The sequence below is a fragment of the Tympanuchus pallidicinctus genome, unplaced genomic scaffold (genome assembly GCF_026119805.1).
Source record: "Tympanuchus pallidicinctus isolate F22 unplaced genomic scaffold, pur_lepc_1.0 scaffold34, whole genome shotgun sequence".
In the NCBI taxonomy this organism is placed as follows: Eukaryota; Metazoa; Chordata; class Aves; order Galliformes; family Phasianidae; genus Tympanuchus; species Tympanuchus pallidicinctus.
This window is the reverse complement of record NW_026294752.1, coordinates 827,789-1,404,504: the sequence shown is the minus strand read 5'-3', so window position 1 is coordinate 1,404,504 and position 576,716 is coordinate 827,789. Positions and strand designations below refer to the sequence as shown.

The 576,716-nt window shown below is 39.0% G+C and overlaps 2 protein-coding genes and 5 long non-coding RNA genes across 9 annotated transcripts; 4 read left to right on the top strand and 3 right to left on the bottom strand.

The window, feature by feature from the left end:
- Positions 1-182,758: 182,758 nt before the first annotated feature.
- Positions 182,759-190,792, bottom strand: LOC128088468 (uncharacterized). The gene is made up of 3 exons (XR_008210266.1): positions 187,563-190,792; positions 185,688-185,862; positions 182,759-182,936 (listed from the first exon to the last, which is right to left on the bottom strand). It is a non-coding gene; the product is annotated as an uncharacterized LOC128088468 (long non-coding RNA).
- Positions 190,793-203,756: 12,964 nt separating this feature from the next.
- Positions 203,757-243,485, top strand: LOC128088463 (uncharacterized). 2 transcript variants are annotated; one of them, XR_008210261.1, is made up of 3 exons: positions 203,757-203,839; positions 207,897-208,071; positions 235,667-243,485. It is a non-coding gene; the product is annotated as an uncharacterized LOC128088463 (long non-coding RNA). The 2 variants fall into 2 exon arrangements; XR_008210260.1 differs by lacking the exon at positions 235,667-243,485 and adding an exon at positions 220,865-221,330.
- Positions 222,894-553,819, bottom strand: SUGCT (succinyl-CoA:glutarate-CoA transferase). Of its 2 annotated transcripts, none has more exons than XM_052699012.1 (14): positions 553,594-553,819; positions 551,561-551,612; positions 551,400-551,473; positions 546,321-546,406; positions 545,347-545,397; positions 540,196-540,316; positions 510,553-510,644; positions 504,389-504,532; positions 488,244-488,339; positions 431,018-431,089; positions 426,301-426,398; positions 415,216-415,318; positions 277,963-278,026; positions 222,894-223,234 (listed from the first exon to the last, which is right to left on the bottom strand). In XM_052699012.1, the coding sequence occupies exons 1-14, from the start codon at positions 553,712-553,714 to the stop codon at positions 223,071-223,073; spliced, it is 1,338 nt and encodes a 445-aa protein (XP_052554972.1). In that variant the 5' UTR covers positions 553,715-553,819; the 3' UTR covers positions 222,894-223,070. The 2 variants fall into 2 exon arrangements, with proteins under 2 accessions (XP_052554972.1, XP_052554973.1); XM_052699013.1 differs by lacking the exon at positions 553,594-553,819 and adding an exon at positions 552,184-552,223.
- LOC128088462 (uncharacterized) lies at positions 243,847-258,119 on the top strand. The gene is made up of 4 exons (XR_008210259.1): positions 243,847-244,211; positions 251,231-251,321; positions 251,843-251,999; positions 255,953-258,119. It is a non-coding gene; the product is annotated as an uncharacterized LOC128088462 (long non-coding RNA).
- Positions 407,362-573,399, top strand: LOC128088467 (uncharacterized). Its single transcript, XR_008210265.1, has 2 exons — positions 407,362-407,737; positions 565,005-573,399. It is a non-coding gene; the product is annotated as an uncharacterized LOC128088467 (long non-coding RNA).
- LOC128088469 (uncharacterized) lies at positions 481,482-482,925 on the bottom strand. The gene is made up of 2 exons (XR_008210267.1): positions 482,829-482,925; positions 481,482-482,710 (listed from the first exon to the last, which is right to left on the bottom strand). It is a non-coding gene; the product is annotated as an uncharacterized LOC128088469 (long non-coding RNA).
- On the top strand, positions 555,428-563,036 carry MPLKIP (M-phase specific PLK1 interacting protein). The gene is made up of 2 exons (XM_052699036.1): positions 555,428-555,885; positions 560,230-563,036. Exons 1-2 carry the CDS (start codon positions 555,523-555,525, stop codon positions 560,431-560,433), a joined length of 567 nt encoding a protein of 188 aa, XP_052554996.1. The 5' UTR covers positions 555,428-555,522; the 3' UTR covers positions 560,434-563,036.
- Positions 573,400-576,716: the final 3,317 nt, after the last annotated feature.

Here is a 576,716-nt window from a genome sequence, read left to right as displayed (position 1 = left end):
CTCTTTTTAAATCTTAGATCATTAATCTCGCTTAAGTCTCTACATCTCCAGATCACATTAAAATGTCATGATCACGTTTTTGCAACGCACGAGGTGCGCTCCGAAAGTAATGCCTCCCATTTTTATCATGTTCCCACAACATCAGAGGTGAATGTTGGTGGTATGGCAGCAGGGGGTGAACTTTTCCAGAAATATTTCTTTACATTTTGTTGCTGTGTGACAGACGGCAGCAGAGGGGCAGTCTGACAAAATGGTGTCTGACGTGGGAGTCAGGCCTATGAAGCTGTATCATTGAATTCCTCCATGCATAAATAATGGCATCCATTCATATTCACTGATGCTTGCTGAACGTTAATGGAGACCAAGCAGTGGATGTGAGCACAGTGAGGTGGTGCGTTTCAGCAGTGGCAACATTGACCTCTGTCAGATTTCAGGGAACAAAGCAGGTAGGCTCTTGTTCATCACTGGTGAAAATGCGTTGCTCATGGTGGTGACTGTATTGAAAAATTGCGTTTTGTAGCTGAGAATTTGCTCTGTCAAATGGTGCTAATGTGCTCTTTGTATCTGGTGTAGTTTCCACAGAATTAAATAGGAGGCATTACTTTTGGAGCAACCTATTTTTCTGCTGCTTTTCACACAGAGAAAAAATAAGCACTCCTTCAATACTCAACTTGTTTAGCACTGTATTTATGGAGAACATTGGTTCATGCGCTTCAAGTAATTTCCAATTAACAACACAGGTTTCAAAATGGTGGCAGGAGATTTTTTTCTCCATCTCACAAAGGGTTACAAACAAAGCACAGACATGTCGTAAACATATTTTTCATGACTGCTTCTTAATGTCTGCCTCTGAAATCGTGGAGAGCCAGGCCACCTCTTGCTGATTTTGCAAGTGATTTTGACAAGTTGGGGTCAAGGAAATGGTGGCAAGCAGCATCTTGGGTAAGATCAGGCAGTGATTCATGGGTGATATACAGGGTAGAAACTACTGGTCTTGACTACCATAATCCTGTTGTGTTAGATTGGTATCACTGCTTAGTCATCAAAAACATGAATTGCTGTCAAATACAATAAAGATGCCTTTCCTCCCCCCCCATCTTTCATATTTCTGGCAGAATGGAATGCTTTTCACGTATGGACGATGAAATCTGGAGGGCCATGACATAACTTGAACAGAACATTGCCCGTTTCTTCTGATTGTTATTTGTTGATAAGTCCACTTAATTTAATGTGCCAAAGTAATAACAAGATGGAATTTAAGATAAGCATTCCAGAACATATTATTTAGGAATTCTGTGGGCAGTATGGTGTTTCATGCACTGTGTTGCTTGTTGTATCAGTAATGAGTTCATGACTAAATACCTTTTGGGCATTTGCCAAACTGATGGAATTGTGAAAGGCTAAGGAACTGCAAGAGTGACGGCCTGAAACTACGGAGCCCAGCAGTGCAAAAAAGATCAGTAGAGGATTTTTTGGTACCCATTGGGAAATTAGGCAATTACACCTGATCAGCGTCAAACTCGTGTGGACACACAGGGATTGAAGAAACACCGCACAATCACAATGCAAAGAATAACACAGAGCCATACTTCAGTACCTTCCAAAAAAACTTGTTTGTTTGAGAATGCTTTGAACCAGGTACTCCAGGTATGATATCCATCTTCGCATCACTAGTCTGCTTTTAAAACTTCAGTTGCTTGCTTATAATCAGTTGGAAACACAAAGATTTTTGTATCTTCATCAGTGAATCTTAAAACTAGTACAGTGAGTCAGTAAAAACAAAGAACAAAAAGATCCTTTGCAGCTAAGGAATTTCTTTTTTTTGTTTTTTCTTTTTTTTTAATGAAGTAAATTTTATCATGACTACATAAGGAAAAAAAGCAAATATGAAACGTGAGGTATTTTCTGAAAAGTATTTTCACTGCATAATGTGCTTCCTTATGTACAAGGAGGTAAATTCATTTAGATTTTTGCCAGAAAAGAAAGAAGACAACATATGCCATTTTATCATCGCTAGAAATGTCAGGAAGCTCTGAAAGTTTCAGGTAGACGAATGAATTTCTGCATTAAAGCAAACACCAGATTCTTGACTTACCACACTCTGCTCCATCAGGTCCAGTCTTGTAAACTAGCACTGGGTGAATAACTGGTCACCAGGGAAGGAGGCAGGTTCACAATTGACAATACTTTTCTCATGTCCTGAGTGTAAAATCATTCAGCATAATGGAAACATGAAAAATTGTCCTAGATGAAAATCTCTTCCTTTTATTGTAGTTCTGAAGAATAAGGACCTAGAAAGAGATGTAAATAAAGACATTACTAACAGAATCAGTTGCAAAGATTTCTGTCTGTAGGAATAAGTTTGAATCAGTTTTGCTGACAAAACTAATGGCCAATGGTAGTTGATGATTGACTGCTATGAAAATAGCTGATCCCTTTGTTCCTGAGATGACGATATGTCAGTGCTCTTCACATCAGAAGGCTAACTGTGCTACATGATTTTGTTTTGTTTTGTTTTCTTGGCAATATTACCAGAAAAGGAAGGGTCTGAATGAATGACACAGGACAGGCTACTTCTTGGATTTCCATGAGTATGGATGCACATCATCTGGGTTAAAAGTGCCTGATTAAAGTGTAGAATTATTTTCTAAAATTGTCAACCTGACCTGTTTCCCAAACCCAAACGCTTGCTGCTTTTAAAATGGCATTTTGGCAAATGTGTTTGTAGGACTGAAGTCAGTTTGAGAGATACACTTAAGTCGTTCTCATGCACCTGAACTAATGAATCCTGCTTACTACAGATGTGCCCCTTTTGTACCCTGTAAGTTCCTTCACTGCGTTAACCCGCTTCCTTCCCATTTCTCTCTTCCAACCCATCCGACAGAGATGTCATGTCCTACTGCCTTTCCAGCATGGTGCCAAGGCCTGAAAGCCCTGCAGACCAGGCCTGTAGTGCCTGCTCCTCCTGCTTCATCTTCAGTGTGCCTGTCTTCAAGGCTGGCTGCCCAACTCAGCTCCCAAATGATCATGCTCCCAAATCTACACAGAGAGTTCCATCTCTGAGAACTTGATTTCCCTGCCCAGCCTGGCCAGATGTAAAGGAAAGATAAAGGATAGGGGAGCAAGAGGGGAGAAATTTAAGACTGGCAGATACAGACAGACCAGGTACTTAATTCTCGTCTTCTCCCAAGGATAAGCAAATTAAAATAAAAATCAGAAATCTAGCACAGTGAGGGAGTGAATCAGAAGATGCTGTAATGCATTTTACTCAGACCATAGTCCTATGGGTACACAGCTATAACACAGCAGAAATGAAACACATTTAATAAGCCCTCGCCCCTCACCTAACAAAATAAAAAATAAGCGTGAATACAAGGTAATTCCTTGCTATCTGGTTCAATAAGAAGGCATCCACTGTAGCTCTAAAAGTTAGCTTTCTATGATTTTGTTTCAAGATACTAATAAAGGATTTCAGTATTTCTTTGAAATACCTTAAGACTTGAACCTGTTTCAGATACAGCTTGTGGTAAGGAATATTAATCAGGATGTAGCTGACTGATGTAATGAGTATCATGGGAGATGGGATTTGGTAAAAAGAGTTAATTGGAGTTCAACATGGAATTGGGGCATGATCTGAAATCTCGCTGCAATAATTCCAAGGCTGTTTGTGCATGCGTATGTGAAACCCGTGATGGCAGCTTTTCTTTGGGAAGTGTCCTTTTCATAATCCTAACACACTGTGCAGGAACCAATTAAAGTTCAGCGCACTGTTCACCAGAGAAGAAATTCTGGCATATAAACTCCTCCAGACTCTCTTAAATAATCTGGGACCAGTTCTCTCTTTGTCTGTTAGGTTCACATCAGGCTTTCCTTCCTTGGTAAACATCCTCAGTGGTGTGCTTAGTAACCCAATAAAAAAAAGAATAATTCCAGCCCGTTTGCATGAGCATTGGAGAGCAGTGAGCATGGGGATGTTGGAATGAAAAAACTGAGAACATGAAGCAAGAGTATGAGAGGAGTGGCTATGCAAAAATACCAAAATCCAATTTACCAGATGGTGTCAGAAGTAGAAAAAGAGGGAAAGAGAAAAGGGAAAAATATTCCCCAACAGGGCTTTCCTGAAGACCTCATGCTGCTGCTAACAAGAAAATTGCAAAATTCCAGAGGATCAGTGCAGAATTCATACTGTTCTTGCCAATAGAAATGTGAATGCTTGTCCATGGGCAGGGGACACACACTTATCTCCAAGCAAGTGTTACACTGGTATTTTCAAACCATCTACCCCCTCATAAGATAAGTTAAACAATGTGAATGAAAAACAAACAAACATTTAAAAGCCTGATGATAAGAACACAAAATATTCTAACATTTTTTGGTCTTGTTTTGTTTGTTCACAGCTAATGGCTTATTTGTTTTCACGTGGGGGCTACTGCTACTGTAAAAGCCATTTATAATTTTATCAGAATTTTAATAAAAGTAACTGAACACTCAAATCTCCCAAGCACTTTCAGTTATAATCCAGGGAGGGAGACACTTTTCTTAATGGCACTCAAGTGACTTAGCCAACATCAACTGTTTTTGTAACACTGGCCCCATTGTTGGTGATAATAAGACTAGGAGAGAGACCTTGGGAGGTAAACCACACATTTATTTGGTCTTTAAGATTTACTGTGGTCTTGGTTACTGTGTGATCTTTGTGAAACTCAAGGATGCAAAATGCAGTGCTTACATAGACCATGGCCAGCAGCCTGGACATGGCTTTCCCATTCTTATTTCTGGGAAATGAGACGCTTCTTGCACTCAGGTGTTTGGCCCCTGGTCCCGCAGTCCTGAGAATGTGTTTGGTGCTCAACTTCCCAGCTTATTTTCTTGGGCTGTATTCAGCACGGTGTAGAAGTGGTACTGAGCAGATTGCCAACTATGTTCAGGGGAGCTTGTCAAGTCCTGATGATACAATAGCCCCGAGCCAATTTACCTGTCTGTTGGACACAGGAGAACTGGGCAGGTACCCACAAGAGAGACTGTGACTGCCCCAGGAATAATCTGTGGGGGAACAGAAGAGTTGTTGTTGGTCTCTGATGCCCATTTCATCCAAATTAACTGGAGTCAAAGCAAAAAGGCTGCTGAACAGTGGGCTGAGCACTTCATATCTGTTCTGCTCCTCCCTAGCTATAGGGAACATAGGGGTAGGGCTGCATGGGACTGTGGAGACAGAGGGGATCTCAAGCCTTCCAGAAACCACTTCTGTGTTCGCAGAATAAGAATTAAGGATAGAAGTAGAAAAGTTGCACGCCCTGCATACTCACTGGCTTTCCCTGTTCAACTTTCTGGTAGTCATTCTCTGTTTTCTCAGTGACCATAAGCGGGCTGTGTAGTTTTCTGTTCTTCAGTCTCCTCATTGTACTTCTTCCAAGTTACCTCTTTCAGGGAGATATTATCAAGCTTATCTAATAATACTTGTTGAAAACTTTATGATTCTCTCCTGCAGGAAAGGAAAATGTTTCAAGATTGGTAGCTGAACTCAATGGCACAGCTTCTTGTTTCAGTCAGTGATAGATTTCTCAGACAGCTATCACTTGGGTTACATCCTCTGAGGCTCTGAAAAAATGTTTAGCCTGAACGTTTAGCCATTGTAAACACAGGGGAGAGGAAGCACAGAGGGAAAGAAGAAAATTCCACCCAAAAAGAAAGATAAAAAATAAATTCACCTAAATCCTAAATTCATTTATGTCTTACAACATAAGCTTTCTGGAAGCAGCTAGAAAATAGAAGCCTAAGCTGAAAGGTGTTCCCATCGAAGTCCTTTGATCAATGCCTTTTTTGGTTTGATTTGGCCTAATTACAATGATTTGAAAATCCTATTTTGTGCATATGCAGTAAAATAAGTGTCACTTTGGCCTCTTAAGAAAACTCCAAGTCCAGATAAACCTTGACTGTACACACACACACTCACACACATGTATTTCTAATTTGGCAGCTTTGTGAAGAATTTAGTATGGCTATATGCTAAAGGAGGCAGGAAATAAGAATTACCTATGAGTAGATCTGAGCCTTGGAAACCCCTTCTTTGTAGTACAAGATGGCATGAGTCCAATTCCCCACCTTGATATTTCCCTGTTGTTGAGAAGGACAATTGTTCTGGGGTCATCTCCAACTGAAGCCGATTTCTTCAAGCCCTCACTAACACACACCAGCTTAGAAACAGTAGCATATCATCACAGGGGAGAGGCTTTCAAATTTTATCACCTAATAGGATACAGAAATTGTTTAAAAGGGTTCAGGTGAATGCAAGTTTCTCCACTTTACAGCTTCTTGCAGCCTTTCCGCATGTGGAAATACACTTGGAAAGTTCCAGAGACAGAACTTTCACCCTCCTGCATGTCACCTTTGCTACAGCTTACAGTTTAAAGGAATGTGGGGGACCAAATCCTTACCTGACATTGGTAACTGTAGACAGCCCCAAATGGAGCACATCTACTTGCCTCTGGGACTTGCAGAAACGTGTGCCCATGCACCCAGCCCAGTGAGACAGAGCAGGTCAGAAATACGTAGGCTGAAAAATGCCTTATGAAAAAGTAGTTTGCAGCATCAGCTTGGCTGGCCATTTGCAGCAGTGGAAAACACTAGTGTTGAATTCTGGCATGAAGAGTTCACAGCAGTACTGTGCTGTGAGCTCTTAAAGCAGCCCAAGGAGAAGAAAAGAGGAGAGGAGAGCCTCTCTGCTTCACTTTCCCAAGACAGTAGTAATTTGAACAATGAATGCTGAAAGAAAAAACTTTGCTTTGGGCTTTTTGCTCATGTAAGGGTTTTGTTCTTCTCATTTCACATCTCGTTTCATACTCATTCATAGCACCTTGCCATCTGTTCAGTACCACTTATACATCGAGATCCATCTAACCCTACAAAAATGCAAGTTTCAACTATCTTTACTTTTTTCCCCGGAAGATGGATTGACCAAATTTGCTTTTGATTACTGGTCTTTGAACTTATTTTATTTAAGTGCGGTCATCTTCTGAATATATCACTCCGTAAATATGTCACAGTAGGGTTTCGTGTTTACTGTTTTCAATGACTTCCAGATCAAATTTATTTGGTTTGAAACCAAAAAGTTGGTACGTGTGCTTGGTTTTGGGCTAGGGTTTGTTTTGTTTTGTTATGGGTGTGTGCAATGGAACATGGACGGAAGCAAGACTAACCAGTGTTACGCTGTCGGCCATGCCTCTGGAAGTCAGGCTGACTCCTGCCTTCACTCCATCACCCACAAGAAGGATTTTACAACGGGGATTTCACTAACAACTCCATTTCTGACATGAGAGATGGGACAGTGTGCATTTTGCCTTCCTGTAGCCCCGATGGCACTTTGCTAGCAAGAGGACTGAAAAGTAATGACAGACTTTACTTTTGCAAGGGAAACGTACATATGAAAGTAGTAATACACATAGGGAACAGATCTGTTGACTAAGAACATGCCATTTTCACACAGTCACATTTCTGTCTGAAACCACACTTTATACTCCAGGCATGGTTCTGTTTTCTTCTGCCGTGGCAAAGCAGATGTGAAACATTTAAAATCTCTTAACAGGACCCAACCTAAGGCTAAATGACAAAATCCTAACAACATAATCCCTAAATTTACATCCCTAGCATTTCAAAAGATCTCTAACAGGATAAAAAAAATCTTGATAAATCAAAATTTTCTTACTGAAGAAAAAGCACAGAGCCATGACTCATCCAATGGTCAGTGAGGCAAATGTCCCTATGAACTCGTTTTGAACAATAAAAGTTTTTAAGATGCAATTTAAAAAATGCCTCAACTTCCCAGCCGTATTTGCCCACAGTATACTGGAGGAGGAGATGATATATATGGATTGGTTTCTGGGAAATCTCAGCCACGTCCCTGCTAATATGCCTGTTCTTCAGTCTGGGGTGGAGACCAACTCCCCTTTAAAGTCCTGTATTACGTTTTTCTTGTAAAGTGAATCAGTGATACAGTGGACACCTCAAAAAAAAAAAAAAAAAAGGTTGCATCTTGCTGCAGCAAAGACTTCAAAATGTAGTTTCTGCAGGAGAATAAGGCTCTTTTAAGGTCCCAACAGCCATTTCTTGGCCAAATAAAATACCCCTGGCACTGCAAATGTCCATGGTTAGTCTATGACAGTTACTCTTTTTCAAAGGTAATAAGTCTAGAATCTAATTTTACAACAGACCCTGGAGACATGAAGCAGAAATCCAACTACCCATATTTTGCAATCGTTTCTTGGCATGATCCATATGGTAATTAAAAACCCTTTAATGGAAATTACTGCCACAATTTGAAGGCTTCCCTAATCCAGCTATGGTATCTGCAGCACCTCCAGGCACCTGTCTTGTTCTCATAATACAAAATCAACAATACCATGGTAGGGCTAGAGGGGATGTCTGAAGGTGATGAGAACTTCGAAAGGAATGCCAGAATGAAACTTAGCTGGTGCTTGGATATTTTTTTTTTCTTCTTCTTTTTTTTCTGTTATTGTTTTCTTATTTATCTAACCATTCTTTTACCAGGAAATATCAGGGACAAATGAGTTTTTTTTTTCACCAAGGCATCCAGACCAAATAATACTAAATGATCTTAGCAAAAAATTAACTAAAACAAAAACATTTAAACACTATAATTCTAAACATGGCCTTCAGCTACATACACGCCAAGCTACAATAGTTGCAATGCAGTAAATGAATGTGAGATATACACTGACAAAGTAAAAAGTTGATTTTTGCCAGGGTAAGGACAAAGCTCTATTAAATGTTTTGAAACTGCAGTCTTGAAATGATCAATTATCAACAGAGAGATGCATGGTTCTGTTTTGTTTGTGTTTCATTTTTTTGGTTTGTTGCGATGTTTTCTGCTTTTTGTTGTTGCTGTTTTTTGGTTGTTGTTTTTTCTAAATGAAATTTAACCATTCACTGTTGGACTTGATTGCCCAGTTTTCCCAGTAGTGGAAATGCCATACCTTTCAACAGGGAAAGTGGACAGTATCCTCCTGGATTAATTTTGTTTATCAGTTTCACAAAGATGGAAAAATCCAAACAGTGGTGCACACAGTCTTGTGAGCACAAATGTTAGTTTCTTTTACACTGGATAAAAAATTCTGGCCCTCCATTCCAAATAGAAGCTTCACTACAGTGCAATTCCTGGATTTGCAATATTCAACACAAATCTTTTTTTAGTATAATACCATTCTGGAGAGGTGCTTGAAAACTGGCTGGAGGGCTGGGCCCAGAGAATGGTGGTGAAAGGAGTCAAATCCAGCTGGGGATCGGTTATGAGTGGTGTTCCCCAGGGGTCAGAACTAGGGAACTGCATTCTTCAATATATTAACTGCCGACCTGGATGAGGGCATTGAAAGCACCCTCATGAAGTTTGCAGATGATACAAAGTTGGCTGGAAGTGTTGATCTGCCTGAGGGTAGCGAGGCCCTAAGAGGGATCTGGACAGGCTGTAATGCTGGGCTGAAGCCATTGGGATGAGGTTCGACAAAGCCAAATGCTGGGTCCTGCACTTTGGCCACAGCAACCCCAGGCAACCCTACAGGCATGGGCAGAGTGGCTGGAAGACTGCGTAGAAGAAGTGGACCTGGACATATTGGTTGATGCTTGGCTGAGCATGAGCCAGCAGTGTGCCCAGGTGGCCAAGAAAGCCAATGGCATCTTGGCTTGTATCAGAAACAGTACTGCCAGCAGGAGCAGGGAAGTTACTGTTTCTCTGTATTCAGCAGCACTGCACCTCAAGTACTGTGTTTGGTTTTGGAGCCCTCAATACAAGAAAGATGTTGATGCCCTGGAATATGTCCAGAGAAGGGCAGTGAAGCTGACGAGAGGTCTGTAGCACAAGTCTTATGGAGAGCGGCTGAAGGAGCTGGGATTGTTCTGTCTGGAGAAGAGGAGGCTCAGGGGAGACCTCATTGCTCTCCATAACTACCTGAAGGGAGGTTGTAGTGAGCTGGGGGTCGGCCTCTTCTCTCGTATCATTAGTGATAGGACCAGAGGAAATGGCTTCAAGCTGCACCGGGTGAGATTTAGGTTGGTCATTATGAAATACTACTTCTCTGAAAGTGTGGTCAGGTGCTGGAATGGTCTGACAAGAGAGGTGGTGAAGTCACCAATCATTGAGGTCTTCAAGGAACATTTGGACGTTGTGTTGAGGGATGTGGTTTAATGAGAACTATTGGTGATAGGTTGTCTGGATGATCTTGTAGGTCTTTTCCAACCTTGGTGATTCTGTGGTTCTGTGATTCTACAGCAGGGAACACATACATAGTAAACAATCACCTATACCTGATTTTCCAGCTTACTGCACTATTGTATAATGGTGGCAGAGCTCTCCACACTGTTTTTCTGCCCATCAGAGTGTACTGAAGTATGAAATCACAACTCCTCATAAGGAATCTCTTGCCTGTTGGGCACGCTTCTGGTGCACAGCAGAATGGGCTCAATGTAACAAGCCCAGGATCTGTTTTCATATACTTTTACAGAAAGCACAGTGGAAGCCAGAGAAATAGACAGAAAAAAAATCAACAGCCTTCACCCTAGACTATTTATTGTTTTAAAATTCCAACAATATGCCTTCCACAAAAATAAACTTGTGATATTACTAATCTGTTAATCTGCCTCTATCTCATATCAAGCTATGGATAAAACATAAAGCAAACGACAAGCAATTTCACCTCCTCAGTAGACAAACACTGTTTATCTTACCATGTACGTTTTGAAAACAGAGGTTTTGGCACAGAAAACTCAATGCACAGCAGGTTAAATAAAGCTTTATAAGAAAATACCAAGTAGTCCACCATTAAGACAAAAGAGAGAGGATCTGGATAAAGTGTACTTCAGCTGCTAGTGTTGATTCTGAGACCAACTCACAGAGGCTCTATAGTCAGTTATTACTGTCTCACTCTGATGATGACCAGTAAAATACAAAAATCTGAAATGCTAGTTTCCTGAAATCCAGAAATTATGTAATTTTGGCATTTGAAATCTCTTTCTTTGAGTAAGGGATGTGTGAATTCACCATAGATGTTTTTGCAAACCCCCTGACACCACCATTTTGACTAAAATTATTGATTTCTAATCATGATTGAGAGATGATATAAAAGTGAGAGAATCGAGACAACATGGAGGGAGAAAAAAAACACCTTTAGAATGCAATCAATGCACAGTGAAATGCATATAAAAGGAATATATAGTAAAATATGAGGACAGAGGGAATGAGAGCAATTTCTGTGAGCTTAAAACTGGAGACATCTATGTTATCCACATATGACTGAGTCAGCATATGGCCACTGATTAAATTCCTAAAATAACATCAACAACACTGTACTTGTTCCCTCCACCATCGTTATGACAAACAGTCTTGGCATGAGCCATGACTGTGAAGTCCACCCTCAACCTGACCTGGCTTAAGCAAAGCTACAGTACACCTTGCAGGCACTTGAAATACTTTTTCTTCACCTTATTTCCAAAATCTGCTGCCTGAACATGTGCATCTGCAACAAAAAGGCAGCTGCAAGCTTCTCAGTTTCGTAGGCAACACTGAACTTTGCCACCCCATGGGTTAAGTAAGAATCAGGGCAGAGATACCCTGAGGCACTGGCTGGGACACGCGAACACCAGCAGCTGGAATGCATGGCTACCCATAAGCAGGCCAGGCAACTCGCTCTCTTGTACAGACCTATGTTGTTTAGCAAGGGCAGGGAGCAACTCGTCACTACTGTGAAATTACTGCCTCCATGAGTCTGCTCACCTTGAACAATGTTACTTGAGCCTAAAGAAATCTCACTGTATAGCTGCCCTTTTTAAGAAGTAAAGCACAGAGTCCTGACAGTTAAATGTGCTTTGTATCAACTTTACTGTAACACCATCTCAGAGCAAAAAGCCTCCAAGGCCTATCTGAGACCTCTAAATACAAGAAAAACCCTTCCAGCCACAGCTAGCAGAATGGGAGGAGAAGGGGAACAGCATGTCTTGCAGGCAGGTGGCACAGTCTCCAAGCAAGACACAGCTGTAAGCTATAGTAAAATGCAGTTATGCTCCTCATCACCTCCACGAGGTTCTGCCAGGACAGGGAGTGAGTGGCACTGCTCTGCAGGGCTGCAGCTGCCTGGCTGCAACACACAGTCTTGAAGAAGCAGCCCTTAGCATAGAGTTGACCCAAAGGTAAAGCACTTTCCATGTAGGTTAGAGCATAGTGACCAGCTGCAATGGCCAAGAAGCTGTCCAAATGTTATCAGCTGGTGTACCGTACTGGGCATGTAGAGATTGGAAACCATAGGCGGCTCATTTCACTTCCTGCCAGACATTTATTTTGCAATACAGTAAGTGAAGACAAGACTTTGCGTTGCAAATACCCAGTTTCATGAATCTGAGAACTCAAAAACAATTTGTTGACTTTTTTTTTTTTTTAATAAGCTGGTTTGGGCTAATTACTTGCATGAAAGCAAAAAGCATGATGGTTAAATCATGTTACTTTAGAATAGCCATAAGACACTCTGTCTTATGATCAGAGCAGGGGAGCTGCTGCAAAGGGGTTTTCACCAGCTTGAGGTGATCCACACCAAGCAGTAGAGCTGGGCATGCAGCGACAACAAAACACAGGCAGGCTGATAATTGGAAAGCTTATCCTGGTATAAAAATTGCTCACAAAATTCAAAATGGGAAACTGAATTGCCCATAGTTTAAGAGAGTCTCACTACTACCATACATGCTTGGGTTTTGATGTGGTACTGACTTAGAGGAAACCACTGCCCTAAACTCGTTTCATAGATGACTACACAAAGGGGAGATTATCATCATTTCATTTGATGTTGGTAATTAAAGGTTTTGAAAAATAAATGAAAGACAACCCTTTCTTACAGTTTGGAGACTAAGGAAAAGCATATATAGTTTTAAAACATATATATTTAAAACGGGAAGATTTCATATCCTAAGCTTTTATTTAATGTATAATTTACGTAGATATACTGTACTGTGGGTTGTTTGGTGTAACTAATGTTGGGGCAGAAAACTTTTAAAATGTAATAAAAAAAAAACAACACAAAAAAACCCCAAAAATGAGGTGAATACCATGTGCAAAACCCACAGTCCACACTGTCTTAACCCTTTGCTCCTGTACCCATCTGCCTGTAATTTATTCTAACACTATCAATTTTTACCTGTAATGGGCCAGCAAGTTTTGCAAGTTTTTTTTAATACCAGTTAACACAAACACATCTGACGAATGGATGAGAGACAGAGACATGCTTACAAGAAAGGGGTTTCACGTGAAATGAAAAAGTAACATTCTCTGTTTTTCCATAAATTGTATATGTTTTAAGTAACTATTATGTGCATTTATTTATTATAAAATTGGCATTTTTGTTTTTAATTTCTTTGCTTTGATTATTATTGCTGTCTCTGAACGTCCACAGGCACTGCATTTCTTTAACTGACTGGCTATTTCTGAAATAGTACCACTATCAGGTAGATCAGATTATTGGCAAGAGCTTTGGCACCAAAGAGACTCAACAAATAAATTTCATCATGCTGACCCTGTCCTAAACAGCAACTTTATGTGGATAACCTCATGGGAATGGAAGTTGAGAAAGAGCTATTTCAAGGCCGCCAATAACTTAATCTCTGTTTAGTTCAGAATGCAAAGCCATTTTTGTTTCCTTTGCTCAGAGTGCTAAAGAGTTTTTGGGATACTGTAATCCTCTTAAGGTGGGGAGGGCAGCGTGGGGGGCAGGGGTTTGTGGGAGGGAGAGGAGATCCCACTCAAATTATGCCCCATTAAAAAAAATGAAAAATAAATAAAAAGCCAAGTTTTTCATCTTGGAAATTCTCAGCCTCAGTTATGTGAGTGCAAAAAGTAACTTTTATTTGAAGAACTAACACTCACTTCTTTGTTAAGAAAACTTAGGGCACCACCCAGCAGACATGAAGGCTCCTATGTTATCAGCAAACTATTTCCTGGGTATATGTTCACCCTTTCCATGCAGCTTGCTTATTTTTTCAACCCCCCCCCAATCGACTCTCCCCCCCCCCCCAAGCCCCCCCTCCAAAAAAAAGAAAGAAAAGAAGAAGAAGAAGGAAAAAAAAAAGCAGTGCAAGCAAACTCTGTAACACCGCTGAATGATCTATGCAACAACTACGATATTGATGTAATGGAAATTTCAGAGGTGTCCAACTTTGCAGAGGCAGAACTGGAGGGGTGCCAAGGGGAACCTTAATGCAGCACCGCCTGCTCTGCCCAAGGTGACCAGGCTCTGCCATTCGTCATCGCCAGGGAACAGCCTGTGAAAGACAGAGGCAATGTGCTCAGCCCTGCAAAATAGAGCAGGGTGGAAGAACGCAAGCTCCTGGCCCCAGGTTAATGGTTAACCTAACCCCTTAGCCACAAACGTGTGGGTAAGCAGTACAAATTTAGCAGCAATCTCTGCGGAGGAATGAGCTTAAACGATTATGTTCTCTGCCCGTCTGCCTTTCCTCTCAGTTTTGGAAGACACTGGTGAAAACTGCTGGATGGGACTGGGGGGAAGGCAGGGCTCCCAAAGGTATGAGGACCCTACAGAAGAGCAGAAAACTGAGAGTGTGGGAGGAGAGTCAGGCAGGGCTGCACTACAAGGATGCCCAAGTAGATCCCTGTGGCTCATCTCACAGCACCTCACACTTCTCACCCCACTGTAAGGCACAGGGAGATACTGGAGAGATGGGGAAGGCAAGAGGGAGGTACAGGGTGAGCTGTGGGCTGTGCAAAGGGAAGCAGAGGCACTGCAGGCCAGGGAGGGCCAAGGGGGACCCCCACAGCCCTGTCTGAGAGCTGAGAGTCTGAGATATTCCCCTGCTTGCCATAAACTCCTGCACGTGAACCTCCTTATTCCCTGGGAAAGACGGATAGAAATGCCACACATGCTGTCAGTAAAGCACCAAGGTCCCCTCTAGCAGCCTTAGGCTGAGCCCAGCAGCGTGATAGAGCTGGGTGCTGAGGGGTCAGGCTGAGCCTGGTGGTGTGACAGTGGCATGCCTCTCCTAGGGGCCGAGCTACTGGTGTGACAGAGCTGGGCCTCACCAAGGAGCCAGGCTGAACCTGGTGCTTTGATGGAGCTGGACTTTGCTGAGGGGTCAGGCTCAGCCTGGCAGTGTGATGGGCTGTGGGTAGCATAGCTCCATGCAGCACTACCAGAGATAGCCATACAAAAACTAGGCAGTGCACAACTTCTTCAGCCATGCTACTTTGACACTTAATTTTTATGTTATTTTTTTTTGAGAAAGATGAAGATGATCTTTGTTTCCCTACTACTCTAGCTAAACGTTCAGTAGAAATTTGGACTCCATTTAAAATACAATGCAGCTTTTCATGAAGCCGTCCTTGGAAATCAGCCATACCGATGTTGCAGTACACATATGTCAAGATGTAGTACAGTTTGTAAGGTATGTTAGTTTCTAAAGAATTGGAAGGAGAGATGAAGTTACCTTATGAGAGGAAGCTTTTTTTTTTAACTACAGAGTCTATGGATTTTACAGATTTTACTAGCAGCAGCCAGTTTCCATTTCCATTTCCATTTCATCAAGCCAGCGCTTTAAACACACCTTTTCATTTCACAGCCATGTTTTGTCCTTGAGAAACTCAGGTGTCCATGGCTAGTTGTAGCCAAACCTTTAGCCGCCAGCCTATTCAGATGCACCAAAAACAAAGGGCTGTTGTGATGGGATAAATGCTTCCCTCTTGGGCCTGCATTTGCAGTTTCACTCTGTCTCAGTTCATTGCCCTAGTAAGGTATCTAGCAGCCGATGAACAGAGTCTAAAATTTAAGAGAGCTTGCAAACGCCAAGTTAGCTTTACTTGCACACTTAGCGAAAGAAGAGCCTAGGCATTTCGCCACTGTAAAGTGAAGTAGCAGAACAAAACAAAACCAGAGTTTTAAAGTTTATCTGCTGGAAACCTCAACACTGCCTTTGCATTTCAGGGCTTTTTTAAGCTGTCCTTGTCAGGCTAGAGAGATCTCCATATAGTTCAAGAAAATACCCCCTGAAGTTTGATCTCATAAGACCCTGAGATATAAGAAGGCCGCAGATCTCAGGTTTTAAAGAAACAACAACATCAAAGACTAAACAAGTGAAAGAACAGAAGACTGGGATCAGAAGATGAGCTCTGGCATAAAACTGCAGTAGCTTACATTTTTTAAATATCAGGAAAAACCTTCAGTTGCAAGAGTTATTTTCAAGGCTTTTTTTATAGCCCTTCAGCCTGAGAGAGCTTTTTTTTCCACCTGCTTTCACTAGGCAGTGACTTTTCCCCTCAACTGTTTACTTTTTCAGTAGGTCTTCAGTAAAATGTCAGCAAAAAAAAATAAATTGCCATTTGGTATCTGTACAAGATAACACAGGCATAAAAGAGAATACTGAAATCCAGCACCTCCCAGTAAAAACCTACTGTACTATCAACACCTGATAAACTTCCTTTTCTCTGTTAGAAACCTGATCTTGTAAATACAGTTATTAGGATAGTGGTAAGGGAGTACCTATCCAGCATGGTTGGGTAAATTATCAGCAAGTCTTCCACTCAGAGGGCTGAAGTTTCTTGGAAAGCAGATACCTGCCCCAACTCTGTAGTCGTACCTTTAATAAGCTTTTCTCTGGACCTCTGCATGAAGTAGGGGAGGTTGCCAGAGTCTTCCAAGAGGTGCTGGGCAGGTAGCAGCGACGAGGTCCATTCAGGGCCTTCACCCTGAGCAAAGCAGTTTGAAAGAATTCACCTTCACTTAGCTTTCTCAGCACATCGCATACTTCATAAACACATTATATACACATACAGCATTCAGTTTGTCTTTTCAGTTTGGAAATAAGTTATCATCAAAACCACATTTCAGAGTCTAAGCTTTTGAGGTGAATGGGTTGTTACGTATAAATTGTGAATATGATTTAAAGAATAATTTAAGGAACCACTAGGTAAAATTCGAGCATTCATGTTGTGTGGGAAAACAACATGCTGTTTTGCTGTTTTTTTTGCAGTGGGTGGTTGTATTTTAGTTAACCATTCAAGTAAGTCTTGTTCACCACCCTGTTTTTTGGTTTGTTTGTTGGTTTGTTTTTCTGACTGAACCTGCAAATCCTGCAAAAAGAAAGGAACAGCTCTTGGGGCTAACCTTGGCAATCCAACTCAGCTCATGCAGCCCTTGTTTGTGTAAGTATGTTAATCTCAAAAATGTATATCAATAGCACCTCACAAGTATGAGAAAAGCACTGAACTAAAATCCAGCAATATAGTAAACAGCTACAACAACAAAGGCTGTTGGAAATTCATTGAGGAAAGAATTATCTTCAAAAGACTAGTTTTAAAAAAATCTACTGTAATCACATGAATAATCACACTGAGGTCACAGGAACCACCTGCATCAGTAAGAAAAGCAGGATTTGGTCCTGAAGGACTCAACTAAACTCTAAGCTGTCGACCTAAATTCCGCATGTAATTCAAGTTGGGCACTAACACTGTGTTGTTTCAATAGAGGCTGTTTCACATTGCAGAAATGTCTGGACCACAACAATGTCACTTGTAGACAACTTCTGCTTTTTATATTCTTTAGAACTTTTCAGGAGGAAAGTGCTTTTAAAAACTTTTAGAATTGTTTTTATAAGCTTTAAATTGCATTGAGGTCTCACTAACAGAATTTGGTGATACATATCTTGAATATGATAAATGACCACCAGAAAATTAAGTCTACTGCTACAAGCACAGCCAAGCATGATGGGATGTAAGATCATGAACCATAACATCCACATTCAATCCTCCAAACTATGTTCTGAAATACAAAATAACTCCAAAAATATCTTCATCATACAGAAATGTATACATAGATCAGAATTTAAAGTGTGGGAGTTAATCTATTCAAAGCCTGGAAGTAATATACCTGTTTCACAATTAACTTAAAAATGTCCCTTAGAGTTTCCCCTGGCCTCTTCTGCTTATATAGACATTCCAGTACCTTTTCTACCTTCTGAGCATGTTCCTTACATAGTATGATTACATCTAGTTTGCTTTTATCAGTGTTTCTCTAAAGAGCATCATGAGTAAATGAGAAAGATCATACATTCTAATCAGCTTTAATTCCAATTCAATGAGTGTAATAACACTCACTGACAGAGGACAAATGTTTATAAATACTTATCAAACCCCTGTATGAGTTGCACATCTTTACCAGCTATGTTGGGGAGATCCCCCAAAATCTAGCAAGGGTGGTGGAGACAGTTTTGAGTACTGGCCTTTTTCTTTCTTTCCCCAAGACTGGAGGGAAATCCTGGCTCAGGCTTGTTGCAAGATTAGGAAACTCTTAAACTGGACATATGTAAATCCATAGGGCTGTAAGATCTACAAATGCTAAAGTTCATGAAGACTGCAAGAGAGTAAATGTCACCAAGAAGAAAGATCCAAGGAACTATGTGCCAAGCAGCTTCAACTTCACACCCTGGAAAAGTGGTGGATAAAATCCCAGAAAGTACTTCCAAGCACATGGAAGACAAGGTGATTGGGAATAGTCAGCACGGATTTATGAAGGGGAAATCATGTCTGATCAAACACAATGCCTTTCATAATGAGGCAACAGCTCTGGTGGATGAGGGAACACTAGTGGATGTTGTCCATGTGGACTTCAGTAAAGTATTTGACAGCCTCCCATAACAAAGCTGACAAAGTTCAGGTTAGATAAGGAGACACTGAGGTGGACTAAAATCTGGCTGAATTGCCAGACCAAGGGTCGTGACCAGGGGCACAAAGTCCACTTGGAGTCAAGTCCCTAACAATGTGCTCCATGGATCAATACTGGGATCAACACTGTTCAAAATCTGCATTAATGACCTGGAATCTGGGACAGAGTGCATCCTCACCAAGTCCACAGATGGTATGAACCCAGGAAGAGCTTGTGCTACCTTTCAGACGAACCTAAATAAGATGGACAAATGAACTGATAGGAATCATGTTTACCACGGGAAAATGTGAAGTCCTGCATCTGGAGAATAAATCCATGTACCTGTATGGGCTGGGGGAGAGCCAGCTGGAAAGTAGTTGCTGAGATGGACCTGGTGGTCTGTCCGTGTAGGGTTGCAGCAAAGAAAGAGCATCCTGGGCTAGGCATGAAAAAGATTTGCCAGCAAATTGAGGAAGGTGATCCCTTCCCTCTGAGCAGCAGTGGGGAGGCCATACCTGGAGTGCTGGGCCCAGTCCTGGGCTCCCCAGCGCAGGTGTGATATGTAGGTGTGAGAGAGGGATAGATAAGGGGCTGGAGTGCATACGAGAAGGGGGATAAAGAGCTGGGACTGTGCAGCCTGGAGAAGAGGAGGTTCTGGGGATATTTTATCAATTTCTGTTGAAATTCCCTCCCTGAAAGGACAGTGCAGAGGATGGAGCACCTCTTTTCAGTGGTGCCCAGTGACTGGACAAGTGGCACTGGGAACAAACTGGAAAATCTGTCACTTTAATATACCAAGTACTAGAACTACTAACTTATTGGACCCGTGGTTGCCTTTTTCTCCATTTTTCCTTCAACAAATGTTACCTTTTTCAAAATCCTTCTTAGAAATCTGACAGTTTTGTGGTACAGAACTGTGGATTCTTACTTACACTAAGTTACTCAGTACTGTGAAGGCAATGCAGCTACATCCAGCATATTCATGCATTCAAGCATTGCTATTTAGAAGAAACTGGCTCTCATTTCTCCATGAAAAGATGAATTCAAAATGACCCCACAGGTGAGCAGTGCTGAAAACTAACCAGTAAAATGAACAAGGAGACTGCTTTTATAGCTGGATTTCTTCAGGCAGCTTTTTAAGAGATCCCAGAGGCAAAGAAACAGAATAATATATATGCAGCCAGAAGCAGATAATGTGCATCTACTGATAAACCAACATTGCAAGACAAGAATTTAAAACTTCCTTCGAAATATCAAGTAGTTAAAAGCCCCTAGAAAGAGCTAAAAATTCCTAATTGTAAAGGTCATAGGAATGACTTACTAACTCTCGCTTTTCAGCAATCTTCTTTATAAGGTATCAGTTCTGAGGCATGCTATGCCCAAGAACTAATATGCTAAACATTTGCAGTGTTTCCTGAATTTTTTACATACCAAACCATCCGCTATTACTAGATGAAGTATACAACATATTTTACACATTTTGTCTTTTGATACTCGTTCATCTGAAAACAGGACAAATTTTAGTTCTGATTTTTTTTATTATTATATCTGTTTTTATATACTTAGGAAAAATAATTGAAAAAATTACAAAAACAAAAGAAAGCAAACCTCTGGCAAACAAAAGCAGTCATGACACACATACTTTAATATCACAGTACAGATTGTGATGTAAAATCTTCTGCAAACCATAGACAAGAATACTATCAAGTGTAGCCAGTAACAAAAAAGTATTTTCTTAAAAGGAAAAGATGATAACGTGAATGATGTCATATGGCTCTGGTCTTCTGGAGCAAATAAAGCCAGGCAAGAAAATCAGTGCAGTGTTTCTACAGCAGGTGGTAAGCAGGATGCAGCCATCTGCATTTACGGTCAGGTGTGGGTTTACAATACTGTGGAGTCCTCAGTACAGGAGAGACGTAGATCTGTTGGAGCATGTCCAAAGGAGGGCCACAAAAATGACCCAAGGGATGGAACACCTCCCCTGTGAGGACAGGCTGGGACAGCTGGGGCTGTTCAGCCTGGAGAAGAGAAAGCTCTGGAGAGACTGATAGCAGCCTGTCAGCGTCTAAAGGGGGCTTGTAAGAAGAAAGGGGACAGACTTTCTAGCAGGGCCTGTGGTGATAGGTGAAGAGGAAATGGTTTCAAAGTAAAAGAGGGGAGATTTAGATGAGATATAAGGGAAGACTTTTTTTACAGAAAGGGTGGTGAGCTGCTAGAATGGGTTGCCCACAGAAGAGGTAGAAGCCCCATCATGGGAGACATTCAAAGTCAGGCAACCTAATTAACTGTGGATGCTTCTGTTCATTGCAGGGGAGTTGGACTAGATGGCCTTTAAGGATGCCTTCTAACAGTTTCATGATTCTGTGATTCTATGAAATGCAGTCATCAGTTTCAATTTGATACATGTGTTTTCCCTAATCTGTTTTAGAAATATGTAATAATAAACATGTGAGGCAAAAAAAAAAGTGTTTTGATGCATTTGGCTACAGTATCGATGCTGGAATCCCTTCATAGAGACAGCTGTATCTGCAGCAACCAGATCTACTGTTTTGTTACCTCTTGCAAGGACAGCATGGCTAGTCATGGCAAAGTTAATGTTCCTTTTCCTCCTAACAGTCCTTATAAACTGACATATCTCCATACCCAAAAATACTACCTGCGCTCCCATAGCTACAAAGAGGAGCCTGGGACAGATCCACCTTGGAATAGCCCTCCTGAGACTTTGGGGAGATAGCAGAGAGCTGAATGAGAGCCCAGAGCACAGGGGTGTTGGCTGGTCTGCATGTTTGTGGTGGTGCACAAGTACACCCACACTCTCTCTGCAAGATGGAAAACTTTAGAAGTTGTTTCCTCACCTCCCCCCCCCCCCCCCCACTGTGGAATAGAACAGAAAATGTATTTGCTAAGCTCTCAATGTTACTACTGCAATGGATAAAGCCAATAGAACTAAACCTTCCTTACAGCTAACACAGTTTTTACTGGAAAGTATGATTGGTACAAATGGCTCTTCTATGACTCCAGTGCAATCTGTGGTACTACATTCCTAAGTGAGGACACTTTTTGCAAGCAGTGGAAAGAAGAATGGGGCCCAATGTGTATATTGTGTATGTGCAGCCAGAACTATGTAACAATTGTGATCTGCAAACAAAAGTAATCAATTACCATTATCCCAAAATGAGTGACTGGTGATGAAGTTAATACAAAATCACTCCTACTTCACTGAATATTCTTTATTTTGTAAAGAACTGCACTGACTTTCTTCCCAGTTTGCCTGAAGAAAGAATTTAAATAGTAACTCCTCATTGCTCACTGCTGCTATTACATCAGAAAATGTATGCTTTCCCTGTTTATATGGTTCAGCAGACAGAAATACTGAAAAAACTCCATTCAAGGAGCAATCTTGTGTCGGCAGGAAAATTGACAAGATGACCTAACTGGTCTTTTCCATCTCTAATTTCCATGAGTCTACTACTCCCATGGGGAAAAATAACTTGTCATCAAACTTGTTATAGAAGAATATATCACAGTAAAAATAGTTAGAGAAAACAGCCCACCAACAACTTGATCTAAGATATGAATATATTCATTCTTGACAGCTGCTTAATGCTAACTGAGAAAAACATATTCAGTACAATGGTCAAAAAATCTCGGATAGGAGTGGAAACCACATGAGCAAGAAATTGCCAAATTCAGAGGAAGTTTAAGAGGTTCCATCAGGCCTCTATTTGCCTACACAATGCAATTTTTTTTTTTTTTTTGCCTTCTTGAAAAGTAGATACATTTTGTAGAAACGTGAAAGTTAAAGAATAAAGAAACAATTGTTTGCACTTCTCAGATTCAACATCTCTTTTAGTTCAGGGACAGCATCCCATCACAACTCTGTCTTTTCCTCTATTCGTACCAATTTTAAAAGGCAAAGCAACCAAACGGCAGAATATACCTGAAATATCATCTTTGTCTCAAACATTTAATCAGGAACCTGCATTCAGCAATTCAAAAGGCCCAAAAAAGGTCTTCCAGAGCTGGGAACTGCCACTAACATCACTGTCACCAGTAGTTACATTCAGTATTTTGTTTAATTTCTGACATGAGGAGAGCAAACAATGAATGCATACCTGAGAATGCACTGAGAACACTTACCTACTTCGACTCTATCAGTGAAAAATCTTCCTTCACTTAAGCCATATTAAACACTAGAAAACTGTAAGTTTTTACTATTTGGCTCAAAATAACATGTTTTTGTCTCATTCTCAAATTCCTACTACAAATGGCTGGAATAGGAGCAGAAGTCTTAAAATAGTTACAGTACTCAAAATATAAAAGACTTACAATTACCTGAGCTATTGCACATTTATGATATAAAAAGAAAGTTTCTAAATGATAATACTGAAAAAAAGTAGTGCTAAGTTCTCTTGCACATTTCTACATGGGTGTAATGGCCCCAAACTCTCCATCTGTGAGGAAGAAGAAAAAGCCTGGAGCCCTGAGATACTGTATTTTGAAACTTAATCTGTGCCTCTTCATGTTTTAGGAAAACCTGGAAACAGATCTACTCAAGTCTAGAACCACATCTGATTTATGGAGCACAGGACTGCATCTTATACCACCTACTGTGGCAACAAGCCTTGGACATCATTGCTAGTGAAATGCAATTCCTTTTGACTAAAAAATGTCTTCAGGGCAGCACATGTTGGCCATTCTTATTGTTTATTCAATTTGTACCTTTCTATATTCTTACCTTCACCACCTTTATTCTCCTTCTATTCCAGATCTGGATCACTTTTTCTGCATGTCAGCAAAAGTATTGGTGCCTGTCTCACTCCAGCCTAATTATGAACTTGATTGTCAGTTATAATCTCAACTCTAATCAAGTTTTTTTCTCCAAGAGAAAATAAGCTCTGATTTTCTATAATGCAACTATTGATACATGCAGGCTACCTCATCCTGTGGACTTGTGAAGTCCTGTTATGGCAGTAAGTTCCTGCATTTAAGGGGTGCTCTGAAAGTAATCAGTGGCAGATGTTGGTCGTAAGGCAGTAGAGGCTGAAACCTTCTTGCAAATATTCCATTACATTTTGTTTCCATGTGACAGATGGCAACAGAGGGGCAGTCTGACAAAATGACATCTGGCGTGGAAGTGTATGAAGCAAAGGTGTGGAACTGAATTCCTCCATGTGGAAAAAATGGCACCCACTGACATTCATCAACACTTGCTGAAGGTTTATGGAGACCAAACAGTAAATGTAGGCACAGTGAGGCAGTGGGTGGTGATTTTCAGCAGCATCAAGAGTGACACTGGATCACTTCTGTTGGTGCAGATTTCTCTGAGTGTGGCATGCAGGCTCTTGTTCAGAGATGGCAGCTTTGTAGCTGAGTATCTACTCTACCAAAGAGTTATGTTGTGCTTTGTATCTGTTGTAGTTTCCAGTTTCCATGGAAATAAATGGAAGGCATGACTTTCAGAGCCACCTACTTCTTTTTTCTGGTTCAGGTCTTGTGTGTGTGTGTGTGTGCACGTGTGTTTGTCTGAATTGGTTTGCTTGGTTTGCTTTTTAGCATCTTAAAGCATGCATCTGGATTCCACCCAACTGAATACATGCACAAGATAATGAAATATGATACTGTCTGCTAATGTGATTCATTTCGCATAAATGGTTATTGGAGAGCCATATTTCATGACTATGAGATCCTATCTGTGTTTATCCCATAACTGGAGGATTACCATAGCAGTATATCAAAGATAAAGTAGTCATGAGCTGCTTATAAAAAGATACGCTGGTTACAGAAATCTATTATGGAAGCTGTAAAATATTCCATTATGTACCTGACAGGTAAATTTCTTGGTTTTCATCTGTGTATGATTACAGTGACTAACACGTCAAGTCAAATTTAAGTTCACAGTGATATATGAGCATGGTCAGAAGCACCAACATAGCTCATAACTGTGAGATGATGTGAAATGGACCCTTCATAACTACTTCAATACAGTTCACATGCATGCACTCAGAATTAAAATTTGGCCTATAACGTATGCATTAAGATTTCAGAGGAGTTATTATGTGTGGGATTTGTTTAACTGTTTGTTCTGTAAAAAATCCCTTTTGTTTTTACACATACGGTAATTACTGCAGAAGTATATCCCCATGAAAAGGTAATCGTCTTGGGTATTACACTATTATTTTTGGCATTTATTTTTGTTTCAAAGTGAATTATAGAGCAAGCATTCCACATTTTTTCCTGCCCAAATCAGTCATGTCTGTTGCACTTATGTATGATCCAAAACTATGGATGGAGGGAGAGTGGAGGAGAAGGAGAGGAGGGCAGAGCTGAGGGTTTTTTGTTGTTGTTGTTATTTTGATTGTTGCTGGGTTTTGGGTTTTTTTTTTTGTTTGTTTGGTTGGTTTTTTACAGAATCCCAGAATAGTAGGGCTTGGAAAGCACATCTGGAGACCATCTAGTTCAACGTCTCTGATAAAACAGGTTCCCTAGAGCATGTTGCACAGGAAAGCGTCCAGACAAGTTTTGGATATCTTCAGAGAAAGGGACTCCCTGGGCAGCCTGTTCCAATCCTCTGTCACCCTCAAAGTAAAAAACTTTTTTCTCATGTTCAGATGGAACTTCCTATGTCCCAGTTTATGCCTACTGCCCCCTGTTCTGTCACTGAGCACCACCAAAAACATCCTGGCCCCATCCACTGAAATCATACAGTGGGTTGGAATGGATCTTTAAGATCATCTATTTCCAATCCCCCTGCTACAGGCGGGGACACCTCTCACTAGACCAGCTTGCTCAAAGTCCCATTCCAGTGCTTTGAGTGCTTCCAGGGAGGGAGCATCCACAGCCTCTCTGGGCAACCTGTTTCAGAGTCTCACCACCTTCACAGTAAAGAATTTCTTCCTAATATCTAGTCTAAATCTACCCTCTTCCAGTTTAAAGCCATTTCCCCTCACCCTGTCACTACATGCCCTTATAAAAATCCTGTCTATCAGATATTTATAAGCATAACATCAACTCTGCTCTCACCCCCCCGACCACAGTCTTATTTCCTCCAAGCTGAACAGTTCCAGTTCTCTCAGCCTTTCCTTTTAAAGGAGGTGCTCTATGCTCCTAATCATCTTTGTGGCCTTTCACTGAACTCTCTCTAGAAATTCTCTGCCTTTCTTGAACTGAGGAACCCAGAACTAGACACAGTGACACCAGATGTGGCCTCACCAGGACAAAGTAGAGATGGAGGATCACCTTCCTTGACCTGCTGGCCACGCTCTTGTTAGTGCACTCCAGGATACCATTGGTCTTCTTGGCCATAAGGGCACACTTATTGTTCATGGCCAACCTCTTGTTCACCAGGACTTCACTGTCTCGTAATCACTGCATCCAAGGCTGCTCTCAAGACCCGCACATTCTCAAATAGTGCTTACTTGTCTGTAAGAACAGGGTCCTGCAGCACACCTCTCCTTGTTGGCTCCTCCACCACCTGCATTAGGAAGTTATCCTCCACACATTGCAGTTTGTTTGTTTTTAGAACTAAAACCATCAAAAATTTACCTACATCTACAGATGCAAATAGGTGTTGAATGTTGTTTAAGAAAAGAAGTGTAAAGAAGATAGAGACCAGCTGAGGTCTCTATCCAGGCCTGTAAGTGCACTCACTGTTCCTGAAGGCAAAGGTAAGGACACAATGGTAGATCTTGTTTTCAGAACAGAACCCCTTAAAGAAATGAAGACCCGTTTGGAGGATAGGCAAAGGAGAATATTCACCAAACAGATGAGGAGTCTTCTGTAGTTTCTGGCATTTTTGTGTTAAGCAGAGGATGACCCACACAGTGGCAAAGGCATGTAAAACTATGCCATGTTAAGACAAAAAAAAAATATATATCCTCTTCTTCAGGTAACTCAAGGGTTTTTTTTAATTGGCTGACTCACATTTGCAGTCAGTAGAAAATCTCCAATTAAGTTTGTTAATATGGATTGGTTATCTGTGATCTCATGTCCCCACAGGCGAAATAAATAAGTATATTAATAACAACAGTAACAAATAAAAGCAATGGATGAGGGAATAGGAAAAACAAGTAGTCTTTCTTCTGTAAAACATACAGACAGCTAAGCCTTGCATTGCCTTCAAGAATTAATTTGTGTTTTTAAAGCAATAAGAGATGGAATTCAGTGAATTATGGGACCTGCTAATAAGGCAGATTCACACTCAGATGTGAGTAACACAAGATTTTTGTAATTACAGTATTTTTGAATTAACCACTTGTGAATTACGAGCCTTTATGCCTTCGTTGTTGGGAACTAAATATTAAACTATTCCCCACCAGTTAGTATTCCAGATCTCTATTTTTTCCCACCCTCCCAGAACCTCAATAGGAGTTGGAGAAATCAAGCTATGAAGACACCACTTTTGATATTAATGGAAAAAAAACATTGAGAACAGATTTGCACTGGAAGGGATTTTTTTGGGGTGCCATACTGATCAGATGTCACCGTTTAGTGACTGCCATCAAGTCATAAATCTATCCATGGGAGTCCCACACCACTGACCAAAGCCTGCAGAACATTGCACTGAGAGGTTGTACCTTGTTGCCATGCACTGCTCATGTATTTGTATTCCAATCACAAACTTCAGAGAAAAAGACAGAATACAAGTTCTACCCTCCCTACCAGCAGTAAATCAGCACGTGAATTAGTGATACTCAGAACTACATTCACCTGTCTGTTGATTCCACATGGTGTAACACAGAGTCATTTTTAACAAGGCAATCTCCGACATCATCTGGCTACTTCAAATGCAGAAAATAAAACAAGTGTGCATTTTGCATTCTGTTGATTTCAAGATGGGACAATATACAAAAATGTTGTGGCAGCCTGTCCATGCATGTGTTGGGAGTGGCAGGCCAGCTCTTTTATTTTCTTCTGTTTTCTTCTTGAAACATTACCTTTTGTCCATCGCCAGTATTGTTTCAGGAGTGATTTTAATATGTTAAAGATGGGCCTGCAACAAATGTTCTGCCACTTTTTAATTATTTGCACTGGATTTCAAAGCAGTCGTGATGCAATTTACAAGAAAAGAAAACTTCTGTAACCATTTGAGAAAGTTTTATCTGTTGCATCATAGACATTTGGAGTTTCAGCTGTATGAGATTGTATTCTTTTTCTTCACAAGGAATAGTGAGGAAGAAAAAAAGTAAAAGGTAGATCTGATGGAGTCTCATAATATCAACACTAGAACCAACCAAAACTCAAACAAGAAAATAAAAAGTGAGAAAATTCTAAGGGAAAAGAGGCATGTGAGAGTCTGTATAATTTGTGGAAAAGCGGCTTGTGCCGTGCTGACGGATTTAATCATTGCATAACATAGGTTGATAATATCAGCATAGCTGATTCAAGGCACTAGTTTATCAGCTTATCAGAGACCTAATATGCAATGCTGCCCTTTCCAATGAAGGAAAAAGAGCCAAAAAAACATGTGACTTAAGTCATGCAGAAGTTGAATGCAGAAGTTGCATATAGCATGGCACAATTGAAAAAAGAAGAAGAAATAAATTAGTAAGTAAGTAGAGGACTCTGACCCTCACATCCACTGCTGGCTCTCATTTCTGCTTACTTACTGAAACACCAGAGGGATTTTTTTGGATGCACATGCTAGCTGTGAATTCCCCACTGGCTCCCATGCTTCCTTCCCTGAGAAAATTAAATGACCTTCCCTCCCATTTTGCAAATATTTCCAGCTCCTTCTGTTCTGCTTCACCTTCCATGCTATTGGAGGGGCTGAAACTGCTTCAGAGCACATTTCTTATCTCTGACCCACTTATTTGCAGTATTTGCAATCTCTATCCTCTAGACCACAGTAGGTGGACTTTTTCCTGGTTCACAAGTCAGAGTTTCTTCTGTGACTGAGAAGGTGTGCTGCGTGGACTGCAGTGTTATTACAGAGAAATCCTTAGTACCAAAGATACCAATGGATAGTACAATAACACTGTGGTATATTGAAACTGAAGGCTAGTAATTAAAACCCACAATCTAGCTGGAAGGAAAGTAAGTTTGGAAAATAAAGCTAATGACTGGCTATTAAGAGGCAAAAGCAGAATCTTGGCCAACTGGCCTGAGAAAAAAGCATGGTTGGGAACATAACCCACAGTTTTCATTTATACTAAACACTAACATGACTGCTTCAAGATGTATGAAGGATGTTCTGACAGTGAGCAGTTAAGAAAGACATCAGAGCTCACTAGAGAATGGCCTAACTATTACCATTACATTTGGAATAAGCAGTGGGGGAAAATAAAATTACACTCTACAAGGTGTCAGCTATGGAAGACAGACCACAGTTGAAGCTGGGACATGTAGGGAGGAGAAAGGAACAAGAGGTGAACAGCTTATTTACTGAAATGAAGTCAAATAACCATCAGAGTTCCATCTGGAACTGCACATATATATATATATACATACATATATTTGGTGCAGTTCATAAAACCAAAGACTGAAAGCTTTCTTTCTACTTGCTGACCTGATAACCTGTGGAAACCTAAACACTTCAAAATTGTTGAAGTTTCCCTCTGTCTTCAGATGCAAGAATTCACAAACTGCAAGTGTAAAAGAGTTCTAAATGAATCAAAATAGTTCTTGAAATGACTGTAGTGACTCATGAACATTAGACTGCAGAAGTTTTTGGTTATGATTAACAAATGATGTATGTTTTGTTCATAAAATATGTGCACAAAGTTTTTCATCAACAAATTTTAAAACTGTTTAAAAAAACCACTGAAACCTCTTCTTGATTGACTTGAAGTTGTACCAAAATCCTTAACGCTTAAAAGTGAAAGCAATATATACTAAAAAAAAGGAGAGTGATTAAAATTGCGAGGGCATTGCAGCATTCAAAAAGAGCAGAGAGGGCAGCATCAAAATCTTCTGGAGTACAAAGTAGAACCTTTTAACCATTTTCTGTTTATTTTACTATTAAGAGTTTATTTTATAACTTACGATGTTGACTGAAAAAAAAAAGAAGGAGAAGAAATAAGATTAGTCAATGTTTCACAAAATTCCAGCATTAGTATTTGGCTTGCTGTCCTCTCTTCCACTTCATGGGGCAGCTATGTTCTATGATGTTACAAACAAATATATGCCATTTGACTGAAAATCCTAATAACAAATAAAAGAAATGTATATTGGAATAACAGAATAGCATTCTGCTCTGTTTTCAAGCCAAGCAGCTAAATTCTATATATTCAATATAGTGCTTGTGATAGCAGTATTAAACAATAGTATATTTTATTCTGAGTTATGCTGTATCAAAAGGCCTCTTAAAATACATTTTGCCTTCTTTTGATGATTCTTTTCTTCCAAAGATAATTCAAACCAGCAAGGGCCCACCCAGTCAGAGCAATAAAAGGTCTAGTTCTTGATGAGCAGTATTTGTAAGCACTCACTACTAATATTAATTAATTTGATAATTTATCCTCTTTTTCTATTCATCAGTTGTCTCCATGTGGTTTAAATATTCAGTCTCTATTCAAAACCATTCACATTGGATGCATTTCATTCCTCTGTGGAGGACCAGCAAAAGGCATATGCATCACTTCAATTCTCTGAATCAGATTCAAGTAAGTCTCAAAGCTCTATATTGTCTCTCTGCTCATGAATAAATTTCACCATTTGGCTAGAAGTAGATTCTTACTGAACTGCCTGTTGCAAGTCACTCTCTGTGCTTCTGTTGTTGCTCTGGTGTCCCAGACTGTAGCCCCAAGACTTCAGCCGTGTGGGCTGCTATGGTTATTTTCACACTTAGCCGTGCATGCACAGCACCTCCTGGACCCTAAAAGCCCTGCTTACTAGATTGTTTACAGACCAGTAGTCTGTGCCCCAGGGTGTTTTCCACATGTCCTGCAGACCAGTCAGACCACTGCTTCTGGGACGTTCAGACATCCAAGACAAAAGTCTGAAGTCTTTCAACTTGAACAAGATTTCTGGGTGAAAAAAGGCATTCATGGGTGTCCAGAGAACAGGCTTAAATTTAAACTTGGAGTGGGAGGGACCATCACTGTCTCACATACATATAGTACCAAGCACGAGAGCTCACTTCTGTATTGAATTTCTTTTGTCCTGCTCCACAAACAGGCAAGTAAAAAGTAAGCGGAAAACTCATACAAGTTCACATAATTACAATTTGAATTGAGGTAAGTAATTTCAGATCCAGACTTCACATTTTTTTTCCTTTTTGCAAATATTCTGTCAGTAAACTATTTGCCCTAGACAATATGTACAAAACAATCCCAAAGTGTGAAGTCAATTGCAAATTTTAAGTGAGTAATTCTAGAAATGAAGGAATATTTTTTCCATTATGGCACTGACTGAGATTTTTTTACAGTTCAGTGCTGTGATTAAACCAGATCTGAGGCAAACTCTTTACTCTCTGTAACAAACAAAATTATTAGAAAGCTACTTTGAGGACAGAAGACAAGACAGAAAAGGAGCTTTCATTAAGAGCTCAGACAGCTTCTTCACTCATTATCCAAAATTCATTATGCAGATTAGAAAGGAATGAAAGGTAGCAGTAGGAGGAATGAACGCACACTCTTAGAAGAAATATGCTGTAGTGAAAATTGACAGAAAATGATGCTGCACATCCTTAAAAGTTCATATAAGAGAATCTGTTGCCATGCAAAATTGATATAGGTTAGCCTCATCCCCAAAGAATATTATTGGAAAGTTTTAAAAGATACTGCTCTGAGATGACCATGTCAGAGTAGGAACTAGAATTAAACAAATGCAGGATAGGCAAGGGTATTTCACCCTACCTGCTGTAGGGAACCTGCTTTGGCAGGGGGGTTGGACTCGATGATCTCTGGAGGTCCCTTCCAATCCCTACAATTCTGTGATTCTGTGATACACCTTTGCTCTTTGTCACTGTGCTCCTGCAGACCCTGGGACTCAACAGGGGAGCTCAGGGGTTGTCTCTCAGCACTCCACAAGCATGCTCAGCAAATAGAGCACTGCACACCTCATTTCCCCAGATCTGGGGATGGTTCCCAACAACGTACACCAGCTACACTGCACTCTCAGAATAAAGTGCACTCTCTCAACCAAGAATTATGAGAAACTAACATGGGAATGATGTATCTCATCCGAAAAATGCAGCAAGCATGGTACTGTCTAAATTCTACCCAACACTGCATTCTTCAAGTTTTAAAAATTATTCCTGCAAGCAACAGGACTTTTGTGTGTACAAAAAGAGCACAGCTGAAAACACAGAAAACCCTCCTGTGTAGAGATGATGTTCAAAGAGCGGATTGAGAACAATTGAGAACTGTCAGTTCACCTTTTTTTGTTACAGTAACTATCTCAGCATCTATTACATGTAACTGATGGTCCTTATTGTCAGCTTTGAAGTTTGCTCATCTTTTGTTTCGGTGAAACTTCCCTCACTGAAGCACAGCTCCTAGCCCTGACCAGCGTTTCACTCTAGAAGAATATTTTTTTCCCTTGTAGCACAAAATTCTTAATGATTTATGCCATGAAGCCAGAGGAAAAACTCACACATCCTTTAAAATCCCCATCTTCTCTCAAAAATGCAACAAAAGCCTCTACATGGAATTTCACACAGCAAATTAAATAAATCAATGAACGAGAGTGGACACAGCTCCTCTGGAAGTAATGAAGGTAGCACTGTTTATCCTGAGATTTGGGTTGGCTCCCGCTGTCAGCTATCAGTTGTTAGTTACTGGAGTTGCAATGACAGCATGAATCATAATGCAAAAAACATGTTACATATCAAATGATAAATGAACAAATTTCGAGCCAATTCCTACTGGATCATCCTCTGTAATTCACTCAACAAATCAAAATATCTCTTGACTAGAACAAAATGGCTTGCTTTTGAAATTTCAACTGCTGAAGTGTACAAGGCATTGTCTTCATGGCCTGTGACAAGTAAGGGCTTCAGTCAGATGACCACTTGTCATTTCAGACATCAAATACAGAATATTTGCTGCTTGGTCTCCTATTAGACTCCTTTCCCAGATGCATCAATGTCAGGTCTGTTCAACAGTCAATTTCTCCAAGGGAAAGGAAAAGTTACAGCTTTGTCATGACATCTTTAAAGCTTGTTTTGGGATAAGACACTAGTTTCCCTGTGCTCCACGAGCTCTGCAGTTTTCGTACTTGCTGCCAAGAAAATGGAATTGCAACCCCAGACAAAGGAGACAGGTCCTAAGGCAGCAAGCCTCTGGGACAAAACTCAGTTTAGTACCCTCTCAGTACAAAAATGCTGGTTTGCTTATGAACTCTGGAAAACTGGAGTAAAAATGGAACTGGCAGCCTCTGGAGATCTCACAAAGCAAAGCAATGCTTCCCACATCCTAGGGCTCCTTACAGGAGTGTAAGTACTCCTACACAGAACAAGACAGGAAGCTTGTTTTCCTCTCATCTTTTTCTTGCTCAAAGATCAAATTTATGTATTTTTTCCCCCATAAACACATTAAAAAACAAACAAACAAACGAAACAAGTTTCTTTTGCTGTGCTATCAGTCCTACAGATTTGTTGGAACATGTTTCACCATTTCATCTCAGCCATGTTCCCTGAGAGAAGTCAGTGGTGATACAACAAGGTGATGGCACCACATTTCATTCAGTGTTTCCTCTCATTATGCACTTGAGGAGAACCTGGTCATCCTGCCTTCCAGTTCTACTTCTGTTAGGTGGTGCCGAATCACTGTGAACAGCAGTGAAATTATTGGCTTTTTCAGTTAAGGCATTTGTAGTCTTTTATTTCCTTTCCTCAAAATTACAATTGACAGCATCCAGTTAGAATTGTTTAAACCACTGTAGGTCCTAATAGTCACTTAAATCATATTATATAGTGCACGTAAATCTTACTCTTCCTTTTCCATTTCCCAGTTCAAGTGATTTTGATTTGCATTGCTCTCAAAACAATTTGAAAAAGACCGGAAAAATGAGAAACATAGCAAAACTTTAGAAAGTTCCATACATTACACAGAAGCACCGATAACATATTCTTTTAGGAAGGGTTACAGTACAGGATATATTTCATGCTTTAAAAAGTAACAGCCAGAAAAGGGGTGAGGGAACGGATCATGCACAGTAACTGTAAAATTATAGCCCTCTTGTTTTGGATCTGGTTGCTAATGTGCTCAAAAAGATCTGCACTTCATCATATTTTATAGGGAGGATATACAGTATGTGCTCTATGGGGAGCCTATATGAGTCCTAACATTGCTCAAAAGGACAGTTAAATAAATGACTCCACCAGTCAAGTCACTGAAAAATTTGTATTCCTGCCAGCTTGCTTCCAGCCCCTTTGCATCGATGGATTGTGGTGACAGCAATTATGTCATCCATAAAGTTAAGAAGCTGGGAATCCTTACATCAGCCCTCAGCTTTGCTTTTCTTTCTGTCCTGCAGTTATCACTTGTTATTCTCAGTATTACTGTATTTTCCAAGAGAGAAACTATGATAACCAGCACAAGCACTATGAAAATATGATTGAGTTTCAGTTGCTATAAAAGATCTCCCTTAATCTCATGGCTTGTTCAAACTACCGCAGGATGGAAGAGGAGGCAGGATTTTTCCTTCTTTTGTGTGATCACACAAAATATCCCCTCGAAACAATCTATCCCATTCAGGTCTGTACTACTAATATTTTGTTCCCACATTAGCTGGATATTCAGCTCTATGAATCTGTTGATTTTCAGGTGGGAGAGAGGACAGCTACGCATTTTTCTGGGCTTATCAGAATCATCCTCTATGAGAAACATCAAGGTGAACATGAACATGAACATGAACATGAACATGAACACGAACATGAACATGAAACGTGGCTTTCATTTTTATGCTGCTTTTTTTCTGGCCAGTGCTCCCACTTCAGCACAGTCCTCTGAGAAGCTTTGGAAACTCACTTGCCCGTGTTTCCTTTATTGCTCCTAACATCCACAAGGCTACAGCTCCATAGAAGAAGCTCTACAGCTGCTGAGACAGGAGGAAAAAATCATCTGAAACAATGCCATAAAGACCTTCTAGTAAAAAAGTTCATTTTTGTGATAAATACCAGCATATTCCACCTTAAAAAAATAATTGGCTAAAGCCTGTGTCCTGTTTGCAGAGCAACTGGCAGAAGCCTATGTCTAATAGATGGGTGATACACTCATGGACAACAGTTTATTATTCTGGCACTGCTGTATTTCATGGCTGTCTTAGGATGAGTCACGGTTTTCTCTATTTTTTTCCCCCAAAACATTTCAGATTCACTCAAATGCTGAATTCACCGCAGCTCTGCTTTTGCATTACAAGTCCTTCACAAGACGCAGGCCTCCAGGTTGCCTTCTGCAAGAATGCCAGCAGCTGGGCAAGCAGGGACAGGGGCTGCTTCTACTAGCTGCATTGAAATGCCCACAAATGCAGCAGGGTGGATGAATCCCGATGGCAAAGCTCCTCATCCCCTCTCCTACCCACAGAAAGGGTAAGTCAAGTAAGGAGGCTGACTTAGGCTGCAAGTGAGGCAAGAAACACACTTGTGTTCAACAGCCAACCTTGAAAGATCAGGCTCCAGCCGCTCCACTGTTTTCTGCCACTTAAAATTGTTACTACGACAGCAAGCCTCTGAGCAGGGGCAGGAGCACTCAAGCTGTAGCTCCTGATGTTGAACACACGCGAGTTGGTTTACTGCTTGGTACTAATAAAAGGTTTCCGAAGAAGACTGACTCCTGTGCAGCGTGCAGACTTGCCTTGTATCACTTCCAAGAGGGCTTTGCACTCCCTTCCTGACCAGCTTGGTGTGACACCCCCTCATTCACCTTGTCAAGGAGACATTTGCAGTGGAGCCAGTATTCTCCTCAAACTAAATTGTCTGTGGTGTACACGACTGCTGGATATAAACACAAAAATGAAGAAATATTTCACAACCGAGCTCTGAGTGCATTTTTTCCTTCATCGGGTTGTTGTTTCTTATGGTGCTCTATCCTCACGGTTAGATAGCATTACTCTTTGCTTAAGCTACAACACTTGCCAGACTTAACAGACATTTCACAATAAACTTAAATAATGACGTTGATTAATCAATTCCCATGAGGCAAGAAAACCTGACTGAGGGGGGGTGATAGTAAAGCCCAGCAGTTGCATAATTCAGAGGCTGGATAAAGTTATTAGCTCCATAAGCCTGTCCAGCAGAAAGGAAAAAAAAAAAACCCAGCATGCATGGCACAGGCACTTTTCATGGGGAAAAAATGTTCAGGCAAAAAGCAGTGCAGGAATTTCAGACAAAAATGATGCTGCTTATATGAAACATGCTTTGGCATTCAAATTTAAAGAAACCTAGGTGAAATTACACTGGAATTAAAAAATTAATTTGAAGGAAGAAAGTATTTTCATCAAAATATTTTGAAAATTTTTAAACCTGTATTGCCTGTGTTTTTGAGACAATTTTTCCAGATCAGGTCTTTAGATTCAAATATGCCTTATATTTGGGAAAAATCAAAGCGAACTCCATTCTGTGTGTGTGTGGTTTTAAGCTCGTTTCTACATTTATTTGAAGGAATTCTTCCCAGTTATTCTTCGGGAAACTTTTATGTCTTTTCCCTCTACTCAGCATACTGGAATACTTTCCCTCACATAGCTGTCAACAGAGTTTGACATTGCAGAAAAAAGTACAGTAGAGATAGATAGATTAAAAATATTATTCAATCCAATCAGAATACTGAAAGAGTCAAACATTTTTCTTCTATATTTACTATAATTTTATATTAATTAGCTATGGCTGTTGTGTTTTTTTTGTTTGTTTGTTTGTTTGTTTTTGTTTTTGTTTTTAATAACAAAAGGTTTAAGGATCCTTTCAGTTAGTTTAAAGGCTTTTTACTTTACCCTGTATTTTCCATGAGAACAAACAGCTGATCAGCTTCTCTCCCAAGAGTGAGGAAGTTATTCCTACGCATTCCACTGGACTTCTCTCTAATGCACTGGTGGGGAGCTGTGTGGGGAATAGAGTGAAGTAACTTGAAAGACCAGTGTCTCATACTCCAAGAGGCATGTAGTATGGGCAAGCATGGAACTGAGTAGAAAAGGAGGGGTGCCTTTGTTTTCCTCTAAGAAAACCATGAGCGGTTATTTTAGCAATTTGGGGATGAGATGTAGAGCTCACAGCCCATGCAGTCATTATTTCGTGAACACAAAACTATTGCGAGAGAATTCTTTGATGGCTCTACAGCTGTTCCATCCTTCTAAGTCTTCTCCAGTTAGTAGTTGCTTTTTAGAAGATCCTTTGGAGAGTTTGGCTGCATCCACATCAACACCTCAGGTGTTACAGACGGATTTCCTGAGAGCTACCGGAGTGCACAGGGCTGTCTGAGAGCCTGTATTGCAGCTTGTGGCACACTCAGGATTGCCACAGGACGGAACTGCAAGGTTTGGGGCAGACTAATGAGATCTGAACATGCTGTAGGGCTTAATATACCAGTGTGCACTCTTCGTCATCTTATCCAGCATTAAAAATTGATCGGCTCAGGAACTTCACTCCAACCTCTCTCATGTATCATTTGAGTATCCTTGTCATCTGCTGCTTGCACATTTAATTTCACACTGCTTTTTTTTTCTCTCCCTTTCTCAATAAAAGAAATGCAGAAGCATTTCAGAATGAGCCTGATTCTCCTGCACTGGCTACGTATCTTCCTGGGAATAGTGAAGCTCTTACCAAAATCTCTATCCCAGCCAGCCAAAAATCTGATTTCAGTCACTACAGATAAACATCCATCAGACTAACGAGTACAAATGCTACCCCAGCTAAATCAGAAGCATCCCATCCCAGACACTGGCACATTATGAGCAGGAACAAAAAGAAAAAATCCCTTCTATCTGCTACCTATTTTGACCTTCAGACTTTCAAGCACCTTTTCCACTTCCGCAGCCACTGAGAGCATCTCATTTAGCACTGCTTCCTTTTGGAACCAAAGCCTACAGCCTGCATAAAGCCGCTGTCAGCACATAGTCTTTGAAGTCACCTGGCTCTCTGATGCCAAGCAGAGAAACCCATACACGAGTACTCTCAAAAACCATGGCACTGGAGTCTACACCAGGTTATGGCCAGCTACTTCCCAGGGACTTATTGTCACCATGGCTAACTACAAAGTAATGAGCAAAATTCATCTCTGATTCAAGTTGCTTAAAGTGTGTGGACTTAAGCCAGAAATGAACTGGAATGTTTTTAGAACAGACACATAAATTCAGGAATAAAATGGGTTCAGGAGGGAGGACTGAAAGGCAGGATTTATAGAGAGGCTTGGATAAAATCAGTGGTTTAAGGATCCAACCAAATGCAATTATCTCCTAATGAATACATGCTCAAGGACTGTTTGTGCTATGATACTGTAGCTTGGGAGAGGGAATAGATTTTGTTTTCTTCTAAAGGAACTCTGTTCCAAAACAACAATCACAAAAAAAAACCAAACCAAAACCAAAAAAAACCCTACACCAATCTCCACAAACATCCCCCAGAAGAGGATGTGAAGGGTGAAACGTGGCCTGAACTCCTTGGATGCGAAAGGCAGCACACACCACTGTGTCACCTGCACTCCTGACACTCTCCGCATTTATACTTAATCAGCATCAGCCCTGATAAATTATTTACCCTGGAGGAATGTAATGGGACGCCAGTTTGTCTGTGCATATGCTCTTATATTCTGCTAGACTAAATAAGCAGGGCTGGGGGCTGGGGGCTGGGGAGAGAGCCCTGATCTCTGTCAGTGGGACAGCCTCTTTCTGCACAGCACTGTGACATGAGGCTTGTTGGGCACACGCTTGACATGGGTCTCCTTAAAAGGGAGGTTTAGGGCACTGGGGGCATGCATCAAAGTGTGTTAGACACAACAGGCCTCAGAAACAATAAACTATCACACGCTGAGGTTGAATGATGAATGAAATCTATGGGGTAAGAGATAATACTTAGCATCCAGAGGAAAACAGCGGCCTTGATATCATTGATAATGTAATCTTGCTTAGCCTTTCTTTTAAGGACCTGCCTTTAGATTGTAAGAGTCAGTTTTGATTGTAAAAGTACACATTCTTACGCAATTAATTGTCCTTACATTGCAGTTATATGGTTCTTGTTAGACAGCACAAAGCACTCTGCATGCAAAGGAAGATAGTGAACATTGGAATTCCAACAAGGAGCCCAAATTGGATTGCTTAAAATGTTTAGTCATAATTTCAATATTAAATTTAAGCTAGATCTTTAAAGATTTGATTTCTAGAGCCCTTCCAGGTAGAGAGTTGCCCTGTAGTGCACCTGATTTAAATAGATTTGATCGGAGATTAGACTGCATAGTAACAAGAGTCATTTACATTTAAAAAAAAATATGACCCAGTTATACAAAGACTAAAATGAGCACAGCGTAGGAATGCAGAAAGAAAACAACAGCAGCTCTCCCTGTCTCTCTTCAGCATCAAAAAGTAAAAAATATCGTTATAAAAGCTGGTAAATAATTTTTTAAAGGTGAAAATAGGCAGAAAGGTCATTTGGATATTTAAGTATTTTGGGGTTTCTCGTGATCTGTAAGAATAACCTGGAATCAAAGCAGTTAGGGCCAGAAACCTATCTACATACAAAGGAGTCTGGAAAAGGAATAATAGCAACAACTTGGAGAGGGAATTCTTAAAAAGAAAACAATGCAACCACACTGCAGGCAGAACACCCTGCTCAAATGAACATCTCTTCCCTGTCAAGATAATATTGTCATCCCTGAGGTACAAGATTGCCCTAGCTAGCCATCCCTCCACTTTTTATAATAGATTGCAAACAAGTGAATTGTGCTTTCAACACAAATCGACTCCCATTCTTCTTGAATGCAAGCGTGAAAAAGAAGAAAAATACTTCATACCTCCTCCTAATAATGGACCAACCCTCATTCTTTATCACAGTGCCTATCACAACTTTTGCTAACAGCCTTCTGTTGAAAAAAAGGCAACGTCTCCCCAAGGAGGCTGGGAAGGAGAGAAAGGAGCCTGGCTAGAATAAGAGGATGAGGGTGATGAGATGGAAAACAGAGATGTTGATCTGGACTCAGTACAGGATCAGAGATGGGAGGGAAGTATGACTCTAAGTCACCCATCTGCTCTCCTATTTCTGGAACAGCATGAAACTGTACCCAGTCTGCCCAGACACAACTCCTACACGCCTGGGTGAGGAAAGTGTGCAGCATATAGATGACTCCATTGGATTTATTCCATTTCCACCAGGACAATTTCTGACTGCCTTGTTAGGGCAGGCCTTCATTCCCTGAGCAGCACATGTTCCCCAAGCACGTTTTTTGCTGCTGCCCTTGCATTCTCACCGTGGCCCTGAGAAATATGGCAGCACTGGCAAAAGCAATAGTTACAAATATCTGTAAGCCTTTCATGCTTACTTCACACATGTAAACAGGTATGGGATGACCAGATCTCCTGAGTGATAGATAGACGCTGTACATTCCTGAGTACAGTTGCCAGTGTAGAATATTTTAATCATGAACAATTCAGATAAGCTAGAGGTAAACACTCTAAAGTCAGTTACACTACCCATTGCAGTTTGTTAATGTTTTCTTGCAAAACACATTGCAACTCTTCAGGCCCTATTAGGTCTGAATGTATTCATTAGGTCATGCAAGTCATTCATTTAATTGCATTTCTGTACGTGTTTGCATTTTTAATTGTAGTACCACAACAGACATTCAGATCATCCCAGATCTGAATTTATTCCAGTTACCAAGAGATAATTGGGATGATTTGCATATATATAACAAAACTAAAAGCTTTTGTTTCAAAAATATGTTAGAGTTGCTAAGGAATACCGGTATATCTATCTACTACATCATTATTTACAAATTCAAATACATAAGACCACAAAAATTAAAAATTAAGGCATTGTAAATCTTAGACTGTTTACAGTCAAATAAAATTATTCTTTTCAACAAATGTCTTGGAACTGCTGTCATGTATTCACATTAGCAGAATTGGTTCCAAGGAAAGCTTTGTAAGGTGAAGTAGTCAGACTGAAACACTGGAACTTCAGGTTGGAAAAAACTATGAAGCTGTTTGCCCATGTGATTAATAAAACACACGAAGGCTGCTCTGAAAGTAATGCCTCCTATTTTATTATGTTAGCCTATGGCATCAGAGGTAGATGTTGTTGGTACTACAGTAGAGGCTGAATCTTACTGCTAATATTGTTTTGTGGCCATGTGACAGATGGCAGCAGAGAGGCAGTCTGACAAAATGATATCCGACATGGGAGTGTATGAAGCAAAGGTGCGGAACTGAATTCCCCCATGCTGAAAAAATGGCATCCATTGACATTCATCAGTGCTTGCTGAATGTTTATGGAGATAAAGAGCAGATATGAGCACAGTGAGGCAGTGGGTGGTGATTTTAAGCAGCAGCAAGAGTGACACCAGGTCATCTCTGTTGGTGCAGATTTTTCTGAGTGTGGCACACAGGCTTTTGTTCATTGCTGGTGAAAATGCATAGCAAATGGTGGTGGCTATGTTGAAAAATAGTGTTTTATAGCTGAGAATTTGCTCTATCAAAATGTGTTATTGTGCTCTTTGTATCTACTGCAGTTTTCTTGGAAATAAATAAGAGACATCACATTCAGAGCAACCTGTATACTTCAGTATTTCAAAACAGAAAAATGTTCTGCCACAAAATTCTTGCATGATGCTAGCATAAAAGTTCATTTTTTTTAATATGTGTGTGAAAATGTCCTATAATTATTTTTCACATCTTGGGAAAAAAAATGAACTGTTTTTGTTTTCGGGTTTTTTTTTTGTTGTTTTTTTTTTTCATATTCTCACAGTTTTTGTTGCCTTTGGCTGCTTTTCAACTGTCTTCTCTTTAATATTTTTTTTCCTAATCCTTTTTCCCCCTTTACTTTGCCACTGACCAATAAGTGGAAGTAGTGACAGCGAGACTAGAAAAACTAGATTTGTGATTCTAGTGTTCTTTAAATAACAGCTAAACCTTGCATGTAAACTGTATTAAATCCTTGCCTGATAAGGAAACTCGAGCACAGAGGTCTCTGTGTACTTCCAGATCCTTCTCCTAGGTACAGTAGTGATGTGATTGCTCTCTTCCACAGGATCTTCAAAGCTTCAGCAGTGTGAAAGCAATTGCCATAAACCACTTAGCTGCAGAAATTGCATGTGAGAGTGAACGCTGCCACCAAGGAGAAGGCAAATACAGCCTCAAGGCAAAGAGGCAAGAAAATTCAGGTGGATTTTTTCCCAGTCCATTGGCCTGCTACAACTAAATGGCTAAGGATAGAACAAGATATTTCACCATATTAGCATTTCCTCTTCTCTTGCAAATGTGGGGGTGCTCGTGAAAATCACCGGCAAATCACTAAGCATGCTGCAGACTAAAAGAATATGTCTCCACTGGAACTGTGCAGAAAGGTGTGCATCTGCTTCAGTGCAACCTCTCCTTCATTGGTAGGGCCCCCACCACCTTTGAACTACCACTGAGCTCAAACCATAGAGTATTTATTAATCCTTTAGTGATCACATTCATGCGAAAGATAATTACGGTGTCCCACGGACAGTTCAATATCCCAATGTGTTTATTACCATACAGAGGCTCCCTGTTTTGCCATACAAGTACAGTATGTGCATGGAAGCGCACTAAAATACACTACCTGATGTCACTCTGTTAATTGTGCATCTTTCTTCTACCCCTCACTCATTCCCTACACCACCAAATTTAGTAATGCCCTCGTCATCCAATAAAAGGATGCATGCACATGAAGAAAGAATTCTGAATGCAGTTTCTTTTGCTCTTGTTAGAAACTGCATTTTATGAGTTATGTGGCCTTCATGTTTCCATTTGGTTAGAAGTTTGATTTGCTGAAGGCAAGTCTAGTGTCACCAGTAACTTTCTATTATCCATGAAGGCATTTGTCCTTCATGGATCTCCTTGTCTCATCACCTTTTTTCCTTCTGGAACTTACATCACCATCAGCAGAGAACCTTTCATACGGTGCATATTTCAAATAGGTCGTATTTCTGTGAATCAATTGCTGTACCTGGCTTTTGCAGAACTTCTAAGAAATTTTATATGCTAGTTGTGGAGAATTTTATGCTATCCTCAGAGCACTGACTGCTATGTTAAACAGTTCAGGCATGAAAATCAGGAAGAAAGGAGAACACAAAATGAGGAATTAATTATTTGTTACACTAAATACAGCTGTTGGAACCCATTAAAATAGCTTCCTTGTATGAATTCCTATGTAACAATTCTTACAGTTGCCACAGGGACAAAAGGGAACAAAAGGGGTGGATTTTATGATCACAAGTGGGAAGAAAGCAGATCCATGGCACAGTATCTGCTCTAGAAACCCTTGATCTGAAGTCTGGGATGTTATAAGTTGGCACCAAAATAGAAACACTCAAGTGATAGAGGAGTGGACAAACCACAGGCCACCAGATAGGAAAAAATACGATACTCTAATGTGAGGCCCCACAGGCAGGAGAGAAGATCTGGACAGTGTTACCAAAGAGAGGGAAAGAAAGAAAGAAAGAAGTAGAGGAAAGAACTACAAATATATGTGCACAATACAAACACGAGCAGAGATAAAAGAATTTATCACATAGCGTTACATTGTCGTTTTATTTCTGTGCTGAAGATATACCAGTTAATTGAATTTCTTCTCTGACACTGAAAACTTATTTATGTGCCCATCTATTTGCTTTATATATACTGCAGTACTTTATCACTCAAATCCAGATCCAGCAGCAAAGTCTGCTACTGACTGGAAGATACTTCTGTTCAAAGAGTGCATGGTTGTATCCAAATATATACTGATCTGTTAAGCTGCTGATTGACTTGCACTTGTTTTGACTCCTTTCTTAAGTTCATTCTATCAAATGCACTCTAAACAATTTTTGGAAAGCCTGGTCCGTTGTTATGGGGATGTGGTCTTCCATTAGGCTATAGTAAAACTTAAAGTTGCTGGTAGCATATTATTATTAATTTCTTCATGGTAAAATGTTCATGCTCACCATGCAACACAAGTTGTTAACTTCCTTTGGTGCTGTATTGGATGCCTCCCAAAAAACGGTTTATCTAGATACTTGTACGGCACTCATCACCACAGTATCTGGTGTCTTCCTGAATTTGAACCTTATTAATATATCTGCTTATCCACGCAGTCTCTATGTCTGCAATAGAGTAATACCACTCAAAATAGCTCCTTCCCTCATTAAAAACTGCCGCCCTCCAAACCTGGCTGCTAAGATGTCATTGCTGAAAGGCTTGATGATGCCAGCCTCAGTGGAAAAGGGCAAAATCTTTGTGCTCTACCGCACTTGTAAGCAAGCCAGTGACTCAACAAAGACAAGATAGTTATGGTAGCAATCAGGGGCTACTCAACTTTACCACAAACAGAAATTTGACCTTCATTACACTGTGATGATTAAACAGGCTTACAAAAATGCTTGCCAGGCAGTCCAGATAATGCTGAATGAAAGACAGGTGGTGAAGCATCAGGTACTTTTGATGATGAGCTCTATCTGCCTCTGTCTTCTCTTTTCAGCTAAAGGTGGTTCACATATTGATGTATGACAGGACAATGCATTCTAAGAGCATAGACTATAAAAATGTTGACCAAGGACTGTGATTGTTCAAGCCAGCACTGGAACTAGCCTTGTCAACATTTGTTCAGCATCAGCATGGCTGTCAACAGTATGGGGTTTGATCACATTCCTTGAAAATCCTATCTTCACTTAAGATGACTTTCCAATTACGGACATCAAAATCAGTGACAGCATTCGTTAAAGGCAGCAGAGAGGCAAATCTTACTTCATCTGATAGACAAAACTTGACAAGAACGTCTTCCTGTAATCATGGCTTCCACACAGCCAGTTTTATATTTTGTAACATGGAAACTTCAGCAAAGAGACCACAGATCTCTCCAAAAAACATAGAATGATTTAACCAAAATGTTCAGGAAATGAGAAAAATCTTTTGCTTTCAATAAAGTTTTTACTTATTCATCAGAATATTTTGATCATACCAGTTAACCTGGGATTTGGAATTTCATGAAAATACTTGGCTATCTAGCATGATGTTAACACAATCCATAGCGGAATCCATGGTTGTTCACATGAAAGAGTGAAACCATGAATCCCTGGTTGTTCACATGAAAGATGCCTGAAATAATTGTGTCTGACTTCTGCAACAGCAAGTACTGGTAAGCAAATTGCAATGTACGGTTTCTACTACTCCATATATTTTTTAATTATTATTATTTATTTTGAAGCAGAGGACAAAACATCCTACAAGATTGGGATACATGTCTGAGTTGCAAAGACACTGTGCATCCTTCCAGACAGGATGTCAGGCCAAAGGTTGTCAGATGGAATATACTTTTCTGTATTTGTGGCAGTTGCCATGGTAGTCTGTTCCTAACAAGATCACCTCTCCTCTGCAGATCGTTTCGATGCTTTATTCTTAAGGAACTTGGAGACAGGCTTGAGGACAGTGATAGGCCGATCAGCTCTTCAATAGGATTCCAACCAACCTGAAGGAAAGCAAAGTACGCAGCACATGCCTTTGGAAGAACATGTTTCAGAAAAGATTCTTTTTAGATAGGGAGTGTTATCACTGGCAGCACTGATGGAAATGCAGGGATGTGAATGTGGACAAGGAAGTTGTCCTTTAGCAAGCTTACACCTGTTTGGAGTCAGCCTAGAAGAAAATTTTCCAAAGGACAAAGCAGGTTAAGGCTGCTGTGTTAGCCATGCCTCTGTGCAGACACTGTTTTGAGAGAAGAAACACTGCAAAGTGACCGACAACAAAGTCTTGTTCTGTGTCAGCCACTCATCTGCCACAACACACATGATGAAATCCACCTATGGCAGCCTTGCTATGTAGTGGAAGGGGCAGGTTGCAGTGCCAACCACCTAATTCACAGGATGGTATGTAATAAAAAGTGCATGTGGACACCTGCTTACCCACCCACTTGACCCATTATTCCCCTATGGTACTCTCATTCTTAGCTTCTCTATTAATGAACTTCTGGTAGAACCTGAAGCTTCACTGAATGTGTTCACTTTACATATAACCACCAATATCTCCTAAGGGAGAAGAAGTGACTTTGATCTCTGAAAAGGTCAGTACACTTTACAGCTTTAAACATGACATGCAACCTCGGAATGAATCTTTGAACAGACTTTTTATCCACGGTACCCACAGCTGTCCTCTATTATTGTTAATAAAAGCTTATTAGTAATGTTACACAATCATATCCTTGTAAACAAGTCAAAGGGAACAAAACCAGAGTGTTTGGCTTGTTTTTGTTTTGTTTGTTTTTGACTCAAAAATAAAGATTTTCCAATTACATTAACTTTTGAGATTCTGTACTGTAGCATGTGTTTTAAAATCATGGAAGCTTTTCAGTAGCACTCAGCACATGTGTAATGAAGAGGACTAGAATAACTTGGAGTTTCACTATGTGCTACTGACGCAGACATGCAGGGAACAAACTCTGTAATGGATAAAGAACTTTAGTTTCACAAACCTGGACCCATCTTCCAAGAAGCATTCCTTAGCAACCACACAGTAAGCCACACAACAAACAGATTCCTACTGATCAACCATTTGATTCTTTTCTATTAAGTATGTCACATTTTTTCAAATAAAATTCTGATGGCACATTGAGAAAGACTGATGTCAATAATCTCCTGACAGAAAGAGCTTACTTTGCAAACAGAGATTGCTTCATAACATGTATGCAGGCAGAACACGGTGAATAATATGGTGTCAAAAATAGCAATTATACATCTTTAGCTGTGGAAAAAAAGACTCGTTTAATTTGACGGTATTAAATTTGTGGAAAAAACTTCTTCCATGATCAGCACAGTGCTGTATCAGTAGGTTACAGATGTTGGAGAGGTGAAACCGGAGTGGGAACAAAGTTTTGCAGTAGATGGCAGTTAGAGTAAAATGAAAACTAACAAATTGGGGGTTGGACTCGATGATCTCTGGAGGTCCCTTCCAACCCCTACAATTCTGTGATTCTGTGATTCTGTGAAATTAAATACTGGAGCAGCAAGCTTGTTTGATGGAGATACATCTGTCACAAAAGTACATTGGGCTTTGCTCAGGAAAATGGTGCTTGACTGCATGAGAAGGTATAGTAAACACAGAGGTAAAATTACCTGTTTTAGGCACTTTACAAGAGATGACTGGAAACAAGAAAACCCCATCTGTGACCTTTCCTAGTTCACATGCAATCTAGCCATGCAGTCAACTTCAGCATGTCAAAAACTGGGCTCTTCACAAGTGAGCTGCTTCCCATATAAGAAAAGCAGAAGAGAACAAGTAGGAATTTTGAGCAAGACACTTACAATATATTTATATGTCTCCTAAAAATCTCAGAGAAAAAAAAGAAGGGGGGGCAGAGATGGGAGGATACACTTTTTTCTCAAGTATATCTCTCATGATTAACCTCAGTAGTGAGATGTCTACAATAGAAGCAAGATTTATTTGCTTCAAACTGCTGATGCTATAGCAAACGTATGCACTATTTGGGGCAAATAGCTGTGGACTTCCTCTATCTGCATGAAGAAAAGTGCTACAGCACAACTCTTGCAACTGCTTGCCAGACCATCCAGATTACTCAAGACTAGATGGTAAGAATACAATCTACTGACCTGTAAGGACAAGAAAACTTTAGGAGAAGGACAAGACATGTTCAGAGCTTTTCCTCCTTCTGGGGGGAAGGCAGACAAGATTTCTATCCAATATGTACAGTAAAGAGTTCTTAAAAAACAAAAAGGCAAATGAAAAAAGTAGAAGGATGAGGATGTTTTCCAGAAGACTGAAAAACATGAATGCAAAGGATTGGATAACAGAATTTATCTCTTTTTCTCCAAATATCTCTTTGGTCTCTCAAATTCTCCTTTGCTCATCAGCTGTGTTCTCTCACACTCCTGCTTCTTCAAAAACTCATCATGGTCTGCACTACGCATATGGAAACTCTTGTGCACTAAGCTATTTTTTTCTATTCTTCTTTTCCAAACCCTTTTCAACATCTCCATCCTCCTGTGTAATGATTCCTCCTAAAATAACCACTAGCGCTCTTATGAATGTCCTTTGTTATAGAGGATGCAGCATATAGCTGCAATTTCAGCTTGAGATTGAAAAGAAGTGCATTGGGAATATCCCAATCCCCAAACTTCTTCCTTGTGCTTCAGTGTGATATCACAGAATCATCATAGAACCATAGAATGGCCTGGGTTGAAAAGAACCACGGTGATCATCCAGTTCCAACTCCCTGCTGTTTGCAGGGTCGCCAACCAGCAGCCCAGGCTGCCCAGAGCCACATCCAGCCTGGCCTTGAATGCCTGCAGGGATGGGGCATCCACAGCCTCCTTGGGCAACCTGTTCCAGTGCCTCACCACCCTCTGAGTGAAAAACTTCCTCCTCATATCTAACTAATCTAACAGCCTGAATATCTAAACTATCTAACAGCCTGATCATGGCTGTTTCTCAGACACAGCTCTTAGAAATCTATTCACTTCTTAACTCAGAGGGCAACTCCCCAATCTCTCTTACCCTGTCTATGCCTTCTGAAAAGCCTGTAGCCTTCAATCAGAGTATTCCAATTGTGGGATTCATCCCACCGTGTTTCCATGATAGCAATTAGGTCATACTTTCCCACTTGCATCATGGTTTCTAACTCCTATTTATTTCCCATGTTGCGTGCGTTGGTATAGAAGCACTTCAGCTTGGCTGTTGGCCTTGTTGCCTTCTTGGAGGAACCGTTCCTAATACCACCAGAACAAGTATGGGTTTTTCCCCTACCACCTCCCAAGGTGACAGCATCCCCATGTCCTTTTCTGTCACCCAGTACACACCCTTCCCCTGTCATATTTAGTTTAAAACCCTGCTAACTAGCCAAGCCATCTTGCTCCCTAGAATATTCATGGCCCTTCTGGTCAGTTGCCACCCGTCTGCTCTCAGCATTTCCCTTATCAGACTTATCAGACTTCTCTCTCACATCAGACTACTAAAATCAAGCTTCAACACTCCTTACAAATTTACTGTTCACAGCTAGATCACAGTTTTGCACCGATTCCCATATCCAGTGACTATTCTGGGAGGCCCTGATCAGCTTGGTATAGCTGCCTGTTATCATAGGAAGGGTCCCAATAAATGTTGAGGCATATTCTGAGCTGTGGCACAGACACTAATTGGTATCGAAGACAAATCATCAATTTCTCTTACTTGATGTGACTGGATATATCATAGAATCATATGGTTGGAAAAGACCAGGATCATCCAATCCAACCATCAACATATCCCCAATAGTTCTGACTAAACCATGTCCCTCAACAAACATCTTAAACATTCCTTGAACGCCTCCAGGGTTGATGATTCCACCACCTCCCTGGGCAGCCCATTCCAGCACCTGATCACTCTTTCAGAGAATAAATTTTTCTTATGTCCAACCTGAATCTCCCCTGGTGCAACTTAAGGCCATTCCCTGGTTACAAGAGAGAAGAGGCCGACCCCCACCTCACCAAAACTGCTTTTCAGGTAGTTGTAGAGAGCAATAACATCTCCCCTGAGCTTCCTCTTCTCCAGACCTAAATTTTAAATGAATGCCTTAAAGGAAAAGAAAGGATTCTTAGTTTCCATCAGCGAGGACCTTGTTTTCTCAATTTCAGAATTGAAATTCAGAGAATTAAAATCTAGGTTTAATTAATGATTTATCTATTGAGAATATTCCCTCTTTCTGCAGGTACAATGATCAAGAACAGGTTCATTTTATCCAGTCCACTTAACAGAGATATTTGAATCTTCAAGAGAACAGGTTAAGTGCAGAAAGCTCTTTTCCACTAGTTAAATGTACAACGTGTGTTGGATTAGTTACTCATCCTTAGCTCTGAGTGAAAAGAATGTAAAAGAAGCCACTTCCATTATAACTTCTCTCATATGTAAATTCAACTACTTGTTCAAATATTTGTGAGAACCATGACCTTGCCAAAAAGAGGGAAGAGACAAACTTAAAGGCTGGCCAAAGAAAATTAATAGAAATTTTCAAACAAGAATGCACCATCTCCTACATTGAATTTCACACCATTCCATCTGTTAACTAATAATACTAAAGGGAATAAATGTTGAAAATCCTCACATTAAGTAAGAGATGGGCTCAAATCAAAGCTCTGAAAGGGAGCAACCTAAAAATCTTTAATGGTTAGAATTCAAATCTATCTGGCAGCATGAATTCATCTTTGATTTAATGGCGAAGTAACAAATATTTGTCTGGGAGAACATGAACAAACTGCTTCCCGAACATAAAACAGAATCCCTTTGAGATTTTGGACCACACAGTCCTGCTTTTCCTTAATGGACTCCAGTAATTCAAGAAATTACATTTTATCTCACAAGTAATATAGAAAGCAGAGTGCTTCCAACACGCTGAGTTATGCTCAGATTTCTTTATTTATTTGTAGTATACAATTTTATTGACACTATATCCATAAATCTTAGGCAGATTAATCCAATCAGATAGAACGCTTCCAAGATGTTTTCAACTTCAAATTAATTTTAGGGGGCCTCATCTCATTTATCTTTTTTCCATGTCTGAGTCCTTTAAAAACTATTCTAGCTACAGGTTAATAGCCTTTCATCCTCATGAATTGTTCTTTCTATTCTCTTAACAAAACTGGACTTCCCTAAGAGTAACAGATACTAAATTCCTTTTAAGTTACTTATGCTTTGTCTAGTAAATGTCACCTCATAACATCACTTTGTAGTTTCACACAGTTCTATGAACAAGTAGGCAAGTGTCAAAGCAGTCTGAGTCAAAAAGGACTTGAAAGTCTCATAAAATATAGACTAATATAGCTGTAACCAAAATTCTGTCTTCTGTCTTTCTGTTTTCAGGTAGAAGTTTGGATGCTATTACCAGTTTATTAGACAGAAGTTCTTCTCATGAAATCAGCGTAGCTTCAGCTCAGTGGGTGAAACAGACTGCCTGTGTATGATGATAAAAAATCCACTGATAATACAGTAAATAAATAAAAATAAATCATAACAAATTGTTAACATCTCAATAGAAGTATTTATTCAGTTTTGCATTTTGCCTTGTGATGATGTTCAAGTTTGTTGTTTACAAAGCATCCATATTTTCAACTATAGTTAGCTTTGGATTTTATTTCCCCCCTCATTATTACTGCATTTAATATTTTTGATTTTTCTATTTCCTGCGTACAGTTTAGCTGATTTACAGTTTTGCTTTTATTGTTTGTTTGTATAATTTGGTTGAGGTGCAGATAGCTGTCTTTTTTTATTGGTTCATTAAATTGGTCGTTCCCATGGAAACTTTTTAGTGCATTTTTTCCTGAGGTTTGAATGATGCTTTGGGGCTTTTCTGTGGTGGTTTGGTAATCTTCATCAGGCTACAACAACATGTCTTTATGTCTTTCCCCACAGCCGAAGTGTCTTACTTTCTTAACTCTTTGCTACTTACATGGATCTGGTGACCTGTCGTACTGCAATTTTCAGACTGGCATTCAAATGAAAGTAAGGGAACACAGGATGTAAAATGCATACAGTAAAAAAAGGTGTATGATTTAAATATTGTCTGTGCATAGGTCTAAGGAAATTTTTTTCCTTTCCAATTCAGACAGTCTGTCAGAACGAGCTCCTATCTCATGCACGAAAGCATGTACAACAGTCCTAGTATGTGTTGGGCCTACTTCTGCTCTGAACATCCAGCCCAGAAGAACAACTTAAAATGCAACCTTCCTGCACCCAAATGATTTCATTTACTTCAAATCTTCTTAATAACCATAGCTCTAGATCATTTCTGCAAAGCTCCCTAGAGGAGAATAGATTGAATTTCCTCAACAGCACTGCACTCTGCTCACAGCATGGCCAGGGATGCTTTGAGGCTGCTCTGCCTTTGTGTGAGAGCTGGGTACCTTTGCAGGCAGTCCCAGAATGCACAGAGCTGCTCTGTGTCCCTGCTACTGTGGGTTCTGCTGAGTGAGAGCAGGGCACCAGCCCCACTGAGCAACAAAGACACCTATGGACCACGTTACAAACTCTCTGCCACAGAGCTTCCACCTGACACATGATGACTATAACACAGCCTGTATTCTGAGGCTGAGTGCTAGAAGCCAGTTTGCTGGTTTTGTTACAAACACAGACTGCCTAGCAGTGCAACAGCTGCACATACACCTCATATTGAGTGTGTTATGCAAGGAAAAAAACATAACTGATAGACCCTGAAAAGTGTAACGCATCCAACTCAGTGCCAAAAGACATAAGTCCAGTGCATTTGTCTGAACACAAAAAATGAAGCTGCACTGAACCAAAGATGGAAATTTACCTTTATTTGCAGACTACTGGAATCATGTGCACGTTCACATTTATTTCAGACTATTTTTTCTTCTTCATTTCCTATGCAATTCAACTTGCTACATGCCAAGTAATACTTCCTCAACTTCCACAGTTCCTTTCATAATGCTCACCAAAGCAGTGTGGTATAGAATAGCTATCAAAAAGGAAGGAAAAAAAGGAAACAAACAAAAAAAAAAAGCTGTGAAATACTTTCTGTTGGAGCTAGATTTCTTCTCTATAATTCTATAAGATTTGATTTAAATAATATTAAATATTTGTTTAAATATTAATGTCTAGAGATGGTGCTAAGTGAAACTTTAACATTTTATGTTATAAGAGAAAATATGTCACCATAACTCTTCAGAGCAATTGCTACAAAATAAAATGTACCAAAGAAATAGATACACAATAAAATTTTTGTTTTCAGAATGTCTAAAAGTAGAGGTGCTGGACAAGAGTTCTGTTTGATCAGGCAGGAGAAGGTGAGAGCTTTTTGCACTCAGAGTGATGAGATGCTTTGAATCCCTGGGGAAGTACGAAAACTTGTGGCTAAAATGACAGCTAAGTAAACAATAACAGGAGCAATGCCATGCATATTATCATTTTTCAAAACGTCAGAGAAGAGGCTTCAAGATCTGAGCCAAGCTAATTGCAGATTCAGTCAGACCTCAGTCAGTTAACACTTCATTCACATTTGAAGGTAGCATTTACAACCCAAAGAACTACAGGTGGTTTTAAGAGATTTCAAATTAGAGAAGCCTTACAGCATTCTGCAGCACAGTTTTGGAATAAAGAGGAGAGTAGCATGCAGCAACAACTCTGCCAACGAGTAAACCCATCTAATCCTGGGTTTGTGTGCATGTGGCTTGGTAGATTGAGCTGAGATTGCTTTAGATTAGTCCTGTTCTTTTTGCTTAATCTTTTATTTGGCAAAGATGGATTATGATAGCACAATTACCCTTGTAAAACCTCAAACTTGCAGCCTGTGCTAATTTCAGACACTGTATTTGGATGGTTTTGGAGAAATACTATAGAATTTAATGGAGAATGATACCCTCTCCTAAAAAATTCTCTAGTTTTTCTCAATCGTCCCATAAAAGCAATTCTGTGTTAGTCTACAAAGCTTTTTAAAACGTAAGCGTTGTAATTATGGCCAGTAAATTATATAGACGTTTTGGATGAGAGAATCCCATTACATTTCCATAGTAAAGAATTTGATTGCATTCTTACTACCATTCTGTGGGATGTTTCCACAGGGAAAACTTGAGCTAAAGCAGAATCTCTACTATCTTCCTCTTGGCCTCCAGCTACTACAGAGTGTAACAATTATAAACTGATAAATCACTTGAATGGTTATGACATCTCCCATTGACTAGGAGGGCGGTGGTACATACACACATGCTGCTGCCAACATTAAATAATGTCAGCTGAATTAAGTAAATGATGATTTAGCCTCAGCTAAACTTTTAGGGGCAAACTTTTTTTTTCCTCTCAAATAGAGATGATGGTTGTACTTCCTATGGTCAGATCTTGTTGCATTTTAAAAGTCAGGTTCTGTTGATTTCACTAGGCATTTTGCCCATGTTGAAAGAGCAGGATACTGGAGATGAGTCCTGCCATATACACTTAGGAGGAGGAAAGGCTGTAATGAGTTTGAAAATTCTTACATTCACACTAATCTGTGGACAAGAACAAATTTCATATGGAACGGTTGCACAGATGAGACTGATTCCAGAAATATTTGCATCCTATGAAGTTGTAAATAATTCACAGCTTTTAGATCTATTATTCTTTTTGTTCTCTTCTCTCCTCCTGCTGCTCCTCCCCCCCAAAAAAAAAGAAAAAAAATTGATAGTGCTCCAATAACCAATAGGCACATTGAGTAGCATAACAGTATTTGTTTAACTAGCAGCCTTTGACCAGAAGAGCAGTTCTCACTACTGCCAACACAGTTGCAATTACATTTGTAGAGGCCTGCTAAAATATATGGAGTGTGATCTTATTTTTTTCGTCTTTGAGAAGGGGAAATTAGGCAAAATGGTGTGGGGTGGGAATGCAGAGTATGTCAGGATGAACACAAATAGTTGCTCAGACTACCTGTGCAAACTCTTGCTCAATTCCTGATGAAGACTGTGTCACTTCCATTCACTAACACGATCTACAGCTATATGCAACCACTAAAACACAAACAAGCCAAGTCCTGCTGCCCTCTCCACCCCCCATTACTAAGGGTCTTTGACATAGTGGCCTTGTTTTAATTTTGTATTTGACCCTATCTGACTCTCACTGCTAAGAGTACAAATTAAATTATCCCGTTATATTAATTACAGTTGTAAAATGACACTGTAGGAATTAAAAAAAAAAAAAAAAAGGGAAAGGTGGAACTGAATAAAGCAGAGGGAAGGGAGAAGAAAGTGTAGCTCATGCTTCACCCATGAAGAGAGCTAAATTAAGCAAAGAATTTCATTTTTGGAATGCATTTCTTAATAATGCCATTATCATGCAGGTCTGCTCAAGAATTATAACTTCATAATGAAAAGAATGCAGAATGGATTTTGAAGCATCTGATTTTCCATGCTGGTGAGAAGAAGCAAGCCTGTTTTTCTCAGTGTGTTCACAGAGAGGCTAAATTCAGAGCAGTCTTCATCTCTCCATCTCTTCCTATCCTGTACTACTTGTAAACTATTGGTCATCAGTCATTACCTAATGATATTATCACTAGATAAACACATCAGAAAGAATCTGTCACTGTAAGTTTGAGAATATTAGCATATCATATTCTCCAGTTTCCAAAATATGAACCTTTGCTTGAGAATGCAGTCATGTAGCCAAATATTTTTCATCTGGACAAAAAAAAATGTGTGCTCATTTGAAGGCAAAAAGGCCACTTTATCTCAAAAATTTTATCTTTAATGATAAGCTAGTGCTTAGAGAATGCTCTTTTTAATTTGCCACGCACTCTGAAACTGCTCTTCTGTCCCAAAGTTACCTTCACTTATGTTCAAATGTTAGAACTGGGGGGAGACAGTGGGTGCTGAGATGCCTGAAGAAGCTGGGGAGAGAACTGTATTTCAATTTGAAGTGATCTCTAGACAGTCTAAAACTTACCACTAGTAACAATCATATCTTTATTCTTTATCATCTGGTGTGTTACTCTTTGCAGAATTCTGAAAACAAGTCTTTAGCTGAAAGAGTAAAATGCACTAATTTTCAAGGACGTTTATCAGGAGCAGTTACATTCATCTTCCTCTTAAAGAGGGAATAATTCACTGCACTTTCATTTAAACATGACAGATTAACCCCTCTGTTCTCCCCAAATCAGTGCTCAACTTCCTTTCCCATTCCTGTACATATTTCTCTCACACACAGTTTCTTGCTCTCATAGGAAAGGAACTAGAACACATACCACACAGAAACAGAATAAACAAAAGACAAGTCCACAAGACAAAGCCACTAGGACACTGGTTAAAATATTTTCCCATGAATCTAAAAAAGATAACAGGCACTTGCTTATATGTCTCCTTTCATCCCTGAAAGCTTTAAAGTTAATTCATGGTTTCATAACTACAATAAAATAACCATGCAGAGATTAAAATCAGGGCCTCTTTTTATTTGGATATCAACAATATGAATCCCACCCAGGTCTTTCTAAAAGCAGCCTTGGCTGACACTCCAAAATGCTTCCTCAAGTCCATCTTCAGCCAAATAAGAAGTGGTCTGGAAAGGATTCATCCTTTTAGTGTACACAGAAGATCCTCGTCTTGGATCTATAAACCGAGTCTTTAAATTCCATTGTAATTACTTCGCAGTCATAAATAGAACAAACACTATTTGTGGCATCCCAGCTGGCTTTTTACACAAGGTGCACAAATCTTCAAACTTAGCTTAGAAGACCTGAGTGGAGACAATGTGGCCAGAATATGGTAACGTGTTCTCCAAAATTCTCAAAGAAACAAAAAAAGAAAGGAAAGAAAAGAAACAAACAAAAACCTAACACCCACCCACCCCACCACCAAATAAACTAAAGTAAAAATCACAACATTTCTTAAGTAGCAGAAAAGAAAAAAAGCAATTCTTCTGTACTGAGGAATATTTTCTCAGAAGCTGGATTCTCTCCTGCGTTGGTTTTGTTTCCAGGAAGACAGGGTTGGTGCAAGAGAGAAGCTCTGCTACAGTAAAGTGCTTTAAATCATTTAACTCTTACAACTTGATGACTTAATAACAATCTTTCACAAATAACTGAACTCTTCACTCTGAATTTAGTAATCAAAGACAAAACACTATTTTCCCCATGAGACTCGTTGTAGGAGAGACAGTCATGGAAATTTAAGACTACTGCTAGAGTGAATGCTTGTTAAAGATTTTTACCAAGTCATTCACAGTCCCTCTGACATCTATAAATTCTTAGCTTCCACATATGCATATGAAATGGCCACAAGTCCCTCTGTTCTAAGTTGGGATACAATTCTTTCCACATAGACTGTCTGCCAGGGCGTTCTCTTGACCCACTGCATTAACTAGCTCTGCCACTGAACAGAAAGTTATACCTGACCATCAGCAAGGCAGCCAGCACTGCAGGTTTCTGTTTATAAGCTCAGTATAAAATGAACATTCAGTAGTTTTTTTAACGTGTCCAGTTCTTGTCATGATCTTTAAATCTTAGAAAAATATATCCTAGAAGTTCCATATACTCCACAGAAAAGCATTATTGGTTAGAGCATTCTTGGCCACGTCATCCAGATTAGCATCTGATCCCCAATAGCCTCAACAAAAAAAAAATATATATATATCAATTATATCAACCTTGTGGACTTTATCCATTTTGCAGTCAAAGGCCACATGCAAATGTGAGTTTTAGATGAACCAATTTTCTAGGAGAGAAGGCTTCATTTGAACTGTTTATTAGAATATATTCTGAACAAAAAATGCAGAAATTGCCTAAGAAGAATTCAGAGGTATACAAGATAGCAATATGAATACATCAATTGTAGGAAACATTAACAACTGCAAGGCCAGACTGAAAGAACTGGAGCTTTATCTAGACAAAATGCAACAGGAAAGACATAATAGTATTTTTAGGCTGGAAAAATAAAAATACTACTGCAAAGGGCAGGCTAGCAATCTGCTTCTCATATCCATAGTGACAATAAAGGATGGACTTAATGGCAGAAAAGAAGGGGTTTTTTTAGCATTAACAAGAAACACCCTAGAGTAAAGGCAGTGAACCTCTGTAATGGACTGCCTGGGGTCCTTAAAGAATTACTGAAAGTTTTGGAACAGGTTAGACAAACATCTGTGAAGATTAGCTCATGCTGCCTGGGGGCAGGGAGATGGACTAGGTGATCTCTTGTTCTCCCTATTAACCCCCAAATTCTATAATTATTAGCAAAATAGACACAATCCCACAGTAAGAAGCAGAGAACTTGTGCTGGTTCTCAAGCAAACTGAGGACAATGATAAAACAAAGCAGTGGTCTTCCACCGGATGAAGATAGAAATTTTCTAACAATCTAAGAAATAAAGGCAGAAGTGTCAATGTGCGTTTTCAATTTGAAGAATGAGAGCTGCTTTTATTGTGATTTCAGGTTACTTGGGTCTGAAGTAAGTTCATAAGCTCCTCGGGGAGGAAAAGCTAATAAGAATAATCTTCTGAACTTCCTTTTCTTGAGAACATAGGCTGTAAACTAAAAAAAGATAAAGAAGCAATCCCACAAGGTGTGGAAGTCCTGTAATGAATGGACACACTGCGTGTGGTGCAACATGGGTCATTTAGCATCGACCTTCACTGTATAATGTAGCACTCACAGAACTGAGAGATGTCATGAGTCATGCTAGACCTTCAATTACAGGGTAGCACAGTTGCATTGTCATGGGCTGAGAAGAAAGTATTTTCATTACAGAATTTTCACCATGTTAGCTAAAGAGGGAGGGAGAATCAGGATGGTGTTTGTGAGTGACATCATGCTGCACTGGGTGTACATACCAGCCTTAATCAGTTCAGGATTCCCTATTGTCTGTGGTCTTCAGAGGTATGAAAAAATAGTGACGGAAAAGGCCTTACATTAGATTTTCTATTTTAAGGTAAATATTTTTCAATCTTTTTATACATCTTCAGCTTCAGATCATCATTAAATGGTAACACAGTTAGGGGTGTCTTGAGAAAGTTCTGAGCAAGATCTATGTTCCTTCAAAATTATATTTTCCTATAAAGTGGAATAGCTCCACCCAAGGAAAAAGAAGGGTACAGTGGTGTAAAGAATTCACCTGACACCTCACGGGTAAAAGATTTGAACCTCTCATCTTTTCCACACATATCTCTCCTCTTGCATTAGCTATTTCTGTGGGTCAAAACCTGAGATACCCTTAGTTAGAACACGTTCCAGCTCTGCATCTGTTGAAATATATGCTCCTGTTAACAGCAGCTTTGACAAATCACCATTTGTCATTCATCTTTTCATGGAAATATTTTTAGCCACATTTCTCGGAGTCTCTTCCTTTACAAAATAAAAATAACACTTGTAAGGAGATGCACTGTATGGTCTTTCAGCAGTGCCAGACTAGCTCGGCAGCTCTGTTGCTTCTCTTCCTCAGTGCCCAGTCAAAGTACCCTGGCAACATTCAAAGGCATTCCAGGTAGGCACTAATGAAAACCAGCAAAGCCTATGCTGGCTCCTCATCCTCCAGAAGAAGAGTGGTTACAAAGACAGAGGGAGACAGAGGATTCATACCAACTCAAAGGAATGGCAGGGAGCTCAAGGGAAACACAGAAATGTGGCTTGTAATTTTTTATTTTGTCTTCTCTTCCTCTTTCGGTCTCCCTGCTCAGCCTCCAGGTTTATTGCTTGTAAAACATCATGAAGAGAGCTCAGCTAAAAACTTGAGGCCAATTAGAGTCCATTCAGATTAACACAGAATCTACCCTAAGGCTTTCTTTTCCTCCTTATTTCCCTCTCAGCTTGCACCACCCCTTCCTGGGAGAAATATTCACAGTGGTTCATTCAGGATGAGCGCTTGAAGAGACTCTTGCCATTCCGCAATAAGCAGAGGAAAACCATATTGCACACAAGACTTATTTCGTATTTGTGTAACGAAACTCTTACTGTTTACAAAACATTACCTTTGCATTAATAACACCACTTAGAACACTTCGATTTTTGAACAAGGATATTTTGTAAGAATAACTTAAAAGGCTGCTAACTATGTGAAATACGCAGTACCAGTTAAGCTTCAATGCTGTATCAGATGTGCAGGAGGAATTAAGGTCTTTCAGCACCGTAGAACAGCCTCGTGATATCACAGAATCACAGAATGGCCAGGGTTGGAAGGGACCTCAAGGATCATGAATCTCCAATCCCCTTCCACATGCAGGGCCATCAACCTCTCCATTTAATACTAGACCAGGCTGCCCAGAACTTCCCCCTGAAATCCAACCTAAATCTTCCCTCTCTCAACTTAAAACCATTTCCCCTTGTCCTGCTGTTATCTACCCTTTCCAACAATTGACTCCCCTCCTGTCTGTAGGCTCCCTTTAGGTACTGAAGGCTGCAATGAAGTCATCCTGCAGCCTTCTTTTCTCCAAGCTGAACAAGCCCAGCTCCCTCAGCCTGTCCTCGTAGAGGAGGTGCTCCAGTCCCCTGATCATCTCTGTGGCTCCTCTGGACCCTCTCCAACAGCTCCCTGTCTTTCTTGTACTACGGGCTCCAGACCTGGACACAGCGCTGCAGATGGGGCCTCACAAGAGCAGAGTAGGGAGGCACGATCACCTCTCTTTCCCTGCTGGCCACCCCTCTTCTGATGGAGCCCAGGATACCATTTGCTTTCCGAGCTGCAAGAGCACACTGCTGGCTCATGTTAAGTTTTTCATCCATCAGGACCTCCAGGTCCTTCTGTATGCAGGTAGCCCTCCTAAAATATCATCACGTTAACTGTCCACCAACCTCCTGGAGCTGTGATGTGAACAAAACAGGAGATGTGGCTCATCCTTAGGTCTCATGCCTGTGTTAAGTCTCATGAATTGAAAACACAGCTGGTTACAACATGCAACTTTCACCAACTGACAAGGCTGGCATCCCTGAATGTAACAGGGAAATTTAATGAGGTTTCAATATGTCACGCTAATAGACCTAAATCAGAGCTATTATGACAGTCAATGACGTTATCCAACTAACTTCTCAGCCTGGACATATAAGTGGCTTCTGAAGAACGTTACTTATCTAAGCCTTAAATTGAACAGGGTTTAAATAGCATAGTTAAAGATAATATGAATCCGCTCTTGTTAAATATGCTGAAAGACCTCAGACACTAGAATAAATAGTCTGATCCCTGGGGAAGGATTAGTGTGATAAAGATGACTACAGTTCCACTGTTTAATTTTGTTATGTAGATGCTCCCTGTAGACACCTCAGAGAGATTTTTCTAAAATAGAAAATGAGGTTCTCTTTCTGAAAGCATGCAAATCCAAAGCTTAAGAAAACAAAATGTTATTCAACCTTATGAAAACAGAAGGATAAAATTGCCAAATGTAAAATGGTATTGAATAGCATTCACACCCATTCAATTTAATAAGGTTTTGAACTCCTGATGCCAACTCGAATGCCTGAGTTGGAAATACTCAACTCATTCACTGATTTAATAAATCATGAGCTATAACTTCTGTAATATACTTAAGTATAGGTAAAAGACTGTAGCTTTTTGAGTTATGTGCATAAAGCCAGAAAAACACAAAGACGTCTTTACACCATTAGGTAACGTCATATGCTGTGAAGACTGATTCAAAAGCTGTCAGAATACAAGAATTAATGATAAATTTAGATTTCAGAATTTCCCTCAAATCATATCAGAGTATTTTCTTAGTAATTCTGAGAAAATTAGGCTTCTTATGACAAATACTTAGTAATACCAACTAATGACTGAATAAACTAAAACTTGCTGGGACATACTGTGAGAAAAATCACCAGATGGTGGTTAACTGACAAGTTTTCTAAAGAACATGAATGTAAACATATCCCAAGATTACTAGTCTTTATCAACTTTTCCATACATTGCAAATATGGCTCTACCTACACTGAAGTTAGTAGAAAGATAAACTTATAAATCACCAAAATGATGATGGGTAGGAATGCATATATGCAATACGTAACAGTCTGGGATAGGATTTATGCTGCTGAAGTCAAGTTAATCCTAAATAAAACCCTTCACTTATGCAATTGGGGAAGTAGAAGATTTAAATTCATACCAAAAATATTACCAAAATATTTACAAGTGTTAAAAAAACCCCTGTGCCTAGATTATTAATTCTCCACGTCTGATGTTGCATTTCCCATCAGGATTCACTGAGGGATGTGCATATTTTTCTTTAATTATAATGAACACTCTACTCTGATGATACTGAAACATTCCAGACCAAATTCATTCACCCTAAAAATTGAAAGTGGACAAACACCAGGCAGTAAAAATTTAGTTCAGCTGTATGTTTCTAGAAACTCACTCAATGAACTTGTGAGGTTTTGATAAAATTTTAACTTCAGACAGCCCCTGTCATAATATTGTAGCTATATTTTGCTAAGATTTATATATAATATTCTGTAAAAAAAAAACAAAAACAAAAAATAAACAAGGAATGGTTCACATCTCATTAAGCCAGGATATTTTTTTTTTTCTCTAAGTCCTAAAACTGATTGGAGACAAGCACAAACAAGCCCTAATACTGAGATATGTGTATAGTATACACTCATTGCTTAAACGGCACTGAGAATATCCTTCCTACTCTGTTCACCTAAAAAAGCACTAAAACGTAATCGACCAGATCTATTTCATCATACCTTGCTGTACTTCAAGAAATTTTTAAAAAAATGTGGGTAGGTATCAGTGACATTGAATATTACTACTGTATTTACATATAAAATATACATACCAGTCAAAGTCAGACATAACCTTGCTTACCGTCTTCATTATTAATTGTCAGACCTGACAGTTTCTTCTTATATTATATTGACCTTATGTGGCATTTAATCTATAGCATACATTCTACACAGCATATATAAGAAAACAAAAACCTTCCCCTGCATTTTTTTCTGGAGAACAATATGTTTTTCTAAGTGAAAACTGGTGGGGGGATTACCAGAAATTCTATCCTGTTTTTTTCTGTATGAGAGAATGGGAAAATTTTTGGTATTGTCATGAGGTCACCGGAAATAGAACAGTGGTGGATATGAATAAGTCTTCATTAGGTGACTGCTGCGTTGTGGTCATTGTTTGGGAACGGTTCTGGATTATCAACTTATTTTTTTTGGCTCTAACTTAAAGATACCTTCTTCAGTTGGTGGAAAAATAATGCTCCTTCTTTAGTTCTAAGAACAGCAGCCTAAGGCTGGAATGCTCTAAAGAAACCCAAGCTTTTGTAAAATGATGTCATATGCCAACTGTGCCAGGCAAATGTGTAGTAATAGCTAAAGCATTCTATAATTAAAACAAGTCCCTTCTTAAAAGAGACTGAAAGTGATCAAAGCCCTTTTGTCTGCTCAGACAGTTGATAGATGTGAAAAGAGTTTTGCTTACAGTGAAGATGGTGCTGTGGTTTCTGTCTCCATCCTAAATAGCAATGGCGTGCATCCTGAACAACGCCTTTCACTAATAGAAGTAAAACAGAAAAATGAATGCAACAAAAGGAGCCTTAAACACAGAATTAGTAGGTATTACTTTGTCCTTGTAAGATAGATTGTAGCCTTAAATGCCTGAAACTGTTATTTAACAGTGGAAAGGCAAAGAAGCACAAAGATATTTCAGTGATACTGACAAAAAAAAAATTGTCCACTTGGGCTAAACTTTTGGTACCAGTAGTCGATTGATTACAGCATGTGGTCCATGACTACTCAAATAAGTTGTCATGTTTTGAGAACATTTCATATTTACCATCATATATGAGGAAATACTTGGAAAATAAGTTATTTCCGCTGAAAGACATTCCTCAGCTTGCCTCTGACCTTGTATCTAAACTGCCACAGAAGGTGAGATGGCTATCCAAGTGAATCATTTCTAAGGAAGAATAATTTCTCATCTAAGTACATCTTTATATGTCACAGTTGTTCTTCGTTCTTGGACTCTCAGAAGCAGAAGTATAACAGAAGATAGACAGTTCCAGCAATAGTTCCAGTCATGTTGGCGAAAGAGACATATCTGGAAATTCAAAACTAAAGTCTCCTCTCCCAGCATTTCCTTCACGCTCCCAAGCTACAAAAATCAGACACAGCACACATCACACTTAAAAAAAATAAAAAATAAAAAAATTATTTCAGTTACATGACCCAAATTGTCAGGGACAAAATTGCATAATACTAGTGGCAGTATGACACTGAAAAAGTAGACTAGACAAAAGAGACAAAAGAATGTGATCCAGAGTAATGGAGCTGTTAAAGCTAAAATCCACACTGAGCATTTGCCACCTCGATTTGAAGTTTCATCATAGAAAAGACACGAACAGAAACTTACAATGTCTGTACATTTTTTGTGCAAGTGAGGAAATGGTGATCCCACACTCAGTGTACACGAGCACAGAATTCCTTGCAGAAACTGGGACTATCTTTCAAAGTTGGCTTTAGACACCGGTAAGTTGAAGATTTCCACCTAGTTCTTGGACAGACTACAAATTTTGTTCCAACAGCCAAAATTCTTGCCACCTTTCTCATCAAGTACCCAATGAAAATGCAATAGTAAGCCAATATAAACAGTTCTTCCAATACGCAGCGTTACCTATTGCAAATTAACTTCCTAAGTATAGTGATTTTCACTACACAAGAAAAGGTTATTTCAGGTACAAAGCTTCTGGCTCCAATACTCTCAACATGAGAACAACATAAAGAGTGAGAAATTATGTAATGCATTCATGTTCCTCTCTGACTGATCCAAATAACGTTTTATTTATTTCTATAGTCAAGCTATCTGGAGAATTCCACCATCATGTGAAAAGACTTCCATCACATTCTCCCTACGGGTAAAAAACAGTCGATTCACAAATTGTTAACAAAAATTTCTTTGACTAGAAATCTTTTCCCATTATAAATGAAACAGAATCACTTAAAACATAATTTCTCCATTCAAAACATCCTGATTGTTGTGTTAGCACAATATAAAAATTGACCGTACTGTCAAATATCTTCTTATACCTTCTCTCCTAGAGCACAGACCGCTTTGAAAAATGAAACCAAACCAAAATGTGCTGGTGTGCCTGTACATATGTATTTCCACATATGTAGGAAGATACCAAATCATGCTGTGCAGACAAGGTTTCTCAAAAAAAAAAAAAAAAAAAAGGGCATTCATAGTCATATGATGTTTTATAGATGTTTTGTGACAATTCTAGGAAGAATTTAACCAGTTCCTAAAACGTTTCTTCACTAAAGGCATGCATGATGATAGGTGGCTTCCTGGATCTTTTCCAAAAAGTCTTCATAAAAGATCCATGCCTCTTCTAAAGAAGAGTTAATGATCATTCCTTGGAACTATAAAAAAAGCCCCACTTCTAGTCAAGAAATATTAAATACCCCCACTAGTGGATTAGTGAATTGTTAGATCTTGCAATTTTTAGTGTAATGTCCTCTGACTCAGTTTGGATTTCCATCACCTCTCCTTTGATTCATCTTGTAGACACGATAAGACAGGCAGCTGCACAGTTGTTTTCCTGGTAATGTAATATATTTGGAGATTTTAAGTGGGAATGATGTTGAGGGCCAGGTAGCAGTAGCACACTAGCTGGGTATGAGAGGGAGCAAAAGCAGAGTTTTCACTTATGCTATCTATAATGATAGAATTAAAGAAATATAATATAATCAGAAAAAAAAAAATCTAATTTCAGCAAGATCACTGTTGAAATCAATACTTAGTGTGATGTGTAAGGCTATAGTTGTCTGTAGCTAGGAGCATGGTAAAATTACCTACACAAAGGAAATATAAAATTGAAATGCTTTCTAAAGAAAAGAAATAAATAGTTACATTTCAATATAGGTGTCAGAAAAATTACTAATTAAATTAGTAATTTAATTTAGCTAATTAAAAAAAAAAAAGAGCTGTGGGATTCTACTTTTGGGTGGCACAGGAAGAAACAAAGGGAATGAACAGTTCTTCCAAAAGTCAGTGGGGAAGTCATTGAAGGCTGAAAGACTCCCAAACAGCTGTGAGACAGGGCAGAGCTAAAGCTGTGTAAGCCTCTCAAGTACAGAAGTTGTAGATGTCACTACCATAGAGGTCATTTGAACACCCTAAGCATTGTCTTGCCCTCAAGACATAACAGTCTGAAGTCGTTATGAAATAATTGGGAATGAATTAAAAGACATTTATTCATTAGAATGAGCACCAAGAAATAGTAATATCTGAGGAAAAGCAGCAATCTGCAAAAATGGAAAATGAAAATCTATCTGTTGGACTCCACATTTCTCTTTTTTTTTTTTTTTTTTAATGCCACCTCATCTCCCTAAGCAAAAATACTGTGATGACACAATGGAAAATTGATACAATCATAAGCAAGCATTCAAACAATATCTATAGGAATGATGATGGAGATTCAGAAATCTGGAAATAAATACTAACCTCATTACACAACATAAAGAGTCCCCAACAATACTGCATTTGGTACCGAAACAGAAACAATCGTAGCATTATCAAGTAATAATAAAATTCAGCATAAGTAAAGATGCTCTGGGCTGATTTCTTGCACCTTACTAACTTCATTTAGCATGCAGTTTCAGTTTGCTACCAGTAAGAATATGGATAAATCAGTACTTCAACAAACCTGCATCAATTATTTCTGTATTATAGATACTGAAATATCATCTTTTCCTAAAAACACAAAACGTATTGTGTCTTTTACTTACAAGAATAAGTTACAGAAGTAAAAACATTTATTCTGGTACAAGTGTCTGTTTTAAAATAACACAACTTCTTGAGAAACTGAGGTTCATTTTTGAGTAATGTGCTGGAGTAACATTTTCTAGAAAAAATAATCAGAGAATAAGTTGAAGAGGTTTTAAAGCTACAGCTCGATCTCTAGTCAATAAAAACAATTTGAATTCTGTAGAAATTCCATGTCATTGTGAACTTAATGGTATTTATGGTTCCAAGTACTTCTTCCTTGCCATTTATGTGTCTACTAACTTGGTCGTCTGCTTAAGGGTGAGTATGGCAATTTATGTAGTAATGTATTCATATTACTGAGGTTATCACAAAAAAGACAATGTTCTTACAGCTCATTTTGTCATGTTCTACACTAAGGAGAAGGGCATCACATTAAGGACACAAATGACAAGTTATTGCTACATCTGCAGTTGGGAAACAAAAGCTACATACAACATTAGGACTTCCATGATGAACGTCCGCTCTTTATATCCTTAGGGTACTTAAAAAAAATAAAATGTATTTCTTAGGTACTTCTGTTGTAGAGTGCAGAATCAAACATGAAGAAATGACTTGTTCTTACAGTGGAAAAGGAAGGACAACCTCCCTATGGGAGCTGTTGTAAACACACAAGCTAGTATTAGTAAAGCTAGTATTTTAATTTCCCAGGAGCTGTATCAGTTGCCTATGTGTTTCTATTAACTGAAGAGACATTTTCATGTTGACTGCTCAACAGAATGTTAACTATCACATTTTAACCCAGTGTGCCAGGGATAGCCTTGTTCTCCAGAACTGGCTTGGTGCCTAGCTCAATGGGATGTTAGTCCATGACTGGTTCCTAGAAACTGTAATAAACAAGTTATAAATAGTAATAAATAACAATGGATGATCCGAAACACCAGCTCACATCAGTGCCCTGTGTACTAGCATTTCTACTTTTTCTTCCACAAGTAGAGGTGAAATTGAGCCAGTAACTGTGGGAAATTTTAGGAAAACATGTTAAAAGTAGACAAGATAATAGTTTTTTTTGTTTTTTTGTTTTTTTTTTAATAGCATTGTGGGGTTCCACTTTTATTTTCTACCAATGACTTCCAGATTTTTCACTCAGTTCACAAATGAAAACTAAAAGGATTTTGAAAGAGGGTGGTTAGGAAAAGTCACGGAAAACTTGAAAAATACCAGAGGATTTATTCAAAATGCAAGTAGTATCAAGTTTCAACATACAAACTTGGAGTAATCCTGACAATAAATAGTCAATAGATTTATTAAAATAATCCAAAACATTATGACAATTCCCATTGTCTTTTAAAACAATAAGCATCCCTCCAAGAAGTAAGCCAAAACTGTTTGTTATGTAACTTTGACACTTTTTGTACTGTCATTTAAACTGACAGAATGTCTACAACCAAATTATTTAAAAAGAGTATGCACAAAATTACTTCAGGAATTTCAAAGAATAATTTATGCTACTTACCCTTTTGTGTTTACTGGAGCCCGGATGGTGTATTGCCAAAGATACACTTAGGACAAGTTTTATGCTAAGCTTTGCACTAATGCTGATTCAAAGCTGTTAAATACTCAACTTTATTCTGAATCAAATACAGTGCTTGAATTGTGGCATAGGTAAAAAAAAGTTCTCAACTGTACTAAACTGGTTGTGTTTCATTTACACAGATTGCTCCAAAAGTAAGGCTTCCATGGAAACTATAACAGATACAAGGAGCACAACACTAATAGATAGAGCACATTCTCAGCTACAAACACAATTTTTCAACAGTCACCACCATTTGCTCTGCATTTTTGCCAGTGATGAATAAGATCCTGCATGCTGCACTGATAAAAATCTGCATGAGTGGAGATGATATACCATATCACTACTGCTGAAATGCCCACCACCACCTCACTGTTCTCACATCCACTGCTTGGTCTTCATTCAGCAAGAGTCGATGACCGTTAGTGGGTGCAATTTTTTTCTGCACAGAGGAATTCAACAGCACTCCTTTGCTTCATAAGCACTTCTGTGTCAGATGCCATTCTGTCAGGCTGCCCCTCTGCTGCCATCTGTCACATGGCAACAAAATGTAATTGAATATTTGCAGAAAGGTTCATCATCTACTATCCTACCATTAATATCCACCTCCGATGTTGTGAGCCAACAACAAATAGGAGGCATTACCTTTGGAGCAGCCCTCATAAAATAACTTACGCCATTAACTGAGAATCACTGAAGAGAAAAAAAAAAGTAATAAAACTATGCAAAAATTATTTTGCCTGCATCACGTACAGAATTGATGACTTGGAACAATGAACACAGAGTATGGAATTTGGAACACAAAATGCAGAATGTACAACGTGGTATTACTCATAGCCTGGCAAGGAGAGCTTGCAGAAACTAAATACAGTTGGCATTCTTTATCATTCAGAGTGACACAACATTCTCTCAGAGTTCTGAATTCTGGAGACGTGCCTGAATCAATAGAGGAGTTTCATTTGTGATCCATAACCAGAACCACCTACAGGTGTTCAAGTGTTGCAGTGGGAACCAATTACACCATAGCCTGGTGACAATTTGTCCAAGAGGTTCACAAATACAGCTGGTATCCTATTTACCCATTTAAAAGTGTTTTAATGGGCCAATACATACAATAAACAAATTGTTGTTTATTAGGATCTGGTTCTAATTACTATGTCATCGGGGCATACAATGCCGTGGCATCAAAACATTAATTATTGTAAGGAACTTTTAATTTCAGATTACTTGAGTATAACCAGAGCTATTATTCAGACAAGTGTAATGTGGAAAAAGAGCATTCTTTTCTCCCCCTTCTGGGGCCAGTTTCTTCCTTCCTTGCACTTTGTAGAGAGTTTTACAGCTTTGGAACAGATACCTGCAATACTACCAGAACTGAATAGCAAAATTACACTGGGAAGTACAAGGCAACTAGATATCTTAACATAGGCTATCTGGTGCATAACACATACTTGCATTGTAAATGTTAGTATATGCCCTTTCATGCCAATACTTAACTGGAAAATAGTGTAGCTAGTAATGTTTTTCTCACCAGTCTGTAAAGCTAAATTAAAGCCCAAAAGTTAATAGAATAATCTAAAAGGTTATGCCACAAATGCAAGTGTTATTTTTATATAGCCTTCATTCAGAATGGGTTTGCTTCATGCTCTACCATTTTAGGATAGACAAGAAAGAGGGAAACATTGCCTTAACATCTTTGAACCATGAAATGTTTCATGAAAAAGACAACCTTTAGATGATGCAGAGGTTGTTAGGCTTTGTAAATTAATTAATCTCACAATTATTTATTCAACCTTTTATGTTTGCAATGAGGAATCAGTATAGAGGTCATATGGACTGCTTTTCCACATCCTACAGTCTGCTAGCAGCAACTGATGCCCAAAAGGCATAAGATAGAGTGAAGAATAAATATAGGAATTTTTCTTTCATTTTTAAAAAGTTCTTACAAAGGACTGAGTATGGAATTTAAACAAGTTCAGGGGAAAGCTCTGACTTGGAAAACATTGGTCAAGTTTGCACTCCTGAAACCTCATAATAAACCTTGTTTTCAATGTAATGTCAAGGTAATAATTGGGATGAAATGTTTAAAAGAAAAGAAAAAAATTACACGACATTAGTAGAAGGACATCAAGCATAGAGTGAAAGAATACAGCAGATAATGAGATGGAGATTATTACTGCAAGCAGAGGAAAAGAAAGTTTTTATCAGATTCTGAATCCGGTTTCGTTAAGGTTTAACACACCTGTTTTCATTCTTGGGGAAGAAACTTGACCACGTAGAAATGAATTCATCTTACAAAGGTATTTAACTTCCTGCTTTCTGTAAAACGTGACAGAGACCCTTCAAGATTTAGAAACTTTCTTTTTGAAAGGGGAAGGCAGAATGTCACTGACTGACAAATAAACCATGTTTTATCCAGGAAGTAGATACTTTTTCACAGGAAGGCAACAAAACAATACCAGAGACAGTGGGAGTACTTGATCGACTAAAGACAAAGATGTGCTGAAGAGTTTGACTGTTCTGGGGCCAGAAATGGGACAAGATGACCTTGCAAGTGATAGTATGTAACAAACTTAAATGACACAGAACAAACACAAAAATTAAATCTCACCTTCTCAAAGATGCAGGACATTAAAACCCAACCAACTCTGGACCACTGTTGCTGCTGGAGACAAAAAGGCCTCTGGTAGAGATTGGGGTAATATGCTGACTGGAAAAAAAGAAAAGATCTAACATTTATTGTTTGACTAATTGCTCAAAAATTTGAGATTAAACAAAAGAAACAGATAAACATCTCCCAAGGAAGATACATGGAATAATTGCAGTCAGAGAGAATACCAATTTTGGACATCTCAGCTTGTGACCAAGACTCCAGAGCGTATGGGCAAACCCTGATCCCAAGTCTCCATAGGTAGATGTCAAGGGACACAAAGAATGTATGCATCAAAAACTTCCTTAAATTAGTGAAAGTACTTATAACATGAAGTAAATGCAACTCATTCACTATATATTTAGATGAAGGTAAGACAATTAAAAAATAACAGTTCTAAACGTGAAAGACATATTGCCAGTAGGCAAGCTAGTAGAAGCATTTTCTTAGTATATTTGAGCACAATATAGAAATACAGTATTTCTTGTAGACAAGGTAATTATTGGAAAACAAGAAGATGAAATGACTGGATTTAGGAAAAACTCTAAATCTGAAAAATCTAATTTTCATGGGACCTTGTCAAGACCTTATCTTGAATGTAAATTATAGTTCAGTAGTTCTGTACTGAGCATGGCAAATTAATAATGTAAAGATTCAGAAGGGGTGGAATGTGGGGAATATAGAAAGTAGTGAGACAAAATAAATAAATAAATAAATAAAACCAGGAAAAAAAAAAACCAACCAACCATAGCAGCTTAGCTTGGTCTGGAATGTAATGGTATGCATTACTGCAGTACAAGTCCTTACTTATATCTCACTCCAAACTTCTCAGTACCTAATTCTTTCAGTTTTCCTGCTTTGCACATTGCAGAAGAAAAGGCTCCCATGATAGAGGAGACCAGTGGTCCATGTTCACTGCATACCCTGTTTTCACCAGAAGGTAGACCTAACTGAGAAACAGATGCAACAAAGCTTTCTTGGTAGGTAGTCATAGAATGAGCAATGCCAGCCTGGAGAAGTTTCCTCCTGATCACAGTCAAGGCTGGTTTATCCTCTCAGTATAAGAACTAATCTAGTGTTACAGTGACCACTTTCCGTGCTCTCTTCCCACTTCTTATTGTAACTCTGAATACTCTTGTATAGCATATTAGGTCTGATTTTTTTTTTTTTTATCCTCATCTTTTAATTGTACAAAATGTGAAAAACATGTTTTGTTCTTTCTGATGCTCAGATACTTTTGCATTCCAAGCCAGAGTGTCCAGAATCCCTCCCCCCCCCCCCCCCCCCCCACACACACACACACATCATTTTAATATAATTTTCACTATAATACAGAGACATTCCAGCTGCATTCAAAGTATGGGCTAACATAGTCTGTGAGCAGTTCCTACTCAGATACTTTCCTTGTTTGCTTCAGAACATAAGAGTAAAAAGTCACTGCAGTTGATAAGTTGCTAATGTGTTGATTTCAAGATACAACAGCTATTACAACATATAGATTCATAGAATCTGCAGATTTTGTCCTAAAAACCACTGCTTAACCCCTTTCACATTTATACAAATAAAAGCTGGAAAAGCAGCTTTTGAAACTCCAAGTGGAGTCTGTTAACAAGGAGGTTTTGTTATTTCTAAGCCTTGCTGCTAATCTACCTATCTCCTGCTCTTAAATATGAAGTACTGTAAGTATCTTTAGGACCAAAATACTTCAAAATGTCATTCTGCTAATTCCTTGGATGAAAGCCACTAAGATCGGTGCTTGTCATTCACCAAGCCTTAGATGAGATCATTAGTAAAGTCTCCTAGGCTCCAGGAGCGTGAGCCAGGCAGAAGGAGGACTAACAGTATTCTTGGCTGCATTAGGCTGAACATTGCCAGCAGGTCAAGGGAAGTGATCCTTTCCCTCTGCTTAGTGCTGGGGAGGACACATCTGGAGTTCTGGATCCAATTCTTGGCTGCCCAGTACGTGAGAAATGTGGGCATAATGGAAAGTCTAGTGAAGGGCCACCAAGGTGGCAAAGGGATTGGAGCACCACTCCAGTGAGGAGAGATTGAGACAGCTGGGGCTGTTGAGCCTGGAGGAGACTCAGGGGGATCTCATCAATGTCTATAAATACCTGAAGATTGAGAGCAAAGAAGATGCAGTCAGGATGTTTCCAGTGGTGCCATGGGCACAAACTGGAATATAGGAAGTTCCCTCTGAAAAACAAGCAGCACTTCTGTGCTGTGTGGGTGGCAGATCCCTGGCATAGGCTGCCCACAGAGGCTATGGTGTCTCCTTGGAGATCTTCAAAAGCTGCCTAGACGTGGGCTGCAACCCAGCTGTGGTTGCCCCTGCTTGAGCAGAGTTTGCAGGAGGTGACCTCCAGAGGTCCCTGACAACCTCAGCCATTCTGTGGGTCTGTGAAAGCCTCAGTGTAGGAGTCCGTACTTCACACAGCTATGCATACAGATCTGCCACCACTGCTACAAAAAATTAGAACAGAATCCTTTGATAAATTTAATAAAGAAATATGCAAGATTTATTTTACCACAACAAGCACCATCTAAATGTAAATTAACAATTCTCCAAAACCCAACTGCACCAACAGGTTCATTTTCCCAACTGATAAAATGTGTTTAGCTTTTTCTCACAGCAATTGTCACAATCGTTAAAAATCCCCAGTCCATTTACAGTGCGCAAATACCTATAAAATCCCCATTTAGCCATGTCAGTTTTGACAAAAATCAATTATAATACTTTGCATTTTATGCTAGGAGCTTAGGGAACTGGAGACAGCTGTATTCCTCCATTTTGCAACAGTTTGTACAAATGTGCACATGAGTTATGTGGCTGTTAATGTAGGAAAGCACGCTGAATTGATGACCTGAGGAACTGCCAGAACGAGGAGCATCTATGAGAGAAACTGAGATGCTTCTGCTGTTGGAAACCATATTAAAAGCCAAGGAAGAGAAGGGCAGAGCTTGAGATAGGACTAGGCAAGCACTTTCAGATGCTGTGTGGAAAAGCAACGCTGTTAGCTTGACAGACCCTGAACGGCAAGGAGACAAAAAGAGCAGAACACAAGTAGAAAATTACAGTGCAATTATTTTCAGCTACCAGCTTGAGGTGTGCTCAGCTGGTGGCAGGGCCTGCTGTGCTGCTGGGTGAAGCCGCTTCCAGAAGCCCCACTGCAGAGCCCAGCCAGGCTCCACAGACATGGCAGGTGCCATGAGCAGGGTGGAGTTTGGAATTAGAGCCTAAGTGTTGAGAAAACATGCACCTCAGGTAGCATGTCTGGAGCAATGAGCCTGGGCAAGCAAGCACTGCAAGCAACCTCGTCACCCAATTACTTAATAGTCATTATTACTTTATAGCTGCTTACAGCACACAGGTAAAAAGATAGGAAGACAGAGAATTGATGTACATACGGGAAACCTGTGAGCATAGTGACATGGGCAAATGAAGATAAAACAACAAAAAAGCATATGCAAGACAGGGATGCTTCCCACTAAAACTTAAAATCTTACTTTTCACATGTTTTGCAACTACAATTCAGTAAGCAAATGAAAATAGTTTCCTTCAACAAGCCACAGGTCTAATTTCTGCTGATGCAGAATATAAGTGGCAGAAGAACTTAGAACAGTTTGAATGGACCAGGATCAGGCCCCTGAAAGGCTGACTCTTTATGAAACATTGCAAGCAGTGAAAGATATAACAATATTTAATAATTTGAGTTTATCACGATTATCACTACCACCACCAATGGATTCTGTTAATGATTTCTCAGTCTTCTTGTGAGTGAAAACAATAGAAATTAAAGAGGAATTTTTTTAAAAAAAAAGTTTCATTGTTAAACTGAGGACAGTAATTCAAATAGATCAAAATTTCGAAGACTGATATAAGCAGCCTTTCCCTACGGATGGTAAGTTAACTTCATATAAGATTACCACAAAGAACATGCACAGAATTCAACTTTATCTTCTTTTACAGAGATTTTTGAAAAAGCAAAAAAGCAAAAAAAAAAGTTAATTAAATTATGGCTATGAATTTATGACATCTATATATAGTTGCCAGTTAACAGGATTTGCATCTCCCTGAATAAATGCCAAGAAAGTAAGTGATTCAGTAAACCCACTTATACACAGATTTCCTAAAGTGCCATGCAGAAAGCCTTTATTGAAAAAGATTTAAATTGCTCATATCTTAAAATAACTTCAGCGCGTGATGTAAAATACACTGTAGTCAGTCTCATTTTTTGGAATTTCAGAAGGTAATTAGGCCCTCATTCTTGGAACAAGAGCTCTGCTATTATGATTTGCAGTGAACTATAAAATTTTCTCTTCACAAATTTATACTTTGTCAAAGATTATCCAGGAAATTACCTTTAGAGAATAACTGCAAATAGGAGAACATTTTTAGTAGACTGATTTGGACACCTATATATGAAGAGAATTCTCTATGTGTGTGCAGATGATAATTGAACAAGCAACGTTAGGGTGCTCTTTGATCTGCACAAAGGTGAAACTGCACAAAGATGTGAGCAAAATTTGCTCAAAAAATATAAAATTGCCAAGACAGACTTTCATCATGAAACTTATAGATTCAGACTAAACTACTCGAAGAGCTTTGTTCAGAAATAGCTTCATTGTGATTTATTCCGGGCATTTCATGTGAATTACCCCTCCTCATCCATCGATACGGCGCACAAAGGTGGTAGGATAACCTTTTTCAACCCAATAGCTTGTTGCTGGGGGAAAGTGGCTTTAGCCAGTCACCTACAATGAGACACAGGCACTTTTTCTTTGCTGAAGGACACAGGAACCCACAGGGCAGCAATCCAGAAAATCTAATGATTACATAATGGGGATTTCAAGTTCGGCTATTCATTCTTCTGCACATAATAGAAATATGTATGCATAAGTACCAAACCAGGCACATTAACTCAAGTGATGTCAGCTCCTGCACAAAGTGTTCCAATCACCAATATAAATGATTTTAAAAAACACCAACCTAAAATTATTTGAATAATTTACGGATTTTACAACAGTTAAAACAAGACCAAACAAATAATAAGTATATAGAATAGAATAGAAGCTCTTGGTTGGGGCCTAGCCTGCCTTCATTTCCAGGATTTAGAGTAAGTTTGAATCCCATCAGAAAAGGGTTTGCCTTTGTCCAGGACTCCTATAATCAAATAAATGGCCCCACAGGTGAGTTGTTGCACAAAATGTAGGCTATGGTTGAGCCCTGCTTTTCAACTGTCTTATCAAGGCTCAGCAGTAAGAAAATGTTTCATTCCACTAACAGCACAGGGTTTGTTACACTAATTAAATATCTTCTTAGTTTCCTGACTCATTTAGACAAATACATCCCACACACCCAAACTCAAACCCTTGCAACTTCTTTTTTCAACTGTTTTGATTAAGTACTTTAGCAAGTAAGGTTTAACAATGAATCTATTTGCAGAATCTTGTTACTCAATTTTCTCACGCTTTAATGATGGAATACAATGATGGAAAAAGTGGTTGTGAAGTAAATAGCAAAAGTGTAATACTGAAACCTAGTTCATTTCACCAGCTGAACAAAGCTAGACTGAAAAATGTAAAGACTGTTAATAGCCTCCATTCTCATTTCTCTCTGTGTATTGCCTTAGCCCTTGAGATTCATCTCAAATCACATTCAGCTCTGCTGATAGAATTAGACAAAGTTTGCCAGGGAAATTCTCAGCTTACATCTTTTTGTGCAAGAAAGTGGCATACAGCAGTTAAAACATTTCGGTCTGTCCCCTCTTCCTCTACTTAATTCTGTCCCATTCCAATGAACACACATATACAACATCCCTAGGAAGTGCCAGGTCAAAGCGGAGGCAGGAAAAGCTGAAAGCTTTAAATACTGTAACCAAGGGAAGTTAGACTTACTAAAACTACTCAAGAGAGCAGTGGACGTTGAGCGCTATGCTGGAAGGCTGGAAGGCATGAGTTGTTTTAGTTTTTATTTTTAACGTTTATATTGGAGCCTGCAGCATTCGGGTCAAGGCAGATGTGCAACACAACCCTTCGCTAAGATTATATTCACTGCACAAATCTTACACAGAAACAACTGTGCAGCTGCCAGCAAACCTCTAGTTCTCCATGTCTTTTTCTTAGTGAATTTGTTTTATTACAGTCTCAGCACATCCTGTACATTTATTTGGTATGGTTTGTTCATTGCTTACCTTCCTCATGACCATTTAGACAAATGTAGATATTGTTTCCATAGCTACCATCTGTACATTGCTTTAGCTGTCCTCTGACCCAGGCATAAGTTGCTAAAAAAGCTTCTTTTCCACAGCTTTGCTCTGTCCGGCATGGCAAATTTTCATTAGACATTCCAAGTTTAGATGACCTGGCTTTTAACATACATTTATGGAGCTTCACAGGCCTGATGTAAGAGCTTACATCAAGTAATCCAACACTAGAGGAGCTAATAGAGCAGGAAAAGAGACAACCATGTATTTATATAAATATGTATTGTACAAGCTAATCAAGTTTAGAGGACAGCAAAGACTTCAGAGCATGAATGGTTACACACAAGAAGCTGGTAAAAGGAGTACAGCCAAGTTATGAGAAATACATATTCCTGTCAGGAATAAAGGATTTCTGGGCAGTGCATGGAGTATTCACTTCACTTCTCCAAAGTAAAATGCAAATCCTGTGTTAAATGATGTGGTGGACCAGAAAAATCACTGCCCGAAACAAATAGGTACAGAAAGGTCACACCTTCAGACATTTCAAGCACAGGAAGCCAATCTTTGTTTGGAAACAGGGTAGCATTTGTGACACCTAAACTAACTGTTTCATTGCACCCTAGACAGCAATTCAAAGCTACTAAACTATGACCACAAACCACATAGGATTACAACACATCTAAGAGATTGTGTCATAACAAGAGTCTATTTTTGAATAAAGTACATGGGGTATTGAAAGAAACATAAGGGTCCTTTGTATTTTGCAAGTATACCTCCTTTGGCGGTTTACCAGTTATATCTGGAGGTAGATTCACAAGAGGTAGAGGTATTCACACAAGAATGTAGCAACACAGCACACATCATACAGCGAAGACTCAATTTTATCTATTGCCGCAAACAAGGTCTGAGCAAACAAGCTCCGAGTTTTCTCTTAGTAAAACTTTTCATTCCTGTAATTCTTACATCAAGCTCCAAATTATCATGGTGTGAAGAAAAATTGTTCAAGTCTCTCATTTTCAAACATTTGCTTTTTTTTTCTTAACAGTAGAAAAGAAAGTGCATCAAGGCAGACCTCGGCAAATGCAAGTTGATTCCACAATCTCGTTTAGAGAGTCATCAGAATTTACCTCTGAGCAAAGTTTGGCCTGAGCCTTTCTGTAGCCACTGAAAGGCAATTCCACCTCATGAGAAGAATATTCTGACCATCAGATAGGTTCTTTTGAGCCTAAATTTAGTTTAGTTAGCCTTTCTGAGCCAACAGTGCCCTTTAGCTTAAGATCTCCCTCTTTAGCTAACCTCTCTCCAACCCTCACATTCATCTCTGTTACACATTTGTATAGATTTATTATACATTTCCCTCCAGCCTTCAGGTACGAGACTGAGCATCCAGCTCTCTAGTTTCTCTCCTAAGGCTGCTTTTTGATCCCCACATCCATTCTAACAAAAATAATGGAGTTCTTGATTATGACTATCCAATAATATTGTAGATTAAGACCGAGCTATAATAAACAGGAGCTTAAATGTAGGCTCCTAAAGCTCCATGTGGAGATCCAGGAGGTTCAGTAACGAAAAATACATAAATAGGTCTCAAATTCAATTGAAATTCCTGTGTGGGTTATACTGAGCATTAAAAAGAAACAGGCTTAATATTGCACTCCCATTTTACACCATCTTTAGCATAAAAAAACAAAACCTGTAAGTAATCTTTTTCTTTTATTATTGTATTTCTTTTATTATTATATTGCTTTTATTATTGAAAGCAACTTTATTTTTTGTGTATGTGGTGCTATCATAATTGACACTGACAAATTTTCTACAAACTAGGAGAAGAGGCGGGAAATTTGGAGGTAGATGAGTGTAATTGCTGTAGTTTACAAACTCTCTGTGCCCATGTTACCAGGGTATAAATTAAGCCATTGTTTCAAGGAAAACAAAAGAAAACAAGCCCCCTCAACTTTAGATGAAAAACCTTCCATTGAAATCTCTGGTTTAGCTCTGCGTTGCAGCTCTTCTTCACACCATACCTGAACATCAGCTCTTTTCACGTGACTCTCTTGCACACATCAAGCTTTGCAGAGCAGAGAATATCACAGGAACCCTTCACTAGACTCATGCATAACTTGTGTTACGTGTGCAGTGAAATCCTGAGGCATTACTGTGCAGTCCAACAGAAAAGTTGAGGAAAAGATGTGAGTGTGGAGGCTCGTTTCCTGAGACCAGTTAGATTTAAGGTTTCTCAGAGTAACAGATAGCCAAGCACAGTAATGCTGACCAACAGAAACCAGATATGTATACCTTCACTCTCTCTGCTTCTGAAGGGAGAAAACTCATTGCTACGGTGGGAAAAGGCCAATGTCAAGATGTGTGGAAGACAACCGCACAAGTGGTCTGCTGAAGAAAATGGAAACAATGCAACTGAGGCAATCTCAAGGAAGATTTTTAAATGCGAGTGACCTTTGAGGAGCTCTTTCAGAATCATCATGCTCTTCTCACTACAGCTCAAGGAAGTTTAAAGGTGAAGAGGGAGCCTAACACAGAGCCCTACCTGCTGTGGGCCTGCGGAGTGCTGGCTGACTCTCTGTGTTTGCTGTAATACCTTCACTGATGTTGCTTTGAGAACTTGGGTTCACAAACAGCGGCGTGGAAAACAAAGAGGAAAGGAAGGTGAAAGAGAGAAAAAGAAAGGGCAAGGAAACTAATTCACAACAATGAAATTAGTTAAAAAAATAAAATAAAATGAGGTGGTGTCTGCCAGGAGTTGAAACTAAAACCAATTTATTTTGAGGGCTTTATTTTGAGGGCTTTATTACTCTTACATATTTTGCTAAAAAGGAAGTTCATTATTAGACTAGTTTTATTATGATTGCGGTAAATATATTATTGTGGAATTCTAATTTCAGAAAAGCTTAATTTTTTCTTAAAATGAACTCATCTGTTTTCATTTCAAAATGACATCTTTGTTTAGAAAATCGCCAGCGTTCAATTAAAAAGTTTTTAAAGGTTTGAGAAAACAAAACATTTTGCTTCTTTCTTCCACTCCACTCTTCTCCTCTCCTCTCATGTTTAGCAAAAAAAGAAACAAGTTAATTTGAATCAAAGCACTTCTTAAGTTTGACTAAAAAAAACTGAAAGCAAACCAGCATTGCATCAAATACAAGGTAGAAATCAAATCAAGGACCTACCAGACTTACTAGGCTAGAGAAGAGAAGGCTTTATTTCTTCTTACTGTGCTACTTCTGCTCTCCGGTGAAGGAATAACACAAAATGCACTTTCACAACAGCCTAAATGCAAAGCCACCAAGATTTTTTTTTGGTATAGAAGTCTCTAGAAGCAGTTGCTTTCATGGCCAAATATTTCCACATAATGCACACACCCTTTCCTCTTCTTTCTCTTTTAGGGCAAGGAAAATGAGGAACTGTCTGCATACACACTGATGATTTTCTCACACCTCTAACTTTTTACCCACAGTAGCTGCTCTGAATAAAAAGTAACATCTCACACTGCTTTCTAGCTGCCTGAAAGACCGTGTATTATTTACATTTGTCATCATGAATTATCCTATCAAGTAGTATGAGAGCATGAGAGATCACGACCTCAAAATTGTAAATGCCTTTGCCACTATCCCACTTGTTTTGTGTCATTCACTCATCATAAACTTCTCAAAGGCTTTTGCACTGAGAACAGAATAGAATGGGAAGCAAATTACAGTAGTCAACACATATTATAACATTATATTACCTTACCAATTTTGTCCATGTGCCTGAGATGTGAAATTCAGCAGAAGGCTTATACTGACTGTACTTCTCCATCATCTTTAAGGCACAACTGACAACTGCCAGTTAATAATTTCTTATCATCACGTCCACCTACTTAATTTATAAAATACAGATTTATTTAGTACTAACATAAAGCAAGTGTAGGAGACCTTAGCTTACAAGTCTGAGAAATGTGAAAACAGCCTCGCTTCTCTCCTTTATTTCTAAGTGTGAAGCTGAATTCAAAGCTGAATTTAGTTGCTGCTTACTGGTGGAAACAAAATTTTCTTCCCCTCTCTCACTCTGCCATAGAAAATTATCCTTTTGAGTACTAGATATCGATTGTTCACTTATTAAATCCAAAAGTGAACACACTAATCACTGACAACTTCACTATCTCATTATGTGAACTTTTGGGGATTCAGCTTTTGTATGTATGCATGAAGATAAATTTGTATGATACAACCTTACAATAAGGCCATATTAGATATTCTGACAACTACCTACCTTATCTCAGCCAAAAGGACATTCTGATTTCTTTCTACATCCTATAATGGTCCCTTTTCATGTTATACAGGAAAATATACTTCACAATAGTTAGTGGCAAGGCAAGTATGGAGAGAGGAGATCCCTTGGGTTACTCTCCAAATTGAAAAGAGAATGTGAGATCAGTTCAGTTTCCCTGGGGCTCTGTCTAAGAAGTGTTTTCTGAAGCAGTAGTGAGGGATACAGAAGGAACCTGATGGCTTTTTCTAACTGCTTTTGGATAGCAGCTTTTTCTGCTGCCTATTTAATCATGATAAGCAAATTACACTGGAAATGCTACAAGTGGAGGTTCTCTCTCCGACTCCTCAACACAAGGAAATACATATAAAAGCTTGATGCTTAATTTTGACTAGGTAATAAATATTAATTATTTGTTGAAGGAGCCATGATCTCACTAAAAAATACAGGAACAATTGATCTCAGTGAATTATCTCTCAGCCAAAACTGCACTTTATCACTGAATGTCCTTTGGGACAGGAAAAAAATATTTGAAATGTAAAATTATCGTGGCCTTCCAATGGCATAAATTAAGGAAAAATACATTTTTGATACATCTGAGGTCTTTATAAATGAAGATGGCTTCACCACTGAAATTAAAGGGACCTGGATATCATCCTGAAAGTCCTATATCTAAGTTCAACTATAACTTCTGCATCACACCTTCCCATGACTAGCTCCCTTAACATGAGAGTAAAGCAAACAAACAAACAAAACTCGCAGTAGATTAAGAAACGTAGTAAACAGCAGTAGGCAAAATTTTGCCCTTTAAATGGGCAAACGCCCATGAAAGAGAAGGTCTGCTGATGTAGGAAGATGTGACTCAAACTATATTTTAAATATGTTGAGAAAGATTCAAATAATTAGTGTTTATTTTTCATTTTGCATTAACATCTAGAAATGTCAGCCTTTGCCAGGATCACTTTGTGCAGGTTCTGCATATTCACATTGCAAGAAAAGATTATGGGCCAGAAGGGGTTTGTAAAAAACAGAACATAACCAAAAAAAGAATTCAAAGAAAACAGGAGAAAAGTGGAAGTAAGACAAGGCTGTGTCCATTGTTGAAATGGATATTTGAGACCCAGAATGATGCACTAAATTGTATGAAGTTACCAATTTATACTATGGCAAAGAGAAAACAAAATTTTAATAAGCGATGCATTCAAATGTAGGGAATTCTAAAAGCACTTTTTCAATACTTCCCTCTCTTTAAATCATCTCACACATATAAAGGTATGCTTTAAATATTTTAAATGACATTGATAACGATGAACACACGTAAGAGTAAAGCATTCATTCCAACTGCTTTTTTCAGTCCATGTATTTCTTTACTTACCTTCATGCTTTATTTAAAACAAAGCAGTAACAACAACAAAAAATCACAGTTTGTTTTCTCTATCATTCTTGTAGGTTGTAAATTATTGTTAAGTGTTAAAATTTTCTATTATTAGAGTTTACATCTGAGAATAAAAAAGGTGTTGAGGTATTATCTGTGAATAAGAGGTAAGAATTACAGTCAAATATACAGCATAGGAATGAACTGATAAGTCTACTTCATTTAAATTCAAATGCTTTGGTAGACTTTGCAGAAAAAAAGGGCATATTGCCACCACCCATAACAAGAGCTAGCCACATTAAACTGTGGTGCACAATGAGCTCTGCACAGCTGGGCAGTTACATGCAAGTGGTTATTTAGCCTGCAGTGTCTCACTGAAAATTATCTCTTCCTGTGCACTTGTCTGCTGTGCTGGATTGAAAAGTCAGCAAGCACCAATTATTTCAAAAAAGATGTTTAGAATGAGTCCATGCATAATGGTAAATATGCCAGTATTCAATCAGAACACACAGAGGCTTTTTAAGTTTACTGGATATATTTCTTTCTGAGATTTCAATTTTTTGTTTCAACTGTTGCTCCTAACTTGATTTGCTACCACTAACAGTATAATTCAACCGCTTATCAGTCAAGCTTCAGTATCAATATCTTCCAATTTAAAAAATGTTTTTGCTGCTTCATCATGGAATGGCAATAAACTAGCAACCTTTAAGGAATCTCCCAGCATTGGCTAAGCTTGTTAAATCAAAATATTTTTTTTCATCAAAAGAGTTGCTTGTGGAATTTAAGCCCTTACAACAAATGATCCTTGTCAAATTCAGCCAGTGTTTGCCCATTTTGCAATAGAAACACTTCTAAAATAAAGCATCTGCTCAGAAGCAGTAACAAAAAGTCTTAAGAAAACATAGGAATTAAGTACACATAAGTAGAAACTAGAAATCATTCAGATAGATGTACAAAGAAAAAGTGCAACAAATAAAAAGGATTTATTAGATGTTTATTACTTCTACATAAAAATAATTATTCTTTAAATTCATCAATAAAAAACCCTTTGAGAAAATTTTGTTTTATTTTCTCTTTGATCAGGCCATCGTGTCTGAGAAGTCAAGGTCTGTAGGAGCTGCATTCATGACCTGGTGCAAAGGTTATACATTTCAAAAACAATCAGCTTCATGCTTAGTATGTCCTCTGCCCTAGACAAGAAAGGATTCTGCAGAAAATAATAATTAGACCTCTCAGCATCTCTGTGAAATAAATATTACTGTTTCTGGTTTTTAGGCAGTAATCAGACAGTCTTCATGGTCACACCAAATGCTCATTGACATTCAGAGAATAGACCTTACATGCTTTATCTGCAAAACTGTCCTTCCACCGCCTAAAACATTTCTATAGCTTACGAAATTGTTTAGAATTTAGTTAAACATTCACATGCGACATCATACCGGGATTTTCTCCTTGTCACAGTACTCAGTTCAGGAGAAACTTGTTCTGAGTTTTATTGTGAAATACCACACCAATAATTCACTCTCTTTGTGTCTTATTTCCATCCAGAGACAGCTGACATCGAAAGACGACTGAAAAGGAGGGAAAATCGATTTTAACTGCAAAATGTTCAGTGATTCATTGGTAGGCCAGTCCCACAAACATGTATTTGTGCATCTGAGCAGACAGAGCACTTTGTGGAGGTGGTGGAAGGGAATCTCAAGAAGGGCAGGTTTTTCCCAAGCACAACTTATCCCATCATCTCTATGACCACATCTAGCTTAGCATTCCAGCTCTGGGGTCTACTTTATCCCAGAAGCTTGACATGTGACAGAAGAGTTTCAGCTCACTGTGTGCTAAGCTAAGTTTCCACTCACTAATAGAAAGTTAAGCTACTGGCAATGTCTTAATGTCTCTAATAATTTATATTGCATAAACATTAGAACTTGAAGCTAGTTCAAACTCTCACAATGATTAGAAACATATTTTCACTAGTCATGAGTTCTCTACATCAGCTACAAATTGGTTATCTACTATGGAGGCATCAGTGAAAGCTAATGTTTCAAAGGAACACGCACTTCCTTAGATTAAATGTTAAACTGATGTTGGTTTACCATATATTCAAATTCTGTTTGCAAAGCAAACCAACAAACAACAACAAACAAGCAGCAGATTCACTTTAAAAAAGGTCATAACTATGTAAGAGAACCATGAAGTAAATGACCATATCCCACTGATGGTTTTGAGGCATTAGAGTGAACTACAGCAATGCGGATGGAAAATTCTATCATACATTAACATTGTGTAGCGCTCCCTGACTGCAAGAAATCACAAAATATTCTATCACATAGAATTTGTTGCTGCCATTAAAAATGCTATAAACTGTGCTTTAAGAATAACATGCATGATTTCAGCTTCAGTGGCCTGCAACATTGATGCTCATTCTAAACCTTTTATCTAGGAAAGAAACATTCCCTGGAGAAAGGAAATGGCACTCAAGAAGGGACATGCGAAGGGTTTGGAGTAATCTCAGAGCACAGAGACCAGCCCAAATTTTCCAACCCAGAGTAAACTGAGTCCTAAAATACAATCACAAGGAAGCAAAAACCGTACAAACCCCTTTGAGCAGGCCATACTCAAGCCAGTGTAAATGATACACTCTGCCTTCACTAACATACTTTGACTCTCTACAGAGCTTACAAGCCTCCTAAACCAAGAGAACCAAGTGGCCTTTGGACTGATTTCTGTTTTTTCTCTGCCTGTTTGTGTAGACCTGATGCCACTCCTGTCTCAGTTGTGCACACGTGTTCTTTGATTTTCAAATCACAACAACTCGAAAGGGACCCAGTTAACTTGTGTCACACAGCATTTCATTGCAGACTAAACACTCACTGTTCCCTCTCCTATGAACGTAGGAGGAAGAACTGTATACATTCTTGCAGAGAGGTGCTAAGATGCATGACATGGAAAAGCCCCAACCCCTTCCCCATTCTCCCTCACCTATGCAGATGCTCATACACAGAAGACAAATAAATAAGCAAATAACTAAATATATCAAAGTAATATCTGCACAGAGAGACTGATTCGCACAAGATTTTCTGTGAAATTCATTTGATGAAGCTTGTAATACCCTTTACAGGACTAGGAGTAGATTTATTTCTTTGTTGTATTCTCACAGCTTACAGAGTATTAATAGAACTGCCATTGCTAGGAATAGGGAGAAATCAAGCAGGAGAACGTATGCCAGGTTAAACCAAAAGTCTCGCTAGCCCAGTGTCCTTTCTCCAAAGCATCTTTACATTGATGTGAATATAGGATTATTTTTTCTCCACTCTATGCATCACTATTTCCATCCACATCAAAGTTAATCTGCCATTTTAACTGACCAGTCACTTAGTCTTGCCTGATCTGTCTGCAATTCTGCCAACAGCCTTGCACTGAAAACTGGGTATTTTTAGCACTGTTAGCAGACTATCACCTCCCTGCTTGCCCCCTTTTTTCAGATTAGTTCATGTTACCCCGTCAATCTGTCCATGCAAGGAAACTTTCATCAAAAATCGCCAAAGCATGAGGAGCAAACCACTCAAATCATTGCACAGACCTAACCTAACCTGTGGCAGTAGCAACAGAGTATCAAAAAGTTCAAAATAAAACACTGAAGCCTTTATCCAGCAATCTGGCCATCCAATTGTATTGCTACGGCACTCAGTGAGCCATACTTCCCCCCTTACAAGCAGTAAGTCAAACAAATGGCTTTAAATAAAGGAAAGTGTACTGGAAGAGAAGAAAAACATTTTGGAAACGGATTAGGAAAACCTAAACAATCCCATAGGCAATACTATCTTTTCCCCAGAGCCTGCCAGCAACAGCCTCTGTCCTAAAATTGCTGAAATAGCTCCTTGTCCAGCTGCAGCTCTCACTGTTTCACATCCAAGACTTCAACGAATGGACAGATTCATCTGCTGCCCCTAACAGCACATCCTCTTTTCCCAGGTGCAATGCCCTGTCATGCATTTACAGAGAGTTCTTTGCTCCTAATGCTCTTCCAGGGTAATCTGTCAGAGAAGCCTTCCACAGCTGTGAATTTTTGCCATGCTCTCTGTCGAACAGTCCCAAGAGTCCCTCCCCATTAGCACCCACTAGCCAGGCTGACCATTAGCTTGCTGCCAGTAACAGTGCTGGCCCCTGGTCATCCCTACTATCTGGACACATTAATTGCTCCACCTAATTGCTGCCTGCCTCTGCCACTTACTGTGCTTCTCGGCCCTCTAGGTCCACAAGTTTGCAGGCTGCAAGTTTACGCTTCCCCACCTACAGTGTTGTCAGCCCTTTCTGAGAGGCTGTAAAGACATGCACCTTCTGTATACTGATCTGGCAACAGCAGAGATTTCCTAAACACAGCTTTTCTCTCTCTTCCAGAAATCTCTCCCAACTACCTTTCCTTGCCAAAGAATCCTCTGCCCCAGGCTGGGTGCCATCATGACTAGCTTGACTGATCCCAATCCATTAGGGACAGGTGGGCTGCCCACACGTTGTGCCAGAAGAGCAAAATTATGTATGTGACGAATAAAACTTGACTGACACTGTAGAAACACTTCAAAAATGAACGTGCATAGGAATGATGTTTCTTTAGAGCTGGTCAACTCTCGCTGACTCTCTAGAAAATTCTGACAGCGAACTCCTGCTACAAGGGTCTATAGGAGCCCACAAGCCAATACCATATAATGCTGTAAGGGAGACCTCAAGTAAGTCTCTCCCATTCTCAGGCTTCATGCTTGTAGCTACAAGAAGGTTTTCTGGCATAGAAAAGACACCTGTATCTAACAGTGAATTCCTAAGAAAGATCTCTTTTCATTTCTTCATTAGAGAAATAATCTCTCAGGATCCAAGACAATTTAGATAATAATCATTAAATGCATGTAGCATTCATCTTTATTAGAAATGACCCCAGATCCTTATTTGATACACAAAGGTGCTGTAATACAGCAGTTTCATTCAGGTTTGCTTGGTTATAGAAAGCACCAGCCTAGAAATAAAAGAAATCAGCGTCATTGGTGGGAATTACAAGAGTTCTAAAGACAGAGACGTTGCCTAGGCACATCAAAAAAATGCATACAATGGCATGGAGACAGGCCCAAGAGTACATATTAGTGGAGGAAAATGCATTGCAAAAAGCACTGACTGTATGTATAAACACAACCTGATACAACTCTTGTGCATGGAATCACAAGATGGAGATCTGCAATAAAGTGATTCCCTTTGGTCTGCAAGAACATCTTGTCATGGCACACAGAAGCACAGAATTACAGAATCATTTGAGATGGAAAGGACCCTTAAAGGTCACCTAATCCAACTCCCCTGCAATGACCAGCATTCATCTGCAGTGAATAGCTGTGTTGATGTCGATATGTGGAACAGCTGAAAACTTTCTAAATGACTATTCACTTCATCTGTATACCTTTCAACCTTAATTAATTACATAGTCATAATATATAAATAGCATAAGACAATATTAGAAATAAATTAAGATCACAGTATAGGTAGTATAGCAGGACTAGATATAGCAAGCTGCTTTCACCAACCTTAATTAGTCTAACGTCCACTAACCTGGGCACTGTTGGAAAGGACACTATAAAGACCAGCACTGAAATTGAGTTACCACTAAGGAGAGAAGGCATGTCAGTGACAGCTGACAAGACCAAATCACACAACATTTATAAGCTGATCTTGCAGTTTTAACACAAAGCTGTGAAAATTACCAGTGGCTTGTACTATCCCAAGTCATGCCTCCTATCTGCTCTGTTGTAGCAGATAATTTGGTGGGGAAGCTTTATGTGAATGCTCAGAGGTTGGATATTCTCAAAAGAAGGCCCTGACCAGAAGAGTCCACTCCATCTGGGAATCAGGCAGACACAGCTTCTAAACATGACAGAAGTTACTTGTCCTTAGGCAGGCCCTCCTGCTCCTAATAAATGAATGATTCTTTAGCTAGGTTGTCCCAAAAGCCCAGTGAGGATTTTATCCTTCTTAGGGAAACAGCTGCCACATGAGAAAGGAAGAAAATATTTATCCTTTTTAATTAAGAAAGATAACTATTTCCATTATGTTATGTGGACCTCCCACATAACACAGTGATGGGTGCACTTTTAATAATCTTGGTTAGATAATAGCCAAAAACCAGCAGCAATGTATACTAAAAGATCAAAACATAAAGAGTAAACTATCTTCTTTTGCAACATTAGCCTTTGAATATGAGAAAGAACAAATCTTAGCAATTAATGACTCAGTATTTAAAATTAAAAGGAAAGAAAAGGAGCCATTGCCCAATTTGTTGGCAAACAGCAAAGACTAAGTGAATACCATTTGCTACTGTTTACCGCAATAGGTGGAGTTACTGTGTTGTCTGATTATTTCCTCCTTTTTTTCAGTTTAATTCTGTAAAATCTTTATAATTTCTTTGTTTAATTCTTATTTGAGTTAGTCACTTGAGCAAAGGTTGGAGATTGTTGCAGTATGTCGAATGGTTCCAATTAAAGAACATACTATGGAGGTTTCAAAATCAGAGGCAAATGTCAACTGGAAAATTCTTTTTTCCTCCCTGAAATTTAGAATTTAATATTATTTCAAGATCTGGGAAATCTCTTTTCTGGTTTTCCATTAGAAAAATAGTCCAAAGGGCAATGAATGGAATCAGAAATAAGAAGGGTAAAGAAAAAGAGAATTATATTTGCCGGGATCACTAGAAGTCTGTTTTAAAGCTAAGTTGCAACAGGAAGGAAGCTTTGATTTCAAACAGTGCTTTAAAGTGAAGGATCCTTTCCAAATGCTATTACCAAGCAGATCCTATTGTGATGGTAATGACATGTTGCGTGGGAAGTAGTGGTTTTACTTGGACGCAAAGGGAAAGAACATTGCCATGATTGATGTACCATATGAGGGTCAAACCACATAATCACAAACTCTCACACTGCCCAATTCAGTGCAATTGGGTTACTTAAGAATCTAAGATTTCTAGAGTTTATTATTATTGTTATTATTTATGTTTCACAAATTAAGTGCATTGCCTATTAAGAGGATATCACTAACATTTGATTTGCATTTAACTGGTGTGCAACAGGCTCACCTAAATTCTCATTTCAGCTACCATTCTCAGAGGTACTCTGGGTAAATAAGACCACCCACAAGCTATTTAGTAGTTCAAAACGTTCTCAAAATGTTGGACAAAAATAACTGTAAAACACCTGATGGTGAAATTTAAATTTATCAGCCATTAATACTCATGTTTCAGAGTTTGTATGTTGACGGTTAACCAGTGCTTTAAGCTCATGTATAAAAACTACCAACAGCTGCTTGGAAAAACACTTTGCAGGAGTAGTGCGAAGAAAAAAAAAATACACAAACTAAACTGCTTTCCTATTGTTGGTTTTTTTTTTTTTTTTTTTTTTTTTTTCCTCCTTAAATAAAGACTATAAATGAAGTCATGTCCTCGTTAATACATGTTTCAGAAGTAGTTCCTGCATTAATGAATTCAGGATAACTGGTGATGATTTCAGTGAATCAGCTCCTTCAGTTCTTCTTCAAACAGTCTGCATCTACTTGGCAAAAAATAAGCCAATTGCTAACATAAAGTTAATGACAACTGAATACAAGATAAGAATGCTTTTCTGAATAGACAGGTCTAGAATTGTCATCAAACATTAAATTGTAAAACTGGGAGCACTGTGCATAAGAGTGTGACTCTGCTATTTAAGTCTGCATCACTTTTCAACTTCAAACAAACAGCATCAAGAAGTAGTTGAAACTCTATCATGAATACACACTGAAGCCAGGGACAGCACAGACGCTTAAAATGCCAGAAAACCTTCCACTCTTCTCATTTGTTAAAGAGATCATAAAAAACGTGCATGGCTATAGTTGCAGTTTTGAATTTAATAATGCAAAATCACCTGATTTTTCGGTCATCTACCATTTTACTTGGATTTGACAGCCTGAAAAATGACTAGACGTGTTTCTGTTGGTTTGTTTCACTTCTCCCATGCCACTTCCTATTTGAAATGAAACATGCGGTAATAATCAATGGCAGGCTTATTACTGTTAACATGTTCAATGTTATTTTTTCCTAATGTAATTCCATTCACATTCGGTAGAAAAATTCTCCCACAGCTAGATCATATGGTGCCTAAAATCCATTCAACTTTTACAGCTAGTGTTTTCCACAATCAATATATTGTATATGCATTGGTCCCTTGAAGAGATCTTCTTTACCTTGAAAGAACTTACGTGGGTCTGTAAAAGTGAGCAAACCAGATTTTAAATCCTGTATATGAAACTAATTACCCTTTACATTTCACTTTATGAGACTCAATTGACAACAACTTCTGTAGTTTGCCAACACCACTGATTGAATGAATCCAGACCAAACTCATGCCAGACTCTTTACTACACAGCACAAAATCAGGCCTTAGCCCTCCTCAAATAATACCACACAAGGGTATTTTTTCAGTAGGAATAATGGTTCGTTGGTCTCCACACTTGGTTCTCTGCCATTGTGGAATTGAATTAAATCAGTCCCAGGTCACAAATAATTGAGTTAGACAGTGTCTGCTCTCATAGGTTGTTAAAGGACAGCAGGCCAAAGAAGGAAACTTTGGCTCTACTCACTCCCAGCAGCCTTCACTCATGGGAAGCCTAGTTTTGGCCAAGCCAGGACAAGATGGATCAGAGCAACTGGGATGTGGTGCTGTCTTGGAAGATGTCTGAATTCAGCACTTTCAGCTTCTCTGTTGTTAATCATGATTAACAGAGCTTTCCAGTGAGCATCAGAACAGTTCCTACTCTACAGGGGCTGTTATTTCAATGCCTATCCTAAAAAATCAGTTACAGTTTATTTCATCTGTATTCTACAGCTTTGATTGTATTGCAGAAAGTGCTTGGAGTCCAGTTGTGTGTACAGTATCAAGTTGAAATAACATTTTTACCCACGTTTTCAAAGCACTGGAAGGTCTCACACTAATAATACCCTGTTCTTTTCTCTGAAAATTAATTCCCAGGGTTATTTAATTTAGATCAATGAAAACTTTCTTTCTGAATCAAACAGAACTTGAACCACTAAAGCCAAGAAATCCAGATTTAATGCTGAATTGATTTTCTTAATCGTAACCTTATGTTGTTGATAATATTGCTGAAATTTCCAGTAAAAAAGACATTACATCCCAGCTCTACTACAAATGATGAAATTTAAAGAAATAGATGTTAAATTCAGGTAAGCACCAAAATATTTGAATGAGAATAGGAATATGATTCAAAATTTTATAATCTTCTAAACCTCAAATGAGGAGAGAAGAAACAGTTTTCTCTGACACCTCTAAAGTAGTATCATTTGGAATAAAGCTAGCAATCTTTGAAATGTCTTCACTTTCAGATCTATAAATCTGAATCCTGGCATGGAAAGCAGTTATTAGAAAGTTGAGAACTGAATTTAGTCCTGGTACTTTTGATTAGTATTTTATAACAGAACAAGCTCATATATGGAGCTACTTACAGAGTAAGTACTTATGAAAAGATTCTTCTCAGATTTCTGCTATTTCTGGCCTGCCGTTAACGTGCCAGGAAAACAGACCACATAAGATGACTTTCATTACTTCTGGTTCAGAAGAGAGTTGGAAAAAGTTAAAAGAAAACAGATTTGATTCTAATTTGTAAGCAAGGTTCAGACAGCCTTATGACAATTAAAAAGTTGTATTGGAGTGTTTCAGAAAAGAAGGAAGTGGCATTTCTAAATGAAAGTGAGTTGTCAGGCTAAGCAAACATGAAAAATATAACAGCTAAATCCCCACCTTTAAGGTACTAGCTGTATTTCTTTTGACATCAGGCTTGACAATACCTGTATAAGTGGTTACTTATACCACAATTTTACTGCTCACTTCCTCATTTGCCTTTCTTCTCCTTACCTTTACCCTGCTTACACAGATCTTCTATACAGCTAGTTAATTCTCTGGGTCATGGATCTGTTCCAGCCAATGTCCCTATGTGAACCCATGCCCTTACGTGACCTGAGCAGAATTACAAGAGAGAGCAGAAGAAATTTCACACTTGATCAGACCTTTCATTTCAGAGTAGAAGGGTGGAACAGAGTGAAGGAAATTCCCTGTTTCAAGGCAGGTTGAGTGACCTGGGGTTGTTCAGGCTGGAGAAGACTGAGAGGGGATCTTATCAACACTTATAAATATCTAAAGAGTGGATGCAAAGAGGATGGGGCAAGGGTCTTTCCAGTGGTATCCAGCAACAGGACAAGGGGCAACAAGTACAACCTGGAATAAATTGAACATGAGAAAAAGCTTCTTTGCTTAAAGGGTGACAGAGCACTGGAACAAGCTGCCCTTAGAGCTTGTGGAGTCTCCTTCTCTGGAGATATTCAAAACCCATCTAGACACTTTCCTGTGCAAACTTCTGTGCAACCTTCTGTAAGGAATCTGGAGGACAGGAGTAACAAAAAGAGCACTAGGGCCTGCTGCTGAACAGGGAAGGGTCCCTCGTTGCACAGGTCTTGGAAAATGTTGAGTTACTGGATTATTTCTTTGCCTAAATCTTCAGTAAAGACTTTACAGTCAGGAATATCAGATCAGAGAAAAATTCTGGAGCAAGGAAGACATACCAATGATGTAAGAGGACCAGGTCAAAGAATACTTAAGCAAGTTGTATGTACTTAAGCTCATGAGCCATGATAGATTGCACACAAGAGTGCTGAAGGAGCTGGCAGATGTCATTCTAAGGAAAATCTCAATTATCATTGAACAGTGATGGACACTGAGACAAATACAGGGAGAAGGCAAGTATCACTCCTGTCTAAGAAGGGGCATGATGGACTCAAGGAACTACGGTCTCACCTTGGTCCATGAGATGGTAACGGAATAATAATTGCTGGAAACTAGTTTCAGGAACTTGAAGAACTTGACGTGAAGATAATCAGGAGTAGTTGGCATAGATACACAAGCTGAAGTTGTGTTAGACCAACATAATCTTCTACAGTGAAATGACTAGATTTGTAGTTGAAGGGATATTGTCTATCTCAGCTTCAGGAAGGTTCCTGACACTCTCTCCCATCTGATTCTTATAGAAAACCTAAAGAAGTATGGGCTGGATGAGCAGACTGACTGGGAGAGTGTTGAGTGGTACAAATTGTAGCTGGAGGTCAGTCATTGGCGGTGTGGTCTAGATGAAAGAACCAAGCTTCTTCAGTAGTGCCCAGTGCTAAAGGCAGTAGGGACAAACTGAAACACAGGAGGCTCCTTTCGATATGAGGAAATACTTTTCTACTGTGCAAGCAACTAACCTTTGATGTAGGTTGCCCAGAGAAGCTATGGAGTCTTCCCCCTTGATGATCTTCAAGAGCTGACTGAACACAGGTCTGTCCAGCCTGCTCTGGGTGTGCTTGCTTGGGCAGGTGCTGGACCAGATGGCCTCCAGAGGTCCCTTCCAATCTCACTCATGGTGTGAACAGATTATGTCAAGTGTAGGTCTGCTATGGGTAAAGTAGCCTCTGGGAAGCCTTTTGCCATAGAGAATCATGTCCAAAATGTGTCCATTAGGTACAGGTTTGACAATCATTTTGGGTATGATCTACTTCATTTCACATAATTTGTAGCTAGATAGCTACTGAGAATTGAAATTAGTTTGATATCAAAATAAAACAAAAGAAAAAAGGACTAGTCTAGGGCTACTAGAAACATGGCTCACCTAAATCCTCTATTTAGGTGAAGAAGAACAGTGTCTCTGAAATGGTAGGCTAATACGAATAAAACTTGATCTGAACCTAAATTTTTGCTGGCTATACTACTCCAAGCCCTAAAAAATGCAAGAACTGGAAGTTGGCCATGGTAACCTAGGACCAATGTATCTCAAGAAGGTTGAGGAAGTGGGAGCTATCATCAAATCTGCCCATAAATACTGCTTGGTAGAAAAGGATTACCATCATAAATGTAAAACAGATATCAGAAAACACACCAAGCAAGATATTCTAATAATCACTCCACTTTCCTATCACTATTACCTACAATATAATTCAGATTTTAAAATTAAGCACAAATGCTTGGGTCAGCAAAAATTTCCTTCAATAAAACCCAGAAAAATGTTAAGAATCTTCTTTCCTGTATGCAGTCTTTACTTCCTTGCTCAGCTGATCTTTACGCAGTACGAAATAGGAACTTTGTCTACCTTGCCAGTCATTTCTACACTCCCCAGAACAATTCAAGTGATATTCTGCAGGAGCTTTTCCCACTGTAACAACAATATCACAACATATTACTTGTTACTGCCAAGTTGCATACAGATAGACTGCCATAATGGCATTATCTGCCCATCAGTTTACTTTTCCTCGTACTCACACACAATAGACAAAAAGCAAAACAAAACAAAAAAGCAACCAAAAAACCACAACTATTTGCACTGCCTGTGTTACAATGAGAAATCTAAGTGGTCTATCTTTGTGCTTGTATCTAGAAACAGTGGCACAAGCTGAACATCAAAATTGAAACATCACAATGTCTGTAGCAAATACTATGCCCAGTAAAACTCACAATATCCAATACCTCCTTACTCCCTTTATTTTTTATTTTTTTTACTTTTACAGCAGTTGCAAATGCTAATGACAACCGTGGTAAGAAAGGGAGGATATTAATGGTTTGGACTGTGCAAGAAAGATATCTTCTTTCTACATTCTGTTGTACGATATGGGTTTCCAAAGAAGAAAAAGTGACATGCATGAGAAAAAGCAGCGAGATGGCAGAGCAATGAAGACTCTGTACTCATCATTGCCATAGCATCCATGAAAGAAGGGAGAGCTAAGGAGAACAGTCACTGAGCTAGGGATAAACTGAATATGAAATAAGAAGTAAGGAAAAGTTTTCATTATAATTTAAGAGAAGACAACAACTTTTTTCCATCATAGTTCAAAAGAAATCAACAATCATAAATTCTAAGTCAAGTCTTTTCTTTTTTTTTTATACAAGCAAAAGCAAACAGAGGTATACAATACATTGAGTCATTGATCACAATCCCAGTAAGAAAAGAGGTAATCTGAATTGTAAGTTAAACCCTCTGTACAATTTGGGGTACTTAAGGGAGTAGCAAACCTGCATAAAGTAAGCAAGGACTGTGAGCAAGAGCTCCTTATGCATTCCACTAAGAAAATACTTTCCATAATAAAGTATTTACTAAAGATGTAAATAAAGTTGTAGTACCTAAATTTGGGAGATAGAACAGAGACGGGTAGCAGGGATAGTATCTCAATTCTGTGCTGTGGCATCAGTCCATCAACACAATGCTCAGGAAATGAAGCTTTTCTTCACTCACCAGAGGACAACAGCAGTTCAGCAGAGAGGACAGTGGACTGTGTAGAGTCTCGATGTGACAGACAGGACATTGGAACAAATAAGGAGGAGAGAAAGACCACAAAGGAAAAAAATGTGACTTCAAAAACTGAACAACACAGAGGGAACAGAAGAGGGATCCAGAAGTCAGCTAGAAAAAGCCAGATGGGGTAAAGAGATAGGAATGCAAGACAAAGGGTCACTGCAAAGAGGGTGTTCATGCATCCCAGGAAGTTTGGATTACTGTAGTTGCCTCCAGCTGAGTTGGGGAACTGACTAAATTGTTTGTGCTCTGCCAACCCCTGCACCTCGCTGCCAGAATGGGCTATTTTTCTTTTCCTCTAGAAATGCAGGAATTCAGTTATGTCTCCTTTCAATCTGAAGAGTGCTATCTTCCAGCTCCACAAAATTGTCTGATGAGCAAAAGACAAGGGGTAGAACAATACAACTGAAGTTCCAGGAGAAAGAACACAGCTGGAAGGGGCTTACAACAAACCCAAAAATTGAACTTTCTTTTTTGGAAATGCTTACTGTTAAGTCACAGTAAATCCTTTGCTCTGTCGCTGTACAGAAGACCAATGAGTATCAACTGAGTTCAGCTGGTGACAGCTCCCTCAACTCCCTGCTGTAAGCATGAGAGTAAAAGGCAGGGCCTTATCAATATACAGAATATAGACAGCAGGGTTCTCCCTTTGGCTGTTGTCCAGTCTGTATCAGCATGTCTGTGAAAGCAGAGGGAAAAGACACAACCTCCTTACAGAGCAAAAACAAAAATATGTCTTTGATGGGAACAAAAGGCCATGAACTATATGTCACCAACTCTGGTGGTAGTTGATATGGACGTTTATGGCTGGATAACATCAGATGAACATAAGTATATTTCTTGCCTCAGACCGCAGTCGAATGGAAGTTAAATCTGCAAGAAATCAGGAACAGTTGTGCTCAAATTTCCATTTCTTCATGAAATAACTGCGCACAAATCCTTACGTGTTCATACCTTATCTGTCCAATTTCCTTTCAGCAACTTTCAGAAAAGAACCTTCCTGATCCTTAAGATCATCTAGGGTGATGATTCAGAAAAGTAGGAGAAAGTCCAAAAAGTCTATCTTCGGGCAGGCAAGATGAGCAAGAAAGGCCTATTTGTATATAGACAGTATATTTTGTTCCTGAAACAAGAACTACATATCTATTAACAAGCTCCAAGCCCTCAAAGGCCAGAAATAATTTTGAAGTCATCCCACAAGGCATGCTAGAAGGTGAAAGAATTTTTTCAAGAAAGACTGGGAAGAAACAGTTGCTTTCTTAGTGTTGAGATAGGGCACATAGGATATGGAATCACAATAATCAAGATACCTCTCTGATTTCTAAAAGAAGAATAAACTAGTATCCAGAATCAATAATATATTTTTGCTTCCAGAACTGCTTTATGATTTGCTGCACTTTAAAGAGCATGACCCATATTGAGAAAGGGACCAAGCTGGCAGCATAAACTTGCTGAGACATATGAAGAGAAGGCAGAATGAGCTGGCAACACTAATCATTTTTCAGGAGCAGGCATAAGCCACAATGTGAATGAGGGCATACCCCAAAGTAGGAGGAGTTGTTTCCCAGTGCTAGTGGAGCTGGAGTAAAATAAAGTATCAAACAGCAGGGAGGATGACGCTACTTGCCAATGACATAGCAGGCAGGGGGGATGCAGAGGAAACAGTTCTGAGTTTCTTCTGGTAAATCCATGCTTGTCTTTCACATAAAGGTCAAGAAAACCCAGTCTCTATACTGTCAGAGAGCTATGAAGCTAACCTACAGGAATGCTGGAAAGGAGGTGAGTGACTATTTTTAACTTTGGTTTCATAGAGAAACTCCCTGGGGCCTTACTCATCATGACAGTGCTAGCTGCAATGCTGTAATTAAAATGGAGTTCCTTCTTCTGTTTAAAAGAAGGATCCTTGTTGTTTGCTTGGAAGTTAGAGAAGACAGCACAATTCATTTTGTGATCAAAGAATATCAGTGAAAACGTAGCTTTAAGAAAACTGATGACTTAACCTTGTATCATTTAACACCAAAATAATGCAGACATTTGACACTTCAGTGTACATCAGTGTAAATATCACCAGATGAGAGGATTAATCATGGCATCAGCAGCATGATACGGGGCATGTGATAACTGATGCTGTGAGATACAGATTCTGCTTACTGGTTTCATTTTGGTATTAAAAAGAAACAACCTTCCTCATTTTTTCAAGAGAAGAAAAAGGGGCCCCACAAAATCTTACTTAATAATAAAAGATGTTTTCTCCAGCTACAAAAAATACATTTATTAATTTAATTGAGACCTCTATCCAAAAGCTTAGCTTCTCTTAGGTTTTTCTAGATTTCTCCTAAGTATTCTTTTATTCCTATTACCATCTTACATACAAAGAAAATTTAGAACAAATTAACAAAACAAAACAACAAACAAAAAGAAACAGATGCACTCACCTTGCTTATCTGTTCTTTTTTTAAAAAAAAATAATAAAAAAAATTCTTAATATCTTCCTAGAGCATGCTTCCAAACAGTGGCACAAATAAGGAAAACTTTTTATGAGCAGTAGAGCTTCTCTGACCAGTCCATTCATTTCTATACAGACTAATTTCTTATTATCATCAACACCTTATCATCACAAAGATATTCCCATACCACTGCAGGGACTTGGGGGCCCCACCTTATACAATCCACAGCTTGAAATAACACGACATAGCAGGAATATAGTTATAATAAGCTTATGATGAGAATCATCACCTGCATGACTACGGCCAGACATTTCTAAACTACACCCTGGTTTTGGATGGTTAAAGTGTAGTGTCTGCGACACAGCTCCAGTATACCTCCACAACACTGAGAGGTAGAAAGGGGAAGCAGTAGTCAATGTGTTTGTGTCAGAGGGGAGTTCTGCCATGATGGGTGCAGCCATTTGCAACTGCTTTCCTGCCCCTTTCTTCCTCCAGGTGCAACAGAAGGCCCAGATCTGTTGTGGGACTTCAGCATGGTGGGTGAGATTTCTAAATGACCACTGTACATTCTTCAGATCAGGAACAACCTGCTCCCATACTTCTGAGCTTTATCCAAGCTCCCTTTATTTAAATTCCCTCCAAGGGAACAACTTCTTTCATTGTCTTAGTCTGATTTCAACACTGGGGGAGTCATTTAATTTTTGTGTAGGTTGATTTTTGACTCTTACTGAACATTTTGTTCATTTTACTGATCATAAAATTATAGAATTGCTCAGAATTGGAAAAGACCTTAAAGACCATCAAGTCCAACCACAACCCAACCATGCTACCCTAACAACCCTCTACTAAATCACGTCCCTGAGCACCACATCCAAATGGTTTTTAAACACATCCAGGGATGGTGACTCAACCACCTTCCAGGGGAGCCTATTCCAGTGCTTAACAGCCCATTCTGTAAAGAAGTTCTTTCTGATATCCAACCCAAATCTCCCCTGGCACAACTTGAGGCCATTTCCCCTCATCCTGTCACCAGTGAGAAGAGACCAGCCCCACTCTGCTGCAATCACCTTTCAGATACTGGAAGAGAGCAGTAAGGTCTCCCCTCAGCCTCCTCTTCCCCAGACTGAACAGCCCCAGTTCCTTCAGTCTCTCCTCACAGGCCATATTCTCCAGGCTCTTCACAAGTCTTGCTGCCCTTCTTTGATCCTGCTCCAGCACCTCCATGTCCTTTCTGTACTGAGGTGCCCAAAACTGAGCACAGCACTCGAGGTGAGGCCTCACCAGTGCCAAGTGCAGGGGTAGGAAAATGTGCCTGTAGCTTAAAAACATTGATACTCAGAAAGTCTTAAGCCAATTAATAACCCAAGTTAAAAAACAAATAACAACAACAACAAAAAACAACAAACAAACAAAAGCACAGCAGCGCCTCACAACAGCCTGAACTGGTTGGACAAGACAGAACAGAAAGCAGAACAAAAGGCCTTTGACACCTTACGTGCAAAGGCATTTTCACTTGTTTCAGGGCAGGGGAAGAAAAACTCTGTGGACAGGATGGAAGAAGGGCTGGACTCAAGTAGCATCTCTGCTGTCCTACCTGGACATCTGCTGGGTGCTCCATAGAAACTCAGTGACCTCCCCTAGTCAGTCTCCCTGTGGCTCCCAGATAAGCTCTCACACTTCTGATGTTTTCCTGTGTGGTTCTGCAAACAGTGATTTTTTTGCTTTGGCGTATGACCAGCATGTTGCATAACTGAGAAGAAATCTAGCGTGCATCTCTGCACTGTGACGATCATTTTCAAGCCGTGTGGGCTGCCTTCCAGAACAGTAACGTCAATCAAGCAGCAAAAGGATGCTTCCTTTCCATAAGGAGGGAAGAAAGAGGGAAGAAAGAGGAAAACAGAAAAAGAAAAAAAGAAGGTGCTTTAATAAAGCTTATTATTATTATTATTATTATGCCTATAGATGCAGAGCCAGAAATTTCACTGATATTTTAAACAAAACAACAATAAAGACAGGAAAAAGAGTGTTACCATTGTGATCACCACAATAATACTTTTTTTTATTAAGGTATTAAGGTATTAAGGTATTAAGGACTTGGCACAAGAGTCATTCTTGCTAAAGCATAGAGAGAAAGAAATATTTCCAGAAGTTTGAATGGCCTCAGCTTGAGCTTAATGAAAGTGCTGTGATATCCTTCTGATGGACCTGCCCCCGATTTCTTGATTTAGTGTTATGGAGCAAAACATCCACAGCTCAGAAACCCCACAGATTTCAGTACTTTAAAAGGATACCATCAAGGGAAGCTCAGGTCCAAAATCCTGCAATGTACCAACAGTATGGGTGGAACAAGTATCTCGTGTTAACTGCTACGTAGAGCAGAGCAGTTACAGGTATATCTGCTCAACACAGAAACCCACCCACGATCACCTTTGACAATCCATCTTCAGTTTCTCTATTTCAGAGCATGGCAGAGTTCTTCAGATTTTCAGAGGTAGATGAGCCAAAGTCTGAACAGTACTCCGTTGATCACAGCTAGATTCTTCTGTTTTGGAACACTGATTTTTACATTTCCCAGACTCAGATGATCAGGTGTCCAAGACTGCGGTTAGCTTGCTTGAATTGTACTCAACTCCTCTTTGTGGAGCAAGTCACTGTGGTTTGCTGACAAAGCTGTTCACTGTTTTTAATCTGCTTTTGTAAAGGAAAGTTCAGCTCCATAGCTGATTGCCATGGATGTCAATGGCACAGAAGGAAAAGTCTTCTTCTAACTATCCTTCCTGGAAGCCAAGTAAACAGACAACCTGCAGCCTTGTCACTATAAGAAACCACGATTAAAAACAGAATTGGGTGTGAAAGGCCACATCTTCACACAGCACTCTCATATAGCCTCTCCTCTCCCCCTTGATGTATATATAAGTACTTTTTAATACCGGGTTCAGTACTTAGCTAACAAAGGCAGAAAGAGGCTGGAGGCAGCTGCCTTCTGCATAACCACGTGCTGGCTCACTGCTGCCCTGTTGCTCTGCCAGGAGACACAGCACCTCATGTCTGGAAAGGGACCGTGGTACTCAGCCACAACAGTTACAAGAAGGGCCAGGTTGATAATGCCAGTTTTATTCTAGAGTGCACTGTTCTTGGGGTAAAAAATGTGACAGTATGTCTCAAGAGAAGTAACTCTCTGCACAGAGGCAGAGCTTTCCGAATAGGCAGTGCTTTACAGTATTTTTCAGCTTAATTTCAAAACTCTGATTTTAAATTGTGGAGTACCTACAATTGTTACCACAGGAAAATACAGGCTCCTGCATCAAGGTCCCAACTTTCAATTTTCAGCAAAAACCTAGCTCCTTGACAGGGACTTATGAAGTAACATCAGGGACTTGAAACTGATCTTCTTGACCCAGACACTCAAACAAGATTGTAAGTCCTCAAAAATCATTTCCAGTTGTGAAATCATCCCGTAGTGATAACAGCCCCCAGACTAGAAGATCCCTTGCACCTTGTCCCATCATGGTAATGGTTAGCCTAGAGTGCTGATGTAGGGTAAACACGGCATAAGTCACTGTAAGGAGCAATTCCTCCTTTCATGACTTGGATTTACTACTCATTCTTCTAGTTGTGGAAGAATACATAGCTGAAGCCACACAAATGCCCACCTACTTATCTAATTTAGCTTTTAATTCACAGATCTACACAAAAAAAGCTACTGAAGCATGCCTTCTTTGTGACATCTTTCTTAATCATACGCTCTGTCTGTTCCTTTCTTGTCCTTCTCAGAGATGCGCTAAGGACTTGGTTTAGTCCTTCGCTCCAACTATGAGTCTTCTGTCGCATTAGAAATGAGAAACAATAAAGGAGTGGAACATTAGTATTATTATGGTTTTAAACTTGCATAAAGAGATATGTTCAATCTGCTGTGGAAAACTGGCAGCCATTTACAAATAAAGTGTATGTCAGTTTAATTTTGGTTATATACCTTTACTTAGGGCATGCACATTAGCTCAATTTTTGCTGGAGAAAGTTTTCGTTTCTTTGTTTGTTTTTGTTTTTTTTTAGTGTTTTTGTTGTTGTTTGTTTGTTTGTTTTTAAAGCTAGACAATCCATTTCCCTGAGAAACTCAAGTTTTAATTTCCTTGAACATCACTTCCTTGGAGCACAAAAGTAATTATCCTTAAATAAATATACCCAGACAAGCTTTTAGAAATATATTAACTGCCTTGAGTTAATTTGGTACTCAGGTAATTGTAGGCAATTAGTGAATAAAACAAAAATAGACCAGTGTAGACAAACCATTGTTGCCCAGACAAGTGAAAAATGTAATCACTTGGCATGGTTTGGGCTGCTAAGAATTTTACTGTTACAACTTACACAGCCTTTCACTCATCATTCATTTTGCTTACTTCAGTGTAGAGGGCAAGTCAACCTCTTAACTACTTCCTCTGTAGAGGCCCCCTGTAGAGGAGTAGGTAAGCCCCTCAGAAGAAGAAATTGATTTGGAATGTAGGACACTCCAACATTTGAATGTTGGAAACTTGGCTTGCAATTTGATTTGGAAAAATATGCACAAAACAGAAGTGAAAGGAATGAGGACTAATCGAAGCTCTTAAGGTAGAGCTCAAGTTGTAAACTGCTAGGTGAATCGTGGCAGGAAGAATAAAGCTTACCTGAAGCTAGGACTTATGTCAATGACAAACTGAAGAGGCCTTCACCTACCACTACAGTTCTCATAACACAAATGCTACAAAGCCTGGAAATACAGATCGTACCTGGTAGATCAGGGAATCAGTACTGCCTGCAGTGAAACTCACTCATTCTTAGCTACTCAGGACAGTAAAAAATACTGGCTAACAAGTGTCAAACCTCCGTCAGAGTTTCTGTTAAGTGTGGTGAAATGTTCCAGCTAAACCCTTGAGCAAAACTACTGAAATGGTGCCAATGATGTCTGTGTTAGCAAGAAGTAGGTAGATCACTCAGAGCAAGCTGTGGCTAGTTTCAATGATTCATAGAATGAAAATCTGAAGGAGAAACTTATATCCCAGCAGGAATATATGTTCAACCTAAGAAAAGTTTTACTGGTGAAATATCGAGATGGCGTGTTCACAATACAACCTCAATATTATAATCAAGTTATTCAAGAGTCACAGTGCAAAATGCAAATACTCCCTGAAATGTTAACAATGACCCATTCAGCAACACTGGAAAAATCTTGCTACTGCGTCAGTGGAGCATTACGTAAGATTTAGCAATCTGCACTTGACCAGAAGAATTATTTTTAAAAACATTGAACTATGAGTTATGATAGAATATGAACGGAAACTAAATAATATCTTACAGAGTCTAAAAGTGTGGATGGTGAAACACTAGGAAAGAGTTTAAAAGTCCACGCACTGTTTCATGTAAACAGTGGTCTCAGAGTGTCTGAATATAGGGACTTAGGAGAAGCAGGAAATTCTTTTTTCCTCATCCCTATTGTGAAGATTTTTTTTCCCTAGGCCCTGATACAGCCCTTCACTAAAACAGCAGTATTTCACTTATGACTTTAATTAGAAAGTTTGAGATATTTTTGCCATTATTAACCAGGTCCTTCCTGAAATAGAAGGGAACAAGCTGAAGCACCTTAGCAAATTTGGGGGGTTTGGAAATAGATGATCCCTACAGTCCCTTCCAACCTCAACCATTCTGTGTAACATGCCCTTACACCAGTGGCAGGCTCTGAAGTCTCCATTGAAGTCATCTTTTTCACACAGAGTCACACATTAGTCAGTCACTCATTACAAGGAACTACAGTTTGAAGAGTACTCTATAAGAGTAAGCGCATTTTTTATCTAATATACCCAGCAACATCCCATTCCAAAAGCAAAATCATTTCAAAGAGAAAACAACTTCTTCATTTTTCCTCCTCTATGTGATTACTTTATCTGAGGCAGTTCAGCTCAGGTTCAGCATTTGAATATTGTGCAGGAAATGACATGATTTCCAGAAGGTCACACAGCCCATTGACTACCATGGGAGATGGACCTACTGGCTCTTCTTTTCTTCTCTAACCCCAAATGACCCCCTGGTCTGGGGTGACCATTGTAGGACTGTGAGTCATGCTCCAATCTCCCACCACAGAGCGAATCACAACACGGTCCCGCTTTACAAGCAATCTTGTTCAGAGATGGGGTTAGGGCTGAAAGGGGCAATTCTGCCCTTAGCAAAGGCATGAGAGCATGGACTGACTGACGAGCAGCTGATGTGCTGCTGTCAGTGCCCCCCAAATACTGGGTTTGCAAGAAGAGCAAAGGTACCAAGCTGAATACTAATGCAAATCAGTGTCCTATCATCCTTAACAGCTTTGCTTAAATCAATAAATAAGAACATTGAATACAGTACATCAGCAGGAGAAGGTCTGTATGGATAAGATTCTGATGTTTGTTATAGTGTGTATTAAAAAATTCTACAGCTGAATATAGCTAATGAAGATTATCATATGCAAGCATGCATTTGGAAGCATCCAGAGTTAAGGTCGACTATGCATTTTAAATCTAAACCTTTGTGATGAAGTTTTCAGTTAAAGTGTATATTCTGTGGATTTTTCCTCTACATTTGACTTCTTATGTCGTGTGCCATATTTACAACAGCTTTATAAAGTCCACAGAAGATAGCCATCCATGAGGGTGTTAGCTGCAAGTGACATTGAACCCACTTGCCCTTCTTCATTTTTATTTTTAAAGTTTTTATCACCTTTATCATGACCATAGGAAACCCAATACCTGTCAGAAATCTACTGAAAACATGTACAGTCAGGCATTTTGAGTTCTAGATGTTATAGACTGAGTAGAATAAAGTGGGTTTTATTTGTTTATTGCTCATGCATTCCTTAATGATTATACTTAATGGTTAGAATTTTGGAATTATATTAATTCTTGTGAAAAGCTTCTCTTTAAATTGCTGTATTTGTGCCATATGAAGGAAATATACACTTAATTTAAAAAAAAAATAAAGTTGTCTTAGGTTCTGTTCCAAATTGAGACATTCCAAAGTGAGAGTCGTGTTCAGTGTATGTTGTGCATCTTTCCTAAGTGGGTGAACTTCAAATGTGCCCAAGGTGCAAGAGGCTGAACACACTTGAGCTCAGGAAAAACTTAAAAGTCTCTATTGAAACCAAGACCTAAACTGCTTTGAAGGAGATAATAATAATACTGGTCTGCTTTGAGATGGAGTATGATAGCTGCTGTTGAGAAGCTCCAGGTAGACAACACAGCTTCAGGGAGTCATAAGCCTAGAAATATCCAGAGATTTAAACAGCGTCTGCATTTGCTGAAGGGCACTAGCAAGATGACATCTAGCACCACAATGCCAAAATGCATATGGTAACACTAAGAAAAAACCACCTCAGTAGCTATTTGCTGTAGAAAATACATCTTCCAGCAGATCCTGTAGTGAAACAACTTTCAGCTGCACTGTTTGATTGCCACTGTATAACAATATGGTGCTACTTAATGAGCTACCTGTAGGAAAGAGGCCTACTGCATTGCCTTTCTTCAATCCTTTGAGTAGGACAATACTGTTACAATAAATGCTTTTTTTTTTCTTTTTTTTTTTTTTTTTCTTTTTTTAAATAGGGAGCTAAAGAGTTTAAGGAATTCCAAGAATGATGGCATTTCTTGAGCTTTCACAAAAGCTGAAGTCCTTTCATACTTCCTAAGCAACAGTAAAATCATGCTAGCCTCAGATTTCATGCTGATTTAAAGCCGAATAAACAGAAGAGTAAGCGATACACACACCCACACATTTTAAACAGGACTCACTTTCTTTTGTGTTCTTTTATCCTAATGAGCTTATCTTAATTTGTAAGATGTAATTAAAACCTTTACGCTAGTGTTGACATCCTTCATAATTTTAAATGTTTTCAGGCTTTGGACCTCAGATGACAAGAACAATCTAGCTTCAAGCTAATTGCTTTCAGTGAAAACTTTTATGATTTTAAGATCTCTCCCCAGCAAGCAAAGACTCAGTTTTTTTTTTTTTTAAATAACTGTTTTTTAATTATTTCATTAGAAGCTTATGCTTGATTAGAAGCATTTTTGATGCTGCTGTTCTCAAATCCCAGACTCCTAGAATTCTAAAAAACCATTTTCCACTAAAATAAAAAACAACACATCTTTTTTCTAAAATTGACTTTCCTTTAGAAATTCACTGTTCCGTGTTAAACCACTGTTGACAGTGAGCTTTCAGCTAAATTGTAACTGAACGTACCAAGAGACATGGAGAACATTGCTGAAGCAGGCAGGGTTCTGTTCTTGCTCGGTTGTGTGGCTGCCAGGGATTATGTTTGTGTGTGTGGGGAGAGAAACCAGCAAATTTAATCAGCTGATGTCCCTACTGGAACATCAGGAGACAGGAATGATGACATGAACCCCTCCATTTTGCTACCACATTCAATGAAATAATTTAAAACCAAGAATGAGATTGACACCTTACTCATCAGGTTCCCTTCACTGATGAGCTTCAGGTCTGCAGATGATAAATAAGCCTGAGTTCACACTGCTTTTGCCTCCAGGAAATTCCAAGCAGGAAAAAGAGGACGTATTGGAAGTGAGCCCTCCTGCTCACAGCTGGGTTTGCTTGCTACACCACTTCCATTTGTGCAACCCCTTGAGCATATGACCTGTGCATGTGCTGGTGCTGGGACCCCTTAGCCTACCAAGTGCAACAGGAAAAGTATCCAGTTCTATTGTGGGGCTGGTATTTTTTTTCCTTATTTGCCAACCCTAACAGCTCAATGCAAAAAAAATCCAGCGTAGTTGTATCTGGGAGTGTGGACTATGTGGAGTAAAATTAACAGAGAGCAATAAATGAGGTATTTTCCCACGTCATTTTTCTCCTAGGAAACTTCCCAGGCCCGAAGAAAACATTCTCCTTTGGTAGCACTCAAAAATCATCTTGCTGACCTCCCATATCAAAAGGCCCTGTGCATAATGCTATAATCCCTGTGAGCAGATCAATTATCAGCTGGCAGAGCATTGTTCTGCAGGCCCACATAAAATCACAGGAACTGGCTCAGTTGTTGGTTGACTCCATCTTGTCTGAACACAGGGAAGATCCTGTTTGCAGGCAGCAGCAACCTCTCTTCACACTCACAGTACAATCTGCTGATCTTAATATTTGCTCAGTGCAACCTTCTACGTATGTCTATTATCCTTTATTTCTGGCCTTGACAAGTTGCAGATGTTTGAACTGTTTAATACATTCTTTTGTGAGCTGAATCATATACTATTTTTTTATTTGAGTACAAAGAGTTTGGCTATCTCAAAGAGTGCAATTTTTTGGGAGGAGCAGAAAAAATTGTTTAGGTCACATTTGACAAGATAGGAGTTTAGTAAGCCTTCTTTATATGATCCCACTAAAAACTGTAGCCCTTTGGAATATCAGGTAAGCCAATTCTACGTAGCTTGTTAGGGATACTTACAACTTCTGTTTAACTCATTTTCTGGATGCCTGACTTGAATGCTGATTTTTGAATTATGTAACTTCTGGTCACATATGATTGCAACTACCCCACATCACATAGATCAAGGTAAATCACAGTGCTTGGAAAAGAAATCAGGACCTGTATGTCTCAGGTTTCCCTAAAATGAATGGATACATTCAGCTTCAACTCTCTGCACATCAGTTTCCAGGATGTAAACCTGAGATAACACTTCCTTCTTTTCACTTCTGGGACAGAAAAGAGGCCCTGAAACACTCAGAAAACACACTGATAAGATTAAACAACAACAACAACAAAGAAACACACTTTTGAGGAAATTAGCAATTCAATATTGGAAGTATGAATGCAGTAAAAGAGCTTTGATTCACGTTGAACAATAAAAATGGATTGGTGACTCCAAGAATGTTAGCCATTCTCTTACTTGCAAGTATTGTGAAGAAATAGAGAAGCATGTGATTGTGTGATGAAATAAGTCTTTAGCAAAATAGATTCATAAGGGACAGCCCTAAGATTCATGCAAACACTCTCACGTAACGCACTTCCTACCATCTGACTACTTGACCGTAAAAACTGATTGGTTACCTTTGGAAGCAAAGGAAAGCTTTCTGTACAAACTTGACATTGTTGAAATTGGAAGAGTCCAATCTTGGATATAATAACCAAAATCTCTGTGCTAATACTACAGCGTATGGCTAAGTGTTGTTACAAGCAAAATGATGTTAAGATCACAAACTAATACAGATTTCTGCACATTTCTTCATCCCTTTTGATTTTATTTATTTTTTTTAGCATTAAGTTTTAAGAAATGAGAAAAATAATTCTCACCACTATGGGGAAGAGCAGACCCTCAATCAACTCTTTCCAGCATCTGAAGTTAAAGATAGTTCAGAGTGTTTTCGTTAAGTATTCAAACATGCCATCTCAACATCTTCATAAAAAAATGATGCAGGAGAAAGCATCTACTACATAATACACACACGTTTATGTAAAGTGAAAATTTTCCTCAGTATTCAAGTTGTCACCATCGTGTTGCTGAATGAAAGCCACATCAGCCCATTTTTACTTCTATAACACTACTGCTGCGTTGTGCTAACAACCAGGCTTAAGCAGGCTGTCTTTCTGTTTCCTATGGACAAGCCTGAAAAAGTGTTTCTCTACTGCTTTTTGTATCCAGAGCAATCATGTAAAAGATAAACCAATATATCATCTGGAAATCCTATTGTCTTCATCACAGTGACCTTTGTCTTCACAATGCTTAATCTCCTACTAAAAACTGGGGGAGAAATAAGATTAGCATTTTTCTAACCTTCAAACTGATGTGATTTATGGCTTTCACATGTAATAAAGCTATGATTTAATGAACTATGCTTAGTTACAAACATATTTTACATAGGTACAGTGGCAAAACACTAAGAATGGTTGAAATCCCACTTGCCAAGAATTCTGCGTCAGACTGTTTTCATATCGTCCATATCATCATCAGAGCTACAAAATTCGAGGGAAATAGCCAAAGACAACTCCATTTGGATATTCTGAAAACTTAAAAAATGAAAAAAGAAAGAAAGAAGAGAAACAAGAAAAACAAGAAAAAACCTCACGCTTCTTGGTAACACGGAGTGTGGTGTTCTTACTGTTCATGGTAGTGAGCAGATAGCACAGAGGACTGTACAGGCGATGCTTATTCCTTGGAGTAGCAACTGTAGGAAAAAAAAATAATCAAATTATGAGAGAAAAGAGTAACAAAAGGAAAAGATGACAAAACAAAGAACATTTCAGAATAATAGGACTCCCTAGTAAAACCTTGACTGACAGATCTAAGCAGACAAGAAGGCAAACAGTCAGAATACAATCAGGAAATAAAAGTAGGAGGGAAAGGGGATTTGGAAGTCTTGGTGAATGTTAGAGAAGGACTGCAACCAAAACACTTGATCCAAATATCTGTAAATTTCGAGAGCATTTGATAGCTTGAACTGGATTTGAGTTTTATGATGTTATTATTATTATTATTTTAAAATTGACTTGTAGCCAAACTCCACTTCCAAAGTCTTGGACGGTTTGAGAAGATCTTTGGATTCACATCATGAATCTTCCATCTACATCAGCTAAAAAAATCTGACACTAGTGCAATTGTTTAGAATTAGACTGCTAGCCAGGTCCCTATTTGCTGCAGCTCAACCCCCAGAGCTGTCCTAGGCCACTTTCATCTACTGTAAGTAGCGTGTCAAGCAGGAGCTGGGCAGCTCAAATGCCTTTATGCACTGCACAGAGGGAGGTTTTATTGTAAGCCTCCATTTCCAGCACTTCAGTGCCTCCTCCACAGCTCAGTAAGTAGATAATTTATATACCCTGCCAGCAGAACTCTCTCCAGCTTCCTAGCACAGTACCTTGAAGAAAACACATCTAGAAGCTGATATATACAGCATCCCTGCTCCTGTAAGGTCCTGCTGGAAAATTCTTCCTTGGAAAACAGTTTGCTTGCAAAGAGGTTTAAAAAAGGAGGCTAAAGGAGAGGGGGGGAAAAAAAGGGAAAAACTGAAGCAGTTTGTGAGCACTAGCGCTAGTGAAACCTCATCTCCTACACATTTATTTCTTGCGGAGAAGTTTGAATAGCTGCTCCAGAAGATGTAAATGCCAATTAATTTCTCCCTCCTCCAGTTGTACTATGTTTGATGGTCTCTGTGCCCTGCGAATTTTATGATGTGTACTATGGAAAGCTCATACTGTTGTCCTTTTCCTTTTGAGGATACTGGCAGGGACCCAACAGCTCAGCTCCTCTGTCAAATTAGTCTGAAGAAAGCAGGGGGATCCAAAAGTTCTGCTTCGAGGAACACAGTAGGAGATACTTTCCCAGAGAGTGCAAGAAAAATCAAAAAGCTGAGAAGCAATATACTGATTGTTCACCTCTCTTCAAAAGCAAAACAAATCTAAAGGACCTCTGAGCACTGTCAGGAACTGTATAATGTCCTCCATATAGAGCACCCCTATAGAAAGGTGAACCATGGGGACTGCCATATAAGTTGGCTATCCAAAATGTTTACTAAAAGGACAGTAGCTTTTAATTAGGTCCTGGCTCTCATATCCTTGCTAAACAGTAACTACTCTGCCTAGTTTCAGATACTTATTTGTACCTAACGGGTAAAACAATACCATATTGGTTCGGTGCCCAGTTCCAATAAATAACGTCTTGTAAGGCCACAGGTTTGTGCTCTGCATGCAGGAGTGGAAAACAGATTTCCTGTGTTTCTACAATGTTTATGATCTCAGTAAGTTGTACTGAAAAACTGTACAATCAGAGCTTTTCTAAAAGAAAAACAAACAAACAAAAAACATCCAAGTGTATTGCAGTAGTCACTATTGACATGTGACAAATAAACAAATCAATGCTTTGCTGTTGGTTTTCTTTTAATACATGATGTGTCCAAAGCTGCCTAACGGAGAGTTGCTTTAAATTTACCAGAATGTTTTTACAGACAAGTTGAATATTTCAAACTTTTTTTTACCCCTTATATTCAGCTGGAAGGTCTGTCAAAACATAAGCTAAGATCTTAGTGTAATTCCAAATGCCACAAAGAACTGAGGTCGACATTTCTCTCACTTCAAAATAACCACCCAGCTCATAATAGCCACAAACTTTCTAATCTATATTTTTATGTTGCACCATCTCTATAGCAGCAATTATTTCATATTTTGCAGTCAGGTTACTTCGAAACTGATGTATCTTTCCTCATGTTGGAAGGATAAGAAGAGGAAAAATATATTTCTTTTTCTCAGAAAAATGTCCAAGTTCCTTTTTGGCACAGCTCAGGTTTAGCAAGAATCCCGTCTTGGACATGCACAGGCTCTTCTGAACTATTTTCCTGTCAGCACAGGGGAGACTCATTAATCCTGTGACTCTTTTGCCATCCTGGTGAGAGTGATCTAGGGTTTCCCACAGTAGAAAGTAGAAAGGCAAAACAGGTTTGTTTCCAGGGACCGTGGAAGACTAGTCCATGTCACGGGAAAAGTAAATACATTTTCTCCCCTCCTCCTCCCCTCGCCCCTTTTTTTAAAAGTATGTTTTCCTTGCAACAGAATTGAAATTAACATAATGCAAAAGCCAGTTGCAACTACGGGGTTTAGTTGCCTTTTGGTTTCTATTATTATTATCATTATTTTATCATTACCTTCTGATTAATTCATTTTCAGATAAAAAAATGTTTTATGAAAACACTGTGGCGGGAATGCCAGAATGTTTCTTAGATCACTAATGAGATTTTGTCTCATGATTCATCCTGCATAATCCAATTCCAAACTATTGCTTTTTATGTTCAAATATTTTCTTATGTAAGCAGGAATTCATGTACTCATGGCATGGGAAAAATGAGGTTCCAATTCCAATGCAATTCTTTTTATGTACAACCTGTTATGTTTAGCTCCAAAGGATTTTAAAACAGCCCAGAGGAAAAAAAAAAAACCATCAACAAATAAAATAAAATAGAAATAAAGCAAATTCTAAAAGAGAAGAGAAAAATAGAATCATCTGCCACATATCAAATTAAGGTTTATTCAGTACTTAATACTTAGTTACAGGCATTCATTTTAGTGATAATTATGGTTGATAATTAATTTTAAAACTCCAAAGTCAATTCATCAATCTTCAAAATCCTTCTCCTGCAAGCAAATAAATATTATTTTAGAAAGAAAATAAAAAGAAGCAGGCAAGAATTTCCCACAGCTGAACTTCGAATCAACAAGAATGAGGTCCAAAACTAAATATTAGAGTGTTATTTGGCTCAAAATAGTGAGCTATTTAAATTGGATACCATCCCACCGTAAGGCATGCTTGTACCACAAGGCCCTACCAAAGGCCACTCAGTAGTGTTCAGCCAAGAAGAGATGCACTGGGTGATGAGCTATTCTGTAAATGGGCTCATCTTCCCACTATCCATTTCTACCTGTTTATTTCACCCACGTGTCATTGCTTGTCATTCATTTAGATTTTAAAGTTCTGGAGGCACAATCAGCTCTTTACTGCATCTTGGTTTATTCTCTGGAGTTCAAACTCCAGAAACGCTCAAGTGTGATCCTGCAAAACTCTTTAATTTTTCTCTGCCCAAGCTATTTGGTGTAATGCAAGGTCTGATGCTATTACAACTAAATCTCAGTCTCTTATTTTTGGGTCCTTTAACTGTGTATCTTTCTGGACTGCCTATCTCATTGATTTTTTTGTTTTGTTTTGTTTCTGAGAAAGAAGTAGTTTTTCTCCCCAAAATCTTAATGTTGGGAGGGACACCAAGAGCTCATAGATCCAGTCCACACTAGACCCATGAATACAAAATAGCTAAAGTAGAATAGAATAGAATAGAATAGAATAGAATAGAATAGAATAGAATAGAATAGAATAGAATAGAATAGAATAGAATAACTGCAGTAGATTTCAAATATTTGAAGACTCATCACATCATTCCTCAGCCTTCTCCACTTTAGGTTAAGAAAACTCCAAATGAACATAAATGGAAGGCACTCATAATGTTGGGCTTTTATCTGTTACACGCTGACTCTTCTCCAGTTCAGTCATTCTGGGAAAGCAGACTCCAAATCTCAGTCCTGCAACTTGGTTCTTGCCATGGCACGTGTGTCACAATACAAGATTTCTTCAAACCTCTTCCAAGATACATTTCCTCCAAAGTACCCCCCTGCTCACAGAAATGCTGTCTTGGCTTATCTTCAGTTTGTAAGCTATAACAACTATAGCAATCTTTTATAAAATTGCTACCTAGACAGTTCTTCTCCATCATGTTTCTGTAGATGATCAGATGGTTCCTCCCTTTGGGGATGGGAGCTGGACTTGTCTTCACTGACCTAACTTCTGATTTTTTGAGAATGAACTACCAGCCCATCAATACAATGTTGAAATCTCATCAAGTACTCCAACATATGTTCCCTGCTCTTCCCAGATTAGTGCCACCTGCAAATAGATGAGGTACATGCTCTTTTCTCCTCCCGATCACTGACAAAAATGCCAAGTTTGACAGAGAACCTTGGTGATTTCTTTCAATATAGGGCTTTCCAGTCAGTCTTTCCTTTAGAGTGTGAACCCAATCACATTACTTTCATCTCTTACCCTGTCCCTTCACGCTTAAAGCCTCACTGAATGAGGTTGGCCTGATTTTCACAGCACAGGGAAATGCTGTTGTCATTGCCTCTTCTTTGTTGCTGCAGTTATTACGGTGCATGACTCACATTCTTCAAAAGCAACTATTGTTTTTCAGTGCTCATTTAAACAAACAGGGTTTAATGGAGAGGAATTCTCAGCCACTGAAAAACTTCTTTTCTTTGTGTTTTATTGTCAGTGTTTTCTCTTCCCTGTTGTTTAGATATTCTTTCAGGTAGGACTAATTTTGGGAAAATTTGCTCAAAAATAAAAAAAAAGAAGAAAACAGGCAAACCACCTTTTTTCTACTGTGCCCTTTAAACTGAAGGCAAAAATGAGAAAGACTGAGATTAATCAAAAAATATATTCAAGCTCTTGAAATGCAATTGTTGCAAGCATTGTGAGAGTGTTTGGATAATAGGAGATTACTTGCAGCAGGTTCCAATATCCACACACCTTCTAGAAATGCAGGGGGTAAACCACTGAGGATTTGAGGCAAAGAGATATGTACATACCTGTTGTTACTTTTCAAAGATTTTTTGTGAAGTAACAAGTTACCTCTACAATGTAATGAATGATATTCTTCCGAGTGTGTAAAACAAAAAATCAAACAACCACCTTTCAGCTTGGAAGCTGAAACTTCGGTTTGTTTTCTAGGCATTTACACATTTGACTTCACACTAGTGCAGTTTGATGGAGGAGTAATCACATTTTGCAAAAAATCAGGGTTAAACTGGAAAGGTCTTATAATCTGTACACAAATATATCTGAATAAGCTCAACACTCCCATAATGTTTTTAAGGGGTCTTAAAATGAGAACTGGAAGATCATCTAACTTTGCCCCTTCTCAGTGGCAATGAGGAGGTAAAATTCCCCAAACATTGAATATTTAGGTAGAGATTTTAAAGTGAAAACAAGTGGGAGAACAAGGTATGGCCATTTGGCTCATAATCTCCTTAACGAGAAACTGGCCTCCTCACTTCAGCATAAGAATAGCAAATAAATTAGCAGAATTACATTTTAGTTAATAGAAATTAAATACATATTTTAGAATCTCTAGAGAACTTAGTGAAAATGAGAGCCCACTTCTAACGCTCTAAAATCAGACTTTGTTTGTTCTTTTTTAATCTTTTTTCCCTATCTTTCCTGAAAATAAGAAACTGTGGAAATACAGGAATTGTATCTTTGTAGAACACAAGATGACAGAATTGTCTGTGAACTCCCTGGAAATTGTTATCTTTACTCAGTGGAATCCTTTTCCACTCCTAAATCTGAGCACTGTAACCTCTCTCCTACCGCCCTGGGGCCAACAATATTCATTCCAATTTCAGCCTGACTTAGCCTGCAGGTTAAATGGCAACAATTGTTATTGCTGGCTGTAATGTCACTGCACCTATAAGTCGTCATCCCATTTATTACATGAACAAGATAGGTGAAGACAGATGAGAAATACACACATGGCCACCCTTCATTTCAGTCTTCAGGAATGAAATCACTCTCTCTCATGACTATTTTTAGTAATGGTTCTTTCCACTCAAAGGCAAGAAGTATTATCAAGAAAACAGCTTATTCCAGTATCATGTTACTAGTCATTTCTAGACAAACTTCTGTGGGTTCACAAACTAACAGTATCAGATAGTCAGCAGTCCCAAGGTCTTGTCATTTGCTTGCTGGCCTTTTCCCTCTCTGGGAGAGAAGACAAGGATCTTTCAGAGAGGTATTTTCTTCTAAACTTGTCCTCTTGAATTTAGGCAGTTTAGGGAAACAATGACTGCTGACAAGTTCCTTATTACCAGCAATTAATGGCTAGTTTGTTAATTAGTGTCCTGAGGCAAAGTTAATGTAGCATTTCCAGCAAAACCAAAAACAAATATGTAGCCCATATCCAAAAATATTCTAATAGCTCTGTGTTATTCAGTGTTTTTCTTAACAAGGACAGACTTTCCTGTCCAAATCAGTGGACTGCAAAGTACATACTCTGGGAAAAGAGATCAGCTTCATTAAAATGAAAAAATAAAAATAAAAATAAAATTGTTTATGGTCTTTTTCCTGACCCAAAACACAGAAAGTTCCCAGCGCATTCAGGGGAGGGAGGGGAAGAAAAAAAGTTGAAGCTTTCTCTGCATTTTAAAAAAAACTCCAATCACTTCTAGAGGCTTTTCTCATTCCAATTAATCATCTATCAACTACAGTCTAAGCCTTAGATGAGCTCACACCTCAACAAAGAGAGTAATACTTACTTGGTTCTAAAAATTGCTGCATGCCTTAAGGCCATCTCTACTTACTCTTTATGAAATGATGAGCTCCCTTAATCTTTATGAAGGCAAACTGGAAAGCTGGGAAATACCCTTTGTGCCATCACCTCACTGCCTCTGCCACTCGGAGATGTAGTGAAATTTCCTATTCAGCTAACTAGAAAGAAAGAAGATACCTTCTCTCACAAATAACAGCATTCCTGGAGTGGCTGGGCACTACACTGGATATAGGTACCATTTTTTAGGATTCCCTATTGCTGTGCCAACAGAGCCGTGCTCTTGGAGACCTCCAGAGCAGGAAAAGAAACAAATCAAACTGATCTTAAAATCACTGCCAGTTGCACAGGCAACAAAACCCCTCCAGTGAACACATTTGGATCACAAAGCTTTTCAGAAGTGACATCCACTGCCACAATTTCTACATCCTCTAGACTGCTCCTAGCATGTCACCACAGTTAAATCAAGGGAAACTAATGCTAGACTCTGCTGTTCACAAGAGACACATTAAAGAGGACGGATTTTCTCTTAACTTTCCTTAGGGTTAATAGCCCAAACTGAAAGCCTGCCCATCTGGTTCCTCCACAATCCACACAGATGAGAGAATAGTGCCAAGGCAGACATGCCAGCGAGAGCGACTCTGAGCAGCTCATGGGAGGCTTCTTCAGCAGTAGGGCTGAACTCTCATGCTGCAATAACTCATTTCATGACTCTCCAGGAAGAGATGGGCTACAGCTGGCAGCGCTAGTTGAGGCACTGCCGGAACACATTCCCTATCATAGTGTGATAAAGCCTTATACAAAAACTCAGAGTGCTGTAAGCATGAAATTTTCTTCACTAATAAGGCACAACCAGGCTGGTTTATTTCCAGATCTCACATCAGCCATACACAAAAAGCTGCAAAACATTTATGAATGTCTGCATTTAATAAAACTGTAAAATTTCTTAAAATAATTTTCTCAAATATGTTAAACCACATAAAAATGCCGTCAAAGCTGCACCACGTTTTAGAAATTTTACAAGGTTTTTATTGTATAAACAATGTTAAATTTTAATACCGGCAATGATGTACTTAGAACAAAAACAAAACAAAGCACACACACACACAAAAAAAATTAAAAGCTGTTTTAGCAATATCTCCTTACATAAAAAAACCTTGCCATTGGCTAGGGGTTGAACAACCACTTCCCCCACAAAGGAATTCATGAAGTATGCTGTCAAAATACTTCAGAGAGTAATCAAGGATTCATTTGTTTGGTTAATATGTTAATTACTGCTTGCAACAGCACTGTATGTAAAAAGAGAATAATCAAAAATCCATCAGTTGCATGCTTTTCTCTCTGCTCCCATCTCTTAGCGAATTGCAAATAATTTTGAAGTTATAAATAATGACATCATTATTAATGCAAAATAGTTTATATAAGGGCTGTGAAGATGAGAAAGGGTCCAGAGGGCAAAGTGAATGAGGAGCAGCTGAAATCCCTTGGTTTGCTCAGCCCAGAGCTCAGCTGAGGGGAGGCCTCATGGCGGCTGCAGCTCCTCACAGGGCCTGAGGGAACAGCATGGAGTTGTGTCAGGGAAGGCAGGTTGGGGTCGGGGAAAGGTTCTTCACTGATAGGGTGATCGGGCACGGAACAGGCTCTTATGGCAGCAATCATGGCACCAATCTTCTCAAACATAGGATTTACGTTTTGGTTGGTCCCCTGTGAAACCAGGCGTTGGACTAGATGATCCCTGTGGGTTTCTTTTCTCCTCAGGATATTCTATGATTCTTTGAAGGGCTTTCAAGAATTAACAAAATCAGGATTACGGGATAGCTTTGCTATTTTGCCTTTTGGGATAGTCATCTATATTGATTTGGTAAGAAAGCAGTATCTTCCATTAATATGTCAGGCTCTGGTATGGGTGTCACTTCCAATGCAATAATTCAACACACTGCTGATATTGGAGTCCAGTTATATAGACTCATCAACATTTATAAAGGTAAACAGGAATAACATGACAACTTCCATGGGATATTTTCACTCAGAGGGTGGTGAGGCACTGGCCTCAGTGGTTGCCCAAGGAGGCTGTGGATGCCCCATCCCTGCAGGCATTCAAGGCCAGGCTGGATGTGGCTCTGGGCAGCCTGGGCTGCTGGTTGGTGACCTGCACACAGCAGGGGGTTGGAATTGGATGAGCATTGTGCTCCTTTTCAACCCAGGCCATTCTATGATTCTGTGAGATGGTTCTATGGTATACTTAAAATTTACTCACCATGACTATAACCTTAAGAAATCAGGGTCCTCACTGTCACCCCATTCATTAACTGAAGAATTTTATGAACTTCAGCCAGACTATGTCTATAAATCATAACTGCCTGGATTAAGTTGTTATATGTAAACTGATGCAAGTGCAGCAGGTCAGGCTTACTGCTAGTGTCATATATGCAAGGTTAGGTCTCAACTGAAGCCTGAAGCTCAAAAAGTAATGTTGGCTGTAGGTTGTAATATGGTTTGGCCAGATTGTCTGAATAGTTTGCAGCAAAAAAAATAATGAAGTGATCTACACATCCATTGTAACAAGCAGCCGCCAAGGAGCTCTTCAGTACTTCTTTGCCAGAAGTAATAAGTAGTACTTATATTAAATGCTGCACATCTTGCTTAAAAGCACATGAACACTCTTTAAAAAAATAAATTAATTGGAAGAGGAAAATATTTGCTACAGTAGAAATTAGGGACGAGCCGGTGCAGAGGTGACACTAACATAACCAAACTGTACAAGAAAACCTAGGCACATGCACACTATATAGTAAGCAACCTTCTTCCCCACTCTGCCACCACTTCAGGTGTGTATATGAGACTGATCAAGCCAACTTTATAGTCCTGACATCTCGAAGGATGCCTGAAGCCAGATCACGAACACAAGTTTTTGATGTTTTTAAAAGGCTGAACAAATTCCTTTTATTTCAGCCTAACCAAGCTGAACATGCTGAATTCTCCCTAAACATAGCTACTAAAGCAAGAGTTTAAAGGAATTCTCTCTTCACCAAACGTTCCAGCATTACAATAGAGCAATATAGCTCAAAGCCACACAAAACAGAAATGGCAGGGAAACGATGACAAGGATTTAAGCATAGAAGAGAATTTGACTAAAAAAGCCTACACCAAAGAATTGAGTCTGTTGAAAATAACTTTTGCTTAAAGTTAAAGGAAGAGACAGACAATATGAAAGGGGATTGGTGGCAGGCCAGGGCTTTAAGAGAGCTGTATTAAAAGCAAACAGTGACTTTGCTGTCTGGGTTCCTTGTGCAGATATTATATATTTCCTACTTTGACACTTCACAGCTCTGAGCTACAGCACATTTTTACTGTTGTTTGCTAAAACAAGCATGGCTGTGCTTTGGCTTTTGGACTGAAGAGAAACACCTTTTCACTTTCTGGTGCTCTTATCCTATTATGTGGGAGGTGAGCAATGCACAGTCACGCAGGCCTGTGCCCAGACGAGTCATCCATCCAAAAGGCATATTGCTCTATGAGAAACAAGCTTTCTGCTCTGATTGGAATTATATTTTGAGTCATGTGGTGGATGCCTGTGTAACGATTCCACCCCAGGCCACATGTGCTTCATCTGTTCAGGGGTTAGTAGGAAAACTCTAGTCAGCTAGGAGGAAAGACTGCAAAATACTGCCATGCCTACACTCTAACCAACCTCACCTGTCCACCCACGCAGCTAAGTGTGTCAGGAAAGGAGATGAGTAATATTTGCTCCCTCCTGCAGATTTGTTTAACTTATTGCGTGATTCATAGAAAGAGAAACATGGAATAAATTTTAAGGTCAAATGAAAAACAAAAAAAAATTCAATTGCTATACAGTCTTAGATATAAAATAGACCCGAGCTGTTGGCCACATTCTTCCCTTTTCTTTAAAGATTGTTTCACTCCCAGAACCCTTCATATAATTTCACAGGTCTTCTTGGCACTGCTGCAGCACCATTTTTAAAACTATAACCATTCAAGAGAAGCATAAATTCTTCATTTGCAATTAAGAGTTCTCCGTAAACACAACTTAAATGCTACAAGAAAACTCTTTTTCTCTTGTAATGCTGCAATGGGAAAGAATCATGTACACATCTTTGAAAAAATAGCGCCAGGCCAAAATCTTTTGGCTCTGCTGTTCCTCACATGTACCCCTCAAAGGGAAAAATAAAAACAAATATTGTTCCTCCAAAAATTCGAACGTGAAGAAATCAGTACTGAAGAACACCTTTCCCATTCTTTATGTGGAACACAGAGTGTGACAGAGTTATACTCCTGGACTCTACAAGTTACAAGAGGAGGGCTTGATATTCGACATCTAATTGAAATTTTAAGATAGTTTAAATAAGCATCACGTGAAGGAAGTGGTTAATACAGGGCTGATATTTATTTAAAAACAAACAAACAACACAATAAACCTCAACAGTAAAAAAAAAAAAAAGCAAACAACCATGGCAATTGTGAAACTACTTTGCCATAAGCACTTAGATATTGATGTATTCTCTATCAGGTCAGTGTCATATTAATTAATGTCATATTCCTTAGTTTCCATGAAAAAAAAAAAAGGATCGGTTTCTTGCAACATGCTGCTATATTGAAACAGAAGAATCTGGATATAAGATTAAAATAAGTAGAATTTTTCTCATGTTTTATTTACCTAAGCTATTTTTGTAGGCCTGAGTCCAGGACAGGATGCCTACCCAGGAGAGGTGCCCGTATAAATATTTGCTTATGATGGTCATGTACTACAGCACTTACCTGAATTAAGGTGTTGTTAAGATTGAGGTGCTATGTTATATTCTTCACTTCCGTGAAGATGATGAACTCGCCAGAACAAACACTGTATATATAAATGAAGTTTTTAAAAAGTTCCTACTATTTTGTGGCTAAGCATTCAGTTTTCGTGTCTGGCAGACCGGTACCTAATCTCAAGAACTTGAGAAAGGACCTTCTGTAGTAAAATAAGAGCATGTAACCTCCAGTAACACCAGCGATCAAGTCACTGGATGGTTCAGATTGTTTGTTTGTTTTTTTTTGTTTTTGTTTTTTTTTTTTTAATTAAAAAAAAAGATTTAACATCTCTAAACTTAGATGTAGAAGCCAAAATTTAGTCATTAGAATTAGAAAACTTACCTATGTGCTGTAAAAGAACAGGAATCTGACATCATGCTCTAAATCACTTCCTCTTAAATAATACTGTACATTAATGTTGACTTTCCTTAGACATTAAATTAGGTGACATTAAATCAACAAGCAGCCTTTTCACCAAAAATTACTTTGCACAACTGGAAAAGCCAGCTATTACTAAACAACCTAAAAAATGAGCGTACTTCTTCCTTTCCATTCCTCTTTATTTTTAAGCACTTTAATACTTTCAAAAAGGTAGTGAAAGGGCAAGGTACACAGTTACCCTTATCTTTTGTGTGAAAAATTCCCTATGTCATTCACTATGCCTAAATGAACACAGCTGTTGCATCAAGTAAGTTTGTGGGCATGCTCCAGCGTGCAACGTCTGACAAGTTGTAATGCCTATTTAAACATAGCAAACACTAAATAGAAACTGTGGAGTCCAAGTCCTTCAGGAATGTAAAATTACATAAGAGAGAAGTGCATTCTTGCATCTCTTTCTGAAATACAGCACATCCTTCTGTTTCACTCGACTTCAGAAAGACCTAAGTAGATGTGAGTCATAATTTCCTCAGTTGAACATTACTTTCTGTTTAATTGCCTAATTACCTCCGTAATTAAAAGACATTTTTAATTGTCCTCCCTATCAGCTTGAGCCTGTACAGAATTGAGACCATTATAGTACTCAAAGAAACCATTATTGGTTCAACAGTTTTGATTTGTAAGAATAATTGTGCTGCTCTGTGCAGTTCTCATGAGACTTCAAATGCAGCATTGAGTCAAGTTTTCAGCACCATACTGTAAGAGCAATCAAGACAAATTTGTGAGACCAGAAGAAGCACTAGCATGAGAATAGGATGAGGGAACTGATCTTGTTTATTCTGGAGGAGACTACAGAGAGAAAAGAGGAGCAGAGACATGATGACAGCATTCAAATATATAAGCAGCAGCTAGAGAGACGATGGTGATCAATGTTTTCCATATGCACATAGAGCAGCTCGGGGAGAATTTTGCTTAATTTGCAGGAAAATTTTCTCTAAATATCTATTCATAATAGTTGTGGAGCACTGGAAGAGTTACCTAGAGAGGCTGCAGAATATTCCTTATGGGGAATTTTTATGAACTGTCAGACAAAATTCCCTGGGTCATAATCTAGATATGGTGGTACTGATTTCAAGCAACAGACAGCTTTCTGTTGTTATTGTTTAATTGTAAAATGTGAGACACGTTCTGTGCCACTTCACAAGAACTGCAGAGATAACCCCAGGTCTAATTGCCATACTCCCAGTTCAAAGAGTAAAAGGGAAAAAAGTTCTAAGGTTTCAGAAAGGTACCGTCTTACTTAGATCCCACTGTTCCAGTGAGTTTCACTTCAGAGAGAGAAAAATCATCTGGGATGGGATTAGAAAAGGCCTCGCCATGCAAACTCAGTAACCAAAGTAATTACACTAGAAAAACAAAACAAAACTGTTAAGGTTACTTCCCCAAGAGCAGCATCTCCTAACATCTTACAAGGGAGATCACCAGGGGAAAAACAGAGCATTCGAACAGGGGGTCCCAAACTCCTGAAGTCACTGGCCTACATACAATCATTATTTGATCAGTCATCAGTTGCTACATGGTATTACAAATATTACCTGAAGGATTTTAATCCACCCCAAAAGAACAAAACGGGTTCATACTTGCATCTTTTTAGTAGTGTCATGCTCTTCCTACAGCCTTGCCTTTAAAACAATTTTAATTTCACCTACTAATATCAGTGGCATAACATTCACAAGGGTCCCAAGATAACATAGTCACTCTGAATTGGAAAAACAGACCACAACAACTCCTAGAACAAGTCAGAAATGTCAGTTGAATTCTCTGCTGGTACTTTGGTGGAAAAGTGAGACCTAGTTGCTGGGGGAAAACTGCAGTACCAAAGCATTTCCAAGTCCTTGATAGTGGGTGTTCTCTCTCAGCAAGTAGCTTTGCCTAAGTTCTTCAGAAGAAGAGATAGAACTCTAGTAGTATATCAAGCTGTGATACTTTGCCACTGTGACGAAGATTTTCCTGTAGCTTATGGTCATCTTATGTCTTTGGACCCAAATACTGATTATTATATTCTTGTACGGGCCATATCTTTCCCTTACTTTACCTTTGGTAGCTACTTAACATCTCTGTTATAAATATCAGAATTACTATAATTCAAAAGCAGAAGGAAGTAGATCTGTAAAGCCATCTTTCAATGAAATTCAAAACATGGGAATATTTCTTCATACAAACCTTTATATTTTTTAAGGAAATAAACTACTTCTATGTAGACATCCAGGAACTTCTCCACAGACCAACAGACACCACTTCACAAAAAAATCATGTTTCACCCCTAAATAAATTTATAACATAAGCACTATTCACTGATGGAGAAATGAAATTGCCATCAGAAAAGCCAGTAATACATTAGTTGGCAAAAAAATCTCATGGAACAGTGAAAGCTGACTGGATTTGGCCCCAAAGCTTTTGCATCGCTATCTGTGGAACTTGTTGCCTAATCACACTAATTACACGTGCAGTGAAAAAAATATTATTTTTATTTGAATGAGTTCTTCTTGTGATATTCTGAGAAATGAAATACAGGACCACCTATTTATGTTTCTTCTTTGGCTACTGTAATGTCAGGTTGCAACTTGGGGAATATGCATAAAAACTGAAGTGGATCCCACTCACCCTCTGATAAAAGTAGATGTTCCAGGTCCTGAACACAACTGTAGTATGGAAAAAGAGGAACAGCTATTAATTTCATAGCAACTTTTATGAAAGCGTCAAAGCAATTAGCAAGCATTGTTAGTTTCACAGCAGCTCTATGAGACAGTTCATTTACAACATCATTTGAATGGAAAGACTTCTATGTTACAGCAAGTAGGCCAACATGCAGATTTTGTATTGCGTAAAAGAAAATATTTTTTACAGGTAACCTGCTTTCAATTGTCTCTTTTCCACTGCTGTCCCTTCTTCCCCACTCCTGTCTTTTTTTTTTATTTAAATAAACAATCATCTATAGAAAGTTCATGTACTTCTGCATGGAGTTCTTAGAGTTAACACAAAGCTATACAAGTGGTTAGGCATTTGGATCAAAGTAGATGGACTACACTGAAACAAGTTCTGCATGGAGTAGCAGCCTTTCCAGCTTCCCTGGAGCACAGCAGGTGCTAAATGCCACATTGCAGTAGAATTAGCACTTCTCCCCTTCCCACCTGGCCTCACCACAGGGGCAACAGAGCGGAGGAGAAAGTCATCTGAGGTTACTGGAGAGGAATGCAGTCAGGAAACCCAGCACCAGCAGAGGATTCCTCTGGTTCTGGAATACAAAGAGGATGTATGTCAGACAGAGATGGCCTGTCTAGCTCAACTTGATAACATCAGCATGGGCCATCTCACAGCTGGCTAAATCCTACTCTACACAGCTAGTGAATGGATTAAACTTAGCCTTAGAATATCTGGAAAAAGCTGTAAAGAAGGCACCTTGTCATGCACTAGACAAACTTCATCAAACCTTGCATAAGAGGATGTACACATATAAGCAAGTCTGAAGTAAAGTTACAGAGGCACATTTTAGGAACTACATATTTGCAACTTGTCCTCAGCCAAACACATTAAGTGTGGGGAATATATTCAAGTTTTCACAACCACTGAGGTTACTACCACAAAACAAACAAACAAACAAGCAAACAAAAACTTCATATAAAAGGAGCAATAAATCTTATTTGCTCTTAGTTTGTTTTCAAATGATATCATTTTCTTTATTTTGATGGAGAGATAAAAAGCGTCATTGTTTATATAGATTATCTTACAGTAAAATGCTACAAGCTGTCCTCACATGTCAGATATTCATTCTATAAATACCATACAGGCAAGTTTGCAGTCAGAGTAGTTCAAGTATTTAATAGATTGACAGTTCCAAGCCACATTGCTTTTGTTAAAATGGGCTTTTCTGATCAGTTCTGCAAGAACTTTGACTTCATAATGAAAAAGAGGAGCTGGAAGACAAGCAGGCAAAAGCATCATCCTGAAGATTAGGGCAAAGGTCTGGTGGGCCATTTCTGGTTTCATTGGTTGTCAGCATCTCTTTAGCAGGGAATATGAACCTGCTGCTGACCACGTTGCTCTTGCTCAGCCACAAAGGCACAGTACCTCCTAGAACTGCACCACAGTGCGCAGCAAAGTCCTTGTAAATCTATTCTTTCCCATGGCAGCTCTCACTGAGTCTACAGATTCACAGCCCAGATCCTCTCAGCTCAATTTCATTACCAAGTTTCCACCTCACTTTAAGTATTAAGCAACAGGCACAGCCACAGCACTGCACTGCCTATACATACGCTACCAGGAGCTCTCAGTTTCAAATGCTGGTTTGGATGGGTGCCACACACCCCCTGGAAGCATCTGCATTTGAATTTAAAGGGGTGGGTGAGTGACAGCAAAACTAGCTTCTTCTTCTGACAAGGTTTTGGCAGATCATTGGCTGTCATCAAACCTATTGCATTCTTGCTCCCTGCCAAAAATTCCACCTACATTCCTGATGGCAATTATTCCTTTGTAGGTACTAATAAATAAAAGCAGCATGAACATTTTACAGATTTAAAAAGAATATCCCGATCAGTATATTAATTCCATATATAAACTCACATGCACACACAATCTCTCTTTCCCTTTTCCACATGCCATTGTGCACCCACACCCAAACTCGTGCTTAAAAAAATAGCAAACAGCAGTAAGATGATCATCCAACTGCATGCAAGTTAGATTTTTTCATGAATCATTATCAGTTTTTCCATAAGTCATCCAGTGCAAAAAATATTGCTTTATGAATGCAGAAGGCAGCCTACATTCTGGATAACGAGGCACATTCATTGCATGCCTGAACCTTTCAGAGGCACAGACATTTCACACACTCCCTCTAACCATGATTTTTCTGGGACATCCAAAATAATCCAGGACACGACAGTGTGACATAGCCACACTTTGGGCAAATACACGAACAGTTTCCATAGAAGGCAAAATGGATAAAATAGGGCCACCACAAGACTTTTACAGTATTTTGAATCAACAAATTGAACGTTGCTTTCATGTTTGCATAATTACAGGTTTTCTGTTTTACATCAATTACAGAAGACAAGGCAGTAAAACGGTACAAAGAAACATGCTAAATAAAGCTGTTCGAGTCCTTATTAACATCTACTATGAGGAAAATTTAGTTATGTCAAGATCAAGCCTGCTTATGGATTTACATTAATTTCAAAACCAAAAATTTAAGGTCCTTAACAAAGTCCCACTACACCAGCCATCTTATCTGTGGGGTCATCTTACTTTTCATACAGCTTCTGTATAGGTAGAAAAGTCAGGCAAAACTCTGAAGTATTCCCAACACAGATGAGTACAGCAATCACAATGTGGCATTTCAATTATTTCTTTATTGCTACATACACAAGCAAAACTGGATTTAGAGTCAAAACGCAGTGAGTTGAATGACACAAAAGCATTTAACTCAACCTTACAAGCTGTAGTGTATGTTTTCCTGCATCACAGGCTGATATTCTAAGAGGAAGTTTTAGTCCTCCATTCAATAAAACATTCTTTTTTTTAAATATGGGAGTTTTCCAACCATTGTCATGGTACTCATGAATTACTCTGATAGAGAGTACTCTGTATCTTCCCATAAAAATTCCAGAGCGAGTTTCACAGACTATAAAATGCTCCAAAAGCTTAGCTTTGAATTAGCACATTGTAGAAGGTACTTTTCTTCAGCCTAACTGGATCACAGTAGGTTTTACTCTTCTCCTCAGGCTGATATGCAGTCAAACAGAAATAGGAAAGAGCAGCCAGCAGCTCCAGAGTTTAAGTAAAGCAGGCCTGAACCAAACAGCACTCTTAATTACCAGCCAAACAGGCAGCATATGTTACTGCGTTGGCTTTGTCAGCATTTAAAACGCCTGAACACGGAAGGACCTTCCCTCTTTCTACTTGGTGCACCCTCTGTTGCATACAGTAGCATCAGCATTGTACTTACACTAGCCTTTTTAATAGAGTTCCATTACACCAGTCACTAAAACCAACTTTTCTATAGGAGTCATTTTATTTTTCATACCACTTCTGTAGTGGTAGGCAGAAGGGTAGGCAAAAAGCCTTGAGTATTCCCAACACAGGTGACTACAACAATCAGAAACAGCTGCAGCACAAAGGACTCCCCTGCATTGCCTCTGTGTCACTGCAGCACCTGAACACATGAGCACAACTCTTGCTTTATAATTTATTTTTTTTTATTTTTGGTCATTGCAAGCGCAGGGATGGAGAGCACAAATGTCATTTTTGTGTAAGGTCTTAGCTGTGGCATTATCTTATGTTAGTTTCCAGAATGGGTCTTCAAGTCTTAAGCCAAAAAAGTAGTTTTTAGAATTCATCTGAACTGGACAAGGTTCGTTTGCATTTTATTTTCTTTCAGCCTGGGAAAAGATTGCTGCCCCAGCCCATTCTGAACCTTAGCATGTCCACAAGTGGAGCAGGGATCAACAACAGACCCTTTCCTTATTCCATTTTTTCCCGTTTACAAGCTTCTCCACTGACTTTCACTTGCAGCTGAGTAGTTCAGGTCAAAAATCTGTCAGCTTCTGCCTCCTCTATCAGTCATATCAACATCCATCCCACCAACCCACCATCCCACCAAATTTACAAAACACGGGTGTACACATGTTTAATAGCATCAGCATAATGTCGATGCTAAATACCTGAATGCTCTGAGATATCCTAGCACTAGTACCTCATACAGCTCACATTTCACTGGCAAGACTTTGCTACCAGAGAAAGCAATTGGACAATTTCTGGGGACAAAACCATTCTTCAAAGGATTTTTTCTATCACGGATGTTGAAATAAAGTTTATCTGAAGAAAGTGCAACTAATTCCCATTGTTGAAAACTCTAAGCTCGTGGAGTGGTTGTGTGTGGATCCCACCTCCAGGATATCTCTAGGAGGGGCTTGACCTAAGTGCCTGCCTACTTGCAGCCTAAAGGGGCTGAAGCATCTGCTTGTCTTTGCTCCAGTCTTCAAACCATAGTGGGCAGACTCTGAGAAGATCTTTTCCCCCTGGCACGCTCACACTCATGGTCAGAAGGTGGACCATAGTGAGAACAAGGAGGCAATGCTACCCTAGCAGCAGTGGGATGAAAGTTTTGCAGCCTGATGGGCAGAACACACCTGTAGGAGGAAGAAAACTGCTTCCTGAAATTATCCTAGGATAATTTTCTTTTTGCTCTGTTCAATGTAAAATGCATTAAAAACCTGGGAGCAAAAGTGTGAAAACATATGGACTGAAGATGTTCAGGCAAATTGACAAATACAGCCCTACCTCCTTGGAAAGCTTAACAAATGTCTTAGAAACTACTTGGACTTAAATATCCCCACAGCTTCCATTGTCCCCTCTTTTCTGCTAGTCAGCTTTTGGGAATATCACTATTCGGAATACTCTGTTTTATAAGGTTTTGAATATTCCCTGAGTTCTACTTATTTTAAGAATTGTCAAATTATCATGGTCATAGATATAATCTTGGTGTTTACAGAAAACCTAAACTTTTTACTGGCATATCTTACCACTCTGAAGGGAGTTGAGTTATGGCTGCTGTTTCATCTGTACTCTCCATTCAGAATCCCCCAACAACATGACTATGTTTTTAAACTCTTGATAGTTCTGAGTTGTGAAAGTTTTCTATTTTCTCCCTTGCTGGTTAAGTGAAAAGATAAAAATACAACAAAGGCAAAGAAAAACACTGCTGTAATATTTCAGGAAAGTGATTTCTTTCAAAGCATTTTTAATTTTTACATGACTCAAAATAACTTCACATACAGTAACCACTCAAACCAACTGACTCATCTTCATGTCCACATCCTTTCTTTAAAAACAGAATACTCTTCTCTCTTTTTAAATGTTCAAAACACAGTATTTTGCTGGAACAGATGCCTTATTTGAGCAAAGTGCCACATTTCTGTAATATTTAAAATAATGTTTCGACTTAACCAAGATGTGACTAATAATCAGAGTGGAGGAAAAGGTACCATGGCTGTGTTTTTGTCCAGCACTAGTGACGTTACTGTGAAACATCCTGATAAGTGGTAACAGTGCGCATCTGAACAGTATTTCTGCTTTCTTAGTAATTATCTTTGGTCAAAGGAGCTGACCTTTTTTCCTGTTCTATTTTTTCCAGCAGTAGCACATCTGTCTCTGAAAGGTTTTAAGTGTCTATGTAACTAACACAAGAACTTTGAAGAGTGTTATTTGCTTTGGCTCAGCTAAAGATTTTGGTTTCTAGCTGCTTGTTTAATCCTCCTGAAATTGCAAAAATCGAATTGGAATCTCAGGATGTTCCCCTGTGTTTCTGTCACCTCCCCGTATCCAGTCTGAAATTCACAAGAGCCTTCTTTAGAGTAAACTAACATTTCTGTTAATGGAGCTACATCTTGGCTGTAGGCTTACACTGGCCAATTTCAGTGCAAGAACCTTAATATTGATACAGGCTACAAGTGAAATCAAATCTTTCTCCAAAATGCCTGTGGCCTCTGATAGCAGTATGTTATTTTATAACAGTAAACGGATGAAGTTCTTGAAAGAGGTCAACACACAAATCATATACATCCAACCACATAATTTTCTTATCAGATGTTTATTTTTGTCATTGACAGAAGTATCCACAAAAAGTCTTAAATCACCAGGTGAGTCACCAGCAGGGAGTCATGACAGCGTAGGAAAAGCGGGGTTTCTCCTTGTTTGGATAAATTACCTAATCATCTGTGCTAGGAGGGTCGGAAAAAGATCTTCCTAGAGGGCAGGAAAGCCCCAGGATGATGAAGAAAGGAAAGTACGTCTTGTGTCATCAGAGCAGGCAGCCACTAAAGTGTGTTCTGTGAAATGACACAAAGGGGTTTCTCTGTACTGAAGCACGCTGTCATTGCAAGCGGTGATTAACGCTGTCTCACAGACAGGAAGCAAGAATCACTCCGCCCTTTAAAGCACGCAGATTATTTTAAGTGTATTGGGTCCTCCTTCCTGTTTACCTCCAGAGCAGCAGGAGTAGTCACAGCAGACAGCTACTACCCTTATTATGCTGAATTTTTCCCTTAATTCAAGTAGTAAGAAATTTCCTAGATTTTGCTAACAGCTTTTTGTTAGTGTTACAAATGGCACTTTTGGATACACAAAAAAGGAATGATTTCCGTGCCGGGTTTACCATATTTGGGCACTGCTTTGAAATCTCTGGTATTTAATTTCAATTGAGAAATTGCAAAGACTGTTGCTTAGGGACACACACATGTGCCAGCCCTGGCTCTACTGAAGTCAGCATGACTCCTCTGAGCAGACCTTGTTTCAGGACTTAAAAGCATAATTCAAGACCTGGGCTCCGATTTCCATTTGGCACTGTCAGAATGAAATGCTTTCTGATCTTATTTCTCTTGTTACCCTAAAATCAGGTAAAGGATTTATCCTCAAAGAAATCTCTTCATAGTTTGCATAGCAGCAGACTTCGTTGTAGAAATTTCCATTTCTAAAGGAAGGAGGAGAAGGTGCCCCATCCAAAAGTGGAAGATGAAGTTAGACAAATTTAGACTGGAAATATGAACAAAAATGTACCAAGAAGGGCAAGCGAACACCTGAGCAACTGATCCTTCACCATTTTCTGTCTTTAAATGTGGATCAGACATCTTTCTATCATAGTTGTTTCCAAGCTCCTAAGCTGACAGGTGTCACTCGAAAGCAAGAAACTGCTATTACTGGTAGTGGTATTCATCAGCACAGTTATATGTACATCTGTGTACATTTCTGCATCTATGGGATGTAGAAATTAAGCAACAACGCCAACGACAAAAACATACAAGAACAACAGTGTAACACACAAGTAGTGGAAAATTGAGCTGAATGTCCCCAGGAGACACTGTTACTGTCTGGAATGGGGCACTCAAGGTAAGCCATACATCTCAAATTTTTTTTTCAAGGATCAAGTCTAACACGTGAGCTCCAAAATTCCTTGAGAAAGTCTATCAGCAGAGTATTGAGCAAGTCTTACTCAGTACAAAGTCAGAATTAACTCCCATTGAGGTGGATGCTAAATTTGCTCCATAAGAAATGACTCAGATGCAGAATAAGCTCTCAGGTCTCTCTCCAGCAGCACCCACTACAATTTATGGCAAATTAACTGTACACCGTGGAATTCAATTTCCTCTTCTTTCCGTGGGTGATGGTGACTCTCTGGAGTGGAAGCTGAGACATCATCCCTAGCTACAGAGTCTGGCAACGAGGCTTCTGAAATCTATTAATTGGCTTGTACTTTCTCTAGGCCTTAAAAATTTGTCAGGGAATGGGCAATGGGATTGTGCCAGAACTTCTACTATCTCCAGCTGACACCAGTAAAAAGCTAATTTTGGTATTTCTAACATTTGTCTTGTCCAGAAGTCACAGTAGAAAAAGGCTAAAAACTTCATTAACCATTCTAATTTTAAAAATCTGACCCTATGTCAAGATCTGTCTTTCAGTGTCAGGCCAAAACCTTTTCACTGACTGTCATGACCTTGATATTATCAGGATCAAAAGCCACTACATGGCTCAATCTCAGCATATTCCAGAAGTAAATTGAAGGTCTGCATTTCAGAAGGAAACAAGCCCTCAGAATAGCAGGTTTAAAATAAAAAAAAAAAAAAAGGAAAAAAAAAGTGGGAAATTAACTCCTTTTTGTTATCTCTTTGTGTATTTAACATAAATATTAATTTCATGTTACATCAGCAAAGTGTTTAGGCCTCCCACATAATTATTTGAGCAAGATTTCATTTTGGTTTTCACAGGAGGCAGTGTTCTGAAACCAAGAACTCAGAGATAGCCTAAAGTTGTATTTCCTCTATCTAAGTGAATTTATCTATGTATTAGCTTTCAAACGTGGCAAATAGAACTCTGAATTTCCCACTTTTCATGTGATTTTATATACGAATACTTATTAATGCTTTTAATTCCTTGCTTTCTAATATACTCAATAAAAGAATAAATAAATAAAATTGCCTTATATTTTCCTCAAACAAAAAAGAAAGGAAGCTTTGGTCTGGGAAGAAGAACATTTTTGTTCAAAGTTCAACATCTTAAATATAGTGTTATATGATGATTTAAGTTGCAGAACAAAAAGTACTTTAACTTTTCATTCCAGAGATGTATTGTTGAAAAAAATTGTAGTTCTCGCTCTAGCAAGGAAGTAATCAGAAAATATCTTCTTTTTTTTTTTTTCACCAGAATGCAGTGTTTTCTTTTCTTTTTTTTTATGATAGACAAAGTGCTGTCATACTGAGAACAGAAAAAAATTTAACATTCAGAAACTAAAAACACAAAAGAGTAAATATTACAACGCTGGAAGATTTATTTTCCTTATCTCCCTTCGTAGTTGTGTAGCTGGAAAAAATCACACCTTGTCTAGAACACAGACCTCAGCTCCTTTAAACTAATAGAAAACTTCTCCAAAGCAATTGTTCTAGGCTCCAAAAGAACACAGACTGAATGCTTCCCACTCAGCGAGCACCCCCAGAACTCTCACCTACTGATGCGGATCGAATGCAAAAATGATATTTGCTAACTAGGTTCCAGTTGCTAACACAAATACTTCCATGGAAGGGGGAATTTTATTCTGCAAACTGCTGGAAAGAAAAAAAAAAGAGGTGCCCTAATGAAACAGCGTAGTTCTACCAGGGCACTGAGTGCCCAAAGATCCACATGTGAACGACAGTGCGCGGCCACTGCGGGAAGCCATCGCAGAGGAGGGCTGGGGGGACACGCAGCCTTCAGCCCTGGCCTTTTGTAGAAGAAACGCTCTCACACGTGTTTGAATACTGCTTCGTTTCAGCAGAGGAGGAAAGGCTTCCAAGCTGCACAATTATGCCATTGTAGTCACACGACACAGGCCAAATTAGACAGAGTAGCACTGTTTTCCTGAATCCGGTTTTATAAGCTACATTCTAGCAGAGCTCCGTTATGCTGCTACGCAGAAGTGTCTGGCATTGTTTCCATCACAAACAAATCTTTATGTCCTAAATTCATATTGGACGGAAACTTGGCTTCCAAGGCCTGAACCTAAGAATTACATTTGTTTGTTTAAACAAATTTGAGGGAAAACATACTTGGCCATCTTTGAGTTATATGATGACAAGATGATTTAGATTTCCCATAAAAGATATAATTCTTTCTCCCTCCTCATGCCAAACAACGATGCTTTCTTATAGCTGGACAGTTGCTGGCTAAAAGAACAAACCTATCAAGAAAAGCCAACTCATGGCTACACTGATTAGGGCAGCAGATGCTGAGCACCTCACAGGATGTGGTTCTTTATTGAACACAAAAGATTATCTCCTACATTTACAAGGCTTACATTTCTCTCATGCTGCTCCGTGTAAAGCTAAATTGAAAGTGATGTATTTTGACTCTATTGTGTACTACTGGAATGATTTTATCTTCTCTAGACAGAGCATATTTACAAACGTCTACTATAATAAGCCATCCTTGAGAGGAAGCATCCTAAGAAAGATGCAATTGAAATACACAAGAAATACAACCAAAACTCCATTTTCTACTTCCTCACAACAAATTAACCTTTATCCTTATCCAAGTACTATCACAAGAAAATGATACATTTTGCAGCCAACAAACACACACATAAAAATCAGATATTTGAGTTAATTCCTTAAAATGATATGTCTGATTTCATTCTTATGTTTATGTAGAATAATAGAAAATGATATGTATATTACTCCAGGAGGAAACTTATCCTGGAGGGAAAATATTGTAGTCTTAATATATGCAAAATTTTCCCTTTATATTGTAGAAATAGTGTCATTTTGGGGCCATCTATATGATTGCATATATTAATCTCATCCACTAATCCCACTGTAATCTGGCACTGAAGCAGCACAAAGGAAAAGACTAGTAAAGCTTTCTCTAGAAGAAGATTTTAAAGAATCTCTAGCAAATAGTATATTATCAATCTGTCTGTTCTCCACGCTTTATTTTCCTATCACATTTCATTCAGTGGTGATCTAGGCTCTATGAAGCTGTATCAAAGAGGAGAATAAACAGTTACCTCATAGAAAAACTAAATGCACACTGAATAACGTTAAGTATGGCTCCCTTTGGAGATGTTTTCGACATTTCTGAATATCTAAAACCCATTCATACATTTGAAATCTGCTGTGTTAAAAGACAATAGAAGTATGTGTGAATGTTTAAAATTTACAAAATTTTAATTAATTCTGTAAAGAGCTTCACATCAAAAGCCAGAGCTCTTCTGATTTACTGGAATCCAGCATATAGTGTATAAACACAAGACTCCGGACTTCTTTGTAGGCCTTGGCCTTGACTGAGTATTTTCTTGCTTGGGAAGATACTCATAACTCACTCTTTACAACCTGGCCAGACATACCAGCTAATTGCCTTTTCCAAATTCTCTCCTAAGATTTTATTTCCAGGACAGAATATGCGTTCTTGGCGGTCTCAGAGCAACCCAGAAATACCGAATAAACAAACCATTACATGCTTAGACACCTGCTACTCTATGGTATACAATTAACAGAGAGTCAAGTCTCAACAAATGAATTTGTTTGTTCATTGTTATGTTTAAGCAAGTGCTTGCCATTTAAAATAAAGCAGTTCCGAGCAGTTTCCATTATGGAATTATCTGTTCTTAATGTCATCATTCATTACAGCAGTGGTCAGAAGTGGATTTTCCATCTTAACTAGATCATAGTTTACTTTGACATAGCAATTATCTATTATTCCCATGTATACTGTTTGTTTATAGGTTGAGTACTGCATTCTTCTTTCTAAACAGTGCTTCTGAAGTGGTGGCATTTGCTTCAGGCAAACACAGTAATGAGTTAGCATGAAGAAATTGACTGGTAGTCACTGAAATCATCACAATTTAAAGATCTTCAAGCCAGGCATGAAATTGCTTTTGGACACAGGAGGGAAATTAAGAAGCTGCATGGTGAGCTAAGAAGCTGATCCTAGCCAAGTAAGAATGTCACAAGATGGTTTACCCAACTTTTCCAAACCACCAAAGCACTAAGGGTCACCTGGACCTCCAACCACGATCACTTGTATCTCTTCCAGTCCGCTGAGCCCTCCATAGGTCTCTTAGACTTTAGGATACACATCCACTCTCTCCCCCTTACAAAGGAAGTTCCTATGCATTTCACCAGATAACTGCACAAAAGCAATCCTGGACTCAGTTTTGATTGCTTCCCAGCATTATAACCTTGTAAAGAGCCAGGGAATACTCATCAACTCAAAACACCGAGTCTCTTCCTTGGGACTTTTTCATATTCCACTAATTTATCTGGCTGGCTTCCACTAAGAAATGCCACGGTACTTCTGATCAGAACCAGTCTTCAGTTGTTTTCTCTGATCCTCCACCAATAACAACATCCACTTTCAGAAACTGTCCTCTTTCCCACTACTGCCCACACTTCGTTTTTTCTCAAAACATTTTGTAGAGTGAGTAATTGATCATTATCTTCTTCCAAAACTCTATTCATCACAATATCTGATGCCTTACTTTATTCACTAGTTATTGCTTCTTCCTAAGAAGAGAAGTTAAAATTGATACTGCTGGCATCCAGCTCCCTTAAAAAGCCTTTGCAGGTTCAAGTAAATATGTACATTAAGTCTTTCAGCACTAGCTAAAGTAATTAATTGCAATTTCCTTTAGAAAAGAAATAAGGATGGTGATATCTATATCTAAGCATGACAAAGTAAAAACTAGAGATGTGACACGACCAGCCCCCTGTATCTGCAAGGAAACCAGGGGCAGAAGACAGGGCTCATCCCATTCAGAACAGATGCACACTGAAACAAGTTCATAAGTAGCTCACATTGATCTCTCCATGTGATTGTGTCAATACAAGCTTGATCTAGCTCTAAAATCAGAAACAAGTTTTTAACCCAAAGCTGAACCAGTAACAGGTCATCTTAATAAGAAATACACGCATGAACACAGATGTGCATACACACATACACATTTTATTGACTGCAGCTGGCTCCCAGAGCTTGGTTCCAGTATTCAGCATCTCAATTCTCTGCAAACATTTAGAACGAAATAGAATGTGTGAAGTCCCAGGCTCCAGTAAAATCCATGACAAAATTCCAACTGACTTCAACTACCCTCATTCTTCCACTCAACTTCAAGTCAACGCACCTTTTTTGTTTATTTTCTTGTTCAAATACTTCCCTCAAACAATATTAACACTGGAAAAATAACTGCTTGTCAACAGAGCTCTACAGAGATTGGCAATTTCTGTTTGAAGGTGTTTATGCAAGCTTCCTCTTGGTTTGATTAAAGTAGATTCTAGCCACAGCATTTGGACACAGATCAAGATAGACATTTAAATTCTGCCCACAGAACACTCATGTACAGCATTTGAATTGGGCTGAGGTCATCCTGCCTTCATTTTCATGCCTTGAGGTTTTTTAATAGCTTTAGAACCAGAAACAGCAGAGTCCAGCTGAAGCCACCTCCTTTCACCCATTTTCAGGACCAAATTATCTAATGTCAGGAGCTACTTCTATCAGTGAATGCATACCAACACTTATCATGCCGTGGCATCTGGGATGAAGCATTTATTTTCTATCTTAACCCTAAGGAAAAATTATGGCAACAAAGTGTCATTACCTCTTGAAAGTGTTGTCATCTGCATGATGACCGCAGAATCCATTTTTGGACCAGCTCATCTGAAATTCATTATACAAACTCAAGGTTGGTGGGTAGGGTTTTTCATTCTTCGCCTCTTTTCCCTTTCTCTCTTTCCTTTTCCTTTCTCTCTTTCTTTTCCCTTTCTTTCTTTTTTCTTTTCTTTCTTTCTTTCCTTCTTTCTTTCTTTCTTTTTGGTCATGTTCTAAGTGATTACAGAGTCATAAAAGTTTTGTGCCATATGAAATTGCAGAGCAGAAGCTCTGCCTAGTTCCTCTTTACTGTACAGCTGCAGCCAGAATCAAAAGAGAATAGTATTTACAGCAATGTTGATTTGTGGATCTCTGAAAAATCAATGGTCATTTAATTTTGCTTCAGAAGTGTTCACTGGAGAAGAGACAACGAGTCGTTGAAGGAAACGTTTCCAGTTGCAGCCAGGGAAACTAAACCTTCCTGTGAGAGCACAGAACTCAAGCTGGCATGACCAGAATGAATCTGCTCTTCATATATTCATAGTACATATATGTATTCTGAAGGATGATCTCAATGGTCTCCCTGATGTACCAAAAACTGTCAATAGCATTTTTGCTGATTTCTTGTTATTCTTATATTCTTTCCACTCTCAATGCGTACTTATTTCTCTTGTCACTGTTTCTCTCTGATCACCTTTTCCTCTCTGTTCCACAGTTCTAATCAAATACATGCTGTCCTCCCAGTGATATTGTCAGTCAGTTAATACAGTCCAGAAATGATGGTAAAATGATGATACACTGCAATATTGTCTTTGGTATTTCAAATGAGAGCACCTACAGTGGAACTAGATAGTGAGCATAGAAAGGTCACCCCCTTCCATTTCAGTGGCAAATCCATAACATTAGTTTATTTGTGCATTCATGTATTTTTGAAGGCCAGAGTGGTCTGGCAACCTGGTGAAGACTGTTGCTTGCTTGCACACTCAGTATCTGGCTAGAGAGTGTTTCCATAGAACTGTGACTCCATACATAACGACATTCTGTTTGACGCTCCCCCCCACCTAGGTTCTATTTTCCAAATCAAATTTTAAAGGGCTGGATCTGACCTTCTCACCCTGAGAAACAGAGAAAGTGCTCAAACAGGAATACCTGGCCAGTCACACTATTAAAACAAAAACAATTACTGCCTTATTTAACAAAACAAGCCACAATTTCAAAATGGTAGAGGCCGCCTATTTTGTTAGGGCCTTAATAGCATATTTTGTGGTTCCCTGAGGAATAATTCTCCTTATTCAGAGAAACACTTATTAACCTTCATAATTTATTTGTGGCTTCACTAAACACGCACATACTGTACTGCATGGCCATTAATCCTGGGAATGAACTTATTAATGATGGGTTAACCTTAAAAGGTTCAGTTTAGCTTAGATAACCACCCAGATTTCTGGATGCCTTTTTGAAATGCACCAGCTAATTGAGACTCACTACTGCAGTTTTTCCAAAGTCCTTCTTACATGGCTCATTGTTTCTAGTCAACCCTTGCAGAAGGTCCGCAGTTCCCTCCCACCATGTTAGGTTACCTTAGATGTTTGTGAGATGACACCATGGCTAGCTTATTTGACATTCTGGGATAAAACCTTTGCTGATAGATACAAGATCGTAGGGTAAAACAGCGTGTATTGTATTCCTAGTCTCTGCCAATATCTGCATCAAACACACATGCTGCCTCTCCCCCGTAACACTTGTTTCAGTGATCTTCCTCTGACTGAGCAAACTAAGAGCAGAGGAATTACAGAAATTACCCCATCTGACTCCTGTAATTTGTGCACATGACTAATCTATGCTAAAACCTCATATAGCTTTTGTTTCTTCATCTTATTTTCAGTACCCTGCTTGATCATTTAATTTTCTTGCCTTTTTCAGTGCCTTGCATTTTGATGTAGGGTCTCATGTTGGTTTCTGCTGTCCTTATCACAATAGGATTCTAAACCTGCTCAAGTTTGTTGCTTTGTTGTTAATTTTTTTTAATATCCCAGAAATATATTCTTGCTACAGACGAGAACAAACAACCAAGCCAGTCTCTTTACTAATGTCCACTGTAGTCTGGCTTTTGAGTAATCCTCATGCTGTTGACTTTTGCTACTGCTTTCAGCTTGTTATTACAACTGGATATGAAGGAGAACTCCCTGACGTATTCCATCATTTTCAGAAAGTGAAGGAACCCTGTGCTAATCATGCTTATTTACAGGAAGTTAATATATACTGGCACGGGGATATGTGTGTAGAGCCAGTGCAAGGAACAGCCTTACTGCGGTTATGTGAGCAATTAATGCTTGAACCAGAACTAACTTAACAGAAAGCTATATTTATTTCTAGCCAAATTGCAACTGCAATGGAAGAGGCTAAAATAATTGCTCAGGAGGCTGTAGACCATGTCCAAGCAATTCATTCATTAACAGAGTGAACTGTAAACTGGCATAAAAGAGGATGACAGAATAGTGGTAAATGGAGCACGTTTGATACATCTAGCAAGCATTATACCATCTCAACACCCTTTAGTACTTCAAAGTCAGTCTTTGTGAATCTGTACTGTGTGTTGCAAACTCAGCTACAAAATGAAAACATGGGCTGTAGGCAATTACTGTGTGGCATCGTGCATAAAATAAGGGTGAGACTGAAAAATCCCATGTCTGTGCCTTTAGCTACCACACTCAAAGCCATATGAAGATATCAGTTATAAAAAAAAAGGAAAACAAAGAAGTGAGCAAACACACACCAAAATCAGGTGATTTTCAAGCCTTTGCTAATTAAAGACAAAACCTTGAAAACATGATCATATATAATCAATGTAACAAGCCTGAGCAAATCTGCCGACAGGCTAAAAAAGAGGTGCTGAAGGTTATGATTCCCTGGTCCGTATCAACAGGGAATTAGCTACCACGACTATTCTACGTGACCTTATTAGCACCACTGTGATGAAACATATCCTCTGCTAGCACAACTAATGGTAGGAACAGGGGAAGAAGAAAAAGATCTTGTTGGTGCCATCTTTGTTTGGTAGGCCAACAGTGAGAGCTGAGCATGGAGGTATTACTGACTGTGCTGGGGAAAACAAGGTGCTACTCAGGATGAAAAGGCTGTTTTTACTCCTGAAATGTTGGGCACAGCACTCACCTAGTCAGACAAGCCCAAAGACCCACAATGGACCTCACACAAAACATTCTGCTTTTGGAAGTGTAGAGCCAATTCTGTTCAAAGCCTGAAGGATGGTGTTTGCATTTCCTTGGAGGTGACACCAGTCAGTGGCAATTCAGTGTGAATGAGAAAGGCAGGATAAACACACACTGCGTAGCATCCATATCCCCAAGATAGCTTTCATGGGCATCACTATATACGAGTCCTGAAGGGAAAACACATAACTCACTCATTGAAGCAGTAAGACAGACAACTGCTGTCTATGGTAGGGAGGGTATTACACTCTTTGCTTGCTAATGAATTTACCTGTCTTGCAAAACAGCTCAAAGTACGTTATGGAATAGAGTCATAAAATATGAGGCTACCTGACTTGCAGAAAATGCAGGAAGATTCCCTCATGTGGGCACAGTGAGTCTCGTCTCACTGACAGAGTTGCAGGGGACCCTCCTCTGTGTCACACTAAACTCCAAAGCCAGGTGCCTTCAACTCGCGCTGAAGCCTCTGAGAAAGTTGGCTGGGAGTGCGATGGCTCTGAACCAGATTCGAGTCCTAGAAAATCCTGTTACTTGCCAGAGGCACGAGAAAGGAGTTGTAATACAGTTGGCCCAATTGTATCCATTGTTCCTACCACGGTGTATTAGGACCTTTTGGAACAGCATCAGAGAGCTTACAGTATGCTACTGCTTGTAACAGACTACACCAGCCAATGCCTAGAAATAAGCTTTCTTTCTCCATTATTTCTATAACAGTGCATCTATAAAATAGCCTGATGTTGCCTTAATTATGCATCTATTTGGAATATAAGCCTTGCTGCTAGGTAAAAGCTCTAAGATTAAAAAAAGATTTGGCTTGTTCTTTTTCCTCTATTTTCATTATCACAGCCAGTCACAAAAGCAAAAGTAGGAAAACACAAACATTTTCCTAGAAAAGTTTATATTTATACACAAAGATATATTTTAATTATACTTTTAGATACCTCTTCATCCTTTAAAAAAAAAAAAAATTGTCTTTGTTCTTTTATGCCTGGACGTGGAGGAGCACCATTCTCACTAACAATTACCATTAATTTCCATTGAAAGTGTAGATAAAGTTATTCCAACAAGCTGTACTAAATAATGTGTAAAGCCCGCGAATACTCATTTATTTAGATCATGTCACCACCACCTCATTTCTAGAACACTTAACTATAGATTATAATTTAGGAACCCTAAATTATAATTCCACAAGCTCCTGTCTGTAATTATGTATGCTAATCACTAAAAAGTGTTCTGGCTGTAAACACTATGCACCCCTGCAATGTGAACATTAAACCCAACAAAATAATAATGGGCAAATGTTATAGCTTACAGAGCTAAATATTCATGCAGTTTCTGCAAAGAACATGTAAGAGGAGAGGGTCAAACAGTTTTTAGTGGGCTTCCACGTGGAGTCGACTACAACTCAAAGTTTCTTTAATATTTACATTAAAATGTCTCATCAGTGTGCATCCAATGGCAGATGTGAGGACATAAATGGACTTCCACTGGCCTGCCCCACCAGCTGCTGGTAGAGCAGTGTCATGAGCAAGGCAGCATAAGCAAACTAGGAAGACTGGTGTTTCTATTTATTTACAAAGGATATCTTCCTTCCTCTGGTCTGCCTTCCTCCCTTCTTCACCCCCGCAGTCTAACCCTGCCCTGTCTGGTACGTGGGCATGGTATTTGTCTTCAGAACATAACAAATAGAAGTTAACATTCACCAACTGTGACTTATCTGACAGCTCAGCACTCTATTTCGAGTTGTTCACCATTGCAACTTGATTTCCACAAAGCCCTGCGTCATGCTGTGGCACGCTGCCAGGTCATAGGCTGCTCAGTCTCTTGAAAAAGGGAATTTGTTAAGTTCACCAAGCTTTTCCTCCTTCTCGTAGTACACTCCATATCTTAAGCAGGAGAACATGCCAAATGGCATTATTGCAGGCAACAATAGTTCAGCAAAACTGTCTCTCCATTTTCACCACAAAACTTTACTCGTCTGCTGCACAAAGGGTTTCACTGAGTTCCTCTCCTATGATGATTTTGTCTTCCTAATATTCTTCTCTGGAGCAGAACAAAAATCTTCCTATATGGTTCAGGTGTCAATTACTCCAGTCCAGAGGTAACATCCTCCCTCTTTTTCTCTAACCAGATTTATTTCAGGTTCCTTCTATGATCAGCTACTTCCTGATCTCGGTGGCACCATAGGAGCTTATTATAAGCATTTTAATTTAAAGAGCCAATGTGTTTTGTAGGATTTTTCTTTCACTCTTGTAAAACTTGAAATAGATCAAGGACTACTTGAAAGTAGCCATGTAGCAATCCATAAAAAAGACAACACCAAAAAATAATGAAGAAGCACACTATGTTCCAAAATATGGATTTTCCATTATGGCAAAACTTGTCTGCAAGCGTTCATTAAGAGAGCAAGTAACAGTTTATTTTGTCAAATGTCCATTCATATTTGTAACTATTTCAGGAAGAATAGAAACTTCTGAATCCCTTGGTATAAAGGCTGAGTCATCATGAGCCAAATTCCACACTCTGGGGGCCTTTATGTTGGGGTTGGAACTACATGATCCCCCTTTATGGGGGTTGGAACTACATGATCCTTGAGGTCCCTTCCAACCCGGGTGATTCTGTGTGATTCTGTGATGTTCTGCATGGTAATTTCCTTTCTCTGTTTCTTTCTCCACATCCAATCTTCCTGCCCCATTACTTCACACTGCAGCAAGGCTGCAACCTACAACATGCAGGAGCACCCCTGGATGCCTCTGTCTGAAATCAAGTGTATGACATTGAATCTGTGAGGCTGGTTTAGTGGGCTAGAGCTTTTCCTTATTGCAGTGACTTTACACTACTTCAAAAATTCAAATTAATCTCAAAAACCCTGAACTTTTCACACATCTCTTTTATGCCACTACCTGTACTATTGCAATGCTGGGGGCACACGGAGCATATGCAGAGCCCTATCTATATATCACATTTCTCTCATAGTCACCAGACAATATATGAAGGCAATGGATGGACCATCACCAGACTACTTACAGATTGATACCCTAAGAATCATGTCATGTTAGTCTGTTACCAGAAAACTGAGTTTTACAGAAAGGTTTTGCCCAAAGATTTTGAGGATCTACAAAAAAGTATAAGAAAGTTGTAGCTCTCCATCCTGGTCATCTGCAAATCAAGATCAATCATTTTCTAAATGTGTTTTGCTATTTTCCTCTGAATGATGCTATGCTCGTGAATAATTGCTAGCCTGTGTAGTGGACAGTTCTTGATGGTGACTTCTATCCTGTGCTCTCCATAAGAGAAGATTTCCTCTGATGAAGTGCAGCATGTCCCAGTCTTGGCTTCACACCTCCCACCTGTGGTGTGGAGCTCTGTCCCACAGTGATGTGGTGATGAGTTTGGATTCTCCTCCCATGTAACACAAAAATCCTCTTCTTTTGCTGCCATCTCCATCTTTGGTAGTGGAAGCAAAGCTAGGAATCTGCTCCTACCCTATAACTTCATTTCACTGATATCTTTCTCAGCACCTCCTCTCTCTTGCATACTGGTATTAGTCAGATACAAGCAACAGAGTATTCAATCCTGAGTCACTTTCTTAGCTTAGAATCTTCCTTAGACAGAGAAGGATCAAATAAAATCTCTGTAAAATGCCACTGATGTGGCCTACGGTGATAAATTCTCTCCCACAAGTACAAGTCACTGGGGAGGTACCTTCCCATAGGTACATACCCTTCCCGAATCTCTAGGGCAGGAAATCCTCAACCAAGTTCTGAAGAAGCAGGGCACCCCCTGCTGACCCTGTGTCCAGAAGACAGGCATTTTCCACATCCTTAAAAGCAACTGGAAACAAACAAATGAAAAACAAACATATCAATGGAGATCCCGTATTTTACAGTCTTAATATCATTATTTTAAGAATACATTTATTCTTGCACTCCAGAGAAGAGTTGCTTATCACAGCTCAAGAGCTGGATAAGGAAAGAAAAAAGATTACTCTTCTCTGTCCTGAGGTTTCCTTCTTACTCATGGCATCTTTGGGGAATTCGTCCAATAGAACAACTGTTATAGAGAGGAAAGTTGGCTTTCATACACTGCTGTTTTGCCTTTCCACTGACGTTACCATAGCTGAAGAATAAATCTAATTTCATGTATCATTTACCACTGGGGACACTATTGGGAAGAAGAATTATTGTTCTTCAGCTCCAATCCAGCCGTGTTTTTCAGTTCTAAAACCTGCATAGTTTTCTTTCATCAAGTAAGTAAGTAAAGGTAGCTTTGGAGGAAGAGTGCGGCATGGAAATTTATACCTTGGTATATATGCAGAAAACAGGAGGGGAGAGCTTGCACCTATTTTGTATTTGCTTTGGAGCAGTTTAGCTTGAGGTCAGTAAATGCGGTGCTAAATTCTGAAAGGCTTCAAAAATGCCAGGTCTCCAATTAACTTTGGAAATCCAGATTCATATTTCAAACTTAACGCTTTCAGGTTTTTCAACATGACACACTGAAGATACATGAAGAATCCTGAATTCTCTCTTCTCGCACTCAGCTTACTCCCCATTTCCATTAACAGACCTTTTAGGAAATGTAGAAATAACAAGCAGAATAGGTGAGGGATGATTCCATCTCACAGAAGAAATGTGCATATTAAAAAAAAAGCCATAAATTTCTAGTCTAATCTGGCCAATCTTGATTATAACATATCACATTCTTCCTTTAAATATAATGCAATGTAATTCATTTAAATTCACCACATATGCCTAAAATTGAAAGAAAACAGATTCCCCTTAGGGGACGAAATAATTCCAAATCTTCTACCTTCTCTATGTGTTTTCAGAATTGCTGTTCTATTTCACAAGATATTTCACAAGGGGAATTTCCCCCCTTCTACATTGCAAAATACGTATGATAGATTTTAATATCAAACTTTTTATAATTCCTTGCTAATTTTTTATTTATTATTTGAGAGATGAAGGTTTCAAGCTACTGGAAACTGCTGTTCTGATTGTTCATGGTTTTCAATTAAAAATAATTTCTGTTTTAAAAACTTAAGGAAAGTTGAAAGAAAGCCTCAGTGCAGAATAAAGGAATAAAACACTGCTTGAACCGTTGAGTATGGCAGATGGAAAAAAAGACAGCCTTTTTCCTGAAGATCAGACAGGCTGAGGGTTTATCTGATCTGCTCTGCAAGACAATTTCACATTCTCTGATTAAGAAAGTCTCGTATCCGGTTCTCACATTCTTTCTTCTGGGCGATGTGTTATGCTCCAGCCAGTAGAAGTGCTATTGTCATGATGGTTCATACATAAAAATTTGGATTTGATTAGCTGCTGCTGATTCACTAACCACTCTCAGTACTGAAAGTGACATCAGAAGTTCAGCAAGCACCCTGAGAGAACTCAAACTGCTGGGTCCAGGGTGGCTTACAACAGAGAAAAATAAGGTAGCAACATCTAGAGGCATTTAACACACCACTGGGCAGCTGCATTAAGCTGGTCTAATTGCCCTTTTTATGCTCAGACAAAATTCATTCAGAACAAATGAGCTCCAAGAAACCTAAGTGGAAGCTTTGTTGTGTACCTCTGTTCTCGGGTTATCGCAGCCTGGGAGGAAGGAGGGAACGTTTCCTAGCTAGCTAGCTTTGGGATCTTTAGAAAGCAGTGCTACCTGGCCATCGAAGCCAGGCATGACCCTGAGGGTTTGCACAACTTTGATAAATGGAGGCCATATGTCTTCAATGAGTGGAAGGTGGAGACAGTGCCTTGGCCGATTCTTCAAAGCATTCCCCCTTTCTGACTAGTGTTGCTTTGGTCTTGCCTGCGTTCAACTTGAGCCAGCTGCTCTTTATCCAAGAGTTTATTTCCTGAAGGCATTCCAAAATCCCATGGCCAGTGTGAATATACTGTCAGATTAGACCATCTAATAGTCCTGTCTGCCCTCAAAAATCTCAGAATCTTTTGAGCACCTACAAGGCTCAGCTGAGATTACAGTCCACTGAGATTATGCCCAGGAAGGCATCCCTGGCCTGGAATAATTTTCATCCAAAATTAATAAAGCAAAACAGAGGCCATGGGAAAAAGGCCATATAATGTCTGCAAGTTCTCCCCTAAAGGTGGCAAAGGCACACCAGGTGTAGGTCACCCCCAGTGCTTTAATTTCTGCTCCACTAACTCTGGCAAAAGAACTTTGTAAGGAGATTAAGAGATAGTACTTTACAAAAGGAGAATAACATGAACTTTAATGTACAATTTCTGAATCCTGAATGTATCTCAGTTTTGGAACACTTTTTGCCATGTAAAAGTTAAGAGTTTTCCCAATTAGGCCATTTTAACAACTTAAAATGCTTGCACAGAGAGTATACTGACATTTGTTTTATCCAAACGATGTTGTTATGGAAATGCTGCAGGTATCTCTTAACACAATCAGCCAGAAACATGCTAGTCAGATTTCTTTTCTTCTCTAAGTGTGATCTTTTTCTGTGATTTCTTGAAAGTTTGTGCATTTTCAGATCAGAACTTACCAGTGTGATCAGCTGGTCTGATTTCCTATATCAAAACCTTAAAACCATCTTCAGAAATTTCTCTGTTGAAATCAGTATTCCTGCTCAAGTTGAAAGATTTCTCACAAGTCTTTGGCAAACCAAAAAGGCATTTTTGTGGTCTGCATTAAGTCACCGAGACATTACAGACAAAATAACTTAATGGCTTCTATATTTTAATTCTTACATATTCATTCCAATTAATATCACACATTGAAATTTTTGCTCTGTATTTTTCTACCCATCTTATAAAATCAAGCATCCACCAAAACCTTAATGAATTGATGTTCCCAATGTACACAAATTAATATCAATCATTATCATGTGCAATTGTCTCGTGCTTTAACTCATTAAATCTGAGAATGAGAGAAGTGCTAATGTCAACCTCATGCATCAAAATCGTGAAACTTTCCTAATATATACCTTCTTTTCAACAAGAAATTATTATTTTGACCAGTATGGAACGAGGTCATCTGTTATATCCCTCTGAGGAGAAAAACCTTCCCAACATTGGTTATAGAATCATAGAACTCATTGTTTGAGTTGGAAGGGACCTCTAAAAGACACCTATTTCAACTTCCCTGCAATGAACATGTGCATCTACAGCTAGATCAGATTGCTTAGAGCCTGGTCGGACATGACATTGAGTGTCTCCAAGGGCTTCCATCACCTCTCTGGACAGTCTGTTCCAGTGCCTCATCACCATCATCGTAAAAATCTTCTTCCTTATATTCAATCTGAATCTCCCCACTTAGTTTGAAAACATTTCCCTTTGTCCCCCTGTCACAACAGACCCTGCTAAACAGTCCAACTCCTTCTTTCTTGTAGATATTGAAAGGATGCTATCAGGTCTCTCTGAAGCCTCTTCTCCAGGCTCAACAGCCCCAGCTCTCTCAGCCTGTCCTTGTAGGGAAGATGTTCCATCCATTGGATCATCTTTGTGGCCCTCCTCTGGACTTGTTCCAACGAGTCCACATCTCTCTTGTACTGAGGACTCCACATCTATTTGCAGTACTCCAGGTGAGGTCCCATAAGTGCAGAGTAGAGGAGCAGAATTACTTCCCTCCACCTGCTAACCACATTCTTTTTGATGAAACCCAAGATGTGGTTGGCTTCTAGGCTGCAATGGCATATTGCTGGCTTGTGTCCATCTTCCCATCCCCCAGTACCCCCAAGTCCTTTTTGGCAGTGCTGTACTCTATCCTTTTGTACCCCAGCTAGTGTTAGATAGTGGGCATTGCCACAGCCCAGCTGCAAACCTTGGATTTGTTGAATCTGATGATGTTCACCTGGGCCCACTGCTTAAGCCTGTCTACGTCTCTCTGACATCCCCTCCCTCGGGCAAGCCAATAACTGGGGAGTGGTGAAAATGCATTAAAATCTTCCACACACCAGCCACCCTGATTCCTCAGAACCACAGATGTATTGTCACTCTCTAGCATTCTCTTTTGTGATTTAAGACATGGGGGGCATGATGCAGATAAATCCTGGTGGCTCTGCACCTTAGGCTGTGGTACTGGGGAGAGAAAGCTTGCAGATAGGCTAGATGGGGAAGACACTCTGCCTCCCTGGTACCACCTCTTTGTTCCAGTCCTATTTGTTAACACATGTTCCACATCACATCAGAAATATGTATGTGAGGGCTGCTCTGGAAGTAATGTGTCCTGTTTTATTATGTTGGCCCATGACATCAGAGGCAGATGTTGGTAGTATGGCAGTACAGGCTGAACCTTAACTGCCAATACTATATTACATTTTGTTGCCATGTGACAGATGGCAGCAGAGGAGCAAGTCTGACTATATTGCATTCTGACATGGATGTGCATATGAGCAAAGAGGTGAAATTTGGTTTACAGACACCAAACAACAGATAATTCACAGTGAGGTGTGTTTCAGTAGCAGCAACAGTGGCAGTGGTCAACCATGCTAGTGCAGACTTTTGCGACTGTGGGTTTCAGGTTCCTGTTCATGGCTGATAAAATTATATAGCCAGTGATGGTGACTGTGTTGAAAAACAGTGTTTTGTGGCTGAGAATACGCTCTATCAAACAGTGCTATTGTATTCCCTGTGTCTTTTGTAGTGTCCATGGAAACAAATAGGAGGCATTGCTTTCGGAGCAGTCCACATATGTGCTGTATTATTTTTGGATTTTGTCTATCTTTGAAAACAACATGGCTGCATATGAAAAGCAATCAGTCTTGCTGGAATGTGCACGTGGGGGAAAGCCTAGCTAAGCTCTACCAAAAACTGAGCATGACTTTTCAACTTATACACCTTTAATGATGAAGTTTTAGGTTTTCAAGCTTTTCTTCCCTTTAACAAGTGTTATATTTTCCTTTTTTTTTTTTTCTTTTTTTTTTTTTCCTTTTTTTTCCCAGGTTGTTTCTATTATCCCGTGAATCCAAAAATTAGCACTTTAAAAATTGGGACAACTGAAAACATTGCTGTTTGGTCAACCTTGCAACAAGTGTACAGCAGGACCATGCACATGCTAGCAGTTTTCACTAGTATACTTACCATGGCAGGAGAGGTTAGGAGCAGAGTCAGTCTATCAGTCTTGTAGAATAAACAGATTTAAACAGTTTATCCAGTGGACGAGATAACACAAAATAACTACGTATCTGCTATTCCTCTACACTTGGATAGAAAAAGAAAGAAAAAATGGAAATGGTGTTCTAAAAAGGTAGTTTTCCTGCATTACCCCAGCCAGTTTGAGAGCAAATATGATTTTTTGTTATGTCTAGTAATGTCTTCTGGATGGCCTTCTGATTCTTATTTATTTTCTATATATTTGGCATAGATCATGCTCAATATTTTGGATCAAAACAGAACCAGGAAAGTTATTAACTTTATAGAGCAAGATAAATAACATAATGGTGGGCTGATGGTATTAGCCCTCTCTCAGCTGGCATTGAAGTCACTGCTGGAGCAATGGATGAGACTTCTTGACCAAAGCTGAGGATGAGAGAAAAGGTTGGGATTTAACAAAACTGCAACCATCATGAATACAGGATGATGTCCGGGGACTCTGTGGGCTTCATGTAAGAAATAATTGAGTAATAAACAAAGTTATTCCAGGAATGGACATAGGTCATTAAGAAGAACACAGTATCAGTGAACCCCCTAAAATACAATCCTTTGCAAAGGTCCAAACCATCAAGAATAAATGTGCTTTTTTTTTTGTTTCTCTTGTACTGTCACTCCCATCCTCATTTCATCACGTTTTTGGAGAAGGGTAGGGGAATTCTTAAACCTTCGTGTACATTAAATTTATATTTAGAAAACAGTCTGAACAGAAACACTACTTCCAGAGCACCTCACACTTTGCAGGAAAAGTGCTCTTAGCTCCTGCCTAGTGTGACCCAAATTCACATGGCAAAGTTCAGAAAGGGACAAAAATGACGGCGATTGGGAAAGGGAAAAAATTATTTATGAGCAGCAAAAGGGAGAGAAGTGCAGTGCAGGTCTGGTGTAACATCAGAGATTCGTGCAGGGCCAAACCAAAGCTACACCACAGAAAAGCCGAGTTTGGAAGAGGAGATTAGCATCACTTACCTACATCTCAACATATTTTTTCACCAGGTGTCTCCTAGCAACAGTTATACCAGATGCTTTCCTTTTGTTTAATAGAATTTTCAACATATAATTTTTCAGTTCTCTTTCTTTCTCCTTCCTCCCTCAACTCACAGTGCTATGATCACTGGAAATGAAATTAAAAGTTCAAGACCTGAAAACACTTACAGCCATGATTAATTTTTAAAGCTTCAGGAAATCCAAGATGACATATAGTAATTTTGCTCAGTCGTGCAAGTGACGCTAAGCATTGTTGAGCCAGCACAATATTCAAATAAGAACAGCAAGCTTGTATTCCCAAGAGTATGAGGTATTCAGATCCAAAGTTTTGCCAAATGATCAAAAGGGACTGCCTGAATCACAATCCCCTTTAATCCATGAATTGCTTATTTTAGGAATGTATCAGCTGCTTCTTTCATACTCTACTGTTAATCAATATGTGAATTTCTGTCCCGTGTTTCCAATGCAAATTATACTACACAACCTGGAGCAATTAAGTATTGCTGAAAGAGGACTGCTTTCACAGCCAGAGCTAGGCAATACTCTTCAAACAAAATCATTTTCAGAGAAAGAAAACGTATTTGCCCATGCTAAAATCTCTCACTAATTAAAACACTTCCATCAGCATCTAAAAAGCATCTTAAGAACTCAGGTGCTGAAGGTTTGTCTCAAAACATTCCTGCAGTTATTTTTTCAACAGAAAATCGATTTTCTTTCAGTATATTTAAATGCAATTTTTGTAGCAATGCCAGCATACAAATTCATTGCTATTCCATTTCGTAACATTTTTTTCCGACTTGTTTCATTTGAAATATCTGAGGGCTGTTACACTGAAAAATACATTATTCACAGGGGCCTTGTTGTGCCAGTTGGAGGGTGTGCAAATATTCTTGAGTAAGGATTATGAGAGGTTCAGAAAAAGCACTGGAGTAGTCCAACATGCCTGCCTGAAACCTAGCAGAAGGATTTTCATCTTGCAAGGCTGGGCTGCTCATGCAGTTGGGCTCACGCTCACCCACGTGGCCTGAGTGAATCAATGGAACAACTTCAGTAACTGCGCACCAATGTAAATGGAACTCCTCAGTGCAGCTCTGTGTTTAAAGTTTACTCTTGACCAAAGCTAATTAGGGAAACAATAATTAGCCCCTTTCCTCTCAAATGTCAAACCACGACATTTGCTCTTCTGCTTCTGTTGCCATAAAAAAAAAAAAAGAAAAGCGTATGTATAAAAAAAAAAAAAAAAAAAAAAACCAAAACGAAACAAAAAAGTGCCTTCCTAACTATTTGATGTATTCTAAGGAAAATGTTAAAGATAAATAAGAATAAGCTTCAAAATCACCATAGGAGGCTATGGAATGACCTCAAGGCCCTGTTCTGTTAGTTTACTCCTTCCTACCTCTTGCACACAGAGGTGACACCATTAATTCTGTGGGCCTAAAGACTCAGGTGCTCAGGAATTAGCCAGTATGAGCATTACAAAGTACATAAAATCTGAGATTTAAGACCCTCACAAAATGCCTAGAACTTCGAAATACACGTGCTGCAGACTCTGAGGGCTGCACAGCTATCCACAGCGCCCCAGCTTGTCAGAAGGCTCCACTCACAATTGCTGCTGGCCTCCTCCTGCCTGATGCTGTTTCCACTGATGCTGGTGCTCCCATCATGATGCTGGCCATCCCATCTGCCTGGGCAAGCAGAACCCAGCATGACCATACAGAAGCAATACTAGTGGAGGAGAAATGTGGCTTCTGAAAGTGGGGCCTATCCTGCTTCTCCTCACACAGAACCAAGGGGATAGGAAAAGCCTGGGTTTCTGAAAACGGAGCAGCACCTTCTCCAGGCAGCCCTGTGGGGCTGTAACACAGCAGCTTCCTCCTTGCGGTGGACAAAATGGTGACTCTGTTACCTTTTGCAGAGGTGCCCCAAACTGACAGGGTTGGAGGCTGACAGATGCTGCCTATTGCTGGCAAGGGACCTCAAAATATTTGTACCAAATGCTGCCTTCCTTTAAGGAATGCACATGCAACATCCACCATCAGATTCCTATTTGTTTATCTGGGGGTGAGTCTTGCAGGGGCAGTGATTTGTCTCCCATGTAGAGATGATGCATGCAGGCGCTGAGAAAGTACAGGTCATTTATGAGCCTACAGCTCATTTGCAGACCATTTATTTTCCCCACTCATCTCTCACTGGTGCAGCCAATTAGAAGGGACCTGCTGTTTAGTTCTACCCAGCTTCTCACTCCTAGCACATCTGAGTATCTTGGTAATATTAATGAACGTCTCCTCACAGTGCTCCCACGAGGTGCAGGGATATTATCACCATTTACAGAGGTCTTGCCTATGGCTATACGATCTGTGGCAGAGCTGGGAATGGGACCAAGAAATCCAGGGCTCCAGCCCAGTGCATTAACCACAGTGCTCTTCCTCTGCTCCTTTTATGAGCTGGACACCTGCTTGCTAGTTGAGGACCACCAAACAGCTATCAGATGGTAATAAACTTTTACAGTCATGACAGACCTGAGCTGGATTTGAACCAGCATCTTAGAGGTGCAAAAGCTTTATATATAGCCCATTATTAGTCCCTTGAGCTAGATATTTCTCTGGTGGACTCTTTGTTACCCACTGTAAAGGCGAGCTTGGGATGCCAGCAGTTCCCAAAAGCAAGTATTGCCACACACTCAGTGTTATTTAGCTCTGACAGAGGATTCATAGGGTGAGGGTGTGTGTGCATGGGTTTTTTTTCCCAAGGAAACATTAGAAATCAACCTCAAGGATGTGAGCTTAGTTTAAATGTCATCTGAAAAACAGCTGCTAAAAAGAGATATAATCCACGAGCCAAAAAAGTGGGGCTGGGAGGAAGTTGAAATGAGAGATGTTTGGTTCTCTAATGCTCCTGTGTGAGGATAAAAGGGTGAGATGTGGGGAATCTTCTCTGGCACGAGGTCTTGCAAAGTGTTCTGGAAGATTCGGGTTTGCAGAATATGATCTCCCCATATGGCAGGTTTGAAAAAGTGGTGAAAGAAGTCCAAGCATATGCAGCAGTGATGTAACAGGGCCAGAGGGGTCAGGCACCTGTGACTTTCTAGCCACATTAAGTTCTTCAGAAGCTGCTTTTTGACTTAGCAGAGCAGAGTTTTCCATCACATATGTGTAAAACATTTCATCCATTACAGGTTTCTTGGCTCTTCTGAATTGATTTTGTTCATGTGTGGGGAAATTTAAGGAAACAAAACAACAACAACAAAAAAGCTTCTGAAACACATTTCTTCTCCTGTTTCAAAATTTGTCACTCATCTCCTTGAAGTGTGAGACTCTTCTCAAGCATTTGAAATGGTAACTTTTCAGTGCTGCATTTTGTTATGTGTTTGCATGCTGCCTGGCACAATTACTGAGCTGAGCCACAGGAACCTTCACCTATCAGTAGGTATTTTAGGTAATGCTATGATACAAAAACAGCAATAAATCAACTGCCTGCTATCCATGCTAAAACTTTACAAAGATGATGTGTGAGCTTTAGCCACAGGCAGAAAATCAACTGCTTATGCCTTCCCATATAAAAAATGACTTAGAGGAGAGTTTTCCCCAGATAGCCATAATCCTCAAATAATCCTCACTTGCCACAACAAAAACAACAGGAAAAAAATAATAATAATCCACTGTTGCAATGCAGCTGACTCCTTTACCTTCCCCTGCAGCTGAGAGGAGTGAGGAGAGGCAGCTATGAGGGGCTCAGAGCTCACCACAGAGCTCTGCTCTTACACACGTTTAAGCCATCATCACGAAGTGACTGGGGATGCAGCCTGTGGATGAGCCACAGCATATCCAGGATTACTCAAGGCTACCCAAGGATGGTGCTGCAGCCTCCAGAGAGGGCTCCAAGCAAGGGTCCCTTGTCTTCCACCAGCTCTGGTTGCTATTCAGGACAACAGCTTGGCAAGAACAAGCAGTAGTACTAGAATACCTTAAAATTTAGGATGTTAGCCTTTACAGCACATATACCATTCCCATAACACGTACAGAAATCGAGGACATGACCCTAGTGATCCTGAGACTAACCTCTTGAAATTCTGCACTATATAGAAATACAGGTAATGCTGATCCAGAGTTTTCTGCAACTGGGGATGAAATTATCTTGTGCTGCCTAAACAGTGAGCTTGCACCTGAATTCCTGACACCCAGAATGACCGAAGGTCAGCATGGTCCTTCAGCATGCTATCTCCTTCCTTCATTGCAGTCATCAATCTGTATGCAGATAGTATACTTGCGGCCTCACTCAGGACAGCAGATTTTGAAAATGAAAGAAATGATGAATTCATTATGCAGCAACTTTGAAAAGCCAGTTGCCAAGCTCTGGGGAGAATGAGCACCAAACAGGAGCTCCATCTCATTCAGTGGAAGCATCTCACCACCCATGAACCGGCACGGTCTCCCTGCAGCAAACACGATGGAAAACCCTCAGGACAAGGAGCTGCAATCAGCCTGGTGCCAGCAGTGGCACAGCTGGGGGTAGAGCAAACCCCTGAGCCTCCACCCAGTGCTGAACCCCGACAGCAGCCAAATGAGGGCTGCTCTCTGGCGTCTGACGTTGTTTGTGACAGCACCCGCGAAGTGAATAGTATCAAGGATTACTATTTGTGTATTAGTGAGTCACAACACGCCAGATTCATAAGAGCCAGATGTCACAGCTGACCCAGACAAGGCACTCAGACAGATCCCACGCGTTTCATGTGTCAGCCTTACATCCATTCATAAAACAGCTCCCTCCCAAAATATAAGTCTTGGGAAAATTTAAGATCATTGTGCAATTCTAAGTCAAATTTCAATCATTTTCTTAGGTTTATTTTTCCCATTGTCGTCTTTTTTTTTTTTTTTTTTTTTTCTTTTGGTCAACAGTGGTTAAAAGAAAGGAGGGGCAGGAAATGATGTCCATCACAGCAAAGGATACAAAAAAAAAAAAAAAAAAAAAAAAAAGTATGGGTAGACAGGCTTGGAAAAATAACTTTTTTTTTTTTTTTTTTCCTTTTCAAAATGTAACAGCTATAGAAACAATCTCCTGGACAAAGTCAGACAGATGTTTTTTTCTTCCCCCACCCTTCCCTCCCCCCCCCCCCCCCCTTTCCTTTGGACAGAGTGACTTTCTCAAGAGCACAGCTGAAAAATCTTTGGAAAAAAAAACACACACAGTCTCAGGCGTTGGAGGTGTCTGGGGCTGAGGATTACAGAAGTTCAAATTGGCTCTCCCTGTCAAAATTACAGCTGCACAAAAGATGGTACAGTGCATCGGCCCAGGGCTCAAAAGGACTTTTTCCGGTTCTCAAGAACCACGCAAGTCTTGAGAAAACGCAGCTGTGCACGGCCAGACAGGCAGTGCTGGCAGGGCTGGGGCTGCCACCCACCCTGGAGCTGGCCAGAAGGGATACCAACCTGCTGCAGGGCACGAGTGTGGGATCCCCCTACTCGTACATGTGTCATTTAGGGATGATTTACTACCAGGGCATACCCTTTGTGACTGCTTATAATATGTTTTCTTTGTTTTCACACCTCCCTCTCGAGACTTGAAATTTAATATCTATTCCAGCAAGAAGAGTTCTTGCTCCATTGCCCTCGCTGGCTCGCTCTTCCTCTCCTTCCAGCATATCTTTCTCCATTGCCCAGATGAAGTGAACTGGCTGAAATTAATCTGCGTTGTCACCAAGGCACTGTTCTAACCACACAAATGCATTTTGAGGGTGTTGTTCCATTCAAATCTACCCCACCCCCATGACCCCGCTCATCTCAACCCACAGCACTTGTGTGATGTTGAATGCTGAGGGGTCCCCACACAGGCTGCACCACAGCGATTTTGGGGCTGTGTGGATGTTGGTATAAGGTTCCTGGGTGCTCTGCTCAGATGCTACATCATCCAGCAGTTGCACACAGCTGGAACAGTTCAGTGGTCTGCATACACCATGGAAGTTCTCAGACAGTTTTGCCTGTGGCTTTTAAGTGCCGAGTTTCCCCCTCTCCTTCCTTCCTTCAAATTGAAGATGATACGGCTGGTAATGAAAAGCTGACACACAGTGACAGGACAAGTGGAATGGCTTTAAACTAAAAGAGGGTAGATGTAGATTAGATGTAAGGAGGGAATTGCTTACTGAGAGGTACTGGGACAGGTTGCCCAGAGAAGCTGTGGATGCCCCATCCCTGGAGGTGTTCAAAGCCAGGTTGGATGGGGTCCTGGACAGCCTGAGCCAGTGGTTGTCAATGCTGCGCATGGCAGGGGGTTGGAATTGGATGGGCTTTGGGGACCCTTCCAACCCAAACCATTCTGTGATCCTGTGATAGCTGGATTGGCAGCTTTGGAGCAGATGCACCTGTGTAGCATTGCCTGATTCTTGCACATATGCGTAATGAGTGAGAATAGCACAATCTCTTTCTTGCAAAGGCTTAGTACTTCAGCTAGAAACCACACTGAGGTCCTCAGAGGCTATTAAGCAAGAGTAAATTATACACTTCTCTAGGAAAGACAGCTAAATTATTCATTTGACATTCCCATTTTGATCACTGGACAAGTGAAAACTGCAACCTGAGAAGGTGAAGGATCCTACTGATCACTTGTAAGCTGGTCAAAACTTTCAGTCTGGCTCCTCTCTGCAACTGATGTTTCTGTATAGCAAATGTCAGAGGAAATCTCTGTAAATTACAGATACATGAGCACCTGTAAATTTTGTGTTCTTTCCTTGATGATCACTTAGGTCTAAAAAATCTTGTCCTATAAAAATTCTCTTGCTTTTCCCAGTTTTATATTCTGCCAGCTCTAGAATTGATTATCTGCCATTACCTTCCTTTCTCCTTACTCGATAGTACCAATTATGCTGCTAAAAAAACCACCCTCCTCCCCCACCCATCTAATCACATTCTCCTCTTCAAAACCTTCAGTAGGTTTTTCTATACTTGGAGGCACTTTCTTGTGCTTCCATGGTAATCTCTACTTCTGCTTATATCCCTGTTCTTCCTTATTTGAGTTCCCAACCCCGTTGCCTAAAATCTCTTCCCAGCATCCTTCTGGTGTCTTTCACCCCTAGTTCCTCCCTTCCAGCACCTCCTCGCAACTTGGGGCTGCTTCCCATCCAGCCAAATTGCCACCACGCAGTCTTATTTCTGAGAAATATATCAACCCACAATCAGCTTGGTTAAGCCATGGATATGTGGAGATGTATGAGTGTAATGTCAGACCACTCTCTGGTTAGACCATCTTCCAGATAAAAGTTACATTAACTGAACATTATTTCCTCCGAAATATAAAATATTGCCTTAGATAACTTGTTGAAAAAAAAATGATCTAGATGCCTAATTTTTTTCATTTTCTATCAACATTTCTCTCATTCAACTTATGAGTAGTGACAAAGCATAACCCTGCCATTAGAAATACTGTGCAATCTTTTCAAGCCACTTGATTTCTCTGTCTAGTTTGACTGTCTGTAAAGTAGATGAGAGTAGTGGTTGTCCAGGTTAGAGGTGATGTTGCTTCTGATCGGCAACCATTATTTGTTTAGTCCATTTATAAATCACTCTGAAGATGAACTGGGTTTTGTCATATCAATGTGCATTGCTGAGTACAATGAAGCCTCCAATCATCTTAGTCCACACCAGTGTAACACAACTATAACAGTCATGAAAATTATTAATACTTTTCCAGCACTCTAAGCATGGAAAACACTGCACAAGTGCCAACAAGATGTTTTGTTTCATTTTGGCTAGGGACATCTTATTGCAGGAGTAGTAGCAAAATGTGTTAAATAGATCACTTACCCAGAATTGTATGGTCAGATCCCAGTATTATTACTGGAATCAAGTGCACAGAATTAATAATATTAGAACATTCACAGACTTTATTTCAACTGAAATATTTTGGGTTTCTCTTCTAACATTCTGAAATTCTTACAATGGGGTTTTACAGTAGCGATAGAATGTAAAGCATACATTAAGTAGACTATAGTACAATGACAGCATTTTTGATCATTGATCTTGAAAGCATATTGCTTATGGCATATGTTTTTCTCTTTTTTCCCAAAATTATTATTCTTGATAACAAAACTCTTGGAAACACTTGGAAATGAGGGGGATTTTCTACTGCTGCTAGCTGATTTCAAAGCCAACATGAAACGTGGGCTGACAATCTTCTGTATCATTTTTTCTTATTTTTTTTCTGAGGTGATGGCAGGTCAAATCCGATGCTTATTGAATTTATAGATTAATAATACTAGTTACACCCAGAGATAATTTCTCTAAATCCCCCTACCTCTTTTCATTTAAGGTTTGTATATGAATTCAGTTCTCATGGAAAAGGGCAGTGGGAAAATCTAATATCAGCGTCTGAAGCTAATGTAGTAGAAGCAGATGCTGTGTTAGCTTCTACTTAAAGCTTTGCCAGTACTTCTGATTCCAGTTTGATTACAGCACCCAATTTTATCTCTTTTCTGAGATTGTCCTTCAGTCAAAACTACAGAGGAAAGCTATGTAGTTTGCCAAGTGTTATCTACAAAATAAAAGGAGCTCTAACAAAAATTAATGATGCTTGAGGTCAACACTGGTAAGAGCCAAACACTTTGCCCTTCTCCACGACCTGTTTAGGGGGGGTCTCAAAGCAGTACTATATGAGTGGTGGTGTTCTAGCATGTTCATAGATCTGGACTGCAAATCTGCATAGACAGAACTTACAGGAAGAAGCAGGTCTAGAAGTACGAGCATCAGATATGCCAACAATCTTCCACACCAGCACAAATGATGCTACCAGCATGCTACTACTTGTAGCATGTAGTGAAGTACTACTAGGTCAGAATGACCGCATTTGCTTTGTTTGTAAAGCCACAGATGGTGACTTGCGAGCTTGGCTCCTCTCCTGCCTTTATTTCTGCCTTTCTAGAGGTAGAAATGGTCTCTCATGCATTCTAACTCAAAGTTCTGCACTGGTGTTACACCAGGATACTGAATGCTGCCCTCTTGCACAGACCAACATGCTTCTCACTGCCTTCCATCTTGTTGCCAATTTCATATATTTTGCTGAACTGATTACTTGTACTGAACAAGGCAGAGATGTAGGAGGAAACAAGTGGCATGAGATCACAATTAGAGCCTACATCAATGTGCATATTCACAGTGCACATGAGGCCAAATTAGGGCAGGAGAGACTGTTTTAATATTATATTTTCTCCAGTTACCCAGATCCAAATGGCACTTAACCTAAGGCAGTCATGTTAATCCTCAGGATTCATTTAGGAAAAAGACAGTACAGCATATGTTCACTGTCAAACACAGAGGAGACTGGCACTGTACATGCTTTTCCCAGCATTACGGACGCAAGAACAAATTATCTCAAGTCAGCTGCTCCCTAGTAACCACCCCCGTGAATGCTACCAACACATTACAAGTGTAAGATGGCTTATTATTCCTTTGCTTAGGAGTAAACAGCTTTGAATTACTTCACAACCACATAACTAGGGATGGCTACACATCAGATACAAGACAGGCTGCTATCCTATGGAAATCTTCTTTAATTGTGAATCACAAAATGATTTAAAATCAATTATGGTGATGAAAGTTCATCTTTGATTCATGGAAAAAGAATTCAGTAACAATATTTGTGTGTGTGCCCCTAAATAGCCCCTCTTGTTAACTATTCCACATGGGAGTATTATCTTAGCCTTTCCAGGTATGGTTGCAGGAACACATCACCTTATTTTATTGATTATCTGTGGCTTTACCCATTGTTTCTTCATTTTCACAGTAACAGAAGTTTTATATACTCTTGTCAAGCCTTCACAGAACTAGCAGGTACCATAAATCCCACCTTAACCAAACCAAACCAAACCAAACCAATCAACCAACCAACCAACCAACCAAAAAAAAAAAAATCACAATGCCTAACTTGTAAAAAGAGATCACAGCAATGAAAGAACCTTTTATGTTGAATGTGCCTGTTCTTTACCTTCCTATGGCAAGGAAACACTGTTGAAGCATTAGGTAAGTCAAAAGATAGAATCTTGAGGAATCCATTTATTGAAAGGTTTGCAAAGATGAAAGTTTAATTCTCAGCTTCTGTTCCTGTAGGCTGTACTAATACAGCTCCCACCCTGCTGCTCACCACAGCTAAGACTGCATCAATATGCCTATTATAAATGTCATGTTTCCAGTACTTACAGCTCAGCTGTTGGTATTTTCCTTTGGACTAGCCATGGAAATTCATGCCTATAACCTAAAAAGCATGTATAAATGCTCCATTTACTCACACAAAACCTTTACTGCCAGCTACCTAAACAGAAAGCTTTAGGAACAACAGTTAGAAATGACAGCCTACAACATCAATGTTAACCACCTGCTTCTGCAGGCAGTATAATCCTAAACATGGCAATAGTTTAGGCTTTAATACAGACTAATGGGAAGTGACTGGGTATAATTTTGAACTTTCCAAGATTGCTGTTTAGCAACAGCGTTTAAAATATCCATGATCACTTAAGCACATGATGGCTCAACCGAGTTCCAAGGGAGGGTGGTAGAAAAACAGTCCTCTACTCAAAAGCTCTGAGGATAATTTCTGCTGTGGTTGCACACGTAGCCACAGCAAATTCACAGTGGTCACAGTTGCCAGATACATAGCAGGGTAATAAAAAGTGAAGTTTTACATGGTGGTTGCACACATAGTCCCTGGTGGCCACACTTGGGAATTGCTGGTTAGCTAATATAACTCTTAAATAGGGACACGGGGAGCTTCAGTCCCACTCCTCTCCTGGTTTGAAGATGAAATCACTTGGACAAGACGTTTTTGCTTGCTATAGTAACTTAACTTGCCAGTTTCTCCCTAGAGATAGCACTTCCTTGTGTGCGGCCCCGTGGGGTGAGCATTTTCCAGTAATGACAGGAATGGATGGCAAGATTAAACACTGCATCTGTAGAAAAGAAGCCACAGCCTTTTGGAGCTAAATATTTACTAAATTCTGTACCAGACTTCCCTTCTTTATTTGTCGGTTCACAATGAAGTCAGTGCTTTATGAAAAGCCCAGTTCTTAGCAGATAGCAAAGGCTTTCCAACAGGACCTGACAGGTGTGTTTCAGCACTGACCCACATATCCCAGAACGGAAGAATTAAGAAATCAACCACAGCACCATGCCAACTGGCATCATTCTGGTGTCTACCTCAAGAATTTTATGAGGCACAGGGCTGATGCGTAAGAGGCTTTTCTAATCCATTAAATGCATGTTCTGAAGTGACCTTTTGCTACTAGAGAAAACTCAGCAATCGAAAACGTGATCTCTGCCTGCTCAGTCCTGGACCTTGTCACTGTGACTCTCACTGTAATGCCATTTAATACCAAACGTGGTGACAGAGTTTATCACTAAAGTCACTTTTCTGGGACTGAGCCATCAATTCATTTCAGCAGTCGCCTTTTCTCGTTGAACAAATTAGCACCAAAAATGCAAAGTATTTGCCACTTCTAGCAACAGATGGTCCTTAAACAACAGAGAACCGGGTCTTATCAATAACACTCTCAGCTACACAGCAAAAAGCAAGCTGCAGTGAAAAGGACCATTTACTGCCACAAGGGAATGCTTGGTGGGGCCAGGCCTTCTACAGCATGCTGGCTTGAAAAGAAAGAGACAAGGCCCTAAGGGGCAAGGTCGTACAGATTTTTCTAACCTATGGAAGATGTTTCAGTGGGGAAGAAGGAAAGTAACTGTTAGTGAAAAGGACTGCTGTAATCTAATGGGGAGATAGGGTTTGGCTGATAGCAGAAACATGAGGGGCTTGGTGCCTTACCCCTGGAGGGGAATGGCTGGAAGAGTAGGGAGCTGGGAGATGGCATGGGTTGAGTGAATGAGAACAGACAGCACTGGAGAAATAAACTCAGATAAAAGAAGAAACTGCTTTTCCTGGTTGTCCCCTCATGAAAGTGCTTGCAGTTTCATTCTAATAAGGGGGAAAATGGGAGGAGGAGTTGGAGGAGGAGGAGGAGGAGGAGTGGATGTTCTTTCTCATTAAAATCCTTCCTTAGGCTGCCAACTACATACCCACACTCTAACTGCCTTTTTCTTTGCCATGGCTGAGAGAGTTCAGTACATAGAGGAAGAGAACTGGCACAGAGAAGCCAGAGCTCTTAGTTGCATCTTGTCTGCAAGCCTCATCAGCACTCTGACTACCTACTGACCCTTGCAGGAGCGAAAGTCCCAGAGAAAAACTGCCGTGACAGAGTTCAGGGTGAAAGGCCAGCAAGTGGTGCCAGTTCCAGGATCCTCTGAGCAGGAACAGCATGTTCCTGAAACCTACTAGCAGCCAGAGTATAAATATGAGGAACATCCAGCCAAGCCTCAGGACAAGACATATGCACCACTCAGAAATCCCTCCCTGTACATTCATTCCAGTGTTGTTGCTACATTCAGTTTTAAAGGATGATATGCTTTCTACTCCCAGCATTCTGACTGGTTTCCTTTTGGTCAATGGCTCAATGTCCAAGTGCAGACTGGTACAGAATGGCGTTCCTCAAAGATTGGTGTTGGGATCGATGTTATTTAACATCCTTCTAGGTGACATGGACAGTGGGATCGAGTGCACCCTCAGCAAGTTTGCAGACAACAAAGCTGAGTGGTACAGTTGACATCCTAGAGGGAAAGGATGCTATCCAGACAGACCTGGACAGGTTTGAGAGCTGGGCTCATGCCAACCTCTCAAGTTCAAGAAGGCCAAGTGCAAAGTCCTGCACCTGGGTCAGGGCAGTTCCAAACACAGCTACAGGGTGGGTGGAGAATGGCTTGAGAGCAGCCCTGAGGAGAAGGGCTGGGGGGTGTCAGTTGATGAAAGATTCAACGTGAGCCAGCAGTGTGCGCTCACAGTCCCAATGGCCAACCACTTCCTCAACTGCATCAAGAGAAACATGACCAGCAGGTTGAGAAAGGTGATTCTGACCCTGCTCTTGAGAGACTCCATCTGTACTACTGAGCCCAGTTCTGGAGACTCGACTCAAAGACATGGAGCTGTTAGAGCAGGTCCAGAGGCCACAAAGATGATCAGAAGGCTGGAAGCAGCCTTCCAGTACCTGAAGGAGGCTTACAAGAAAGCTGGGGAGGGACTTTTTACAAGGACATATGGCAACAGAACGAGGGGAAATGGCTTCGAAATGGAGAGGGTAGATTTAGACTCGATATTAGGAAGAAATTCTTTAACGTGAAGGTGGTGAGACACTGGAACAAGTTGCACACAGAGGCTATGAATGCTTCCCCCCTGGAAGCGTTCAAGGCCAGGCTGGATGGGACTTTGAGCAAGCTGGTCTAATGAGAGGTGTTCCTGCCTATAGCAGGGGGTTGGAACTAGAGCATGTTAAATATCCCCTTTCATTCCAAACCTATGATTCTGTGATAAAAACTGGAGGACATTAACACCAGTAGCAAAAGAATGGTTGTTATTAGAGGGATTTTATCCTGTTTTGTACACACTCTTCCCCAAAGACACCTCCTTTCCCCTTGGAGCAGGAGCCCTTCTGCCTCTCTCACTTCCATACATATATACTCACTTTATTGATGTTCCCAGAAAAAAAGGAAAAGAAAGATCAGTGAAAACTGTTGAATTAAATGGAAAATGTCATTTCAGTTTGTGGGAAAGACCTATTTTTTTCATCAAGCCCAAATACAGTCTATCAAATATTTTTGCTATCATGGAACATTACAGAAGAACCTTCAAATTTTTCTTCTGAGAAGTTATTCTAAATCCAGATTGAGTCAACTCTTATTTAAGAGCAAAGGCACAAGCAGTATCAGAACTGTGATGGACAATGCAACAATACCTCAACACCTGAGAAAAAATCTGATGTACATGTTTGTTTCTTCTCTCCTACTTTCCTCCAGTCTGTTTTTCCTTTATTGGTAGAAAGCAGGCTTGGTACACAATTTGCAACTACTCTTTTATGTTTGGAATTTTTTTAATGCAGTGGGTTTCGACACACACACACACATACATTTTTCTACTAAATTCTCCATTAGAAATAATGTCTGTTTCTGATATGGATTGAAAATTGAGGGCAGGTGGAAATTTTCCTCCTGCAGTATTCTGAAAAAAAATAAAAATAAAAATAAAAATAAAAATAAAAATAAAAATAAAAATAAAAATAAAAATAAAAACAAACAAAAAAATCCAACATTGAGCCAGTCACCTACTGGCCCTGCTGCAGATTCATCTCTTTTATAGTTTAACCTGGCAAGTGGCTGAGCACCACACAGTCATTCATTCACTCCTCCCCTTGCCAGTGGGATGGTGGCAAGAACTGGGAAAAAAACAACAAAATATAACTCATGAATGAGATAAAACTATTTACTAAGATAGAGAAAAGGAAAAGGATAATAGTTATGACTACATTTATATATACAAATGTGTATACAAATATATACAAATATGTGTACAAGTGATGCACAATTTCTCATCACCCCCAAGCTGATGCCCAGCTACCCGCTCAAGTAGCCAAACAGCCAAATGAACTCCCATGCCCTTCAAAACTCCTCTGCATGATTACATATGGTATAGAATATGTCTTTGTCCACTATAAGTCAGCTGCCCTAATTCTGTTCCCTCCCAGCTCCTTGGACCCTTCGCTGAGAATAGCCTTGGCTCTGTACAGCACTGCTTAGCAGCAATTATAAACACTGGTTTGTTATCCATATTGTTTTTCTTCTACAATCAAAATAAAGCATTATACCACACTCTAATGACAAAAAATTCCATCCCAGCTGAAACTAAGACAACTTCTACCCCTTATTCAATACCATTTACATCATGCTCAGATCCCACAGTTTTAACATATCCTAACTAATTACCATCATCTATCTTGGTTTTTGTTTTTTCTTTTTTATATATATGTATATGTATATCTATCTATCTATCTATCTATATACATATATCTATGTATATACACACACATTCCCATAGTCTAGGGACCATCAAATTAAATTGTCCATGGTACTCATTTAGTTCATAACTTTAAGGTCCATCTGTCCTCATAGTCCTTCAGTACAGGAGGAATGATTCAGTGTTGGGTTACTGCATGCAAAATCTAGTATGATTCCATCAGAATTTGCTCTTCTTCAGATTGGATAGTTCTTACTGTAGTACTGTTAACAAGACATACAACTATAATAATGATGACATGCAGTAAATTATTGGCTGTTCTTGCCCAGCATCAAATCAACCTGAGTCACACAATGGACATCCCCATCGTTCTGCATTACCCAAAACATGCACCCAGGTCCCTCAGCAAAAGCGGAGGGATAATAAAGTCATATTTTTCCTGAGGCAGGAATAACCCAGAGTGTCTTGTCCAGCATGTTCTTTTCATGCACCAGCAGGATTTTATCCAATTCTACAATATGCAGGAGGTTTGATTGGGCAGGACCAGCTCAACTGACAGTTCTCCAAGTGTTGACTAACAATGTGGCTTTTGCTAAATGTGTCCCAACACCTATATACACCAGCACCCACTGCTCTCAATGTAGTCTTTAACAGTTCATTGTATCGTTCAGTTTTTCCAGAGGCTGGTGCATGATAAGGGGATGTAAAATACCCACTTAATGCCATGATCTTTGGTCTAAGTGGCTGTGAGACTGTTTTGGAAACAAATCCTGTTGTCTGACTCAATTCTTTCTCGGGTGCCATGTCACTACAAGACTTGCTTTTCAAGACCCAGGATAGTATTTTGAGTGGTGGCATGGGGCACTGGATATGCTTCCAGCCATCCGGTGGTTGCTTCCACCATTGTAAGCACATGATGTTTGCCATGGCAACTGTGAGAGTGTGATATAATCCACCTACCAGACCTCTTCGTACTTTTATTTCAGCCATTATTCCTCCATACCAAAGAGATTTTATCCACTTGGCTCACTTAATTACATCTAAGACAGCCTCCCAGTTCCTGATGCACAGGCCTGGCCAAGCATGCATGTGGCTGACTTCTAGGCCTTTGATTGCACTCTCAGCCAGCATTCAGACCTTTCCATTTCATAGACAGAGAGAGGAGTGTCAGGGTGGACTCAGCCATAACCTCCACAATGAGAGAGAAGCCACTAAAATTCTGTAGACATGGATGCTTATTATATGCGCCTCTAGAAAGGAGAGAATAAAAACTTGTTTTTGTCAGCTACTGAGCCTGCAATGTATAGTAGCAGGCAACAAAATCTCAAGAAATATGGGAATTCAATATAACAGTAGAAAGGAAGAGGTCAAGACGTGAAACATCTTCTTGTGACCAGCTAACACTTGTGCCTCTCAGAAATTCACCAAGATGGAAACGACAACCAAACCAGTGAGGTATGGTGGAGAGAGTGCAATGTAAAAACTTCTTAAATTTTTTATTGTGTCTGCTATCACTGCTTTGATCTCTTTCTAATTTATGAAGTTCTTGGCATTTATTCCAATCAAAATTTGTTCTTTTTAGTCTCTAAGCCCTTAAGACATTGTGGGAAGCTCACTCCTGGGCGGGGGTTTAGGTACACCCACTTCAAAGCTGTGGACAGAGAGGGCATATTAATCAGTGGGAAATGCTAAAGATGGGGAGAAGTTGCTTAGCTTTCAAATGTGTAGTTAGTTAGGCAACAAACTCGAATCCTGCCTTTGATTACTCCTTCATTTCTCAAAATACAACTTTTGCTAAAACCTGTTTTTGTTCACCAGAAACCAGTAAGAAAAAAACCCTGACTATGGGAGACCCAAGCTAAATTGCTTTTCACCTTGACAAGAAAAATGGAGACCAGATTCACTCAAAAGAGGCTGTGGTCGGATCTATAGCAGTATGAAACAACGAAGCATCTTCAGATGTCCTCAAATCCAAAGGAAAGGTGCTATCTTCTTACAGACCAGAATTAAAGCCCAAAAGTCTAAAGAGGAAGAGAAGCTTATCCATATTTTTTCCAGTCAGTTAGCTTCCAGCTGCATTCATAACTAGGAATAAGTGCACACACACTCAGCTTGCCAGCTCTCCTCACACAGGCACATGAGTATTAGAATGCTTCAGACACCCCACACATAAATTTCTGCCCTTCTCATTTACTGCTGTAGCACTGAAGCTTGTTGTTGTGAGCCCTACTTTCAAGACCCTGGTCTGTCCCACTCACAGTGCATACAGCCCTGATGCTGAACTCCACATTGAGGCAATAGCCTCACAATGCCTAAAAAATTAGAGTTCCCTTGGTGACTTTAACTCATAGCACTCAGAAGTACAGCAAAAACAATGGCAGCTAGGAGGATTTAAGCATCCCTGATGATAAGCTGTAAAAAGGGGGTTACAAAAATTCCTTTGCTATTGTGGAGGTAAGTCTACTATTGTGTAGAAGGTGATTAGATACTCCAGAGAAGGAGGGGAAATGTACATATTAAACACATTATATCCTGTAAAACTAAGCAGTATATCTCTCTGTGTATGAAAACAATCAACTTGGCTTAAGTGTGGGAACCCGTAGACAAACTATCCAGAGCAATTTCTCTTTTTATATTATATTTAATTATTATATTTATATTATTTTTATATTTATTTATTTGTATTATATTTAATCAAACCAATTTTCCTATCATTTTTCAGATTGCACTTGGTTATGTACATAGCAACTGAATTCATTAGTACGTGCACAAAGAGCTTTGTTTTCTGTCTGTCACATATCATCACTATACCCACTTATCTGAGACCTTAATGCAGTCAGAAAGGCACGGCGATCTCTAAATCCAGGTTTTAGCATCTCCAGTTGACGACAATATATAACTTTATGTTATCAAAAAGAGCCAGTAGACCTGTCACAATAAAAGCAACCTCAAAACTAATAATAAAAAAATGCTGCTCAGACACTGAATACTTTCACCAAAATGGTTAAAGCAGTATTTAAAGCAAAGCTTCATTTCTTGATGTGCATGTCTTTCCTTAAGGATAACTGTCTGCTTTGCCTTGCAACGCTCTTCATGCTCATTTCCCTGGTGAATGGCAGAGAGATTGATAAACTGGGCTGCTGCTACTAAACAGTCACCTGAAAAAAAACTAGACATCTGTAGCTACTGTTGTCAGGCACATCCCACGCAATACAAAGTACACAGCTTGCTCTGGTACCCTCCATTGAAGGTGGCTCCCCGAGCCCCCTCGTGCTGAAGACCTTTTTCGTTCACCTTTGCAGAACTGATGCTGCTCTGTGCCTTAATAGGTCTCCTAAGACACTGAATATATGACTTATCAGGAGAATAGCGAGAGGCAGGAGAATGTGCGTAGGAAGCTTATGTTAAGGCACATGAAAAAAAATTCCTAAAATTCAGGAGGGAAAAAAGGACAGATGGATTTTTTAGTAAATAACATTGCTTCACATCTCCTTGGCTCCATAAGGGAAAACATTTTCCACTAAAAATAGTAGCTAGACCGAAAAGGTACCAATTTATCTGGGGCTATAAAATGAGGTGCAAACTATTAGAAAAGGCAACTCAAACTCTGTTTGCCAGAAAACAGCCAGCATACTGTACCAGGAGTCCAGAAGTTAATCCAATGGTAAATACAGTGTATGTGCCTTGGGAAAAGGTTTTGAGCAGCAGGACACTTAAATGATGAGGTGAAAATCCAGTAGCCACATCTTCAACATCATACTGAAGACAAAGACACTGGTAAAATATTTCCATTTCCTTCTTAGACCTCCACTTGTTTTTCTGGTAAACAGTCCCATCAAACCTTTCTACACTCTTTTGTTCCTAGGCCAGCAGGCTTCTGCCTAAAGAATGTCTACCCATAAAAATCTACAAACATCCACACAAAAACAAACAGGTATTATATCTATATATGGTACAGAACTCTATGCATTTTTTCCATTCTTGTGGCTGCTTTGTTGATCTTCTGTGCTTTTAGACACTTCCTGTGGCACTGTGACCAGGTTAAGCATGGCTTCGTCATTAAGAATACACACAAGTTTTGATTAACAAAGTTTCATGGCCCAAGATGAGCCAGACTCATATTTGGAAGTTTGCTAGTGAACTCAAATGCTTAATGATAGGAACAACTCCAAATGCTTACCTAAGCTTAACAGAATAGAAGGACAGAGAGCATTGCTGCTTTGGGTGTTTTTATTTTCCTAGCATCTGTGGTATGTGGAGTTATTCCCAGATAGAAGGAGCTCCCACCCAGAGCTGTGACTGCACATCCCAGAGGAAAATGTCTCTTTCAGGTGACAATTCAGCCAACAAAATCAATACAGTTGTCATGAAATAACCAAATCTCTGCTAGTGTGGAGGGAGAAGCATACGGTCTTCTCAGAGCAAGCAGTAGCTGGAACGGACAGGCATACAGGAGGCTGGCAAGTGAGTGTTATATATATTGCTGCTTGCGGTCATGTGAGAATTAAAAGCATTTGCTGTGATGACATTTTCATTAACAAGTTTCCACTTTGTTCACAAGGGAATATAAACCAGTCGTCTCCACTGGAAGAATTGCATTGTATGATCAGGAAAACATCAGAAAGGGATAGACATAACATGGATGAATTTAATTTTAGGAAAAAAAAATATGCATAAAGACTGTGGTATATTAATGGAAGAAGCCATTCGGATTCTTTCCCCTTCTTGAATGGAAAAATCACCCTGTGACTGTATGTTTAAGGCTGTGGAGGGGATATGCATTTATTCCCTGTTCCACAGCACAATTGATATAACAGACTCACACAGGCAGTCAGAGAGGAGCACTGTAACTGAAGAAAGGTTGGCCTGAAACACACAAGGGGAAGGCAGCAGTGACCTGGTGGTCACTGGCTGATGGTGGGTCCATCAGCACACAGCTGTGCCAAAATGAGAGGCAAAGTGGGCACCCATGAACTCTGAGCACAATGTGGGGGGAGGGTGGCCTGCAGCAAAAATGCTGGGCTGTGGGTCAAAAGCAAAGACACCAAGAACAAAATGAGCTACAGGGTTTGAGGTGAAAGAATGTCGCTGACATTGAAATCCTTGCTTTAAAAGTAGATTTTTGATGGCTAAAAGAAGCAGTCAGTTTTTAATCGTATTCATTTTTCAACTGTATTCTTTAAGGACTCTTCACAAGGAAGAAAAATGCTTGTTTTCTCATGCCATAGCAATAGAATTCAATTATGTTCATTTTTTATGTTGTAGAAGCTGACTGTAAGTAGACTCTGAAATCCTCCCCATTTGCTCCAAGGTGATAGGATTTATTAGAGCAATCTGACTAATGCAAAGCTGCAAGGTGCATGCATGAAATCTGCTTACTCTGGAGGTTGCATTTAAAAAAAAAGAAAAAGGATGAGAAGTCTGGGGGCAGAGTTCTTCCCTTGGAGGTGGTCTGACTAAGAAGTGACTAAGAGATCTAGAGAAATTATAGTAAGCAAAAGAGCATCCTTGGGTATCTGCAAACAATTGGCATAAATGTAACTTTCAGTAAGGCAGATGACTAACATACACATCACTAAGCACTTTGTGTGGCATGGCTTTTCAGGTCATCTCGTGGTGTGTAGGCTCACACTCTGGAAATCTACATGAAAACTACAAAGGTAACCAAGGATGCGCAGGCGGAGGAAGCAATAAAAGTTCAGGACTAGAATGTGAGGGAGTGATAGTGATGTAACTCTAATTGGGTTGGATGAGACATTGCTGTCCTAGTGAGCCAAGAAGTTTATAAGCTCTGAAACGATAGGAAACTTCAACAAAAATCAGAATTCTCACAAGATATAGCAGAGATGGGGAAGATAACAGTCAGTGTGGTCATGTTTCAGGCTGTTGTGCATGATTTATGCATGTGAAGGGATGGCTTGCACTAAGCAAATTGTCCCCCAGGTTTATATGAGTTCAGTGACAAACTACATATGCCTTTAGTTATAAATTTACCACATCATTTCTTCATTCACTTCACCAAAATGGATACTTACTGCATCCATTTGTATAGCACATGTGGTTCCTTGCTCATGATGTCTTTAAACCCAAAATGACATGGGAATGAAGTGTATCTAACATGGGAATTTCAAGTGTATCTAACAAAGACAGACTGTGAACCCAGAAAAAAGACCCCCAATTCTCTTTTTTTTTTCTCCTGGCCTACTTTTGTGCAAGAAGATACTTCAGAAAGGTGACATTATTTTCCTGACATTTCCATCATTACTGGAACTGTTCCATGTGTTTGTCTGTTTCAAAATGACATTACTGAGGTTTTAAGTTATACAACTCTGCAGAACACTGCCTAAATGCGAGTTTGTAAAACAAGTTTGTTTGGTTTTTTTTCCAGAAATGGAAGCACTCTTTCTCTGAAAGTGATCAGGCAGTGGAATGGGCTGCCCAGGGAGGTGGTGGAGTCACCAACCCTGGAGGTGTTCAAGGAACGTTTGGATGTTGTGTTGAAGGACATGATTTAGTGAGAACTATTGGTGATGGGTGGACGGTTGGACTGGGTGATCCTGTGGGTGTTCTCCAACCTTGGTGATTCTATGATTCTAATTAGTGCCTTTTGAAGAACAATCTGTTAACTCCAGTAGAACAGTGGCAGTCACAGAATCACTTAAGTCGAAAAAGACCCTAAAAATCATTGTCTAACCATCTGCCTGACCTACTGAGTCCCATCACCAAGCAATGTCCCTTAGTGACACATCCAACCTTCAGGGATGAAGATTCCACCATTGTTCTGGGTGACCTGTTCCAATGGTTGACCACCCTCTCTGTGAACAAATCCTTCATAACCTCAAATATAAACCTCCCCTGGTGCAACCTGAGGCTGTTTCCTCATATTCTGTCACTTGCCACTTGAGAAAACAGATTGGCACTCTCCTTGCTGCAACTTCCTGTTAGGAAGTTGTATAGAGTGATGAAGTCTCCCCTCAGCCTCCTCTTCTCCAGACTAAACAGCCCCTTCTCACCCACTCTTCATATATGTTGTTTTCCCCTGAAGAGCCCTCTTACCATCAGATCAACAATCCTGCCCAATGTGTTAGCTTCTGCAAACTTAACGAAGGTGCACTCAATCCACTCACACACTGATAAAAATTTTAACAAAGCTGGATGCAGAACTGAGCATCCACTGAGGAGTTCCAGAGGTGACTGGTCACCAACAGGATTGAACTCCATTCACTGTCACATTCAGCTGTGTCTAAAGGTATATCATTTGCATTTGGCCGTGTTATTCAGCATGCAGCCACAAGCCATTGAATTAATGATTTTGCTCATTTTGTTGGACTGTTGCCTGAGGGCAGAGTGAGTAGTAACGGATCCATTTACTGATCCATTTGCTATCATGCTTTCTGCCTCACATCCCATAACCAGAGCAGCCACACTGGTGCATTCTCTCTCGTTTTTGCCTAAATCACTGTACCAGTTTCATAAGTTCAGCTGCTATGTATGGGCATGCTGTTATATGTAATGTGGTCTGAATGTGGGGCAACTGGTCAGGGCACACCCTCACCAGTCTCTTCTTCATTTTTTTGAGTTACAATTGGTTGGGTCTCACTCAAGTGGAATCTCAAGATCTGACTTTTTAGTTCTTCCAAAAATAGAGCTTAGTTTATACAGGTTCCCTTGCTCACGGTCCCTGGTACTTTCTGAAGAGATGTTTCAGACCTTCTGTAAAAGAATGATCAGATTGGCTTTTCCCCATCAGTACCATGACTTGTCATTCAAACTTTTCAACTTGGTCACATAGTAGTTGATTTTCATTGACCAAAGCTTCTTCAGGCATGTTTAATCGACTTAAAGCCACCAACAGTGGCCATGCCATGGTGGATACAGCCAGCTGTTGTTCTTGAGTAATTAGTACATTTTTGCTAAGGCAATGAAAATGCTCAGCTGTACAGACTGGGAACTTGTGGATATTTCCTCCATCCCACAAAGTGTCCCATTTTTCAATTATAGAACTGATCCAGATATGGAGATCCTAAGGATCCCAGGATGTGCCCTGGCAAGATCTCATTCAAAGAGGTTGTCTTTCCCCATCCAAGCCACTATATTATATTAATTAAAAATGCCCATATTAGTATTTTAGGAGCCTTGTGATAGAGTATTTTTAAAGGGTTAGACTCTTGCCTGGCTCACCACTAATGTGAGGCAATAGAAGGCAATGACAGTGCCTTCTACTGGGATAAAAGCACTATGGAACAATAGAAGATGACAAAGAAGAAAAACTAGCTCACCCCTTTCAACAATCAGTGACAGCAAAAGAGAATTATTATCTCTGTCCAGAAAGCTGCTTCTCCCTCAGCTGCTAGCCCTTGAATGAGGATGAGGAGGGGCAGACCCAGAATCTGTTGAATGAAGGTCCACTGGGGCTGTCTCATAATGCCTCTCTAGTTGTGCGCAGTGTTTGGTATGAGTAAGTCTAGCTGCAGACTGGTTTTAGCATCTCTGAAGACCTCTAGACTAGAATTGGCATATTGTTAAGCTCTAGCCTGTTAGCCCAACTCCCACTTGCCAGTGTTTGGACAGAAATATGCACTGGGGGGTTAGAACGGCTTCTGATTCAAGTATTAGGTTGGTCTCAGCCTGCTGTGTACATACACAATGACTTCATTTAAAAATATTTCCTTCTCGCTCTTTTTCCATCACTAATGGAAATATAAACACCTCTTGAGTATGTTAGCACTGCAAAGATACAGCTAGAGGAGTGAACTTAGAATCATAGACACCCCTTCAAGATCATCACATCCCACCACCAACTTGACCTGCGAAGTTCCATCACCAAGTCATTTCCCTTAGTGCCACTTCCAGACTTCTCTTAGATACCTCCAGGGAGCAGAACTCCACCACTGCCCCGGGCAGCCCATTCCAATCCTTGTCCATCATCTCTGTGAAAAAACTCTTCCCAATGTCCAGTTAAACCTCTCCTGGTATCGCCCGAGACTGCTGCCTCACATCTTATCACTTGTCACCTGGAAAAAGAGACCAATGTCCCCCTGGTTGCCACCATCCATAGGAAGCGATGAGATCTCTCTTATCCTGCTCCTCCCAACTCCATTTCCTTCAGCACTTCCTCATAACCTTGAAGCCTTACTTAGCTTTTCATTGCTCTTCTCTGCACATGCTCAAGCAACTCGATATCCTTCTTATAGTGAGGAGCTCTAAAGTGAACACATGGCCAGAGATGTAGTCTCACCAGAGCCATGTACACGTTGACAACCACTTCCCTGGTCATTCTGTCCACACACTTTCTGATGCAGGCCAAGCTGCCCTTGGCATTCTTGGCCTCCTGGGCACATTGCTGGCTCATGTTAAGCCAGATGTTGCCCAATGCCCCCAAGTCCTTTTCTGCTGGACAACTTTCCAGCTCTTCTTCCCCAAACTTGTACCTCTGTATCCGGTTCTTATGAGCTAAGTGCAGCACCCAGCATTTAGTCTTGTTGAATGTCAGATAATTAGATTTAGCCCATGGATCAAGCCTAGCCAGATTCCCCTGCAAAGCCTTCCTTGCCACAAGCAGATCAGCAATCCTGTCTAATGTGTTGGTTTCTGAAAAATTACCAAAAGTCCTCTCAATCTCTTCATCCAGACCACTAATAAGAATGTTAAACAAACTTGACCACAGAACTGAGCCCTGAGAAGTGCCAGAAGTGACTGGACACCAAATGGATTGAATTGGATTCACTGTGACTCTGAGCATCAACATTCAGCTAGTCCCTCACCGAGAAAATTGTACACTTTTCCAAGCTATGAGCAGTTAGTTTTTCCAGAAGAATGCCATGAGAAACAGCGTCACTTGACTGAAATCCAAATAGACAACATTCACAGCATTTCCCTCATCTATTAAATGGATCATCTTGTCACAGGAGGAGATCCAGTTCATCAGGCAGAACCTGCCCTTCATGAAAACATACAGACTGGTTCTGGTCACTCAATTGCTCCACACGTGTTGTGATAGCACTCAAGATGATCTGCTCTATAATATTCCCTGATATTGATGTCAGACTGACAGGGTTGTAACTCCCTGCATCCTGTGACCGCAGTCACATTCACTAACCTCCAGTCAGCTGGGACCTCCTTGGTTAGTCAGGACTGCTGGTAAATCACCACAAAAGGCTTGATGAGGTCATTCAATACTCTTGGGCAAATCTCATCTGGACCCATACAGTTAAGAATGTTGAAAATATAGAATCAAAGAATCATAGAATGATTTGGGTTGGAAGGGATTTTAACATGCTCTAGTTCCAACCCCTTGCTATGAGCAAGAACACTTCTCACTAGACCAGATTGCTTGAAGTAGGGGGCAGAATCACCTTTCTCAACCTGCTGGTCATGTTTCTCTTGATGCAGTTGAGGAAGTGGTTGGCCATTGGGACTGTGAGCGCACGCTGCTGGCTCACGTTGAATCTTTCATCAACCGACACCCCCCAGCCCTTCTCCTCAGGGCTGCTCTCAAGCCATTCTCCACCCACCCTGTAGCTGTGTTTGGAACTGCCCTGACCCAGGTGCAGGATCTTGCACTTGGTCTTCTTGAACTTGAGAGGTTGGCATGAGCCCAGCTCTCAAACCTGTCCAGGTCTGTCTGGATAGCATCCTTTCCCTCTAGGATGTCAACTGTACCACTCAGCTTGGTGTTGTTTGCAAACTTGCTGAGGGTGCACTCGATCCCACTGTCCATGTCACCTAGAAGGATGTTAAATAACATTGGTCCCAACATTGATCCCTAAGGAATGCAACTTATCATTGGTCTCCACTTGGACATTGAGCCATTGACTGCAACTCTCTGTGACCATCCAGCCATTTCCTTATCTCACGAGTGTTCCATTCATCAAATCCATTTTCTCCAGTTTGGCAAGCAGGATGTCATGCAAGACAGTGTCAAACACTTTGCAGAAATACAGGTAGATGACATCAGTTGTATTCCTTTATTCACTGACACTGTAACTCCATCATAAAAGGCCACCAAATTTGTCAGGCATGACTTTCTGTTGGTGAAGCCACATTGGTTACCACCAATCACCTCATCTTTTTTTTCTCCACGTGTCTTAGTAGGGCCTTCTGGAGGATCTGTTCCATGATCTTGACAGGCATAGAGGTAAGACTGTCTGGACTGTAGTTCCTTGGATCTTTTCTTCCCTTTTTTAAAATGGGGGTTATGTTTCCTGTTTTCCAGTCAGTGGGAACCTTGAGGAGACCACTTAAAATTTTCCATTGGATTACAGAGGCTTCATTTCACTCCCTGTTATAATCTTCCAACTCATGGTGCTGGAAACCCTGAGAACAACTGGTCTTACAAAGAAAGACGGAGCCAAAAATGTCTTTAAGTTGCTCAGCCTTATTCTCATCTTTCATCACTACGTTTCCTCTCACATCCAGTTAATGATGAAGAGTGTTCTTAGTCCTCCTTTTGCTGTCAAAGCATTTCATAGAATCCTAGAATAGCCTGAGTTGAAAAGGACCATAATGATCACCTAGTTCCAACCCCCTGCTACGTGCCAGCCACCAGCCCAGGCTGCCCAGAGCCACATCCAGCCTGGCCTTGAATGCCTGCAGGGATGGGGCATCCACAGCCTCCTTGGGCAACCTGTTCCAGTGCCTCACCACCTTCTTCATCGAGAGGTGCTCCAGCCCTCTGATCATCTTAGTGGCCCTCCTCTGGTCCCACTCCAAGAGCTCCTCATCCTTCTTGTACTGGGGGCTGCAGACCTGGACACAGTACTCGAAATGGAGCCTCACAACAGCTGAGCAGAGGGGGAAAATCACCTCCATATTTATATTTATAGAAGCATTTTTATTCTCTTTTGTTGCAATAGCCAAAAGGAGTTCCAGTTCTAATTTTCTTCTTGAACAGTTTGAAAACAGCTCTATAATCCTCCTGTGTTGCCTTTTTCTTCTTTCAAAGTTACTAAATCTCTTCCTGTTCATCCAGGCTGGTCTTCTCCCGCACTGGCTAAACTTCTGATACAATAGGACTACCATCTCCTGTACTTTGAATTCATTCTTAAAGAAGATTCAGCATTACTGGACTATTTCACCTTTCAGAACAAGGGAGACTATCAACCAGGTCTCTAAAAAGGCCAAAGTCCAACCTCTGGAAATCCAAGGTGGCATTTCTGCTAACCACCTTCTTTACAAAAACAAAAAAAAATCTCTGTTTTCTGATTGCAGTGCTCAAAGCAGCCTTCAACCATCTCATCATCTACAAGTCTCAGTCAGGACAGAGAATCCAGTAAAAAGCGTCCACAACCATCTGCAAGCAGTAGCTGAGGTTCTGAAGGTCCCACTAATAGTTAACAACACAACAACAAGGAAAGCAACCTCCTTCCTTAGACAGAATAAATACTGAATGCTCATTTGTTGATGCAAAGGGTTGGATGATATTATTTTGGTTCCAGGGGAAAAAACCTTTTTCTTTTTTCCTTAATAGAAAATTCTTTAGTATTTCCTTCTTGCAATAAAAGTTAGCTTTTTACCCAAAGGATAATAAGATTTTCATTTGCTCACTCATTGTCTCTCATGTCCATTTGTAATGTAAACTCTTAAGGAATAGGGACTACTCCTTTCTCTCCACATATGAATACAACAACCTTCATCTTGTGTCTCCCATTTCAAATGGCACCTCCATTGTTAAATACAGCCAAGCAACAAGAAGTTTAAGAACTGCTGTACAGATGCAGATGATTACTGAGGCCAGCCAGGGACAGAATGAGAAGCAGAAATCAGGATTTTCTGCTTTCCATTCTTGATTAATTCACATACTTTTCAAGGAGGGGAGCAAGAGATCTTTAGGTGTTGAGAATATTCTTTAACCTCCAAAATGGGAAGAATATCTCATTAAATTAAAAAAAAAAAACAAGAACCAACCAACCAAACAAAACTACACACTGTCCCAAAACTGTGGATATTTTGATCCTGTTAAACAGCCGTGTCTCCATTGACTTCTGTGGAGCTTGAGCAAAAGTCCTTACAAACTCAAAGCCAGACAGAGATGAGTGGGGCTGTGGGATGTTTTTGGTATAAACATCCTGCTTTGCTTCAGGGATTTGACTTCTGCACACAGAGGAAAGAGGGTCTAGGATAAAATAGAAGGGGAGCTCCCACTCTTCATTTGATTTCAACAGTCAGAGCAATCTGAGAAACATTCTTGTATGAAATAAATCCTATCCTCACTTACACCCATGCAGCTAAAGGCAGCATTTGGCTTTAAGACAAGTGTATCTCTTAACTATTTTGAGTGCCATATGCTATATGAGTGCCATATGTTAGCATTTCTTAACTATATATAGCCATTTCAAATGGTGTGCAGAGACAGAGGGGAGAGCACTGCCCTGGTCTCTCCTTCACCTCACCTCAGATTTTTCCTCCCATTTCTCTTTCCTTTCCTTTTCTCTCCTGCATTCCTCCCTGCCTACACTCAGCTTCCTTCATCACACATCCCATTTTTTTTTATTTTAAAAAACAAAGTATTCTGCATATCTAACAAACCTTCTCCTCCCCCCCCCCTCCATCTGACATCTGGTTTTATCCCCTCCCTTCCCCCCCAAGTTGCTCAGCACAAGTTTTGGTTTCCTCAGAGCTTAGCTGATGCACCACAGCAGCTTTGAAGGCAGGAGCTCTCTGGCAGGTAAATAAAGAGTCCCTAAACCCTCCATCCCATTCTCTCCACCTTTCAACTTCCTCCTTGCCACTTCTATGGACCTTGAGCAGTTGACTGAGAGTAGATGCTTCCCATCAAGGCTGGTTCAGCAGGCAATGTCCTCGAAATTACCACCTTTAAGATTTATTTTCTTTAGACTGATTGTTTTATTTTACATATCAGGCCTCCTTTAATTCCTTTCCCTTTCTCAGGTAGCACCAGGAGTTAACTCCTCCCTTTCTAAATTGCAGTGTGTGGGACAGACTGCCTCTACCTTAAAAACACTTCAGCTTCCAATCCTGCAGATTGAACAGCTTCCACCATGCATATTAGTTGTTGCTGTGGGTTTTTTTGTCCCCATTAGGAACTGAGTCCAGCTGTCGTGGTCTGGTACATCTCAAAAGAAAACACCAGTGGGACACCTCCTTGCCGACTCAGACTGTTTACACCATCCTTAGTCTCTCTGGTAATTGTAATGAAAGAAATGGGACTTTTCCACCAGATTGTGATTTAAAAAATTATTGTTATTGTTATTATTGTCATTATTATTATTTTGTTACTGTTCTCACTAACAAAAAATGGGAATTATTTTGACTGTTGCAGTGAAGCAAGCATTTGGAAACATTTACTCCTGGTAATCTCCTCCTCTGAAAATTTATTCATGGAAGCAGTGAGGTAAAGAAAAAAGGAAATGAATGTTTACTATACTGGGGAAAAGCCAGGTCTACCACATAACGAAAGCACCTTCACACAGTCCTCAATAAGGAAAGCCAGGAACACTAAGTATTGCAATAGAGGAAAACTAAAGCAGGATAAAATCCACCTGCGTGCTCATCATCAGACTGCAGTGATGCCAAGAGTTAAGCTCTCCTTCAAAGGTCAAAATGAGCAGGATTCAGGGGCTGCAGAGGTCTTTGTCCCACGGCCTGCCCCAAGTTTTACACAAAATGCTCACAGGCTGCTGATGTCCTGCAGCTTCACAGCTCCTGCCTGAAGGATTGGAAGCATCATCCCCTCCTGGCGCCATGCTGCCTCCAGCCCTTCCTGCTGCCAAGTTCCTGTCTTGCAGGTGGGCCCCTTGAAGCAAAAACGTTGCTTCAATGTGAGTGGTGGTGCTGGAACAAGGAAAACGCTGCAAAAGGCTGGAATGAAAAGTGGCATGGGCTCTTCTCAGCCTGACCCCCGTGTTTTTTATAACATAATATAGAATGATAATGTCCATATGAGCATGACATTCCTCAGAGGTCTAACCTCAGCTCGTATCTTCAGAGAATTGCATGATGTAGCTTATGCACCTTTAAAAAATCACTGTAATTTATGATTTGCATGTTTTATTGCCTTATAATTATAATCCAACAGTGCCATCCACTGCTTCTCCAAATAATCTTTGCATGGTTTTTCTTCCTGAAGTCATCTTTCATAAGTCACGACGCTAATACTGAGCACTTTGGCTATGTATGGTATATATGAATGTGGGGCCAGATGTGGGAAAAAAAAAATTACAAGAGCAAAATCAAAACTGTGATCTGCTGACATTCATAAGGGATTACCAGAACTGTCAAACAAAACCTTTTTGGGCTGTAGATAACACCATGTTTCACAGTTAGAAAAACCACATTCCTGAGTCATACAGAGAGAGCTTGTGTGCATAATTTTATAATGCTTCTTGAAATCAATTCAATAAAATAATATATTTTGACTCAAACTTTTCCCCAAATATAATCACGTAGCAGATGAGAACAGAGTACCCCATGCTGTGAATTGCCAAGTAATGACTCTTGATGACTCTTTGGGATGAGTGTTTTGGATGATGGTATTCAGCAACCCAAAGCACCGTAATCTTAACACTTAAATTTACTGATGTATTGTGTGACTGTATCAAGCAGATCTGGAGGTCACAAAGGTCCCTTGAAGAAAGCAGCAAGCATGTTCCCAAAATACCACTAATGTTATCATCTTCCCAGTAGGGAACCGTAAAAATTCAGCTTGAACTCAGTCAAAGCATTGTACTTTTTTGTGCTTTGTATGTGCCATGTTGGGTATGGCACAGGGGTGCACATGCACATACATATGCAGGTGTATATGTAGATACCCACAAACACACTGACAGCGATGGAAATGCAAAGTACTATTTAGGTGCATATGTTTTTCAAATAGCTCTTTAAGTTTTGCTTCTAGCTCTGTCTTTATGAGCTCAAGTAAACACAGACTGCTTGTAAGAAGTAACAAGCTTTGACTCAGTTTTCTTCCAAATACTCAGCTTCCCAGAAATTTTGGACAGACAATTTAAAAAAAGAAGAAAAAAAAAAAAAAAAAGGAAGAAACTGAAGCCTTTTGTGCATTTTCTTGTTTCTAAAAAGCAGATAAAAACCAATACATTAAAATAGGATTTACTCACTGCCAACACACCAAGTTATCCGAGAACCCGTATTCCAGACCCCCAGTACTATCACTTCTGATAAACCAGCACAAATTGAAAACTTATGTAAATGGCCAAATGAACATTTCTCTTCTATGAAGAATCCTTACCACATAGGCCTACGGAGAGTTTTGTGGTACCACATAAAAGAAGATGCAAATCAAGCACTCTATAGTGTCAGAAAATCCAGCAGTTACCCACAGGACCAGGACCAGCTAGCAAAGCACATGATTATTTTTCACTTTGCGTTCAAGTAGGATCTGAATTTGAGGACTGTTAACTAAAATTGCATAAAACAACAATGCTGTCCCTTCCATAGAGATGTGATGCTATAGTGATGTTATTAACCACAATTCATAGAATGAAGCTTCCAAATCGCTGAGCTTCTGGATTGAAAGAAAAAAAGGGAAAGAGAGAGATGATAATAACTTTTTTATTTTTTTTTTTTTTTTTTTTTTTTTTGCATTGCATAAAAGCTCCCAGGCAGAAAACTGCATCTGGAAACGAATCAGCAGCCTTAGCCTTAATAACGAACATCTAATACCTACAGGTTTATTCACTCTATGTGGACCCACATGGTCATATACCATGTATCAGCTTCTTTAAAATGTCTTATTTACGATCTTCATGTATGAACCCCAAAGCAAATTTCTTTGCAACTCATTATACCCAGGATGTAAATGTACTATTTTTAACTTGTCTTGCCATGCCATTTCCTAACAGTATCCAACAGAATTATCTACAGTTGAAATTGTCCTCTGGAAGCAACTCATACCAGGAGGGATTTACCAAACTTTGTCCTGTGGAATGAGAAAGAGCTTCTGGACATGTGCAACTGGGAGTAAAGTGATTTAGTGATAGTTTTTATTTTATAACTAAAAGGATCATGTTTATACAAGTATTACTTCTGCCAATACCTCCCACTACAGTAAATTTATCTAACCCTTGAATCATCAATAGCACATGAAAAAACTACAAACATCTATCTGTCCAATTCTGAGCCAAAACACAGGCATATGGACTGTTGTATATGCTGTCATCACGAATAAAGCATTGCAGTACGTTTCCTCTATTTATAGTTCAAAGAAATTAAAAAGAAAATCGCAAAACCTTAAGTGTCAGCAAAGGGAGCTACAAAACTGCCAGGGCTTACACTTTTCATGACCACAACTTCAACATATGCAGTTAAAAAATAGTAACTCTGATTGACAATATTTATCAGTTCTGTTTATGCAAAGCTAAAAGGAAGACTTGTAATACACTGTAGAATGTCTGATCTGACACTGTGTTGTATACTTGGAGGGAAAACAGTAACAAAATCTGGGCAAGTTCAGTAGCTAAATGCACAGTTTATGACTGAGAAAACCCCTTCAGAACAAAAGCTTTTTTCCCTATCACGAACCAAGGCCAAAAGAAAAACCTAGCATGTTTATGAGAATGAAAAATTTTGCAAAATTATTTCCCAAATATACAGACATATGTATACACACACCTAACAACTAATATAAAGCCTTTTATGAAGCTTTTTCAATCCCAAGGGGCCTCCCTCCCTCCTGCTCTAAATTTTTCCAGACAGGCAAGTTACCAGTTGCACAGATCATGATGTTACTCAGCTCCTTGCAACAAAGGCAGTGGCAAAATGCTAGGACAGCAGTGGCAGCAGGCACTCTAACACAGACAGGAATCCAAAGGTCAAATCCTTAGATGGCCCAAGCTGGAATGGATCTCTTGATCTGAATAACAAGAAAACTGAAAAATGAGCCCGACGAGTTTCCACAGACTTTCAAAGATTCATGGAAAACATGGCTGGCAGCAATCTGAAGACATTATTCAGTGCATATTACTGACCAAAGGGAGGATCGGATTTCTCTAACCAAAAGCCATTAGCTATTAAACACAGTGGTTCAGGAACATTCTTCAGCTCATTCCTAAAATTTGCCAGAAGTCAGAGGGATGTAATGGGAAAGCTGTCCTTATCTTTTTGTCAAAATACCCACTGCTCATCATCACACACTGGGATAGGTGAGGCTCTGTCTCACCTGCTTGCCCGTTCCTTCCTCCCAGAAGACTCTGAAACAACCAGATAAGCATGCTCCATTCTTCTCCCTGGCTCTTGAGATAATAAAATCAAAATCAAAACCTTCTATCTTAATAACCAAAAATTCAAGAGCATATAAAATGCCACCCAAACAGCTAACAGAAAGGCGCATCAGACTGGTAAAAATATTTATGCAGAAAAGAGACTACAACTCACTCATAAGAGGGCATGCAGTATGTGTTCACAAACACAGATCCAGTATCTTGTGTTTAAAGGAGAATTCAGTTCAGAGGTACAGACAGAAATAGTGCCAAAGAAATTGCTTTCTTTTTCCTTAAATATTGTAGTTTTCTTCCCTTTTAATCAGTGGGAGAGTAAAGGGCAAAACTCAGCTACAAATTAGCAGGGGAGGTGGCCCTGGGATCTGGCCTTTGTCTTGCACTTGCTGTACTTCTCCCATGGTGTAGGAGGCAGTCCAGTATTCATCAAGAACACAGCTCCACACAGTATTCACATGTGCACAGTGTTTCACATGTGACTGTGAAATATGCACACGGCTATCCAATATCTGATCTCAAATGTACCAACACTGGTCCTTCTGCTAAGAATCACATAATAGCATGACAATTTTACTTTGCACCAAGAGCATTACCTCTTTCAGGACAGGCAGAGGAAGGCAACCCAAGGAACAACCAAACACTTTCAACTAACTCTGGAAATAGCTCCCCATGGGATGGGTTCTATTCTTCCTTGTCACATAGGCAAGGAATCCATGGCAGAGCAAACCATATCATGAACTTGGTGGCAGAGGTCTCCTCTTGAAATCCATGACTCCACCCAAGGTCTTAGGCTGGAGGATAAACAGCATCACAAAAGAATCTCTGCACGATGCTGAGCCCTGGATTGTATAACTGTGCTTGCAACTGAAGTTAAATTAAGGATTTGAAGATTACTGTCTGCCCCAGTACACAGGAATACTAATTTTAAGGAGACATTTTCACTCTTCAGGTTCTACCATGTCTCTTCATAAATGTTAATCTTCCTTTAGGTCAAAAGTGTGTGCTCAGTGTGGGATTTGCAGTGAACTACCACCACTGTCCATCTTTGTCAGACCTTTCCTGTTCCTGTACCCAGATTTGCAGTCAACACAAAGACCATGCAGGATCACTAATTGATTATACACTGACATGCGTTTGTGATGATGCCTCATGTGGCAACACCACAGAGTAATGACTTTATTCTCAAGGTTAACATTTTAACTCAAAACACGTATTTCCTCCAAATTCTGCTGTGAGAAGATTTTTTGTCTTGTCTATTGCTATTTCTCCAAGTACTTCCTGCCCCCAACATATTTTTCTGTGTTATAGATGTCAGTGAGGATAAACTTTAAGCTTTGTAACAGAGCTACTGGGGACGAGCCTGGAAACTACAGACAACGTGTGCTTTAGCCCACAGCCCACTCCTGTGAAACAGAGTGACTCCAAATGTGTTTTCTTCTCCTGGTCACTTTTTGAGTACTGCCCTCTAAACTTTGGTAGGCACTCTGCAATGTGTGTGCTGTGGGAGGGAAATTTTTTTTGTATGTTAGAAATGTGCAGCCCTCAGGAATTTGAGTAGTGGAAAAGGAAAGGTTGCTCCTCTTCACTGTCTCAGGAACTACAGAATTCCTCTTGCTTGCCAATTATTATCATATTAGAGAGTGGTGCTATAACTTCCTCACACTCAGCTACCTTCTAGGGCAGCATTTGTATGAAGAATGGAAAATTAATAACATGCTCTCTCTAAACTTAATAAAGGGTGTACACCTGTCTTTAATTTCAATTTAATTTCATTTTTATAAAAACTTCAACAATAAGAGTATATGATTAATTTCTAAATGAAATGTTGTCAGCTCACCATCATAACCAGAAGGAAACCAGTGGAGCAGAACTTAGATTTGTTCCTTAGGGTTGTAAAGCATATAATAAATGGCTGGATCAAACACCAAAGATGTTTTTAATGATGTAGAAAAAAGGAAGACAATTTTAAATTGACAGTGGCCAATTACGTGTAAATTTCAAGAAACTTTTGATGGTGGCAGGGTTTAAATCAAATACCAAAATGTGATTTCATGTGAAAAGGTCTAGTTAAACCTTTGTGCTTTAATGAAAAGAAGTTATTTAGGAGCCCCAGTTTCAGTTCTACAGCAGAGTTATGAGAACACATGCACTTCCATGGTCTTTACGTGGTTTTAAGACCTATAAACATTCCCCTTCCTCCAAGACGTTAGTGCATTTTCATTGGTAGAAATGTCAAGAAATAATGTAGATGTTTGCCTTTTTCTCTATTTATTCTCTTATTTCTTCCCTGCTTAAAGTGAAGGAAGGATCAAAAAGGAGATAATGCATTTTTCAATAATAAAAATAATAGTAATAATATTCTCCTTAATATATATATATATAAATGAATATACAATCAGAAAGAGGCACACAAATTTCAAATGTGGTATACTGAAAATCTATTGTTCTAGCCTCAACAATTAAGTTTGGGGGAAAAAAAAACCCACAACGACACTTAAAATAAATAACACAAAAAAAATTTGTTCCCATCAAATTCCTTTGAGAGTTCCATGAAGGTTGCTAGAACTTTTTCTGGCTTTATCAAATTAATGTTACTGACGTCGTTAAGGAGGGATAACAGCTGCTCCAAGTTTAAGATTGCAACAGAGCCCCCACTGGAATCTCACTCTGGACCCCACAAAAACATTCCATTAAAATGGGGGTTTCCCTTCCACAACCACAGGACAAATGGACGAAGAAGAAAGGTTTTATAAAAGTAGGACCTACCATTGTGTTTCCTGTTTGGGTTGCAAAATTCTGGCTTTCTTTTTCACTGTAAGAAGTGACCAGCCTCTACATTCATAGCCAATGTCTAGTTTGCATTCTGTAGTGGGAAAAATGTAGCGAATCCATGGGATGCAATGCAAATTTAGTCTTTGGTGTCTTTCCTACCAGGCTCCTCCTGCAAAAGTCAATTCCATAGATATTTTCAGTTCCCCAGACTTACCCTGCTTAATCAAATTTCCTTAAAAATAAGTATTTAAGACACACCACACTGTCATCCAGCCCTTTTCTCCTATCATTTTGCCCCCAATCAGTTTTGAATTTCCTGCTCATTCGTGGCCAAGTCTGTCAGAATAGTAGGTGCAGGCTGAGTGAAAATAGGCATGCAGAGCCATTGTGGGAAAGGCTGCAGCACATACCCTTCCCAAACATCAGAGGATGCAAACAGGGGACTCATGGAAGGAAGGGGAGTGAGAAAGAGTCATTCAGAGAGAAGTCAGTGAGAAACAAAACTCCATGGGCAGTGCTGTTTACAGAATACTTGTTATGTGCAATATGGAGTCTGACCTGTCTAGCAGGTAAGGGATGTACATCCTTCTCCTTTGCACTTTACCATTAGGAATCGTGGCTTTGGCTCTTCTCATGATATTAAATGCAAGTCACAGGCTACAATGTGATGGGTTTATTTATGCTTTACTAGAAAATCTGCCTAGAATCGAGACTTGCAATATTCCTTTTGAAGGGCTTGTGAAATATTGTTAATGAAGGTAATTTCAGTAGGTTGGCTTGAAAAGGCTATGTGTAACCCTAACAGGGACCAAAAGACAGTGTAAGTAGTAGCAGTCTTACAGAAGAAGTTAAGATAAAAGGTAAGGCTAAGTTAAAATAATTTTCAGTTATCTCTACACTAAATCTATGCACTAAAGGACAGCAGCAGACAGATTCTGCTTCTTTACATCCTACAGGAAAGCCAAGCTCCATCAGTACGTCCTGTGTGAACTGGCCCTGGACAGCACTCTCCTCCCCCTCTACACAGAATGGCTAAAAAAAAAAAAAGAAAATTAGTGTCCTTTTGATCTTTTGGCTCCTTGCCTTGGCATGTCTTATGACTTTGGCCGGAACCTGGAAGAAGCATCTTCCTAATTAATAGCTCAGGAATTATTTCAGACTGCCACCCACCAGGACTGTTTAGCTGGATGGACTACGTGACCTTTCTGCTGCTTTCCTCCAGCCTCATCCCAGACTGCTGCTGTGACCTCTTTGCAGCAGTGCCCACCAAACTCCTGTTTGCCGCAGGCAGTCTCCATCCTATAGCAAGCCTGAAACAGCCTAAACGAGCCTGCCTCTACTCAGCTTTTCCAGTTTATTTGGTACATTTTTATATGTACTTTTCCCATGCTTCAGACACTAGCAGTGCTGGAGAGCAATGCTGCAATGCCCTATTCCCTCTTGACATACTTTGTGTGTGGTTAGTAAACAGCTCCACATTCAAGACCTAACCAATGAACTCTTCCTGGGCCTCCCTTCCCAAACTTTTAGACCACTGTTTCTGCTTCTAGCAAAGTGCTTCCACCTACAACATAACTTATAAAAAATACTGTTAACATTTATTTAGAGTCTGTATACAAACATGCAAGTAGGATTCACAGACGGATATAAACCAGAAAACAATGCCTCAATGCATAACTTTATGGGTAGCACTTTTGAATGAAAAGTCATTTTGATCATTTCTGGGTTTTCTGGGTGTTCATCATGAGACATTTATAAGGACCCTCAATTTTTAGAGGGCTCTGGGAACCCACGTGCTGAAACACAAGCCCTTTTAAGGTATTTTTAATGGATCATCTGAAGAATAAGACATCCAAAACAATTACTCACCCTCAAAAAATCTTGACCATTTATATAACATTATTTTTCTAGTCATGAATAATTGAATGAGCTTGTGAATCCACACAGCCAACTTCATGGCATTTCTTTGTAGGTTCATCTGTTTGTCTGTCACACAACAGCTTGGGAATGCTGCATTTACTCAGTTAAAAGTGTTGGAGACTATTCCAGATGCTCCCAGCCAAGGAAAATGAGAATGACAGTAATGGAGAACACATCGAGCCTTCATCACTTGCTTGTTGCTCCCACCCTCTCTTTTAAGTCAAAGGTTTGGCTGACAGCATTCATTAACACTTTCTGAAATAACAGTATCGCTCCCTCATAATTTCCCATTCCATCTTCCCAATAGAGCTTACAGTTGCATCTCCTCACAAACATCTTACTTTCCAAAATAAAGGTACCAAGGAAGTGGAAGGTGAGGGACACAAATGTAGGCCTTCTCAGGAAAACACGGGACACGAGTAGCAGAATAAATGACCAGAGTACACACTTCTTATGGAAACATGATTTGTGATCTGAGGGCAAGGGCAGTGGAGGAGGCTGGAGAAGGGGAGTGAGGAGGAGGAGATATGAACAAGGTGTCCCTCCTAATAGAAAAGATTAGTACAGAAGGATGGATCTGGGATGGAAGAGTGCAGACCTGGAGGGACAAACTGAAATAACAGACTTTCATGTTATATGGAGTTCTGAAAAATTCTTCAAAGTTCAGGTCAAAACTGACATCTTGGAGCACAGCATACATAACCTTCATATTATTTGAAGAACCAACATCTACCAGGTGTTTAAGCTCATTGCATTCTTTCCACTTGTCATTCCAGCTAAAACACACATCATGAGAGTTTTGAATTCACAGAGTTCTTTCAATGGTGAGATAATTTTCATGTTGGCCGCAAGTTTACCACCTTCAATAAAGACAAACAAATGTATTTGCAGCAAATAGTGGCTTTTGTTCTATCAGGAGACAGAATACAGCTTGTTGTTACAGGCTTAGTCTGGGAGTCTGAATTAGAAAACACAGTGTAGAGAACATGGCCACATACTTGACTTTTACATACTTAACAGATGTGCACTGAAGAAGATATACCTAAGGGCTACACAACACAGAAGCCTACAGAAAACAAAACATGATGGTGCAGATGATTATATGCTCCCACTGATAATGTTGTCAAACCCTGGAACAGTGTGTACACGTGAAAAGTTGACTGTCCGTCTTGACATTTTGATCATAGCAATAAGGAAAACATACAGATGAACTCTCCGTAAAGACTGTGCAAACATCTGTTTTGTCCACACAGATCTGATAAGTGTGTGCACAGATGAGGAAACTGCATGTACAAGCTGAACCACGTAACCAGAAGAATTTCACAACAAATGGATGGCTTTACCAACATACTTGGCAGATGAATCAGAGATGTGTGCTTTACACTTTTGTTTCTACAGACTAATCCCAAGATGAACTGTGGTTATACAGGTAAGAGTAATTTATAGCTTTATAAGTATTTACATATCTGTTTACAATATCCTGAAGAAACATGAATAAGATCTTCCTGTTTAGCACTACTGGCTCCAGAAAGAACAGTATGCAACCTACCTAAATTGATAGCAATAAATCCAGTAGGTCAGGAATTTTTATTTCTATTCTAAGAAGGTACTACTACTAATTAGAAACAAAATAGTGAACACTTAGCATAGAATCATGGTGTTACTTTAAGATGTGCAAGATATTCATTGAAATACCTCCTTTCCTGAAATGAAGACACTCAACTGAGCACCAGGTTACATTTACCAAGCATGCTTTTGCTTCCAGCTCTCTATGGAGACTACACTGCCTCAGACACGTATACTGCTTTTAAACAGACCATTATATTACTGACACAACTCAAAAATGGGGTCTGATTTCTAAAGACCTTTGAATTTTCTGGTGCCTGCAGCTGGAAGAAGAAACCATAGAGCTAGTATCTAGAATAAAAAAACAGACTGGAGACCCTCTTAACACATAGCCCAGCCCTCTCAGAGCTGAAGCCAAACGTGCTGTAGCAGGGAATCAGTGGTATCACCGGCAGCTGAAAGAGTGAACCCTCATTTCTGGTTGATTTGAGACTCATGTGGGATTGACTGCATTGTGAGAAAGGACAAGCTCAGACAGCAGTACCTTGTGTGCTTGCACCTTCTGCATTAGCAGTGGCAGTAAGGCACCCCTCTTCTTCATTAAATTATGGAACCATAAATAACAGAGATTTCCAGAGCTCCCTTAAATATCTTTGTATTGGTCAAAAGGCTTGGAAATCATGGCAAAAACAGACAGACAAACTTCTTGGGGCTGAAAGACCTCAGTCAAAGCTTTAGGCTGGGATTTTGACAGGATACTATGTTTGAATCCCACTGGAATGGGAACAGAATACCTGACTCTTTTAAAAACACACAACACTCTTCAAGAAAAGACAATGCAGATAATATCAAAGCAGATAATAGTTTTGTTTCTTTTTTTTTTTTTTTTTTTCATAAGACTTATTTCTTCCCAAACGAGTGATAGCAACGATGCTTTGATACTGGTATGGCTGAAGATTTAGGGAAATAAATGTTAACTTATCACTGTTGCAAGTCTGAGCCCTTAATTTTTCCAGTTCCACTGATTTGACATATTGGGAAGGGTTGTTCCACTGAAAAACTCATCTCTGCCATTTAAGTACCAGTGATAATAGCAAAAATATTATCAGCTGTTTTTAGCCTATTCCCTTCAGCCTGTAGAGACATAGTATTTTACAGAGCGAAACTCTGGGAAACAGCCCTTCAGCCTTTTGTCCACAGTTATGTTCACATATGTGTTCAAGCCTGCATCTTTACTGTTTCTTCTGTTTAACACTTATTCAATCCAACCAAAGGGAAAAGACAAAAACTTAACGTCTGCTCCACAGAGCCCAGCGCGTAACCTACAGCTTCAGATTCACACAATAGCTGTAAACAGCCACCGTAGACAGAAACGATTATATAACAAAGTTCATCTAGAGGATGAGTTCAAAAATAGTGGAAAGGAGGAGATGTAGCTGAAAATCCTTCATAATGGAAATTGAACTCAGAAAAGGTGGAAACTTCACAAGGAGATGAGAAAATGTGAAATGAATACCCTTTGGTTCGCTGCCCCAGAACTCATCCTCCCTAGGCTTTGTTCTGTGGAGAGGAAGTAGGAAACAAAAATGAAAATATTTCTGGCATGAATGAAAGCTAAGAGAAAAGGGGGGAAAGCAAGGGGGGGAGCGGGGGGGGGGGGGGGGGGGGCGGGGGCAGAGTGACTGCTAAAATTCCATATTTCCACATCTGCTTTCAATTATACTTATGTCAAGTCATTTTATTATTTGACGAAACCAATCCAAGGAATTAGACTTTTGTCGGATGCCTTGAAATGTCATTAAGTGCTCAAACACAAACACACACACACACACACAAATAAAGTCACGTTTTCCATTCATTGCAAACGTGATCACCAGCCCGGAGGGCAGCAGTAGGAGCACCAGTAGAGCTACCAGCTTTCAGGCCATCATCTCCCACCAACTGGTTTGCATGACCCTGCCAGGCAAGGCCAAGGCCTGGATGAGGCTTCTGCTTCTCCCAAACCATGGCCACGGTGTGTGTGCTGGGAGCAGCAGGAGGAGGAAGCACTGTTCAGGTTGGGCTGGGGGGGAGCAGGGAGGGGGGTAGGGGGGAAGTGTCCGTTTACAAGTCATAATTTTGTCAACAATCCAAATCTGGTTTTAAATTAAATATTAGCAATAAACTCAGAGAGAAAAGATTTCCAAAATGCATGACAAAGGAAGTGCTAGGAGCATATGTCTTTTCAACAGCTCAACAGATGTCTCTTTCCCTCCCAGTTATCCCAGCCCATCTATTTAGGGTTCTCTATACTTTTAAGAGTTGGAGTCTTCCGACTGCTGTTTGCATACTAGCTTCAGAGGAAATCCCCACAGACCTTCTGTTCCTTTTACACAACCCGAGGTATGGCTTCAGTGGAAGCGGGGGAAGTGCTCAACACCTTCTGAAAAAAATCAGACTCCATGTATGTGCATCACACCAGATTCCCAAAGGTGTATAATGCCAAGGGTCAATTAGTCACTTTAGAAAGGCGAAAAAAACCAACACAACAACTCAAACCTCTTGTCTGTGATCACTTAATTTGTGGCTTGCTTTAAAAAGCAGCATTGCTTTTCTGCTCAACAGGATTGTGATCTCTCATGATAACAGCTGAGGAAATAAAACCTGCATGTTTCTTTTGGCATTTTCTCATTTCAGGATCTGCAGACTTGGTGACGTGTTTTCACTCATCATGCTGACATTTCTGCACAAAGTGCCCTGGCTTTTCAGTATCTTATCAATGAGGCAGCCAGAGGAATTCATCACCAACACCTATTTGGGCCATAAAAGATAATTCTGTTCCTAAAGGTTTTCCTTCCTCTGCCTTACAGACTCCTTCATGTAAACTTTTGCTTGAATAATTTTTCTTGGCAAAATAATGGCAGGGATGGTACTTCTTATGTAATAGTCAGCGGTTTTCAAAATGAGACTTCTCAACAGTCAAAAAGCTTTCTTCTTTGTTTGTTGCCTATTTTGTTCACCTTCCTCAGCAAGCATAGGCTGCAAATTTTCTTACAGCAATGCTATTCAGGCTACCAGAGTCAGATTTCCCCTCCGTTCCATATGCACTAGCTATACATTCCACAGCACCCATGCATTCAACAGGGCTTTTATTTTTCCTGCCTTTCCACACTGTGACCACTGGCATTTTCCTTCCAGTACTCTAAGCAACACTTCTGGAGGCCAAACTTCAACAGACGTGGACTGTGACAGAAAGATTGATGACAACTGCTTGGCATGTGCAACAATTGGGTTAACCACGAGCAGTAAAAGATGGAGCTTAGCACATGATGCTGAAACATATCAAAGTGATACTGCCATCACACTGTGGGGTAGAGCCATGAATTATTCAAAAGCAATTCAGGTCAGGTGCCCGAGTAAGGGCACAAGTCTCCAAAGAACTATCTTATCTTATATTGGAAAGAAAAAGAGCCTATCCTTACAAGATTTCTGATACACCTTTTCTAAACTGAAGGAAACAACTCAAAGGAAAAGAGCAATACGTGGTGTGAGATGAAAAATCAGGAGAAAGATATGGCATTGATATGCATCAAATTTCTATTGAGAATGAGAGCATTCATATATGGTCTAACAGTCTTAAGAATGAATAGTGATTGTAGTTGCTTTTGACTGTTGTTTTTATGGAGTTTTTTTTTGTTTGTTTGTTTTTAAATGCTGAACAAGGAGATATGAAGACCTATTCCAAAAAAACGCACTGCCTCCAGTTGCCTCAGATACAGCAAGGACTTCAGTGCTACTAATCAATTCAGTTCTTGAAAACATGACTTCAGACCTAAGCCTGCAATGAGAGCTGACCTGTCAGAGATACTCCAAAGTCTTCCAGGCAGGCTGCAAACATTCAGCCAAAGTCTTAAAAATGATACCTCAATGGCATGACTCATACTTGCTCAACAAATCTCAAAGGTTTTCACTAACCAAAAAATATTGAAGATCAGAAAGCTGTTGCCATGCAACAACCCACCCAGTTTTGCTGATTGGAAATGTATAGAACAAATACATTTTTTTTTCTCTTTGGGATACAACTTTTCGTGTGTCCCATCCCCAATTTCAGTATGTATTCTTACATGCAAATCATTAACTAGGCTGCAAAAATTTCAGGATAGAAAAAGCATCCACAGTTCACATAAAAACATCCAGGCACTAGTAGAAAAAAAAAGCAAGCAATTGTTTTAATAAAAATTGCAAAAGATATCGGAAGTGGGGGACCAGGAATTACTTAGACACATGGAACAATTGGAAATCATTTACCATACTTGAGATGTTTGTGTGTTGCATAAGGCTGTCTCTGGTTACAAATACCATTGTTTTTGACTGGAGGAAGAAAGGAGGAGGTAGCAATTTCTGATGCGCTCTTACTGGTCATGCTCATGCCATTTAACTCTATGGAATACTGCATGAACAGTGGTTAAAAGAAAAAGCACAGCTTGGGGATAGGGTCGAGACACTTCAGTTCCAAGGTGACCCTAAAAGCTTGGGCTGCAAGCAACAGAACAGCACACACAAAAGCTACGTGAACACAAAATGGAAAGGGGAAGATGAAGCAATATCAGGAAAGGGAGACAAATAAAAATAATAAGTAATAATTTAAAAAAAGTCAGGCATAGAGTTCATGAGATGAAGCCCTGGGTGGAATCATGGTCCTTAAGTGTCTGTTGGGTAACATGGCATCAAAGCTTTCTTTGTGACCAAACAAACCGAAGCTTTAAGGAAAAAAAAAATGTTTGTGGGTTGCATTTCTGTAATAATAAAGCCATGACTCACGGAATGACTGTCAGAGTTATAAATTAGATGGTGATTTAGTGAGTTATCTCACACCTACTTTGGAATGCAGTCAGGAGGAAGAATGCTTTTAAAGGGACGGAAAAAAAAATAGCCATTGCATGACTGAATCGAATGGGGAACTATAGTTACAGTAAACATTTTTTGTAAACTCTTCTGAGTTTTGGTACACGGTTTCACACTCATTCAAAGGTATGTGCAGGGTAGGACAGTTCTGAATTCCTCTTAGCAAAAATTTGAGCTCTTACTGCAAAAATAAAAATTTAAACTGGAAGGCTAACATGCATTTGGATTCAAAGAGGTGCATGAGTTTTACTATGCTGGAGAACACTCAATCTTCTGCCAAAATAAAGCTGTGCGGTTCAGCTATGGTTACTGACACAAATGCTACAGCACTACTTTATTCCAGGTGAGAAGCTGTCCCATTCCCCTGCTGGCTTACTCCAGAGGAACCCCAAAGCAGTGCTCCATGGAGACCCAGGTATGTCAGGAGAGCATGAGCAGGGCATGTGAGCTAAGCAGGGAAAACACAAGTGGGCTGGAAGAAGCCTTCTGCTCCCTTCTAAACCTAAGCCATTGCAGCCAAGAATTAAAGGATGGTGATAATCTACGAAAGATAAAGGAGGGAATAAGATATTTAGAAGGGTTTGACAAGAGGACAAATGTCTGCACAGGGCACATTTAATACTTTAGAGGTGGCTCAAACCAGCCAGACACCTATCAGATGGTACAGTTTGAAGGATTCTGCCCTTTCAAAGCTACTCTTGAGCATCTTAGAAATGAAAGAACTTGAGTAGTAATTTCTCTAGCTTCTAGCTGTTATCTAAACTGTGAAATTAAAATGGGCCAGTGGAAGAAATGCTGAGGAGCTGTGAAGTAAGCTTGACATCAAGATGGAAAATGAAACCTAAAAAATGCAGAGAACGCCCAATGCTTTGCAAAATAAACATGCTCCCTTGTTCCTGTAACATATGGAGACATCAAAGAAACCTGGGGGTTCCCAATCATGTTTCATAACAGTGTTGCTGCTTTGGTTATTTATACGAGTGACTTGACTAAACTCACCTTCCACGCTGCTCTCTTTAAGCCACTCAAGATCCGTAAGTTATGAGTTAGGTTTTTCTCTCTAAGAGAGCAAGCCATTTGACAAAAGGTGCTGTTCCACGGTCTGTAGCAGCATCAGAAGCAGCACATCTCATTATTGCACCCAAATAAAAATAGCTGTAGGTGCTGGCATCCTGACTGTCATTACTCCACCTTAATAAGCACAAGGAGGTGCTCTTCTTCTGCATAATGTCTGTCATGTTCTATTTGCTTGGGTTAGACCTTATGTCCAAAGAAATCATCGCATTCATTTTTCAGCCTGTTGTACAGCTTGCCTACAGCACTCACATGCAGCGCTCCCTCACAGGCTGAACACCTTGATGCATTTAGCTCTGCACTCTTCACTGGCTTGCAGTGAAGGAATTTGACACAGTGGCCATCACACAGGAAACTGGGGGGCATGCAATGATCTGGACCTTCATGACCCGTGCTGGAGACCACCAAACTTCTTTTCCTCTTCTCTAGCCCAATGAAAATGGAGCTTTTGGCTCAGAAGGCAGTCTTGAAAGACTTGGTTACCAATCCTACAAGCAAAAAAAGACTTTTGCAAGTGCAGTTTTTTTTCTGATCAGTCGGTGTAAAAGTGGCATAGTGATGCTCAGCAGGTACACTCCCAATGGAACAGAAATTCCTGCTTTCTATCATAGGAGTCAAGATTTCAGATGTTGTTGATTTAGCCCTAAAATGTAGAACAATGTTACATAGAGTGAGGTAAATATTATTCTTGTGTACCCATTTATGAATTTGGTCTATCCTACATAAACCTTTAGGGTTGCCTGCATTTTTTACTGAATAGCAAGTAAAATGCATAATATTCTCCATGCAGAAAAAGTAGCACACCAGCATTAAGCAAGGATTCACCAGTGTGCTGTAAATTCAGACACTAACTCATCCAGTGGCAACATACTGATGTGCTTATATCCCTGAACATCTAATTTAACACTTCTCTTGGTATAATTTCAGGTCTAAAATCTGATTTCTTTATTCTTACAATGTTCTTTTTCATGTTTTAAGAAGTTGGGAAGACAAATGAAGATTTCTGCTAGCCAGTCCATCCAATGGAATGGGGATGCTGGTGCCAGTGAGTGGGACATACTGGGGCTCAATAGGCAGAGCTGAAATCAGAATCCAATTCATATACATATTTAGGTGCATCCTAGACTGTTGCTATGGAAATGAAAGTAAAATCTTACAGTTATAAATTGCCTGCTGCCAAGATAGTAGCTAGTTTTCACTTGCACATAAGTTTATTATTAAAAACTCAGAGCCAGGCAAAGCCCAAGCCTTAAACTCATCTGGTGTATTTGGTATAGGCAGTTACAGACTGTAACGTTCCCTTGCAAGTTCATGGGAAATACAGGTCTGAACAAGTACCTGGGGTCTAGACTCTTCCAGTGCTTAGATTCAGATCTGAAGAACCAGCTCCTTTTCAAAAGGAAAATGGGAAACTTCACACTAGGAGCAAGACCTTAGTTGGGAAGATCACACCAGATGTTTTTCCCCTACACATTATCATCATTAGAATGACAGGCAGCCCAAGGAGCTGCTCAGGTCCCATTCAGTTGCCTTAGGTTGTGGATAATCACAGGTTAAGAGACTGTTGTCAAGAAGTTACTTCTGAGTGGTAAGCACCACCCAAACTTACCTATCACCATGTTTTCTCTTCATGCTGCTAAGTTTCACAAAGGATACTTTCCTTCTTTCTCGATAAGATCAGCAGAGAGTTGCGTCGTTGTTTTTTTTTTGGCTCTTTCGAAAGTGTTTTTCTACCTCACCTTCTGCGCTGCTTTTCTAACACAGCAGCTTGTTCCCCAGAGAGCCCATGCAATTTTATGATCCCTAAGAGGTAAAACTTCCTTTTTCTGGTCACCATATCTTCTCATTCAAACAAGCACAATGTCCTGGACAAAAAGGCAGTTCCATTATCTGATCCACAAGGAAAAAAAAAAAAAAAAAAAGCAGCGGAGAAACTCTTAAAAGTTTTTCTTAAAAAAGCCAGAAACATCGAAGATAACATTTTCTGTAGCTTTGTGTGTAACACTGTTACAGTAAAGCGGTAGAAAACCTGAGAAAAATGTAGAGATGACAGAGGCATATAGAGGTAAAAGAGGCATTCACAACATTCAGTTTGCTGAATTGTCCCCTTACAAGAACACATGGAAGAGCAACAGTTTTGGATTCAGCAGGAGTCCTCCTGGTATGACCAGAGGCTCACTCTACAGATTCTCACACAGGGGAGCACCTCAGGAGGATACATAGGATCTGGCCTAAGTGGGGTTTCTTCATTCAGACCAGAGATACAACAACAGGCTTCACATGCCAGGTAGTTATTCTGACCACGTGGCCATTCTCAAGCAAGATTCTCAGAATTTCTCTTCTGGGAAACTCTCTGCTTTGCTAAAGAGAAATTCATTGAGTGTCCAGCATCCCAGATGAACACAACGGTCTTCGGTGCTTCTAGAGCAGGAGATTTCTGTCTTGTCACTGAAAATAAAAACTGTTCTGAAAGGCTTCAGTTCCAGTCCAGTAAAGAAGAAGAATTATCTATTGAATAAAGAAAAAAATATACTGAATATTTCATTAAGAATGAAAACTGATTTTTCTTCTGCATTCTCATCTTTCTATCTGGGCCAGCTTGAGCTATCCTATCATATCCTATCATAATTTATCATTTTTACAAATAGCACCCACAAATCTTAGATAGATGAAGTAAATAAGTAGGTTGCTCTGAAAGTATTGTCTCCTGATTTATTTCCATGGAAATGACAACAGATATAAAGAACACAATAACACTATTTGATAAAGCAAATTCTCAGCTGCTAAACACTATTTTCCAATACAGTCACCACAATTAGCTCTGCGTTCTCACCAGCGATGAAGATGAGCCTACATGCTGTGTTTGCAAAAATCTGCACCAGTGGAGGTGTCACCTCTGCTGAAATGCACTGCCCACCAACTCACTGTGCTCTCATCCACTCTTTGGTCTCCATAACCATTCAGCAAGAGTCAATGAACGCGAATGGATGCCATTATTTCTGCATGGAAGAATTCAGTGATCTTTTGCTTCATACACACTTCCATGTCAGACTTTTGCTCAGACTGCCCCTCTGCTGCCATCTCTCACACAGCAGTAAAATGTAGTGGAAATATTGGTGGGAAGGTTCAAGCCCTGCTAATATGCCATCAACATCTGCCACCATAATAAAATAGGAGCAGCCCTCATATGTACTCCTGTAAATAATGACATAGGAATTAGTCAGGTATCTCAGCAGCACTGTCTGTATGCATGTAGATAGGCCACAGCCCTATTTTAACTCATGGAATTTAAAATCTGCTCCACACAACAATGGACTAAAGCATAAGGCAAATGACGTGAGCTATGGATGGAGTAACAGCCTTTACACTCAATTTCCTGGCTTTCCTTGGTTTGCGTCACACCTTTAATGTTATTTCAACATTGCGTTTTGTCCTCTAAATTAAATGTACAGTAGGTGTTCTGTATTTAATTTCCTTACTGTTTTTTTTTTTTTTTTTTTCCTCCTAAAGGAAAAAGAATGGAAGAGATTCATGAAAGGTTATAAAACACATATTGTGTAGTGGAGAGGCTGGAGTAGCTCTTTTGGAGCCTTTTCATTCTCCTGGGAAAATATGTAATTAGGTAGTTTTTTAACATGTGTATTATGTACTGAATTACATGTATTTATACATTTCTCAAAGGAGTATTGCTTACACAATAGCCCGGAGCAACTCTTTTGGAGCCATTTGGGTCTGACATGTAACTATGTACTTAAGACTCATTTATAGTAAATTTTGTTGTGCCTACATAGTAGCTTTTTATTTTTATTTAAGATTAATTTCAAGGCCTGTGAAGAGTGCTGCGCTGACAGACCTGGAGACTGCTGGCTTCTGTTTACTTACAGAATTGGAAAATGGGGGTGATGAAGGTGTGGGCATCCTCAGAATAACCCTTCCACAATTTACCCCATTCCTGACTTCAGACGCTTCCCTAAGTAGATGGCACATGATTCTGATTCTGCCCGAAGCTGGACTAACACAAAAAATAATTTCACATAGGCTGCTAAGTATTTGCCATCTGCTAATCCAGAAATTATTCCATTTTCTTTTCTTTTATAGATAGAAAGAAACAACAAAAAAAAAAAAACGAAAAATAAAAAAACACCTTAATGCTTGGAAACAGATTTCTGTAGCCATTTACGTACTTTAAAACAGACATAGGCACCCAATATGATTATGAAAAAGGATACTAGATATGTTTGTATCCTACCAACATACAGCTTTCTGAGCTTTTTAACATCAGAAAGAATTTGAAGATTCTGTGGCTTTTTTTTTTTTTTTCCTGGAAGAAAAGAGAGTATAAGCCAAAATAGCTTTCTCCTAAAATCATAAACAAACTCCCTCCACCCCCCAAGTACAGTACAGCTAAAATACAACTTAAAGAGATACTGCCAAGAAAGCAGGGAGTCAGCTGTAAAGTAAATGCGGAGATAAATATATTCCCAAATTACCTGAAGTGCCAAGGAGGAAAATGGCTTGCTCTGAAAGAGAGAAACTGTAGTCAGCAAGTAGCACTAATGGACAAATAATAGACATTAATACCTATCAGGATAAAAAAAAAAAAATTAAAAAAGAATAAATTAAAAGTTGATACCAAAATTCAAATGAGTTTGATACTCCCCCACTGTAATCTCGTTTTGCTCAGCTTTTTTGCTTTGTTTTGATATGCCAGAAGTTCGTGTCAGTTTTCTTTTTTAAATAGTCATATTTAAACCAAAGTATCAGACCGTGTTTTTTCAGAAATATTAAAGTAATCATACTTATCCCCAGTAACAATTTTCATTCAAAAACACTGAAAAAGACGTCTTCAATTCTTCCTCTTCTTAATCACAACATAAAGTAGAACTCAGCCCAAACTGTGAAGAGCTTTTAAATCTTACTTCTTTTCATTAACACTGGGCTGCGGGGGACCAAGCGAAAAGGGAGGTTAATGATGGAGGTCAGTAGCAGAAGTTTTTCATGCTGTCAGAACAGTGCTTTCTGGAGCAGCAGTACAAGTGCCACACACATTTTTCTCACTGCTGTCCATCAGTGCAGTTGCTTTTCTGTTTGCAAAACAGTAGCAACACAAGGAAACGTGCCCTGCCTTTCCCCATTTCCCAGGTTAGGAGAACGTTTAGAGAAAAGTAATCAAAAAGCACAGAAAATGACTATAATTGACAAATCACTGCCCTGGTACCACTGTCATCTCTTTTTAAGGTTGTGTTAACTATGCTTTTTTGCAGTTTAATGCTCAGAACAGAAGGTACCTTTGTGCACAGAGCATACAGATTTCAGCGAGTTATAGCTGACTCAAATCAAAGCTACCAAAGTACTACGTGTCAATCTGCTTCCCCGGAGGCTATTTCTGTGCCTCCTTCAGCTTTTTTTCCTCAGCTCATTCTTGCAGTGAAGAAGTCCAAAACCAAGTCTGCACGTACATATTTTGTTAAGTCTCAGAGAAGAGATGCTAAAATATCACTGATAAATAGAGGAGCATACCTGGAAAGTCTCAGCTCAAATGGCCAAAGGTGCAGAAAAGAATATGTAACAGAATATAGCAGGTGTGACAGGCAGCATGCCAGGCTGAAAACTGTGAGCCTGGAATCCTGGCATCATCATGCCAGCCTACAGATCTCCAAACCCTTCATGTTTCCGTTCCTTTACCTGTCAAATGTGCATCATAGTGCTATTCTAGCTACAGTATTGAAGGAAATGTGTAATCATGAACATCAAATGTAAAGGTTGTATGAATTTTTAGCAGCAGCAAGAAACCACTTAAAGTTATGAAAAGTCCTTTTTCTCAGTACTCTACTTTTGAGATACTTCTGACTTTTCCAGTCAGGAGAGCTGCTTTTCTTCCTTCAGACTGCACTATTAGAAGTCCAGGTTTGTATCCCTTTCTCACCAGATAAGCCTTACTGATACTTAAGCCCCAGAGATATGCCAGTTAGGCATTATGGCCATCGACACGACCATATACACAGGCACAAGGGCTGCTGGAAACTTCCCCAGATCCTTCGAGGACGTGGTTAACGTGGCCATAATGTAACACTGGCGTCTTCATTTTCAGCAAGAAGGCTTTTCTCAGGGCTGGAGACCACCTGCAGCTGCAGGACCTTCTCTCCACCAACCCAAAGGACCAGAATGAAGCCACAGCCATTCCGCCTGGGGCAGTGTGGGCACGGGCACCATGCAGCACAGTCCCTCTCCTGGTCCACAAAAAAATACTGTCCTACTGGACAGCATTCTCAGGATTTCACTATACTGGAAATCAGGCGGTTTCTATCCCTCACTTTTGAACCTATTCAGCGCCAAGTTTATGCCCACTTGTTCTTATGCAAATATTGCTCTTGGGCTTAAACAGCTTTTTCCCCCTCTCTGGCATTTAGCCCTGGATGTATTTATAGAGTGCTGTCAAGTCCTCTCTCAGCTTTATTTTGCTAAACTAAACAAGCCAATCTCTTGGTGTCCCTTCCCATAAGATAGGTTTCACAATCTTTTAATATCCTTGCTAAACTTTCCATACATCTGTTCTAACTTGAATTCAACTTTAACATAGTTATTAAAAGAAGTATGTAAGATTCTAAATGAAGTTTCCTGCTATTGTATACAATAGTGTCAATGCTGTGCCCAACATATTTTGCTTCTCTGCAGTTTTATTGCTGTTTCATAGCTACTATGCCACTAGCTAGACTAGGATGGACAGAATTAATCGCAGTGGTTTAGCCTTAGAGAGGCAAGCAGCACTATGAGTTAAGCTCAAGCTTACAGGGTCTTTCCAGTCCCCAGCAGTGCAGCTCCCTAGCAGGTCAAGGAGGCAGCCTCTTCCTCGCATCTGTGCTGCAGATATCAGTGTTACGGCCACCACCAGCTAAGAGATCAGAAAGCAAGATGCTCCACTGATGCTGACCCTTGTCTCTCACACAACCCACTGTCCAACTCATAACAGTATGCAGCATTTGCTTTTGTTTTGAAGTGAGAAAAATGCCAAGTTATCTTCAGATACCAGGCCTCATTCACTCAGGGCCACAGATTCAGACAGCAAGCAGCTCAGCTCACTGCACAGAGGACCAAAGCCTTTTACTGTTGTGCTGACATTCCAAAGGCTGCACTTGTGCTTCCCAGCCTTCTACCATGCTTCCTTTCAAACCACAGCTGAGCTGCGGGCACTCTGCTCTCAGCCGCTGGATGCCAAAAAAATACCCCCCCCCCCCCCCCCCCCCCTCCCCACAGACTCTACAAAACAGTCAAATAAAATAAAAATTGTGCAGGAGCAAGCAAGCAGCATGCTGTTTGTGTCACTCTAACTGGCTGTGACAGCTAGGAAACATGAGCAGCGTAGCACGTGGCATGCAGATGCCCCATACTATGGCAGCAGGACAAACCTGAGAGTTAATGATGTTTGCACCACTCTGCCTGCCCCACAGCAGTGCTCAGCACCTTGCAGCGTTTTGTCAGAGTTGCAGATGCCTCCCTGAAGTCAGTGCCCAAGCAGGCAATCTCAGCATCAAAATACGCATAGCCACCCCCATTCTATGGCTCTTAAGCATCTGATGAGCATTTAGTATGAGTAAATATTTCTTCAAGCACTGTCAGTCACTAAACTTTTCTTACATGTGTCAAGAATGTGAGTGTCTTAGCAGGACTTTCTAGATGTTTCTTCATACTTCACACTACTGATTTGCCTGTGGTGGTGACAAAGGGTGCCCCAATCCAATATGCTGGCAACGCTGGGACAGCTGCTACCTGCAGTCATGCAGCCTGTGGCTCTGAGATGGAGGAGGCAAGCAGCTAAAGGCAGGCAGGAGATAACATAACAAGAAGAGATGCTGATGCTCCGTAAATTAACAATTGTAGCACAACTTGATGTAGTCATTACTCGATGGCTCATTTGTCCTCTTTTCCATTTCACTTCACCCTAGGAACAGTTTATGCAATGTAGCTTCTGCAGCACACACACCCTGGGTTTTCCAGATGCACACAGACACAGTGTCAGCACGATTCCCCACTATCCTTGCTGTTTTTACAGGCACATATTTTTAATAGAAGGAGCTAAAAGTCTTTCTGACACACGTTCTCTTTTGTGAAGGATGTAATCCTCACATTAACCTTAAAAATATACCAACAAGATGATACTACCGATTGGAGCAGGACTTTGCTTGCAGGTTAAAAATCCTTCCTCGTCTTCTCACTGAATTTCAGATACAAGCATCCCACCTTCCTTCTTCATACATACAGGTCATTTCCTCAATACACAGACCACCTTCTTCTCTTAAACATTTGGAAAGCTTTCTCACATTTTAATGGCTCAAAAACAAATTTCCACTCAGTTGCTGGCTTTCTCAAATTTGTAATGTCAAACGCGCAGCCACTGGTCTTGAAAATAAATTGAAATATATTGAAGAACATTATAAGGGCATAAAAGATTAATACATAAGTTCAGGGCAGAACTAAAGAGATCATTTGGGCCTCGGTTGTGCTCTCTTTATTTTAGCACAGCTGGACTTCTTTCAAGTGTAACTTTAACTTTCAATTTCAACATCCCTTTAATGTTTTACTAATGTTTCATCAAGTTGTGTAAACACATAACTCTCTCTCATTTTTTATTCTTAGAACACATGAAGCCATTCCACAAGAAATTCAAAGAGTCAGCTGGATCACCAAGTCAGCAGCAATATCTGGTAAGCAGAATTCATCTTTGAGTCCTAGAGTCTCTCATCCATTCAAGTAAGATGTGCTAAGCACAGCAGGAACTTTGCATTTCCACAGCAAGACAAGGTTGCTCAAGCCCCACTACTACATGCAAACACAGATCCTAAGAGAATAGCAATTAACAGAATGGCAGCAGCAATGAAAATACCACACCAGTGGCTCTCTTAACAAGAGAGCACACACTACAGCAGAGCAGTTGCACATGCATTGGGCACTGAGGGTAGCAGCTGTCGAACCAGCCTGTAAACCGTCGACACCAAGTTATAAGCACTAAGTGAGCACTGAAACACCACTGAGCGTGGCACATTTCACATGCTCTTAGTGATTACACGCAACTCTCCATACACAGATTTTTCATAATTCAAACCTTTACAATTAAATTTAATGGGGAAACTCAACATTGCAGCATGAAGCATTTCCACAAGATTGTGACAAGGGATTAAAATTGTGAGACACGAGAATTTCAAATTCATACACAGGCATCTTGCTCTTTATTCATCCTTCCTCTTAAACAAATGAATAAACAATGACCAGCTTCTTTTCTGCTCCCTCTTCCTGAAAAAGAAGCCTTACAGCAAAGAAACTTGCAACCTGCCTACTCCCATGGCTTGAAGTGTAAATTTCCAACTGGGAGAAATCGCTATTTGCTCTTATATCTTAGAGTCAGTAAAATGAAAGGTTTGCTATCGACTGAAGGGTTTTGTATCGTTACATGTCTGAGTATATGCCTCATCCTCCCTTGACCAGATCACAGATTTAAAAGGTCTCTGAGGAATGAATGGGGTTTTTCAGCCCTTGCTCCTCAGCATGGTGGAGAGGGAAGAATAAAAATTAAAAAAAATCCAGCTCCAATTCTAAAATCAACAATTGCTACTGCCATTCAACCAAGTTTTATAACTATTTTCTTAGAGAAATGTGTTACAAAAGTGTTTTAACACACTTGCTGAAGAGAGTTCAGATACTGAACTAATCTGATTCCCAGGTTTTGTTCTCCTCTATTCTTTTTTGGACCACTAAAATTCTTGCTCCTCTACCAAATCATGCTCTCCTCTTTAAAAGACATTAAAGGGACAGATAATGTAACTAAGGAGTACATTTTTTTCAGCATCAGGGATTTAATTGGTCAAGCAGCACTAACATGAGCCAAACTTCCAAAGAAAGAGATGTTTTCAGCCACAGCACCTACTACTCAGCTGATGGGCATCTCCACTGAGAGTGAGCAGGCTGAATCCAGGTTGCAGATCTTAGGCACGCTGTTATTACTGCTACTTAACTTATGGCCAGCAGTTGGGTAATGCTTCTCCTGTGAGATGAACAGTTTTTGTGCAGAGTTTCTAAGTTGTGGTTTGATATAATGACATCCTTTGTTTTTAAAGGGCATTCTGATAAAGTAACTAAATGCACTTAGATGATAAATACAGGCTCAGTAAAAATGGACCGTGCCTTTAAAGTAAGTGTACATGTCTGATAACAGTTCATAAAATAATATTGTTTTTCCTTCTCTCAATAGAAAGAAATGTTAACAGGGAGCAAGCCAAAGACAGGAAGGGAAGGGAGGGGCCAGAGATTCTTGGGATGTCAGATTTACTGCAAGTGGGCTCTATTCTCCACTGTGGTTAATTCCAAAGCAGGCACAAGGGGTAAGAATGCTGAACAGAGTGTCTGCAGAGATAGCTGACGATATAAGAAGTGTACTGAGAGAGCAGGCTTTGTAAAATGTTCCAAATAACCTCATATTTTCATGGTTTCCTTACAGACAGAAAAGACTGTCCTTGAGCAGCAGTAGCGGTGGATAGCTGCCACATCAATAGTTATCATACCAAATCCAACCTGCTTAGCCTCATTTAAACAAGCTAGTTTTCTAAAGGCTTTGTTATCCCTTCAGCTGGAATAAGAACATCTCTTATTTATGTTAGCTTTTGTGTTATGCGCCGTGTGGTGGTAGAGTAAGAGCGTTCCATCCTAAAAAGCTTACAATATAAATAAAAGAGATACAAGGAGATACTTTTTTTTCTTGCTTCTAGCAATACAGACCCAAGTAACAGAACAAGCAAGAAGCTTGCTTAAGGTCATATAGGATACCTGCTGCAGGACTGCAATTTTTTTGAACTCAGACCTGTCACATTCTGCTGTAGCTGTCTACCAACAGGCTTGGTGTCATCCCTTGAGAGAGATCAAAGCCATCACTGCAGGTGCATTGACACAATGTTCTTGCTGTCGTAACAGATCTCAATCAGCTCTATCCAGATACAGCCCCAGGCTTATTCCTGGGAATAAAGCATTAGCATGATTCGAAGTTCCAAGTGAAACTGGCTCATAAGTGTTGGCTAGAAGTCTATGTAACATTGAACACTTAGCTTCTCTGCAATGATCTCCCACCATTATAAAACCTGGGTGCTCATTTCCAATCACAAGCATAAGAATTGTTCTGGTATCTTAATTTGGGCCTCAACTTTGCATCTTAACAAACTCCTAATCCTACAGGTCTGGTCACTTCCTTGTATCTGATTATTTCATGGATCACCTTTCACAGTTTATAAGCCAGAACAGCGTAGGGTTTATTCCCAGGACCATAGCTGTCACTGAAGGCCACATGAGAAAGCAGGCAGTGATGTGGGTCCTGTAGGGGAACACAGCCCATAATGCTCAGCAAGTGAGAGAGACAGCATTGTCTGTGCTACTGAACAAAAGAGGAGGAACAGCTCTAGCAACCACACATACAAGCCCCATGCTCAGCAACTAATGTTTGGCAGAAACACAGTAGAGAAGAGTCTGTCATCTTCCTTTCTTTTAAGGAACATCTGTGTGTATGCCTTTAACTGTGAGCCCAATGCAGCAGCACAAAGGTAGTAAGATGTGATGGGACATAGCTGAAATCTCAGCATTAACCAGAAACTACATATTTCTAAAGTGGAAAGCTGTCAATTAGGGTGGTTGACAGCCTCAGGGATAGAAACCCTTTAAGCAAACTGAGTGCTATTGAACCTATGGGCTCTGTGAATACCACAAATTGCATATGAACGTTAATTAAGTAAAAGGTAAAGTTGTAAACATTTTAACAGTAACTGTGGTCCTCTGGGAGGCCTTGATTCCAACAGGGTTAGCCCAACAGTTCCATCAGGACCTCCTTTCCATCACACCATCATCCATTGGCCATGATGCCCCTCGTTTCCAGCACAGATGTACTCTCTATTTCAAAGGACACAGTGGAAATACAGACACGTGTGCTGCTTCCACATGCCATTAATTCTGGGTCATAAAATATAACTGAGCATTTCAACACTCTGGAAAGTATCTGAGAGTCAGTCGGTGAAAGCAGGCCTATGTCCACTGGCTTTGCAGAACCAGAGCCTTCACTGTAGACATGGGCAATATCACAGTCATTAAAACAAAGCTCAGTTCTGCAAAGTTCTACTGCACTCAGAATTTGCTTGAGAGAAAGTAAATGTTGACTGTACTATATTCTATTACAGCACATAAGGATCATAAAAACAAAACAAAACAAAAAATAGAACAACTATTACATATGTACTTCTTACCAAAAAAAAAAAAAAAAAAAAAAAAAAAAAAAAATTCACTGTAAAATATATTAAAAAATCATTACCACACTCAGTTTAAGAGTAGGACTGACATAAGTGCTAGCACAAAACATCAACAAAGCAGAGCATAAATCTTTCCAGTCCGGAAAAGACTCTTTGGTAGGTTATTTTTTTTCCTACCGAGCAACAATGTAATCTTCGAGCAAACAGAGAAAGTGAAGGAATGATTAACTGAAGACCAGGCTGATTCTTCATGAATGCAAATGCATTCACCTCCTGGAACTGTCAGAATGCATTCCTTTCCGTGGTCTTCCTGTTATTTTAGCTTCTGGAAGGTATATGGAATGATATCTTTGCATACATACGTACACTGGTATTCACACACATGTATGTACGTGTGCAGCAGGAGGGTTCAGGCTTGCATCAGTTCACAGCGATGCAGAGAGGTGCTACATAATGACAAAGTTCATTTTTCTTACTTTTGTAGGGTAATAGCCACTGTCTTTAAGGAATGATATGAGGACATCCTCTGGGATGGCGAAGAGATGAGGGGCAAAGCACAAACCCAAAGAACGGGATGGTAGAAATCTGGAAGACCTCACCCTGGCAAAAACCTGTCCAGAAATGCGGGCCTCAACATCAGCCTGTATGCATTTGCTGAGGTATGCAGAATTGTTTTAGCAGATCTTTATATCCCCAGCAAGCTGCTGTCTTCAAATCTCAGGCTCTAGGACTTCTCCTAGTAAGGAACTGGGCAGCCTTCCTCTGATTATGGGAAAACGTGAAGCATGGGAAATCTCAAAGCAGCAGGCAGAAAGGGCTTCGCAGAGAAGCGGAGACAGATCTTTATATAGGCCCACACTGAGCCAGGTATGTAAACATTTGCACAGCTATAAGCTCAAGGAACACTCCCATTGTAATCAAGGAGATCTCTTAAACACGCTTACCGTGGGGCTTGTGCTTACATACCTGGCATAAACGGAGACAGAACAGCCACCGCAGGGCCCGCTCACAGGGAGGTTTGTGGTGAGAACCAGCAGTGAGCAATGGGGCCACAGACACAAGCCTGCGTTTCCAAGAGTGGCTGATAATTCTGGATGGCCAAGTAGGGTAAAGCTGATATTCAGAGATACTAAAATAAACAGCTAAGAAACTTTAAAAATCTATGTATATGTGTGTATTTAAATATTTATATATAAATAAAATCAGGCCGTAAGCTTCAAGATGGGAACTCACAACTTCGGAACCTAACAGCATCTGCTGTTACAAACTGCAAAGTAAATGTCAGATACCAATGTTTCTCATGTGCTACTTAATTTAAAAGGAAGAGAAATAGTATTCGTGCACGACTTCAGTCATTCAAAAGATTTCTATGCATTCCCAGCAAGAACCTTACCTATACTCCATGGTTTAGAGACTCTAAGCTTTCATTTCAGTGGCTTTTTATTAGTTACAAGAACTGCATTTCTGCACGCAAACAAAAAAGCTCTGGTAAGTTGACTATCTACTGTTTAAGTATGTCCCGTGCCTTACTCATAGTCTGTAGCCCAGGGCACCTCAGTGCAGAAGCCACTTATTCTATGAGAGGGACCTTTGCTCTCCAAACATGACACCAGGGACACTAACAGAAGAACTTAAAAAAAAAAAAATCACAAATAAAGTAGAAACTCTGGATTAATCAGTGAAACAAACAGCTATATTAGTTAAATACAGTTTGGCATACTGTATATCCTAAAACCCAAACAAACAGAGCTGTGAGCCAATGGTTATCTCTGTGCAACAGGAGTAAAACTTTGACCGTTGAGTTTTACCGATGGAAATACTAAAGTTCATTCTAAATAAAAAGAACAAATGGTGCATAACATACCAGAAAAAGAATAAATTAAAATCAACGGGCATATGGAATCCAAATGTGGGAGTAAAACTTCAGAGTTAATTATTGATATATTGTAATATTCCAGCCTGCGGTCCAGAGTCTTCTAGTCAGGAAGAATCCATTATCAGCCTTGAAGAACAAGATTAATTACATGCACCAGGCAGTTTTATGTCATTATTTGACATGAAGAAAAAAGAATACATCATATTACATCATCCATTACTTAGTACTTATTTTCTAAAGAAAAACGAAGGGTGAAAAATAAGAATACTTAGAATAGTATTTTAAAAACAAGTTTTGCTTTTTCAATAAGATATTCACTTTGCTTAAGGAATTTCTTTGCATTAATACAGTTTGAGTTTCTTCAAGCACTTGCTGATTTTCTTTTTCATAAGGTAACTGCTTTACATGCATTAAGAAGTTTTAAAAAAACCCTTTTTCCTGATCCTTCTTTGCAAACTCCTTATTTTAACATGCTGAATTTTTTTTTCTGTCTCCATAACTCTCACCAAAATCCATTCTTTATCTTAAGCAGATAAAGTATGTGTTAAAGTTACAGCACCTATCTTGCTCTTCTAAACACATCATTTTCTGAAAGCTAGCAGATGCATCAGAAATAATAACAAGAAACTGAACTTGAAGAAAGGTTTTCGATGTTTGATCTCAGCATAGCATTGCCATTAGCTCCCTTGCAACCAACCAAACGAAACTGTGCTCCTTTTCCAAGCAAAACTTCCATCATCTCTCCTGTGAAGGAGTTGGGGTTGTTCAGTCCGGAGAAGAGTGAGTAGACTTCATTATGGCCTTCCAGTACTTAAAGGGAAATTATAAACAAAGAAAATCAACTTTTTATGTGGGTAGATAGTGATAGGACAAGGTGGAACGGTTTTAAAATAAAAGAGAGAAGATTTAGATAAGATGTCAGTGGGAAGTTTGCCTCTGAGAGGGTGGTGAGGTGCTGGAACAAGTTGCCCAAAGACCATTTGTGGATGTCCTGTCCCTGGAGGTGCTCAAGGCCAGGTTGGATGGGGCCATGGACAATATAATGTAGCATTTGACCTAGCAGTTGGCAAGCCTGCGTGCAGCAGGAGGTCAGAACCTGATCATCCTTCAGGTCCCTTCCAACCCAAGCTATTCTGTGATTCTGTGATCTACACTGAACTATGAAGAGTGGAGTGTCATAGTTAAAATCTGTTGTTATGTGGCCACATCTGTTCAGATATTTTCTCCTACAAGTGTGGTCTCCAGTGTTCCCTCTAGTTATGAAGTATCTATTTTCAAATTAGAAATGTTCATTAATAAGAGAGAAGGGAGAGCTTCACTGAGAGAGTATCACTGTTACTTCAGTGTTGACCTGTTGACAAGCTTGGGTGTTTTTCCATTTAATGGCAGCAAAGTGGGAAGGAATGTGGGGAAGACCAAAGCTCATGGTTCCACTTAACTAGATTTCCCCTGGCTGTTTTCCATAGGAAGGTTGAGTTTGTTTTCATCAAAGATTACTAAGAAGCTGTCCTGGATGATAGGATGCTCCTATCTAATGATCAGTGCTGCTAAGATATATACCCAACACACTGGAAAGTGAAAGACCACTTACTGGTGTGATCTTTTTGAAGATCTATGCTTGGTTCAGCTCCCCTGTGTCTCAGCTTTGATTCAGCAATAGTTAAAGAAGCTAGAGGAATAGAGAAAAAATCCTCTTATTTCAGAAAAGCTAATTCCTGGAATCATTGCTGCCAAGGGGCACAGGAACAGAGCAAACAAAAAGGGAGATTCAGGGTAATACTTTCCTATCAAGTTGGCATACACCCCAGAGATTATTCAGCAATTCTCTGGGATCAGCTAATAAAAGACAGCTGTGGGAACGTAACATTGCCATTGTAGGCATCAGCAACCTTGTAAATACCCAGTAAAATGACTTCAAATTGAGCAAAAACATGTAAGCGGGCTGGATTCCCAGCTGGTGTGAACTGGTATAACTCCACCTACAAAGAGCCAGGCTTCTTGGTTGTACATTGCTACTGAGATCATGCTCCTAGGCCATTCCAGTTTTCTGCAATGTGGCAGTGCACAGACGCTGCAGAAATCTCCCTTGACATGGGGGCAGCAAAAGTGTTCCCCAGCTATTTTTGATTGTTATGGAAGAGAAACTGTCCAAAATAATACACCCACAGGCTGCATCAGTAGCATTCACCCCTTATTGACAATAAAAAGGTGGCAAAGGAAGATTAGCCATAAGTTAACCACAAAGGATTCCCCCTGGTCCCATTAGGCAGAACTGAACTGCAGGATAAGAAACTGAACAGTTAAACTGCATTCCTCTCTTAGTACCCAATAAAAGAAAAGTCCTTGTCTTTAGCCAACTGAAAATCTACTAGTCTGCAAAAGTGAATTAAAATGGCTGCAACAGAGCTTTTCTAAAGCAGTTTACATTGGACAGATTGCAAGAACAATAATGCTTTCTGTGAACCTTCCAAATTATCACATTTCTTCTTTTGACAATAACAGAAAGCATTCAGAGATCTAAGGGATAAGTCTGAGTCAGTTTTAAGGGTTAAGGATCTGAAAGAGGGACAGACAAAAGAAAAAAAAAAAAAAAGTAGTCAGATCTTTTGAGTGTAGCCCAAAATCACAGTGATAAAAGAAATCAGATAGTTGGTAACGAAGTCCAGAAGTACAACGAGAAGGATAGCCTGTATTCTCAGAGTTCATAGCTGATGAACAGAAAACTAGTCATTCATATTACCTTAATACCTGTGGTGAAATCATGATCTTATTATGTTGATCAAACACACAGGAACAGGCAGTCCTTGTCCACAGGACTTACAAGCTAACTGGATAAGGCAGAGAGCAAGAGGGAGAGGAGCAACCACCAGCAGCCAGGGATGGAGCAGGTGAGCAGTTCTCTCCCCCAGCAGCAACCACTAGTCAAGAATTTCTCAGTATTTTCTTCAGGTAAGATACTACTGCTTTCAGAGTTGTCCGTGTCCAGAGGAGGCCACAAAGATGTTCAGAGGGCTAGAGTACCTCTCTTATGAAGGGTAAGGGAGCTGGGCTTGTTCAGTCTGGAGAAGACTCTGAGGAGACCTCACTGAAGCCTTCCAGTACTTAGAAGGTGCTTATAAGCAGGAAAGAGACTGTTTTTTTGCATGGTCTGATAGTGATAGGACAAGCGGGAATGATTTTAAACAAAAAGAGTGGAGACTTATTAGGAAGATATTAGGAAGAAATTTTTTACTCCGAGGGTAGTGAGTCACTGGAACAACTTGCCCAGAGAAGCCATTGATGCCCCAACTGTGGAGGTGTTCAAGGTCAGGCTGGATGGAGCCCTGGGGAACATGACCTAGTGGTTGGCAGCACTGCCCATGGTAGGGGGGAGATAGAACTGGATGGTCTTCAAGGTCCCTTCCAACCCAACCATTCTATGATCCAGATCTTTTTACATGAATATTCTGTGGCTTGGCAGGATAAGGTGTTAGTGCAACCACAAACCTTCAGCATGGCTCATACTCCAACAGTTTTGTTGTCTTGCTGTCCCAAAGGCAGGCTATCAAGCTTGAGTGAAATAAATCACAGCGCAGTTATTACCACTGGCTGCTTGAAGATTTGACATGACAGAGGGGCTCAAACAATACAACTAGCAGCCAGAAGAGCTGCCCTACCCCACAGCCCAGCACTCCCCCTTTGACCCTACATAACTTAAGTAGGCACTCCAGCTGTGTCGGACTGAAATTCAAGAGGCTTTTCCTTTACAAGAAACAGAAATAAGGACTAAGCCACCTTTTGGTCTCCAAATTACCCCAGAATGCCTCACAACTTCATCTGGATCCCCAGATCACTGTTCTCAAACCACTTGTATCCCACATCTTCTCTGCAAACCTACCTCTCCCCTTCACCAGTTGTGAGCTCTGTGGGTCCAGCTGGTCCCTGATCCACTATCATGAGGGATACAAGGGGCTGTGCCCTGCCCCTCCAAATGACTCTCAAAGCAGGGCACCACCACATCTCAAGGGCAGCCCTGATGGCCTTAATAATGCTCTTTTTGGGGGGCTGCTCTTAAAGGAGCAGAGCAGTTGCTGGGGCACCCACATCCCACTTGCTCCTTTGCAAGAAAAGCATACATGCAATTCTAGCATCGTCTAGAAACATGAAAGCAAGGAGATTTTTCAGATGGGAATTTCTAAAATGAGTATCCATTGAGCCCAAATACTTTCACATACTTCCAGTTTCTTCCCAACTTTACATGGGGAAAAAATACATTTTTGATGTGACAGGTTAAAAGATGAATTACTGACTATGTTTGAAAGGCAGACTGAGTTCCTGATTTTTTCTTTGGAAACTCGTGCATTTCACACTTACTTGCATGAAAACTGAACTAGTTCATTTAATCTGCATGGTTTTCTCTCTCTTTCTTCACTTTTTAGTTTGAGAGTCAATTGCGAAATTGGATATTTTTCAAAGAGAATCTTTTTTTTTTGGGGGGGGGGGTGGGTGGGAATTTCATTAATTAATTAATGAGCGAGGCATAAAGGAAAGCTTCAGCCAGTGTTGGGCTGTTTCAAATTTCTTCTATATTTGAGCATGCAAGCTTTCAATCCACTTTTCATTGGTATCTACTTCTGGAGTTCAAATATTTCAGTATTTCCTGGAATGCATATGAGCATTACAAATATAATCAGACTGAAATCCACTTTCAAAACATTTTGTCATTACTGATCCAGAGCTACTTTTAAGTGTAGGCTAAATTCCACATTCAGCTGTGTCCGGGAAGTTCAGTGGGTTCCATGCGCGCACCTTGAAAGCAGAAACAAACCATCTGAAATTAATGAGATAAGTGTGGGTCCTGTCCTTCTATCTGGGAAATGTGGAGTGAAAAGTTCAAACCCAAAAGCTACTTATAAAATCAAGACCATTAAGTAAATGCTGAGCCAGAATGTATCAAAGGCAAAAGAAGTAATTCCATGTGCTCCACTTGGCACTGGATCAGGCCCTTAGTTTGAAATTCTGAAGGGTGAGGAACATGGAAAAAAATGCAGTATTACCTTCTGGTTTCCAAAAGGCAAAGTCTGTTGCCCACTCCTCTAGGGACGTTTCTGAAGTAAGTGATCCGAGCATACATCTCCAGCTCAGGGAACAGATCATGAAGGACTACCTTGCTCGTTTGAGTGCATTTTCCAAGACTGGGATATCTTTTGTTTGCAGTTAGTTCTTACTAGGCTGCTCCATGGCCTGATGGCAGAGGTAGCTCCATTGGTGCTCCATCCATGTTTCTGTCCTGTCTGTGTGATTTCAGCTCTCTGCTTGGGAACCACTTTGCAAACACAGTGACACAACCACACAGTGCTTAAGGATTTCCGGCATCACTTCTGAAATCCCTAGACAGGGCTTGTTCAGGTTACTGCCAAGTCTGTCAGTCTGCCCATGCCTGGCATCATTCTCCACAGCATTAATGTTGCATATCACTATTAGAGCTTAAGTGACCAGAAGAATCAACCATAGTAACATTTTTGCTAGATTTTTCAGTGATCACATATCATCATGTTTTACTTTACCATTTTTTCTCTCCTCTCCTCTCCTCTCCTCTCCTCTCCTCTCCTCTCCTCTCCTCTCCTCTCCTCTCCTCTCCTCTCCTCTCCTCTCCTCTCCTCTCCTCTCCTCTCCTCTCCTCTCCTCTCCTCTCCTCTCCTCTCCTCTCCTCTCCTCTCCTCTCCTCTCCTCTCCTTCTCCTTTTTTTCACTTGTGTTCCTTTTCTTGCCTTGTCCTTTTATTTTTTTCACCTTGTACGTAAAACCATATTTTTTTCCATTTCCTCTAATGCTGCCAGTAGTCCTTCCTGGGAACATACATCACAGCTAATCTGCCTAACCTTAAAGTCACTATCCCAGTCAGAAAATGAGATTAACTTCCTGAACTTTTTGCAGCCGCTGCCAGAAAGGCCAAACTCTAACAGTTCATGATCTCAGTTTTATATGTAAGCAATCACTAGGTACAAAGATACTATCTGTTTATACCAAAATGATCTGTGGAGGTCTTTCACAAGCCCTTTGGGGAGGCTTCACTCTGCTTCAGTAAAGGCAGATTGGGAAACTGCGGTTGTTCATATTGGTTTTACGGGAAAAATAGAATGTCCTCACTTTGCAAAACAATTTAACTTCTCTGCTGTGCCGCAACACATGCATACTAAAATCAACACAATGGCTCTGCAAGACAGACAATGGATTCCATCTGTCTAAACAGAGATGGCCTCCACTATCAGGTCAGCTCACAATCACCAGTCTGTCCTTTTGATTGGAAAGCACCAAACTGCACATGCACAGTTTAAAAGAAGGGACTGGGACTTGTCCAGCATCAAACAGGAAATCTGTGGCACACAGATTCTCTGATAGGCTCCAGTTAGTCCAACAGAGACTGCACTTGTCTTCTTTATATGAGGATAAAGCCTTAAGTGCTATGAAGCCCTACAGATCTAAGACAAATCCCACCATTTCAAGATCTTTTCCTGTATCTTCTGCTATCAATCTTCTCATCTTAAGAGTTGAGCTTCTGTCTCCTTCTCCAGCACAAAAAAAAATCTGAAGAACTACCTCTGACTTTACTGACAAGAAGGGAATACACTTGATCAGTCCAATTCAGATAGCTTTAAATCACATAATGCTTATTTCCTTACAGAGCAAATGCTCATAACCAACTTATTCAAATGCATGAATAACATTAAAGAGCCTCTATTTCAAGGCATTCACGCAAAATCACCTCAATTCCAGCACTCAGCTGCTGACTGAATGCCCAGGTGGTACTGTGGACAATCAGATATTAAAAAAAAACTGCTAGCGAAATCATTGGTAGAAATCAATTCCAACAACTGCCTAAAAAAAAACCAAAAAGCAAACAAAAAACAAAACAAACTCCTAAAAAAATAAAACTCCCAAAAACCCAGAGAATTGAGCTGGACAAATTCCAGGCATGCAACAAAGCCAGCAATTACCTGCATTTTTTCCCAAAGACATATAAATGTACAAGGGATGTTGCCAGCTCCATAAAATTTATCATGAAACTTGCTATTGCTTGTTTTCCTTTTAAAATCATATCTAGATATATTGTTCTACCAAACTACTTTAGAAATCTCCTATGAATTTTTAAACTGCTCCTGATTGTTTTAAGGTCTGATTCTGAGTATTTGAGTATTTAAGTTTGGCTGTAGTCCACATTTCCCACAATAAGCTACTCACAAAAATGTTTAGGATTTCTCCTCTCTCCGAAACTCTAAATGAATCTTCTACTTACGTCACAATAGAACTGATAACAGTATGATAATTAATGCAGTTATATATATTATATAAAACCTCACGGGTGTTTAAGAAGTACCGAAGCTTTACACAATATCATAATTTAAAGTGAAAATGAAATGATGAGAGAGAGAACAATTTTGTAGCCCTATCAAAGATGCAACGCCCCCCTAGGGATTTAAATTTTCTGGATGAGAGCATAATAAAACATTAAAGCCTTTCCCATGGGAAGTTAAAGAAATGAGTGTTTGTGTACCTGGAATGTGCCTGATTATTCCAAAGCATTTCCAGAGAGAAAATATGTTAATAGCTCATCTATACACAAATGACACAATCTGGCATATTCGAAAATATACAAAATTCATGCTGTAGTCTTAGGTTGAGATTCAAAGCCCACTGAAATCAGTGAGAATTCTCCTTCATTGCCTTCAAAGGGTAATGGGTTAGGGTTTCAATCACACCATGTTTATGGCATAAAATAGATCTGTAATTTTTCTACATTTCATATGTATTTCCAGTTTTCATCCTTTGGATAATCAATTTCTTGGTTCAATGTGTTGGAAACCAGCAATACACGTTTAGAAATCAGATGTGTGCCCTAAAATTCTGCAAACAACAGTTGTAACTGTGAAGTAGGTAAGACAACCTGTGCATAAGGAGACAATCTGAAGAAGGCAAACCCCGTAAAGCAGGCAATAAATAGTCTCCAGAAGTATTCAATAATGCAAATTTGTTAACAAGTTAACATCTCTTACCAATTTACTATGATGGTTTCTCCCACCTCATCAGATCCAAGATGGCAACCAGGCTCTGCTGCCAATCTGTTTGGTCACATACACTCTTGCCAGGTGAGATTCTGTTTCAGCTAGCATCTTTCTGCAGTCATACAGGTAGACTTGGGCTGCACACAAGGGCTCCAGTTACTTACCATACTGCAAAATCTGGAGGTTTATGCCCATACAGATGTACCTAAACACAAGTCTCAAGCACAGTGTGCTCTATTCTTGAGAAACTATATCAAACTCTTTCGCAGAAAACATGCTCCTTAGGGAATGGAGAATCCATGAAGTGCATACTGCACTGGAGTACATGCAACTAGACAATGGGCACTGTTTTGGAAAACATGAATTCAGAAAAATGGTTCCCCAGTAACTCATCTACTGTTTTGCAGTGTGATTGCTTCATGATCTTGTTTTCTCCAGCTAGATTGCATTTCCCATTAAGCAGCATGATAAACTCTTGTGATAAACTCATGCAATACACAATAGCAGTCCTTGTGGCCACATGGCCTGAAGGTGAAATGGGGCACAAGAAACTCACAGGAAGCTTTGTTTGGCACTGCTGAATGAGTATTTCTGTCTTTCACCTACAAACCTTTACTCTAGACTTTGGGAGATGGAGGGTTTTGATAAAAAGATTTTAAAAAATCAGACAACTGTCACTTTTCTCACATTACATTTGGTTTAGTCAGAAGCTCAGTGTTCCATAAGAAGACACTCAGTAGAAAATGTATATACATCACCCTGCATTTTTATACGTTACTTTTTGATGTGGAAGCTTAGCTTCCAATGGATCCACAAGAGATGAGAGCTACGTATGCAATCCTTCACCAGGTTACACACCTTCAAATTTCTTCCCATATTTTAAAGGTTCTTTGGACAGTCTGAAGTAATAATTACACAGATGAATTGTGAAATAGCTGAAAGACAGAAGCAGTTTAAGTGGTGTGGACTCTTCCTCGGTCTGTTTTTCTGAGTATTTTTAAGTAAGGAGTGTGACACTGCTTGCTAAATTAGACCAATATGGGGGCCTTGTAAAGAATTACACCCTTTACACCATGATTTTTATGGATTTCTTATTAGTTAAAGACTCACTGGTTATATCTGTAGCACTGGAGAACAGAAAAAAAAAAAACAAAAAAAACCCAGAAATTAGCAACTTGTCTCCATCTCAGCTCTTGCTTGGCCCTCCTTCAATGCTTGACACAGCCTGTGCCAAAAGTGTTGTTGCAGAAGTTTCATGGGTCCTTGGCATATGTGATTCCAGGCATTTTTCTCACACATCTGATCCAAATTCCAGACACAACAGAAACATACGGTAATTGAATTGAATGGCTGTCAACTTGAAAAAGGTGACTTTATCACTGTTTATCAGTGTATTTTTGTCACATTGAACAGTATCATGCAGCCCTCTGTGTAGGAGGTTACTTGATCTTGCAGGAACTTCTCTGAGGTGGATTTTTTTTTTTGTCAGCTAATAGCGTTTAGTATTTCACCAGGGCACATTAAATCCAATGTACAAGCAGTTAAGAAAAGTACTGTATCTGGCACTGCTTAATGTCATTGACATGAAATGTGAGCAGCTGTGCCAGCATTCCTGAACTCTGAAAGTACTCTACCTTTCCTCTATCTTTTCACAATTAAATAGCTTTTAATACATTCTGGGTAAATAAATACCTTTTAATACACTGCTGTAACGTTATGAAGGTCAAAGGATTAACTATGTCTTGTCATGTAGATATTAAAAGAAATCACAACCATTTTAGTCATAGAGATGCCTAACTGCTTGTTACCTCCTGGTTCACCACGCTGAGGCATTACAGTGCTCTGTGAGTGGCAAAGCTGTATGTTGATTTAATGAAAATGTCCTCTCTAGTTGCTCAGTATGCTTGCTATATAACTATTATAACTGCTAATTTAGCCTTAGAACACCGCTGATAGATGTCTTCAGGCTGAGCTTTAATCTTTTAAAAAGTAAGGCCAAAACAGTGATTAATATCAACAATCATCCAGAGAGACTATTTCAACGAGCTTAAAACAAAAGGACCTTTATATTTTGTATTTAAGTCACAAATGGGGATATTTTCCCTTTCTCTGCTTGTTTGTATATATATATAAAGGAAAAAGAAAATAACAAAATAACTTCTTTTTCTGTTCATTTTTATAAACTCGAGAAGAAAATGAGCATTTGCCTTCCTGCAAAATTAAGTGATGCTTATCAAAAGAGCAGTTTTCACATGAACACGGATACACAGGCCTTTGTATACTGGTGGGAGAGCTGTTACAAAAAATACTTTTGGATGTCAACTCTAAAGCATTCTTTGAAGGCAGTCAATGCAGGGACTTCGCACGCACTCAGACAACCATGCAGGAGGTAACCAGGTGTATGGGAAGATGGTGGGGGAGAGACACCATGAATAACAACTGTATAGGAGCAGGAAAAATCCATCACTGTCCATTTGCGCGTTGTTCAATTGAAATAACTTTTGGTGAACCGTAATATACTGGAGCTCAATCCTCAGATTTTGCAAAGCCAGCCTGACTCCACCATTTTTGCTGTTTCATGGGTGATTTATACTTGATGAAGAGCCTTACTAGCTTTCATGGAGAAAGAAAAGGAAGATGATACGAGGGAGGCTGAGGACACATTTTCTATATTCAAGTAAAGACAATAGAAGGACAATGGGGTTCCTCAATGCAGAGAAAGGAGTCAAAGGGGTTGTGGACCAAAGAGTCAGAACTGATCAAAATGAAGTTGTCCCTTTCAAATAGCAGTTACAGCATGCTGGCAGATAGTTACATGTGGGTTTGGATTTGAACCAGTCAACAGATGCAATAGGTGCGTCTTCTCTCTCTCTTGTTGTTTTTTTTTTAATACAGTGATGTCTCAATCAAGTCAATAAAGCCAACCCATTCACACTCACACCATGACAGCAGCAGCAGATTTCTTTCCCATTTAAGCAGAGAAAAATAAAAATCATTGCCCGAGAGAGCTACATCCATTCTCTGAAATTGGAGGGATCTCAGCTTATGAGGTTCAGAATCCCATGTGATGATTGATTTCCAGCTTTGCATGACAAGAGAAAGCCATTTTGGAATGAAAGATTGTCAAAATGTATCTGGCAATTGAGCTCCAAAGACACATATTCCTGAATATTACTTTGAAGAGAGCAGTAACTTTTAAAAATTCTTTTACTGCATTTATTTACTCATTTTTAAAGCAAAATGGCACTATACTAGGTTGGCTATTATGGACTTTTAGAAGTCCATAAAATTACAAAAAATCAAAGGGCCAGACCTTGTGAAAGGGCAAAATTTCATGATCAGATCTTGGAAGCTCACAGGACTTCTTAGGCTTCCAGACACAAACCATCTTCCAACTAGAAGAAGAGTTAGCAACAGTTTGTGTTTGAGAGTATGACTTAATCAAACACTGAGTAAGCAAAATTATATCTGGATTGCTCCCACTGCAGTGAGTGCTGGAGGTGAGACAACATAATGTCTCTGATTATCTCCCTAGGCATTTGACTGTCAACATACCAGAGAGGAAAACGCTAAGAAAAGAAGAAAGGGAAACACTGCTTGAGTGTGAACTCTGCAAGAAATATCTTATGGAGATATTCTGCTGAATTAAACAAGCTTGCTGCATTAAAATCAAAGAAGCTCTGCCTATTTATTGTAGGTAAGGATGTGGTGATTAGCTATTTCCATTGCTTGGAAAACCACAGGAAGAAAAATAATTAAAAAAAAAAAAATCCTTTAACAAAACTATCCAATATTTTACTGTATCTTATGTATGCAGTTCTTAGAAATGGGAAGAAGAGGGCCTTCAAAAAACAGAACTGTGAAATTCCTTTGTAAATGCTTTCCGATAGTGATGAATAGTTTGCATCAGTAAACAAAATTCGATTACCCGTTTTATGTGTTGCTGAATTCAAAATTCTGCTTTTCTCATTAAAATAGGGGATGTTCCCCTTAGATAAAAAGGAAGATTATATCAAAACCTCTTCCAATCCAGTTTCAATTCTTCACCTATCATCTCCCTATTCTCAATTCAGACTTATTTCTCTATTTATTTAAGAAGTCCCTCTTCCAGAATCTCATGATGCCTTTAGCACATGGATAGAGTATGGAGTTTGCTGCCAGAAATGAAAAAAAAAAAAAGATCTGAAGAAAAAAAAAGAACACAAAAAACAAAGAGCAAACAAACAAACAAATGAACCAAAAGACACTGGGCTTCAAAAATGAGCCACCACAGTAGGGTTCCACTTCCAAATTGATTACGTAATGACCTCTTTTCTTCCTCTAGAAGGTAATACAGAGCCTGAAGTTCAGATATAATGCAGAGGATGTTGTTTGTTAGAGTGGAAACAAAGTGAAAAGCTAGTTATAATGCCAGGATTGTTTCTGATACTTAGGGAGAAATACAGACATTATTTGTTAAGTGCCAATTCGAGTTAGTTTTATTTAGTTCTAGGAGCAGAAAGGCTTTGTCTCATTCCCAGGATGCACGCAACAAAAGTTAGGCCTGCCCATAGACAGTTTGCATAAGCTGTAAACTGTATGCTGGGATAGAGGAGCATGGTGTTTCTTCTGTGAGTGAAATACAGCCAAATTATAGGTTTCTTCTGTACAGGTTTGCATAGAAGAAATGGGTCTTCTCAAATTTTTTCTTTAATATTTGTAGTGGATCAAATTTTTTCACCTTCTCACAATACAAGGTGCCTCACCCCAAAGAACAGCCCTACTACAGGTTATGGTATTACTAACTCTCATGAAGGTTAGTCTACTCTGACATCTTATAATCACATGGGTGGGACTAAGACAGAAGTTTTGCAGGTATTTGTATTTAAGCTATGTTTTATTCACAGCGAAAGGCATTTTGGATGGCATCTAGTGTAAGAGATAAATATCAGTACCTACTCACAGAACCAGACTAAAAACTTGGGCAAGTTCTGGCATATGACATTTGGCATGCAATTTTGTGTGGATCAATTAATTAAAGAGCACTCAGGGCCCTCTTGAATAAAATTACAAAAGAGAATTCAATCATCGTTTATCTCTCAATCACTCTTAGAAGAAGTTCATTTCATAACTGAAGAACTGGATCAGTTCCAGCTTTTTTCTGTTAACATGTTGAGTTTGTCGTGATCGTGCAATGTAATATGAAGACGTACCAGTAATTGGTATTAGCAGATAACAGAAGACTTTTTCAGTGGTCACTTTACCTGTGCTTTACAATGGAGACAAAAAGTTCACGACTGACGATTCTGTTCAGAATCAATTAGATCAACCAGTAGTTTGTACATGGCTGATTTTCCACTGAAGTAACTGTGCAAGCCATCTTTCTGCAAAGGGAGAGTCTAATACAAGGATTACTACATTTCTGCTTCTTCTCACTAACATAATATCTTTCTGGGGACAAACACTTAGGCAATTACTGTAATTACGATAAGAACTCCATTTCCCATACGATATACAGAAAATGAGTAGCCACATAGGGCCATATAATTATATTTAACCCTCCTTCCCCCAAAAAAACCTTTCACTTGGACAGTATGAAATTGTTTATTTGATACATCAGTGTTAAAATCACACAAACACACATGGAAGTAAATTAAGAATTAAATTATGTCTTCTCTTTGAGTCCCATTAGGGGAGCTGAAGGGAGCAAAGAGAGGACAAAGCTATGTGAGCTCAGTGTGAAGGAATGTAGCTAATGTTCCTTATCTGACCTCATGCTGAGCCACAACACCAGCGCGGAGCAGTTCTTCTATAGCATCATCTTCATATCTAAGCATGCCCTTCAGTATCTCCACTGTATGCTGTCCAAGAAGCGGAGATGGTTTGGGATGTGACACAACAAATTCACTATATCTTACAGCTGGCCCTGTTAAAAAAACAACAGCAACAAACAAACAGATAGGAAAGAAATTATTTTCAACGTTTACTGCCCGTATTAATATTGAAGTGTTCACGTTAGTTTAAAGAACTAATTTTCAAAGCAGTCTTAACACCGTGTGTATTAGTTTCAGCTGGGGTGGATTTTTCTTCAGAGTGTGTGGTATGATGCTGTGTTTTTGGTTCTAAGAGAAAAGTAATGTTGGTAACACACCGATGTTTATAGTTGCTGTTAAGCAGTTCTGTACAGAGCCAAGGCCATTCTCAGCAAAGGGCCCAAGGAGCTGAGAGGGAACAGAATTAGGACAGCTGACTTAAACTGGCCAAAAGGATATTCCATACCATATGTCATTGTGTGGAAGGAGTTTTGAAGGGTGTGGGAGTTCATCTGGCTCTTGCATTGCTTGGGGTCTAACTGGGCATTGGTGAGGGGGAGGTGAGCAATTGCTTGTGCATCAGTTGTTATGTACATTCCTATACATACATATATAGTCATAACTTTATCCTTTTCCTTTTATCTATCACAGTAAATAGTTTTATCTCAACCCACAAGTTCTACTTTTTTTTTTTTTTTTCTTCCTCATTCTCTCCCCCATCCCACTGGGCAGGAGGTTCCTAGTAAATGAATGTGATGCTTAGCCACCTGCTGGGTTAAACCACAAGACAGTGCTTATTTACCACAGAAAAGTTATATTCTGGAATTAAAGACTAAGCAAATTCCCGTCAACAGTAATGCAGCAATAAGCCAGATTTGCTGAATATTTGTCCAACGTTAAAGTTTTTTCCAGCACTATGTGTTTCAGGTGTTCTCAAACTAATATTACATCCCAGGTCTACCACTCTGCTAGCCTAACAACACAGACATTGCTAAATCCACACAGTGGGATGTGCTCCAGAAATCCTCACGCTGTTCACAACAGGAGGCAGGACAAATATTAGAATCCAAGAAAAAGTCATGTAAAGGCACTGTTACTGCTTTTCCAGTAGCACATGTGCAGCACCATCTCCAGCAAGAGACAATTCAAGCACCTCTGCAGCATTCATCATTACCCTGCAGTGATGAAGGACTGGCACCATGCTCAGAAACAGTATTCCTCACCTTGTTTTATATTTTCAAGAGAAAGCAAACATGGTAGCAGCATGAAACTTAACTTCAGGTATTCTGATCTTAGTTTTTAGCAATCCTCTGCAGTGAATTGAAGAAGGATTTCAATACAGTTCTTTGCAGACAAGTAGTTATATTATTACTGTCAGTCTCAGAAGAAGGAAGAGGTCACACATTTACTCTGAGATCTAAAAGACTGTCTTATAGAGAAACAGATGATAAAAATCTCCAGAATTGTCAGTAAAAACTTTTTCTTAATAAATAATTCAACAACTTTTGATGCTTTTGACAACAGCCAGAAAAATTTCTCTATTCATACTTACGGCCTTTATTGTACCCTCATAAGGATTTTACAGAAAAAGCCACATGTACTTACACCTTCCCTGATATCACTACAGCTTTACTTGCAAAGAAATACATAGACAGAACAGTTTGGCTTAGTTCTAAAGGAATAACAGGACATCAGCTTGCAAGGGAAACAAACCACAAGAAGTCATCCTATAAGAGGATGAGTAAGGAAGTTGACTACTTGAGCTACTGTTTATTTGATCAAATTATGCTGTTTTTGCAACAGCCTTCCCTAAGCAGTTCACTTGTGATCAAATGTTTAACACAGTATTCACAGGTATTCGTTTCAAAGTGAGAATGGTGTGAGAAGGGGTATTTAGGAAAACTTTTTTTCAAGCTGATTGGGTATGTTCCTAATGAGTGTGCTCCTAGCAGAGGTGAGGTATAGTTCCTGTGCTTCAAAAGGAAAGGAGGGAACTGGGGAATTACAGATCAAATCATTAAACTTCAAGTGACATTAAATAATGTAGAAAAGAATCACACTGAAAGTATTCAGGATGCATCTATTAAGAACACATAACTTTCATTCATCCTCTTCTATGTCTGCCAGAAGAAGCACTGAGGGTGAGATACATCCCACCTAATTTCACATGTTGATAATCTAGACATTTTTAGTTGCTGAGGTTCCCTTTTCAGTAATTGAAGACAAGAAGATGCACATTTTAAATTCAATAAAGAAACATGGTCTAGGTAAATCCAAAGCCAGGTACAATTCTGAGTGGGAAATCATGTTCAGAGAACAGCTACTGGGAGCCTTCTAAAACAGGAGAATGCTTCAAGTGAGCTCCACAGGAATCCGTTGAGAATGAAGCACTGATCAGTATTTTTTAGAGGGTCAGTTGATGGAACTCACATTGTACCTGCTCAGGATTCAGAGGAGTTCAAGTTAAAACTGACTGTGAAATAGCTTTCACAATGACCAGGCTACACCAGAGAAATGGTCTGATAAAACAGGAGGGGAAGGAGGTACATCTAATTACATAAACACAGGGCAGGGGACAATCAGCAAGGTAGAAAAAGCTAGGGGTCACTCTAGATCAGAAAGTGAGTATGAGTTAACATCATTTTGTTGCGAAAAAGGCTATAGCATCATGTGGGAATGTATGAAAAAGAGAGAAGCCTGCAGGACACGTGAAATAATCCTTTTGCTCTAGTTAGGGATGGCAGGTCACAGCTGGAATGGTGACTAGTGGGGGCCCTCCACTGCATAGCCATGAACCCCAAATTTCTTGCAGAACAGCAACCACAATGATCAGCAAAGGCATGAATGACTAAACAAAGCAAAGGCCAGTAAAAAATATTGTCTTCTGAACTGTCTTCAAAAATTCTGTGACCCTTCTGCAACATGAACGTAAACCCTTCCTCATATTCATGATGAAAGAGAAATTAACTGACTTAAACTGCAAAAGTAAGAGCAAAGTTAGGTACTATAAAATAAACTTTAGTCATGGGAGGGACAGTGAAATGCTGAAAGATGTCTCATAAGGAGATTACAGATTTCCTATCAATCAAGATTTTAGGAATTATTATGTTGTTATAGCAGAATCTAAGGCCAGTCCTTGAGACTTCTTGATCTCTTTACCTTTCTTTCACACACTAACATTTGTGAGAGCTAAATCGGGGGTAATTCTTCTATTAACTTATCTCCCTAATTCAACTCAGTTTGAACATAATTCAATTTTCAGAGGAAATCCCGTGTGAGAGATCAATACCTAGGCAATAGGCAATACTATTAGGCAATTCCTATAAAAACTAAAAACAAATCAGAAATAATCTTATTTCTGGCATGTGTAGCTGAGAATATTCATGTCTTTATACAAAGAAATCATCAGACTCCCACAGGAACTTATCAGTATTTGTACATGGTTTCCACTTGATTGTGCAAATTTTTGCTAGTGTAAAAATTTCCTGTCTTAAATCTCAGGAGTTTTTGCAGTGATAGCAGAAGACATTGAATAAACTTCTAATGAGAGGAAAACAAAATTGATATTAAGTGTACAACAGGCATTAAATGCTTCACGCTTCCCAAAGAAATTAGTCTTACAAAGTAGAACACGCTAGAAAACTGCACAGCAATTATAAAAAACAGTGTCTTTTTTGAGCTTTCATTGTTTGACGCATCATTCATCACGCTACTTTTCACTTTGATAGAGTTATAAAGTTATCTACATTCATTCAAAGGAGCTAGTTGCTAATGATCCATCATTAACGATTCTCTGTTCTTTCCTTGTGTAACTTCTCCTTGGCTTCTGTGTCAATTAGGAGGGTGCAAAGCTTGCCAGTCAGGCTTCAGCAATCCCACGCTCCTACCGAACAGCACTCCCAGAGAGCAACCAGCAGAATGCTATGCAAATGCTAATTAAACACAACTGCCTTATGAGGAAACCATCCCTTCAGGCAGAGGGAGGTGAACTGCTTTAATTAAGGTCAGAAGCATTTGCATGTGGGTGAGTTACAGGGAGCTCTGCAGATGAAAGCAAGCCTTTGCTGGGATAGAAGCAAAGTTACTGGCTGGAAGAGGTCACCTGTTGGTCCCATCCTGCTGTAAGCAGGACACTGCTCTCAATTGAGCCATCTAGTTAAAGGGACAGCTATGGTCACTTGAAGAAAACAGGGAAGGAATGAGTAGCTTTGGTTTACCTTTGTCTCATTAAATTAAAAAGAGTTTCTTGCTTTTTGCTTTTATTATTGCCAGTAAAGGAAAGAGCTTTCACCACATTTAAATTCTAGGCTGACATTCTTCTTATTATTACTACTTTGACTTTGGCACATTGCTAAAATACATGCTGTGCACAACATGCAATGTTCAAAGACAGTAGTGCTACAAGAAATCAAAATTTTTATCAGTGTTGACTATGTTGACAGCTGTACCTTGACGGCCATCTTGAACATTTCCCAGAAATTGAACTCAACAGTATCACAGTAAATTCTATTTCTTTGGTGCCTATCTGTTACAGCATTGCTAGACACTGAGCAGAGCTATTAAGTTGGGACATAATAAATACATTACAGCAGAAGATAAAATGAAATAAAAGCACTTAAACTAGACCATGCTAAGGTTCATTCCATAGGAATGAAATATCTTTGAACATTTTAAGCAGGTGAAGTACACGATGTACATTGGAACGTGTCACTCTGCATTTCTGAGATTCAGAGCTGCAGAATCAAGGTCAATTTTATTATACAAGTAGTAGAAACTGAAGTTGAACTAGAATGACATTAAAAGAACAAAGAACAGCATATAAAATGAATAAAGATAATAAACTTTACTTTTTCCTGACAAATAGCAATCCTGTAGTACTGTGAGCCAGTCACCAGGTAACACTTTCCCCACAGCACAGCTTAAAGCATATTGAAATAATCTAACTCATAAGTTATGCAGAGGGAATTAGACCCGAGGATAGCCAAGCTCAGGGAAAAGGCATGATTACTGTTATAATTCAAGTGGGACAAAGAAAAAGAAAGGAGAAGTTTGAACTAAGGTACGCGTATCTATTCTTGCAACACATATTCTACATTTGAAAAAAGAGAGCAACAAGAAATTCAACACCCCTGGTTAGCTAGCTCTACCTCAGCTCACAGACTAGTCTATATACATGCATGCATCACACAAACCAAGAACTTGTACCTCACCCAGCATGGTGTTGCTACGTAAGAGTTTTGGAATTCCAATGAAATATCACCAACAATCAAAAGATGGCCAGGAACCAACACATTTGCACCCAGATCCCACATACACTACAGTTCAATTTGGGGTGTTCAATCAGCTAGCTGTGAAACCAACCACTGTAAGGGCAGGATCAGCAGAAAATGAGAAATAACTTTTAAGGTACTGAAAAGAAAAACAATACAAAATACGTCAGAGAAATGGGCTTCATGGCTTACATGAAAGACACTCAGGAGTTAGAAGTGATGTGTTCAGGGATGTGTTACCAAGAGTAGATGTGGGAGAATATATTTTGAACGTTGGTTCTCTTTCCTGTTGATCCAGCCTTGACTTCTGTTAATCTACCACTCAGCTGAGATGTGCATATGATGCCTGAGCATGCAGTACAGGGCAGCCTGGCCATGATGCCTTTACTGAGTTTCTGCTCCTTAGTAAAACACAGTGTAAAAAAGTACTGCAATATTTTTTGGTTTCTTGCTACAGAAGCTTGAGATCTTGGGAGACTTCTTGGTTACATTTTTTTTTTAATCTCTGGAAAAAAATCTTTTCCTTTTACATTACATTAGAGCTTTTAAGGACAACTCATAATAGAACTGGAAAAAAAAATTAAGGGGATAATATTCAGACTCACTCCTTCTTCCTTTACTGCATGTTCCACTTCCTCCTCTACATAAGATACAGCCACACAAAGTATTCAACTGGCACCCAGCACAGCTGAGAGAATAGAAAACTTTGGCAGGATGCATAGGAATGGATGGACAAACATTTTCAAATGGCAAAAAAAAGTATATCCTGTGTTAGGTGCCATACAAACACAGATATAAATAAATCAATACATCAATAAACATTAGTAAACAATCTGCAGTGCAGTAAAAGTAGACAGGAAGGTAGAATAGGGCCTGTATGTAATGTGACAGTACTTGTAGGAGAGGAATGTGCTAGTAAGATCCCACAGTCTCGTGCCCTATTGAAGGAGGAAGACGACTCACCTTTTTGTAGGAACAACACAAGAGTTGGTGTGAGGTTGGTGGCTACAGAAACACCTGAGTATGGTCAAGAGGATATTAGGGCTACTGCCACTCAAAAGGAGGCCCAGATCAGGTGCCTTTACACTAATGCATGGAGCATGAGTAATAAACAAGAGGAGCTGGAGGCCACTGTGAGGTCAGAAAGCTATGATATAGTCGCCATCAGGTGAAACGTGGTAGAATGACCTGCTGAGCTGGAGTGCTGTGATGGATGGCTACTGACTTTTCCAAAGAGATAGGCAAGGCAGGAAGGGTGTTGATGTAGCCCTCTATGTTAAGAAAGAATGGGAATGTATGGAAACTAATGATGATGATGATAGGGTTGAGAGATTATGGGTCAGAATAAAAGCGAAGGCCAACAAAATTGACATTGTCATGAGAGTTTGTTACAGGCCACCCAACCAGGATGAAGAGGTGGACAAGACACATTACAGACAGTTGGGTGATGTCCCAAGGTCTCTCCCCCTTGTTCTCATGGGGGACTTCAACTTCCCAGACATCTGCTGGATTTATAAGCCAGCAGAAAGGAAACAGTCCCGGAGGTTCCTAGAGTGTGTGGGAGATAACTTCCTGACACAGCTAGTGGAGCCAACAAGAGGAAGCGAAATCCTGGACCTGCTGTTGTTAACAGAGAAGGTCTTGTGGGGGATGTGAAGGTTGGAGGCTGTCTGGGGCACAGTGAACATGAGACACTAGATTTCTCAATCCTTGTTGAACCATGGAGGGGAATCAGCAGAACTGCCACCTTGGACTTCCAGAGGGCAGACCTTAGTCTCTATAGGACCATGGTGGAAACGGTCCCTCGGGAGGTAGTTTTGGAGAGTGTGGGAGCCCAGGATGGCTGGGAGTGCTTTAAGGAAGTTATGTTAAAGGTGTAGGAGCTGACAATCCCCAAGTCACGTAAGATGAGCCAACAGGCGAGGAGGTTGGACTGGCTGAACAGAGACCTTTGGCTGGAACTCAAGAGCAGAAGGAAAGCTTACGCTCTCTGGAAGAATGGGCAAGCGACTTATAATGATTACAGGTATGTAGTGAAGCTGTGCAGGGAGAAAATTAGAAAAGCCAAAGCCCAACTAGAACTCAACTTGGACACTAACATAAAGGAAAACAATACATACTGCTATAAATACATCAACAGCAAGAGGAGGGCTAGCGAGAATCTCTAGCCCTTGTTGGATGCTGAGGGCAACATGCTGACCAAGGATCAGGATAAGGCTGAGCTACTTAATCCCTTCTTTGCCTCATTCTTTAATAGTAAGACTAATTGCTCCCTGAGCACAGCCCACTGCACTGGTAGGTAGGGATGGGGAACTGAATAGGCCCTGCATAATCCACCATGAGATGGTTTTGGACCTGTTCTGAAAACTGGATGCTCACAAGTCCATGGATTATGCCAGATGGATTGCACCCTGGTGTGCTGAGGGACTTGACAGATGTGGTTGCCAAGCCACTCTCCATCATCCTTTGGCAGTCCTGGCTAACCAGAAATGACCTGGTGGATGGGAGACTGGCAAATGTGACACCCATCTTCAAAAAGGGCCAGAAAGACAATCTTGGTAGCTACAGACCTATCAGTCTCACCTTGGTGCCGGGGAAGATTATGGAATGGATAATCTGGGGAGCCATCATAGACCAGTACAAGGTGAACCAGGGGATCAGGCCCAGTCAGCATGGGTTTACCAATGGTAGATCCTGTTTGACAAACCTGGTTTCATTCTATGACAAGGTGACCTGCTTAGTGGATGAAGGCAAGGCTGTCGCTGTGGTCTAGCTGGACTTCAGTAAAGCCTTTGACACTGTCCCCCCTCAACATCCTTGGGGAGAAGCTGGCTGCCCACGGTTTGGATGGGCGTACGCTCTGCTGGGTGAAACACTGGATGGATGGATGGATGGATGGATGGATGGATGGATGGATGGATGGGTGGATGGCCAGGCCCAGACAGCTGTGTCAGTGGAATTAAATCCAGTTGGCAGCCAGTCATGAATGGTGTCCCCGTAGGGCTTGGTACTGGAATTGCTTCTATTTAACATCTTTACTAATGATCTTGACAGGGGTGTGAGGATTGAGTGCACCCTCAGTAAGTTTGCAGACAACACCAGCTGGGAGGAAGTGCTGATTTGCCAGAGGGGAGAAAGGCAATGCAGAGGGACCTGGACAGACTGCATCGATGGGCCGAGGTTCACTGAGGGTTTCAATAGGGCCAAGTGTCAGGTCCTGTATTTTGTCAGAACAACCCCAGGCAACCCTGCAGGCTTGGAGAGGAGTGGCTGGAAAGCTGCCTGATGGAAAGGGACCTCGGTGTAGTGATGGACAGTTGGCTGAACATGAGCCAGCAGTGTGCCCAGGTGGCCAAGAAGGCCAATGGCATCCTGGCTTGGATCAGGAATGGTGAGCAGGACCAGGGAAGTCATCCTGCCCTGCACTCGGCACTGGTGAGGCCTCATCTCGAGTGCTGTGTTCAGTTTTGGGCACCTCAGCACAGAAAGGACAATGAGGTGCTGGAGCAGGTGCAAAGAAGGGCAGCAAGACTGGGGAAGGGCTTGGAGAATATGGCCTGTGAGGAGAGACTGAAGGAACTGGGGCTGTTCAGTCTGGGGAAGAGGAGGCTGAGGGGACACCTTACTGCTCTCTTCCAGTATCTGAAAGGTGATTGCAGCAGAGTGGGGCTGGTCTCTTCTCACTGGTGACAGGATGAGGGGAAATGGCCTCAAGTTGCACCAGGGGAGGTTTAGGTTGGATATCAGGAAAAACTTCTTTACGAAAGGGCTTTTAAGCACTGGAATAGGCTCCCCAGAGAGGTGGTTGAGTCACCATCCCTGGATGTGTTTAAGAACTGCTTGGATGTGGTGCTCAGGGACGTGATTTAGGGGAGGGTTGTTAGAGTAGTATGGTTAGGTTGTGATTTGACTTGATGATCTTGAAGGTCTTTTTCAACCTGAGCAATTCTATGATTCTATGCCTCTATGATCTACAAGCCATCTGTTTACCTTTCCTCATTTGGCAAATGCTGACAGCCATAGGAGAGCTATGAGGATTATCCAACGCCACAACAGTGAAGAATTTAAGAACTGAACTGTTGTGAGGTGATGGAACTGACAGGCAGAGCACAAAAATGAATGAGTAAATAAATAAATATATAGCTTACTTCTGATAATCATAGAGAGGTGTCTAAAAATCAGATCACTTTAAACCCAAACTTAGGCACTGGGAGCATCCATTATAAAGGTCTTAAAACTCTTTGTTAGGTATGCTTACAAGGTTTCTTTTCACCTGAACCTGCACATACTGCAATGCATTAAAAAGCATTTTATGTGTTTTCTATCAGCCAACTTTCTGGATAACATCAGTGTAAAAGTACTGCTCTGCATTTATATATACCTTGTATTTTAAGATGTCACCATACTGTCTGTACCCAATTAATCATGAGTGACTGCTGGGATAAAAGCGGTCATTTTTTAGTCATTCTGGTTGCATTTTGAGAGTAATCCTGCATAACTGCATAATTCAATACAATTTTGAGAGAGGACTCTTAGTACATTAGAGCATTAAGAACCTGACAGTAAGGTGCTCTCTACTGCTTCCCATACATATCACCTCTGAACAATGAAAATTTGGCCTTACTTTTTGTACAGCCTCACAGGGCTCCATTCTTTCACATTCTTTCATGAAATCCCCAAAGACCTTAAGAGAAGACTCAAAAAAAAAAAAAAAAAAAAAGACAGGAAGGAAGACAAGGAGTAAGAATACTCAGAGGTAGCAATTTTAAAGAACCATGAATTCCCTAGGTAAGAATCTGTAGCTTCATTTCCGAGGGAAAAGCATTTACATGTCTGTGCTGTCTTTCTAATCATCTGTTTCTCTGCTTTGTCCCTTTGCCCCCCAAAACTTCTGAAATCTGTCAATCGCGACCAGTGTAAAAATCCCAAGGAAAATTAAGCTCTTACCAGTTTTGTGAAAATTGGCAACTGCTGAAGGACAGATACCAAAATTACTGTCCTGATGACATCGGGGGGAAAAAAAAAAAGAACTCAGATATTACATACTCTGGCTGCAAAGCACTTACCGATAAGTACAGACACAGCTGCATAAGAGTCACCTGTCTTTCCTTAGGGAGACTTGGCATAAAGGATATAAGGAAAGGTCAGGTCATCCTAAGTCCACATAGAATTTATAGAGGATAGAAATCCAAAGGAAAATGATATTTAGTCCTGCTGTACATGGAACAACTTCTTCTAGACACTTTTTTCTACAGCACTATGGAAGGTGCAAGCTCAGGGCAAGGATACTAAAGACTTCCAGTATAATGTAAATTGCTCTTGCAGGAAGGAGCTAAAGAACTTAATGGCAAAGGTGAATATCTGGGAGAAGCCCTGTAAAATTCCAGCACGAAAAACCTAAAGAGAGGCAAGCCTAAACTACTGAAAATGCAAGCTAAAAATTTGTCTCCAGTCATAATCTAATCAATACAGAACCCAATACAGAATCCCAACACAGGATGTGGGTTAGCCACAGGATGTGGAGGTACAGAAATTGTAATGCAGAAATTTTGGGGTGAGCCTGAACGGGCTGCGCCATGCAGGAAGTCAGACTGTGTGACCATAATGATTATTTCTGGGCAAAAGAGGTTGGGATTTCTGAAACACCCATTAAGCACAGATGTTTACATACAACAGCGCTGGGCTTAAGATGGACTACCTGAGCCTCCTCTGACACTTGAGAAGTCTATGTATTGTTTCACTAAGACATTAAGGCCTTCACCACTGTATCTTGAGAGGTGTAAGCAGTGATTAGTGTCCTATGAGGTGGGAAAAGAAAATCAGAATGTCACTTGAATTGAGACCCTAGAAAGGTCAGAGAACCACTTCACTGCAACATGTTCGCAAGATCCTGGCAGTGAGTCACGCCCCAGCTGCGCAGGAAGGCAAGAGGCTCCTTAGAGCCCTCCTACTGAGCATGGGGAAAACCATTTCCCAGCCCCATGCCTTGTGGTTTGCATGATTTTGCATGTTGGGATAAGCATGTCAGACAACCCAGAAAGTGTCTGCATCTCCTCACTGCACCAATCCAACCTTTACTGCGTCCTGCCTCCAGCTATAGGTTAGATTCTTTGGCTGTTCAGAGACCCCAAAGGCCATCCTCCTGGCCAGCTGTGCACCATCAGAGTAGGAGGAGATTAACATTTCCTTGCAGATGAGCTCCTCGTTGCTCCTCAGGTGGCCAGCTGAAGCCTAATACCTGAAGCTGATTTGAGTCTCTTAATTCAAGGATCCAAAACAACCCACACTTAAAAACATATATGGAGTGAGCCTAAGGCTGGATATAACTTTCTTTCTTACCTCTTACTTGCTAAAGCTGCTCTTTTTCAGGGTAGGAAACTTTATGCTTTTTCTAGTCAACTGGTAAAAATAAAATCAAAAACCTTCTCTGAGCAGAAATTTGAAAGACTTTGCTAAACCTTCTTCTAAGCAATCTTTCCGTATGCATTTATGAAGTCCAACCATCCTGACATCACTCATATCCCAAGTGTGATTATCCAGCTCCTATGGATCATTTTTCTATGTCCATCTTTGATGTCCTTGCCTAGTTATTTCCACATCCTTCTGGAAGCATCAGGACATCTGGACATCAGGACAAGGCACAGTTTACTGCAATGAAGTACAAACATTTTTCCATGTTGCCTCCTTACACCTCTAAAGCTCTCCTAACTACAGCTTGAAAGGAGAATTGATATTAAAAGATTTATTTGTGATGACTTTGATCATCTTTCCTTAGTCTCAAGTCAAAATTCAAGGTATTTGTTCTACAGGTCTACCTGGCATTGCTGCCTGTTGCTGCTGAAATCCACCACGATGGTGGCCTTATCAAATAGCTGGTAGCCAGAACACTGCAAGCTGGGTGCCCAAACGGCTTGTGACAGAAGCAGTAACTCTGCTTTAGCTCCCTGGCCTCACCACAACCCATCTGGATAGTAGTACACATGATTTAGTCATTAATTTAGAACGATTAATTCTTAAAACGTTCAGCTTAACCTGTTAAGAAATTAACTAATGAAAGCCTTCTACGTCCACCTGTAGCAGAACTATTCACAGTCACTTCTAACTCTTACTCTGACTGATTTTTCATTAACCCTTTCTCTGGGGCAAAAAAAAAAAAAAATCAGAAGGGATGCATTGTGATACAAAGTGAAAGATAAGCTGCTCAGACAGATGTCAAATCACATGTTTGTCACGTGCATCATGCTTACTGCCACACACATTTATTCTACGCTTCAGACGCTGTTCCTCTGTGGCCACAGTACGCAGGCACACAAATCTTCACATTTGGAAAATCCAGCAGTCGGTTGATACTTTCTTGCCTGGTTAGTGACCCACACCAAGTAAGTATCTGCTGAGTGAGTATTAAAATGATGGAAAAAGTCATCAGCTGCAAAACAGCCAAGGAAACTCTAGTGGTTGAAATTCCAGAGCAAATGACAGCCAGGTAATTCTATGTTTGAACACCATGGAAATACTTGGAACTTAACTCTGGAGCAAGGCATCTGTGATTAAGTAGGGCTGAGTACTATGCACAGCCTGATCACTCTCCCACTCCACCCTCCATTTACATCTGCTGTCCCCTGTGCTGCAGAAGGAGGCCAGTTCCACTGCATGGGGACTTTCCCTGGCAAACCAAGATGGGAAGGGATTTGATACTTTGTTTTGGATTACTTGAAGAACTGCAAATTACATTTTTAGCTCTTTCTGGGTAAGGTGCCCAGACTCTTTGAGGCATAGGCTACTAAAAATGCTGGCAGAGTTTCGGAAAGCACTGTGCAAACTGGGAAGACTTTGTTTCTGAGTGTCATCCTTGAGGCATCCTTACAGGGTCCCAGTTTCCAGAAAAAGCTGAGGATATCAGCTTTCTCTTCTAGGATGTCTCAAATTGACTATGTAAAGACAAACGGTATTCCAAGTAGAGATGAGGAGTGAATATCCTTTCACTGAGAAGGGTAAAGAAAAAACTCCACAGAACACTTTCTAGCCACTTCTGATTTCTTATTTCCTATTTAAAAGCAATCACTGGGTTAATTTTAAGTTCTTTAAAGGGAAACGGAGTGCTTAAATTGGGCTTTGGGAGTCAGCTAGAGAAGGAGCATACTGGGGATTAGGCTGTTTTTTTTCCACAGATTTCTAAGTGACAATTTGATCAATACTGTCTCCGTGTGAAGCACTGGGAACAGCTTTTTGTCTTTCCACTGTCTGTTGCCAACCCCTGACATGTGATATTCAGCTCATCGGCTCGCAAATATCAAAGCAGCGTGGGGCACGAGAAGCAGCCTTCTGAGACCAAGCAGCCTCCAGCCTGGCTCTCAGTTGTGTGGGCATGCTGTGTGAGTGTGCAGAGGGCAGTTAAGTATAGGCTGGTTCTGTATCAAAGTTCTTGTGGTTTCTAATACTTGCCAGCCTTTGCTCTGTCAGAAGGGATTTCAGTGTTGCCTTCCACCCTACAACGGGCAAAAGAGTCAGAAATCATCTCTCCTCACCCGCAAAGACTCAAGTAGGATTAAGAAACAGAAATTTAAGTCAGACACACCCATGAAGAGGAATGAGGCACAAGGTTAGGAAGCCATCCAAAGCTCGCTTGCCTATCCCCTTACTAAACTAAACAGACTCTTTTTGCCCAAGGAGACAACTAAAAAGCTGGGAAACAAAAATTAAAATCAGATTGAAACCAGCCTCGCATAAGCAATATCCCATCTTAAATGTGCACAGATCAGTTTCATTAAAATATTTCCCCGTTCTCTCTTTTTCCACCTCCTGATATTTTGGCTGCTTTCTTCAGATCTCCCTTAAACGGCATAGCAAAATGCTTTCACTGACGTGGTTTGTAATTTTTGAACCCTAATCTTAAGCAGCAGGTGCTTAGTTTTAATGGAATTTTTCCATCCCTGAATGTCTGGGAGCATCAGTAGCACCTCTCTCCTACACAGCCCCTCACCTTTGATCCTTTGCCATTTGCACTTGTGGGTTTTCATTTACTGTATTTCTTCTGCTTTCCACAATCTGCTTTTTCACTGCAAAACCTTCAACTCTCCTCTTTCTTTTACCTCATATGATTGGAAAGTGCAATCTCCTAAAAATCCTTATTAAATATGAAGGGGCTGGCAGTCTCTGGCCTCTTTTTCAGCAGTGCCCTGTCTACTTCACACTACCATTGCAATTTGAAAGGCATCACAATGGATTTAAATATTTGCATCACAATAACAATTACATTTTAATTGCCAGAGGTCCCAGGGCTTATGCACCCACAAAAAACTGGAACCAATGTAACAGTTGGTTTTACTTCATGCAATTAGTTATTTTGGAGTAAATCTGTGTGTGGGCACGTTTGTTCCATATTAACAGTTTTTGTTTCCATTTAATTTTAGCTTTTCGGATAATCTGATTTACTTAATTTTCTCTTATAATTTCCTGTGTTGAGTAAACATAAATGATTTTGTATAGACTTGGTTTCAAGCAAAATCCAAGGGAAAGTATTCATTTTACACACATACATCTAGCAGTTTGGATTAAAAATAGCTGTGTCAATTCCCATTTGTGCATAGAACAAATGGTATCACATCCTAACGTTAGAATTAGAGATGCTGTAATGAGTGAGTGCCTGCACTGTCTTGGTGCTCATAGATTCCCCCTAAACACAGTTATGATTTAACCATTTCTTTTTCACTGTTTTTTTTCTTACATACAGGAATTTCACACCCTGGTTTGTGCTTTAGCTAATGTTCTAAGTGTATTTCTACTTAACTGCTAGAGAAAGCTTCTTTTTCTCATTTTCCTTTCTATTGTGTATCACATACACATGCATACTGGAATGGAATTCTTGCTCAAAAAGCAATGACTTGCTGCAGGCACGACCATATCTTTATTCTCTAACAACTCAACAGAAATTTGACTGAAAATTCTCCCTTTTAACACATAAACCTGCATTGTGCAGTAGTAAATCACAAGGTCTCACGTAGCTTTCTCATAACTAAGTTTTAATTGAGTTTTCCATTCTTAACGAGGCAGCCCAATTCCAGAAGGTCATACCAGTCACTTCCTTAATCCACAAAGCTCAGAGGCTATCTTTTGTACTGACAGCATGCAAAAATGTTTAATGCTAACACAAATACCTTTCATAGATTATTCTGATTCTCAGGCTGATTTCTAAGCCAGCTGTTCTCTGCCTGATTCAATGTGCAGATTTCATTTTAAAACACAGAATATTCCCTGGTTACCTGCCATATAACTAGATTTTACAGGTGTAGAGCATGTTTGTAATGCTTGTTCATCCATTTGCGGGGAAAAAAAAAAATCATAAAATAAAATATTTTGAGTAGCTTTCCTGGATTCTAATTCTTTCTCCCAACTCTAAGATACTGTATCAACTGAAGAATGCCAGGAATTACTTCATACTTCATATATGTACCTGTTGCAGATTATTTTCATTAATTTCAAAGCCAGCTGCTGTTTTTGCTTAAAGTAATCCTTGTTGGTATATTTTTTAATAACATAAATCTTTTAAGAAGAACTGCTTGCTGTGATATAGAAACATTTAAATCTGCCTGAATTATAGATCTGTTACTCTTCTGTTCTTCTCACATAAGTAGGGTCAGTAGCACAACACCTCTCCTTAGACTTACTCTCCAGATAGCAACTTTGACACACAACACCAAACACAAAAGAAAGCTATGAATACATTAAATAAAAAGCAAACAAAACTGTCAGAAGAAGCTAACAATAATCTAGTAAAATGTTTAGAAATAGTAAGGTCAATTGCAGAACAGAAGCTGAAGATTCCGAAGATTGCAGAAGCTGAGAATCTAAGCAGAGGATCTGGCTCCTTGCTCTGTAACCAAACGATTTTGTGATCACAGGCAAGTCACTTTTCCTTTGCCATACCCTTTTGTTTTTCCTACAGTTTTGTTAGTCTTCTAGAGACTGGAGTTCTCTCTTACTATTTGTTTATGTCTGACATAACGGGCTCCATTTTGTACTGGAATGAAATACAAATATTAATTTCCTGATATCCCGTCTCCCAGAGCGACTTCAGATGAGTATGAACCATTGCCCCAAGTGATATCTGATAAATTGAGCATCGCTCTGTTGTGGGAGATATTTTCTTTTAATTCTAAATCCATCTGTTTTGCTGCGCTCTAAGTGATAGTTTCTGGGCACAGAGCATTCTAATTGCAGGATTAAACTTTTAGCTAACTCTTGGGTGGAAACTGTTTCCCATAATGTAGAAGAAAACACATGTTGGTTTCTGTCTGCACACCCTTGAATGTTATAGCCCTGATCTTGATTGGAATATTTAGGTTCCCTTACTAAAGCATGTCTGCGCAACATAATTTGATTAAAATTAAATAATAACTAGCTGTCAAGAAGCATTATTGAGATTTTAGTGGCTCCAGAACAGCTTAGCATTTAGTTGCTCTTTGAAGGCAGAAGCCATTGTGCTGAATGCAATGAATTGTGTACCTCCTCCAAATAAGTAGCGCTCAAACTTAGGGGTGAAAAATGAACCATCACTTTGACTAAATATCTTAGGATCATTCTAATTTTACAAACACACAGAAATTCAAAACGTTTCCAATCATACATGCTTGTATGTAACATTTCACTATAATGCCTCTCATTGCTGTGGACATGCACACTGAGGTGTGGCTGACATCACTGATGTGAACCAGACTTCACTGGCAAGCTGCAAGAAACAGCTGGCCCCCAAATCTATGGGTATACCGGGGGGCACATATCAGACTGCCAGCCACAAACATGGAGGAAACCTTTCAGAAATTATTCTGCTTGCATCTCATCTTAGGGCTCTCTAGTCAAAATCCCATTTGCTAACAAACATACAGTATTAAAACTTACTGAAGATGCTGGAAACAACTTCAGTTTTCAAGAAGATCTAGATTGTTACACAATGCCTTTTGTTGATTTAACTCAGTTTTTACGGTTGTGTCAGTGGCTGCAGACCCCACAAGAAGTATCACCCAATCAAGCGCCCTGTAGCGTACACTGAAATATTTTAACCAAATCCCCAAAAAGCATTAGTAAACCTACCAGAAAAGTTAGCTGGGTGAAGGGAGAGAATGAAGAGAGGCAATATGAACAGTGAACCAGGGCAGTAAATATTTCTTAAGTTTGAGAGCTCAGGAAAACAGATTGCAATTTGGGAAAATACAGAACTTGAACATGGGATAAAGTTGGGCTGTAACAAACACTTCCCATCCTTACCTCCTGTTCCTACCACATCCTAACTCCTACCTGCCTTTATGCTAAGGTATCCTGACCAATCTGCTGTTACCACAGCAAGGTCTAGGTTATTCCCATATCTTCCCTGTTGGCAGTACTTTCTGTTCTCCTTTGTCACTTAACGATGCTTGGGGAAGCATCTCCCCTTCCATACAGACTCTAAAAGCTAATATAAAGACTGAGAAACACCCATAGTGGCTCAGTTCATGAGTTCTCCTCCTGTTTTTGGAAGTGTATGTGAATAGAGCAAGAATATCCATTAGTTTCCCAGGACACTCTCCCAGCCTCTAACAATTTGCCATCTAGCTCCACTATCCCATGCTCCTCAAATGCATACTCCCCTATTCTTCCCAAATCCCCCTCCCTAGTCTCCCATTAACCAACGCCTACTCTAATATCCTGAGGATAATCACCATAAGCAACTTAATACGCCATGAGATATTACATCCCATGCAACTCAATTACTCATCAACCTTCAATGCTCTTTCTTGTTCCCAAAGCCCACAGCTCCCCACAGCACTTTCCATTGAACCCTAAAGCTTATTCTCCCTCTCTCCTTCTCCCACTGCTTCTCCAAAAAGTTCTACTGACCTTAAATATTCAACAATACGAACGCATCACATTCTTGTTTATTTGCACTTTTTCAGTTCCTTCATTAAGCAGCAAACTCCCTAATCTTTTTCTCACATAAGCTGACCAGTTACACATTGTACATTCAAAGCAATACTTGAGAAACAAAGAAAGATAAGCCTGCACTTCTGACTAACCAGTGTATATTAGCTGAATTCTTGCTCTGGATTTGTTAGAACTCTGCAGCTGGGTTTTATCCTTAATGAGAAGCCAAGTAAACCCACTTTGCAGCATGCACTGCAACCAACATATTTTAAGCAGGTGTGGGAAAATTTAGCAAAGCACTAATGACTTCTAAAAGTGCTAGCAGAATCTGAATTTATACTGAAAGATAGGCTGTCAATTCAACACACAAAATGATTTTTTGTCATTTCTGTGCCTGACTTATCCAGCCTTCCTAGAGGGTAACCACAAACAAAAGTAGAAGCAGACTCAGATAAAGAAATAAAATAGAATAACAAAATGTGTGGACTTCAAGACAGAGTAAAATAATTTTCACAGTTCTGTCTGATGTCATTTATTTAATTTTGCATTATTTAGAACTCTGGAAATATGTTGTTTATGTAGATGTAAAATCAATCCTAGGGTACTACAGTCTTCTGTATTGGATATGAGAAACAAGATTTCTAATTAAAGAAATGCAACCTTTATTTTACTGGGTGACACAGAGGAAAGACATGACCTTGGCATGTTCACTCATGCTCCTAGGTAAACCAATAGTAGTGGACTCTCTATACAAAACGTCTAAATACTCAATTTGTTAAGTATGGCACTGTGACAGCTTAATTCAGATGAGTGTACCCTTCCCCCCCAACTCTTTCTCCAACCAGTTTTGACTCAGAATGTGACTAGAGAGAAACACAGCAACAGTTTTCCCAAATGTCTGCACACAAACTCATAATGTCTTTGCTCCTGGATCTGAGATGCCCCTGGTAGGCCTAATCAGCGTGAAGAAAGCACACTCTCTGAAATTCAGTCTTTAATGCAATGTCAGCTGTGGAACCAAATCCAAAGTATCCCTTATCACTTATCAGGTTTGAGAAGTTTATTTTAATTATTATTTTTGCTCAGTAGCAGTCCTCCTTTGTAAAGCCTTCTGAATCCTTTTAAAAATGTTGTTGAATGTTGGCCCATTTCTATTAAAACAGTTATGCTCTGCTTAGTTTATAGACACTGCATACATGGAGAAAACACGTCTGTTTATATGGTGTGCTTTCCGTGACATGTGGAAACTGCTGTTGAAGGCACTGGTGAATGGCAGCACGCAAATAATCCTTACATCTGCGTACAAACAAACCCATAAGCTTCACAGAAGCTGCTCACATTGGATGTTCTTGGAGTGTGGGTTGAAGGAAAAATCACAGTGTTTCCAATTAGTCTTAATTAAAACAGTGGATATCTCCTCATTATCCTTCATACTAAGGTATATTTTACAACTTGAACAGCTTTTAACAGGATTCAGATCTCATTTTTAAATTAAGCTTTGACTCCCCCAATTAACTTAAAGGCCATAAATAGTGCCACTTTGAAATGAAAGACTTAGGACCAGATTCAACAAACATCTTTTAAGCACACTGTAAAACGTAACATTAGGAACCTAGATATTTTCAGTCTACATGTTATATAGAGATATTTTGAGAACTTCAGAAATAAGGTCCCCTTCAGAAAGACCACAAACAGACATTGTGGGCACAGTAAGCCACTGCTGACTTTAAATCCTTCAGTTTGGTATATATGAGTTATGAACAAAATACAGAATAAGAACACACAAATGCTGGGCAATTTTCCTTAGAAGCTACATCAAGTTAACATTATCTTGTCAGGGAGAAATTATAGTTACAGAAAACCTCTTAAGAAAGGAAGGAAAGAAATGGAGGAAAAGAGAGTGACTGTGAATTTGGGAAAATAAAGGAACATTATTAAGCTTTTAGAAAAGTTACTTAAGTTAATCGACATCTGAATACTGATCCAGATATGGTAAAATCAATAATAATAATAGCCCTATGATCACATGGAGAAATTCTTAGACTGCACTATAGTACTGTAGCATAGGAACGCGAATAATTAGAAATCCGCCTCTTCCAAGGCTCAGAAATTTTGATAGAAATATCAGAGGATTTAAGTTTATTACAAGATTGAACTGTAAGGTGTGATATCTGCCTTGAAGTGTGAATCAAATATTCTCTTCAATGTAGCAACATACTTTTTAGAATTGTTAAAAAAGACAAAAAAAAAAAAAAAAAAAAAAAAAAAAAGAAAGTAGGAAAAACTACAGAACTGTAATACATTGTGCCTAAGAAGTAATCCTAATAAACAGTGTTTCTGGTGGGACTTAGATATACTGATTATATAGATTCCTACATGCTTGCACTCATACAATGAGATGTTCTATGTGACATTTTCCATAGATGTCACACACATAAATCATCTTTATGTAGCACACATATAAATATTTTCATTAGTGAGATTATGAGATTTTCAGATGCGTTCTGCCCACTTGGAGAATATAACCAACAAAAGCAGGCAGATGTTTTTGGATCACTTCCTTCCAAAAAAAGCCTGACCTGCATGACATAGTATCTTTGACATTTCCAGTAGAAATCTGATGGAGAATAACCATTGGACATAAAACCATAAAATTCTACCACTTTCACCAACTTGGCACACAAATTATGAAGCAGCAAGCTATTTCAGCATGCGCCCAAACGACGTGATCTCCCTAGCCATTATACAGCAATAACAGTATTTGCTAACTAAAAATTCAGGCTACTGTGAAGAATCAGAGAACACTTGCAAGGAGCACTGCAGTTGCAGAGCAATGGCTGAACAGAGACCTTTGGCTGGAACTCAAGAGCAGAAGGAAAGCTTACGCTCTCTGGAAGAATGGGCAAGCGACTTATAATGATTACAGGTATGTAGTGAAGCTGTGCAGGGAGAAAATTAGAAAAGCCAAAGCCCAACTAGAACTCAACTTGGACACTAACATAAAGGAAAACAATACATACTGCTATAAATACATCAACAGCAAGAGGAGGGCTAGCGAGAATCTCTAGCCCTTGTTGGATGCTGAGGGCAACATGCTGACCAAGGATCAGGATAAGGCTGAGCTACTTAATCCCTTCTTTGCCTCATTCTTTAATAGTAAGACTAATTGCTCCCTGAGCACAGCCCACTGCACTGGTAGGTAGGGATGGGGAACTGAATAGGCCCTGCATAATCCACCATGAGATGGTTTTGGACCTGTTCTGAAAACTGGATGCTCACAAGTCCATGGATTATGCCAGATGGATTGCACCCTGGTGTGCTGAGGGACTTGACAGATGTGGTTGCCAAGCCACTCTCCATCATCCTTTGGCAGTCCTGGCTAACCAGAAATGACCTGGTGGATGGGAGACTGGCAAATGTGACACCCATCTTCAAAAAGGGCCAGAAAGACAATCTTGGTAGCTACAGACCTATCAGTCTCACCTTGGTGCCGGGGAAGATTATGGAATGGATAATCTGGGGAGCCATCATAGACCAGTACAAGGTGAACCAGGGGATCAGGCCCAGTCAGCATGGGTTTACCAATGGTAGATCCTGTTTGACAAACCTGGTTTCATTCTATGACAAGGTGACCTGCTTAGTGGATGAAGGCAAGGCTGTCGATGTGGTCTAGCTGAACTTCAGTAAAGCCTTTGACACTTTGACAAGAGGCTGAGGGAAGACCTTACTGCTCTCTTCAAATACCTGAAAGGTGCTCACAGTGAGAGTGGGGTTGGCCTCTTCTCACTAGTCACAGGACGAGGGGAATTGGCCTGAAGTTGCACCAGGGGAGGTTTAGGTTGGATATCAGGAAAAACTTCTTTACAGAAAGGGCTGTGAATCACTGGAATAGGCTCCCCAGGAAGGTGGTTGAGTCACCATCCCTGACTGTGTTTAAAAACCATTTGGATATGGTGCTCAGGGACGTGATTTAGCAGAGGGTTGTTAGAGTTAGGGCAGTATGGTTGGATTGTGGTTGGACTCAATGATCTTTAAGGTCTTTTCCAACCTTAACAATTCCATGATTGTATGATTCTATGCAGTGCTGCAACCACTGAGGGCTATTAAACTTTCCATAGTATTGTGCTGTTCAGCTTTTTCTGTTCCATGGCCATATGCCTATCTCCTCTGCAAGGAGGAAAGGATGGGCCAGTGATGACTGGGTAGTCAAGGACATCCACATCTGAAATTAATTAATTTTCGCTGTCATGAGTAGCCTTTGAGTAACCACTGGGAAATTGTTCTTTTTTTCTGTAGAACTTGGATAACAATCCTTAAGTGGTTCTGAAGTTGCCAAGGTTTATGAGTTTGTATACTACTTAAAGGCAACAGTAACAGATCCATTACAGTATGTTAGGCAAACAAGAGCAGAGTTTTTCAGTTAAATTGACACAATAAATACATAAATAATACAACATTGGAACCAATGAAGCCGATTTTACTTTTTCATTTTAGATGAAACTTTAATTTTAGATGAATTTAATTAATTAGTACTGGAGGTTTAAAAAAAAATAAATAAAACAGAATTTAAAAAGGCAATAGACTGCTATACTTAGGCCATATTACAATACCAGTTATTTAGAAGAAAGGCAAAAGTAAAGCTGCCATTTCAGGCACCCCAGGCACCCGTACAGGCTGGGAGGAGTGGTCCTTGAGAGCAGCTCGGCAGAGAAGGACCTCGGGGTCCTGATGGACGAGAGACTGAACATGAGCCAGCAGTGCGCTCTGGCAGCTCGAAAGGCAAATGGGACACTGGGCTCCATCAGGAGAGGGGTGGTCAGCAGGGACAGGGAGGTGATTGTCCCTCTCTACTCGGCTCTTGTGAGGCCCCATCTGGAGTCCTGTGTCCAGGTGTGGAGCCCTCAGTACAAGAAAGACAGAGAGATCTTGGAAAGGGTCCAGAGGAGGGCGACTAAGATGATCAGGGGGCTGGAGCACCTCCCCTATGAGGACAGGCTGAGGGAGTTGGGCTTGTTCAGCCTGGAGAAGAGAAGGGGTGACCTCATTGCAGCCTATCAATACCTGAAGGGAACCTACAGCCAGGAGGGGAGTAAACTCTTCAAAAGGGCTGACAACAGCAGGACTAGGGGAAATGGATCCAAGTTGAAGGAGGGAAGATTTAGGTTGGATGTTAGGGGGAAGTTATTCACAAGGAGAGTAGTTAGGCCCTGAAACGGGCTGCCCAGGGAGGTTGTGGATGCCCCGTCCTTGGACGTGTTCAAGGCCAGGTTGGACGGGGTCCTGGGCAACCTGATCTGAATGTGTGTGTTTGATGGCCCTGCTAGGCAGGGGGGTTGGAACTACATGATCCTTGAGGTCCCTTCCAACCCGAGTGATTCTGTGATTCTGTGATTCAGCCTCTATGACAAGTCCCAGAAGTCATTAAGCTTCTCCTCTGTGGAAATGCAACTTCATTAACCATGCCCGAAATACTTAATTTTGCACACGCTTAATATTTAGAGAGAAAGCTGCCATCTCTGCAGGTGATAAAACTGCAGGTGATACCCAACTACTACATCAGACCAGAGTCTGTGAAGAGATTCTATGCAAGTAGTCTAAAAATGCTAAATAATGGATATGACCTAAGAAATTTGGGAAAAAGAAAAAAAAAGAAGAAAAAAAAAGAAAAAAAGGCTTTCAGCAATTCAGATCCCAATAGCAGTATTTTTCTCTCATATGTGATGAACTCTGCCTTTGAAATGAAAAACAGACTGCCTTTATAAATGGTCCAATCGTGTTTCAGTTAACACCTTTTTTTTAACACAGTCTACTGTCCTATTCTCAGTTTCCTCTCAACCTGCAGAGGACAGATCCTGAAAAGGATCAAATATTTTAAGGTCTTCCAAACGACACCTTATACAAAGGATGGGACACTGAAAGTAGAGAAAATCAGCCTTTCAACTGAGAAGAGAATGTGCCTTTAAGCCATTAATAACAAATTCTAAAACACCAAAAGGAAATTTTTCCCAAACAGTTATGATTAGCTATTCTAATTCTGTACATTGCCTCAGGAATGTGAACACCCACTGAAACCAAGGATTTTCCTTTATGCAAGGAGACATAAAACATAATCCCATAGACTTTAAGGCAAGTAACTTCCAAGGGAGATTTGCTACAACGATTTATATGCAGCAGGTTTGCTGCAGTAATAACTTTTCACTGCAAGTACACACAATGTCTGTCTTTTGCAAAATATTTCCACTTCGTTTTCTATCAGAGGGCCACCAATCCTTCGTGCCAGGATTTCATAAAATTAATAAATCTACTTCCATAATCCTTTCTGCTTTTACTGACAGATGTAATAAACTACAGGATGCAAAACTCTGGAAGCCTACTGGGATTTATTTTCCCCTCTTTTTTTTTTCCTTGACAAGCTTTACAGAGTAGCACTTCTGAGACATGCTCATGTGCTGTAAACCTAATCCTTAGCAATTTCCTCTTTTCTCAAATAACCCAAATATTTTATGAATAGTGAAGGATTTCCTTTATCAGACAACACTTTCGTTCTTTTTTATTTATATATTTATATTTTTCCAGGAGTTGTTCTCAAAGACTTTAAAACAATCAGATGTTCTCTCAGGCTCACATTCACATAGACACGCTCCTAATCAAACATTTAAAACTTGGTCGAGAAGCAAGTGTTAAAGTTCAAAGGCAATACGAGAGGTGGAAGAACTGAGACCAAAATCCATGGGACTTGATACTGAGATAACCTTGTATTGCCTTTCCTCACCACAGTGGGCATATCTATACTACTTCTTATTTTCATCTCTGTAGAAGATCTGCTTTTCTATTGCAGCAAGTCATAAGTGGACTGTTTAGCATCGAGGAGCCACTGAAGCCACAAGCTTCTTATATTTTTTGTTCTTTGTCCTCTTCTCCCCAAAATGTGAGTGACTCTCATCTTTCTATCTATAACAGAAAGTTTCGCCATATTCACAGAACAACTACACTTACATGCATGTCTTCTTCAGCTATGCCTGCATCTTTACCTTCCTTCTCTAGATTGGTTCCATCCTTTGCTGGTGTAGTTTTAGCAGGCTGTGTGTTAGTGCACACACATGCATTTCTGGAAACAGCTCCTCAGTGCAAAGTTTACTACAGTGTCAACTCATCTGCTAAAAATGTCTTGTTTTTGCTGCAAAGAGCAGTGTGAAGGAACAGAGCTCCTAATAAAAAAGCCAGTATACTGGTTCATGTCATCTTCCTCTCCCACACAATTGTACTTCATTCTTCTGCTGCTGAGACACCCTTGATTTGCCTGGGAAGGAGGGAATAGGGCAATTTAAGCATGACGACTCTATTCTTTCTTGTTTACTCTAAAAGGACCAATAAAGGGATAAACACAAATCTTGGCTGAAATAACTGTGAGGAAAAATGTTTGAGAATATTTTTACATTCAGATAGGTCATTCCAAAATGAATGCCTCTTATTTAATTCTATGGAAACTATAACATACATGACGAGCACGATACCACTATCTGACAGAGCAAATTCTCAGCTACTAAACACTCTTTTTCAACATGGTGACATCATCATTAGGTAAGCACAGATGAACAAGAGCCTGTGTGCTGCTCTTGCAAAAATTTGCATGGCCATCTGGCACTTGCTGTGTCTTCCACTTTGCTTTTGCCACTGCACAACGCACTGCCTCACATGCACTGTTTGGCTCCTATAAATGTTCAACATCAGTTCATGTCAATGGCTGCCATTTCTTCCACATGGAGGAATTCAGTGACACACCTTTGCTTCATTGTCACTTCCATGTCGGACGTCATTTGGTCAGACTGCCCCTCTGCTGCCATCTGTCACACAGCAACAAAATGAAATGGGATACTGACAGGAAGGTTCAACCTCTACCGACATATCACCAATGTCTCTGACATGGTGAGCCAGTGTAATAAAATAGGAGGCATTGCTTTTGGAGCACTCCTTGTAATTAGCTACAGGAAGTCTTAATGTAGTCTAAAACTCCCTCTTCAGCAAGGAGAAAAACTGTTCAGAATTTTCTGAATGTTTCCTAGCTGACAAGCAACATTTGAGAAATAAAACAACTGGAAATATTTCTCATTTTTCTGCATGCTCAGCTCCAAATCTGTTATTACAGGAGCACAGAAAATCTCAAGAAAATGCCCCATGAAACAGGGAAAACAATTAGCAGGCAAAAAAATAGAAGTATTCAGCACACCCCTCACCCTAGAAGTCCAATCCAATTACAGTAGAAATAGTCAGTGATTCAGCACAAAGGTTCCTTGGCAGAGTAGTGAGGAAAAGGCAAGACTCCAGCTGGGTCACTCAGAGAAACGAAAATGCAATAGTGAATCATAAGGGCAGGATTTGAGTTCACAGCTCTCAAAAAAAGGGGGCATTTAATTTAGTTCACAGAATTCTTAAAAGGTCCTTCTTCAATTATACTTGTTTCTTGAGAATGTGAATGCAAAGTTTCCATTCAAAGTGGTTTGTTATCATAGGCGCACAGTTTTCCAGCCATCAAGGATCTCTCTTGTATCCCAAATGAAAACACAATGCACTTCTTGGGACTGAGAAGTGAACTGTGATACTTCAGGGGGAAGACAGCGTGAACCAAAATTTCACCATCAGGGGTTCTGTAGTGAGTTCTACTAAAAGAGAGAGCAAGGATAAAAGAATTTTCAACTAATTTTTCTGGATGAAGTAGTAGTGAAGTACTAAATCAATAAAAGAAATCATCAGAAGGGGAAGCTTTTGTTGCTTTTTGTTTGCTTTGTTTTTGTTAGTGTTTTTTTTCCCATTTCTTATATGCTGAGTGAGCCAAACTTTGGTTATTGTCATATGAAAGAAATAGAATGAGATCAAGTCCTTCTCGCTGTCCCACGATGATTACTTTAATTTCTTGAGTATGCAAGAGCTATGCTTAAAATGAGCTTGGGGAGAGCTACAGATTAGAAAAAAGATAATAGCTAAGATAAGAAAAGGGGAAGGAGCAACCTAAGGCAGGGAAATGATACATCTACAGAGGCAAAGAAAGAAATTGAAGGATGGAGCAGAAAATAAAAGAGAAAGCAGCAGGAGAAGAGCAGAGTTGGATGTTAAAAGTGATGAAAAGTTAACTGAGGTGCTTATCAGTTAAAAGAAATGCCGCAAAAGCAAGAAGATGGCAGATACAAAGCAGAATCACCATTTGCAACTGAGAAAGTTCATATGATCACAAGAATTTTTCATAAGGTGCTCAGCCAGCTGTGGCTGACTCCATAAATAATGTAGCTGGGAACAGGGGTGAAACAAGTGAGCTAAGGGACAGCGTCGAATGAGCCAACAGCTGATTTGACAAAAGACTGGGGGGAAAAAAAAGGAAAAGAAAAGAAAAAAGCTAATTTGAATGGAATACATCTGACAAAAGTCAACTGCACTGGCTTGAACATCACTGATGAACAGCAGCATAAAGAGAAGGAAAGCAGCTTTGAGATAGATTCTCAATTCCCTCTGAGATTAAAAGGTTTCGTCCAAGAAGAACAGCTTTTAACAATGAATTTCTCTTCTAGATAAAACTGCAGACAGTAAAACTTGTATTCTCTAGGAATATTTAAATAGCACATGTATGATGTTATTAGCTTAAAAACAAAAAGATGTAGTTAAAATAAAAGCTGTTGTTGTTGTTGTTGGTTTCCATCCCTTTTAACCCTTTTCACTGTAAAAGCCATAAAATGCAACAATACCAAAATTACTCATGCAAAACTATTGTCCTTACAGTGATACCAATGGTGCCAGAAGTGTGAGATTCATAAATTTTACTGTACAGCTGGAGGAATATGTGCATGTGTTACTGTTCCAAAGCAGTCATATAAAACATTCAGAAAATAATCATTTTAAGGTGATATTGTCAATTTTTAAATAATACCTTTTTTTCCCCCCTTACTATTGTTTCAGATAACACCTGGCAATACCATAATTGAAAGAAAACAAGGGATTTCCCAGTGCTCCAGCACAGCCTGCCTTCAGACAGCAGATTTCACAAGAGGTTGTGTCTCCTTGAGGCTTTTCAAGACTCAGCCAAAGACACAAGGTCCTGGTCTCAGTTCAGCACCGAGCCCACTATGGCCAGCATGATTCACTTCTTCAGATCATATATAGACAATATAAATGTAGATAATTTCAGTATTTCCTTCCCACCAGTCAATCTCACCAGTAGGCTCCTATTCTAATACTGTCTTGACGACTTAAGATTAAAGACCATGTAAAGGTAAAACTGGTATTTCAATAAGTTCCTTTAATCGGGGAGGGAGTGAGAGAGGAGAGCTCAATATTAAACACAGGGAAAAGGATAAAAAACCACAAGAAGGCAAAAACTAGGGTGGGATCACAATCAGGCTTCATCAGCATCATGCCTTCTCTACTACTCAGTATTGCACTTGTCTTTCATGTGAAATTGCTTGAACACGGTGCTACGTAATTGTAATAGGTTTCTGTTCTGCTTGCAATGTACAAGATTAACTAGCCAGATTTCAAATTGTTTCAATCAAATCTCTTCATGTTCCCCAGGGATTGGTGCTGTGTCTGATCTTGTTCAACATCTTCATCAGTGAACTGGATGAAGGGATAGAGGTGCACCCTCACCAAGTCTGAAGATATAAAGCTGGGAGGAATGGCAGCAAGACCTGGACAGGCTGGGGAGTTGGATGGAGAGGAAACTTCAGAGGTAGGTCGAGTCCTTTGCTTGGAGATAAATAAATGCATGCACCAATACAGGTTAGGGGCTGACTTAATGCTGCTCAAGGTTTTCAGGTGTCATGCAAAGGAATTATCTTGGATCTCAAAAAGTTTATGGCCTGCAGCCCTTTTCCCTTTCCACTGGGGAAACCAGAGTGTAAAAAACATCTTGCTAACAACAACCTCTGTGGGTCTTGAGACTTCCTGGATATCCCTGTCTGGTCTCTCATATCGTTTACCCTGCCTCAGTGAGGTTGATTACTTTTAGACCAGGAAGCAGTATCTAAAAATCATAACTATGTGAGAAGCTTGGCATGCAAAAATAATTTCTGTAAAGCCTGAAAGTTTGAAACACACTAAGTACTCATGAACTTGAGAAAACACCCCAAATGTAAACTACAAAAGAAAATGCTGTTGGTTTTTTTTTTTTTCCTAATTTTCTGTTTGTGGATTTACACAGGTCACTCCAAAAGTAACACTTCCTATTTATTTCCATGGAAACTATGACAGGTACAAAGAGTATAATAACATAATTTCATGCAGCAAATTCTCAGCTACTAAATGCTCTTTTTCAACACAGTCACCACCATTAGCTGATCTGCATGGATGAGCTGATCGAGATGCTCTTCATTTTGTGGTGTGACAGCTGTGCCATCCAGAACATGGTTTGTCTTTCACATCACTGCTGTCATTGCTGAAATGCACCACTCACTACTTAGCACCCATTGTTTGGTCTCCATAAACGTTCATCAAGCACTGATGAATGTCAGCTCATTCCTTTTCTTCCTCATGGAGGAATTCAGTGACACAACTTTGCTTCACACTCACTTCCATGTCAGACACCATTTTGCCAGTCTTCCCCTCTGCTGCCTTTGTCGCACAGAAACAAAATGTAATGGAATGTTAGAAGGAAGGCTATACTCTTATTACCATGCCACCATTATCCACTTCTGACCCCATGGGCTAACATATTAAAATAGGAGGCATTACTTTGGGAGCAGCCCTTGTACACTGTCCCTGCAATATGCCACTAGAATTAAACTTCCAATTGGAAGCAAATGAGAAAAATTCCCAGCCACCTCTTTCATAGAAAACCCTTCAATCACTTGTAATGTTTTTGACCAGTAAATAATAGAGCTGCTACACTGAGCTATTTAAGTCATATTACTTACAGCTGGAGAAAAATGAGGACCAGTCATTTTCTAGGGAGGCCAAAAAATATCATATACCCATGCAAAGTAAATTAGATTAGGATTTCTTTGCCTTTGGTTTGAGAAGATAAAGGATAACCTTTTCAACTTTAACTTTGCCTGGTATTACATTTGTATCTTCAAATGAAAGGTCTTGAACACGGAACTTCATGAATGTTAATAGTTTTCAGTCCTATTGTCGATGGAACAGATGGAACTACTGAAATATTACTGTAGCTGGAAGGTCCATGCTGAGACTTTGAAAACAGAATTCAGCGGCACTTAATTTTTTCTTAATCATGTGATGTCAAATTAAACACGACTGTGCAAAGGCTCCTGGAAAAGCATCTTGACAGACATCTTAAAATGTTTTTTTAGTCGGTGAGGAAAAGGGAAGAAGGTAAATACACAGTGTAGGTATATCTTGCATTTTTATCTGATGCTTACACGTGATGACATCTGATCACTGCACAGCACATCTCAGCGCTGCCTCCCCACAGGCAGTGAAGACTTGCTAACAAATAAACAGGGCTACTCTCCAGTAATGGTCAATTCCTATGCCACCAAGGGGCTTTGGAACGGGGACTTAACTTTGGGAAGCACCATGGTACCACTGTATTCTGAACCTCTCACCATTTTCCGTCACTTTCTCTTTAAAAAATGGAACATGTGAAGGCATCTTCAAAGTACACACTTGAGTTACCACTACTGTTTTTGAGACAGAGGTGCAATTTGAACCAAGAACTTCACAAACAATTAACATAAAACAACCCTCGTTTTGAAAAGTTTACAGGCTGAACTTATGAGCTGTGTAACAGTAATGAACCTCAAAAATATAGCAAATATATCAAAATACACTTACTGAGAGGTTGAATAAATAGGTAGGGAATACCCAGGTTTTTTACATAAACCAAGAAAATCTATGCTAACCTGCCAGCAGGCAGAACTCATACATCATATCTCATACTGCACCCAAACAGAAAGCTTTATGGCAGTGCCTCAGAATATGCTGGCAAGTTACCTTGGAGGAAACAGACATCTAGACTTTCTCTTCTGCACCTTTTAACTTAATTAGCAGAAGCAATTTGGGAGTCTATCCATCAATGAATAATTAGAATATCCATAACAGAATCATAAAGTAGTTCAGGTTGGAAAAGATCTTAAAGATCATGAAGTCCAACCACAACCTAAACATATTACCCGAACTCTAACAACCCTCCTCTTCCCCAGACTGAACAGCCCCAGTTCCTTCAGTCTCTCCTCACAGGCCATATTCTCCAAGCCCTTCCCCAGCCTTGCTGCCCTTCTTTGCACCTGCTCCAGCACCTCCATGTCCTTATTGCATTGAAGTGCCCAAAACTGAACACAGCACTCGAGATGAGGCCTCACCAGTGCCGAGTGCAGGGCAGGATGACTTCCCTGGTCCTGCTCACCACAGCACTCCTGATCCAAGCCAGGATGCCATTGGCCTTCTTGGCCACCTGGGCACACTGCTGGCTCATGTTCAGCCCACTGTCCATCACTACACCGAGGTCCCTTTCCATCAGGCAGCTTTCCAGCCACTCCTCCCCAAGCCTGCAGGGTTGCCTGGGGTTGTTGTGACCAAAATGCAGGACCTGACACTTGGCCCTGTTGAAACCCATACAGTAACCTCGGCCCATTGATGCAGTCTGTCCAGGTCCCTCTGCAGTGCCTTTCTCCCCTCTGGCAGATCAGCTCTTCCTCCCAGCTTGGTGTTGTCTGCAAACTTACTGAGGGTGCACTCAATCCCTCATCAAGATCATTAATAAAGATGTTACATAGAAACAGCCCCAGTACCGTGCCCTGGGGGGCACTGCTTGTGACTGATTGCCAACTGGATTTGACTCCACTGACCACAACTCCTTGGGCCCGGCCATCCAGCCAGTGTTTCACCCAGCAGAGCGTACACCCCTCCAAACCGTGGGCAGCCAGCTTCTCCACAAGGATGTTGAGGGGGGACAGTGTCAGAGGCTTTACTGAAGTCCAGCTAGACCACATCGACAGCCTTGCCTTCATCCACTAAACAGGTCACCTTGTCATAGAATGAAACCAGGTTTGTCAAACAGAATCAACTGTTCATGAACCCATGCTGACTGGGCCTGATCCCCTGGTTCACCTTTAACTGCTCCATGATTATATGTTCAATGATATATGTTCCATAACCTTCCCTGACACCGAGGTGAGACTTACACCAAAAATTAAGGTATTTCTGTAAGAGCATGGGAAGCCGAAAGTACAGATTATGGCTCTCTCACTTAATTGAGAGACCACCTTCCTCTGATCAGCCAACCAAAACATATGCAAGAAACACTTCTGTGCATAAAAAAAAACCCACTGACAGTGAGCCTCAGTAATTCTGATAATAGAATCATAGAATGGCTTGGTAGGAAGGGACCTCAAGGATCCTCAATTTCCAACCCTCCTACCGCGGCAGATTTGCCAGCTGCTAGATCAAGTACTAGGTGAGATTGCTCAGGGACTTGTTGAACTGTGTATCTCCAGAGATAGGGCATCCTCAACCTCTCTGAGCAACCTGTTCCAGCACCTCATCGCTCACTAAAAAACTTCCCCTGACACTCAATCTAAATCTCCCTTCCTTTAGTTTAAAAGCATTCACCCTTGTTCTATCACTATCTAAGCCTTTAAAAAGTTGTTTTTCCTCATGTTTATAGACTTGCTCTAAACAGTGGAATGCCACAATGAGGTCTCACCGCAGCCTTCTCTTTCCCAGGCTGAACAAGCCCAGTTCCTTCACCCTATCTTCATAGGAGAACTGCTCCAGCCCTCGGATCAACTTCATGGCCTTTCTCTGGACTCTCTTCAAAAGCTCCACATCTTTCTTGTGCTGAGGGCCCCTGACTTGGATGCAGTAATCCGGCTGGGACCTCACAAGGGCAGAATAGAGGGGGAGAATCACCTCCCTTGTCCTGCTGACTGCCCCTCTTCTGAGGGAATCCTCTGATCTCTCTATATGAACTACACATATAACCTAGCTAGTAATATACACTGTATGTGCAACCTCAATTAATTGTGCACTTCGTAACAATTTGAAGTATCAGGGAAAAATAATATCTCTCAGCTGTGGTGCTGGTTGTGGTTTTAGTTTGTTTTGCTTTTCCATTAGCAATCTGGTATTTGTGGCTGACATTTTTATTGCATTAATGGCAGGAAACAATATGAAAAGAATGCAGACAGAAGTGGAAAGCATTAACAGAAACATTTAGAAACACTGCAGCGACATTCTAATTATAATGGTGAGTAATAGGCACATAGTGGAAAAGGCCAGGTTCAGAGAATGTTCAGTGAAATTTAAAATTTAAATTTCAACTCTAAAAAGTAGAAGACTTGTAAAATTTTAATGAGTGTTTACCCTTTGCAGTGTTGTACTATGGACAGATACGACATCATGAGACTGAAAAAAAATTAAAGTTGTTGTCTAAGTTGTATCATCACATAGCTTCATTGAAAATTAGTGGATTATTAAAAAAATAAATTAATAAAAAATACACAGAACTAAGTCTCCAATTCAAGGTGTTGGTTATTTTGTTTGTCTTTGCAGAGCTTGAGATTCTGGCATTTGTAATTAAAGGCTGTGGCATGAAGGAAATTTTGGGGTCAATGTGTCATGCTCAATTTGTCATTATAGCAAGAAGCACAGTATATTCTGTACTAATTGCATTTACCCATCGCCATATTTAGTTTTCATTAAAAAGGAACAATAAAAAAAAATCACTGCTCGGTTTTGTTCAAAGATGCAAGAGATTTTGCTGTTTGCTGAGGAAAAGAATACGTTAAAAAAAAAAGGAAACTTATCACAGAATTTATGTAGAACTGGAGATCTAGTTTTGTCTTATTAAATGAGGACCAGATCTAACCACCAGAGAAGTTAACAGAAGACTTCCCCTTACAATTTAGCAGGCATTGGATTAAAGCATTGCTTTTTGGTGAGTCACAATTTGCTGCAGCTGTCATTTTATCAGTGTTGCAGACCTAATTTGTGAGTTTCAGTACATACTTTCTCTTCATTTTGAGCTTTGGAAGTTGACTTGTGGGCTAGGAAGGAGGATGGCTTTTTCAGGAACTAATGCATTCGAAAATTCTTATTTGAAGACAACTGAATGCAAACTGCATTGATCTACATATAATGATCTCCACACAAATAGTTTAGCTGGAAGGGATAGCAGCTAAGCTCTATATGGTGACTGTACTTGGCTCCTACAAACCTCAGCACATATGAGTAACTGCATGCATTGCCTAGTTCCAGAGGGGCAGTAGGACTGCTTGTTTCAGTAGTGACTGATACACATGGGTGTTTGTAGGATCAAGCCCCACTGTGAAGCAGAAAGAAAACATCTCCTTGGAGGGAGCTACTAAGCAGAACATACACGAAGGGTAAGGAACAAAGAGATATTTCAAGATGAGGTACTGCACACAGAGTAGATGAGTCATGGAAAAGATGCTAAGTGATTCATTAATGCCAGAAGCTTAGCCAATAAAGAATGCCCATGTATGAAACTAATGACTACGCTTTTACAATGCTACCAAACTATTTGCTTTTGTAAACTTAACATAGGAATTATTTTCTCCCATTTTGAAAATTTATTATGCAATTACTTGTCACTTTAATAAACTCTATGCATGGCTGTGATAACGGTTGCTCAAAGTACTGAGGACTTTACAGTTTTTGTTTTAAAAAAGAAAAACACTAGGAACTTCAAGTCCTGCCAATTTTTTCCTCCCTGCCAAGTCCTATTAGCATAAATGAACGGTTTATTTTAAGAAATGCCTGATAAATTACTCTACACAATCAGTAATGAGGGTACTGTCAGCAAAGGAGAATCATTTCCAAAATTTACTTGGCACAGATGAGAGGCTGACTAGCTCACAATCATGCTACATGGCCCGAGGCCCTGTTTGATTTCATAAACCTGTCTGACCTTTTCAGGGTGAAAGCAAGTGATTTTATAGAAAAGGTAGCTATGCAAGCTTGCACCATTTGTGCATATCCAACTTTTTATTTTTTTTTTAAAATGAATGTATTCAGTCTGTCTAGCTGCCAGAATATTCTTCTAGCTTCACCAACTTCAGCAGACAAGAACTGCATCCTGAAATTATTTTCATAGGTAGTATATTAAGATTGCACATCCTTTTCCCATTATGAAGTAAACAAGAACACAAAGCCAAGAAGAAGATAATGTCTTAAGAGAAATGAGATATTAGAAGCCTTCATGCTGCTTAAGTTAGTCTCCTAACATGAGTGAGTTATCTGACAAATCAATTCTCTTTCCTTTTTAGAATATAGCTTCAAAAGCAGAGAGAAATCTCTTGGCAAGAATTACTGTGTCAATTAGTAGCTGAAGCCAATAATCATTCATCATCTCTCCTAAACATTCCCTGGTAAAAGTCCCCAAATACTTTACTCATCACTGCTATGGAATTCATTACATTAAAGGAGGGGGGGGGGGGGGGGGGGTAAGAAACACCTTTCAAAGAAGTCATTTAATATTAAACAAAGGCCTAAGAAATCATTAATGCTCCCTACTCTCACAACAGCAAATTATTTCCAATTGTCATTCCTTTGTTTTTTCTTTTCTTTTTAAATCTGTTGCTAATGCTTGGTCCAGTTTACTTTTACAAGGCTCAAATGACAGTTTCCCAATGCTCCTTTAAAGATCATTTGATTGGTTCAAAAGCTTTTATTAAGAATTTCAGAATATCTCTAATACGGTCGGCTTACTCTATGCTGGAGTACTAAATCAGAACATCTTGTGTTCCCTAGTAGGATACAAAAGTGCCCAGTGTAATTTATGTTGAACATACCTTGAGGGTAATGTGCCAAGTTCTTCATGTCTAACCATACATTAATATACAGTTAAACATTCACGTTCAGTTTCAATGGTAGCACAATATGACTATGCAGGCAGGCTGTATAACATACAGACGAAGAGAAGAGGTCCCACAAGTCTTGTGAAGTTTCACAGTAAAAGGATATGCACCTTTTGCTATGAACTACATCCCAAGAGATGTGCAGTGAGCCCTGCTCGGCCTGTCAGCACACAGCTGTGGTACTGTCAGTGAGATGTCACACTGCCTTTCCTATGACAAAGAAGGAAAGGACAGGTGTGGGGAGTGGGGCCAATCGCCCTGAGCTGCAGGCAAGCTGAACCATCGTGCTGACAGGGCTCAGAACGCAAGCTCCATGATGTATCCAAAGGTATCCATAACCACTGTTAAATGTAGGGAGAAAGTGAGGCCAATACAAAGTTGAGCAGACTAGCAGTCATCCCATGTTGAGAGTTGGACAAAAAGTTTCCATCCTGAAGTGTCTGGAAGTGATGAAACTACTGGCTAGCAAGGTTTGCAAGGATGGTATCCTTTCTCTGCAGGAGGGATTTCAGCCACAGCAGACTTCTCGGCCTCAGCAATGTATGTGAGGTAAAATGTAGCCTGACATTTCATGAAAGCCTGTCTCTGCACAAATGGAACTGTGTGAAACAGCAAGGAAAACCCTATTTAGAGACTCTAAAGTCTCTCAAGCTTTCTCGCTTTTCCATATTAAGTTGCTTCTGGGCAGCTGCCTAATGAAATGCTTGTTTCTCCAGAGTAGTGTCCTGAACATGAAATTTTACTTAACCCACACAAAGCACATACCACATTTTTTTTCTGCCAGAAGGAGCACAGAGGAGCAACAAAGAAATCCTGCCAGGTCAGTCACCTTCCCGCAAGGAGGCCGTATCTGATCTCCTGGGCCCAAGCTTTCACAGAAGAATGGAAAAGCATTTCTCGTGTTTGGGGTTATTCTGATGTTGCAATGGGTACAAGTGTGAGAGTAGAAACAAATTTGAAGTGCCTGTAGAGATGAGCTTTTATTTTTTCTGTTTTTCTGTGAGACTTGTTTAAACAGGTTACTCTGCTACTACCCCTAGTTTTTAGTTTTTGTTGTTGTTGCAAATAAATTTTTGATATCTGGGCAAGACATGATCACTAAATGGCATCGAGTCCTTGACTGCTTTCATCAGTCTTCACTAATTCATTGCATGGTCTATTGTTTCCACTTTGCGAGCTCTTCATTGCCAAATGTACTATTCTGATGTTCTTAGAGCTAACGTGGCCTATTTTGTGCTAAATTGTTTGAAACATACTGCCAGGCATGTTTAGTTTTCAGACATTGTCTTGCAGTCCAGACCTTGCAAAGTATGCTTTTAGATGTACCACAATCCCCTTCACAGTCTTTGCTTGAATGAAGCCAGCCTTGTCTGAACACCAGAACAGGTTTTACTCTTTTTCTCTTTTTTTTTTTCCCACTTGGCATTTTTACCACACCTAGCCTTTCATGAAGCTGGTCAGTCCCCCACTGTCAGTCAGAAATCTAAGTGCCTCAAATTGTTTACTGCTCACATCTGTTCTAACAAACCACCTGTCTCATTTCATGCATATTTCTATAAGCATTTCCATCATATCATATACATTTGTATTTCTATCTCCTTTGAAAATTTCCAGGACTGTTGTTTAGTCCTCTTTAGACAAAATCCAAAATCTTGTGTTTACAGCTCATCCCTGAGAGGGTAAAATGCAACATCTTCCTGTGGCAATTGCTCCTTCAGACTGCCATGGTTGCTATAGAATTCCACTATTTACTTATTTATTGCCTGCTCTTCAAAGGAATGCTTGAAGCCTACCATGGCAGATGCAGCCTTTGTTTCAATAAAGCCGTGTTTATCATATTCTGGAAGATATGGCCTGTTTTGTGCATCTTCATAGCTAGTGAATTCCCTGGAAACACATCCAGGTGGAGTCTGAGAGAAGAAAGTCGATAGCGTTGCTATCAGGAGCCAAACGGTAAACTGTTGGAACTGCATTCCAAAAAGAACTGCTTTGTTTTTTCCTTTATATATCTCATCTTCAAACAAATATTCCATGCTGCTTGATCTGCATTACTACTGTTCTCAATCTCCTTCAGAACAAAACAGTGTTGCTTTAGCTGCCCTACAGAGAAGGAACTATCTCTGCTTTTTGGTTTTCCCAACAGCTTTAAAGGTCTCTATTCTAGAAACCCACCGTCTCTAAAATGATTGGACTCCTTTTATTTTGAGTGTTTTTCAGACTCTGAAGATATCAGCTAACAGAGAAAAACACAGTTTTGTGGGTTTTTTTGTTCTGTGTATCTACTTTCAATTTCATATTCTGCTTTTGACATAGTGACACTGGCTCTCTTTTTGTCATATCCTTCATTTTTAATAACTCTGTCATTAGATGCCTGTCCAAGTATTCCTTCCAGACTCAGTTATAAACATGCAGACCAGGTGATTATCTTGCAAAAAGCGTGGTCAGTGTCGTCATACTGCTCAAGGACTCATTTACTCATAGTAAAACTCAATCTCAGCATCACAAACTGTTAAACAGATGATAGATTAGACAGTACAATCTACATTGGTGGTGATAAGCAGCAACTGCTTTACAAAGATAGTGGTTTGGCTAAATGAAGATCCTCCATTTACTCCAAATTTTCCTCAGCATTAATTAGGCATCTGAGTAATTCTCCGAAGATCTAATAGATATAATGATGTCTTTTCTTAGTAAGTTTGTCAACTTTATGTCATAGTTCCACTATAGCAAACCCCTGAATTTCACCCCTCTCACTGAATGCACAATGGGGCTTACTTCTGACTTCACTTTTGTGTGGGTGGTTCCTTCAATTATGACCTTAGATTTTCTGAAAACACTTGAGAAAGACCACGGTGACCATTCTCTCTCCTGTCTCATGTTCAGCACATGAGGCCCTGCATGTGTTAACTCGATTTTTCAGGATTCTTTACAGGCTGGACTTTCTCTTCAACTTGAAATATTCACACATGCATCATGAATATCTCACCCTACTCCTACACATGAATGTGACCAATAACCAACTGATAGTGTAGTTCCAAACATAAACAGAGTGGCTGGCATCCGTCTTCCATGGTACAATGAGTTCCTCTGAATCTACGTGAGGAAGCCAGGAGACATCTTTCTTTTAACTGTACTCTTTGTCTTCTCCATCTCTATTACTGCATTTTTTGTTGTTTCCTGTGATAGCTGCAACATGAGTGAGCTATGTGTTGCTTACACTCTGTTTTCTGCACATTTTCCTAGGAGCCAGACAATTTTCTTTCTGTCTTCTGAACTGTTTATCTCATAAAAGATACCCCTGCCATTTTGAGAAATTTCTCAAGGCTTAAATATATTTCTTTCAGCAGCTCCTCCTCTATGCTGAAATCATTTGCCTATATATTTTTCTGTCTCTCATTAAGCAGTGTTTTATACCTCTAAAAGTACATATAGATGCCAGAGCATACAGCTGCCAGGCAAGGCCTACTTTCCTTTTTGTTTCTTGGGTTGGGATGAGAACACAGCCACATTCTTTCTGGGGTCACAGTGTATTTAAATCCTTCTATCAGATGTTACAGTATTTTAGGTTCTACTGGGACAAAGAACATCTCATTTACTTTCGCTTTTCACCAGAAGTGACAATAAAGATTTATCACAGCTTTCTCATTTTCACTCTTTCCAATCAATGTTTTATTGAGTACATATTGGTGCTGTTATGCCTGAGTAAGGATTTTTTTTTTTTTGTATGCAAATTCAGGTTTCTAAACAAGTTACACAACTGCGCATGGCTTCTTATGGCCCCACGAGCACTTGTTTTCTATCCTTAGCTGTCCTGAAGCTATGCTTTATTCTTGATGCTGGTCTCACCCAATTGATTGTTGTACCAGTTGTTGTTCTGTTGTAGTGTTCTTTACAGTAGAAGGGATAGTAAGTGAGAGCACCTCCTATTTGTAAAGTCCAATGCACTGTACTGAGAGAATTACCAGCAGATATCCTTTAACTGCAATTAATATCCCAGCTACAAGTACACACTCTCACAGTACACATCAGCAGAACTGATGATTCCCCCAGATCTCTTTTTCCTCCTGAGATCAGTGTTTCTCTTGACCAGCTCCATGCCTTGCTCAGCAAGGATATACTGGAGAAGGCCAGAAAGTCAGCATCTAATGAATTGCTCCAGCTCATACATGCAACACTGGCAAGGCAACAAAAGCCTGCATTACGCTATGTGCCGCTCCACAGCAGTTGCTCTTTATTCCACAGAGGCTGCCCATTCTCTCTGAATATCACAAGCACTCCAACCACTATTTCAAACTAGTTGCCAAGAAAAAATATTTTCATACTTATACAAAGCACTGAAAGCAGAGCATAAAACAAACTGCAGAAGAACATCTCTGCAACAATGAGACACAGTCTGTGCTATTCAGGACCTTAAGCACTGCAGCCAGAACGATGGGAAAACTCAATGAACAATGTTACTGACTGGTGACAGCCTCTAGGACAAGCAGAATAAAAGGACGGGAAAAAATCCCCAAAAGATCGCTTTCTTTTTCAGCTATTTGTGCATGAGCTATTCTGTACACTCTGTAATTTCTATGACCTCCAAGCTTCCCTAGGATTATGAATACCTATTGTTGACTTAATTGGCAGAATAACAAGAACCATCTGCCAAACAAACCCAGTTTCTTAACCTCTGCTGGTCTTGGACACATTATGACTGTAGGGGAAAGAATAATGGTTTTTGTTTCTATGAACCAGCCCGGACTGGATGTTTTCATAGTTCAGAGTGCCATTTCCAGTGTGTCAGAGAACTAGCATACAACAGAGGTTTCACCAAAGCCTTCCTCTTATCAGATATCCATCTGATGTGGACTGTGGTATATGCCCAGAACACTAAAGCCAGAAGGAAGATACAGCATCAAATCCAGTAAGAAAATCTTCTCCCTTGCTAGGAAATCATTCTGGGAGGAGCTGAGTGGACAGACAGGTTGACATGAGATGTAAGAATGACATAAATGAAGATATTTCAGAATTACAGTGAATAAAAAAAGAAGCAACTCTCGGTAGTGAGGTGGATGGATTATATCCCTTCATGTTAAATTAATTTCACCTGATCCAAAACGTACATGGCACTCTGAGCACTTCCTGTGCCAAGGATCTTCTTTAGAGTATAAATATGTGGAAGGCATGTGCCCTCATTACTGATGCCTGGGACAAACTGAAAAAGTGCGTGCCAGAGAAACCTGGGTGGAGGGAGGAGCAAGCTGTAATACACAAATAACACGAAGCAAAATAAGGAACAAAAATGTAGTAATTTAAAAAAGTAGTAATTTTGCTTCTTTACACACACACAAACACACACACACAACCCTCAGCATTGTGAGTATAACATAACCATGGTACACAACATATGTCTTATAACCATCCTTTGAACCTATAAATCAGAAGTATAGAGGAAAGAAGAACTAGCTGAATATACTTTATCATTTTTGCCAAATAGATGCAATAGCATTGGAAAATAAAATTTCACGCCATATCCTGTGTGGTAAGTGGTCAATGCTGTGCTTTGGCAAATGTACATTGTCTTAATAATTTGCCTTTTTTCCTTTTACACAGCTCTCTTACATCTACATAGATGTGCAGCTATTCAATCATCCTGTATTTTATTGCAGGCTGAATGTTACCAGTGGGAGAACACCAACAGTAAATGACATGTATGTCCATTATGTCTTGAAGTTCAGGACAAAATAGTTTTCTCTATCAGCATGCCTCAGTCATTACATTCCACTGTTGCAGTATTTAGGAAAGATTGGAAATATAAGACTAGTGGAAGAAGATATCATACAACCTAAGGTCGTAAGTCTTTCAAAGGTTGTGCGAGTTGCACACCAAATTACATCTGCACCTAAAAATGACCTCTGAAATAAGTATGATTGCATTCCTGCCTCGATCAGTGTCGTTGGCCCACAGGAATTACTAGTTCAGTAGCTAAAAGCAGCAGTGAAGTGGAAATTAGCTATTATGCCAGTACGATTATTAAAACATTATACAGTTCTTCCTCCCCAGAGTAATAGTACAAATGCACTCATCAGTGGGAGTAGGATTTATTTCTTTATGTGGCATAAGGGGTGGTAATAATTAGACTCAAATGCAGAAGTAGAATTTGAACCACTGAACTACTTCAGGTAGAGACATGAAGTACTAAAAGAAAGGGGAATTTATTAAATTATGGTATAGTTTTTGATCTTATCTCTTTCTAAATAACCTCCAAAACTGGATCCCTTTACCATCTCTTTACAATTAGCAGAAAAAGAACTGTAAAATGTACCACGAATTGATACGCTTACATTGTCTTGCATGTATTAGGTTCCATAACATATGATACACTTTAATTGATTTCCAATTATCTCTTCTAACAAGCTAAATTTAGAACAAAACTCCTGAAAACAGAATCTAAGTCTTCCAAAGAAACACAGAACTTTTGCAGAGGATTTCATGCTTTGTTTTAAATAAGACAGCTAAAGATGAATTTGTTTAATTCATCTTTAATTTGAAAATTATCCACAACATTCTTCAACAAGATAATTTCCGCAAGTCATCAGAGCACACAAATTCCCTGATGGTCCCCAGTATTTGAAATCTTGCTTATGAATAAATAAATAATGTTTTTTTCCTGTCTTTCATACCACAGCTGATTGTAATTCAAAATAAATACTACTCAAGGATAAACAGATTCTACAAAGGAATAGTGTGAGATTACCTGGGCTTAGCTTTCTTTTCACATATTAACAGTACCATTATATACTAGATATTTCAAAGGGTGAAACTGTTAAATCCTCCTTGGTAAATCTTACGCAATGGTATTGCCTAATTTTTCACTCACAGCAAATGACCTCCATAGGTTTCAAAACTGTTATGTTCTATAATGATATATAATATACTTTCATGCAGAATTACTCAGGTGCAAGATATAATTATAAGGGTAAAATCTATATTTCATTAGAGGATGTGTCCAGCACAATGTCAGATGGGGCCACATTACTAGCTGTCCATGGCTGTATGTGTCCTGCAGGGTTGGCTGCGTACACTTTTAACAATAGATTAACAGTTTGAATCTAAAAGTCATATTGAAGCAGTAAACATGGTACTGCTTGCTTCCTTAAGATCAACTGAAGGAAATTTCCAAGGTATTTCCACACTAGCCAACATTTTGTCAGACATAGAACAGGACAGATTAATGATTCTTAAAAGGTGGTTGCTTCATTTCAAGACACCAAGGGTTTTCTACCAAATGGACTGATGCCTCTGATCTATTCCTTCACTTTCTTCTTTTGTTTCTCCCCTTACTGAGTAGTTCTCTCTACAGTCTAGAGAAGTACAGAAGTACTTGAAAAATAATGACAGGTTAAAATGTTATCTTCTGATCTAAATTGCTATACAACTATAGAGAAATTACACTTCATCCACAAATTCTTAAAACACCCTTTCAGAACTGGTGAAGGCTACAGCATGATACCTGAACCTGTAATGACAAAAGGACATTTCAACATTTTCTGATCTTTTCTCTCACGAAATCCAAGCAAAAATGAGAAACAGAGATACAGACTATTATAATACACATTCATTCTCAAAATAAAACAACTATTAAATCATACAGTGGATTTTCAGGGAATATTGATAACCAAAATTTGGAGGTAAAAATCAAGAATTACAACTCTAAACATTATATAGCTAACCAGGAAGACAGCAGAAGTAAATATGCTAACAACATGAAAAACTATGCTCTGCTTTATCTTCTTCATTTCCCCAGCTATGAATAAATGTAAAAACATAAGAACTGGATTGCTTGCCTCCTTTGTCAAACTGACTGATCCCTAATATGTTATTTGTTAGGTGGTGAAGGCTGGATTTCCAAACAAGTTCCCATGTAAAGGAAATAACAGAACAGCACACTCTTCATTTAATCACATAAACACCTGGCTTGAACATCCAAAATAGTAAGGAGCGCATTCACATGATCAAATATATAAACCACTAATGTAACTCTGAAGAAAGCAATCGGCTTTGCAAAGAGATTTTTTTGTGACACATTCTAAGCACTTCCACAAAGCCTTATGTCCCAAGAGGCAAAGCACACATGAAATCATACTGAAAAAAAAGACTGCATGGACAGAAAAGCAAAGCTGAAATGGCTGCATGATGTTACCAGAACTTGACCTGGCTCAAAGGAAAAGTCTTCAGCTCAACTAAAAATGTAACTGCCTTGTTCCCTGAGAAAGAGAAAAACTCCCAGATACAACTTGGGAATTCAGGGTGCTCCAACAGTTTTCAACACAGATTTACTCACATAGTAATCTAAATCTCACAGTCAGTGCAGCACAAATCACTTCAATGCACCTTATTTTTTACTGTTAATCTTGTAATTTCTTAACATCAAGTTGCCATGAACTGATACAAGCTTGCATAATTATGTCTATGCTCCTGAGCTGGGAATAGCAAACGTGTGCATGCAGTTGTGTTTTCCATGCCTGCAAGTTAGGACTGTGCAACTGGAATTATATTTGTGCATGCTCAGATTTGAAATTTTGTTTGCCCCATATTTCTTTGTAAATTGGACTGCCTCTCTTCACAACTGCATCTGATTTTATGTCATGTTGTTTCTAAAAACAGCTTGCAAAGAGTATTTAAAAGCATGTTCTAATCTGAGAGCCTCAGACTTCATTCATCTCTGCATCCAGTTGAAAACCCAAGAAGAACTTACACAAAAGTCAATTTAAAACTTTTATTGGCCTGTCATGCTCACAGTCTTGAAACAACTTTAATTTAAAGCAATAAAATGGCACAAATTTTAAAAATCATTCAGACGTCAATATCTTTTAATAGAAAAATTATCTGCTTTTCATAAAGGTAAAATGCCCTTTTTTAACACTAGGCTGCATTCAGTCTAGTTTCAGACTCCCAAAGAAACAGGGATTCTATGTCTTCTCCAGAGACACTGTTCATATCTCAACAGACCTGGTGTCAAAAACATTTTTCTAAAAGAATCTTGACCCAGTGCCTTATCTTTTCAGTAGACCTTGGAATAACTAGTTCACACCTGTTCTGTCCTGGTTTAAATCTTTGACACAGAGTGACAGAATGGAGAAGTTAGTTTTATTTGCCAGAATTTAAAAAAGCACCATTTTTGCAAATCTAGATCAAGTTTAGTCAATAAATTCATTTAAATAAAAATCAGGAAGAAAAACCAAACCCTTTGGCTTTTTGCAGAAACTCTCGGGAGTTTCTCACTGTTCAAGTAATCCAGAGAAGTTCCAGCATGGAGAAGAGGATACTCCAGTGAGACCTTCTATTCCTCTGACCTGAAAGGAGGCTGTGATATAGTGGGTTGCCCTCTTCTCCCAAGTAACTAGTGATAGGACTAGACAGAATGGCCTCACACTGCACCAAGGGATGCTCAGGTTGGATATTAGGAATATTCTTCTCTGAAAGAGTGGTCAGGTGCTGGAATGGGCTGCTGAGGGAAGTGGTTGAGTCATCATCCATGGAGACATTCAAGAAAAATTTAGATGCTGTACTAAGGGACATAGTGGGGAAATACTATTGGTAGGTGGATGGTTGGACTGGATGATCTTGAATGATCCAACCTTGGTGATTCTATGATTCTAAGTTCAGGTGAACTGATCAACACATGTAGCAAAACTAGCTTTAGAGTAGTTGGGAGAGGTTGTTGGATTCAAATTAACATAAATTGTGTCTTCATCAGCTACATAAGAGAGATAAGAAACCTCAAAATAAATAAAAAAACCACATCATTTCTATTTATATTAAGATAAAAAGGTATCTGAACAAGAATAGCCTGAAAGACAAGCTAGTATTACCTAGCCAGGTATGTAAATGGTAGTTGAGAGTTGGAAATAGTCATGCTGCCTCACTTTTCAAGATTAAATTGGAAAGCAAATTATAGAAGAGCTTGAAATGCAGCATGGCAGTCAAAAAGATCAACGTAATTTTCTTTCAACTGCTTATACACACCTCATATCTCTAATTTAGGCAGTAATGGTCCCTTTAAATGAGATTTTGATCTAACATGGGATTAATTTTTGGGCAGAATACCGCAAGGAAGACCTGTGGGAAGCATGATGAAGAGGAACAGTTGCAAGGTTCATACTAAAAGAAGTGTAAAATTTGCTTTTCTCTACAGGTTACAGATTAAAAAAAAAAGGTTAAATACACATATGTGGGATATTCCTATATTATCATACATAAATACATGTATGCTAGGTTGAAGTAATGGCTTCTATTCATCCCCATGGAAAATAGAGCTGCTACAAAATCACAATGAAATTATTGATAGAGCAAATCCTTAGCTACTAAACACTACTCTTCAACACTGTCACCATTACAAGCTATGCATTTTCACCAGCTTACATGCTGGGTTCACAAAAATCTGCACCAGCAGAGGTGACCCACTGTCACTGTCACCACTGCTGAAATGCACCACTCATCAAATCATTGTGCTCATATACAGTGTTCGATCTCTATCAATGCTCCGCAAGCATCGATGGAATTGAAGCAGGAGCTTTGTGATGCTGAACAAGTGAATCAAGTTGGTAAGGAGCAATAGAGATTTGAAAGAAGGATATGAACAAACCTGGTAGTACCATCATGGTTGTTTAGTAGCACAAATGGATGAAGAGATCAAGAGGGAAACGCATAGAACAACGGTCAAAACTGTACTTTTTTCACTCCAGAATGCATCTCTTTCCACATAACACTGACAAATACAAACAACTCAGAAACACTACCCTCAACAGAGACTGGAGCAGGAGGTAACTAAATCAAATTTAGGTACTGATTATGAAACTCAAATCAAAGAGAGAGGAAACAGGAATGGAGTCTGAACCAGATTGCTTCTTCATACTCTATGGTAAGCTCACAGCAGGTGGAATGAATGCACCATGTAGGCTGGCAGTGTTGCCAAACTTGCAGTTTTCAGGAATCGAAAGCACATGAAGAACCTATCAATCACAGCAAACAATAATCACAAAGATACACACTCACCCCTAAGGGAATGATAGGAAATATTTCAAACAGAGCTGAAATTAAACAAAGGCAGCCCATCCTATAGATACACAAACATTAAACTACAAGATTTTTTTTTTTGTCAGAAAAAAATATATATTAAGAAAATATAATTACGTTCAATCAGATGTACAAAATGCAGGGAAAACACAGTTAATCTGCTGTCTATCCCTGACATTTTCTGTTAGTTTTTCTTGTACAGTATCTTCTTTGCTTTGATAGCAAAAAATATTACTCCATACACCTGTACACCTGCAATTTTTTTCTGCAAATGTGCAGAACTGCAATATAAAAGACAGAGTTACAAGGCTGCTGCACATTGCTTACACAACATACCTTAAAAGACATGTGAAAATTACCCAATACTGTTTGCCAAAAAGTCATCCAGATGTGACTTCTGTCATGTAAGTACTTTCACAGGGGGAGCACAAGTAGTTAAAGCTCTCACATATGTGAGAAAGACACAAATAAGCCTAATTGCTGCACTTTGGATTAGGGGGAGAAAAAAAAAAGAAAAAAAAAAAAAGGCAAGTTTGTTGTTTATTTTTAATAATGAATCTGACCAGGTATTTAAAGAAAACGACAGATATTCGATAAATTCTCCATCTCTTGAGGGCTTGTGGATAAGACCCGCTGCAGTCAAACACACAAAAAGTGAATTCATGGAATTCCACGGCCAATTCTGCACGAACACAAACTACATGATCTGATGGCCACTGCTGGCCATAAAGTTTTTCAGTTTAGGTTCACATAAAACAGCTTCAGTCAAATCGTGCTTTCCACTCACTGGAAGCAGCGCCCGGGTCAGAGCAACATGGAGGAAACACAAACGAGGATTAGTGCACTCCGTATCCCAGGCACTAAGCAAAATCATCTAAATGTTTAAAACATATTTTTGCATTTAATAAAACCGAACTTTTTTTAGCTGACAGTGGATTCCTTTTCATATCCAGTAATTATTAGAGATCATAAAGATATACTCACAATTTATGGGTGTTGAAGTAATTTGGCTGTTTTACAATGCACACGAGGCACGCAGATCTATCTTTACAATCACACACCTTGAGCCCCGTGAGCACCTGGTCGTGCTTGTTAGAGAGTGAGGGCCTGTTGCTGTTACTTGTATGGAAAGAAGTGGGAAACGAGCTTAAACAGAGAAAAATCAGTCATTTTTGCTTTTAAAGAAAGCCGAATTCTAGGACTGTGACCATCAAAGTGAAATTAATGAGCTTCCTTTTGGATATTCAGATAACATTTCAACCTCTTTTTTCCTCCCATGTAGCAGCAAGGTGATAGATTACTCTCCATAAGGAACTGCTATGTTCAACTTAAAAGCAATACAACGGACATATAGAGAAAATATTCTCCGGTAGAAGCATAATTACTGATCAACACCGAGCCAAACCTCAATCACAATTGCACTTGACTTTGTTACATTAGGTACCAAGTGGGAAAATGCTCTCATCTCCCAATGAAGTATTTTTATTTCATCTCCCAATACCACAGCATCAAGTCCTGGAAAGGAACACGTGAAACAAGAAAAAAACAACTTTGCCAACGTTGCCATATGTGCAAAACTTAAGAAGGGGCTTCAAAAACCTCTGGTCTGCCAAGATGAGAGTCCAGATGAGACAACATTAACACCTTTGACAACCTATCCCTGAGAAGCACAAAGCATGCCTGACTCGAGTGCGTGGCACGTGAGTGCTTACCCTGAGCCTGGTGGGAAAGACATCCACTCCAATAATCACAGCCCATAAGTAGGTAAGAGAGAGGTGTCTTTCCTCCCTTGAAAAATTAACTTTGAAGTTATTATCTGTGGCACAAAAATCTTCTGTGGCTACAGCAGATTTAACAAATTTTAAAACATACTGTAGAAAAATGCTCTGGGCACACGTGACAGAGGAGCAAAGCTATGAAGAGGCTTGTTCATTCTGTTATAGCTCAAAAGAAATCTTAAAGACTCCACGTAACAATATCACACATTAAAAACATTACTAACATTTTCTACATAATCCAAAACCTAAATCATAATCCTAAAACCATAACATATTCCCACCATCTCTTTTCTGCTTTTGCAATCAGTTTGAATATATTGTTTATATATATATATTAAGATTTTTTGAAGTATTTGAGGATGGCTAAGTGAGCTGTCGTATATCATGTCTGCTGAGTTCCTGTAACGGTCCTGAGTTCCTCAAAATTGAAATAAGTCCTGTGAATGTAAAAGACATAAACAGTCAGCGCTGATGACTAAAAAAGGTGAATGAGGTAACAGTAATGCCGGTGAAGCTGTTGGTCTCCAATGTGCCATAAATAGTGAAGTGAAATTAAAATTTTTCAATCAACATCAGTTATGCACATGCGTGCACACACACACGCGTGCGCACAGATGCATACGAAAAAGCAGCCTGATGAGAAGCAGACAGGATCAGAAGTTCAAGCAGAGGTTCTTGAACAAAAAAAAAAAAAACACAAAAAAAACATTGTTGGTTTTTTTTTTTTTTATGCTGTGGTTGTTGTCGCTATATGGTGGGATCTCCTAGAGGCAGGAAACGATGGATTGTAGTACAGACTTCCTTAATTTCCTGCTAACTTCTCCCAAACAGAAGTCGCTTTTCTCTGTCACTTATCTAAGCCCTACTGAAGCTTCCCTCAGTACATATATAAAAACATAGTATGTATATTAACATGCATATCTGCTGAGCAAACATACAGAAATGCCACTGTTAATAACTTTTAACTAGTTATTTTCTACACTGATAAAGTAAGCATATATATATATACACAAAGAAACAGCATTTTTTATACGGACTTCATTTCCTTATAACTCAAAGTATTTAAAGCCATTAATTATGACCTGAAAAACTGCAAATGATTAATAAGGTGAGACACAGAGAGTGATAAATTATTTGCACAAGGTTAGGGAAAAAATCCATAGCATTATAAGGACATCCTATAAGATTTCTTGTTTCCTAGTTTTATTCCTCAAAAAATTTCTTCTAAGAGATTGATGGCAATTAGTCTCCATGGAACTATGACACAATTTAATGAATCATACAACAGGAAAAGCCTATCTCTGAAAAAAAATGTCTTTCCTGTTTCAATAGTATATTTGTAACGTACAGTGACACAAGAAGACCGGAAAAAGGGACAGTTCTCCTGAGTGGATTGATTAATTAACATGGATTGCTTGAACTAAGTCCAAGAAAGCTATGCCAAGGAGGAATCCTGTACTGTTTTTCCTAACTGAGGCTGGGTCAGACACATTATCTCAAGAACACAAAAGGAAATCGCAAAGCCAGGTATAAGACTGCCCTTTCAGAGCAATGAAGACATCCTTGATGCAGATCATGGGCCAAAGAACAGGAACTCAGGAAATGGGGATAAGGAAAACACAGAATATGAACGCTATCAAAACTAAGAATAGCTGTTTTGTCTGGAATTGATGTTTTACAAGATTTCTACAGTTATGTTATTTCCTGTTTGATGAGAGATGATTCCAAAGTGTGGGCTTATATCCAAATCTCCAGTTCACTAAGGCCTAGAAGGGATCAGAAGTAAGTAAGGTTCCTTTCACAGGCTTTCCTAATAGTTAATAAAGTAAATTCTACGAAGTTTGTTTTTTTCTTTTTCTTTTCTTTTCTTTTCTTTTCTTTTCTTTTCTTTTCTTTTCTTTTCTTTTCTTTTCTTTTCTTTTCTTTTCTTTTCTTTTCTTTTCTTTTCTTTTCTTTTCTTTTCTTTTCTTTTCTTTTCTTTCCTCTTTTCTTTCCTCTTTTCTTTTTTGGTACAGCTGAATGCATTTATTTTTTTCAAAGTTATTAAAAAAAAAAAAACAAACAACAGAAAACCAGCTTTTGACTATAAAAAATCAACTGGTAACTTTTAGAAGTCATAATTAGATGCAGGAGATGATAATATTATTATTTAAGTTTCCTAGAACAGATACCATGTATTATAATGGAGAAAGTTTGGGCAAGACTGCACTGCATCCATTAGCTTTTTCTACAGAATTGGCATGGGTTGGTATCCATTACACTCCACATAGCAACTCAGAATAAATTACGTAGTGGCTGCTGCAAACTCACTTGCTACTATGCTTTGGTAATAATGTCCATTCCTCCTTAGCAAAGGTGTTCAAGGTTAATTCTGACACTAAAGCTTCTTGAAGTTCCTCAGCTGTACTGTCTCTGCACTATCCAGAATCATCAGCAAAGTGGTACTGTGTGAAACATTTCCCCCCATCAATTTTTGCTCTCAAAAGTACTTTATGTACCCTACATCTCTGATTTTCTCAAAGATATGTTTCTTCTCCTCTAAAGCTCTATGGAAAGGGCTACATCCAGTGGAACTGAGTGAGGAGATACTGGGTTGGTTACAGGTTAAGAGTATAATTCACATTTGAAAGACCTTAAGAAGTCTCTCCAGTTTAAGCTCCTGCACAAACCTAGCCCTGGTGTAAGGTCAGACCAGGTTGCTTTGGGTGAAATAAAGTACTTCCTTGAAAACCACCAAGGACAGAGCCTGCACAACCTCTCTGCTCAAGCTGCTCCACTGTCTGCCTGCCTTCATGGTGAAAAACAGTTTTCTGATATACAGTCTGAGCATTCACTGCCTCATCCTCCCAGCATGCACTGTTGTGAAGATCCTAGCGCCTCTCAGCTCCCTGTGGGCTGCTGTGCAGGCTCAACCTTCTACCAAGGTCAGAACAGCCCCTGTTCTTCTGGAGTTGGACTGGAGTTGAGTGCTCCAGTCACTGGAGGCCATCCCTTGAACTAAAGATGATGAAGCTTTGGTTGACTTCAGAGCTTTGATGACCTCAGAGATGGAGCTAGAAGAGACTCATCAGTATAGTCCTACAATTAGATGCATTAGTTCTACCAAAGAACAGTGAGTGCTGTACAGTGCCAGGTCTCTGGGATTCAAGCAAGGATTTCTCAAGGTATTGCATATACTGTATATATGGTATATGGCAATTCACTATAGGACAAAAATATGCATCTGTATTCAACAACTTAGTTCTTGAATAATATCACATCAATATACTTCTAAAGGAATATGAGAAACAATATCCTAAAGACATTTTTCAATGAATGTAGGAAACGTAGGAGACACATCAAATGACAAGATCTGTATCTCTCTTATCATCAATACACATTTTAAAGAGAATGAATGGAAGTATTTTTTATAATGCAACTTCTATCATTCCAGTTCCATCAGCTAGCCAGTACCTTAGAATGTGCTTATCAGCATGCAGTATATCATGCCAGGAAAAGAAAGAGGGAAAGCACTGAACAGGGGTGAAGAGAATCAAGTTCAGTAACCACGTGAGGAGTACTCAAAACACATTTAAGCAAAAAAGGGATTATGAATCAATGAAGTCCAGTGTTACAAACATAGCCTGTATTAAAGTAAATGGCACAATAGTATTTCAATAAATGCAGCATCTACAAGTGAGGATTCAAAGATAGGAAGCCACTCACAATGCCAGGAAGCACCTAGAGAAGTACTAGTCTAAACCAATTTGCTAGAGACAGAGGTCTGTCACAACATTCAGAGCTGAAATATGCCAGCAAGCACTCACTAAGTGTATGTAAATGCACTTGCAACTTTTCTTGGCAGCTCAAGTCTGACTTCTGTCAAGAGCTTCAAGAGTGATGTCCAATCCAATTAATATATATTAAAATCTGGCGTATATGGTTAAGAAATAACAGTCACCCACTTCATTTTGGGATCAGTCTCTCGAGTCTCTTTAAGGAGGGATACTTTTACTTTACTCAGTTCCAACATTCACATTAATATCTTCATTAATCCATTCAATTAAGCAGAAACTAAGAGGTTAGTAAAGCCACCCTTTATCCAATATTCAAATATAATCACATAAAAGACAAAGTTGTTTCTAATTTAAACAGTCATCAAGAAACAGTTTGTCTGCTGGAGGTCTTGATGACACACTTCTTCCTGTAATCTTTAGATATATCATTGATTCCATTACCTACTGTCAACAGCAATAGACTCCTCATGCAATCTAGTTTTGAGACAGGGTAACTCTCTGTCTTTCTGGTGATACCAAAGGGTCCACTCCACTCACACTGAGCAGTCCTTCACCTTTCCTTCTCTTGTCTCTCCTCTTTCCATGCCAGAAAAGGAACGATTTCTCCTTTTCCTGCTCAAATACGCAATCATCATTTCAGCCATCTGCTTCAATACAACAAACCCTTCATACAATCCCATCTAAATGCCAAATCATTAGAGATTAAGATGATTTATTTTAGTTCAGTGCAGTGTCACCAGTTTGAGTTTTAATAAAATAAAAAATAACTGAGGATTTGGGAAATACTATGGCTTATCTATGTAAAAATTCCCTCTCTTGCCAATATTCTCTATCGCTGCTGACAGACATTAGAACATTCCTTTCATCTCCTTCCTCTTCTTGCAGTTAAACGTATCCCCTTAAGGAGTATTTGCTTTCTCTAAGATAGATTATACATTGTATGCAACAAGAAAACCTTACACACTTTCTCTACCATCTGCGAGGCTTTTTTGCCCACTTCCTTAAGAAGAATTAATTCAAAACCCTTGTTACTCTTTCCATTTTGGATAAATAAACCAGGATTACATTTCTGTTAGAAACTGAAACAAAAGGATTACTATTTCCACATACACACATCTAAATTAGAGAAGTACTTCTGAATATGGTCAAACACATTTCCAAACCTAGTGGGATCAAATGTGGAATGAAAACTGTGATAAAGAACAAATACAAAGTGCACACATACATACACACACACAAAACACCCCCTCTATTCATGCAGAAAATATGATCTAATGTGGGAATGATTTCATTCAAATAATTCTTTCGGCATCCCTGTAAGATTCCAGGATGTGCAAATTAAGATAAATTTTATGGGTCAAACTATTCTTACCACTACATGTGCTCAAGTCAACTGAAATTGATGACAACTGGATGCCGTGTCAGGGGATGGAATTTGGCTCAGAAAGTCACAATGTAAGGAGAATATGTTATAAAAATAAAAATGGCACGGTGCTCCGAATGAGGAAGGAAACAATTCTTAACGTGGCTTGGGATATAGAGAAGCATAGAAAATTAGGAAAAGTTGGCCAAAGAGCTAGCAGATTGTTAGATAAAGCTCAGTCATCAAAACAGAGCCAACCTCAAGGATCTGGATGAGGATTTGCCTGTGATGAACCTAATCCCATTTCACAACTCCAATGTGAGTAAAGCTAAACCCTGATCCACTTTAAAAAGACACTCCTATTTTACTTTCATATTCTTTGGAAATTCAAAATAGCTATTTAAGACCTCATCACTGCCGATCTTTATGTCTAATTTCATTAAACAAAATACTGTGATCAAACCTTTGGTATGAACTTCCCTTTTCTTCCTTCTTTATTTTTAACAACAGAAATGTCCCTAAAAGACGTCTGTGTAACTTGCAAAATAGACCTAAATCAAAACCAGATACACATATTCATGCAGACGATTTAGCAGTAATATTTCTAGCAGTGGGAGTTTGCAAATATTATCAAATCCATGTTCAAATTGTATGACAACTGGCCGATGAAAACCAGAAGCTATTCTGACACACATTTTAACCAATTTTTCTGCTACTGGAATGAATATGAGCGCAAATGTCTTCCTGTTTAAACTTTTGTTCATTTGAGTGAAATGTGAAGATGTGTCATGTCCTCAGCTGAGTTCCAGAACTATTCAGGATGTCATGTAACATTTAATTTCAAGCTCCATTTAGAGAAAAGAATTAAACATCTAACCTGGAACAGCTATCCTCCCAGCTGTTGGGTGATCCATTTCCATCACAAGTCCATTGTGCAGCACCTATTAAAAAAAAATATATATATATATATGTGTGTGTGTAATAAAAAAATGATCAACTAGGTCCTAAACTCAAAAGTAAAAAGGACACATATATTTCCATGTTCTTTTAGAGAACATAAAAAATCCAGGGAGCTACAGTTCATGTAATTTACATAGCTTATAAAATGAAAGCCCTGATGTTTGACATGGTTCTCTATCTATGCATCTCAATGAAAATCTCAGTAAGACTTGACATGTTTAACATATCTTTGGGCTCCTGTATCCAACATCAAGCAGAAGCAATTGAGCTGAAAGCACATCACACTTTCTACCACTGACAGACAAACAATTGGTAGCAACCTTGAACCACTTTCACTTTTGCTCTGCCATATGCATTACAAGCCTATGCAGAGATGATGCTTTCTAGTTTTCTTTGCTCATATTCAGGTGTCTTTGAGCTTATGATAGATCACGCTACATAATGCTGTCCCAATAGATCTTACAAACACTGGGGAAAGCCATCATAAATCTGATGTTAATTCTGTTCTGCTTAGAAGGCATAACAACCCTCTATCTGCATGGGATGATTATTCATCACAATTTCCAATTCCACGCTATTAAACTCAACCAGAAAACAAATGTATATCAAAACACTCAAACAGAGGAAAAGCAATTCACAACAGAATTTTTTACTATTTAATGGAAATCTACCTGCGAAGTCAATAAGCAGTCTTTTTTGTTTCCTCACTTATTACTCTGACATCCATCTAATGCTGTCACCTTAATCACGTAACTGGTATTTGTTTTTTAATATATGTGTCCTGTAGAGATAACCCTCCCACTAGCCAAACAGCTTTACAATTTTTAAAAAGTAAAATATGTTTTGTTGCTTGTGTACATCAACTATATTATGTATGAAGGCTGCTTCAAAAATAAAATCCTGTTTTATTAGGTTGGTCCATGATATCAGAGGTAGACGGTGGTGGTGTAGCAGAAGTTGAACCTTCCTGCCAATATTCTGTTACGTGCTGCTGCTGTGTAACAAATGGCAGCAGAGGAGCAGTCTGACAAAACCACGTCTGACATGGAAGTGCATACAAAGAAATAGCATCATTAAATTCCTCCATGGGGAAAAAAAATGAACACACTGACATTCATCTACTGTTGCTGATCTTTTATGGAGACCAAACAACGGATGTGAGCACAGTGAGATGGTAGGTGCTGCATTTCAGCAGTGGTGACAGTGGCAGTGGGTCATCTCCAATGGTGCAGACTTTTATGAGTGCAGCATGCAAGCTCTTGTTCATCACAGGCAAAAATGCATAGCTATCAGTAGTGACAATGTTGAAAAATAGTGTTTTGTAGATGGAAATTTGCTCAATCAAACAGTGTTACAGGGCTCTTTGTACCTATTGTAGTTTATATGGAAAAAAAATAGGAGACGTTGCTTTTGGAGGGACCTACATATTTCATATGCAGCCCAAGACAATGTCTCTTCACTCAGTGTGGCCTAATCAAAGACAAAAGGTTGGACTCATGAGTTAAACATTTCAAACAAGCTTTTAATTGGCTTTGCAAAGCTTTGCATGTATAACAATGAGGAATTCTCAACCTTGAATTTCATCAGAAACATGAATGACTGATGCAGGACAGCAGATAATCTGGTTGGAAGGGATCTCTGGACAACATCTAGTCCAGACTCCCGCTTTACATGTGCCTACTGCCAACAAGCAGTCAGGACAGCAGCAGCTTTTCCTGAACATGTAATGAAATCCTGCAAGGATGGAGATTTCACTACATCCAAGTAACAGGCCCCCATGCTGTGCCATATTCCTAATAAAACACATTATTTCCTAATATCCAGTCTCAACCTGCCAAATCTTTATTTGAAGCTGTTGCCTTGGGCTATATCATCTTATACTACTGTGTATCTCTGTTGATTGTCTCCCCATTAGCAGATATGGATGCTATGAAAGCTCCCCAGAGCATCCCCTTTGCTGGACTAAACCAGCCCAGCTCCCTCCCTCATCCCAAGTGCTGTTATCCTGGCAGCTCTTCTCTGAATCCACACGAGTTTCTCAGCAGCCATTCTGAAATGGGAGGTTCCAAAACTGGACACAGAAATCCAGGGACAGACTCACCAGTACAAAGCAGCCAAGCATATTGTCTGCCTTATTCATGAGGAATGCATGACGCCGGCTCCTGTTTAGCCTGGCATCCATTGTAACACAGGTTTTCAGCAGATTTCTTAGTCCATCAGAGCTGTCTGTACCCATGAGTGTATTTTTTTGTTTGTTTGTTTCTTTTTGTTACAATTTTTTTTCCTCTCCAGTGCAAGTGTGGTTAATTGGACCCTGTAAGAGCTATCAGTGGGGAAAAAGAAACCAGAAAGACATCTGAAATCAGATTGTACCTAATTCTTTATAAAGAGTTAATGCAACAATAGGATCAAGTATGTCATATATCTGATATGTTTATATCATACTTAAGTACACTGATTACATTATACTACTGTTCTAAAACTACTTAATCTTTTCTCAGAGCACAAACATTTTGAGGGAAGAAGAGGCCCTGGGAGCCTGATCCTGCAGGTCTTACATAGTTACAGTTTTCTGTTGAGCCGCTGCCATTAGCTGGCATTAAGAAAGAGTTTAAATACTTTTCTGAAGTATGCTCTACAAAATAAAGAGCATAAAAGTTGAAATCCCACAGATTCCAGATGAACTTTTCCTTTATTCCCATCCTTTTCTTAAAAGTATGCCCAGGTGGGTACAGACACACATCCCACACACTAGAACCTTGCTACTGTTACTCAGAATCCTGCTGAATTTCCTACTGAAATTCATGTCTGGAGAACTGGAGAACGACATTCTTTTAGAATGCTGCTATTGTCTGCTAAAAATATATATACTTAAAGGAAAATATGTGAATTACTGATCTGCCCATTTTTTTCTGCTCAAAGCAACTATGCAAAGTTTCTTAAATGCAGTCTGTGTCTCTGAAGCTGAAATTTTTAGATAAACAAAACCTGTTTTGTTGAGTTGGTAGCATTATTACTTAATTAGTAGTAAAAGAGCAGGATCAAGGGACTTTTATTAAGAAAAATCAGCTAACAGCTATATAAGGAATCAAGATTTTACACAAGCAGTAGGATATGGCAGTAGGAAAAAGGAAAAAAAATGTCTGGAGAAGGCCATGGGGAGACCTCACCAACATAATAAACAGGAGGCATTACTTTTGGAGCAGCCCTCCTATTACTGATGTTGACTGTTCAGCTATACAGAAACGATTCCTAACATTCACTGCACAACCTACGTCCTTGTGCTGGAAAAAGGACACATTGAGTAATGCATCAAGCTAATAGAGACTCTGAAATTATTCTCAAGTTGTGTTAAAGGACAAAGCAAGACAAAACTTTTCTTGAGATTAGATTCTGTAATGCTCTTGGGAAGACAAGACCAGGAACTAACTAGAATGGTTGAAGAATGAGCTATTTGTGAAAGAATTTATACCAGTCACTCAACAAAAGCTCAAATATAGAGCAGAAACTTCTACGCAGGCATGGAAATACACCTAAAACCTTAGGTTATTTTCCAAGGCTTGTTTCAGACCTGGACAGAAAAAACTGAAGTGAGCAGCAGGGTTCATCATTTTTACATTTCACATTTAAGGCCTGTTCTGGTGTCTCAGGGCTGGGGAAGGTCCATGGCACATTTCATTCCAGGGCAGCGTGAGGAAACTGGCTTTGCTTAGCTCCAAGAAGGCTCAGGGAGGGTCTGTCTCACATGGAAGCAAAGATGTGTCACTGAAACCCTCCATGCGGAAAAATTATACCCACTGACATTCATCAGTGCTTGCTGAGCCTTTATGGAGGCCAAATAGTGGATGTGAGCACAAAGCAGCAGTGTGTGGTGCATTTCAGCAGTGGTGATGGCGACAGGGAATCACCTCTGCTGGTCCAGATTTCTACAAGTGCGGCATGCAGGCTCTTGTTTATCATCAGCAGAAATGCATAGCTAATGGTAGCGACTGTACTGAAAAAGTGCTTAGCAGCTGAGAATTTGCTCTACTGAATGGCGTTGTCGTATTCTTTGTATCTATTGCAGTTTCCATGGAAATAAATATGAGGCATTACTTTTGGAGCAAGCAACGTACTTTGTATGCAGCTCAAGACAATTCCTCTTCACTCAGCGCAGCCCAGGCACGCTAAAAGTTTGCACATCCATTACCAAATTCATCTACTTATTCACCTTGTAACGTGAACAGCATTAACATCCTCAACTACTACTGATAGGTGTAATAAAGACAGCATTCTTGAAAATTTCCAGTAAAGAAGATGACAGTTTTCTTATACAGGCTCTACCATACTCCTCTATTCTTACATTAGAAAATTTTCTCCTCTTACATAATCTAAATGTCTTTACTTCACATAAACATTTTCATTCTTGTCTTCTCAACTTGATACAGAAAACAAATCTCTAGCACCTTTACAGCATTTTTTTACATACTGGAAGATCGTAATCCCATCCTCCCTCAGTCTGCTCTTTCCTAGACTAAACAAAACTAATTATTTTAACCATTCTTTTCAGGTCAGATTTTGTGAACCTTTTATCTGCATAGAATAGCATGCTGAAGAAATTCCCATTCCTGAACAGGTGGTGTCAAAAGTTCGGGTCAGTTTTTTCTGAGCTCATGGGGTGAGACTATTTAGATGACATTTAAAAATACAGGTATTTCCAACAAAAAATGCTGGTGGAAGAAAATCTGTTCACTGGTCTAATCATTTGGCAATGCATCAAATCATTAATTCTGCGAGACAGACAAGTGAGACATTCAGAATTCTTTTTCCAAATGAAAGAATGGGAAAATCTAACTAATCATTTTAACTCATACTTAGAATCTTTCCAGTTATGCCCTTAATCAAACAGCATTGAAAGTTTGGCTTTCTTTCTCTGTAACTTCTATAGGATTCCTTTATGCATGTTATTATTTGTGATTCCAACGCAATGAAACGCACACATGAACTGGAAATCAGTATTCATTCAAGGTGCATACTAGCTTCTTCATACAGTAAACTAAAGGCTGGGCCTACAAGTAACACCATTTGGTTAAGGAAGAACATGCAGACTCTCCAGCTGCTAACTCAGGACTCAAAAAAAATGCATGTTTTCCTGTTTGACATCTCTAAATTCTTATTCTAACTTTGCAGACTTAAAATAATTTTAAAACATTTCTTTTTATGATGCACAAATTCCATTTCTTTCTTTAAATGCAACTAGTAAAAGCCTTCTGTATCTTTGAGAGTCTCCATTATTGCCTTTTAAAAGGGACTGTTAAAGTTGAAATCAAACTTTCTTTCCATTTTTATTAGAAATATGTTTTTTCCTCAGATACATTTTTCTCTAAAGCACTGAAATTATCATTATTCATTACACTTATATCTTCTACAGTTATTTAGCCTATAATAGTATACTTGCTTACGTATTTTGTGTTGAAGAATTCAATGCTTATAACTTAATCCCCACTAAAGTTGGCAATACATTTGTTTTTCCACATCAGCAATAGAGTCTCAAAGAACTGTGTAACTTCCTGTTTCATATGTCCCATTGTTAAAATTCTCAACAAGAAACTGAGGGAAAAAAACACCAAAAGACCAACCACTTAACCAACTCCTTCTGCTATACATTCTCAAAGCTGCAAAGGAAAGGTGTAAAACAAGATTACTACAATCTAACCCTTGAAAGACTGCAAGGCTCACATCCATTGCTATCAGACACAAGGGAAATCTGAGGACAAATTAAGAGATAGAACTTAAAGGCCTTCTCCTCCATTGTCTCATATCCTACACACAATCATGATCCTCCTTACGTAGCAGAGCCCCCTATCCCCTTTCTATTCATTCATTACCTTAGCTTGGCATAAGGAGCTTATGAATAAAGATGTTTGTATGAAAGATGATAGCTAAAAGTAGAATCATTTTTGTAAGTTACTTTTTCTTCCATATGGTTCACTTTCCATGCTAGAAATATTCTATTACTGTATTACCTATTATCACTTGAGTTTTTGTGAATCAAATTAATGTTTGGGTGGCATTTTACACTGGACTACAATGAGATCATTATAAGGAAATCACAAGCAGTCTGTCTTTCAGCAGTAACCTTTTCATGTAATTTCATTTTACTCAAAATATAGTCATCCTGGAAATTAAAGTAGGAACATCAAAAGAAAGCCTGATGTCAACATTTTTTAATCTTTGCTTAGTGGCAGCATTAGTAGTGTAATCTCAGACTGTTGTCTGTGACATTCCACATAGGATTATTTTTTTTTTTTATGGTAAATGTTTATGTCTTTCCTCCTGATACTAAGAACTGCAAAGGTAAAGACTCTCAAATGGGATGGACAGTGGGCTGAACATGAGCCAGCAGTGTACCCAGCTGGCCAAGAAGGCCAATGGCATCCTGGCTTGGATCAGGAGTGCTGTGGTGAGCAGGACCAGGGAAGTCATCCTGCCCTGCACTCGGCACTGGTGAGGCCTCACCTCGAGTGCTGTGCTCAGTTTTGGGCACCTCAGTGCAGAAAGGACATGGAGGTGCTGGAGCAGGTGCAAAGAAGGGCAGCAAGGCTGGGGAAGGGCTTGGAGAATATGGCCTGTGAGGAGAGACTGAAGGAACTGGGGCTGTTCAGTACGGGGAAGAGGAGGCTGAGGGGAGACCTTACTGCTCTCTTCCAGTATCTGAAAGGTGATTGCAGCAGAGTGGGGTTGGTCTCTTCTCACTGGTGATAGAATGAGGGGAAATGGCCTCAAGTTGCACCAGGGTAAGTTTAGGTTGGATCTCAGAAAAAACTTTTTACAGAAAGGGCTGTTAAGCACTGGAATGGGTTCCTCAGGAAGGGAGACTATCCCTGGATGTGTTTAAAAACCATCTGGATGTGGTGCTCAGAGACATGATTTAGCAGAGGGTTGTTAGGGCAACATGGTTGGGTTGTGGTTGGACTTGATAATCTTTAAGGTCTTTTCCAGCTTGAGCAATTCTATGATTCTGTGATATTCGCATGGAAAAAAAAGTACATAAAATAAAATAGTAAAAAAGTGCATCCTATTGCCATCAGTAAAATATAGGGTTGCTCTGAGTTATGCCATGTTAGTGTGATTTCCACACAATCCTTCACTAAATATTTTTTAAGTCAAGTTTCCTTGCAAACTGAAATTGTAAAATGATATACATGTCATATATATGTAATGCAGAACAAAAGTAAATATCATTTGTTGGTACAGTTCTACTTTAGAATTACTTATTTATCGGCAGACAAAATCAAATTCAAGCATGTTATAAAAGGAAAGCATTCGGTGATGGATAACATTTACAGAAATCTTTACAAATTATTTTTATTTAGTTGATACACATTATTGCTTGACTTTATTCAAACTGTAGCAAATAAAACAACTCACAATTGCCCTCTAACCTCAGAGAATAAAAGGATTTAATTTAAAATTACTTTAATATTATTCCCCCAATATGTAAGGAAGTCCTCACAAAATCTTTTAAGGAAAGATCTTAATATTTTACTTGTGTAAGGTAAATCGAGGGTAATTTAATACATTTCATCATGTATATTCTCAATTGTTTCATCATTTCCTCTTAGCTTGTCATGAGAACAACTACAGAGGATACTTAAATCAGCTGCTTTAAAGCTCAGAGTAATTCAGACATAATAACTTCAATGATTAATTTTGCTCTTTTCCCCAGTGTTGTTAATAACCATAAGCTAAAAAGTGGTTAAAAGTTTTCTACCTGAGTTAAAGTCCCTCAGCCATCTGCTTTCACAAAGAGAATTAAATATTAACTCAGTTCTTATATTCTCACCATGTTGAAAAAAAATTATTCAACTGACACTACTTCTCTATATTAATATTTATGTTACAATTAGGCATGTTCAATTCAATATTACTATTTTGGTTGCCGTATTTGAGCCTCTTCTGAGTCTCACTTGAAAGCTAACTGATATATAGGACAGAAAATGAGAATAAAGGGAATTTCAAAATAAATACAATTGATAGAAAATACGGCTGCAAAGTACATTTTTAAACTTCATGTTCATGCCAAAGACCTGCAAGCTGGAAAATGGAGATTCAAATAGAGGCTTCATTTTTGATTGCTTGAAAGTTCAAATCCATTATTTACAAGTTCATATAAATAAAGTGGTGAAGGATAGAATAACAGAATGGTAGAATCGCAGAATCATCAAGGTTGGAAAAGACCAAGATCATCCAGTCCAACCCCTCGCCTGTCACCAACAGATCTCACTAAACCATGTCCCTAAGTACAACATCTAAATGTGTTTATTGAACACATCCAGGGACGATGACCCCACCAGCTCCCCAGGCAGCCTGTTTCAGTGCCTGACTACTCTTTCAGAGAATAAATTTTTCCTAATGTCCATCTTGAACATCTCCTGGCAAAACTTGAGGCCAATCCCTCCAGCATTTATCTTCGTCTCATCCCTCAAAACAAATGGCTCTATTGCAGGGAAAAGAAGTAGAAAACTTTGTTGTATTACTGATGCAGCAGCACAAAGGCTGGTAGGAGAGAAACAGAAACAGTTTCTGTCTACTTTTACGTGGGCGATTTGGCTATCTACTAAACATTTGGCAAATTATGGCAATCATTGTAAGGTTCACTTCATACCATATGAGTCCATTTCAGATGTAACATAACTGATTACGTATGTAACCAAACACCTATGGCAAGGCAGTCTTACTCTGAACTACCAGCAAGGTTTCAGAACCATTCAAATTACTAGCTAGGATGCAATCAGCTTCTAAATTCCAAACTAAAGGAGATGCTGGAATCAGGAATGTATCAAATATGTTACAAGTCACAAGCACAAAACAGTTTAAAAATGTCTAGTTAATGTAAGGCAATGCATTTGTGCAGACACTACTCTTTCACAGCTTTATCTTGAGTTAAGTGGAAAGGATTTCCAGGGCCACAAAGGAAATGATGTAACCCTTTTCTCTGTGCTTTTGTAACCTCAAAAAAAAAAATAGCTGGCTGTTGGTAAATGTAATTACTACTCGTGCCTCCAAACCACAAGAAAATAATAAGGCCGTTTTTCCTGTACATGCTGAATGTAGTGCCATGGCCATAATCACCCCCTAAAGAAGTAACAGAGCATGTTGTGAACAGAATATCATATTGGGATCACATCCCACATCCTAAAAACTTCCTTCCAAATAAAAAGATTTTCACTCATTTGAAATTTGAAAAGAATATTAAATGTATCCATACCCAATGTCTGGTTCCACTTAGAATTATTAGAATGGTGTTAAGCAGCAGAATGTTTTGCTTATCAGCCTATCCTCTTTTTTTTTTTTTTTTCAATGCAATATTCCCAGTATTTTCAAGACGTGTTGCAAAAGAAAGTCCTTTTACATTCCAATTAATTTTGTTATTCTGTTTCCAAAAACAGCTTCTAACATGTAGTTCACATGTAAGTATTGTACTGGCAAGACAACCCTTTCTTATATCAACATCACATAGAATCCTAGAATGGCCTGGGTTGAAAAGGACCACAGTGCTCATCCAGTTCCAACCCCCTGCTATGTGCAGGGTCACCAACCAGCAGACCAGGCTGCCCCGGTTCTCATGGGCCCATTTCTCCAGCCTGTCCAGGTCCCTCTGGATGGCTTCCCTTCCCTCCAGTATATTGACTGTAGTGCTCGGGTAGGGGTCATTGCTGAGGGTGCACACAATTCTATTGGCTATGTCACTGATAAAGGTGATGAAAAGCACTGATCCCAAGAATGACCCTTGTGGGATACCATTTGTGACCAGCCTCCACCCAGACACAGGACTGTTGGTCACAATCCTTTGTCTACGTCCAGCCAACCAATTCTAAATTCATTGAACAGTCCATCCTTCAAACCCATACTTCCCCAATTTAGAGAGAAGGATGTGGTGAGAGACAGTGTTAAAGGCTTTGCAGAAGTCTAGGTAGATGAGATCCATCATCCTTCCCCTGTCTACATGCTTGAAGCTTATCACAGTTTTACCCTGCAATAGTATTACTTCAAACAAAACCAGCATTCTTTAGAAATTTTTGAATGAGATCTGCTTCTACTGTTGCTGTTTTTCCAGTTTGTTGTTAATTTTAGATCTTTATTCTTGGTTCTCTTATTCTGACAAAGTAGACTCTGTTAGTATGTCATAGTTCTGTATCTACCTACCACCACATCAGTGATACCAAATGAATGCAACACAACAGAAAACCACAGTTCACTGGGAAGTCCTCATATCTGCCACTATCTTACTCTTTGCTCTAATGAACTTTTTCCTTTTTTTTTTTTTTTTTTTTTTGTGGTGTGAGGTGATGTTCTTGACAAAAATTATTCTTATGCTACAGTTTCACAGCTTTTTAGGCACTTGCTGTGGCAGAAGGCCTTTTTACAGACATCCCTAACAGTGGGTTTCCTGTCATCGGTCCATCGAAATTCTGATTTTCATAACCATGTTCAAATACTTTCTACTCTGTAGCCTGCTGTATCTTTCTCAGTCTATTACTGAATACTACAACTGGATTCTATATATATTCTAAGGACTTAATTCCCTTAATTTTAATTTAGTGCCTTTTGCCTAGAGAATTTTCACATTCTCCAATCTATTGGTAGTTCTCTATACCTATTCCTAACTATTGGCCCTTCATATCAAACTTAAGTATTACAGTGACCATAACTTAAGTTAAAGACTTAAATCTTCTTTGGTACAGTTCTTCAGAATTTCTTACCTTCATTCCTGTATGTTACTCAAGTCAAGAATTGCCACCGAGTTTGCATCCTCTGGAATGGAATGCTCCTAAAAGGCTATCACTCAGAGTGATGAGAAATTGCTTCCCTTATGCTTTATCCCACTGTGACATTCAAACAGCAGAAGGTAGTTGAAGTCCCCCATTATTACTACCTCATTAGGCTTAGTTGATTCTTTGATCTACTTCAACATTTTGGACTCAATATCCGTTTCCTGATCAGAAGGCTCAATAAGTACAGCACTAATACTGCTCCCTCAGCTCTATGACCTAATCTGTCCTTCCTGTTAGTTTATGGTCAGGTATTACACTCTCCTATTGATTTTTGTCATTCCAACATTCTTTTGTAATGGCTACTATGTCAAGATCCTCTTTGTTTGCCAAGAATTTCAGGTCACCTATTTTTTCCATTACACATCTTATGTTGGTATACAGATATGTACAGGTTTTGTATGCATTCAGGGAAGCAGGGAATTGGCCACATCGTTTTTTATTTAACTCTAAAGTTTGTCACTCTATTAGCTTTCCAGAATATCTCAGTTGACCCTCCTTCACTTTTGCTGTACATTTCATTCTCGTCCCTTTACACCTTTTGTATGACTGACATCATTAACAGATGTCTCTAAACAGTCTGAGTCCTCATTTGTCAGCTTTTCCTCAACTCCTGTATGACAAGCCACACTCATTAATTTCCTACAGCAGCAATCTATTTTTACTGCAGTTCAAGACAACCTCATCCACAAAGGTTTTTCCTCCTCTGTGTAAATACCCCAATGAAAATCCTACTTCTCATTCTTTAACTGCAATGCTGAAAACATTCTTAAACTATGAAACCTGCACATTAACATAAAAGCATCTCAGAAATGAACATAAAAAGAGTTCACCAGGTTTTGGAGATAAGTTTCTAGACATCTTTTAGTAGTTTATTTTGCTGGCACAGAGTACATCTACCACAGTGAGCTCCTCTCAGACATCTAATGAAAGTGCTGGCCTCACCATCTTCCTTCTTGAGACTCTACTCAGCAACTTGTTTTTGTAGCTTAAGTGAACCAAACGATTAATGTTTTTAGCAATTCAATTTTTTACCTTATCCTTCACATTCAGTAACTGAAGTAATAGGAGATTGATCTTAAGAGTAAAGATCCCATACTAATATTTTGTTTCCTTTGGAACCTAGTGCTACAAAACTAAATTTTAAGTCCTTGCCGCTGAATTAGCCACAGTATTATGCACAAAGAGACATTAAATAATTCAAAAAGTATTAAACAATGAAAGTTGGTTGTGACAGAGCAGAAATACCTTTGCCATTGTCTAATCATTAAACACATACTTATTCTTGAGAAAATGTACAAAATTCAATTTATACCTCACAGTCCAGGTAAATGTGAGACAGCTGCTACAAACATCTGATATAAATCTCAGGAGTTTTCATCTGATGCACTGGAAAGCAATGAGAGCAAAAGAAAGTGCTTCTACTCTAACAGAGGACCAAACTCCTGTAAAACAATCGTGCTCATAACTCTTGTGGAGAAGCATTTCAGAAGGGTTCACTGGTGGATGGCATAATTAATATTAATAACGAATAGCAGGGAGACTAAGAGAACAAGGATTTATAACTTAGGTCAAAATATGCAGAAATTAAAGCAAACAGGTCTGTAAGTAACTGCATAAATTCTGTTTCACAAGTTTGAAGACCTAATCCTGACTTCAGGGGGCTTTCAGGCTGCTCAAAAATCGTTTTCTTTTCTTTTCTTTTCTTTTCTGCTAAGAACTGAGATGTGATGGTAATAGCATCTTTTTAGTGGGTTTAAACATGTAAATGCTTAAGCAAAGATGGTTGGCTGTATCATTATTCAGATATGAGACCTGGCTCATTTTGATAGCAAGATGCACTGTATTCAAAGCACTGGCTGTGGGATCAAAAGAACCTGTCTCCAGCTGTATGTTACCTTTAATGTATAACACTGATAGCTTCACACTGGTCACCTGGAAGGCGCTATAAAAACAGACTGATTTTATTACCACAACAGTCCACTTTTTTGCTTTGTTCAGCCAATAATTTACTGCAAGTAGTGGTGTTAAAAAAATCACTGGTTTTCCATATTTTTTCATACTTCAGCTTATTAGAAATGTTATACTCAACATTTAAATACTATTTTTACATTTTCTTTATGCAGAAAGCATGTACAAGACTAATTCATTTATTTATTTTTTAATGCAAGTGAATGCAAAAAGGAAGATGAATGTCCTGAATTGTTCATAATCACACTATTTTGGTGTCAAGAATATAAGGTAAAAGACCTTCCTTTTATTGTGTTATATTACATTTCTTCCATTTTAACTCAGCTTTCATATTCAACAACAACTAAAGAAGTTTCCAGATGTTTTCCTTTGTGGAAAACTTACTTGTAAATGCAAATAAATGTAAGTGTATTTTGGTAACAAGCTAGGACAGCTGGACTGCCAGGCCTTCAAGCAATGCATACCACAAGTGGGAGACTGTCAGAGAAGAAATATGAAGAACCTTTCCCCTGCCATTGTTTTCATACTAATCTCAGATATTTCAGATGTTCATTACATTTGGAGATTACACCCAGTCTTTCCTATGGAGCTGGCAGTGACAAAGAGAAAACTCTGACAGTTTCTGTGAGGCTTTGAGTAACCAAAGTTTTTCAGAAGTATCTTTATTTGCCATGTGGTGTAGGAAGAACAAAGTCACATGAGTTGCAGTTTTGGATTAAAACATACTGAGGTGTTTCTCCAACACACAGAAGGACTGTTATTTTGAAATATGCACTCTTTAACAATACTGAGTATCAAGAACGCTTCTCATAGTTCTATTATAAAAATCATATGTGTTTTCTCTGACAGGCATGCACGTTACAGTGAGAATGTATTTATAGAAAGAAATTTCAGCACTCAGGAAGCCTCAAGTATTCACAAACTTTGCTGGGCGAATACTACACAAAGGAACCACTAACAGCACTGTACCATCATGCTAATACATCACTTGGTTTCTGATGGTCCTTGTGGGCCTCACCTCTTTCTCCCAGGACAAAGCACACAATCGGTATAGATTTCCCAATCTTGCACGCCACACTGAGCTCCTGAGAGCCTTCTTTTCAAGTACTCCATCCATCTTTCACCTGCCATGTAAGTGCTAGTTTATGTATACATCATTCGTTGTTTAGTTAGAACTTGTCTGTCAGCCCAGAGTACTTACCCCTTCCCAGGACTGCAGAGCTTGCTCATTCACAGAAGAATGCCACTTCACATTGGCACCTGCTTAGCACCGTAAAGTAGATCCAGATGGGAGCATCTCCCTATAGATCCTCAACCTGCCACAAGCAGATTCCTTAAAACTCTCCTCACCAGCAGTTTATTCCTTCTCCTTCCTTTATTTCTTGCATGGATCTTTGTAGCTCTTTAGAAAGGAAACGGTGATTGTGGTTCAAACTACATCATTTTGATGCAAGTCAGAAGCGTACAGTGAAGAAATGAGAGCAGACCATGCTGGAAAGCACTGTTTGGGCTGTTCAGACAAAGTGGTGTTTTGTTTTTGTTTTTCCCAGTGCTTCATGTACTGGGCTGTCAAAGAAACTTCCATCACCAGCAACTACCCTACATTTTACACTCTTGTCTTGTTAGCACTGGCCTTGAAAGAACTATCACAAAAGTCTTGGAGATAGAAAACCCTTACTTGTGCATACCAAGGAGATGGCATTTAAGTGTACTACCTGCAGAATGAATACATGGAAGCATACTTGAACAGAAAACAACTTCCCATTTTCTATCCATACCTTCCACTCCTTTCTAGAAGTTTGATACTTGCCTATTTTTATCTGTTTTTCCACTATTAACATTCAGATTCATGAGTTTAATATCGAACCATAAAATTTCTCTTCAAATTGCAGTAGGGCGAAGGAATTCAAAGGCCAGCAAGGTATTTCAGAGCAATAAGTGTACAAATGAAAAAAGGTGACTTCTTCCATAAACAATCTTAGTTAAAAAAAAAAAAGTTTTGAAAATACTACATCATGCAGTTATTTAGTCAATAATATGCACTAGATGGTCTGTGAGAACGTAACCTTATAAAAGCAATTAGTATTTGAATTGTTGATGCAACTGTGAACAAAAACCAACACTTTTAAGTTAAAGAAACACTTTCTACAGACTGTGAAGTGTTCCCAGACTTCTCTTGCTTTGAAGTTAATGACCCTCTGCCATTAACCTTAACAATACAAATCCAAAGCTTATGAAACAGCAGAGAAATATCAGTTTTGAACACTAATGTATAGACTAACCAAATAGCCTCCAGTCATGTCACCAGCTATCATACTATAGATTTTTGGTGTTTCTGTATTAAAATGCAATTCGTCTGGAAACTACACATCAACTACTTAACAGAAACAAATCTTAAGAAAGCACTGTTCATTTCTTCGTGCTGTAGAAATGATAGAAAATTAGAATGTTCTACCTGTACCCCTGAAACCACAGAGAACCTGATAAAGCTTGAAAATGGTGTTTCTGCACTGATCTTCAACATTATCTTCCCATTTGGGGTTCAGACCTGCCATGCAAGGAGTAGCCTGATCTTTCTTTTGCTCTAAAATTCCCAGTGAGGAATTTTAGAGTGCAGGTACTGCAGCTATGCCAAAAGAAATGCTACCTCCATGGAAATGACAACAGATGGAAAGAGCCCAATAACACGATAGAGCAAATTCTCAGGTACTAAAATGCTATTTTTCAACACAGTCACCAAGAGTATCTATGCATTTCTTCCAGCAGTGAACAAGAACCTGCATGCTGTGCTCGCAAAAATCTGCATCAGCAGAGATGATCCACTGTCACTTTCCAGGGTCACTGTGCTCATGTCCACTGTTTGGTCTCCATAACCATTCAGCAAGTATTGATGAAAGTCAATGGTGCTGTTTTTTCCTCATCAGAGAATTAAATGACACGCCTCTGCTTCATGTATACATCCATGTCAGGTTCCATTTTGCCAGGCTGCCCATCTGCTGCCATCTGTCACATGGCAACAAAATGTAATGGGATACTGGCAGTAAGTTTACTCCATTAGAATAATACTCTAATGCCACACTACCAGCATTCACCTCTGGAGCCAATGTAATAAAACAGGAGGCATTACTTTTGTAGATGTATCTTCATACACATGAAGATTTCTAAGTATGACTTCTAACTTTAGAGATGGGGACTTTTTACCTCAGCAGCAGCACCTGTTGTATAACGTCAGTAGTAGGACTTTATGGTGTTAAAAGCAGAATTTATTATAATCTCTCATGAAAGAAGAGCCTTTTTTTCAAACATTTAAATGTAAGCAGATATTCAGATTTTTTATGTGATTTATACATGTATTCATACTGAAGCATTTCTGGACCTTCATAATACTGTCAATTAGCAACATTTCAATGTATCTTGTACTTGTTTGATGCAAGCTGCCTAGCAATTAACATTTGCCAGAAGAAATTTCCCTTGTGCATTACTACGAATGTAGTATAAGATCTTTGTATAAGATCTTTACTCTAGCAAGTACTATTTAAGCAAGCAGAGTGAAAAAGAATCAAACTATACAAAATGTATAGAGGTGAGACAAAATTAAATCAAATAAATATGCATATACAGAGTTGTCTTTTGTTTCCAGCTATTTCACAGAATCATAGATTCACAGAATGGCTCGGGTTGGAAGGGACCTCAAAGATTATCAAGTTCCACAGGGAGGGCCACCAACCTCTAGATCTTGTACCAGATCACATTGCATAGGGCTCCATCCTGCCTCATCTTGAACACCTCTAGGGATGAGGCATTCACAGTTTAACTGGTTCCAGCACCTCACCACCCTCTCCGTGAAGAACTTCCCTGACATCTAATCTAAACCTTCCCTGGTTTCATGAGACTAGATCCTACCTGGGTTAAGAAGAAGCACAAAATCCTACATGGATTAAGATTGCTGCATCAGAATTTCATAATATGGGCCTTCTGATTAAAACGCCGATAATTGCACTGTTGTATAATCAATGAATATTAAGATGGTATAATTATGAAATAAACAAGAGAGTTTGACAAAGCAGATTATAATAATAAAAGGAGAATAAATAGAAAGCTTACCCCTATCCTGGGCTCACTTTCACAACTCCAGCAGAGCAGATCTCCAGAAGAAATCCTTCCCCACTGGTAGCCAGCTCTTAAATAGCTCTAGGAGGGGTGGAGCAAGGTAGAACAGGTAAATTGCCTTCACCTGTGCTCCTCTAGCTGACTCATTGCTCACCTCAGGGGATGAATCAGAGGTTCAGGCCGTGACTCAGCAGTTCCCATACAACTGTATTTTCTGAATACAACAAATGCTTCTAATAATCTACATTATTTAATTATTATATTACATTATAATCCTGCAAAAGGATTCTTGTCCCAGACCTACTTTTGGACCAATAAACCTCCTCTACTCCTTAGAGTATGGAAGTACTCCTTCCATATAGACCAGAGAAAGTTGGAGTTGGACTCAGTGTCCCTTCCAACTTGAGATATTACAGGATTTTAAGAAAGGCAACTGAAGGATGTAGCTGTAAAATTGATTACAGTTGGGCTGGTGAATGATGTGAAAACTATTATTATCCTTGATCTTACTATTACATTTTGAAATTATTGCAGGGGGAGTTGGATGAGATGACCTTTAAGAATTCCTTCCAACTCCAAAGTTTCTATGACTCTAATATATACCTGTGCCTTAAATACAATGGAGTGCATAAAGTTAGTTTCTTTGTGTTACAATCAACTGTTGGGTACATCTGTTTGCTCAGGTTTTTAAGTTGCTTTTTTACTCCCACTGTTTTCCTTAAGTGAGGTCAACAAAAAGCAGAGCTTGAAAGGGATGTTGAAAAGGAAGCAAGTCCATATGCGGTGGGTTGAAGGAAAAAGCAGTTATGCATTCAGAAAATGTCACCTGAATCCTAAGTGTATAAGGTACAACAGGACAGCTCAAATGTGTGTTTAATCCCCTTCCCCTTTCAGCACAGACAAACTCTTTAGTCAAGCCTCTCTGCATAAAGGCAATCAACAGTTAGGGCCTGCCTGCATTCTCCTTCAATCCATCAACACATACCTCAGGAGAAAAGAGATACCCATGCCACCTCCAGAACTAATCTGGAGTTTTTTCTAGTAGGGCTCATGGATATAGCTCACTTATTTGTCTTGCATAAACACATTACTGCAGAAGACAACATCAAAGACAGCAGAACTGTTTTAAGTTTGGTGTCTATTTTTTTTTATCATTATAATTGCTCAGCTATTCAAGACAATGGAGTCTTTACTTAACTTCATGAAGGTAAACCATGCTAAGCTGGGACAATTTTCAGCTTTAAGAAAAAAAACACAAAAGAGTTCCATAAAATAAGTTCCTTCTGTAACTGACACCCATATAGAGCTGCAAGATGTTTAGTTTCTATTTACTTTGTGCTTGATTAGTAAATTGTAGGTGACCAAGTTTGATTGCAGTTTATTATGGCCAAAAAGCAAATGAGGTAGGAATCTCAGCTGCCCTTTCTAAGGCTGCTCCACAATGTGAACCAAAGCATAATAAGCAAAGATTTTCATCAAAACCTCTAAAATGGTTTTGATGTCCTAAAAAAGGACACGCACCCACAGTTGCTTAAAGGTTCACTATAGTTACTTATAAATAAATTCACAAAGAGGTAAAGCATGCAACTGGGGACCTGGAGAAGCACAAATGTAATCTAGGGTTGCATGTTGATTAGCTCTTAAGGCAACAAATTCTGCTTGCATTGATGTAAACAGGACTCAGCAAAACTGAAACGTTGGGTTTCTGCTGTTCAGTCAGGTTTTGCATTGTAGCCTGTTCATGATTAATCCCAGATGGACATTCACAGTTGTCTCTTGAAAAACTGGAGTAGTAAATACATTTTGTGCACTATCATTCATCTACTTAGGTAAAAATTCTAAGTGTCAGGCAATATACAACCCTTAGGCATGCAGAATATTTTTCTCTCTACTTCTAGGTGAGCAATGTTAGACTCATACAACTCTGTCACAAAAGTTAGCTGCCTGAAAAATTCTCCTAAAGCATCCATACTTTTCTGTCTGCACAAGCTGTCAAAGCTGGAAACTGATATTAACAGTTCTTTCAAATTCCAGTTAAAGTAACATGTATGCTTGGAGCTTAAAAAGATGTATTTCATCTAAAAAAATACGTGCAACCACAAAATCATTTGAGACTACAAGCAAAGAACGCAGAAACCCTGCAAAAACTTCATCTTAGGCCTGTTATTCCCATACTAAATTTCTGCGGAATAAGAAACCAACTCAAAACAATCTAATGTCAAAATGTCTCTCATACCAGTAAAAATGATAAAATTGTACTTTTCAGATTTGAGAAACAGTAGGCTTTTGATAAATTATGATCCAGAAAAACTGCTCTATTTTGGAAAACAAAAAAAGCCCTCAAAAAGCAACAGTTCATCAACCTCATATTACTGCACAGTACTGAGACGTCTTTCGTGCATTTTCCTCATTTTGCTAATGGCAAGATTTCTAAATTAATTTGAGAACATGAAAACCATATGTTCAAATTTGACAGTTGTGATCAAATGACAACAGAGATCTGTTAGTTCTCTCTTTAGCTTTGTACATATACATGTTAAAAAATGCTCCCTAAAATCACCACAAGGAATAACAAACTGCTCTAACGCATGTAAAGATAGAAGTTCAGAAATTAGCTACATCAATAGGGTTATCAAGATAAAGAATACAGTCTCAAAAATTCAATAACATTATTCACATTTATTAAAGAAAACGAGTTCAGTTAAAACATTTAACCAAGTTCTCTATTAGCTTTATTCCATACTAGTTTTGACCTACGTTTACAGTGACACTGAATGGACATTTCAGAATCTGATTTATTTTCAACATTTCTTTTCACCTTTGAATATCACTGGAGAATCCCAGATGCCTTGCTACATTGTCTTCTGCTTTTCTGCAATGACATCTCAGAGCAAGAATATACTTTTTGTCTGATCATAACATCAGAATCTTTCTCTTAAATATCACTACAGATCTGGCAGCAGACAAAGCATTAGGGTCCTTATGCCATAAGTCTATAACTAAACTTTTCCGTGGAACCTCAGTCCCTCTTTCAAGTCTGGTCATATTTTAAAAAACAAACGTGAGAGTTGTTTTTTCAGGATGTGGTGGCAATCTAACTGGTTCAACTTCATGTTGCTTAAATGTAGTTGCTGATTAATGGGACTTAGCATGGCTTTCCTGGGAACAGCAGACATCAAATTGTTTCTGGAATGCACTTAAAAATGTCTTGAGAATTTTCTCTTGAATATTTTAACTTGTATTTGGTGGTTCAGATATGCAGTTTTACGTACAGAGTATGCATTTAAGCCTTGAAAATGGATTAATAGAGCCATCACTCTAAGAAAAATAATAGCTGTTCCCTGAACAAACTGGGGAGTAAATAAAATGTCTGTGTAATTCTGCAGCACTGAAATTACAAGGTCAGCAGCCAACGGTGGCACATGCTGAGGGACAGAGCAAGAATCTGGAAGTGGAAAGGACCAAAGTGGAAGGACAAATGTCCCCATGATGCCTGATTGCTAATGTCTGCTGGTAGTTAGTTTTATGTGTTAGCATGCTAAGGTCATGAAGGAAATCCACAGTTGTTCCAGAAACAATTCCCTCTCTGAGAAGTCTCTGATTATATAAGCCTAGGAAAAAAACACACCAAAACACAACAAAACCTGCAATTATTTGGACAATATGCAATGAATACATTATTCTAAAAATAGTGGCATTAAGTGTTCTACTAGAAAAAGCCCCAAAACAAGACTTCTCTTCTTGCCTGGTACAAAACTGACTACTTAGCAAATCATACCACTTTGCATATTTGCTCCACTCCTTAAATTAATTTCACTATGGAGAAAAGAAGTCCAAATACAATTTTTGAAGCTCCATAAATACAAAATGTATACCCATGCTTTTTAACACTTTCCATAGCCATACATCCACGTCAATTTGCCCATAATCCAGCCAGTTTAGGAAGGATGGAACTTGTGTTAACGCCAAGCAACTAATAAGAGACACTTAATTATCCTATTTTAATTCTATGAATTCTTGCATGGGTCTTTATAACACCAAGGAGAGAGTTGGGTGGAGGGACTGGGAAAGGAGTAGCAGATGAAGCAGTCACATGGTTTTCATTTGGGGGAGGGAGTCTGTTATGAAATTTACTTGACTGCTGCAGGCAATATTGGAGGATTAAATGGAAACTGGCTGAACCTTAGCTTCCAGTTAATAAAGAACGTTCACTCTATAAAGTTTCCTTATAGCACCTTTTTACATAATGAGCTTTAACTAAATTCTGTCAGCACGGAAAGTGGTTCATATGGTTTAAGATGCGTCTTACTTCAGGAATTCAGAAGCTTTTCCTTTCAAAGGCAGAGAAACAGCTTTAAAGAAGAAACTGAGTCTCTAAGCAGTGGAAGATATTGTATCTTTCCCACGTCTCATGCTTTCAGCTATGACTTGAACAAATCTACGGCAGGATGTTGATCTCATCAGCTGAAATTACCCTTTACCTGAATATTCATGTACTATACTACAACTCTCCGTCTCCAGGAAAATGTGAATTCTGCAGGTATTACTGTAACAGATAAGAAAAGCAGGGAGCACTTCCCACACTCATTTAAATTTAGTATTCTTAATTTTCAAATGGTTTCATTATTTCAGGTTGGGGCTCAGAACAGCTTTGTTTATACAGCCCCTTTCTGATATCTACCTGACTCGTCAAGGTGTTTCCCTTTCTTTCCTCTTTTCAGACCTTCAAGAACGTTCAGCAAGCTCAGTCTTGAAGAAGTACCACTGGATGGCATAAGGAGATGAATACATGAACACAGGAACATCCAGCATCAAGGAGAAATATTGGGGTATGTTTCTTCAGGCGCTGTGTAGGCACAAAACCTTTGTTGTCAATCTGAGTAGACACAAAAGCCTAACACCTGAAACACTTGTAAGAACACCAGGAATTTACCACTGCCCAATGTTCCTGGGACATTAGTTACAGTGTTCACATGTGCAATTAGCTTATATTTGCAGAACAATAATTTTAAAATCATTTAAAATCTTTTTTTTTTTTTTAAATAATAAGGTATAGTAGAGTTCTTGGAGCCTTTTAGAAGTAAGTGACTTTCAGCAATAATATCATGCAAGTACTTGACTTTTCAACCCACTGTTCAAGACAAAATATTAAAAGAATAAAGACTGGAGACAAATAATGTATTAATTTCAACTGGAAATTAAATACTGATATTCATCTTCTGATAAAGTACAAAAGAACTTTATCTCAAAATGTTACTTTGAGATGAAGGACCTAAAAAGTTCTCACATTCTAAACAGCTGCAAAGATACACTATACTTGTTTTCCTGATAAATCTATTTAAAGGTTTACCAAACAGGGCCAGCCAAAAAATTACCTAGCTAAATAACTATCTACTCTTCAAATCACTCTCCTTGTAAATACCATTCAAATGAATGCACTGAAATTTCAAATAAAAGTTAGGTACTGAGTGTAACTTGATAAACAAATCTGTGACCATCTTTACCAAAGGAACAGATATGATGAGGTAAAATACAGAAGAATGTAGATTGCTAACCTTGATTCATATTGGATTGGTACAGAAGCTAGAACACATCAGAAATTAAAATTCCACTAGCAGAAAGGAGTTGCAACAATACAAACAGGTGAAAACAGAATCAGCCAAAGAGTTTTAGAATGATACATGCATTCTGCATTTGTCTGCTTGTAATTTGGCAGCCAGAATGATTTCCTTAAACTTCATCACACACTTAAAGTTTCTGGTAAACTAACTCAGCAAAAGGGGGAATAAATAATTTTACAAGTCTGATATAAAATGTGTTATTTATACTGTTTTCCGATAGTAATCAGCACTGTCTGATGTGCGAGTAATTTGCTGAATGCCAAAGACACTCATGTCTGGGTAACAGTTGTTAGCTGATTTTGCTGAAAGCTGTGTGTCAGACCAGGAATCTGTTTGTGGTAAAATGGTTCGTGCAGGAAGGTAGGCAGCCTGCTTCCCCATTCTGCACTGATGATGCTTCTTCCCAGCAACTACATTCTCCACTTTGGACCCTTGCTTGAAGACCCCGGCTCTCCTCTGAGTGAATGCTGGTGAAGAGGGTACATCCCCTTCTCAAAGACTCAGTTTCCAAAATTAACCAAAATGAAAATAAGATGGAAATCAAGTTTTCACTACCTTAAGCCAAGTAATTTCACATTTCCTGCCCAAGGATAGCAATGTTTTTTGTGTTAGATATATAGGCCTCATATAATTAAAGAACTACCTTTTGCAAACATTTCTATTGGGTTACAAAGAGACACTGAAATGAAGGGGGTACGAAGGAAAAAAAAAATGAGATGCCATGTGTGTTGCTTTTCAGAAACACTGGGAAAGTGCTGTGGCACTAACTGAATTGCAGCCAAGCTCTTCCTAGCTCCACTCCACCTCCCAGCCCTGTGAGAAGTACCAATCACAAGCCCACTAATCCCCTTCTATTCCCCTGCCCCTGATGCCAACCTGGAGCAGGGATGAAGGAGCAGTAATATAATCGTGCTGGCAGGGAAGCTGCTTTCTACCCTGCAAGAATGCCCTGAGGTGGACAGTAATTCAGGGATGACTGCGTGCCAGAGGCCACACAGGAACTGAATGGCACAAGCTGGGAAAGAACCCAGTGCCCCTGTTACAACAACCTAATTCTCAATCATAAGTCTACCCTTTCTTCCTCCTTAATCCTTTATTTTATTTTCAGTAACATGATAGAATTTAATATAGCCCATAACCCCATTAGTGCTGCATGCCAGTCCCTGGTCCATCTACAACAGTCCTGAAAACACTTCAGATTGCACTTATTCAAGCCACCCTAATCAAAACGAAGTGTCTCTCAATTAATTATCCCTCTACAATCTGCATTCCAATCCCTCTTCATAATTGACAATTACTTGCCTATTCTTCTTCACAAAGCCCAGAGTAAATTGGATAATTTTAGCATTTGTTTTATTTTGACTGTTCCTAAATTTAACGTGGGAAACTCGTTGCACCCCCTCCGCTTCCTGTTTTGGTAAAACAAGTTAGTTAGAATCCATGTCTTCACAATTAAATTTTCAGCAGCACGTTGGGAAGGTCATTGCCTCAGCTCTTTATTGATCTCATTATTACAAAAAGTATGTGGTTGTATCTACGTCTGGCCTTATATCACACTTTTTTAAAAGGCACTAAATAATATGATCAGAATATTATATTTAATATAAACATTATATATTAAGGCTTGCTCTCCAATTTCTTCCAGGCCAACACACTGCAAAGTATTTCTCAGTTCATATTAAACACATGAGAACATTTGCACTTATGATTAGGAAGCAGCTCTTGACCTTCTAAACTTGTATTGTTCCCTAATGAACGCTCTGGTTCTAAATCCCCAGAAGACCATGACCTGTTGTGTATCCAAGGTCAATTAAAATAAAGTCTTTAAATCTTTTTCATATGAATTTTAACATGTTTTCTAAGAATTATAGGCTCAAACTTAACCCTCCATTGCATAAGAGTTTTCCAATATGAGTTTCAGTTATTCCAAGTAGTTGAGTACACTGCATTTCCTACAGCTCATTCCCTGCACAAAACAGCCTCTCTGGCTTAAACTTTCCCTTCATCACTCTCTCCCAAGAATAAAAAGCATCAGAAATCTGCTCAGCCCTCCAGGTCTTTGAAATATTTGACCAGTCTGCTTCTTATAGAACTATTAATCACGATGTTATGCTAGTCTTATTTCAATCCCCTATGGTTTCACTCACAGGGTAATGGCTGTAATAAATAGTTTTCTATATTGTCTCTTTCAAAGCTTACTATCATCAAGAATTCCTTGACCATCTCCCATCTCACTTTTGCTGCTTCTGCACGGTGATTTTTGCTCCTACCGTGCAACATACCTGCTCACACAGCCCAAGATGACAAATAACACGAAGGGTGATGAGAGAAACAAAAGACAAGGAAGGTAAAATGAAGATAAAGAAAAGAAAAATAAGGATCTGGAGAAGCTTCTGCTTGGGAGACTTCAGATGGTAACGAGAGAGGGGAAAAAAAAAAAGCACAACCAGAATTCAGAACTCAAACCAGAATCAGCAAGCACAGCCAAGAACGGACTGCCAGGACTGACGTAAATGGCCCAGCTGGGAAATGCACAGGTGATTAGAAAGGAAACTAGTCAGGAGACTGTGGGAACAGCCTGTGCGTCTTGAAGAGAGGCAGCTGGAGCTGAGAGCTGCAGAACGAGGGTATGTAAGGTAGAGTTAGCAGTGATGAGGAGATAGCTTGGACAACTCCTGTCAAATAGCACGGTTGTAACACGGATAAAGAATTTCCACTGAGCACATAGATGGAACAGCCAGGAGAAGCACTACTGGAGATGCTATGAACAACATTTGACAAACTGGTAGATTGAGACAAAAGAGATCTCTGTTTTCCTACTGAGATTCTAGGGCAGATACACTGCTCCAAATACAACATGCTCTTAGAATAACAGCAAAGAACACAGAGCAGAAAGAGGCAATATCTTTTATTAGCTCAACTTCTACAGGTAGAAAAAGCAGACAAGCTTGCAACTTCACAAGGCCTTTTTCTTGATCTTCTTTTACATATTAGATCTTTCAACTGTTTTATGGCTATTTTAGCACAAAACTCTTTACAATGTTGCATGTATTTTTAAAATATTTTTAAATGGCTGCTTACATGAAAGAAGTGCTATTTGATTCACCTTCACTTTAGATTCTTGTTCACATTGTGGTATCACAGAAGCTGACCAGAAAGTGCCAAAGAGTGCAGTACAGTTAACATGCAGCTCACTGACATATTCTGACATATTCTCAAACAGTTTTTATATTTTATACTAATTTTTCAGCTCATTAAGAGATTTTCAAAAAACATCCCTCTTGTTAGGATTAGCCTGGGCTAAAGCAGTCAAAGTAACGTTTCTCAAAGTAAAATAAAAAGAATAAAACAGATTAAGAAATACTATATATTCATTAGGGTGCATTATACTGTATTTTGCTTGTAGTGGACTGAAGTACCAGACATTTAACAAACCAGTATTTTAATAAGGTAGTACTTCATGTAATGGGGTTTATGAGCTTATTTTGATCTGTAAAATAATAACAGGAGAGAAAGGAGAATCTCATTGGCCTATTATGTCGCAAGTTTGTTATAAGTTAGGGCTGGCAATAACATTCCTAGTATCAGAAATGTCTGTATACACTCAGCTGGCACACAGGTGTTCTGCTTATAAAACAGAAATAGGAATTTTGACAGGCAGAAAACTACCAGATGTTTGTAAGGAATAATTAGAAAGAGAAAGGGTAGAGATACCAGGCATAGCTTAAAGAAATCCAACAAACAAACGAGCAAACAGAGAAAAAAAAATAACAACCACAAAACAATGCAAACAAACAAACAAGCATACAAAAAATAGCTACAATCTTTCTTTGTGTGGTATTTTGAAAGTTATCATGGTAAGAATCATTTTTCTTTGTGTTTAAAAAACAGACGTATTTACAGAAGATTGTACATAATTTTAGGGAAAGGAATCTCGAAGTCTCTTTTAAAACATGTGGAAAAGAGCTGTAGAATTGCAGCTCAACAAGGTGAGTAATTTTAAAGACAAGCAATTGAGATGGAGTTAATGGTTCCATTGGAAACGTGTTGAGTAAGCTGAATAAGACTTCAGTTCCTTTAAGTTTTCAGCCATGCTAACCACAAGTCCAGTAAATCAGGAATGAAGTTTAATAAAACCCAGGGTTGAAATCTGATACCATTTATATTCACACAGATCTAAAATAACCCACCTGACCTTATCTCCAAACTTAATCTACACTAGCAAAAGCTTCCAACTCCCCACCTCTAAGCCTCAAATCTTCTCCAGGTACGATTTTCAGATCCATAAAGTTTTCATGCAGTAGCTTCATCCATAAAATCAGTATGGTTTATAGCTACAGTCTCTTAGCACTGTTGTTGTTTCAACAACCCTGTCTTTATCAGTCTCACCGAAACTGCTGTTCAGCAAGAGGTTGCTGGTAACTATAATGAAGTGATGATGCCATACGTTTCCTTAGAGCTAAAGATTTTCCACTGCTGGGCAGGTGACTGCGATTTCCATCACATCAAGACAATTACTTTTAGGAAAGGAAGGAACTTTCACTCTCCCTCCTTTTCCTCTGCTCCTCCCAGCTCAGTCTGCACATCACGGTCCACAAACTTTCAGATAATTCTTTACCTGTGGTTCTCAGCAGCACCGGTACCACAGGAAATTGACTGCAAGACGGAAGTACTTCTTAAAGGAAACTCTATTTGAAAACCTAAGTCTGGGAAGCAGATCATGGAAAATACTGTGAATAAGCTCTTGATTTTACCTTTTGAACAGGGAGATGATTCATATCCCTGTAGGATAGGTTCTCAGACAACGAAAGTTAAAATAAAGAGAGTAATTTAATATGAGAAAGAGATAAGAAATTAGTTTTGATTTTTCACACTGCAAATATCTAAAACATAATTCATTTCCATGGAAAAATGAAAACATACAGAAGGATTCTCCTTTAAGTTATGATCTCCCTAAGCAAAAACTCAAAAAAGAAAATCCATAGCTGACACATTTCCCTCAGAAAAAAGAAGACAAAATCCAACCGTGAAGGCATAGGAACCAAAACTCTCCAAGAATGGTTAGCACAGAAATGATGTCTCTAATAAGCTATTTTTATATCTTGTTCTAAAGTTTAAGAGTTACAACTGCTTATTTTAGAGTTGGAAGGGATACGTACAGGTCAATACAGCACTGCAAAAATAGAATTACCACACCTCGATACCAAACAGAGCATTTCCAACTTCATCTAAGCCCTGTGGCCTAACTCTGCCACGTTTATTTACACTTTCTTAATAGGCTAATGCCAATGACTAAATAGCAACCTGTCAAAAGAATGCAATAACATCTTAAGAATCAAGTCTGTGTGGTGTTTGTTTGTTTTTCTGGAATGCAATAGCACAATTAACTGACATTCAATTTCTAGAACGCGCTCCTACCTCAGCTGATGGGAGCACATATCTCCACACATCAAGTTGAGTTACTTGCATTGTATTTTACATTCTGGAATTAGAAAAAAATAAACAGAGAAGTGTAATCCCACTTAATTGAGCTGCACATGGGAGTTGCTAAGTTTAGGCTGAAATGTGGCAGGGCAGAGGTGAATGATACCTATCTGGTATTTGGCAAAAGCTGCAGTCCCTGATTAATGAGACTGGGCACCAATTAACCTTAAGAAAATGGGATTTGCTAAGAAAATGGTAGGGTAAGCTATTACAGCAGAGATGCTAGGCTTTTGGGCAAGTATCTTGCCTTTGCCATTCACACTTGGAAACAAGTCCCAGAGAAAAAGCTTTTCTTATCTTGCTGCTATTCTACTATATTCTATGTAAACAGCTGCCTTTATACAAGCGTTGTGTCTTAGTCTAAATTACTTGCTCTAAAAATGGACTCTGAAAATACCCGTAGCTTACAAGAAAATATTAATGGGCATAGTCTCTCTTGCTCTTTAATGTATAACAGGATGGTGCAGTTAAAATATTGATCACACAGTTGGGAATACTGCTGGAAATTAGCAGAAAATGCTATTTTCTGTAAGTTAACTGCAATGTGCTATTTGGAAACTGATTCAGCTCAGTGTTTCAATGAAAGTAATGGGAGAACATGTACACAGCTTGCATTTTCAAATCTGACTTACAGAATTAAGTGGGGTGCCAGAAAGAGCCTCATTTTCAGAAATCACTACCTTAGCATTTTCTTAGTCTTTTTAATTAAGATAGTCTAAAAAGTGAAACATTCAGAATCATTATCATACTTCCATCTCTCGCTTTACAGCATTTTTGGTTACTTGCAAGCACTAATCCTTTTTCTTTTATGAAAAACAGCTGAGCAAGTTGAAATCATACAGAAATACCTGTACATAAATGCTACACATGGTACATGTTTTGAAGCAAGCAGGTTCAGACATTTTAGAAGAGGAAAACTCCCAAACTATACCAAGATCACATAATGCTGTTTGCAGGACAATACTTTTTTTTTTTTTTTTTTAATATTTATCAAAAATCCCTAAGAGAAACTCAGCGTATGTTCCTAACATCTGTTGAGTCAATCCTGATTGTATTTAAATCGGTCACCTCATAAGTTACTGTTTGAAAACTGTTAAATTCAGGATACTTGGAGTCAACAGCAGTATCTCCACCGACTTAAATAAAGTTAGGTTTTCATCTTCATGTTTACTTAATAGTACTGCATGCTACATTTCTAGAGGGCTCCACTTAAACTGAGACCTACTTTTTAAGCATATTTCATTTATTAATGCAACAGTTCAAATAATGTAACATTACTGCATCTGGGAGACAAACTTCTAAAAAGGAAGGAAGGAGAACCAGGGAAACTGCAGGGTAGAGTCCTACACCTGGCAAGGAATAAACGCATGCATCAGGTTAAGAACTGAGCTGCTGGAAAAGAACTCTGCAAAGGAAGTCCTAGGCATTCAGATAGACAACAGGTTGACCATGAGCCAGCAGTGTGCCCTTGTGGCTGAGAAAGTGTCCTTGAGAGCATTAAAAACAGCGCAGCCAACAGGTTGAGGGAGGTGATCCCTCCCCTCTGCTCTGCTCTGATGAGGCCATACTTGGAATAGTGGGTCCAGTTTGGGGCTCTTGTTCATGAAAGCCAGGGAAGTTCTCGACAGAGTCTAGCAGAGGGCCACAAAGATGATTAAGGACCTGGAGCATCTGCATTACGAGGAGAAGTTGAGAGACCAGTGACTATTCATCCTGGAGAAGACTGGAGTGGGGATCTTATCAATATTTGTAAATATCCTAAGGGTGGGAGTCAAATGGATGGGGACAGGCATTTTTCAATGGTGCCAGGTGACAGAACAAGAGGCAAAGGGCACAAAGGAAGTTCCACCTGAGCATGAGGAAAAACTGTTTTACTTTGAGGATCACAGAGCACTGGAACAGGCTGCCCAGAGAGATTGTGTAGACTCCTTCTCTGGAGACATTCCAAACCCATCTGGATGCTTTCCTCTGCAATCTACTCTAGGGAACAGATTTTAAAACCAATGCTTGCCTACAAGCTGAGATGAAAGCAAGATGCAGAATGGTCTTGCCTGCACCAAGAGAACATTGAAAAATTGTTTTGTTTTGTTTTTTATTAAGGTGGTAATGTTTGAACAATGCTTGGAGGACATGAATAGCATCTTTTTACAATGGAATTCCCGCAATTGTGAAGATTAAAATCATCTGAAGTATATGTCAAACAGGGACTGCTACAATAAAGAACATTAGAGCTGGAGCCAGTAAAAACATAAATCCTTAAAACTGGGATTGTTTCTGAAGGATGGGAATGTATGAAATGGAAGTTTGTTAAATCAGAAATTCACATTCCAATAATAATCTTTCAAGCGTGCATATAAGAAAGCAAAACAGAAAGAATCCTACCAGCCTATAGTAGAAGCAGCAGTTTAGAAGATCATTTCCTCAGATAATAAAAAAAAATGCTGTTGTGTTGAGGCGGATAAAGTTTACTAAGCTGTGTTCCCAATTTTTACTTCTTATTCAAAACAATTATAAAGCACATGTGAGAAAATAACTCACTCAGGTGCTGAACTCTGATCTAATGTTTTGGAAAAATGAGTCAGTATCCCAGACTCAGTGTAATGTCAAAACATAACTTGAATGCAATCCCAAATTCCTTCATCCTTTCAGATTTTGAATACGATGACAGTATTAAAAGCAGAATTGTAATCTGATGATTTTCTTTCACACTGACACACACTAATTTTTTTTAGTGATGGAAAAAAAAATAATATGGCTTTTGTATTTGTCTGTAAGTGGGTTACTCAATAGCATGATAACAGTAGCACAATAATATCATAATTCTGTCATCACAACTAATGGCACTATCAATTAAAAACACCTTTGGCTATAAAAAAGAGAGAATAACAACTGCAAATTCCCTTGCCTTGAGATGTCACCTCTTCACTTTGCCAAATCTCTTCACCCTTGAGCACAGGGTTGGTTAGTACAATTGCAGTAGCAAAATGTTAGCTGTGTACTGGTAACCATCAGTTATCATCGTGGAGGCTAGCAGATATAAAGCAGCACTAATATAACAAACTATAGGAAATCAACTTTCCTCAGCTCAATTTGGTTTGGAACGCAGAAGACGTGAAAGCAAGCTTGCAAAACTATTAAAGATTATGTTGTAAGAACAGAATAAGTGAAGATTAATAGACATTATTGATACCAAAAGAGAGAGGACTGCAGGATAAGTACATGGAATTCATGAACTTAAAATTCATTACATAAAATATTATAGAACCAGCAGAACACAGAAATGAGTTGCATAGTTCTTTAACTCATGATTCTTAGTAGTAAAGTGAGCAGTGCAAATTCATATCAGCAGACAACTACATAAGTTGTCTAGTGCACAACAGTCATCTACACACTGCGAAGTACAAGGGCTGCTATGAAAGTAATGCCTCCTCTTTTATTGTGTTGAACCACAATGTCAGAGGTGTATGTTGGTGGTAAGGCAGCAGAGTCTGAACCTTCCCACCAATATTCCACTACATTTTGTTATCATGCAATGATGGCAGCAGAGGGGCAGTCTGACAAAATGGTATCTGGCATGGCAACAGTGATGTGAAAGATAAGCCACAATACAGACAGCCATGCACACCATTAAACGAAGAGCATCTTGCCCAGACCATCCATGCAAATCAGCTAATGGTGGTGACTCTGTTGAAAAATAGTGTTTTGTAGCAGAGAACAAACAGTGTTCTTATCCTCTTTCTATCTGTTGTCATTTCCATGGGAAAAAATAGGAGTCATTACTTATGGAGCAATCTATGCACGAAGAGGTCACTTATGCACAGTACTGAACCTCTGTAATGAACAGAACCTCCTTTGGATGCCATAAATTAATTAAGCACTCACAGAAGGTGCCAAACTCCTACTTCTGAGATACCCTTGCTCTATTTATCCACGGAAAGGAAACCCACCCTGGAGACACTGGTTCTAGCCAACTACAACCCAGTATCAAATTTCCCACAAATTAAGTCCACAGAGAAGCTAATCAAAGGCCAAGGACATTCTCCTATAATTGAAATTAACCTTTAAGAAACAGCATAGTCTGGAATTAAGCCAGGACACAGAAGTGACACCACCTAGGAGACTGATGAATATTCTCCACCCATCAATCGGCGTAGGACAGACATCCTTTCCCATCATCTTGGACCTCTGCAGTCACAGTAGTGCTCTAAAATTATTTGAGCCCTTCCTGGAGAGGTACGCCCAGTAAGCAGTGGCAGGAAACTGTACCTCCACCATCGGATTCCTCAAGCTGTGTGGCAGCTGCAGAAGCCAAGAACTGTGGAAATGACATTTATCCCAAATATCACACTGGTCACACAGTTTTTGTGTGATACCTCCACCCCACCCTAAGCTCCTTAGTTACTGGTGATCGGCGCTTCTATGTTCATCTAGAACTCAACACAATCATGGACTCTGCTGGTAGTCCTCTGCATAACCTATCAATTCTTCCTCAGTGTATCTTCAACAGCTATGTGGAACAAATCAGGACTGAATTATGTGCTAGTAATACGCAGATAGTATCACTGCTCCAACAATCTACTGCATGAGCAACTGTCAATTATACTGAAAAATACATAAAGAAAATACATAAATCTGTAGCAAATTAACCATTTCTATATATATTAGTGGTTATTGAGTGAGTACCTCAACCAATTGGTTAAACTGATCTCTGTTTTGATCAGAATCACTAGCAGTGTTTCGTCAATCTGGATCAAGTAGAAGACTACCTTAAGCACATTAACAATATCAGGGTCCTTTAACTCCTCACACCAAAGAACAGAAAGACAATGTAGATGAACATGGATATTTCAGACATTTGGAAGCTCCAACTAATGCAGATCATAGCATATCTCCTAAAAATTACAGCTGATTTCCACACCAAATTTCCATTTAACCTCAAATCAAGTATAGATCTCTTTTTTTTGTAAGTATTCAAGATGTTTAGTAACCTGGATTGCTTCAATACTTTATACGTACATGTCCATAAATAAACAACTATTTCTGTGTTATTCATGACTGCATGACTCTAACTATAAAGACACAAGGACCAGAGAGAAAAAAGCAGTTTTGCTTTTTAATATATGACACAAAAATTAAGTAATATGGGCAGTGCATATATACAATCTGAGCTACTCTATGAAAACTTCAATTGACTACTTTGGAAAAGTTGATGGTGAAAGCCAAAATAATGGAAAGTTTTTGTGGTGTTAATATGATACTTCAAAATGCAGCAACAACAGTATGCAAAGTAAGTGAAGGTAAAAAAAATAATAAATTAATATTTCAGATTCTATGCAGAGAGACTTCCCACTGCATGAATGCTATGGAGTTAAACAGATTTGGCTTTGTGTTTAATGTGTTTTATTTTCAGAAGATACTGATAGAAAAATAAATATCTTAAGCATTAATACCGGATTGTGTGGTTGAATTCAATTCAATACTGTGGTTTAATTTTTTAAGATGATGCACACATGCCTTTTATGAGAGCACTACAGAATAATTTCGATCAACTTAGCAAAGACTTAAACTTGGTGTTTTTTGATTGTTTTGTTTTTCTCTCTGCCAGAGTGAATTTTTTTATAAATATATTTTTTTTCAAAGGTGACTTCTACACATAAAGGATATATATAAGAATTTTATAACATCTGAAGACACCTCCTGAGAACACCACCTGACAGGAGGAGCTGCAATGCAGTGTGGGCTGGATGAACTTTTATGGGAATTTGGGAATTACTGGAGAACGTATCTTATGGATTATATGTATAATTATTCTGACATCTTGAATGTAGCAAAGCTGTGTGAGTTCCTGAGGGATTTGGGCAGGTAGAAAGGTAATCTCCCATTTGACATCGTTTGTTTATAGTTCTCTGGAATTGCAAAGGAAGGAAGAGAAGGGAAGGGCTCTGAATGGACGTATTGTCTTTATCAGCAATCTCAGCTACACTTGCTAGGATTAAAGACTTCAGACTTTCAGGGGAGAAAAAAAGAAAAAAAGAAAGAAAGAAAGAATCCTGCAGTTGTCTCTAAAAAGACTCTCTTGCAGTCATTTAAAACATTTACATTGCCTGTAATGATTATATCTATCAATGCCTACACCTGTGTCTGCAGCTCCTCACAGGGAGCGGAGGGCAGTGCTGAGCTGTGCTCTGTGTGACAGCAACAGGGCTGAGGGAATGGCATGGAGCTGTGCCTGGGGAGGGGCAGGTTGGGGGATATAGAAAGGTTCTTCACTAACAGGGTGGTTGGGCATGGAACAGGCTCACCAGGGCAGTGATCACAGCCCCAAGCTGCTGCAGTTCAAGGATTTTTTGCACTTTGGTTGGCTCTATGTGGAGCTGGGAGTTGGACTCGATATTCCCTGTGAGTCCCTTCCACCTTGGGGTAGTCTGTGATTCTATGACTCCACATCCACTGGATGCCCGCAGGGTCTCAGCAGGCTTTTTCCTCTCTCCCCTCCTGTCAGGCACTAGTTTCAGTAGTGGCTCCTCTTGAAGGCAGCTTCACTTGCAGGCAGCTGGGCAGCAGAATAGGAGATGGAAGAGGTGCAATAGTGTAGAACCACTGATCTTCCTGGGACACTCTTGGCACCCTCTTATGGAGGGGATCTCAGGAACAGAAGGAAGAGGTGGCTGGAGACTTAAAGGTCTCTGTGCCAAAGGGGTAAATATTCTCTCTAGCAAGCAAAACAGCATGGGGAAACCATCCCCATGAAAGAGGCTCTCAGCACCTCCACATTTCCTCTCCTTCAAAATTTGGGCAACTCTCAGGCCACAGACCCCAACTTCCACCACTGTCATTTTTAGTCACCATGGGACACTGTTAGAATCACTCTACCATGGCCTCTTGATATCATATGTCATCTTACTGCCTTCTATTCCAAGCCCTATAAAAAGGGTGACCCTGCAGACCAGACGGAACAACAGTTGCTAAGTGACTAGGGACTCAGACCTCTTTTTTTCTTTTTTCTTTTTTTTTTTTTTTTTTTTTTTTGGAAAAAGGAGGATAAGGAGAGGAGAGTGCTTGCCCACCTTCATGTGGGAAATAGGGCAGAATGTATCCTCTTCCAAACAAAATACTGTGGCTGATGGGGAGGCTCAGTACCATCAAGACGATGAAGGTGGACCTAAGAGCAATGGAGAGCACATGATGCAGAGTCAGAGAAAGAACTGATGGAAATAGGTTGACTTCCATCAGAGCAGACCCATCAGAGGCCCGTTGCTCTCAGGCAGCATGAAAAGAGACTACATCCCTATCATCACATGGGTGTAGATGTCTTTTAACAAGATTGAAAGGTACAGGCAGACCCAGATGATCAACATGTGGCACCAAAGGTTGTGTCACCAGCAGAATTTTGGGTTTCTCAATCACAAGATGATCTACACAACACCAACCCTGCTGGTGCCTGATGGGATGCACCGTTCTTAAAGTTGGAAGAGGCTTTTTGCACAAGAGTAACCAGGGCTGATCAATAAAGCTCTAAGTTAGATTCAAAGGTGGAAAGGGGTAAAATTAGGTTCACTAGTGATAATCCATGGGTTGCCAACACTAGAGGGACTCTGTGCTAGAGAGATCTTTCAGTCTGCTCCATGAGGTTTTGGGTCGAGAGAAGCACATTTGAAATATTTCTACATCAATGCACATAAGGAATGAGGAATAGGAGCTAGAAGCCTTGGCTCAGTCCAAGAGTTACAACATCACTAGCATAAGCAAAACCTGTGACACAATTAACTGTTCTGGGCTCTTCAGAAGGGACAGGCAGGGCAGGAGAAATAGTTGAGTGGTGTTGTCTGTGAGGAAGGAGCTGGACAGTTTGGAGCTGTCCAGAAGCTATCCCAAACAAAGGAAGATGACCTATGGAGTAATTATAAGGATGAAATACAGCTGTTTATGTCTTGGTAACAGAAAATTCAATCCATCATTGGCCTCTGACTATTGTTTTGGTTTAACCTGGCAAGCAGCTCAGCATCATGTAGCCTTCTGCTCACTCCCAGTGAGATGGGAAAGAGAATCAGAAAAAAAAAATCAAAGTATGTAGAACTCATGGGTTTAGATGGAAAAACGATTTACTAAGATAGAAAAGGAAAATGAAAATAATAATAGAAATTATAATAATGTAATATATTTACAAAACAAGTGATGCTCAAAGCAACTGCTTACCACCTGTCCATTAATGCCCAGCCAATCCCCAAGCAGCAGCTGCCCCATGTCCAGCTCCACACAGATTTAAAGTTTTTCCACACTATGTCATATTTTATGGAGTATCCCCTTGGCAAATTTAGGTTGGCTGTCCTGATTCTATTCCCTCCCAGCTTCTTGTGCCCCCTCAGTAACCCTGGCTCGCTGGAAGGACAGTACAAGAAGTTGAAAAATCCTTGTCTCTGTGCAGCCACTGCTCAGCACAACTAAAACATTGGTGTGTTATCAGTATTGTTTTTCTCCCACAGCCAAAACATAGCATCGTACCAGACACTGTGAAGAAAAAAATCAACTCTGTTCCAGATGAAATCTACCCACCCACCCCATTTCCAGTCTTAAAAGTAAGCTACAGAGAAAAAAAAACCAAAAAAACAAAAAACCAACCCATTAAAGAAAATCACCCTTTAAAATGCCAGTGTAAATAATAAGAGATTGATGAATCCAGTTCAGCACCTTGTCAGTTCAGATGTCACCTCTTGTAGTGCTTGGTGGCTTTCTTTTCCTGAAGAACACAGAAGGCAACAGTCTTGATCAGACAAGAGGCACCCAAGTGCATTTGCTGGCACATGAACAGACACTAACAATTTAAAATTATAGAAGTTAAGAAAAAATCTCATTTTAGTCTTTCTGGAAGAACACGTATCTCAAGCTTTTCAATGCTTGTGATGTTACATTTGACTGAACATCATTAATTTGAATGCTTGTACTTGCTACATGTTGGGTGATCAAACATTTATGTCAGAAGAATGTCTTGCTAGCACTATAAGAAGAGGCTTCTTCCTTCCTGCTGAAATCTGTTCTATATCTGTTCTATATTAAGCCTTTGTATGAGAAGGAGTTTATATGAGTGTCTGGGTAAAGTATGTCTTATTTCTTACAGCCTGCATAAAATGAGCCATCAGTCTATCTGTGCCTCCACTGCATTCTCATATCTGTGAAGTAAACATGGACAGCTAATAGCATTTCTGACATCAGAACAGCATATATGCACACAACTAAAAAAAATACAAAAGTTTGAACATACCTAAAAATTGAGGATTTTAATTCAGAACTCATAATAATGAATAACTCAGGTTATTCATACCAGTAAAATAAGAGTTTGTATGAGTTCATGGCATTATTATTTTAATACGTATAGTTTTGAAGAGGGAGCAAATTTGGCACCACCAAAAATGAAGGCCAAGAATAGTCCAATATGCTGTTCATATTCTAGTGCAGTATATAAGTCAAGAAGAAATAGATCAATTTATCTTTGGGCTTTATCCACATTATTCTGAAGTTAGCAGTAAATGTGATCCATGAAAAGGATAAGTGATAACAGTGAAGATGAAAGCTCCATTTTGCAGAAGATTCTCAAGTTTCAGCAGATCAGGCATGTTCAATCCACAGGCAGCCCAGGACAGCTAGTAAGGCAGCCCAACAGGATCATAAACTTTTACCATTACTATGTGATTTCTAGCAATATTTTTCATGAACCAATTGCACGTATCTCAAGAGAGGACTGCACAGGCAACAGTGGAATGGTGCTGGGAAAGGGTGCAGTGCAGTGCTAACTCTGCCAATGGTGCCCACCATACACACTCAGTACTGTAACCTGTACTGTATTACACATTAAATGTGCTTGTGCTGCCTGGGAAGTAAAACACAGTGATTATCAGTAATAATATTTCAGCCTACCTAAAGTTGCTTCTAAAGTAAACAGAACCAAAAGAAAAGAAAAACTGGGGATTAAAGGAGAGCGTTCAATGAAAAATGGACAGATGAGCATTTTTTTGTCAAGGCAAATGGCACTAAGCTTAATTTGCAAGAAAATTAAGTCACTTTCCACTGATTGCAATTTGAAAAGAAGTTATTCGCAAAAACATGCTGCTAAGTTTGATGCATATCAAGGAATGTTTTGTAAAGACAAATTAGTGGAACAGAAAAAAAGTCTGCCATCTCAACAACTGTTTGGTTTTTTTTTTAAGTTCAAACTCAAACGGTCTCTGTTATCAAAGCTAGTTACTAAACATTTACTGATGCTAAGTTTATTTGATAACGTATGGAAAGTGTGACACGTATAATTTGCCTTGATTTAAAAAGCAACAATTTTTCTACAGTCAGATTGTCTTACCAGGCAAATTTAGGAAATGGGAAAATCTATCAAAAAAAATTTGGAGAATAAAGCTGCAAATTTCAAATTTTATGATTTGATGATAAATGAAAGTATTGATGCTGCAGATGTAGCTCAACATGCCATTTTTATTAGAATACTATTATTACTGATAGCAAATATAATTTCACTGGATAAATGGCATCTTTGGTGCCACTAAAAGATATCTCTTGCAGCACTGTCACTTTTTATACACGCCATCTGTTTTTGGCAGTACGTACACATGTGAAGAACTTTTTTCAAGGGTAGAGCACAGTAAAAGCAAAACTTTATCAAAAATCTCTGACAAACACCTTGAAAATTCATTGCGAATTGCAACCGCTTCTGCAAAACCAGATGCTGATGCATTAGTTTCACAAAACACAAGATCCAATATCTCATTAATTTTATGTTTATGTTGATCTCCTTTATGTTTTAATTAAAAAAAAAAAAAAGCTTTGTTACTTATATAAATTACCTATATTGTATATTGATACAAGACAATTTCTCTTCGCTCAGTGTGACTCTGGCAAGCCAAAAGATTGGACACCCATGCATTAGACACTTTTATTCTGCAGTGGCATGAACACATCATTTTTCACACATTTTTAGCAAAACTGTCTTCTATCTTCTGCTTCCTTTCTGATTGAAACTCAGGCTTCATAATGAAAAAGAAAAAAGAAAATATATGCTTCTCTCTGTGAGGCCTCAGACAGGAGGCTGTTTTACGGAATAATGTTTTATGTGGATAGTGAATTTGTATGGCCAAAAGACCTAGATTCAACCTCCCCTTCTGCCTTATTCAAAACATAACTTTCAATCCCCAAAATATAAATCAAGGTAAAAAAGTTAGATTGAGTGCCAGTACATCCAAGGGCCTATCTTTACTGCTCCAACTAAAATGAGGCCCATAATGTGGAACAGGCGTAAAAGACTGTGCCTGCTTGCAGTTAGAACTACTCTAAAAAGGTTTTACAATATTTTGGTAATAAGTGGCTCATTTACATCCATAATGGGATTTCTAGGGAAATTGTAGCAGTTTAAAATAAAACAGCCTTGGCCACTTGTTTGCAATTCACAAAGCTGCATGATTTACAACTTCATGTGACTGAAGTCACATCTTCTACGAAGGATGACAATCTATCTCTTGAATACAGTACAGTTATGGCACTGTGATTTTCAGCTACAGAATATATAAACGAAAAACCTTCATTTTAAATATAGAAAACCTATATTCTGTCTTGTATAAGGGGAGAATTTTTGGCAAACAAATGGGGGTCTCCTCTAAACAGCAAAGGCACACGTTCATTGCCTCATTCATTGAAATTGCTTATAGTACATATAAAAAGAGCTCTACAGCAGTTAAAATAAGAATGTAAATGAAGGCAGTGAAACAGGAGAGAGGTACTAGCAAGTGCACTACACTCACAGCTTTCTGTTTGAAAAATTCTTATTAAAATCAAAAAATTATTATTAGAATCAAAGATACTTGTGCAAATACGTCAAATTCATCCTAAGAGGGATTATTTAATTTCTCAGTTAAATCTGTGCATGTGCAAGAGGCCAGAATGGAAAAATCAACAGAATATGTTACAATACAATAAACAGAGAGATGGCCAAAAGGGAGTTATTCCTCCAAACTAAACAGATGGGTTTCCATGCCTAGCTATGATGCTTTTGCCTTTCCTTCACTCAACAGTGAGAGATCAAATATAATGTATTCCATGTATTCCTTTTTTCCACAGCTATCCCAACTGAGAAAAAGTATTCATGAAACAGAAAAATTAAATACTGCAACTTCAGTATAGTATGGTGACCATATGTATTACCCTCAAAAATACAAAGCAGAATATTAATTTCCTTCTCCTATTAGAAAACTTCTGATTGCTGACATAAGTATCTACTGCTGCTAAGCACTAATTTACAGTGACAATTGTTTAAATGTAAAAAGCAACGGATGCAACAAACAACAGATGGAAGAAGATGACTGACAGAATCTGCAGATTTACTCCTCAAATTTTGAAGGGGAAGAGTAAGTTTTCTGTTGGTGGTGGTTTTTTTCTTTTTTTCTCACAGTTCCACATATGAGATTCCAGGTAAGGAAGCCAAATCCTTATTAGACAATTTATAGAACAGAAACAACTTCTCATCTTATTCCAGAGTGCTGGTAATTACTGTTTGGGACAAATGAAAGTCTTTGAAAAACAGTATTCTTTTTCTGATGCAAGGGAATAGTGTTTTGTCATGTGAGGATTTCATCTTTATTATAGGCTGAAAGGTTGTGGCAGTAGGAATGTTATTTTTTAAAGCTCACTTTTCTGCTGAGATTCCTGAACAGTATTTTTTTTCTCCTTCTTTTCTGTTTTTCCTTCTCTGCTGACACTTCACATAGAAGCCAACCTTTTCTTTTGCAAAGTGCAGAGTTCTTGGAAAGACCGTACAACCCTTTCCCTAGGAAATCTGTATTTCCAGGCTGACTGGAGACATAAAACAGATATAAGGAATTAAGTATTCATCCAACTACCCAAGTCCTTCTCTCTTCAGACAGCATTAGATTTTCTGGGTACACCACTTGCCATTCAGTGCACATCTAAGGCTTCACATCCAACAATGAAGCCTATGCTAGCTGTAGCTGGATTTTCAATCATTCAGTACGCTGAAGTGAATAAAAAGAAGAAAAAAATGCAGCACAGAATGATGGAATATGTATTAAAGTAGTTCATGGCCTCCACCAAATTCCCCATTTACAATGAGTTTTAAAGAAATCTAGAATTTTGGTCTCAGTGCCATGGAATAAAAATAGGTATTTTTTCCCCTTCTTGTTGCCAAATGTGAATAAAACAAACCCTACATAAAAATCACATTTCAACATTGCTGTTCTTAAGGCTGATCCTTTCATAGAAGTTCTTTTCAAAGAATTTTTGTCACATATATCATATCCTAAATACTCAGACTGTTCAATAATACTACTCTAATATTCCAACCTTGGGATTTTGAGGTCTTTGTTTTTTTAATCTATGAATAACACCTATCAAATATCAATTCTTACACAAACACCTTACATCTAGGGTTTAATTCAGTTCAAGAAGACAATATTTCTATCATATGAAAAACAGATCATATTTCATTTGGTGAAAAGAGCTATCCACAAACCTAAAAAATGCCAGTGGAAGACTGATTAAACTCACTTAAAAATGTTTCCTTCAATGTTAAAAATCATATTTCTATTATACAATGTTCTGTATACAATGACCTCATAATCAAGACTTTTTTTTTTTAACAACAAATGTACCATTTAAAGACCATAGGGAGCAAATGAAGGTTCTTGATTCCGTTGATAAATTCTACATCAAGTCACTAAACAATGTCAAAATCTGTGTTGGGCTGCTTAATGACAGGCTACTTCTGCTAGGGCTTTTCCTTTTTATTTCTGGATATTTGAAGAGTTTTCCACTGGGGAAGGATCCAAACAACTGCTGCAGCTTTCTCCCAGACTTGCACTGCATTGGCTTATATTTTGTGTTAAGTCCCACAGGTCTCCCTCATAGTCACGTGTGTATACACACACTGTATGTGTATACAATGTGTTTGTAATATATATATATATATATATACACAAATACAAACAATGACCTTCATACGTTGCTCCAAAAGCAATGCTTCCTATTTATTTCCATCGAAACTACCACAACTACAAAGAGCACAATAACACTATTTGTTAGAGCAACTCATCAGCTACAAAACACTATTTTTCAATATGGTCACCACCATTAGCTGATTCACACAGATGAGTTGATCAAGTTGCTCTTCATTTTATTGTGTGACAGCTGTCCTTGATTATCTGGAAAGTGGCTTGTCTTTCATGTTGCTGTTGCCACTGTTGAAACACACCACCCACCACCTCACTGTGCTCTCATCCACTGTTTGGTCTCCATAAACATTCAGCAATTATTAGTGAGTGTCAGTGGGTGCAACTGTTTCCACATGGAGGAATTCAATAAAACATCTTTGCTTCATATGCACTTCCATGTCAGATGCCATTTGGTCAGATTGCCATTTGTTGCACAGCAACAAAATGTAATGAAATACTGGTGGGAAGGTTCAGCCTCTGCTGCCAGATCACCAAAATTCAACTCTGACATTGTGAGCCAACATAATAAAATAGGAGGCGTTAGTTTAGGAGGAGCCCTTATATATTTACATACATATATATTTACAAACATGTACACCTTGCTCATAACATTTGGAATCTCACAAAAAGCTGACTCTAGTAAATATACCTTTAAATTCTGGAAAGTACTTGCTAATGCAATTGTTTTAAAAAATAGATTTTCATAAGGAAAAGTTATTTTTGGTGGAAATGTATGATTTGCAATCTACATATTATCTCAGGTAAAGTGTTATCCATGGAATGGAACACCTCTCCTATGAGGACAGCTGAGAGAGCTGGGGCTGTTCAGCCTGGAGAAGAGAAGGTTGTGAGATGACCTGATAGCAGCCTTTCAGCATCTGAAGGAGAGCTACAGGAAAGAACAGGACAGACTCTTAAACAGGATCTGCAGTGACAGAACAAGAGAAATGGCTTCAAGTTCAGGGAAGGTAGATTTAGGTTAGAGATAAGGAAAAAATCTTTTACAGTGAGGGTTGTGAGGCACTGGAACAGGTTACCCATCGTTGTGGTTTATGCCTCATCCCTGGAGACTTTCAAGGAGAGGCTGGATAAGGCCCTGGGCAACATGATATAGCTGTGATGTCCCTGTTCACTGCACAGGAGTTGGACTAAATGGCTCTCAGAGGTCCCTTCCAATTCTAAGGATTCTATGTTGTTTCCCTGTGTGTTGACAAGACTGCACGGAATGAGACATTATCTGACACCCTAAATCTGTATTTTAAATACAAATTGGTCTATTCACGCTGGCCATTTTTCTGACTACTGGATAATGCCAACAGCCTCTGCAGAGGCTAAACTATATTTCTGTTTCTTTGCCTTCATTGGATTGGAAAGATATGTTGTATTTATGTGAGTTTCTGTTGAGCTGTTTTTTGATTTGTTTGCTTTTTTGCTGCTTTATACACAGGAGCTACATTTCCATAACTATGGAAAAAATACCAGAATATTACCCAAATCTTTGCTGGCAGCCAGCAATAGCCAATGGTGTGTAAAGCTACTGTTCTCAATATGGCTTATGACAATCCATGTCAATGCCAAAGCTGTTCATTGTGCCTGCGACTACTAGTGATAATTTCCCATGGTGGTATGTCATTACTCTCTCTGCCAATTCTCATCTTTTAGTCATCCAATTATTTTTTTTTTTTACACTAACCACACTGTTGTACGTGTTCTAGAAAAGATCACCGTGATATAATTACTGATGACTAAGTGTATTAATGAATATCCCATCAATATTCACTAACATGTTGCCTCTCTCCACTGAAAGATATGTTAAGTCAGCATAAAACACCAATTACTTATGCAGTCCAAAGTGTGCAATATATATAATACAACACTGAGCATGAAAGATAACACATCACTACCTCTTCAGTGTAAAGATGCTAAATCTTCCATTGTCAAATTCTCCTCACAAAACAGGTCAGTTTGCCCAGTTATCCTAAGTCAATTACAGTTTAACACCCTGAAGTACAAAATACTCATCCATTTTTCTTCAGACAGAGGCCATACGTCTTATTCTGTGCTTGTACAGACCTCTTACAGAGAACTTTGTCACAGCTAAAGAGCTAAAACAAAATCACAGGGATGATGTTAAGAAACAACTACTCTGTCAGAATTATCTGAACAAACTAAAACTCAGTCTTGCAATAAACTTCACTGCCCCAGAAAGAGCCTACATTTACTGATGATGCTGACCATCACCATAGCCTACTGTAATAAAAATCAAACCCACTCCCAACGTGCTGACAAAAGATGAAAGGGAAGAGTCACCTTCCTGAAATGTGACAACACATTAGAAATTGTATAGTTATTATTCTATACAGACTGTGTCCATTATAGCAACAGTGGATTTCTTTCCTTTGGTGTAACTATGGATACCCACCTCTGCCCTCTAAATCTAGACCTTGCTCTGATCAGTAGCAATTTTCAAAGGAACTGCATCACTGACGTGAGGTCTGAACCTTAGGACAGTCACAACAAAATAACAACGTATTCTAAGGATGTGGTATCACCCTTTATCCAAAATTTGCTCTCGTATTTCCTTTGAACCTTTTATCTGGTATCTTTCATTCCTGGGACACGAACAGCAGCTGCATATTCCCTATTATCTCCACACTGTATGAGTTACAGAGAACAACACAGAATAGCAGGATGAAGCTGAACAACCCTCACATGAGCAAACGTATCCTCTTTCGTTTCAGTTGGAAAAAATCTGCTGTAATCTTAGTTTAAAAAGGTTAAGATAATTTCTTTTTCTCCCTACTACCCAAATAGTGCTGGACAACAGTATTACGAAATGTTGCCACAGCCAACTTGCTATGGCAAGCTTGCTACTCAGAAGTCTAAGATAAATTTAGAAGAAACATACCCATAACAGATTCTTGTCTAAGTAATGAAGTGATGCAAAGATTTTTAAATAACTGAGGTAAATTTAATTCAGTTCTCTAATGCCGATAACTAACCAGCAAGCAGATCTAACAAGCAAGAAAATTCACAGAATCACAGAATGGCCAGGGTTGGAAGGGACCTCAAGGATCATGAATCTCCAACTCCCCTGCCACATGCAGGGCCACCAACCTCCACGTTTAATGCTAAACCAGGCTGCGCAGGGCCCCATCCAACCTGGCCTTGAACACCTGAAAGGACGGGGCATCCACAACCTCTCTGGGCAGCCTGTTCCAGTACCTCACCACTCTCTGGGTGAAGAATTTCCCTGAGGTCCAACCTAAATCTCCCCTCCCTCAACTTAAAACCATTTCCCCTCGTCCTACACATATCAACCCTTTCAAAGAGTTGATTTCCCTCCCCTCTTTAGGCTCCCTTTAGGTATTGAAAGGCTGCAATGAGGTCACCCCGCAGCCTTCTTTTCTCCAGGCTGAACAAGCCCAGCTCCCTCAGCCTGTCCTCATAGGGGAGGTGCTCCAGCCCCCAAATTCATTATTGTTTACATTATTGTTTACAATTCATTATTGTTTACTGGTTAGTTTCATTTGAGTTTCAAAAGAAATACTACAATTTTTAAATTCAGATGAAAGCCTGCATTTTTGTTTACTTACTTAATCAGGGCAGAATTGGCAGAATAGTCTCAGTATTATCCATCCTCAAATTTGAACTAGGACCAAATCCAATAATTGGGTAGCTCTCCTGCATATGCACACAAATGTAGGTGAGTAGACTGAGTGTGTACATGTGTACACGAATTACATAAACACCACTCAATTTTGCTGTTTCATAACACTGCAATGCCTAGGAGTAAAGTGGCACAGCAAAGGAGTTCAGTGACAGAGTTGCATGGAGAACTTGGGACAGACTGAAAACTAGTTGTATTCTGCAGCACTGTCAGATACTAAGACCAGATTCTCCTTCCTCAGATTATGAAAAGCAAGCTCAATGTAACTTTCAGCTCAGGAACAATGTTCACCTGCAAATCCATTTCACCCTGTGCTTATCTCAAATACTCTCCTGTATCTCCTTTGGGAAAGTGCTAAGAGTTTTGGTGACAAACACTGCTTCTTAGGTGGCTCATAACGTAGTCTAGGTGCAGAAACACAGAGGACAGAAATATGACTCTGTCTCCTGACTTTTTATAGTTTTCCCATGACATTCCTCAAGCCCATATAACCACTTCACATTTCCCAAACTACAAAACTGTCTTTATTTTAATCAGGAAATTGGCAACATATACTATGAGTAGTAAGTGAATTAAAATTATGTTAGAATGGAAAGTGTAACTGTAGCATAGAACACTAAAAAAAAACCACACCCGTAATTATTAAAAAAATAAAAATAAAAATAGCCTACTGGAGCTAGAAGCAGTATTCAAGCAAAGAGGCCAGGTTGGATGGGTCCCTGGGCAGCCTATCTAGCAGGTAGCAACCATGTTCATGGCAGGGGATTGGAACTGGATGATCATTAAGGTCTCTTCCAACACAAGACATTCTATGATCCCTGAAACCAGTACAAAGATCACAACTTTGTATTCTTAAAATGATTTTATGAATATCTGACAACTTGTTTTTGCCCTGAAACTCCTTCCTGTACCACAGCCTATTAACTTCTGTTAGTGTATGCATTTTAAAGATATCTGTGGATGTTTTAAAGCCTTTGAGAGAATTTGTGTGTTTGTGTGCACACATGAACTTTCAGTATCTTCTGTAACATTTGGCCTGCACATGGAGAAACCTGTGATTTAAAACTAGCAAAAGATTACCAGACAGGCCCCTAAGAAACACACACATATGAATGTGCCAAGGGACAGCTATTAGAAAAAGAGAAGGAGGTTTCTAGCTCTTAGTCAGTGGAATGTAGCTTATTGATTATCTTTTTGTTGGGAGCCCCAGTTTTGCATGTGCGACTTTAAGGAAACACTCAGTTATTTCCATTTTTGCAGGGATCAAGGCAGATACACGGAGACTGGATTTTTCACAAGTAACTAGTTACTTTGAGTGCCCCCTTTCTACAGTGTCTCATTTTTTTAAGGATATGCACCCAGCACTTAGAACAATTAAAAGTCATTTTCAAAGCATGAGACAGCAAAAAAGTTACTTTCATTCACAGTATTTCATATTCAGGCACTCGGTGACACAGCACAACCTACTTTTAGTGACTAGGAACAAACAACCAAAGATCTCAAACGACAGAAGAGTTCAGGTTGGATCCAGGGTCACTGAGATTAGATGATATCTACAAGATTTAAAAGCACTTATGCATTTCACACAGCTTTTTTCTTCCGAAAGAGCCCTCAAAACATCTCATGCTTTAAGCAGCTGGGCAGCACTTTCAGTGAAAGACGTGCTACTTTTGAGCCCAAGTGAACATGATTTACAAATTCAGGATGAAATCAGCAATAGTTTGGCTGAAAAAGAAACCTAAATCACTTAAAAGCCTAAGTGAATCTTTCTAAACTGTGTTCCCGTTTCAAAATACATTGTTAAAGAAAAAGAAGGAAAAAGCAAATTATGTTAAAACTCAACAAAATAGTTTGATTTGTGATGACAGGATTATACCTAGCTGACTGCAGAACATCACTGCAGATCACAATTAAATTATTTTATCTATATTTATATTATTTTCACTGAAAATACAGGGGGAAAAAAAAAAGTCAATAAGTAGAATTCAGGCCCACCAAATAATCCTCTCACTCCGAGAACCATTCCTCATTTGCCTTTACTGCAAACTTGTTTGTTCCCAAATCCAGTTTTTCTGAAATACAAAAAGGGTCAACTCCACCCCACATTTCTGACCCAGTTTTTCTGTCCACTTACTCTTTTTCTCCCTCACTGGCCTCTTCTCCATCTGTCCGTCTGCAGCTGGATGTCATTCTTTTGCTGGGGCTGCTCTATCGATCTGGAAGGCTCCCGAATCCCTGAGTCACATCCTCTCCCTAAATCTCCCCTTCCTTTTTTCTTTTAGCCTATCTGTTCCATGGCTTTTCCACGCAAGGAGGATGCTACACATAATTTACATCGTTCCGCAGCTGTATATCTTGAGATAAAGCACCATATTTAAATCAGGCAGTGATTTCACAAACATCATCTGTGATCCTGTTATTTTTCACTGTTCTACGAGGGTGGTACCAGCTTACCAGCTAACATCACTAACTACAGTTGGCAAAAATGCATGCATTTCAAAATGTCTTTAGCTTATATACACAAATTAACTGCCAGCATTGTTTCTTCTCTTAGTATGAGAGCTGCAAAAAAAAATTTCAGAGAAATAAATACAGAAGGGTGCTTCAAAGTAGAAAAATGAGCTCTCAAAACACACATAAACTTATATAAACAAAGATTAAACCAGATTAAGCAGGATCTACATTTGAAAGCCTTCCTGGGGGTGTATGGCTTTCTTTTTCTTTTTCTTTTTCTTTTTCTTTTTCTTTTTCTTTTTCTTTTTCTTTTTCTTTTTTTTTTCTTTTTCTTTTTCTTTTTTTTTCTTTTTTTCTTTCTCTTTTTCTTTTTTCTTCTTCTTTTCCTTTTCTTTTTCTTTTTTTTTTTTTCTTTTTTCTTTATCTTTTTCTTTTCCTATTTCTTTTTCTTTTCCTACTTCTTTTTCTATTTCTATTTCTTTTTTTTCCCTCCACTCTTTGAGGAGCAAATTTGTTATTACCTGTCAAAGAATAAAATAGTAATGGTGTCTGGAAAGAATGCATTATTTAGAGAGATTGACTACTTAAGAAAGAAGCTTTCATCACAGGATATGTTCTGTGGAAACATACAGTTTACCTTGTACTATGAGCTATTTTACTGTAACGCAACTCTTTTCTTAACACTCAGTTTTCAATGGAAATAACCAAAGACTACCTGCCAAGCCATCCTGCCCCCCAAAAACAACCTATCCCCCTCAAAAAACAAACAAACAAACAAACAAACAAACAAAAAACCCACAAATCTCTAAAAAGAAATTCTGATGCTAGTAAAAATGAAATATTGAAACCGCTTTGTTAATTTGTCTTGAATTAAGCTATAAAGCAAAGCTCACAACTGACCATTTTCCAGCCACACCACATCATGAAAAAACTTACTTGACAAGATGGATTAACATTAACTTGTATTTGGGGACTCTCTACTCCCAGACATTATGATATAAAAGCACTCAATCAGTAACAATCGCCATGGCACAGAGGTGTGAAATATCAGTTTCCAATAACAGTTTCTTGACTACAGAAGATCAATCAGAGAAAAATTCCCATCAGCCTAAGTATCAACATTTTCCATTACAAGGGCATTGTTAACATAACCCAAACTGTTTGTCTTTCCACTTAATGGGGATACATGAGACCGAACTCTTAATTTCAGTGCAGTTGCTGAAGGCTACCAGCCCATTCTCATTCTGAGTCGTTTGAGTTCCTGCAGTGAGCAGCAAGAAATGTTTCAGGGCCAAATCTCTTACTTTTGTGAATGCTATCAGGCCAGACACTCTCCTGTTCAGTTTTACGTGGAGAAGGCGAGCTAGGGAACCCCATCAGGAAGCCATTTATAGCTCCATAATTCGGTGTGCACCTGGCTGAGACTTTGCAAAGCACAGCTGCAGCGTGCCCCAACACCTCCTCTTCTTTTCTCCAGGATGCACTGGAGGTGTGCTGGGACAACTGCATGCAGCGAAAAGGGCTTTGTGCACCTGATCTTCCCTGGTCAGGTGTGAGCAGGTTCCAGGGCTTTCATGTGCAAACCACAGCAAAGGTGGTCTGTATGAAGCCAGTGTATCTGATGAGGTGGAAAGGAGATCAAACAGAATAGGAAAAGAAAGCTCCAGAAGAAGACTTCTTGTTGATGTTGCTCTTACAAACAGTGCACACAAGACAATTAATCCTTGCACGTTGCCTGGCACTACTACAAGTATGAAGCTTCCATCCTGAGGATGGGACCCCTTCTTCGCCTTACATGTGAAAATAGGGCATTTACGCCATGCTAATAGCCATCTGTCTTATGGAATTTCCTTTTTTTCTCTGCTTACAGCTCTGTAACCCACAATGTACCTTCTCCCTATAGCTACAAACTTCAGATTGCTCTTTAAAAAACAAAGAAGAAAAAAAAAAAACAAAAAAAGCCCCTCAACTCCCTTCTTCCAAAAACACAACAAAACAACTCCACAGCAGGTGGAGTCAGAAAAAAAAGCAAATGATTTCAGGCTTTTTATTCACTCTGCAATATTCCCCCAACACAAATGTCAAACTGCAGGTGCATATGAAATACTTCTGTTATGACAAGAGCTGCGTATCTTTGTAACCAGTGCTTCTCATAACGATGTGTGAACTAAACTCTAACTGGAATAAAATGGACAAAAGCCAAAGAAGTCCCAAGTGGCGGCCATGTACAGAGGAGAGACTAAACCATGAGAGAACAAAAGATCACACAGATGATGGTCCAAAGGGAATCACCATTTCCCTTTGTTTCTCAAGCTTCAGGGTTACAAGAACAGTGTCTGTACAGTAATGGGATTCTGTGGTACTGAGGGATGCTGGGTGGAATCACAGTCATCACAGTGAATCACTGAAGTGAAGCAAGGGGCATCAGAGACTGGGATAAGGGTTCAGGCATAGAAATTGAATGATTCCTAAAGGTTGCAGCTGGCAAAGTTTACATCTTCGTTACTTTTATTTAATCATAGCAATATGCCACAAACTACCAAAAAGGCATGAATCCAACCCAAGAATTTGGAACACTGAGACTTTTTTGGAAGAAGCAAACACTACACTTCCACCTTAGGTGCCCAGTTCCAGGACTTTGTACTTCAACACTGTAAGCTCCTACATAAACCCACTGTTAAACCTATTAAACTCAATGACAACTTGAATGTTTGCTTTCACTATCCCTATGGGAATGTTCTGCCTTATTCTAATTGTCAGACTAAGCCTGTTTGTGAGCAGTTCTTTCTATGTCTTTACTTTTAAAAGTGCATCTTACAGTCTGAAACATGCCCCTTTATTTACAGGGAGCAAAAATAATCACTGTAACTTCTGCTTTGGGAATTTAAACAAGACGTGCTCTTTATAAACAGTACATCTAGGTAGGAGAATGTAAGACTGACTGCATCACAAACTGAAAAATCTGAATGAGTTAGCTACAAAAGCAGATGACAGCACATAGGTACAAGCTATGTACAAGCTAAGGCAGGTGGTCAGGCTTCTAACCCATGCTGAAGAGAGTGCTTATTATTCTTTGTTCTTAGTATTATTTCTTTTCTTGGCATCTGCTTTAGCAACAGCAAAGCAGTATCAGTGTTTTAGGCTGTTCTGCTAACACAGAAATTAGAATGAGATTTGTAAGAGGCTGCATAAAAATTTCAGATAGGCTGCTAATGCCATTCGGTAATGTAAGTCTACAGTAGCCCATGGAGAAGTGGTATGGCAATGGCACTGGGAGAACAAGAACTCAGAATAGCCTAATTAATAGCCTTAATAAGACCGTGACCAGAAATTACCTCTATATCATGCATTTGTCTCCTTTTAACATGACAATTTTCATTATGAATAAATACTTTCCCATTTTCGTCAGTTATGCAATAAGAAGATAACAGAAATCCTTCAGCATAATTTTGCTTCTGTAGCTAGATGTTAGGATTGGCTGTACATTTACAGTGCATTGACAAAACAGACAATTTCACTGAGTAATGGTTCCAGGTACATCTCTTCAGTTCCTTTTCACACAGATGAGAAAAACCTTCTCCCCTACTGATTTCAAGTGCCTACAGGTGCATGTTTTACTTTATGTTCATTAGATTATGAAGCATCTTCCCCTGGGCCGACTGACTAGTACAGGTGAAATTCATCCCCACTAAGCCAAATCAGATGAAAAGTGAGTGCCTCATCCCATGTAGACAGGTGGGATGAACTGCCATCTAGAGGTGCCTGTGCTCTGTTCCTCTTCCCCGAAATCAGACTGTACAACCTGCTTAGACCATAAGCATAACTGAATAGATAGCTAAAATTAGGCAAGATGATCATGCTCCTGCCACCTCCAGGTACTCAGAAAGACCCCCCTGCTTTGGGATTTTTCTGTCAATCTCCTCCAGCTAATTTTAGATTTGCATCTTTACTCGCCTTCTAGGAGCATAGCATCCTATTAACGGTACACTGCAACAGACAGAGAAGAACTTCAATATATAATGTTAAAATGCCCCATTAGGGATCAGTGACACAGAGGAATAACCTTGCCCTTTGCCTGCCTTGCTTCTTGCATGCTTATCCTCAGGCAGAAGTCTTGATAACTTGTTAACTGTGCAGGAGTTACATTTGTTTTACAATTCAAAATTTGGACACAAACCAGGAATTAAGAGGGGGGGTTGCAGTCCTTCGTTCCTGACAAACTGCTTTGTGCCCTTTTTAACAAAATGTAATGCCAAGATTGCTCTATTAAGTTAACACTAAGTTCTATGTAATCTCTTCTGCAAGAATCATTTAATAACACCTTTCCACTGCATCAGCCCAGAAACTCATTCATCGTCCTCATGAAAACTGCCCTATACATTAGTGCTGCTCCATGCCACCGACTCGACTTTCTTGTTAAGAAATTGCTCAAGCCTACACAGACACGGCTCACTGGCTCTGTTTTGAAAGATTTTCCACACATTTCTCTAGAAATGAAAGTTTCTTGCCATGCTGGGGTTAAGGTGCAGGGGGAAGGGTGTGGGCAAACGGGGAAGGGAGATGACATTTAAAAATGCCTTATGAAACAACAGATGTTGCAGAACCAATGGAGTGGGGCAATGTATTTGGAATTATCAAAAGGAGAGGGTTGTTTGTCCGCATTTTTAAAAACTCATGGGATACTTTCAAGTCACTTAGTTGTGGTCTTTGTGAGTGTGAAGAACACAGCAAACGCCCTTATAGATTTGATATTTAAATGACATGCACAACAAGGGAACTGCTTGATGTGGTTCAGCATTTGCTCTTGTTACACTCTGCTATGCTGTAAACATTCCAGCAGTGCGAATAATATAAAACCTATGAAAAGCATTTTGCCCTTCTCAGTGTATCTTTCTAATATACATTTTAGTTCTATATAGCTGTCATGGGCATATTGCAACATGACTCTGGAAATACGCTAGTGTATAATTCCAATAAGCTGACAAGAAGATCCTACTTTCTAACTTACACTTACAGCTTCAGTTTCAAAAACTTTTTAGCCTGAAGCCCAAGATCCATAGATTTCTATTCCACAGCAATGTGCAGGATCATTTAAAAGAAAATATTTTAGGGCTCAAACATCCCTTCCTTCTAGTCACTACAGAAAAGACCACACTCCCTTAAAATCAATCCATTCTCACACATTTAAAGAGCTGTTGCTGACAATATACGCAATCTGACATGTATTTTAGTTTGGAAACAATTCTACTTGCATATTACATCATTTCTGTATTGCTCTAGAAATGTCCTGTAGGGCCTAGGAGGCAATCAGAAATCTTGAGCTCTGCATTTACTCTACCATTAACCGACTGCGTTCTTTTAGACAAGTCATCTAATCTCTCTGTGCCTTGTTTTTCCCATCTGTAAAAATCAGCAGTTATAAATATTCAGCTCTCTGAAAGAAGCGTTGTGAATGCCAAAATACAGCACAACTCTGAAAAGTGACTATGCAAAAAGGCATCTTCTGACTCAAAGAGCCTCTCCCTCGGTAGAAATCCACACGTGAATTCACATGGCTCATACTCTACACAAGCCCCATTTTGAGCACTTAAGGAGAACACTGCTATACAGTGGGCTTGTGTAGAGTGATGGATTTCACTCTCCAGAGGACACTCAGCCACATATGCTGACTTCAGTGGCTAAAAAATATATTTTTATTGATTTTGCTCTTGATGGTCATGCAGAACATAGCTGAGATTGACGCAGCTGCAGATTCCATTCCATCCCATTCCCCTTCAATACAATCATTTACTGTTCTTTCACATAAAGCAGCAACAGTGAAGCAACACTATCAAAAATGATGGAACTGCACCACAAATCCCCAAGGGAAAGAATCTGAAGGCAGAGTGATAATATAAGCCTTGAAGCAAATTGGACTGCACAGGTGTAAATAACTTGGTCAGCAGAATCTTTATAACCCGTGATGATGAGTTCATTCAGCTTTCAGGCCAATGGCTCACTTTGCAAAGAAAAGCTTATTTTCAGTTGCAAGCAGCAATTACTTGATTGTGAGTTACTGAAGACAAATAACATGAAAGGTTTCAACACTCCTTCTGCAGCAGCTTTTCAAAAAACTTTAATGTATCAATACTTGAGAAGAACTGTAAAATCCTGAGATAAAAGACAATGCAGAAAGTATTAGAATATCTCTCCTTTGGGTTTTTGGCCATATACGGGAAAGCAAATCTTTACTTCTTAAGAATTCATCTGCTTCTTACATTCCCATTGTTTGTGTTTATGACATAATCATTTCCACAGCAACTAATTAGGAGAAATAAAGAATTACAGCCTGAGATGAGGCCTGTAAGGAGCAAATGAAATCATACAAAACACGTAGGATATTTTTAAGCGGTCTTCTATCTAGTTAACACAAAGAAGTAAGGAAGCCACAACAAACTATAAAGAATTTTAGCTCCTTTTAATTGAAGAGCTAATTTTCACCACATGCAAGGCTGTGGCTGGGGCCCATTTTCTAATTGCACATTTAAGAAACAGGAATGGCTGGACCAAATCAGATCAAAATTCCAGGCAGCTCAGTGACCAATGGTAGGATATAACTTTGTAGAGGTGACAAATAAGAGGAGAATACTTTTCCAGCATGCTCTCACAGTAATGTTCAGACAAAGACTTCCATATGGATGTTATTGAGAGTGAGACAATCAATCCTACTTCACATAACGCCTCTATGCAAAAGCACATCAGGGTCTCTCCTCTACAAATTCTGAATCTCCTGTGGACTTGGAACAAAGCGTGAGAGAAAAGTACATCAATCTCTCATGTTCTTTAGCGCATACTAGTAGTCATCAATTATTGTTATAGAAAACTGCCTAACATCAAAATAACAAATGCAGGATTTAAGTCAAAGCTATTGATCCTATGGTTGAGCACAAGAGGGAAAAGCAGAAGGTGGAAGTGGCACCCAGATGGCTACTGTGTATATCAGCTCACTTTTACCTAAGGATGTTCGCCATAGTGATTTTGGTCATTCGTTGGCCAGCCTACTATTCAGCAAAAGATCAAGGTGAGATAATGATTTAAATGTCTAAAGTGAAATTAGGACTAATGTACTTTGCCATGTTTCCTCTAAACCATTTTGGCTCGCAGCATAAACCAGCACCTTTCCTCTAGAGCTGCTAAGCAGCACCCCGTCTTATCATCCCTGAATCATTGAGAAGTCAGCTATGTGTCTCCAAAGTTTCAAAATGGATAAGAAAGAAAACTGGCAATACCTATCAAAGAAGATTTCCTCTTTCTCAAAGAGGCAACTTGGATAACCACTAATGAGGGGGTGGTACCAGAGATTAAAACCACCTTGCAGTGATAATCAGTTTGCAACACACTCCAGTGTTTCTGTCTTCCTCCTGTCACCAATACACTCTTTGAGACAAGCCACAGGGAGTGAAATGAAGAGGTCAACAATGTCAACTGGCCCCCATGTTATGGGAACTTAGGGAATAACCTTTATTTTCTTCATTAGATGGGAACACACACAGCACAAGGAAAAGCCACAGAAATGACAGAGGCTCCTTGCTATTTACTATGTAGCATTTGGTCCATAGCTCAAGACAAGTGAACAAAATTGAGAGATAAAACTTTACGGTACAGTCTCCATTTCTGAGGTTAAATGGAGATTTTACTAAAGTGAATGTGAAGTTTTGCTTATTCATTCTAAACATTTCAAGGATACGCTGTGTCAGACAGCTCCTTATGTTAAATACAATATATGACACTGATGTTTTCCACAGTTTATCACTGATAGAACTGGAAATGTAACTGTAATGTTTTTTAACTTTCTGGGCGGACAAAGTCTTCTTGATAGTGGTGGTCACAAGAGACAGGAAGAAGTCTAAACATTCTTGATCTTTGGGGTTAGTAGGAAATCAGATGAATGTGGAGGGACCACACATATTCTCCTGGGAGAAGGGTGCTGGCAGCCTTGTGTAACACACAGACCTTTTCTTGGCTCATGCACAAAGGAACAGGAGAATCAGCTCTAAGAAAGTCACACTTCTCGACAGATGCAAGTCATTGCAACTGTGTGCACCATATGTGGGGAGTGGTAAGGAAAGGTCTGATTACAAAGAGCAAAAGAGGGAAAGTGACAGAACCCTGGCAAATGGGTTCCTCCTGAAGTAGCAAAGAGCTTAAAAACCACGTGCCGTGCCAATTCAGCCCAAAGAATTTTTCCCGCTGCCAGGTGAGCTCTCAGGAGGATTAAACAAAGAAAGAAAAATGAACAAAAGGGCACCGATAACAAAAGGACAGAAGTCAGCATAAAAGCCAGTGAAATGAAGTCTTCTGTATGTCAGCCTGTTCTTGTTAACCTAACTTGAACTCCCCACGTGACTACTGAGGGTCAGGAAATAGAGCAATTACAAGCAAAGAGCTACTGCTCTTTGCCCACATGAGGTAAGCAGTACTTCTTGCAGCAGTGGTCCGTGGCAACAAGAGCCTGGTTTTGAAAATGCCCCAAAGTGTTTCACATTAATGTGTAGATCTACCAGTGTGAAAGTTGCCTACTTTCAGGCTGGTAGAGTAGTTTACTCTGCTGCCTAGACAGGGAGAATGCTGTTAAAATGTGCCATAACCTCAGATGTAACCAAAAGGCTAAGATTCTCCCACTGAGTCTACAGAAAGTCTTTGCCAGCCTGTATCTATCCAATAACAGTGAGGATTACAGGGAACAAAAAGCCTATGTTAATGTAGCCTTGCTAGCAAAAGCTATGAAATAAAATTCTGCCTTTTTTTCTTGGGGAAAAAAAAGAGTATGACCTATAGCAACAAAACCTGCAAACCATGTTTCTCTAGGAGGTTTCATCATTACACTTTAGCCAGAAAATACCTTCTTGTATTAATAAACTTGGAAAGCATCCTAAGATATTGCACCAACCATGTTAACAGAAATTGGAAAGCAAGGAGTTGAATCCTACTCATTGGCTGGACTTTTCTCACAAACTTCAGTTGGGATAGGTTTTCACTAACAAACCCACAATCAATACAATAAATTTTATGATCTAGGTTGTTAAATTCACATATCCAGAACTAAACCACACACAACTTCACACAAAAAAATAGAACAAAATTGTAGTCTCCATTCCACTTATACACAGACCTACTACATGTAAAATCCCTGGCATGCAATTCAGGCTATTTATTTTCATGCTGTGGTGATTCGTTACATAAAGACTTCCACAGATTTTTATTTTCAGTCATAAAAATGATGTTGCATTATGTTGTATATAAGAGATTAAAAAAAAAAAAATAATCCTGGATGTGAGTTTCATGACTGTGCAAGAACTGTGTTATGATCTAAGGTTTCTGTTTCATTCCTCTGTGATATACTGGCAGAATATAGTCCTTCTCACAGTGAAATCAGTATTGCCTTGGTCACAGATAGCCAAAGGGCTATATTCCTGTGTAACCATCATTTAAAAGATGATGTCTCCATCTCACATCACAGATTATCTCAAACTCACTCCCCCTCCCCCTAGAAAACAAAACAAAAGGTCCTAAAACATGTTGAAATAATTTAAAAATATCAGTTCGGATTATTAACAATCAAATAAAAGGTTAACAGTGGCTTAAAATCAGCTGAAGTCTTCAAAATTTTCAAAACAGCATCCGAGCAAAACAAAAAATCATTAAACTTGCCTTAAAAAAAACCTTTAACATCAAACAGTACGAGGCATTTATCTTCAGAGCAGTACATTGCAGGTGACCTCTACAGATTGAAAATAGGATTACATCAACAAACCTTTCACTTTAAAGTGGTGGATGGTTTGAGATGAAAGAGTGCTCTCCCTAACATTTCACAGCGCTACTGGCTCAGGTTTAAAGGAAGTATGCAAGCAGGTATTCCCTGTCACATTCTGATCTGCAATACTGACACAGACGTGAAAAGCAAAAGCCTTTGAAAATGATACTTACAGATGATGAAAAAAACCTGGAGAGCTACAAGAAACGTGAGGGCGAATACAGATAAAGAGATAAAGAGGAACCTTTGCAGTGAGCATGGCCACATACTTATGCCATCAGCAATAACTCTCATGTCTGTAGCTTTATGGATTAGCTTCAGATAAAATGATATTGCCGTTTCAGGTTTAAGCTTAATGCCCATATTTGTTGTCTCCTTGTCTCTGTAAATGTTTTAAATATGCAGACTGCTTTTCCCAGCAGGCGAGGCATAAAGTTACTTTCCTGGACTGTATTTGAAAAACATAATAGCATAAGTTCAAAGATTTAGCAAACAAACAAACAAAACATTTAAAACAACTTCAGTGTTGATTTTCCCTTTCAGTATTCAGATGGTCTCCTGGGCACACTGAACTGGTTTGAATAGCCCGTGTTTGCTGCAGCTAGAAATTTCTATTTACTTCTTACTTGATATTTTTGGTCCATCACAAAAAATGTAGCAACTGTAGTCCAACTGTACTATAACTGTACCATAAATAATTCACACCACATTCAAAGACCTCCAAATAAAACTGGTGGTGAGACCTACACCCTTGAAAGTTCTCTCTTAACATCCCAGCACTACTTTTTTAGGGATAAGTGCTTCCTCTAATAGAAATAGTCTGATTCAAGCGACTTGAGCTCAGTCTACAAAGCTTACAAGGTACACAGTCACATCATATGTCATATGTCACAGCACACTTAGAATACTCAGTATTTTGTAAATAGATAAAATGATGAGAAGAGATTCTTGAGCCATCAGTCTTCGGGCACTGAAGCACTAGCACTGTGAAGTTTAAACAAGCATATACAAAGAAAGCCTGAACACTACATTATCCAGAGAAACATCTGAATAATGAAATACAATCCAAATTTGACTTGGTGCAGTAAAAGACAGATCCCAAGCGTGACATGTTTTGTCCAACACAATGAGAGTGACTAACAAAGTGATCCACCATTTTCCTCTAGCTCTACACAAGTGGTATGTAATGAGTTAAATATATACTCATAAACTCAGTATATATTCCTCACTATCACTCAGTGACATGAAAAAAAAATTCTTAGCAGTATTCCACAATAGTGTCCGATATTTATAAAAGTTTTACAACGCCCCCTGAGGTCCGAGTTCGGTGCTACACTGACTACAAGCCCGTTGCTAGTTCTGCAAAACAGGAGATACGACCCTCTGTTGCCAGACACTTCCTTAATTCCTCATAATTTGAGTTCTGCTGGAAGAGAGTTCAAATCTGACCACAACAGTTAATGAAAAAAAAACCAAAACAACTTGCATTCTACTATGAAATATACAAATCGGAAAATATATAGAACCAACAAGCACAGACTCAGTACTACTTGATTTGTTTTCCCCTCCAACATTCCAGTAATATAAAACCAGTGTATAAGGTAGAAAATCATTTTTCAATTTCAGGAAATATCATTACTAGCTGCCAAAAGTCTATCCATATAATAAGAACTATTTGCTAAAGCTGAACACCTGCAGTTTTATAGAAGGCCTCTGAGGACAGCTGTAAGTAAGTATTCCAGTCTACTGATACAGCAGCCAATCAAAATGTGAAGGTTTTGTCTCCATAAACAACATATTTTGCTAGCTAGGTCTACATGTGCACGTACAAACATTTTATTTAGACAAACAGATAAAAAGAGCAACCTTTTGAAAATGATATAATGCCCTGTAATTAAAAACCAAGACTAATGAAGGAGGTCTTAGCCACATCCTAAAAGTACAGCTTCCTGCTTCCAAAATGCTCTTGGAAACAGTCCAGAGTGCTGGAAGTTTGCATTGCAGCAAACTGTCACACAAATATGTGTATGTTAGTTGCCTTCCCAAATACAAGTCAATTGTTTTGAACAGTTCAAGGAAAATGATTAGTATAAGTGAAATATTTTCCTCATACTTTATATAAACAATACATCCACTCCTACCTTACTGTGCTGTTTTGAGTCCTACCACCATTTCAAGCATTACAAAGGTACACTTTTCATTATTTGGCAAATGAGCTCATTAGCACAGTTCTGCTCATCTAGTTTAGTAGCAGCCACGCACTGTTACCATAAAGGTTAGGCTTCTTTACGGGAAGTTCACCTAGAAAATATTCAGTCCCTAACACGTAAAAGTCAGAGCACACTTTAAGAACTAGTGACACGCTCTTAGTTTAGTTCACATGGACAAGATAAACTAGGTCAGAATATAACCAGAGTTTAAATATTTAGAAGCAGCAAGAAGGGAACTCTCCTTTATCAGTGTGACAAGGGACAACAAGTATTTCCACTGCTCCACTGCCAGCCTCCTTGGCTGACACAGTTTTTCTCTCAGATCTCCATCTGCTTTTACTGAGTGCTTCATACACACATGGTACATGTGCCTCCACTAACTAACCCATAGATGACCAATACTCACAGTTTTGCTGACTGCCAACCAGGTTCCGTGTCACATAAAGTGCACTTTGGATGAAACAAGTGTTGCTACCTGCCCTAAAAGTAACTCAAACGTGTTTCCCTGCATGGTGGGATGCTGAAAATCGAGCCATTATGTGATCTCAGGCAGCTCTCCATGAACCATGGAGTGGTCACTGCTCATTTTATGTGCATTAGAAAGATGTTAATGTGGGAATGGTTTAAAGAGAAGCTTCAATAACTATGCTCTGACAGATCCTTCATGTATTTCATGTATGCTCAGACTTGTCTTCACCTCAGCCATTAGGTAGCCAGATTACAGCATATTCACAGCTCTCCAGAAGAGCATTGTAAAACTGATTTGAACCATAAGCTTATCTTCCTGTAAAAAATACTAGCTACTTCTCTTAAAAAAAAAACAGGCTCGTGTCAGACAAGCTCAGCTAGTTCCTCAAATAAGACTCAACCAATAGAGGAGATGAAGGTCTAAAAGCAAGTAAGAAACTTCAAAAGAACACTCAATGAAACACTATTCTCATTTCACTGAATGTGTGCCAACAGCCACATGCTTCTCTGTGATAGCAAATGATATAACATTGAGCAATCTGAATTCCCAATTTTTCTGAGTGGAGCGCTCGGCCCAACAAAGTCAGACTCTGCTGACTGCTTTCTTGAGACCAGATTTCATGCCTGCTATTTTGGGTACTGAATTTTTGAAATTTCTGCACCAAATATCTGTAGATGCAAGCCCAATAAAGCACAAGACAAAAGAATGCAGTCACCATCAAATACACACAATTTTTCATAGACTCATGAAATGGCTTGCATCAAAATATATCCTTATACAACATCCAGTGCAAGTCAAGCTGCCATGGGCAGGGATACTTTCTACTAGATCAGGTTGCCCAAAGTCCCATCCAGCCTGGCCTTGAATTACAGGGATGAAACATCCACAGCTTTCCTGGGTAACCTGTTCCAGTGCCTCATAGTGGAGAACTTCTTCCTTCTCCAGGCTGAACAAGCCCAACTCCCTTTTTTATTCTGTTGAAATCTGAAGTTCATCTCTTAAAACTCCACCAGTAAATATATTTCATTTGGATTATGAGAATTATCCACAAAATTTAACAGCAATGATGTCAGTACTAAATAGCAACATCGTCTGTGGTGAACACAAATATTTATATTATTCACAAAGTCAGTCACATCAGAACCCTACAGCAGGCCCTATGCAAACACAAAAACGACATTCAAAAAGCTGGAATGGTCACTGCTATAAGCAACGTTTAAAATGCATATTAGTAAACCTACAGAAAGGATAGAGTTCTCCACAAGAATCCATAGCCCCTTTTATTCTGTAACTGTATATCGTATATATAAATTAATTCATTAATGTTGTTATTCCTGATCTTTTACTTTCTCCATCATAAGTACTAACCTATTTCTCGGACAGAGGTTCTGTAAGAGCTCAGAATGATGCCCTTCTGAGTAGTTAGAAAGAAAACTCCTTTGACTGTACACAGGCAAATGCTGGCTATCGCAGAGGCACCTGGGTTTAAAGGGTTAAGTTTAACAAATTATTTTTAATTACATTTTAAAAAGTTAGAAACCTGTAATTAGTGTAACATTAATTCCATATTTTGATCACAGCAAAAGCAGGAAATTCAGAGTTGACATTCCCACAGCAACATTAACTCCGTCCCATTGCGTATATTCATTTCAACTGAGTCTTTCTTTCTATGACCTCATAACATATGTGAAAGGAAGGAAGGTGCTAGGAAAAAAAATCCTAAAATTCATCTAGATTAGATATATATCGTTAAGTTCCACTATCGTAGTATTAGCATTTGAGTGCAGATGGCATTCTTAAGAAAAATTATACATGTTGTTTAGTCCATGTATTTATTGAATACTTTTGTCCGTGAGTGCATATGTTCTATCAACATGTCCGGTTGCTCACCTTTCACATTAAGATGGTTTATTTATCCAGAAGTTCATCTAAGCTTATGAACTCTGACTCTGCAGCACACAGACTTGCTTCTTTCCCTCTTGCTCTGGATTTCACGTTAGACTGGATGCAGACACACAGAAACATGAATCTATCCCAGGTCTGGTATGTGCATCCTAATAAGACCATTTACTGTAGAGAAGGTAAATCTCATGTAGTTCCTTCCCTTGTGGGTTTTCAGGAATTGGTCCAATGCCAATAAATCCAATGCTGTGTTGCATCTTACAAGTCCAAACAGATTTCCTGCTACTCTCCTCATCTTGAGTTCATCATCTTGGGTTACTTGTTAGACCCAAAAAATAGCTCCCTGTATTTGCTGCCCAAACTGGCCTGCACTGGAAGACAATGAGGGTTTTCCATTACCTGGGTTATCCCTCTTCTCCAAAGTGTATGACAACACATAGTACTTTAACAAACACAAGTGCATGTTTTTTCCATACCTATATTTAGGCAAGCATTTTCAATTCTTTCTGAAAGAAGCCTAAGTATCTGTGGAGTTCCACTTTGAAAGCATTGTAGACAAAAACTGTGACAAGCACGTCCAAGAGGAACTTTCAACCCACACAATACTGCTTATTTCACATTCTGAAAGCTCAGATTGGCACCTCACAGAACTTTGTAAAGCAAGCCAGGCCCAGGTCTCTTATACAGAAATAAAACTCAGCAAATCTAGCCTCCAAGAAGAGAGGGCAATATCAGTGACTTTGCATGTCTCTGTCTCTAGATAAGAGAGGGAGGTGATCTGGAGTCTAACAGTAACTAAGAGACACTATATCAGTGAGAACTGCTGCTCTTCAAAGCAGAATCATTTGAGAAATTAAGGAACTCCAACACAGTCCTGGCTGTAAGGCAGGAGATGACACAGCTAATTTGAGATGCATATACAGCAAGTATCCTCCCCCTACAATTGAGAGATAATGTGTGATCATATTAAGTTGAAGGAGATGTTTTTACTGGAATGGTGGATAAGTGGCCTTAGTGTAAAAGCTGTTTCTCTTGAGAAAGTTAATACATCAGTTAAACCCAATATTTTTCAACTGAAAAACAGTGACACTCTCTCATTTTTGCTTCAACTCCAATTATATTGTATTATATTGTGTTGTCTTTCATTCTGATATCATATTTAGTAGATTCACTTCCCTCCTCAGATCCTTGCAGCTGTTTTATTTTTAGGCCCATCTCCCTACCTTTTTTTCCCCTTTCCCCTTACCAAGGGTGTGGGTCCTTGGGTCCCCTTGCCCCATTAGTCAGGGAACTGGGACAAACCAGCCCATTAACTGTTGACAACTATGTATGCACTGCTTGTGGAAATTTAAAGAATGATTTTCGGAGAGAAAATTCTGATCTCACTCTGCAGTACTCTCCAGATTTTTCATTGCTGAGCTCCTGCTTTGCAGACTGAAGAAGAGAAGTTGTATCTCATGGGACAGCGCTACCAGGGAGAATCTCCAGCCACAAACTATCAGCCTTCTTAAACCCAATATATTTTTAAATCATTCTGTGGAAAAATACGGTACATGGTATACCATGAAACAAACCACACAGTGAGATGCACATGAAAAATGTGCTAATTGCAATTACTTTTTGTCAGTGAGAATGATATAACACTGTATTTTTCTTGAACTAAATATGGATCTCCATTCAGCGACAGTGGAAGTTCACTGAACAGATGGGAGATGTCTATAGACTAAATTTGTTGCTATGCAGCTATTTCCATTACCTTTCAAATGACGTGCAGTGTACAAAGAACACAGAGGCCACATAGTAATATTTTCATTCACCTTTGCAGTTCAGAATTATGCAGAATTAAATGCTCGTTATTTCTGAGTGCTGTTAAATGGATTGGTGTCATACAGTACTGCAGGGAGATACGTGTGATCACATGGAGCTTGCAACAGGCAACTACACAGTGGTGTAGATGGTCTCTGAACATAAATTTTGATCCTTCCTAAGGATAGTGTAAACTGATAAAAAGACTACTAAGAGCTAGGGAAAGATCCCCCAAAATTTCAGTGACTGCACTGAAGTGCTGACACTGTATAATGCAGGAATAAGCAATATCAGTTATCACGTTGCTGTTTCTCCTGATGTCTAAATGGTCTCTGCATTGCATCACAGTCGCAGTGTAGCTGTACCCTTGGTCAGGTTTTTCCAGCTCCAGAAGGTGAGTCTAGACATGGAAGAAGACATGGAGTGAGGTGGAAGTAGGATGGGAGGTAAATAACTGATGAAACTGTACAGTATCTTGTTCAGGTTTCACAGATTATCTATCCCTTGTTTTCCACTTCTTTCAGAATTTTATTGAAATCCTGAGTACTACAGGAACTGTAAGAAAAAAAGTACGAATCACACAAAGTGAGTAATTCCATTATTCTGGTCTATCAGGTTTTAGACTTTTTTAAATTATGAAATGCTACGCCAGGATTTATATAGTATGCTGGAACATTTATATGCAAAGTATCCATAATCCTCACCAGAATCTAGCACTTAACAATCCCATATAAGAAAATAATTTAACTATGTGATAAAAACAAGAATAATGAAAAGCTACTATCAATCTTCTGGACATACAAATGCTTTTTGGTAATGCTAGAAAGTTAGTAGGGCATTTACTGTACATATAACACAAAGTTTAAGCCTTCACTCAGTATTTATTTGCAAAATTAGTACAAGCAAATAATGGTCTCAGGCTGTCTCAGAAGAAAACAAACAAACAAAACCGGTGTTAAATCAGTTTATTTGAAATCTGGAAAAGCTACCACGAAGGGATACATGTTGGGAAAGTTTAAGGAAACGTACTTCTCAGATGTCTGCAGGATGAGAAGCAGGCAGATAGAATAACTGGGGCTTATGGCACTAGAAATGACACTGAGATAAAGATAAGGTTTCATATGAGAAATAAATATGGTTTCACTGAGATAAAGATAATGGTTTCATATTTCTATTCCAATAAAAATGTTTGTAGTTCGTTTCCACAATGCATGAGTATTTTTCTATGAGGCCTCTTTGGGTACCGTCATGACTTATTCCTATAAGTTGAAGTGATTTTTTTTTTTTTTACAGCCCTGTGAAACTTAGAGCAAAATACATTATAATGACATCCTTTAATGAAGATCATAATTAAAAAAAAAAATAAATTAAGAAGACAATTAGAAAAATCCTCCTGGAAAACAATACGTACAAAAGCAGTACCAACAGGATTCAGTGGGTCAGTAAAAGGATTTAAACTTTGAAAACTAACTAAAAGATCCACCAGGTGATATGGCTATAATGGTTTGTTTGGGGTGTTGGTTTTCTTGTTTGTTTGCTTGTTTTTGCAAGAGCATAGATGTTTTGAAATTTAATACAATGCATTCCCATTTAATTAGCCTTTTAAAAATATCTGCTTACACTTATAATCATCTCAAAACATTCCTATGAAGAAGGTAATAACAACTTTGTGGCTCATCCTTAATTTGGACCGCCTTAGTGGCACTTGGAGTAAGTATTAACCATTTCACTCCTGACCAACAGCCTCACTGACCATGGGATTGCATCCTAACGCTGTAGGAAATCCAGCAAACCCAGAGAAAGTTCTTCCAGCTAGCAGACAGTATGTGGTTGAGAACTGGGAGCTGAAAGATGTGCACACAGGCTACACTACCACAGTTTGCTCTGGATAGGCCACTTTCACCCTGACTTACAAACTCTCCAGGAAACCAGTCTGTTTAATTCAGAAGCAACCATGCGCACACACAGCGCTTGGGAACTGGGCTTAGATTTCTCAGTGACTTATTCCTCCACCTTAAAATAAAGAAAACAACTTTTTCTCAGATTTTTAGAAGGGTGAATTTCCTAAGGGCTTACAGACATGCAAGAGAGAGCACTAGGATACCAAAAACTTTTGATTCCCAGTTCCTTATCAGAGTCAATTTAATAGTCTCCTAATGGGAACTAAGGTTGTTCTAAACATTTACTAAGTGAGAATAAAAGACTGATAACCTCGGTTTTCCACACCAACAACAAAAAAATGAAGAGATGTGGGATTTGAGTTAATTTGAATACTTCTGTAAAAGAGAGTTAAAATTACAGATGCATCACTTCTCCTTGAAGCGAAAAAGATAAATATTCAAGATGGTAATTCAATAATCAACGCCAAAACAAGTGAGTATCTTTTGATCTTTGAGTCTTTTACTGCAATATTTTTTTTTGGAATAATCATTACAGCTACAAAATTTCCTGCCTTCTCAACCTTCTTTAATGGCAGATATTTGCACATCCACAGAGAAATTGTGGAAGTTCAAATTAAAAGTAATTTGTCTTCAGTGCATTATTCAGAGAGAACAGGAAGAAAATTTGTTTCTTCCAGTAACAGGCAGTAAGAAAAGTTATGCCAATAGGCAATTAGCTTACGCAATTACCTTTGCATAGCATCAGTGTCAGAAACATACGGCTGAATGTCATAATATGATCTGCAGCAAATGTATTTGAGCAATACTCCAGTGCCCGTAGTATGATGCCTACAGCATCATACTCAGCTCTGCACAAGTGCAAAAAGAATACAATCCCTGCTCTATTAGGGCTGAAGACTAAAGGCAAACAAAAGGGGATACTCAACTTTTCCAGCCTTTCTTTCTGGGAAAGCCCATTTCCTAGAATTACCCGAATACACTGGCAAGGAAAAGTTAGTCTATGAATGACTCAACACCCTGCTAACATGGCTTCATGGAAATTACTGGAACCCTGTGTTACAAACAAGTGATTTCCTTACTTCCAAATTATTAGTTTTAATAGCATTTTAAGCACCGTGGCAAATTCAAAACATACATGTCTTCTGTTTTGCCCAGAGAAGGGAATGAAATGAAAAAAAAAAATCACTCGTGCCTATAAAACAAAGCAAGAACTAAACAAGATTGCTGGTGTTGCATCATCAAATAAGCTGTGAGGACACACCTCTAACAAATAAACATAGATGTAGGAATGGAATGCAGTGTTAGCGGAAGCAAATATATGGAAAGAATACTAAATGTATTCAGCAAACAAGACCTGCATAAAAAAAGAAGGCCAATAATAATATGAAATAATGTTTGTATACATATTAAGAGACTCTCTAGAGCTCACTTATGAGTAAAGGTTGGCAAATGTACAAGAAAAAGAACGCAGGACTACATACGTGTATGTATATGCCATCCATATATGTTCCTCAGATAATAAAGTTTACCACTGGAAAAATTTGCTAATACTATCATATAACAACAGAAAATGTACTTAAACTCTTGTTTAGTCCACTTTCTAAATATTCACTGACCACGTTTCAGTCAGCTAGAAAGAAACTGAAGTAAACTAGGTTACGGGATATACTCACAAAGGACAAGGAAATCATTCAAAACACACACAAAAAAGTAATGTTCTACAATGCTTTTACATACACTTTTTTAAGCTTAAGTTTAAATTTAACAAATGTTGGGCCTCCACTATGATATCTACTTTCTCCAACTCAGAACTTGTTTCTGCTGCTTGTCAAACACTCATAAAGGAAGGAGCTATCTATGTGGTACGCTAGTGAAAGACTTGCCAAAGGCTTCACTAGCAGCACATCACTTTCAGACACCCTTGCTGGCGTACTTTATCAAGGATCCCGCTTACAGATGCATCATCACACCAGGCATCAGTCACTTCTATTCTTTGGAGACAGCACCACAGCAATTCAACAGGGAGAAAGTGAAAAAACAATCATGGAAAGAGTAGGATGGAACTGAGGGGCTTCCATATCAGCCAGGTGGAGATAACCCTTCAGAAGCAAAAGGAAAAGCTACATTTGGGGAGGATTTTAGGAAAAGAAAGTCCACCTGTATTTACAAAGAACACTAATGTCCACAAGAAAGATTTGCATGTGAGCAGACATGAAATAAAGCAGATCCTATTATGGGAAGGTTTTAAAACTAAATGAATCTATATGTATTTATAGGGGAGAAAAGGAACAAAGAACAAAGGCAACAGACAAAAGATATGAATGCAGAAGGTAATTCAACTACAACCTCTTCCTGCATCTGTCCAAATAGGATCTGGGGCAGATACTAGCCTCTGTCAGAAATGGGGCAGGGAAGACATGGAATTAATCCACTGCACTCCTACTAGTGTTTGTCAAAATTTGTTGCAAAGAAGTGATAGTAGAAAGCAGATAAAATTCCAAACCGAGTGAACTGACAAGGGAAAATCCAAAGTAACAGCTCACATGGTTTGAAGTCACAAAGTGCTATTCTTATCCAAAATTCTTTAAAAGCTTGACAAAGTCCAAAGGAACAGTCCAACTGCCCTGCTGACTGGGTCAGTTTGAAATGTAAGTAAATAAAAAAAGCACTACAGGAATAAAAAATGAATTTAGATCAAATTCCAATACAATATATCTCTCTAAGAGTACTAGCAGTGAGCACATGGAGGGAGTTGCCAAGTGAAATCATCAAAGTAAATGATATAGATGAGCTTTAAAGATACTTAGACATTTTTATGGTGCAAGAGAAAGAGAAAAGAGGATAGAAGGATACGGTAAATACAAACCAGGCAATAAGGACAGTAATAAATTTAAAGGAGAATTTTCTTGGTTCAGATGTACTTTTCCAGTCCAGAAATTCCTTTTGTCCACGCTGGTAAGTAAATGAAACCAACTCCTAAGCACCGTAATCATTGTTCCAGAAGTTATGCAGAAAATCCCCAGAATCTCTCCTTCCTTCTGCCCACAGTAAGCTACTGTGTTAATTGACAAACTCTGTAACATACAAGGGTTGCTCTGAAAGTAACGTCTCATATTTTACTATGTTGGCCAGCAACATCAGAGGCAGATGTTGGTGGTATGGTAGAACAGGTTGAACCTTCCTCCCAATATTCCATCAAATTTTGTTGCCATGTAAATGATGGCAGCAGAGGAGCAGTCTGACAAAATGGTATCTGACATTAACGAACTGTGAAGCAAAGGTGTGTCACTGAATTCCTCCATGCAGAAAAAACTGCACCCACTGACACTCACCGATGCTTGCTGAGCATTCATGGAGATCAAACAGTGGATGTGAGCACAGTGAGGCAGTGGATGGTGTATTCCAGCAGTGTGACAATGGTGTGAAAGAAAAGCCACGTTCCAGACTGCCATGACAGCTGTCACACCATGAAATGAAGAGCATCTCAATCAACTCATCTACACACACTGGTGGATTTACAACCAGGAAACTGTGTAGGAGCTGAATATCAGTTTCAGCGTGTTCAGAATGATGGTGGAACAACACAAAGTTCGCACCAGGTGGGTCCCACAAATGCTCATGCAGGAGCAGAAAGAACACCATATCCTAGTTTGTCAGGACACATGGAGCCAATTCCAGGTTGAAAGTGACATTTTCTAGGGTTGCATCATTACCAGTGATGAGACTTGATATCACCACTATGAGCTGGAATCAGAATGGTGGTCCACTAAGTAGCAAGATGTGAATTCCCCGTTGAACAAAAAGTACTCAGAAGGTAAAATGATGTGCACTGTCTTTTGGCATAGGAAAGGGGGGATTCTTCTGGGTTTCCTGGAACCCAGACAACACATCAACTCTTGGCTGCTACATCTCAGCGCTGGCTAAGCAGAAGGCTCCAACTTCAGCTGTTTTGAAGCTGAGTTCTGTCAAACTGTGCTATTGTGTAACTGTATCTGCTCTGGTTTCTATGGAAGTAAACAGGAGGCATTACCTTCAGAGCAACTTACACATGTCACTAAGAACAAAACTCATAACATAGAATCATGTTCAGATCCTAAAGCAACAGTTTCCCCTCATTTGGCTTAAAGAAACACCCAATCAACTTGGGCATGTTTTTCAGTATTGATAATCTATCCTCGTTTATTCCAGCCCATTAACATGACAGAATAGCACAGGCAGTCTACCAGACTTATTTGTTTCTTCTTAATAGGATAGAACAGATAAAAAATAGGAAAAAGAGAAAGAAGTCAAAAGTTGGTAGCTTACCCAGAAAAAGTCAATGTTTATCTCACAGAGTCCCTACAGTCATGATCATACAGAAATAATAAAAGCTGCTGACAATGCTATTGCAGTTACTCTAAATAGTAGCTGTTTTTGTTTTGTTTATTTAAAAGGACACGTGCACTTCCCGCTTTTTACTCTTTTACTCCATCCTTCCAAAATAACTCCACAGAATTGACAATTTTGCTAAGGATACTAAGGGTCAGTAGTACTTCTTGCACTCTAACAACAGCCCTGATACATGCCCACAGGCATATTCTTATTGTGTTATGGTTTAGCAGTGCTTGACAGGTTGAAGTTCAGAAGATGGTGAAAGGCAAAGGCTGCCCCATTTTATGACCCACTCTGACTTTTGAATCATGTGCTGTCTGTACACAAAACAAATTTCCTTCTTGATATGTTGGAAACATGCTAAAGGAGAATAAAAGACGAAGTACAAAAAGTGATATACATCTTTTTGGTTGCTAATAGATTTTTTACTACTAGAAATTAATGTATTTTTTGTTACATGTAATTATTGACCCAAGAGGCTAATCCCAATTCAGAATTTTGTTTTAGATAAGCAGGGAAAATGGTAACATACGGTAACATACAGGTAATTTTTTGTTATATCAAACAGTTTATTGTTCTATTTCCCTGCACACCAGATAGACCAGATAAAAGTCATCCTTTCTCTACTGACAGCACAAGAAATTCTTTGTCTGACTGAAGGCCATTTCCTCTTCTCAGGCTCTTCTCAGTCTGACAAAATCTTGCCTGCAACTAAGGATTCCTTTCTTATCTGCTCTGGAGCCTTTCTCAAATTTCATTTTCTCTGCATCCATTTCCAGCCAGCCTCCTACCAGTGTCCAGAACAGTCCGAGCCAAACAGTTCTTGATTCCTAAGAGTATGCATGTACACTTCTTTTCAGGACAGTGACATGTTTCTCAGTTTCAGTTCATGGCCCCCCAGACATTCTCTATTTTTAACTCCATGGTAATATTTCCAATTGACAGAATTGCAAAACTATCCTGATTTCAAGTGAGCTGTTTTCCAGACATTCCACAGCTGTAACAATCTGTCCTTGCCTCATATGTCCACAGGAATTAGGTTGCTCAAAAATAAAAATACAAAAAACAAATACTACTAGGTTGGCAAAATGAAGTCTATGACTGAGACTGATTTTATTCTCAATTTCCTTTGCTTCAAGGTGGTTCTCATTTCAATACCAAGCCTGAAATCCCTAAATTCTGAAATCTTGTGCTCATCCCAGAATATAAGTAATGAATTTGACTTGGTACTCTGCCTTGCCTATAACCTTCAAATATAATCTGGAGGATTCATTGCCAGTCACAAAACAATATTCAGGCTTCAAAACTGTCCAGATATCTGCTTTCATCCTCTGAGCTGTTAAACAAATACACCCATGAGGTAGATGGTTAAAAGCAGATTACCAGCAATGGTTACTAGGTCAATATTCCACATGTATGTAGCTTTCATAAAATGGCCTGATTTTCAGAAGCTGGCACCAAGCATGTCTACACCAGACTTCCAAGACTCTGCTGCTACTTCCACAGTGATGATTGCCAGTAATAGATTTTATTGTAGACTTACAAGGAACATTTTTTAGTTTGTACTGCTGCCCTCCCAGCCTACCACATAAAAGTCTTGAAGCACAGCCATGCCTCAAGGAGATTTTATTGCTCTTTTATTGCAGGAGACGCTCTGAAGTAACAGGGTTCAGATCACTCTCTATATACCTGACACTTTTACTTCCTGTCCTAATGATCTCCCACTGATCACTCATAAAAAACAGAACACTAACTTAATTCTTTATTTAAAAAAAAAAAGAAAGCAAAATGACTCTTACCACACACTGCACACTACTATCTATATAATCAATAAAGTAATTGCACGACAACACGTAAAAAAGTTTATGAAGAGGCTGTTCAATCAACATTTAGAGCAAAGCATTGTAATTCATGAAGATTTGGTTATATTTTTGCATTCGAGTAAAAGCTTGGGAAGATTTTCAAAATGAAATCTTTTCTCTCTGTTCTCTGAAGGATACTGACAGAAAAAATCTTGGATTATGCAAGTGAAAAACAAATAGAGTGCAAAGATGTAATCTTCAGCTAGACAGTTTTCACTAACTGCTTCTTACATGCTTCTGACACCACATTTTTTTCAGCCAAGCAATTCACATTAGGCAAAACACATACAGGATTTCATCCTGCAAGCAATGATGGAAGTGAATAGCTCCATTAGTATGTGTGTGTGACCTACCCATGTGAGTACCCGACTAATGCTTGCTCCCTTGTATTAATTCTTTATCATCGCATCAGTCCCGAGGAGGCCTTGAAAGAGCAACCTCACAAGGCAGACTTCTGCATGGAGAAAGTACCACTGTGCAATGCCTACTAAGCTTGTATCTGAATTCTCAGACTGCTTTCAGCTTTCCAAACTTTCAATTTCAGATTTGGTTATCTATTCCTCTTCACTGTCACCATTTATCCCAGAAGATGTTAAATAAGTCAAAAGAAGTGAGCGACAACTTAAGAACAGCCTCCTTTTCTGTTCTGGAAATGCCTAGTTGCTTATGGCTCTTTATCACTCACGGAATGATTTCTGAAGGCACCCTAAGCATTATAAGACACTGTCTTTAAGGACAAGTAGCACATTTAATATTGGCATTTGAGATGTGCACGAGACTGCATACCAGATAGACAGACATACTGTGGAATTTTAAGTCAGTTCTCCAATCTACAGAGCACAACTGTGCTCTCATGCACAAAGATGCTTCTTCAGGCCTCACTATCTACAGAACCTATCTTGCAGCTACATTTCTAAGCTGAGACTTAACCCATAGCAGCACCAAAAGGCGTGTTCCCTCTGTTTTTACCAGTTTATTCTCATAATGTTCACTCTCAGAATAAACATTTCTGTCAGGCAAGTCATTTTGTTGAATCTCCTGTGAACATTAGCTTTATATGACCAGACAAAATTGGTGTTTTTCATTTAGGAGATTCCCTCCTCTCCTCTCTTTCAATTCACCTGGAAGAAGGGAACAACAAACCTGAAGTATATGAGCAACTTCATTGCCAGTGGCAGAAGGGGATCCAAAAAAAGAGAAAGGCCGAGGGTTGGGAGAGTAGACAGAAGAATGTAAAAATCTCCATTTTAAAGCCTGTTCCAGCTCATGTAAAGCTGGCAGTGCATTTTGTTAATCCCTCTAGTGCTTCAGTGGAAAACTCACAGCAGGCAGCTGGATACAACATCCAAGGCTGCCCTTTCTTGTGTTTTTTCCATTTCTGGCAGCATATTGTCACATATGCAGCATCTGTCCGTTTCCACAGGCTGTGGCTGTACATTCAATTGACCTAAAACAGTTAAAGGAAAAAGCAAAAGCAAAGGTTCGTAGGGCAATAAATAGCTGGGGCTCATGGAATTCTACAGGTGTGGGACTGCAGATCCCAGACAGCTACCCCTGCAACACAAATCCCTGCAATTACTTGAAAACTTTTCATATACGCACACTTCCACCCGATAAGAATCCAAACTTCAAAGGGTGATAACACTGCTATCAAACTTTTAAAAATAACAATAATAATGGAAAAAGCGACTTCTAACCTGGTCTCCTGCCTTGTATTTTGAATGCGGAAGGGTGAGAGGGGCAGCCATCACTGAAGAAAAAACATTTTTTTTGGTATAGCAGTATAACTATCAGTAATGTAGAAAGTAGTGTATTTCACATCTCGTTTCAGAGATGTTGCCATGCAGTCATAAGATCTCCCCAGTTTGGGTTCTTTTCAGTATTTCCTGCAATTACTCTGAATGTAAGTATTCTGATGATGCTGAACTAACAGTTAATTCTATCAGTAATTTTTGCAGTGCTGTGGTTACAATCATAAAAGAGGAAAAAAACAGCTAGTGTCATGTGAGCATGGGCAGCATAAAGATTTGCACTGTGTTTCGGTGTTAGTAGCTGTTAAGGTGTCTTTTATACTACAAATACATCTCTGGAGTTACTCACTCTGACTAATAGGTAAGTATAAGGGACAGAAAAGTAAAAAGAATTAAAAAACATACTTCAAGTTTTGCAGTGCTGACTGTAAATATTCATAAGATTGATCACGTGTTTGCATAAATGACTAACTCAGACTGAAATTACAAGTGCTTTAACAGACTTTTGGTCAGCTGCTGCATTCACAACCAAAAGAGGCATATAGCAAAGAGACTCAGCAGGTAAAATGTATTCTGTTCTTCCTTCTAGAGCTATGGAGTGAACAAAATACTAGAAACTTAAAACCTTAATCATTATGATAAATTGGAAGGAAAAAGAAACAAATAGTGCTTACATTAAATAATGTTTACCTGACAATACCATTTGAACTGATTCATACAAAATAACACAAAGATCAAAGAGACAAAAACAGAAATAAAAAATACCATGTGATTAAAAACAGAAAGCCTCTTAAAAACATTCAAACACTATGCAATGCTAAGGGACTAAAAAACGTTTCTGAGGACAGAAGATACAAGAGTTGAGTAAAATTCTCTGTGGTCAAAAAGCAATAGAAAAGAACATTGCTTACCATTAAATTCTGTTTCCTACTGACAAGTTTCCCAAAGTATTTACAAAGAAATACTTTGTTTACTCATAAATATATGTTTTAATAAAAAGAAATATAGAATTTAATAAAATTACTTTTTTTTTTTTTCTTTTTTCTTTTTCTTTTTTTTTAATTTTCAAGGTCCACACTACTGATACTGTTTAAAGCAAAAACTAGGACCAGCTAGCAACTAGGTAAATGAATAAATAACTTTCCGTACAAAAACGTTTTGCTGATGGTGTCTAAGTACAGTTCCATATGGAACTAAAAACCCTTTGGAACAAGGGAAAATTTTCAAGCACACCTTGACACCACATCCAAATTTGGAGACAACGTTCCAAACCTGCCATGATCACCGTTCTTTAAAGCTTGCATGTTACATCTCCTTCAACATGGAATATTCTCATTTCTGGATCATCACTGGGATCCTTGGATCTATACATCTAGTGTGCATTTTTCATTGGGTAAAAGGGAGCCCAAATCTTTGCCTAAAACCTCAAGGTTTATTTAAAACAGAGATGCAAAGGGTCACTCTTACTCTACACTTCAAGAGTGATTACAGCTCATTGATTAGCTGATAGATTAGCTCTAGGTGGAAAACCTAGATGTTTTAGTCAGAAATAACTCTGGATAGTTGCCTTGAATAACCCAAGGTCTGCCAACTGCTATCTTTTCTACATTTGCAAAGCAGTTTAGTTTGTTTTAACTAGTGGAAGTAAAACAAATCTCACATTTCACGCAAAATGTGCACCAAAGCACTTCTTTAAGAAACAGCTACATTTTTTCTATATGTTGCTTTTTGCCTGCCTTCATTGTGTCTTCAGTCAGCAGACATGGAAACACTAGAATTGAGAGAAATTCTAAAATTTCAAAATAAGGTTAGAAAAAGAAAGCTTATTTAAGCCAGAACTAAGGTTGGAAATGAAACATGGCAACTCTTCCAGTATGTGCTGACTGCCACCAAGATCCCTATGCAGCCAAGAAAACATGTTCTATATATAGAGAGAGAGAGGGAAAAAACAAATAATGAGAGGAAGAACAAGATGCAAATGAAGTATTCTACTTGATGGCACAGCTATCTTAACCAAAACTGGGAATGAACTCTATATTCCTTTCTATTGCTTTTCTGTACTGGAAATATATTGATTTGAAAGGTTCCAGATTAAAAGTGGAACAAAGTGTACCCTGAAGGAATCCAGAAAAAATTCTGAGCCCAGACACCTTCAGTGTCATTGTCAATGTGATTGTCCTATATTCCTCAACTCCCCCAGCAGAGCCAGCACATCTCACATCCTCCTTGCCAGCCTGACATGTGAGTTGGAATTTCACTTCTCAGCAGAGGGACAGACAGGGTGATGTCATAAGTAACAGAAATGTAATGGCTGTGATAACAATCGATGCTTCGTGAACCATAGCTGGATTTAAAACCAGCACGGTTCATCCACTAAGCAATTATATCAACTGTACACCAACATATCAGAACTGAACCAGACCTCACTGTAAGTATGGGGGGAAAAATACTCTCCATTTTTTGAACTATCATCTGTGTACACGCCATTATGAATAAATCCTTTTTTCATTATTACAGCCATCAAAAAGTAACAAAGCAAGTCACACGTAAGCACCTTTTAGATCGAGAATTTTGAAATAAACACATCTATCAGGAGTGAAAAATTATGTGCACGTTCAGAAACTCTGCTCAGAAGACATTCCGTAATATAAAAGCCCAGAATAGAATTGAAGGGAGGGAAAAAAAGAGTTTGAGTCCTAGAGTGGAATCCACATTTCTTTTAAGTGAATGGAAAACTTCACATTCATTTGAAGAGAACTGCATTCTACTCAGAATGAACTATAGAACCCACTCCTTAAGCAAAACACTTAGAAAACTTTTCAGGAAAGTCTACAGTGCAAGTTACAGTTGGCCACTTTTGAGTCCATCTTATATGCCACAAATTGTTTCTGTTGCACACGTGCACTGCATCTACGTTACACATATTCAGCATTTATCTACACAAGTAATTTTAATTCAAATTTTGATTATTCAAATTTTGCACTACTTTTTTTTACAACACATGGTGCAAACAGTAACTAATGCATGCATTCATGCATTTCTTTCACTCAGATGAGCATTATATGCTTTCATTTACTGGAGCACTGCATTACATACCTGCCTATTTTAAGCATTATTATTAATACCATAATGGGGGGAACCTATCATCTGTATAATGATCTAGTGAATTCAGAAATGCACATGTTTGGGTATGTGTTGTTGTACAGCCACATTTGCATGAGTTCCATATTTTGAAAATCAGACCTATAAGCCATATGTTCCAGATGGTAATCCAGTGACACCATCACATGATTAGAAATATTTACAGATCATTCCCTCTTTCTACCCTACTCCTGCAATCTACAACAGTACACATAGCACATACTACTCTGACAGGTTCTGGCACTACAAGACTTCATCAGGACACAGTGATCAATAGGATGAATCAGTGAGGAAGAAACAGCAGATACTGGTGCAGCGTAACCCATTCTGCTTTCATTCACATGACACATACAAACTCAGAGCAGCATAAAAATACCGTGAAACGTATCTTTGTAAGCAAGTGAAAATAGTACATCTGTTCACTGAAAGAGGAAATAATATACGCCAAGGAATGGACAGAAATCAGGATGCCCTAAAGCCTTCCTGGAGCCATACCAAGGAAACTTTGGTGAGGGGGAAATCAGCCTTCGACGGCCAACCTTTTCCAGTGCCTCTGGATTGGAAAGAGCAACCTTAAAACAAAACCTTCGAGTGCCTTGCTTTTAAAGAGGGTGTTAAACTGAAACGCCTAACCATAAAGACCATCTCCTCCTTCTTTTAAATCAACAGTTGAGCCCACTTAAGAACTACACAAGGGGCACCGGGGGTTTATTTAAAGATTAAAAAAGAGAAGCAGAGAAGCAAATATATCCCCTTATTTTTCTTAAAATCACTGGTATTTCACAGGCTTCTGTAGCACTGTACTGCTTTACTAAATTGCCGCTCGGTAGCATTACAGTGTTGCCAAAAGACCGCACGCTGCAGTGCTTAATAAGTTACGTTTTTTCTCAGGAAAGCTTTGAATTGTGTAGCCTGTCCCCCCAGCAGTAGCAAGTGAGCAAAGGGCATGTTTTTAAAAAATAAATTAAGACAAACAGAAGGCTCAGCACAATGGAACTGGATCCCTGTCTTCCTCCAGTAAATATATCTAATATCACATGCCTATTCAAAGCAGGACAACGGGATTCCCCCTCAGTAACCTCATCAAGAGAAGCAGAGAAGGCAAGGCAATTGTTTCGCATCTCATTGTATTTGTGACTGAACCCTGATGCCAGCCACATGCTGATTATCTCTCGCGTTACATAAAGCTCTCCTGCGGTGCCAATTGCCTGCCGTTCCTTTTGTATCCCCTTACATAAAGCGCTGTCCCGTACTGCCTCCCTGGCTGCCAAAGCACTGCTCTTCAGCACCATGTCCGTCTTTGTTTCCATGCCCGATTCTGCCCACATCTTAAAAGCCACCTAATGATTAAAGCAAAACAAGAATACTTCTCAACCAGTGATTCTGCAGTTCCACTGCAAGATGAGAAAGAACACAAAATAGCTCAGGGATACTAAGGAAATACAAGAGTTGTGAGAAAAGATCCCGCAAAAGGCAAGGTTTGCTGCATGGTCTTCTGCAATGTGGACAGTGCACCTACATGTTTTTATTGCTTATTCCAAAGAGAGAATTTTTTCTGCCTCAGCATTTCACTAAGGCACTCTTGGATCAGCTGCACTGCCGTGGTGTAGCTGTCTCTGGTGATGCACTGCAACAGCACACAGTCAAAGGTTGCTGCTTTAGCATGCTGTAAGCATGCTGCATCACCGAAAGGCTGCGGGAGTAATGATGGAAAGGTGGCAGAAGTGCAGGAGAAGCACTTCAAGAAATAGTGTTCACCTGACTGTAGGCAGACAGCCAACTCACATGGCGCAGGATAATAGGAACTGCTCTATTGAGTGGCCCAGCAGGAATCAAACTGCTCCATCAGCTGCAGTGGCACTACTGTTTCTGGCAAGCCTTATATACACAAAAATACATGTTAGGCAAATGATCTTCCAGTTGAGAAGGAAGAGAAAGTGAATTATCAAATTTTTGCCAGGGCACACAAAACAGAATCTTACCTCCTGTGGATTGCAGCCTTTCCTGCAGTGTTCTGTAAAGAAGGACTGACAGCCAGCAGTGCAATATATTTTTCCTTGAATCACTGTACATGGTGTTTCAGAATAAACTCTTTAATCTGTAATTTTCAGCATGCTTGAAGTATTTCTCAGATTTCCAATAACCCTTTTTGCATCTGATAACAAAATATCAACACGATCTGTTTTCTGGAGCAAAGAAATCTCAAAGTAAAAGAAAAAAATAGCTGTGTCTGGTCAGTCTCACTTATAAAAAGGCTAAGGCTGACTTCAGAGATGAGATTTCAACCTCACTTCAGTGAGGCATTGAATGGCCTCACTACCATTCACACAATGAAGGCTAGGGGTGGAAGATGCATAACTTCATCATTTAAATCAACACCTACTGAGACTTAGCTATGAAAACATGGGAATAAGTCCTGATGCAGGTCAATTTGTAAATGCCAGTTTCCCTCCACTTTTACATCAGAGCTCATACTACAGGAGGCAAAAAATAAAAATAAAAAAAGAAACAGCCCAATACAACCTTTAGAAAGGCTTAGAAATTTTTTTGTTCTTATTGAATTAGTTTTCGTGAAAACACGGACAGTCTTAAAAACTTAATTCTACAAGAAAATAATGGCAAGGCTCTGCCTGAAAAGAGATACCTCCAGATTCAAAAAGCAGTAAGAAATTCCCAAGACCTATCAAAGAGATCTTAGCTTATAAAGAGGAACAAGCAGAAAAAGAACATTATTACTGCTGTCACCCAAAGCTCACAGTGCAGTCTTCCCATTTGTTACTACTAGTATTGAATTGGGATGAAATTGCTCAATTTTTTGGGCTACAGTGACCCTCTCCTAGAATCACATAAAAATCAGTGGCTTTGAGGATAGCTTAACAGAAAGAGCAATCACTAACAGACAGTAATTTCATCATGCATTGAAAAAAAAAAAAATCACTTCCAATGTGGGAAAAAAAAAAAGTGAATCAATCTACAACAAGCAAATCAATCTACAACATAACCTTCCTGCTGCAATGCTCCTTCTCTCGCACTGTACATTGTGTCATACTGCAGCATGCATTCCTTTTCCCCTCTACCATATCTCTAGGGTCAAAGGTAGAAGACAAGAAAAAAAAAAAGAAATCCCAGAATAATATCCCCAATAAATTACTGCTAACTATTACAATTCAACATGGGCATATAAACGGCACTTTAAAGAAAATTGAATTTGTTGAAAATTAAAGCAAACCCGGTGTTACTTTGAACAAGAGACTCACTGATTGTTTTCAGATTTCCATTATAAAATAGGCTTTTTTGTTTTATGTGTTATATATACCCTCTGAGGAAAGGAATTGTACCTCAAAACATATGGGTCTTCAGAATTTTTATTTTTAAACACAATACTCAATGCCCATAAAACTTTGCTTGGAAGCCAAGGAATTTATAACAAGGTGCATAATAGCAAACCTGAAAAAGGGCTAAAGATGAAGAAAAACAGAGCTTCTCACTAATTACAATAAGAAAAGATGATAGAAGTGAGAGCACCCTTCTTTTGGGGACAAGTATCTGTGGTTTCATTTAGTGCTGCCTTCTTGCTATCTGTGGTTGTATAACAAACTAATAAACAGACATTTATTTTGTGGAGCAGGCATATTGTTCTCAGTCTACTACATGGTACTTTCATTTCATTGCTGTACCACGTTACGCAAAGAGCACGAGTAAGAGATTCCTGCTTTCTGGATCTTAAGGAATTTTCTCATGCACAGCTTTTATTTTAAAGCACATATTCTGTTAGAAGAACAAGCTTACATATTTTATTTTAAAGTGCTGTATAAACAAGAGTGCTATTAAATATTCTCTTATTGTACAAACAGGAATGTTGTTAAATACTTGCTTATTGTGTAAGCCATGACTGAGTGTGCCTCACTATGATCCAGTGCATGTCTTGGGTGTGTTTCAGTCCTGTGTATTCAAGCATCTGTGAAGTGAGCTTATAAGCCACTAATGCACACCCGGGATAAGCTTTTTACTACTGGGAGAATGGCTCATTAATTTTACATTATGAAAAAATTGTAAACACTCATCTTTGGTTGGGTTTATGCAACATATCCTTTTATTATTGAAAATCATTTCCAGCGAGAGGTGAGAACACAGAAAGGTGAATGTTATCATCTGTTTTTATCTAGGTTGTCCAAAACCTAGCATTTTCTGTTACCTACTGGACTTATTTTCTCTCTTTCTGCCCTTAGCTGCAGAAGCTTTACTAACTGTGTGTGGCTGTGTTCTGCATTCATCCTTTCACTAAAAGCTGAGACCAACATTTCAAAAGAGCCACAAACTTGGCAAAAAACAGCAATTGAGAATACTATCCTTTACAAAGGACACCTCCTGCTCCCACTCCTTGCTCTACTACCTACCCCACCCTATATGTTTTTACCAGCCCACCAGGCACAAATTTGGTCTGACACGTGAAACCACCACATGCACAACAACTGCTGCAATTTTTCTAAAAAGACTCACCCAGACAGAATGTAGCTTTGAGAAGTCAATATCCACATCCAGAATCTGACAGTTTATTCATCAAATGTTTTCTGAGATTTCAGAACCACCAGTTCCCTCCTGATGATGGTAACTCAGCATGGTAACTGCAGGCTTCCTTGCAGGCCTGAAAGCAGGTGGAGAATAGGAACCTGAAATTGCTTTAAGGGTGCTCAGTGGCACGAAGGGACCAGCAACCACTATGCATGCATAAATAGCCAGTTTGTCTATGCAACCAAAGTTACACAGCTAAGTTGCATTCGCAACCATTTTATGAACAATTCTGGACTTCACAAGCTTGGGAAGTCAGGCACTGCAACTATAAAATTATACACTTGATATATATTAGTAAGTATAATAAATAGAGTATAATTAGAACAGAATACAATGTACTGTTTTTCACTGCTTTTTATTCTTACTTCCCTAGAGCTACAAAATGAGCTTCTAATGAGCTTTGGGTAGTCACATAAATAGAAAACCTAACGTTGTAATGCCTGATAGTGATCTAAACTGCTTAGATATGTTTTGTATTATACCACAAAACAGTGGTTTGTTCATGGAATGGAACAAAATTTCATGTGTTACTCATACTTTGGCCGTAGGCATGCATGTTTTGAAATCATAATCTCTGATGTATTTCAGAATATGTTTGGACAACCTAAGTTGTTCTGTGAAAATGACCCACAAGGAAAACCCTCTATCCATTAAAAACACAAATTACCAAAACATCAGCGGTTAAGCGTAGCCTACAGGACATAAAGAAAAATTTCCAATACACTGCTTATTTTACCAGTTAAAAGGAAAAAGGAAGAAGATGAGAAGGATGCATTCAGGAATCATACTGGAAAGCTGTAAAATAGCTCTGTGTGGATCCACTGCATAAATATTATACTATTCTCCTCAAAAGAAACAAAATACCCTGTGCCAAAACAGGAAATCCACTTGCTTAATTGTCTTTGAACATGACTGTGTAGATATAGCTAGATTTCACATAAATGTATTCTCCCCTGAGATTTCCAACAGCCATTTTCTCTTCTTATTGTGGGTGAATAGCATAAAAAATCTGGGGCTTTTGTAATAACAGCAGAAAATACTTTTTTCCCCACCCTAGAAGTTTCTTACAACCATTTGGCAGATCCTTGTATTGGAAGGGTAAGTGGTGCTACTCTCACAACACTTTTGCAACATGGACTGATAACCACGTAGACAGACCAAAAGATCAACAGGTAGGTATGCACATTATCAAGAGTCAGGCAAGGAATTTGCTGCAGTTAGGATACAGATCCAGATTTCCTAAGCTCCTGTCCTGTGTTTTAAATACAAAGTGATCTACGTACTTTCACTTTCTTGCAAGGTAGCAGCTAATACCTTTATACTGCCTCTAGCTCTTCATTATTTTATATGCAGAAAGTTAAGCTTCAGGAGATTGTTTCTGTAGCCTTATTTATGCAGCTGGATCAGAGCTGGAGCTTGAAAGCAAAGAAAAAAAAAATAGATTGGAGAAGCTTTAGACACAGTCCACCTCTACCTTTTACATATGCATGTATGTATGTTTGTATGCATGTTACAAACCATGAGTCCAAAACAAAACATATTTCAACTGACATTATGTATTTTGCTTAGTACTTTTTGCTTTTACTTCTTCAGAGTGATTCAAGGAATAAGCAGACTTTTTACTGTCTCATGAGCTAGAAAAACAGGTAACTAGAAGAAGGGGTAACATTTGATTTGAAACACTTGGGGATAAAACAGGTCAGCTGCTCATCATAAAAGATTTACTGTGAGATGGTGTAATATACATTAAAAATAAGAAAAAGTTAATGGTTATTTCCACTGGGGGAGAGGGAACAACAACAACAAAAAAAACCTCTGGAAAACAAAAAGAAAAAAGAAATATGAAAATATTGCCTCAAAATTAAAATAACTATTCTGGGAAAAGTTGTATTTCAGTTTACGTGCAACTCTATTTTACAGAACTTTGGTTGTGAAAATGGATTTTCTGTGGGCCTTTAGTTGAATTTATGCTAGCTTTAATGCTATTTGCATAGCCAGCAGAGTATATGGAGCCTTCGTGTAAATGAAAATCTGTTCTTTAATGTGCACACTCCTCAAAGTAATAAAGATTTTATTATTTTGAAAGCTATGTACACCCACTGTGCAATATCAAATATGCATGTTGTAAACACAGTGGGCCAAGTTCAGACATGATGTAAGCATGTGTAACTCAACTGACTTCAAAGGGACCACTTGTGAAACACAACTCTGCTTCACATGGCTGTGGGCTGCAGGATCCATGCTTGGCAGTCACGTTTGAAATAGAATTTTTGAGTGGTGTAGTGTTACATAACATCAGAAAGTAAAGCAGAACTGGGCTGTCAGTAATCTACGGAGTCGAGTATCAAAAGAATTGTTTTTGGCTTAATGCGAGGCACAAAAAGCACTTCAAGCAGACTGAAAATTAGAGACATTGAGAATGCTGAGAGGATATTTCAGAGCAAGAATAGCCACAACAGTTTAAACAAGACAAGGCGCGTAGTTGCTATACTGTGTGTTGCTGTATATGAGAAAAGCAATGGCTGTGTAGACAAATTACAGGAAACTGGGCAAGGAGTAGGACCTTGAGAGAAAGGCCTACTTGCAAGAAAGATTGGCCAGCAGTGGCACGTAAACTGATGCACAGGAACACAGTAGGAACGAGGCGGCACTGATTGGCGTATCATTCTCCCTCCAACTTTTCAACACCCACCTATTGCACTGATCAGTTGTATTTTTACCAAGTGCTTTAGGAAAACAGAAAACAAAATAGCTTGTGATGGCAGACACAAATTACTTTCTCTCCCTCTTTTAAGAAAAGTTGGGACATTGGATGATACATGACACTACAGATATGAATCATCATGGATCATCAGTTACAGACTATGAGCTTGAAATCAAATGGAAAGCAAACTCAGAGAAACCACAAGCAAGCAGTTCTGTTTGAAAAAGATCTGCAAGAGTGGAACAAATAAAGATAATTAAAAAGAAAAGGCTTTTCTGAAACAAATGCAAAAATGCTTCTGACTTTATGTGCAGATAAGCCTCATTCCCAGGTGTTGTCTTCTAGCAGTATCGGTCAGTGAAGACCAGCTGGAAAACTATACCAATCTTTGGAAAGTTGTTCTGACTTAAAGCATAAGTGCACATGAACTTTTTCTTGTGAAAGTTGAACAAATTACTGCATCCTTTCAAAATCCCATCAAAGTCTTCTGCTGAGAAAAACTCCAGAGGCGTTTTATTTTGTAAATCTAAAAGTTGCAAAAGCAGTAAGATTTCATGAAACAAGGGACAAATTATTTCTTTCAGCAGTGAGGGAAATGCTGCAAATGTTCTTTTCTCCCAACATAAATAAGTGGCTGACTTGCTGTTTCTTTTCTGTCAAAAGATACGGTGACAGGAATAATCTGTGATCTGGTAAGAATGTGAAAAAGCAGCATTTGCAGCCATTTTGCAACTTTGTTTAACAAAAATCATCCAAGACAGCTTGTCCAAACTTAATATCAGATACGAATCTCAAAATAATGCGAAAAAGAACTGCTAATAAATATCCAGACAAATATAAAAGCTATTTCTCAAATGCCAAACGTATTCATACATGGGAACAGCCCTAAATGGTCACACTGCACTGGAATATACTCAGAGAAAGGACAACTCCCTCAAGTGTCAAATACAAGTTCATTTTTAAATGACGTTTATTGGCCTCAAGAGGAATTCAGCTGATGTAGCATTTGAATCTTGCCTGGAGTACAACTCTTCTTGTTTGAACACTCATTTGGTCCTCTCCATGCCTTAATGATATCCTGAAGTTTGTACAACTTGCTTACTTCACTGATATTTTCACCCAGTCGAGGACTGCGAGAGCGTACAACGTACGGGACAGTAAGGAACCCATGCTTTTAAATGGTTGATTCTGCAAATAAATGAAGATAGTTTTGACATGTTTCGTGCTTTGGGACCGTGCCAGACAGCACCTTCCATTCAAAATGAATACATGTACTATTCATGAAAGTTTGACATTGCTCAAGTAACCCCCATATGAATAGTTCCCTGAAGGCTAACGTAGCGATGAGTGTATTAGTAAGTCTTTCACAGCAGTGAGTAGCAATATTTAAAGCCTGCCTTGAAAAATATCAGCCATCTCTCAGAGACACTGAATACTTTGTCCAATAACTGACCCCAAGAAAAAGAACTATCATGTAAATACTCGGCCCTTTCAGAATCAACAAGGAAATGAATGTTCAGTGTTTCTATACTCTCATACCCACATGACAACAGGTTTTCAGTGTTTGGCGTGTTACAGACCATACAAAGGGCCAAGCTGAGGTCTACAACCCTATGGTTCCTGCCACCTCCAGTATTACAGCACATCTGTCAGCACATCAAATACATCCAAAGCCTAAAAGGTTAGCACACAGTTTCAAAATTATTTTGCATAAATAGCTTAGGGGTCACCACACATTAAAAAAAAAAAAAGAATATGTAATTACAAGTCTGTTGATACTTAGGAGGCTGAAGGAGACCAAAAATAATTTCTGAACATACAGATAATTTTCAACTCAGACTGGTGTTACAGTGCAAAGAGAAACACTGCTGTAAATTGAATCCTGGGGAATACAATGCCTACTGGTAAACATTAATATTTAAAACCCAAAATGCCTTTTAACATCAAATTCTTCCCTCTGCATAATCTAACTTGCACCTATTTGCCAATATATAATCATATGTATCGTATTCTCATGCCAATATAAGTGACTGCCTGTATATTAAAATGTCTTTGAAATATCATAATATTGAACTCCATAAAAAGCTACAAAAAAGGAAGTCTGTAAGAAGTAAGATGGCTTTTTCCAAATCTTCTTACAAATTCACAATGCTGAATGATGTGCTTGATGCTTCACTTTTCCTGTAGTTTTTCTTGAAAGAAAGGTGTCAAAAGCATTCCTTAAATAGAGCAGTTCTGCTTGTGGTTTTAGTTAGTGATGAGAAAGAAAAGGAAACCTAGCTTACGTTGGAGGGCAAGATTCCCTGTGCCTGAAGGAGCATACTGGGGGAGAAAAAATGTCACTTTTACATCCTATTCTCCAACGCGTAAGGTGCACAGGTGTTTTCAGCTACACCCCACATCAGGAGCTGAGCACCCTCTCTGAATTGCATGCACTGACAGCTAAACACATGTTGGCAGAAGTCTTCAAGCCATCAGAGCTCCAAATGCAAAACAACTTTGCATAAAGATAATCCTTAAATCTAGATCTAAGATCTAACAATGGAGGAAGACAAAGAATGGAGTGGTCTTTCCTACCAGATTCCTTACCTACCTGCTCTCTATTTAGTTCTGGAAAAATACCCTGAAAATATTTGATAGCTGATGGCATGTCTCAGATCTATTCATTGCTCTTTTTTTTAAACTCATCTAATGTATGCTACTTTGCAAAAGCAAATGCCAATTTCACAAGTTCTCCTAAAAATCACAGCTGACGAGCTAACATGCAACTCCTTAGCCTTAAAGTAAACAACATACCTCTAAGTGTACAATAATGGCTTATTTGGATCCAGTTCTGTCATTCACTGCATCATTTCAACTCTCAGCATTTGTCTTTTGTTTACTGCAATTAGGACAAAATTCCACTGCCCTCCATATGTAGAAATAATAAAGTAGAATAATGGAAAGAAGAACAAAACAATTATTAGACTTAACTAACTACAGGAGACAAATAATAAAATCCATGCACAAACAGAGCAACTTTCAGTGACAGATACATATGAAAAAAAATCTGTTTGAGATTTCATTTCTATATACAAAATGCACAGGTGGGAAACACTGATATCAATCACTTTGGTTCAGGTCTATCTCTGTTTACAGGGAAAGTATTTTCCATGTGGAAATAAAAGAAACTTCAGAAGGACTGAAAGCATTAATAGTCTAAGTTGTAACAAATCCCACCATTTTAAAATTCAGACACTTGTGTTAATTCTTTAGCCACAAATAAATTTGCCTCCTTTCTTTTTGCATATTAGTATTTCTCAAAAACTTGTACAAACTGATCACAGATACTCAAATTATCTTTGCAGCAAGCATAGCATGTCCAACAGCTGGAAACCAAACATTGCTCAAAGAAGTAAAGAATAGCTAGAAGAGGAATATCAGTCTATCCTTTGAAACCAATAATCCAGAGAAGTTTCTCTTTTGGGGAATACTTGGAGATGTATCAATCTGAAAATCTGAGTGGCAAACCCTTACATTTTGAAGATAGTGAGTATTCAAACACATGAAACTGCCACCGACATGCCCACCTAAGAGGTGGTCTCTTTCTCATTTCCTAGAAAAATATCAGTAGTCATCAGTAGGTGGGAGCATTTTATGGACAAAAGTCTACAGGTCCTCAGTGTCTCAGTTTGAGTTAGGATGGAATTGTTTTCCTCACTGTATCTGGCAGGATGCTATGCTCTGGTTCTAGGAGAAAACTGATGTTGGTAGCACACCTATGTTTATAATTGCTGCTGAGTGGCATTGTACAGAGCCAAGGCCATTCTCAGTGAAGGGCCCAAGTTGCTGAGAGGGAACAGAAATAGGACAGCTAATTTATACTGGCCAAAGGGATATCCCACACCATCCAACATCAAGAGGAAGGAATTTTGAAGGAGGTGAAAGTTCATTGCTTTCTTTTGCTGCTCTGAGCATTGGTCAGTGGGTGGTGAGCAATTGTTTATCACCCATTGCACACGTTTATATAGTGTATATATTTGTCATAATTATTTTCTTCTTTCCTTTTCTCTGTCTTAGTGAGTGGTTTTGTCTCAACCTCGAGCTCTGTTTTGTTTTCATTCTCTTCCTCATCCCACTGGAAGAGGTGGGGAGTGGGCAACTGTACGGTGCTTGGTCACTTGCTCTTTTACACCACAACACTCAGGAACCTGCTCTCCCACTATGAGATGTAAGAAACCTAAAGCCAGCACATCCAAAGGAGGCTAGATGATATAACAAGCAGAGCAGTCACTACACCATGCAAAACTAGTGAACATTGCAGTAGACGTTTATTACATAAAGCAAAACAGTCTTCTCAACACATCTGCCAAAAAAGGGCTGTTCAGTAGAACAGAAGGAAGGGGCTTCTACACCATTAAATCTAATTCTCTGCTACGATTAGCAACCACAGCATGCAGTGCCTTTTCTATTAGATTAACAGAGAGACTAAGAGAGTGGGTGACCAGTATTGCACAGAGGAGAATAAGCAAGCATGGTGAATACCTCCCTCTGAAGGAGTGTGTATGAGCAGCAAAGTCCAAACTTACAGATGGATCCTATAGATGGTGTTAAAACAGAACAAAATTCTCTTCTCTCTCACTGCCCCCCACTTAATTTTAATGTGTACTACTGTGAACACCAGTCTGGTCTTCCAGACCATATTGCAATACAGATAGAAGGAAAAAATTAAAAAAAAAAAAAAAAAGATGTTAACTCTACTAAATACAAATCAACATACTTGCAGCTGGAATGAGAAATAAATCAGGTCTGCATGTTCTACTTTGCATGAGGAAATGGTTTTCCTGCAACAAAAAGCTGGATGTTCTTAAAAACACATCATAACAAAATGACAGGAAAATAATGAGAAATGAGGTAAACTGTTGCCAGATCGGTATCTCAAAATCTGTTCAGTGATGGCTCATTCTCTAACCTGTATGTGAATTAAAACAGAGCAAATGTTTGGCTGAAATGGACCTCAAGAGAAAGTTTTAAGATGAATCCTGATCCTTTGGGGGAGACAAAACAAAGATTGTGAGTGTACGATGATATCATCTGATGATAAGGTTTATGAAAAAAATCTCAAGAATTCTGTCCTTTCACCAGCAACTAACATTTCCTCCTTTCCAATCACAAATGTAGGGCAGTTGTTAAAGTCTTCATTGCAGTGTTCATCGTTTCTCTCGACCTTCTATAACTGCTTCAAAAGTACACGTTATATCACTGTAAGTTGACCATTGTTCAACAGATTCCCAAAGCTTTCCAGAAAGGTATTTTGTGTGGTGGAGTGGTGCAATCTCTTAGGCAGCTTTACTTAACTGTATTTTAAAATCATGGCAACTTCAAGTGGGTAAGAGTCAAGTCTGTGTAGTAAGAAGTCAATAAAAATTTTACCTCTCACATCAAGAGGATTACAAGCTAGTTCCTGATGTCTATCCTTGAAGTTACACTGCTTCAAGCAAACAATTCAAGATGAAAAAGAATTATAGACCTGTTTGCATTCAATAGGACGTTACAAGACCATTCCCTTCAACACTCCTGCCATGCCTTTAGTTACATTTAATTTAAAGGAGGTGCTAGGTTCCAGTCAATCTTCTAAATTCACCATCAATTTCTTGAGGAGATCCTTTTATTTTAAAAGCAATGACCAAATAGATGATATTTTGTTTTGTTTTCCAAAATACTCATAAGTATACTGTACTACGCAGATCTTTCAGGAGACTTGCTGTAGATCGATCTTTAAAATTATCCTAAGAAAACTACTACACTCTCCCATGATACAAAAGAGAGAGGGGGAAAAAAATGTGTGGATTATACTAACTTAATTCAGAGAAATGATGTAAAAGCCTTAGGGACTAGACAGATGCACAGAGGTTCTCACATAAAATCCCCAAACAAATCTGTGCTAACAAGATCGAATTTCATACCTTGGGATGTTTAAGGATTGATTTTGCATGCCCCTATTGACATAAGCAGTTTCCTTGACTTCAGTGGGTCTAACTGCACGAGCAATGAAGATTAGTGAGCTTGAATATCTAAAAGTACCTTTACAGGGCAGAAAAAATATACCAAACCATAGTATATATTTAATATGAGCTCTTGAGGAAATTAAGATCAGGAAGATGAATGCAATAGGAATGACCCACGAAGAAGAAAAATTTGCAAGTAGGAACGCTGAAGACAAAAAAGTGGCTCGTGTCAACCACATCAAGATGAAAGGGTCAGGTGGTTAGCTGCTATTTGGTAAGGCTTAATTATTTCCATTCTGTATGCAGGAAGCTATGGAAATTAACATACATTTAACAAATAATAATAATCCTGAGTTTAATCCTTCAGTATGAATCCTGACCATGTCATCCTTCCAAAACTACTCAAAAATGACTTCAGTAAAGAATTGTTTTCCAAATAAAAAAAAAAATAAGAAAGCCAAAATTAAAAAAAAATATATATAACCTCATTATTATTGAAGTGATTCAGACCACCTTTATTTTTCATTAAGATGTTGGGGGTTTTATGCCCTAATGTGACAGAAGAGAAGCCTCTCACAGTTTTCAGTGTGAAAAATAAAATGTGAATTCTGACTGAAGAACTCCAAACTATTCCTACCCATCAGAGTAGAATAAGACTAGATGCAAACCTCTATAAGGAATCCATAATGAAATCACCAAGATTCATTTAAATCACTAGAATGCACATATATTATCATTAATAATATTTAAAAGGAAATACATTGCATCTAACTCCCAGTGCAGACTTGAGTTGTACAGCATCATTTCTGTGCAGTTCAGCTGCACTGGAAAGTTTTGGATAACAAAGATGTCAGAAAGATATCCAGGTGAGGCAAAGGACATAGCCACTGAAATGCTGTTTTACCTCCCAGAAGAATAAGTTTATTCTTGTGCTATCCTGCATGGACTGTGAATACACTACGCATTTAAATCAGGCAAAGGCTGAAGAGAAACCTAGCAAAAAGAACATTTGTATTTAATCTAGCGATAATTTAATTTCTGCCACCTCACTGCATACTTGTTCAAAGAGAATCAAAGTACTACAGAGAATGAGTTGCCATCAACTACACTATAATGTTGCTAAAACAAAGACTGAACATGAGATGGGACGAAGGATGGGTATAAACTATGAGCACATTGGCAAGAAATGTACATATTCCAAAGTTGGCTAGGCTACTGCATGCTTAGCAGTGATGGAACACTGCCCTCTCTGAAGCTGGCATAGATGATTTCACTCATTATGAAGGCCAGATGGTCTTCATTATTTTTCATCAGCTATGTGGTAGGCCAAAATCTTCTTTGAGACTTCAAATGCTTTCTCTGCGACTGACCCAAATCATGTCAACAAGGATAGGCGTAAAATGCTTAGTTTTAGGTTTTAGTCCTTGCTTCCTTGGTCACAGCAAGATATTCTTAGGTTCTGCTGATCAGAAATTCCCATTTTGTAGGCAGCCGGAGGTGTTGCAAGAAAGTCTGTTTTTTGTAAGGAACACTTTCAGATATTGTGATCTGTGGACATAATTATGGATGAGTTTGTAAGATTTAGTGCAAGCTTCTGAATAAAGCGTTCACAGTTATTTCAGAACTGGCTACACACAGGTTCACAGGTCATGGGAACAAGCAAATTAAAAGAAATCCAGCCTGCAAACACAATATCAGGAACTTCAGGCAAACATTGCCCACTCAGTTAACTTCAGTCTATCACTCATTGAAATCAGATGATCACTGTGGTCCTTTTCAACCCAGGCCATATATGATTCTATGATTGATATTCCAGTGACAAGCTTTGGAGCACAACTTCAAGTGGCATCCCTCCTCCCTCATTACAGAATGAGGTAAGAAGAGAGCTAACTTCTTAAATTTCATTAAACTTTCTGCTCATTGAGGGCTGTAGGCTATTTCAAGATGAAGAACAGTGAAAAGGAGTTGTAATTGAAGTAATCCTAATAGATTTTCTACTAAATATCATGACCATTGCTAAACAGTGATGAGTAACGTCTGGTACTGATCATTTGTTTTGTATCCATTCATGAAAACTCTTTCAACTAAGCCAGATTTTTGAAAATCATCCTTTTTTGGATATTTTCATACCGAATACCATACGCATTTGTTTGTATTATAACAGAACATACTTTCAAGCCAGAAACAGTTTTAGCTTACGCCAGTATAGAAATGCAGTGAGATGGTAAAAAATACTTTAATATGAGAAATGAAAGTGACAGTATTCCAGTTGGATCCTTCTCATGATGAAACAGAGAAGCATACAGAGAAATATGTACCAGTATAATAAGCTTATAAACTAATAGCCCATTGATAGCATCCAAATCAACTGAAGTTGTTAAAAAAAAAAATACTGTAAGCAACTTTTATATAGACCTAGACTGGTAGAAGGACTGCTGATTACTTCTCTAGCTCCTGTCTAATCATTCTGTAGTGAATGTTTATGCTTAGAAGATTTTACCAGATTGAAGACAAGTCAATGCAAGAATCTCATAGTTAAAAGAAGAAAATGATTCACGACATTCATCATTTATATGGATTCCTTTGACTGCTCTCCCAGAAGCATATGTCTAACTCAGGCTGTGAAGGATGGCAGACTTTTCTCAAATTAAAACAACATCAGAGTTTAGATGTTTCTGCTTATTTTCTCAAGTCCAGAGAACTGACTTCCCTTCATAGATGAAACTATTTATGTTATTAGCTAAATTTCACTCACGCCTAAAAAGACTTGGCTTTTTGGCACTGAATTTTCATATCCTGTTTGGTTTAATTTTTTATTTTTTTTTTTTTTTCAAAGTACTACAAGATGTTTGTTGGAAGGGCACTCGGTAAATGGGAATGCCTTCATAGAATATAGTGATTACAGACTACATGCACACTTTTTGTAAAATACACCCCTTCACACACACATATTTAGGTAACATCAATGCAGACACATTACTGCTAGAAAAGGTTACCAATCCCAATGTTTCTCAGCTGTAAAATCCTTAATCCTCCCAGATGAACGGGGTGGGGGTTGAGTGGGAAACAGGAGGTGAAGAGGAAATTATGGGGAAATGGATTCCCTCCAAAGAAACCAGTTCCACAAAGTCATAAACAGTGAAGATAAAAGTGTTTAATTCAGTACAGAGACAACTATTTCAAGTGAAGAAAAAAAAAAAATGAAAAAAACATCCAGGCAAGAAGAAAGTCCCAAGTGCTTCAATTTCTCCCAAGAGAATAACCATCAGATCACGAGCTACTTCTTATGAGCACAATTTCCTCATTGTTAGCAGCTGTTCATTGGTTAGCATTGCACAACTGGCCAGGTGCATTATGAAGGAATGAAAGAGAGGGGGTTGTCTTCCTCTAAAGCATCAGATGGACTAACAGCACTCTGCAGTACTGCAGAAACTGGCCCATATCCTAGGCTACATCTGAGCTTTACTGAATGTAAATAAATAGTGGATGGAAAAGGACACTCTCAGTCCTGGACAAAGAAGTAATCTTCAGGTAGATGGGTTGTTTTTATCCCCAAACCGGAAGCTGGGAACTGCAATAAGGTGAAGGTTTTTTTCTTCTAGCATTCTGAGAATCCCTGGTAAAGCCTCAGGGGCAGGACCAGTCCTTCACAGCAGCATCTGGCCAGCTCCTGGTCAGACCTGTCACGTTTGTGTTATACTTACTGTAACTGCTGATATTAAAACAGACAAATAGAAGTTAAAAGATCTTTGAACTGAGTGCTGTCAATTCATATTTCCATCTTTTCCACGTGCTACTGAGCAGAGTTCTTCATGCAATGAGTATTTGTTTTGAGCAGTTCTCCATACCAGTTCAAAACATACAATTATTGTGTCCTCTTATGGTCTCACACTATTAAGTGGATGAATCTGCAACAACCTTGTGCAGAAAGGATTCATGGATGCAGGCTCAGACATGTTTATAATTATTAGGACTACTGAAATGCTTCAATTAAAAATATATACTTATCAACTGTTTGCTATTCTTGATACTCCACCTGAGAAGTCTCAAAAACATGAAAAACATTCAAGAGAAGACTAATAACAAGGATTGAGATACTATAGGTGTACTTACCCATGTAGATTTCTTAAATCTAAAAGTTTCATATGATTGATACTTTAAAACAAGCATCAATTTTTTCTGCATTTGAAAGTAGCAGATTTTTTAATATGAATTCACTGAAATAGGAGGGATATGAAACAGAAAGACTGAAATAAACAGCACCTTCCCAAAAACATCTCCAAATTATTTTCCCAAAGGTCTTGGATCTAACATACAAAACTAAACACTGATAAAACCAGAGTATGAAATTTACTGATGTTAACACTTTCTTTGACACAGGATAATGTAACCAGTAGGATCATTTGTGCAAATAGCAATACAAATGTTTATCAAAACTCAATAAATTCTTTTCTGGATAGTAACCAATCTGCCCAGGCACTTTGTTTCACACATAGGAAAAAAAAAAAAAAAAAAAAAGCTCTACAAAGAGCTGTAAAGGAATGAACACGCAGAGTGCAACTGCAACTTGTATGTAGATTCATTTTATAAAGTTCATGATAAATTAAGATTACGCATATACAGCTTTAGATTGGCTTTACTGTTTTTATCACTATAGAAAACAGAAAAGCATAAATAAATATATACAGGCTATTACACAGTAAAGCAGTCTTTCTTTTCAGGTCATGTAATGAGCAGAGAGATTTATCACAGCCTGATCTGTTTCTCCCAGTGGCCAATGTGACTAGGGAGCTTCCAGGGACTGGACAGTAACTAAACACTACCCACATCAAAGAAACCATTAAAGGAAGAAGTGCTATATTGTGTTGATTTTTCATAAAATCATCCCAAATAGTTAATGGGTTCCCCTCTACAAGCTTGAAATGGACGTACTGGAAAACGTCCAGTGAAAGACCACTGAGATGATTAAAGGACTGGAGCATACATGGAGTGGTTGAGGGAACTCGGGCTCTTCGTCCTGTAAAAGGGAATTATCAGGGTGGAATTTTATCAATATATATTGAAATATCCAAAGGAATGGTTCACAAAGGATGCAGCTAGGCTCTTTCCAGTGGTGCTCAGTAACAAAATAAGAAGCAACAGGCACAAACTAGAACGGAGAATGTTAATTCTGAACACCAGAAAGCACTTTTCTTACTGTGAGAGTGACCAAACACTGGAGCAGATTGGTACTACGCCCAGTGTGGTGGCGTAGTACCACCTACTTCTTGGATGTGAGATATACCTTGGATGGAGATATTCAAAAACCCAAGCATGATCCTGGGCAGTGCGCCCTAAGTGACCCTGTTTGAGCAGGAGGGTTGGACCAGGTAGCCTCCAGAGGTCCTCTCCAACCTCAAGTCATCCAGCAACTCCATAACAAAACACGGGTTTTGTTATTATCACTTTAAAACAGAGGTTACAAGACCTCCAAGTTAAACAAAATCCAAAAAAAAAAACGCAGCTCATATTTTTGATACAAATATCTTTGCTCTAGCACAGCGATGCTAGCGTCACATGCAGTTCCTTTTTTGCCTTCCTCAAGAAATCTGAATTGTTAATTTACATTTCTTTGATAACAACAAGAAGCTCACATAAGAAAAATTATTTTCACAATTTTTAATTGTGTAAAAATAGGAGCAGATGAATTGGGGATTTTTAATATTACATTTATCAGATAAAACCTAGTTTATATCTACAATATATATATATATTTAAAATCACAGTCTTCATGGCAGTTCTGTTACCTGCTATGAGTATGGCTTTAATAATAACATCAACACATGGCCCATCCTGCATAGGAGTTAGTTAGGCAACTTTTTAGTAAGTTGCAATTTTCCCCACAATTTATATGAAATACAGTCTTCATTCTATACTTTCCACGGTGTTTCCAACAAAAACAATTTGTGACGCCACAGCATTGTGTTATGCTTTACCTAAATTAAATATAAATGTGAGAAAGGCCAAAGCTGAATATGAGAAAGGAAATGTTGGCTAGTTACTGCCCAGATCCTGAACGTATGTGAGATGTAATGATAAATGGAAGCTCCTTGAAATCCTTTTCAAGTTTGAACAGGTTCAAAGGCATTTAAACTTCACTAGTGGAATCTTTAAAACAGGATGTTATAGTATAATGTAATGTGTTTGTCTTTCATGAAGCAATTAATCATTGGATGGAGGAGCTAAGACCCAATCAAAACGGAAAGGTGTTTATTGCTGCAGCTGGTCATTAAATTATTTCTATAAAGCTTAAACACTGGGTTTTATTGTTTTTATTACAGATCCGCTCCTATAAAAAATACATTTAAACTTCCCTTTTTAGATCTTGTGGTTTAGTTTCTTGTGCTTCTGTTAACTAAACATTTCTAGTGAAACACAAATAAGTTTCCCCACTCAAAGAAAGGTTATGCCATTCTGTTATCAATGGAATTACCACCAAGAGTCAAAATTAAAACAAAAGAAAAATATCTCACCATGAATTCCAAGGTGTGAACCATGTATCTCTGGGAAAAATTATAAATGTTAGCAGTATCACAAAATAATCACCACGAGGTTATTTTTGCTTGGGTGGGAATTCCTGTTATTTAAAACAGGTGATCTTTTCTTTACAGAGGAAAAATCTTTTCTAACACATAGATGTACTCAAGATTTTCATTATTCTGAAAATACTGACTTCAATAGTCAGTCTATCTAACCAAGCATTTTTCATTTTGGATTGACACCTTAGCTGGCAGAGAAGCAATGAAAGGAACTTGTTTGTAAATTTAACCCTTTTATGACACCACTAAAGGAAGCACCACTGGGAAAATATTCAAGAGACATCCATCCTCTTTACTTCACATAACAGGATTTGTTGTCTTGTTTGCTTCTATTTCTTATTTTAACTACTACAGATGCCACAATGAAAAATATGTTTGTACTAAGATTACAGGTGGAAGTTCATGTCTTCGGCCTGAAGGAAAACCCATAGACTTCCTTCAAAGAGGAAATCAGAAACCCAAATTCCATTACCCTTGGAATGACTGAATGCTATAGCACGGCCACACTACAGCAAATAAAGCCTCAGCATGAGTGCAGGTGACATTTTAGAGAAGCTAAACATTAACCAGAATAATTATTAAAGAAAATAAATGTGTTACAGAGGTCATACTGAATCTATATATATATTATATATATATTTATATATAAATATATATATAAAACAACCACTTTACTGAGCTTATACACATTTTATTGAAAAAACTTACTAACTAGCTTAAAATAACAGAACCAACAGTTTCCAGTAATTGGACACAGAAAAAGTTATCCTTTCCGGAATGAGTCAGAACTACTGAAGCAAAAGCTAGCACACTTTTCCTAGAATTTGTGGGAAGTACAGAACTCCTATGATATTTGCAAAAGGATTTTACTAGACAACAATCTTATAGCTTAATTATGTGGCTGCACATAGACCAAGAGTAGAATATGTACTATTCCCTAAGATGAAGTAGCAAACTATTTAAGATTTATACAAGATCCTTTTGATGTCCTACATGCTTCCACTTAGCACACTGATAAAGAAGAATGAGTTCTTGATAAATTCAATTGTAATGGACTTCAATACCTTTACTGTTGTATTAGAACCTTTATTTAATTCTTTGGAATGTGAACGTAACTTTTTCACGTTGTCACAGCTAGATTTTATAAGAAGAAACCTTTAGTATAAATCCTGAAGAATTTATTTTCTAAAGAAAGAAAACACACAAAGATAAATTGGAATATGAAAATTAGCATAGTTCATGATGGGAAACATAGAGGAAAAAAGTACTTATTGTCAAGCCATCAAATTTGCAGGATAAAAATGGGCAGTAATATGACGTGAGGAAAAAGAGGAATCAGCAAAATCTCTTCTGTGTCACAAGAAGCATGACTTAAAACTTTTGGAAACGTTCTTTGCAGTATGAAGGAAAGTTATATATTGGACATCACATTCCTTATGGGAAAAATAGACTGGATTAAGCCACACCTGGCTAAAGAGGGAAAAACTGTATTTGAAACGTCTGCAGAGCTCATTAGTACCTTGATACCAAATGATTCAAAGCTATCTTTGGCTTTAACTCAAGGTGTTGTCCTAAGCATGGCAACAGAATGACAACTCAAAAAAGTCCACAGATGTATGCTAGACAATAAGAGTGTTTCATCAATTACCAAAGTAAAATCTCGTTATGTGAGCTCTAAGGCACCACATTTTGGAAAAAGGAAAAATAGAGGGCTAAAAACAGACAAAAAAATGACTGAGAGGTCATTCATTACCTTTTCATTTGCAACCAATATTGAGCATCACTAGAATAGTTTATTGATTTCTATATTGCCTTCCATACTTACATATTACTACGTTCAGTTTTACTCAAAGTTCTTTATCCTACTCTGACTGTTAAGTTGATTGAAAAACAAAAATAATAAAGACTAAAAGATAGAATTGGTAAAATCTGTGAAGAAGAGTCAAATCAAAAATAACCCAGGCCAAGATTTTGGTCAAGATAATAACAGATATTTGAGATCTACATACAACTGTAAATCAACACATCTATCTGAACTTCTCATAGTTAGAGCTTTACAATACTAAACAGTGATGTTACTTCCATTAGACTTACAACTCTTTAAGAAGCTTGTACCCTTTTTTTACCCACTGTATAATCGATGAACACACAGATGTTACAATTAAAAAATATACAGGAAAGTTAGGCTAAGCAAGATTATTGCAACAAGAAGATAATAAATGAAAAATGCTTACCGATGCTGTAGGCTCACAACATTCTCCATGAGAAATGACACCCAGGAAGAAATCCTTCCTCAGTGGCATTCAGCACTTAAATAGGTCTAGGAGAGGTGCAGCCAGGCTCCACCCCTTCCAGTAGCACAGGTGAATTACCTTCACCTGTGCTCCTACAGCTGACTCAGTGCTCGCTTCAGGTGGTCAATCAGAGGTTCAGGCCATGATTCAGCAGTCCCATACCCCCGTACAGCAAGCCAGTTTAACGTAAGATGTTTGTTCACATGCTGTGCTCAGAATAAAGATGTTCATTACACGAAGAAAGTAGAAGAAAACACACAACTGGCGCAGACAGAAAATTTAAAATGTTTCACCACCCTCACAGTAAAGAATTTCTTCCTAACATCTAGTCTAAATCTACTCTCCGCCAGTCTATAGCCATTTCCTCTTGATGTGTAGCTACACGTCCTTACAAATAGTCCCTCCTCCCAGCTTTCCTGCAGGCCTCCTTCAGGTACTGGAAGGCTGCTGTAAGGTCTTCTTGGAGCCTTCTCTTCTCCAGGCTGAAAAACTGCAGCTCCCTCAGCCTGTCCTCATAGAGGAGGTGCTCCAGCCCTCTGATCATCATTAGATGGTCTCGAACCTGATCTTCACTTACAGCAGGCAGATCTTCCCTCTCCAAGTTCTTACCTTTGCTTTGTGCAGCTTTGGTGGTGTGGTGGAACCCCTCCCAGTGAAGACTGAGGGAAAGAAGTTGTTGAGCCCCCCAGCTTTCGCTGCAGAAGGGCCAGAAAAATTATGGTCTGATTTTTTTATGTTGACTTACTTTCTGATAACCCCTCTGTTACATTCCCTACTTTGAAAAGTCCAGAGTACTTGGAAAGCCTTCCTAATATTTTTCTTCATACTGAGTGTGCCTCTATTTTTAACAGACAGAATTAAAAAGCAGAAAATGAACTCTCACCTGACCAAATTATATTTTTTTTCTCTGTAACTGTATTTTGAGCTGGAAAACTGTTAAGTTCCCCTTGTACCATTAAATTCTTTAAAATTTAAGTTATTACTCTATTTTCATTAATTTAGTCCTACGTTTTTTTCCTGAAGAACAGTCCTCAAAACTACATTCCCTCTCCTGTATCTCTGAGGTCTTATATACATGCTTTTTGTCCACTTGGGTGCCCAGAATCAGACTTCCTCTAGATTTTTCAGCAGTCAGAAAATATTGCCAAGGACCTAAATAAATTTATTTCATCTGTAATAACATCTGAAGCAATATTAGTCCAGGTCTAGCACCCATTGTTGAGACTAGAAGGAATATGAGGGATATTTTATCCAAGTCATCTGAGTCACTGAGTACAGCCTTCGCTTGTTCTCCTTAAAAATCAATGTTTTTTAAACACTGTCATTAACACATCACATATAGTTTTTACTGTTTGTATCTGTGGGTGGTGATGGAGCATAACAAAGAGAAATACTTCAATTTCCCCTAAAAACAGAATTTAAAATAAACAACTCTATCCATAATTTTTTTACTTCGTATAAATGAAGAGGTTCATGGAAAATATGCAAACAGGTATTTATCCTTGGTTCAGTATATCCAATCACACAGTGTTTGTGTTTTTGCTATGATAAAATGAATTAAACAATACTAAAACATTTCGTCCAGATTTACTCCTGGGAAGCCATATATTTAACAAAGATAGTAGGTTGGCCAAGCTACAGTCTTGTGTAATGCTAAACAGACTTAATTAACCAATTTCTGCCAGAATGAATTTTGAATGCTTTCTTCTCCACCTCATTGTAGTTTATCCTTTTAGACGTTCCCATGAATTTAGCCAGAACTACTGTACTGGCCCAAATATGAGCTTCACTCTCATTTAAAAAAAAAAAAAAAAAAATAGATACAAAAAATAAAAATTAAAAAGAAAATCAGAAAAGAAGAAGAAAGGAAGAAGAGAAGCAAAGGAGAGGGAGGGAGGGAGGGAAAGTCTAATCCCCCTGTCACTCCTCAGCCCCAGCCTCCAAAGGCCTTCTTCTCAGTGGTCAGGCTGCTAGACATCCTGCTGTCTCAGCACAGCTCTCAATTCCATTTAAGCACTGGGCCTGGAACAAGCATACAAGTTGAACATTTCCACTGCTGGATTTTGGATTCTGTCTTGGCAAACTAAAGTTGATGGACAGGAACATGGACATGAGACTACTTTCCTTTTTACATTAACTTCTTCTTCTGAACCACACTTCAGTAAAATGTTGATAATAGAGGTCAACTGAAGTAATACTTAATATCTAATTTTGCAATGCAGCATGGGAAATAATGATCCTTGATTATTTTTTTCCAAAACCCAAAGCAAATATTGTTTCACGCAATACAATTTTATATGTACTCTTTTTTATTATTTATTTATTTATGTATTTATGTATTTACTTTCAAGTCCATTATTCTTCTTGCATTACTTACCAACTTGTTGCTTCCCTCACTTCATTTCAGCAATATGAGTTTTCATTAATCTTTCATAAATGCTGTGATTCTATCATAGCTGAGGGAGTAAGGGAACAGTTCTGCACTTAGTACCGAATGTAATGGGAACCAAGGTCAACAGACCTGCACAGAGTAAGAAGAACTTGCCAGATTAAACCCTGCAACTTTGAAGATAACAAAAATGCAGGACATCAGCAGACCACGTATTAACCAGTGCAAGTGAAAAACCACATTATAAAGCACTACCTACCTCCTCACCACAAGTAAATAAACTCAAATAAGTTCAAAAGTTTGGAAATGGTCCTCCACATTCTCAAGTTCTCAGCTTGGTTGTTGCGGCTTGCTTCATTAGTAGATGCTATACTATGTCATACTAGTTATCCTAATTGTTTTCTAGAGTAAATCCATTATTCCTTCTTGGAAACAAAATTTCCTGGCATACCCACAGTCAGAAAAAATAAAGCTTCACATTTGGGATATAAAGATCATCTGATCTCTGAATGACATCTGTAATTCAGAGGATGCAAATCATATTTTAAATAATGGTATTTGTAGATAAAAAGGAAACTCCTTCTGACAAAAAAAGATGGCATCAGAGGACACAGTCTGTTTATTCATGACCTCACATTAAGATTCTGATCACATCACAGTCATTCACCTTTGCAGACAGGTTGGCTAAAGTCTGGCAAACAGTGGCAGAATGCAAACGCTATGGTCATGGTATGCGCATAGTGTCAATAATTACTCAGATGATATCTCAGAAATTGTGTGGCCTGGAAACGAGTGGTAATGACAATGTTGAATCATTTCATCTTTGAATACAGCAAGAATAAAGTCTAATTATTATCCACAAGAGCTTAAATGCAGAAAAACCGCAAACAGATTTACCATTTGAAGAGTAGGGAAAAGGCTAAAAAACTTGTGGCCAAACGACAAAAGAGTTAATTCAGGACTTTGAATGTCAGAATTGTATTTCGTAAGCTCAAAGATTTCTGATTAAAGTAGATGGCAAAAAGGCCAACGTGCTTTTATCAGACATTAGTGTTTACAGAATACAAAACAGGATTTTGTTAAACATATATATTATGCCAGATTGAACTATAAATCGAAACATCTGTGTCCACGTTAATCTCAGATACAGCAAGGAGATTACTTGAATTGTGTTTAATTTTGTGACCTTTTTAGATGTGGCTTTGTTTGAAAGGGGGAAGGGATAATTTTTTAAGTTTTAATTCCTAAGCAACAATGCCAATAGTCCAATACTACAGCAATATCTTTTAAAATCACCCAGATGAATAACAAAAAACCTTTGGTCATTTCCCAGTATTGTTATACAGGGAGCTCTAAAAAATAAATAGTCACATAAATAGAGGCATGTAGTTTTAAGCATGCTACAAGCTATTCATGACATAAGCATTCAATTAAAACTATTTTATGGGCAATAATCACATTCTGAAAAGGCAAACATGGATGGTTTGCGGATATAGCCATAATGCCTGCAAAATTAAATAAAACAACAGGTAAACACAGTTCAGTCTCTATGCTACTTAAAGAAAGCATTTTTAAAGTTTTGTTCCTGCCTCCAGGACACAAGGGACAGGAAGTAGAATTAAAGATTTTTTATTATTATTATTTTAAAAATACGATAATTATTTGTACTTCTGCAGTCCTATTATCATTAACCAATCTTAGGTTAACTGAAGCAATGATTTCAATAAAGAAATTCAAGTTTAGGAAGTAATAGAACAGAACAGCTGTATTTTCCAGCAGCACAAATCAGGCTAACTGGCAACTGAAGTTTAAAGCGAACAAACTTTAAGCATTACAGGCCACTCCAAGCTGCAAATGGCTTATGATGACATTCTGCAGTAGTCATCTCTTCTAGAAGAGTGTATTGTTTTAAGAGCCACTCTAAAACTCATAGAAGCCACTTCTAATGCACTGAGACAATATTTACGAAAGGGCCAACTATGTTTGCAAGGAACACTTCTTCCCTCATTCCCCTGGCTGTCTACTTCAAATACTTTAAGTCTCTTTTTTGAATGTCACTTCTTCCTCAACTCCTATCCCATTGCCTGGCATGCAGACTCTCAGAATACATGCTCTAATACTGAGAAATAGAACAGGGTGAGGGCTGAGAAAGGGTGACGTAAAACAAAGCAGAGATTCTCTGTTTTATGAGACAGGGGTGTTGTATTTTGGTACTTCAGAAAGGGACTTTTTTGATCACAATATAAATATTTTTTGCAGCATGTACAACATACAGCATGCAATATAAAACAGAAACAAGGCCTTTAAAATTCAGCTACTTAAGAAGAACATGAAGAGCCATCTCCTCACCTGATGCAGGTACTTCCTAGTTTTACCATACTTTAGACAGTAGTGTCTCAACTTCCAATCATGTTTCACTTGTACTTCTGCTCGATCAAATACAGCTACTTTGAGCCCACCATCTGTTTGCACTGCACACCATACTGCATAGCTTTGAATTTATATGGCGACTAGATTTTATCTTAACTCTTACTTGGTAATTTTTTTTTCCCTTTTTGAGGATGAGAGATGTAGAAACATAGTTTAAGACACAAGACAGCATACACAGATCAACAGGAACTTTAACGCTGACCAGGATAAAGTGGGATAGAATTTTATCCCATGTCCTTTCACTGATCTACTGTTGTCTTATATAGGAGGGGTAATACACAGGCCACCAGGGCTCTTTAAGAGATGCTTTGCTTCTTGCTGAAAGAACAGCACATTGGAATGTATGTTCTCTGACATAACTTTTTAGATTGACATATACTGGGGAAAAATTTTTAAGTTTCCAAATGCCTGGAAAGTTTATTCTGGGAGGAGATACAAACTTCTGATGTTTCTCTTACTGATTATTTTGTCATCAGAAAATTTAAAAATCACTCCGTTTTATCAGTGAAAATGCTATGTTGTTTTTTGTTGGTTTTTTTTTGTCTGTTTGTTTCATACAAAAGTTAAAAAGAGACTCCGACCCTTCCTAAGACTAGCCACAGTTTACAAGTCAATGACTCAACCACCAGGTAAAAAGAGTTACCAAAGTTTTCCTCCAACTGGAATGTGCTAAAGTTATGTTTAAAGTAGAAGGCAAGCATGAAATGTAGGTGAAGGACTCAAAATACCACTTCAGACAAAAACCAAAACACTCAGTACGGTAAGCAAAAAGAAGAAAAGAAAGACAACTGTGAGGAACTGGTTGCTTCTGAATTTCATCCAACTTTAGTCTTCCAAAATGACAGCCTGGAGTATATTGGGATCTGTTCCTCTAACTCAAAGCCGATGAGTGCCTTGGCATGACTTCTGTCAGATGAAGTTGAAAATCCATTCCTTTTTGCAAAAAAAAAAAGTGATCGTACAACTTAGCTCCACCCTACCATTTTATGTTGAGGAAAGCATTATCTTTGGGTCACGGGAACACAGAAAAAGTGTGTGACCAACCAAATTTACAAGTATGCAAATTAATCACTGGAAAGAATGTATTAAGACTCTTACACTAGCAGGGAACTGAAAAGATTCTGGCAACGATGGAAACAACAGCAGGACAATGCAAACTCTGGAGAAAAATAGCTGTGTGTTCCCCTCACCATATTTGCAATGATGTGGTTGGTTAGTTCATCTGTAGTTTAACAGATCTTCCCTAAATATCCATATAATAGGATCTAAAAACAGAAATCGGGAAGACACCTGAATTCACAAGAGTTTATTCATCACAACCAGCTGGATTTAAAGGTTTTGACAGAAAACTTTCCATTCTGAAGTTAGGCTTGCAATAGCAGATACTATTATGGATGAAGATCAATTGATATCAATGCTGAACAAGTGCTCACTTCACAACACTATCGCAGACATTTGAAACTGTCTTCCCTACTAAAATCTCATTTAACATTGCTGAAAATACATCCTGCACACCTATCAAGACATATTTTCTGAATGGATTTAACAACTCAATATGTAAAGCTATTTGGTTATTTGTTCAGACTGCATTTTATTGATTCTGTAGTTCAAAAACATGACCGGCACTTTCCCTGGAAAAAAATCTGTCATGGAAAACAGCAATTCCCATGATACTAAAACAAACAAACAAACAAACAAAACAAACAAACAAAAACAACCCAACAGCTATTTTCAAAATCTACCCTCGGAATGTCTTTCATATCTTTTCAGGAATCAATAATTCTAATTAAAACATTAAGCCAAACTCTGACTGTCTCTGAAGCACAGACGCTGTACAGCCATGCAAACTTGCAGGTAGAAGGGTGAGGACAGAACAGTTATTTTACAACCCCTTTCTGACTCCTGCTGTAGTTTAAGCAGGAAATATGTTTACCTTGATAATTAACAGCATAACATGTCAGACACAAAATATTTCCAGAAACGATTTCTATATGAAAAAGTACAACAGACCAGTTAAAAAGATCAGACGCCTTGAAACTTGCTATGTAAAGTCTGCCGTATAAAATTGCACTGTCATTTAGAGAAGCACAGTCAACTCCGAACAACCTGTTGTTGAACCAGTTCCACAATTCACCACAATTTCAGCCTAAAGTAGCATCTAAATAAGGTTGTTAAGTATATTTATGCCTATTTTCCTCATCTTGCATCTAGAACACAAAAGACATGGGTTTCGTTTGGTTTTGATTGGCCTTAAGCTTCTTAAAACTTCCACAGATTTCTTGTAAAAGGTAGCATTCAGTACCATTTGGCTTGTAATTAATGGGATTACAAGACACAGTGAATTAGAGTTACAGATTCAGGTCTGCAAGAGTGTGAAATTATGGAAGATAAAGAGTTGCAAGAACTAAGCATTCCAAATACTCCAGCTCTTTTCACATGCATTGGAAAAAAGTGCAAAGCAATTTCTCTGCCTTTACCTAATATAATCCTAAAGTAACAAACACATCTGGCAGCAAAAATATGAAATCATACATTATTAAGGTACCTATCCTCTTCCTCAACAGAGCAGAAGACAAAGAACAAAAACCATGTGGGAAATGTTAGTCACATTGCTTAACGTCGTACAGGAAAGTTCTAAGATTTCTGTGTTTTGCTTTTGGAGGTAGAAGATTGTTTGTGCAGTTGGAAAAAAAAAAATCCTGTCACTATAGCCAGGCAGCCAACCAATCGCTGATATCAGCAGCATTCTCCTTCCAAAGAAAATATTCTCCCATTTTAATGAATATATTTTTGCTTATGTGACTGATGTGCTTTTCCTCTGAATTCAAGACAAAGAAAATGGCTAATGGACTGCTAAAATGCCTCGGTTCCAAGTCTGTACTCATCTATTCAGAAGACCATATATTATAACTAATTTATCAGGATTTGCAGTTTTTACCTAGCAGCCTTGGGGCTTTAGCAAAAGCTTATTATTTATGTGCACAGAGTTCAGACAGTTGAACTGAGGCTCTTCTGAGGCATGGGATCTCTTCTGAAAGATTTTTCTCATCTTCTATTCAACAGCAGTAGTCAGTATCCATCAATCCATCCTAGGCAACTTTGAAACCACAAAATATAAATGAATTGGTCTCTTGATTCATCACTGAGTCCTTCCACATATAGAGGAGAGTCTTAGAGAATATAAAATTGCTGGAAATTGTCAGAAAAATGAGGTTTTCTTTCCTTTAAATTCAAACAACCAAGTAAGGACAACTGTGCCCATTTGCCTTTAGACCTAAAATACAGGAAAAATCAACCTGGCAACATGTGGTATCTCACAGTTATTTTCTGTTCTGTTGTTTCCTCACCCTGCATCTTGTTTCTAGTGTTTCAGCATGCAAGAGTCTAAAGAGTCATGATTTCTAGATGACCAGATGTCCCATACTGACACTGGTGAATCCTTTACCTGATTCTCTCAGTTGCCACAGGCAGTAGTACTATTGAAACACCAATCAAACACACAGATGGTAAAACCTCCTCTGGCCAGATCTACAGCATGACAAAGTACAGAGATGAGCTTGATATGCTACTGAAGATTTAGGGCTTGAGAAAAAAAGATCAGTAACAAGCAAAAAAGCTATTGCTCCCTCTGCAGACATGCTTACTTCAAACAGCACATCTTTATGTTGTTTCACTTAGTCTCTTTGAACAGAAAACCACAAAATGGCCTCCTTTGAAAATAAAAGCATCCACATGGCATGTTAGAATTAAACGCTCATGAAGCCTGACTGTCATTTCTTTTGCCAAGAGCTTTCTTGTCAGGAAAACAATATAATTATTTTTTTTCCAGTCAAAGCAGTTTGATTTTTTGAACAGGACTTGAAGCTCTGTAATAAAATTATCCTCAGGAGGCTCAGACACACTATGGTCCAGAGCAGCTGAAGACACCAATCTACGAACAGTTCCTAGAAGAGCACAGCCATGAAAGCATAGGCAGCACTGGCTGAAGAAGGAACAAAGCATTGAGAACACTTGGTTCATTCTTTAGATATATCTACTGGGAGATAAAAAAGGCAGAAATTGTGAAGTACATACGTGCTTGCACAATACACAGGGGAATGCAATAGCACTTATCTGACCAATCTTCTATTGTAAGTCAGTTTGTAGTTTGTATTCCCTTGCTGCCATAATGCGCTCCAACTCCAAGCTCCATTTCAAATGGACACAACAAAAGAGGAAAGAGGGAAGAGTCCTCAGTCAAATCTTGATTTGAGCTGCTTCTGGAATTTCAGAAAATGTAATTTTTTTACCTCCTCCTTCAAAATTAATGTGCTTTTTATGGCTTTAAATAAAACAAGAAGGAGAACTCACAGAATACTATGAGAATGGTTGCTATAGTATAATCAGAAGAGGAAAAGTCAGAAACTTTACAAGGAAGCTTAATATTAAATTTCCAGTGTGATTTTACAAACTTCATAAAATACAAATATTTTGGAAAATGAGCCAGACTTTTAATAGCAATAAAGTAGTAATACTTAACATTTACATTGTGTTGTACAAAAAGTACACTAGGGCATTCTAGAAAATATTATGGAAGAAGGAACCTTATGATTCCCAGTTTGGATCTTCAGTATGAATCAGATACAGATGAATTTTCCGTGTGCCCAGTTCTGTGATTTGATTTTAGTTCAAGACTGCTCTGCTTCTATTACTTTGCAGATTTACTATATCACCTTAGTATTTTTCAATCTTTTGATACCCACACAGAGCCACCAAAATACAAGAAACAACCAATCAACAAAACTCCAGCCTTTCATGCAAACACAACTTCCACATCCTGTACAGTGATCTAAATGTCTTCTCTCTAAGTTCTGGTTCTGTATTATGCAAGAAACTCCCTTGAAACTCCACTGGAAGAGATCCCATGACCCTACTACCTCCACTACTAGCAGCCAAAAAACACGTTCTCCCCTGCTCCTTTCCAAGCTCTGCCAAAGGTGAAGAACTCACAGCCACCATAGAGACACCATATGTTTTTCACAATACAGCGACTTTTTACCTTGTTGGATTGCTTTGACAAAGAGGCACAAATCCCACTGGCTTACTGGGGCTTGAATATTTTGAAGGAGCCATATGATGGGAAGATCAAATTTGGAGAGGCAGAGGCACAATAACAGGTTGTCATGGTGGAAGAAGAGAATAACATGGTACTTACAAGGGGTGGGAGGTAGGAAAGAGAAACCATTTTTCCTTGCAAGTGTGTCATTTAGATTAGCCCAACTATCTTCTGAAACACAACCAATTCCTTGTTGGACATTGTCTTATAAAATAAAATAAAATAAAGCACTCCTCCTTTATATTTCTCTATTTATGATACAAATGAGGATAGCTGTAGCTTTGGAGGAAAGAAAAAAAAAAAAAGAGGAATGTAATCTTAACCAAAATGTGACCTTAGCAGATGTAATCCAATCTGATTTCCACTACATTAGCCTACGGATGCTTATGCAACTGCATAGCACAGCAACTGAGAGACAAAACAATGGAAGTTTTAAGGTTTTATTTATTGCTCATTCTCAAAACATTCAATCGCCATCATGTTTCAACTGCCAAACCTAAATTAGAGAGGTTAAAAAAAAAAAAAAGTACTCTTCAGGGGAACATTAGAGTTCTATAGAGAGGTGTGAGCTCAAGGAGATGGAGCATCTGGCTACAGACCAACTTGCCTATAATTCCAGACCAAGTGGACCCATATGGATAGCTTTTAGAAAATCATAAGTGATAACAAGTAGAAAAATTTTCTACTTTCCATGTTCAGTCTCCTTTTTTTGGCATTAATAATTAAACTGTACTTACTGCCATTAGTAGACTACAGAAACTTTCAACAGAATCTAAACAATTTTCATATAACCTAATCACTTTCTTATTTATTCACATTCACCAACATTTTTCCTTCTCCTTTGGATGGATTTCTGTGTAGTATTACAAAGCGTAGCAAAAGCTGTTTTGCTAATATATTAAGCACACTGGAGCAGTATATTCATCTTTTCTTTGAGAGCACAAGGACTATACACCAAATCTCAGACTGCAGGTTTAAACCATATTAGAATTAGTAATATGAAAGGTCAAAAAGACAAGCACTTAAGGTTACATGATACACACCTACACCTATAAAGTGCTGGAAGCATTTCATCATTTACATTTTTGCCAACATACTAATTGTCTACAGTGTTCAGCAGCTGTAATATGAATCTATGCTAGTGATCACCTATACAGGTAACCTCATTTCTCACACAAATTTGACACAAATCTTATATTTATAATTTGCACAGCTTCCTTTTTTCTTGCATTTTCGTTCTGAATTAATAGGTAGTTCAATGCTGCTTCCTTCCTTTGGTATTACCCGACAAATGAACACATACAGGATGTAACTTAAACTGTTAATACCAAAATCTCACAGAATATGCTCCAGTAGTCAGGATTCATTGGTATTTTCTTTGTAGTTAAAATCAGTCCTTTACTTTGTAAGTTTTATCTTTCCTCATCAGAATTCAACAGTGAAAATAAAGGGAATCAAAGTTCATTACCTGCTCTCTGATCTATCCTGCTTATATATATAAAGTAAAAGTTAATAATTCTCACACCAAGAAATTGAGTAGTGAAAATTAAGAAGCTTTTGCTAATGGTATCACATTACCAATGTGAGCTAACTCTAGAATCCTGCCCAGGATTTATCTTGACATTCCTCTAACCTCAACACATAGCTATCACATCTTCAATTACTATCATAAAATTAATTGCATGTTCTTATTTATGTTAACTAAACTTTTTTCCCTCTTGGAGTGCACTGTTAAGTCATTTTTCCTAGTGCTAAATACGAACACATCACAATCAGAACCCACGATATTCCCAGACAGTTTTATGCTCAATCCATCAAATACCACAGTCCCCTAAATACCATGAGCTATTAATCCAACCGTATTGCCAAACTGGAAAACAAATACAGTAATTAAACTCCTGAAGAAAATAGAGGACCTGGGGAAAAGATAGCCTGAAGACAAGAAGGGAGAAGGATGCAAACCTGGTAGATACTAGACTATGATTTGGGATGAGGTACATTCTGCTCTCATCCTCCTAAAAGTGTTACTGATAAAAACATTGCACAGGCAGACATGTATGTTAGGTTAAAGCCATAGTTATCATTTATGCACTTAAATCTATTTAACTGCGAAGACAAAAGGGAAGAAACAAAAATAGAACAAACAGACCAATCCCCATGACACACTCTGATCACGATGGATGAACAACGAACTGAATATTTCCATCTGGACAGGAGCGTCATCTCAGCACTATGTGATATATTAGCCAAAAGTTGAGCACAGGTTTCCAGTTTCAGCCCAGCATTAGACAGGCAAGTCAACTCTTAGAGACACTGATTTTGATAGGAAAGTAACGTTGAAAGTCTCAGTTCAAATACACTAATACAATAAAACAAAATAAAATATAAAAAAACTCACAAATCATTCATTGCCTGACAAGAGTTTTCATTACATGCTCTCTCCAGTTCATTACATGAACTGAGAGCACAGAATTCTCTGCTGAATATGCCGTGTCCCTGAATAGCCTTGTTTCACTTGCATCCAGCAGAAAGGTATACTATAAGTTGAGTGAGGTTTGGGTATTTTTATTTCCCTGCTCTTCACTCTTCATCATCTTTTTTTTTTTCATTCTCTTTGTTTTACTTTAAATATGGGAAAAATTACAAATAAACAGCAAGTCCAAACTGAAATGATAAAGATTTAATAATTCAACAACCAAAATCAGCTGCATTTTGCACTTTTACCTCACAGGAGTTTGATCTTGTTGATTTTAAAATTTACCTGTTCACAGACATAGTGAAAAAAAATCTGAAATATTATATAAAAATGCAACAAACGAATCAAAACCAAAAACAAACAACAACCCAACAAAGCCAAACCAAAACTATAAGCAACATTATCCTGTAACACAGGAGATCCCGTTTCTTTTCTTGACTGCCACTGGTCTGATGCATGGCCCATTCACTGCCCTGCTGTTTCCATTTACTGGTAAGCTACCTGGGAACATCCACACCTTTTCAGCAGATAGTTTTCACATGTACAGATAAGAAGTGGAATCCAGAAAGGAGAAATGCTTTTATGCAGATGATTATTACATTGAAAGGCATATGCTTAAACCAAATACTGGCGTCAAAACAGTGAAGTGGGAAATCATAAATAAACATTCAATAATTGAGGAAAAAAAAAAGTACTGCGGTATGATTTACTTCCTTTGCTTTCCTTAAAATGTTTCTACCCTCTAACCAGCTATATTTTTGGTTACTTTGCATCATCCTTCGGCTTAGAGATACGGTTTTATATTGGAAGTTTTCGAAATTTGTTTTTTGAATTCACAACCACAACCAAGAAAAATGTTGTTCAATTTCTGAGGGGGTTCGGCATGACAGCTTTAATTGACACAACTGCATGACAGGATCATTTGCACTACTTTCTGTGACATTCATGGTATATACTGCTCCAGACAGAAAGTCACACATAAAAATTCACAGGTAGGTCTTCCACATGCTCTTGGCCACAGCAGACACGACTCAATCTGAACAATTTTTGTGTCAGTAAGAAAGGTACATCATCTCACCTTTTCCATGCACTCAAAAAAGAAAAAAAAACAATTTCTGTCAAAGCCATTAGAGTGGAAATTGTGCTGCTGGGCACACAGTACTCATTCTGTTCTCTTTACAGTGCTGAACTGTTCATGTGGTGAGTATTATTAACCAATGGCGATGAACAGCATTAAAAATTTATCTCTTATTTTGACACAGTTTATTAAAAATAATAATAAAAATCTACTTCACAAAGTCAATGAAGAGAATTATATTCTCTTAAGAAAGAACTGAGACTCTGGGATTTACTTTCCTATAAAAATCAGTGTCTCTAATTAATAGCCTGCATAAAAAAGCAAATGTAAAACATACAGGAAGCTGCTTCTTTTTGAACCCCTGTATCCTGCTACAAGAATAATATCCTTTACTATAAACTTTTACCTCATTTGTCATCTCTTCTTATCAAGAGCAAGACACTTCAGGCCAACATGTTGCCCATGATCCTTAGGCTGGGAAGCATTCTGAGCTTGTCTCCCTCTTTCAAACTGAAAAATCTGGCCCAATTTTCATAAACTGAACATTGACAGCTCCTGTGGATTTTAGTAGGGACTGAAAATGCATCTTCCTTACAGCTTCTACAAACTAACTTCACGAGTTATTCTAATCGCATTCCCCTTGTCTCTGAAAATCTGGTGCTCTGTCTCTTTCAGATGGCTTTGAAGTAACGTACATTGAACCTTTGGATGAAGTCTACAACATAAATGTAGAGAATACTCTTCCATGAACTAGTTACAGCCCAAATCTCCTAAACATTTGGAAAAGATCTTTACAAAGACATTTGTAAAGTATCGAGAACTGATAATAGCTCTTTTCTCTTCCTGTCTGCTTTAAATTCTCAATCCTTTTCCCCAGTTAGTCCAAAGGCACAAACCACGTCCTAGTACTGATAACACTCAGGTGGAATACTAGAGGCAATGAGCAGCCATGGAGAAGAATACACATTACTTCCATATTATTCTTTCTGAAAAGCTAAAAGAATAGTGAATTGATTTAAAAAATAACTCACACTTCTGTAGTGTCACAATGTACTAAAGAGAAAAGGGAGAATAAATTTTCTGCTGTAGCACAGCTAAAGTTATAACAACTTGCAAGTTGAGGAATCTACCTTATGTATACATAATTTATAAATGTAATTTATTATATATATAAGTTGCTACAAAAGTAATACCTCCTATTTGTTTCCATCAGAACTACAATAATACAATAATACTATTTGATAAAGTAAATCCTCAGCTACAAGGTATTGTTTTTCAACATAATCATCACCACTGGCCAATTAACATGGATGAGCTGATTGAGAAGCTCTTCATTTTGTGGTGTGATAGCTGTGCATCGTCATCTGGAACACAGCTTGTATTTCGTGTATTGTTGTCCACCACCCATTGCCTCATTGTCTTCATATCCACTCTTTGGTCTCCATAAATGTTCATCAGTGTTGAATGTCAGTGGGTGCCATTTTTTTTTTCCACATGGAAAAATAGCACACCTTTGCTTCACATGCGCTTCCGTGTCAGACACCATTCTGTCAGACTACCCTTCTGCTGCCATCTGTCATACGGCAACAAAATGTAACAGAACATCAGTGGGAAAGTTCCACTCCTACTGCTGTACCACCAACATCTGCTTATGATGTTGTGGGCAAATAAAATAAAATAGGAGGCATTACTTTCAGAGCAAGCCTTGTACTTGAAAGTATTCCCAACTACATACACATATATACAAGTACATGTATAAGTAAAATAGGAAGTGGTAAATGTATTCCTATGATGAAAAGAAATATGCATTTCCTCCTAGCTTCCCAACAAAGGAGCCTTTCCATGGCTGTCACATTATTTAGATCCAACCCAAGAAGGTTCTGCAATGAGTCTCCTGCAACTGACACAAAAAATTATAGTCCTGATTCAGGAAAGACTTAGCACACACTGCCACTCTGTTAAGCACTTAAAGTATTTTAAGAACATACTGAAAACACCATTGATGCTACGGACAAGCCCAAGCCATTTTCTTGAACAGTGAATTTTGATCTGAGTGAAGGTTATAAGAATGAATACATTTATGTTCTCCCTCATCTGAAAACAAGACCACGAATAACGCACAAGACTGGGGATCGGTGATGACAATATAGCAAGTGTCAGAGGAAGAAGGAGAGATTTATCTTGACGATCTGCAGGAAAACCTGCATAACTCTAACTACTGCCAAAAGTACCAGATGCACGACTTTGCATAAATGCAAGAGAAACTGGAGAACATTAAGGTAATGATTATTTCAGCCTCTGAAATGTGACACAGGGAATGCATCCATGGTAAAACTTGCCATGCAGATGCAGGACAGCTAAATATACTCCATCTCTACACGAGGGTGGGCAACAACGATACCTGATCAGCCTGCACTGTGGCTGAATGATCTGCTAGATTGCAGGTAGGAATTGATAAGTGTTACAATTGCTTCCTGGAGCTGAAACACAAATAGTAGTGTGGGCACTTACTTAGTACTCAGTACTGGGACTGGGTTATATATGCCATCTATGGGACAGTGTTTCGTCAGAGGAACAGCTTTCACATCTAAATCAAACAACATTGCAGAGGTGAAGCTTCATAAGGACCACGTTTGACTTGGTGAAATGTCTGAGCTACCCTTCGGGAGAAATACAGTACCTGTGATAGAAAAGAAAAAGCAAAACCTGGCACACTGCATGGCTAGGATTCTGTGATAATGAACTCTGCCTAGCTGGGAAGAAAAGGCCCAAAGTGAACAGTCACCCTTGAAGAATTTTGATAATGCAGACTTGGATCTGTCTGTTCCAGAAATGCCAGATTTGGCATGACATTAAAACTGAAGTTGAATTCTTACAACAGAGAAGAAGTAGATAAAAATCTACACTGATGCTTGGAAAAGTGATCTTTACCTAGAGAACATACTTTAATTTTAATTAATATACATTTTTATCTTATTAAAAAAAAAAAAAAAAAGAAAAGGATGTTAAAAGATGTTAAATTTTAATCTATTTGATGTAAATTGTACACACAAAGCCTTGAAACACACAGGTCTGGATCCTATATTTTTTCCAGTTAGAGAAGAGAAAGTGTAAAGAACAATAAAACTAAAACATGACTTTCAATTATGAAGCAGCTTCAGTGCTTGTGAAAAAAAAAAAAAAAACAAACGAAATTTCCTTTCTTCAATGACTTCTAAAATTCTGTGAATGAAATTTCATTGATTAGTGTGAATTCTCTTGCAACTGTATCTGCTCAGGAAGTTCCTGGTTAGCAATCAGTGAGATCATACACAATGGTCCATACAAATTAAAAACAAATAAATGCCCAGCATCGATTAAAGATGTAACAGTACAGACATTACCAAGCCTTGAAGCCCAGGAAGGAGTCCTGTGTCCTTCCACAGGCATTCTGTTATCTCAATAAACATCCTTATCTATAGGTTAGATTTTGCTCATGGCAGCATCAAGATTTTCCAAACGTCAGGTTGGAAAAGCTGTGGTTTAGATTCTGCTTCACACCTGGCCTGCATGTCGCTAAGGGACAAACCAGATTGAATTTCTGCCAGCCAATGTATCTATCCTTTTACAGTTCCAAGTAGGGAAGAAGTTAAGGTGCCAACAGAAAGACCCTTGGTGCCTTCCTGACTCAGTGGGATAAATCAGATCCTTCAAAGCAGTTCTGGGGACCGCTGATGGGCAGATCTCTCTACTTTCATTCTCCCAGGTCATGTTCTATGTAACCAGTCCAGCCAAGGCTGGGATACGTGCACTGGTACAGCACAGGACAAGAGTTGGAAGCTGCATTTTTTTTTTTACATCAGTGTAGCTCTTTGAGTTCATAAAATGCCAACACCTCTGAAAGAAATTTTACTGTGGCTCCCCTATGCCAATTACACATTGCAAATAGAAGTTCTGAACTTTGTTGACTGAGGAAAAAAATGTTAAAGAACAGCTGCATGTTCCAATTCTTCTACCAACCAACCAACTTGCTCTGTAATCCTGGCTGCATTACAGCAGTCATCATGTTACACTCACTGGGAATATGCCTAAGCATACACACATACATACATGTTTGAACGCATACACACACACCAAAGCTATAATACACGTGTAAATTTCATTCTGTATTTACTTATTTGCTGTAAGCACCGTTCCTAATGGAAAATAGACCATGTCTCCTTTTCAAGGGAGTGATTAGGACCACATGTTTCACTGACTTACGTTGAGGACCTTGCTGATATTTTTGAAACCAAATTACTAACAGCATACTAAACTTATTTCCCTAGTGGAAACCACTGGCTACTAATTTAGTGAATATGAATACATTTGTCCCTAAACATGCAGGTAATCATCATATAAAGCCAGAGGCCTAAAATGAGTACATATGGGGCAGAAGAGACCAAGGTTCATACGTAATAGTAACATATTCTATAACCAAATGACTTTGTTTATCTGAGAAACCCAGTATTACATCACTTTTCCTAAGGAGAATATAAACAGCACATTTTTGAAGAAACAGTTACTTAATGTGCAACTTGTCACCACTATCAGCATTAACATAATAAAATACATGTGGAAAATCCCTTGAAGCAAACCTTCTGCAAAGCAGATTCTTCTCCAGTCTGGGTCAGAGGGTGTGTATGTCTCTGAAGGAAATGCTATCTGCCTTTCACACACCCACTCACAGGTCACACAGCAGAGCTCACTGTTGTGATGTCTCGACTGCATGCGTGGCATCAGCTCCTCGAAGCAAAGAAATCACTGCTGAATCTTGGGCAGGATATGTGCCTTGTAAAGACAGCCAGCAAATCACACTTATTAAATGCAATATATTTAATAGCAGCACTCGTTGAAATTTCAAGCCAGGATTTCAGAAGTTCTTTGTGGACAACGACTGAAGCAAGTTTTATCAAGGTAAGTATTACTAGCCATATTTTGCAAATATAGAAACCGCAGCAGGATGTAGTTGAAAAACTCAACCAGAGTCACCCCAAATGCCTGTGGAAGTGGCAAGTGTTAGAATCAAGCTCCAGACTGATTTTGGAACTACCAGACTCCGACAGTTAAGTCTGGATGAATGTTTGCACATCCTTGCAAGGTGCCGAATGTCTCCTGGCCATAGAGAAAGCCTCTCATTTCTCTTTGACTCTGTGCGCGGTGCTGCTAACACGTCAGAGCAGGCCAACCACACAGTCTGCCACAAATCCTGTTGTAAGACATTAAATTAACTTTTACAGTAAGTGGATCGTAGCACCCCCTGCGTTTTGCAGCAGACTCTGGATAACTCCTGTGCAGCACGCTGAAGAATGACTCTTGCTCTAACCACTAAAAGCAAGCAAACCTCACTCTTTGCCTAATAAACATTTCCTAGCACAGTTCCATCAAGAATGTATCAACAACACCACTGTTCTACTATGGCTTTGTCCTATAAGCAAAGGTTGATAAATGTTATAAATTCTGAGATTCAGCAGCAGCAAATATTTGAAGACAACCATTACAATCCTATTTCTTTTAATTTCATAACCTTGAATCAAGAATATAGTCCCTAAGCCATTCTATTGTTTTGTTGCTTACGGTATCATAAACTTTAAACCTGTTTAAATTATTCTTTGCCATCTAATGGTTGTCAGTTTTTCAGAAATAATATAATCTGTATCACTTCTTTAATCAAAGAAAGAAGTGCTGCAGCTCAAAGATATTGAGAGCAGTAGAGAAAACGGATGAGGAGCCACACAGATACGCAAAGCCAAATGACAATTTACGTATGGCAAATAAGTCATTTAAAGTCATTAAAAGATTATTTTTGCAGTCAGATTTGATGTTTCTCTCCTTTATGCTGCATTTTACTCCAAAACTGCTGGCTAAAGACACTTATTGGTGAGAAGAAGTAATGGGTTAATAAAAGATGGTATGCTATTAGATAATACTTCTACAGGTTTGCATCTGAAAGTCATAACATAACCTTCTATTTCATGTGTCACTGTGACAGAAGGTTTTCAAGGCAGAGTTCTTGAAACTGCAAGATGTTAAACAGATGTACTGTGCAGCCTTCCAGATTTAAATTATGAGAACTGCACTGGCAGCCTGTGTGTTGTATCCCCATTTTTTCCCCTTATCAGCTTAGGATGCTTTAAATAAAACCGTCTGTTTTATGCACTTTTTAAAATTTGATGCAATGCACCCTAGAAAGCCATGCTTCTTTATGCATCTGCTCTCCTCTACTTTTTCAAATCAGACAAGAAAAAGTTATTCTAGATACATCTTTTAGGCAGGGAGATCTCTCCCTTTTTCCTTATTCTGCAAGTATGGGCAAAGGGATACAATCTGTTGTGTAAAAAACATATCCACTGTAGGAATAGTGAAGAAAGATGGTAGAAATAAGAAATAAACAAAAACAGACCCATTGAAATTTCAGATTGATAGTGCATCTAAACCACTGAAATATTGATAATCTTCTTCCTTTTCAGTTTCAGCTGTTGCTTGCAGTCCAACAAACTGTTATTTGCATAGTTTCACATTTAGTTTGCCTGCCCAGTCAGATGCCATCACTTTTCTCCTTTGACATAATTAACACAACAGTATGTTAAGTATATGGATATGATCATTTCAATCATCAGGGATCTCTGGTACCTCCTAATCCAAATTATTTGTAAAGCATGGTCAACTTTAGAGTCAGGTGACCAGTTACAGTCTAGTTCATTCACTTATCATCCTTCCCTAGTAGATGGAAATTTCACAGCTTCTTTGATCTAAAGCCTGACCATCACCACCATGAAACTTTTCTTTCTCCTATCTGATCAGAATTTCCCTTGCTGCAACTTGTTCATTGTCTCTTCTGTCAACGTGCACTTTTGATGCTACAACTGTATCAACTCAATGCAGCACAGAATGAATGTTTCTGAGAAGGAAACATTGCTGCCTCACATTCAGCATGTTGTTCATGAGAATCCTCAGGTCTTCCTCCATAAAGTTGCTTTCTATTGAGTCAGGCCCTCAGCTGTTCTGTTGCACATGGTTTTTATATCTTACATCAAGTCTGGGACTTCACATCTGGTCTTCCTGAACTTCCTGAGATTCCTGCCAGCTCATTTGTCCAACCTGTGAAAGTTCCTCTGAACAGCAGTCAGACTCTCTTAGAACATCAACTATTTTCCCTAATTTGGTGTCATCTGCAAAGTTTCTGAAGTTAGCTCAGTCCCATTCTCCGGGTCATTAATAAAGAGATTAAACAGCACTGGCATCAGCATGGGCTCTGGGAAAACAAGACTATGGTATATCCTATTGGGCATACAAAAGCTAAATACACAAAATGTACTGCATGTTCCATGCATCACTGAATGAAATAAATGAAGTTTCCAATTCATAAAAGTACACAAATCTTTAAATTGCACAAATAATTTTAGGGGAGTCAGCACATTATAATAGCTAGAATTATAATAGCTAGAACTTAACCTACTGTAGCAGCATTTGTGCCTTTTGCATTCATGTGTATCTTTTAATTAACATTGCTGTATTGCTCCTAGACAGCGCAGACTAACCATCTGAGTCAGTTGCTACATAAATAAACGTATGAAAACTCTTTACTAGAGGAATAATACACAAAATCCAATAATACAATTGAAAATATTAAATATAATTAAGTTTACACCATTACACTGTAACAAAAGCATGAGTAGTCACACTACTGCAACACTGCATGATGACAATGCAGGTTGATGAACTCGGGTCACAAATGCTCAGGTACCTTTCAGATTCAAGTCCCTGGAGCTCTCTGAATTCAGGAAAAGTCCAAAGTAAATACAAGCATGTGGAGATCCCACCTTCCTTTGAAAACACATCCATAAATTGTGCATTACTACAATGGACTCTTTTCTGGCATTGAGCTACTCAGGAACAAGAAAGCATATCCCAAAAGCCATGCTAAAGGGCTCATAAAATATTCCTGCAGAAATTTCTCTCTCAGGTGCTATTCCCTTTTGATTCCACTTGGAATCAAGAAAACGCGCCCAACTCCCCAAGAACTTCTTGCATCCACATGAACAAATCAACAAAAAACTTCTGCCACTGCATGCAAACTATGAAGACAACTCTGCCGAAGCTTTGAATTGTGTACCTGATCAAAAAGACACACTTCACACAATCTAAGAAAAATTTTATGCCTAGAAATGAGTGACTCAAAAAAATGCTTTTTCTACTTTGTCATCTTCTGTTACCCATCTCCCATCTCATCATCCATGTTGATATATGGCACAGTAAAAACAGTACCAATTCAAAAAAACAGGATAGTGTTTTTAAATGTGAAATATTTAACAGAGTTCAAGTCAACTGAAAAAATAAATAAATAAATAAATAAATAAAGTAAATGCAACCATATCAAAAACTTTTATTACTTCCACGATGCAGAAAGCTGGATTGTGAGGTCAGTCAGATTTTGCATCTGAAGGCTGAATGTTCACAATTTTTTTTTTTTAAAGTAGTTTTTTACAGAAAAATCTGGAGCTTTGGCATAAAGCTCCCAAAGTGCATGGAAAATGCTTATGAATATTTTTGGAGTGCTAAGCGAGCAAAATTTTAGAAAAAGAGATGAATTTTATTCATGGCATGAAGTTACTTCTTAAGATTCTAAACGTCAGAGCTATGTGAATAATTGTCAGCCAGTCTCAGGGTAGAAGGTCCCTTCCAACTCTAAGGATTGTATGATCCTAAAAATTAGACCAACCTGAATTGGAGATCATGGGAAAAAATAATAACAAAAAAAAGCTTTTTGTCCACACCGTGAACAGGAAGAGCAGATCTTGCTTAGGTTTCTCGAGGTGTTCAAACTGAACCAAAACCAATTCATACATCCGTCCTGTGAACCACTTCTAGACTTCTTCCATAGACGCCCTCCCTGCTCTGCTTGTCCAAAGGAGGTGCTGGCAGGTCTCATGTGGTTTTCAGCTCGTTAGATCAGAAAAACGGAATGACTGAGATTAATGCAACCTCAGTACTGATAGCATTCCTCTTCTCAGAGTTTTCTAACTTTTAAGCTATTAATATAGTCTCTTTTTCACTTTAATAGTCTCATGGGCTTAACAGAGCATCATAACATTTACACCGTTGATCATCCCCATGAGTCAGAGAAAACATTTCTTCAGATCTCCCTTTTGATCTGAGATGTAGTATATTTAACAGAAAATACTTCACCATCTCCTTAATATTTTGTTCACATTTAAGCTTTTGACAATATTTAAAGCTGCTGAATTTGATGCAAATTACAAATAATTTCCTTTGTACCTGAACCATTCCCCTTATGAATAATTCACCAAAAAATATCAATTCTAATGAATGCAATTGTTAAAAATAAAAACAAGAAAACTAAGATAGAATACAAAAAAAGCAAACAAACAAAACATTTTTAAAAATTGCAAAAAAATCCACCCCTTTTAAGCTATATTTTCACCTATCAGAAGAAAGTCAGGACCATACATCAATTTCTGCAAGGAAGCAGTAAATAAAGGTTTATCAGTTAAATATTTTTTACTAGGAAGATACATGCCTGTATGAGGCTATGCATATTAGGAAAAATGCTTTCTTTTGGTAACAGAAAACATCGTGAAGCCAGCAAATATATTTAGTACTCTGCTCTCCTGAGAGCAGCTGCAGTGACTCCACAACAGGAGAATTAAAGCAGAATGGGGTGAATTTTATCACTCACCTGAACCAATTAAAACACAGAGCTACTAAATAGAGAAATCACAATGATCTCTGTAAGCCTATGGTTGGTGTTTTTTTTTAATCACTCAGTTTTTGAACAAATGTTAAAAGTACAGATAAAGCAGGAATTTGGGACACAACAGCTTTGAGGAGATTATAACATACTTTGATTACCATAAAGAAAAATAAAAAGTTTTATAAGCTATAACAAGTTTCACATTACCTTTCATTCTCTATCATAATTTCAAATATAGCTAAATCAAGCTGCAGTCTATTTTACATGCAATTTTAGCCTATTCCAGAATAACAGGCAAACGTGGTATTTTCATAAGTAACTGCACACAGCAGCAGGCAAGACTCCTCTGCAACAAGACTGTGGGCTGTAATTGGTGAAATAATTCCTAGCCATGCTTTCTGCATAGCAATTACGAGTTTGAAACTTGTATGTATAGATTTTACACTTCTGTATAATATTCATTTCCTCTCATTTGATAAAATGATGCATACAAATGCAGTAAAAAATGTTCGTGACAAAAGTTAGACAGAAATACAGAACAAACAAAAAAAAAAACAACCAAAACCCAACTGCTTCATTTGAAAAATATAAAATAGATTTTTGAATTCTTTGTTAATCCTGTTTTCACCTACTGAGCTGTTAAGACTGAGTAATTAGCACTAGGCTTTCAGTTCTCTTCCCAAAAGCAGCCTGAATAAGCAAATTGGTGACCTAATGTTATATACTCATGCCAAATTGTATTAGTAAGGCTGGTCTATGTACTGGTTGCTTCATCAGAGAGGGAGGAGTGAAGAAAAAAGGTGAACAAACCAATTCTATGGCCATCAGTAGAGCAGTTGCACTGCTTTTTCCACAATACACTCCATTCTCTTTTTAATATCCTCATCATTTGGAGACTGATATTTTATATTACCTTTTAATTAAGGGCATAACTAAAGTATTGTGTTGCAGTCACAGCTGTCACCCTACCAACTTCGGAGATTATTTCAGATGGTCATCTAGACAGTTCAGCTAGAACAGCATCACTGGATTTTGCCCCTTTGACTTGACACAGGTCAAGATGAGGCACAGGCAACCACCTCAGAGAAGGTACATCTACAGTATGATGAGCACATCTGTCTTTCCTTTTGAAGCAGTGAAGGCTTATAGATGCAAAATCTGGTATGTTAAAAAAAAAACAAAAACATATACATATTTTAAAATAGCCAAGCTTGAAAAAGTACTTTGCATTGTGAAATGACAGTAACGCTTCCTTCTACATCCCTTCCTAGATGACTTGTAAAGACACAAACTACCTCCACGTGCCTTCATTTAATGTTTATTTTTCCATCAGTCATATGAAAAGAGAGGTAAAATGTATGCAGTGAGAGTGAATGTGTTTGCATTTTACTCTAAAATAAGAAAAATGACTGGACTGAAGTGTTCTGTAATAGCACATGGTATCACAAGGAATCTATAATTTGCTGTGCTTTTTTTTTAAAACCTGCTTGTGATATAGGACAGAGTTGAGATATTTACTCTATCAGCAGTTACTCTGTTTTTTTCTGTACCTTTAATTTCAACTAGAAGAGCTGTTGCAGGAACATTTTAGTTTTTTTAAATTTGAAAGGATACACCTGAATGTCTCTACCCCCTAAGTTCATTGTCCAAATTTCCTAATATTTTGAGTTTACACCACGAAGATAAGAAATATCATCTCTGTTAACACATTTAAAGCTAACCCTAGCTATAGCAGCCTATTTACTAGTCTTAGAACATATGACAGAAAAAAGGCAATAAAAGAAACATTCTACATTGAGGATATATCTTCAGTGTTTCAAAACAGATGCCTTAGAAAAGTCTCAAGTAGACATTGACATTATAGGCATGTTCTTACATCCTCAGACAAGACTGAAAAATGCAGCAAGTCATTACAGTCAATAGGGATTGCTCTGCAAAGCATTTCCTCTTTCAGATCTATCAGTTTAGGAGGGAGAATAAGCTGTAACAGAACACTGCATCGATGTAACTGAAGTTCCTGCACATCTTACGAAATAGGATAACTTGTATACATAAATATATCAGATCCAGAAAATATCGTGTGGAGAGTGAAACACAATGGGATCCAAAGTTAAATTCTCAAAGGAAATGTTAAAAATAAAGAATCAATAGCTTGAAAAATGCCATGAAAGTGGAAGGCAGTAGCATTAACTCATCTGCACACTCCACAATTTCAGCCTCCCTTTCTTCTGTCAGTACTTTTCAATAGCAACAGACAAGTAAGAAGAAAAAAAAAAAAAATAAAAAAAGGAAAATAAGTTTTCTATCAAAGTGCTCAATCTGAACAGATAACATAGTCCAAAATAGCTCAAGAAAGTCAGTGACAGATCACCAATTCCTACATAAGGCATAGATTAAAGGTCAAAAATGAATCTACAGGGGAAACTGTGGAATGCCACAGATTACTTTATAAAAACCATGCTTAGGATACATTTGGTACAAACAAGAAAGATATGCAAGAACATCAAGAGAAACTACTGGAATAATAAGAAGATAAAGGCCTGGTAACTCCAGAGCCTGAAGGATGCCCTCTTCCTTCAGAAAATGATGAGACTGCCTGTTCCTAGTACCTGTACAAAGTAGTTCCTAAATCCAAGGGATCATCATTACAAAAATTATGCTTCAGTTGTCAGTGACCATTATTCTCTTTTGACATCATGATTTCTCAGGGGTAGGGGGAAGAAGAAGCAAATGGGAATATTTGTTTCATGGCTAGTTTTGTTTAGCCACAAAATCTGGCATTACAGATTTAGTTTAAACACCAAAGTTTCTCTAAAACTCAAAGTCTGTATCTTGCTGATTGGAAGAGACAGCTATAGTCTAGTTGTTTTAGTGAAATGGATAGCCAGAAGCGTGACAAAAAAGAGTAGAAAAATTCCATCTTTCCCCTTTTTCACTTGTAACCCCATAGAATACAGTAGTAGAAAGAAAAATAAGATACGCAGATACTAAATGATGTTTCTAGTTACGTCCACTTTGGATGTGAATTCAGGACTGTGAGAAAAAGCAGTTCTATTGCCTGCTCCATTGGGGAATGTAAGAATACCTTTGGCAGAAGCGTATCTGCAAAGGCAAAATCAACCCTCAGGTACCAAGCCATTAAGGTTGGTAGGAAACAGTTTATTGGACTTCCCATGTCCAACTGACAGGTTCGATAGTCAACAGATAGAGTTCTTCATGGATTAACAATTTCAGGAGAAGCAGCCTCTCCTGTGGTTCTATGAACCAAGGCACAGGCAAGCTTAAGAGGTATTTTTCAATATTACTGCAAACCAACCAATTGGTTGATGACAAAGCTGAAAACAGATTTCTGGAAAGTGAAAAGTAAAGTGCAAAACAAAATCTGAAGTTTGAGATCCCTAAAGCACAGTGAGCCACTGATTATGCACCTTTATGCCATCCTTCTGGATACTAGTTCTCAAATATGAACATGGCAAGCAAGTTCCTTCAAGGGCCTCACCAGAGTTCAGCACTGACTATATGGTCTTCTTGCTAGGTTGGTTGCTTTGTATTGCTGCTTACATTCTCTTTTTAAAGAAGAACTCTTTCTGTAGTGGAAATAACCATTCTGCTGGTCATTATAATTCCAGAAATCACATTTCCTGAATCATGTGTTAAGTATGCCCAATACTTTGTAACAGTTTTGAAAAGAAGTTTAGGTGATACATTTGATCACTAACGCTCATTGTCCAGTCTCTTCTTCTGGACAAAGCCTTGGTTAGCTCTAGAAGATCAGAGATATCCTTGTAGTTTACAGTTTTCAGACAATTTTTTGGGGTGATCTCACACCTCTGGAGACATTCACGGTCAGCTTGGACGGGATGTGAACAACTTGATCTAGCTGTAGATGTCCCTGTTCATTTCAGAGGAATAGGACTAGAGGACTTTAAAGACCTCTTCCAACTCAAACTATTCTATGATTTTATGATTCCATGATTCTATTTCTATGACCAGAGCCTCAAAGAACTGAAGTCATCTTTTTCACACAAGTTTTCACAAGCCCTTTTATCTTAGGAAGCCCTGTGTAGAGGTTTCATTTCAGGATCAGGTTAATCTCTGAGTTACGATGGCTCAGACGAATGCTGGCTGGAACCTCTAAGAAATAGTCTCACACCAAGGACTAAGAAGATGTATTATGGAAATGTCTTCCTCCTGCCACCCTGCTCATTTGTCACAATATTAAGAGGCTTCTAGAAGTCTCCTAACTCAATTCTTCACAATTTTCAGGTTAGTCAGAAAAAGTGGCCTTTAAATCGTAAAGTGGGATGCCAAAACAATAGGGACAATCTGCCAGTAGGATTTTTTGGTTTTTGCTTTTAAAGATGCTTTTTTTACTACTTGTTCTTTCTCAAATATTAAACTGGGATCCTCAGTGTAAATACTGTCTGCTTGGCATCTCAATTTATCTTTGTCTCCTTCTCATGAGATTCCTAAACTTGGCTCAAAATTCCAGCAGTATCATTTTCTTTGCCTTTTCAATGTGTAACTCAAGATCTCCATATATAGTACTACTATTAATCATCTTCAGTGCACTACGTTTGCACTGAGGTGACTCTTTCCTAACAGAAATGTTTATTTTAATAGGCCATTACACACATGTATAAAATTATAAATACATTTTTCTCTTATGTGAGACACGATGTACTTGAGGTGCCATTCTTGACAACCACAATTCAGCTGGGTTACACCAAAGGCCTTTTTGTAAACCTGTTCAAGATTAGGCACTCGTTACGTTGACATACATTTACATGGCTGTTTGGAACTAAAACATTTTTCAAAACACCTGAGATCACCAACAATATTAATCAAGATTTATACTTAAATAGAAGTTTTACCCCCAAAACACATACTACAAAATGTCACAACTTCTGATTTAAATCTATAATTAAATGCTACAGTTGCTAAGTAGCCAACTGAAATTGTGTGGAGAAAATTTCAGCATGCAGTTGACTGCTCAGAGTATTGAAATTCAAATGCTGAGTCAGTTTTAAGCTTAAGATGAGTTCTTCAAAACAGTGGCAACAAGACTTGGCCGCAGTGACCAAGAACAGCAAGGAGATACTGCAGACTTCTTTACAAACTCTCTACTGGAATCATTATAAAACCTACATGAAATCAATTAGGGATGATAAGGAAAATGGTAATAACAGGGAACACTTGCCTGACTAATTAATGCTTTTTTGTATTAGCTGGAAATCTGAACTCCTACTCAGCCTACATACACACTCAAATATTTCTTCTTGTCAGCAAGAAACATAAAACAGTATTTAAAAAAAAAAAATGTTATTGCGTAAGTATAATAACAAGTGAACATTGCAGGAGATCATCTGAAAATATCACTTCTTCTGCAGTAAGTGGTACTCCAAGAAGAACTCAGTCTGAAGAGGGGGAAATCACCTAGTTTCAGGATGACGGAAAAGGGTCATGAACTGAGCTAAGATTTTTCAGTTGAACTGAGTACTCAGAGAAATCAGCTGAAGATCAAAAGATAACCAAAACGTGATCTACATAGTTTCTGCAATTGCTTTGTGTTTGCTTCCTTGCTGGAATACTGTTGTCATCATCAGAATCTCTCAAATGGAAGCAGCTACAGAAATGCAAATTGCTGAATGTCATTCTTGAAAATATTCTAAGTACTTCTGTGCCTGCAAACCAGAACTCATATTGCAAAGCAGCACCGTTTCTAGTTGTACTGATTACAAACCATTCTATTTGAAAGTGAACCACTGTGAGAATACAAGAAAGACTATTCAGAGCAGCAGCTGTGGATCAAGACAAACAGCATGAAAAAGCAACGCTGAGAACCAAGGCCAGCTCCAGAAGAAGAGAAAAGCAAGTCAAGTAAGCTTCGTGATGGCCGCATGATAATTACCCTGATTGGAGGAAGAGTGCAAGGCCAGGAATGACTCATGGCTCTGACTGGAAAAGTGCCTGCATGCACACTTAAGGAGCATTTGTGGAAAGTTTTTTTGACATGTAAAGGCAAGTTAAAAGAGGAAAGTTGTGAATGTAGATAAGGGATGTTAGAACCTGTAATAAATGATTGGGATCGTTCACATCTGAGTCCGTGCCTGGTTGCCACAAACCAGACCAATGACAAATGCTAGCCTTTAGGGTCTCTGAGACAGGAAAGAAAAATTCAACCCATCGCCATGGTCTTCCGTAGGTATTCCATATCATGACATCATGCAATAAAGTGATGGAATTGGGACAGCTGCTAAGGGAGGACTACAGTCTCCAGAGCACTTTGCTACTTCCCGCATATTTCTGGGAGGGAGATACACAGTTACGTAGTGATGCAATGCTCTCTTTTGCTCCCCACTGCCATGCTTGCAGCATATTCGTAGGAAGCTCTTCTGTTCCCATTTGATTTATTATTCTTGATTCCTTTTATATTGTATTATCTCACATTCCTTTACCATTTTTGGTAAAATTCTTTATTTTTATCTCAGTCAAGCAGCAACTCCTCACTGTTCACTGGCTTCCTGTGGGGAGAGGGGGTGGGAGAGGAGGCTAGGCCTTGTCATACAACAAGACAATAAAGAAAAAATAAGTCAGTCCACAATATCTATCTTCATAAATAGACCAAAGAATCACAGAATGGCCTGCGTTGCAAAGGAGCACAGCACTCATCCAGTTCCAACCCCCTGCTGTGTGCAGGTCGCCAACCAGCAGCCCAGGCTGCCCAGAGCCACATCCAGCCTGGCCTTGAATGCCTGCAGGGATGGGGCATCCACAGCCTCCTTGGGCAACCTGTGCCAGTGCCTCACCATCCTCTGATGAAAAACTTCCTCCTCATATCCAACCTAAACCTCCCCTGTCTCAGTTTAAAACCATTCCCCTTGTCCCATCACCACCCACCCTCACAAACAGCCGTTCCCCGTCCTGTTTATTCGCTCCCTCCATGTACTGGAAGGCCACCATGAGGTCTCCCTGCAGCCTTCTCTTCTCCAAGCTGAACAGGCCCAGTTCCCTCAACCTTTCCTCATAGTGAAGGAAAGGTGCTCCAGCCCTCAGAGGGTGACAATTATTTTTGAAAATGTAAAAATACAGTAAGAAGCCCAAACTGTAACTGTTTGCTGGAGGCAGTACAGAGAGAGAGAGAGAGAAACCTGAAATTCAGTTCTGAAATGACAGTGTTTATCATTGACCCTACTATAAATTTTGTTTAGTAAGCAGATACGCATCTACTTAAGAAAAATATCTTAAAATAAATAAAAAAATAAAAAGTTTTCTTAAACATGATTTACATACAGTCGGGAAAGTAAAGAATATCCATGTTCTGCATCATGTATCCACTATTCTGCATCAGGGATTCAGCAAACACCCTGATGAAGAAACTTTTAAACAATCAACTGAGTCAGTCACTTCAGTGTACAAACTCTCTGTTCAGGCTGCAAGGCTTCATAGAATATACATGCACTTAACCATGCCTATACACATAACAGACTTGAGAGTCATCCAACTTTGGATAAATGCAACAACTGACTTAATTAAAAGTTAAATTACAAGACCTGCAAGTTTCACAGCTTATATGAACAAAAGCTCAGTGAGGGATTTCTAAGTTACAAATAACTGAACTCACTACACCCAACTACATCAGGCTAATGTTGGATGGCATTACCTTAAGGAGAGTAAGACATCAAATACAGGTTCTCTGAAACCAAAGAATTGACAGCACTTTAGTGAATGGCAGGGAAGCAATATGCAACTCTTTCTGGGACAGAAACTACTCTAGGAGTTTGAGAGGCATGGGTATTACTGATTCCTGATGCTGAGACCTAACAAAGCCTATGAAGTTTAAAAAATAGATTTTCTTCACTATGCTTTTTGCTGCAAAACACAGCTTTTTGGCTAGTCTCCTCCTAGAAGGGTGTTTCCAAAACAGCCAGGTGACTCTTTGAATTACGATGACTAAAATGTAATTTTTAAACACAATAAACTTTTGTGAAAACAGGTCACTAACACGATGCTTCAGAGAACTTATTCTCCATTACCAAAAAACATTCATGCTACCCTTTTTCCAATTGAACAAATGTGTGAACAGTACCAGCTAAGAGACAAAGTTCACAGACATCTGCATTTTAAAAGAAATTAGAGGAGTTATTAAGCATTGCTTACTTGCTTGCACAAAAGAAATACACAACAAGTTTTAAGTGCATGCTCAGACTTTTTTTCTCTGTCTGGCTTCTCCCTTCTTCAGTGCAGTAAACAAGTTTCAAATGTATTCCTATTTCTCTTAAGTAAGGTATAGTTCCAGGCCTTACTTTAATATTTCTCACTCAAATCACACTAAAAAAAATACATCTTCCTGAAGGGTTATTTCTCTGGTGCTTTCACTTTAGAGAGAGCTATAAAGTATATAAAGCTATACTTTCCAGAAGCATAACTTCCCTGTCCTTACATACTACCTTGAGTCCTAGTTTCACAGGTAAGAAACACAAACACTGGGAAATCTAAGGATAAAACTGCTACGTTAGGTCTTTTTCAAGGATGCTACATTTTAAAGTGACCAAATATGTTTACAAGAGCTTCATTCACCTCCAATGGATGCTGTATGCTTCGCATACAGTGTCACAACACAGGCACTCAAAACAAGTGAGGAGCAGACGTTTAATGATCAGTTTTGAACACTTCTGGCCCAACAAGGACCAGAATACACGGCAGCAGGCAGAAGCTTATCTTTTGCATGCACTGCCTGGGACTTCATCCCTTGTTATTAACAGCCAGCATCTCCAATGCATCCTTAAAAGAAATGGGACAACAAAAATGCACATCCACTACACCACAGTCACTTTTCTGGATCACCTTTCACTACAGCTAAAAATTTAAGACTTCTTGATGTCTCTTTTTGAGCCCTCCTTGTAACATCTGGACGTGGAGCTTCCTCATGTACACAATTATGCAGGCTTTCTGTGTATTATGTGTGAATTGCATACTAGAACTAGAATTTCCATTCTATTTCTTCAAACTGTGTTCCATTCCTTAATGCCATCCACTTCAGAACAGCCTCCACTACCCTAAATTTCCCACGGACCAAAAAGCTTGAAAAGATTTTTAATTGAGTATGAACGAGCTACTTTTGAAGGACTTGGTATGGTTGGTGCATCTCTTCAACCACACAGAATTTAAAAACTGAAGTACCTAATTTGTATTGAAACACCAAGTCTAAGCTAGGCAGTGCACACTTCCAACTTAGCAAAGCAGGCAGGAATGAGTTCCATCTCTGTTTCAAGACAGAATTAAACTGCAGATACCTTTGTGTGTACGCTTCACTTTCAATAAGATGGCATTTTTAAATGGAAAAAAAAAAAAAAAAACATTCCATCAAACATTTCCAACCAGTTTTAGCACTTAATAGACAAACGCAAAATTAAATTTCTCTTTTTCTTTTGCCTGTTAAGAATTACTTCTAGACACAGTGTATTACCTCAGGCTTTCATCCAACTGCCTTTCAGCTAGAGAAACCTCTTCTTGTAAAAGCAAATAAATAAATAAATATCTGCAGCATTATGGACATGAATATAATTTCATTTGAATCAGGATAGCGCTCAGCGGGCCATAAAAGTCTCTTTCAACAAAGAAATAACAATTAAAAACATGTCCCGTAAAATCCATCACCATATTTGTAGGGAGAAAAAAAAAAAAAAAAAAAGACAAAAACAACCAAATAAGACATCAACAGCCACACATGAGATTCTTTAAAAAAATAAATAAAAACACCCTACTATCTTTTTCTGTTCTGTGCATTCACAACACTAGTCAGTTGCAGAAGCTTTCACCAGATGCAAGGAAATTTTTGCCAGGATGTTTTCAAGTGGAACAACTTCCAAAATAAGAAATGAGCTGGAGGTTAATAAAAAAAAAACTACCAGCTTTGTGAGTTTCCACAAATAATAAACTGAAAACGTCAGATGATTCCCAGGTATCAAATATTTTCAATAATTCAATATATTTGAATATATGGTTTCTGGTTTTCTTCCTGGTTTGGGGGGAGATTTTTTTATTTTGGGTTGCTGTTTTTTTTTTCCCCAGGCACATTCAGGAAAATGTCTAAAGGAACTGTAACAGTCTTCTGGGACAGGAAGACTAAGGTTTCTGTAAAAAATGTTATATTAATTTTTATAGTGATGCAAAGTCAGGGAAGGGTTGTTAAGGGATGGCCTCTTGCCACAGGGTGGAGTTTTGTTTTGGTATCCTTTTAGAGTCTGCAGGTGTTTGGCAGGAGCTGAAATCAGGGCCAGCTGTGATATTTCAGCTCCGATATTTCCCTCCCCATATTTCTCAGAAGTGATGCATCAGGGTGATGTCTTACACCTGATGTACTCAACTTGTGTGGTATGACTGTAACTGCTTTGAAAGAGGGGGAAAAAAAATGAGTACCACTGCACGGCTTTCAAATTTATTTTCAGCTGGAAGCATTGATACAGAAAAATTCATCAACAAGCATTGATTTAGTCTGGTAAAACATTAGCTAACAAACTGCTTATAATAGTTTTGGGTTTGTTGCTTCCAATACAAGTCAGTCACTTGATTAAAGTAATGACACTGTATAAGGACTGTGAAAGAAATCATGTTACAAAATCAGGGGAGAATGATGTTTTAAACAAAACAAACAAAAAGCCATTCTGAATAGAATCTGAATAGTTTCTATTAAAATTGCATTCTCTTTTAAGTTTGTTTTGTTTGGAAAACCTCAAACCACATTGTATTTCATACACATGTTCCCCAGAGTATCCTAAATAGGACCATACTGAGGTCACTGGTAAGTTTTTAAAACGTTTTAAGAATTCCTTTAATGTTTTGTACTATCTTGGTCTTGTTAAAAGAACATAGTTTTGTTTTTTTGTTTTTTGTTTTTTTGTTTTTTTTAATAGCTTGAAACAGTTTGTCTATAAAAAGCTTCATGGAAATAGTTTATACTGTACCATTAAAAGTTTGTAACAGTTTTTTTTTTAATATTTCCTCCCTCTCATTTTTAAGAAAACTGTCCCCTTTACTATCAAGTTGGCCCCTTTTTCTCTCAGCCCCTTTAACCATACATGCAGAACCACACATACAAGCACACACTTCTATCCACAGACTGATTTACTTAGCAGTACAACTGCCTGTGGTATCCATTTTAGCTTCACAAATGAATAAATGATTACAACTGGTGGGAAAAGTGGACATTTCACTCCATTCATGGAGTATCACCTGGCACTTCAGCATAGTTGAAAACATACATATATCCATGGCTTTTGGCAGCTTACTGTCAGTATGATTGAAGCTGTAATGACATTAACAATATGTCCTGGGATAAAAAAATGTGTTGTTTTATCTCAGTTTATAGAAGTTATACAAACTCCTCTTGGTCTTCTGAGTTATTTAAAATAAAATAAAATTTGAAAACACAACACACCTGCAGCTGATTAAATTCCATTAGATCATTTCAGTCATCTCCTTTAGTTGGCCCTTCCTACCTCCTTAAAGTTGCCTCCATTCCTCCTCTGTGTTATTCCAACAATTTTAAAGATTCTGTCTCTGGCTGGCTCCAGCTGTGTGCACCATTGGAAGCATCTCTAAGAGCTGAGGTGGCACAAGGGGTCAGTTTCTTCTCCCAGGTAACTGGTGATAGAATGAGAGGCAATGGCCTCAAATTGTGTCAGGGGAGATTTGGGTTGAATATTAGGAACAAACTCCTCTCAGAAAGAGTGGTCAAGCATTGGAACAGGCTGTCCAGAGAAGCAGTGGAGTCACTGTTCCTGGAAGTACTCAAGAAATGTGTAGAAGCAGCACTAAGGAACATGCTTAGTGGACATGGTGAGGATGGGCTGATGGCTGGTCTAGGTTATCTTAAAGGTCTTTTCCAACCTTAATGATTCTGTGATTCTATCTATGACTGGTCACTAATCGTGCCAGATTGTGTTTACAATGAATGATGACTTCATTACAGATTAACAAAGTCTGCAGAGTAGTAGGAAGACAGTGGGAATAAATTGAAAAATGGAATTGCATTCAGATCCTATTCTGCTAGCTAATACCAAAATGGAAGAGCTCAACTAAATCTAAGCACCATCTATCAGAAGTTTATTTATACTGAAGCGCATTGGGCTTGGTGCAAGTATACTTACCCTTCTTTTTATTTATTACAGTATTTTTAAGGCTTTTAATTACAAGCTAAATGACAGCTTTCCTAGAAATGTATTATCTGATCTAAACTGAGTCTGGGGAAAACAATCACAAGCAAATCAAACAAAAACATTTTAATGGATCATTATAGAGAATGATATCGAGAACTCAAGGATTGAGTTGAGTTTTATACATAAGAAATATCTTGCTGCTATTATAGCATGTTCTCATTGGTGTGAGCCGTTCCTTCCCTGCTATAACTGGGACTTCACAGTGCAGAGGACACCTGGATTCCACATTCTCAGATGCTGAGATAGACTTCTCCTTAAACTTAGACAGTGACCCAATGCACTATCAAGGCTTAAGAAACCAAAATTACAGACGAGGTTATAAGAGAGCAAAGCTGTATGCAAGTATGTGTGTTTATTCCAGCTGCATGCTGTCTGTGCAACAGCAAAAGGATGAACAGGTAGAGGACACTCAACAAAGTGCAATGACAAAAAGCTTCTGGACCTGAATGGCCTCTCAGATATTTAAAGATGTGTTGGGGACTTCACTTATATAAAGATATTTACTTACTTTATATGACTTTGCATAAGATACCTTAAGATGTCAACAAATTTCCTATTTCCAGAAATAAAAGGAAAGAAGTGGGTAGGGTTTTTTGTTTGTTTTGTTCAGCTTTGTGTTTTTTTTTCCCTTCACTAAAACAAAGCAACAACAGAAAATGCTTTAGGAAGTGGTCTAGTATTAAATGTGGAGTTTGGTGGCCCTGCCTGTGGTGGGGGGAGTTGGAAATTCATGATCCTTGAGGTTCATTCCAACCTGGGCCATTCTGTGTGTGTGAAAGCAGTATGAGAAATCAAACACAAGTATAACACGCAACATTAACACATACACTCTTATTTCATTTCCAATAGTGATAGGAGCATGGTGACTGAGTGCCGTTTATTTCACAGAATGGTGCAGAAAAGACAACTTTTTCAAGCAGTTCTATATAGAATAAAAAACAAACAAGCCCACCATACACACACAAATCAGTACCACTATCAGTCCTTCTATGGGAAGATGATTTGAATAGCCTTTATTGCAAAGCACTGTAGTACCTTTGTGGACAAGCTAACTCTGTCAGGTTATTTAATATTTAAATGAACTCTAAGTAGAACAGGGTAACTGAGCCAATCTTATTTCAGTCTGGGAGGTTGCCATACCACAACATACGACCTTTTAAAAAGCAGTTTCATAGTGGAACCAACTTCTTACAGTTTGATGCTTTACCAAAAAATCCCCACAGGCCATCTTTTTAATGTTGCCCCAAGCACAGCCAAGACAGCCATGTTCTGAGCAAAATAAAGACTCTAGCTGTATGTTCTTCAAAGCTGAATTTTAATCCCCGTGGAAGTTATGAAGTGAAAAATTTGGCCCATGCATACTCTGCAGCACGGTACTAAATCATTTTAAGGTAAAGGAGTGCTTTTATCTGAGAAAGACATTTCTGTCCTCATGGTGGCCTAATAAGTGTTGGTTTATGCTTCTAAAAGTACAACAAACTTATTTATAACAAATGTATATAATAAACATATTGCTTTAGGATAGAGATTTGCCTGGCCTTTCCAAAAAACTACCATTTGATTTGCACTCCTGACAAACACTTCTTAACAACGGACAAGGGACAGAAAAGTTTGGCTTCCCCTCCTCTTCAGCAGCCAATCATTTCTCGTTACCTACATTATTAGAAATTAATTTTAAGGAGATTAATCACAGAATAGAAAAGCTGGAATTACTGTCTCACTCTTCAAGACAGTTTGTTAGGCCCTTTAACCCAACAGAAGGGGAGGGATCAGTGAATATGCAGATATCCTAACTCTAGCTAAGCTGGTAAGCAAGAATATTGTGCTTCATTTTTTTCCCCCTAAAAACTAAAAATTCTAGTTATCCACATTCTGTACACAAAAGTGATCGATTGTGGGCAACATGAAAGGTACTTTTCTGAATAGATATTCAGAGGAAACATGCAGAAAAGAGAAAATATGTATCTGACAGAATGTGATTACTAAATATTACAGTTTCTTTCCTTCTTTTATCAGACATTTTTGACATGCCATTCAAGACATGGAATACCTATGGTTTAAAACATCATGGCAGCATCTGTGTTCCCAAGCATGTAAATAATTCAGAGATCTGTATTTATTTCTCATCACAACATCTTATTGGTGTTACGCTCAATCCTCAATAAAAGCCTCAAATTCCATTTTAAAATAGCTGAAATGAGGTCTGAGTGACAGGAAAAGCAATCATTACTTAGAATTTGTGAAACACATGTAATAATGCATAGAAAAGACTTGTTGAAAACCAACCTGAGGCTCCGAGAATACCTGCTGTATATTGTTGATTGGACCGTATGGAACTCCACTACCTTCAAAGAGCTGCAACCACTCGACTGTTGTTTTTTCTGAGAACCTAAGAATAAATAAGAAGCATGTGGATTCGACTCAGTGCTTCAGATTGTAGCAAAGGTACAGAATCTCTCCTCCCCCTCTCACTGCTTCCATACCCTTCCCCACTGATTTCAATACCATAATGTGGTACATGTGTTCCTCAGAAATGCAAATCCAAAGGCCACAGGGGAAAGAACTTAGCTGAACTGACTTCTATCTACTCAATCTGAAGAAATCCAGTGATGATGTAAAGCTAAATTTATCAGCAGTTTCAAATAAGGATCAACGGGTTCCCTCCAGTCCTTAATTACAGTAATGTGCTTCACATTTGTTTTCTTTTATGTACATATTTAACAACAAAAAAGTTATAAAGTGGGTATAGTCTAACATGCAACACTGTTCAATAAAAGCTGATTTAAAGCACCAGAGTGTTTTTCCTTCATTACATCCAAAACATATGTCAGGGCTAACAGCCACGTTTTTTGGTCAGATAACAACATTGACTACATGTTTATTTGCCTTATGATTGTATAATCTATCCTAAGGATATCCAGTTCAGAAAATACACACTGTGGCTATGCTGGTGAATGGATTGCTTCTCGTCCTTTTGTCATCATACACAAAAAGCTTAGCTTATTTTTCTTAAGCATTCATTTTCCAGACTGGTAGCACTGTTCTACTGCATTTCTCCTCTTCTGGCCCACTTTCTACTCTCATTTGCTTGGCAGAGTTACATATGTGAAGAAAACACACCTTGAAGCACTACCATTTACTGAGGGACAGCATTTTCTGTAGCTTTCTGGAATTTTGAAGCAAATCAACTTATTTGGAGTTCCTAAATGGCACAGAGGTAGGGCATGTTATTAGAAAGGAAAGATCTCCGTCATGATAGGAACAAACTTGAAAAGAAATGGGATGCAGCATAAAGGCCCAACAGAAATGAAATGAGTAGAAATCTTGATCTCTTGAATTACTAGTATTCTGATGCTCAACCAAGTCTTATCTGGAACAATATCAGTAGCCTCCACTATATTTCTAGCATATTCTTATGCAAAAAACAACTTTAAAGAGAAATAGGTCAAAGTAAGCAAAGACCGAGCTCCTCCCTAACGCATGAAAAGAATTAAATCATTACAAAGAAAATTTACAAATTATCTTTTTATATATGCACAGAGATCAGCTGAAGACTACTCAGATTCTAATGATGCTCAGAATAAAGAAAAGAAAGTACTGATAGCAATGAGTTGACTTTATTTAATATACATGACACTGGTGCGGATCCAGGCTTTACTGGAAAGGTCTTTCTTCCCTGCAGAAGTGAGTTATCCATTCTTTGTGGGAGTTAATCCCAATATCCAACACATTTTTCACTACAGGTAGGAAACACCCAACTTTTGTACTGCACTTCCTCAGAAATAGAGTTTTTTCTCCTCCTTAGTAGGTGTGAAGATGACAAATAATAGTGGTAGAAATTGAAGGAGTGATAACACAGAAAATCAGAATAAATGAGTATGTATGCAAAGTGTATTGTAAAGACAATGGAATATAATTTCTCAAGAAAATAGAAGATTATTACATTTTTTATTTTAAAAAAAGAGGTTATAAAACTCTAATTTAAAACAATAACAAAAAAAGAGTTTATAAAACTCTCATTAAAAAAAAATAGTTTGGGATTAAAGGACATTCCAACTTAAATGGGATTAAAGATCCCTTCCAATCCCTAATATTCTGTGATTTTGTGATATCTGTTGTTCATGACTAAGGGAAAAATATTGCTTTGAAATCTGATAGAAGATAAGACATGGATTAAAAATGAAAACTGCCTGCAGTTTAGGTTACTAAGCATTCACTGACAGCAGTTCAGCGCTCCAAAATATCAAGTATAGACAACATAAACTTCCAAGAGCAGTAAAAGCCTGAAATTCTCTCCTGAAAATAAAAATATTGATCAGCGGGAATCTGTGAGGCCTAGATAGACTTTTGCTCTTACTGCTTCTTTTAAAACCCCACATGCTTCCATATTACCTTCTGTATTTCCCTACTTGCCACATGATCTGCTGTTCTAAACTAAAAAATTTAGATGTCATCTGTCTTTCAGTGGGAAAGCATACATCGATGTATATATAGACATAAAATCACTGCTGGAAATACATAAAAGACTAAAAAATGGTCTATCTTTGTAGAACCTCAATGATTCCAAGTTGCTGCAGGAGAACTCAAGCAGGTGATTCACACTCCAATTTATTTCCAGATGAATATCTAAAACGCTTTGTTATAGACATAATCACAAAAGTGCCATTTAAATTATCTGTGATTTATTTGTATAATCATTTCAATTATGTAGTTTAGCTGCTCCCAATTCTTACTAGTATTTTAGATGTTCAAAATAGCTTACTTTTAGGTGTTGAATAATATTTGAATTCATACTCATTTTGAAAAGAGTTGGGGAAAAAATGAAGAAACCAATAGATGCAATCTTTACTGTGCAGCCTGTACTAAGCTTTTCTTCACTGAAAGCAGGTAGTGGTTCCCCACGATGTTTTATTTGCATTTTAGGTAGGACTCTGCACAGTTCTTGGGAAGCTACTGAAGTCATGATACAGAAATGAGGAATCAGATTTTGCAACAGTTAACATTAAGGATAATTCAGGCTTAAAAACGCTATAAGAGCAGAAAACGTATATTGGGCTGAACTAATGAAATTGCTACTTCACAGGAAGAAATCCTACTAAATGCCTTCTTTTCCTACATTTTTAAATTCAGCAGGCACCATTAAAGAAAGAACTCCAAATTTAAACTATGCACACAGTAAGGTAATCCAAAAACCATTATAGAGCCATATAAGGAATAGCCTCCAAAAGTCCAAAATTTAAATAAAAAATAATAAAAAACAGCTCTTACATTATTTCCTTTGCAAACCACAAGTGCAGTTGTTTCTTATAAAACAAGACCTAAACTCCCTTCTCTTTTCTAATAATTGCTAGTGAAACTCATAAGATATGCCATAACTTCAGTAATTTTGAAGCAATGGCTCTTCAGATTATCAAAAATTATGCCACAGCAAAACATACAATTTCTGGATGCTGTGATAGAAGAAGTTAAAAGCAAAAAGATTTTCCAGCACTCTACTATGCAAGTTATCAGCCTGAGGTGTCTGGAAGTGACATAATTCTGGATATCATCATGAAAACGCTTCCATTTCTATTAGACTTTAAAACCTGCTTCTACTGCACCAAACTGATTTCAGTTTAATCTGCATTAGTAACATTCCTTTAAATACAGTCTGTGTTTATAAATATAAACTGTGTTTACAATATGTTATAAAAACATTTTTAGCCTTTTCTGTGCTCCAACATACAGCTACAATGTCTAAGCTATTCACTTACAGGAGGTCATCACATCTCAGATGTCAAACTCATCTGCAGTGCATCAGGTCTTGTCAAACATGTACTGCCAGTTATCTATAAGCTGTCATAGTAGGTCTTACTCTGATGTTATATCAGAAAAGTCATTTTGTTTCTGAAGCCCTTTCAAAGTATGTTTTATAGCTTTCAGTAAAATAAAGATATGAATATAATATAAATATAATATAATATAATATAAAGTATGAATGAATCAATTTTGTGTACATTCCTTATATATATATTCCCCATTTGTTGTGTTATCTAGGAAACACAGTTATTGCTATATCCTATGTGGAAGTAAATTCTCTTACACTCCTCCAAAGAACAAAGCCATCCAATTCCATACAAAGTAAGTTTAGAACAACTGCAGAAGCAAAACACTGTTTTCTATAGGGAGAATATATCTAATTAATTTAGAACAATTTGAACCAAATGGAGACATAACTGCAACATCTAGGATTCTGTGACAGTTTTTATTTTTGATTGGTTGGTTTTATTTACATAGATGACCACAAAAACCCTCTTTTCACTTCCAAGTTCACCACAGCATCCTTGTTTTGCAGCGTGACTGCAGTCTGCATTATGTTTCTTTCTATCAAAATTCATTACGTTTCAAATATCTACGTTTTCTCCCTTCAGCACTAATCATCTCTTTAAGAGGTAGTTAACACAGTAAAAGGCTGCCCCAAAAGTAATGCTTCCAATTTTATGTTGGCTCACCCCCAGCTTCATTGGAAACAAGAGTGGCGATGTTGGAATACTGCAGTTTGTGGCAGGCAGCTCCCACAAACTCTCACACAGGAATAGAAAGAACACCTTATGTAAGTTCATCACAACCTACTGAACCAATATCAGGCTGAAGATGACATTTGCCAGGGTCTCATCATTACCAGAGATGAGACCTGTTGTTATGAGTATGAGCTGGAACGTGAAGTGGCAAGACGTGAATTCCCCATCAAAGAAAAAGTTCAAGATGCAGCCCACAGCAGGTAAAGTGATGTGCAGTGTCTTTTGGTGTAGGAAGAGACTGATCCTTCTGAGTTTCCTGGAACCCAGACAGACCATCAATTCTGACTGCTACATCACAACTCTGACTGAACTGAAGGCTCAAACTTCCAGATTCAGGGCAATTAAGAAGGCAACCTTTCTCTTGCAACACGGTAACACCAGGCACCACATCAATTTGAAGACCATGGAGCACATTGCCAGCCTTAGCTGGACTGTCCTATCATACCCACCATGTAGTCTGGATTAGGTCACTCTGATTTCCATTTCTTTGGACTGATGAAAGATGGACTGCATGAGCAATATTTTCCTAGCAATGACACCATCATAGCAGCCAGAAACAGTCACCTCCACTGGAGCAGATTTTTATAAGCATGACAAAAATGCATGGTTAATGGTGGGGACTATGTTGAAAAGTAGTGTTTTGCAGCTGAGAATTTACCCTGCCTCACTGTGCTCTCTGTATATGTTGTTTTCCATGGAAACAGCAGGAGGCATTACTTTCAGAGCAGCCTACATAGCTTGTAGTTTCTTGCATTAGCATCTCTGAAAAGTACTATACAAAATAAAAGTAAATAAAATAAAATAATTGAAAATTCAAATAATAGATCATTATCCCTTAATATAAATACAGTTTTCAAAATAGTTATTCAATATTTTGTAAGCATCTCCATGTCAGTGTCTAACTAGTCACTTCTCAGCTACTAAACAATCACTCAGCAAACTACAAGAGACACTAAACATCCTTGGGATCAACACAATTCCACTGACATATTTTGCTGATGGATACATCAACTACTTTAAAAGATGTCTCACATCAGTGGATGAATGTCCACACGGTGTGGACTGTGACATCCCTCCACTCCCCCCCTCCCCCCCCCCCCAAAAAAAGCCTAGATACATATATGTATCAAAAATCCACCATGAAACTTGTATTAAATGTCTGCATACTTGAAAGAATGTCCATAATAGAAGTATTAATTACTCTCCATCCTTACGTGCCATACATGAATGTATATTCACAATCCTTCCTTGTGTTTTGCGTGACCTTTTAAAGCCATACATGATTTTTAAGTGAGAGGAAAATGTCCAGAGAGAAGAAATACATACATACTGTAAATTGTGTTTCTGCTGATTCCTAAGTAGCAAAACCCAACATTCTCCAGAATTTGTTTCACTGTTTTTATTATTACTATTATTCAGAAGATGTTAAACTACAGACACTAGAAATGTACTCATTTTTCCAAGCCTTCTCCTTTTCTCAAGCAAGCAAAAGGACTGCAACTTCTGCAATTACAACAAAGGAAATGGAAATCAACTGGAAAACAAATATCACTTAAAGTAATACAAGAATAATAGAAAGTTATATAGATTTTGTTGCTATTCTTTATCTTCTGGGGAAGTAAAGATCCAACAAGGGTCATATTAACAGATTCATCCAAAAAATCAATGAAAAGATCTCCCATGATTTCAGCAGCCTCGTAGCTAATAATGTATGCTATCAGAAAAAGAAAGAAAAAAAAAAAAGAGCAGATTTATATACAGAAAGGATCTCAAACTTCATAATCACATTTTTAAAAAGCTGAATGGCTTAATAAATAGTGAGAAAAATAAGGATAAAGAAAATATTCATTAGCTTATCCAGTTCTCAGTTGAAAAGTTTGAGACATTTAGGATCTCTCTTACAGTCCAATTCATAAAAGTTCATGTGAACCTAATGACAATTTAAAACAAATAATTTTCAGACAAATCATGGCAGCTTCAAAGCTGCTTTCCATACAGCTAAGGCATCTATGCACCAAAGGTAAAGCAGATGACGAGGGAAAGCAAACCTCACCAGCTGCTCTCATTGAGCTCAGGCATCTTTCCGATTTCAGGCAGCTACCTTGCTGAAGAGATATCCATTCTGTAAAGTTACCAACAGTGACTTCAGCCCACAGGGCTTTTGGTTTAGAAGAAGAGGGGCTGCTGATAAGGAAGGTGGTTTACAGACATTGGGTATGTCTCACAAAACGTGCTCCTTGTCAGGCAAATTACACATCTTACAAACACGCTTTCAAGCACCCTCCTCTTCTGCTATTAGGTGGAAACAATTTAGCAAAGATCTCATTAACTGGGAGATCAGATTCCACTGTGCTTCCTTCTTACTAATTCCTTTCCCCCTCACGCTTATATACACAACGTGCAGCTGTGGTGCAGTTAAGAATAAGGGCTTTAAAATGCAAGTGCTAGGAATGGAAGTTCCACTGTGAGTCGTTTCCAGCCCTAACACTTCTGATTTCAAGTCTACAATAACTTAGCTCTCGAAACAGTGTGGATTCATTTAGCTTTAGCTGCAGGAGCACTAATCATGATGAATTTATGTGTTCCTTATTACACTAGCTGCTTTGCTTTAAAGGCTGAGGAATGCCTGCTATTCACTCCTACAACCTCACGCACTCGGTTCCACTTAGAGGTTAATTTCCCAACTAGTCTGTGCTACACGTTTAGCTGCACTGTCTTAAAATGTGTCTACGTTACTGTGGTGCAGAGTAGGATTAATGTTCAAATTCCAGAGTAATTTGAAGGAGGTCAACAGATTGAGCTCCCTTCACTAACACAGCTTCTTAAAACTGGCATTACACCATCTTTTGCACAGCTGTGTCTCAAATCACATACGTACACTGCATATGTATGTCACAGCATGTGTATCTATGTTTCTATTTATATACACAAAATAAGCCATGTTTTGTCTGGTACTGTTCATTTCCAGAGGAAACAAAGGTGAAAGCAGAGGAAAAGTGGTGGGGGGGTGGAAGCCGTAATTAAAATTTGGTTCTCATGGATGGGTGTGCATCTAAGTCACAAACCAGAGGTTTCCACTGGAAACATAAAAACCGAAACACTCTGTAGTCTGTCAGTTCTCACATGAGCAGGGAGTCCCAGGGGACTCTGCAGTAGCCATTGAATCTAACCTCCACCCAGGTAGGGTCATTTAAATTTGACTCTTGGTGCATATCCAAGAAAGAGACGCATTCAGAGGCGATTTGCTAATGACAGACTTCTACTTTGTTGCCATTTAGGGAAAACATCATCTAAATAAAGAGGAAGATGCACAAGGCACTGAAACACTTTTTTTTTAATTAATTATATTTTAAAGCAAATGTGGTTGTGCAAATCACACAAGGGCTGTGGATGGAGAAAGAACTAAATGAGGGGAGCAGTAGGAAGTGGAGAAAGAAGATAAGGACAGGAAAAAAAGAGCCCAGCAGGAAAGGGGAGCATAGATGGGAAAGGGATAACAGCAGAAATAACAGTAGCAGAGCAACTACAAAATGCCCCGTGGGGTACTTCCTTGTCAATATCCTACAACCCGTTGGTTTTTGCAGCACTGTACTCACTTCCCCACATAAGATGGGAAATGAAAACAGTGCCCCTCTCAAGATTTCTAGAGCTGGTTTCTGTAATTCCCTTTTCTTACTCAGTATGAGAGCCGGGTCTTTCAGAATACGCTTATCATTCCAGAGAGGTCAACTTGCTGATCCCTTTTATTGAGGTCTGACTGCCTTTATGGCCATACAAATTTATCTCCCCAACCTGCTCTCCCCTTCTTATCTTTCATGTGTCCTCTGTGGAGGGAGCTGAGATTCTGGTAGCAGGCATCATGCAAGAGACTGGGGTGAAGAGCTGAGGACAGATGTGCCTCCCTCTTCAGATCTCTCGGGGGACAGAAGGGATGAGAAAATTCCTTCTGAAATGAATGGAGCAATTCACACCTCTCAAAGTGTTGTTTCAGGCTACATTTATGTCTTAAACAATATTCATCCCCACCTCGAATTCTCACTCAGCTCAGGACATCTGACCGTGATGAATAGGTCATTCCAAACCTTTCTGAAAAGTCTGCTGTTTAAAGGCCATTTTTTTCTAAGTGCTATATAATCCCCGTGCTTATCTAACTGCCTTAAAATCTGGCATGGTTACTGCAGGTGGTGAGTAGAACCTAAATTATAGGTCATTTGAGTCAAGAATTCCCAAGATACAGCTTTCTTTTAAAAAACAGCATTCCTTAACGTTGACCAATTGTACCAATGTTTCCTTTGTACACACTTCCAGAATCAGACTGTGGCTAAAAAATCTCAATTGCTTAACATTTACCCCAGAAAAAGAAAGGCATCAACTGTCTCCTTGGTATTCAGACTTCAGATGTTTTTAAAAATTTCAACTCTACACATGCAGTGAATTAAACACTCAGGACTTCTGGGACTTCCTGACCTTTTGAGCGGGTCTGAACATCTCCTAAATAAAGCCTGGAAGTCCTTTTCTGTAAGAGAAGGATGTTAAGAATCCTTATTCCTTCTTACTTACTAAGCACTCGGGAGGTAGACATGAATTGCAGTTAGACTGTTTTGAGAATGAAGAAAAAAAAGGAGATAAATACGCAACTCATAACTCTGGAGACAGGTTATTACAGTCAGTAGAAGCCTAGTCTAGGCTCTGGTGGGATCTCAGCTCAACAGCTTAGAAAGTAAGTAAGCATATGCACACTGCAACAGCAACAAGATAGCCAAGCAACCAGGTATCTGCCATGCAAATCACCAGATTCTCATACATACATGCAAATTTTTACATGCTTTTTAGTGCTCAGCCTGACAGATCAAACAAAGTGGCTCATTTTTTCCATTGCAACATCATTGAAAAAAGCTGCTTTGCCTCAGGTTGGAGGCAACCTGCCTGGCACAGCATCAAAATGAGACGTGGATAAATGACCTAAATCCTCAAAAGACTTTCCTGTTCCTTTTCAGCTTCCATCACACAAGGGTTCATTTCCACTGAAGTGACTGTAGTAGAATACGCTGTTATGACAATCACAACTCTTTTAAGCTGTTCCAGGTATGGTTGCCATAAATTCAACATAAGTTGGAGAGTAATTTAGATATAGTGAGGGAGGGCCTGCAGGTGTTTCTTTCTAACTAAGGCACCTTAGGTTTATATTTTCAATGTTTTGGAAGCCACAATACAATCAAGCAATCGATGACTTAATTAAGATATTTTTCAGTGAAATTATGCCATTACTGTTTTGTCATTTCCCTTTATCTCTCAAGGGCTGACATTTTTCAGCACTGACAAACTATTCATTTAATACTCCAAGTAAAATTCAAAATGAACTACATATAATTTTACAAACAACTGTGCGTAAGTGAATAAAAGCAAAGTTACCAAGAAACGTGGATGGAAACACATTCAACCTCAGTGAATGTCAAAGATGTTTGCTAAAGTCAGTGTTTCAAAAATGAAACCCAGATGAATTCACAGTATCGTGACATAATGCAATAGTATTGGAAGCACCTACTTCCAAAAGCGTGTACGCATTCACAGCTGTACTTGCACATGAATTACACAGAAATTCAGCCTAGGTGTTGCTACTAGAACAAGATAAACTCCGACCAAAAAGAAGATACACTGCAGTAAATGACACAGCAATGAGGTAATCTGATGAACTAATAGCTCATGAGGAAAAAGAAAAAAAAAGAGAGAGAGAAATCTGGCAATTCAGCCAAAGAACAAATATGCCTTGAACTTTAGTTTCTTATGAAGGTGTTGTCTATTTTAAAATAAATAAATAAATAACAGCATTCAGAATTAACCACATTTATCTGTGGATGGCAAAACATCCCTGAGTCGGACATACCGGAGTATTAAACGAAACGAACTTCAACGAATGAGTTTGCATGAATCAGCTTTGAAACTAGAATTAAGTGCAAATAATGCAAGGGGTAAAAAGTACTTCAAAAGATATCTATCCTCTTCAAAGTGCTTAAAAATGAAGATTGGGTTACGCTGTGCTACCACAGTGCATTTGGAAGGCACATAAAGGAGAAGTTCTAAAAGTTCATTTGTTACCACAATCATTTTGTTACCACAGTCATTTCAGTTACCACAACCAGCTCAGTTGTACCACAGTCATTTGAAAATGCAAAGTCACCTGGAACAAAGGTCTTCTCAGCCAGTATGAGGACGATAGCTACACTATTTTAAGTCTCAATTAAAAGATTCCCGAGTTTTATTCCATACCATCTTTAACTAAAGCCATTATTAGGATGATTCTCACGGAGAACAGCAAGTACATGTCTTTTTTATTTCAAAAGGATTTGCCCAGGGAGAATTTGAGGCTCAGAGAACCACAATACATAACCATTACAGAGAGTAGCATCAAGTGAAAATCCCTTGGATACAGCAACTCACTGTGAAAACTTTAAAACCCCAGTGACAGCCAAAGCAACATATGCTCCAAGCATTTCATTCCCAGCAGTGACACTGGCATAAAGGCAAAACACACTGATTGTTTCACTAAAATTTAAGTTAATGAACTCATGGTTAAAAATAAGTTAAATGATTTCTAGAAACTCAGAACTATGGCTTGGCCTCTTAGCAGCCCAGGTGATAGTTGGTGTGCAAAAGACTGTATACTTAACGTCTGAAAAGTGTTCTCAATACTTCCCAAAAGTAAAAGTATTTCCAAAGATTGGAGTAAAAATTTCATACGATGAGGGCTCCTTATACTTGGCTGTTTGTGTTACCAGAGTAAATATCATTTTTTCTCTTCCAATGAACTCACCGAGTTGACAATATGTCAATAAGTTCTTTTCTGTTCTGGACTCTCAGCTCATTAGTTTTGTATCTGGAATCCTTAATAACTTCAGGCAGATTCAGGATCTAAGAGAAAATATAAGAGAGAAAGAAATATGGTTGGTAGGAGACATTTATAAAGCTGAGCACATTCTTTAAGAACTAAGATATCTTTCCAAAAAGCACTACTTCTCATTACTATTTCATCTAGATTAGGAAATTAAGAAAAAACAATGACTCCTATTCAGTGTTACACAACAAGTACAGAAAAAGCAAAGAACTGAACAAATCTTAGTCACTATTACCTTGGAGAGACTCTTGTGATCATACTGCAGAACATGGAAACATTTTTAAGTTATTACTGTTCTGCTGGGGAGATCTGTAGGATTATCCTACAATGAGTTACAACTCACAGAAAAATAAATAGGACTGTACTTCCTATGCTAGACCAAGAAAAGCCATGTTTAAGAATGGGGTTTTTTTTTCATTTCACTAAGTTCTGTCAAAATGAAAAAATGTCATAGTTTGTCTTTATAATTTTTTCAGAAAGAATTGACAAAGAAAATTGGTGGTATAAACTCGAAGAAAGGAAAAACACATCTTGTATTTTTAACTCTTACCTGGTACACCAAAAATTTAACTGTCAAGAAAAGGCAATGTGAATTGCATTATAAATGGAATTAAATGTCAAGAATAAGTGTTTGAATTTTTCTTTTTGAGGGTGACAGAGCACTGGAACAAGTTGCTCAGAGAGGTTGTGGAATCTCCTTCTCTGGAGATAATCAAAACCTGCCTGGACACTTTCCTCTGCCACCTGCTCTAAGGAAACTGCTTTAGCAGGAGGGTTGGACACAACGATCTCCAGAGGTTCCTTCGAACCCCTGCAATTCTGTGATTCTGTGTAAGGGCATTTATGAGACAGATTAGCTGTATGGACTACCAATACCTAGTACGTAATTTATTTATTCATGCAATAATGTATTCATATAGAACATAAATAAATAAGTTTCACTTCTACAATTGAATAAAACATAACGTAGTAACATCAGCTACAGAGGAAGGCAGAAAAGAAGCTTATAAAGGAAGAGACTGTCATGTATTTAGTGGTCCTCAATGGATTTTTCTTTTATTAACTTGCCTAGGCACTCCTTGAATTCATACATCTGTGCACAGCCACATGCTAGTGATACACAGATTGTTGTCAGCCTCCCCTGAACTTCACTCATATTTATACTAATTCCTTCAAGATGGGTTCAGACCAAGGTCACTACCATTTAATGACTCCTCACTTCACTGGAAAGAATATGGATATGGCTTCAGTATCAAGTGAATAGCTGATGATGAGGTCAATATCTTTCAAAAGATATTCAGAGACATTCAGTACAGATAGCCACCCTCAGCCTGTTTGTCACCCAGAGTGACAAAATTGAGACTGGAAACAGAGGTATCAACAAAGCTATGTTAGAACCAGGACCATACTGCATATCTTTTCTGCACATTTTTATTTGCAAGATAACATAAAGCATCAATTTTCCATCAACATTTAATTTGCTTATATTGCCTTTTTTATTTATTTTCATACAGCTTATGAAAACCATGGCATACCACAATCTAGCTTTAAAAAACTTTTTCCTCTTCTAGAAATTTTTTTGAAACTTTTTTTCTTCTTCTTTAACAATATTATTGGTCCCCCTTTAAATTATTCCCCCTTGTTGATACAATTATTTTGGTATTGAAAATAACTGCAGTAGAAAAACAGTGTAAAAAAATCCAGAAAATGTCAGTGAATACTAATTTGTAAGACCATAAGCAACTGAGAAATCTGTCAGAAAATTATAGCTTCATTTGATGCTACATGAAAAACTAACACATTGAGTTGCTCATTATCCTGTTTTAATTAATGTTACTGACTTCAGTGACAACTTAATATCCATCTCTTATAAAGCAGTGTGACTGCTATGTTCTCAATTTGGTGTCCAACAAATGCATACTGCTAAGCTATTTGTTAATGTGCCATTCATCTGTACTGTGCCACCAAAGTTATCGTCCTCATTTCACTCTGACCACTTACAATGAAAACTTCATTTCTCCTGCAACCTCACTTGCAGAATAGTTGGCCTCTGCAGTGAAGATTTATTTAGGATGCACATTCAGAGTTTACACCCTGCATTTTTCCCCCCAAAACTGCACTCTTCTTTGCTGTACACAAAAGCACAGTCTTCTGAAGACTCTTGCTCAGTACTCCTATTTAGACTGAAGCAGCCACATGCCAGGATGTGCTTTAGTAACAGTTGCTTGCTTTGAAATGCGCTTCAACCAGCAGCATTACAAAGTTTTTCAGCAATCATCCCCAAGTCCCCAAACAACCTACAGTTAGTTTGCACTGATTCTGAAATTATTCCAGTTTTGGGTTTTTTTTCCTTACTTGCTAACTGCCTGTCAGAAAAGATACGGTTGAAGCAGAATGTTTGCAATTGTTTACAGCTTGAGACAGCTGTTATATCTCTTGAGTATGTGCCTTCAGGGCAACGGCTCCCATAAATTCTGTATTTTCAGCACCAACTCATCCCAAAAAAGTTTTCTAAAAGCAATCCCAATGTTTGAATTAGTGGCCTCTGTATTTACTAAAGGTTCATTAGGGTGTTGAGGGCCTTCCTGTTATAAAGTCTTCTTCCTTTATTGGCTCTCCCTCCACTGTGTTTTAAGCTCCAAATCACCTTTGCCTTAACACAGAACATACCTCTAACAGTTTTCACAGCATTCCACTGACCCCCACATTCTTCAATTTCTGTGCAATTTAACAGTCTAAAATCCATACGTACAAGAACTCAGTAAGTGCAAAAAAAAAGGAATGTTCTTTTTAAACTCAGATAAGATAGCTGGTTTATAGACAAACTGACCACTACCTACAACCTGAACTAAATTTTCCAACAGCTTATTCTCTTTGAAATGCAAATAACTGTAATTTTTCCATGTGCTATATTTCCTCCTTTCAATTCTAGAAATACTAGAATCAGCAGCCTGCTGAATAGAGCCCACTTAACTTCAGGCTCTTCAGATTCTGCAGTAATACAAATCATAGCCTCATCTACTGGTGCACCAGTACACCTCCTTAAGGAATGAGTACACAGCAGCCAGCCCCACCATAACTCTCTCAGCTGCAACCTAAAGTGACATGAAAGCATGGCCTGAATTCCTGAAGCATTCTAACTCACACCATAGTGTTGGAAATGACCAAGACTGTCATTTCAGCTGTACAGGATGGCATGATAACTAACACTGGGTGTATAATTGTTCAGGTGATAAAGCACTTGAGAAGACATTCAAAGTAATGTTCTAGAGCTTTCTGGACATACTTATTTTAGGGGACAATCAGTTCTTGATAAAACAGCGTTGTGGCATTTAGATGCTTATTCAGTCATTAGTCTTTATTCATGTTAATACAGTGGCCATGCTTTAGTGGTTTGCCATGCATATGAAGAAAACCCTTTGAGCAAACTTTGAAGAGGTTACTTTGATACTCATTGAGAAAGGTAATCCAAGCAAAAGAAAGCAGGTCCCTCCAGATAGCTGTGCATGCACACGTTGCCCAAAATACACCAAGAGAGAAGATAGCTCCAGAACATCACAACTTCACTAGCTTCTTACTACGTATTCCAGTTATTAGTCATTAACATCCACAGAAATATGAAATGGCTGAAGTGGACAAATGGAAGAAAATAATGCTCAATTTCCTGAGGCTGACAGCTCATTCAACGCAATTAGTTTAAGCTAAACATCCAAGTTCCAAGAGAAACTACACGACAGGAAAAAGGCAGACCTCTCATTTTAAAAAATGCTAATACTACATGCAATTCTTCTCTTCTACTAGCCTATATGTCAGTGGGGTCTTTTGTTTGGAACATTACTATTCTTTTTTTACGAACAATTTTGTTCCCTACAGTCATTTCTTCTCTTCTAATATGTATTCACAGCTCAGGGAAAAACAATTCCAGGCATTAAAGCCACAGGAAAAGAATATGTGAAAAATCCAGAACTAATTTAAAAGTTTTCAAGAATTGCCAGACAATCATGTTTATTCGATGCGAAAGAAGTAGGATACCAGATCTTTAAAAGTGGCAGTTCTGTTGAAGCTTTCTTCTTCAACATCATATCTGTACCAATGCCAAGTCAGCCCACAGTCTGTAATGTTTCTTTCCAAGAAGTCCACCAGATTCTCTGTGAGCACAGACCAGTACATAGCAGTGCACAAAAGGACAACAGGGTTGGCTACTTATTAAGGTGGCACACGAATATTCGACCCCTAACCTGGCTGTGTTAGTAACTGTGTCTACCACTGTATTATGGAAAACAGTGTCACTTTTTCTCCTAAAAAAGGCACCAGTGCGATCTCCATGACATTGATCATTCCATAACTGGAAGGTTACTGGCTGGTTCATGTTTTAGCAAACTAGCGGAGCAGTGGCACAGACTTCAAAAGGGGCTTGGCACCCACTAAGTTTGGAATTGAGGTGTTCTGAATACACAAGCAAAGCATAGGACTTCATCAGTCCCATAAACAACGAGCTAGAAGCAGAGAGTTTGAATTTATTTATTTTATAAAGATGAGGGGAATGAAGAAGCAGTCAATAATTACTTCCCTATATAACCTATATAACATTGAAGTTATTACACATTTTTGTACTGGCAACCTCACATATCATTACCTGGCACACAGTGACAAATTGCTGATCATTTCCAGCTGCCAACACGATGTAACCATCCTTGGTCTTAAAAGCCTAGAAGAACAAAGGTAGTCGATAAGCTGTGACAAAAATATGAAACATAACTTTTAGGTGATAGTTTGTAAATAATGTTCAAATGCCTTCCTTAAATTAACATTTCCATCCAGACTCTACTTCTACAAAAGTGGCTCACTGTCAGTGTTTCCAAGATCGAGCTCCTGGGGAAAACAGAAATTCTACTCTAGCACTGAGGATTTATGCACATATATACATATATATATATATATTTAACAATAACTTCATTACTGCATCTTTATGCTTTATGTTTAAATCACCTCCACTGAAGATTTTCACTGGGACCAAGAAAATCTGTAACTGGCGCTAGCCGAGCGTTTTCCCACTGCACATCTTCCAACAATGGATAACGCAAATGGATTCTCCTTTCTTCCACTCCTCTCCTTTCTTCCTGCTGCAGTTATCAAAAGCAGTTAGGAAAACCTCTTTTGCTCTTCAGTGGAAGAGGACAGCACAGCTCATGCACTAATGGTGACTCACATTAATGTCTCACAGAGAGAAAAACACATCTTCCATTCGCTCAGATCAATTTTCTCATCAGCTAACACTGCTTGATCCAAAGCTGGAACTCTTACTATACATTTTGGCTAAAAAAAAAACACATAGGTAAGTGCTCTAGTATAGAAACAATAATAAGCATCTCCCATCAGTGCGGCTTATTCTACTTCACAAACAGGAATAAGTCCAATTTGCAAGCTTTTGAACAGAGACAATTGCATCCATGCCAGTAGTCTCTAACCACTTGACTCAGTCAAAGTTTTCAAATTCTGTGTGGCAAATTATGTCCACTGAAATGAAAGAAACTGCACATGGTATTTAGGTTACCATTTGTTTACTTCCTCTACATTTCATTTCCTGAAAAATAATATCAGTCACTGATTATGTTTATGAATGTATTTTTCAGAGATTTAATTAAGCACTTGGATCTAAGATTCATAGCAAATGAAGATGAGATTCAGCAAGCGTTGAGAGCCAAGCATGCAAAAAAAAAGTCACTGACTTGACCACAGGACAGTAAAAGTCTAGAAGCATGCATAATACATAGGTACTGTATACTCACACTTAGAAAAGCAGTGAGCAGAGAAAAAGTTGGGGAAAAGAATACAAGAAAGAAAGTTGTACATAACTGCATAAACATTTTTTAGCTAATATACATGCAGATTTCTGTCTAACAGTCATGACACAGCCTGCTCTAACAATATGTAAGAAACATTCATTTGATTTTTTTAGAATGCATGCTTTTTAGTAGCAATAGTTATGAACCAAAGCTGCCACTACAGCCTTACTACCTTCTCTTTTATGTATAAAAGATCTATTTCCTGACCCCCCGTACCCCAGTCTGATCTGCTTTCGCTGATGCTCTGAAGTCTAAAAGCGACTGCATACATTTCACACCAATTATGGTGTAAACACACACATCTGTGTGCATATGTAACACAATATAGCTTTTATTGGTACGACCACCTACACTTCCACTAAACACAAATTCTTTTACACGTTCTTTATACTTCCAGTCTGAATGTCTGTTACAGACTGCAAAACCCACATGCGCTTACATACAGATCCCATTTTTTCACACTCCAAAATCTACTCTTACTGGTGACATGGGCAAATCTGAAACAGCTTACTATTTATCAGCAGCTTCTTTTGAGACTCACATCTATGCCAGAAGGCTGTGATCACACAATAGCTGCATGCCACCATGAGACATGCGTCTGCACCGTGGGCTGCCTGGGGAGCAGCGGAAGTCACTTGAAATTTCAGGGCCTGGCTATTAGCATTTGGGCTTCAGTGGCTTTGTGGAATGTGTGGGAAAAATGATTATTCTTAATTGCACTGTATGTCTAAAAAGCCAAATCAACAATCATGTCAACCTAACACAACAAAAATGATATCACAATAAACGCAGCAGTGTATTTTTCCACGAAGCTTAACTCAAATGTCTTCAGCTGCTATTTTAAGCTTCCCATTACAAAACGACTGATAATTTGTCAGTCACTGCTGCTGATAAAGCAGAAATATCCTAATGTTATTAGCACAATATTGATGCCAACATTTTAGGATGATAACAATGGTTTTATTCATGACCCACAAATGTACGCACACTACAGGTTACCACAGGTTACTGTCTGGTCACAGAAAGCTCCATAATATTATACAAAAGAGAGTAAAAGCAAAGTGCAAACAGACGTTAATGAGATTTTGTTTTGATAAACTACTGTCTATCACATCCAATCACTTCATATTAGTGCAATACAAGGCCCTACGCATGCAAGGCAAAAGTCTTTTTACCCTTCCGCTTCTTGTAAAGAATGAAGTCTTCTGAGAAGATTATATGGAGTGTGATCACAGTTTAAACTGTGACTCCTGTGTACTATATATCCCGAGCAATAGAAAATACCCTTGGAGAAGACAGGAACCAAAAACTAGACTGAAGAATTAGTTCACACTTACTTCGTGACAAAGACAGGAAGATTGTGAGCACAGCAGAGGAGATTTCAGCATGATTTGATAGGCTTGGAAAAGAGCATCTGAAAATTTGCTTTGAACAATATGCATACAGAACAGCATAGTAACACATAGGTGTTGAAAGACAGAAGTCAAGACCCTGTGTGTGAATGCATCAACACCTGTCATCAACTAATGGATGACGAAGGACTTCATTAAGATTCAGCAATCTGAACATCCCACCCTGTATATCTAAGATAACTTCATGTGCCAAAACTCCTTAGACATGTGGAATATAGACTCTATCCAAGTTCAGAAATGTTCTAAGTGGTTTACAAGTATTCTCCAAAAATGCTATATAAACTACACAATAAGGATGCAAGAAAAACTTCACCAGTTTACTGTCAGAGTGAGCAAAGACCAGTTTAGGTAATCTGAGGCCAAACAAGCCAGTCTCAGCATGGCTCTATGCCAATAGAATCATAGAATCCTAGAGTCACTGCATGCTTTGTGTTGGAAGAGACCTTCTAAAACCATCTATGCCCCACCATGGGCAGAGACACCTTTTACTGGATGAGGTTGCTCCAAAGCCCCATCCAACCCGACCTTGAGCACTTCCACAGACTGGGCGTCCACAGCTCCCCTAGGCAGCCAGTTCCACTGCTTCACCACCCTCATAGGGATGGATTTCCACTTTACATTTATCTATGCAAATTTACCCTTTTTTGCTTTAAACCCTTGTCCCATCACTACAGGGCACTAGTAAAAGTCCTTCTCCGTCTTGTAAACTCCTAGATATATCAAAAGGCCGCAATAAAGTATCCCAACAGTTTTCTGCAGGCTAAAATCTCACGGCCTTTCTTCATTGCAGAGGACTTCTATTCAGCCAAGCTCAGACAAGTCTGGATTCCCTAGGGGTGATGGCGCTCTCCAACCCCACTGGGCACCAGTTCCAGAGTTGTCCATGCTGCAGTGTGGGCTTGGAGCTTCTCCTCCTCCCACCAGAGCACTTGTGAGAAAAGCCAGGCTTTATTTTCCCCCCTGCTCCCAGCAGCAGCTGTAGGTAGCACTCAGACCCCCCTCTGCCTTCTGTCCTTAATGCTGACCAAAGGCAGCTCCTTCAGCCTGCCCTGGGATGCCAGGTGCCCTGCCCCCTCCCCAGCTCCTCCAGGCCCTAGAATGGGCCCTCAACCCACGTGGCAATGTCTTTCCTGTTCTGGGGAGATGAGGATGGAACACAGGAATCCACAGAGTTCCAAAAAAACAGAGGAACATTTATTATTTTGATTATTTTTGTGGGTTTAGGCTTTTTTTAGTATTGTTCATTCTGTTTTTCTTTTTTTTTTTTCTAATCATTTATTGTCCAAATGAACACGAAGTCCCTCATGCTGAACACCAGCCTTTTTCCTATGAGAGGGAAAGTCTTCTGCTTCTCTATGAGAACAGCCACCTTTGTCACTTTGACAGCTCCTCGCAGCCCCAGGCAACTCAGGTCCCTCTGCTGGAATCCTCCAGTCACCCTGGCACAGCAGCCCACTGAATGCCACTCTCTGCCCTCCCTTCTTCCTCTTGGTGAAGAAGAGATGAGAGGTCTTATAGTGAGGGAGGCAGAGAGGACAACAAGGATGGGCTCATAGGAGCCTTGACTGCCAAAAGAAGAATTCCCAGAAAATGAATGTGCCACGTGAGCCTGCAGAGTGGTCCTGAAGTTGAGGTCCCCTTGGCTAACAAAGAATTTATGGAAGAGAAGGTTCAGTGCCAACACTGAAGTGCCCATTTGGGGGGGGTGAAAAGGACTCCACATCGCTACTCCAATGGTAGCGTTGGGTTCTGGGTTTCCTCCTTCATTGCCTGAGAGCAATGGGTCAGTGATGGTTCTGCCCTGATGGAGGTTGACCTACTTCCATCAGCTCTTCCTCCACCTCTGCATCCACTTCCATGGGCTTTTCATCACCCTCAGGCAGGCCCACCTCCATCAGCTTAATGGTGTGGAGTTTCCCATCAACTGCCTCATCTTGGTAGGCAGGCAATCCATCATGCCTCCTCAAAAGAAAAAGCAAGCAGCTCTGAAGCTCCAAGTTAAGTCACCAATGGCATTTGTCATTCAGTGACTGCAGTTGTGGACACAGGGTCCCCCTATTTACTCAGAACAAAGCCTGTGAGGTGACTTATGACATCAGCAGGACATGGCGAAGACATTCAACAGTGTCTCATGGTGATCAAAACATGGCACTGTTGGAAGTTGGGGCCTACAGCCTGAGAGCTGAAGGAAGAGGAAGAGTGGGAGAGCTGAGAACCACTTTCATTTTTTAAATCTTTTCAGCAATGTCCCTAAAGATCACTGTGAATGTCAGAGATAGACAAATAGTGAATTCCGAGTTTGAACGAGGGAAGAAAGACCATTTTTTAATAAGAAATGAAAATACAAGGCACAGAGGTGTAAAAAGATATTCAAATGTTACTGCAAATGTCATGAGCTATGCAGACTGCCTAGTGATTACAAACAATTGAGTATAATGATGTCTGATCTTGTGACCATCAGATATGTGTCAGGATGCACAACTGGGAAGGCTGACACGATCTCAGGTTAAAGAATGTCTTAAAATAAGTGGAGATAAATGAAGGCCCACTAGGGTTGTCTCACGATGCATGTGCTTGGCATTCTTGCTCATACAAGTAAGTCTGCAGACTTGTTTTAGTGCCTCTGCACACCTCTAGACTAGCATCAGCATCTTGTTGAACTTGTTAGCCACATGGGGAAAAAGAGAATGCCTGGGAAGAAATATGCACTAAGAGATCTAAGAGATTGGAATGGCCTTAGATTCCAGAGTTAGCTTGGTCTCATCATTCTGCATACCATATATTTCCATCTCACTGTTTGGTGTTTTTTTTGTTTTTTTTTTTGTAATCTCTGATGCAAATGCGAACACCTCCTGAACACACCAGCATCATGAAGGTACAGCTAGAACAGTGAATACAAAATCATAGAATCTAGTAGGCTGGGCAAAATCATCAAGTCCAACCATCAACCTGATCTGCCAAGTCCCATCACTAAGCCATGTTCCTTCCAAATTTCTCTTAAATACCTCCAGGGAGGGGGACTCTACCACTGCCCTCAGCAGCCCCTTCAAATGTTTGACCACTGTCCCCGTGAAGAAATTCTTCCAATTAAGCTTCCCCTGGTACAATCTGAGATCACTGCCTTGCAACTTATCATTCATTATCTGGAAAACAAGACCGACACCCCCTCACTGCAATCTCCTTACAGGTATTCATAGAGAGAGACAAGGTCTTTCTCATCCTTCTCTTTTCCAACTCCATTTCCCTCAGCTCTTCCTCATAACCTTGTTTCCCAATCCTTTTACAAGTTGCACCATGGGGTTACAATAATCCAAGTGCAGCACCCCACATCTAGCCTTACAACCCAATGATACAGCCTATCCATGCCCCTCTGCAGTGCCCTCACACACATCAACAATCCTGCCCAAAGTGGTGGTTTCTGCAAACCAGAAAAAGCTAAAACAATTTTTTCAAACAAAGTTTTGAAACTTAGAAACTCACCAACACTTTAAAAGATTCTCATATACTACTTTTTCCTTCCCTCTCCACTTTCCAATTTGCAGCAGTCTCTGCTCATGAACAGAAATCAATGAATTCATTCTCGGCAAAACACTCTGGGACAGTGCAAAGGTCTCCATTTACATGCTTGAAGTATTTCCCTGCTATCAATGGGTGTCATCCCAGAGAAAAACTGGTCTCCTGCAGGCTTGGAACCACAAAGAAGTTGCAATGTTACTTTTAATTTACTGCATAATTTGTCTTCAATTACACTTTGAAGTTTCCAGCATGACATTCAATTCAACGTGGAGGTCATTTAAGGACAAGAATTCTCTATTCTCAAGGCAGATTAAAGACAATTAAGAAGGTGACATATTCAAAATCTTTCTGACCTGCACAGAGATTTTCTTCTTCTACCAGCCAAATGTATGTACATACATAGATCTTTTGTCACTCTCCATCCCTATCAAACACTGCTGCACGAATTCTAAATAGCAGGAGATCCTCAGGTTTGTTTGGGATCCATAACAGTTACTTTCCTTCCAGATGGGATTAACTTGGCACACTCTTTCTCTGCCTTTGCACTGGTTTGAAAAAACAAAAACATCAGCTGTTGTGCAGTACCACTGGATACCCTTTGTGCTTTTCTCTTTTGAGGGAAGGGCAAAATCCTTTTATTAAAACTTAATATTTAATTATACTATAACAAATGGGAACAAGACCAAAAAAGTTTGGTCAGAGGTAGTTCTGAGCAAGACATAAATCATACAGACCACACACTTTGAAACTATTTGCCTACTTTGCACTCTCTTCCAGTGAAAGCAAACAGTGAAAATAAAAAATGTAAATTTCATGGACTGTAGTAATGTATGCTGAATGCTCCCACTGAGCAAATTGAAGACAGGCATTCCAAACAAAGAATTCCCTTTCTTTCCTCTGTTTTTTTCAGCCCACACTACTCAACTCTCTCTCCACTGTCATGGCAAAGGATGCACGAAGCTGCAACTTTACAACTAAAACAGTCTTCCAGGCAGATCAGTATTAATTACGTCTGCAGCAATTCAGCTGCAGAGAATGAAGTCTGACTGTGGGCCATGAGGTGGAAAAGGTTTGTAGTGAGACTGGGACTGATGGAAAGCCAGATGCTTTGTGCCCAGCTGATCCAATAGCAAAGCCAATGAGAACCATTAAATGTAGTCTGTGGCGACTTGCATGAAGGGGCAGCAAAGTTAACACAAAATGACAGCATCACACAGGGACATCTGTATTTGGTGACATGTTGTCTTGGCACTCACTCAGGAAGCATGACAGCCTGGTTCTGCTCTCAGACTATGCCAGCTTCCTATCCCATTGATGTCTAATGTGAGAAGTATAAACTGCTCAAAACGAAGCCTGCAACAAAAGCCTTTCCACTCCAGGCTGAGTCCTAACCACTATACTATAGGCAGGACTCCTACAAATGGATGCTAAACATAAATCTGTAATCTAAATGTATCAGTTAGGCATACTATTTACTCAAAGGATTTGCATAGCTGTTACTTCGTACTCAATAACATAACAAATGTTAACTTTAGATTGCATACCTTTGCTTTTATGGATGAAAAACTTTCCTCCCAACCATCTCAAAATAAAATAAACAAAACAAAACAAAACAAAAAAAACCCAACCCATAAAGTACAATAAAACAAGACAGTGTGGTTCCCTACTACAAACATGAGGTAGAAAAAAAACAACCAACACACACTGCAAGAAAATGCAACAATTTCCTTTGTTTTCCAATCTGAGCATAATATATGTCTACCCTCACCACTCAAAAACCCATTTAAAAACTCCTGGAAGAGCAGTATACCACTTTAAAGGGAAAACTTGCCACTTTCACAGATTTCTAAAATATTAAATGCTTAACCCATACCTTGATTAAAAATGCCTCTCATTCTGCAAACTGGCATTTAAACCATTGTTTGCCGTTGAAAAATAAAATATCAGGCACAGAATCACATCCTCCATTGCCACATTAGTTTTCCATTAACTTTTCAACAATAGAATCACACACACACAGATGCACACAGAAAATAAATAAACTTTAATTGCAGTATCGCGCTGGAGCCAGTGTAATTAATGTTGTGTCAGCATTTCCATTTAAGCCACTAGTTTCAAGAGGTTTATAGCACAGCCATAAAAATTCAGTTAGGTTGAAATTAAGCAAACAAGGTCTTATACAGCAAGCAACATTTAAGTGTATATACAGACAGCAGCCACTTACTACTTATATGGAAATTAAAATAGACGCTTACTGATTTTAAAGGGCACTACAGAGCTATTTTTTAAGTAATATTTTTCTCAACATTCACAATAATCTTTCAAAAGCCTCAATCCAAGCTATGTTTTCTTCCTCTTTTCCCTTCTCACACAATACTTCACACAATTTTAAGATGGCAAACTCTTCTGTTGTTGTTTCACTCTTAAATTAAAGAATGCAATGAAAACATTTCTTTTGAAAATCAACACATACAAACACAGCCTGATCCTGATACAGGCCTTCAGGCATAATTGAAGCAGAAATGATAAATATTTCTTGTACCTTCCAAAAATCATAAGATATAGCTGTATGGAAAATATGAGTGGCCAAATAGGAGGTTTTAAGAGTGCTATTTAGAACCTAATTCTAAACAAGATCCTAATTCTGCTTTCAGCAGAAACCATGAGAGCAAGATTTGTCTCATTATTTTTGTCCCTTTTCCCTCCCTGCTCTTTGGCTTTAAGTGATATTGTGGTACATTTTCCAAAGGTCAGCTCTGTATACTGACTGCCTTTTTGGTAACCCAGAATGAGCCCATTAGCCTGGCATTTCGAGCTGCAAACAGATGACGCAGTGCAAGCAAATGAACACTCACAGGATGGGCAGCCAGTGCCATTAACTTAACAGTCCTTATAACCTCCTGTCCTTCTGCAAAGGAGGCTGAATATTTCTGAGCTGAATATTTCGTGGGCTTGCCTGACAACAGACCAGCCAAGAAGAGCAAGGGATCAAACTATCACCAACACTGGTGAGAATCAGCACAGACACCAGTGAGGACTTAACAATCACAGTGTGGCTGAACTGGCAGGGCTTCACAGCTTGGCACTTCCACAACTTAAAATAAACAGAACTTGTAAGTGAAATCTGCCATTTAGCTGCAGAACAGGGTGGGAACAGCCAGAGAAACAACACTTCATTTCCGCAATCTGCCTTTGCCCTATTTTGGAGATTTTTCTTCAATTCATCTCTCAAACAGTATGTGGTCCTACATACTATTCAGTAGGCACCGTATGGTGAACTGAGAATGGATTTCAAATACTTCAGTCGTGACTCTTCTGTTTGCTTAATTTGTGGTTTTAAGTCAGACTAAGTAAGGTTTATTGCTTGTAGTTTGTTTGGGTTCAAAATGCTACTTTATCTCTAATCAAAGATTTAGAAATCACAATCGTCACACGTTCAGGATGCACACTACTTTTAGTCCCGAATGTGTGCCAAAAAAGCACTGACAGACCATAGGAATAATGCTAGTGAGATCAATCTCAAAACAGAAAACAATAATAATAATGTTTGATGAGTGGAGCATTACTCCTTTTCCTCTTAATCTCCCAATGCATTTACAATAGCCTTGCTTACAACCATTAAACTCAGTCTTCAGCTCTTCTCTAATATCCTTTTGTTGCTCCCCATGCGTCTGAAAAATATTGACATCTTAAATCACAGCATTGCAGTTTCAATCATCATCTACCTCAAATTTAGCATTATTTCAATTGTTACAGCTTGCAGATCTACACAATTATAAATCTAGACATTATATCTTTTGCCAACTTCAAACTGTACTGATAAATATTTAATTGGTTTATATTTAAATATTTAACCATTGTTTAATTTTGTCATTCTAGCAACCGATCTCATAGAAATGAGAGGAAATATCATAGTAGGGCCTAGGTTGGAAGAGACAATAAAGATCATCTAGTTCCAACCCTACTGCTGTGGGCAGGGTTCCTGACCACTACATCAGGCTGGTAGGGCCCCATCCAACCTGGCCTTGAACACCTCCAGGGATGGGGCAAGTTCTCGGGACAGCCTGTTCCAGTGTCTCACCACCCTCTGACTAAAGAATTTTTGCCTAACATCTTCCTTCTTTTAATTTAAAGCCATTCTCCCTTGTCCTATCACTACTGAGCCATGTAAAAAGTCAGTCTCTCTCTTGCTTATAAGCTCCCCTTATATGCTCCCTTCAAGCACTGGAAGGCCACAATGAGGTCTGCCTGCAGCCTTCTCTTCTCCAAGCTGAACAAGCCCAGTTCCTTCAACCTTTCCTCACAGCAGAGCTGCTCCAGCCTTCGGACTGCAGGCACACACTGCTGGCTCATGTTCAGCTTTTCATCCATCAGGATCCCCCACGTTCTTCTCCACAGGGCTACTTGCACTGAATTCTTCTCCCAGCCTATAAAAATATCTGGGATTGTCCCAACTCAAGCGTAGCACCTTGCAGTTGGCCCTGTTGAACCTCATTCACTTCACGTTGGATCACTTTTCAAGTTTGTCCAGGTCCATTTGGATGATATCCTTCTGTTCTACCAACTGCGCCACTCAGCTGAGTCTCATCAGCAAACTGGTTGAAGGCACATTCAGTCCCGCTATATATGCTGAAGAGCACCAGTCCCAAGACAGATCCCTGGGGGACATGAGTCATCGCTGACCTCCACCTGCACATAGAGATGTTGACCAAAATACTCCGGTTGTGAGCATTCAACCAAATCTTCATCCACTGAATAACTCACCCTTCAAATCCATATCTCTCCAATTTAGAGATAAGAATATGGTGTGGGACCATATTAAAGGCCTTGCGAAATCCAGGTAGATATTGTTTTGTTTTGTTTTCTAACAGAGACCGTTGCCATCTATGGTTTGTAGAATGCTTTTGGATAATAGCTATCCCTTAGGAAAGAATTTGTTCTACGGGATCAACACAGCATATAGTGTGCTTCACTCAGACTAAAATATACATCTGGTTTTTATTGACACAGCTCCATCTCCATGCACTCCCCAATCCAAAACATGACTGAGATATCAATGCTTGTAAAACTGTGGAGAAGGCAAAGATGGAGAAGTAGGGATATAGGGAGGGAATGTAGAAAATCCCACCTTTCAGAAAAATCCCACTTTTTTTTCCCTGCAGGCTCAAAAGGAAAAAAAAAACAAACAACACCATGTCAGTCTTCAATCACAGCTGCCTTGTGCTGTTCTTCAACAAGAAAGCTCAATTCTTACTAATTGCTAGGTTTGTTTCAAGGCTTTCATCTTGCATTATGCTGTCACAAACTTTGAGGACCTCTGCACAACTTCAACTTCTCCAAGTCTTGAAAAAAGAGAGGGTGTGAACACCCAAATGATGATTCTGATCTCACCATACTAAAAAAGGAGTCAGGGTTTATCTAGGGAAGGATCCTAGATGACTCTGAAGATTACTTGATGCCATAGAGGTTGACCTTGTTGGTATAACCAGCTGATTTACTTCCCCTGCCAACCTAAACCCTTGTCTTTCACATCAGTCAACCGTAGTTGCAACTTAAAAGGTTAAGAATATGACTGTATTTGTCTTTGCCAAACACTATGGCATGAGGAAGAGCAATTATGCAAAGTTACTGCATTTTTGCCACAGATAATTGCTAATGGTTATGTAACACTGCACCAGCACAGCACTCCCTCATTAACATATACTGCTTCCACTATGAAACAGAAGCAAACAGAAGAGTTGAAGGGATATGTAGATTCATAAGGGTACTATTGCTTCCCCACTAGGGTGCTCATGAGATTGTTAGGATGTTTTACAGCTTCCTTTAATTATGCTACCAGAAAGTAAGACATGGGGAGGAGAAACAAAATTCATTGCAATGGCCATATTCATTATGACAACCAGTTCATTATGACAACTGTTCTCAGTAACAGTGGGATACTCGTTCACTCAATTTCCTTCCAATACACCCTTACTTTCATAGTTACAAAGCTTGGTCATTTTGTTAGACATTGACAAAGCTGCACTTTGAAATGGGAAAGATTGCTAAAGTTACAGAAGCGTGCATGCCAGTTTTCACATCATGTTAAGTACTGAAGCATAAGGCATGTTAGACAAAGACTGCATTTCTTCAACTACTTGATTTGTGTTGTTTTTTTTTCTTTTCAAAGTCTGCACAAGTTAAAACAAAATACGCCAAGTGACCAAGCAACCTTAAGCTGCCATAAAATCTGGCTTCAAATTCATCAAAGGTACAATTCAACACTGGATGCCAAAGAGAACGTGAAGTCAACTACAGTGAGTGAGTCACTGAGTTATCAACAGCCTACAGCTCTGAAAAACAAATGGAGTTTCCAGAGAACGAGACTTGTTTTTTTTTCACACATAATGAAAACCCTCATATAAAACAGGAGGATAGGATAGACTTTCCCTTCCCGTGCAAAAAGCCCATTCAGAATCTTTTTGACTGTAAAACTGGATGAACAGGAAAAATTACAGAAAGACTATAGTGGCATATGATTGGCTACCCTGAGTGTTTTGGGCAGTCCAAGATTCACTAGATAATTTGTGTACCTCTAGTAGAGATTCTGAGGAAACAGAGGTTGCTCAGGCTAACTGCCTTTGCATCTGTCCAGTCTGTGAACAGAGTGTGAACTGAGATCTTCCTAAACTGTTGCAAGTGCACTGATACTGGCAAATAAATATACAAATTGAATACTCTGCTAATAGAACGCACGTGTAAGATATTCTGTTAATATCAGTGTCTCAGAACTTGCTGGGGACACAACTGGACTTGTTCAAGTCCAGGCAAGAACTTCATCTCCCTCCTATAAATTGGAGCGAGACACCATGCTGATACCTAAGGCTGTTTGGATTAAACCTTCTTGGACAGCAGCGTACCTCCATTTGCAAAGCAGCAGCCATCCTCTACTTCAATGCATTTGAAAACACGCTGCCAGTCTGCAAGTCACTTTAGGAATCATAAACTCAGGGAACAAGGAGAAAGAATTCAAGACAACCATGATTTCAGTGGACGATTTTCTACATTTACACTGCTACATTGCCACCTACAAAATACAGTCTGCAAAAGGACTGACAGCTTCAGGAGACAATGACTTGTTTCTCTTTCCCTTCTCACATCATCTAGAGGGATGTAAAGTTGTAATTTTTTTTTAAAATGAGAATGATGTCCAGATTATATCTATGTAAAACATTCTTCTCTCGCATCCCTCTTTATGGACTTTTTATCCAGACGACTTGAGTTTGTTTAACTGGCAAATGCCGTCCTTTCTGAACAGACAGCACGCAATCTTTTTGTTTCAGCAGACCTTTCAGACTTTCACTTCAAAAGGTAAACACTATTTCCGGGAAGTCAGCATTTCTCAGTCCTCCAGATTTGAAGCAATCACAGAAATACATAATTCCACAGTCTCAGTAAATGCCTCCATTACCTGTAAGCAGTGCTGCTAAAAAGGACTTAGTGTACAGAGTGTATCAAAGATGATCCAAGAGCTGGAGTACTTTTCCTATGAAGAAAGGCTGAGGGAGCTGGGTTTGTTTAGCTTGGATAAGAGAAGGCTTCAGGAAGATCACATTGAGGCCTTCCAAAGTTTAAAGACGGTTTATAAACGTGAGGGAAATCAACTTTTGACACAGATGGACTGTGATAGGACAAGGTGGAATGGTTTTAAACTAATGGGAGATTTAGACTATGTATCAGGGGGAAGTTTTTTACTGAGAGTGATGAGGTGCTGGAACAGGTTGCTCAGACAGGTTGTGGATGCTCTCTCCCTGGAGGTGTCCAAGGCCAGACTGGATGGGGCACTGGGCATGCAATCTAGTACTTGGTCTAGTAGCTGGAGCATGACAATCTCTGAGATCCTTTCCAACCCATGATTCTTTAAGTACTAGCTGTGCACATATGCAGTAAGCTCTTTATAAAGAATATCTTCCTTTCCAGAGAAGAAGCCATGCCAGATGTGAAAGAAGATAAATGGGGATTCTGCAGCTATTCAGCCTGTATTAGCTCCCTCCATAACTCCACAAGAGACCTGGGCAAAGCATGCTGCTGGCTTCCAGGGGCAACAAATTACTCTTGAAATGCTTTTGCAGTGGCAGAAATGCCACTTTGATGCCCAGAATTTCCTTCTCTTCCTAAAATCAGAGTTCTATTCTATTTAGTAAAGTTCTAGTTCTATTTAGTAAGTATCTTCTATCTATTTAGTAGTATCTTCTAGTTCTATTTAGTAAAATACCTTCAAGAGCTCTCTGTGTTTAATCCAATGCCAGAGTAGACACAGTGCTTTAGTTGATTTGAGCATGAATTTACAAGATGGATTCTTGTACTTGGTCTTAGAAAAGTAGGTGCTCTGCAGTGGAAAAAAAATATGTAGTATCATACAGAAAACTTGGCTGGAAAAAAAAAACACAAAAAAAAACAACAAATAGAGCAACTGGAAAAAAAAATACTGTCACAAGTAGGTCTGTCACAACAGCAGAGAAGTAAATACTGTAATATGAACGGAAGACACTGCATCAGAAATTCAGAGGGAAATCCCTGGTCTTGGAACTTGCAGTCTCATGCTCCACATGGGGAAAATCAATGGTCGTATGTGTTTGTGAGGAAGTATTTGAGGAATCCAAGGAGGGACACCAAGATGGGAAAGGCAGCAGCTTCCCTTCACTAAGAGACAGTCCCAATCAATGCTTCACTACAGAGACTATAGGAGACAACAGTGATATAATAGTCATGGAGTTGCCAAATAAATCTGCAGCTTTGCAACTCCTGCACTCAGCAATTCTCTAAAGCAATATCTTGATGGTTGAACTGTATTGTGGATCTAACATGGCACTATGATTCCACACAGCTATTCTCCCTGTCACTCCACATAACACTATCATTCATATTCACCAAACAGTTTTTTTTCTCTGCCTAGCTCAGGACTTTTCTGTTTCATGTGTAAACCTTTTTCAGTGATATTCTCACTTACACTGAGATGCAAGAGATTTATCACTGAACATTTCAGTTTCCCTTGTCTCATGGGCTGTAATTTTTCAGACCGTGGGTCAGGGACCTTTCCACTTCACTGCAGCACTCAAGAGGCCAGCTTATCTGGAATGTGCATTTCCCATACCTTCAGTTATTTCTATTCAGAGAAAATTTAAACTACCATTCAGAACTCAGACTCAAGCTCCACCTGTTGCGAAAAAAAACAAAAAACTACATGATTTTAGACTTATCTCCTCACCTTTCAGTTCGCCCACTGCATGCCTCCAAATCTCAGACAGAAAGGGTGCCACTGACTTGAACACCCTTGTTAAGGCTTCTGCCTGCCACTGAGTGAACCAAAACACGTCTGAGAAAGTCACAGCTATCGTTCCCTCAGGTCAGCTTCACCTTATCAGATACCAGATTTTACTGTTGACTGTTGGCAGGTCACATCTGGCTTCTGAATTGCTAAAGACTGAAGACTGATAAAGAATTGTTGATCCTTCCCTTTGGAATCCCTGGAGCAATGTCCTTATGCTAAAATTTTCTGATAAGATTTGAGGTCATTGCCATTTCTCTGCTTTTGCCTGAACAGTCTGGCATCCTACAGAGTAGGTAGGATCTTACAGCACTTCTGCTATCTTCGTTTCCAAGAATGAGGGGAAGCTGAAGTCTTTCAAGAAAAGTAGAACCAGAAATTCAATTATCTGTGGACACTTATAAAGCTCTGCAATGCTTTCATTATTCTGTCAATAGTACTAATAACTACCTCCTTTATCAGTTAAGGTTCTGAGTTGCTTGGTGGTTTCTTGGTTTTGTTTTTTGTTTGTTTTTTTAATCAAATTTGTGTAGAAATATACCTACTATAGCATACCTAGAATTGTTATAAATCCTTGAAATCCAAGCATGATACTGGCTTCTTTTCATAACTCACCATCTCCATTTTCACAGAACGTTGCATAGCACAGTTTTAAGGACAACTTTTGGGAAAGAACACTATTTATTAGGATTCGTTTCATTTCAGTTGGCAAGAAAACATAAAGAAAACAATTACGACTGTTCTAAAAAGTCTATTCACCAAACAAAGGCAAGTATTAAAATAAAATCATTGTTCTGTTTTCGGCTGCTAAGAGCTGTGTAACTCATTGGTCAGGATCAAACCACCAGTGTCTACTCACAAAAGGATACGGTTATGTAAAATTAAGGCTGGCACTGCCTTATGCCCAGATACTTGAGGTTTGGATTCTTAGCTCTGAATTTCCGTCCTTATATCATCTTAAGCCAGTGAACAATAGAGTACATTAAAATATAAAAGCATTTAAATCTTGTCTATTGTGAATTTTCTTGGCCTTCTCTTTCAAGTGTTTACATACAAAGCTCTGACTGATGCCACAAAGCAACACATCATCCAAATCTTGCTGTTTTCCACATATGCTATGTTATCATTCAAGGCTGAATGAATCGGGTTTTTTTTTTCCCCATGGAATGATAACAAAGTGTTGGTTTTTTTTTTAATGTCATTCACATGTCTGTATCAGATCGCATAGCATAAAACTGTTTATGATTAAAAACTGCAAGATTATTTTTCTCCAAACTTATTCTAAATTGTTTTCAAATGGAAAGATAAAAAGATATCTGGAAAGAACCTTCCTCAGCATTACCAATCCCTTTGTTCTTTTCATTTTATAAAGATTACATGACTGAAATTCTCTACCAGATTCACTTCAGTCACTGCAAACCAGCTTTAAAGTCAACAATAAAAGGACACCATCTTATAAATTAAACCCACTTACACATACTAAGTATGTCCTCAATCTCATGTTCTGTTTTTTTATGACAATACTAGTGAATTAAGATATAGGAGCACACACACGCAAAAAAAAACTATGAAGAAGATGAATAAAGACATAAAATAAAATGGTTATTAGTGAGAAATTCTACACCACTGAAAGTTTTAAACCTTTGCATTTTCCAGAGGCACCTGAAGCAATAGCTTCTATGAAATAAGATAGTTGGACAGCATACTCTCTGGTCTTGGGCCTTTAGCAGCAGACCCAAATGTATCAAGAAAATCAGTGTAGCTGTAGGTGCATCCAATAGAACCAACAGATTATCCACAAGTCAGCTATACGAATGTAATACCCAATGGCCCTGGGAATTCACAATAGGAGGTTCAATAAAGAAGCAGAAATTAAGATCAAAGATTTTGTTACATTTAAATAGGGTTGGACTTTCCCCAGTATAGTCTTCAACTTTTCCTAGTCTTGTCTCTCTCTCTCTTTCCCTCTCTCCCTCTGTCTCTCTCTCATTTTTGTTGGTCTTTTTTGTTCCCTCAGTTGTCTTTTACAAGATTTCATTAACGTTTTCTGGCAAGCTATAGAGTCCATTCAGATGCCACAGCATTGCATATTCCTAATATTTTTAGATTTCTTTTCCACCTAACAGCAATATCTTTTTTATTGCTCACAATTCCAAATTTTTAAACTGAAAGTATTAATATTCCATAGAACAAACAGTGAAAGAAGAATATGGCATTGCTGCACAGAACATAAGTATTTCCTTTAAGCATCTAAGTTCCATATATCAATGCTGCCTGAGGAATAGGCTGCTGTGCAAAGCAATCCACATTACCCAACTCTATTGTATTTGCATCCTCATGGAAAAACAGACTCTCTAATTAGAATGAATTTTACACTCTCTCATTTAATAATTACGTATCTTGCCCTCAACTTTCTTTTCAATACACAAAAGAACACATTCATTCCAGTTTGCTTTCAATAATGCATAATACCATTGTGCAATGCGAAAAACATTGTTGTTGTCATTTTTTTTAAGTAACTATTTCTGGTGGAAGCTAAATCTGGTGTCAAAATGGAAGTATGCTTCCTCTCTACAGAGGAGATTTCAGAGAAGGAAAATTTTCCCACCCAGATTTTCCACAGTGCACACAGCTCTGGAGATACTATACTTCCAGGGTGGAGATATAAACCGCTTCCTTTTTGGCCATGCTATCATCAAGATAACAAGTGCCATAGGAATTCATGTAATCTCACTACTTAGGCATCATTCTGAAATATATATATATATATATACAGAAGATGTATAAACAAATACATTTGTTTGTTTGTTTTATTTTTTTCTTCTTAGCTAATAGCTATTGGGTGATAGCAGCCGGCCTGACTTGGATGTCAGATATCGATTTAAGGACATATATACTATATTATTTACATAAACATTTATGTAAGATGCTAAAACTTTATTTTACAAAATAAATATTTTTCTCTGACCGCCTCAAATACTGTAGCGAGTTATGCTAAACAAACAAAATACGTTTAAATAAATGGCTGATCAGCAACTAAACAAAAGATTTCTAGCAGAGCTTCTTTCATATGCTTCAGGATGAACTTTGTATTTTTTTTAATAATCAGCAGAACAAATAGCTTTTGTGGTAACCCTAACTGGCAGGAAAACCAAAAACTATTTTGTTTTATTAAGATAAATGCAGCTACAGACACTTGGTGGCCAAGAGGAGGGAAAGCTAGAGCAAAATTCAGTTCAAAGTTCTTTTAAAATGCAATTCTGCTGATAGGTCCAGGTTTTGTACAGAACATGCATCTTAGTTAAAGAGAGACTTCCCTTGTTCCATCTTAGAATGACTAAAGGTAGCACTAGGCTTAACATGTCCTTATGAAAAACAAATCTTGCTCCTGTTCAGGCTGTGAATCTCTGTGCGTATCTCACGTATGAGAGGAGTCTCCAGTGCTGCTGTAATACAATCTACTGAAAGCACTTGATTCATCTCATGTTCTGATTTTCTTAGAAGCCAAATAAGCTCCCTCTAACCTGACACTTCACTTTTACCAACAGTTTAGGAAACAAATCCAAGCCCTTTCTGACAGCAAAGCTATGGTAGAGCAATTATTGTGATAGTAAAGCAGTCTACACTGTAAAACAAAGAAATGTTTTGCTAGTATAGCCCATCTGAGCTCCCACAATAGTTACGTGCCATCAGAGTAACCCCACTTGCAGTACAACCATTTACAGCAGAGCTCCTGCCAATCTGGTCATGTGAACTGTGATATTTTTCTCACAGATCTCAACAATATAACTAACTTCCAAGAATCACCAAGCTTGGTTTGTGAAGCAATTGCAAAGACCGTCTTTTTCCATGCCTCCATGTGATAGGAGTTTTCTGTGAGATGGAAAGGTTAATATAAATCCGTCAGCCCAAATGCCCTGCTGTCAACTGGAAGAAAACACTGCAAAAAAATACACAGAACAATAGTCAAAGGAAAATGTCACCGCATTTCTACCATAGGAAGAAGGATTAGGGGGTGTGTAGTAATTTTTGTATTACCATTATTTTTAAATTAACAGTGTCCTGCTTTCATTAATTACAAGAAACATTTGAGTCAACTGTTCCTGGCTTGGATTAATTTCATTATTCAAATTATCCTGAATTTACAACACATTTGTGTGTGTTTCACATTGGGACAATTTTCATCTTAGTAATTTAAGAGCTACAATCTGTTTCATTTGATTGTATTCCATTATGCTTTGTTCTCATATAATAACTACCCTTCAGACTTCAAAAGGCTTATCACATTGAGCTGCAGTTAAAAATAAGAAAGATTGACTTCAAGAGAGTGTGACAGAGCTGGATTTTCTTGTCTTCTTTATTCACAAAGAAAGCACTTGGGGCCACTCTGTTTCACACATCTGCAACAAACTTGATAGAGAAAGTGTGAAAGTTTTTTCCTCTTGGACGTACGTCAGATATGGAAGAAATGCAATTGCTAGATGCAAAAGTAACACAGTTCTATGAAGCTATATAATTAATACAAAAAGGTCACAGGTTAGCAAAATTTACCAGTAAACTGTATCAATCCGGATGGATCTTTCATTACCTATTTCCACTGCTCTGAAATCACATCAGTTCATTCACTGTGGATCATATGCTCAATAAACTCTTGCAATCAGTACAAGTCAAGCACTGGAATAGGCTCCCCAGGGAGGTGGTTGAGTCACCATCCCTGGATGTGTTTAAGAACTGTTTGGATGTGGTGCTCAGGGACATGATTTAGCAGAGGGCTGTTAGTTAGAGTAGCGTGGTTGGGTTATGGTTGGATTTCATGATCTTGAAGGACTTTTCCAACCTGAGCAATTCTACTGAGTAATTCTATGTTGTAACTCACAAACAACCCCCAGAACTGTCAGACAACCCAAGCTATATAATAATGTCCTGAGCTGATTCTAGATTTGCAGATCACCATGAAATCTCGATATCACTTCCAAAATAGTGCTTTTTGCACAGCGCTCAAAACTTCTGTGCAGACTCAAATGCTTTTTGGAATACAACTAGGCCACAGAATCAAATGAGGACACTTACATGCCATTTTAATGAAAGCTTACCTACCACATCTCATAATGCATCGTCTTGGATGCTTACAGTTAATGAATCACAAAAATAACTACATCATTTTATGAATTCCTTCCTGTATCGTGAAATACTATTTATGACTGTAACTTCAGCCTGGACTGGAAACCTATATGTGTACTCATCCCATGGGGCTGAAAAGAGCATCACAAGCAATTTCCCCATTGCATACTTCTCTCCTGGTAAAACATAAAGCCGGCTGTGAGATTAAAAGGTCAGAACGACTGCCTGTCTGAATCCATTCAGCCAGTATTGCGACAGTGACATTTCAACTTCAGATGAAATCATTTGTTTATGAGTTATATTTATAGGTGTACCTGGATACAGAGAATATAAATATATAAAGAGATGTGCTTTGAGAAAAGCATACTCCCTTACATAAGGGACTAAAAATCTACAGCAGTGTCACTCCTATGCCTTACCGAAACACAGTGTAAGTGTTTTCTATTATCATTTTGGGGAAGGACTTACTAATATTTTTTAGTGTTCAGAATTATGCTACACTGTTAAGTGGAGACAGTTCCAAGGACCTGGATGACCCATCTGAAATCCATGGGATTTTACTATACGGTGATATAATGTTCTCTCAAAAAATATTACTCTCTGAAGGGCCTGATAAATGTTTATCTTTGGCTCTTTTTCCTTCCTGTTTGAAACTGTATAGTTTCCATACTCTTCGATAAATACTTCTTTACATTTCATGTTTTCATACCCAAGTATCTTACATTTCTACACTTTTGAAATTCATTCTGTTGTCTGCTATGGCTACACAGATGTCACCAGATAACAGCTATTACTTCCTTGATTAAAAATTTAGCTGCTCCTAAAACATCTAAGTCATGCAACCCTATCAGATAAAATCCCAGTTCCTGCTCATGTTTTATTTCATCTTGCAGTACAGCATCTTTAATAAATTGTACCAGACTGCATACTCCGGATGAAGTCTACATACAATTTTTTTCAAACTGACAGCTCCTGTTTTATTTATTAGTGGACAAAACTTGCATGGGACTCTTTAATTTTAGACATAAGGAGTTTAAAGATGTTTGGCTCATCCAATCTTCGCATTTTCTGCCAGGTCAGCAGCAGAAGGCTTTGCACTTTTTGTACAAAACCTGATAAAATTATGGCAAATGACAGCAAAGAGAAAATTAATGAATCTTATATGTATGCTAAAGCATTATACAGTCCAAAGGGGACAAAAGAAAACATAGAAATGTTTGCAAGAAAAGGGCAGGCATTGAGGAACAAAAAAATTACTAGAAACAATCAGAGGGAAAAAAAAAAATCAGACAAACTACACAGATAGAAAAGAGAAGCATTTTAGAGTCATTTCTTCTTCAATCATTTCTTAGGCTGCAGCTTTATGCAGTCATCTCTAATGGACTGGAAAGCTGAAGTCCAATCTGATGTCTTCAGTGAAAAGCACACGGTATTCCTAACTCAGTCCACAGAAAACTGTGGCCCTCAATATTAAAGCCACAAATAGTGCAGAAAACTGGCTGCTCTGTTACAGGGCAGACAAGGATCTATGCTGTTAGGGAACTGAACTTTCTTTTGCCCCAGTGTGGGTGCATCCCATAGAGCCGAGGTGAATCAGCGCAGACAACTTTTATAGCCAGTCAGGTTTATCACAAAAACAGGTTTATGCTTTCAACTCTACCTCCTTTCTCTTCTCACAAACATTTACTGTAACTATTCAGAAACTGGATCTATTCTACAAGAGTTCTATTGATTTTTATACTTGGAAGCCAGTTTCATTTGTATGATGGTATTTAAACTAAAAATCAAACATATTTGAACATACAAAATGTCAAGCTGAGGGCAACAATGGCTGAAAAGCAGCTGAACAATTTCTTCTGCTTAACAAAAAAAACCCGCTTTTATTTTTTAACATAATTATCAGGAGCTACGTTGAACCAGCTGAACAATTTTCACTGCTAATTCAAGCTCATTCTCTATTTCTGCAAGTGCACTGAGGGGTATGGCAGCTGTCATCCAATACATACGTTCAGGAGTAGAACTAGCAGGGGCTTCTGGGACTGAATTTTGGTCCTACTGAAAATGTTTACTTATCAGCATAAAAACTCACTGTAACACGTACTGCTGAAAAACAAGATAAGTTTCAAAATGAAAAACAAAATTGAAAGTTGCAGTGATTTTGAAACACAGGCTGCTTTGATTTTTTCAGAGACAAATGTTTTCCTTTTGAAACTAACTTCCATTTTAATTTCCTTCATATTTAACAGTAAAATATGTTACAAAATGGAAAAAAAAACTAAAATCAAAGCAAAACATCATTTCACTAATTTTTGCTTGTGGAAAATAGTCTTTTTGTTTGGGAGCAAGGAGTCACGGTACTAAGAAATAGACTTTATTTCTGCTGAGACAAAAGAAATTCAGAAATTCCAAGATCTTCACCACATGAAAGGATTCAGTTTCTTTACAACAACCCACACTAGGTGATAAACTGCTGCAGATAAAAAACATTGGAACAATCAACCCTGGCACATAACCAGTGTAACTCAGCATTGCAGCAAAGCACGTTGGAGAGCCAAAAGGAGCATCGCTGTCCCACGCTGCTGAGTGCACAGCAGGCCTCAGCCTCCACAAGCTCCTGCATGCTAAAGGGATAGTGCTGCTTGTCATTCTCTTCTACATGCTACCTGCAGGTTAAAGCTGTCAAAAACTTGAGCTCTGGCAGATGCAGCTGGAGCATCACACCGTGCAGCCCTTTCACCTTGCAGAGTGGAAGCACAGCAGGTCCCCGGAACCCACCCCTGCCATACTAATAGCTTTCACACCACAGCATGCAGAGCCAAGATGCACAACTAAATCACAGTAATGCTGGAGCAGGGATCTGGCTCACACCTCGAGTAACTCCTGATCTTTATTGCACTTTGTTTCCAAAGGGCTGGAGTCACATTCTTATTTCCCATTTGTTCCCTATAAAGTCTCCATTCAAAAATGCATTACTGAAAACATTGTCATGGAAACAGCAAAGAGTAATACTTGACTTCCAAAACAATCCTGAAGAGGTTTAGGCAGTTCTTCTCAGACCATAGCTGCTATATGTTCTCAGGCACAGCCATAACACACGTCACAGGTGATGAAAGAGAATCTCTCCAAACGTTTTTATACAAGACGTATGGCGACCCTCTTCATACTACAGGAGGGTGGGGAGCCTCTTTTGTCTTCCTGTCTCCTCTTCCTCATCTGCCAATTACTCCTGCCTACTCTTCTCTCCTAACAACTCCTTTTATGGTGCACATAATTTTCCTGCCTTTGCCACTCGGCTACAATTTTTAAAATCACACTACAATCAGCCACCGCCTCTTGCATTGCCTTCCACACAACATAATGCAACAAGGCTAAGCACTGCACTGTTTTTTCCCTTCTCCTGCTGTTCCACGTGAGAACAGAACTGAGGAGAGCAAGACCTTTTACTCACCTGCAGCTCTGGCTGCAGGATCATAGGATGTCAGGTCTGAAAGGACTTCAGGAGGTCTGTAGTCTCTTCCTCCTGCTCAAAGCAGGATCGCCCCGAGCTCTGAACAGGTTACTTGGAGTTACTTGGAGTTGTGATGGAGTTGTGATGAACCTCCTATTGAAAATCTCCAACAGTAGACGCTACACATCTCGTTTCACTGGTTGTCCTCATGGGGAAAACCTGGAACATCTCCCTACAATCTTCCTAACAAGGATAGAGCATACAAACCTATTCTTTAACTACCGTGCAGCTGACCTTACCAAAACAATGCAGTGCTGCCTAGTGGAGGAAACCATGCAGTAAGTTGGTGACTCTTTGGGCACTTCTAACAAGACTTTGAACAAGTTACTTCAGTTTTATCTCTGCTGTCTTTTTAAGAATAATGAGATTTATTCTGAAAAAAAAAAAACATTTGATGTTAAGTTTTAGGAAAAAAGAAAAAGTGTAGTAGAGGAAAAAAGTAAGCTTGATGACTATATTGATAAAAGTATTTATTATTTCTATAGTAAAATATGTAAATATGTGTATTTGTGTGTAGATCCTTGTATAGTTCTAATCATCCTTCTAACAATTGCCTCCATCCAGGTAGGCGATATCTAAGTCTTACAAATGTGCAAGTTGTGTATATGTATGCATGCACACATGTATGCATGTTGTATCTTATCTATATAACATAAACACAGATATACAACTTATAATAAAAATTGTTTTGTGCCTGTGTGCGTGTGTACATCTCCTAAATTAACTTTAAACTGAGACAGCCCTTGGAAGGCGGTTGCTCATCAGTAACACACTCTTCACATTCTACATACCCTGAAGAAAAAAAATAAATCAAAAACGTTCCAAGCTTTGGTTTTTTTTCAGTTTCTAAGGCCACTGAAAATATAGAAACAGAGCAGTTTGAGCAGAATTTCATGGAATTTCTCCACCCTTGCAAAGGTGTGTGCTTTTACACCCACCTCAGGGAAGATCACTCAATACTGCTGCAAAATACCAAACCAAGTCTTCAAAAGGATGAACGCATAGAGTTCACAGGATTTATTTTTTTTATTCTATAAGGGGTTAAACAGAGGCTGATCTGAAGAAAACATTAGCTGCTTTGCAGCCAGTACAGAAGACATTTGTTACCAGGCTAACAAGGTTGCAGTAGGAAACCAAATGAAGTGCCAGATTATTAAAAGATGGAATGGTGCAGATGAAAGCCTAATTCTACTAGCAATGCAGAATCACAGCACAAGATATTATAAAGACCACATTAAGTATCGCTCCATCACTTAAACAGCATTGCTTTATAAGGTTACCACTGAAAGTGAGCTTGTGCATTCTGGCTCCAAGATCTAGTCAAGTACATGGTTCAGTTTTCTTGCCAATTCTGCTACACAGACCTTATTATAGAACAAAAATACCCTACCCATAATCAAAAAATAAAAGACATGCTGTACCATACTAATAATGTATGTTCATGACGAATTTTCCTTAAAAGAGTGCACACTGCTTTCAAGCACACGTTGCATTTGCCTACAGCTCACAGAGTGATCACATTGTTAACCATTAGTTTACAAACAAAACTAGATGCCACAAATGCATCCTTCGTCAACCTTTACCTGAAAAGAAGAAGCAAGGAACATTTTTTGGCACCTAACTGGAATGATAGGAAATATCTAGATAGCACAGATAATTTCTCCACCAGAGTACACTTAACTCCTATACATGTATTCATGTATTTGTTTGCATGCACAATACACTTGTTGACCAAAATTCAGTCATTTCTTAAAGGCTATTGCTTCATCACTACAGTGGTAGTGATTTCACCAGGGTCCACATCATCTTTTCTTAGTAGTGAAGAAAAAGGAAGAAAGCACTACCCACTATTTTCTCCGCTGTCCCGGACCTGCATGATTCCCAACCTGATGTACTCACAGATGAAGGCAAGTGGTCACGGGAGGGAGAATTGCTGAAAAGAGACTGCAGCCAATTGTGAGATCTTCCCTCAGCACCACTTGAGCAGGGAGGTGTAGCAAATACCACTGACACCCTGGGGAAGGTAGGGGAGAAAAGCAGCCTTGCTGGCAGGCACGGGCTACAAAGCATGGAGAAGCACTCAAAATTAGAGCTGTAGGTTTCATCACAGTGAGGTGACTGACAGGACTTAAAAGCTTGTAATTTGGTTCTGACTGTTTATAATGTGATGCTATCATTCAGCTAGCAAGGCACACAATACTAATGTACATAGGATGGAATATGATTGACAAACACTTGAATAGCAGATAAAGTGACCAACATGAGGACGTGTTCACAATAGGGAATGCAGACTGGCATTTTAAAAATGAAGGTGGGCTTCTAATTAAAATAATTTCATTCTTATGGACTTTTAACATCCACACTGCTCCCTGTGTCAATGGGAATGGCAGAACTCACGGCCTGGGCAACGCAAACCATTCTCACTGAGCTGTTCAAATACAGTACTGCTATTTGGAAAGGCTGGTCATCACAGGAATTGATCCATTTGGTTAGGTAAATGGATTTTGGACAAGTGAGAACATTTTGATGAATGCTTCCCCAAAAGGAACATGAGGACAAAGGGGCAGCTTAAGGGAAGTTGGGAGAGAAATCCAGAAAGAAGTAAAGGGGAGAGGAAGGACACCGGGCGCCGGCCAAGCCCTTGCTGCTGCTTTTAACATGTGTCTGGAAATATATATATGCGAGCATGAGAGGGAAATGAGCCAGAACAAATAAAATTGCAAAGCAAATGCTAAACATGTTTTCCTTCCCCACCTCATGGGAGAATAAATATTTTATCCTGCTACAGTTCTATTATTTATCTTCTTCAACCACGTCCAATTGGGAAGTGAAACTGTTAAGACTTAATGTCAAGGTTTAAGGGAACTGTTTCATTTTGAGTTCAAATGCTTCAGTTTGGCAGCAGAACATCTGCTTCAAATGTTTCAAAGGCTCTTGACATTTACTACACTGTGCCCAAAAAATCCAAGTAACTTGGAGCATCACTGTGTGCACAGTAAAACTGAGTATTCTTTGAGCATATCCTTCACGCACTGCACATCATCCCAGTGCAGAGAATGATCTGCCACTCCGTGCTAAGAATTCATTCAACAATGTAGTTATAGCACTTTTTATTACGGTGATAAAATATCACTTATTTGTTGGTGCTCACGAAGATGACACGTTATACAAGGAAGAAGCAAAATTGGGAGGGAAAAATAAAATAAAGGAGAAAGGGTTACCAGTCTGTTCTTCAGTATCACCTACAGCACCTTTTTTGTGCCCCTTTTTGATTGCAGCTCAGAGCTGTAGCTATTTCTTAATGAAAGCCATTCAAAAAAAGAAGGATTAAAAGATATTTGTTGTTATAAATCTCAAGGGTGTTTCTGAGATCCAAAATCAATCAATCAATCAATAAACCTAAAAGAATGACATCTTCTCATTTTATATATATATTATATATATAATTTTATATATAGAGAGAGAGAGAGCTTGCAAATGACCTATGAACTCATAAATTTTAGAATTGCAGAAATATTTTTTAAGTGGATCCTTTCTATAGTACAAAGCAGCCAGAGACTTTTAGCATGAAAGAGAACACCTACTTTAAGGCCAAATTCCAAATTTACTGAAGTTGCTTACAGTAAATAATAAAAATCACTACGAGAAAATTATTTGTCTTTAAAGAAAACAAATACAAGTCACAAGGCAAATGATAACTCAAAGCAATCCCTTCATTAATGACACAAATTCATCATCTAAATGTACGTCTCAAGTTTACATGTTCCACACACTCTGGATGGGTCAGTGTTAGGTATATTATTTATTTCATGCTCTGTGTACACAGTTTAAGGCTGAACAGCACTTGTAGGCTTTCACATGAAATATCCCATCTACATTCTACTGGGACTATACAAAATAAAGTGCAAATTCTACTTAACTGCTGTTACCCATAATCCACTGTGAAAGTTCTCAATCCAATTCAATAGCCCATACCAAGCAACAGCCTAAGAAATTTCTGGGGTATTCATCACCTTTAGACAGATTTTCCTTAAAATCTGAGCAAGGAAAATATATGTACATTAAGATTAGACTTCACTGGCTACAGTCTGTCCTTCGTGGACTGTAAAACCAATCAAAGATGATGTGTGGGAAAAACTCTATCTTAAAAGGCAGTTCTTCTCTGACATGATGACAACAGGTCATTTCTTATTAGAGTAGGAAAAGATGCACAAACATCACAGAAAATGATTCCCTTGCCTAAACAATTGCTACCCATGTTTAAATACAATGGCATTTGTATGTGATCACTGGAGTAAGAAAGCTGTTGCAGAATACTGTAGAAGCTGTACACCTGGCTTGTGCTCTAACCTTTCGGGAAGGAAAACAAGCCAAAGAGGGTTATGCATAGAAAGTGAAATCAGTGCTAAATTTGGACTTGCATTTTGCAACCAAATAAAATGGGATGTTTCTCATATACTTGGGCAGATGTCACTGTGGGGAAAAGAGATACTGACCAGGATGTGAATGATGCCAAATCTTTCTTCCAGGGAACTCTCCAAAAAATGAGTTTGTTAGAAAGATTCCACATTTGTTACCAAAAGAGGCTAAAGAAAATGAGTTATAACTGTTCATCCAAGGGCAGCTCTGTAGGCAAAGTATCCTGTCTGAGTATTTGAACTATTGCTGTGTGGCAGACACATCTGCTGGTGTTCATACACATGGGTGATTCTGCTTCTGTTGCCCATATTCTGGGGAACAACATTTGGGGTGCTATAGGGATGGCACTAGAGGGATCGCTAGAGGGAATGTGAGGTACAAAGATGGATGATCTCTGCAGCTACTGCTTGCTATAATCCCACCTGGGCCCTGAGACGTATTATGTTCTCTTCCTCATTTATAGACACTGAAGATACTTTGCCTTCACTTAATAGAAAATAGAATATTTAGATACGCACTAAATATCACAGAATCACAGAATTGTAGGGGCTGGAAAAGATCTCTAGAAATCATCTAGTTCAACCTCCCCTGCCAGAGCAGGCTCCTTAGAGCAGCCCTTCACAGGTAGGCATCCAGGCAAGCCTTGAACTTCTGCAGAGAAGGAGCCTCCAGAACCTCCCTGGGCAGCCTGTGAAGAAGTTCCTACACACAATTTTATAGAACTTCCTATGCTTCAGTCTGTAGCCATTTTCCCTTGTCCTAGCACCACTGAAAAGAGTCTGGCCTCATGCCTTTGCCTCCAGCACCTTAGATATTTATTAGACATTCATAAGATCCCCCGTCTTCTTTTCTCAAGGCTGAACAGACCCAAGTCGCTCAGCCTTTCCTCATAAGAGAGGTGCTCCGGGCCTCCTCTTATCATCTTCATGGCTCTCCATTGGACTCTTTCCAGGAGAATCCCTGTCTTTTTTGTATCAAGGACAGTACTCCAGGTAAAGCCTGATCAGAGCAAAGTAGAGGGGGAGCATCACTTTCCTTGGCCTGCATGGTCACTCTTTAACACACGCTAGGATGCCACTTCTTGGCCACCAGGGCACACTGCTGGCTCACAGCCGACCTGTTTTCCAGTAGGACACCTTGCTCCCTCTCTGCAGAGCTCCTCTCCAGCAGTCATCCCCAACCTGCACTGGTGTATGCAGTTATTCCTCCTTAGGTGCAAGACTCTACACTTGCTTTGGTTAAACCTCATCTGGTTCCTATCTGCCCAACTCCCCAGCCTGCCCAGGTCTCACCGAAGGGCAGTGCAGCTTTCAGGTGTGTCAGCCATTCCTCCTACCTTGGCATCATCAGCAAACTTGCTGAGGGTGGACATTATCCCCTCATCAAGGTCCTGGATGCAGATGTTGCACAAGACCATACCCAGCACCGACTGCTGAGGAATACCGCCTAAATACAGGCCTCCAACTGGACTCTGTGCCACCAGTCACAACCAAATTCTAATAAAATATTAGGTATCAAAGATGTAAACAGTCACTAGTGTCCTGTACCTATCTCTACAGCACAGAATGAACCAGTGAAAAGTTACTTGCATTGAACTTTAGTCAGTGTTCAGCTATTAACGCAACATGCATAAAAACCCTAAAACTGCAGTCTAATCTTATTTTTTCTAATAATTTACCAACTTATGAAACACCAAATTTAAATAAAATTCACAGCAACCTTTTCCACAGATTGCCATTTTGGGTGCATGCCACCCTGAAAATCCTTTGACATAGCACTTAAGTGAGAGGGAAGATTTCTCATACACTTAAGCAAACAACAGTGTGAAAGAAGGAGACGTTGACCAGGATGTGAATGAAGCTGAGTCATTCTTCCAGTGAACTCTCTAAGCACTTAGTAAGTTTAACTACTTCAACAATTCCAACATAAACTGTGTTTTCTTTGAAACTAGAATCTCAACAACATATCATAGGATCAGAAAAACTTTCTATGAAAGATGAACATACATTGGCTAAGAAGACAAATACAGAAACAAAATGAGAGCAGCTTTCCACATGTATTTATTGGGAGCAAACAGTTGTGTTATGGTTACCAAAACAGAAAAGTGGATCTCCATTCATTTATGTCTATATTTATTTTGTCTTTCATAAGATAACTAAAGACTGTACTATAATTGGGAGAGAAGAAAGATATTGCAGTTAAAGAAGAAAGTGCAGATTAAACACAGAGAATCTGAGCTAGCTTTCAGCTGTAAACACTCCTACTACCACAGCAATACCAACAATTAGTCTTAAAACTAGAAAATGCATGAGGAAGCATTCACGCTGAAAGAAAGAAATCTCTTTGGCCTTAGAAACAACGCTTATTTCTTTCTTGATGACTACCATTTCATTTATATTTCTGTTTTCTATTACCAGAACATTTTCAGATGCATTCATGTGAACAATTTCTAGAACTGTGCAATTTCTTTATCAGTTTGGACGTTGTAGAAGAGGTTTCTATTTTAAGTGTACAAAATTGTGTTTGGAAAAAAAAATGTGCCTGCTTTGCTTCTAAGTATCCCTTCAAAAATACTTTGTTTGAGCTTTACCATGTACTTAACAAGATAGCAGAATGAACCCCATGCCACCCTCCGTGGTTAGAAAACACTTATTAAACATATTCTTATGCCTATTCCTGCTCTGTGCGATACATCAAGTCTCACTGTCCTCAGTAAGAATTCACGAGTCAAATTAAGCATGTCTTTAAGTTACTCTGCATGAGAATGGTTTTCTACATCAGGTTTAAGGTGCTACCACTTTCAATCACTAATTCTTTTCAAGAACATCTTCTTCCTTTATATCTTGACACCATCAGATGTTCTAATGTTTCCATTAATGTGTACTGATTGTACAGAATATACAACCACAGATCTTGTGCCTTACATGAAAAGTGGCTTAAGAAAATGGTTTCTTAATAAATATTTTTTTTCAACTATTATTTTTGGAATAACAGTGGCCAACTAGGAAATAGAGCATGGTTGCCCAACCTTATGGCTTGCCTGGGCTGCACAAGGGCCACATTTAAAATATATAATACAATTAATGTATATAAATAACAAAACTTTATTTAAAAAGTATTATTTATTAAAACACATAAAACAGAGAGCAACAAAAACAAAACCAGTGGGATGTTTGACCTTGTTTTTGTGAAACTAATTCATCAGGCCAATTAGATGGCAATGGTTGCCACTCCTAGTGAGTTTTCAAGGCGTTTATCAAAGATTTTTGATGACATATTACTCTTCCTGCGCTTCATCCTTAACAACAGTTGTTCAGTAATGTACATACCACCAAAAAGTGATGACACGAATAAGGCGTGACCATCAAGCATGGGATATTTTTCTCTGATAAGAGAGGGCTTATCAAAGTCTGGTAAAGAGACACGACCAAATTTTTCTTTGTACTGAATATCTGATTGCAACTCTGTAAGTTCCATGGGAAAATTTGCAAGTTCCATGGCAACTCAAAATGGAGTCACAAATACTGAAAAGGATGATGATTTTTTTAGAGACCTTCAATACCATTATCAAAATGGAAAGCAAGACAGCATATTTTTCACTGTTATAGGACTGTGTTTAGCCAGTGTAGTAAAATGCATGAAATTACTACTTGAGCTTGCAATAATTTAATTTCAAACACTGTTGTTGTCCGAAACATGGCACAGATAATGAGGTTTTCACCTTGAAGATGCACGTTTAGCTCATTTAATGGAGCAGTCAAATCCACCAAAAACGCTAAATCTGTGAGCCATTTTTAATCTTCGCATTCTGGCACAAATTTTCCTTTTGATTCCAAAAAGGACAGGATTTCACTTTGCAAAGTCTGTAGGCATTTTACCCCGACTCCGCCACCTTCCTTCAGAAAGGCAAATGATCCCCATAATCAGCATCCATACTTCTAAGGAACTCCTAGAACTGGCAATCATTTCAGTCCCTTGGGCTTTATGAAATTCATAGCTATGAGGATGATTTGCATGACATTATCCACTTTTAAAGCTTTTGTACATACATTTTCTTGATCTCTGATGCAGTGATATTTCATCAGATGTGAGTTACTGGTGGTAAATGCATTATTTCATATTAACTTTATAAGTCCCTGTGTTTTTTACCATCCATCACCGGGGCACCATCGGTAGCAATACCAGATACATTGACGAAGGTTAAAGCAAACTGCTTTAATGTATTTTTTTTCCTGCTTCATACAAATCAAGAGATTTAGTTGTATCTTTCACTGGCACCAAATAAATCATTTCTCGGCAGCTTTACTCTCCAAGTGTTGTTTATTTGTTTGTTTAATAGATTTTCCTATTTCTTCAGTTCACCTGACTAAACTTAGTGAACAAATTAATTTTAGATTTTTTTTTTTTTCCCAGTCAGGACATGTTATATATGTCATACTTTCCATACATGGAAATGGTTCTGATTAATTTTTTTTTTTTTTTTTTGCCATCAGATTTTCTATAATGTACCTAGCTTTTATAACAGAGTCCATTTGAGTTCTGATGCTTTTTGAAGTATTTTGTTGAGGTAACAGACTTCTTTCAGTTCCACTATTTTGTCTTTATGAAGCATTCTCTGATATGCATCAAGTCTGGCAGCAAGTTTCTGCATATGATGTCTTTCCAAATTGCAATATTTGAAAACTGATACAGTTTCCTTGCAAATTAAGCATAGTGTCATACTATATATACAATTTATCCACACTGCACTGTGCCCTCTCCAAGTCCTGAGGCCAGGCAGCTCAGTGGGGGCATGATGACAAAGCAGCAGGGGGTGTGGGCTGCACTGTCACCTGCAGCCTGCAAGTTGGATATGCCTGGAAATAGAGGCATCCAAAACCAACAACAACATCAACAACACACAGTCTGCAGCTTGAGTACATATTCTCACCAAGAGTACTTATGCAAGTGCACAAATTAATTGCAACAGAAGTACGTATCTGTCAGAGTCAGATGCAACTTAATTTTTAAGTAAATAGAAACAACTAAATTTAATACCATATTTTATGACAATTTACCTGTCAAGCACACTCAATAAAATGAAAACAGACTATACAAATCAATGACAAATTCCACCTAAGAACTTACACAGATTACAAAATTAGCTGCTGAATATACACACTTGCTAGTCTTCTACAAAGATGTCTAATACTGTTCAGCATGTTACAGTACAGTATGTACAGTGTACACTGTTCCAACAATGTTTGTCTTCCTGTAGCTACATACTTTTATTTTCTCCACTTCAGCACTCTCCTCTATTTTCTATTTCAACTTCAGTGAATAGTTGCATCTGTTTGTTCCATGTACTCCTCAGCCATATGATTTGCAATAAATCAAGCAGATTCATGCTTTCTCAAATCATTCTGTTATCATGGTCTGAAGATCTAATGAATTTTTCAGAACTTGGAACATCACCTCCATTCTGACAACCTTCCTCAGCTCACTTACAATATGTAACAATAACTTTGTTTGCATTTTAATATATATTTCCCATCAAGCTCACCCCAGCTTCAGCTCCTCATTTTGGTATGAGGAAGATCCTCATTTCCATCAACTTTTGCATTACTGAAACTTAGTGTTGTTCCTTATTGATTAAGCATTGTTCCTTGACACAACAGAAAGCAACTTTCCAGTAGCTTTTCCTCTAAGCCAAATTCTGGTTTACATCGCTATAAATGATCAACAATATGGGTTTACCAGTATCCTTCAAAGCACAACCTGCAAGCCTTATTTCACATTAATTTCTTTAACCAAACAGTGTTGTTCTCACAGATGATCCCTCAATATCTTAAAAGAGTGATATAACAGCTTATATAATAGCATTCTATTAGCATTCTACTAAACTTCTCTCAAGAGAACTTTGAGGACAGAGATGGCAACTGTTCATCTGAAATGGACCTGGTAAGGCAGGGGAAATAAGAAAGGATCCCAGTTTAAAAGACTCATCCATATATGCAGCAATTTCAAATGTAACTCCCAACTGCACACGAGCTTCAAGATTTTAGTAGACTACATCTGCTATATCTCAATAACTGTTGCAATGAATAACACTCCATTTTGATTATGTCATTTGCACAATTTATTTTCACAAAAAAACCTCTCTTGCCTAATTATACATTTACTCTGTAGCCCCATAGCATTCTATCCTGTTATGCTTCAGCAGCACAAGAGGCAGTAAGATCGCGTAAATGAATCGATGCAGTGAGCATAATTTACACAGCTTATCTAGACCAGATATGCAAACTTCATCCCTTTTCTATTTATTTGCTCCTTCTTATACACGTGGGTCACACTCCCATCATTAACTGAGGAGACCTAACTATACATCCCCATTACCCAATTAACAGAAATAAAAGTGCCAAATTCTTCGGTTTGATGACCTCACAAGAAGTCAGCTGACAAACTGGATATATTCACTTCCACTTACAGATATTTCTTGCTTTCCACTTGAAACAGCTGCATTTTTAGCATAACAAAAAAATCCATTTCACATGGCCAATCTTCTTATACTTTTTTCCTAGACCTGCTTCATATACTTTTTAACTGGTGCTATCATTACAAGTTCCAAAGTTCTTAAAAGTATGAATGTAAGAATGGACAGAATCCTAATTCTGTTTTCTTGTGGGTTTTTTTTTTGCAGGAAGCCATAGAAACCTGAAAAACTACAGCAATAACTATTTCCAACTTAAAATCTTAGCCATAACGATATAATATTATACACTTAGTCAAGTAACTGAAAAGGCAATTTAGTGTGAAGGGAGAAGGAAAAAAAGTCCAGATAGATAGCTAGAATCCCATAACAAAAAAGAAGATTCCACGCTCTAGCCTGTTGTGCAGTTCCTTGAATATTAAGTTAACAAATATCATTTAATTGATTGCTTGTGATAGTCAGTAATACCAGACATATTGAGTTTTATTATTAAACAAAAGAATAAGTCAACATTGAATTTAAAAATTGCTTACTTGTTTGAAGCTGTACAAATGCCTCTATTTTTTACTAGCCATAGGAGTAAGTAATTCTCTGTAGGAGAAAAGGTTCTTCTGTTTAAACACTAGCTATGACAGCAGTTAAGCTTTATTCTTCATTTGTTCTTTTACTTTGAGGTAATCTAACTTGACTACATTGAATCTGAGCTAAAGCAGACTCTTTCTGCACATGAGAACAAAAGCCTAGGTTTCTAAGCTAAATAAATGGTCCCACTGCAAACCTTTGCCTAAATTTATGTTTCACTTTTATTTCCTAAGTAACCCAAGTCTGCAAATCTTAGCTACTCTCTGCTCCATGTCCTTGTACTACTTTCAGGTTAACACCCACTCTTCAAAATACAAACGCACTGTATCTCCAAAACAAATTTGTATCTCTCTGATTGTTAAGACCTAAAGTAAAATGTTTGAAGATGAGCCTAATGAGGCAGGATCATCTAATGCACTGAATCCCTAAATCACAGAATCTCTTACATGTGTACGTAGCTAAGAAAATTCTTTAGATGACAGACATAAAATCTGTGTGCTCCTTGATGCAAACTTGTCACGGTGTGCATCATGCCTATAAATCAAATTAGCTAATTTCACCAAGAGCATTTGGCAGGAAACATTCAGTACTCCTGCCTGTGGGCTGTCCTGTAACATAAAACAAAGATTTATTAAATACATTTAACCTACGTGAGAGCAGTTAAAACATCACAACTTTGATTCACCTTTTCAAGACTGCTTCCTCTGAGTACAGAATAAATATTATCCATACAGTATGTAAGGATACACACGTTTACTAAGCCTTGACAAATTACTAAGTGACACAACAAAATGTCTATCAACTGATGATTCGGAAAACCCAGACACCAAAGAAAATCTACGTTGAAGGTTATTGCATTAAAATAGCCATTATTACCTTGATGCACCAAGTTACTTAAGCACATCTAATTTTATGAACATGAATAATCCCCCTAAAGTCAAACGACTACTAAGAGAGACACATGCTTAAGTACCTCAACAAACTGAAGCCTGTAATTGCCTGCAGTTGTTTCTGTTAATTTTGCTCTAAAAGAAGTTTGTTTGATTTTTTTTTCCAGTAAAAATGTGATATCTAAATGCTTTCATCACTGTAGAAATGAATTTTATTTCACCTATTTTTCCTGTTGCTTTTTAAAGTTTGTTTTTCATTCGTTTCCTTATTTTTCTCTTCCACTAGTTGACAGAAAATCTTTGCTCGAATATGGAGCATAAGACTTGGAAATGACAAGGGATACCTGCTATTTCATGTAGCTGATATTTTATTTATTGGATAGTCATAAATTGGAAGAGCATAATGATGAACGGAATGAACAGAAAAAGAAGCTTCACTTCGAAATCATTCTGCACGAGAGGAAACTTTACGGTGCTTGCAAGAATTAGCATCTGAGGCTAAAAATGCCAACAAAGATGACTAAAACAGCATAAACTTCGAAGACTCTGAGGGATTCCAGTCTTCTAATTTCTGGATAACTTCTGAGAATAGCATCTATACTAGCCCTATACCTGTAAAGTAAATACACATAGCAATGCTAGTCTGCAGTTCTCAGCTAAAGTTTTTGATTAAAAAGACTGAAGGCTTTTCAAGTCTTTGCAACAAATTATTTGGACATGTGCTTTTTCTCTTTTACTCTTTGAGAATCCAAACATTTCTTTATATGAAGGCAACTTGAGTATAGCCCAAATTTGCCCACGTGGCTAAAAGGCATTTAAATATACCCATAAAGTTAGTAATTCTACCTTTGGAATTATACCCAAGGGTTCTGAATAAAATTCACTTGCAAAAGGTGAATTAATTTACAAAAAGGCATTGCTAAAACTTCCCTCGTGTCAGTATCTCAAATTCATTATCTGAGTTCAAGTACAACTCCTGAATGGCAAAGAAGAAAAGGGAAGGAGGGCTTCAGGGTTAGATACGAGGGCTGCTATGAAGGTAATTCCTCCCATTTTATTATGGTGGTCCGTGGCATTAGAGGTGGATATTGGTGGTAACGCAGTAGAGGTTGAACCTTTCTGACAACATTCCATTTCATTTGGTTGCCGTGTGACAGATGGCAGCAGAGGGGCAGCCTGATCAAATGGTGCCTGACATGGAAGCGTGCCTGAAGCCAAGGAGTGTCACTGAACTGTTCCATGTAGAAAATACTGCACCCACTGACATTCACTGACACTTGCTGAGAGAACAGTGGATGTGAGCACAGTGAAGTGGTGGTGATGTTCCAGCAGTGGCAGTAATAGAGTGCCACCTCCACTGGCGCAGATTTTTATGAGCGCAACATGCAGGCTCTTGATCTTTGCTGTCAAAAATGCACAGCTACTGGTGGTCATTTTGTCAAAAAACAGTTTTGTAGCTAAGAATTTGCTCTATCAAATAGTGTTATTGTGCTTTTTGTATCTGGTGTGGTTTTGATGGAAATAAATTCTAAAATCAATACGAGATGAAGAAAATAGAAGTGAAGGAGAACTATTCAATAGTAGCTTAAACTGCTTTTCCCCACCAGATTACCTAGCAGAGATAAACACGCTATTAATCTAACACAAGTATGACTTCATCATGCACAAATTTCAAGCAGTATTCCATGTTCCTGAGAATATCCTCCCTCTGCAAGTCTTCCTGTATATGTAAGATGCACGAAGTTGCTCTCACAGCAACACAGGTAATTCATAATTACCATTTGAGGTCAACATGCTTAAAATACCTTTTCAGATGCTTGCTGTATAAACTTGTTCCAACTTCATTGAAATATACAAAGAAATACCAGTAATTTCCTAGTTACTGTATTTACTCACAATTTTTCCCTGAGGAAGGAAAGGAGGAAACTAACCTGATGTTCCACTTCAAACTATGTTCTTGGAACAACTTCAGTGTTAGAATTTCTGCTAAGAGGAACACTGCTTTCAATTCTCCCCTGAAGCCACGACTATTTGTGACCACAGTTTCTCAAACTAATGCACCAAACTTTACACTTTTTAGAAAATGCCACAAACAAATCCAAAGAAATTAACTATGCACCTGCTCCTATGCTTTATTATTCTCTGTATTCAGCACGTTTGTCTAGTTCTCTTGTTAACTGATGGTCTGAATCCCATCCTGATTTAAAAAAGAAATAATCTGCAAATAGTTCCTCCAAAATTCCCTCGCTTTTTATTTCAGAAGTTTTATAACTAAACAGTGTTCAATTCCTGCAATAACTGCAGATTGTTTCCACCCATGCAAAAAAATCCCAGACCACTTACTGTACAATTTATACATAAAACGTGTAATGCTGTTTTCTAACGGAAAACAAAAACAACATGAAGAAGCACAGAGTTCACACTAACTCTAGAGAAAAAGCAGCCCAATATATCTTGTTCAAATACTAAGTGAAATCAGAAAAGCTCATGAGGAGCAGGAGGGGAAGTTCAACCTTCAAATGAACTATTACAAATGGCAAAAGTAAATTAAGGGCCTTCGGCAGTGCAAGAAGAGAAGGATGTGAGGGTTGAAATCCTGCAGCATTTTTACAATGGCTTTACACAATTCATTCATTTCCAGATGACGAAGAGCAACTTGACAGATGAGACAAGAGCAACTGAAGAGCAACACAAAGGCACCCTCGCTACAAATTTGTCATCCTTCCATCTTTTTGTGTTCCCATTACTGAACTTTGATGAAACAGTAAAGGAAAAAGCCAAGCATCTAAAAATCCCTCACACTCGTCTGTCCAGAAAGAAATTCACCTTATTTAAAACATATTTTCCTTTATTCTAAAATATTTTCATTAACACATTGCATTCCAGAATCTCTGCTATTTTTCTTCATCCCCACTACACACAAACATAGCCCCAAGGAAATAATTACTTTTCCTGTTTACGTAAAATAATTACGCAGGATTTCCTGAGAACATGATTTTCAAATTAGGGGCAAACCAAACTGAAGAGTCTCTATTTCCTTTACCACAGGAAATGTTATAGATTTGGTTTTAAACTCAATTTATATATCAATTAAAAAGCTGGAAGTTCTTATCTGTGACTGAGCTGTGGCAACTTTTGAAGGCTGGGGAAAACAATGCTCCAGCAAGTATTTAGTTGTTGAAAATATCTTTTAGAAATGTTAAATTTAATAGCTCTCTAGTGCATGTCTGGGATTTCTTTGTAATCTTCTCGAGTAATGTGTAATATTCTGGCCAAGTTCCAAGCCCGCTCAGTTAGTAGTAGTAGAGAAAAGGAAAGGTTGTAAAGTGAATTTGTTGTCTCTTTTTTTTTTATTATTAGTTTTAGAAACTTTAAACGTTAAAGAAACCTTGCTTTACATTAACTTCATCCTGTTGCTGCGTTCCAGAAATTTAGTGCAGGTTTGCATGTGCACCGTATGGATCTTCCCATAGCTGCCCTACCTGGCCTAAGCAAACAGAATGCATGTGCTGACCAGCTGTGAAGAACGAGAGCGGGGAGAGGGGAAACAACAGAGCTTTGGACTTGGAAAGCAGAGGGCTGAATTTCCTGGCTTACCCTGTGGCTCACTTAATGGCTTCAGTCAGGTGACTGAAAGAGGCAAGTAAATTACACAGGAGCAGGCACTGGATGTCAAGCCATACATTACAGCCATGCAATACTCCAATTTCCTTCTCTGATCACTGTAGCCTCAGTTTAAGTGAGCTATGTTCTAGCTGGACAGATTTTCATTTTTGCATCTCCACAAGCTGCATTTACACAAGATGAGAGTATGATGCTGCAAGCCCATATATTCCTCCTCATTTTAGCACGTTTGCATTCTTCATTTTATTGACAAAGTAAACTGAAAGAGCAATACTGGCTTAACAATAAGATTCCCTTTCCTACTCATGAGATGTAAGCGTGATACAGCTCACTGGAGATTGCTGACCATTGAAAAAATCAGTGCATTTCGATGAACAATGATAAAGATTCATTTCTTATAGAGTACTTTCTGAAAAGAGACTTTAATGATGAACACGCCACTTTTTAACCTGAATTTGCAGTAAGGTACGTCCTGTAAATGTATCTCAAATATTGTATCTCAAATATTGTAAATTTCACGTTACAGGATTAAAGGAAAAACAGAGTGCATTTACTCTTAGTTACTGGCTCACGCATCAGGAAGAATAATGAAAAACAAATTCTTAACTTCTAGTATTCAGATTATCACTTCCAGCATCTCTATTTTCTTCTATACATTTTCCCCTATTTTTATATTCATAAAGGATGCACAGAGAAAAGAAATCACTGCAGTACAAACTGCTGTTGAGCAGGAAAGCTAGGTCCAAATGGAATACAGACTTGCTTGCCTACTGCTCTTTTTCTGGTTGTTTGAAGGGCACAGTTCTAACCTGGTATTTTAAGTCCTGTCACATGCACTGGCAATGTTATAATCTCAGATTTGATGCTTCCCAGCTATAGCAGATTTTTAAATCATCAAAATAGAAAAGCAGCTGTATGCAAGATGGGTTCATCTCTTCCCCTACTCTCTCCTCCTTCAAATATTCTTTTATAAAAAAAATGTGCTAATCCTCAACAGCAAAAAGCAGTACTGTATTAATTCACATGTGGCAATCACAACGTCTTCTCTGCCTGAACTGGAACTGCCATCATACCATTACTCAATCTCCAACCACTGCCAGTTCCACTGTAGCCACGTTCATAATGGTTCCGGAGACGCTCAGTCTGCGGTATTCCTAATTCTCATTACAAATATTTTTACATATAGGCTTTAAGACATTTTTGAAGTATGGCATCAGAATTACAACTACAATGAATTTAAATACCATTTTAAATATAACAGATAAGATGTTTGTCTCTAAGGGCCTTTGGACATGCTAAAACGCCTGCTTCTTTGCTAGAAAGTGGAGTTCAGAGCTTGGAAGCAGGGTTATCAGAAGTACTTTTGGGGTAGGCATGTCAAGGAAAACATCTCTTGGTGGAATTACAGCAGATGGTAAAGTGAATGCTCACAGTATGCCAAGCCACATACTAAAAATGAGATAGCCCAAAAATTATAAGGTTGGCTTAAAAGTCATGAGCTGTTTTACAAAAGAAACCATTTATATTTTTCTCTAGCTGGGTTTTGAAGCTTTAGGGAGACACTGCCTTCTCTTTCTGATGAGATGATACATTACTGTGAGTTTGGTGAGTCTGATACAAATTACTGAAAAATACAAAACACCAATTACATCTGGACAGTTACATTTCACTACATCAAGAACAGCATCTTGACTCCCTTAAGGAGCTGAAATCAAAGATGCAAAAACCAATTAACTGAGTAAGTTTTTTACTAAAATGGTGAGCAGACAAACACAACCCTCAGCCTGCTGCTGAATCAACTCGGGTGACTGTGATGGAGTCAACTGCTTTCCTACTTTTTTACAACAAAGCAGTTTTTGGAACTCATGTGGAAAAAGTAAGAAAAACAACCAGCAAAATGGACACAAAACACGTGAATTTTGATGCATCTCACGATTATCATTCTGCCTTTCTCAGGATTTTCAGGTCTTGGTACGTCAATTTAATGTCAAGCAACGATGTGATCTGTACATCTGTTAATGCTCAGACATCAAAACCTCATTGCCATAATGTCATCAAGTACGTCCAACCCATGGCCCACGGGCTGCACGCAGCCCAGCACAGCTTGCAGTGTGGCCCACCCCTGACCCACGATTCAATGGCAGTGGCTCTGCTCTGCAGAGCAGCTCCAGGCACACTGCCATTGCTCAGCAACAACCAGACCATCAGTGCGCTATGAGCGCTGTGCCGACCGAAACCAGGGCACGGGGAGGGCAATGCTTTGCAGTGCTGACTCAAGTGATGGCAAATAATTGTACGCGTTTCAATACACTGGCTAAACATGTGGCTCTGAACAACTAAGACTATGCAGCCGTGCTTTCTGTTTTGATAAAGGAAGTTGAAAATAGAATCGTAGAAACCTTAGAGTGGGAAGGGACATTTAAAGTCATCTAGTCCAACTCCCTGTAATGAACAGGGACATCCACAACTAGATCAGGTGCCCAGACCTCCCTCCAGCCTTGGGATAAATGTCTCCAGGGATGGGGCATCTACCACATCCCTGGGCAACCTGTTCCAGTGCCTCACCCTTCCTTATATCCAACCTAAAACCTCCTCTTTAAGTTTGAAACCATTTCACCTGACCCTGCCACCACAGGCTCTGCTAAAGCTTAAGAGTCTGTCGCATTCTTTCTTACAGCCCCTCGTTAGGTACTGAGAGGAAAATGTCAGGTCTCCCCGTAGCCTTCTTGTCTCCAGGCTCAACAGCCAAGCTCTCTCAGCCTGTTCCCATAGGAGAGGCGTTCCGTCCTTGGATCATTTTTTGTGGCCCTCCTCTGGACATGCTCCATCAGGTCCACATCTCTCCTATACTGAGGGCTCCACATCCGGACTCAGTACTCCAGGTGAGGCCTCATCAGCATAGAGGGGCAGGATTAACCTGCTAGCCATGCTGCTTAGGACACAGCCCAGGATACAGTTGCCTTTGTGGGCTACAAGGGCACATTCTGGCTCACGCCCAATTTACCATCCACCAGTACCTCCAAGTCCTTTTCAGTAGGGCTGTACTCAATCCTTTCATCCTCCAGTTTGTATTGGCAGTGGGGGTTGCCTCAATCCAGGTGCAAGGACTTGCTCTTGGCTTTGACGAACCTCACAAGGTTATCCTGGGCCCACTGTTCAGCCTAAGGGCTCTTTGGACAGCATCTCATCCCTTGGGCATGTTGACTGCAAAACACTCCTTGGGATTTCAAGAAACGCCTTCTGTATTATGTTGGCCCATAACATCAGAGGCAGATGTTGGTGGTATGACAGTAGAAGTTGAGCCTTCCAATCAATATTTTGTTATGTTTCCCTCCATGTGACAGATGGCAGCAGAGGTGCAGTCTGATCAAATGGTGGCTGATATTAAAGCGTGTCTAAAGCAAAGGTACACCACTCAATTCCTCTACTTGAAAAAAAATCAGAGACCAAATGGATGCGAGGCACAGGGAGGTAGTGTGTGGTGTGTTCCAGCAGTGGTGGCAGTGGAGCAGCTTCACTGCTGCAGATTCTTTTTTATGAGCACAGCACATAGGCTCTTGCACAAAGCACAAAGTTTTATCAAAAGGTCCTATGTGTCCTTGAGATCACAGTTAACAAAAGCCAACTATATCCTAGGCTGTATTAAAAGAAGAGGTGGCCAGCAGGAAAAGAGAGGTGATTCTCCTCCTCTACTCAACTCTTGTGAGGTCCCATCTGCAGCACTGTATCCAGGCTCCCAGCACAAGAAAGATGCAGAGCTCTAGGGCCCAGAGGGGGACCAATAAGATGATCAAAGGCCTGGAGCACCTCTCCTATGAAGAAAATTTGTGGGAACTGGGCTTGTTTAGCTTGGAGAAGAGAGTAATAGAATTGCTCTGTTTGGAAAAGATCTTCAAGATCATCAAGTCCAACCACAACCTAACCATACTACTCTAACAACCCACCTCTAAATCACGTCCCTGAGCACCACATCCAAATGCTTTTTAAACACATCCAGGGATGGTGACTCAACCACCTCCCTGGGGAGCCTATTCCAGTGCTTAACTGTAAATTAATTCTGTAAAGAATTTTTTCCTGATATCCAATCTAAACTTCCTGGCTCATCTTGAGGCCATTTCTCCTCATCCCAACCAGTGAGATGTGACCAACCCCACTCTCACTGCAATCACCTTTCAAGTACTGGAAGAGAGCAATAATGTCTCTTATTCAGCCTCCTCTTCCCCAGACTAAACAGCCCCAGTTCCTTCAGTCACTAAATTGGAAGGCTCCACAGAGACCTCACTGTGGTCTTCTACCACCTGAAGGGAGCGTATAAACAGGAGGGGGAACAGCTGAAGGTGGACAGTGATAGGAAAAGGGGAATGGTTTTAAAGTGAGACAGGAGAGGTTTAGGTTGGATATGAGGAGGAAGTTTTTCACCAGAGGGTGGTGAGGCACTGGAACAGGTTGCCCAAGGAGGCTGTGGATGCCCCATCCCTGCAGGCATTCAAGGCCAGGCTGGATGTGGCTCTGGGCAGCCTGGGCTGCTGGTTGGCGACCTGCACACAGCAGGGGGTTGGAACTGGATGAGCGCTGTGCTCCTTTCCAACCCAGGCCATTCTATGATTCTACAACTATAAATTTGACTTGAATGATGAATTAAGCCTTGTGAAGATGATCAGTTCAGCAGACAATATCATCTGAAAGTGTTTCCCTCTTGATTCCTGTGAACATTCACCATCCACAAGCAGAGATTCTCTGTGCCAACAGGCCCTGTCTCGTGTTTATAATAAGTACTGTGTCGCTGCTTATCATCTGTATTAAAATAATATGCACTAGATCTATTATGCATTACCGAAAAATATACTCAATCAATTCATCAGCAAATGAAGGAAAAAAGCGCAGAAACATGGCAGCATACAAACAAGATTTGTGCTAGATTATTAAAATACTACATTTGTGCATATATCTATTTTGTAGCCCAGTGTTTTCTAAAGTCACAGCTGCTGAGATTTCTTTTAGAAACCTCGTAGAGAAATGCGAGGAAATTGCACAGTAGCAGTTTCCTTACTGAACCTGGAGACCTTGGAGAAAGAAGTGATAAACCAGGGCTAAGAAATGTGCAAACATCAAGTGAATGTAAACAATATATATGTATATATATAAAATCATAAAATCACAGAATTCTATATCAAGCAAATTATACACCGTGTTTGCCTAACAGAAGAAACATAAGTGCATCCCTCAGAACAAGCAGAGGATGGGCAGTACAAAGGCATTGACTTAGATGTCTTTCTTTGTTCTACAAATTACAGTGCAGGGCAATATCAATTTAAATAAGGCCATACGAGAAACAATGTGATCAACTGTTTGAATATAACCCAAGGGAGCTATGAATGTAAGACTACTGTCAAGTGTTTATAAATCACCCAATATTCTCAGTAATAATCCAGATATTGAGAAAATAAGTTTATCAAATTTGGGGCCAATAAAAGTAGAAGGAGTTGCAAGTACTGGAAAGAAAACTGAAAATACTTGCAGCTACTTGGAAGATGAAACGTGAAAACAAGATTGGCAGAAATCAACAAGGAAAAACAATTCGAAAGTTCTAGAATTGGGCATGAATAATTCATTTGACCAATAGAGAAGAAAAGGATCAGATCAAGAAGTCACATTTCAGGAACAGAACATGAATTACACAGCCCCCTTTGAAACAGGAGAATGACATTAAGCTGGTATTTCAGAACACAAGCAGAACCACAGGGTTAATGAAATAATCTTTCTTTGTACTTCGTGATAAAGCCGCAACAACGCACTGCGTTTGGTTCTAGTTGCTGCAGAAGTGATATGTTCTGAAGGGAAAACACAGAGAAAAGCAAAGAATTCTGGAAAGCAAAATTTCAGGGGAAAGAATTAGCAAACTGGGAATATTTGGCCTAAAGAAACTAGAAACAAGGATATAGAAGACAACTGAAAAAAGGAATCTGGCTTCTCTGATTAAAAACCTTTTCTTCATGTCTGATCTTTCTCTTCCTTGATGTGATTTTCTTGCCTTGTATGCCATGGACATAATGAACAGCAAAACTGCCTGTGGTGTTCTGATATCAAGTATCTGTGGACAATAATAGTGTTCATGATGATCTTACATGGAGAAGGGGTAGCCCCATCCATGGCTGTCTTTCTGTAACCATTTCTTGCTTTAAGAATTAATGTCAGCTCATACTTTTACTGTTCAGTGATCTGCAAACAGACCCTGAAAGACAGCAAAAAAATCTCTTTTGAGGAGCTGACTATTTAATTACAGGAGAAAAGGAGAAGGAAGAGGTAAACTCTTCTACAAGTGGGAAGTGAAGCACACAAATGTGACCTATTCATATCAAGTCTCAAAGCACAGACAAGTGTGATGGGAACAGCAGTAGAAACTCGGTAGGTGACCACAAATGCAGTGCCTTGCTGCAACCTGGATTGGTGATTTCAATAAGCCTCATATTAAAAGTAGGTCATAACACTGACCCAAACAGCAGTATCCAACCACATGAAGGTGTTAGAAACATCCAAAGCATGATGCAAGAAAGCGTAGAGGTGCATTCTGAACACTGATCACAAAATCATCTGTGTTTCCATTTTAAATCTCAGGAAAAACTTACATGATGAATGTTTGATGAAGCTCACACAAGCTGGACAGGAAACAACTACAAGAAACAGTGATACTTTCAGATGCTTTCAGCTCCTGCTACTTGAGAAAAGAAACAATACAACCGTTTACTTCTCATCATTATTATCTAAAACTGCTAAGCGACAGGGAAAAGAAAAAATACATGAGAATCTGTGAAAAGTTTGAAAAGACAAAGCAACTGTGCAAAAGTGCTGTTACTAATAACACTCTCTGAAATGAACTGACCAGATTCTTAATACACAAACCCTTCCTGCCCAGAGATCTCCTCTTCTTTCATCATTCTGATTGTTATGGGATCTTAATTTCTAGTTCTCATTTAGCCTGCAACTTCGCTAAACTGCTGAATGCAAGCTAGCTACTTAAAAACAAATAAATCAAATAAGTAATATTGTAGAAACTACTTCAACACATGCACTCTTACATTTAAAACCCCCAAATAAAATCTGTAAGCATGTATGCAGAGAGGAAAAAATGATTTTTTGCGGTTCTGTGGAAGTACTAAAATAAAGTTTGGAGACCATTGTTTTAAGCCTCATGCTAAATTAAAACGCAACCTCTGCTCCGCTAAGCTAAGCTAATTACTTGCGTGTACTGCAGAAGTCTTGGTTGCATTCTGAGCTATTATCCATGGTCAAAAGCCTCTAGCCGCTATCTTAACCCCACATTCCAAGGATAAATTTAACAAGGTCAAAAGAATCTTTGTTTAGAAGAGACGTTATCATACATTGGTGGCATGAAGAGATTTCAGAATTTATAATATATTATATTCTTTGTCTTTAAGCTAGGCTTTAAATAGATTACAGACTGAGCAAAGGCTCCTTTAGTTGAAGTCACACAACTTGCTATTTGTACATATTTTGGCCACTTCATGCGACAATGGATTGTTCTGATGAGAACCACAAATATTAACTTTCCGCGTACCAGCTGAAGCGCAAATTAAAGGTTAACCTTGTGTCTGTTTCTACATTTTTATCTAGCAAAGAATAGCCTTTTGACTAAGATAATTTAACTTCTACTTCTGACCTCGATAGCTTTCTGAAATATAAAATCATACAAGTCGGGTCTTCCATACCTTTGCTGACAACTTATTTGGAATGAGAATTCACCACCAGGTGACCCTTCAGAAAAGATAACTAGTATGTAAAACTAATGGGTGGAAGTTTGTAAAGCTCACTAAACCCAATAAGAGCTTTCCTCATACAAACCAGAAAAGAGCACGCTGTAGAAGAGAACAAAAAAAAAAAAAACAAAAACACTAAGAAGTTTGCTCTAGACAATATGGTGACAAACTGTAGCAATACACAACTAGCAAGAAAGTAAAAAGAAAGTAAAAAGGTGTTTCCTGAATCTAGAACACGTTCTATTTCTTTCCTCCTTCTTAGTAAGCGTGGAGAACCAACTACTTAGCAAGAACACAGAACCTACTTCAAGGCTTCCAATGAAGAGAAACTAGGACATATACCATCAAAAGATGGCAGCAGAAATGCTAAGTCATGGTTTGAAACAGTGATTGAACACCTGGTGGGAAGGCAGGGACCAGCCCAGGGGAGCTCAGATCCATGCAATGTACTTGAGGGACCAGAAGGGGTGAAGCCAGGATCCACACACTCCCACATCACATTTATGGGTTGGCAGTGGAGATAAGGGTATCTTGCTGAAGATCCCTCCCTACTTGAGGTCTTTCCAAGGTGAGCAGATTTTTTCCTTTGTTTCTACATCCACAGCTGCTATATTTGTACTTATCCTTACATGCTGCAGCCTAGGACTTCGCTACCCTACTATTATTGCATTTTAGCACTACACAGATATAACTCAACAAAGGTGAGGGTTTAGGCTAGATAATATGCTGAGATCTCCTTGGGGGTATAGGTACAGGATTGATTACTCTAGAATAATTCACATAACAAGAGAAAATTCCAGTCAGCGAATACTGTGTATTAATTGATTGTTAGGAAGTATGGTTTTGTCAAAAAACAGAGCTACTTTACTCTTACCTTTGCCCTTATTACTCTCAATATAAGTGAATTAAAGTCTTGTAGAAAAAAAATTCTGTTTCTCTTAAGCAGTAAACTATTTTAGTATTAATAGGGGCTTACTAAAAGACAAAGCTTCAGATTACAAATCCCTACTTTTTACCATCAAGGCTTGTTAGGAAGAGTTCACTTAAAAAAAAAAAAAAAAAAAAAAAAAAACCTGCTATGGCATCATGCAACGTCATATTTGAATATGGCAAAAGGCAGAAGAAATCACAGTAAAAAGGACTGTAATTTGAAATTCATTTTCATATGTAGATTTAGCACTGAAAAACTTCAGTGGTTTTTACTTAAACTTCTCACTACTTTTGAAGATAGAATAGAAGCTATCAAGTCATTTGACTCTATCAAAAAGTTCTTCCTTTCCAGTTAAGTTCCCAGAAGCTGCTTACACTGGAAAACCATAGCTACTACTGTGCTGGGGTCTGTGCATATCATAGCAGTACTGCAGCACTGTTAGAGGAAACAACCACACATAAATTCATTAGCATGTATCAGTCCTAAGGAATGAACTTAACCAAACCTTGCATGACTTAGCTCACTGCAGAAAGGGCCATCCTACAAAGCAGCAATCAGGTTCTACCTTAAATCTTCACTCAGTAGTGCTCAGTACTAAGTATACAGAGAGATGTCAAGGAAGCTTCATAAACACAAGTAACTTGCAGACTGACCCATTCTGTGACCCTCCCACAGGACACTGTAATCCCTCCCATCAAATAACATGAGAATAAATACTATTTTTTTTACACAGCAACACCATCAGTTAAATCAGCTCTGGATGGTCACATTCATGCTAACAAAGCACAGATCTCACGCAGATGCATTAAACACGAGCAGAAATGCAAGTCTCACAATGAGAGAGAGAAGAAAGCAGCAAGAACAAGAATTTTTGTAAGGAAGTGGATGTATGTGAAAGTATTTTGCGTTCTTGAGGACAACATGCAGGAGTGAGACAAATCCTAATGCAGTTATGTTTCTGACAGCAGATGGTTCTCTTGGCTGAGCAGTAGTGAAGGTTCTTAATCAGGCCTAGAAGTACAGCAAGCCTTCACACTGCTGAAAGAGAAGCATTACTCCATTACAAGCAAGTTCATAAGCAAGTGTTAATCCCCATGCAACGCAGCATTTATCATTTTTCATACAAGTGCTCATTCCAAGAGGATTATCACTTCCCCATCCTGCCCTCTGGCTGACTATGCAGGGCAGAGAAATTCTTTATTCCATATGGAAGAGGAGAGGGAGGCTGGAGGAAGCGGTGATCTCTGGCTTCCAGTGCTGCAGTAGCTACTCCAATTTGAAAGTGTGAAGAAGCAGAAGCCAATACTCCAGCAGTTCACGTTCAATGAGAGTACAGATGTGGCTTTCCAGAAGCTGTCTAGCAATTAGTGACACGTGCCAGACTAGAGAGATAGTGAGGAGGGAGCTCAACCATGCCTTACTTACGAACTTACACCTGTATAGAGCCCAGCAGCCTACCTGAAGAACTGACTAAATGAACCTCAGATTTGTCTGCCCACGCAATTTTATCTAAGCTTGCTTGAATTGGTTCAGTTTGAAATATCTTAGATACAACATTTTGGTTTTATAGCTAAGATTTGTGAGTATATAAATCTATTTGTGTGTGCGAATTCATGAGATTCCAGCTGCTTTTCCTAATATATATGCACTCTCTCTTCTAGCAAACTGCAGTTTGAGGTGTAAAGAGCACATGAAAGAACAAATGTAAAATGGACTTTATTAGTCACAGGGAAATTCTGCTTTCCTTAGAGACACCATCCTCACCTCTGTGATCTTATATCTCCCTGCAGAACAGTTACAAACCATACACAGCTCACCTTAGTGCTCTTACATGAGAGATGCACGTGAAGACGAGTTCTAGGCTAATAAGTGTCACAACCATCACTGGGCAAAACAATACAAACATTATTTGTAACATCCCAAACTTATACATAAAATCAGTAGCACAGCATATACAAAAACAGCTAATAATGCTGATAATTTGTACCTACCATCCTAAATAGATTCTTAAAAATGTTGCAACAACAACTAGATTACATGAATGACATCTAGTGGACATCTCTTTTCATAACAATCAACGTTTTCCAACGAAAACTGTAACAAGCCTCACATAATAAAAGCAATCATGTGAGGATCAGTGTTTGAGGGCTTTTTACTACTATTCATTTTTGCCTTCATGAAGTTAATATCATCCTTTGGATATGCTTTAATCTGTGCTTTATCTTAAGACTCAATATCATTCCATAAGTCACCAAGCTTCTCAAATTTTTAAGGAAATAGCCTTCAAAAGTTTCTAGGATGGTAGATACTTTGGCAAAGTCCTTACCCATTTTAGTCATTTAAAGTGACTTCTTTGTGCACCATTCACCAACACTGGCCAGAAAAAGCAGATTTGTTGTGCTTGCACATAACCTCATACACCAGATCACAGTGTTTCTAGCAACACAAACATCCATTTGTATATTCAGGATGATTATGGCAAGAATCACTGGGAGATGATGTTGCATATGCAAGTTTGAGTTCTCTTTCTTTCAGACTGTTTAAACATTTCTGCTTTGAGAGGCTGCACTGGGTTTTGCAATGATTGGGAAAAGTGCTTTCAGAACAGCAAAAGTGAAGTTTATTCCTCTACTATTAATCTAAGAAGTAGATTAGATATATTCCCTGAGCTCTTAGATCTTACTTGTTCTTTCCAGACCAGCAACAACATGAAGATCAATCTACAGATCTGGGCTCTGTTACCCTTTTCTTCCTAAGGGTTACAACTTGACCTGGATATTCTTACGTGTAGCGTTCAGTAACCCTGCAACATGTTTGGAGGCTAACCATGCTGCTGAAATACAGACTAGATCTCTCACCCCACTGATGGAAGAACATGGAAGAAACAATGAGCACTACAGATAAGAGACAAAATTCCTGTGGCATTTCCCTAGAGGAGATAAAAAATGAGATATTAACTACCAGCTATTGTTCCTTAACAATAATCATATTACATGTAATTTGAATTTGAGAATAGTTTCGAGTTACTCATTAAAAAAAAAAAATACCTTGCAGGCATTGATTAAAGCAGAAAGCCACAGAATTATTTCCTTCAAGAAAAAAAAAATATATATTTCAAGTTTTTCAATTAAAAATACATTTCATTTCTATCTGAAAATTACCTATGTAAAGGTAAGAAGCTGTGCTACACAGATACAAGGTGAGTGGTTTTGAAGTGCTGTTTCTGTGACAGGATGGGTATGTATGAACAAAACTGTAAGTACACCTCACATCACACATTGAACATGTCTGAAACTGCCCAAGGCAAACCCACTGATTTCCTTTCCAGACAGCAGCTCTGCCCAAGAGAGGCTTGACAACTCCCTGAAAGACAATCACCAGAAAGATAACTATATAACGTTATTAGTTTTGAATAACTGGAATTCATTCTTCATGAGTGTTTCCTTCATGACATCCCACAGATGATTTCTATACCTTTCCATTGACTAAAATGGTAAGGAAACAAACTCTACTCTAAAACCTCCTAACATCCAAATGGCCCTCATCATGGACAGTGAAACTAAAACACATATTCAGTTTTGCTTTCTTATTTTGTAAGACATCGGATGACAAAGGATTCTATAGCTTTCTCCTCCTGTAAGATTAAAAAAAAAGAAAGAAGCCATTCCAAAAATATATGTATATATCCAGGTATAAGTCAAAACTTATCTTGAGGATAATCAAACTGTTCTTTGGAAACAGACTCCATACAGTGGAGAAAGCACGCTTTCCTGCTTGAGAGCACAAAGTTTCTATTCAGTCAATCTGAATACATTTAATTTTCATGACAAATAGGCAGTACTTTCAGCAATGACATTTCATTACTCATCACAACAATACAGGACAAGGGGCCCCCAAGGCAGGTTAAGAAGTCCAACAAATACTAAGTAGATGAGGTTCAGACAGCAAGAAGGGTCATCTTTATTTCCTGAACCTAGAACTCCCCCCAGAAATCTGTATTTCATATCTTCCCTCTGGAGAAGTTCCACCTTATCAAGCCACTGCAAACAAGAAAGATTTTCTTCTAATAAATAAACCTAAATTGATTTTAAGAGAAGAGTTTCACACACAAAACAGAAGCTTAAAAATAACTCAGGTTCTAACCTTAGCTGAGTTTAATTCCAAGGCATGTTAATTGCAGAGGTATCCAAATAAAAACAAATCAAGGCAGAAAGGAAAGTGGCTACACTTCTAGGATCTTGTGTAGAATAAGCAGCATAACATTTCTGAATGACTAGAATTATTTTGCTGCTCTATCCACTACATACATATCCACACTCATGAAAAGCACCTCCACCAGATCAGCTGGGCAGATAATAATCTACTGCATTTTTTCTTGTGATGAGACATAAAGGACAAGGGATGTTTACTGTAAGAATCTCAAACACTGTAAGATTTCACAATGAAAGAATGAGATGCAGGACTATAAAAATGATGCCAAGATATTTACATAATGTGACTACACTCCTCTTCCCACTACTTTCATGCCTTTTACTTCATTGGGAACTTATATTCTGGTTTTCATCACATATTTAAACTGAAAGGCTTTTGACAAAGAAACTATTTCCTCACATGAAGGAAATCTTACAGCTAGCACAATAAAGGGCTGATCCTTAGAAAATCTCAGTGATGTTTAGATATAAATCCACTCATGTTAGGTGTGATTAGTTATGGCACTGCACAGACAAAGGAAAGATAACCAACTAAAACAATCATTTGTTTCCTGTCTTGTGATTTCACTTTCTATGCAGAAGGTTGTGCCCTCTGCACACTCTGAAAATGCAAAGGATATTTGAGAAGCTCTCATGAACGCTAAGAAAAAACTTGGAAGAGTAATAAAATCATATTTACAGGAGAGAATTTTTGGGTAAGTGGAGATTTGTAAGAGCTTGGTCTCACAGTTTTCAAAGCAACTTTCATCATTATGGCCCAAGAGCAAGCAGTCCATGCTGTTACCTAGAAGTCTGCATGCCAAAGTGCTATCCAGGTGGCTGATGGAAGGGCGATAAGCTACCTGTAAACACACTGTTATGAAAGATTCTCTGAGGAGAATTTATCTATTCCCACAGTTCCAACTGGAAAACAAATAAGTGAGCGTACAGATCTCAGCCACATTACAGGTAAGATAGTTCATTGGTGATACCATGAGAATGAGGAAAGACCTTGTCACCCCAAATGAAAGACAGTAACAACTTTACTTCTCTGCACATTTATGTAAACCGGATGCTTTTAAGCTCCTGATTTCCTTTGGATAATCACGGTGCAGCTGTAGCTAAACAACCTGTCTCATTACAGAAACTTGTTTAAAAAATGTACTAATTACATTTAAGATAGAGACCAGAACTCAAGGTTTGTGTTTTAACATTTGAAGCTAAGCAAACTGGAATCTAGTTAAGCTCAAGATATTGCTCCTCTTCAGAGGATCAAAGCGGTGGCCTACTGAAGCAAGATATGCTCAAAGCACATGGTTTCTTATGAAGGGTTCAGCATTGTAAAAATTAGTTTCTTCTGTAAATTAGAATCCAGATTTCTTTGCCATTGTGGCACATTGCAAAGTTTGCTTCTACTGAAAACCTTTGCAAACTGATTGGCAAGCTTCCATGCAGACAGCTTTACGTGCACCATGAAAGACATCGTGCACTGAGAAGTTCAGATTTCTTTTCTGTGAGTTCTGGTGATGAGCAAGCAGAAATGAAAACTTCAGCATCTCACACGGTTTAAGGAGAACACTATCAGAAAATGAGAAAAATTTTTAAAAGACTACGAAAACCCTTCTCCAAACTCTACACCTCTTTGGTTAAGGACCAGATTTTCAAAGGAGCTGCACATCCTGGTAATTTCAGGAAAGAGAAAACCTAGCAGAAAACCTAGTTTTAAATACAAAAAGAAAGGTCAGTCAAGGGTTAACAAGGGTTCAGGAAAAAAATTATGCCACTAGTGTAACCATGAAGAAGTAATGAGGGAATTGAAGTTAAAAATCTAAATACACACACAAAGCTGAATTTGGCCTTGTAAGCAGAACAGAAAATGAAGCCATTTGCAAAGATACTCTTGCCAAACTTACAAAATTAAAACTCAGTGAACAATATATGCTGAATGCTATTGTAATTTTTTGAGTTTTTGAACAGAGCACTAGATTACCACAACAATTAAAAAAACAATTAAGTATTAATTACATATATTTTAAAATATTTTTAATGTGGTTTTTTTTTTTTTTTTAGATTTTGTCTTTTTAGATTTTTTAGATGCGACTCTGACCAGGCTTCTGTCACAAAAAGATATCACAAATATCTAGGTTTTGCCTTAATGTCTACAAAAGTATATTCCATGATAACCCATACTTCCACAATGTATCATGGTGTGACGTTTTTTTTCAGCAGGATTTCAGGCTCTGCTTCACTTCAAAGTTATAATTCACTACCAACGTTCAAGTACAATCTACAGCAAATGATAATAAATTAAGGTTGAGACCATAGGAAGAAATAACATTTTGCTACCACAAACTTGTTCCAAGTTATATGCAAGTTCAGTTTCCTGAAATGTCATTTTTATGATTTGACTAAGTTATTCACTTGGCCAAAATATCCTGAAACAAACATTAATAAAAACAAGCATTGTGATAGTCACATATTAATTCAGTAAGCAAAAAACAAATTCAATAACTATGACAGGGGGTGACTGTTAAGTTTCAGAGTTTTGTTCTAAAACTATATGGTAAACAAGCTATGGAAGCACCTATCAGTGCAACACGATCACAAAAGTGAAGGATAGTTTCAATTTCCTAAAATTTAACTATCAAAGTAAAGTGAGAAAGAAACTGCAGAAAGCACAATAAATTTAAAGTCACCATCAAAATCATAGCCATGCTCACAGAAAGTTGAGACAAGCCACAAAAGAAAAATGGCAAAAGGTACTAAAAGGATCCAAGCTTCATTTATTCAACCAAAAGCAGTACGGTGAAGACAAAATGTTTTGTTTAGTCAGGTTTTTGGTTTTGCTTATACAAACTTCAGACACTTCAGGTCTGTTTTGTACTTTCAACATACCAAAGTTCAAAAAGGGTAACACCAAAAGGTCACATTACAAAAAACGTGGAACAACTTGTGTAGTGGATGCTTGGTAAGGCTGGGTCACGTTGCATTACACAGCGTGCAGAGCTAGTCTAAAAAATATGGACATCCTGCTGTGCTCACCAGAGTAACAGTAGTACACCGAGATAAAAAACACTCCAGGATCAAAATCAGCCTTGCAGAAACAGCCACGTCATCTCAACATCTCTCAGAGACAATCTGTAACCTACTGTAGCTGGCCCAAAAATTGCTATTCTATTGACTAGGCAGGGACACGCACAAAAAAAGGAAAAAAGTCTCCTGGTTCAAGTAGGCAAAGTCTTTACAAAAAGAACTGATTAGCATTTTATGCCTGAGAAGGCCTGCCCTTGATGTTTGCATGGAGTTCCTCTCATTTTCTACCCAGAAAAATACTGAGTGGTGTTAGGATGTCAGCTTTCCCAGACAAACGCTGGAACTGTCCTTATCAAGATTTAAAGGGGTCTAGCCAGAAATGAAAAAAATCCAGACTGCCTAGCTGGATGCAAACATGAGTTTTGATAACAAATGCCAAAAACTATGAAAAAAAAGAATAGACTGATTAAGTATATATGCCCAGATCTCCCTAAGCTAGTACAATCTTCATCAAGACAACCAAACGATTAGCTAGAGAAGAACAAAGTTTTGTTTACTTGAAGAGTTTCCCATACAAGCCAGAACATAAAGCTTGCAGCAAATTTTTTTCCTCTGCTTGTTTATATGATGAAGGTCATGTTATTTTAAGGAATTTCAGCCTTTCATTAGATGTAGCAGGCTATGAACTCTATTGTGGAGATTGGAGGTCTGGTTAATTTTTTTTCTAACCTGCTGTCTGAATGAGCAGTAGTGATTCGCAGGAAACTCAGTGGAAAATGTCTAATTTACAATAACTCCCTGACTTCCATAGCCACTTTCCAAGATTGTTTTTGGAAACTCACAAGGTAAAAAATAAGTCAGAGACAAAAAAAAAAAAAAAAAAAAATCAGTTTGTGACTGGTATGAAAGTCAGATCATCCTTAAAATGAAAAAAAAAAAAAAAAAGAAAACCTGCTTTCTCTGTCAGATGAGAAAAGAAATCTAGGCACCGTGCTAGCTTTAAGGTCATCCAATTTCATTAAACCCTTTTGATCTATTTCAGTGTTCTGTTACTAATCTACTGCTGACGAAGAAATATGCAAAATGCTCAAACTACAATGAACAACAGAACCTTGTCCTACCTAGACTCAGATACATTACAGAATACAGCAGGTCATGGGAAAAGTCAGTCAGTTCTCAATCTCATAATACATAAAGTGATGAATTTCAAAAACAGAATAAACCTCATGCTTTGTTTACCTGGTATGGAACAATACTGCCATGCGCTGTACCCCAGCGTTTAGCATCAATTTTGCAGTTAAGGTAATTAGCTGCTACATGAGTAAGACATGCAACCTGGAAATAGAAAAAAAGTGAAGTATTAAAAAAACCTCAAAGTTCACTGGCAACTTCTTTAAGATTTGTGCGTACTTGAATGTCATTTATCTACACAAGGTAAATTATTTTATGTCACAAAAGCATCTTTTACATATCGCATATTATGAACAGCTTGAAAAAGATATGAAAGCGATTGTTTAAGTAAAACTCATACAGTAAAGGAAAAAAAAATAACAGGTTTCCATTACACTAGTAATGCCACGCAAATCTAGCATTAAACTGCCTTTGGAAATAAGGCAGTATTACCCTAAACGCTTTGCAGAATGGTCAACAGGCACAATGTGTCCTGTCCAAACTTTAAAAGGGAAAAAGAAGCACAACAAATTTGTGAGCTACAACTCCCATTTCCTGAATCTCAGACCCAGGCTTAAATCACAAAGACATTTTCTCAGTCACAAGATCTTTGTTTTCTCCTGTTCTCCTTCAAGTTACAGAAAACATTTCAGAATTCTTCAACTCCCACATATCCTGAAATACGAAGAGGTAGGTCATTTGACACTAGAAGATAAGGAATGAGTTACCGAGTTAATAGTAAGACAGAGAAAACTGATAGAAGACACCGAAAAATAGAGCATGCAAACTTTAGTAACCATAATATCAGGGTAAACATTGCGTAAAGCACAAATACATCTCAGGAAAAGAATGAAACCTTATGATGCAGTACTGCATGAAATCAGTAGTTCTGCCATAGTCACTGTCATATCTTCATCACTATTTCTTTGGGAGAGCTGTGTGGGACTGTATCTGAATCCAAGTAACACATGAAAGCATTAAAATTAGGTTCTCACTAATTCATCAGATGATGCATTTGTTTCACACTTGAATACTTGGGAAATACTTGTGAAAGTAAGTAAAATTGCTTGCTTTTATGGTAAGCCAACTTTTTTTTTTTCCAAAAAGATTTAATTCTATCTAGAGGAGATGTCTGAAATTTCATACAGTGCTCAGTGTTTACACCATTCTGTCACTACTAATCTACATCAAAATGCAGAGCAATTAAAGTCCACCAGTAATATGTGCATCATATCAGAATTCCTTTAAAAAATTCATTTTCCTTCCTTCACGTGCTCTGAAAAGGCAGCATGAGTACATCAATTCCATATTTAAAGCAGATATATAATAGTAAGTCAAGTTTATGTTGATTCAGACTGGCAGAAAACCTAGGAAGATGTACAGCAAATGATAATTTAGCTGCTTCTGAAACACTACTAACTAGAAATACAGCACATTTCTGAGCACTGTTGGAAAACACTCTGTAGCCATTAAGCTGCAGCTTATTCTATCAGTGTCACTTCATTCAGCTAAAAGGTTAAACACTGTCTACTCTAGCCCTAAGTAGAAAAAAAATCTCAGCAATAAAGGAAATGGACCTGTGAAGTATGTAGAAAGGACTTTTCCTTCTCGTTTGCAACTTTCCTCGGTAACACAGAATGAAACACTCTATTATTACAGTTAGATGAGTCACAAAAATTATTAATAACATATATCCTAATCTCATTGTTCCTCTCATTTTTCAATCTGAGGTAACACCACAGTGATATTTTTCTACCACAGCAAATGGTTATGCAACAATGACAAAATTCATACTACATTAATTGCAAGATATTGTTCTTAACTGTGTGCAGCACTACACAACTGCTGTATTACACATTTCACCCACAGGCGAGAAGCATCCGCTACAGCAGGCTAAGACACAAGGCATCCTGCCTATTTAGTCTTCCCACTTTTGGATGGAAATGCTAGATAAATCTTAATTGTGAGAAGGACATAGTGAACTGAAACTGTGCAAGTCACAAATCCTACCACATTAATACCAGGTTCAATCAAGTCGAGATGTCATTGCACTTGGTGTCTATACTGCAGAAATGGAAGTTCCACAAGAAAAATTCTAACCTTCAAATAATACATATTTGTAACAGCTTTGCAAATTGTTTGAGGTGTATATCATTCTTTTAACAGTGGAAAACAAAAAGGTACACATTTCTCCAAAGCACTTGTACCCAACACAATAGAAAAAAAAGATTTAAAACAGCATTCAATGGGCACTGGAATTGCACCCTTAAAGGCTTGTTTCAGAAGCAACAGCCAGCAAACACCAGCGAAGTCAGAAGGTTGTCAAAGACTGTGCACGTATAGAACTAAAAGTTGTCTGGAGCAGGTTAAGGTCGCAGTCTGAAAAACATTTCCCTTTCAGTCGGTGTGTTCATCTTTTGCATTAATACATGCATCCATGTATCTTGCTAAAATTGTTTACAATTTTTCTTCAGTAAATCATGAAGGAAAAAGGCTTCAAGTTCCTTCTGAATTTCTTCAGAGTTGCATATCTTGTTTACAGTCAAATTACTCAGTCAGAAGGAAGTATTATTTTTATTATCGTCATTATTATACAAATAAACTTCTATTGACCACATCAAAGCAAGTATTTCAGTACTCTGTGTTGTATGCATACACATACTTAGTTGAGTAAACTTCGTGGCATTCGGCCCCATTAGTAATAACTGTCTAATGAACTTAGCAGACTTAGAACACTTGCTGCTATTCCTACAGTCTCATGAACTGTTACAGCAGTCCCAGGAATACTCTGTTTTTCCCTTTCTTTCTTTTCCTGGCTCATTTCACTCCCCTTGATCTCACTGACATCCCCTTATGCTCACCAACATAACGCTACCTACAAGACCTTCCAGCATCAATGCTTTATGTCCTCAATAAGAAACCCAGAACTTATCCAGAAGCAAACTTCTAACCAAAAGCATTATAAATGACAACTCAAAAAACTTCTCTACAGAGATGATATCCCCTGTAGAAATATTGTTAACAAAACCAATATTTCTCCAAACTCCTCTGCATTCAAGACTCAGAAAAGATCTCGTAGCTTAGAGGTAATTTCTGCACAGAATAGCTACAACTTAACTTCTCAAACTGGAGATTGATCTGTATTACCTGTTCAGTTATAGACTGTCAAATTTTAAAACTGTTTTCTTGAATCATCTCTCCCTTCAGTAATAAGAGATCTATAAAAGTAACCTTTGGACTGGTAACATTAAAACATATCTAATACAAATAATACATCTCTTTTGCTTGCAGAGGCAGATTACATACATAAATATGTATAATCACATCTCTACAGATAGGCATTTCTCTATTTCACATCAGTAAAAGCAGCACTCCTTAAGATTCTTTTCTGCTATTAGTCTTGACAGTTAAATCACACATTTGTTATATACTTATCTAAACCAGAACAAAAAGAGACCTGCATTAAAGTCTGAAAAGTTATGCTCAAACTATGGCAGAATCAGACAGATGGGAAGCAAGATATCAAGAGCCACAAGGTGAATAGACAAAGAAAAGAGACAGAATTTCAAACGATTTTTTTTTCAAGATGCACATCAAACAATTTATTACAATGAGTTCACTGAATCAGTCCATCATTTATGTGCAAGCTCAACAAGTATAATGAACAACAAAAGACAGTAACTGTAAAGAGGAGAAAAAACACATTTTAATTAAATTTGTGACTTTCTTCACTCTCCAACATTGTGTCTATTTCACTATATACCTAAAGATGGTGATTCTTACTCAAGTTGATGCATATTTTTTCTCATTTTTATTTGCTCTTTCTTAGGGAGGACATGTAAGTTTCCAGGAACTTAGAGAAAGGTGTTTTACAGCAGTAAAGATCATTGTTTTACAATATACTATGAAATTAGTAACCCAAATATTAAAGCTCTGTAAGGAAAAACCATCCTGAAAACTTCCAGTGCCTTATATTGTTGAAAGGCCAATCATCTTCCACAGAAGAGGCCTCAACATTGCCACGAGCTGTCAGTGAGCATTACCTGATACCTGGGCAGATAAGGGACTCCCTCCCAGCCCGAAGTTTAGAGCTCAGCAGGAACTTCAGAGCAGCATGAGTGCACCATACGTCTATATGGCAGGCAGACAGTCCTGCTTGCAAGTACACAAAGTCATTGCCAACAAAGAGGAAGGTATTAGGAATTCATCATTAGCATCCCTACATCCGTGCAAAGGAGATCCGACCTTACTCTGAATTCCAAATTTGAATTCCTAACTGTCCTGTATTATTTTCTCTCTCTTTCCATAGCCTGTAGTGCTGCAGTTGCTTTCAATTTGTGCAGAGCAAAAAATTTGCAAGTTCCGTAAGTGACTTTGAAGAGGCCTGTGAAAGGAACCTGAAAATGCAAGACTGTGATCATGTAACCTAAGGTTTGCTGTCAAAGAGTCTCCACCCGTTCAAAAAAATGTCTGTGGTCACACTATGAGCACCAGCACTCTGGGTGAAACTATTTTCTGTCTGCTTGTGCTGATTCTTTGAATGTGAACATCCATTAACTGATTGTGAGTTACTCCTCCACAAAACACAACTCCTGGCATGGAAGTACCAGCACACGGAACAATCCCAACCACAACTGCATCAAGAGGAAATCAAATCCATACTGACCAATAGCTACAAGTTTAGAATAGATCTCACTATGCTATAGAATAGTAGGATCTATTTTAGGGTATTCAACTCAGACACTTAAGTAGGTACCCAAAACTGTGCCAATAATCACATGCAGCTTATGAGACTCACTGATTAAAGATAACCATTTGATAGAACAGCCCTATTAGAAATGATGGCACGCAGTAAATCACATTCACAGAAATTAAGCATTAGGGAATGCTTAATAAACTAATAACAATAAAAATACTATGAAAACACAAGCAATAAAAAACCAAAGTATTTTAAAACCCTATCTTAGACATGAATTTTCAGCAGGAAAGAAATAAGAGATCAAAACAAGCTGAAGTTGACACAGTAGCACACTGAAACACTTCAGTACAAAAAATGTCTAAAAACTAGATTTGCTTTATTGAAAACCTTTCAACTATGTAAATACGGAGATACAGATACATGAGATACAGAAACAAGATGCTTTTGCATAGCAGAGAACTGAGTTCAGTAGAATGCATCAACAGGGAAGAAAAAAAAAAATAAAAGAAATCAATGAATGATCTTTTTAACTAGCTATTTAGAGCTAGAGAAGACCAGAATGAACATTTCTGTGCTTCTCACAGCTACAGCATCCAGCTGAGACCTCTTGATTACAGTTCAATTAGTATTAACAACAGCAAAGTCTTGATGCAGCTAATAGATATAGGACCTGAAATTTCAAAAAACAATTATTATCAGCACAGTTCCAAGCAGAAGTGGCAAAGGAACTCCTACCTCCTTAGTCCCCACTGCAAATATATAAATATATATATATATATATATCACTTAAAAGAATTGTAGGTGAAGCATCAGAAACAAAAGTCTTGATCATATAATCTAATAGCAGTGACATGAAAGAGGAAATAATATTTTTGTAAAGCTGAAGAATTGAGTATGTTTACAAAAGAAAGATCAATTTTCTTAATTAAAGCCACATTTCAATTATCTTTTCCTGAAAAAGTAAATAAAGTTACCATTCTCAATGGTAAGGTACTAGAAGAACTTATAAGACACTGGAACAAGTTACCTAGTTATGGTTTATGCCCCAAACCCTGGAGACTTCCAAGGTGAGGCTAGTTAAGGCCCCAGGCAACCTGACCTAGGTGCTCCTGTCCATTGCAGGGGAGTTGGACTAGATGGTCTTCATAGGTCCCTTCCAACATGTAAGATTCCATGATTAGTTCCTATTTCAGCTTCATAATAACATAGCAACAGTTCTAAGGAATCAGTAACTCAAAAAAAACAATCAAAGACATTACTAAACAACTTTCAATCACTTGTTTGATAGGGGAAGTAGTATATGGCCTTCTGTCTCATTTAAATAGTAGGTGCGTATTTAAAATTTACAGCTAACTTTTAAGGGAAAATGCAGCCCAAATATTCCACCGAATCTCCTAGAGAATCCCTGTTGGCCTTTATGAACACCACATGTCCTGCACATTGCACACGCTGCCATCTTGGGTTCCTTTCAAAAGGCAGTTCCTTAAAACAAGGGTGATTCATCCACTGAATTTCAAGTTTCCACTCCAAAGAATAAAGACATTGAGTTTCTCAGGAGGGGAAAAAAAAAAAAAACCATCAACGTATTTTCCCATAACTAGTTACTGGAAACAGATGAATCACTTTAACAGTAACTTTAAAAAACAAATCAATTTTGGGCAATTCCAGGACATAAAAAATTCAGCCAAAACAGTTAAAATGTTGGCAAAGCTGTTAGCAACTGAAACCAGACTCTGATAACAAACATATCAGACAACCCTAACAATAACTGACACTTCTAAAATCATTTTCTCCTTTCCCCACCTTCTGTGAAGGAAGAATATATAATAAATGCATTATCTTCTTATCTTCTATGTTTTTATGCCATTATGCTAGGACCATGAAAAATGAAACATACAAAAAGTTTATTTTGCTACATCTTACACATACTTTTAAAATACTGTAATATATTTTGTAATATTATTTCTTAGTTGTAGCACCTCCCTCTAAGAGCCTATGATTTAACATGAATTATAACTTAAAATACTTAAGGCTTAATTCTATTGGCGCTGGCTGTATTTCATTTTCTGTTTAGAAGCAGCACAAACCAAACTGTTAGTGTGGCTTCTACCCATGCAAAGGACTGCAGCATACTTGCAAAGAGCAAAATAATCCAAGCTTAAAAGCTGTAGCTGAATGTGATGGTCGAGAAAAAAAGAGCATAACATGCAAAACAAATATCCAGACAGACTTTGCTTATATACAAACTAATTACCTGAGAGAACAGGCAACAAAATAACTTCAGTGATTTTCTTATTAATTGCAACAGGGTAGTTAGTACCTAGAGGCTCCAATTTGGACTCCACACACGCTTTGCTAAGGATTGTACTATTTCACTGAATCAGTAAGAAAAATGGTTTTCCATGCTAAGCTGCCAACACCCAAAAGGAGCTGTATTAAAGCACTTCTCATTTTTGATCTTATGATTAGAAACAGTGCCATGTACAAGGGAAAGTATGCATATATCTAATTAGCATCTACAGTGCTGAGCTGGTACATCTATAGCACTCATCTTCACCTCATCAGCACTTATACAAATAAACTAAAAAGCATGACTTCTGATGAAGCCATTACTACCCACTCTGCACATTATCATCCCTCCACAAAATAATGGTAGCTTCAGTAGCTTTAGGTAGATTTTTAAACTTCTCATTTGGTACGTAGAAAGGAGCCAGATGGACTTGGCTGGGTGAGAAGTGTGCAAATACTCCACATTTAACTACTAACACTATCCACTATTAACACAGTCAAATCTCTACTGGTTGTAACAGCCTCCATTGTTGTTCAACCTTCTGGCACACCTGGGCCACAGTGAGTGAAAAATAATTGCCTTAGGCCACATAAAATATTTAATTACTGTAAGCAAAAAGTATCGCATTGACTATATTTTAATATATTTAAGTAAGAAACAAAACCTTTATTTAATAAATATATTAAAACTTTAAAAAAGTAGGCAACAAAAACAAAACTAGAAGGCTGGACACGTATGGAACAGTGACAAAAAAAAAAAAAAAAAAAATCAAGGTTTTCAGGACAGCTTAATTTTACTGAGTCAGTCTTAAACTAGCCCAGAACACAACAGTATCCAAGGCACTTGCAGATATACCGATATTTCCTAAAAATGAAAACTCTTAAATACTAAATCAGTTAAGTATTGCTGCAACAGTAGGAAACACTGGGAAATATCAAATTATTAATAATGGCACATGAAGACAGTGGAGATCAAAATTACTCCTCATCCTGGTTTGTTCAAGAAGCATACCATTTTGTCATGAAACTTCCCTTGCAGAACGATTCAGAAGCCTATCCATAACTTTTACTCCTTTAATACATAATAGCCATTTTGTTGTACAAAAAGAGATTGAAAAGATTAAGCAGGAAACACGTGGAACTTCCACACACAGAAGCTACATCAAGTAGACTGTTTGCTCTGAATGAAGTTTTAGAATTTAGGTCGGAAGTAAGGAAAAAGCCTTTTGCAGTGAGGGCAGTGAGGCATGGGAACAGGCTGTCCAGAGATGTGGCAACCATCCCTGAAGACTTTCAAGGTGAGGCTGGATCAAGCCCTGGACAGCCTGATTTAGCTGTGTATGTACCTGTTCACTGCAGGGAAGTTGAACTAGATGACCTTTAAAGGTACTTTTCAACTCCAAGGTTTCTATTATGTTCATCATCTTGTATGACAAGACGACATCATCAAAAAAGCAAAGTATTTCTTCTTTTTATCAGAACCTCTTTTCCAGTAAAATCCCACAAGAGGATTTTTAAGGGGAACCTTTAGTTTCTGCTGGTTTTGCATATGGTGCAATAACAAATCTACTGTTGCACGTACAGAAATGGAGGAAGATGGGGAGTAGAAGTTATGCACAATAATATTACTTCAGTAGAGCAGTACCAGTATTTTAGTTTCATAATTTTAACACCACAAGGTTTTTGAACACTGCCCATTAATTGCTAATGTGCTAGTGGACTACAAGGATGATACAAGAAGCAAACTTGTGGAACTGAAAGAAATAGCACAAATTTTAATGCACAAGATAAATGCTGCAAAGTTAGAAAAATAAAATTAACAAGTTAATTTGTTCAGGTTGTTTTCAAGCACTGTAATGCTGCCTGCAACACAAATGGGGTTAACCTAGACAGTTGTTAAGCCAGATACAAGTTAAAAAGAAACACTGTCCAAAGTTCTATTTGATTTGAGAGATGAGTTAGCACTATCAATGCATCAGAAATATGGCATTTCTGCATAACACTATAAATAGTGACAAGTTTGCACATCTCTTTCTGAAAGTGTCTCCTCATTAGAGTTAGAAAATTTAACTATTCAAGCATACTTAATTTTTTTGTGCTAAAGTACTTTCATATAATTTTCATCTTAGAAATCTAGTACTACAAACATTCATTCCAAAGAAGGCAAGGCATTTTTACAAATAGCTGAAGTCTGACTTTCAGGCAGAGGTGCATGTCATGCAGTACAGAATAACCCTCAGATTAATTCAGGCACTCATGCTGCACCATCATGGTGGCAACTCTTCCCTGTCATCTGGCCCTGCCCAGCCCAGCCCCAGGCATGCCCATCATTCAGCAACAACCAACATACCAGAATACTATTAGCAGTGTTTTGGCTCAAACCAGGATACTTTGCAGTTCACTTATGAGCTAGAAATAACAACATACAGATTGATAGAAACATGGAGAAATATGGTCACGGCAGCCAAAATCCCATCAGACCAATAAGTAGTAGTTAGTCCAAATTTGCATCATCATTCTCCATTGCTTCACTTTATTAAATAAAAAAGCTAATCGAAGTTACCTGAGATGGTCTCACAAAGCACTGTTCAAACCTTAGTTATCATTATTATAGTTATTCCATCAGCATACACAAAAATGACAGGCTTGAGAAGGCTTAAGAGACCTCCAGAGGCTCAACAGCACACTGAAATCACTAGTTTTACTTAACCACAATTTTTCTGTAACATAAAATTGAAACCTGTTCCATCAAATTACAGCTCTTCAGCTTTCTTTGCAAAAAATCTTGGAAGGCCCTGTCCAAATCAGGCCAATGTAGAGAGCGACTTCTAAAAACTTCAGAGGTGAGTTTTAAGGATATCGGTCACAGAATCATAGGAAGGTTTACAATGGAAGGGATCTTACAGGCCCTCAAGCTCCAACCTCATGGGAGGGACACCTCCTAATAGATCAAATTGCCCAGGGCTTCTCCCAGCCCAGCCTTGAAGACTTTTAAAGCTGCACTTCTGTAGCTTTTCTAGGCAGTAAAAAAAGGCATTTTAGCCTGTGCCAGTATCTTACCACCCTCATGATGAAGGATTTTCTTCTAACATCTTATATAAACCTATCTTCCTTCAGTTCCCCATCCTGCCACTACATGTCTTTGTAAAAAGTCCCTCCTCATCTTACCTGTAGGCCCCTTGTTGTGGTTTAACCTGGCAGGTGGCTCAGCACCACACACTTGTTTGCTCACTCCACCCCTTCCTATTAGAATGGGTGGGAAAAAAGAAGAAAAAAAGAAAAGTACAACTTGTGAGTTGAGATAAAACCTATTCACTAAGATAAAGAAAGAGAGAGAAAATGCATTTGTGTATACACATAGCGAGTGATGCACAAGCAATTGCTCACCATCTGTCAAACAACAGCCAGCTAGTCCTTGAGCAGAGGAAGGAAGCCCAATGAACTCCCATCTTTTCCATGCTTACCTTCTACATGATGTCATATGACACAGAATAACCCTTTAGCTGGTTTAGATCACCTGTTCTGATTTTCTTCCCTCCCAGTTCCTTGTGCCCCTTTAGCCTCTCACTGGCAGTAGGAGAAGCTAAGAAAACTGGAACAGCCTTGGCTCTGTACAGCATTGCTCAGCAACAACTAGAAACATCAGTGTGTTACCAACATTGTTTTTCTCCTAAAAAAAAAAATACAGCATCATACCAGAGGCTATGAAGAAGAACAGCCCTGTCCTAGGGGAAACAAGGACTATCCTTTGGTTACGGTTGCCTCAGATCCCTGTCTTCCCTAGATTGACCAGCTGTAATTCCCTCTGCCTCACAGCCTTCTCATAATCCTCCTGGCCTCCTCTGGAGGTGTTTACACAGGCCTATGTCCTTCTTGTGCTGGGGATCTCAGAGCCACGTGCAGTACTGCAGGCAGGATCTATGCTTATTCTGCTATGTTTGCTTATATCTTTACCATATACTTCAAAACATCCAGGATATCCTTTTTCTCCTAATACTTAGCATGATCCCAAAATGTGATCTGTTGGCAATTAAGTACAATAAACATCTTGATACCATTTCCAAAGTCATATCCATATTCAAAGGTTATCTAAATAATAATCCTATTAAAAGCAATATCTTCGTCTTCTGATTCTCTCCCTTACCCATTCCAGATAGTTGTTTTTATCTTTTCTATGTACTAAATGGGCTTTTTTTTTGTATGTACCTCCTAGTCCTAATTTACAACTCAGGAAAATGAAGCTGCAAGACATTCAGACTTCATTTCATTAGCACAATAAATAATTGCAGCAAAGACAAAAATATGAATACTTCACTGTCAAGTAGCAAATGAAGAAGAAGTTTCCCTTGCAATCTGGCTAACAATTCTGTTTACAGAGCAAAGAAAGCCATCAAATCTGAAAACCAACTGGAGTACAATGCTCCAACAACTAACTAATCATTAGAAGTCACAACACATTCCAAAGAGGCCAATATGAAATAGAGTTACTGTCATATTACTATGGTCTCCAGGGCTACTTCAGTGACATTCTGGCTACTTAAAACCCTGAGGGATAATGTCTGCTCTTTATTAAGCTGAGATCTTCAATTGAAATTTTAGAGAATAATAGCCAAGAAAAGTGCCTGACGCAAAAGAGACAGTCATGTTAATTTAGACTTGGTTATATTTCCATATCAGAGCTGCATAGTGAAAAAGAACGTCTCCATACAAAGCACACCCACTTTTCTTACATGACAGAACACTGTTTTGCAAGATAACATTCTCTAAGCTCGTAATAAAGAACTCTTCATAGCCAAAACAAGACAACTGTGTAAGAGTCCTACTGATGGCTCCCAAAATCACCAGAAACAACGACCGCTAGAAAAACAGATTTCCCTTATTGTAAGAGCAGCAAGACCTGTACAATGAGAAGGTGTTACAAAAAGAAGAATGCTCACCCATCTCCAAAAATCTAGGCTTGCAGAAAAACTCCACAAAGGAAGAAACTCCAGCAAGGGATCCTTCCCCAGTCTCAGTCAGCCCTTAAATGAGGTTCAAGAGAGGTGGAGACAGACTCCACCCCTTCCAATCACACAGGTGAATTACCTCCATCTGTGCTCCCAGGGCTGACTGGTTCTTTTCTTCCAGGTGCTCAGTCAGTGGTTCAGACTGTGACTCCACAGTTCCTATACATTTATGTATTCAGAGAACTTATAACTTAGCAGGTAGAAAAGCAATGCATTACTGCCAAGATACCTGCACAGTGTTTGAGTTCCACAACTGCTATTTCTCATACAGCTTAGTGCTGTATGATGCCATATGTGACCTCCAGGTAGCATATAATCAGTGTCAGTTTCAAATACAACTAGCAGTTTGTAGAAGACATGTCACGAAAACTTTTAATGGAGACCACTCTAAGCACTTGAAATATATATGCCTTAAACCAATGCATTTTGGGAAAAAGAGATCCAGAAGCCCAAAAACTATTAGATTCTAAACCTCGGTGTTTTCTGAATAAACTGTCAAACTAGAGCTAGAGATACAGTGTAGAAAATAACTCATGCCAATTTTCTAGGGTCACTTTAAAATTTGAAGATGAAGTTTCCTTTAAAAAATTCAAATTAAAACCTAATAATCAGAAGCACAGAAATGTCTGACGAGCAATTATATAACACAAACAATATTAATTGCATTATCCTGTTTGTGGAATCTGCAAAAACAATGCGCTCCAAAACTGCAGAAAAGTTAAATGTAAAATACTTCTTGCATATTGTCAGACCAAGAGAAACCAACTTATTACAGTATTTGTTAGAGCCTGGTTGCAATTAAATACAGGAAGGATATTAAAACTTCCAAGAGATTTTTTTTTTTTTTCAAGCCACAACAGAAGAAAAGGCGCAATTGCATAATTGGAACCAAATCCAAAACCCACTTCCTTCTTATTTACTAGCATCATCTAAAGGACACCATTTAGATGCTGACGCTGAAAGGTCTGGAGCTGACAACTGTAAATCATCTGAAAGTCAAAAGTTTCAAAGGAATTGTATGACACGGGTTAAAAGTTTATAGATGATAGATACAGAAAGTTAGTGCTCACTGCAGAACCGCATCCCAGCGGTCACTGCATCTCCTCAGTAAAATTCTAGAATTCTGTTTTGCTGCACAGAAAGAAATCTTCTTTTATAGTCACAGACTGGCATAGAGCAATTGGACAAAACTGTCTGACATGTAACATTTGAAATAAATGTCTTTTTAAGATATTCTAACATTAACAATTTTAAGAGACCAGGATTTCATTTATCAGATACTTTTTCTGTACGAACCAGAAAAATAAAGCACAAACTTGCCACTCAGAGGGAAAGTTCTTTAAAAAGCGTAACTGATAGCTGAATTCACTTCATGCCCTTTGTCATTAGCATATTGTGCAGAAAATTAGCATCAAAAGCAACACCCTACAAAAAAAAAAAAAAAAAAAAAAGAAAGCCATTTGCCTTTCTATAAAGCATGTAGAAAAGTGACAGCAGAGACACAATTGGTCGTGCACATACTTAGGGCTTTTCCTATAAAATGATCCAAATGTTGGTCAGGGATTTCAATCTATTTAAGAACTTTAACTCCTGGAGGTTGTTTTTCTCTTTTTCTTTCTTCTTTTTTTTCCCCTTCCCCCTTCACCCCCAGCTAGATCAGGCTGCCCAGAGCACCATCCAGCCTCACATTCAATACTTCCACAGATGGGGCATCCATAACTTCTCTGGGCAGCCTGCTCCAATGCCTCACCACCAGTGAATAATTTCTTCCTCATACCTAATCTAAATACACCCTCTTTTAATTTAAAGCCATTACCTCTTGTCCTATCACTACCCTCCCTAAGTCTCCTGCTTTCCCGTAGGCTCCCTTTAAGTAGTGGAAGGCAGCAACAATGACTTCTGAAAGCCCTTAATAATGCTCAAGGAATATATTATATTATATTATGTTATAATAATATAATATATATATATATAATATTATAATATAATATCTTATATTATAATAATACTTATTATAGAGAGATAGATATTATTTATAGACAGGTATTATTTATAAGATACTTTATATGTTCATATACGCTCATATATATATATATATATATATATATATTTATATATGTAGTCTTGAGTCAGAATTCCCAGTTCAGGTGAAAGGATGGACAAAAGGATAAGCATATTAGTTCAGTGCATGAAACACTGATGGAAGCAACAAGTTTCATATATGTCCCTGCTCTCCTAACTGAATAGCAGGACATTACAGCAGCACTTTCGCTCAACACACAGGAAAAAAGATTTTTTCTCACTAAAAATGATCATAGTCCAGTAAAACTCACACTGAAGGAGAAGCAGCATTTCTTTGGCAATGAGATCACACAATCAACAGCAACAAGAGCAAACTAAAAATCTACAGTTTTGATGGTATCTGTGAGAGATTCCAAAGACTCACTCTTTTTAAAGACTCAACACACAAGGAAGACCTTGCCTTAGATATCTCAGCTTGGTATGTAAAACCATAACCTCTCTGAACAACCCGATTCTACCACAGTAATTGGTAGAATTATTAAAATATTACCAACAGAAGCATTATTAAAATATTACCAACTAAAAAATTACCAACGGAAGCATTGAGAGCAATTTTTCTTACACTGTTTTCTTAGATTTTTTTCTACTGGTTCTTTTCTCATCTTTGATGACACTGACCCTTCAAGATTTACAAGTAAAAATAGTTTTTGTTTTTTTTAAAAAGAAGAAGAAAAAGAAGAAAACAAACCGGGATAACTAGAAGACTAGATGTTCCCAGGGAGACTTGTCTGTCAGCTGCATTTTTCTTCATCTATTTTAACGTTTTCAATGGGATTGATCACATTGGTTTGTTTCCTACCCCAAAATCTCATCCAAAAATAATTTTCTCCGATTAAATAAATGTTCTCCTTAAAGTCTTAGGCGAACATCCTAGAGCAAATTTTGGACCAGGGTGAGGTTATCTTATACAAAATGCGTATTTTCTGATTAACAATTTATAAATGTAGTCTATTACAAAATATCAACGTATTTCAGTTTAGTGTACCCAACTTTGAGGAAAAAAAATAAACATTTATTTGGCAATTAGAATGCCATGTATGGAATTACTCTTTAATAACTTTTATATAAATACAATTTAATAACAAGTACAGAATAAAATAATATATAAAAAGTACATATATAAGCATCCCTTCACCATTTTGTACTTCTTCAGCTAAGCACATAAGGGCCAAAAATCACATATCATGCACACTTTGTTCACTTTGTTTTGTGAACACACAGATATCTGAGTGCTCATTCCCTCTCATTTATATGCCAATGAGTGGCATAAAGGATAATGTGAAATATCACAAAGATAGAGTGCTTTTTTTTCTTGCACAGCCAAAGCTGCCTTAAACAAAATAATTCCAAGGGCAACTGTGCTGACAAAGCTGACAAAGGATGTATTAGGAGTTGCACCAACACATAGCCTCATTTCTTTCTACTTCCAGCATTTGATAAAATGCCAAATAATAATCCAGAAGAGTCCATTAAAAAGCCAAACAACAGCAGAAGAAAGGATCATGGCATAACTGATGTTCAAATGGCAATTTCAAGTTCTCATGATTAGTTGTATATGATACAGCTGTCATCACGTCTCTGTCTTTCCAATTTTGATGAGATTTCTCTACAGCGGTCTAGAGAAAATACTGCATATTCACACTTATTTTATTCCCTAATTTCCAGAGTCAGTAGGCAGACTTCTCAGATTAGATTACTTTTATATTTCAGTGATCCTTGACTACTTGACAATTTTGTTCAAGCCATTCAATCACTCTGCTAGCTTCATGGCCCAGTGCCAAGTCCTCCCTTCCAATGGTGGTTTCACCATTTACACTCGTCTTTCTTCAACCACCTACTACAACTGCTTGCTATCTCTGCATGATCAAAAGCTTGATAAACTGTTTTAAAAGAACATGGAAGTCTTCTCTAAAAATTGGAAAACAGACATACTGCTGTAACAACTATAACCATGTCGTATGAAATGGGCACTGCCAGAGTGGCATAATGAGGAAGTTGTCACTGACACAATTTATTTTCATTAGTATCGTTGTCATAAATTATACTTATTAATTTGCATTAATTTATATCAAAATATTGGATTTCAGTTCAAACATCTTAACAACTAAAAGTAGTTTGTTTGCTTTTTAAATTCTTACCTGAGATGACAAGAGATTGCAGTCAATGTGCATTCCTTTCCCCGTCTTATGCTTCTGAAGCAAGCCAGCCATAATTGCTCCACACGTATACAAGCCAGTAGCAAGATCTGTCATGGCTACTCCTACTCTAACTGGTTCACCACCCTAAAGAAAAGGAAGGCAACACTCCAAGTGAAATGAAAACAAACAGAAAGCAAATAGAAAAGAAAGGAAAAGGAAGAAGAAGGAATAAGCAAAGCATTAGTTTGTTTTAGTACATGCCACATAATTCTTATCATAAAAAGCGTTTACATGTTTCCTCATCACAAGCAACAATAGATAAAAGCATCTTTGAGTGAACCAAAACATAAAGGCTACCCTTGAAAAAGAGGTATTCTTGCAGTATTTACACAATCCCATGCATCAAGATGTTGCAAAGCCTGTAAACTGTAAATTACTTTCTACACTACTTCTTGCTCTATTCTGATCAATACTTCAACACACAAATGCTCAGAGGACAGAGAAACTGTTAGAGACAACAAAACAGAAGCCAAAGGTCTAAGGATTTCCACAGCACATATTTTCACAGTTTCCTCTTACGGAACACTGATGATGTGTTGATGGAGTGACGGCATTGGTGGACAAAGGGAAGGCGACCGACGTCATTTACCTGGACCTGAGCAAGGCCTTTGACATGGTCCCCCACCACATCCTCATCTCCAAATTGGAGGGAAGTGGATTTGATGGGTGGACGACCCGATGGATGAGCAATTGGTTGAAAGGCCGCAGACAGAGGGTGGTGGTCAATGGCTCTGTGTCCAGGTGAATGCCGGTAACAAGTGGTGTCCCCCAAGGGTCTGTCTTGGGACCGGTGCTCTTTAACATCTTTATTAATGACATCGATGAGAGAATTGAGTGCACCCTCAGCAAGTTTGCTGACGACACCAAGCTGAGTGGTGCGGTTGATACGGTGAAAGGAAGGGATGCCATTCAGAGGGACCTCGACAGGCTGGAGGGCTGGGCTCGGGTGAACCTAATGAGGTTCGACACGGCAAAGTGCAAGGTTTTGCATTTGGGCCGGAAGAACCCCAGGCACCCGTACAGGCTGGGAGGAGTGGGCCTTGAGAGCAGCTCGGCAGAGAAGGACCTGGGGGTCCTGATGGACGAGAGACTGAACATGAGCCAGCAGTGCGCTCTGGCAGCTCGAAAGGCAAATGGGATCCTGGGCTCCATCAGGAGAGGGGTGGTCAGCAGGGACAGGGAGGTGATTGTCCCTCTCTACTCGGCTCTTGTGAGGCCCCACCTGGAGTACTGTGTCCAGATGTGGAGCCCTCAGTACAAGAAAGACATAGAGATCTTGGAAAGGGTCCAGAGGACGGCGACTAAGATGATCAGGGGGCTGGAGCACCTCCCCTATGAGGACAGGCTGAGGGAGTTGGGCTTGTTCAGCCTGGAGAAGAGAAGGCTGTGGGGTGACCTCATTGCAGCCTATCAATACCTGAAGGGAACCTACACCCAGGAGGGGAGTAAACTCTTCAAAAGGGCTGACAATAGCAGGACTAGGGGAAATGGATCCAAGTTGAGGGGGGGAAGATTTAGGTTGGATGTTAGGAGGAAGTTCTTCACAAGGAGAGTAGTTAGGCCCTGGAACAGGCTGCCTAGGGAGGTTGTGGATGCCCCGTCCTTGGACGTGTTCAAGGCCAGGTTGGACGGGGTCCTGGGCAGCCTGATCTGAATGTGGATGTTTGGTGGCCCTGCTAGGCAGGGGGGTTGGAACTACATGATCCTTGAGGTCCCTTCCAACCCGGGTGATTCTGTGATTCTGTGAACACTCCTATACTTAAGAAGTCAAACTACTATATTGCTATGTTATTTTTAACATAGCAGACATGTTTCTGCAGCAGTTTGCACAATTTCCACTCTTCCTCAGTGTGCCTAATAAGATAGTTCAGCAACTATCATCCCCCTCCTCCCCTAAATCAGTTTCTAATGTCCACCTGTGCCTTTCTGTGACAGGATGCATTCTCTAACTAATGTGAAATAGATTCATTTACATTTTCATATCTGTCCTGTGGAACAAGAGATAGGAAGCTGCTTTATGTGAACGGTAAAGCTTCGCATAAAGTGCTTGAACATAGAGAAGTTCACTCCAGTGCCTTGCTGTTGCAAACTTGCCACTAGCTTACACTTTTATTCACGATCGCCTCAATGTATTCTGGAAGATTCCTTTCCTGATTTTTTTTTTTTTTTTTTTGCCCTTTGACATAACTTTTCTTCCCAGTTTTACATCAGTGCTACAAAAAGTGATCCGCTATAACTGGAAATTGGTTTGAAATGACATGCACTGTAAAAGTATTAATAAAAGTCCAGTAGTCCTTACAGAATGGAAATAACTTGCTGCAGCTAATATTAACCAGTAAGGGCTATATTTTTTTTCAACAGCTCTGAACAATATACTACGTGTACTCTTTTGTAGTCATTTGTTTTTAAGCTGAAGAATGGCCCCTCTGGTACTGTAGATTCTAATCATGTTTTGCTGTCTAGTGTCCAGTAAGATAAAAAATCCTGCTTCAACAACAAAAAATGCTTACTGAATACGCCGCAGCACCATAAAGCTACCTAGCACTGAATGCAGTGATCCACTTGGAGATGTAAAGGGCACTTGTATCCAAGTTGTTTTTATTTAAGTTCAAATTATTGCCCCCATGAGTTTCATGACATTTTGAAAGCAATATTCATTTGACGCTGAATATGTTAAAGCAAAAGCTTTCTGTTCATCAAATAAGAAACTTGAATGTGATGGTTAACCAATAAAGTTATGTCTTCCAGGGAATAATTTATGTCCTGGAATAATAATTTATTTATAATAAATTATAAATTATGTCTTTAAGGACAATAAAATTGTCATCGGTATGAACTCAGTCCTTTTTGCATATTTTAATTTACAGTTAAAAAAAATTAAAATTAAATTAACTGAATCTGGCCCGAAGCAGCAACTTTCATTTCAAAATGAATTTCTGGTATAGATTTATATAAAATGGGTTTGAAGTTTTCATACACACTAGAATCTCAAATTCCACAGGTGTCACAGCATTTCTGATACAGAGGTAATCGAGTACAGATGTATGAGTTGGAACTCCATGCAGATTTCCTTATCTGCACATAAAAACACGATTTAAAGATAGCATTCTACAGTAGATAAATTTTGGTTCAGTCAACAAAAACACAAGTACAGCTGTTTGTGCCTTTAACTCTTCAATATTGCAAAAGCTACAGTTCGATTTCAAGGTTCACAAGAGAACTTTACTTGAAAGCCTTTCAAAACAGCCAGCATCAAGTGATTTCAATTACAGTAACTTCTTAGGAAAAAAGGAAAAAAGGCAAGATTCTCAAAATTTCCTCACGTCGGAATCTTTTCTCATTTCTCAAAAAAATCAGATGAAAAATGCACAAATCTTGCACTCCATTCAACAATTCTATTCCATGTTAAACGTGATATTACTGTGTACTTTTGGCCCTTTCCACTTTCATATCACATTTTTAATTATTTCACTACCTAAAATATAACTTGGAAAAAAATAAACATTTCCACTGTGATCTACTGCCTCAAAGTGTTATACACAGTATTGCAGGAAATGTTACGTACGTGATCAAATTAATGAAGGTTTAAGCTTTACTCAAATTCCTGTACTAATAATACAGAGATTTCATAGTATAATACTGAGAGTTACTGCATAGAAGCACCGCTGCTCAGTATCCAATAAAAGTAAGTCAACAGCAGCAGCAAACTGTCTTAGAAACTAAATCAGTAGCCAGATGGTTGAAATAGAGCAAAATTTGCAGCATTTAATTTCTCTAAAACGCAGTCCTTATTGCTATGAATTCTATCAATTTTAGAAATGTCAAGTACAGAACATAATTTTACTGTTCTATTGTTAAAATGCTTTGTGTGGTGCTGTAAATACAAGAGCTGCCATGAAAGTACTGCCTCTTATCCTATTATGATGGCCCACGATGTCAGAGGTGGATGTTGGTGGCATGGCAGCAGAGGTTGACCCTTCCTGCAAATATTCTGCTACATTTTGCTGTCATAAACAGGTGGCAGCAGAGGCAGTCTGACAAAATGACGTCTGACACAGAAGTGCGTGCAAAGCAAAACTCTGTCACTGAATTCCTCCGTGCGGAAAAAATTGCATCCAATGGCACTCACTGGTGCTTCCTGAATGTTTGTGGAGAGCAAACAGTGGATGTGAGCACAACGAGGTGGTGGGTGGAACGTTTCAGCAGTGGCAGAACTGACAGTGGGCCACCTCCATTGGTGCAGATTTTGAGAAGCATGGCATGCAGGCTCTTGTTCACTGCTGGCAAAAATGAGTAGCTAATGGTGGTGACCATGTTGAAAAATACTGTTTTGTAGCTGAGAATTTGCTCTGTCAAGCAGAGTCATTTTGCTCTTTGTATCCGGTGTAATTTCCATGGAAATAAATAAGAAGTATTACTTTCAGACCAATCTATCCACACATTAATGTACCTTAAAATTAAGCAACTCACTGATGTACGTAGATGTCTTTTTTCTGCTCCCCAAGTTTGTAGTTTGTCTGCTACAGCTAAGAGCTCTAAGGCACTGCAAGCACACTACTCAGTTTGTCTATTAAAAGAAGTTTCTGCAGAGCACTGTTACACTGATATTATTATGCTGATTAAGTACAGCTACTGCTAGACAACACAAAAACACCATAACTTTTCTTTCTTTCTTCATCAGTTTTAAACACATTTTCAATTTACTGTAAAAAAAAAAAAAAAAAAAGAAAGAAAAATTGTAATCTAGGGTATGCTCCAAAGGAACATGTTGCTTTAAGGGCTTCAAGTACAAATTCTTGTTATTAGGCAAAAAATAATTATTTAATTTTTTTTTTAAAAAAAGCCACAAAAGTGAGCAAAATTCTTTTTTTTTCTTTACTTTGGTCATTTCTCCACATATTGCCTGAAATAAGCTTTTGCTACATTTTTTCATAGCTGGCTCTATTTAGAATTCAGAAATACTCAATTACATGCACAAATGTAGGACATGGGAGTTTTAGTTGAAAATAGTAAATTTTCAAGCAACCATACAGTATGATTTTAAAACTATTTTTGACAAATTTCACTATAACAAAAGGCACATGCATCTTCAGAGCTACTGACCACTCAAGTCTTTGAAACAAAACTGTCCTCTCTACAACAAAAAATGCTTTATTCAGGAACTGATAAAATATATGACCAACTGCAAAAGGAAAATCAATAATAAGGCATGTTTTAGCATGTTTATTTTAATCATGCCAGAGAATAACTGGATTTGAATTAACTGCTAAAAGTCCCTAGTGAATAGATGAAACTGTTACCAGCAATGATTACGTGATTTTTGCTTACACTGCCTCAATTCCAGGGGAGGCGATACCAACATCTGAATTTGCAGTGTAGATCTTAACACAATCTTTTAATTAAATCCATCTTCATAAGTGTCGCTCAGTAATACTGCTCTCATAGCACTCGCAGTTTCCATCACTCACATACCTAAAACCATTTTTCTCTGAGGTAAAGATACATATTCTACGTATTAGTGTAATCCAGATACTAAGCTACCCCTGTAATGCTTCCTGCACTGCTGTATGATCCAACAATCTTGGATATCAGTGGGAATAGCAGCACATAAAGCTTTTCCAGAGCCACTAATGGTATGTCCCTGCAAATTTTCAGGCAGGGTGATTGAAAAGCTAGAAGTTATCTGGATGGCTTTACAATTCCAACGTTTAAAGGTCTGATGCATCTGTTATATCAAAGCACAGGAGAGGCTTTCCACAAAAGTGTGGTTTCATTATCCAGCAGCTAATCTGCCCATTAAAGTTACTGAAGTGACTGAAAGTCACACAGATTAAGTATTGATAACTTATTCACTGGAAATTTAGGATACCAATCTTCTTCCATTTTCTGTTTCTCAGGCACTGACTTACATTCTAAGGCTGGAATGAGATACTGCATGGGCAATAGTACTACCATTTCATTGACTTCACAGAGATAAGGCCTCTTGTTGGACTGTGGAGGGCATACATAGCAGAGGTGTTAACAAAGGCTAGCTAACACCACAATGTGATTAGTACATGGAGCATGTCACAGATTCTACTAAATTTAAAAGTTGAGAGCCATACCTCATGCCCTGTGATATGTGTGAGACCAGAAATGGCAGCTGCAATCGAGTCATATCCACTTCTCTGAACCATTGGACCAGTCTGTCCATAACCTAAAACAGAAAGATAGCAAACAGTAATTCAACCGAGGACAAGTGCAACAAACACTTCTTACTATTGAAAATAAAAAGGAACCAATATTTTTCATCAGCTTCTGTTCACAAGTTGTCCAGACTGTAAAACCAATTAATGCTATTTTATTTTACTTATTCCTGGCACAATGTTAAGATTAATTTGTCTGTTTCTATCCTGTGCAGGTGATGCATTTGATCTTAATTCTGGACAGATTTGGTATCTCCACTTTACTTCATCATGTCTTCCAAAAAACACTATGAAATTTTCATTGAGATCTTCCTGGATCGGCTGAAGAGGTTGCCAAATACAGAATTCAGTTTGACCTACCTTGCAGGTATTATCACCTGTCAATCACAATACAGTCAAACAATTAAAGGCTGAAATTAGAGACCATTACGATACTACTGTGCCTGTATAATGCAAAGAGCCAAGGCTAACTTCCTTTTGCTCTTTCTTTCACAGAACTAGCGAACACCACCACACAAAGTGGAAGTCAACAGGGAAGCTTCTCCTGGAGAAGCTGGCAGCCTGTGGTTTGGACAGGTACAAACTTTGTTGGTAAAGAACTGGCTGGAGGACCAGGCCCAGAGAGGTGCTGCATGGAGTTAAATCCAGCTAGCGACACAGGTGGTGTTTTCCCCAGGCATTGGTACTGGGGCCTGCCCTGTTTAATATCTTTACTGATGACCTATACAAAGGGATTGAGTGACCTTAAGTAAGTTTGCAGATGACACTGAGCAGGGAGGAAGTGTCTGCTGGGGTAGCAAGGCCCTTCAGAGAGATCTGGATAGGCTGGATCACTGGGCTGAAGCCAATGGGACAAAGTTCATTCAACAGGACCAAGTGCCGGGTCCTGCACTTTGGCCACAACAACCCCAGGCAACGCTACAGGCCTTGGGGCAGAGCAGCTGGAAGACTGCGTAGAGGAAGCAGACCTGGGAGTATTGGTGGAAGCTTGGCTGAACATGAGCCAGCAGCGTGCCCATCCTGGTTTGCATCAGAAACAGTGTTTCCAGCAGGAGCAAGGAGCAAGTTCGGTTTTGGGTTCCTCTCTACACTAAAGGCACTGAGGTCCTGGAGCATGTCCAGAAAAGAGCAACAAAGCTGGTGAGGAGTCTGGAGCACAAACCGCAGAAGAAATGGCTGAGGGAACTGGGATTGTTTAGTCTGGGGATGAGAAGGCTTAACAGAGACATTATTGCTCTCTACAACTACCTGAAAGGAAGTTGTGGAAAGGTTGTAGCCAGTTTCTTCTCCCAGAGAAACAGCAATAGGACCAGAGGGAATGGCCTCAAGTTGTACCAGGGGAGGTTCGGGTTGGGCATTAGGAAATATTTCTTCTCTGAAAGAGTGCTCAAGTGCTGGAACAGGCTGCCCAGGGAAGTGGTTGAACCACCACTGATGGAGGTCTTCAAAAAAACATTCTGAATAGATGTTTACATTTATTATTACATTAATACAACATTTAGATGTTGCATTAAGGTACCTGGTTTAGTGGGGAAATACTGGTAGTAGGTAGACGGTTGGACTAGATGATCTTGGAAGTCTTTTTCAACCTTGGTGATTCTATGATTCTATGAAGCAAAAGTATTGGAATTCTATTATTTAAACTAATACAAACTGTCAAAGCCCTTACGAGTCAGAGATTTAAGTTTCTACTCCTTAAAGAGGTAGCAAATTCAAAAGTTTTCTCCTGCTTTCTTTTCTCTTTTCAGAAATCTCTAGCAGAAATACCCTAATTAAAGGAGCAAACAGTTAGGAGCTGTTACAGTCAAGACCGTTACTATGGCTAGCACTTGTAATGCAAAGTTTCTATAATACTCTGATCTGTGAAGACAGCATAAAACTAAACAGATAGATAGATAGACAGATAGATAGATCATCATGTATTACAAGAAAAAAACCTCTCAGTCTCCCAAATTCCTTTTATTTATTCTCCCTAAATAACACTGTGCCTGCTTGGTAGATGTGACAGTCAAGGTTGGGTTTACTGCTCGCAGCACAAAATTAAAAGTTGTTACACATAAGGGCAGCCATCTTCAATTCCTCCATTTGGATCAATGTTATTTAGTACAAAATTCATAAGCAGCTTCTAAAATACACTGCAAGATATTAATGATCACTTCTGAACTGCAGTTAAAGTATTGTGTTACTCCAATTACTGCTCATTAATTCATACCAAGCAAAACAGTATCCAACAAATAAATTGATTTCCATCATTGTGCTATAGAATATCTAATTATCTGCTAGGACATTTTTCTGGGACATCTGGGAGCCAAGGAGGCTAAGGAGGAGCTCAGCTTCTATGCTCAGTGTTACAAGGAACATCAGGATACTAAAGCCAGCAAATGGACTTTATCAACAAAGCCACAAAACAAATATTTCAGAAGACAGGATTCACAACTTTCTTACATTCAAATCTTCAGCTCACTGACTTTAATAATCACAAAAGAGAAGCCAAAATTACTAGTTTATCCAGTGTTATTAAAAATCGTTTCTCTGACAATGGCTGACTAGAAGACCCTAAGGAGCAATTAGTGGCCTTTCCTCTCATATCAACACAGCTAAGTTCACAAAAAAAAAAAAAAAAAAAAAAAAAAAGTGTTTCAAGCATAACTCAACTTGCAAATAAAATGTTGGGTCCACACAAAAATGCTCTGAGTGGCTCCAAGCGTACATCGTTATCTCACTGAGATGAAATGGAGCATTAAAATCATTTAAATATGCGTGGGTCCACTTCAAAAACCAAATCTTGCTCAATAATAATAATAATAAAATACTCAAAACAACTTTAATTGAATAGTGAAAAGCATATTGAAGTCAGTGAGAAATTACGCACTGGTCTGAGCTATTAACAAAGAAAAGCCATCTCAACACGTCTGCTCACACAAATGTTTTCATAAACAGAAAACATCTGAAAATTAAACATTTAGTACATAGACAGAAAATTTATGGTTTTTTGCACTGCTCTCCTGGCAATGACAAACATCCATCCTTTAAACACTAAATTGAGGAAAGGTGACAGGCAAAATTTCACACATTTTTCTAGCAGCATTTTAGAAATGTTGATTTTAAGTCCTTTTCCACATATGACAACAGCCTGATTTCAAGACCCTGGTTAATTTCACAGGTCCTAGAGGGGTGTCTAATTGGCTTTCAAAAGTCACAAAAAATTAAAAAGGGAAGATACAAGGCTCTGGTCTTGATTTGAAGTCTGAATTGAAAAAGCTAGTGTAGAGGCAAACATCTATTGTAGACGGTGTGGCACAGAGCCTGTTAACTGCCTGGGAGAAAAAGAAGCCATCTAACTGACAAATAACTACTTCTCAAAATGAAAGGTCTCATTATCTAGACAAAAGAAAACAAAAGCTGAACATTATTGAGTAAACTACACAGGTCAACGGAGGAACCCTGTGCAGATGTTTTCCTGGTAATCTCGGCTGGGGAGCACACTAACCCCCCTGTGATTCTGACAGAAACAGTCAGAGACCTACTGCTCCAACTGGACTGCCACAAGTCGATGGGGCCAGATGAGATCCACCCGAGAGTGCTGAGGGAACTGGCGGAGGTGAGAGCCGAGCCGCTTTCCATCATCTGTCAGCGCTCCTTGTTGACTGGTGAGGTCCCAGAAGACTGGAGGCATGCCAGTGTGACTCCATTTATAAGAAAGGTCGTAAGGAGGATCCGGGGAACTACAGGCCTGTTAGCCTGACCTCAGTGCCAGGGAAGGTGATGGAGCAGATTGTCTTGAGGGAGATCATGCGGCATGTGCAGGGTGACCGGGGGATCAGGCCTAGCCAGCATGGGTTCATGAAGGGCAGGTCCTGTTTGACCAACCTGATCTCCTTCTATGATCTAGTGACCCATCTGGTGGATGAGGGAAAGGCTGTTGATGTTCTACCTAGACTTCAGCAAAGCCTTTGACACTGTCTCCCACAGCATTCTCCTGCAGAAGCTGGCAGCCCGAGGCTTGGATGGATGCACTCTTGGCTGGGTAAGGAGCTGGTTGGAGGGCCGGGCACAGAGAGTGGTGGTGAATGGAGTCAAATCCAGCTGGCGACCGGTTGTGAGTGCTGTTCCCCAGGGGTCGGTGCTGGGGCCTGTCCTCTTCAATATCTTTATTGATGACCTCGATGAGGGCATCGAGTGCACCCTCAGCAAATTCGCAGATGACACCAAATTGGCTGGAAGTGTGGATCTGCCTGGAGGTAGCGAGGCCCTACAGAGGGATCTGGACAGGCTGGAGAGCTGGGCTGAAGCCAATAGGATGAGTTTCAACAAGGCCAAATGCCGGGTCCTGCACTTTGGCCAGAACAACCCCAGGCGACGCTGCAGGCTTGGGGCGGTGTGGCTGGAGGACGGCGTAGAGGAAATGGACCTGGGGGTACGGATTGATGCTCGGCTGAACGTGAGCCGACAGTGTGCCCAGGTGGCCAAGAAGGCCAATGGCATCCTGGCTTGCATCAGAAACAGCGTTGCAAGCAGGAGCAGAGAGGTGATTGTTCCCCTGTATTCAGCACTGGTGAGGCCACACCTCGAGTGCTGTGTCCAGTTTTGGGCCCCTCACTGCAAGAAAGATATTGAGGCCCTGGAACGTGTTCAAAGGAGGGCAACAAAGCTGGTGAGGGGTCTGGAACACAGGGCTGATGAGGAGAGGCTGAAGGAGCTGGGAATGTTCAGCCTGGAGAAGAGGAGGCTCAGGGGAGACCTCACTGCTCTCTATAACTTCCTGAAGGGAGGCTGTAGTGAGCTGGGGGTCGGCCTCTTCTCTCGTGTCATCAGTGATAGGACCAGGGGGAATGGCTTCAAGCTACAGCAGGGGAGATTCAGGCTGGACATGAGGAAGTGTTACTTTTCGGAAAGGGTGGTCAGGCACTGGAATGGATGCCCAGGGAGGTGGTGGAGTCACCGAGCCTGGGGGTGTTCAAGGAAAGGCTGGATGTTGTGTTGAGGGACGTGGCTTAGTAGGAGCTATTGGGAATAGGTGAACGGTTGGACTGGGTGAACTTTTAGGTCTTTTCCAACCTTGGTGATTCTATGATTCTATGATTCTATGTTTTAGAAATAACTAGGAATACAAGAAGAAAAGGCTTGAAAGAGAACATACATTTAGAAAACCATTAGTCTAGTTGATAAATCTCACCATAACATACATGTACATGTATATTTAAAAAAAAAACACCGAAGTTATTAAAATACCATCTGAAGCATGTGTTTGTCCAAAAACACTGTGTTCACATTTGAATTCACTGTGCAAAAGCACAAATTTGCAATCAAACACAGTTAAGCCTAAAAATAGGTTCCTGCTTAGTATAACATAGTTCAGGCCTTATCAACTTTAACCAGTACACAAAACACCTTTCCCTAAAAAGACAGTTTCTGCTAATTACAGAAAGAATAGGCTTCAGAGAGGCAGTCTCTGAAAGGTAAAACAACATAGCTGAGCACACTCTTGCTCTGAACTGCCTTCTAGTGAATTGTAGTACCAGAGAATTTTAGTTAGAACTTAACTGAGTATTGCCGAAATAATTTCAGTTGGAGAAGCGACTGCACGAATACTTGGCCTCAAAATATACATATCTCCATTGTCTGAGTTTGAGACAATATTTAAGGCTTTCGATTCCTGTAAAATGGAATCTGGAAATAAAAAGGAAAAAAAAAGGAAAAAAAAAAAAGAGGAAATTGTACCCTCGCCCCCCCCCCCCCCCGAATCCCTATTCTATAATATTGATCTGATACTTGACACATCATCCTCTATCCAGATCTCACAATTGCTGCATATAATCTGCTTTACTCTGCTGCAAAGTATGCATCAGTTCAATGGGTGAACTGACTGTGGGACACAGTAACCCCCAGTCAGACCTCTAAGTTTCTCCTAAGAGCTGTCATTGTCCATGGGTGTCCAACCTTATAGCTTCCCTGGGCCGCATTGAGTGAAGAAGAAAACTGTCTTGGGCTGCACATAATATAATTATTATTAAAACATAAGAGGGCAACAAAAACATAGAACCAGCAGGTTGGACACATATGTATAAAATCACCAGAAACACAGACTCTAAACGTTCACTAAAGGACTGATTTCTCAGCAAATTCATTTACACCTACATCTTCCTGGATCTGTCCTGATCCTTCAGCTAAGTGATGAAGTTTTCCTTAAAACAAACAGAACGTGACCCAAGTGTGAAGAATAAATTGAGCTGGCTGCTTTGCATCAGCTTAGAGAAAACAAGGGCCCTTGTGGTATGCATGTACAAAGTGAAAGCCATAGCCCACCACAAGCAATCCTGTATTGCTCATGACATATCAGAAAATAATGGAGAAGTGACCTTGAAGGCTACACTTAGCACCCCCACTTACTCAGAACTTTCCTTGTGGCTAAAGACAAACCTGCAGTTGAAATGTTACAGTATATTTTTAACTAAGACTGCCTGAATCTCTTTTTGCTAGTATGCAGCGCAGCATACATTGTATGAATATTCAAAACAAGATGTGCAACATGACAAAGGATACGTCCCCTCCCACATATACTGGAGCACACAACAATTTAAGTTGTATAAAATAACGCAAGAGATGGAAATGCAGCTAATATGGAATAATAATGCAGGCCACATCTGTTTCAAAATGCCTGAAGTTGCTTGAAGGGCAAATTGGCAATGCAGAGCAATAAGAGAAAGCTCAAGACGCCTAAAAATATTTACATAGTAAATCTGAAAGACAATTAAAACGTATCAAAATAAACACTAAATTACTAAAACCTTCATCACAAGCTGGGGGCTTACAGAAGAAGTAACTACGTAAGACAGTAAAGGCAATTTTTTGAAGATTTATTTGGTGAAGGAAGTTCTCAGCAAGTAAGCTTCCTGTAAACACTGGCAATATATAAGCATTTCAGTTAGAGACAGAGGTGAGACTGCTGCCACTATCCGATTAAATTACAGCACATCACAGCAATTGCTGACAAATGGAAGGACTGAGCATTTGTAACAAGAAAGATCAGAGAGACCTAGCAAAATAAAGACACTCTTTATTGGGAAATAAAACTTATTAAAAGTTGGAGATACATTCCTGCCCTGGTGAAATGGAGGCAATTAATGTGAAACAGAAGCCACCTCTGACATCATGAAGGTAACCATTCCTGCGATTAGTGTGCGGGTGCCATGTGAGGGCACTCAAGCTTTGAAACATACCACAGGAAAAATGATAATATTTACAGGCATCATACAGGGCTATTTTTTTCCCCAAATTTTTACATGTCATAACAAATGACTGCTACTTTATCCACTTAAGTACAATCAAAATTGTTAGAATATATTTATCACACAAGACACACTTTGCTTTGGAATCCACACTAAATAATTCTGTTCTGGGACAGAAATAAATATTATGAAGTGAGAAAGGTCAGGCTGAAGATTAGGAAAAATGCAACAACGGTAAAAGCTGTTAGGCTGCACAAAAGTGTTATTAGTGAAGCAGCCAAATGCCAGATGCTCAAAAATGTCACATTAAATTTAAAAATGCTAGCAAAAGCTGTTCCCAAAAAAAGATCTGTTAGAAAAACAGACTAATGTGTCTTTCCAGGTTGAGCTTTATAATACCATGTAATCTACAACATAGCTTTATTTCATTTTTGCCAGATGACAGCGGGACTTTTAGCTACATTTATGGCAGGCATTCTTCACAAATTTTAAGAAAGCAGGCAAACCAAATAAACAACTTTGTCCCAGACGAACTTCCATGTGTTTGTAGATCACATGCTATTCCAAGTCCTGTACTGAACATGCATTTGGACACTCCAGTTTGCTTACTTAGGGGCTACTGATGATACGATGACAGAAATTCCTAACGTGTATAAAACCAGTTCATTCTGACTAGGAGCCACATGCAAACATCTGGGACAAACAGACACCAACATGTTGCAATATCTCCACTTAAACAACATTCACCTTAGAAACAATATTTTTAGGCAGGTAACTTTTGATCCATATGGGTTTTTTAGAAGGGTTAAAAATACTTCTTTATTCCTCAGGCTGTCGTACACTTGATTTGTATTTGGTGAAATGTAACAGTTGCCCCCTAGCATCCTCAGTTTGCACCTTCCAAAAAAGCAACAAAGAAAAAAATAAAAAATAAAAATAAAAATAGTTTAAAAAGCAAGCATGGCTAACGGCGCAGAACCTGGAAGGAAGGAAAATCTAGCATTAGTGCAACACCTGGAACTATCGCTCTCATTTCTTTAATACCATTTGCTTTCAAGCTACTGATGGCCTGGTAATTAACTTCTACAGGAAAGTCTGACTACACTATTATACTGTGCCATAAAAATAAAAGTCAGCATTTCTCGCGATGATCTTTGTGCAAAACATTCAGATCATATGCTAGAGAAAACCAAAAGCCATCATTTCTGCACTTCTTCATGATTTGATAGCATGATAAAATTTTATAAGACAAAATATAAAACACATTGTACTAAAAGGAGAGAAAAAAACAACACGGAGACATGCTGTCAACACAGACAAATCCCCTGTAGCTCAATTCCCACATGAGAAATGACATTATAAAGTGAGCATGTATAGGATATTCTGAGCAGAACATAGAAAAATATGTTCAACATAGGCATTTCTACAAATAGGGACTAAACATTGTCACAAATTCAATCCAGATAGATGGCTATCCCTGCTGAATAACAAATTAATGAGAAACACCTTTTGACTTGTTCTATTGCCAAAAGAAAACATTCAATTAAAGACAGCTTACAGCTTTACTTAATAAAGATTAATGAAACAAGCAGAAGAACACAAGCAATTCTCTATAATGAGAAAAGCCAAAATCTAACAGACGTATTATATGAAACTTTGCAATGTCAGAGCTGCCAAAGAAGTTTGCAAAACCAGTAACAACTTGGAAAATGCTTGCCATGTGTTGGTCAGAAGGAAAGGAAGTACAACTTCCTGGGTAGGCAAGCTTACGGGAGATCAGGGCTGATATGAAGAAGGTGAAGTCAGAGCAAGCTCTCAGGAGAGATGAAAAAAGCAGAAAATAAACGTAAGTCAGCACACAAAATCTCCCCAACAATCTGAGAAATATATTTCTTTTCTCCACTGATGACTGTGAATGCGTACAGTATATAAATTACTTCACTGCTTTTACACATGATGATTTAAGCATCTGAGTATTAAACAATATCATGTGTTATAAATTGGAAGGCAAAGATAAAATGATTAAATCCAATCGTAACTTTCCACTAGTATTTAGCTACTGAAAGACTAAAAGGGGACAAACAATAAGCTCTGCCAGTTGTCCAACTCCATTCAATTTTGTGATCTGAGCACTAAGCCTCATTCGACTCCTCTAGAAACACCAACCACATTTCTGAGACACAGCCACAGACCATCTCAAACAATGCATGTCTGGTTTTCAGCAGACTCGTAAGCAGGTCTGGAAATTCCCAGGACATGTTTTCTTGCTCTTCAACATGTCAAATAAGCCAAGAGAAAGCAATTGTCTCTATAACCCAAACTGTAAGCATCAAAAGGGTGCTCCTATCATTCACATTAGGAATTTCAAGGCAGTAATTGCTTCCCAATCTAAGCGGAGGTGCTATTCTACATGGCATCAGGAATCAAGTGAAACTCGGTGACCATTTGCTAAAAACAAGTTCAATTCAAAGCTTAAGCTCTCAGAATACTCTTGGATTAAGTACTCAAACTCCCTCTCACCCCCTGTAAGGAACCTCGGGCAGAACTAAAATTCCCCATTGCTGTTTTGACTTCATACAAATATTCCTAGCTACATGCTTGTAAAGGTAAGGAATCATTCCTTGTACCCTGCTTGGTACAGTGGATCTTATGAGTCCAAACACTTACATAGTAAAAGCCCATTATAAAATAATGAGGCCAACCACTCTGAGCAGCGCAGCACAGGCATTTCCTTTAACCCATCCAGGTTTAACACTCTCCCAAGGACTAGCTAAATACTGAGGAGAGCTGCCCAGACAGACTTCCGTGCTGCCTCACCTGCAGAATTATTATCTTGTGACTGACAGAATTTTAAAGAAACTACATGTTCACACATTTATTTCACACCTGAAGCAACCAACGTTCTTTCTGAAGTGGTTAAAAACTCAACAGACCATCACTTGTTGTGACTGCATACAGTATTGCTGACAAACAAATCTGTGGAGTCCAGTTGGAAGAAACCAACGTGGACTGAGTGCTTCTTTGCATCCATCTCTGGGCATACACGTCTGTGTATTATAACCATGAACTCTCCCTTAAGATATACTATACAGTCCCTCAAGGGGCCTGAACTACTACAAGCTGAAGCTGGGAAACATGTCAAAAGCTCAAAATGAGGGTAGTTTTTTTTCCAAACGTTTCCTCAAATCTTTCCAAAACAAATCTCTGAAATATAACTCCTAAAGATTTAATCCCTGAAGATTAAATGACATGGAATACAATATATTTTTTAAATTCCAGGCTCCCTTTCCAACCCGATAACTTTACTGATTTTTCATTTTCAGAGACTGACTATAGCTCTCTGGTTTATACACATATTATGCGTATAAACACAAGTTCAATCCTTACTTAGCTCAAAGAATGAGTACCTAACTCTGATTTTAGACATCACAAACAGTAAAATGAGCTTAATTTAGAGTCCTGATATAACATTAATTTTCTATTTGACATGGTGAAGCTGTAAATCCTAGCTTAAAGTTTAACTGAAACTGCTGTGGTAGATCAGGTGGAAGCAGAAGGGTGCAGTATTTTACAAGTATATTAGAGCCTATGTGAACAAAAAGAAAATTTGCAATAGAATTCTCTTGGAAATACATATGAAAATGATCTTGAATATTTTTAACATTGGCAGATTCCCTGATTAAACTGTGCATTGTTGCAAATAAAGTCACTGATCATTTACAGGAACTTATCATTCAAGGTGGTAAAACAGTAAATGCATCTGGTTACTTAAAACAGCTTGAAAACTGATTAATTCAAGAACTCACTATTTACTGCCTAAGTTGAATATTTTTCTGCTAACAGATTATTTCCAGATTAATTAGTTCCTTGGGAATGGTCATACGAGAAAAGAATCTTTCCCTTTGTAAACTAAGTATCTGCAGTGGACAAATGATATTCTACATCCATTTTTTCCCACCTAAAATGATTTTCTTAGGACAGTTAACATCTCATCAAATTGTCTGACTCGAATCTCATAGATGAGAAATGCCTTCAAAACAAGGAAGGTGCAACCTACAACAGGATACCAGAGAAAGAAGTGTCTAAACACCTGAACAAAATACTCATCAATTTTGGGACATCATCTTCTGAATTTTTTCAAAACTGCAAAAAAAAGTCAATTTGAAACCCTAGATAGAAATAAAAATCTGACAGTCATACATTACATACTCTAAGCAGACACATATTTTCAGTATTTAAAGAGGGTATACAGGAGAGATGAGGAGGGACTCTTTTTCAGGTATTTACAGAACAAGGGGAACAGATTTTAACTGAAAAAAGGTAGATTTCGGTTAGCTGTTAGGAGGAAAATGTTCACTATGAGGGTGGTGTGGTGCTGGAACAGCTTGCCCAGAAAAGGTGTGGATGCCCCATCCCTGGGAGTGTCCAGGGCTAGGTTGGATGGGGCTCTGGGCAACCTGGTCAACTAAAAGGTGACTTTGTCCATGGCAGGAGAGTTGGAACTAAACAATTTTTAACATCCTATCCAGTCCATTCCACGATATCTGAAAGCCCATGTAATCGTACAAAGAATATGACTTTATATGAGAAAGCATCTGTTAGTCACAGCTCCACGTAATTCTCTTCTAAACAGGTTACAAATTTTGCTTTCCCCCTCCTCAGACATTCTCCTCTTGAAATGATGGTCAAGTCTCACTAAAAGTCACAACCACAGTGTAGCTGTATTCTGGCTGTGTAGTCTCCATCAGGATTCTACTCCAGTGCAAGATGGCCATCCTCTCTATAAGAAAGCTTTTCTTAGTGTTTAAATGGAGTCTTTTTTTGTATACACTTAAACAATTACTTCTTGTTCTATTTGTCACAAACAGATTATTCTGTTCTCTTTACAAGAACGTTTACTCACGAGAGGACTGTTTTGCACAGTCCTGTTCTCATTAGAACCTTACTTTGCAATAAGGTCTACAACGTACAATGACAAAGTTTTCTCCACAAGAGAACTTGCAGATCAGTGGGTGTCAGCCAACTCTGACATAAACACTGGGATACAGAATGCTTTTAATGTTCAAGTACATGGAAAAGTGCCAGATACTGCCACCATTTTGGTTTCTGCAGATGACAAAATACAGGCTATTTTTCAATTCATTCTGTCTTCTACACCCGAAACTGTTTTCTTTTTCAGCTACTGGCAAAGGGATTTATTTTATCACAGGATTTTAAAAACAGAAGTAATGAAGACCATATGCATACTAGGAAACGTTTCAGGTCAAAATCAGCTACTTACAGTCTTCCTACCAATCTAATAACACCCATAGAAAATAAAATGAAGTGGCACAACAAAGACAATGAGATCTGTTTGTTGAAATCTCAAAGCCTCCACATTTGAAACAGCTAAACAAACAAACAAACAAGCAAAAAGCTGCAATCGTCATATAAAAAGTATCTCATGCATGGAAAAAAAAAAAGATTAATACAATAACAAAGCAGAAGAGAGAGGCTTACAAGACAAGACAGTCTCCTGGAACAAATTCCTTAGGAAACCAGACAAGAAAAATTCAGTAACAACAAATAAAATGTTTGGTGATCTTTTCTTGGGTCTTCTCGACAGATTATTAGAACGCAAGCACAACAAACACTGCTTTACTAAAGCTCACTGCATGGCTTATGGCTAAAATCTTCCAGCTTTATTTCTGTTAACTTAGCTAGGCACCAGTCCAAGTATAATAGCTACTGAAAAATAAACATTAAACCATCAGTAAGTGTCTCCACAATTGTACTGTGTTGCTATGTTGTTCATACCCAGGATTTCAGTGCCTAATCTGGTTTCATTCACTGTAAACTAACCCAGTGTCAAATTTTACAACTCACAGGCAGTCTTCTACAGTACTCTTCATTAGGATAGAATCCAAAACCTGAAGTTTCAGATTTTATACAAAATACTGCTAATTTTAGGGTGGTTGCATGTAGATGAAAGAACAAGCCATAAGCGTGAAGTCATAAGAAAGCTATCATTTCTGTGCACAGTTGAAAGTCAATACTTAAAGCAAGGAAGAATTATGACTTGTTCATTAAACTTCGTATACACTTCTCATACCGAACAAGGAACTGGAACACAAGAGCATTTCAGGATTGCACTCGGTTGAAACTGTTTCTTATTCCTAAATTCACAATATTTTGGACATTCAGGCTGTGTGTGACCAGAGAAACAGTAGTGGAAAAAACAGCACTGCTAGGCTTTTTAACACAAGTGCCAAAGGCTAGCTAAATCTCAGAACAAGAAAACATACACCTGGTGATGGTTTACCAGCAACAGAAGCAGCACAAGTTTAAAGGGATGGAGTCCCTCAGCTATGAAGATCATCTTCTTGGTGGTGCATATCAGAGCTGAACCCCACAAGGATGTCAATCTCACCAGCAGAGAAGGGAGCCTGTCAGTTCCCATTGGTTTCTCGGAACGCTGTTTTATTTCCTCCTTTGTATTATACCTCCTTTCCATTTTCACCCTTTTATTAGTTTGGGTTATTGATAGATTTTGGAAGTTCAATCTGTGTCTTTGCCGGAGTCCTTTATTACTCCAAAGATAGAAGTACATCATATACTGGCAAAGCAATGCTTGTGCACATGCAGCTTTCTGGGCCAAATTACACTATGCACTAGAACATGAAACTTGTTATGGAAATGCACTCCTGAGCAGATCAGTGAAAGAAAAAAGTTTTGCCAATATAACAGCATATTTGCTAATGGTTTCTGTCAAAACAGCTACACAGGTCAGTGTTCACACCTCTTCCTGTTCCTGAGCAGCACAGCTGTGCTGACAGAAGTCCGTTGTATAGAAAATGCTCTTGTGCTCAGTTCCAAGAAGTTTGACAAGCAGCTGAATTTTACAGAAGCCTCCTCACTTTGAATATGCCTGTTTGCTGCTTGCAAAACCAGCACATCGGGATCCCAGAGAAAAACATATATCCCATGACAAGAATTTAAATAGGAGAATTATCTCTTGGTCCTCTATCTTCCAACTAACATAGTTACACCAGTCCTGTACAAGGTGACATCATTCAAGTTTGCTGTTATTCTGAAACACCCTAAGAAAAAGTGATATATTTCAATCACTCCTGAATTGAGTGCACAAGTTTTGAGTGTAAAAGGTTGAAAAGCACTGTTGCCCTCACCACCAGAAAAACTTAAAGACTCCAGAACTGGAGAGGTTTGGGTTGTCCTCTGAGGAGCCAGGAGTTGGACACAGTGATCCTTGTGAGTCCCTTCTAACACGAGCTATTCTATAGTTCATTGAAAAGTCAAGCCTTTTTTTGCTTTCCCTCCAATTAAGAGCTACCAGACTTGTGCGTTCACATTTTACTTGGCAATCTTTTGGAAACTTGGTTTTAAAGGTGTTTTTAAGGGGGTTATTTAGTCCTGCCATTGATATTTTTGGCAACAGTTCTATCAATAATGCTCCAGAGGTACAGGAACACAGCAAATCTGTGCTCATGCCATCTGAGCTGTGTTGATGGGTGGAGAAGTTTAGCCAGCGTCCAAAAAGCACAGAATAGCACAGGAACATGAGAACAAATGCACTAGATCAGACTCAAGGCCCAGCTAGCTACACAGTCTGTTTCCAGAAATGGACAAAAACAGATGCCAATATGAACAGGATAAGCCTATCTAATATTTTTCTTGAGTACTCTCCCAGCTTCCAACACTTTGCAGCTGACAGACTTCCTGAACAGAAAGATACAGTTTTAAACTTTTTACACAGTTCATCTTCAGAGCACAATACAATTGAAAGGTGAAGTATATGGAACTCCCAAAGTCAACTGCTTAGGGGTAATGCACATATAAAACCTTTAGAAGTTTCCACTTAGATTAAGCAGACACTTTCAACTTAATTACAGTGTGAATGGGAAAAAAAAACAAAACAAAAATCCTGAGGACTTTGAACAACTTTACAAATCCTGTTAACTAGACTTCTGAAACAAATGACCTTTAAAAGAGAAGTATTAAAAGATATTTAGCAATTAAACAATTCAAAATAATCCTACTGTCTGTCATCCATTTATAAGTCTACAAATAACAGGTCATTGTTTCACAGACTTTCTAAGAATGATTTTTGCTTCTAGTAAAAATAAATAAATAAATGAAAATGAAACATAACTCCATCTTAAGTAAAAACAGTATCCCCAATATGGAAAAAACTACTGTACTTAACACAGTCATACAACGTATTTTATTAGCATCTAATAATTAGTTAAAGGAGAAGAGGTAAAAACTTGTTTGTAAAAGAACTGCTTTGATATAAAATGGACAGTAAGGGAAGATGGGATATAGGAGGTCTTCGTAAGGAGCAGAAATCAAGATTAAATTTCCTAACAAACCTGCACACATAGCTGTGCTTTAGTAGGATGGTAATTAACACTAAGGGTTGGGGAGAAAAAAAAAGCTCCCACTGGCCCTCAGAACTCATTTTCAAATAAAGCAGTCTTCCACTCCTGTTCCTACTACAAAACATTTGCTTATTCTATAAATACATATATTCACAAAAACTAAGTTTCACATGGTCAGGGCTGTAGCTTCTACTGCGTATATGAAGCATTCTGGGAAGAAATGCTTGCCACACAGTGCCAACCCTGACGTAGCACACTTGCAGAATGGAGCTTGTGCCAAGCAGAAGAAGGCCTGGGGACATCGCAGGTGGCTTACTGCAAGAGGCAGGGAACCAGAGGCACTTTGCTGTCTTAACATTTATTATCAAAATTATGCAAGTCCTTAGAACGTGATAGTCACTAAATACAAAGTGGCAATTCGCAGACACCTCATAGAACCACGTTCCTTTAATTAATTGCCATCTCTTTATAGACTCTTTCCTCGAGTTTCACGTTTCCACAAATCTTTTAGCCCTAAAGAAGTACACAGAGTCCCCTGATGGCACATACTGCTACCCCACAACAAATGGCTGAGGTGGGCAGGCCACAAAAGCACTGCAGCCTGAATCAGCACAGCACTCCAGGGCCAATTCACCGCAATGGTTTAAAGATAGCTCAGCTTTTTCTACATAACATGTCGGGTTATTTAAATGTATTATGACTGGCTGAAGGAAATTACACAAACAGACCAAAGTTGTTCTTTTAGGGAACTACATACCACATAATATTACCACTGACATCTTACATGACTTTTCAGAACGAGGCATAAATCTGCTTAGATGTCCAGAAAAAAAATCTTAGACTCACATAATAACATGGAAGAGTCAGTTTTGTTCTAAAATTTTCCCAAACGTTAAGAAATTCTGCTTGCAAACATAGTATAATGCAAATACAGATTAAAATTGTCCCATCAGACTTTTTGGCTATTTTATTCGTTTGGTGAATAGAGGAAATAAGGAATGATAGCTTCAAGAAACTGCCCCACTTCACAGCATCATAGGATCTTAATTACAAACATGCCTACAAGTATAACTTTTTGTTCAACTTCTTTGGTTTTTTTTCTGAGATCACAGCTCTACTGTTTAACCCTTGTACCTTACAAAATAATGCTCTATTCCCAAGCCTTGCAGAAATTCCAACATAGATTGAACATAGTCTTAACTACATCAGAACATTTGATTCTATATGGATGGTCGCCTTAGATATCAGAACGATGACACATGGGAAGTACAGTAACCTCTTAAAAGCTTCTCCTGCATGCCACGAAGCTGGTTCTTTACTTCAAAAGGACTCAGTTCTTAATCTGTGTAAACGTGTAGTTTACAAGCGAGCATATTTGCACAGAGCTGGAAAGCAATGATGTCTTCAACTCAGTTCTTTCAGTTTGTAAAATCTGCAAGAAACTCTGTGATGTAACCTCCTAAAAAGAAGATCATTATTAAATTTTATGATTGTGTTTATTTCATGTTTCAGTCCTGAAGTGTACAACAAACAACTGACACCGCGTAGTTTGGTATTTAAAGAGGTCAGAAGTTTTCCCAGCTTGCTCAAACACTCTGAAATAACTCTGCCTGTTCTCATCTGTATATTTATATACAGCAATTTTAAGTCTGCTACCATCTTGCTCTCAAGAACATAAGGCATCAAACTCTGCAGAGCACAAAAAGGCAAACTTTCTCTGCAATGCACAACTATTTTTAAACATCCAGTCTCCCAGCTTCAGACAATTCCTTTATTTAGCAGTATTGAGAAAAAGGCTAATACTATATCTCATCATTTATTATTTCATACACTGCTCTTCTATTTCAAATTCATTCTCTCCCAAAACTAGAGACAATCCAATTTGCTGGCACCCATGCATAAATTCTTATTTTACTTTCTACCTATGAAATAATTTTGTATTTTTTCTTAATATTCATTCTTTGAAATGAATGTTAGCAAAATGTTAGCAAAAAAGCAAAATGTTAGCTATTTCTACACATTAGGGCAGGATTTTTGTTGATGCTTTCACATTCCATCAGCATCTCCATTTAGGTACTACCAAATGAAAATTCACAGAATGATTTAGGAATAGGGAGTTAAATGGCCACGGCAGCTTTTATCTAATAATAGTACAACTTAATTAAATTAAAAAAAAAGTGGGGGGTTCTGAACTACCTTTCCTAAACAATGCTTCTCAACTGTAGTTCTTCTCTCAACTTTCTTCACTTGTTAATATAATTTCTGACATACGGCAACCAGAAGCAACTGGGAGCACACCAATGTGGAGTAGAGCAGATCTTTGGGACCATGTTTGTTTTAAATATACTTCAGTCTGCCAGTCTTCCATATATCAATATGACAACACGGACTCGTGTTCAAATTTACTTATTCCTCACCATTACAACCAAATCTTCTGAGAACCCTTCTCTCACCCACTGTTCCCCACAGTATCTTAAAAGGACTTGATTATTTCTGATTAAGCACAACACAGTGACCTTGCTCCAACACTTAATTCTACCCTTGACTTTTCTTTGTACAGACAAATTGTCCAGGGTAATTTCTAATTCTTATCCTGCTGTATCATACACCTGTGCCCCCCTTCTATTTTGTGGACCTTCTGAGCAGCAGGGAGCTCTCGGGCAATTAAAGCAGGGCTGCATCACACAACTGTCCATGGGAGGCTGCTGACAGAAGGACTGCTGGCAGTGCTTTGAATCTCTGGCTGTAGGAGGAAAAAGTAGGCAAAGCTTTTGAAGCCAGCTCTGTGTGACTCTTCTCTGAGACAGCCGCACTCCCAGAAACTATTTTAAAGGACTTTAAATGATGTAAAGAGAAAATGTCTTCTACCTGCAAATCAGTTCCAGAATCCTCCTGCCCCTGCTCCAAAGACCACAGTAAACAAGCCATAGCCCTTCACCACGTGAGGACTCTGGGGTCATCTTCATGCTACTCCATCACCCACTTGGATCAAAACAAAATATGTGGCAATGTCAGTTCTGAACCACTGCCTTCCATGCCAAAGGTGAAATGCAAATAGTTACTGTTTATATAGTGTAAAATATAAGATTGACAACTTTTGAATCAATTTTATTATTTGTTCTAAATCGCATTAGCTTAGCTTGTCTATGAAAACACTCTGAGAACTTTAGTACAGTTTTAAAAAATGCCACAGGAGTTATTGTCCAATTATAATTGTAATTATGTAATCCCAATAATTACTGGTCCCTGTGAATCCAGTGTGCTACTCCACTCCTCAAAAAAAGTGTCCTCATTGACTATTTTACCCCTAGACCCTGCTTTCTAATTTAACAACTCACTCAGACAACTTCAAGCTATCAAAAAAAAAAAAAAAAAAAGACAGAACAAGTCTTTAATGCATCCATCTTCCAAATGCATAATATAAAAAAACAACATTCCAGAGCCTTGATTTCCCTTTCAGTACTGGAGCAGTCTATTTTTATCAAGTCAAGCTCAGGTAGATGTTGCATATTTTTTTTCCCCTCCAAATGCTTTGTTCAATCATTGTCAGTGCTGCCAGTGAGTTCATACAGACTGCAAACCTGATATTTTTGTTTATTTAAGAGAGGTATAATGTTCACAGTTTTTCAGACCTGCCTTTTCATTCTCAAACCACATCAAGAACTGCTGGAAGGAAGACACACAGTTTGTTCTGACAATGCCTTCTTTGAAAAAGCATTCTGAGCGCAGCAACTCCTACTATTAGAAAACAATAGATCTGTTGAAAATTTATTTTGAACACCCTTTTATTGACAAAAAACCATTATACCAATCCTCTTTTTTTTTTTTTTCTTCCCCTTTTTTGCAGTTCCCAGCTTATCTTCTCATCTAATTCTCTCAGATTATTCCTGCTTTGATTAGCCTTTGCCCAGCACAGCGTGCTGTTTCTTGGCTTTTTATTCTGTTATGAAAATAATGGAGTCAAAGTAGAATGTGCACCAAAATTATCATGTTATATCTTCTCATAAGAAGCAGCTATAAATCATTAGTACGAAACAGATGTACTGCAAGGTACCAAATGCTGGTTATTTTGAGTTATTACTATCTTTTAAGTAGGTGGGTAAAGAACCATTCTGCTTTTCGGATTAATTAGAATCACTCGAGATGCATAAGAGATACTTACATTTGAAGAAAAGTGTTCCTTAGCTGGCCTTATGCCCTTTATATATACCTACTTGAAAGGCACATATATAACAATTCCACATTTAGACTCATCTGAAACTCAGATGATACACAATGTGTTGTTTTTTTTCTTCCATTATTTCCACTTAATTTTTGCCTGTTTATAACACAACTACTTACTACCAAATACAATTAGCAGTTCATTACAGTTTAGGACTTTATAAAGTATTATTCTAAATTTGTAAATTTTTCATTTACAAATGTAAAATCAGAGTTAAAAACTAAATTCTTCAGGGTACAGACAGCAAATTCTGAAGTATGATCACTCAGAATAATAAAATTTTAATAAAAAGTAACGACCTTTTTTTCCTTCCTTTTGACTGAGGTATAAATATTTCTGCATAATAGATCACCATGTCTTCAATCTCACAAATAAATACAGCAGAATGCTCTTTTCCTGCCTGCAGGAGTACAAATGTCTTCAATCTCGCAAATAAATACAGCAAAATGTTCTTTTCCTGCCTGCAGGAGTACAAATTCTTTAAAAGGCAGAAAATTAAGTGTCGTGTTCATGCTTTAAGAAATGGAATGGGAGAAAACAAAAAAAATATTGAAATTAGAGATTGGGCAATGTCACAAGCAACACACAAAACAAAACTGCTTATGATACAAAGCATTACTTCGCTTTCTAGAAAAGAAGGGATGAAGAGGAGAAAAAAAGCTAAGGAGCACTAGCTTCAGAAAAACCTGCACAAGAGAAAAGCGCAGCCAGTTCCATCAAAATTAACAAAGGAACAGAGATGGGGAACAGAGATGAGGTTCGAGAGCCTAAGAGACGAGGTTTTCATCATTCAAGGAAACCTACAAAATTCAGTGTCTTTCTAAACGTTTTGCCTTCAGAGGCATTAAGAAAAAAAATTGACTTGATTTGAAAATAATGTTGTCCTTTTAAACAGTGCCCCCTCCTGTCCAGAAATAAACTGAGAGTCTCTTAGTCAAACTGCACAGATCATACTGAGAGCAACAAACCGCCACTTCTGCACATGGTTTAATTGAACCAGCCAATTTTCAGAAACTTAAATAAAAATGAACAACAGAACTGCCAAAACACATTGTATTTGAACTAGTTCTAAGGTTATGCTCACCAGTATAGCCAAGTTGTGAGCGAGAACAGAATCTGTAGCTTTGAGAGCAGTCACAAAGCAAGAGAAAGATTGAGAAATAAAGCTGTAGTAGGGCTGGATATGTTCAATCAGAGCTGTTTGGATAAGGAGCTTGGTTTACTGATCAGGACTTCCAGAATACCAAAAAGGAGACAACATCTGGCTCACCTATGTCTAAACCCTTCACCCACAAATGACCCCGGACTCCTGAAAAATTACACTACCTTTCATTTTACTACCACTAACAATTTACAACAGTCCAACATTTAGGAAGAGGCAGTCCCATATCAACAGAGTTTCTTCATTTAAGAAAAATGCTGCAGTCTGAGTACAAAGTAGCACATCATATGACCTCTAAGGAGTATGTCTTCCAGATTTTGTGTGGATTGCTCTGAAAGTAATGCCTCCTATTTATTTCCATGGAAACTGCAACAGATGCAAAGGGCACAACGGTATTTTTCAACATAGTCACTGCTATTGGCTGATTTGCACAGACGAGTTGACTGAGACACCCTTCAATTTGTGGTGTGAGAGCTGTGCATGGCTGTCCAGATTGTGGCTTGTCTTTCACACTGCTGTAGCCACTGCTGAAACGCACCACCCACTGCCTCACTGTGCTCACATCCGTTGTTCGGTCTCCATAAATGTTCAGCAAAAGTCAACTAATATCAATGGAGGAATTGAATTACGTGCCTTTGCTTCACACGCACATCCATTTGGTCAGACTGCCTCCCTGCTGCCACCTGTCACACAGCAACAAAATATAACAGATGGGAAGGTTCAACCCCTACTGCCATATCACCTACATCCACCTCCAACATCGTGAGCCAACGTCATAAAATAGGAGGTATTACTTTCAGAGCAGCCATTCTGCTGACACTGTTCTGCTACAATGTCTGCCTATTCAGGTAAACCAGTCACCCCCACATGCTGGCCAACAACAAAGAGCATTTTAGGTAGCACAAAATCGAAGAGGAAGCTGGTTTGTTTAGCTATAGTAAGAGAACAAGCCAACAACACAGCAACCTTACAGCTGTTTGCTTAAAATACTGAGAATTCCTATTCTTTATAGCAAATACTTTAAAAAAAAAAAAAAAAAAGGGAAACCTTTTTGTCATGGTTATGCTTTCCTATTATTAATAATATTACATTTTCTCTTGGTTTTCACTTTGACCAGAATACCAGAATCCAGTTTCAAGATATGGTGGAGGGGGCAGGTCCACTATCCCCACAGACTAAGTATGGTCAAGCTCAGTTTTGATTTTTTAGTGCTCACACCTATTGTACATGAGAATAACAAAAAGAATATTCTCTCTGCTGCAGGTGGGACACAGGGCAGAACAGAAACACTACCCCCCAGATCACTAAAAGTGAAGAGAAAACAAAGCTAGGAGGAACTATGCAGAGCTGAAATTGGGACTGATTAGACCAAAGTCTTCAGCAATCCCACGTATAATAACAGGAATGTCAAAGGAAGCAGAGAGCAGGCTGCTGCAATCTACCTCTGGGTGGATGGAATATAGAGGCATATATGAGGGCTGCTCCAAAATTAATGCCTTCTTTTTTATTATCTTGGCCCATGATGCCAGAGGCAGATGTCAGTAGTATGGCAATGCTCCTACCAATATCCTGTTACTTGCTGTTACTTGCTGCAACAGAAGGCAGCAGAGGGGCAGTCTGACAAAACGGTGTCTCACATAGAAGTGCATCTGAAGCAAAGGTGTGTCACTGAATTCCTCTATGCAGAAAAAACGGTACCTTGTTGCCATTCATGGATGCTTACTGAACATTCATGAAGACCGAACAGTGGATGTGGGTGTAGTGGGGTGGTGGCTGATGCATTTCAGCAGTAGGGTCATCTGTGTTGGTACAGACTTTTTACAAGCATGCAGGCTCTTATTCTTTGCTGGCAAATATGCTCACCTATTCTTCAACATAGTCAGCACCATCAGTGTTTTGTAGCCAAGAATTTGCTCTATCAGATAAGGTTATTCTTATTTGCTCTTCTCATCTGCTGTAGTTTCAGCGGAAATCAATAGGAAGTGTCACTTTCAGAACGACTCGAGTATTTAGGTGTTATTACATTACATATGGCACACATGAACCATTCATGACCACACAACCAATGCATTATGCTCCAAGAACAGATCAGCTCCATCAGGCTGGCATCAAGCAGTACAAAGTAGAAATTCTTATGTGACAGGACACAAGTACAGATCACAGTGAATACACTCATTCAGCATCTGATCTACTACCAGGACCTGGCAATTAATGTAACCATAAATACAGAATTGCTGCTCGCATTGCAACCAGCAATGAACATTGTAACCCAAAAGTGCAGCTCGCTCTAGACAGTGAATCTTCAGAAAGAAAATCAGTATCAGTTAGTACTTACTACCAGTTAGTGACTCCAAGCTCTTAAGACAAACCCAATACCCATATTTTCACACTGATTTGTCACATATAAGTTTTTGAAAAGTGAAAATACCACTCTTCCAAAGTGTAACAACTGGAGATCATCTATTTTTTAAAAGAAGACTAAAATAATAAATACCATAACTTGAGCATGCTCTCTCTGGAAAGAATACAGTGAGTCTAGAGTCGGAATTATTTTCCATTTTTTGAATGGCCCCTAATATTAAAGAAAAAGAAAGTTTTAATATCCAACTTGACTTACTTATACTTGCATGCAATAACTGAATGAGACTCAAAAGAATCTTGATGACCATCTGCTACACAAGTTATGCTGTAGGGAGAAGCTGATTCCATCAAATTACTTGTTTATTGATTGCGTTCCATACCTATGATGCCTGAACTTGAAAGGCAATATGCTTCCAAAAATAAGAAACGAAGGCAGTCCAGATGACTTCCAGTCACATTAATGAGTTAACTAAATGGCTAAGGGAAGCAGAATACAGTAATTATTTATAATTTATTAAATGAATCTGCTATAATGTCTTCAGCATGTAGACTGTGCATCAAGAAAAAAACAAGAAAATCAAAAACTAAAGTTGGGGAAACACCCTGATTCTGACTCACTGGACATATTTATTTCTTAGTTACTTTTTTATTATCAACTGTTATGCCAAAATGCCTCCTTCTATTCTCATATCTCAATGTAACAGAGTTCATGATAGTCATTAACAATGACCAACATCATTTTTGTCAGTTAAGAATAGTTACCATACATAAAATATCTCTCTAAAAAGCATATTTGAAACTGCCTAAGTTAACACATAAACCACTCGATCCTTTGTTCAAAGACTTTCTAACATAATTCATGTTATATTGTGTATCCATTACCCTTCACAGGACCTGTAAACCAGAAAGGGCTTGAGAACTAACATATTTCTATTATCTCTTGAACAGCCTGTAAGTGAGGTGCAAAATGATGGATAAAATCCCACTGTTTAGATGTAATAGGAGTTTCTGTAACCAAGATCATTTGTCTTAACAGTTTCCAACATTTGGGAAGACAACTTGTCCATTTAATCCAATATTCTAGGCCAGCACATCTCTTACATCTGACAAGCAATGCTTCTCTTTAGATCTTTGTTAACTCATATTTCCCATATTTCTAGTGAGCCATTCTATATACATGTAACTTTTTATGGCATTACCAAATAATCTTGGACTGCGTTCTCAGCCTCCTTCCACCTGAAATATTACTTTTAAGTATTCAGCAACTTGCAAGAAATCAGTTTGTTAAAGCATCATTCCACTTCATTTTCATTTCCTACCCTTAGCCGCGAATGCTGTCGCAAGCACAGCTCCTACCTACAGTGGGGACACGAGCACTTCTTAAGGGCCTTTCAGAATGCAATGTTGAAATGTTTTCCACACCAATCTCTCACAAAAGTAGGCAGCCAACTCAGATGCCTCAATTAACTCACCTGAACCTGTTGGTGCTTTTTGGTTAAATACTGTAATGCCTAACATTAAAACAATCAAGACACTGTTTGAAGACAGATTTCTGTGCCAAGAGTCCTACTAGTTTTATACACTTCTCCTTTTAAGAAACTAGAAGGGCAAAAGCATTTGAACACATTTAAAAAGTAAGCAACATGGCTGAGAGGTACAAACAATTACTGATTATGTCTTGTCTTCTTCAGAAGAGAAAAGAGAGTTAATTTCTAAGTTCACATGAACATCCTGATGTGGTCAATTACTCTTCAGTGTGTGTTTTCATTGGCAAAGTGATTATGCACATTAATAACCCAGGCTCCGACCAAAATTCCACCTTGCCCAGATACACTGATACACGTGATTTATACGTGTTCATTTACCAAGTTGTTCTAAAGCTTTATATGCAGGATATTCAGATTAACAAAGCTTATCAAATAAGTCCCTTAAAAAAAATGGCTCAAGTAGGGAAACTCCTCTGACTGTGCCAGTAATAAATTGCAATGTATGCAGATTAACTCCCATAAAAACGTTTCAGTGCTCTTACTCATCTCCTATGCTATCTGTTTAACCTAATTTGTTCATAATAAAAAAAAAATTCTCCTGATCTTTTTCCATAGGCATTCATCTTTAAATCTAAGCTGCTACACTATGCAATTTTTGTCAGAAATATTTTACATTTGATCTCCTTTCCACTAATTTTTTATTTTTTAAAAACTAAGCTATATTAATCAACTAGTGGTTTTCTTCCCAGGGCTCCCAAATGAAAAAGGTCAGTCAATGGATATTTGAATGCAGAAACCATGCCACAAAAATATTTTGAGCTGTAATGTCTTGAATCAGGCCACAGAGATTAGAAATAAATCATTTCCTTCTTTGAAATTGTGGTATTGCAGGAACAGGATTAGGAAAGCCAGGGCTGACCTGGAGAATCTAGCAAAGGATTGAAGGGCAGGAAAAAAGGACTCTGCAAGTATATAGCAGCAAAAGGAAAACTAGTTAAAACATGGGCTTACTGTTAAATGGGGAAAGGAAAATGGTTACAAGTGACACAAAAACAAACAAACAAACAAACAAACAAAAAAACCCAGAGGTATTTACTACTTTGTTTGCTTTGTCTTTACCTATAAAGCCAGCCCCAGGAGTCCTGGGCCCTTGAGACTAGAAGGAAAGTCTGCAGGAGGGAAGATGTCATTTAGCATGCACTTGAACAGCTTAAATAAGCAGGCAGCCTTGTATCAAAGGACGCCAACAGTATCTTGTACTGCATTACAAAGAGCATCAACAGTATGACAAGAAAGGTGATCCTCCTCATCTACTCTGTATTGGTGAGGCCACACATACACTACTGCATCCAGTTCCAGGCCCCCCACTACAAGACAGATGGGCTTACTAGAGAAAGTCACGCACAGGGCCACAAAGATCAAAAAATCACCAAGATGATCAAGGGACAAGAGTGTCTCTCTTATAAAAAGAAGCTGAAAGAGCTGGGAGTGTTCAGCCTGGAGAAGGAGGCTCAAAGGAATCTAATAAATGCACATAAATACCTGAAGAGAAAGTGTAATGATGGGAGTCAGATTTTTTTCAGTGGTGGTCAGTGTCAGAACAAGAAAATGGGCACAAACAGGAGGTTTCTTCTGAATACCAGAAAGAACTTCCACGTTGAGCAGGTGGTAGACAAGTGCTACAGGTTAGCCAGAGAGACTGTGGAGTTTCCTTCCTGGAGATCTCCAAAAGCCACTGGGACGCATGCTTGGGTAACTGCTGTGACTGGCCCTGCTTTGGGGCATGGGTTGGAGCAGATGGGTCCAGAGCACCCTGCAAGCCTCAGCTATTCAGTGAAGGTGATAACAGACTGGAACACCTGAACATCTCACCCACAGGAAGGGTAAGAGCTGAGACTTCAGCTTGGAAAAAGAAAAAACTCCAGGGGAAATCAATCCTAACCAACAAATGTAAGTACTTGATGGAAGGGAATAAGTGAGAGAGACTTAGACTTCCTTAGAAGCACCCATTGACAAGGTAAGAGGCAATGGACAAAAATTCACATGACCCCCCCATAAGATGAGACAATAGTCTTTGCTGTGAGTACATCAAGCATTGGAGCAGGTCGTCCAGAGAGGGTGCGGAGGTTTCCATCTGTGCAAATACTCAAAAACCAGGTGGACATAGTTCTGGGAAACCCAGAACAGCTGATCTTGTTTGAGCAGGAGAACTGGCCTACACATCTCAAAAGGTCCTTTCCACTTAGGCAATTCTGCACTTCTGTGAAACTGCTAAGTACCTTTCCTTAGCCCTATAGTCAAGTCAAGGTTTTTAACTGATGAGAGATGCTCTAAAAGTAATGCCTCCTATTCTATTGCCTTGGCCCAAAACATCAGAGGTAAACGTTAGTGATATACTAGTCATAGAATTTGAACCTTCCTGACAACATTGCATTAAATGTTGTTGATGTGTGACAGATGGCAGCAGAGAGGCAGTCTGACAGAACAGTATCTGATATGGAAGTGTGTCTGAAGCAAAGGTATATCACTGAATTCCTCCACAAATAAAAAAAAAAATGCTCCATTGACAATTTCTAAACATTCATGGAGACCAAACAGTGGATGTGAGCACAGTGAGGCTGTGGGTGGTGCATTTCAGCAGTAGCAACTGTGATGTGAAAGTCACATTCCGGACAGCCATGCACAGCTCTTATGCCACAGAATGATTCATGGCTCAATCAGCTCATCCACACAAATCAGCAGACTAAGCAGGGAACTGTGCACAGAGCTGAGTATCAGCTTCAATGTGTTGGAAATGAAGGTGAACAACATTAGAACACAAAAAAAAAAAAAAAAAAAAAAAATTTGCACCATGTTGGCCCCACAAATGCTCACACAGGATTATGAAGTACATCCTATGTAAGTTTGTTGGTACCTATTCAACCAACATAGGGATGAAGTTTCCTGGACACATCATTACTGATGATGAGACAAGGAGTCACCACTATAGTCAGAGTAAAAACAGCAGGCCATGGAGTGGTGAAATGGGAATTCTCCATTGAAGAAAAAGTTCAAGACAGTGCTGTCGGCAGGTGAAGTGATGTGCTCAGCCTTTTGGGATAGGAAATGGATTCTTCCAAACAAGCATCGACTCTGTTACATCATGATGCTGACTAAGCTGAGGGCTCAAACTTCCAGAGTCAGTGAAGAAGACAACCTTTTTCTTGCAACATGATAAAACCAGGCCCCATATCAGTTTTAAGACTGTGAAACACACTGCCAAACTTAGCTGGACTGTCCTACTACATTCACCGTATAGTTCAGACCTGGCACCTTCTGATTTGCAGCTATGAAACAGCAGGTCACCTCCACCGGTGAAGATTGTCAGGAGCACAGCACACAGGGCCTTGTTGATCACAGGAGAAAATGCATAGCTAATGGTGGTGACTATGTTGAAAAATAGTGTTTTGTAGCTGAGAATTTGCTCTATCAATGTCATTGTGCTCTTTGGACCTGGTGTAGTTTCCATGGAAATACACAGAGAACATTAAATTTTGAGTGACCTACAACCTATCAGCAAAATAAAAGTACTCAAAAGTTGTCATGTGCAGTGAGTAGATGAACAGATTTATTAAATCAAAGGCCAAACTGTAACAACAACTAAATTGCAGCGTGGGTATCAATTTATTCTTTCATTAATTAGACATACAGCCACTAGAAAAAAGGAAATGCCCTCAGTAAATTCTAAATGAGATTACAGGCATAAGCAAATATTAAGAACACTGTGGTAACTCACCACAAACCAAATTAAACATATATGTAAAAAAAGACATAACAGGAGTTTCTCAGCAAGCACTGAACATAACTGCCTTTCTGCTCTCACTGGTTTTTTAGGACACTTGCCACAAAAGCATGATAAACACATCACAACACACTAAAAATCTGTCTGGTTCCCAAATGACAAACATCCAGAAATTAAAATAGTAAAGATAATATTATTCAGAAATTAAGAACAAGTCCAGCCTGGTTGGCGACTAATATTTTAAATTGGTCTTCAAATATTTGTAACTTTTTTTGTTGTATTTTACTTGTAGTTGAACCATAGACTTCTCATGCACAAATCATTTAATTCCAGTAGATTTTTTGTGTTAGGTTTTCAAATAAGTGCTTTTTCCAGAGTTCAAGGTATTCCATATATACGCAGGTTGTAATGCTCACATACCTACTTCCTTTTCATTCCTCCTTCCATTTCTAAAAAACCTAAAACTCATCTTACATTTCAGCCATCAAGCAGTCTGCAGCAAAGTAATGGAGAACACCCATGGACATACAGCTCTTCCATGAGCATACAGCTAGATAAATCTGAAGACAGGGATAGTAAAGAGCACTGAAATTACCACGTTGGAAACTTGTCACACACAAGTTGGTACAGTACAACTGCTCAGAAAAAAAAAAGTCATCAATCTGTTCAAAGCAACACAAGGAATCAAGCCAGAGTAGACTCCTTTCAAGCCTATCTGAACATAGCAGTGTGGTAATGTCACTACTGAACAACTTACCAAGTACTGACACTGTTACTGCTTCACAATTCTTCCTGTGCATGTTTTTCAATTAATATCAAACTTATTTTCTCTTTCAGCTTATCTTGACCAACATCAAAATAACAAACTGTTAAATAATCACGACTTTCATAACAACGTAAGAGGAGTAAAGGAAATAACAGAAATTACTGAAGTCACAATACCTGTTATTGAACAGTATACTATGTGAGGAGCAATCTTTTCAATGTCTTCATAACCTAGGCCAATTTCAGCCAGTTTCCCAGGGATGTAGTTCTCCACAAAAACATCAGATACAGCTGCGAGCTTTAGAAAAGAAAAGAGTGCATAAGATTTGTTAACAAGCTTCCAAAAGTTCAATATATTTCTCACGTAGCTCGAAGTACCACTAGTCAAGATGGTTCCTGTCTTTCTGACAGAACAGAATTCAAACCTGAAGAGATTTTTTTGGTCTGTTAGACTGTGCATGTCTGCAAACAACACGTTAGAGATGCTGTGTATATAGAAAAGAAACTATAAAAATTCTAAATCTGTGAGACAAAACTGCAATGTAATTGTATTGACAGAGTCATACTGATTTCCAAATATTTGATCAAAATTTACAGAACAGTCACGCACTTTATACTCACACCAAGCTTGAAGAAAGTGGGGAGAAAGGATGAATCTTTATCCTTCATGTTTCCCTTAGGATTCTGTAAAATGCTGGAAGTGGGGGCAGGGGGACAGAAAGGATGGTGGTGGTGGTTCTTGGGTTTTTGTTGTTGTTTTCTAGTTGATTCTCTTTAGTTTCAAAGCAACTGATAATACTTACTGTAATAGAAGCTACACACATCTTAAGGTCACCTCAATTAGAACAGCATTATAAAGCTCTGCAGCAGGATTTTCTGCATCACATCTGAATAAATGGTCTAGTCCAAAACCTACTGAGATTATAGATTAACCTACGACTCTGATGGGCTTTAAATTACATCTTTTTATTCTTAGAGAAGTTAAGCATGTAAATATTTGTACATATTTCAGTAGAATTAATATTAATTAAGAACTTCTGAAACAAGAGAAACTACATTTGAAAATAAATACATACTATTTGGCAGAGTTGTGGAGGTTGAGGTTCTTTTTCAGTTCAGTTGCTTTTTCCAGGAATTTAAATACTCCCTGACAAGAACACATTTGCACATACATCTACAAGCATGACCTAAAACTCTTCATTTCTTAATGTTATTTCAAGATGATCAGAGTCAAATTCTCTGGAACTACCATGCAGTTGTCTGATCAATATCCACAGCACACTGGGCCAGCTTCCATTAATTAGTGTCATCATATCTGCAATCATAAGCATTTTTGTTCTAGCATGTAGTCTGCTGAGTTGAATTTAAGGCCAAAGAAACAGCCAAGCCAGCAAATATTTCACAAGAAAGACAAAAACTGACTCCTATTCAGACAAGAAGCCATGTAAATTATGAATGGCTTAACTAGATGCACAGATGAGATGCTAGTAACATTTACAGAAATGAACTTCAGCATACAGTAAAAGTGCATTTGTAAGTGCATGTGGTAAATTATTTTTTAAGAGTCTGTGTCAAGGAACTCTAGGAGTGCCAGTTTTTAACAGTTAAAATAATATGAGAAAATCCCCAAATTCTAAGCATTGCTGCTTTTTTTGTGTTGTTGTTTGTTTTGTTTTTAATTCATGACTCTGTGAAGATGACAAGCCCTTCATAGCAGTTAGTTAAGAAGACAGCATTCATCACAGGAAGGTTCTCAAGAAGATCAAGGTTTTACAGAGCTGAAGCTTTAGCCAGTAAAAACAGAAGAAGCTCAGAGCGACCTGTGACTGTCCCAACCTTCTGTGCCACACAGCACATCCAAAGCAAAGAAAGGACAACGCACTGGGAGCAGGCTGTTGATCATTAATAGTATGTCTTCATGTAAAATAGATCTAAGGGGCTTTATTTGCTCTCTAGATCCTTTTTAGTCTATACATAATTCCTTCTACATTTGGTAATATTACACCCTTAGCTAAATTCATCTCAGAAATCAATTATAACTTTTGTACTGCTTTCACTGGGTTTTGTAACCTATCCGATACAGAGTATCAGCGTGGGCTAATTTGAAGGCTGCTGTCCATCTCATACTGAAGAACCGACACCTGCAAACCACTGTGAGGAAAAGAGGATGACTTGCATTACTGTAACAAGTAAATAAGTGCCAAAAGTCTAGATGTGGCAACACACGTGCATGACTACAGTGCAAAGTGAAGACACAATGATTTAGGCCAAGGTTAGTAGCATATATATTCTCAGAGAATGAGATGAGCATAACATTGCAGGCATCTTACAAATATGGTGTCAGCATGGCCTCTAGTGCTCTCATGACACCTGGGAACCGGCTTTAGATGTAAGCCAGCAGTGAACAGTATATCTCTGTTGGTGTTCATTGCATTCTGCCATTAGCATCAACTGCATTCAGACTCTATCCAAACCAACTGCACAGAATCACACAGCCTTAAAACACACAGGGACTTTCAGTCTTAAAATTCAACAGGGTTTTAAATCCTCTGTTAAGTGAAGTTTCACACTAAACTACATGCCCTGCAAGCCCTTTGAGAAGCAAAGCTTCTAGCAAAGTACTAGCAAAGTAGTGTAGAACACAGAATACTATATGTCCCAGATTGGACACTTATGTGCACAATGTGTACATGTCAGGACATCAGAAAAAAAGGCATAATGAACACCAAAGTAATCATTAATTTGAATATAAGCAACACGTAACGAAGATACTAACTTAACAAAGCAAATTATTCATCCCTTCAGAAGGATTTTTTTTTTTTTTAACCAAGTGTTCCACAAAGAGGAATGTGTGCATATATACACACAGTTAAGTGAGAGTATGCACGAGACATGATGGCTCTCTCAACCACATTGAACAGGAGGGAAGGAAGAGTGCCATCAGCTCCCCATCCAATGGAATTTCCCCAAGTCCTTCATGAATAAACATAGAGTTTAGTTAAGACTAAATACTCAGGACAAATGTATCCCTAAGTTTCTTAAAACAAGTTGCTGAATACTGCTGAGTAATACTCAAAAATGCAAGCCATATATGTCAGAGCGCAGTATCAGTGCACATCCCATCACTGAAGAGAAAATAAGTTCCACTCAGTGAGACACTCAAATTTTTGAATAGCAGTTAACAGTGAGTTAAAAGCAATAGGAAGGAAAACAAGGCTACAAGCAGAATATAGAAGGAGAATACAGACTAAAGAACAATTTTATGGTAACCACTCTGTAAAATATTCACATAATTATGAAAGAGTAGACCTTTGGACAAGTGTCTTGTCAACATTGTGCCAATCCAAGATTGCTGATTAACAGGTTTTCCTGCATACTTGACACTACTAATTCAATTATTCTAATCATGCTACTTTTCTTATTAAAGAAAAATGATTCAACTTCATCACTTTTCTCTGTTGGATGTAGGCCCAGGATACAGTTCATATTTATTTGTATCTGATGTCCCAAGCTCAAAGTTCTTTTTGCAAACACAAGCAATACTTTTTGTTATAGCAAACATATCACTGTGCAAAATTCAGAATTCTGCATACCTACATCTTGATATTACCAAAAGACAACTGACAACAAAGTCTTTTTACTATAGATAATGTTCTTATATTTTAAAGACCAAAAGCAAGAGATTATATTATAGTTCCATTTGAAAGGCAATAAAAAAAAAAATAAATGTAAAGACCTCTGCACCAAGCACTTCCAAAAGCTACCATTAAGCCAAGTAAAACAAAGGCAGGATAGTTGCTATGTTGATACAAAAACTGTGTGGGGCTTGAATTCAAGCAGTCCAGCCTCAAGTTCAAAGGTTGTAACGTTGCACATTCTGAAGTACTCAGCCATTTAATGGCACAGATCATGAAAAGATCAGTCCTACATTTAAAAGCTAAATCAAGCAGCCACCTTCCTGTACCAGTATTAAGATAAGAAAAAGGGAGCTTCTTAACCTGAAATTGTAGCAGTCACACAAAGAAGAGGCAAACACTACAGCCAACTTTCCTCCAGCTCATCCTCACTCATAATCCCAGCTATCCTAAGCCCACATTCACAGAATCAATAGACTTTTTGCTTCAATAGACCAATCAATAGACTTTTTACTCTCCTTCACCATTTCTTTCCCGAAAGGTCAAATAAGGTGAGGAGACTTTTTTTCCTGGTTATCTGGAATGAATTTTTTTCAGAATTCCTACTTAGAATTTGACTATCCAAAAAATACATCTATATTTTCCCAAATGGCCGTATCTGTTTCCAAAACCTTTAGAAGATAAACATACAGCTTCATAACAGAAATGAATGGTTGTGTTCTTCAAAGAGTACAAGGAGAGGGTACTGGAGAATCCGTAAACTTTGCTTATAAACTCCAAAGATTGCATAGAGCCGACAGTAAAAAAAAAGTTTCAGAAGTATAAGACAACTTAATCTCTTTCCATTTCATATAGCATTCCTGGCAATAAATCCTACCAGACAAATTCCACTTATTTCAGGACATACACAGACTCACCATGAAAAGAAGAGTGACTAGAACTGACAATGAAGCAAACAGGAACAGAAGCCAGCTCACAGTTTTAGATATGTTGCTACTCTTATGGTCTTTAGCCCTGCAGAACTAGTTAGCAGGCCCTACACCTCTCAAAAAATAGAAAGGGATGAGACAGCACAAGTTTTAAAGAGTGTGAAATACGGTGCATTTATTAGCTTAAAGATTACTAGAATAATCAAACTTTGTTACTGGAAAAATCATTACCTGAATTCATCCTTGTGTTCTCAACTGAAATACTGACAAAACCCTCATCCTAGACAAAAATGGCATTTGACCTACAGGACAACACTTCTGATACAGCAACCAAAGCCATGAATATGCTGTAACACTCAAAAATAAGCAAATACTGGAGCCCAGTTCTCCCACTGTAAACTCCTTACTCCCTTCAAAGACGATGTTTCTAACTGGAGTGATGAAGTTGTACAGAGAGATCTAACACACCCACAGCTAAGCACTGAACTGTTAGACCTTTACCTCACAATATTTCATCTGAAGTTTTTGATGTTTGAGCAAATTTTATTGTATCTAAAATCATTATAAATTACTCTGAACAGTGACCTTATCTCAATGCAAAACCATAGAGATAATATATGCCACGTCTCACCCATAATTTAAACAGTGAATGGCATACATACCTATTTTTAATTATCACACCTCTAATACTTGAAATGTAGAGTTTATTCTTTCTTACACAGGAAATATAAAATTGACACAATTTGCATCCCATTAAAACCTACCTCCCTGATCAACTTTGCTCCTCTTGAATTCTTCATATTGATAGCTATACTCTGGGGACAGAAAGAAAAATCACTTAAGAGAAAGCCATTCTAATGATTACCGAACTCTTCTAAGCACAATCAGTAGTCAGTTTTCCATATTTAAAAATATGTTTTTGTTAGTAAAGCAAGTTTAACAGACTCTTAAGAACCAGACAAGCAACAGAGCAAGTCTGATGGGTGTGCAACTGGGAGCTGCACTGTGGCCTGCTTACTGTATGTTTGTACAGCACTTACTACTGCAATACATATGGGGACAACACAAGAAACATTTGTTTCAGTGGCAGCAAGCCTCTAAAAAGCTTATTGTGTAACTTTATCTTAATACCAAAGATACTCAAGCTCTCTCTGCTAACCTAACTTCAGTATGATGCTGCTTTCCCACACCTCTAGCTGCAAAGTAGGGCAGGTGAGCTCAGCTGACCTGCACAAAATGAAGTGATCCTTAAAATACTAACAGTAACCATCACCCTTCAATTCAACAGGGTTAATTCTGTACCAGAAACTGAAGACTGGCAGGACCACTCTTGCATTTGGAATTTGCTTCAGCTAATCTCAGGACCATACCAGAGACTTGTAGTCTTTTTTGTTCAAAATACTTCATTTATCTCAAGAAATGTATTCACCTTGACAATACAATTAAAGCCAATGTAACTATTGCTCCATTAGGTACGCTAAGAATCAAATGAGTTTAAACTAAGTTCTCATAAAGTCTGTTTATGGAAAAAAATTAAAGATTGGAAGTTTTCTCTGACTGCTAATCGTATTCACTTAAGGTTTTGTTGTTTGTTTTCACTTAGTTTTTTGTCAACAATCATGTACTGTACAAAACTCTTTCTAGAAAAAGAAAAAGTAAATAATTTGGAAGAGAAGTGCTAGGTCTTTAACTGTTTTCCCAGCTGACAGACTAATCTTCAGTGAAGCACTTCACTTACCTTTTTATTTCTATTGACACTGAGAAAATAAACACTTTCTGTTCCAATAAAAGGTGGGCCCCAGGTTCTTGTATCATCACCAGTTCCTGAAAGAAATATCACCATGTTTTTGTAGTTACTCAACATTACACTGACAATAAACAAACAAAAGAAAAAAAAAATTAATTATACTAGGTAATATTTAAGCCTCCTAAACTTCAACTAGCAGGCAAGGGAAAAACAACCACTTTAGTATACATGTTTCAGGGCATTCACTTCAGAAAACACCTAAGAGTGAATGAGACTAAGCAAAACAAGTTTTGCTTTTGTTACTGCTGTAATCATTATAATATGGCTTCTTAATATAGCTTGCTTTGTTCCTTCTGTGATTACTTGCATCTTAAAGTATGCACATCAACACACAGTCACACCTCAGTACTTAATTCCTTTCTAACTTAAGGCACAGCTTTGAGGTACAGCAGCACTCTTTTAGGCAATATCAAACAATTTAGCAGATGTTCTCAGTCAGCACACAGTCAAAAAACCATTCCTGAAACACTATGGACACGAAGTCATGAGACCACTGATCAGCACAGCTCACTCAGCTGTGTGCTGAGGAATATCACCAAAAAGAAGCACTTGCTACTGACTTCTGTTCAGAAATTCTGTTGCCTTACAGAAAAGAAAGATGGCATTAAAGCTGGTGCAGACACCAATGTAATTGAATCTCTTACACCTAATTTCCAATTTTAAACCTTTCCTTACGTGTCAAGAAGACTAGCAATCCACTTAAAATGAAAGTACAGCCACAACCAGTAAATTTGAAGCTGAATTTAATTAAGATGTAATTATGAACCTGAGTGCCAGCAAGCATACAAAATATTTCTCTATCATTATCTCAAGTTTATGCACTTGCTAACTTCAAGGCAGCAGAAACTTTCCCCAGATAGGCAGCACAGAAGGCCAACATTAGCAGAGATACAGAAGTAAGCTAAAGATTAGATTAAAGAAAGATTATCTTTCTTCCTCGTAATAATAAAATGAAAATTAAAAGCAGAGCTTCTGTTTCCAAAATTGAAGTGCCTGCCTTTTAACCAGTACTCTAATCTTGGATAGTAAGATGAATTACTGTTTAATATTACCTGAGAAGCTTGGGCTCAGAGAGAACCGAGTCACCTTAGCTCTCCAGTGGAAAAAAAAAACACCTTATCCCTCTGTTCCCACCATAAGGGGAATCCATGTCTTAAGGTGCACATTGCTTGTGTTTGAGTCTTATCAGAACACACAATTTAAATATATATATATTATATATTTTTATATATTTTATAATAATATATAAATTAAATATTTCATATGTAAATTATATATATTTGTTTTTATTTTATTATATATTTAAGAGAAGTATATAAATACATACTTCTCTTATTAATCATGTTTTAAACCACAAGGCTTAAAAAAATATCTCAGCCTCAATGCTTGAAAGAGAATCATAAAGAGAACATCATGGCATAGCAAACTGCCCCAGAGTAACTCTTCTGCTAATTTTGCTTTTAGTCTTTTATTAAAATAGCACATTTATTTCAAAACATACCTACAGCATCTCTCCACATGACAAAGGCACATATTTCCCTCTATGCAGAATTTCAGGCACTTTTTTCTATCATACACTTAAATATTTAAATGTACATTATTTAACTGAGGCAGGTTGTAAAGTGCATGGCTCCTTTCATTACGGTTTTTCTCCTACTGTATCTGCCATCAGAGATACACAGTGATCACTGATGTTAGGATGCACCATTTACAAGAAGCACAGAATCCCCAAAGTTGGAAGAAACCTCTGGAGATCATCCAGTCCAACACCCCTGCTAAAGCAGGGTCCCTGCAGCAGGTTGCACAGGAATGCATCCAGGTGGGTTTTAACCATCCCCGGAGAAGGAGACTGAGCAACATCCCTGGGCAGCCTGTTCTAAGTCCACTGCACCCTCAAAGCCAAAAAGTTTTTCCATCCTGTTCAGATGGAAATTCCTGTGTTCCAGTTTGTACCCTTTGCCCCCTGGTCCATTGCTGGACACAACTGAAAAGATCCTGACCATGAACACTTGACACTGGGGACAGCAGATAACCTCCAATCCAACAAACTTGTATGGGTATAACTGAATGCTTCCATACCTTCATGAAAACCCTTTACTTGGACACATATTACTGCACAAGGCTTGCCTTACGGCTATTCCTTCTCATACCAAGAATGGAAAAGTCAAAAACACAATGTTCATCTTCTCAGAGGTTTGTACAATCACCACCTCATATGCATTAACGTTAGCTGTATGTGGAAATCCAATTATTTCCTACAAGAAAAGCTTTGAGTGAAGCTTCAATAAGCAATATCAGCCTAATTAATACGACAAAGGCATGGTACACACTAAAAAGACCTGTAAAAGCAGACAGAGTATTTTCTTTCTCAAAAACTGTAGAAATAACCCTACCACATTTCCATTACTCTGCTAAAGCAGCAAGAGATAAGGGCACGAAAACCAAGCAAAGGTCTTTATGTTGATAATACTGAGTCCTAAGCTAAAGTGACTGCCATGATGGATGGGGGAGAAAAAACAAAAGCACCATATAAAGCATGGATGCCCAATCTTTTGGATTGCCTGAGCCACACTGACTGAAGTGGAACTGCCTTGGTCCATATACATGTAGCTTGCTCCAAAAGTAATGCCTCCTATTTATTTCTGTGGAAGCTACAACCTAACCGACAAGCACAGAAAGTGTTTGATACAGCAAATTCCCAGCTACAAAAAAAACTATAGTGGTGACTATGTTGAAAAGTAAGCTCTGTATTTTCACCAGCGTTAAACAGGAGTCTGTGTGCCAAACTCATCAACATCTACATCAGTGAAGGTGACCCATCATCACTGCTGCTGAAATGCACCACCCACCTCCTCTCTGTGCTCACATCCATTGTTTGGTCCCCAGTGGTTCAGTGAGTGCTGATGAACGCCAATGAATGCCATTCTTTCTGTGTGGAGGAATTCAGTGACACACCTTTGCTTGATATGCACTCCACGTCAGACACCATTTGGTCAGACTGCTCTGCTGCCATCAACAAAATGTAACAAAATATTGCCAGGAAGCTTCAGCCATACTGCCATACCACCAACATCCACCTTTGACATCGTGGGCCAACATAATAAAACAGTAGGCGTTACTTTTGGAGCAGCCTCCAAAATATTTATAACATAGTTAATGCATATAAGCAACAAAATATTTTAATTTTTAACAATTTTTGTTAAAATATAAAAAAGTAGAGCAGCAAAACCATAAAACCAGTGGGATATTTGACCTTGTTTTTGCAACTCTAATATATCACCCTGGTTGAAGGCGGTGGCTGCCATTCTCAGTGAGCTCTCAGAGTGCTCATCAGAGATTTCTGATCCAATTTACTGTTCCTGTACTACATCCTCAAAAACAGTTGCTCAGAAATGAACCTACTGCCAGAAGACAATGAAATGAATAAGGTAATTGTGAAGTGAAGGGTATTCCTCTTTGGTGAGGGCTTATACAGGTCTGCTGAAGACTGCCAATCAGATTTTTTAATTGAATGCTTGATTGCAACTCTACATATTTCACTCAAAAGCATGTAAATAACTTATGTTAGCTGAAAATGGAGTTGCAAATATAACAATAAATTGATAATTTTCAGCCTTGAAACCTATTCTCAAATTCCTCTATCAGGATGGAAAGCACAGCTGCATATTTCTCGCTATTCACAGGATTTGCGTTCAGCCAACACATCACAATTTGTGAAATTGTTTGCCATAACTTGAGCTATCACTGCACTGTCCTCATTTCACCCCAGACAGGGCTAATAGTGCACAGATGTTTGGTCATTGCTGAGTTACAGTTGCACACCTGGGGCAGGGCTGGCTGAGAGATGGCAGGGAAGAGCCACTGCCATGATGGTGCGGGGCACAGGCCGGGCTGCACCCTGAGCAGTGCCAGGCCACAGGCTGGACATGCCTGATATCAAGGATGAAATGTCACTGAGCATCAGCAGTTACATTGTTTCTGGTAGCATTTTAATAGCTACTAAATAACTGTGGGCATGAAATAATCCCAACCAGCATGACATGAAGCTATGCTGATTTGGCTTCCCACCCCCATGATTCTTAAATTTGTTTTGGTTTATTGGGTGTTTTTTTGTTCGTTTTAAAGTATAAACTGCTCTATCATTTCTCTTTATCTTGCTGGGAAGAACAAAGCAGAAATTTTAATTGAAACCTCCTAATATAATGAAATCACCAACAAACCAAAAAAAACAAACAAAAAAAAAAAAAACCCACACCCAACCAACATGGTACCTTAAGGAAAAACCCTGGAAACTTATAATTCTGTAGTTTGTCAAATTTTGGAGGCTATACTACTGTTACAACTGCTTTTATCCTCTCACCACAAGAGTCTCCAAAAACCTAAGCATTCCCATGACACTTTGAAACCCGAGCAAAGTCCAAAACACTCAAAAGAAATCAAATTTAGCGACGGAATAAGGCATGTTAGTAGTGATGACCCAGTGCTGTTTTGTACATCAGTATCTGGAGAAACAACTGACCTACCATCACAGCTTCAATCTTACCTTTCCTAAATGCATATTTGTTCCTGAACAAAACACACACATTGGAGTACAGTGTTAAACTTCAAGCAAACAGACCACAAACACGCAAGCAAACTTATTAATAACTTCCATGCCAGAAATAGAGCAATTATGACAACAGATTCCAGAAATTTGATAGCTATAGCTTCACAAAAACACAAGCTGCTACAAAATTTAGCATCTCATAGCCCAATACCATACACACACCACCACCAAAAACATACATTCACCAAATAAACTTACTATTGGTCAGCTCTGAAAATATTTAGACAATTGTATGCTCTCAATCCGTAGTAAACATCCCACAACATTATCAGAAAGTAAACTGTTGTTAACATGTGAGGAAGAGCATAAAAGAAGACAATTCCAAATACAGAAACAATACATAGACAATCATTTGCTAAATTAGCCCACGTTCTTACTACATAGAAAACAAAGGAGAACCTTACCTGGTCTTTCCACTTTAATAACTTCAGCCCCTAGATCTCCTAAATTCATTGTGGCAAAGGGCCCTGCAAGCACTCTGTAAAATTTAGAAAGATTTTCTTAGTTTTTTTCCCTACAGTATTTGCATCTAGACAGTGTTCCAAATCATAAACAAAACACAAACCTTGTTAAATCAAGAATTTTCACACCATCCAGTGGCTTTACATTACGGGTACCTGACAAGAAACAGAAAACAGTAAGTTACTCTTGATTTTTTTTTTTTTTCCCCCCCCCCAAGATATTTCTGATTCAACTTAACTCTCATCATCCTCCCTCCAAATATAGGATAATAAACCATTCAATGAAGCCCTTCAAAATCCAGAAATCTTACAGTCAACACAGCAGAACTTATTCCAAACACCTCAGAATTCTACAGTGAAAATACTTGAAGGTATTTTATACATGCCTACCACTAACACACACATAGCTTTCATAGACTAATGTGATGAAAGATCCAGCAAAAGCACAGCAAACATCACAACAGCAAACTAAAATTAACAGATAACAGATCAACTTGAAGTACAGAACCCACAGCAGCAAAGTGGTCTGGCCTGTGCAGCAGACCCATGCACTTGCACCACACAAAAAAGACTCTGCATTTCAAAAACAAGTTATAGAACTGAAGGCACACAGTGTGTGAACCAAGGCAACACTTGTTCTGCCTTTCAATTTTCAATAACTAAGCATGCAAGGTAACTGCTAGCAAATCAACACCCCTTCCTCCTTTCCCTCCCCACACCTTCCAACCTGACCAGCCCTGAGAAACAGCCATCATTCCAGAGGGATTTGAGCTTCACAGTTTGGTTTTTTGATGCAATGTGCAGACCAGGCAGGAAGGATATGGATGAAAATGGCTGGGTCTAGGAGCAGCCATGTATATTGCACACTTCAAACCCTGGAGGAAAATTCATACTGCCAACTCTCTTCAACACTGCATAACTCAGTGAGAGCTCCAGGTGCTGGAAAATACCTGTGCCAGTGCCAGGTAAGCATCACAAATCCTCCACACAGCTGCACATTTATCCAGTTGGCTACACATATGTGAACACATAACATACACTTACTATCTATTACAGAACAGTGCGCATTTGCTTCACTGTGATCTTACTGTCAGTTTAGGAGAAATGGTTAACAGAGAGGGACCAGATTCCTTTATATTTTCCATTCTCTCTACTATTTTTCCCTTTGAATTATTCTAGTAACCGTGACTGAAATCAAACCCATTCTCCCAACTCTACCTTCATTTTGCTTGTACACAAACTATTCCCAGCACATCTGAATTGAGCCCAAGCAGGACAGCCACGCTCCTTTTTAAGATCACTTCGCTAGAAGGTAAACAGATTCATCCACCCTCAGCTCAGATGCTTTAGTTCAACCCACCAGGCTGTCCCCAGAATAAAAGCAGGGGTAGCCACAGGCAAGCTTATTATAAGGGTGTGAGTAAGCAGCCAGAAAGATCACTCTGTGGCAGAGCAGATCAAGTTATCTTCATGTCAGATTACCAAATTTTCCTCTATAAGCGATATGAGGGGGAAATAAGAAAAGATTAGCTCAGCACACTGAATACTTCTATAAGAATGCAAATCCATCTGAAATTAATTGTAATCCAATCACTTCCAACTCCAGAGAAGCATAACTCCTCAGATGCCAGGTCCCAGGTTTGGCTGCACAGCCACTTTTACAACCAAACCCACCCCAACCAGAGTTTGCTGTCACACCAAGGGTGCACTTGTGGGGTCACAGCTCCACGCTCCCTCCGACTGTTATGCAATCAATGCAGCTATCAGTGTCATTTTGTCATTATTTAATAACAGAGAAGCGTGAAAGCCAATGGAAACTGACTCTGACGCAGCTTTTTTCTTTTACAAACGAAGGGAACTGTTTGACGGTACGATTTGGAAGCCTTAGAGGAAGAAAAAAATAATAATGATAATTAATTAAAAAAAAAAAAAAGGCTATTAGCGCCCAGATGTGCCCAGCTGCTCTCTCCGATGCGAACCGTGGCAGTCCCGCACCGCGGCGCCCGGTAGCGGCACGGCAGGGCCGCCGAGCGGAGCCCAGCACCGGCCGCGCTCCGCGAAGCGCTCGCACCCGGCACCGGCCGCAGGCTGAAGACGCGATGCGGGAGAGAGGCTGGGCTGGGCGCGGCGCGGCTACCTGCCGGAGGAGCTGAGGACGAGGCGGCGCTCAGAGCGCGGGGGCTGCCGCCGGCAGCACGACGCAAAAACCTCCACAGCCCGCGGCCACAGCTCCTCCACGCCGGCTCGGTGCCCAGCATCCTCGCGAGCGGCACGGCTCGAAGCGGCACTCGAACGTCAGCCGCTGAGCGCCACAGCGAACGCCGCAAGAACGAGCGCGCTGCGCTGCGCGTGCGCGCGCCCCAACAGCTTCCCGCCCTCGGGAGGGAGGTGTTAAATTGATCCCGGCTTGCGGGCGGTGCGCATGCGCGGGAGGGCGGGGGGGGCTCTGCCGTGTTTTTGAGGGGCGTGAGGCTGTTGCAATCGCTGTGAATGATTGGGTCTGGTGTGGCGGCTGTGTGTCGCCTTCAGAGAACGAGCAGCTCTGCTTTCTTGGCCATCTTCTTGAAGGAGTGGAGGGGCTGTGTGAACTTAGTGCTGTATGGCTCTGTTGAATGCTTCCTTCTTGACAGGGTGCCTACCACAGTGGAATTCCTTGCTTTGGCATCAGGTGGTACGGGCAGGTGCCCTGCTGGGGGTCCCAGCCCTGATAAAAGGGGTCAGAAAGTAGCAACGAGCTTCAGTTTTATCTTCCCTGCTATGCAGGACACAAGTGGTTGGCCTGTATAAGTAGGGGAATATGCTGCAGTGGTAATTTCTAGTTGTGGCTTAGTTGGAACACAAAACCCAGGATTTATACAGAATGACTTTTTGTTTCAGCTGTGGCACCTGGCTCCTAGGCACTTGTTTCTGGTTTATGGGTGCATGTTTCTGGTAAGTGGGTGCATATGGTGCTGCTGAGGTTAAACAAAACTAAAATATCCCCACAAGAATGCACTGTACTCACAAGCTAGGCAGTTTTACTGTATGCCAACACTCTGACTAGCAGGAGGAAGGTCCTACAGCTCATTTTCCCTGTGCTGAAGGTGCAATGTCAGTTGCATCATAAGCTGAGCGTTAGCTGTCTATGGCTGAGTTAACTGGAAGGGTTCGCTTTGCTGAAACTGTAAGCAACTCTGCCCTGAGCTGACTACTTTCGGAATATTTTTAGCTTGGGACCAAGAGGAAGGCTTGTTATATGGAAACCATGGTGCCTTCCTGCTCTGTGGCAGCATTGAAAATAAAATAAAATTAAAAAAATCCTGCACAGAGATTCAGCATTTACATGGAAAAAGAACTGCGAGGACACTTCTGACTGCTTGAAAGAGAGCACTGCAAGTACCATGGTCTTAGAAGTGCTTCTTCACCAAGATCCTGCATGCTGAAGAACAACACAGGGAAAACCAGCTGTGCAGCAGGCTTGTTAACTGGACTTGTGTGTAAAGAAATGTAGCATGTGGCTGCTTGCGATCCTAGAAGCAGTTAGGATTTGTCAACAAGAAATTCATCAGTAAAGCTATCCCGGTGTGACTCAGTATCTGTGTAACAGTGCCTATTCGTGTGTGAAAATAATTAAGAGTGAGAAATTGATATTACGTTGATCAATTTGCCTCGTGTAGACATGGCATTCCTTCTGTGTACCACAAAAGGTAGAAAATTGGTCTTTTAGAGAAGAAAAAACAGCAGAGGATTAGCAAAGATCAGTGAGTACAATGTCTGCATTTCCATGTTGGATTAGCGAGCATTTCCATTCGCATTCTCGCAGTTCCATAGTTCTCGCTGTCTGAGCTACCCTAGCGCTACCGGCAGCTCCGAGCGACGTTTAGAAGACTTTCCGATCTTCTAACGCGTCTTTACGTGCGTTCCTCGCTTCGCCTTCCCGGCCCGGAACCTTGTAAGCCCGGAACGCTGACGCTGTGCTGCGGGGCGGGGGAACCGTGAGGGACCGGCAGGCGCTGCCGAGGCCGCGCTCGTGTCCGTACGGCGTTACGCAGGTTTTATTTCTCTCTCTTTCCACCGCTGCCGGGCCATGTACCGGCAGAGCTTCCGATCCCCGACGCCTCCGTATGCGGGCGCCGGGTTCCGGAGCCCTCCCTCCGGCGGCGCCTGCCCCATGCCCCCCTCGCCCCGGGGCTACGGCAGCCCGCATCACACGCCGCCCTACGGCCCCCGGCCCGGGCCTTACGGTAGCGGGATCTCACCCCGAGGCCCCGGCTTCGGCGGCGGCGGGCGGTTCGGGAGCCCTTCGCCGGGCGGGCAAACCCCGCGCAGGCCGCAGAGCGCCAGCCCGCGCTACCCGGCTCCCCGCGGCGGCGGCAGGTCCCCGGCCGGAGCTGCCCCGCACCCGCAGCAGCACAAGCGCTCGCCCGGGGGCTACCAGAGACACTACCAGGTATGGGGCGGGACGCCGAGGGAGGGAGCGAGCGGCGGGCAGAGCGAGGGGCTAGGGCTGGGCAGCGGCTCCGTCCTTCTCCGGGAAGGGGGCTCGCAGCGCGTTCAGCTGCCCCTCCAACATTACGGAGGACGGAGAGATCCTGGTGAGGGAAATGGGAGGGGCCCCTGGGCTGCCCGAGGCCTGGCATCAGGACACGAGGTTCCTTCCTCCTAACGTTCCGGCACGAGGGTGAAGGGAGAATTGTGTACCGACCAAAACCGCAGTAAGCGTCTCTGTCTCTCCTATTTACTTCCCTTTGAGCTGTTCTCCTTAAAACAGCCGGGAAGCGCTGTGTTTTTCTTGCCAGTGTTGAGTGATGGTGCAGGAGCTGCCCTGTGCACATAGAAGAGCTCTCTGGGACAGGCTTAGAGAGAAGTGAGGAATGATCTGCTAAAGAGAAATAAGCTGAGATTCCCCTAAACAGAAAGGAGAGCATCTGGTGAGGTCACAACATGCCTTTTTTTTTTTTCCTTGCCTTGCATTGAAAGCTTCCATTTATATAAGGTATATTAGCAGTAACTGGCTCAGTGAGTTACACTGTTAATCAGGGTGGCTTACTTGGTGTGTGACTGCTAGTACACATAGGGATGGCAGATCTTGAGATGATAGCATACTCTGCTGCATAAAGCCAGATATTACAGAAAGGGCTGTTAAGCGCTGGAATAGGCTCCCCATGGAGGTGGTTGAGTCACCGTCCCTGGATGTGTTTAAAAACCACTTGGATTTGGTGTTCAGGCACATGATTTAGCAGAGGATTGTTAGAGTAGTATGGTTTGGTTGTGGTTGGACTTGATGATCATTAAAGTCTTTTCCAACCTGAGCAGTTCTATGATTCTATATGTCTGAGTTAGAGAACCCATAGAAGTGTAAGAAATATCATGTGCAGTACAGACCATGATAAAACTTTCAGGTGCTCCTACTGATGTTTTGAAATGTAAGATGAAGTCAAACCTTAACACAGACTACTGAAATCTTAATGTAACTGCATTATGTAGTGACATTTTCATTCAGAAAGTCTTGATTACTTTTTTTTGCTGTGCAGATAACTATCTTACAACAATCTCATCACTGATGAAAGAGACTTGTTATAAACATGAAACATTTTCTTTCTCATGTAAGGCTCTTAGTGTGGAGGCCTACAGGTTGCTTAAGCCTCTTTTTATTAAGAAAAGAAGAAAATATGTGGGGTTTCTGCCTTTCAGTAGGATTTCATTTGGGCATAAAAATGGCTCAGACATTGGGAAGAGAGAGTTTAGTTGCTAATGTGCAATTTTCCTACAGAAGATCACCATCTAGATATTAGCTTCAGTGATTTTTAAAAGCCTGCCTTAAATTACCAGAGCCTGGTTACCTGAGCGAAAAATATGCAGAAATACTTCTGCTGCTAGTGCTAGCCAGAAGTGTTTCTATCAGGATTTGTGGGCAGGCTCAATCTTCGGTGTTAAGAAAGAAATGTGATGTAAAGAGGTTTGAATCCAGTCGCAGGTTGCCTTGTTTTCGCTTCTTCTCTTTTCTTCTGCAGACCTTGTGAATAGTTTAAAAGCACTGACCTGAATGCAGTGCTTCTTAACACTTAGACATTTGTCTGTCTGTAGGTTTGCCTAGGACTAAGGTAACGTGTGCATGTACTTCTGTGTGTGTGCACGTGGGTTATTTTGCCTGGAGGCAATAGAGGCAGTCATGCAGGGAGGAAACCTCAACACCTTTGAGTACTCATTTTTTTGAGATGTGCAAGAATCCACGAGGCTGTGAGTAGATTTCAGTAGAGGGATTTTATTGCACGTTCTGAACAGATTCCATCAGAGGGGTTGTTCCCTTGTCTTCTGCACATGCTATTAAGAGAACTACTGTGCTCTTAAAATTCATGATGTTACTGTCACTTTTGAGATGAAATCTTAAGTGACCCCTTCAAATCTCATACTGAAATCCGAAGGACTGGAGTTTATACTTCAGTGTTCTCTGTGATACCTTGCTGCTAGTATTCTGTGCTCACTTTTGCACTTCAAACCCAAAGAACAGAAAACTTGAAGAAGAACTTTCACATGGGCAGTGTTTTACTGAGCTTTCTGTTTTTGCACAGGGGTGCACCTGCTTCTAAATTTAATGAAAACGAGTTTGTTGAATCTCACAAATAGCACCTCTTAGCTTACCTAGAGGTAGCATTTCACCTTCTATACTGAACAGGAGATAGTGAAGCAGCAGCTACTACTAGTGAAAATTTTTACAAAAAGTTAAAATAATAATAATAATAATAATAATCTTGTCAAATGGTACAAACATGATATCTGTGCTTTGTGCATCTGCCGGAAGGTAAAATCACATCAGGTGAAGAAAGCTGATTAAAGAAGTGATTTTCACTCTTGTCAAGATAGCATTGCCACCTTCAGCAGTGAGTAGCACCAAAAGTTTTCCCTATGTGGAGATAAATCTGTTAACTGGAAAAAGGTTCTGCGAATAGGTTGGCCATTTCCCTAAGACAAGTTCAGTGAGTAGAGGTTATTGGCGCTAATGACAGTAAAATAAAATTATTTTTAAGATATCATTGGCATCAGTTTTACTTGTACAGGTAGGGCTGTACGTTTTCCTTTTCCACAGGCCTATAATGTAAGGAATCACCACCCCTTGATTTTTTTTCCCTAAAGGAGAAAACATGAAACAAATAGTATTCTGAATCTAAAAAATGTGTTTATGTATTTAAATGTAATGCTTATTGAAAGTTTTTGATTTTGTATGGCACAGTAATACGTAACAATCTGATGCTAGATGTCAAGCATGTAAAAAAATGGCAGCGTTGCATATGGCCTGCATTATATTGTAATGAAATCTAGAATTATAAATCTGTCCAAAAGAGTCTTACCAATGAATTAGTTTGTTCTGTCACTGTATGTATCACAGATAATACAGTCCAACATTAATGCCATTTTTGCTAGCACATATTGACTTGACTCCTTGTCCTTTAAAAAGTGTTTTAGATGTGTGCTGACCTTATCCTCATGCTTTTGGTATGATAGACTTCATAAAATAATTCTCTTTCTTTTAGTACTTTATTGACATTGTCTTACCTGCATAATGTGATTGGCTGTGGTGAAACGTTGGAAACAAATGTCCTGCAGATTGCACACGGATGTTCCCATATTTATTGTGTATCCACCATAATCAATCTTCAGGAGTTCTAGGGAAGCAATTATTGGGGCCACACAAGCAGGGTCCTGGCAAAGTACTTTTTCAGAAATAGGCTCCAGACTGAGCTGTTTCAGTGTCTTGAGGCTAAGCATAGGGCGCTTCACCTCATGGCACTGCTGCTCAGTTTCACCCAGAAATTGCTTCACTTGATCTGTTTAGATATATTCTGTAGGGGTTATGAGTCAAATTCAATTACCATCACTGCTAGTCCAAAAAAAACACAAAACACCACTAATCCGTGTTTTTACAGTCCTTTACCAAGTCAGAAGCTGGCATTAGCCTCAAGGAATGCTGTTCTTAGGCATTCAGAATGCAGCAGGCACATTTTTGGACTAATGGCGTATCTGTAATATTATTTGTTTAGCTTTGGTTAAAACAAGCCAGCTTAAATGAGCGCAGCGTTAGACAGAACCTCACTTTTTAGGGAAGTGAATTTGAGGAAAAGAACAATAGATGAAGATGGGAGAAAAAGGTTACAGCAATTTGCTTCGTCTCAGTCCTCTATAAGTTGCAGATTTGTAAAAGCAATCGTGGTGGTCCTTGATCTTTGGAAGAAATAAAATATCAAAAGCTCCCAGCCAGATGAATTGCCCTTCACGTAATGCCTGTTTAATCACTGATTTCCATCAAAACTTGTATATTAAAAGAAAGTTGTGTTTTCTCAAGCACTAATTTGATTAAAACAAAGTGTTTTCCACAGTTCCTCGGGTCATTTGTAGCAATGTGGTTTATATACTGCTGTGCTCAATCTTCAGCTACTGAATATCTGACTTCTGCTCTTGTGAACATTATCAACACTTCCTCAGCCTCTACGCTCTGTTTTGCTGTGCAGCTTTTGAGTTAGACACGGTGTCAACTTAAGTAGCTTATGACAAATAGCTTTTCTGTAGTTACATATTGGTATGCTGAGAACATATTTTGAAGAAGACTGGTAAATCACAATTGATAATTAAAATATAATAAAGCCAATTTCTTTTGATTGGGAGCAGCAGGTGAAAAGTAATTGTTTATTGTTTGAAGATTATTCATTATAAGCTTCAAAGCTGTACTGCATTAGAAGGAAACTTAGTTTGAATTAGTCTATTAAATGTTTCTTTACTTGATGGTTTTCTTCCAAAGGGATCCCCCAGGACATCTACTCCATTTGGTACAGCGCATGGCAGAGAGAAAAGAGAGTCTAATGATGTGGAAAACTATTACAGACCTTCAATGCTTGAGGACCCATGGGCTGGCCTAGAGCCAGTTTCTGTTACAGACATAAAGCAACAGTACAGCAGTGAGCAAACAACATATACTGGTAAAAAAGGGAGGTATTTCAGTTAACACTTTTAAAGGCCAAATAACTCCATCCTGCCAGGAAAACCCTGGGACAAAATCTTTTTATTTACACAAGATGAACAATAGTAAAGGTATTGGTTAATGCTTTTATTTTATCACATTGACCCTTTTATCCAATCCTTTTTGTTTTTTTTTTTAATTCCATTGGAAATTTTTATGTACGGGGAGGGGAAAGAAGTGGTAGGATAAGTTACCTTTCTGGCTCCGTGGAAGTGCCTACCAGCTTTGAAGAACAAAGTGTTCTTTAATCACCAGCGACTGATCTGTGACTGTTACAACAGGTTTCCGTATATTCATCTCTTCCATGCCAGATTGTTAGCTTTTTATTGTAAACTCCTTTAAATGATGGTATTTTTTTATGTTTCAACATTTTTAGAATGAAGTGACTTGGAAATAAAATGGAAATTTTGTAAATCCTTGTTTTGTAATGTATAAAGATGATTTTAGGACTTCTGTTAAGGGGTACCGATTAACAGAAGTAGCACCACTTACATTAGGTGACTTTGTAAATGTGCTTGCATGCTGTAGTTAACATCTGATCTTGTGCATAGTATTTTTTGTTAACTGTAGTGCAGTGTGAAACTGAAACATGACTTCAGCCATCTCAGGAAATGGATGTATTGTCTTACAAATGTTTGATTTGTTGAACCAGACCTTGAATGCTAAACATTATTCTGTAATATTTACTTCTGTATTTCGGAGAAAACAAAAAAAAAAGCATTTGAAAGAAGATTACGTGTTTCTGGATTATAACCAAGTCTGTGGCAATTTTAGACTAATCAACACGAAATATGAGAATTAATTAAATGCAAATGTACTTTCTGGATTTACCTTTAGATTAGCGTAGAATGAATGGAGCTTTGTTGTACAGTTGACATTAGCACGTTAGCAGCATCTTATTTTTGATCTCTGCTGGGTTTTTTAATTTTTTACCTACAGCTGGCATCGTTGTCTAGAGAATTCTTGTTTTCAGTGTGTGCATGCTATGCTATATTTTTATCTCCAAGAGGAAAACAACAAGATTTTTTTTTTTTTTTGGTCTTGTCTATGTATGGAAGATCCATTCTTAAATTCACTAGTGAATATTGTAATTTAGAGCAAGTAAGAAATAGTTCCAGCTGTAGGCATGTTCTTTACGTGCCATGTTAAGAGTGCACTGGATATCTAAAGTGTTGTTTGACCCTACTGTTATTTGTTCATCTTTGCTTTTAGGTGATACATGGAAGATGAAAACCTAGTTAAGTAAGAAACACCACTTGAGTTTCCAAAACATATTTTGTAAGCTTATATATTTCACAGGAAACTAGAAAATATTTTTGTAATCCTGAAGCATGGTTATGTGGAGTAGCTCAGGAATTTCATTATATTGTTCTGAGTTTTGCTGAGGTACAGTAGTCCTGTAGTACAAATTGGTCTGCTTCATTATAAAGTGTCTCAGCTTGATACCACCTTCAGGAACAACTTAAAACTGGAATTGGGAGTTTGAGTGGGTAGGTAACTTGCTGATATATGCTGAGTCTTAAACTTTTGAGACTGTAACCTAAAGTTTTTCACTTGTTTTTCTTTGATTAGCTTTTTTGTTTGTTTCAGTACTGTATTCAAAAGGCTGCTCAGAGAACTGAGAACATAATGCCTGCTTGATATCACGAGTTCTTAAATCATCGTCCCAGAATCAAAACTGTCTTTTCTGTGGTAGTTGTCAGTATTGGCGTCTGTAACACGTGCCAGCAGAACTGAAATTACTTGATTACTTGTAGATACTCTTCAGAATTTAAAAATCAATTATGTCATTTTGAAAGGTGGAGTATAAAGTTTTCTTTCTTTTTTACCTTCACAGGTTCTGTAAAGCTCACAAAGTTAGAGTGATTAACCGAGTCATCTTTTTTGTTACTTTTCTCCTCTGTAATTCAATGCACTTTTTGTAATGTATTTGATGATCTTGTGAAGTAGATCTGATAGTACCTGATGTTTTTAAGAGACTAAAGCTATGACATGTTCCCAGTGAGACATGAGAAGAAACTGGGTTTGGAAAGGAGAAAGGAAAAGGATTCATGACAGAAGAGAGACCGTTAGAGATGGAACTCTTTTTACAGTAACCAATATCAGCTGCCCTTGCACGCTGCAAAGATGCATTTTTCTACTTTGGCTTTCCAGTTGACCAAGGGATCAAAGCCAGCCACCTGTTTGCTGCTGGAACAGGGTGTCAGACATCAGTGAAGGTAGATGTTCCAGAAAGTGAATTCAGGAAATAATCTTGAGGCACTGTTTAATCAGCGCAGGCTTTCCACAATGCCATCTTTTAAGCTGTTGCACCTATGCACTTCAGGATATGACCCAACAATTAAAAGTACATCACACTGCTAAAGACTCCTATAATTTGGTCAACAACCTGCAAGGAATTTAGATGCAATAAGAATACTAAACTCATCACACCATACCAAAATCTTTGCACTGATTCAACTTTCTGGTTCTTAGGAGACATTCTGAAATTACAGTGAAATTTCAAGTTGTTGTTGGATAGCTGTAAAATGTGTGAACACGTGCTTAGAACCATAAATATAAAAATTAAATATTAAAGCCAGTTTAAACTTTGCCTTTATTTTTTTTCCTATGATATCCAAGAAGCTTGAGCACTTAACTTCCTCGCTGATTTTTGTTTCTTTTCCCATATGGCAAACATTCTTTCTCCCACATGTTTTTAATAAAGATAGGATATACCACTTCCTCATTTGTTTATGAAGCCTCTTCGTAGCAACAGTGTGGTTGTGGAAGTAGTGTTTGATGATGAGGAAAAAAAAAAATCATCTGAAATGCATCCTTACTTCATGAGCCCATGAAGCAGTATAGTTTCTGTGTCTCACTGACGAAGGTATTCTTCTGTAATGAGCACTTAAGAATTTGAGTGTTAAGTTTTCCTCAGCAGACTTTCAGGTAAGTCCTTGAACTCTCTGGAAGTTTGGGTTAGCACCCATTCTGTCCAGTCAGTTGTGTTTGCGTTCTTTGTCCATTGAGACTTATTTTCCATTCAGTCATTATAAAAGGAACTGCATAACTCACTACTCCTTTCTAGCAAAAAAAAAAAAAAATATCTGTAGTTCTTTTTGCTAGCTACTGTGTGCAATGATCAGCTGCATATGACAGATTACTGAATTAATCTGAGTACGGTTCTATGTGACATGGTAACACAGCAGGTGTGGAGTGATCTCAAATTATGTACAACTGTACTTGAAGGTGGTTCAGGTTTGGGTTTTCACTGCAGCTTTATGATACAGAATAGTAACTTTGGCACTGCAGATGCACTGCTTTACATTGAAACTGTAAAACATGCTGTTTAAAATGTTACATTTCAATTAAAATGGGATTTTAAAGTTTGTATCAAACTTCTTTTTTTAAAACTAGCATTAAGATACTGAGGTTTACCCTTTTTTTTTAGTGTAAAAACTGGAAACATTGAGGAAGAAGTGCTTCTGATCAGCAGAATGGTCACTGTTTCTGCAGTCAGGCTGTTTTCCTGCTGAGGGTATCTTTATATGCTCTTTAGTTTGTGTATTCATTAGACATCTGGCAGAATAAGCATACATTTTATGTAGGGTCTACAAGTATCTATTCTCCAGCTCCCCCCCTAAAGAAAAGCTTTTATAGACTGTTTGGCTTTTGAGCTATGTTTATGAGAAGTCTCATTGGCATCATAGGCTTCACTCACGCACCCAAGATTCATAAACATCTAACCAACATTGACGTTTGAAAATTATCAGCCATTGGTCTTTCGTTCTTCTTTATGAACTTTGCAGTGAGCTGATGTGGCTGGCAATTGCTCTGAGTTCCCTTCATACATGTGCTTTTTATATATGAGCCAAGCTTCTCATGCAGGGAATTCAATTTTGTTTTAAACTGCATTTTCCTAAATTCTTAAGAGTAGACGTTTTGTTCTCCTTTCCCCAAATTTTCCTTCTTTCCAACTCGCTTATGTTAGGAAGTTAAATGAAGGATTGCATCCACTGGCTGCTGAAGAATGATGTAATGATTTCCATCTCCCAGTCCCTCAGAAGCTTGTGTGCCATCTGAAGTAGGTAATATAATGTCAGATGGCTCAGCTGCTTGTCATACTAAATGGAAGGAAATTAAAGGTATGTTAAGAGTAATATAGTTTGTAGAATCCTAGAATAGCCTGGGTTGCAAAGGAGCACAGTGCTCATCCTGTTCCAACCCCCTGCTGTGTGCAGGTCGCCAACCAGCAGCCCAGGCTGCCCAGAGCCACATCCAGCCTGGCCTTGAATGCCTGCAGGGATGGGGCATCCACAGCCTCCTTGGGCAACCTGTGCCAGTGCCTCACCACCCTCTGGTTGAAAAACTTCCTCCTAACATCCAACCCAAACCTCCTCTGTCTCACTTTAAAACCATTCCCCTTGTCCCATCACCACCCACCCTCACAAACAGCCGTTCCCCTCCTGTTTATCCGCTCCCTCCAAGCACTGAAGGCCACCATGAGGTCTCCCCGCAGCTTCTCTTCCCCAAGCTGAATGAGCCCAGTTCCCTCAACCTTTCCTCACACAGAGCTGCTCCAGCCCTCTGCTCATCTCAGTGCCTCCTCTGGCCCCGCTCCCAGAGCTCCACGTCCTTCCTGTGCTGGGGGCCCCAGGCCTGGACGCAGCGCTGCAGATGGGGCCTCACAAGAGCCGAGCAGAGGGGGACGATCACCTCCCTCTCCTGCTGGCCGCCCCTTTTTCATGCAGCCCAGAACACAGCTGGCCTTGCGGGCTGCAGGCTCAGTGTAGTTGCAGTATTTGATCAGTTCACAATCAAATCTAGCAGCCAGGCTAGCTTTTGTTTTCAACTGAGTGTCTCTCAAAGCACAAAGAGCTGGATCAGTTTTGGTTTCTGCCATTTTCGTTAAAATATGTGCGTTACAGATTTGGAGTTTAGCATTTCTTCAACCTGGAGTTCTGAACTGTCCAGTGGGGAGTAGGTGCTTAGTGCCAGAACAAGGTCACTTTACTGTTTATCTACCTCTATTTTCTTGCTATTTCCATTTGCTCTTGTCCAGGTGGTGGTTTCAGCCAAACAGTCATACCTTCTGTTTCACCAAATCTCTCTGTGTTGCAGCATTTAAAACCATTTCAGAGGTTTGCTTACTGCTCATAGTGGGTTTTAAATTCCAACAGCACTATAAATTATAATTTGTAGTTTAACCCCTAGTACTCTTGCCTGTTCTTCTGCAGTAAAATCGCAGATGAACTCCACTGCCTTCCATCACCTGTGACTATGACACATGCCTTTTCTCAACCATTTATGCATTTATATACAGCAGGGTAACTCCTAAGGCTAAAAAGGACTGCTCCTGTACAGTTTATTATTGACATTTTCAATACTGCTAACACTACTGCTATTCAAGTAAGAGCTTTTCCATTCCCTCTTTCAGCAAGACAAAAATTAAGCCAATGCTGGTAATACTAAAAAAAATCATGCCACTCTTTAGTAAGACAGAAGAAGGGATAAAATTGAAAGAACTGCACAATTTCACAGATCATGGGACCTGGCTTGTTTGTGTTTTTCTTGTGGAGAAGCACTGACTTGTTACTAATAGGTTCAAGGCTGGCCAGGACGTGAGCTTTGGACAGAGTCACCCAATCACCATTCGACCTATTTAGTGATAAAAAGGAAAATTCTGGTTTATATAAAACACAGAATAAATTGCACTGACCTGTAGCCTATACTGTTCACTGGATGTGGAAGGATTTTGACAGATTAGTGTGTATTCCTTTCAATTAGAGTAGAAAGTATTCCTGCATTGGGAGTTCACGTTGCCAGTATTTCTGGTAATAAAAAAAACGTTACATATTCAAGCACTAGCAGGGAAGTAATTTCAAATGTTAAAATTAATTCCCAAAGTTGCTTAATTCTCAGTACTCAGTTTTTTAGGTAACAGCAAAACAGGAGTGTGGAGGACTTATTGAATTTATACTCGTTTTTTTTCTTACTGAAGAAAGAGGTTTGTTTTATTCAGACATCAGTGTGAACTGGAGTGATGGTGGCAGTTGCATACTGCAGATCAAAGATCTCAGTCTCTTTCATTTCTTACTTGGAAGAGCTTCCATTTTCCAGAAGAAGCTGCTGCACTTCACACAGCTTTTGCAGTGAAGATGCTGGGGCTGGAGGCATTTGAGACTACTGTGATCAGCACAGGGCAAGATGGGTGGCATGAGTAAAGATGTCACTGCAATTCAGTGTAAACTCTACTACCATGTTTCCAGACTGAAGATAGAAAGGAATTTTAACATAGGCAAAACAAGTGAGTCTTGCTTCCATCCCCCTGCATACATTCCTCAAGGGACCTTTCATTTTCTAAGCTTACATTGAATCCCAGTGTCACTAGAGTGAAGACTACAAGGATTTAAATAGCGACAGAAAACTGGGAGGGAAAGAATTTGGTATCAGGTCAGACTGAGATTTTTAACAATTATTTTAGAACAGAGTGCATTTATCAAAAATTTGTATTACTTTTATGGGCAGCAGTGATCATGCTGCTTAATGCTGCATTAAAATACATTTAAACCTGCTATCCATGTGTTTTGCCACAATCTAATTGCTGTGTAGTCGAGATATCTGGAAGCTGTTGCTGTAGAGTCAACAAGTGTTTGCTTCGGGTTTAAATACTTCTAGGCTGCATGAGGGAACTGCATGATTCAGACTGCTGAGCTTGCTGGTGATACATCAGTGTAAATACTTATAACAAGTGGAAGAACAACCCCTTTCTTACACGGATGCAAATCATTCCCTTTTCAAGAATCACACTGAGCTAATGCTGCAACAAGGGAAGAGGAATCAGGCTAATTGACAGCTTCTGTGGCTGATTACAGAGCATAAACCACAAAAAACAGAGCAAATACGAACTTCAAAAAACACTGATTGCCAGCTGGGGAGTAGTATCAGCAGTAATTGGATTATAAGTAGTAGTTGCACAACACTTAAAATCAAACCACTGCCTCCTGTGGCTTAATGAAAATCATTAGGTTAATGTGAAATCACACTTTTGAGTTGAATTCTCTTAGCAGATGTTAGGAATTAATATGTTATTCCTGCAGTGGAGTTGGCAGAAAAGAGGCATCTTCACTTCTCTGTTGTGTGTCTATTTTCTTAAGCATAGTTAAACTTTGCAGATTAAGATCTCAGGGATCTCCAAAACAAGAAAAAAAAAGAAAAAAGAAGACAGAGAGTAAACACTTGATATGAGGCAGGCGTACACCCTGTGTTGCTAACTGCAGGAAGGCACCATGGCTCACACCTATTGATTACTGGCCATTCCACATTCCTAATGCTTTTTTCTTTGTCTGTAAATTTGCAGTAGCCTTCTGGTTGCTATGGCAATTAAATTACACCAAACAAAATGATTTGGTTGTTATTTCCAGATGCTAAGAAAGCAGTATGTGGACCCAGTTGAGAAATTGTGGCTGTTTTTCAGATGAGTGAGCTGCCAAGTCGCATCTCTGTTGAAACTGAAGACAGCTTCGCTATGAGCAGTATTATTGCACTTAAAATAACTTCCTAAATAAAGTTCCAAGTATATAGAAAGCACGCACAAAGAACCTTTAAATCTCTGCTGTCAGGATTTCTGTTACATCTGGTTATATTTTCTGACTACCTTTAATTTCAGCATAATCACTGGCTGGTCCATGCACTGATTTCGCTGTAGCCTGTCACCCTCACTGCTATGAGGTGAGGAAGAAATAGTATTTTACCTGCTTTCTAAGCACACAGTTGAGACGTTCCCTGGTTTAATTTCACTCACCTACAAGATTGTCCCAGCAAGCAGGTGACAGAACTCTCCTCCCATTAATCAGATCTCTATCATTTATCTTACAGATTTTTATTTAACACGCTTGCAAACACCCCTTAACTTCACTCAGAGAAAATACCTTAATCAGATTGAGTTACTGTGACTTTCTCTTTTGTAAGTCTTGTATTATCTCTTACCCCCCTGCCTTTTTTTTCCCCACAAAGTGGTTATTGAATCAACTGTATCTTAAGGCTTTTGCATGTAGATTTTCCATGGAAATAAGCCTGCTTTTGCTGCCTCTTCTGTTAGATCAAGCTTGGTACGTCCTTCAGGGTTCTACTCTCAGTCTGCTGGAGCATGTGGTGGAATCAATCCTTTTTTAAGCTGCACACACACATACACACATAGCCAAATACACCCAAAACTCAGCATATGTATGTATACTGAAACAGTAAATCCTCAATGGGAGACAAAGCTGGAGGGAAGAAGGGAAGAAAACTACCTCAGGAAAGTGCAAAATGAGGCACTGTCTCTCTTCAGCAGCCCCAGAGCATGCTATTTTTTAGTCCATGAATGACAAGGAGGCAGATGTGTGTTTCAGAGAGAAGTGAGTTTTAAGAAGAATAAAAAGTCTGTGTGCACAGGGACTTTTCAGTATATATCATTTACTGTAAATTAAAAAAAAAGAACGTTCAGCTTTAGCCTAGTTACAGTTACTGTAGTACAAAACTCTATTTCAGAAGCTTTTAAATTGCTAGAAGATGAGCTGCAAAGCAACTTTCCTCTGTCTTATAAACTTTCCAGTGTGCAGACAGAAAAAGCTGGTTTCTGGTTTCATTCTAACTGTACTGATGCATCACAGAAAAACAGCAGAAACACATGTAATGAAAGCGTATACCTTTACTAGCAGTTAGGCTGTTGCTATGTAAGAATCCAAAAACAAATAGTTCAATTGCTGGGGTTTTACTTACAGGCCTGGGGAAGATCTTCAGCATAGCAGATTTCCCTCTCCAGCACCTCTTGGCAAGGAGGTCCTCTGGTGTAAGACTGGCTCCTTAGAAGCACATTCTTTGTTCCCCCTGAGGTTCAGCATCAGCCTCACTCAGTTGTTTCAGCAGAAAGCAGAAGTCCCCGCTGCGTTGCACCTTCCTGTAAAGTGACATCAAGGAGTAGAAAGCTCAAGAAAGACATTAAGACCTGCACTCATTTTTTCTGTTTCTTCACAGACTTCACAACATGCTTTGCCCTTTCTCCACATTCTCTTTCCACCACTCGTTTCTATGTTCTTTCCTCAGCTGACGCTCCATTTGAAGCACATGCTTCTCTCTTTTGCTCCGTTCTTAGGACACTTAAACTCTTCTATGACTTAAGCAATTCCTAAGCTACTCTTCTCACAGCTATCTGTACCACACAGTCCTGTTTGTGCCGGACTGATTACCACTGTTCCATAGTTCTGCCAACAAAGCAGCTCCTCCAACTGCTTCCAAATCACAGCTTGAATAGTTTAAAGTATTTTTTAGACTGAACTTACTGATGTCTGAAACAGGAAAGCTAACTCCAGTGAGCTTTTCCAAAAGCAAATTTCACAATAGAAGCTGTCAGTCACCTCACTAGTAATAAATTGCAACTTCAGTTGGAAAACGCTCAGCAAAGGCACTTCCATCTGCAATCTGCCTGCATCCTCTTCCTTTTTACTTGCTGCACATTCCTTTCAGGCTCTTGTTTCACTACCTTTGTCCTGAGGTCAGGCGGACCCTCTTTGGTTGTTGTTTGTTTTTCTCTCCTCCCTCTCCCTATTTTTTATTTTTAACTAATTCAAAATTCTAAGCATCTTTCAAAGAGGTAAAGACAAAAAGCTTTTTAGGTACCAAGCAAAATTCATGCCTACTGAGTAACAAAGATAGGTGAAATTAATAGCTTCAGTGACGCTAACTTGTTAAGAGATACAGATTACACATCCTTTCATTAAAACCTGGATTACAGCAAATAAAACTGAATACTGTTCTTATTTGCCTAGTCAGCTATACATAGATCTCATCAAATCCCAAATCACCCCCTCCATCCACCAGTCGGTGCCAGAATGAAGTATTTATCCTGACATCCTGCGTAATGGAAGATGTAAACATCACCCAACGGCTTCTGCACCAAACCAACATCTTCACTTCAACCAGGCCATAAAACACATCATTAGAAAGGTCTCTGATATTTGAAGAATTCAAAAGGCACCCATGGTTGGATAAGGAGAGGATCAGGCTGGGAGTGTCCTGCAACTCCTGCCATTCTGTCCTGCTTTTAAACCCACGACAATGAAAAACCTCCCTGCAGCCACAGAGATGGAGGAGAGCCTGCATGCCAGGCCACCTTCTGCTGTCCCTTCTTGCTCCCAAGAATCCACAAATTGGATTAGAGAAACTGACTTAAGTAACTCTATGTCATGGCTGTGTAATCCTTCTGTGAACCTAAAGATACAGCTCTCACTTTTAGAGTACAGTACCAAACTCAATATGCCTTTTTATCTGGTTTAGAGGTCAGTACTCAGTTATTTTGCCACTGTATCTTTCTGGACAGGCCACTGTGAATGATGAGTGCAGGCAGAGAAGTGGGGCACAGTTCTAGAAGCAGCTTTGAACCCTTCTAGTCCTCCATATAGAAATTTGTCTTGGCAATGTTACTTTTAGTGTGAAGTTAACCAACACAGAAGCATTGGAATCAAATTGTAACAAAGACACCTCTTGCTAAGCATGAGCACTGTCTAATGACTGAAGAGGATCCAGTGTTTTATTCCCCCCTCCTTCCATTCCCTAAACTTGTTAACCAAGAAAAACTTCCAGAGCAGGTTTCAAATGCACACATCCCAGGAGGAGATGTACCAGCAGGGAGGGAGCTGTGCTTTCCAACTCATCCCAACTGGAAATGATGCTCTGAGCACCTGTGCTATGACCAGTCATTAAAATGTTCCAGATTCTGATTTAAGTCTGCAATGCTACTTTCATTTTCCTGTTTTCAGGTTTGCTGCAAAGAATGCAAGTAGATGCAAAAACACTGTTTTTAACAATAGGAAAGAAATCTTCTTAGGCTGTTGGACTGAAAGGCCTGGAATGGTTGAGAATCTCCAGTGATTTCACAGATGATCCATGTATTTGTATAGATCACTGGATTTTGTCTTCTATCTAATGTAAAATCTGCAATGACAGCAGGAACAATTTCACACCAATACAGCAGTCTGCATTTTAGTGCACGGTGCTGTAGAAATGGAGGTCACAGTCTCCAAAGAGCCTGAGAGGGATACTTGTGTTGTTGAATTTCACTGCAAATGGAAAAGATTTATGCCATGATCAGAAGTGTAGCTCTTTCCAGAGGGAGATTCTCAAGCAATTATCACTGGTAAAGCAGTTTTTAGCTCTACTAGCCATTAATTTAGTTAGTCTTTTCTAATTGCTTTTATGACCAGTGCCTCAGGTGCAGCTGATAGCTGCACAATCCAGCCAAGCTCCTGCTTCCTCATCTCCTGGAGACGAACGTTCTTCTGCTATTCTGATTTAGGACTCAGACTGCAAAACAGTGACAGCTCCTAAACACAGCGTAGTGTCGTGCTGTGTTTTACAGAAAACAGTCCATAGGTTGAGGTTTCAAGTCTTCAAGTTTGTTGGTGTTTTGCTTTGTTGGTTGGTGGGGTGTTTGTTTCCACAGGAAACTTAGTGCCATGATCTCTTTCTAGAGCATAGAACTATCAGTGTGATAGTTATTTTTTTTCAATGTATCTTACTTTCTAAAAGCTACCAAAAAATAAAATTAAAAAAAAAAAAATCAAGTTTAAAAACAGTAATGCATCATTAGTAGTGCTTGAGCTCCTGAAACACTGAATTCAACATTCTAACAACATATATTGTATGATGTGGGCCTTTCACAAAACACTGGGTACATAACACAACCTTGTTTTTCTGACTGATTTGAGAACAGTTAATGTCAACCTGCAACTTTTTCTTTCCCACTTATAAATGGTTTTACAACTGCTGTGCAGAGCAGCAGCAACTGTCAGCTTTTCCAGCGTGGTTTGAACCGTGCTCTTCACAAAAATCCAGTTTCCTGGGTCTAACTGCTTGTAAATACGATGCTGCTGGTGTCCAGAGGAATATCTGCTGTTGATGGTTTCTCTCCTGCCCTCTGGAATCCTCCAGCAGTGTCATGCAAGCAGTGGCTCCACTGGAACTCGAGCATAATTCTCCCATTAAATGATTTCTGAGCAGCAAAGCGCACGCTTCTACATCCTCCGTGCTGGGTTTGCCTCGTTACACTGGTACAGGTTGCTCATTTATCCCCTTTGCAAAGAGCAGCAGCAGATCTGGATTTTGTTCTCACTCGAAATACAGCTGGAAACAGCCTCCCTCGGGTTGGGTCAGTGTTGGTGACGACCTCAACTCCGTGCTGTTCTGCACACTCTGCTGACCTTCACCATCCCCTGCGGCCTCTTCTGTTGTCGCAAGGATGTCTGAAAATGTTTTAGCTTGTCAATGTAACCAGTCCCTCTCATACTGCATTTTTCTTTTCAATTCTGTAGAAATAACAGATGGTCACACCAAAACCACCAACACTTGGGTGCTGGTTGCTCCTCTTCCAAGACAAACCCAAAAGAAACATGCATTCCACGCAGTCATGCCAGTTTCACCAAAATCTTTTGGTGAAAATTAAGCCTTCTTTGAAATGCTGACATTTTCTCAAACATTTCTTTTTCATTCATATTGTTTCAGAAAGAACAGCAAATGTTTGTAAATAAATGTTGCTTTAAGAAAAAAAATAACCGAAAAGAATACTTGATTTACTTACCGGCCTACTGACTGCACACTGTGGCACCGTATGACTCTTTAGAATTCTTTTCCTATAAATTCCATATTATACAAGAATCCATATTTAAATGAATTGTGTGAAAGTTGAGAGGCTGCAAGGGGGTGATGTTTGTGATCTACAACAAAAGGAGGAAAAAAATGAAGAGTCTGCCATGAGATCAGCTGAAAGAGAAAGCCACCTCTGGTTTGTCTTACAGCATCAGCTGAAACAGAGTTGTGTTTATGACAGAGCAGGTCTGCAAAATTCAGTGGGATTTCTTTTGCCGTTGTGCCCAAAAGGCAAGGTTGTAATTGCAAGTATGGTGTGCAAATAAAAATTCCTACTGCTCTGTGCACTGCTTCTTTCACTGTGCTGTGTAACTGTATGTGCTCGTGGGGAAGTCAGAGCAGGATCTGCAGGCTGTAACAAGAAGCAGTGTGTGAAGAAAAGCATTCACAGCTCCTAACAAAGCCTGCCAGGCTTACAGTGATGCCTACCTGGTGTGGAGCCACCAAACCATCTGCGGATAAGTTTTTAATTAGTATTTGCCACCCCCTTCTCCTATCCATCATTAACAGCTTTCTGTTCACTTCCCATGTCTGCTGTACTCCTTAGCCTGATTTTTCCCCCAATGATGAACAATTGTCACCAGTAAATAAACACGTTTTTACAACTGCTGTTCTTCAGTAGCACGACGGATGGCAGGGAGGTGTGCACAGTGCCACAGCACACTGCAGCTCGCTGTAACAGCTTGCTTTATGGAGACTTCACAAGGTACGAACAGGCTGAGCAGCGGTGCAGGGCAGCACAGGCGGCAGCCCCACCTCCCTGCAGCGCTGGCCCTGCAAGCAGCCCACCTCCATCGGCACAGGGGCAACCAAGGAACAGCAAACACTGGGGGAGACGAGAAAATTATCTTTTTCTCCAGCAGGAAAAATAGAAGATGATATATGGTGACGTCAGTAATACTGGATTTTCAGTTGTTACACAACAATATTTGTTTTTTACATTATTATCTATTATTATTGCATGGGAATAGTAATGTTACCGGACAAGAACCTCCTCCAAAAATTCAGAGCTTCCTCTGGCTCCCCAAGGAAGAGGACCTCCGTGTTATCTCACCTAAGAAAGGCGTTGGAGTTTCACAAACTGGAACATCCCTCTGCTCATCCTTGTGCAAAGTGTTGTAACCCAGGTAGAACCATGGGACAACCCAAATCCACTCTTTATTGTCTGTGGATGCTCTGTGTGACCTCAGCCAAGTCCCGTAGCCCAGATTCCCAAACAAGGGACTCCTGTAGCTGCCACCAGCCCAAGGACACGTGGGAAGGGCCATGCTGTGCTGCTGAGAGGCAGCCCTCCACCTCTGACAGGAGCCCCTATGGGTAGGGGAACCGCCGTGCTCAGTTTGTACCAGTTTCTCATTTAGTGATTTTCTCACCCAGAAATACCAGATTTGCCTCCGCTCCCTAGGAGGAGCATTTCTACAGTAAGTCAGGGCTCAGACTGGCTGGCAAGCAGGGGAGAAAAAAGGTATACGAGAGAGATTCTTGTTGGATGTGCTTCGTCTTGTAGAGACTAAAGTGGGTCACTGTAAAAAAAAATAAGAATAGAAAAGATGGTCTTGGTATTTCCAGGGAACTTTTGGCCTTAAACGTGTGGATGAATGCTCTTCCCTTGCATTTCACTGCAAGATGCTCTGAGGTTCCAGCATTAAGCACGTTCCCTGCTTTGCTCTGGCAGACGTTGCCCTGCACAGCACCTCCTCCTCCTGGCTCCACTCCTTCCTCCCAGAAGGAATACAGCTCCAAGGCAAGAGTTTGCCATGCAGCTCTAAGATCCCTTCATACACTTTCTTCTCCATAATCTGCTGCATGAAACAATTTGAAACAGGAACAAGGGGGAAAAAATGCGCCTGTCATTATTTCTAGAGCACCAACACAGCTACTGGATTACCTGGGAGAACAGAAGAGAAAGACTTTGGAGAAGAGATGCAATGCAGCAGGAAACTTTGCCACGGGGCTGGACCATTCTGATGGCTTGACTTATAGTGATTTATTGACAGGAAGGGTTTTTTTTTTTGGCTTAGGCCTTATTATTCTTAATTAAGAGGAGAAGCCCAGAGGACAAGCTATTCCTATGTCCAGAAACAAAACTTATCAGTGTAAGGGGCGTCTCCCTGCCACCACTCTATGGAGAGGAGAAAGCCAGCAACCATTACAAACTTCAGCACAAGCCATTAAATTCAGCTGTGAGGGATAGGATGAGGGAGAGCTTCCATGCATTGCATTGTGCCCACCCTGGCAGGGCTGCAAGTGCAGGGAGCTGGGAAGCCCAGCATGCATGGCGGGGCACAGCAAGGGAATTCTCATGGGGAAGCTGACACCCCAAACCTCCACAAAGGACAATAAAGCTGGAGAAAAACAAAGAAAAGCAACAGCAGCCCTTCTACTTCTCTTCCACACCGTATTTCCTGGTGTTGAAGAAGTTTCTGCACATCCTCTTTGAAAGAGGCCGTGTGAGAGACCCATTCATATCACGAGGATTCCCCACAGCAGCAGCACCTCCCAGGTGCCCCCGGAGGAACAGCTTCTGCAGAATTGAAACTGAGCTGTGAAAGGTGATTGGAGGATGGCCTATTAGCAAGTGCTGTTATACCTGAAGAAAGTGAAACATTGCAGTAGAACTGATGGCAAGCTCCCTCCACAGGCAATAAAGAGGCTGAACTAAGCAGACACAACATGCAGGGGGCTCAAAGGAGAGCCCCTCAGCAACGTGGAGGTAATTGCAGTCAGCTGGGAAAAGGAAGCAGCTCTTGTTTGTCAAACCAAATTCTTTCTCTGCTTGTTTGCTGCGGCTGCCAGGAGCTCCGACGTCCCCATGCAACGGGGAGCTGGTGGATGTCATGGATGTAATCCCTTCTGCAGGATGCCTTACAAATAGCAGCAGCCGAATCTTGTTTCATCACATTTAATAGCACGGGCTGCAAGGTGGAATACTTTTTCTCCTGTTCTTTGCCACTGACTTCGCACACGCGGTCCTTGACGCAGACTGTGGCACTGCAGCCATTTCTGCCCCTCCTCTCTCACTTGCTGCAGCTTTTAGAACGTTGACTCACACAGATCCAGCTGGGATGATTCCCGTTGCCCTTTGCACAGCACCCATCTGATCTGCTGTGTGCAGGTCACCACTTGCATAACGTGGAACGAGCTGCCTGCCTGAAGAACAGCCCAGGCTTTTGTTAGAGCTGCTGCCAATATATTTACTATCAGAAAGGAAGATCCTTTTGGCCGCTGCTAGACATTCTGTCAGCCCAACGTCAGCATGACCAGCACTGACCTGTGACTTCCCTTTCACCCTCTGCACGGGGTGTTCATCAACAAGCTGCTGGTGTAAAGGCAGCAGCCTCCTGCTCAGCCTGCGGCTAACGATGCGGAAGGTACAGCAAGTGACTCGGCTTTGGATGAAAACACAGCATGTGTGGGAAAAGGCATCTTTTTCACTATATTAACTGACACAGCACAAAAACAAAGCAGCGAGGCCTAAGGCACTCATAGCACAACCGCTGGGGCCACGCTCTATTTGCCTTGCTGCCCCCGCAGCAACGCTGCATCACCAGATCTGAAAATACCTGACCCTTTGTTTCTGAATCCCACTCTTCAGCATGCTC

Coding starts and splice junctions, on each gene's coding strand:
- SUGCT (XM_052699012.1), bottom strand. CDS start 553,714: ATGCTGGGCACCGAGCCGGCGTGGAGGAGCTGTGGCCGCGGGCTGTGG. Junction 545,398..546,320: donor GTGTCAATAGAAATAAAAAG/GTAAGTGAAGTG, acceptor TTCTGTCCCCAG/AGTATAGCTATCAATATGAA. Junction 510,645..540,195: donor AGTATACTGTTCAATAACAG/GTATTGTGACTT, acceptor TTTCTGTTTTAG/GTTATGGACAGACTGGTCCA.
- MPLKIP (XM_052699036.1), top strand. CDS start 555,523: ATGTACCGGCAGAGCTTCCGATCCCCGACGCCTCCGTATGCGGGCGCC. Junction 555,886..560,229: donor GCTACCAGAGACACTACCAG/GTATGGGGCGGG, acceptor TTTCTTCCAAAG/GGATCCCCCAGGACATCTAC.